At 40.9% G+C, this 576,716-nt stretch overlaps 3 protein-coding genes and 1 non-coding gene across 9 annotated transcripts; 1 reads left to right on the top strand and 3 right to left on the bottom strand.

Annotated features, from left to right (window-relative positions):
* Positions 1-56,865: 56,865 nt before the first annotated feature.
* LOC133071516 (U6 spliceosomal RNA) lies at positions 56,866-56,972 on the bottom strand. The gene has a single exon (XR_009696459.1). It is a non-coding gene; the product is annotated as a U6 spliceosomal RNA (small nuclear RNA).
* Positions 56,973-84,418: 27,446 nt separating this feature from the next.
* On the bottom strand, positions 84,419-85,794 carry LOC133071239 (zinc finger protein 330). The gene has a single exon (XM_061163770.1). It carries the CDS (start codon positions 85,756-85,758, stop codon positions 84,796-84,798), a length of 963 nt encoding a protein of 320 aa, XP_061019753.1. The 5' UTR covers positions 85,759-85,794; the 3' UTR covers positions 84,419-84,795.
* Positions 85,795-129,490: 43,696 nt separating this feature from the next.
* Positions 129,491-485,837, bottom strand: FRMD3 (FERM domain containing 3). 3 transcript variants are annotated; one of them, XM_061163768.1, is made up of 15 exons: positions 485,218-485,508; positions 314,581-314,685; positions 280,492-280,534; positions 258,518-258,596; positions 252,779-252,876; positions 246,754-246,877; positions 228,842-228,929; positions 226,992-227,080; positions 223,805-223,868; positions 220,389-220,477; positions 210,883-210,957; positions 210,495-210,563; positions 198,181-198,305; positions 134,457-134,915; positions 129,491-129,693 (listed from the first exon to the last, which is right to left on the bottom strand). In XM_061163768.1, exons 1-15 carry the CDS (start codon positions 485,362-485,364, stop codon positions 129,680-129,682), a joined length of 1,668 nt encoding a protein of 555 aa, XP_061019751.1. In that variant the 5' UTR covers positions 485,365-485,508; the 3' UTR covers positions 129,491-129,679. The 3 variants fall into 3 exon arrangements, with proteins under 3 accessions (XP_061019751.1, XP_061019752.1, XP_061019750.1); XM_061163769.1 differs by lacking the exons at positions 129,491-129,693; positions 485,218-485,508 and adding an exon at positions 485,700-485,837 and having other exon boundaries at positions 131,168-134,915; XM_061163767.1 differs by lacking the exon at positions 129,491-129,693 and having other exon boundaries at positions 131,168-134,915.
* Positions 485,838-546,039: 60,202 nt separating this feature from the next.
* Positions 546,040-563,985, top strand: IDNK (IDNK gluconokinase). Of its 4 annotated transcripts, none has more exons than XM_061163762.1 (5): positions 546,040-546,174; positions 549,257-549,287; positions 549,672-549,758; positions 560,400-560,443; positions 563,290-563,985. In XM_061163762.1, exons 1-5 carry the CDS (start codon positions 546,125-546,127, stop codon positions 563,633-563,635), a joined length of 558 nt encoding a protein of 185 aa, XP_061019745.1. In that variant the 5' UTR covers positions 546,040-546,124; the 3' UTR covers positions 563,636-563,985. The 4 variants fall into 4 exon arrangements, with proteins under 4 accessions (XP_061019745.1, XP_061019747.1, XP_061019746.1 ...); XM_061163763.1 differs by having other exon boundaries at positions 546,070-546,174; positions 549,676-549,758; XM_061163764.1 differs by lacking the exon at positions 549,257-549,287 and having other exon boundaries at positions 546,050-546,174.
* Positions 563,986-576,716: the final 12,731 nt, after the last annotated feature.

The following is a 576,716-nucleotide window of genomic DNA, read 5'->3' as shown; positions in this document are numbered from 1 at the left end:
AAGAAAAACAGCATATTATAAGTATTATAATAAAATATGACAAACCATTATAAGAATATTTTTTTCTAAGGACATGATTAATTTCCCAGTTATTTAAATACATATTTGTTCTATTGATTTGATAGTGTTACAGCCAAGTTACTCATAGTCCACCAGAACTTGTTATTGAAAAGAAGTCAGATTTTACTAAAAGTTAACACAGTGGCTTCCCTGGGGGTTCAGTAGGTAAAGAGTTTGCCTGCAGTGCAGAAGACCCAGGTTCAGTCCCTAGGTTCAGAAGATCCCCTGGAGAAAGAAATGGCAACCTACTCCAGTATTCTTGCCTGAGAAATCCCAAGGACAGAGGAAACTGGCAGACAGTCCATGGTGTGGCAAGAGTCAGACACAACTTAATGACTAAACCTATCAACACCATGAAGGAATGTGTACTTTAGTGTTAAAAAGCCTACACCTTTTTAGGTGCTCTTAGGACCAGTCCTTTACCTCCCTGAAGCTCATTTCCTCATATGTAAAATGAGGATGTTGGATTTATTAGGGTCCATGGTGTCTGATCTCACATTCTACCTAAGGTGGAAACTGAGCTGGAAATGCAAGAGTTAGCTTGAGAACTAGAGTCTCAGAGAAGAGGAAACACTTGAGGTAGAGTCAGGTACTGAAAATCTCAGACATAACCCTTTACTGTTGACTACTGCAAAATTGGATGAGGTATGCTGGACCAGCAGGGATGGTGGCCTAAGAGAAGAAATACTGGGGAAGGTTCAACATCAGGATGTGAGAGAACACTGCCTTCCTACAGTCTTAGGGGAATGTATTTGAGGTGATATTCATATCTAAGAAAAACATAATTCCTCTGAATTCAGCCCACCTTGGGAAGCTATCAAGATAACTGAATGATTGCCAATTTTTATTCAGTTATGATGTCTTTCACATGCTGTTGACCTCATTGTTTGTCCCCTTCTGCTATTCTTTTAGCGTTTGACCTCCAACCCAATTACCGGACCTAGGACTATCACCTGCTTCCAACTAGCTTGTTAGAGCTTCCAGCAGCAAGCCTTGATATGAAGTCTCAGAGAGTTGCAAATGGAACCTTTTCACCAGAATTTGACCAAGTCTCATCATTGAAAAACCAAAAAGCTCCTTTGACTTCATGTTCCTATCCAGTCATCACTTTTCCTTTTTCCCTACATTTCTAGACAAAATTTCTATTTTCCATTCATTCATCATTTCATGCCAATGTTTTTTTTCACTCTGTCATGCTCCCAAAACAATTCTCATGAAGATCACTAATGATTACTAGTAGTTAAATCCAATAAACATGCTAAAATCCCCAATTTATATACATTTTAAATAGCATTGGACCCTGTTAACCACTGCCTATTTCTTAAAATTTTTCTGTATGTCTAAAAGTAACACATTTTTCTGGTTTTCCTCATATCTCTTTGGCTTTTCCTTCTCATTCCTTTTGCAGACTCAGCTTCCTTTACATAATCATTGACAAATGGAGCTTCTCAAGGCTAAGGGCAAGACCTCTTCTCCCCTCACACTATAATCTCTTTCTGGATGTCAGCCATGGCCACAGCTTCTACAATGTCCATCTCTAGGCAGATCCTGCTCTGAGCTCCAGAGTCCTCTATCCTTCAGTTCAGCTCAATTCAGTCACTCAGTCGTGTCCGACTCTTTGTGACCTCATGGACTGCAGCACACCAGGCCTCCCTGTCCTTCACCAATTCCAGGAGTTTACTCAAACTCATGTCCATTGAGTCAGTGATGTCACCCAACCATCTCATCCTCTGTCATCCCCTTCTCCTCTGGCCTTAAATCTTTCCCAGCATCAGGGTCTTTTCCAATGAGTCAGCTCTTCGCATCAGGTGGCCAAAGTATTGGAGTTTCAGCTTCAGCATCAGTCCTTCCAATGAATATTCAGGACTGATTTCCTTTAGGATGGACTGGTTGGATCTCCTTGCAGTCCAAGGGACTCTCAAGAGTCTTCTCCAACACCACAGTTCAAAAGCATCAGTTCTTCGGTGCTCAGCTTTCTTTATAGTCCAACTCTTATATCCATACACGACTACTGGAAAAACCATAGCTTTGACTAGACAGACCTTTGTTGGCAAAGTAATGCCTCAGCGTAGACAGCCTCTACGCTGTCTAGGTTGGTCATAACTTTTCTTCCAAGGAGCAAGCATCTTTTAATTTTATGGCTGCAGTCACTATCTGCAGTGATTTTGGAGCCCCCCAAAATAAAGTCTGTCACTGTTTCCATTGTCTCTCCATCTATTTGCCTTGGAGTGATGGGACTGGATGCCATAATCTTCGTTTTCTGAATGTTGAGTTTTAAGCCAGCTTTTTCACTCTCCTCTTTCACTTTCATCAAGAGGCTCTTTAGTTCCTCTTCACTTTCTGCCATAAGAGTGGTGTCATCTGCATGTCTGAGATTATTGATATTTCTCCTGGCAATCTTGATTCCAGCTTGTGTTTCATCCAGCCCAGTGTTTCTCATGACGTACTCTAAATATAAGTTAAATAAGCAGGGTGACAATATACAGCCTTGATGTACTCCTTTCCCAATTTGGAACCAGTCTGTTGTTCCATGTCAGTTCTAACTCTTGCTTCCTGACCTGCATACAGATTTCTCAGAAGGCAGGTCAGGTGGTCTGGTATTCCCATCTCTTGAAGAATTTTCTATAGTTTGTTGTGATCCACACAGTCAAAGGCTTTGGTGTAGTCAATAAAGCAGAAATAGATGTTTTTCTGGAACTCTCTTGCTTTTTCTATGGTCAAACAGATGTTGGCAATTTGATCTCTGGTTCCTCTGCCTTTTCTAAATCCAGCTTGAACATCTGGAATTTCACAGTTCACGTACTTCTGAAGCCTGGATTGGGGAATTTGAGTATCACTTCGCTAGCATGTGAGAAGAATGCAATTGTGCAGTAGTTTGAGCATTCTTTGGCATTGCCTATCTTTTGGATTTGAATGAAAACTGACATTTTCCAGTCCTGTGGCCACTGCTGACTTTTCCAAATTTGCTGACATATCGAGTGCAGCACTTTCACAGCATCATCTTTTAGGATTTGAAATAGCTCAACTGGAATTCTATCACTTCCACTAGCTTTGTTCATAGTGATGCTTCCTAAGGCCCACTTGACTTTGTGTTCCAGGATGTCTGGCTCTAGGTGAGTGATCACACCATCATGGTTATCTGGGTCATGAAGATCTTTTTTGTATAGTTCTTTTGTGTGTTTTTGCCACCTCTTCTTAATATCTTTTGCTTCTGTTAGGTCCATACCATTTCTGTTCTTTAATTGTGCCCATCTTTGCATTAAATGTTCCCTTGGTATCTCTAATTTTCTTGAAGAGAGCTCTAGTCTTTCCCATTCTATTGCTTTCCTTTATTTCGTTGCATTGATCACTGTGGAAGGCTTTCTTTTCTCTCTTTGCTATTCTTTGGAACTCTGCATTCAAATGGGTATATCTTTCCTTTTCTCCTTTGCCTTTCATTTCTCTTCTTTTCTCAACTATTTGTGAGGCCTTCTCAGACAACCATTTTGCCTTTTTGCATTTCTTTTTCTTGGGGTTGGTCTTAATCACCACATCCTGTACAATGTCATGAACCTCCATCCATAGTTCTTCAGGTATTCTGTCTATCAGATCAAATCCCTTGAATCTATCTGTCACTTCCACTTATAGTCATAAGGGATTTGACTCAGGTCATACCTGAATGGTCTAGTCATATCTGAATGGTTTACCTCTATCTTTATACCTGCTTAATATCTCCATTTATATATCCTCAAGCACTTAAAACTCAATACAGCCAAGAACACACTCACATTTTTCCACCCCAAAATAACATTCACTTCCAAATTTTCTCTGTCTTTTCACAGTATAGTTTGCAATAAACCAAAAATTGGACAACCTAAGTAAAATAAAAAGTGTGACATATTAATTCAATGGGATACCATATATTAATTAAAATGAATGTACCATAACCATATGTTTTAACATTAGTTCATCTCACCAAAAATATTAAACAAAAGAAAGAAGTCACAAAATAATATGTACAGAATGACTCCAGTTACAAAATTTTTTAATTGGCAAAATTAAACTATTTTTTAAGGATGCATACATATGTGGTAAAACTATAAATAAAAATAAGATTAATGGTTCTCACAAAGGTCAAGGCCATTGATGGTCTCTATTATAGAGGCAGGGTAATGTACATAGGTTTATATGCAATGGATGATACTCTGTTTCTTCAGATGGTAAATATATGAGTGATTTCTTATTAGTTTTCTTTATACTTTGTAATTACCTTTTAAATTGTGTGTTAAAATATTTAATATGCAAGGAATTTTTCAAATACACCTAATTTTTTAAGACAGAAGACTGTACTGGTAATGTTATTTATGTAAAGATTTGAAAACAAGGCTTTGGAATTATAGGGAAGGGTAGAAAGGTTCTCATAGCCAAAAGTGCTGTATAACCCACTACTACTAATTTAGGCTGGGCTTGTTATAAATTATGGGATGAGTAATCATAATCATTGTGTAAATGAAGTACTTAAATAAATAATAATATGTGTGTATGTTTGAACTCACTGAAGAGGTAATCCATGCATGAACATGAGCTGTTGTGAACAATAGTTCCTGGAGATGATTGTGGGCAAGCTGAAGAAAGAGATGAACATCAATAAAATCACATGTTTTTGTAAAAACCTCTAACTATTGTAAGAGGGTCATGTTGCAGTGGAGTAATATATAAAGTCAGCCACTGTTTCCACTGTTGTGGAAACAGTGGCTGACTATTTTTCTGGGCTCCAAAATCACTGCAGATGGTGATTGCAGTCATGAAATTAAAAGACGTTTACTTCTTGGAAGGAAAGTTATGACCAACCTAGATAGCATATTGAAAAGCAGAGACTTTACTTTGTCAACAAAGGTCCATCTAGTCAAGGCTATGGTTTTTTCAGTGGTCATGTATGGATGTGAGAGTTGGATTATAAAGAAAGCTGAGTGCTGAAGAATTGATGCTTTTGAACTGTGGTGTTGGGGAAGACTCTTGAGAGTCCCTTGGACTACAAGGAGATCCAACCAGTCCATCCTAAAGGAGATCAGTCCTGGGTGTTCATTGGTGGGACTGATGTTGAAGCTGAAACTACAATACTTTGGCCACCTGATGCAAAGAGCTGACTCATTTGAAAAGACCCTGATGCTGGGAAAGATTGAAGGCAGGAGGAGAAGGGGACAACAGAGGGTGAGATGGTTGGATGGCATCACCGACTCAATGGACATGGGTTTGGGTGGACTCTGGGAGTTGGTGATGGACAGGGAGGCCTGGTGTGCTGTGGTTCATGGCGGTGGGGGGGGGGTCACAAAGAGTTGGACATGACTGAGTGACTGAATGGAACTGAATGTATACTTAACAGAGTGGCATTGGAGGATATAATGGATATGGGTCCATCTGTAGATCATAAGCCCTAAAATGTGTTAATGATCTAAAAGCAAATGTTATGCCAATATTATTACATAAAAGTAGAGGTGGTTACAATGGAATACTACTCAGCCATAAAATGAATGGCAGCAACATGAAATTATCATAATTAGAAAGTATCATACTAAGTAAGTCAGAAAGAGAAAGATAGATACCATATGATATTACTTATATGTGAAATCTAAAATAAGACACAAATAAACTTATTTATGAAACAGACTCACAGACAAAGAAAACAAACTTAAGGTTACCAAAGGGGTTAGGGGAGGGATAAATTAGGAGTTTGACATTAGCAGATATATAAACAACTACATACAAAATAGATGAACAACCTATTTTACAACACAGGAAACTATATTTAATACCCTGTGATAAACCACAGTGGAAAAGACTACAAAAATGAGTCTGTATGTACATGTATAACTGAGTCACTGTGCTATACAGCAGGAACTAACACAACATTGTAAATCAGCTATGCATGCTAAGTCGCTTCAGGCATGTCCAACTCTTTGAGACTCCATAGACTGTAGCCTTCTAGGCTCCTCTGTCCATGGGTTTCTTCAAAGCAAGAATACTGGAGTGGGATGTCATCCCCTCTTCCAGGGGATCTTCCCAACCCAGGGATCAAACGCAAGTCTCTTACGTCTCCTGCATTAGCAGGCAGGTGTTTTTGTTTGTTTGTTTACCACTAGTACTACCTGGGAAGCCCAAATCATCTATACTTCAATTTTTAAAAAAGCAGAAATGGTTAGGTAATCATGAGAACTAACTCATAATGACACAAAGAGTACAGGCCTTTCTTGAGAAAAAAATCTGTAATGAACCCAATAGAGGAAGGTGAAGAGTATTCAGATCTTGAAAATTTGGACACAAGGATGGTGGAAAATCTATGTGGCTCCAGTAGGAACCAAAATTCTTAAGTTTCTTAAGTGGCTGCAAAAGATTCAAGGCCATAAGCAATCCAGAGCTGGATAATAATCTGGATAGATATCTAGAGTTGCCATCATTTATCTAATTTTAGAAGACCACACTCTGGCAGCTATTCTTGGTATCTTCTGTTCCTCATGTACTATTCCAGTTTCTCAGCAACTTCTATCCATTTCATCCATAAATATCTCATTTCTCTCTGAGTTTGCACCACCATCAGCCTTAGATGCCTTCGTCTCTAAACCACATCAATAATGATTACTACATGAGATCCCTGCTACTCAAAGCATGTCTTACAGCATCAGCGCTTGGTGGGAACTGGCCAGGTATGCAGCTTCTCAGGTCACATCCTAGACCACCTGAGTCAAATCTGCATTGTAACAAACTCCCCAGGGGATTTGTATGCACATAAAAGTCTGAGAAGCACTGGATTAAAGGGCGTTAGAAACTTCTTTACGATTCTCTGAGCCAATGATAGTATAAAACCAATTGGTTTTTAGTTTATACTACTGATCTGAGGGTAAAGGAAAGAAAGAAATTCTGGATCAAAGAAAGATTAGGATGACTTAATTCCTACCCCACCCATACAACCCAGAATTCAAGCTGTCAGTAAAATGCTGAGAATTCTCATCAATCCTTCAAATATGAAGAAAAACAAAATAAATTATGTATAATGGGCATATAAATCATAAGTTGAAGACTTTTTCCTTGAAAAGATAAGGAAAAAGAAGACTGAAAAAATTTTAAAATATTGATAGCAGATAATTTGGGGTGTTAAAAATACATAGTTATATTTATTATGTTTTTCGTTTCCAAAGAATGGGGGTAATTAGCCTAACTAATAAAAATAAATTAAAAAAAAGAATAATATCCAAGAATAAAATATTTCAAAAAATAATAAATATTTAACTGTGAAAAGAGTACAAACATGTACTCCAAAGAAGAAGAGACAAATAATAAACATGATGTTCAATTTTGCTATCAAAGAGCAGTAAAGCAAATTGGTAATATATAATTCCAGATTATCAAAGAAGCAAATATTTTTATTTAAAATTATAATAGTGGTCAATGCTAGCAAAGTGAGGTTAGATTACATTGTTAAATTCTATTGAAATGCATATTGAGACACCTTTCTAGAAAGCTGTTTTGCAGTATTTGTATTCTTACCCTCTGATTCAATAATTCCACCTCTAAGATTCTATCTTAGAATTTTCATCATATTATATATATGCTTAGTTACTCAGTCATGTCCAACTCTTTGTGACTCATGGACTGTAGCCTGCCAGGCTCCTTGGTCCATGGGGATTCTCCAGGCAAGAATATTGAAGTGGGTTGCCATACCCTCCCCCAGGGGATCTTCCCAACCCAGGCATCGAACCCCGGTCTCTTGCGCTGCAGGCAGATTCTTTACCATTTGAGCCAGGGAAAGCCCAAGAATACTGGAGTGGATAGCTTCTTCCTTCTCCAGGGGATCTTCCTGACCCAGGAATTGAACTGTTGTCTCCTGCATTGCAGGAGTATTCTTTTACCAGCTGAACTACCAAGGAAGCCCCATACTACATAAAACAGCAAACATTTAGTAATTATTCAAAGATCTGTAGTGAAGTTGTGCATTTGTTTTATACAATCATTAAAAATTATACTTTCAAAGGGTATTTAATGAATTCAGAATATTCTTTCCAGGTACTTAATGAAAAGAAATACTACAAAAACTATCCATATGATTATAGTTGTGTTTAAAACATTTCCCCACATTTAGAATACAGACTGAAAGGAAATAATAAGATGTAAACAGTGCTCATCACTGAGTATTAAAATTAAGGGCAATTTCAAAAAAGGAACGAATTCGGATCAGTTGAACTGAGACGGATGGACCTAGAGTGAAGTATGTCAGAAAGAGAAAAGCAAATATCATATGTTAACTCATATGCATGGGATCTAGAGAAGGGGTACCGATGAACCTATTTGCAGGGTAGGAACAGAGACACAGATATAGAGAACAGACTTTTGGACTCAGCGAGGGAAGGAAAGGGTGGGACAAATTAAGAGAATAGCAATGAAACATACACATTACCATGTGTAAAACAGATGGCTAGTAAGAAGTTGCTGTATAACGTAGGGAGCTCAGCCTGGTGCTCTGTGATGACCTAGAGGGGTGGGATGGGGGATGGATTGGAGGGAGGTTCAAGGAGGGATATATGTATACTTACGGGTGATTCACACTGTTGTATGGCAGAAACCAACACAACGTTGTAAAGCAATTATCCTCCAATTAAAGATAAATTTTAAAAATTAATGGCAGTTTTTATTTGTTCCTTTAACTTTGTATGTTTTAAATTAAAAAAAAAAACATTGTTTCAGCAAATATATAAGCAGTAAAATAAAACATAGATAGAAGATTTTGACATCTAGATAGAAAAGTACTGTGCTGTCTTAAAATTAATGAAATTTCTTTATTACAAAACCCACTATGCCTTCAATAGGACTTGAACAGAAAATTTATAATTGACAAAATACAAATAGCAAACAGATAAATAAAGATAAAACCAAGTAATCAAAGACAAGAATAATAAAGTAATCTTACAAGAAATAAACTTTTTTCTTTATCAAATCAGTGAAGTTCACTTTGTTCCTACCCCTCAACTTTCCACCCCCACTGCCAAAGGACAGTGACTGGCAAGTGTATGATGAATAGGCATTCTTTCCCACTGTTGATAGAGTATATGTTAATCCAGTCCTTGAGAACATTTGGAAATGTAAATTAAGAAAAGTTAAATCCAGAAATTCCACTTTGAAGAATCTAGCCTTAATAGTCATTAAAGGGGAGATGGGAATCTCCATGCAAAGAGATATATCACTGGTGTAGCTTTGTACTTCAAAACATTAGGAACATCCTAACTGCTCAAAACTTAACAGATGGCTAATACATTTTGAAAATGTTAAAATGACGCTAATGGCAAGCTTTCAATAATGTAGGAAAATATTTGCTAAAATGCTAAAGACAAAGGTTCTGTACAACTATTTTTTAAAAACCGATGCATTAGCAATAGTTCAAAGCAAATATATTCAAAATAGTTTTAACAAAGAAACAAGAAAAAGTACACTGGAACTTTCTGAACCAAAGTGTTGTATTAATATTCCAAAGTGAGTGACCATGAGATATGAAACTGTGGCAAAAGGGACCATTTTGGATTTCAATGCCAACACTTCATTTCTAGTTTTATCTTTCCATTCAATGTTGACTATGGCAAAATTGTTCAAGGACTAGGATTCAAAAGACTTGAGATAATTCAGAGAAACCACAAGCTGCTGCCAACTTACATAAGAAATGTTGGCCTTCTTAATTTACTTAAATACTTTGCCAGTCAGATTTCAATTTGATGAGGTTTTATTGTCTAGTTCCACGCTATTTTTTTTACATCATAGGGGCCACACTCCTTGGTTTGTTTTTCTACCAAGTAAGCTATTACACAGTTCACAAGCTGTTGATCTTGGGAGGATTTGAGGTGTTTTCCCAAATTATTTCCTGCACTGTGCCAGACCCTGCAGGTATTAAAAGTATTCTTGTGTTAAAAGAGACAAGGTTAAGGAGACAAGGTTATAATTATAGAAACTGTTGGGAATGTGTGCTGTAGGCATTCAGAGTGGGGGATAATCAATGGAGGCTGGAATAAAATAAAGTGGCATTTACTGAGCATGTACTAAGCACTAGTCACTAAAGGTTTTATGTATACTATCTTTTAATTTTCACAATAGCTCTCCTTGATGATTATTATGACCCACATTTTATAAATAAGGTAACCAGGGTTCAGAATGGGCTTCCCTCGTGGCTCAGACAGTAAGTAATCTGCCCGCAATGCAGGAGAGCTGGATTCAATCCCTGGGTTGGGAAGATCCCCTGGAGAAAGAAATGGCAACCTACTCTAGTATTCTTGCTTGGGAAATCCCATGGACAGAGAAGCCTGGTGGGCTACGGTCCCTCGGGTCACAAAGAGTCAAACACAACTGAGTGACTGACACTGATGAGGGTTCAGAAAATATATAACTTTCCCAAATTCACTAACTAATGAAGAAGTCTATACAATTTCCACTTTTTTTTCACTTAGTACTCAAAGAAGGCTTCAAAGAGTAGTAAGAATTTGAGAGAAAAATGAGTACAATATCAATTGATAGAAGGATAGTTAATCTGTAAACAAATTATGATGAAAACAACATTTCTTCCTCATAGCAAGTTGACCAATTCCTCAGATCAGTTTAGTAGAATATTTGTTCTGCTTATAAAGTCAAAAGTCTAAGGCATCAAAATAACCACTGCTGCTGCTGCTAAGTCGCTTCAGTCGTGTCCGACTCTGTGCGACCCCATAGACGGCAGCCCACCAGGCTCCCCTGTCCCTGGGATTCGCCAGGCAAGAACACTGGAGTGGGTTGCCATTTCCTTCTCCAATGCATGAAAGTGAAAAATGAAAGTGAAGTCGCTCAGTCATGTCCTACTCTTAGCGACCCCATGGACTGTAGCCTACCAGGCTCCTCCGTCCATGGGATTTTCCAGGCGAGAGTACTGGAGTGGGTTGCCATTGCCTTCTCTGCAAAATAACCACAGGCTTAAGCAAATATTTAGTCTCTCAGTTACTCCTTCCAAAAGCACAATATAAACTTATTTTTATGTCTCATGATTTAAAAAACAGCAAGGAAGAGAGCTGATCGAAGTGAGGATGCTTCACAAAGAGTCTTGAGAATATGTCAGACTCCCAATTTACACTGGAGTAATCATGTGATGTTTTTACACATCATCACATCTAATGTACTAACCAATTAGACTTTCCCAGGCTGATGGCATTGGGAATTTTTTTTTTTTTTTTTTTTTTTTAGTTGGAGGCTAATTACTTCACAACATTTCAGTGGGTTTTGTCATACACTGATATGAATCAGCCATGGATTTACAAGTATTCCCCATCCCGATCCCCCCTCCCACCTCCCTCTCCACCCGATTCCTCTGGGTCTTCCCAGTGCACCAGGCCCGAGCACTTGTCTCATGCATCCCACCTGGGCTGGTGATCTGTTTCACCATAGATAGCATACATGCTGTTCTTTTGAAATATCCCACCCTCACATTCTCCCACAAAGTTCAAAAGTCTGTTCTGTATTTCTGTGTCTCTTTTTCTGTTTTGCATATAGGGTTATCGTTACCACCTTTCTAAATTCCATATACTTGTGTTAGTATGCTGTAATGTTCTTTATCTTTCTGGCTTACTTCACTCTGTATAAGGGGCTCCAGCTTCATCCATCTCATTAGGACTGGTTCAAATGAATTCTTTTTAATGGCTGAGTAATATTCCATGGTGTATATGTACCACAGCTTCTTTATCCATTCATCTGCTGATGGGCATCTAGGTTGCTTCCATGACCTGGCTATTATAAACAGGGCTGCGATGAACATTGGGGTACATGTGTCTCTTTCAGATCTGGTTTCCTCAGTGTGTGTGCCCAGAAGTGGGATTGCTGGGTCATATGGCAGTTCTATTTCCAGTTTTTTAAGAAATCTCCACACTGTTTTCCATAGCGGCTGTACTAGTTTGCATTCCCACCAACAGTGTAAGAGGGTTCCCTTTTCTCCACACCCTCTCCAGCATTTATTGCTTGTAGACTTTTGGATAGCAGCCATCCTGACTGGCGTGTAATGGTACCTCATTGTGGTTTTGATTTGCATTTCTCTAATAATGAGTGATGTTGAGCATCTTTTCATGTGTTTGTTAGCCATCTGTATGTCTTCTTTGGAGAAATGTCTGTTTAGTTCTTTGGCCCATTTTTTTGATTGGGTCTTTTATTTTTCTGGAATTGAGCTGCAGGAGTTGCTTGTATATTTTTGAGATTAATCCTTTGTCTGTTTCTTCATTTGCGATTATTTTCTCCCAATCTGAGGGCTGTCTTTTCACCTTACTTATAGTTTCCTTTGTAGTGCAAAAGCTTTTAAGTTTCATTAGGTCCCATTTGTTTAGTTTTGCTTTTATTTCCAATATTCTGGGAGGTGGGTCATAGAGGATCTTGCTGTGATTTATGTCGGAGAGTGTTTTGCCTATGTTCTCCTCTAGGAGTTTTATAGTTTCTGGTCTTACATTTAGATCTTTAATCCATTTTGAGTTTATTTTTGTGTATGGTGTTAGAAAGTGTTCTAGTTTCATTCTTTTACAAGTGGTTGACCAGTTTTCCCAGCACCACTTGTTAAAGAGGTTGTCTTTTTTCCATTGTATATCCTTGCCTCCTTTGTCAAAGATAAGGTGTCCATAGGTTTGTGGATTTATCTCTGGGCTTTCTATTCTGTTCCATTGATCTATATTTCTGTCTTTGTGCCAGTACCATACTGTCTTGATGACTGTGGCTTTGTAGTAGAGTCTGAAGTCAGGCAGGTTGATTCCTCCAGTTCCATTCTTCTTTCTCAAGATTACTTTGGCTATTCGAGGTTTTTTGTATTTCCATACAAATTGTGAAATTATTTGGTCTAATTCTGTGAAAAATACCGTTGGTAGCTTGATAGGGATTGCATTGAATCTATAGATTGCTTTGGGTAGAATAGCCATTTTGACAATATTGATTCTTCCAATCCATGAACACGGTATGTTTCTCCATCTGTTTGTGTCCTCTTTGATTTCGTTCATCAGTGTTTTATAGTTTTCTATGTATAGGTCTTTTGTTTCTTTAGGTAGATATACTCCTAAGTATTTTATTCTTTTTGTTGCAATGGTGAATGGTATTGTTTCCTTAATTTCTCTTTCTGTTTTTTCATTGTTAGTATATAGGAATGCAAGGGATTTCTGTGTGTTAATTTTATATCCTGCAACTTTACTATATTCATTGATTAGCTCTAGTAATTTTCTGGTAGAGTCTTTAGGGTTTTCTATGTAGAGGATCATGTCATCTGCAAACAGTGAGAGTTTCACTTCTTCTTTTCCTATCTGGATTCCTTTTACTTCTTTTTCTGCTCTGATTGCTGTGGCCAAAACTTCTAACACTATGTTGAATAGTAGTGGTGAGAGTGGGCACCCTTGTCTTGTTCCTGATTTCAGGGGAAATGCTTTCAATTTTTCACCATTGAGGGTGATGCTTGCTGTGGGTTTGTCATATATAGCTTTTATTATGTTGAGGTATGTTCCTTCTATTCCTGCTTTTTGGAGAGTTTTAATCATAAATGAGTGTTGAATTTTGTGAAAGGCTTTCTCTGCATCTATTGAGATAATCATATGGTTTTTATCTTTCAGTTTGTTAATGTGGTGTATTACATTGATTGATTTGTGGATATTAAAGAATCCTTGCATTCCTGGGATAAAGCCCACTTGGTCATGGTGTATGATTTTTTTAATATGTTGTTGGATTCTGTTTGCTAGAATTTTGTTAAGGAATTTTGCATCTATGTTCATCAGTGATATTGGCCTGTAGTTTTCTTTTTTTTGTGGCATCTTTGTCTGGTTTTGGAATTAGGGTGATGGTGGCCTCATAGAATGAGTTTGGAAGCTTACTTTTATCTGCAATTTTCTGGAAGAGTTTGAGTAAGGTAGGTGTTAGCTCTTCTCTAAATTTTTGGTAGAATTCAGCTGTGAAGCCATCTGGTCCTGGGCTTTTGTTTGCTGGAAGATTTTTGATTACAGTTTCGATTTCCTTGCTTGTGATGGGTCTGTTAAGATCTTCTATTTCTTCCTGGTTCAGTTTTGGAAAGTTATACTTTTCTAAGAATTTGTCCATTTCATCCAAGTTGTCCATTTTATTGGCATAGAGCTGCTGGTAGTAGTCTCTTATGATGCTTTGTATTTCAGTGTTGTCTGTTGTGATCTCTCCATTTTCATTTCTAATTTTGTTAATTTGGTTCTTCTCTCTTTGCTTCTTAATGAGTCTTGCTAATGGTTTGTCAATTTTGTTTATTTTTTCAAAAAACCAGCTTTTAGCTTTGTTGATTTTTGCTATGGTCTCTTTAGTTTCTTTTGCATTTATTTCTGCCCTGACTTTTAAGATTTCTTTCCTTCTGCTAACCCTGGGGTTCTTCATTTCTTCCTTCTCTAATTGCTTTAGGTGTAGAGTTAGGTTATTTATTTGGCTTTTTTCTTGTTTCTTGATGTAAGCCTGTAATGCTATGAACCTTCCCCTTAGCACTGCTTTTACAGTGTCCCTTAGGTTTTGGGTTGTTGTGTTTTCATTTTCATTCATTTCTATACATATTTTGATTTCTTTTTTGATTTCTTCTATGATTTTTTGGTTATTCAGAAGCGTGTTATTTAGCCTCCATATGTTTGAATTTTTAACAATTTTTTTCCTGTAATTGAGATCTAATCTTACTGCACTGTGGTCAGAAAAGATGACTGGAATGATTTCAATTTTTTTGAATTTTCCAAGACCAGACTTATGGCCCAGGATGTGATCTATTCTGGAGAAGGTTCAGTGTGCACTTGAGAAAAAGGTGAAGTTGATTGTTTTGGGGTGAAATGTCCTATAGATATCAATTAGGTCTAGCTGGTCCATCGTGTCATTTAAGGTTAGTGTTTCCTTGTTAATTTTCTGTTTAGTTGATTTATCCATAGTTGTGAGTGGGGTATTAAAGTCTCCCACTATTATTGTGTTACTATTAATTTCCTCTCTCATACTCGTTAGTGTTTGCCATACATATTGCAGTGCTCCTATGTTGGGTGCATATATATTTATAATTGTTATATCTTCTTCTTCGATTGATCCTTTGATCATTATGTAGTGTCCTTCTTTGTCTCTTTTCACATCCTTTATTTGAAAGTCTATTTTATCTGATATGAGTATTGCGACTCCTGCTTTCTTTTGGTCTCTGTTTGCATGAAATATTTTTTTCCAGCCCTTCACTTTTAGTCTGTATGTGTCTCTTGCTTTGAGGTGGGTCTCTTGTAGACAGCATATATAGGGGTCTTGTTTTTGTATCCATTCAGCCAATCTTTGTCTTTTGGTTGGGGCATTCAACCCATTTACATTTAGGGTAATTATTGATAGGTGTGGTCCCGTTGCCATTTACTTTGTTGTTTTGGGTTCACGTTTATACAACCTTTCTGCATTTCCTGTCTAGAGAAGATCCTTTAGCATTTGTTGAAGAGCTGGTTTGGTGGTGCTGAATTCTCTCAGCTTTTGCTTATCTGTAAAGCTTTTGAATTCTCCTTCATATCTGAATGAGATCCTTGCTGGATACAGTAATCTAGGTTGTAGGTTATTCTCTTTCATTACTTTCAGTACGTCCTGCCATTCCCTTCTGGCCTGGAGGGTTTCTATTGATAGATCAGCTGTTATCCTTATGGGAATCCCTTTGTGTGTTATTTGTTGTTTCTCCCTTGCTGCTTTTAATATTTGTTCTTTGTGTTTGATCTCTGTTAATTTGATTAATATGTGTCTTGGGGTGTTTCGCCTTGGGTTTATCCTGTTTGGGACTCTCTGGGTTTCTTGGACTTGGGTGGCTATTTCCTTCCCCATTTTAGGGAAGTTTTCAGCTATTATCTCCTCGAGTATTTTCTCATGGCCTTTCTTTTTGTCTTCTTCTTCTGGAACTCCTATGATTTGAATGTTGGGGCGTTTCACAGTGTCCCAGAGGTCCCTGAGGTTGTCCTCATTTCTTTTGATCCTTTTTTCTTTTTTCCTCTCTGCTTCATTTATTTCCACCATTTTATCTTCTACCTCACTTATCCTATCTTCTGCCTCCGTTATTCTACTCTTGGTTCCCTCCAGAGTGTTTTTGATCTCATTCATTGCATTATTCACTTTTAATTGACTCTTTTTTATTTCTTCTAGGTCTTTATTAAACATTTCTTGTATCTTTTCAATCTTTGTTTCCAGGCTATTTATCTGTAACTCCATTTTGTTTTCAAGATTTTGGATCATTTTTATTATCATTATTCTAAATTCTTTTTCAGGTAGATTCCCTATCTTCTCCTCTTTTGTTTGACTTGGTGGGCATTTTTCATGTTCCTTTACCTGTTGGGTATTTCTTTGCCTTTTCATCTTGTTTAGATTGCTGTATCTGGAGTGGGCTTTCTGTATTCTGGAGGTCTGTGGTTCCTTTTTATTGTGGAGGTTTTACCCAGTGGGTGGGGTTAGACGATTGGCTTGTCAAGTTTTCCTGGTTAGGGAAGCTTGCGTCAGTGTTCTGGTGCGTGGAACTTGATTTCTTCTCTTTGGAGAGCAATGGAGTGCCCAGTAATGAGTTTTGAGATGGGTCTATGTGTTAGGTGTGACCTTGGGCAGCCTGTATGTTGATGTTCAGGGCTATGTTCCTGCGTTGCTGGAGAATTTGCGTGGTATGTCTTGCTCTAAAACTTATTGGCTCTTGGGTGGTGGTTGGTTTCAGTGTAGGTATGAAGGCTTTTGGACAGTCACTTATTACTTAAAGTTCCATGTAGTCAGGAGTTTTCTGGTGTTCTCAGGTTTTGGGCTTAAGTCTCCTGCCTCTGGATTTCAGTTTTATTCTTCCTGTAGTCTCAGGACTTCTCCAACTATACAGCCCTGATAAGAAAACTTCTAGGTTAATGGCTAAAAGATTCTCCCCCGTTAGGGACACCCAGAGAGGTTCACAGAGTTACATGAAGAAGAGGAGAGGGAGGAGGGAGATAGAGATGAGCAGGAGGAGAAAAGGGGGACTCAAGAGGAGAGAGACAGATCTACGCAGCTGTCTGTTCCCAGAGTGTTCTCCGTAGCCCAGTCACCTACAAAGATTCACAGAATTGGCTTGGGAAGAGAAGGAGAAAGGAGGAAATAGAGGTGTTCTGAGGTAGAAAACAGAGAGTCAAGACTGGGAGAGAATAATCTTCAGTTTAAAAATAGGGCTTCTCTTCTTTTTTTTTTTTTTTTTTTGTAAGGTTATAGTATATTGAAAATGAAAATTAAGGCGTAGTAGAGGAGTACTAGAGGACTTTAAAAGAAATAAGAGAAAAAGAAAAATAGAAAATAGAAGAGAAAAAGGAAAGAAAAATAAAGAAGAAAAAAGAAAAAAAAAAACGAAAGAAAAAAAAATTTTTTTTCCCTAATTAAAAGAATTGTAAAAATCTATGGAAATGAAAGTTAAGGAGTAATGGGGGAGTAATAGGGGATTTTAAAGGAAAATAAAAGAGAAAAAATAAAAAAAGAAAAAAAAAGAGAGAAAAAAGTAAAATTATATCTAGGAGTTTCTCTGGAGCTGTTGCGGTCAGTGTGGGTTCGGCTCAGTTTCAGATAGCTCCTCGTTCCAGCTTATGCTTCTCGATATCTACAGGCCCCTTCCGGTGTAGTCGGTGTTTTCTAGAGGGATTTTAATCTGTTGCACCAGTCCCTTCTGAAGCAGTTCCCTTTGTTTATTTGGCTTCTGTTTGCCGTCTCTTCAGAGCCTCATTTCCGCCCTGACACAGGCGGGCGGAGGTGGACTCTTATTCAGGTAGCTAGTTCCGTCGCTCTGCGGGGAGGGGCTGGCGCTGCCGTGAGGGGCTGGCTCTGCAGGGCGGGGCTGGTGCTGTGGGGATGGGCTGGGGCTGCCGGGAGGGGCTGACGCTGCTTTCTCCGTCTGTGCTGCTCAGGCTCCCGGCTGTTCTATATGGAGCGCGACCCGCGCTGCGCGAGGTTCCAGCCCTTGGGTGTTCCACAAAAGCGCGGAAGGAAAAGCTGCGCCTGCTCTCTGTGCCTTCCCCGTCAGAGCGGTCCAGGCAGCCAGGGGCTTGGTGGGCGCACTCTCCCCAGGTGTGGCGCGCCCACTCCCTTCCGCGGACCCAGTTTCAGTTTCCGCTGGCGCCAGTCGGGTGCATGCGCCTTCCGCCCTCCGCGTCCCCAGCCCCAGTCCCCGCCCGCGCCGGTCGGGTGCCTGCGCCCTGTGTCTCGCCGCGACCTTCCCCTTCCCCCTGCCTCCTGCCTCCGGCGGGGCTGGGCCGGTCTGCAGCCTGCGAGCTCTTCTCTGGACTTTCTCGGTCTCTTTGTTCTGTGAACGGCTGGCAGTGTGTTCGGGCCAGTTAATTTACTCTCTCTCTTTTGGTCTCCCACAGTTCAAGTTGGCAACTCACAGAAGCTCCCTCCGATTGTCCTCAGGGCACTCAGGCCTGGACCCTACCCCAAGCAATGCCGCCTAAGACTTCCCGGGACGGATCTCCGTCCTTAGCTCTTTTGTCTCACTTTTTATCTTTTATATTTTGTCCTACCTCCTTTCGAAGACAATGGGCTGCTTTTCTGGGCACCTGATGACCTCAGCTAGTGATCAGAAGTTGTTTTGCGAAGTTTGCTCTGCGTTCAGTTATTCTTTTGATGAATTTGTAGGAGAGAAAGTGGTCTCCCCGTCCTACTCCTCCGCCATCTTGGCTCCTCCCCGGGAATTTTTTTTTTTTAAAGCAAACAAAAAGTAGTAGAAAAGAGTGACCAAAAGAAAACTTCTGTTTGTATGGGGTTGTATATGCAGAAACTACGCTGTGGTTTTCACGCGGCAAACTCACCAGATTCCTTTGGGAAAAGGAGAAGCAGTCTCAAATTAGAGGAATAAATATCTGTCACTCTCCAAATCACTTCACCTGAGAAATATGGATGACACCCACACAGCAGTCCATGAAGCTTCTTTCTAAATGGTTTTGGTAGCTATGGGAGCAGTGCCAGCTACCCTGAGAAAGACACCGAGAGCTAATGCCACCATATCTGAGAACTCCTCATGCTCTTGCTTGGTGAGCATTCAGATCACAGAAGTCAAACTTATCAGAACCTTAGAAATCCTGTAAGGCTGGGCCCTTCCTGCAGGTGCCATCAGCTGCTGGGCCATTTTACTGCACTGTGTGGACAACTCCTTCCTCAAAGTGTGAGGGAAAGACAGCTATTGAAAATATAGTTACTAGACAATCTTTCCAGAATGGTGGGGTACATGCACAGTGTCAAGTCTTTTAATCTGAGACTGGAAATAAAATCATGATGGGAAAGTCTGGTTATTTTGTGATTAGCCTTGAAGTTCTGAATAAGAAGAGAGAGGGAAAATCTTTTCAAGATGTTTCCTTGAGTTGTGCTATAACACAAAGAACAGTAAGCTTGAGATTGGAAGGTCTAACTTCTGTAACTTATTGTGTGCCGATTAGCAGGTCACTAACTGTCTCTGGGTCTCAGATTACTTGACAGACCACTGTAGGTAATGCTTACCTAAATCAGTGCTTGATAAGAACATCAGATATAGAAATACAAACATACATAAATGGAAGGTACATGTAAATGAGATATTTATCATTATTTACCTGTTTCCATGCTTTTTAACTAAAGCTTCAATGGCTTTGTCTATGATCTGGCATCCATTAATAGAGAGTCCTTGCAGGCTGAAAAAGAAATTACATGCCAATAATATCTCTATTTAAAAAGAAGGATTTCATACCAAAAGCTTGCAGTTTACCAGTTATTCAAATAGCTGCAAAAAAATATCTAAAGAAGATTTTGTTTTGGTAAACCATGCCCTCTAATTTTGGTTTGACAGCTTTGGAAGGCTCAATAAGTCAGACACAGATATATATCTTTATTTCTTGAACTTCTTTTCTGTTGCCTTGATTTCATCTTTGGGGGAAACATATTTTCATTTCAAATTATTTTCTTTATTGTGACCAAAGAACATGGTTGTATAAGGGATATGGAATGCTCCTGGGTGTGGCCACTTAAAGTATAGTTTCCATCGTCACCATCATGTTATTCAGCCAAGACTAGTTTCCTATGGAGATAAATTAAGGAAAACATACAATGACATCATGATCATTACACTTATATTTTTTGCTCAACACTAAGCTTCAGTTAGAAATTGACAAAGAAATGAAATACAGTGAGTCTTACATAGCATTTATTTTAAGATTTACCACTAAATATAGTGGGACATGGGTTTCCCTGGTAGCTCAGCTGGTAAAGAATCCACCTGCAATGCAGGAGACACCCCAGTTCGGTCCTGGGTCAGAAAGGTCCCCTGGAGAAGGAATAGGCTACCCTTTCCAGCATTCTTGGGCTTCCCTGGTGGCTCAGATGGTAAACAATCCACCTGCAATGCAGGAGACCTGGGTTCTATCCCTGGGTTGGGAAGATTCTCTGGGTTGGGAAGATCCCCTGGAGGAAGGCATGGCCATCCACTGCTCTTGCCTGGAGAGTCTCCACGGACAGAAGAGTCTAGTGGGCTGCAGTTCACGGGGTTGCAAAGAGTCAGAAATGATTGTGCGACTAAGCACAGCAAAGACAATGATGTGTTTAACAAGACATTAATGTGTTTCCCAAACAGTTCTTATACGGTGCAGAAAGTATACTTGTGATGCTTGACAACACATCTGATTTTGTGACTCTGGACGGAAAGCCATAATGACTCATTGCCTTCGGCATCTGATATATATTGATATACTGCACAGATTCTATTAAAATATCTGAAGGAGGCCTTGCCCACTGCCAGAGAGCTACCATTAACTTCATCAGAGCTGGGCATTAGGTGCTTAGAGAGGCAGGTGGAAAACTAAAACTACTTTGGCCATAATTCTACTCTAAAAGATTAGTGAAGATCAATTTTGGTATCGGGATGACTGTTTACAAATGCCTGGTTTTCTATTTCCTTCTCTTTAATCTTTGCTTTATGCTTTGAATATACAACATACAAGTTGGAATTACTTCAGTTTGTTGGGGATATAATTAATTTTCTCATGAAGTACTTCCCTGGTGGCTCAGACTGTAAAGCATCTGCCTACAATGCGGGAGACCTGGGTTCAATCCCTGGGTTGGGAAGATCTCCTAGAGGAGGAAATGGCAACCCACTCCAGTATTCTTGCCCGGAAAATCCCATGGATGGAGGAGTCTGGTAAGCTATAGTCCATGGGGTTGCAGAGTCGGACATGACTGAGTGAATTCAGTTCAAAGTACTTCAAAGATTATTTTGTATTCTGATTTTTCTGCAAATCAGAAAAAGAAAAAATTTTCAAGGCAACATATCAGTATAGGTAAAAACATCGTACCATTTAAATATATACATATGTATATTAAACAGTTGGACACGACTGAGTGACTTTCACACACATACTTGTAAATATTGACCTACATATCAATATATGCAAAAGCTTTTATGCATGTGCTTATGTGGCTCATTTATGGGTAAGGAATCCATTACTTTCATTTGAGTCTCAAAGAAGTTGTTACCCATAGTATTTTAAACACTTCTCAAGACTAGGAGTTAGCAAATTATGGCCCATCAGCCAAATGCAGTCGCCATCTGATCGTGTAAACAAAGTGTTACTGGAACAGGACAATGTTAGTTTATTTACATACCATCTAGGGAAGCTACAAAGGCAGAGTTAAGTAGTTATGACAGATTGTATGGCCTGCAAAGCCTGAAATATAAACTACTTGGCACTTGAGAGACAAAGCGTTTGATCCCTGCTCTGGACTCTGGTCCATCTGGAAACCGGGCGCTCCTGGTTGTGAACTGAGCCTACCCAGGCCAAGTCTACAAAAATCATGGATGGCATGCTTAGAGCCAAACATTAAATCCTGAAGGAAACATCCTCATGTTTTATTTCTGTAAGAAATAGATATGAGGCAGAGGGTAGTCAGAATCTGAATCCCCTTGTTTAGGTTCCAGTTCAAACTACTACTTACTACATGTGTGAAGTTAGGCAAGTTACTTAACCTCACTGAGTCTAGGCTTTCCTCCTCAGTAAAATGAGGAAAATAATAATACCTATCACTTTATGGCAAATAGATGGGGAAACAATGGAAACAGTGAGAGACTTTATTTTCTGGGGCTCCAAAAGCACTGCAGATTATGACTGCAGCTATGAAATTAAAAGACGCTTGCTCCTTGGAAGAAAAGTTATGACCAACCTAGACAGAATATTAAAAAGCAGAGACATTACTTTTCCAGTCAAAGCTATGGTTTTTCCAGTAGTCATGTGTGGACATGAGAGTTGGACTATAAAGAAAGCTGAGGGCCAAAAAATCGATGCTTTTGAACTGTGGTGTTGGAGAAAACTCTTGAGAGTCCCTTGGACTGCAAGGAGATCCAACGAGTACATCCTAAAGGAAATCAACCCTGAATATTCATTGAAAGGACTGACGCTAAAGCTGAAACTCCAATACTTTGGCCACCTGATGAGAAGAACCAACTCACTGAAAAAGACCCTGATGCTGGGGAAGATTGAAGATGGGAGGAAAAGGGGATGACAGAGGACGAGATGGTTGGTTGGCATCACTGACGCGATGGACATGAGTTTGAGTAGGCTCCAGGAGTTGGTGATGGACAGGGAGGCCTGGCGTGCTGCAGTCCACGGGGTCACAAGAGTCGGACTATGACCGAGCAACTGAACTGAACTGAACCTCATAGAGATATTCTAGGGATTAATATAATGCAGATATAACATTTAGAATAGTGGCTTGCATATAACAGGAACAAGAAAAGTTTTATTTAAAAAATATATTGTCAATTAATTAATGGGGAAATGGCAGGGCAACTTTTGCTGCATTACCCTGAAACTCCTTGTATGAGTGCCATCATGCCCGCATCTGTGGCCCCAGACCAACTTCGATCCACTGTTGTCAACCTGCTGTAAAGGCCCCTTCATGGAGCAGGACCTTGTCTCCCCTAAGCCCACGGCCACTGCTGCTTGTCTCAGTCTGCTCCTGCGTGGATTAAAACCAAGTGAGCCTTCATTAGAAATGCTTCTGAATCCCTTCAGAATAGGGCATGATCAGGAGATTTTACTAAGAGTACTAGGGAGTAAGAGAAATCAACACAGAGGCCAACAGCTGAGATATAAACAGCTCAGCAAAGGAGGAAGAAAAACATGAGGTGAACAGTTAAAACTACTCAGTATGTCTCTGTTCAATCAACTCACCTTCCTTCAGGCCTGCTTATTGAACCTGCCACACTTTCTTCCTGACAACAGGGGAGATAACTGCATTACCGTGACAGGATTATCATGGAGCTCATTCAAACAGCCAGTGATAATGTAGCCATTAAAAAGTACTTTCCTGAAGAGTTTTTAATTAATTGAGAAAATGCTTAAATGAAAATGATGACTACAAAATGTTTTATACTTTTTATAATCTCCAGTATTTCTATAAATGTGTTAAAATGCCTTTAAATAAATATGTATTGATTTGTAGCTTAAAAAATGTTATTTATCAACAAGGTGAGGCCAATTTACAGTGGAAAAATCCAGATGAGTGATTAGCTCTGGGGGATGGTGGTGGGGACTCAGTGGGAAGGTGGCATGGGGCAACTTTCTGGGATGGTGGGAATGTTTGCATCTGGATGGGATGGGTAACACAGGTGTATGCATTTGTCAAAACTCCATAAATGGTACACTTACAATATGTGTGTTTCATTATATATACATTTTATCTCAAAAAGAAAAAAGGAATTTTAATGATACACATGTTGAAGTATTTAGTATACCAGATGTCCATAACTTTGAAAATGAACTCAAAGAAAATGCAGATAGATTGATGGGCAGGTAAAGGAATGGATTGATAGAACTGTAGTAAAGTAAATACACTATCACCCAACAATAAAGTCAAGGTGGTGAATATAGGTGTTAACTATACAATTTCTTTAATTTTTAAACATATTTTAAACTTTTCGTTACAAAATGATGGGAAAATGCAACCAAAACCTAAGTCTGGTCTGTCCTTCAATCCACACCAGAGCTTTGTACTAGAATGATGGAGGTAAGAGTTACTGGTTTGCCCACCTTTGATAAAGCCAGTTGGTGAAAACTAAGAATTCTAAATTATCATTCTAAATTATCTAAATTTAGTAATTCTAAATTACTTTAGAATTGTAAGTTCTAAAGTATTCTAAATTGATACTTGGATGTAAGTGTTCTTAATATTCTCCAGTTATTTATTCGTTTGAAATAAATAACTGGAGAATATTGTCAGTTGGATATGTCACTCTATTACTTTTATCTGAGCCGAACTGGATTCATCAAACCCCTAGAGTCTGGATCATCTTAAACACATTCTCCATAATGGTGGCCTTACTGACTTACCAGTTCACACTTGCTTTCATTGTTTCCACACATAACAGGAGTGACTGTCATTTGATGTAAAAAAGGAACAGAGAAATCAATCTTTCTAGGCTAGAAGCTTGTCATCCCAGGCAATAGAAATTTTCTACCAGCAGAACCTAAAAGTTTTGAGAGGCTGAGTTAAAACTGAATTATATGAAATAATATTGACCAAGAGATTCAACTTGATTTCTACTCCTATCCCAGCTTCAATAGTGCTAAAGACTGGAAGCTGGAACATTATACTTACAGCTCCACAGTTTCCCTGGGAGGACTCCCAATGGCTGCCTACTCACCTGGATGGCAGTTCTTAGCTTTTCAGAATTCAAATAACCAACACTACCAGATATTACCTGTTCACCATCAACATCAAAAGAGTTATGCACAATGGTGTTCCAATTAAAGACCACCAAATTAATTTTGTTTTGATATATTATATTCTTATTTTATATGATAACTGGGGCTTTCCTCAGACACAAAAGAATCATGCATGGATTCTCACCCTGTCTATTTGTTCACAGAAGGGTTTAGCCCTTTTTTTTGCCATGCACACCTCTGACAGCGCATATGAGCTTGTGCCTGAATAATATTTGCAAATGAATAAATTATGTAGGATTGCAAAGGAAACCAATTATATTGAAATACAGTAATAAAAATTTGAAAAAGTTTGTGATCTAACATATTTGCCTGTTTATTAATAGTATATGTAATATGATTTAGCCATCTGGTACAGTAACTAACATAGTTTTGATGTAGTGACAGACATAAACTATATTTTGAGCTTCTTCAATGATTTTAACATGAAATGAAAATAAATATGCTTTCTGTTGGTGATCAAATCACACATTTTGCTAATACATGATCAGTTGCCTAGAGTCATAGTAGAAGGAGATGCTAAACAAACTGTAGGGTAGAAATGAAAACAAATGATTTTTTTTCCTATCGAAGTTCAAAACCCCTTCAATTCTATTCAGAGACCCCAGGTTAAGAGTCCCCTAGTCGAGACTTTATTTATCTTTCTGTTAGAGCAAGCTGGGAAAAGAAAAGCAGGAATAGGGTGAGAAAAAGTCTCAGAGAATAATGAGATTGGGAAAGTGAGTGCCAGAGTAGAACAATGCTAGCCATGTGAATAAAAGTGTTGTAAATGTGCTGGCAGGAAGAGTGGAGAAAGAAAAGGCAGGGACAAAAGTGAAATGATAGACTGGAACAAAAAGAAACTTCATTTCCAAGGCACTGCTGGTGAGAGTTAGTTACAGCGTGTCCTGATCTGGGGGTGTGACCATTTTTTACAGGTGACCCTTTGTCTGGGAGTATGAAACAGAATACTATTAATAACAACAAGGATGTGGGAAACCTGGCAAGTCTATTGAGATGCATATCCCAAAGTCTGCAGGAGCCACTGACTCATGGAAACAAATTTAGAGATGATTTCCCTAATTTTTTTGTACCTTTCAGCCAGAACCAAACCTGCTTGTGGTGGATAGTATATCCCAATATTTCTTAGATGAGTTGCTATTTGCTCTTATTCACTGTCCCAAAACTCAAAGAACAGGGCCAAAAAATAGAGTGCCTGAGAGGACCATAAAGAAAGCTGAGCACCGAAGAATTGATGCTTTTGAACTGTGGTGTTGGAGAAAACTCTTGAGAGTCCCTTGGACTGCAAGGAGATCCAACCAGTCCATCCTAAAGGAAATCAGTCCTGAATGTTCATTGGAAGGATTGATGCTGAAGCTGAAACTCCAATACTTTGGCCACCTGATGCGAAGAACTGACTCATTTGAAAAGGCCCTGATGCTGGGGAAGATTGAAGACTGGAGGAGAAGGGGATGACAGAGGATGAGATGGTTGGATGGCATCACTGACTCAATGGACATGAGTTAGAGCAAGCTGCAGGAGTTGGTGATGGACAGGGAAGCCTGGCATGCAGAAGTCCATGTGGTCACAAAGAGCTAGACACGTAAGGGATTTGATTTAGGTCAAACCTGAACAGTCTAGTGGTTTTCCCTACTTTCTTGAATATGAGTCTGAATTTGTCAGTAAGGAGTTCATGATCTGAGCCACAGTCAGCCTCCAGTCTTATTTTTGCTGACTATAGAGAGTTTCTCCATCTTTGGCTGCAAAGAATATAATCAATCTGATTTCAGTATTGACCATCTGGTGATGTCCATGTGTAGAGTCTTCCCTTGAGTTGTTGGAAGAGGGTGTTTGCTATAGCCAGTGCAGTCTCTTGGCAAAACTCTGTTAGCCTTAGACCTGCTTCATTCTGTACTCCAAGGCCAAATTTGCTGTTACTCCATGTATCTCTTGACTTCCTACTTTTCCATCCCAGTCCCCTATAATGAAAAGGATATCTTTTTTGGGTGTTACTTCTAGAAGGTCTTGTAGGTCTTCATAGAATCGTTCAACTTCAGCTTTTTCAGTATTACTGGTTGGGGCATAGACTTGAATTACTGTGATATTGAATGGTTTGCCTTGGAAATGAACAGAGATCATTCTGTTTTTGAGATTGCATCGAAGTACTGCATTTTGAACTCTTTTGTTTACTATGAGGGCTACTCCATTTCTAAGTAGTAGATATAATGGTCATCTGAATTAAATTCACTCATTCCAGTCCATTTTAGTTTACTGATTCCTAAAATGTTGATGTTCACTGTTTCCATTTACTGTTTGACCACTTCCAATTTGTCTTGATTCATGGACCTAACATACCAGGTTCCTATGCAATATTGCTCTCCACAGCATCGGACTTTACTTTCATCACCAGTCCAATCCACAACTGGGTGTTGTTTTTGCTTTGGCTCCGTCTCTTCATTCTTTTTGGAGTTATTTCTCCACTGATCTCCAGTAGCATATTGGGCACCTACCAACCTGGGGAGTTCATCTTTCAGTGTCCTATTTTTTTGCCTTTTCATACTGTTCATGAGGTTCTCAAGGCAAGAATACTGAAGTGGTTATTTATATAAAGACAAAATATTTTCATTATGGAACATCTTAGCAATTTTGAGACTCTTTAAAAATAATGACAGCTTCAATATAATAGTTTTTATTCCATATCATTTTCTTCTCAAACTCATACCTACTAATTTATTAATCACAATTTCAGCAAAATCAATGGGTTTTATCCCTACACAGATCAGTTACCTTTAAATAAAAACAAAGAAAAAAATGAAGTTATTGTGTATGTCAGGGACTATATACTCTTAACTCTTGTCAGATGACTTTCAAATAGTGCCTTTGGGGCCAAGAGGACTCTGGATAAAATAAATAAAAATTCATCACTAAGTGTGGGAATGAATTTTAAGTACTTTGACTTAAAGTCAGTTAAGATTAAACAGATCTTGCTTTATGGTCAAACATTGTTATCATTCTGGAGTATTTATTCCTAAAAGAGGTGCCTTTTTCTCATTTAAGCCTACAATTCACATAAGTGAGATATTAAGTGGAAGCTTGTTCATTATTTTTAGAATGTGTGACTCTTCCTTAGATTAGGCTTAGCCTGAAAACAAGCTTGTATGAAGAACATCAGAGATGGGAAAAAATCTTTATGAGGCAGGGTAGCCAAGTTTTGAGAGACATATCACCAAGCCCTCCATTTCTGAGGAGATGGTTTTAGTGTGATGACTAAGATTTTATCTAGGCCCCCAACTTTCAAATGTTGAAAATCTAGTACCTGATGTTTTGAGAGTCACCTCCAGCTGGGGGATACTGTTCTCAAGCTAGCTCTCTTGAGTAAATTATTGTTTTTCAATCCAACAAGGAACTTCCATATCTCTAACAATACATTTCATAATCTTTCTGTTTGCAAAATTCAACTGGTTTTCTCTGTGCTATTGGTATTGATGCAATTCCATACACAATATTTCAAATATTTAAGTATCAATACTTTTCCACTCCTAACAATGGTATGTCATAGTTTGGGTTGCCCCATAAGTAGACCTTGGGACAAGAATTTGAGGGTTAGGAGGTTCAGAAAACACCAGTAGCTTATTGGTATGTCTCTCTAAAACACCAGTGGCTTATTAGTATTTTTCTCAAAGACATTCACTTTGTTAAAGACCCACTTTACTTGCAGAATATTTTCCAGGGCCATTATGGATTATAGTAGATCACTTGTGAGCCTACTACAGTCTAGAATCTAAGCGCCAAGAGATTCCATACAACCTGATTCAGTCACTGGCCCCAATGAAGAAGGTTAGAGTATTAACCTTTTCTGAGTCATGAAATCTAAATACCTAAGTGGGTATATCCACATAGGATTTTAAATAATGGTACATTTTAGTACAGTCATGTCAAGTAATTCTTTTGTGACTTGCATTATCTGGGTATCTCCAGAACTTGTGAAGACAGATGTTTTTGACCAGTCAGTCTGTCTTTCTACTTCTGCTTCCACCAGAAGCAGTTCTGGTGATAACTGCTTAAAGCAAATTCACAAATTATGTTTCATGGAACCAACATTGGATAGATACCATAGGAAAAACAGGGTTCTGTATTTTCCAAATATAGTAGCAATAGTATCTCCTGTCTACAGGCTCTTATGGAACTTTGCCACTTTCTCAGAAAGATGTGGAATTGAATTCCCCTGTTCTTGCAGTCTTGTGACTCACCTGTAATTAACAGAAAGCAGTGAAAGTAATGCTTCATGATTTCTAAGGTTATATTCAAGGTTATATCACTATTGCTTTCACCTTCTGAGCTGAAATACTTTTTTGGAATTCTGAGCTTCCATGGAACAATCCTATTGCCCTGAGGGAGCCATGCTGTTGGGAAGCCCAATGGAGGCTAAATTGAGAGACCGCAAGGAGAAGCCCTAATGAGATATGAAGAGAGAGTCCCATCTGCTCCTGCCTGCTATTCTAGCACCAGTCACCACCTGTCTGGACTACATGAAAGATTCCAAGCCACAACCACCCACGTGAGTCCTTCTAAAATTCTTGACTCATAGAAACTATGAAAAATAAGGAAATGATTATTGTTTTCGGACTGTTAGTTTGGGAGCATTTGTTTCACAAAAAAGTTTCTATAACAAAAATTGGGCAAAATTGGGTTAAACAAAATGTTATAGATTTTTGTTTTCCCTTGAAGGATTTCTCAGAGCCTTCCTACGCTAATGAGGATGTACACTTCCAAGACTGGCATTTAGTATGCAGTATTTTCCAATTCTTTTCTCCAAGAAACCATTTTTATAACTACCCTCAAGGGATAACCTTGGAAAATTCTGGGCTAAAATGATGGTCTCTCATGGTTCTGTTTCTTTCTTCCCCAGTAATCTGAACTACAAAAAGTAAAGATTTTATTTCATTGTGATAATAAACTGAAGAACAAATAGTTATTGGTCAGCCCAGAAAGAGTCACTACTTGGTAACTCCCAAGCATGACGTAAACTTGTTCCAGCAGTATCAGAGAGCAAACAGCATAAACTTTGAATGTCACTCATTATTTGCTCTGCCAATAATAGCTCCAGGATGTGCTGTTTGTTCTTCCAATGGGTTTGACAAACATTTCGATGCACTAAATTTCCATAACCCTCTGGCCCTTCTGTCTTACTTTTAAACTGAAAAGCTCTTAGAAGTAGGCTAAAAAGAAAGATTCAGAGATTTTGGTCCCTAATCTCACTGAGAGGAATGAAGGAATTATGCAGAAAAAAATCCAAATTCCATTCCAATGTACTATTAATTTCTTTCTTGGTTTTAAAATAGAGTGTTTCTCCTGTACAGAAAATTCTGAAAGGTCAGGAATGAGGATTAAATGGTTAGTGGTTGGGAAATTTGTACTGATTTTGTGAGTATTAAAAAATTGGAGAGGCAACATTGAAAAAGTTAGAAATATTTCATTTTTCTAATTGAATATGTGAAATTGGAATTGAGGTGAAGAGATCAGACTTCAGTAAATATATAACAAGGGAGTATCACCTATGATTTGATACAAGACTAGGAGTGAGGAGAAATTCTTCTGATCCCCAGTTAGGTCACTGTATGACTAGAGCAAATAATCTAATCTATGTCTTGTTTTCTCCATGAATAAATAGTCACTCAGTTTTCTAGTTCCTTTTCCTAAGGAACTCTAAATAGAGTCAGTGTCAGAGCTGAGACTAAGGTGAAGCCAATGAGGCACTCCCCTTGGGCACACAAGTTAAGAGAATACCAAAAATCTCAATTATCAAGATACACAATATTTAGTGCAATATTTTTATTATTATTTTTTGCAATATTTTTAAAAATCAAAGTTAATGCAAACAAAATCCATGATGAAGAAAACATCAAAACTTTCAACAAAGTCAGGATGAGTATTACTGATTTTTCTTTTTACCTCCAGGCTCCAGTATAGCTCTGCACAGAACTGTTCCTGAGCCCTAAAAGTCACATAAATTGAGCTCCACCAGTTTATCACACATGATGATTGTGACAGACAAGAAACTGATGCTTACATTGGTTTAGGTTCTCCCATGCTACTCAGAAACATACTTTTACATATAGGTTATAGTATTTATTTAAGCAAATCACTTCCGGACTTTGAATGAGTCAAATTCTGATAGCCAACTTCAACAGATATAGTTACAGACATAAACACGGGCATACAGACAGGCGTATATAGGTAGATAGTTGTATAGACAAAGCAACCTATCCCAAATGTACTGAAATGGATTTTTTCCACTCACAGGTATTCCCATCCCTCTTCTCCCCTTCCCTATCCTTAGTTTCCTCATCAGCAGAGGTGGTTTTAGTGTACTTTCACAGGTAGGTGTAACAGAGAACACTCAGGATAGGACCTTAATAACTCACACAGAGAAATCCTGTGAAGAACATTTAGCTCACACTTCTTTGCAACAGGTCTGTAACTTTGGATAAGTTGATTGGGTGCAGATTCTTTCCTCCAACAAAGAATCTGTTTCCTTTTGATCACAATAGCTTCTACATACAGCATAAGTGGGTCTTTGCTCAGTTTAAAGACAAAACTGGTACCCAAATGGATTAAAAGCCCATTGCAACAGGCCTGGGACCTACAGATTGGAGTTTACAAATTTTAAAAAATCCCTCTTGTTTCCTAATTATTAAAGTAATATATGCCCACTATAGAAGAATAACTAGATGAAAGAAGAAAGGAAAGCCCAACTGTGATGAGACAGTAAAATGATATAGCTTCTTTGGAAAAGAGTCTAGCAGTTTCCCAGAAATATTAAATACAGAGTTCTCATATGATTCAGCAATTAGATGACCAGGTACCTAGCCAAGAGAACTGAAAACAAACATATAACCACACACAAATTCATAAGTAAATGCGCATAGCAACATTGTCCATAGTGGACAAAAAGTGGGAACAATACAAATGTCCATCAACAGATGAATGGATAAACAAAATGTGGTATCATCAATTAACCAAACTGTTACTTATCCATAAAAAAGAATAATGAAATACTGATCCATGCTACAATGTGGATGAACCTTAAAAACATGATGGTAAGTGAAAGAAGCCAAACCCACTTTTTAGGCATTTCCATACAACTGCCTTGTAATTCTCAGCCACAACATAACCCATAAACTAGGCTTTGGGATTGAAATGCACACCCTGCTATATTTAAAACAGATAACCAAAAAGGACCTACTGGTAAAAAAAAATATATATATATATAACCCATACACTGAAACTGTCAATCATGAAGAAGATTCTCTAAAGAAAATACTAGAATAAGGAAGTAATTGTGCTGGAGGAGAGGTCTAGGAAATAGTGGATGACAAGTAGGCAGGGGGATCAAAGCAGTCTTACCCTGAAAATTAACTCTGACCTAAGTCCAACACCATGAAAAAGTCCAAACTGGCAAACAGACACTACAGTGGAATCTATTTTGAGGGGACTTCTATAACATATCATCCAAATTGACAAGGGCATTTATTTTTATTGACTGTTAAATCTTCCATATCAAAAGGGTATTTACTTTTTTTTATTTTTTGTTTTTTTCCCATTTATTTTTATTAGTTGGAGGCTAATTACTTTATAATATTGTAGTGGTTTTTGCCATACATTGACATGAATCAGCCATGGATTTACATGTGTTCCCCATCCCGATCCCTGCATCCCACCTCCCTCTCTACCCCATCCCTCTGGGTCTTCCCAATGCACCTGCCCTGAACACTTCTCTTATGCATCCAACCTGGCCTGGCGATCTATTTCACCCTTGATAGTATACTTGTTTCAATGCTGTTCTCTCAGAACATGCCACCCTCACCTTCTCCCACAGAGTCTAAAAGTCTGTTCTGTACATCTGTGTCTCTTTTTCTGTTTTACATATAGGGTTATTGTTACCATCCTTTTAAATTCCATATATATGCGTTAGTACTGTATTGGTTTTTATCTTTCTGGCTTACTTCACTCTGTATAATGGGCTCCAGTTTCATCCATCTCATTAGAACTGATTCAAATGAATTCTTTTTAATGGCTGAGTAATATTCCATAGTGTATGTGTACCACAGCTTCCTTATCCATTCATCTGCTGATGGGCATCTAGGTTGCTTCCATGTCCTGGCTATTATAAACAGTGCTGTGATGAATATTGGGGTGCACGTGTCTCTTTCAGATCTGGTTTCCTCAGTGTGTATGCCCAGAAGTGGGATTGCTGGGTCATATGGCAGTTCTATTTCCAGTTTTTTAAGGAATCTCCACACTGTTCTCCATAGTGGCTGTACTAGTTTGCATTCCCACCAACAGTGTAAGAGGGTTCCCTTTTCTCCACACCCTCTCCAGCATTTATTGCTTGTAGACTTTTGGATAGCAGCCATCCTGACTGGCATGTAATGGTACCTCATTGTGGTTTTGATTTGCATTTCTCTGATAATGAGTGATGTTGAGCATCTTTTCATGCATTTATTAGCCATCTGTATGTATTCTTTGGAGAAGGAAGATCTTCTTTAGATATTTGGCCCACTTTTTGATTGGGTCATTTATTTTCCTGGAATTGAGCTGCAGGAATTGCTTGTATATTTTTGAGATTAATCCTTTGTCTGTTGCTTCGTTTGCTATTATTTTCTCCCATTCTGAAGACTGTCTTTTCACCTTGCTTATAGTTTCCTTCATTGTGCAAAAGCTTTTAAGTTTAATTAGGTCCCATTTGTTTAGTTTTGCTTTTATTTCCAATATTCTGGGAGGTGGGTCATAGAGGATCTTGCTGTGATTTATGTCGGAGAGTGTTTCGCCTATGTTCTCCTCTAGGAGTTTTATAGTTTCTGGTCTTACATTTAGATCTTTAATCCATTTTGAGTTTATCTTTGTGTATGGTGTTAGAAAGTGTTCTAGTTTCATTCTTTTACAAGTGGTTGACCAGTTTTCCCAGCACCACTTGTTAAAGAGGTTGTCTTTTTTCCATTGTATATTCTTGCCTCCTTTGTTGAAGATAAGGTGTCCATAGGTACGTGAATTTATCTCTGGGCTTTCTATTCTGTTCCATTGATCTATATTTCTGTCTTTGTGCCAGTACCATACTGTCTTGATGACTGTAGCTTTGTAGTAGAGTCTGAAGTCAGGAAGTTTGATTCCTCCAGTTCCCGTCTTCTTTCTCAAGATTGCTTTGGCTATTCAAGGTTTTTTTTTTGTATTTCCATACAAATTGTGAAATTATTTGTTCTAGTTCTGTGAAAAATACTGTTGGTAGCTTGATAGGGATTGCATTGAATATACAGATTGCTTTGGGTAGCATATTCATTTTCACTATATTGATTCTTCTGATTCATGAACATGGGATATTTCTCCATCTATTTGCATCCTCTTTGATTTATTTCATCAGTGTTTTATAGTTTTCCATATATAGGTCTTTTGTTTCTTTAGGTAGATTTATTCCTAAGTTTTTTATTCTTTTCATTGCAATGGTGAATGGAATTGTTTCCTTAATTCCTCTTTCTGTTTTCTCATTGTTAGTATATAGGAATGCAAGGGATTTCTGTGTGTTAATTTTATATCCTGCAACTTTACTATATTCATTGATTAGCTCTAGTAATTTTCTGGTAGAGTCTTTAGGGTTTTCTATGTAGAGGATCATGTCATCTGCAAACAAGGGTATTTACTTTTATGGAATGTTGAAACAGCCAGAATTCAGTTCTTCTAGAGCAAAGCCAACTTTCTAAACCATATCTCCAAACACAACCTTGGCTATTTTCCTAGGAAGATTACATTCTTTTCAGAAATCCTTTTGTGAAGCTATGTAATCTCTTGCTCCTCAAAGGACAGTCTGAATTTTTACAACATCACTTGCTACACAACAAACTCAAACTCTTAGACATTTTAAATAAATAAATAAATAAATAACATATGATTGGTGTCATGGAAATGATGTCTAATCTGTGGCTGTCACCTCCTTCCTCTAACAATCTCCTCCCAGATTAAAAAAAGAAAAGCCATGAGTATTTGAATGTGAAATGGCACACATTATTGACAGAGTAATCACTTGGTGACAGTCTCTGCTTTGGGGGGAGAGGTCATAGAACACTAGGTTATAGAACACTGGGCCCTCGGTGAGTCTGGAAATGGAGATATTTCAGGATTTTCCCTGTTTGTATCTTCCTGAATGGTAACCCAAATGCAAGCTGGCTCCAAATCAGGCCAGCCCTTCCAGCACCTTATTGCTCTTAATAGCTGTATCTACATCACCAGGGAGCTTGCGATAATTGCAGAGTCTGCATTTTAACAGCATCCCTAGGGGATCTGTGCACACAAAGTTTCAGATGCCCTGTATATTAAAACTTGAGATTTGCTGCTCTAGTACACACTTCTCCAAGATACTTCTTTGTATACAAAGTAGAGCAGAAAATGCAAATTTTTGAGGAACTTAAACTAAAAATATTAAGGGTCATAGAAAAAAATTTCCTCTGAACAAGAAAACATTTCATTAGTTTAGCCAGTATTTGGAAACTTTTATTACATGGTAGCAGGTTGCTAATTTTCCACTTCAACTTTAAAATAGCAATTTGGTAAGAAAATAAAATAGCAGTAGAAACTAAATCAATGATATCAAGGATGTTTTTAAATCACCAAGAGGAATTAGTTCTAACCATAATGTAGATGAGTCATACCGAGAAATGATGGCCAGTGAGCTCATACATAAAGGTCTCTGAAAGATAGCAACACAGAAGTAAAAAATAACCATTGTATTAGAGACCTAGTTCCTGAGGAGAATCTTCCTCCCTAAAAGAATTCTCCCTGGAGGATTCTTCAGTGTTTCATTCCTAGGGAAACTTACAACAACCAGTATTTGAACTTGGCCATGAGCTCAAGGGCCCATCAAAATTATACTCTGTTGGGTTAAGGTCTGAGTAGATGGGGGCAGAAAGAGGAAGGAATCCACTTGGGACTGGATGTTCTACTTCCAACAAAGCATGAGCTATATGCTGATTCAAAGTTTTCAGTAATACATACACAATAGTTAGAAATACATACACAATAGTTAGAAAACCAGGTAATAGGAACAAAAATAGTCACACCTCAATAAAGTAATATTGAACAGGCTAAAAGTCTTCTAGACATTAAAAACTTAAATGCTAGGGATGTGTGCATATGGTTGGCCTCTAGCATATTTCCCAAAAAGGAATTCTGATGGTGCATTGGTAGATGACGAGAGAGTCCAAATAGAATATGGGTCCTCTTAGCAGGCAAATATCAGACTGGAACCTCCTCTTCTTTGTTCAAATTGAGTACTTTGGAAAGTTAAATAACATGGGGCATTTGCAAACCAAAGAATATTCTTGCTGTAAAAATACAGAGAAAAATTATTAATATTACAAAATCAAGTAAAAATTTTAAAAGCATATCTATTTTCAGAAACACAGAAGAAAGTAACTTCACAAAATTAAGAAAAAAACCCAATAAAAACAGAACTGAGATACCAGGCTGGTATAAAAAGGTAGAGAGCAAGGAAATGACATAAATATAAATAAATCTAGTGTTGCAATAGCTGACAACAACCCATCTTGAAGGTGGTACACAGCAAAGGAAACAGATGAAGATGGTAACATAAAAAGAGACAGCAATAGATTACAAAGTTCCAATCAGCTGGCTATTGATATCATCCAGAAAAACAATATAAAAGGGAGCCTTCTGGCTAAAGGCTGAGTAAGGAGGTCAACAAACCCTTTCCCCCCAACAGCATTAAACAATAATCTGTGAAACATTTGTGCTTAAAAAAAGAGCTGACCTTCAAGTAGGAACAGTGGGAGTCTGAAATATTCTTGCCTGGAGCCCCTCCAGCTTAGTAGGCAGGGGGCAGGCTGTGCTCTGCAGGAAGGGAGTTTGCTCCACTTGGAATGATGGCAACACCCTTGTCTAGTAGCATTGGTGGTGGAAGTGATGAGGTCAGGACTGGCGTGAGTATGTTCCTAGCTCAGGCTTTGCTAGGACTTGGTAGGTGGGAGGGAGAAGGGATTAACTGCAAGTGAGGACAAAGGGACTTTTAGGGATGATGAAAATGTTCTGAAGCCAAAAATCACTGAACTCTTTACCACTAAGCATGTGTAAATTTTATATGAAATTGATATACTAATAAAAGTTTTAAAAAATCATATATAAAAAGGAAAACTTCCTATGGTGAAAAAAAAGCTTGAATTTATAACTCTAATGAGCTCACCATGCCCCTGGCAGAAATTATTGTTGCTCAGACTCCAACTTGTCTTGCCAACCATTTTATTCTCATGCCAAAAACTGTATAAGAACTATGACCTTATCCATGCAGGAAAAGAAAGCCACACAAACAGATTACTGCACAGGAAGAACAATCACACTAAACCCAAGCTTCCCCTGTGCAAAAGTAAATAATAAAGGGAAAAAATTTTTATAGAATTTTAATAGGACAAATTGAGCTCTCAGAATTGTCTGCCAAACACAGCTGTAGCTCTTGTCAAGGTAACAAGAAATTCTCATTTGAGGGTTCAATTCCTGGGTCAGGATGATCCCCTGGAGAAGGAAATGGTAACCCACTCCAGTGTTCTTGCCTGGAGAATCCCATGGATAGAAGAGCCTGGCAGGCTACAGTCCATGAGGTCACAAAGATTTAGACACAAATGAAGTGATTTAGCAGCAGCAGCAGTGCTCATCTGATGAAGAGTTAGTTTACAGTTATAATTGATTCCTCTAAATAGCAGAGTATATGCATTTCAGAAGGAGTTTAATTTGTAAACAATATTCCCCTCCCCCAATACTTCATAGAAACCCATCTACCACAAATCTCTGGAGCCTCAAGTTCAATAGCCAAACACATCTACTGCAAATCTCTGGAGCCTCAAGGTCAATAGCCTTCAGTGATAGTCAAATAACATGAAGGAAGAAGCCAGGTGTATGTCTATGGTGCCAGAGTCAGCGTTTGGGGGGTTTAGTACTGCTCTTGATAGTTCACTTCTGCATCAGGGAGTCATGAAGATTGTGGCAGGGGTTCCAAGAAGATTGACACTTTTCAAGAATGAGAAACTGAATCCATGTTGCTGGGACTTTTAATTTTTCAAAAGAAATCAGACTACCTAGATTTCATATTAAAAAATCTTGTTTATGGCTTTCATGTTGTTCCATGTTTTCAGAAGCCTTCCTTCAAATTAAATTCTCCATCAAACACAAAATATGAGCTAAAACTAGACTATCTTTCTAATACTTATGATTTTGCTTGTGCTCTCTAAGTTGTGTCCAACTCCATGAACCCCATGGACTGTAGCCCACCAGGCTCCACTATCCATGGGCTTTCCCAGGCAAGAATACTGGAGCAGGTTGCCATTTCCTTCTCCAGGGTATCCTCCTGACCCAGGGACTGAACTCATATCTCCTGCAGGCAATTCTTTACCACTGAGCCACCAGGAAAGCCCCCCGTGATTCTATGAGATCCTAAATAAGAGTTGGCTGAGTAATAAATGGTTTGTTATCTAGCTGGTCAGCATATTTAACTTATGCCAATCTAACTCACTAGGTTAGCTCAATTTAATATGTATTAAGTGATTATTATAGACCAGATATTGTGCCTTTATGTACGCATGAGCACACCATTGACAGTCAAACATACTTATTTCAGGGCAGGGAAACCAGAACACACAGAGGATGTAGAAAATCCTTCTTGTAGAGGAGGAGGTGGAAGATGTCAGTCAAGGAGATTTTCCACTGTGCCTTCAAGGATGGGTTAAGTTTTTCCAAGCAGAAACGGGACAGGGAGTGTCCAACAGCCTGAAGAAACACAATAGGTATGAAAGTGCACAGTACCTCCAGGGAAAATAAGACAGCTGCTACACAAGAGGAAACAGCACCTAGAAATTAAGCATTAACCTGTACACAGGTGAGTAACTGAGTTACACTAATCATTTTCTTACAGTGATTTGCAAGGAGGCAGAGAAAAAAGAGGCCTCAGAGTCTTGAGGATATAAATCCTAGCTTACATTAATAAAACGTGCATTCAGTTGTACATTTTCAGTTAGAATCATAAGATCATCTGTTAAAATTTTAATAAGTCAAATCCTCTTGAAACTTTAACTACTTACATATAGCACAAATACCTACCGATTTTTTTACACAAAATATAGGCTTGATTCTCGTCAGCATTTTATTTTATTTTTTTTTTGGTTATTGATATATTTTTTTTTCCAGTGGGTTTTGTCATACATTGACATGAATCAGCAATAGATTTACACGTATTCCCCATCCCGATCCCCTCTCCCACCTCCCTCTCCACCCGATTCCTCTGAGTCTTCCCAGTGCACCAGGCCCGAGCACTTGTCTCATGCATCCCACCTAGGCTGGTGATCTGTTTCACCATAGATAATATACATGCTGTTCTTTCACAACATCCCACCCTCACCTTCTCCCACAGAGTTCAAAAGTCTGTTCTGTACTTCTGTGTCTCTTTTTCTGTTTTGCATAAAGGGTTATCATTACCATCTTTCTAAATTCCATATATATGTGTTAGAATGCTGTAATGTTCTTTATCTTTCTGGCTTACTTCACTCTGTACAAGGGGCTCCAGTTTCATCCATCTCATTAGGACTGGTTCAAATGAATTCTTTTTAACGGCTGAGTAATATTCCATGGTGTATATGTACCACAGCTTCCTTATCCATTCATCTGCTGATGGGCATCTAGGTTGCTTCCATGTCCTGGCTATTATAAACAGTGCTGCGATGAACATTGGGGTGCACGTGTCTCTTTCAGATCTCGTTTCCTCAGTGTGTATGCCCAGAAGTGGGATTGCTGGGTCATATGGCAGTTCTATTTCCAGTTTTTTAAGAAATCTCCACACTGTTCTCCATAGTGGCTGTACTAGTTTGCATTCCCACCAACAGTGTAAGAGGGTTCCCTTTTCTCCACACCCTCTCCAGCATTTATTGCTTGTAGACTTTTGGATAGCAGCCATCCTGACTGGCGTGTAATGGTACCTCATTGTGGTTTTGATTTGCATTTCTCTGATAATGAGTGATGTTGAGCATCTTTTCATGTGTTTGTTAGCCATCTGTATGTCTTCTTTGGAGAAATGTCTGTTTAGCTCTTTGGCCCATTTTTTGATTGGGTCTTTTATTTTTCTGGAATTGAGCTTCAAGAGTTGCTTGTATATTTTTGAGATTAATCCTTTGTCTGTTGCTTCATTTGCGATTATTTTCTTCCAATCTGAGGGCTGTCTTTTCACCTTGCTTATAGTTTCCTTTGTTGTGCAAAAGCTTTTAAGTTTCATTATGTCCCATTTGTTTAGTTTTGCTTTTATTTCCAATATTCTGGGAGGTGGGTCATAGAGAATCTTGCTGTGGTTTATGTTGGAGAGTGTTTTGCCTATGTTCTCCTCTAGGAGTTTTATAGTTTCTGGTCTTACATTTAGATTTTTAATCCATTTTGAGTTTATCTTTGTGTATGGTGTTAGAAAGTGTTCTAGTTTCATTCTTTTACAAGTGGTTGACCAGCTTTCCCAGCACCACTTGTTAAAGAGGTTGTCTTTTTTTCCATTGTATATCCTTGCCTCCTTTGTCAAAGATAAGGTGTCCATAAGTTCGTGGATTTATCTCTGGGCTTTCTATTCTGTTCCATTGATCTATATTTCTGTCTTTGTGCCAGTACCATACTGTCTTGATGACTGTGGCTTTGTAGTAGAGTCTGAAGTCAGGACGGTTGATTCCTCCACTTCCATTCTTCTTTCTCAAGATTACTTTGGCTATTCAAGGTTTTTTGTATTTCCATACAAATTGTGAAATTATTTGTTCTAGTTCTGTGAAAAATACTGTTGGTAGCTTGATAGGGATTGCATTGAATCTATAGATTGCTTTGGGTAGAATAGCCATTTTGACAATATTGATTCTTCCAATCCATGAACACGGTATGTTTCTCCATCTGTTTGTGTCCTCTTTGATTTCTTTCATCAGTGTTTTATAGTTTTCTATGTATAGGTCCTTTGTTTCTTTAGGTAGATATACTCCTAAGTATTTTATTCTTTTTGTTGCAATGGTGAATGGTATTGTTTCCTTAATTTCTCTTTCTGTTTTTTCATTGTTAGTATATAGGAATGCAAGGGATTTCTGTGTGTTAATTTTATATCCTGCAACTTTACTATATTCATTGATTAGCTCTAGTAATTTTCTGGAAGAGTCTTTACGGTTTTCTATGTAGAGGATCATGTCATCTGCAAACAGCGAGAGTTTCACTTCTTCTTTTCCTATCTGGATTCCTTTTACTTCTTTTTCTGCTCTGATTGCTGTGGCCAAAACTTCCAACACTATGTTGAATAGTAGTGGTGAGAGTGGGCATCCTTGTCTTGTTCCTGATTTCAGGGGAAATGCTTTCAATTTTTCACCATTGAGGGTGATACTTGCTGTGGGTTTGTCATATATAGCTTTTATTATGTTGAGGTATGTTCCTTCTATTCCTGCTTTCTGGAGAGTTTTAATCATGAATGGGTGTTGAATTTTGTCAAAGGCTTTCTCTGCATCTATTGAGATAATCATATGGTTTTTATCTTTCAATTTGTTAATGTTGTGTATTACATTGATTGATTTGCAGATATTAAAGAGTCCTTGCATTCCTGGGATAAAGCCCACTTGGTCATGGTGTATGATTTTTTTAATATGTTGTTGGATTCTGTTTGCTAGAATTTTGTTAAGGATTTTTGCATCTATGTTCATCAGTGATATTGGCCTGTAGTTTTCTTTTTTTGTGGCATCTTTGTCTGGTTTTGGAATTAGGGTGATGGTGGCCTCATAGAATGAGTTTGGAAGTTTACCTTCCTCTGCAATTTTCTGGAAGAGTTTGAGTAAGATAGGTGTTAGCTCTCATATCAGATAAAATAGACTTTCAAATAAACGATGTGAAAAGAGACAAAGAAGGACACTACATAATGATCAAAGGATTAATGCAAGAAGAAGATATAACAATTATAAATATATATGCACCCAACATAGGAGCACCGCAATATGTACGGCAAACGCTAATGAGTATGAAAGAGGAAATTAATAGTAACACAATAATAGTGGGAGACTTTAATACCCCACTCACAACTATGGATAGATCAACTAAACAGAAAATTAACAAGGAAACACAAACCTTGAATGAAACAATGGACCAGCTAGACCTAATTGATATCTATAGGATATTTCACCCCAAAACAATCAACTTCACCTTTTTCTCAAGTGCACACGGAACCTTCTCCAGAATAGATCACATCCTGGGCCATAAATCTGGTCTTGGAAAATTCAAAAAAATTGAAATCATTCCAGTCATCTTTTCTGACCACAGTGCAGTAAGATTAGATCTCAATTACAGGAAAAAAATTGTTAAAAATTCAAACATATGGAGGCTAAATAACACGCTTCTGAATAACCAAAAAATCATAGAAGAAATCAAAAAAGAAATCAAAATATACATAGAAATGAATGAAAATGAAAACACAACAACCCAAAACCTATGGGATACTGTAAAAGCAGTGCTAAGGGGAAGGTTCATAGCATTACAGGCTTACATCAAGAAACAAGAAAAAAGCCAAATAAATAACCTAACTCTACACCTAAAGCAATTAGAGAAGGAAGAAATGAAGAACCCCAGGTTTAGCAGAAGGAAAGAAATCTTAAAAATTAGGGCAGAAATAAATGCAAAAGAAACTAAAAAGACCATAGCAAAAATCAACAAAGCTAAAAGCTGGTTTTTTGAAAAAATAAACAAAATTGACAAACCATTAGCAAGACTCATTAAGAAGCAAAGAGAGAAGAACCAAATTAACAAAATTAGAAATGAAAATGGAGAGATCACAACAGACAACACTGAAATACAAAGCATCATAAGAGACTACTACCAGCAGCTCTATGCCAACAAAATGGACAACTTGGATGAAATGGACAAATTCTTAGAAACGTATAACCTTCCAAAACTGAACCAGGAAGAAATAGAAGATCTTACAGACCCATCACAAGCAAGGAAATCGAAACTGTAATCAAAAATCTTCCAGCAAACAAAAGCCCAGGACCAGATGGCTTCACAGCTGAATTCTCGTCAGCATTTTAGTCTTAACTTCTAAGATGAAAATATATTAACTCATAAAGAAAACAATTTAAACCATCTCAAACTACTTTTCCAATCAATTTTTGAGGCTGCTTCCTCAGTTTTGTAAAAATCCCTAACAACTGGAATGATTAGCTGAAATGCAAATTGAAATCTTGTTCAAAAAACAGGTGAGACAGAGCCCTATTTATATCTTTAACCAGGACTATAAAACTTACAGTAGAGATACTGAAACATTCCACATTTCTGGGGTTGAGTCATCCCCCAATATAATTTTCAGGTCAGACTTAAGCCTATAACTGCCATTCAGGGCTACTAAACCACTTGAGGGAATCCTGGGTTACGTTCACTCTTAACAGATTACAGGTGACCTTTGAAGCAGGTTTCAACTGTATGGGCCCACTTACATGAGGATTTTTTTGCCCAGTAAATATTGCACCTGTATTTTCATTTTATAGATCTTTAATTAACTGGTGGTGGGGGGGGATTCTGTGTTTGATTAGAGATCACAATATGTGGAATCAAAAGAACTAGGGTTTGAGTCCTGATTCTACAAACTATCCAGCTTCCTGCTCTCATCCCCACACTTTCACACTGTTCAGCAGTCAACTGTATATTTGTAAAGTATGCCATATTTTTAAAATGTGTTTAATACAGTATTTATTTTCCCATTTAGTGCCCCTTTAAAGTTGAAAGAACCCTCTATTCTGTTTATATTCTTTCTGCCTATTGTTGTTGTTGTTCAGTTACCTGGTTGTATCCAGTTCTTTGCGACCCCACAAATTAGGGCTCCCAATTTTTTTTCCCAATACTAAAAAGACAGTGTAACTGGATTCTCCATCTTTCAAATTTGTCTCACCACAAATTCTACAGTTGGTCTATTGACAGTGTCTCACATACTTTGATGTGCAATAAATAGTAGAAGATGCTTGTTAAGCATAATATTGAAAAGGATCACATACAGCTTGAAAATATCCATAGTTTGATAAGATAAAAACAAGAAGGGAGAAAATAAGAATAAACAGGAAAAAAAGGCAGAAAAAACTGAGGACAAAGTTTTAGGTTAGTTTACAAAACATAAGGTCATAACATGCTATGTCTTATTAAAATGTTTAATTTCACTTACAGGGTCTAAGAACTACCATACACACAAAACAAATACTTAATACATTAAAAAACATGTCTAATTTCACAAATCTGAGTCTGGATTTCCTTACAGCAAAGTTGAAGAAGAAAGCATAATCATACTTTCCATAAAGTAAACACAAACAAGTTAGTCAGAAGAATGACAAATATTCCTCAGTCTGAGTTTCTTGAGAAATTTATTTCATGGACCCTTATAAAGAGGACAATTTGTAATGTAGTTATAAAGAATATTTTGCCTTAAAAGTTTAATAATCCATGAAACTTGAAGAGGGCCAATAAAGTGCTAAACAAGCAAAAAGCAAAGCATTCTTGAGAGTGATACTCCTTGGGGAGCCACACAGTGACTCACAAGTTGAATCCTCAAAGACATCGGTACAAAAATGCAAGACGACTGCTTTTTATAAGATCCCTCAAAACAGGTCAAGTATTTGAGCAATCACCAGCAATTCAGTCAGTCTCTTAGGGCCTCAGGTTCATCATTTAAAAAAAGGGGGGGGAGCTGATAAGGAGATGGAATAACCTAGATAATCTCTAAGAGATGTCTTTCTAGCTCTGAAAAAAAATGTTTGTAATTCTTGATTAAATTCTTACTGAGCTCCTACTATGTGTTCTATGTGCTGTTTCCTGGATAAAAAGAATTCTAAACACACACACACACACACACACACAAAGACACACATGCCCTCTGAGTTGAGTATTTTATCATTTTGCTATTCTGAAGAGTAGACTTGCTGTTGTTTGCCTGTTACTATAGCCAGAAAGAGTCCAGTATTTGCACACCCAATGATCCATGAAAGTCAACAGAGAGCAGACACCCTTTGTCCTTCTAAATTGTTTATCTCTGAACTTAGATAAAGCCTGGAAACTCTTCTTGAATATTCAAAACTCTTTGTTGACAGCTTCTGTCAGACAATTTTTCAAACCAATTTGTGTACAGGTGCACATGCTAAGCAATCACTTAAGAACCCATTGTTTTAAATGGACATTGTGTTCAAACTCCCAGGCATATTTTCCACTATTAAAAACCCTTAACTGAAGACATAACTAAAATGTGTTGGGCTTTTGAAAACTTGGGGCAATATTGTGCAGAAAAGGCACAGCCCCCAGTAACTGGATGAGAATAAATGAAGGGAGAATAGCAAAAAATTAATAATCTAAAAAGGAATTTTAAATGGTAATAGTAGAATCTTCAAGACATTTTATAATGTCATTATGCTCAGCACCTCCCAGATAACACAAATATGGATCTTTATATACATATCATATATATACCATATGTATATTTATATATATGTATGTATGGGTGTGTATATTATAGGGCAACAAAATTTGCCACCTAAAATTTCTCTTTGGCTTGCAGATGATTTTGAGTTGAAAACGATCAAGGCCTAAAAAACTCAGGAAGGAACTTTGACCTTCCACCTAACTGCCTGAAGAATTTAGAAAGAGGCTGTGATCTCTTACAGAACAGAGCTGTCACCAGAGACATCTGCAGTGAGTATGGGCTGGGTGTGGTGGGGGGACTCTTAGAGATCTGAGTCCACTCTGTGTCCCATTGTGTCTCATGGCCCAGCAAACATCTGTTTATAAACATCTGCTTTTCCATCTTTATGGAATTTACCTTCCTCCCCTTTGAAGTCCCAAACCCCTACCCTTAACATCCTGTTTTATCTTTAGTTGAAGATGGTATTTAAGGTGAGGGTTTTAGTCATTTTGGTGAGTTACTCAGTCTTTCTGGGCCTCTTCCATGTATACATGTTATTATAATTTTATGTGATTGTCTTCCTATTACTCTATCTAATGCCAATTTAATTCTTAGAGCATCCAGAAGAACTTAGAAAGGTAGAGGAAAATTTCTTCATCCCCAACAATATATATAAACACGTGTGTCTTTCCCATAATGTTTTGGGAGGGAATACCTATAAGGCTTCCCTGATAACTCAGTTGGTAAAGAATCTTCCTGCAATGCAGGAGACCCCGGTTCGATTCCTGGGTCGGGAAGACGTGCACATAGGGAGAATGCCATGTGAAGATGAAGACAGAGATCGGGGTGATGCTTTACAAGCCAAGGAACACCAAAGATTATCAACCAACCATCAGAACCAAGAAAAGAGGCCTGGAACTTATTCTGCCTGACAGCCTCAGAAGGAACCATCCCTGCTGACGTCTTGATCTCAGACTTTCAGCCTCCAGAACCATAAGACAATAAATTTCTGTGGCTGAAGCCACTCAAATTACAGACCTTTGCTAAGACAGCTCTAAGCAAATTAATGGTCTTCTGGGGTGGCACTAGTGGTAAAGAACCCCTGGGTTGGGAAGATCCCCTGGAGGAGGGCATGGCAACCCACTCCAGTCTTCTTGCCTGGAGAATCCCATGGACAGAGGAGCCTGGCGGGCTACAGTATCACAGAGAGTCAGACACGACTGAATCTACCCAGCACAGCACACACAGCACAAGCAAGTTAATACAATGTGGATGAGAGTGAAATGTCTCAAAGGATGCCTTTTTGTGCCGTGTTCATTTTTTAAACCGAGTTAATGTAGTGGCATGTTCACTATATTACATTTTTATATAATTCCACACAAAAGAAATACTATTTTATGGGGAGGAAGGGGGAAAGTGGGTAGAAAATCATTAGAATCCAATCCATGCCCCTGCAGGGCAAAAACTACTCTACAAGGGGGCCTGTGGTGATACCTTAAGAACACCCCCGAAGTGCTGGAAAAGTCACTTCAGGCCCTGGTCCATCATAGCCCCGGCAACATGGGGGCAGCGGTGCAGGGTTGAGAGAGCTGGGCTGGCGGCGAACCAGAGCCACCAGCCAGTGATCCTTCAGGACACAGCAGTCTGCAATCCAGACCTGCTTTCCTGGGGAGGTGAGGGGGGTTGAAAAACAATAATAAATAAACCTTAAAGCCCTCCCTTCAACAATACCGCAGAAAAGGGCTACTCGTGCCACAAAGGTTCCTAAGCACCAGCATGTGTCAGGAATTCAGGCAACGGAGAACATGCAACCACACAGAAATGGTGCCAGCCCTCAGGCCACTCAGAGGCTAGCCAGGAGGCTGGCCTTCATCAGGTGGTCACATGCAAAACTGAATTAGCAACCCTGATAAATGCTAAAGTATAAGGTGCTGGGCGATTATATTAGGAGAGTCAGGGTTCTGAACCCAATTACTGTGTGTTTGGGAGAGTTCCCAAACCACCAAGCAATCCCCCAACACCAACTGAGTGACCTAAAATTCAACTCATTCCTGACACTATCTGGAGCAGTGTCATATCCCACAGGCTAAGGGCTCAGTCCCATAAGACTGTCCCTAACATCAGATGATAACTGCAAGGCCAGGGGCTACCTTTGCTTCTGATCAGCTGGCTATAAATCAGAGGTTCCCATGAACCCCTCGTTGGGCTCAGAACTCAGGAAACCATTTGACTCACTAGATTACCAGTTTATTACAAAGGACATCAAAGGATACAAATCAACAACCAGATGAAGCGATACACAGGACAAAGTCTTGAACAAAGGAGCTCTGTCCTCAGGCAGTTTGAGGCCCAACAGGTGGTATTTGGAAGAGATCCAGTTCCCCAACCTGGAAACTCTCTGAAAAAACCTTTGGGATTTTTATGGAGGCTTCATTACAAGGGCATGATTGGTTAAATCACTGGCCATTGGTGTCTGGCTCAGAGTCCCGCCCTTCTTTCCTTTCCAGAGGTCACGGGTTGGAAGTTCCAAGTTCTACGGTTAGTTTCTCTGCACCCAGCCCCTATCTGTACATGTCTCCAAAAGTCATTCATTAACATAAACCAGTTGTGATGGAAAAGTTATGACTAATAGGATACCTGTTCCACCTTTATGGCTCTGAAGCATTTTCAGGAACTGAAGACAAGAGACCAAATATGATAACAAAATATACTCCCATTGCTCTTATTGCTCAGGACATTCCAAGGATTTGGGGAGCTGTGAGCCAGGAACATGGACAAAGACAAAAATATATAATAAACATATTTTTGCCCATCTGAATGACCAAACATACATTTCTTACAACTCACAATATCACAAGGTGACACTGAAAAGTTAGAGAAGCCTTCTAAGAAGAGATACTTACACTGAGAGGAAGGGTGGAGAGAGATTTATACTGAGTGGAGGAGGATGGGAATTCACATGTCAAAAGGGGAGGGCGGCCGCTGAGAGAGGCTCTGAGGCCAGAGGGCTTGGCACAGAGAAAATAATAAAGGCTGGTGTGACTAGCATTTAAACAGTGATGAAGAGTGACCCAGGACAAGGCTGTAAGATAGGTCAGGTCACACTGTGTGTGCTTTGCAGGGCACGATGAAGGCTGAACTCAATGGGATTAAGCAAGGATCAGATTTGAATTTTAAAAAAAGTCACTCTGCCTCCCTCACGGCGGTTATAGAAATCATTTTTAACAACTGCTCCTCCTCTATAGGGCAAAATTATTTTCTATAGTAATTATTATTTTCTGGACTTGTTGAGCTTTAGGGCTGTGCTGTGTGCTGTGCTTAGTCACTCAGTTGTTCCAACTCTCTGCTGCCTCAGGGACTATATCCTGCCAGGCTCCTCTGTCCATGGGATCCTCCAGGCAAGGATACTGGAGTGGGTTGCCGTTTGCCCCTCCATGGGCTCTCCCTGACCCAGGGATCGAACCTGCATCTCTGAAGTCTCCTGTATAACCTGCGTCTCTTATGTCTCCTGCACTGGCAGGCAGGTTCTTTACCACTAGCGCCACCTGGGAAGCCCCAATAGCTTTAAAAATGTATTTTCCATTTTAAAGACATTATTGAAATGTAGTAAATCACTTTGTGTATGAACAAAAAAAGCACATGCATCAATGTTTTGCTGTTTTAAATGTTAAAATTATGAAGTCTCCATGAGGTCACATAGAATAACAGAACTGAAGTAACTCAAGTTCTGTTTCCTTATCTTTATAATCCCTATGTTATTGTTTAGTTTGGATCTACTGGTTAAATGCTTGCATGTGTAGTCACATAAGGACTAGAGACATGAACTAGAAATAATCCACAGTTTCTGATCCTGATCCATCATGAACTCAACTTTCAAATCAATGCAGATTGGTCTGAAGTGTCCACTATGTTCAGGAGACTACTATGTAACTAGGACATCTCTTGAATAATTTCCATGTATCAATAGAATGGAATGTTTATTAGAGGATAAGTATTAAAATGGCTAACTAAAGCTTATATAATAATTATTAAAATTATTAAAATTCAGCAGCTACCACAGCAATTGAACTTACATCTTAAAAAGATTTTTTTCAGGGATTAGTATTTCACTGCCAAAATTATTTAGAATTTCCTGTGCATGGTGATAATAAACAACAGACTGACTTTTAATACATAATTATTGCTTTTCAATCCTTTACAGTCAGATCATCCAGCAACTGACTGCACCTGGGTAGATCTTCCCTTCCCCCGGTGCTCAGGACACTACTGGTGTGAAAGATGCATTGAAGGAGAGCCAGGGATGTGGAGGAGGCCACTAGGAAAGAAGCCCATGGAGAGAAAATAGAGACTTAACTGGGATGGTGAATTTGAGAGATGTAGGTGTTAGGTGTTAGGGCTTGGTGACAATGCGGATATGCAGGTGGGGCAGGAAGAAGGGCATTCTAGCCCCTAGCATTTCAGAAGGGATACCCAGTGGGATGGCTATCTCACTGGTATGTAGAGGGGGACTGAAGCCATAAGAATGGATGCAATTGCCCGGGGAGAGGCATTTGTTCTCAATCAAGTAATTGTTCTCAATCATGATGACTTTAATATTTAGAAGAGGATCCATTGCCAAATATTATTTCCAGTTTGCAACTGGAAAACCAAAGTGGTTCCATCACTTTTCCAAAACAAGTTAGAAGACCTAGGGTTAATTTTTGGCTCATTGTGTGCACCCAGTAACTCAGCCAAATTGCATTTTAGGACCATCCTTTGGAGATGCTGAAAAGAAACATAAGGCTTGTCACTCTGCCACACCAGGGAACAGCTGCTTACAGATGTCACAGTCTCTGGGACAGCTGGAATTTAGACTTAAAGAGCAGGTGGTATGAAGGCAGCAAGGCAGACTTCTTTTCTCTAGAAACAGATTTTTTTAAAAATTAAGCATGGTTTCAAGAAGTCCAGGAAGGCTGCCAGGAGATATAGAAGAAAACCAGGAAAGCATGGTATTACTATAACCAAGACAAGACAGAGGCCACCTGTAGTGTGTCAATGGCTCCCTCCTGAGGCAGGTGTATTTTCTCTCCAGTTAGACCAGGATCTCCTTGAGAACAGGACTGGATTTTCTAACATCCCCAGTGCCTAAACACAGGGTCTCACACGTGGTAGGTGCCCAATAATTGCAAAATGATGGGAAATCAGATGGACTAGAAGGAACACTAGGCTAGGAATCAATTACCTGGACTTAAATCCAGCTCTAGGAAAAACCAAACGTGTAGCCTCAATTAAATAATTTAACTCATCTGAGATTGTCCCAAAAGGTGTCTTTTAGCTCTAAAATTCTACAGAAAGGATAAACAGTTCCAGGATAAGTAGCATTTTGCTCTCCGTTCATCCAAATGAATCACAGATTCAAAATTCAGAACTTGAAGGGGCCTTACACACCATCTCTCTGCTTTACTCCCCTCGTTCTATGGAAGCCCAGGCTGAAAATGAGCCTTTATTTCAGAAAAGATGTCAGGATTTGAATCTACATCTTCTCCCTCCCAGGCCACTATTCATCTTATAAGTTCACCATCGTTCTTCATGTATAGAACTAAAATGAAACTGTTTTTTATAGGGCTTCCCCCCCCCCCCCCCGCCAATAGTTTCCCTTTAAAGTGTCATATTCTGTGCAGGGAGCTCAAACTGGTGCTCTGTGACAACCTAGAGGGGTGGCAGGGATATTCAAGAGGGAGGGGACATATATACCCCTATGGCTGATTCATTTTGATGTATGGCAGAAATCATCACAATACTGTAAAGCAATTATCTTCCAATTAAAAATAAAATTTTTAAAGTGTCGTTATGGTTCATTCCCAGGAATTTCACATTCATGTTATAACAAACTAAAAATGATCAGTGAAGGCCACTTGATTCTCTGAATATGTATGTACATACATACACAATGGAAACTGTAACTGAAGCATCACTCAGAAACTCTGCTTTTTTACTTCCTGTCAATCTTTCCGATCCCTTGTGCAGTATTAAAAGTGTAGGCTGTGACAAAGAGATAAGAAAACTTCAGCACTGTTAACAAGACTAAACCTTGCTAGCTACATACACTCCTTCCACTGAAGTTAGTGATGATGTACTCAGAACAAAGTAAAACAGACCATTGGAGAATGGAATGGACCAATGTTTTCTACTCTGGCCTAATCAAAAGACTCTGTGCTGCTTAATCTTGCCACACAACACACACACAACCAGCTTCAGAAAACTTGTTTTGCAATATAAAATACAGTGGAAATGAAAAGCAAGTTTGATCAATTATAACTCAACTGCTGTAAATTCAGTCAATTTTCTATCCTACAGTGAGATATTGGGCTTCCCTGGTGGCTCAGATGGTAAAGAATCCGCCTGCAAAGTGGGAGACCTGGGCTTGATCCCTGGGTTAGGAAGATGCCCCTGGAGAAGGGAAAGGCGACCCACCCCAGTATTCCTGCCCGGAGAATTCCATGGACAGAGGAGTCTGGCGGGCTACAGTCCATGGAGTTGCAAAGAGTTGGACATGACCGAGTGACTTTCACTCACTCACTCACTCACAGTGAGATATTATTATGAGCATCATCCCTTCCCCTGACATATCCTAGACAACCCCTTACCACCTCCCATCCCGCCTTTCTCTACGTCAGACCTACTGCTCTCCCCATGACATTTATTAAATGCTCTTGACCCCAATAAAGACATTTCCTGTTTGACTAAGTTATTGCTTATAAGAAACTTATTGTTCCCTGTGCATTCAAGGGAACCCACTATTTACTTTTACTTTTTATTTACTTTTTACTTTTTTAGTCTTCCCTGGTGGCTCAGAGGTTAAAGCATCTGCCTGCAATGCAGGAGACCCAGGTTCGATCCCTGAGTCGGGAAGATCCCTGGAGAAGGAAATGGCAACCCACTCCAGTATTCTTGCCTGGAGAATCCCATGGAGGGAGGAGCCTGGTAGGCTATAGTCCGTGGGGTCACAAAGAGTCAGACACGACTGAGCACTTTCACTATTTACTTTAAAATTTCCAAGGCACTATGAAATTGTCCCCATCTCTATGTTGTCAAAATCTCAGAGGAGGTCTGTACCCACTGCAAGTTACCGGGGTCCCTTTTGCTTCATTTCTTCATCATGGGGATCCTGAGCTGCCTTCCATACTTCCCCTGGCATGACAGAGGCCTTTCTCCCCCAACCCAGCAAAATCAGTCTGGATTTTCCACAAATAAACTAAAAGGTTAAGAATGTAAAAAGAGAATGAGAGAGAGACAGATGCAGAGAGAGAGAGAGAAACCCACAGGTTCAAAAGGATTAATAGACATATCAACCAGCTGCAAGGTGTGTCTCTTATTTGGATATTGATTAAAAAAAAAACTTCAAAGTGTGACATGGGATAATTAGAAGTATGAATATTGGTAGGGTGTGTGATGATATTAATGGCTTACTATTAATTTTAATTTATTAAAATTAACAATTTTTATTAATTATTAATAACTATTAATACTTGATTTGTGGGGTATGATTATGAGATTGCAAGTATGTTTTTTATATGTCTGCTCAATAATCTCCAATTTCTTCTTATCTCCTTCCACATTAAAAACTACAACTCTTATAATGGTGTCATAAAACCTTTACACACTGGCACAATTTACCTGTCACTTTATCTCTTATCACTCTTCCTCTTAGCTAAGAGCTAAATGAAAGTAAGAGAACAGTTCAGAGTGTGGTGGAAGCTGCAGTCAATAGAAACAATGATAAACTAGAAGTAGTATAAAATGAAATGGTCCTTTCATTCTACCAACATTTCTAAGCTACTCTTCAACTTTCAGTACAGAAGCACTTATAAAAGTTTTTTTCTTAAAATAAAATCACAGCTCAAATTTAAGTTGTTTTCAAAATTAAATAAAGAGTGAAGAGGACATCAAGAAGATGATATGCTCAGGTATATTAAAGGGAAAGGGCTTCTCAGGTAGCTCAGCTGGTAAAGAATCTGCGTGCAATGCAGGAGACTCCAGTTCGATTCCTGGGTCGGGAAGTTCCCCTGGAGAAGGAATAGGCTATCCACTCCAGTATTTTTGGGCTTCTATGGTAGCTCAGACAGTAAAGAATCTGCCTGCAATGTGGGAGACCTAGGTTTGATCCCTGGGTTGGGAAGATCCCCTGGAGGAGGGCATGGCAACCCATTCCAGTGTTCTTGTCTGGAGAATCCCCATGGACAGAGGAGCCTGCAGTCCATGAGGTCACAAAGAGTCAGACACGACTGAGCGACTAAGCACACAAACTGTAGAAACAGCAGATTATACAGAAACAAAGTCTTGTGTCTAAAAGGATGCTCTTAAAGGCACATTACTAATCCTCATGGAGGCTACACGCTGTCCCCTGAATACTGAAGAGCACGGTCCTGGATTTAATCACCACCTGAACAGCAAGTATGACAGCTTCTAGCGCAGGTGAGTGAAGCTCTGCTCTCCCAAGTCGGTGCCAGGAGACTGCCCGTTCCTCCATGCCAAGCCTGGAGCTGCATGTTTAACTGTTTGTGAGCCCCATCATATCATGAAAGACACAAACTGGCCCTTGTCCACAAGGCAAACACAAGAGTGGCTAGGCCTCCCCACTGACGGTCAGGTGCAGCCTGTGTGACCTGGTAAGAATTCATAATTACATTTGACGGGCAGAGTTGCTAATAGAGATGAAGGTCACAGGAAAAGCACTATTATACCCGTAAGCCTTTTCTAAACAACCAACCAGAAAGACAAGTCCAGGAACTAGCTGTGGGCTGCCCATTGACGCAGGATCCTGGGAGCCAGAGTGTAAAATGATATGCAAGTCTGTGGCTGTGTCAGCAGTTAGACGCCGTGAGGACTGTATTACTGCCATCACAAGAAGTGCGTGTGTGTGTGTATTTACACACGCAGGCACACACATACGTGCAGTGAGGGAGATTTGAGTCTCATAGCTGTTGTCCAGGCTTCTTCTTCAGTGATGGTATGTTTCTAGGTGGGATTTTCTTAAGATTGAGTACACACTTATCAACTCTGCCGGCTCCTCCTCTCCCCTACCCATCCCACCCCTACTGCAGCTGGATCACCTGACAGATGAAGGATTTGCTTAGTTGCAAAGTAAACACTGCTCCAGGCTTTGGGCCTGCAAGTTATTAATTCTGTGATCCCACCTGCCTTTGACTCTAGTGTTGGTGAAGCCGGTGCCACCAGCACCCTCAAGTAGGGTTACCAGGGTCAGAGCTCAGTACACCTGCATAGACAGAGTGGCTCTCTTCATCTCTTTCTACAACTGAGGTTGAGACCCAAGATACAACCATCAAGGAAGAGCAGGTCTCTGCAGAGTGTAGAGGTTTGAGAGCAAGACAGCCTGGAGCCAAACTCCCTGGGTTCAGATCCTAGTTTCGCCACTGACCAGCTGTGTGGCCTGGAATAGTTTATCTCTGTGCATCCTTTTCCTAATCTGCAAGTGGGGTCCAGGTAGCACCTTCTTCAGAGGATTGTTAGAAGAATTTAATTATACTTGGCTCTCTGTATCCATGGGTTCTGCATCCACAGAGTCAACCAACCATGGACCAAGAATATTCAGGAAAAAAAATTCTAGAATTTTCCAAAAAGCAAAACTTGAATTTGCCATGCACTGTCAACTATTTGGGCTTCCCAAGTAGTTGGCTCAGTGGTAAAGTATCCGCCTGCCAATGCAGGAGACACAGGAGACATGGGTTCAATCCCTGGGAAGCAAAGATCCCCTGAAGTAGGCCTGGGAGGTTACATGTAGTCCATGGGGTCACAAAGAGTCTGACAGACTGACTGAGTGCCCTCTCATGCCAACTATTTACATAGCATTTACACTGTATTTACAACTATTTACATTGTATTTACAGCTATCTATATATCATTAACATTGTATTAGAGTATTATAAGCAATTTAGAGATACAGGAGGATGTGTGAAGTTTATATGCAAATATTACACCATTTTATACAAGGGGCATGAGAGTCCATGGATTTTGGTATACTTGGGGTTCTGGAACCATTCTCCCATGGATACCTGAAGACAACTGTGGTTAACATACCTGAAGGACTTAGAAAGTACCTGGTACAAAGTCAGACTAATTTATGACTTAGGTAATTAAGTTAGGTAATTAAATAAGGTAACTAAGATCATGGCATCCGGTCCCATCACTTCATAGCAAATAGATGTGGAGACAGTGGCTGATTTTATTTTTCTGGGCTCCAAAATCACTGCAGATGGTGATTGCAGCCATGAAATTAAAAGATGCTTACTCCTTAGAAGGAAAGTTATGACCAACCCAGACAGCATATTGAAAAGCAGAGACATTACTTTATCAGCAAAGGTCCGTCTAGTTAAGGTTATGATTTTTCCAGTAGTCATGTATGGATGTGAGAGTTGGACCATAAAGAAAACTGCACCGAAGAATTGATGCTTTTCATCTGTGGTGTTGGAGAAGACTCTTGAGAGTCCCTTGGACTGCAAGGAGATCCAACCAGTCCATCCCAAAGGAGATCAGTCCTGGGTGTTCATTGGTGGGACTGATGTTGAAGCTGAAACTCCAGTACTTTGGCCACCTGATGTGAAGAGCTGACTCATTTGAGAAGACCCTGATTCTGGGAAAGATTGAGGGCAGGAGGAGAAGGGGACAACAGAGGATGAGATGGGTGGATGGCATCACTGACTCAATGGACATGGGTTTGAGTGAACTCCAGGAGTTGGTGATGGACAGGGAGGCCTGGCATGCTGTGGTTCATGGGGTCGCAAAGAGTTGGACATGACTGAACGACTGAACTGAACTGAAATAAGGTAATTGAGGCAAAGTAAATGTGTGAGCAGATAACCTTGGGGAGAAAATAGCACAGTGGAAATAACACTGGACTTGGCTTTAGGGGTGAGGGCTGGTGTTTCCTGGCTTCCCCATAAACCAGCCAATATCTTAGATAAATCACTGAAAGTCTTTAGGCCTTATTTTTTGCAACTTGGTTAGTTTGGCAATAACCAATCTCTTTCTAAGATGGCGATAAAAGATCATGAGATGCTAGACACAGCAACATTTTGTAAAAAAAGTGTTCTATAAGTGTTGGGGGTACATCACCTATATTTCTTTTCCCTATTGATATAATTCTCATACAACTCACTCATGTAACATGTACAATTCAGAAGTTGTTATTAACTTCGTAGAGTTGTACACATTCATCACCAAAACCAATTTTAGAATACTCTTAACATCCCCAAATAGAAAACCAATATTCTTTAGCAGTCACTCCCCATTCTCACATCTCCCTCAGAGCTAGCAGCCACTAATCTACTTTCTGTCTTTAAATTTTTTTTTCTTTTTTTTTTTTTTAACATTTTTAAATTTTTTTTCTTTTTTTATTTTTTATTAGTTGGAGGCTAATTACTTTACAACATTTCAGTGGGTTTTGTCATACATTGATATGAATCAGCCATAGAGTTACACGTATTCCCCATCCCGATCCCCTCTCCCACCTTCCTCTCCACCCGATTCCTCTGGGTCTTCCCAGTGCACCAGGCCCGAGCATTTGTCTCATGCATCCCACCTGGGCTGCTGATCTGTTTCACCATAGATAATATACATGCTGTTCTTTCAAAATAAAATATGGAACGCTTCACGAATTTGCATGTTATCCTTGCGCAGGGGCCATGCTAATCTTCTCTGTACCGTTCCAATTTTAGTATATGTGCTGCCGAAGTGAGCACTCTGTCTTTAAATTTAACTATTCTGGAAATGTCATGCAAATGGGATCATACAATGCATGGTCTTTTGTGAGAGGGTTCTTTTGTTTTTTATTTTTTGGCTGCACTGTGGCTTGCCAGATCTTAGTTACCTAACCAGGGATTGAACCCAAGCCTTGGCAGTTAAAGTGCAGAGTCCTAACCTTGGGACCACCAGGGAATTCTCTGTGATGGGGTTCTTCGATGGAGGATAATGTTTGCAAGGTTCATTCATGTTGGATCAATACTTTATATTGGAATCCTTTATATTACTGAATATTTTACTCAGTGGTATAGGTACACTACATTTTATTACTCACTCATCAGTTGATGAGCACTTGGGTTGTTTCTACTTTTGGCTGTTATGAATAATGCTGCTACGAACATTCATGTACGAGTTTTTGTGTGGGTGTATGTTTTCAGTTCTCTTGAATATATATATGTAGAAGTGGGCTCACTGAATCATAAGATTAATACCATTTTTAACCTTTTGAGGAACTGTCAAAGTATTTTCCAAAGAGCCTGTACCAACATTGCCATCAGCAGTGAAGTGTGTTAGTAGCTCAGTCGTGTCTGATTCTTTGCAACCCCATGGAATGTAGCCTGCCAGCCTCCTCTGTCCATGGGATTCTCCAGGCAGGAATACTGGAGTGGGTTTCCATTCCCTTCTCCAGGGGATTTTCCTGACTGAGGGATTGAACCCAGGTCTCTCACATTGCAGGCAGATTCTTTACCATCTGAGCCACCAGGGAAACCAGCAGTGAAAAGAGTTTCAATTTCTCACATCTTTGACAACACTTGTTATTTATTTATTTATTTTTATTATAGCCATTCTAATGGGTGTGAAATGTTATCTCACTGTGGTTTTGATCTGTAGTACCCCAATGGCTAATTGAGCATCTTTTCATGTGTTTATTGGCTATTTACATAGCCAGGTCCCTTGGCCATTTTTAATTGAGTAATTTGTCTTTATATCTTTGTGATTGGAGTTCTTTAGGTATTCTAGACACAAATCCTGTATTAGATACATGACTTGAAAAGATTTTTTCTTAGTTGATAGGCTGTCTTTGCACTTTCTTGATGGTACTCTTTGAAGCATAACAATTTTTAATTTTTATGAAATCAAGTTAATCTGTTTTTTCTTTCTTGTTTGTGCTTTTCGTGACATAGCTAAGAAACCACTGCCTAGCGTAAGGTCATGAAGATTTGCTCCTATGTTTTCTTCTAAGTTACAGTTCTTATGTGACATCTTTGATCTAGTCTGAGTTAATTTTTGTGTATGGTGTGAAGGAGTCCAACTACATTCTTTCACATATGGATATTCAGCTGTCCAGTACCATTGACTGAAAAAGCAATTCTTTCTCCTTGAATTGTTTTGACACCCTTGTCAAATATAAATTGATATAAATGTAACAGCTTATTTCTAGTCTCCATTGATCGGTGAGTCGATCCTCATGTCATTATCACACCATCTTGTTTTTTAATCAGACACCTGTTTTTAAATCAGGAGGTGTGAGTCCTCCAACTTTGTTCCTTTTCAAGAGTGTTTGAGCTATTGTGTTCCTTGATTTCCCACATAAAATTTTAAAATCAGTTTCTTAATTTCTGCAAAAGGAAGCTGGCTGGGATTTTAACAAGGATTACATTGAATCTCTAGATCAATTTGGAGATCACAGCTGTTTTAACAATGTTAAGTCTTCTGGTACATGAATATAGGATGTCTTTCCACTGACTTAGATCCTCTTCAACTTCTTTCAACAATGTCTTATAATTGTAATATTCTAAGTTTTGCACTTCTTTTGTTCAACTTATCTCCAAATGTTTTATTATTTTGATGTTTTTGCAAATGGAATTGTTTTCTTAATTTCACTTTCAGATTACTCAATGTAGGATTATAGAAGTAAAACAAAATTTTGTATATTAATCTTGTATCCTATCATATTAGTAAACTCATTTAGTAGTTCTACTAATAGAATTAACTAATTCTATTTTTTAACTAATAGAAATTAACTATTAGTTAATTAATTCTATTAGTTAATAGAATTAACTAATTCTATTTTTCTATTTTAAGTGAATTCTTTGAGATTTTCCAGGTTCAAAAGCATGCCACCTGTGAATAAGAGTTTTTATTTTTCCTTTCCAATCTGGATGCCTTTTTTTTTTTTTTTAATTTCCTCATTGCTCTGGTTGTTAGAATAGAAGTGGTGAGAACAGACATCTTTGGCTTGTTCCTTATCATAGAGAAAACCATTCAGTTTTCCATCACTAAGTATTATGCTAACTGTGGATTTTTCATAGACATGCTTTTTCCAAATTGAGCAAGTTCTACTCCTAGTTTTAGTTTTGTTTTCTCTTATGATGAGGTGTATTGGATTTTGCCAGTCACTTTTCTGCATCTATTGAAATGAACATGTGGCTATTGTCTTTATTCTATTGATACAGTATATAGTATTAACTGATTTTTCTTTCTTGTGTTAACCAACTTTGCGTTTCTGGTAAATCCTACTTGGTCATGGTATAAAATCCTGTTAGATGTTACTGGACTTGGTTTTCTAGTACTTTGTTGCAAACTTTGTGTCTATATTCACTTAGTTTCAGTGTGGTTAAAGAATATACTTTGTACTATTTCAGTTCTTTTAAATATACTCAGGCTTGGTTATTGGCCTAATATCTGATATATTCTGGAGAATTTTATATGTGCACTTGAGAAGAATGTGTATTCAGCTTTTGTTGAGTAGACTGCTTTATAGAAACCTAGTTTGTGTAAGTGTTGTTCAGTTCTTATTTTTCTGTGTTGATATTTTCCCTAGTAATTCTACTATTGAAAGTGGAATTTGTAAGTCTCCAACTTTTACTGCTAAATTGTCTATTTCTCACGTTGATTGTGCTGGGTTTTGGTTTATTTATTTGGGGCTCTGTTGTGTGTTTGTGTTTATAACTGTTATATCTTCTTTGATGGGTTAATCTTTTTACTGTTATAAAACATCCCTTTCATCTCTAGTAATTTTTTAGCTTCAATATCTTTTTGTATGATATGAGTAAGGCCACTTCTGCTTTCTTCTGACAGTGGTTTGCATGATACATCTTTTCCATCCCTTTAAGTCAAGTCTTTGAATTTATAGTATGTTGAATAGATAACATACAGTTGGATCTATTTATTTTAGCCACTCTGACACACCTTTCTGCCTTTGTATTAGATTGTTTAATCCATTCACATTTTTTTAACTATATATCTTATACTCAATATCTCATTTATGTATTTTGTTTTCTGTATATATCATGCCTCAGTTGCTCCCACTGAACTCCAGCACCATGAATCCAACTGCCTAGTGGACATTACTGTTATGACTCACAGACACCTCAATGATAATAATAAACACATCTAAGACTGAACTTCTCTTTTTCTCCAAAGTCTGTTGGTCTCTATTTATCTACTCCATATTCTGGTTAGCTATATCCAAGGGTCTATTCACCCAAGCCAGGAATCTGGGAACTTTCCTCAGATCCTCCTCCCTTCTCTATTCACATTAAATTGTTCTGAGAGTTGGCCTTTTTTCAAATAATGTCTTTGCATTAATTCAAGATTTTATTGTTGGCCAAACTTCCATCTTTCTTCACTGCCAATCTATTCTCTACATGACAACCAAAGTGATGTTTCTAAACCACAAACTGATTATTTAATCCCTTACCAAAACCTTTTCATTAGTACCACTATCACCTTCAGCCACGTTCTCCAACTTCAGTCATTTGAGAACTACCTTTGTAGTTTCACCGTAATAACCACCACCATCATCATCACCATGAGTGTCATTATTTGTCTATCCAGATTTATTTCAAAAGGCAATGTGATAACTGGAGGTCTTTATCTTTGTATCTCTTAGTATGAAGCAATAGTGTGCACAAAGAGGCACTTATTAAATAATTGATTAATATATATGTGTTAGAAACAGTGTCTGTGAAATTGACTGATGGATGTATTCATCATAAATAAGATAAAACTTGTTTATAAAACACAGAACCTAAACAGCATCAGAAAAAGGAATATAGACAGTAACATCACTGCCCTAAAAACAAACAAACGAACACTGCAGAAGTGTCTCCCAAACAAACAGTATACTCCTATGAAGAGCTGTTTCTCTAAGTAACTGGTTTGTTTTTCTTTTCTGAGCAATGAGAATTTAATGATATGGCACGTTCACCTCTTTTCCCTCGGCCCAGTAAAATTCAGAGTCCATTGTGCAGTGACGTTAAAATTATGAAAAAAGAGTGTACATTTCTCTGTATTTATTCCCCCTTGACTTTTTCTATCTGACTCTTATTTTTCTTTTGCTTTGATATTACTATCTTATAAAATGAAACTTATATTTCTTACATTTTTATAAATATCTCAAATCATTTTAGGAAAAAAGCAGGGAATAAATAAATAATGTATCAAAATGCTTCTAAGTACTTATAAAACTATCTTCTTATATAATCTAGTAAACAAAAATGAAAATTCATGATAATATTGTACAAACTCCTTTCTGTATATATATCCACTCCTGCAAATAGGGAAACATAACCGGTTCAGGATATCCCAAAATGAATAATACTCTTATTCATGGCAGGTTGAATTCTATTTCAGATGAAGGAGATTCTAATATAGCTCAAAGATGACCACACAGTCCCCTTGGGTGCTCTGAGCATGCAACTGTTCAAAGTATTTAGGCTCATTTTCAGGACCCTAGCCCAGGAGTCCTGCTCACTATTAACAACAATGTTCCTGATGCTTAGAACATGAATGCTCTGTGTCTGAGCCACAAGAATAGGCTGCTTCCAGTCATTCAGTCTTGTTAACACAGCCAGTTAATTATTAGCTTTGAATTTCACCGTGAGAATGTCACAGAAACCAGAATCTTTGCCTAGTAGCAGGTGGAATTCCAACTCATCACCGGACACTGGCACCACCTCAACATGTTTTGTTTACAGCTTAAAGCTTCCTTTGGTTGCATCATGAAAACTGGGAGTTTCCCACACATATACTATCACCAACTGTCACTGGACAATCAAAACTACACTGTAAATCAAAGGGAATCTGTGATTTACTTTTAAAGTATAATTTCATAGAAACACTTTCAATAAGGCTATTTAATTAAAAACAACTGTCTAACAAAGAATGATATCACTGGATTAGTGTTAACACTTAGACAAATGCATCCATATTTTGGTTTCAATTAATCCATTACATTATCATTAGAAGAATGGTCAGACAGATCGATGGAATAGAATACAAAAACTCAGAAAAAAAATGCATACAAGTATTTGGGTGGTTTACCATTTGGAAAAAAAGTTATTATATAGTCCATAACTTGTCAAATGCCAGGTGGATTAAATATTTAAATGTAGAAAAGGAATTCCTAAGAGTAGCAGAAGAAAATATAGGTAAACATTTAAACAATGTCAGAAGTACAAAAGGTGTGTGTGTTTCAAAAAAAGAACAGAGTCAGAAACCATAAAAAGATTTCATTACATTAAGATTTAACATTGCTACACCAAAACACCACCATAGAAAAATCAAAAGGCTACTGATGAACTGGGAAAACATTTGTAAAATACATAATAGGATGTTGAAATATTTCACCTTCAGCAACCAAGGCACTATGTGCCAATCACCCACACTCTAAATGTTTATTAAGGGGAGTTTCTGAAAACCAGTTTTGCAGCCTTTAGCCACTCATCTATCTACTTTGAGAGGATCAAAGGGCTGGAGCTGAAGAGGCTGGAAGTTGGAGTTGAGAGAATTTCTTTAGAAAGAGTTGTTGATGTACTGTGGGTAACAATCATGTACTTAGTTCTCTCAAGCCTAGAGAGGAATAATTTAAGATTTCTCAAGGAGTTTGGATGCTCATCCTGGAGTGTGTAGAACAGGATGGATTTGTATTGACTCAACTCAACCCTAAATAAAAAGATGCCCTCAAGGGAGAGACAGGCTGAAGAAAACTGGAGAATTATGTTTGGGAAATGACTCCTTTCCTCCGAAGAGCAGGTCAAAGCACATGACCTGGGGAACAGACACAGAATCCACAGTGTGACCGTCACCTAGGGGGTATTTTCAAAGGGGTCACGGAGGAAACACCAGGACATCTGTTTTGGGTAATTTAAACCACATCTCCCACTGATAAAATGCAATATTAATTTATCATAAAACCCTTAAGCTGATAAATGTCATCTACTAAAAACCAACAATCAACATCAGTGGTAAAATATTAAGCTATTTCCCCCTAAGACTGGGAAAAAGGCAAGAATGAATGTTCTCACCATTTCTAGTTTTTGTCCTGAAGATCCTACCTACTGAACTAAAGATAAAAGGCAAAAATATTGGAAGGAAGATGTAAAATTGTCTATATATTCAGATAACATCATTATTTATATTCTCAGAAATTTAAAAACAAGTATTATATACATATATAAAAGTGCACTTAAAAAGGTAACAAGACACAATGTCACATTTGAAAATCAATTGTATGCTTTTTTTACTAACGGCAAATGTTAGAAAAATAAAATTTACAAAACCAAGTTCATTTACAGTAGCATCAAAAATGATAACAAATTTTGTAATAAATTTAACAAAAGATATGCAAATTTCTGGAGACACAGGATTGATCCCTGCTGCGTTGGGAAGATCCCCCAGGGGAGGAAATCTCAACCTTCTCCAGTCTTCTTGCCTGGGAAATCCCGTGGACAGAGGAGGCTGGTGGGCTACAGTCCATGGGGGTAGCAAAAGAGTTGGACACAACTTAGCGACTAAATAACAACAAATGCAAACCTCTACAATAAAATGTCGAGAACATAGCTGAGAAATACTATTTTAAAAGTGAAATAAATGGAGAAATAAACCATGTTCATGAGTTGGAAGATAGTACAGAATCAACATAAGGATAAACATATAGATTAATGAAACAGAATAGAGTGTACAGAAATAGATGCACACTTCTGTGGTCAGTCAACTTTTGGTCAAGATAATGGGGCTATTGGGGAGGGGCAGGGGAGAAGGACTGTCCTTTCAACAAATGGATATCATTATGGAAATAAAATGAACGTCACTCAAAAATTAACTAAAAATGAATAGACAACATGAATGTAAAAGCTAAAACTATATCTAGGCAATGATTTTTTAGATAGGATATAAAAAACATATATTACAGAAAAAAATTAAGATGAACTTTATCAAAATGAAAAAGTTTTGCTATTTGAAAGGCATGATTAAGAAAACAAAAAGACGAGCCACTAAGTGGGAGAAAGTACTTGTAATATATGTATCTCATTAGAGGACTTATATCCAGAATATAAAGAACTCTTACAATTTAATGAAAAAAAAAAACTCAAAGAAAAAAAGGGGGTAAACTATTTGAATAATTTACAGAAGAAGATGTACAAAAGGCCAATAAGCATGTAAAAAGTTGCTCAATACTACTAGTTGTCAGGGAAATGCACATCAAATACACAAGGAGATACCACTACACACATCAGAGTGACCAAAATTAAGAAAGATTGATGACACTAAGTGCAAAACAACTGAAGTCTTACACGTGATGGTAGAAACTTAAAATCATATAACTCTTTTGAAAACTGGCAGTTTCTAGAAAAAATGTTAACATTCTTACATGTAGCATATGACCTACCATTCACCAGGCATTTACACAAAGGCTTGTACATGAATGTTCGTTGAGGCATTATTTTCCATAGTCAAAAAAGTAAAAATGTCCACCAATAAGTAAATGGATCAACAAAACATGGTACCTCTATCCTGTGGAATATGACTCAGCAATGAAAAAGAATGAGTAACTACTACATACAACAATATGGATGAGTGGCCAAATTATCGTGCCGAGTTCAAGAAGCCGGACATAAAAGAGAACAAACTGTATGGGTCTATTTTTATAGAATGTTAATTTATCCATAGAAACAACACGTTCCCTGAGACCAGGGGTACAGGGCGGGGCAGAATGCAAGAGTACGCAAAGAAATTTTGGAAGGTAACAGAGTGTTCTACATCTTGATTGTGATGGTGGTTTCAGGAGTATAACCATTAAAGCTCGTTGAATTACGTATTGGGTTGACCAAAAAGTTCATTTGAGTTTTTCCATAAGATGTTACAGAAAAACCTGAACAAACTTTTTGGCTAACCCAACATATATGCACAAATTTATATAGAAAAAGCATTCTTACATATTCTATCTGCATGGTCAAGCAGTTACCATTTCACTGGACAATAAGCAATATACTGCAAATCATTGAACAATGCAGTGTTCTAGACTGAATGTCTCATTATTTTTTTAACTCTTCCCATGAGAAAGTACACAAATACTAGACAAAAATTAAGGCATTAGAGGATTTTAGATATGGAAATAATTTACTTTAAATGAACATGGTTTTTAAAAAATGAATTTAATTAGCAGGATTTTTCTTTCTACTGTTAGCTAGCTTGACTTCTATCAAGCCATTGTTATTATCTAATTTGTTATAGCACTCCAAAGCATTCATTATCTATGGTTGAATTATAATCATTTAAAAAAGTGGTAATTTGTACTACATGATAAAGTCAATGAAATGTTAAACTTACAAAGAAAACAGCTTCATTTTGTTTTTAAAGCAAACTGTTGAGGAAATCAAAACTGTTCATCTTTTTTTAAAATTTATTTTTTATTTTTTAAAACTTAATTAATTAATTAATTTTACTTTACAACATTGTATTGGTTTTGCCATACATTGACTTGAATCCACCACGGGTGTACATGTGTTCCCCATCCTGAACTCCCCTCCCACCTCCCTCCCCATTCCATCCCTCTGGGTCATCCCAGTGCACCAGCCCCCAGCATCCCGTATCATGCATCAATTCTGGACTGGCGATTCGTTTCACATACGATAATTTACATGTTTCAATGCCATTCTCCCATATCATCCCGCCCTCGCCCTCTCCCACAGAGTCCAAAAGACTGTTTAGTACATCTGTGTCTCTCTTGCTGTCTCACATACAGGGTTATCGTTACCACTTTTCTAAATTCCATATATATGCATCAGTGTACTGTATTGATGTTCTTCTTTCTGGCTTACTTCACTCTGTATAATAGGCTCCAGTTTCATCCACCTCATTAGAACTGATTCAAATGTATTCTTTTTAATGGCTGAGTAATATTCCATTGTGTATATGTATCACAACTTCTTATCCATTCATTTGCTGATGGACATCTAGGTTGCTTCCATGTCCTGGCTATTATAAATAGTGCTGCGATGAACATTGGGGTACACGTGTCTCTTTCAATTCTGGTTTCCTCAGTGTGTATGCCCAGCAGTGGGATTGCTGGGTCATATGGCAGTTCTATTTCCAGTTTTTTAAGGAATCTCCACACTGTTTTCCATAGCGGCTGTACTAGTTTGCATTCCCACCAACAGCGTAAGAGGGTTCCCTTTTCTCCACATCCTCTCCAGCATTTATTGCTTGTACACTTTTGGATAGCAGCCATCCTGACTGGCGTGTAACGGTACCTCATTGTGGTTTGGATTTGCATTTCTCTAATAATGAGTGATGTTGAGCATCTTTTCATGCGTTTGTTAGCCATCTGTATGTCTTCTTTGGAGAAATGTCTGTTTAGTTCTTTGGCCCACTTTTTGATTGGGTCTTCTATTTTTCTGGAATTGAGCTGCAGGAGTTGCTTGTATATTTTTGAGATTAATTCTTTGTCCGTTGCTTCATTTGCTATTATTTTCTCCCATTCTGATGACTGTCTTTTCACCTTGCTTGTAGTTTCCTTTGTTGTGCAGAGGTTTTTAATTTTAATTAGGTCCCATTTATTTATCTTTGCCTTTATTTCCAATATTCTGGGAGGTGGGTCATAGAGGATCCTGCTGTGATTTATGTCAGATAGTGTTTTGCCTATGTTCTCCTCTAGGAGTTTTATAGTTTCTGGTCTTACATTTAGATCTTTAATCCATTTTGAGTTTATTTTTGTGTATGGTGTTAGACAGTGTTCTAGTTTCATTCTTTCACAAGTGGTTGACCAGTTTTCCCAGCATCACTTGTTAAAGAGATTGTCTTTTCTCCACTGTATATTTCTTGCCTCCTTTGTCAAAGATAAGGTGTCCATAGGTATGTGGATTTATCTCTGGGCTTTCTGTTTTGTTCCATTGATCTACACTTCTGTCTTTGTGCCAGTACCACACTGTCTTGATGACTGTGGCTTTGTAGTAGAGACTGAAGTCAGGCAGGTTGATTCCTCCAATTCCATTCTTCTTTCTCAAGATTGCTTTGGCTATTCGAGGTTTTTTGTATTTCCATAAATTTAGAGAAGAACTAACACCTATTCTACTCAAACTCTTCCAGATAATTGCAGAGGAAGGTAAACTTCCAAACTCTTTCTATGAGGCCACCATCACCTTAATACCAAAACCTGACAAAGATGCCACAAAAAAAGAAAACTATAGGCCAATATCACTGTTCATCTTCTAATAAATGCAAAATCTCAATTCTTAAAATAGACTGTTAATAATGAGAGAATAGGGATTTCACCAAGGGGGAGGCAGCCCTCTGGGGCGGATTCAGGGGCCACTTGCCAATAATCAGCTTTCCTCCATTTGTCAGAATCGCCCAAAGGCCTATGAGGCCTCAGATTGCTGGGCCCCAACCCAGAGTTTCCCATTCATGTCTAGGTGGGGTATGCAGAGTATGTGCATTTCCAGCAAGTCCTCAGATATGGCCGATTGATACTGCTGGTTTCTGGACCGCACTTTGAGAACTGGAGTTGTCACAGGTGAAGAGCTGAGAAAACTGCAATTTACAGATGATGAGTACAACTTGGATGGGCTTCCCAGGTGGTGTTAGTGGTAAAGAACCTGACTGCCAATGCAGGAGACAAAAGAGACATGGATTTGATCCCTGGGTGGGGAGGATCCCCTGGAGGAGGGCATGGGAACCTGTTCCAGCATTCTTGTCTGGAGAATCCCATGGACAGAGAAGCCTGGCGGGTTATAGCCCACAGGGTTGCAAAGAGTTGGGCACAACTGAAGCGACTTAGCATGCATGCAGAACAACTTGGACACAGGTAAGTGGGGGAAGGAATGATACCCTCGTCAATGTAAGCTATTCACTAATTACTCATGGAGCGTTTAGGGAGGAACCAGAGTGTTTTCATAAAGTCCCTGGGAGCATCTGAGCTGTGCCATGTATGGGATGGTAGAAAAAGGAAAAAAATTGCAGGTCAGGTGAAGGAGCCCAGGAAAGGGACAAAGGATGAGAAAAGGCCTTGCAAAGTAGAGAAAGTTGTCAGGGAACAGTGAGGAATCTGACCAAATGGAAAGCAGCAGGCGGATGACATTGGAGGGTAGTTCCAACTTGGGGGAATGCTCTTCCCTGTGGCTAAGAAGCGCATCATGCTCTCCAGAGTCAGAGATTCTAACTCTGTTCAGTGCAACGCAGCAGGTCATGGCTTTATGGTTTGTTTTTTCCTCCAGTACTAGCCCTTTGCCCAGGTGAATCCTCTAACCACAAGGCCCCTCCTCACCAACCTTTATTTCACCATTCAAACCTCATCCTTACTCGAAAGAGTAGCTCAAGCCCTATGTCATCCTGTGTTTCTTCTTAAAGACTCATATTCACATTGAATTGCTCGTGCCCTGATCAACAATTGGCTAGACATTGTCCTTCTTTCTCATTTATATGTATTTCTCATCTGTGCAGCCAATGAGAAAATTTCCTCAAGACAAGCGCCATTACCCCACAATACCTAGTTCAATACTTGGTACATGTTCAGTCACTAAGTCATGTCCAACTCTTTGAGACGCCATGGACTGCAGCACTCCAGGCTCCTCTGTCCTCTACTATCTCCCAGGGTTTGATCAAATTCATGTTCATTGAGTCAATGATGCTATCTAGCCATCTCATCCTCTGTCACCCCCCCTTCTCCTTTTGCTTTTTCTCAGGATCAGAGTCTTTTCCAATGAGTCAACTCTTGAACTCATGCTGAAGCTCCAATACTTTGGCCACCTGATGTGAAGAGTTGATCAGATACATAATAAGATTAAAAACATCTTACTACTTGATTAGCAGATTGCTAATATAATAATCAAAAACTGTTTTTGATAGTGGTACTCAGGGCTTCCCAAGTAGCTCAGGTGTAAAGAATCCATCTGCTAATGCAGGAGATGTGAGTTCAATTCCTGGGTCAGGAAGATCCCTTGAAGAAGGAAATGGCAACCCACTCCAGTATTCTTGCCTGGGAAATCCCATGGACAGAGGAGCCTGGTGGGCTATAGAATGGGTCGCAAAGAATCAGATGTGACTTAGTGACTGCAAAGCAACAACAACAACTCAAAAGTGTAGTTCCTGGACCAACAGCATCAACATTTGGAAATGTGCTAGAAATGTCCAGTCTCAGGCCCTACCCAGACCTACGAAATCACAAACTATGGGGGAGGGCAGGCATCTGTGTTTTGACAAGGTTTCCAGGTTAGCCACATTGAATGAATCACAAACTGGAGTCAAGATTGCCCAGAGAAGGACTTCCCTGGTGGGTCCAGTGGTTAAGACTCCACGCTTCTGCCACAGGGGTTGTTGGCTTGATCCCTGGTCAGGGAACTAAGATCCAGCATGCCATATGGCCCAAAAAAAAAAAAAAAAAAGATTGCCAGGAGAAATATTAACAACCTCAAATATGCAGGTGATATCACTCTAATAGCAGAAAGCAAAGAATAACTAAACAGCCTCTTGATGAGGGTGAAAGAGTGAAAAAGCTGACTTAAAACTCAAGATTCCAAAAACAAAGATCATGGCATCCAGCCCCATCACTTCAAGGCAAATAGATGGGGAAAAAGTGGAAACTGACAGATTTTATTTTGTTGGGCTCCAAAGTCACTGTGGACAGTGACTGCAGCCATGAAATTAAAAGACTCTTGCTCCTTTGAAGAAAAGCTATGACCAACCTAGACAGCATATTAAAAAGTAGAGACATCACTTTACCAACAAAGGTCCATATAGTCAAAGCTATGGTTTTTCCAGTAGTCATATGTGGATGTGAGAGCTGGACCATAAAGAAAGCTGAGTGCTGAAGAATCGATGCTTTCGAATTGTGCTGGAGAAGACTCTTGAGAGTCCCTTGGGCTGCAACGAGATCAAACCAGTCAATTCTAAAGGAAATCAACCCTGAATATTTACTGGAAGGACTGAAGCTGAAGCTCCAATACTTTGTCCACCTGATATGAAGTACTGACTCATTGGAAAAGACCCTGATGCTAGGAAAGACTGAGGGCAAGAGAAGGGGGCAACAGAGGATGAGATGGTTGGATGTCATCACCAACTCAATGGACAAGAATTTGAGCAAACTCTGGGAGATAGTGAAGAACAGGGAAGCCAAGTGTGCTGCAGTCTGTGGGACTGCAAAGAGTCGGACACAACTTAGTGACTGAACAATAACCAGGTAAGTCAAATTCATGATCAAGTTTAAAGATCACTGCTTTTTACAAAGCCTGAGTCCCAAACAAATTCAGGCAGCTTATGAGGGCTTGTAGACATTATAGGGTATAAATATTTTAAAGTGTATAAAGTATTTTATATACAAACAAAAAATGATGTAAAGAGAAAACAAGGATAGGAAAACTTACCAGAGCCAGCAATATACTTGGTCAACAGAAAAATGTGAAAAATTAACAAACAGAAGCCTCAGTTAAATAGGATAAAGAGACCAGAAGGGGGAGCTCTCACACCCTGCCAGAAGAGCAGAGCCCATCCAGAAGAAAAAAAGATTCCTTTTCTGGCAAGGACTCAGCCAATGAAAAGCCACAGACTCTTGGTTTACTATAGCTCTCCTAGCCTCTTTCCCCCTCTATAAAAGCAGTCTCCTCCCCTTGCTGTGTGGGGACTTGCACACGGCTTACTGCGGTTGCAGAACTTGGACTGCAGTTCTCTGCTAATTCCGAATAAACTCATCTTTGCTGAGAAATACCTGGTAGTCTGTGTATTTGTTTGGTGGTGGTGGTGGCGTCGCTAAGTCATGTCCAGCTCTTGCGACCTCATGGACTGTGGCTCACCAGGCTCCTCTGTCTATGGGATTTCTCAGGCAAGAATACTGGAGTGGGTTGCCATTTCCTTCTCCAGGGGATCTTCCCTACCCAGGGGTCGAATCCGTGTCTCCTGCGTTTCAGGTGGTCTGCTGCATCGCAGGTGGATTCTTTACTGCTAAGCCACGTCTGGGGTCAACAACAAATACCACCAAATCCTTTGCACATGTTAGAGAGCTAAAGTGGCACAATTACACAATTCAGTGTCATGAGACAAAATAAAAGAGTCAGGAGAAGCACAACTATCTCAGGTAGTAAGGCCTGCCCATGGGAGACACAGAAAGCGGCTGTGTAATGTCAAGTGTGATGTTCTCAACAACAAGCTTCCAGAAAGCATTAGTCTCCTAGGGCTGTTTCTCAATTGAAACCAATAATGTCCAGAGGCCAGATGAGATTCCATTGAGCTGACAATGCAAAGTGGGGAGACTCAGCTCTCGAATGCCTGAATGTAAATCAGGGAGAGTGTGAGGGTGCCTAGAAGGACAGGCGAACTGGAGGTCTCGGCCACTTTCTCTCAATGGGACTCCTGGCAGACTCTGGTCTGTGGCAGCCACACAGGGCTGCTCAGAAACAGCCACGTGGCTCCAAAGCTCAGGGGATCCTCATTTATTCTGGACTTTCCCCCTTCTCAGTTTAGTGAATATGAAGCTACCGTGGAAATTAGAGGCTCTGCCTTAGCAGCTGTTTGCAGAGTAAAGATCTCTTGAAAGAGTTCTCTAACTCCACAAAAGAGTTACTCTGTTTTCATCCTTCTCCAAACATTTGTCCCAGTGTTGGAAAGTCTGACACCTAAAGTCATAACCTTATAATGACCTTTAATTAAAGTGAGCCACAAATAATTAAGAGGTTATTTGCTTCACCAGAGGAAAATTTGAATTTGCAGACTCAGTATATACACTTGAAATGGTAATAACAATATGTATTAAATGTGAAACATAAAAAAGCCGTTATGAGCTTGCCATTAATTTCTAACATGTTTCTACAGCCACATAATTTACATAAACACCTGGAAGAATAGGCAAATAGAACCACAAATTTATTTTTGTTTTATTTGATACTATTTAGTTTTTCATTTTGTTTTTCAAGAAAGTTTAAGCATTATTTTTAAAAAGTTCTAATTAAGCCCCTAATCTCACCCTTAGGAGCAAAAGGATCCATAGTGTTCTCCCTCCATAGAAATTACCCTGGAAGTGGAGGAATCAGGTAGTCTAATGTTTCAGAAAGAAGCCAACAAACTTCCTGTGAAAGTTTTAAAGAAACTTTAAACAGTAAATGCAGTAGGCTTTGCGGTCTTTGTCCAATGTCTCAACTTTGCCACTGTAACAAGAAAGCCGACACAGGCATGTCAACAAATGGGCATGGCTATATTCCAAATTTTTTTGTTTGTAAAAACTGCTGGTTTCCAAATTTGGCCCCTTGGGCCAAAGTTTACAGCCCCTGGTTTTGGAATCCTTTGATCTTTCTGCTGCCTAGGGGAAAAGCTTACCACAAACACCAAGGAGTAAGTTATCTAAAAAAGCCAAGTGACGCAAATTAGCAACCTCCTACATTAATCCCCTGGTCCCTTATTAAAAACTCAGCTCTGCCAACGAATACCAAGGAGAGATAAGAAAGCCTTCCTCAGTGATCAGTGCAAAGAAATAGAGGAAAACAATAGAATGGGAAAGACTAGAGATCTCTTCAAGAAAATTAGAGGTACCAAGGGATCATTTCATGCGAAGATGGGCTCAATAAAGGACAGAAATGGTATGGACCTAACAGAGGCAGAAGATATTAAGAAGAGGTGGCAAGAATACACAGAAGAACTGTACAAAAAATACCCAGATAATCATGATGCTGTGATCACTCACATTCACCTAGAGTCAGACACCCTGGAATGTGAAGTCAAGTGGGCCTTAGGAAGCATCACTACAAACAAAGCTAGTGGAGGTGATGGAATTCCAATTGAGCTATTTCAAATCCTACAAGATGATGCTGTGAAAGTGCTGCACTCAATATGTCAGCAAATTTAGAAAACTCAGCAGTGGCCACGGGACTGGAAAAGGTCAGTTTTCATTCCAATCCCTAAGAAAGGCAATCCCAAAGAATGCTCAAACTACCACACAGTTGCACTCATCTCACACACTAGTCAAGTAATGCTCAAAATTCTCCAAGCCAGGCCTCAGCAATACGTGAACCATGAACTTCCAGGTGTTCAAGCTGGTTTTAGAAAAGGCAGAGGAACCAGAGATCAAATTCCAAACATCTGCTGGATCATCAAAAAAGCAAGAGAATTCCAGAATTCTATTTCTGCTTTATTGACTATGCCAAAGCCTTTGACTGTGTGGATCACAATAAACTGTGGAAAATTCTGAAAGAGATAGGAATACCAGACTACCTGACCTGCCTCTTGAGAAATCTGTATGCAGGTCAGGAAGCAACAGTTAGAACTGGACATGGAACAACAAACTAGTTCCAAATAGGAAAAGGAGTACTCCAAGGCTGTATATTGTCACCCTGCTTATTTAACTTATATGCAGAGTACATCATGAGAAATGCTGGGCTGGAAGAAGCACAAGCTGGAATCAAGATTACTGGGAGAAATATCAATAACCTCAGATATGCAGATGACACCACCCTTATGCCAGATAGTGAAGAAGAACTAAAGAGCCTCTTGATGAAAGAGAAGAGTGAAAAAGTTGGCTTAAAGCTCAACATTCAGAAAACTAAGATCATGGCATCTGGTTCCATCACTTCATGGCAAATAGACGGGGAAACAGTGGAAACAGTGGCTGACTTTATTTTGGGGGGCTCCAAAATCACTGCAGATGGTGATTGCAGCCATGAAATTAAAAGACACTTACTCCTTGGAAAGAAAGTTATGACCAACCTAGACAGCATATTAAAAAGCAGAGACATTACTTTGTCAACAAAGGTCCATCTAGTCAAGGCTATGGTTTTTCCAGTAGTCATGGATGGATGTGAGGGTTGGACTATAAAGAAAGCTGAGTGCTGAAGAATTGATGCTTTTGAACTGTGGTGTTGGAGAAGACTCTTGAGAGTCCCTTGGACTGCAAGGGGATCCAACCAGTCCATCCTAAAGGAGATCAGTCCTGGGCGTTCATTGATTGGAAGGACTGATGTTGAAGCTGAAACTCCAATACTTTGGCCACCTGATGAGAAGAGGACTCATTTGAAAAGACCTTGATGCTGGGAAAGATTGAAGGCAGGGGGAGAAGGGGATGACAGAGGATGAGAAGGTTGGATGGCATCACTGACTCAATGGACATGGGTTTGGGTGAACTCTGGGAGTTGGTGATGGACAGGGAGACCTGGCGTGCTGCGGTTCATGGGGTTGCAAAGAGTCAGACACAACTGAGCGACTGAACTGAACTGCCTTTTAAATAATGGAGCTAGTCTGCTGGGAGTTGTTCTCAATTTATTATTGACCACTGTTTCTCTAATGATGGAATGAAGCCACAATAAGACAATGAGGGAAGCCGCTGCATTCTTCTGGTCTGTCAAGCCAGAAACCTCAGTTGCTGTGGATACCAGTCCCCACCAATCACCAGCTACCTGCTCCTGTTGATTCTAGTAGAGAGGATCTTGGGCAGGCACCCTCTCCTCTCTGTGCCCACTATTGGCATCCTGACACCTTCTTCTACCCGAGATACATTCCAGACTTCAATATATTGGGTTTTCTTCCTAACTATAGGGTTTTCTCTGCCTAATGCAGTTTCATATTGATTCCAGATTGTTCTTTCTGAAACTGTCACTCTCTGCTCAAAGCCTTCAAATGTTCCCTGTTATCTAGAGGATAAAATACAAACTCAGCATATAGCATTTAAGGGACTCCTTCCATAGCTTGACCCCAGTTTCCTTCTCCACAATATTCTCAACTCTACTTTCCACAAGCTGAGTGCTCACTCTTCTTGTCTTTACCAAGTATAGCTAATTACCTCTCCATTATCCATGTTCCTCACCTTCCTAACAGAAACCCTGTAACACTGGGGAAGATGATTAACCATGTAAAAAATCTGAATTTCCTTCTCTCCCTAATAAAAAGAGGTGACTAATGAGATATAAAATATCACTGAAGAAGTTTTAGGAAAATAAATCTTTAAATGAGGTTTATGTAGATGATAGTTGCCTTTCTACTCTTTCCTATTATTTTTTTCTTTCTGGAACTCTGATCCAATGGTTGGAGCTCCAGCAGCCATGTTGTGGACATCAAGTGAACTTGAAGATAGAAACCATGACCTCTGGACAGTAGAACAAAAACAGAGAAGGAATCTGGCTCAGTGATATCACTGAGCTATTAAATCAGTCCTGGGCAACTTACCTATAGATTTCATGTTATGTGAGAAAAAAACAAAACCCCTTCTAGGTTAAGCTGCTGTTACTTCATGTCTCTGAAACCAGTAGCCTAAAGTAACCCCTAACTGATGTAACCTGTGTTTGCTTTAATCTTATTATTCACTCTCTTCAGAATGACCTTCTGTCCTCTATGTTCCATTTTTCCACCTTTTAAAATACTAGTCATTCTTCGATATTTGGAACAAATGCTATTACCTCCTGGATTATTCCTTAATTCCACAGCTACCCAATACTTTTCTTTTCATCTGCAGTACTAGAGTTCAACAATTGGCTCTGCCATCTACTAGCCAAGAGAATGTAGGCACATTATTAAACCTCTTCAAGACTGACTTTCTTCATCTGCAAGATGGGGATGGAGAAAGTTCTGAGTCATATTATTATTGGAGGAAATCAATGAGATCAAGTGCATGAAACAGCATAATGCCTGACACATAGAAAGTACTCAATAAATGATTATAATTATCATTATTATTGCCATTATTGTTGTGTCTCAGTTAATTGGCACCTTTAGCACAAAAGGACTCTTAGGGTGGAGCTAATGTCTCAATCTCCTCTTCCTCACCACAGCACCAATTTTATAGGTTGGATGAATGGATAAATAAATTAATAACTAACAGTATTGTACAGACCAGCCAACATGACAATGGCCAGGAAAGTGGACTTTCCAAAAGACTTCTCTCACACAATAGAAAAATTAGAAAGCAAACCTGATGAAGCCAAATGGACATTGTCCTCCCCATTATGGTGCATTGATTTGAAATATGTCTGTTTACAGAGGCTTTCATCACTTGCACGTTGGTGGAAGTGGTGACACACTTGTGCAACCGGAGCAAGCTCCTGGTGTGACAGAAGGGAAAATAGACAAATCCATATTTCCTCAGGCAGTAGTAGCCACTGTGAAGAATCAGCATCTCTTTTGTGCTCCTGGAATGGAACAGGAGACAATGGGTAACTAAAAGGTTAGTACAGAGAGGAAGGGTCACACATCTTCAAAATAAAAGAAATTAAATGCATGGTATTTGCATACAGCATATATACTGCATGGAGACAAGTGTCTCTCCTCTTTTCTTTCCTTCTACCCACTTCAGCCTAGGTCATCAAAGTACAACACAGAGCCCAGACCTCAAAGTCTGGAAAGCATCAGTAGAGAAACCCAACAGAAGACCAAAAAAAAATTTTTTTTGCGTCACATGAAGGATCTTAGTTTTCGCATGAGGGATTGAGCCCACGGCCCCCTGAAGTGGAAGCACAGAGTCTTTATCACTGGACCACCAGGGCAGTTCCAAGACTTTTTAACTCCTCTAGGTTCTCTACCATGCAGGGTCTCATCAGCACTGGTTAACCACAGGGCAGTGTCTTCTAGCTGATCTCTGGCATGGAGTTGTTCACAAATACCACTGGTGGTGGGCAGAGAGGAGCCCCAGCCACAGTTTTGTGGTTCCCTGTTTGACTGCAATCCCATGGCCACGTGTGGCTTCAGCTGTAGGTGTGGGGAAGGGGCCTTGAACTGATCAGTGTCTCTGTCACCAGCCTTCCATCCTCTTCCATGGATGACTCCAGTTTCTTGAGAAAGTGGGTTACTACTGAGACTGGATAAAAATCTAACTTTCAGATTATATTTTATTAGGAAATGTTTCAGATTTCCTCATCTTGGAGATCTCTCATAACATCCCACAAAACTGGGTCTCCAGCTGGAACATCTCTATTCCCAAACCATGCGGTCTCTGGAAAGTTGTAATCTCAATTTCAACTCCATACCCTTCTGGCTTTCAGCCTAACTCTAAGAATGATGATATTTCATGTCTTCTTATTGCTACTCTATAATCTAATATATTCCATAGATAAGACAGACATGATAAATTTGTACTCTTAATTTTTGAATAAATCTGAGACACTTACCTCAAATTTAGAATCCTATATGTCAATGTGGTAAAAATGTAACTCGTCTCATCTAGAGCCTCTCTGTATGTCTCATTCAAATAAACATCAATTTAGCTATCAAAAATTTTGGGGTTTTTTTGCAATTCAAATATTTACTGGAATCTTTCTAAAAATATCAAAGGAGACTCAATTCCCATCAAATGTCTTAACCTCATGCTCCCCTGTTTTTCTTTCAAACTTCCTCACAACATGGAGTTCCCCACCCAAGACTATACTTCTTTCTCCAAACTCCCCCAAAACTGTCCTCATCCAGTGGACTCCCATCCTCCTCCCTTCATGAATTCATTTTCTCCTCCTTTCCCTGGTTTTATTCCTTTCTAGTATAAAATCTCAATGGCTTATTTGGCTTCCTCCAATTCTGCATCACTTTTCCCACAATGTTCTAATCATCAACACTAACTTCTATGAAGAAGTTGGCTTTCCAAGAAGCCAAAGAAGTTGTAAATAGTTCTATACTTATAATCTATTGTCCCTGCTACATGAAGTATTTGCATGTGAACTATATGAACAATACAAGCCCTATGGGAAACACGACCTTTAAAAGAGTGTGAAAAATACACTGTATTATCACCCTCTCAGCCTTTCATCTTACTTATGATTGTGGATTTCACAACACAATAGTTTTATTCTGCGAAGCTACACTTTTTATCTTGGTGTTTAATGACAACAACTGCATGTTAGAAAAAAATGTGCCAAAATAAGAATAGAACACCTGGAGAAGGTGTGGCTGTTTGCTCCCACCTGCATTAAATCATTTGCTAATATACACAATTACCCATGTGCTAAGTGCTAAGTCACTTTAGTCGCCTCTGACACTGTGATCGCAGGAGCCTGCCAGGCTCCTGTCCATGGGGATTCTCCAGGCAAGAATACTGGAGTGGGTTGCCATTTCCTCTTCCAGATAATTACACATCATTCCCTTTAAAGGCATTTTCACTCCAATTGCCATAACTCTGCTAAAGCAATGATTATTGGGAAAAACTCTTGAGAGTCTCACTTGGCTTTAGGAAAAAAACCATAATTCAGCAACTCACCAAATTCCAGACCCATCTAATCACCAAAAGACAGTCTTACACAAGCAAGGTTTTTCCCGTTTGGAATTCTTCAAAATTTAAGAAGTACTGAGATTAGTATGTTGATTATTCATACAGTGCATGGCCTGGGTACCTCCTTTTCTCTCTCCACATCTTGAGGCACATTCTTACAAAAGGCTTTTTCAACGGATTCTAGAAGAAAAAAATACAGCACATGAGATCCATCAGAGGAAACCAAACAGCAATATATTCCTCTAGTGTAGTGAACAAATACCCCCACAGCCTCAAGGAGTTTGCAAGTAACCACATTTAATTCAGAGAAAGGAAGGCCTCGTCTGTAAGCTGTGGCAGATCTGTGGGTTTTCAACTTTCAATCACCAGGTAAACCAAATCGCAAACAAAGGCTCCAGAAAAGATAACGGCCCTTCTGCACACAGAGGGCATCTTAGTTTGATTATATTGTCCTATTACCAAGTGATGAGCCGGCAGGCACCAATTACAATCCCCTGCAGAAACAGCCCCTTCCACCTCACAGCTTCCCTTTATTATTTCTTGACAGACTAAAAATAAAAGAATCTCAGGTGATGCAAACAGCAAAGCTTCCGGTGCATACACTCATTTCATGTGAACAACTGTAAGGCACAGCTTGGTCACAATTTTTAGCCATCAGTTTTCCTTTTTCTTTTTAATTTTTATTGGAGCATAGTTGCTTTACACTGTTGCATTTGTTTCTAATGTACAGCAAAGTACACAGAGATCACTGTGCTATCTTTGAAACTTTTAGTAAATCTAAAATTACTCCAAATTTTAAAAAGTTAAAAAACCAGCTAGTTAATGAAAATAATGAGAAAGACGGCATCAGGAGCAAGTAAAGCAAATTGCTCTTGGTTAACTGAAGCAATGAAGAGTGCAGTTTGGCCACAGAGAAAGAAACGGAAGCATCATGGTGAAATGCAAACTGTTTTATTCCTCTTTCTTATAAAGATGACTTTTACCATGGAAAAACATAAGAATGTGCATTGGACAATGTGCCCAGGAATCCTGTGAGGAACAAATAATAAGCTCCAAAAGTTAAATAAATGCATCTAATCGTATGCTAGACCTTTCTGAGGCTCCAGGTACAGAGTAAGGAACGTGTTTGCTGGGCAGAGCTGCTGGTATTCTCTGCTTCTGGTCCAAGTGCAGTGGGAGTAACAGCCAACACCAGAAAGTGGGACAGAAAAGAACCAAAAAAACCATGGGCTTGTCCATCGCACTGTGCTCCCCCACTCCTGCTGGACAGCTCTGGTCCCAGACCCCTGCCCAGACTGCCTGCCTCTCTGAGTCAACCAGCCTCACACTCCACAGCCAGACCTGCCGAGGGCAATACAGAAACCATCCCTGTTTTGAAAAGACGACAGACAACAAGGAGGGGTTTACTCTCCTGTCTAAGGTATAACTTACCTATAGTTATATAAGACCAGAGATAAGGAAACTTAAAAACTGAGGACACTCCCCTAGAGAATATCTTTTCTCCACCCTCACGGGATGAACGGGATTTCAAACACAAGATTAGTATGCCAGTAATTCTAAGCATTTCAATGTGCTCTAGAGAGAGAATCCATTCCCAAGGTGGGTGCAATTCAAACTCACTGCATTATTTGCATCGAATGAAGCTAAACCAAACACAGTACTTGGCACACAGAAGGTACCCTCAATAAATGATCGCTTCCTCCATCTAAATGGCCTCATGCCATTTAGTTACGTGTTTAAAATTACGTGTTAAAAATCTAAATAACTGTTTCTTTATGGTAGTGAATGTGACAACTGAGACAAGCAGAATCATATGTCTAAAAAAATAAAGATAGAGTAAATTAGGCAGTAAATGGCTGAAGACCAACCAGCAAGGTTGAAGGGCTACAGTTTTTGCATAAACAGATAAGACAAGTATGTGTGCTTAGTCGTTAAGTCGTTTCTGACTTTTTGTGACCCCATGCACTGTAGCCTGCCAGGCTCCTCTGTCAATGGGGATTCTCCAGGTGAGAATACTGCAGTGGGTTGCCATGTCCTCCTCCAAGGGATCTTCCCAACCCAGGGATCAAACTCAGGTCTCCCGCATTGCAGGTGGATTCTTTACCATCTGAGCCACCAGGGAAGCCCAAAGTATCCTGAAGCCTGATGCCCTGAAAGACATTTTATATTTAAGGTCTGTTTAGTCACATCCCCAAGAAAGATCCTCCACGAATCAAGGAGGGTCAGTTACTGGAGCTCCTGGCTGCATGGGCTCAGTGGGGCTGTAAGTGGAAGTATTCACTAAGTAGGCATCACTTTTGAAAATAAATCTTTTATTTTAGAATAGTTTTAGATGCTCAGAAAAGCTGTAGAGGTAACACAGACAGTTCCTGTGTACGCCTCGCTCCATGTTGCCTGTTACATCTTAGATTACCATGATGTATCTGTCACTTCTTTCTTTTGGTTGTGCTGGGTCTTCCTTGCGGCACACGGGCTTCTCTCGTTATGGACTGTGGGGTCTAGAGAACGCAGGCTCACTAGTTATAGTGCACAGCCTCTCTAGTTGGGCCTCGCGGGCTCAGTTGCCCTTTGGCATGCGGTATCTCAGTTCCCCAATCAGGGATCAAACCCACATCCTCTGCCTTGGAAGGCAGATTCTTAACCACCAGACCACCATGGAAGCCCCAATATGCTATATTTATCATTTCTAAAATAGCAACATGGGCAAAACCAACACAATATTGTAAAGCAATTGTCCCTCAATTAAAAATAAGTTAAAAAAAAACAAAAATCAACATGGGCAAATTACTATTAAACAAAGTCCACAGTTTATTCAGATTTTAATAACATTTTTTTCCCACTAACATCTCTCTTCCAGGATCCCATCTAGGTTACCTCATTACATTTAGTCATCGTGTTTTCTTAGACTCCCCTTGTTTCTTATGACCTGGATGGTTTTGAGGAGTACTGGTCAGGTATTTTGTAGAATGTCCTGGGATTTGGGATCATCTCATGTTTTTCTCATTGTGAGACTAGGTTTATGGGTTTGGGGGAAGAAGACTACAGAGGAATAGTGCCCTTATGGGTTAACAAACTATCAACTTGATTTACCACTGATGACATTGACCTTGACCAAGATAGGGCTGCCAATTTTCTCCACTGTAAGGTTACTTTTTTCCCAATCCATACTCTAATAAGTCACTAAGTATAGCACCTACTCTAATTGTGGGGGGAGGGGGGAAGCTTAAGCTCCACCTTCTTATTATATAAATTAATAATAAATAAATTATTTGAAATTCTTCTATAAGGAAGCGTGATCTCTTCTCCTCTACTTATTCATTCATTCACTTATACATTAGCAAAGACTTGTGGATATTTTACGCTTTCAGTTAAAATCCAATACCACCTTTCTTATTTCATTGCTTAAATTATTCCAGCTTTGATCAGCTCTTCCAGGATGGCTCCTGCATCCCTTCAGCATGGCCCATTCCTTTTTCTTTCTGAGCAATTCCTTAATTTCTGGTATGTACTACAAGATAGTCCCAGTTCATCTTCTATACCCACTGTCCCAGCCCTGGAATCAGCCATTTCTCCAAGAAGACTGGCTTCCTTTTATGAGCAGATGGTCCTAGAAAGCAAGATCTGTGCACTGGGGGTTTGCCGTAGGTTTTTGCACTTTGAGATCACATTGCAACTGACAGGCTTGGCCCTCCAGCATCTTCTGACTGAATTACGGTTGCCAGGTGTCTGGGGCTTTGTGCTTTTCTGTGGTGGGGCTTCACTTTGAGTAATTTCTCTGCCCTCTCTCCCACCCACTCCTTGCCCTAGGCAAGGTACGGTGAATTGTCTGCTTGGGGGTTCTGAAGTGAGAATTAAGTCACCTCAACCCCCTAGGGAGCTCTCTCTCTCTCTCTCCACTGTGCCCAACAGGAGATTAGGGGCAGCAGTTGCCATCGGCCCCTGTCAGGAGGGCCTGGGGTTGTCTAGGAAGCAGGCGATGGGGTGGAGTTATCCTCACTTGGGGTGCAGGATGAGGCCCCCTGTGGCCATGCTGCTGAGTTGTGTCAGTCAACCATTCATGTATTTTTTTGGCTCCTTAATTAACTAACACTCATTTACCTCCTACATGTGCCAGGCTCTGTTCTAGGTACTGGTGATACAGTAGTGGAAACACAGACAAACCAAAAACCAGAGTTCCTGCCCTCATGGAGCAAAGACACTTGTAGGAGAATAAAGACAACAAGCAAAAATTAGTATGTGAAGGTCAGGAGGCTGTCGGCGCCCTGAAGAAGCAGGGCTGGTGGCTAGAGAGCCAGTGAAGACGGGAGGGAAGAAGGGCAGGAGTGGAGGACAGTGACCGGGTGAGAGGTCAGCGGACGGCTCTGAGCAGAGGGACAAAGTTTTTCTTTTCCTCTCTTTTTCGAGAGCTCACTCTGACTGCCATGTTTAAAATCATCCATTGATCATGGGCTGTGGGAAGGCAAAGGGCCAAGGCAGGAGGAGCAGCTGGGAGGCTCTCTCCATCACCCAGGCTGGCGATGACAGTGGCCAGGGCCAGGTGGTAGCAGAAGGTGTGACACTTGGAAGAGAAAAGGTGCTTGCTCTGCACAACTGGCATTGGACTTGACCAAGATGAAAAGGCTGTCAGAAGGACAGGTAGGGTAGAGAGGATCCGGCGCTGACTGGAGACATGTTAAATTCATGACGGTAAGCAAAGTGTTGACCTCAGGCCCACAGATGGCTCCCTGAGAACCACCTTAGAAAAGTGCAGAGTGAAGATAAATGGGGAGTGCCTTTCCCATTCCATCGCATGTACCAGGCTAGGGGGAGCTGTGGATTGGCACATAGGCACTGGGCCTGCATGTCTAGAATCATAAAAGATGTTAATGGGGAAGATGAGTTATGGCTTCTATGCATCCAAGTAAGCTGCATGCCTTGGCTCTCATGCCCACGGCAGCCTCGCACACCTCAGACAGGAGACAGTGCAGGAGGAGCTGTCCCTTGGCTTGCTGCCCAGACCCTGGATAACATGGAGATGCTGTGCCATCTCAGGCTTTGTATCTTTCTATAAAACCCCCTATGTGTAATATGAGAGTCAAACCTATCGTGTCTTGTGAGTCTGAGGCCAACTTGAACCCATAACCATAGTTGTGCTGCTGCACAAGACAGCTGATACTTTAATCTGTCTGCTTTGACTCCTGTCACTCCATAATTGGAAAGGGAAGAAGAAAGTGTTAATTATTGTCTCCCTGAATCTCCGATATCCTGGTGGGAGTTTCCTTCCTGTAGTTAAATGTGCAAATAAGTCTTTATAGTAACTCAGAGGGCAAGACGCTAACAGCTGATCTGGATATCCAGCCCTGTAAGATCTACACATGTACACCCATGGCTGATTCATGTCAATATATGGCAAAAACCACAACAACATTGCAAAGTAATTAGCCTCCAATTAAAATAAATAAATTAAAAATAAAATAAAAAACAAACAAGAAAAGATTTACTAAGTCTTACACAGCTCTACAGTACAGTTCGGTCAGCTCTTAGACTGAAAATTCTCTAGCGCTGCTTCTTCAATGGGGCTTCCCAGGTGGCGCTGTTGTAGCCAAGCACCCCGGGGAAACAAACTCACTCAGAGGGACAGCGCAGATAATGGAGTGCAGTTTATTACACTGGTGGGGCCAAGGAAGAGTTTCTTCTTTTTTTTTTTTTTTAAGTGAGATACTAGATTTATTCAAAGAGAAATCAAATTTCCTGGGTAAAACAGCTGTGTGATAATACTGGTTCTGTGTCTCTGAAAAATGGCTATATGGTCACCTTTGTCCATACATTTACATAAATAACAGGTATTGTTCAGGACACACACTCAATGAATCAATGGCTGAAACATCCATATAATGACTTAAGATAACATGACTGGTTAATGAAAATTTAGCATATAACATCTGACTTTTATCCTATGGACAAACAAGAAAAAATACAATAATTCATTTTACCCATTTCATTTTACAAAATCAGACAAAATGATTTTACAAGCAGCTTTTTTAATAAAAACAGCAATTTCATTTCAAACAAATATATTATCATCCTATTCCTTTACCCTATATATGTATTTAATTGGCAAACCTACTAGATTACAGAAATCAGTAAAAATCCAATCCATGATCCTTCAATTGCTTAGATCAATCATATTACATTTGAAATTCATTTTTCTTAGGTTAGAAGCCTGATTATCAGTTCCTATTAAAATGCTATGCCCTACTCCTTGTCCCAGTAAATGTGACAAGTCTGCACAAGGCTAAGTAACAGTATGTATAATACTTTTGAACATCCACACATGATTCATCAAGCACACACATCCCAGCTCCTAAGACAAGGTCATCAAAGGGCAAGCAGCTCTCCTAGTTCTCTTGTTCCTCATAGTGAGCATAGCCACTGGCATAGGTCCTTCCTAAATTCAAATTAGTAAACAAATCTGATGACTCAGCATCTGAATCTTTTCCACCTTCATCTTCTTCCTCTTCGTCATCTTCTGCTTCGTACTCATCTTCTTCCTCATCATGGTAGCTAGCACCAGCATACTTATTAGATGCAAGGTTCTTCCAATAGGCATCATACCCAGAAGCTCCATCTCCCTCTTCACCTCCAGTTTGCCTGCCAAATTTCAGGGAGCGTGTTGACATGCTAAGATCCTTAGTTTCCTGAGTTTCGTGTCCACATTTAGGGCAGGGAGGCTGTTTTCCTTTTTCTTGCTTAAACACCTTGCTCCTTGTATGATCATCACAGAAACAAGCCTTACAACGGAGACAGGAATGTTGACCAAGCCGATTGCATGAAACGCATTTAAATGTTTCCGCTTCTAAAACCTGGCAGCTGGCTTGATGTTCAAACTGATCATCTTCACAGAGAAAGTTATGGCAAAAAGAACAACTGAAAATTCTGCCTCCGTGGTCCCACACACCCCGTTCACATTCCACACACTCAGCATCGGTAAGCGGGCAGGCACAGGCATGCGTGCTGAGACATTTCCTCCCATGACAGACCCAAGCTTCACAGAAGTCACATATTGCACCCACCATGGCAAGGCCAGTACTGTAGACACCAGCATGCTTTATGACACAGTCTGAAGACTTCATCATGCACTTTGTTTTCCCACACTGTGCACAAATCGGTACCTTCTGTACAGAATTACAAAAGTAGCAGAACGCTCTATTCTTCTGCCGCCTCTGACATTTGTCACATTCCATTGACGCATTGCATGGATGTTTAGCTAAATCTATGGTGCTTCTTGATGCTCTTAGCTGTTTTTCACGTTCCCGGCGGTTCTCTGCCTTCTTCCTTGCACCAGTCTTTTTTTTAGGCATTTTCCCTTCTTTAGACACTAGGAGCCGGACCGGACGTCCTCTCCAGAGTTTCTTCTTTAGCCAGGCACCCTGACTGTTTTTTGCGTCTGCCTTTTATACCTCGTGTGTATGTGACCAAGTCCCCATTCCCAACTTTCTCAAGTCTGCTCTGGAAAATGTTAGGAGGAGATACAATTAAGTTAGTCATGTTTCACATTCTGAAGGTCAGCTAGCCATGCAGTGCAGCCCACATTACTAGGCACCACTAAGATTATAGAAGGTATTCGATAACACAGTGAGTTATCGTATTCTTCTTCTCCAGGGAGTCTAGCTATGAGGTCAGGCTGGTCTGGTGTTTATCCTTCTGGTGGGCCTGCTCCATCATTGGTATGTTATCTCCATGGTTACCAGATATGTAGTCCAGAGTTCATTAAAAGTGCAAGATGGAGTTATTTCAGTCTGGGCGATCTGCTTCTTTCCTTCTTCAGCGCTAGTGGTAAAGAACCCTCCTGCCAATGCAGGAGATGTAAAAGACCCAGGTTTGATCTCTGGATTGGGAAGATTCCCTGACGGAGAGCATGGTAACCCACTCCAGTATTCTTGCCTGGAGAATCCCATGGACAGAGGAACCTGGTGGGCTACAGTCCATAGGGTCGCAAAGAGTTGGACAAGACTGAAGCAACTTAGCACGCATGCTCACTTTTTTAATGAAGAACAGATGGTTCCCTACACAGAGACAGTGAGATGGTCATCTGTGATGTCTGGCCCTGAAAAGTCTGAACAAAATGGATCCAGTCCATCTCTGAAAGTATCTAGTAAATTTTTCAAAAGATTGCCAATGTTTACACTTAGCTATTGAAAATGTTACCATATGACAAAACAAGAATAGTCAAACCTTGTCTTCACTTCTCCATGTTTATGAGATGACCATGCAGTACTAGACATTTCCCAGTATCCTCCACAGCTGGTCATTCTGAAAGTCATTTATTCTACATATCAACAGGATTTCAGAGGTGCCTAGATTTTTACTTAGCCTCCAGCCATCTTGAATTGCCAAAAGCCCCAAGGAAGCACCATGACTCAGCGGTCCTCATGGATGACCAAAAAGAAAAGCTTACCGGACCTGGGGTGTTGGACCATGCTCCTTATAGCACCCTTTGAAAGTATACCCAGGTCCTTCCAGAAGATGTGGCCCTCTCCTAAAGGAAGCTAGTTAGAGTAAGCCGGGCTCCTTGATTAGAATAACGAGGAACTTCTGAGGGCCTAGCTCAGCCCAGATGCTTCTGAGAACACAGTCTCTGCATTCCCTCCTGGGGCCCTTAAGAACCTGACCTCCTCCATCGGGTTCAGCAGAGGCAGCAGTCCTTGGCAAGAAGGGCAGGACTGGAGAGTAAAGAAGGAACTGGAAGCCCATGGTCTGGGAATCACCTCGGCGTTTCCCGAGGTTGCTAGACAAAAACCACACACCTGAGTGTTCTGGTGCATGTACACGGGAGGGCTGTGCAAAGAAAGGTAAGTCTCTAAGGCAAGTCGAAATTATGAATTCCTTCAGCTGGGACGGGGGAGGAGGGTCAGTCTATCCCAAGCGTTTGAATCTGAATGTGAGATGTTACATAAAGGTACTAGGGAGACAAGTCGCACGAATTCTGCGACCCCCCACCCCCCACCCCGGCAAAAACAAAACTCTTACATCTTATTTTAAATAAAAAATGGGCACAAGAAATACTCAATAATAGTAATAAAGTTACTTCTTAGCTTGACTGTCCTGGACTAGAATTTCGCTTCTCGGTCGGGGCGGTGGGCGCTGGGTCAGAGAGATGCCACCTTACACCGCGCGAGCAAAGCGGCACGCGCCGCAGCCCGGGTCACCATGGAAACCACGTTGGCTGGGCTGACCCGGGGCAGACCCGGGCTGGTGGGTGGGGTTCCGCAGTGGCTGCTGGGGAGACGCTAGAGCGGCGGCTGGGGGCTGCGAGAAAGGCCACGAGAAAGACTGCGGATTCGGGGTTCCCAGGACCCACAGCCCGGGACCCGGGAAGGGTAACAGAAAGTCGCTTCCCAGCCCACAATCTCCAAATCTGCCAGATGATCCGAACCACGTGGTTAGACATCCGAACTCCAGGTGCTCACTCCTACTGGCTCGCTAAATCAAAGTGTCCGCGGTGAGGACCCAGAATCTGCATTTAACCAGGTGCTTTATAGGGTCGGAGGGGTTGGGAGACGATGGGTTCGCCTGTTCTGTTTTCTCGGCGGGCGGCGGTGATAGTAAAAGGATCCGCACCTCAGTTTCCTCCCTAGCGGTTCTCAAGGAGGGGCATTTCTGCGAGCTGGACCTGGAAACCAGGTTCAGTTTCTTGAACTAAAGTGTAACTGATTGGAAGCGCCGCTGCAATTTTCGGGTTTCCCACTTGGGGGCAGCCTCGTCCTTCGTTCCTATTCATTTGGCAAAGGGTGGCCCTCGGTGTCTAGTCCAGTTAGTTCCTGCTGCAGTCTCCGTAATATAAGGTCTTTTAAGAAAGCGAATCTTGGGTGCAGAGAGACATGTCTCCTTAGGAGGAGTGGGACAGTAGCTGAACCTAGAGCACTAAATGTAAGACTCTCTCAGCTCCAATTCCTGGTTCACACTTAGGGTTCAGAACAATGAATCTGTGTTTGTGAAGAAATAATGTTTTTGTTGAGAATAACGTATGTGCACCAGAAAACAGATTTCTCAGCCCTCTGGACCTTATCCTTTATCGGACGATGGGATGGGACAGTCCCAGCCGTGACTGGGCTTCGGAGTTAGGTCTGGACCTTGGGGAACCATGAGCCTCATTTGCCCACTTTTAGGAGGCAGCAAGGTGGTGAAATGGGAGAGGGACACAGCGGCTCACTTGTGGGGAATTCCCATAGTGTAGTCCTCCCTGACCGTAAAAATGGAACCTACCAAATTTGCACAGTCTTCCTTAGAAATCTAGATTCTGTTGAGCTGAGCTCAATAGAATGGGTTAACCTATGGGTCTCTACTGCCTTATGCATTTATATACCATACTTTCTTACGATAACCTATGGTTATAGGTCTGATTTCTGTGTTATTGCATATATACCATGTGCTCCTCTTATACCATGCTCAGTCACTTCAGTCGTGTCCCACTCTTTGCAACCCCATGGACTGTAGACTGTAGAGGACCCTGCCAGGCTTCTCTGTCCATGAGATTTCCCAGGCAAGAATACTGGAGTGGGTTGCTATTTCCTCCTCCAGGGGATCTTCCGCACCCAGGGATTGAACCTGAGACTGCTGTGTCTCCTGCATTGGCAGTGGATTGTTTACCACTGAGCCACCTGGGAATGTTGTGTGATTGCATGCATGGCATATAACATCACATTCAAGCTCACATAGGCTGGAAGTGATACGGCTGAAACTAAGCAGGATCCTTCAGGGCCTTCCCAGGAAGAGATGCCCTGTGTCCCTGCATCTTTTTTGTAGAAGAGCTTTAGGCATTTAGACCTTCCCTGAATTCCAAAGAGCAATTTAATCAGAGTAGTGAGAAAGTACAAAAACAAACAGTCAAGCAAGACAGAATAATAATAGTTCAGCCATAAAACAAAGGACCTTTAGCTCCTCATCAAGCGCTATAGTTAATATCCTGGGCCATATCATTAAGTTTATTTTACAGATACTTAAAACCCCCACCAGGTGGAAGAAGTCAACCGCATGCTGATCACTAGCACGGAAACCCCAGACTGATTGGAACCAGCAGGTTGATGATTATGATTCCTGAAATCACCCTGTTAACTTCCCCATCCACCAGTCAGAGAATTGTGCATGAGCTGATGAAAGATCCTGTGATCCTCTCCCTCACACCGTTTTTGAAAAACCTACCCTGAAAGGCATCAGGGGGTTTGGGTCTTTTGAGCATGAGCTGCCTGTTCTTGATTGGCCCCATCTTGGGTACCTTGCAGTAAACACTATACTTTCCTTCCCCACAACCCAGTTGTTGCATGTCGTATGTTGTATACATGTTGTATGTTGGCATTGTATGTTGGGTGAATGGACCCAAGCTTGGTTTGGTAATGGAGCCAGATCTTCCTTAGCACAAGATAGAACCGAGGCGCAGCGCCAGGGCAGATGGCAGGGATTGGGGAGAACAACTGGTTTCATTTTCATGGTCACCTGAGTAATAATATAGTGTTTTCAAAGTGGGAGTAGGGGGCAGTCAGCTTTCAAACCATGAGCAGAAGAAAGTCCCCACTGTTGGCTATTAAGTGAGAGCAGGAGGTAATCCTTCTTCAGAAGATATATGGCCAGGAAAAATTTGGAAGTTCATTAAAACAGGGTCAAAGCAAGTGACTCATTGACTGACAGAATTTGCATAGAGCCAGAGCAGAGAGCCAAGTTTGATTTTGAATTTCCTGGTTTCCTTGAGTGGGAGAAAGTAATGCTATTAGTAAGGCCTGGCAACACCAGGGTTTCTTATTTCTTATTAATTTTTTAAAATTAAAAATTTTAAAAAATTTTGTTTTGGTGGAGAGATAATAGGAGTCTTGGATAGAAAGAACCTGAAGGACCTGTGGGATACTTAAGTGAACCAAAAACAGGTGTGTTGGGGCTGTATTCTGGATTATACGAATTTGTATTATAGGTGCTACTTAACACATTATCGGGGACTTCCCTGGTGGCTCAGACCGTCAAGAATCCACCTGCAATGCCTGGGTTTGATCCCCGGGTGAGGAAGATTCCCTGGAGAACGGAATGGCTACCCACTCCAGTATTCTTGCCAAGGAAGTCCCAAGAACAGAGGAACCTGGAGGGCTACAGTCCATGGGGTCGCAAAGGGTCAGACACAACTGAGCAACTAACACATAACATGTTACTGACTGGAGGACTTTTGCAGAAACTAATATCTGTGGCTGGCGATTTGTTATGTAAGTGAATGTTGAAACACCCTGGTCAATAATGTTAGGGTAACAAGAGACATATTCATTCATCTCTGGTCAGTAAGTTGTTAAAATCATTAACATAGATAGGGTCAGCTACTGCAGAGAAAACAGCTTTGTGACTAAAGAGGACAGACATTTCAGGATACCCGAGGACAAAAAGATTTTGAAGGTGACAGAGATGGTTCTTTGAAATCTTTCTGAGTTTCCTATCTTTTTGCTGTGCTCCACACAGACATAAAGCAATAGCTATTTTTTCTGAAAAATAGAGAACGGAGATAGCAGAGCAAAGAGGGATTTCTTTATGCTAAGACTCAATTTCCCAAAAGCATTATGAATTTTTGGATGCCCAAGAAACTTCTCTCTTACATTTTAGGCTTCCATCAAAGAAAGGCTGAATCTCTAGAGTGGATGAATCAAAAGTTAAAAACAATAATAGAAAAGTCTGTGGGTTAAGCCTGCTCTTAAATGTTAGTATGTTTAATTATGTGTGCTCCTGCCGGGAGCACATGGAAGGCTCATTTAAGCACAACAAAGATGCTGTCTGGAGCTTAGAAGGCTGTGAAGTCAGGTGGTGTGGAGTTCCTGCTGGAGCGCTTCTCCTCCTGTTGACAGGCTCACCCAGAGTGTCTTCAGTCTGCAGAGCTGGCCCAGAGTTAGACTCAAAGCACAGATGTCCTGAGAGAGGCAGAGTGAGTTTCCCGGCAGTTCGTGTCACTGTGTGAAACCAAGGAAGAAGTACAAGTGAAATGTGAACATCAAAGATGCGAAGCTGAGCAAGGCTCACATACTCAGCTGCTGAAAGAAAAGGGCCTGGGGCCCGTTGCTTTCACCCATGGTCACAGTAATTAAATAGCAGGTGTCAGAAAATATCTGACGGCTCTCAGCCTTGAAAAAGTGTTTGCTAGCAAGCAGTAGACAGTCTTCAAAAAAGTTCATTCCCAAAGTTGTTTGTATGTCCGTGAAGATGTTTTCACTCTCAGAACAGGTCCTCCAAACCTGTTTACCCCTGCAGACATTCATTTATTCTGTGGTCACCAACAGATATTTAGTAAGCACCTCCTGTATGCCCACAGAGTGTGAAACAGAGTAGTGAAGAAGCAGACAGAAATTCTAGCTACCATGGCTTAGATTCTAGTGGGAGGAAACAGACCATAAATACAAAGTTAGAAATAAGAGAGGCATGTTATATTTTAGACAGGGATAAATGCAAAAGAGAAGTAACACGGTTGGGGAAAAGGAGTATAGGCATGTAGTTAGGGTAGACCTCACTGAAAAGGGGACATTCAAGCAAAGACTTCAAGAGGTGCAGAAGTTAACTGTGCCAGTGTTGGAGGCTTGAATCCAGGGCTGTGGGAAAACGAGTGCAAAGGCCCTGAGGTGGAAGCATAATGGTGTGTTTGAAGAGCAGAAAGGAGGCAGTGTGACTGGTGGGGGCTGCTGGGTGGGAGAGTGCTGGGGGATGAGGTCAGAAAAGCAGTCAGAGCAGTGGCTCTGGGGAGTCTTGTGTTCCTTTGACATTTTCTCTGAGACATGAACTTGTTGGAGCATTTTGGGAAGAATGGTGTGGTCTGACTTTTTAAAATATTGAGATACAATTCATTTACTATTCAGTTCAGTTCAGTCAGTCAGTCGTGTCTGACTCTTTGCGACCCCATGAACCACAGCACGCCAGGCCTCCCTGTCCATCACCAACTCCCAGTGTCCACCCAAACCCATGTACATCGAGTTGGTGATGCCATCCAACCATCTCATCTTCTGTTGTCCCCTTCTCCTCCTGCCCTCAGTCTTTACCAGCATCAGAGTCTTTTCAAAATAGTCAGCTCTTTGCATCAGGTGGCCAAAGTATTGGAGTTTCAGCTTCAGCATCAGTCCTTCCAATGAACACCCAGGACTGATCTCCTTTAGGATGGACTGGTTGTATCTTGAAGTCCAAGGGACTCTCGAGAGTTTTCTCCAACAACACAGTTCAAAATCATCAATTCTTCGGTGCTCAACTTTCTTAAATTCACCCATTTGCAGTATGCAATTCAGTGCTTTTTAATCTATTCAGAGTTGTGCAGCCATCGGCATCATATAATTCCAGAACATTCTCATTATCCCCAGTCAAACTCTGTACCCATTACCAGTCACTCCCCACCATTCTCCCATCCCCCAAGTCTCCGGACATGACTAACCTACTTTCTGTCTCTTTGAAAGTTTGGAGGCATCTCATGAAGTGGAGTCACACAACATGATAGCCTTTGTATGTGGTTTTTCTTTCATGTTGTAGTACACATCGGTGTAACAGAGCTGGTTCTTAGACTCTTTAAATCAATGGAAATTGATAAGAGGCCAGAGGAGAAATTTAGGCAAGGCTTTACTGGGACTCGTGCTGCAGCAGGAGGGAACAAAATAAGTAATAGGGGTCTTTGCTCACTGCCTGAGTGGAGGCGAGTTGTTGCCTTACGTGGGGTGAGGGTAGGGGCAGGATGGGGTGACTTAGGCCCCTTCTCTGGTGGTACTGTGTGCAGCGGACATAGAAGTTGGGTTTTTGGTCTTTTTGTATCTTGTTCATAATTTTCCCCAACTGTGCATGCATGTAGTTATTTTTAGTCCTTATTTGGATCTTTGATCCATTTTGACTTAATTTTTAAAATTTGGCATGAGGAATAGGTTCAACATCGTTATTTTCTGTGTGGCCATGCAGTTATCCTTTTGTTGAAATGGCTTTTCTTTCTGCATTGAATTGTCTTGCTACCCTTATCAAAAATCAGTTGTCCTAAATGTATGGGTTTATCTCTGGAGTCTGAGTTATATTTTTCGATCAACCTATCTATCTTTGTATTCTGTTTCTCCAGGAGACCTTTGTTGTCCAGGTACAAGCACTTGTAGCAAAGGGTCCCAGGTCCCATATGTCTCATCAGTACCTCATTTTTTCCCATAGCTGAATGATACAGCATTCTGTGGATATACCACATTTTATTTATCCATTAATTCATTGATGAACATTTGGGGGGGGGTTTCACTTTTTGTGCTATTATGGCTAATGTCACAAACATTCATGTTCAATTTTTTTTTCATATAAACATATGTTTTCAATTTTCTTGGTTATATACCTAGGAGTGGAATTGTTGGGTTGTATGGTAATTCAGTGTTTAACTTTCTAAGGAACTCCAAAACTGTTTTTCACAGCAGCTGTACTTCAGCAATTCATGAGCTTCAATTTCTCCATATCCTTACCATCTTTTTTATTTTTTTAGCTATCCTAGCAGGTATGAAATGGTATTTCATTGAGCTTTTTGATTTGCATTTTCCTAAAGACTAATGATGTGAAGCATCTTTTTATGTGCTTAGTAGACATTTGTATGTCTTCTTTGGAGAAATATCTATTCATATCTGTTACTCATTTAAAATTTTTTTGTTTGTTTTTACTGAGTTGTAAATTTCTTTATATATTTTAGATACTAGACTCTTGACAGATGCATGATTTAAAAATATTTTCTCTCATTCTCTGGGTTGTTTTTACACTTTCTTTATAGAGTCCTTTGAAGCACAAAAGTGTTTAATTTTGACGAGTTCCAATTTATCCATTTTAGGAATTCTATTGATAGTGCTTTGTGTCATATTTTAAAACCATTACCTAATTTAAGATCACCAAATTTTATGCTATGTTTTCTTTTAAGAATTTTATAGTTTTGGTTCTTACATTTAGGTCTTTGATCCATTTTGAATTAAATTTTTAATTTGGTGTGAGGAATAGGTACAATGTCATTATTTTCTGCATGGATGTCCTGTCGTCCTTTTGTTGAAAAAGCTTTTTCTGCTTTGAATTGTCTTGTACCCTTGTCAAACATAAGTTGTCCATAAACATATGGGTTTATTTCTGGAATCTCAGTTTTATTTCATGGATTAACCTGTCTTCCCTTATGCCAGTACTATAGTGCCTTGATTACTGTAGCTCTGTATTAATTTTTGAAGTCTAGAGGTGTGAGTCCTTTAAATTTGTTCTTCTTTTTTGAGATTGCTTTGGCTATTCTGGGTGCCTTGTATTTTCATATGAAATTTTAGGACCTACTTTACAAGTTCTGCAAAACAAGCAGCTAGGATTTTGATGAAGACTGCCTTGAATCTGGGTATCAGTTTGGGGAGTATTGCTATCTTAATAATACTGAATCTTCTCATCGGTGAACATGGGATGTATTTCCGTTTATTTAGGTCTTCTTTAATTTCTTTCAATGATATTTTGTTGTTATAGTGTACAGATCTTGCACTTATTTTTTTTTAATTAATTTATTTTAATTGGAGGCTAATTACTTTACAGTATTGTAGTGGTTTTTGCCATACATTGACATGAATCAACCATGGGTATACATGTGTTCCCCATCCTGAACCCCCTCCCACCTTCCTCCCCATCGCATCCCTCAGGATCATCCCAGTACACCAGCCCTGAGCACCCTGTCTCATGCATCGAATCTGGACTGGTGATCTGTTTCACATATGATAATATACATGTTTCAATGCTATTCTCTCAAATCATTCCACCCTCACCTTCTCCCACAGAGTCCAAAAATCTGTTCTTTACATCTGTGTCTCTCTTGCTGTCTCACATATAGGGTCATCATTACCATCTTTCTAAATTCCGTATATATGCGTTAATATACTCTATTGGTGTTTTTCTTTCTGGCTTACTTCACTCTGTATAATGGGCTCCAGTTTCTTCCATCTCATTAGAACTGATTCAAATGTGTTCTTTTTAAAGGCTGAGTAATATTCCAAGGTGTATATGTACCACAGCTTTCTTATCCATTCATCTGCTGATGGACATCTAGATTGCTTCCATGTCCTGACTATTGTTAACAGTGTTGTGATGAACATTGGGATACATATGTCTCTTTCAATTCTGGTTTCCTCGGTGTGTATGCCCAGAAGTGGGATTGCTGGGTCATATGGCAGTTCTAGTTCCAGTTTTTTAAGGAATCTCCACACTTTTCTCCATAGTGGCTGTACTAGTTTGCATTCCCACCAACAGTGTAAGAGGGTTCCCTTTTCTCCACACCCTCTCCAGCATTTATTGCTTGTAGACTTTTGGATAGCAGCCCTTCTGACTGGCGTGTAATGGTACTTCATTGTGGTTTTGATTTGCATTTCTCTGATAATGAGTGATGTTGAGCATCTTTTCATGTGTTTGTTAGCCATCTGTATGTCTTCTTTGGAGAAATGTCTGTTTAGTCCTTTGGCCCATTTTTTGATTGGGTTGTTTATTTTTCTGGAATTGAGCTGCCTGAGCTGCTTGTATATTTTTGAGATTAATTCTTTGTCAGTTGCTTTGTTTGCTATTATTTTCTTCCATTCTGAAAGCTGTCTTTTCACCTTGCTTATAGTTTCCTTCGTTGTGTAAAAGTTTTTTTAAGTTTATTTAGGTCCCATTTGTTTATATTTGCTTTTATTTCCATTACTCTGGGAGGTGGGTCATAGAGGATCTTGCTGTGATTTATGTCAGAGAGTGTTCTGCCTGTTTTCCTCCAGGAGTTTTATAGTTTCTGGTCTTACATTTAGATCTTTAATCCATTTTGAGTTTATTTTTGTGTATGGTGTTAGAAACTGTTCTAGTTTCATTCTTTTGCAAATGGTTGACCGGTTTTCCCAGCACCACTTGTTAAAGAGATTGTCTTTTATCCATTGTATATTCTTGCCTCCTTTGTCAAAGTTAAGGTGTCCATAAGTTTGTGGATTTATCTCTGGGCTTTCTATTTTGTTCCATTGATCTATATCTTTGTCTTTGTGCCAGTACCATACTGTCTTGATGACTGTAGTTTTGTAGTATAGTCTGAAGTCAGGCAGGTTGATTCCTCCAGTTCCATTCTTCTTTCTCAAGATTACTTTGGCTATTCGAGGTCTTTTGTATTTCCATACAAATTGTGAGATTATTTGTTCTAATTCTGTGAAAAATACCGTTGGTAGCTTGATAGGGATTGCATTGAACATACAGAGTGCTTTGGGTAGTATATTCATTTTCACTATATTGATTCTTCCAATCCATGAACATGGGATATTTCTCCATCTGTTTGTGTCCTCTTTGATTTCTTTCATCAGTGTTTTATAGTTTTCCATATATAGGTCTTTTGTTTCTTTAGGTAGATTTATTCCTAAGTATTTTATTCTTTTCATTGCAATGGTGAATGGAATTGTTTCCTTAATTTCTCTTTCTGTTTTCTCATTGTTAGTGTATAGGAATGCAAGGGATTTCTGTGTGTTAATTTTATATCCTGCAATTTTACTATATCCATTGACCAGCTTTAGTAATTTTCTGGTGGTATCTTTAGGATTTTCTATGTAGATGATCATGTCATCTGCAAACAGTGAGACTTTTACTTTTGTTCTTTCCAATCTGGATTCCTTTTATTTCTTTTTCTTCTCTGACTGCTGTGTCTAAAACTTCCAAAACTATGTTGAATAGTAGTATTAAGAGTGGGCACCCTTGTCTTGTTCCTGACTTTAGGGGAAGTGCTTTCAATTTTTCACCGTTGAGGATAATGTTTGCTGTGGGTTTATCTTATATGGCTTTTATTATGTTGAGGTATGTTCCTTCTCTGCCTGCTTTCTGGAGGGTTTTTATTATAAATGGGTATTGAATTTTGTCAAAGGCTTTCTCTGCATCTATTGAGATAATCATATGGCTTTTATCTTTCAATTTGTTAATGTGGTGTATCACATTGATTGATTTGGGGATAATGAAGAATCCTTGCATCCCTGGGATAAAGCCTACTTGGTCATGATGTATGAAGTTTTTAATATGTTGTTGGATTCTGTTTGATAGAATTTTGTTAAGGATTTTTGCATCTATGTTCATCAGTGATATTGGCCTGTAGTTTTCATTTTTTGTGGCATCTTTGTCTGGTTTTGGTATTAGGGTGATGGTGGCCTCATAGAATGAGTTTGGGAGTTTACCTTCCTCTGCAATTTTCTGGAAGAGTTTGAGTAAGATAGGTGTTAGCTCTTCTCTAAATTTTTGGTAGAATTCAGCTGTGAAGCCATCTGGTCCTGGGCCTTTGTTTGTTGGAAGATTTCTGATTACAGTTTCAATTTCTGTGTTTGTGATGGGTCTGTTAAGATTTTCTATTTCTTATCGGGATGGGGAATACATGTAAATCCATGGCTGATTCATGTCAATGTATGACAAAAACCACTACAATATTGTAAAGTAATTAGCCTCCAACTAATAAAAATAAATGAAAAAAAAAAAGATTTCCTATTTCTTCCTGGTTCAGTTTTGGAAAGTTATACTTTTCTAAGAATTCATCCATTTCTTCCAAGTTGTATGGTCGTTTGTATTTCTGTGTTGTCTTTTATGATTTCTCCATTTTCATTTCTAATTTTGTTGACTTGATTCTTCTCCCTTTTTTTCTTGATGATGAGTCTGGCTAATGGTTTGTCTATTTTATTTATCTTCTCAAAGAACCAACTTTTAGCTTTGTTGATTTTTGCTATAGCCTCCTTTGTTTCTTTTTCATTAATTTCTGTCCTAATTTTTATGATTTCTTTCCTTCTCCTAACCCTGGGGTTCTTCATTTCTTCTTTTTCTAGTTGCTTTAGGTGTAGAATTAGGTTATTTATTTGATTTTTCTCTTATTTCTTGAGGTAAGCTTGTATTGCTATGAATCTTCCCCTTAGCACTGCTTTTCTGAATCCCATAGGTTTTGGGTTGTCATGTTTTAATTGTCATTCGTTTCTATGCATATTTTAATTTCTTTTTTGATTTCTTCTGTGATTTGTTGGTTATTCAGAAGTGTGCTGTTTAGCCTCCATATGTTTGTATTTTTAATAGTTTTCCCCCCCCTGTAGTTGACATCTAATCTTACAACATTGTGATCAGAAAAGATGCTTGAAGTGATTTAGATTTTTTTTTTAATTTACCAAGGCTAGATTTATGGCCCAGAATGTGATTTATCCTGGAGAAGGTTCCATGTGCACTTGAGAAAAAGGTGAAATTCATTGTTTTGGGGTGAAATGTCCTATAGGTATCAATTAGGTCTAACTGGTCCATTGTACCATTTAAAGTTTGTGTTTCCTTGCTAATTTTCTCTTTAGTTGATCTATCCATAGGTGTGAGTAAGATATTACAGTCTCCCACTCTTATTGTGTTACTGTTAATTTCCCCTTTCAACTTGTTAGCATTTGCCTTACATATTGCAGTGCTCGTATGTTGGGTGCATATATATATAATTTTTATATCTTCTTCTTGGATTGATCCTTTGATCATTATGTAGTGTCCTTCTTTGTCTCTCTTCACAGCCTTTATTTGAAAGTCTATTTTATCTGATATGAGTATTGTTACTCCTGCTGTCTTTTGGTCTCCATTTGCATGAAATATCTTTTTCCAGGCCTTCACTTTCAGTCTGTCTGTGTCCCTTGTTTTGAGGTGGGTCTCTTGTAGACAGCATATATAGGGGTCTCGTTTTTGTATCCATTCACCAGACTTTGTCTTTTGGTTGGGGCATTCAACCCATCTACATTTAAGGTAATTATTGATAAGTATGATCCTGTTGCCATTTACTTTGTTGTTTTGGGTTCGAGTTTATAAACCTTTTTTGTGTTTCCTGTCTAGAGATGATCCTTTAGCATTTGTTGAAGAACTGGTTTGGTGGTGCTGAATTCTCTCAGCTTTTGCTTGTCTGTAAAGCTTTTGATTTCTCCTTCATATCTGAATGAGATCCTTGCTGAATATAGGAATTTGGGTTGTAGGTTTTTCTCTTTCATCACTTTAAGTATGTCCTGCCATTCCCTTCTGGCCTGAAGAGTTTCATTGATAGATCAGCTGTTATCCTTATGGGAATCCCCTTGTGTGTTATTTGTTGTTTTTCCCTTGCTGCTTTTAATATTTGTTCTTTGTGTTTGATCTTTGTTAATTTGATTAATATGTGTCTTGGGGTGTTTTGCCTTGTGTTTATCCTGTTTGGGACTCTCTGGGTTTCTTGGACTTGGGTGGCTATTTCCTTCCCCATTTTTGGGAAGTTTTCAACTATTATCTCCTCAAGTATTTTCTCATGGCCTTTCGTTTTGCCTTCTTCTTCCGGGACTCCTGTGATTCGGATGTGAGGCATTTAACATTGCCCCAGAGGTCTCTGAGGTTGTCCTCATTTCTTTTAATTCTTTTTTCCTCTCTGCTTCATTTATTTCCACCATTCTATCTTCCACCTCACTTATCCTATCTTCTGCCTCAGTTATGGGTTCCCTCCAGAGTGTGCTTTTGATCTCAGTTGTGGCATTTTTCATTATTGATTGACTCTTTTTTATTTCTTCTAGGTCCTTGTTAAACATTTCTTGCATCTTCTCAATCCTTGTATCCAGACTATTTATCTGTAACTCCATTTTCAAGATTTTGGGTCATTTTTACTATCACTATTCTGAATTATTTTCAGGTAGACTCCCAATCTCCTCCTCTTTTGTTTGGTTTGGTGGGCATTTATCATGTTCCTTTACCGGCTGAGTATTTCTCTGCCTTTTCATCTTGTTTAGATTGCTGTGTTTGGGGTGGCCTTTCTGTATGCTGGAAGTTTGTGATTCCTCTTTATTGTGGAAGTTCCTCCCTGTGGGTGGGGTTAGATAAGTAACTTGTTAAGGTTTCCTGCTTAGGGAAGCTTGCATTGGTGTTCTGGTGGGTGGAGCTAGATCTCTTCTCTCTGGAGTGCAATGAAATGTCCAGTAGTGAGTTTTGAGGCATCTATGGGTTTGGTGTGACTTTTGGCCACCTGTATTTTAATACTCAGGATTATATGTTCCTGCATTTTTGGAGAATTAGCTTGGTATGTCTTGCTCTGAAACTTATTGGCTCTTGGGTGAAGCTTGGTTTCAGTGTAGGTATAGAGACTTTTGGTTGAGCTCTTGTCTATTAATGTTCCCTAGAGTCAGGAGTTTTCTGGTGTATCAAGTTTTGGATTTAAGCCTCCTGCCTCTGGCTTTCAGTCTTATTCTTACAGTAGCCTCAAGACTTCTCCATCCATACAGAACTGATGATAAAACATCTAGGTTAATGGTGAAAAGATTCTCCACAGTGAGGGACAACCAGAGAGGTTAACAGAGTTGCATAGAGAAGAGAAGAGGGAGGAGGGAGATAGACATGACCAGGAGAAGAGGGGGAATCAAAAGGGGAGAGCGAGATCTAGCCAGTAGTCAATTCCCTATGTCTCTCCACAGTTTGGAACACTCAGAGAAGTTCATGGAGTTCGGTAGAGAAGACAACGGGGAGGGAGGGGATAGAGGTGACCTTGGGGAGAAAAAGGAGAGTCAAAAGGGGAGAGAGCAATCAAGCCAGTAATCACACTTTTAAGTAAAAATCAGTTCTGAAGATTGGATTCTTAAAGGTACAAAATTGATAAATACCAAAAAGCAAAGATTAAAAATCTAGAGTAGAGATTAGACTCTAAAAAATACAATATTAAAAAAAACCAAATCACAAAAATTATAAAATATATATATATGAAATTTGCTTTAAAAATAGGGTCTTCTTTTTCTTGCAAGGTAATAGGTTATAAAAGTGAAAATTAAAGGAGTAATAAAGAACTTAAAAATAAAATTTTTTTAATTAAAAAGTGATAATAGTAAAACATATCTAGGAATTTCTCTGGAGCTGTTGAGGGCAGTGTGGGGTCAGTTCAGTTTCAGATAGTCCTTGTTCTGGCTTATACTTTTTCTCAAGGTCTATAGGCCCCTTCCAGTGTAGTCAGTGCTAACTACAGGGTTTTAATCTATTGCACCTGTCACTTCCAAGGTGGTTCCCTCTTGTTTATTTTGGCTTCCTCTGTTTGCAAGTCTCTTCAGTATCTAACTTCCACCCTGACACAAGGGGGCGAAGGTGGTCGCTTATTTAGGCTCACTTGTTCAGTGGTGCTGTGGGGAGGGAGGAACACTGCAAGCAAATATCACTGGCGTGTGTGGGGAGTGCTCGCAGTGTCTGGGCCACACTGGGTTTGCCCTGCTCACGGCGTGTGTGCTTTCCCAGTCTACACTGCTCAGGCTCCAGGTTGCTCTGCAGGGGAACTAGCTAAAGCGGGCCCTGAGTTGCGTGCACTTCCCAGGCCTAAGCCACTCAGGTTCAAGTTCTCGGGTACTCCACCAAGGCACAGACTCGGTTGGGCATGCATTCTGTGCCCTTCCCAGGGCCGAGCAGCGTAGGTGACCAGGTGCACTCTCCCAGGTGGGCGGTGCGTCTTACCACCTCCCCGTCCCCAGCCCCTCGGTTTCCTGGGTGCTCAGGGAGAGCGCCATCTCAGGTGCGCCGTGTGTCTCCTCTCGTGAGCTGATCTCTGACTGTGAGCCTCCTGGCAGATATCAACAGTCCAGGATCCCAGGAAGACTTGGTTAGCAACTGGAAGCCTGCTCACATTTTGGTGGAGGATGCTGTCTCTGGGGCCCTGATTGTCCCTTGCCTTCCTGCTCTGGCTGCCGCCCGCCTGCCTCTCTGCCTCCGGCGGGGGGATGGGCCAGTCTGAAGCTGGCTACCTCTCCTCTGGTATTTGCTCAATCCTTTGTTCTGTGAGCGGACCAGGCCCTGCCTTAGAGCTTTTCGCAGGAAAGTTCTCTCTCTCTCTCTCTTTTTTTCCTCTCTCTGGCTGTCCCACAGTTTGGGTTGCTATCTCATGTTAGCTCCCACAGGTTGTCCTCAGGGTATTCAGGTCCGGTCCTTACCCTAAGCATGCAACCCACACCTTCCTGTTCAGCCTCTGCTCGCTGCTGACAGACGTGAGTGTCTGGGCTACTTCTCCACCGGGAGCTGTGGTTCGGCGTGTAATCTGTGGGGTTTTTGTTGTTGTTTTTCTCCCGGTTATGTTGCCCTCTTGAGATTCCAAAACTCCCCCACAGACCCGCTTGTGAGAGGGTTTCCTGGTGTGTGGAAACTTCTCCTCCTTCATGACTCTCTCCCTGGGATACGTCTCCGTCCCTAACTCTTTTGTCTCTCTTTTTATCTTTTATATTTTGTCCTACCTCTTTTCGAAGAGAATGGGTTGCCTTTCTGGGTGCCTGGTGTCCTCTGCCAGCGTTCAGAAGTTGTTTTGTGGAATTTGCTCAGCGTTCAAATGATCTTGTGATGAATTTGTGGGGGAGAAAGTGGTCTCCCCATCCTATTCCTCCACCATCTTCTTATTTTGTTAAATCACTGAGTATTTTATTCTTTTTGATGCTCTTGTAAATAGAATTTTCTCAATTTCATTTTTTAGAATTGATTTTTAAAAAATTATTTGTTTTCGGTTCTGCTCGGTCTTGGTTGCTGCATGGGCTTTTCTCTAGTTGCAGCGAGTTGGGGCTACTCTTCCTTGAAGTGTGCGGACTTCTTATTGCAGTGGCTTCTCTTGTTATGGAGCATGGGCTCTAGGGCATGGGCTTTAGTAGTTGTAGCTCGTGGACTCAGTAGTTGTGGTTCCTGGGCTCTAGAGCACAGGCTCAATAGTTGTGGCAAATGGGCTTAGTTGCTCTGCAGCATGTGGGATCCGTCCAGATCATGGATTGAACCTGTGTCTCCTGCATTGGCAGACAGATTCTTTGCCACTGAGCCACTAGGGAAGCCCTTGTTTTCCTTTTTGATCACTCATTGCTAGATTATAGAAATAAATACAGTTGATTTTGCATCCTACAACCTGGTTGGGCTAATTTGTTAGCTCTAATAGTTTGTATGTTCTGTAGATTTTACAGATGAGAATAGAGATGGTTTTAATTCTTTCCTTACAATTTATGTATGCTTATTATTTTATTTCCCTGCTTAATTACTCAGGGTAGAACCTCCAATTCAGTGTTAAATAGAAATGGTAAGATAAGATGTTTTCCTGATCTTTGGGGCAGTTTTCATTTGTTGCTCATTAGGCATGATGATAACTGTAGGTTTTTCTTGTTAATATGCTCTTGAGAAGGCTGAAGAAGTTTATTTTCCTAGTTTGCTGAGTGTTTCTGTCAAGAAAAGATGTTGGATTTTGTCAAAAAGAGGCATACTTCAGAGATATTTCAGGTTCAGTTCCAGACCACTGCAATAAAGTGAATATTGCAATAGTGAGTCGTGAATTATTTTGGTTTCACAGAGCATAGAGAAGTTAAGTTTACACTATACTGTAGTTTATTAAGTGTGATAGCATTTTGTCTGAAAAATGTACATACCTTAATTTAAAAATGCTTTATTGCTAAAAGTGCTAACCATTGTCTGAGCTCTCAGCTAGTTGTAATCTTTTTGCTGGTGGAGGGTCTTGCCTCGATGTCGATGGCTTCTGACTGATCAGGGTGGTGATTGCTGAAGCCTGGGGTGTGGCAATTTCTTAAAACAACAACAGTGAAGTTTGCCACATCAATTGACTCTTTTTTTTCACAATTTCTCTGTAACATGTAATGCTATTTGATAGCATTTTACCCACTTCTTTCAAAATTGGAGTGAATCTTCTCAAACTCTCCTGCTACTTTATCAACTAAGTTTATGTAATATTCTAAATGCTATGTTGTCATTTCAACAATCCTCATAGCATCTTCACCAGGAGTAGATTTCATCTCAAGAAGTTACTTTCTTTGCTTGTCCATAAGAAGCACTAACCTCATGATAAAATCTTATCATGACATTGCAGCAATTCAGGCACATCTTCAGTCTCCCCTTCTAATTCTAATCTCTTGATATTTCTACCACATCTGAAATCTTGAACCCCTCGAAGTCATCCATGAGGGTTGAAGTCAATTTTTTCCAAACTTCTGTCGATATTTTGACCTCTTCCTGAATCATGAACATTCTTGATGGCATCTATAATGGTGAATCATTTTCAAAGGGTTTTCAATTTACTTTGGCCAGATCCATCAGAGGAATCACTACCAATGGCAGCTATAGCTTTATGAAGTGTATTTCTTAAGACTTGAAAATGCTTGAACCATAGGCTGCAGAATGGATGTGTGTGTTAGCAGGCATGAAAACATTAATCTCATTGTACATCTCTGTCAGAGTTCTCGGGTGACCAGGTGCAGTGTCAGTGAGCAGTAAAATTTTGAAAGGAATCTTTTTTGTGATCTCAATAGTGGGCTGAAAATATTCAGCAAACCTTGTTGCAAGCAAATGTGCTGTCATAGAAGCTTTATTGTTTAATTGATAGGGTACAAGCAGCGGAGATTGAACATAATTTTTCAGGGCACTAAAATTTTTGGAATGGTAAATAAACACTGACTTCAACTTAAAGTTACTAGTTGCATTAGCCCCTAATAAGAGAGTCAGCCTGTCCTTTGAAGCTTCATAACCAGACACTGACTTCTCTCTAGCTATGAAAATCCTTGATGGCATCTTCTTCCAATAGAAGGCTGTTTTGTCTACACTGAAAATTTATTTTTTAGGCACCTTCATACATTATCTTAGCTAGATCTTCTGGACAACTTACTGCAGCTTCTACTTTAGCACTTGCTGCTGGACCTTGCACTATCTGTTATGGAGATGGCTTCTCCCCTTAAATCTCATGAACAAACCTCTGCTAGCTTCAGACATTTCTTCTGCAACTTCCTTACCTCTCTCAGCCTTCATAGAATTGAAGAGAGTTAGGGCCTTGTTCTGGATTAGGCTTTGGCTCAAGAGAATGTTGTGGCTGGTTGGTTCTTCTGTGCAGATCACTGAAACTTTCACCACATCAGCAATAAGGCTGTTAAACTTTCATACAATTTGTGTATTCACTCTAGAAGCCCTTTTAATTTCCTTTGATAACATTTCCTTTGCATTCATAACTTGGCTCACTGGGGCAAGAGGCCTAGCTTGCGGCCTCTCTCAGCTCTAGACATACCTTCTCACTGAACTGAATCATTTCTAGTTGTGAGAGATATGTAGAGGCCGATTATAGGGTTGTTAATCTGTCTAGTTTCGATATTGTTGTGTCTCAAGAAATAGGGAAGCCCAAAGAGAGGGAGAGAGATGGGAAACATCTGGTCAGTGGAGCAGTCAGAACACACATCTGCTAAGTTCTCCATCTCGTATGGGTGTGGTTTGTGGTACCCCAAAACAATTACAATAGTAACATCACTGATAATGGATCACCATAACTAATATTATAATGTTGAAAAAGTTTGAAATATTGCAAGAATTGCCAGAATGTGCCACAGATATGAAATGAGCAAATGCTGTTGAAAAAGTGGTGCTGATAGACTTGCTCAACATGGTGTTGTCACAAACCCTCAGCTTGTTAAAAAACAACAGTATCTTGAAGTGTGGTAAAGTGAAGCATGATAAAATGAGGTATGCCTGTACTTTCTCAATATCTATTGAAATGATTATAATTTTTGTTCTTTATTAATATGGTATATTGATTTCTTTTCTTATATTGAATTAACATTGCATTCCTAGAATAAATCCCACTTGGTCATAGTATATTATCCTTTTTATATGTTGCTGGAGTCTGTTTGCCTATATTTTGTTGAGGAGCTTTGCATCTATCCATAAGTGATATTTGTCTGTAGTTTTCTCATGATTTCTTTGTTTTGGTACCAGGGTAATGATTTGGGGGTGTTCTTTACTCATATATATTTTTACAAAGTTTTCTTAAATATTAGTATGAACTCTTCTTAAGATGTTTGGTAGAATGAACCAGTGAAGCCTGGTCTTTCTTTGTGGGAAGTCTTTGATTGAATTGATAATCTCTTTATTTGCTATAGGCCTATTCATATATTCTGTTCCTTTTTGATTCAGTTTTGGTAGTTTCTTTCTTTCTAGAAATTTACCCATTGTGACCACATTATCTAATCTGTTGGCATACAATTGTTCATAGTATTCCCCTTCAATTGTTTCTATGTTTATAAGGTCAGAAATAGTATCTTTCATTCCTGATTTTAGTAATTTGAGTATCTCTTTTCTTGTCAGTCTAGCTAAGAAAATTGTCAGTCTTACTTACCTTTTCAAAGGACTAACTTTTGCTTTTATTAATTTTCTCTATCATTTGTCTGTTCTCTATTCCTGCTCTAATATTTATTATCTCCTCAATTCTGCTGCTTGGATTTACTTTGCTCTATTCTCATTATGAAGGTGGAAAGTTAGGTTATTTATTTGAAACCTCTTCTTTTTTTTTAACACAGGCATTTACAACTATAAATTTCTCTCTGATCACTGTTTTTATTGCACTCCATGAGTTTTGATGTGTTTTTGTTTTTATTCATCCCAATGTATTTTCTAATTTCCCTTGTGATTTCTTCTTTGCTCTGCTGGTTGTTTAAAAGTATGTTTAATTTTCACATATTGGTGAATATCATATTTCCTTTAGTTACTGATTATCTTGTTTACAGCATATAGTTGGGTGATTGTGTCAATATCTATCTCTTAATTGGAGTATTTGGTCCATGAACATTTAATATAATTACTGAAAATACTTGCATCTGACATTTTTCTGTTTGCATTCTGTATGTCTTTTTCCTTTTGTTTCTTCTTCCATTACTGCCATCTCTTTGTACTAAATATTTATTTTCTAGTGTACTATTTTAATTTCCCTATCATTTATTTTCCATATGACTTCGAGTCATTTTCTTGATGGTTGCCCATGGGGATTACAGGTAATATCTGCCTGTTTTTCTCTCTCCTTTCCTTCTGGGAATTTCATTGTTTTTATGTTACTGTACTTGATGGTGTCTCACAGACGTCTTGGGTTTTGTTCGTATTAATATTTATTGTTTTTATTTCTCTTCCTCAGACTGGATGATCTCAATCAACGTATTTTCAAATTTACTCATTCTTTCTGCTAGTTCAGATCTGCTCTTGAGCCCCTCTAGTGATTTTTTCATTTCAGTTATTGTATTTTTCAAATCCAAAATTTCTGTTTGGTTCATTTTATAATTTATATCTCTACTGATAATATTTACTTGGAAAGACATTAATCTCATACTTTTATTTAGTTCTTTAGGCACGATTCAGACATGTTTGAGATAGCTGATTTAAAATCTTTGTTAAGTCAAACATCTGACCTCCTTCAGGGTCAGTTTTTATTTGTTCCTTTTATCCCCTTGTTTATGGGCCATGTTTTCGTCACTCTTTGTGTTTCTCCTAATTTTTTGTTGAAAAATGTACATTTTAAATAATAAATTGTGGAAGTTTTGGAATTCAGAGATCCCTCTCCTCATAGTCCGTTGTTATTGCTGTTTGTTGTTTATTTAATGACTCTACTGAACTAATTATGTTAAATCTGTTTTCTTTGTCAGCTACTAAAATCTCTGCTTGCTCAGGTTAGTTCCAGCTAAAAATTGGACAGAGATTTCTCTAAATGTTGGGAACCAATCTCCCAGGTTTTTTTTTTTTTTCTTTTGCTGAGGGGCAGTGTGTGTGTGTGTGTGTGTGTGTATATGAATGAATGATTGTATGAATGTGTGTCTTTAACACTCAGCCAGACAGTTGACAGCTCTGCCTTAACTTTCACTTCTTGCTTGCCAAAAGCCTTAGGTGAGAATTTAGAACTTTCTCAGATCTCTCTAGGACATGTTCACAGCCCTGTGTATGCTGTAAGCTCATGGCTTTCTAGATTCCTAGTAATATATCAGAGCTTTTCAAAGGCTCAATGGGCATCTCATTCTCCAGAGTTTCATTTTTTTTTCTTTTCAGATTTTTAATAAGCCTGTTGTTTACCACAACTGTTATTCACTGCCTCAGGCAGCCTTTAGACAATTGACTCTAAATGTATTGTACAAGTGTCCTTGGGGGAGTAAGCTTTTCTTACTCAGGGCAAGCTCTGAGCCAGGTCACATCAAGACAGCATTGCAAGGGGAGTCTTTCAGAGAAGCACTAGGTAGGTCAAATAATGACAGTTCTCTGATAATGAGACTTGGAAGGAGCTCCACCTTATTTTGCCACCTTGTGGCTTCCACACTGCTAGTTTTCATCATCAGTATTATATGAAAAGAATCCAAACCCATGGAAGAAAGCTTAAAAAAGAAAGTTACAAAGGACAAAATAAAAATTACTCACACAATCCTACTATACAAGAATAACCAATGTTAATTCTGGATTTTTTAAAAAATTGAAAAAATGCTAAATTCTTCAATGTGGGGCAAAGGTACTGGGCAGGCGGTTTCTCAGAGTGTTCTGCTTTATGGTTTCTCACAATAAAAATATCCCCATTGACCATCATCTGAAGCTTTCTGCCTTCATGATCTGACCACCCCTAACCTTCTTCCTGGCAGCACTGAGCGCTCATTTTGGGGACATCCTACATTCCCTGGCTGCATGACTTCTCTCCCTTTTACTATTTCATGCCTCTGTGTTGCCTCCAAGCATCCAGTTATTCTGATACACAGCCTCGCAGTTCTGTCCCTGACCAGCTGTTGCTCATTCCAGGGGCCACTTGGCATGGTCCATTGCCCCAGCCTGACAACATTCAAAGTCAGTCCTCTTTTCAACTGCATTGGTTTTTGGCTCCTCTAAATAGCATGGCTATCAGATCTCTGGCCTCCAGACCACAGATCCTGCCAGAGGATTAAGTTTCCAAAAGTTTGGCTTGTAATATCCAGATCAAATTTAAATTGGGTGCAAACTGCTCCATTCACTGGAATCCTCATGGTCTGCTCCTGCTCCTCCCCCTCAAAGGAGATCTCTAACCTTGGATAAATCCTTTTGCAAACATGCCAGTTCTTGCTTGAAGGAAAGAGTCTGTGTTCTTCAGGGGAGAATTCCATAAATAGTGCCATCATCTGCTCCAAGGACAAGAGGAAAGCATGTCCTCTATTCTCTCAGACATTTCTTTCTACATGAGCAGGACTGAGCTTCCTTTGATCTCTGCCTCTTTGCTTGACTAAGGTTTTCCTTTATTTGCAACTGAGCTTCTAGCAAAATGAATTTCTCAGTTTTACCTGACCATATATCTTTTGAAGAAAAATTACCTCCTGTCCACCATCAAAAGACAACACTGGAGGCCTTCTCACTATTTGAGAGCTGACTGCCTTCTACTCATACTTCTCATTATTAATTGCTCAGGTGACCTTGAAAATGAAACCAGTTATTCTCCCCAAACCCTGCTGCTAAGTTCTGCTATGTACTAAGGAAGATCTGGCTCCAAATATTAGCCCTATCACTTCCTGCCTATGTGAGCTTGGATGGGGCATTTGAGAAATTTGTGAGTGTCAATTTCTTTGTTTGTAACACAAAACAAAAACAAAGAGCATGGCAAAAATAAATAAATCAGATCTGCGGAGTCTAAAGGATGCATCAGAGTAATGGTCAACACATGTGCATGAGCAAGTTTATTTCATAACTGGAGAAGAACCACCAAAGAGATGAAGAAATAGTATCTGGCACTCACACGGGGCAGACAACAGTGCCTGTTCCCATAAGTAAGACCAAAAAACTCATCACTCACGGGGCTTTTAGAAAATATACAGAGTGGGATAAAATATTTCTAAGTGTATATGCAATATAGTAATGTCCGCAATATATAAATAACTCTCAAAACTCAATAATTAGGAAACAAGAAACCTTGTAAAAAATAGGTGAAAGATTTGAATTCATGCTAAACAAAGTAAAATATATGAATGGCAATATTCTTAACAAAATTAGTCATTAGGAAAATGAAAAATGAAACTATAGTGAGATACTGCTATACACTATTAGAATGACTAAAAAAGACTGACTGTAACCAGGTGTTGTCAGGGATGTGGAGGGATTGGAGCTCTTATACACTGCTAATGGAAATATAAAATGACTCTACCTTTTTTGAAAAAAATTCAACATTTTCTTAAAAAGTTAAACATATGTGTAGTGTGTGACCTAGACATACCATTTTTTTCTAGAGTAAAGCTTTCTTTGTTGTATCACATTGTTTTATTTATTTTGTTTATTTTATATTGGAGTGTAGTTGATTTACAAAGTTGGGTTAGTTTCTGGTGTACAGCCAATTGATTCAGTTATACATATATCTATTTTTTAAGATTCTTTCCCCACATACATTATTAGAGAATATTGAGTAGGGTTCTCTGTGCTATACAGTTGATAGCTATTTTATGTGCAGTAGTATGTAATCTGTTAATCCCAACTTCCTAATTTATACCCCCCCCCCTTTCCCTTTGGTAACCATAAGTTTTCTTATTCCATAGCAGTGTTTTTATTGATTTTATTTTTTTAAAGAATAGTGTATAGTCTGTTAATATCTTTGACCCATGTTTTAAACAGGGTGTTTATTTTCTTATTGCTGAGATTAAGAATTCTTTATATGTTTTGGATAATAGTTCCTTATCAGATGTGTATAAAAATCTTTTCTCTCAGTTTGTGGCCTTTTATTCTCTTTGCAGTGTTTTTCTCAGCAGAAGTTTTAAATTTTAATGAAATAGCTTATCATTTTTTTTCCTGGATTGTGCCTTTGGTGTTGTATCCAAAGTCATCACCATGTTACCCAATTTCATTTAGGTTTGCTCCTGTGTTGTCTTCTAGTGTTTTATATTGGTCTGTGGTCCATTTTGAGTTAATTTTTTAAAATTTATTTTGTTGAAATATATCTGATTTATATTTTGAGTTAATTTCTGTAAAGAGTGTATATTCTCTGCCTAGGTTCTTTTTTGCAAGTGGATGTCCTGTTGTTCTCGCACTGTTTGTTGAAAAGATTGTCTTTGCTCGACTGTATTGCCTTAGCTTTGTCAAAGAGAGGTTTAACTAAATTTATTTGGTTCTATTTTGGGTCTCTCTGTTCAATTCCATTAATCTCCTTATCTATTCTTTCACCAGTACCAAATAGTCTTAATTACCATAGCCTTATAGTAAGAGTTGAACTCAGGTAGTATCAGCCAGCCAAGTTTGTTCTTCTGCTTCAATAGTGTAGTGTCTATTCTGGGTCTTTTCCCCCTCTCCATATAATCTTCATAATAGGTTTGTCAACATCATGAAATAACTTGCTGGGATTTTGACTGAATCTATAAATCGAGTTGGGGAGAATTGATACATTGACAAAATTGAGTGTCCCTATCCATAAACATGGAATATCTCTCTATTTATTTAATTTTTTCTTTGATTCCATTCTTTAGAGTTTGTTAGTTTTCCTCACATATCATCTATGTGGTAAAGATGACTACCTACCAATTCAGGAGATGCAAGAGATGCAGGTTTGATCTCTGGGTTGGGAAGATCCTCTGGAATAGAAAACCTCTGAAATGGCAACCCACTCCAGTATTCTTGCCTTGAAAATTACATAGATAGAGGAGCCTGGTGGTCTACAGTCCATGGGCTCTCAAAGAGTCAGACGTGACTGAACCACTGAGCACAGCACAATGTAAATGGTATTGTATTTTAAATTTCAAATTCAATTTGTCCACTGCTGGTATATAAGAAAGCAATCAACTTGTATATTAATCTGTATCCTGCTTTCTTGCTATAATTGTCTGTTACTTCCAGGAGGGATTTTGGCTATTCTTTAGGATTTTTTTTTACATAGACTATCATGTCACCTGAGAACAAAGACAGTTTTATGTCTTCCTTGCAAATCTGTATACTTTTTATTTCTTTTCCATGTCTTACTGCATTGGCTAGAACTGTCAGTGTGATGTTGAAAAGGAGTACCGAGAGGGGATAATTTTGCCTAGCACTTGATCTCAGTGGGAAAGCTTCAAGTTTTTCACCATTAAGTATGATGTTAGTTATAGATTCTTTATATCTATTCTTTGTCAAATTGAGGTTCCCCTCTAGTTTTCTGAGAGTTTTTATCATTAATGAGTGTTGAATTTTGTTACAAAATTTTCTCTGCATCTATTAATATGCCTGTGATTTTTTTTTTTGCCTATTGATGTGATAGATTATATTAATTGATTTTGAATGTTGAGCCAGCTTTCCATAATGAGGATAAATCTCCCTTGTATAAAGTTCTTTTTATACATTGTTACATTAAGTTTGCTAATATTTTGTTGATGGTTTTTCTATCTGTGCTTATGAGAGAGATTTGTGAGTAATTTTTTTACAAGCCTTTGGTTTTAGTATCAGAGTGATTCTGACCACGTAAAATGATTTAGGATGTATTCCTTTTGCTTCTAAACTCTGAGAGAGATTGTAGAGAATCGATATAATTTCTTCATTAAACTTTTGGTAGAATTCACCAATGAACATATCTGGACCAGGTGCTTGTGCTTTTGGAAAGTTATTAGTTATTTATTTGATTTCTTTAATAAATATAGTCCTACTCAGATTGTTTCTTCTTTTGTGATTTTTAGCAGGTTGTGTCTTTCAAGAAATTTGTCTATTTCATCTACTTTAATTTGTAGGCATGGTGTTGTTCATAGTATTTTGTTATCTTTTCGGTGTCCGTGAGATCTGTGATGATGTCCTCTTTCCATTTCTGATATTAGTAATTTGCATATTCTCTCTTCCTCTCTTTTTTAGTTAGCATGTCTAGAAGCATACAGATTTTATTGATTCTTTTCAGAGAATCAGTTTTTGCTTTCATCAATTCAGCTAGCTATTATTTAAATTTTACTTAAAGCAAAGAATTAGTAATGATCTGACCTGCAGAAGGATTTGTCACAGTGTAATTAGGATCATTTACTTTCTCAATTATACAGAAAAGGCTTTATTAAATCCTAGATACTGATTTTTAACACATTCTCCTTCACTTAGAGACCACTGTATTTAACCCAATTTAATCACCAAAATTTGAGAAAATAAAAATATTAGCAAAAAGATACCCCCCTCCCTTCTTTATAAAGAAAGAGAAAATCTTATCTGTAAGACAGACTCTTTATCATTAGATGGTTTTAAATTCTTCAAAGAAAAGGAAAAATTAGCCCATGTGCATTTGATTTTCACACTTAAAATCTAGACTTCAGTTCTAATCATTAAAGGATTCTCTTCCAATGTTTCCTCCCTCCGTTGTCTTAACACAGTCAAGTTCAATGATATATTTGTCAATATGTTAATTCAGTGAGCCCACATTTGCTGGGCTCAGTGTAAAATTATAATGTGGAGCCCCCTGTTCAAAATACAGGGGGAAAGTGTAGTTAGAGTCACAAAATATAAAACTTTTTCTTTTAAAAATACTTTATTATAAAACAAGTGATAGATGAGTAACAACACTTATGTATTTCAACAGCTAATATTACAAATTGTGGAATATTACAAGTAATATTACAAATTAAAAGTATTATTACAAGTAATATTACAAATAGTTTGATGCCATGATTTTGTATAATAAAATAACAGTGCCCTTTATACATCAATATAAATATCTTGATTGCAACATGATTTTTTAAGGTTCACTTTTCTGCAAATTCATATATTAAACCATTAAAACTTATTTTAGCAACTTCATTTTCAATTGATATAGTTGAAAGTAACATCAGAGCTTTTAACAAATGCAAGATCATGAAGTATGATTTTTTTAATATGTTGTTGGATTCTATTTGCTAGAATCTTGTTAAGGATTTTTGCATCTATGTTCATCAGTGATATTGGCCTATAGTTTTCTTTTTTTTTGTGGCAGCTTTGTCTGGTTTTGGAATTAGGGTGATGGTGGCCTCATAGAATGAGTTTGGAAGTTTACCTTCTTCTGCAATTTTCTGGAAGAGTTTGAGTAAGATAGATGTTAGTTCTTCTCTAAATATTGTAAAGTAATTAGCCTCCAACTAATAAAAATAAATGGAAAAAATAAAGTAACAATACAAAAAAAAAACAAATGCAAGATCACAAGTAATTTTTTATAATTTTTAATTTTGAAAAGGATCTCTGTTGATGCAACTGTTATTGGTACTTTTAAGAGTATTTCATAGGCTTTAACAACTTTACAATAGTTCTGATCAGTTATTTTGAAATAGAAATTCAAATATATTTTAGAGCTGGTGGTTCTTCTAGAAAAATTTTCCTGAAATGTTTTAACTCTTCCCGCAAATCAGTTTTTTGTAAGTTTGATTTTAGGTTTAAATGTTAATATATATAATGGCATTTTCCTGTTTTTTTCTGACCTTTCCTATAACTTGCATAGATTGTACTAGAAGCTAAAAGTGGTTTCATGATTTGTATGGAATTTAAAATGCCTGGGTTTATGCGTTCTAATATTATATCTTCAGTCACAAGAAAAAAATGTTACAGTTGTCCGTTAGTAGCCTGTCCATGCAAGTTTTTTTTTTTTTTTTTTTTTATGAAAATAGTGTCCTTTTCCGTGAAATGTCAGAATCTTTAAATTTAATTTCTATTTCCAAGCTTTTGGATATTTATTTTGCAATGTTCAGTGATTTTCAAGACCAGTGATTGTAAACTCTTTGAAAACTCCTAATTAGTCTCTGATCTAGTTTATTCAATATTCATGTATACACTTTTATGTTATAATTAGTTAATGACAAAGTATATGACCTAAGTGGTAGCAGGTCTTTTGTCCCATCACTCAGACCAGAGAGTTAATATATGGGCCAATCCAAGAAAAAAAATTATGTATGGTGACAGAATCAACTAGAATTATTGTGGTGATCATTTTGTACTATGTACACATATCAAATCATTATTTTGTAACCCTGAAACTAACATAATGTTGTATGTGAACTATACTTCAGTTTTAATTATTTATTTTTATTTTTTCCCATTTATTTTTATTAGTTAGAGGCTAATTACTTTACAGTATTGTAGTGGTTTTTGCCATACATTGACATGAATCAGCCATGGATTTACATGTGTTCCCCATCCCGATCCCCCCTCCCGCCTCCCTCCCCATCCCATCCCTCTAGGTCTTCCCAGTGTACCAGCCCTGAGCATTTGTCTCATGCATCCAACCTGGGCTGGTGATCTGTTTTACCCTTGATAGTATACTTGTTTCAATGCTGTTCTCTCAAAACATGCCACCCTCGCCTTCTCCCACAGACTCCCAAAGTCTGTTCTGTACATCTGTGTCTCTTTCTGTTTTGCATATAGGGTTATCTTTACCATCTTTTTAAATTCCATATATATGTGTTAGTATACTGTATTGGTCTTTATCTTTCTGGCTTACTTCACTCTGTATAATAGGCTCCAGTTTCATCCATCTCATTAGAACTGATTCAAATAAATTTTTTTGATGGCTGAGTAGTATTCCATGGTGTATATGTACCACAGCTTCCTCATCATTCGTCTGCTGATGGACATCTAGGTTGCTTCCATGTCCTGGCTCTTATAAACAGTGCTGTGATGAACATTGGGGTACATGTGTCTCTTTCAGATCTGGTTTCCTTGTGTATGCCCAGGAGTGGGATTGCTGGGTCATATGGCAGTTCTATTTCCAGTTTTTTAAGGAATCTCCACACTGTTCTCCATAGTGGCTGTACTAGTTTGCATTCCCACCAACAGTGTAAGAGGCTTCCCTTTTCCCCACACCCTCTCCAGCATTATTGCTTGTAGGCTTTTGGATAGCAGCCATTCTGACTGGCGTGTAATGGTACCTCATTGAGGTTTTGATTTGCATTTCTCTGATAATGAGTGATGTTGAGCATCTTTTCATGTGTTTGTTAGCCATCTGTATGTCTTCTTTGGAGAAATGTCTGTTTAGATCTTTGGGCCATTTTTTTGATTGGGTCATTTATTTTTCTGGAATTGAGCTGCAGGAGTTGCTTGTATATTTTTGAGATTAATCCTTTGTCTGTTTCTTCATTTGCTATTTTTTTCTTCCATTCTGAGGGCTGTCTTTTCACCTTGCTTATAGTTTCCTTTGTTGTGCAAAAGATTTTTTTTCATTTATGTGTATTAGTTGGAGGCTAATTACTTTACAATATTGTAGTGGTTTTTGTCATACATTGACATGAATCAGCCATGGATTTACATGTATTCCCCATCCCAATCCCCCCTCCCACCTCCCTCTCTACCCGATCCCTCTGGGTCTTCCCAGTGCACCAGGCCCGAGCACTTGTCTCATGCATCCAACCTGGGCTGGTGATCTGTTTCACCCTAGATGATATACATGTTTCAATGCTATTCTCTCGAAACATCCCACTCTCGCCTTCGCCCACAGAGTCCAAAAGTCTGTTCTGTACATCTGTGTCTCTTTTTCTGTTTTGCATATAGGGTTATCGTTACCATCTTTCTAAATTCCATATATATGTGTTAGTATGCTGTAATGTTCTTTATCTTTCTGGTTTACTTCAGTCTGTATAATGGACTCCAGTTTCATCCGTCTCATTAGAACTGATTCAAATGAATTCTTTTTAATGGCTGAGTAGTATTCCATGGTGTATAAGTACCACAGCTTCCTTATCCATTTGTCTGCTGATGGACATCTAGGTTGCTTCCATGTCCTGGCTCTTATAAACAGTGCTGTGATGAACATTGGGGTGCACGTGTCTCTTTCAGATCTGGTTTCCTCGGTGTGTATGCCCAGAAGTGTGCAAAAGCTTTTAAGTTTAATTAGGTCCCATTTGTTTATTTTTGCTTTTATTTCCAATATTCTGGGAGGTGGGTCATAGAGGATCTGGCTGTGATTTATGTTGAAGAGTGTTTTGCCTATGTTCTCCTCTAGGAGTTTTATAGTTTCTGGTCTTACATTTAGATCTTTAATCCATTTTGAGTTTATTTTTGTGTATGGTGTTAGAAAGTGTTCTGGTTTCATTCTTTTATAAGTGGTTGACCAGTTTTCCCAGCACCATTTATTAAAGAGGTTGTCTTTTTTCCATTGTATATCCTTGCCTCCTTTGTTGAACATAAGGTGTCCATAGGTTTGTGGATTTATCTCTGGGCTTTCTATTTTGTTCCATTGATTTATATTTCTGTCTTTGTGCCAGTACCACACTGTCTTGATGACTGTGGCTTTGTAGTAGAGCCTGAAGTCAGGCAGGTTGATTCCTCTGGTTCCATTCTTCTTTCTCAAGATTACTTTGGCTATTCGAGGTTTTTTGTATTTCCATACAAATTGTGAAATTATTTGTTCTAGTTCTGTGAATAATACCATTGGTAGCTTCATAGGGATTGCATTGAATCTATAGATTGCTTTGGGTAGTATACTCATTTTCACTATATTGATTCTTCCAATCCATGAACACGGTATATTTCTCCATCTATTTGTGTCCTATTTGATTTCTTTCATCAGTGTTTTATAGTTTTCTATGTATAGGTCTTTTGTTTCTTTAGGTAGATATACTCCTAAGTATTTTATTCTTTTTGTTGCAATGGTGAATGGTATTGTTTCCTTAATTTCTCTGTTTTCTCATTGTTAGTGTATAGGAATGCAAGGGATTTCTGTGTGTTAATTTTATATCCTGCAACTTTACTATATTCATTGATTAGCTCTAGTAATATTTTGGTAGAGTCTTTAGGGTTTTCTATGTGGAGGATCATGTCGTCTGCAAACAGTGAGAGTTTCACTTCTTCTTTTCCTATCTGGATTCCTTTTATTTATTTTTCTGCTCTGATTGCTGTGGCCAAAACTTCCAAAACTATGTTGAATAGTAGTGGTGAGAGAGGGCACCCTTGTCTTGTTCCTGATTTTAGGGGAAATGCTTTCAGTTTTTCACCATTGAGGGTGATGCTTGCTGTGGGTTTGTCATATATAGCTTTTATTATGTTGAGGTATGTTCCTTCTATTCCTGCTTTCTGGAGAGTTTTTATCATAAATGGATGTTGAATTCTGTCAAAGGCTTTTTCTGCATCTATTGAGATAGTCATATGGTTTTTATCTTTCAATTTGTTAATGTGGTGTATTTCATTGATTGATTTGTGGATATTAAAGAATCCTTGCATTCCTGGGATAAAGCCCACTTGGTCATGATGTATGATCTTTTTAATATGTTGTTGGATTCTGTTTGCTAGAATTTTGTTAAGGATTTTTGCATCTATGTTCATCAGTGATATTGGCCTGTAGTTTTCTTTTTTTGTGGCATCTTTGTCTGGTTTTGGAATTAGGGTGATGGTGGCCTCATAGAATGAGTTTGGAAGTTTACCTTCTGCAATTTTCAGGAAGAGTTTGAGTACGATAGGTGTGTTAGCTCTTCTCTAAATTTTTGGTAGAATTCAGCTGTGAAGCTGTCTGGTCCTGGGCTTTTGTTTGTTGGAAGATTTCTGATTACAGTTTTGATTTCCATGCTTGTGATGGGTCTGTTAAGATCTTCTATTTCTTCCTGGTTCAGTTTTGGAAAGATATACTTTTCTAAGAATTTGTCCATTTCTTCCAAGTTGTCCATTTTATTGGCATAGAGCTGCTGGTAGTAGTCTCTTATGATCCTTTGTATTTCAGTGTTGTCTGTTGTGATCTCTCCATTTTCATTTCTAATTTTGTTGATTTGGTTCTTCTCCCTTTGTTTCTTAATGAGTCTTGCTAACGGTTTGTCAATTTTGTTTATCTTTTCAAAAACCAGCTTTTAGCTTTGTTGGTTTTTGCTATGGTCTCTTTAGTTTCTTTTGCATTTATTTCTGCCCTAATTTTTAAGATTTCTTTCCTTCTACTAACCCTGGGTTTCTTCATTTGTTTCTTCTCTAGTTGCTTTAGGTGTAGAGTTAGGTTATTTATTTGGCTTTTTACTTGTTTCTTGATGTAAGCCTGTAATGCTATGAACCTTCCCCTTAGCACTGCTTTTACAGTGTCCCATAGGTTTTGGGTTGTTGTGTTTTCATTTTCATTCGTTTCTATGCATATTTTGATTTCTTTTTTTGATTTCTTCTATGATTTGTTGGTTATTCAGAAGCATGTTATTTAGCCTCCATATATTGAATTTTTAATAGGTTTTTTTTCCCCCTGTAATTGAGATCTAATCTTACTGCATTGTGGTCAGAAAAGATGACTGGAATGATTCCAATTTTTTTGAATTTACCAAGGCTAGATTTATGGCCCAGTATGTGAACTATTCTGGAGAAGGTTCCGTGTGCACTTGAGAAAAAGGTGAAATTGATTGTTTTCGGGTGAAATGTCCCATAGATATCAATTAGGTCTAGCTGGTCCATTGTGTCCTTTAAAGTTTGTGTTTCCTTGTTAATTTTCTGTTTAGTTGGTCTACCCATAGTTGTGAGTGGGGTATTAAAGTCTCCCACTATTATTGTGGTATTGTTAATTTCCCCTTTCATTCTCGTTAGCATTTGCCTTACATATTGCAGTGCTCCTATGTTGGGTGCATACATATTTATAATGGTTATATCTTCTTCTTGGATTGATCCTTTGATCATTATGTAGTGTCCTTCTTTGTCTCTTTTCACAGCCTTTATTTTAAAGTCTATTTTATCTGATATGAGTATTGCAACTCCTGCTTTCTTTTGGTCTCTGTTTGCTTGAAATATTTTTTTCAAGCCCTTCACTTTCAGTCTGTATGTGTCCCTTGTTTTCAGGTGGGTCTCTTGTAGACAGCATATATAGGGGTCTCGTTTCTGTATCCATTCAGCCAGTCTTTGTCTTTTCGTTGGGGCATTCAACCGATTTACATTTAAGGTAATTATTGATAGGTATGGTTCCGTTGCCATTTACTTTGTTGTTTTGGGTTTGTGTTTATACAGCCTTTCTGTGTTTCCTGTCTAGAGAAGATCCTTTAGCATTTGTTGAAGAGCTGGTTTGGTGGTGCTGAATTCTCTCAGCTTTTGCTTGTCTGTAAAGCTTTTGAATTCTCCTTCATATCTGAATGAGATCCTTTCTGGGTACAGTAATCTGGGTTGTAGGTTATTCTCTTTCATCACTTTAAGTATGTCCTGCCATTCCCTTCTGGCCTGAAGAGTTTCTATTGAAAGATCAGCTGTTATCCTTATGGGAATCCCCTTATGTGTTATTTGTTGTTTTTCCCTTCTGCTTTTAATATTTGTTCTTTGTGTTTGATCTTTGGTAATTTGATTAATATGTGTCTTGGGGTGTTTTGCCTTGTGTTTATCCTGTTTGGGACTCTCTGGGTTTCTTGAACTTGTACAACTATTTCCTTCCCCATTTTAGGGAAGTTTTCAGCTATTATCTCCTCGAGTATTTTCTCATGGCCTTTCTTTTTGTCTTCTTCTGGGACGCCTATGATTCGAATGTTGGGGCGTTTCACATTGTCCCAGAGGTCCCTGAGGTTGTCCTCATTTCTTTTGATTCTTTTTTCTTTTTTCCTCTCTGCTTCATTTATTTCCACCATTTTATCTTCTACCTCACTTATCCTATCTTCTGCCTCCGTTATTCTACTGTTGGTTCCCTCCAGAGTGTTTTTGATCTCATTTATTGCATTATTCATTTTTAATTGACTCTTTTTTTTTTTTTTTTAAATTATTTCTTCCAGGTCCTTGTTAAACCTTTCTTGCATCTTCTCGATCCTTATCTCCAGGCTATTTATCTGTAACTCCATTTTGTTTTCAAGGTTTTGGATCATTTTATTATCACTATTCTGAATTATTTTCAGGTAGACTCCCGATCTCCTCCTCATTTGTTTGGTTTGGTGGGCATTTATCATGTTCCTTTACCTGCTGAATATTTCTCTGCCTTTTCATCTTGTTTAGATTGCTGTGTCTGGAGTGGCCTTTCTGTATTCTAGTGGTCTGTAGTTCCTTTTTATTGTGGAGGTTTCTCCCAGCGGGTGGGGTTGGACGATTGGCTTGTCAAGGTTTCCTGGTTAGGGAAGCTTGCGTCGGTGTTCTGGTGCGTGGAATTGGATTTCTTCTCTCTGGAGTGCAATGAAGTGTCCAGTAGTGAGTTTTGAGATGGGTCTATGTGTTTGGTGTGACTTTGGGCAGCCTGTATGTTGATGCTCAGGGCTATGTTCCTGTGTTGCTGGAGAATTAGCTTGGTATGTCTTGCTCTGGAACTTATTGGCTCTTGGGTGGTGGTTGGTTTCAGTGTAGGTATGGAGGCTTTTGGATGATCTCTTATTACTTAATGTTCCCTGTAGTCAGGAGTTTTCTGGTGTTCTCAGGTTTTGGGCTTAAGTCTCCTGCCTCTGGATTTCAGTCTTATTCTTCCAGTAGCCTCAAGACTTCTCCAACTATACAGCACTGATAATAAAACTTCTAGGTTAATGGTGAAAAGATTCTCCACAGTGAGGGACACCCAGAGAGGTTCACAGAGTTACATGAAGAAGAGGAGAGGGAGGAGGGAGATAGAGATAGCAGGAGGAAAAAAAGGGAGACTCAAGAGGAGAGAGACAGATCTACACAGTACTCTGTTCCCTAAGTGTTCTCTGTAGCCCAGACACCCACAGAGATTCACAGAATTGGATTGAGAAGAGAAGGGGGAGGGAGGAAATAGAGGTGATCTGGGGGAGAAAAAGGAGAGTCAAAAGGGGGAGAGATTAATCATCACACTCCTGAGTAAAAATGGGTACTGAATATTGGATTTTTAAATGTCCAAAATTGATATCAAATACTGAAAAACAAAGATTAAAAATCTAGAGTAGAGGTTAGACTCTTAAAAATACAATATTAAAAACAAAAACACAAAAAATTTAAGAAATATATATGAAGTTCACTTTAAAAATAGGGTCTTTTTTTTTTTTTTTTTTGCAAGGTTATAGTGAAATGAAAATGAAAATTAAGGAGTAATAGAGGAGTGATAGAGGACTTTAAAAGAAAATAAAAAAATTTTTTAAATTAAGAAAATAGTAAAAATATATGAAAATGAAAAGTAAGTAGTAATAGAGGAGTAATAGAGAACTTTTGCAGCCATGAAATTAAAAGGCACTTACTCTTTGGAAGGAAAGTTATGACCAACCTAGATAGCATATTAAAAAGCAGAGACATTACTTTGCCAACAAAGGTCTGTCTGGTCAAGGCTATGGTTTTTCCCGTGGTCATGTATGGATGTGAGAGTTGGACTGTGAAGAAAGCTGAGCACCGAAAAATTGATGCTTTTGAACTGTGGTGTTGGAGAAGACTCTTGAGAGTCCTTTGGACTGCAAGGAGATCCAACCAGTCCATCCTGAAGGAGAGAAGTCCTGGGTGTTCATTGGAAGTACTGATGCTAAAGCTGAAACTCCAGTACTTTGGCCACCTCATGCGAAGAGTTGACTCGTTGGAAAAGACCCTGATTCTTGGAGGGATTGGGGGCAGGAGGAGAAGGGGATGACAGAGGATGAGATGGCTGGATGGCATCACCGACTCGATGGGCATGAGTTTGAGTAAACTCCCGGAGTTGGTGATGGACAGGGAGGCCTGGCGTGCTGCGATTCATGGGGTTGCAAAGAGTCAGACACTACTGAGCGACTGAACTGAAATGAATAGAGGACTTTAAAAGAAAGTAAAAGAAAATGAAAATTAAGGAGTAATAGAGGAGTAATAGGGAATTTTAAAAGAAAATAAAAGAGAAAAATAAAAAAGAAAAAAATTTTTTTTAAAAAAGTAAAAATATATCTAGGAATTTCTCTGGAGCTGTTGCGGGCAGTGTGGGTTCAGTTTAGTTTCAGATAGCTCATTGTTCTAGCTTACACTTCTTGGTATCTATAGGCCCCTTCCAGTGTAGTCAGTGTTAACTACAGGTATTTTAATCTGTTGCACCGGTCACTTCTGAAGCGGTTCCCTTTGTTTATTTGGCTTCTGTTTGCAGGTCTTTTCAGTGTCTAATTTCCACCCTGACACCAGCCGGCAGAGGTGGTCTCTGGTTTAGGTTCGCTTGTTCAGTCAGCCGTGGGGAGGGAGGGGCACTGCAGACAATTGTCACCGGCCTGTGTGGGGAGCACTCACAGTCTTCCAGCCACACTGGGTTTGCCCCCGCTCACTGGTGTGTGCTTTCCCCGTCTACACTGCTCAGGCTCCAGGTTGCTCTACAGGGAGCGGGCCCTGAGTTGCGTGCGGCTCCAATTTTCGGGTCCTCCACAAAAGCGCAGACTCGGTTGGGCCTGCGTTTTGTGCCTTCCCCTGCCCGAGCAGCTGAGGCAGCCAGGAGCTTGACGAGCGCACTCTCCCCCAGTGCGGTGCGCCTTCTCCCCTCCGCGTCCCAGCCTCAGTTCCGGGTGCGCCAGTCAGGTGAGCCTTGTGTCTGTTCTGGGGAGCTGGCCTCTAGGCGCAACCCTCCTGGTGGATGTCAACCATCCAGAATCTCTGGAAGTCTTTGGTTAGAAACTGGAAGCCTGTGTGCAGTTTGGTAGGGGATGCCGTCTCTGGGGCCAAGTTTGCCCCTTTCCCCTTCCCCCTGCCTCCTGCCTCCGGTGGGGAATGAGCAGGTCCGCCACCGGCTAGCTCTTCTATGGAATTGCTCAGTCCCTTTGTTCTGCGAATGAGCTGGCAGTGTCTTCCGTTAGGGCTTTTCGCTGGTTAATTTTCTCTCTCTCTCTTGCTATCCCACCGTTTAAGTTGCAATCTCACGTTAGCTCCCTCCGATTGCCCTCAGGGCACTCAGGCCCAGTCCTTACCCTGAACAATGCCGCCCACTCCTCTCCATTCCACCCCCACTTGCTGGTGGCGGATGTGAGTGTCTGGGGTACTTTTCTGCTGGGAGTTGCTTTTAGGCATGTAATCTGTGGGTTTTATTTATTTTTCCTCCCAGTTAGGTTGCCCTCCGAGATTTGAAAACTTACCCCAGACCCACCAGTGAGAGGGTTTCGTGGTGTTTGGAAACTTCCTCTATTACGACTCCCTCCCCGGGACGGGTCTCTGTCCCTAGCTCTTTTGTCTTTCTTTTTATCTTTTATATTTTGTCCTACCTCCTTTTGAAGACGATGGGCTGCTTTTCTGGGCACCTGATGTCTTCTGCTAGCGGTCAGAAGTTGTTTTGTGAAGTTTGCTCAGCGTTCAAATGTCCTTTTGATGAATTTGTAGGGGAGAAAGTGGTCTCCCCGTCCTATTCCTCCACCATCTTAGCTCCTTCCTATACTTCAGTTTTAAAATTTTAATTAAAAAGAGTAATAATAGTTCCTACTTAATAGGATTATTGTGAGGGTTAATTAACTGTAAAGTACTTTTAAAAAATGTCTGTGCTGGTGCTTCAGAGCTGGGCTCCAGGGACCAACTGGCAAGCTGGCCTCCCACCACAGGCTGTGGTGCTGTCCCCATGCAATACCTCCTTTCCCCCGGGGCCAGCTTCCACTGCAGCTGCCTGCACTGCCATGATCTGGGCTTAGGTTCTGATGCACAGAGTCCCCTCAGGAGACCCCTCAGGGACACCTGGGGTTTTAGTTGTCCGTGTATGTGCACGTGCATGCGTGTGCCCGTGTGCCTGGCACTCAGACCAAAGGCTCAGGATGCATGGTGCCCACTGTTGCCTGACTGATCTCCCGCACATTTTGTTATCTTATTGGAGGACACTGACATAACACAAGTTTCAGGATATTAAGAATGTCATGATGTGCGAACAAAGCATTAAACCAAACCTTTGAGAGCAGGGCCCTGTTCAGGTTCACAGATCACACGTGTGCCCATGAAACCACTCCTGAATCCAGTAGTTCTCAGTCAGGTATCATCTTGCTCCTCAGGGTGGGCTACCTTGGATTCTAATTATGTGGGATTCCAACTGAGCCCCTGAAAGCAAGAGTGACAAGATGCATTAGCATCAAAAGTAGGCCCCAGTCCTGTTTGTGCTCTCGGGCACAAGGAATTATCCAGTGGAATCTTCTGGGTCATTCCTGTCCTGGGCAGTTCCTATGCCTGCTGTCAGCTATACTTCCTGTCCTCAGGTGAGCTGAACACCTTAAGTGATGGGAGAAGGAGTGGTAACAGCGATGGACTTGGAAATTGCCAGGTAAGACTTTGTTGCCCAAGTAACAGGTCTGGTTTAGGGTGAGGTACAGGGTGCTCTGGGCTTCCCAGGTGGCACTAGTGGTAAAGAACCTGCCTGGCAATGCAGGAGACGTGAGACTAGGGTTCGATCTCTGGGTCAGGAAGAGCCCCTGGAGGAGGGCGTGGCAACCCACTCCAGTATTCTTGCCTGGAGAATTCCATGGACAGAGGAGCCTTGCGGGCTACAGTCCATAGGGTTGCACAGAGTCAGACATGACTGAAGTGATTTAGCATGCACACATGCATGCACGTAGGGTGATCTGCTCCACGGTCATTCAAGGATCTAGGTTGCTGGCATCCAGTGGCTCATAAAGGCTCATATTTAGTCCAGTGCTTAGAAGTGATACAGATCACTTCCCATTCAAATTCCAACAGCCAGAACTTGGGAATACAGCCATACCCATGTACACAAGGGCTGGGAAATGTAGTCTAATCCTGTGCACAGCATAAAGAAGAAATGGTTTTGGAGATCCCTTGCCAGCCTCCAACTCTAACTCTCACATCCATATATGACCACTGGAAAAACCATAGCCTTGACTAGGTAGACCTCTGTTGGCAAAGTAATGTCTCTGCTTTTTAATATGCTGTCTAGGTCGGTCATAACTTTCCTTCCAAGGAGTAAGCATCTTTTAATTTCATGGCTGCAAACACCATCTGCAGTGATTTTGGAGCCCCCCAAAATAAAGTCAGCCGCTGTTTCCACTGTTTCCCTATCTATTTGCCATGAGGTGATGGGACCGGATGCCATGATCTTAGTTTTCTGAATGTTGAGCTTTAAGCTAACTTTTTCACTCTCCTCTTTCACTTTCATCAAGAGGCTCTCTAGTTCTTCTTCACTTTCTGCCATAAGGGTGGTGTCATCTGCATATCTGAGGTTATTGAAATTTTTCCCAGCAATCTTGATTCCAGCTTGTGCTTCCTCCAGCCCAGCATTCTCATGATGTACTCTGCATATAAGTTAAATAAGCAGGATGACAATATACAGCCTTGACGTACTCCTTTTCCTATTTGGAACCCATCAGTTGTTCCATGTCCAGTTCTAACTGTTGCTTCCTGACCTGCATACAGGTTTCTCAAGAGGCAGGTCAGGTGGTCTGGTATTCCCATCTCTTTCAGAATTTTCTATAGTTTATTATGATCCACACAGTCAAAGGCTTTGGCATAGTCAATAAAGCAGAAATATATGTTTTTCTGTAACTCTCTTGCTTTTTCGATGCTCCATTGGATGTTGGCAATTTGATCTCTGGTTCCTCTGTCTTTTCTAAAACCAGCTTGAACATCTGGAAGTTCACAGTTCACATATTGCTGAAGCCTGGCTTGGAGAATTTTAAGCATTACTTTACTAGCATGTGAGATGAGTGCAACTGTGCGGTAGTTTGAGCATTCCTTGGCATTGCCTTTCTTTGGGATTGGAATGAAAACGGACCTTTTCCAGTTCTGTGGCCACTGCTGAGAGTTGGACTATAAAGAAAGCTGAGTGCCAAAGAATTGATGCTTTTGAACTGTGGTGTTGGAGAAGACTCTTGAGAGTCGCTTGGACTGCAAGGAGATCCAACCAGTCCATCCTAAAGGAGATCAGTCCTGGGTGTTCATTGGAAGGACTGATGGTGAAGCTGAAACTCCAATACTTTGGCCACCTGATGTGAAGAACTGACTCATTTGAAAAGACCCTGATGCTGGGAAAGATTGAGGGCAGGAGGAGAAGGGGACGACAGAGGATGAGATGGTTGGATGGTATCTCTGACTTGATGGATATGAGTTTGAGTAAACTCCAGGAGTTGGTGATGGACAGGGAGGCCTGGCGCGCTGCGGTTCATGGGGTCACAAAGAGTCGGACACGACTGAGCGACTGAACTGAACTGCCAGCTTCCACCACAAGAAATTTGTAAAAATGGGAGATTTTGAGTAAGATGTGTATAAGCCCCAGCCCTCCTGAGACAGGCAAGAGGCAGCTTTCTAGCTGTTATTCCTTGGACTTAATAGTGTTTGGTTCACATTACAGCCTATGTTTTAGGAAGGTCATGCATGGAGTATCTAGCATCAAACAAGTGTTAGGATGACTGACACCTCTTGTTGTAAGTGAGCAAGTTGGTTTTGGCATAACTGTCTTGAGTGTACTTCGTGTTACTCAGTTGCTCACACTTAAGCTGATCATCATCACTTGTATATGCTGATTGAAGTGGCAAATTCATGACTACACAGGTAAAAGCAACCTTGAGATTGTTTTAACTCTACCTGTTTCACATTGAATAAGAAATTCATCATTACAAATGGTAAACAAATTGAATGTGTAGCACTAAATATCCAATGTCAGAAACCTCATTTAAAATAATCTTCTGTGTCATTTATAGTCCCATACCAAAACCCATGATTTTTAATCTGATTCTTGATACAAGTAGGAGATCTATGACTACTGGGCAATAATCCTTCCCTGTTTCACCTTATCCATATTTAAGAGGAAACAAGCTGGAGGAATTGTTGAAAGAGGGCATTCTAGCTTATGAGGCAAAACCCTAAGATAGAGCATCTGAAAAGGCCCTCGTTAATACCCATTGCTGTGACATATTCTTTAAAAACACCCCCTTTCACTCTCAAAAAGAGTCCTGGTTTGGACAATAAACGGAAACCCTTAGAACCAGGGAGCAGTACCTCTCTGTGGCCACCACTCTTCAGGGTCTGGTTTGCAACTCTGCAGAGCCAGCAGCCCAGGGTTTTAAGGACACTGAGGCTGGCTGAGCATGGAAGGGAGCTGATTCACACCACGGAAGTGACGGCAGACTGACCCCTAAACCAGGATGCTGTGTTTTTAACTTACTATGAAGACTATGACTGCCAAGCAAAGTGGAAACCAATGTTGGTTTGTTAGTATGTTGTCTCCCTTAAATTGTAGTCTTCTTGGAAAGCTCAAAGCCCTTGGGATGATCAAAATCACAGTTCTTGTGGGTGAGGAGCTCAAGATGAGCCATGTTAGCTGGAGGAGCTGCTGTAATTTGCAAGACAGGTTTTAATACTTGGTATCCATACAAAGCATATGCTGTATCCTATTTAAAATATAAGAGTTTTCCTTTGCAATAAGGAAAAATGGATTTGGTTCTCGTTCCAGAGATTTTTGAGGTCAGCATCAGCTGCAAATAAAGAAGAGGGATGTGTGGCTCCAAGAAACCTCCTGTTCTTTACTAATACAGGAAGTCCCCACATATAGTAAGTCCCCTTCAAGTTGTGAACTTTCAAAAATGCGAATGCACATTTGCATATCCAGTCATGTAAGTTAGTTCACATGTCTGGCGTACATTGTCATATGCATGCATCCTCTAAGGTGGTTGTACTTTTGTGTGCTTTACTGAGTACAGTATCTTTATATAAAGTCCAGGATGTTTGGAAGCAAGCATAAAAGCAGTGGTGATGTAGCTGGTACTGGCAAGAAACATCAGGAATTGGAGGCCCTGAGAAAGGACGAAGAGAGACAAGAGGAAGAAATAACTGAAGAACTGAAGAGGTTCATGATGCAGGAAATGGCAAGGGGATTTTCTTTATTTGAGGAGGCATTGTTAGTTTTTAAGGTACAGGACCTGAACTTAGTACATGAAGGCTGCAGCAGCTGTTCAGAATGCAATCCAGCACTACTGTGTCATCTATGATGAGTAAAACAGAGCTACGAGCCAGATATCACTGGCTTGTTTTTTCAAGAGGACAGGCAGAATTGAATCCAGCAAGGAACCAGAATCTGTTCCATCAACGTCAGGCATGAGTGAAATTGCAGCTTGCCCTCCTATTGCTAACGGTCCTTCAGCTCTGCCATCTCTCACCTCCTCCTGCCAGTAACCCTTCTTGCCTGTCCACTTGAGGCCAGCCCCTGTGTGCCCGCTCTTGTGCTATACTCCTGTACTCTTCAAGGTACTGGACTGTTAAAAATGTCTGCTTAAGTTTTTGTTTTTTTAATGTATTATTTGTGTGAAAAGTATTATAAACCTCTTACAATTCAGTACTATATAGCTGATTGTATTAGTTGGGTACCTAGGCTAACTTTGTGAACTTATGAACAAATTGGACTTACAAATGGGCTTTTGGAATGGAGCCTGTCGGGGACATACTGTCCTATGTCCCAAGTTTCCTCACCCAACTCTAAGGGCTGTCAGGGCCCATATCCGTGGCAGACATCCTCTGATGTGTGAGGTTCAGCCAGGAGCAGCCTCCTCGGCTCCTGCCTTGCTTGCAACACTGGAGGTGACAGGGAGCCTGAACCACTCCCCAGCGCCCACCCCACTTCTCCATAGACAATATACACAATGGCCAGAAGAGGATTAAAATCAGCTTTATTGATGAATTGAAGAACACAGCTGGGATCTGAGGCCCAAGTGAGGTTTTTTCCATCTTCTCTGAAGTGATGACAGCTGAGCCCATTGGGTGGGGCTCACCAAACTTACCCACCCCGCTGCAGACCGAGGCTGGAACGTGGAGAGCTGAGTCCTGGGTGGGCTCACCACGGGCAGGTCCCGCTGGGTTTGTTTACTGCAGGTAGACTGGAAGCCCCAAAGCAGGTCCAAGAGAAAGAGAGAGAGAGAGAGAAGAAGCAGGAGGACAAGTAAGCAGGGTCCTTTAGCACATTATCTCCACCCAGTAGAGAAAGGTGGTCCCAAGAGTCTCAAGTTCATCAACCACAACCATCCCAACTGAGGTCACCCCGGTGGGAGCTTCTCCCCAGTACTTTCCTTTCATGCTGTACTGTAATTAGGAGATCTTTGCCTTGATTGGCTGAGCAAGGGATGTACGAATAAGGAAAAAGGTTTCTCCCAAGAGGTAAGGCTGGCTTAGGAACCTGGACTGCTCAGGGAACAATTGGCCAGAGGCTATTTTGTATGAGCCTCCCAGTCGGCAGCCACAGTGCAAACACAGGTGCTGGCTAGAGCTGGTGGATTCGGGACTGACTCCTAACATCTCACACCTGAACACTGACCACCAAATTCCTTTTCTTTCCTGTGCTCTGGTGCTTGGACCCCTGAGGACTGCTGAGGAATGAACTGGGCAGACTTCACTTACCCCTAACCCCTGGATGGGTGAAATGGATGAAGGGGGTCAAAAGGTACAAATTTCTAGTTATAAATAAGTCCTGGGGATATAATGTACAGCTTGGTGATTCTAGTTATGGTTCTGTATTGTATATCTGCAAGTTACTAAGAGAGTCTGCAATCTTAAACATTCCTATCACAAGGGAAAACAAATTAACTCTGTGAGGTGATGGACAGTGACTAAACTTATGGTGGTAATCAGTTTGCAACATATACACATATCAAATCATTACCTACCTAAAATTATATACTGGTATGTGTCAATTATATCTTGATAAAACTGAAAAAAAAAAAAAAAAAAACAACCCACTAGGCTACATAGCTAGGGTGTAATTCAGCTGGACACCCATGGTGTTCCTGGAGTAAAGAGAGTCCCTTTGACTGCATTCAGAGTAACTGACACCTTCTGATCTAACTGTCAGGTGTGAAATCATTAGCTTTGTGCCAAGCCAAAGCAAGAGGGTCTTTTAGGCCATGCATGCAGGGAAGACAGGGGTAGAATAGGAAAATTCTTCCAGGGCCTGTGAACCGCTATATGTTTAATGGCACGTCTTGCAGAGTCGAGTCTGACATAGCTCTCTCTGGCACAGGAAGTAAGGACATACTGCTACCCCTCTGAAGTCCTCCCTCCTACCTGTCACATAGAAAACCCCTTTTCTGTTTTTCCCCGTGCTTTTCTATTTCTATCTTGATGCCACTGACTATAGCTGTCTTCTATATTTGGATGCATTTCCAGTGCATTCAATATTTTGCCTTTTAGCATGGGTGACTTCTGCAAAGTGTTAATCCCATCCATTAGCCATTCTTTTCATAGTATCACCATTCAAGGGTGACCTCATTTCATGGCACCAGATGGTACCTTTCTGTAGTTTCCAACAGGCTATTTGTACAACTTTACTTTGAATAAGACTGAATGATTGCAGAAACATTTTTTCCCCAGAGTATTTTTATTAGGGATTCCTGCCACCATATTAACATATAAAACAATCTGGATGTTGACACAGAAATGCAAATTTCACTGTACAAAGATAAGGCTCCAACCATAGGTAACGTGGCCCCCAAATCTCTAGTTTTTCAGTGAAATCGATCATTTTGACTTCTTCCCAGAGTTGTCTTTATATTAGACAAACCACAAAATATGTTCCAGATACATAACATTTTACAGTATGTTCCAAGCACAGACAGAAATACACAATACTTCACCTACATTTTTTTCATATCCAACTTGCATTAGCACTAAAGATTGTGTGTGTATATGTATTTGCCATATGTGTGTATATAAAACCACAAATGTACACACAGTAGTTTTCATGGAAAATTGAAACCTTTGAGACTGTGGGTTTTATCCACTATGTTATCAGAGAGGGAAAATGAATAATACCATGTCACAAATTCCTCAGTTGGGGATAAATAAAAACATCTGTGTATGAAGGGCATATCAGTTGTGTGTATACAAACACACATATATACATATATTCATATATAAACATGTATATACCAATAATATGGAATATACATATACTCACACACTTGCTTTCAGTTCTGTAACTTACTATATTATATATCCTTTATCTTTGGAAGCAGTCTTCTCCTCTTTGATTCAGGCAACTGGTGACTGTTTTCTAAGAAAAGCGAGTATTTCTAAAAGACTGATCTGTCCTGACAAAATGGCATTTCAGGATCTGAGTTTTACTTTTGGTAGCTGTTGTTTAAATTCAGCAGACCTTATCCTGTCAGATCCTTCACTTAAAAATATTTCTATTCAACAGTGAAGTTTTTGCCTAAGAGATGTTAGCTGGAAATGTTAAAATTATATAGTCATTACTCCTTAGTATAAATCCACTTGGCTAGACTATGTGTGATATTTATCCTGTCAGCATTTTTCAGTGTTTATGACACATAATATATTCTATAATTTTAAAATGTTATTTAATATTAATGTAAAAGGGCAAGGGCTGGATGATTTGTTATGGTTAGAACTTCAAAGAAAATGAGATTAAGCATGATTAGAAGAGGGAACTAATTTTCTGCAGACTATACTGGCACATCCTCATGTCAGAAGATATGACTTTTAAGTCATAAACAAGGGGGGAAACCACTTCAATTTCAAAGGTGATCATTTGCAAACTTTCCAAATAACCTACAGAAAATATATTTCTATATTGGTATCAAATTTCAGGTATCAAATATTCTTTATTTGAAAGAAAAATCAGTCACTCAATGCACATGAGAAATACCACCCTGTAAACTGAATAGCAAATTATAGTATAGTTTGCTCAACTGAAGTCTTCATGAGCTGACTTTTAAAAATTTATTTACAAAATTAAATGTCTAATAAAGCACTCAGGGCTCCATGAATGAGTAGGACTGGAATGGCCATTTTGGAAATTATACTAATCATAGAGCTGAAGTTAGGAGAGATTATAGATAGCCCATCCCATGAACACATTTCATGTTTTCATTTACATTTTATGGAAAAATCGCTATGCTCTGTGCCCTAATGTACTGTACTCTCTTTCACAGTATTGGTATGTACTCTGCATGGAAGGCTTCAGAGCCTTTCTTCTGTCATGGAGTCAGTGGTGTGAAGGAAGGTACAAGAGCATTTGTCCCACTTACTATCTAGTTAGGGGGTCATTTCACTACTTCATCCAAGCTGAAATGGTATATTATCTAATGAATCCCCTCCAGTTTCTTAATGAGAGCCCCAATTATGAATGAGTTAAGATCCTAAGGAAACCAGGAAAGGGAAAGAGTATAATGACCACCACAGAGGAAGATCATAGGCATTTATCAAAAAGCCAAGCTCATTCTCCTCACATTCTTTCTGACTCTTTTTCTCTCTCTTTCACACACATATAGAATTCTTTTAAAGCTTCTTCCACAGAATCTCAATGAATGGCATGAGGGATCAAAAAATGTGCCTTCAAGTTTCTCCACTTTTATTTAGATCCACTTTTAGACATATTCATGTCCACTTGGACAGCGAGTATGCTGTTCTTTACATCATCCAGTACCTTGCATCACCATCACTTTCATAAAGTAGATCATTTGTCTACCACCACTTGCCTATCAGTCTCATCAGAACTCGTTTTGCTACTTGCCATTTGTCCAGTTCCCATCTGCTTCCACTCTTGGGTTAATGTACAATAATACACAATTAACTAGCATCTCCTCTAACTATTTTCCTTTAAAAGTTTCACTTTCTTTTAAAAACATTCCATTGCCTCAGCCAACATATATGGACAGAATGCAAATGAAAGTAACAAGTCATCTTGTCCAAATATTTTGAAAAATGGACCACCCTGTGTCCTCTTGATGCTTTCAATTTCTACTTCCTCCTGTTCCATCATCCGTTTCAGGAGCTTATTTTCTACAGTGTTTTTCTACCTATTTTTCTATCTCATATGCAGATAATAACAATTATGTGATTGTTCAGTCAAAAATATTTTAAAAAACAAACCAGTGCCAAGACATTAAAAATTCCTGACATACCCTTTGTGCATTAGTCTTACAATCTGTACACTTAAATAACTCCAGGAAGCTCCTTTTTTTTTTTTTTTTTTTGCTAAAAATTTACCAAAATATTTTGAACACATAAAAATATTTTAAAAAAACAAAAACAAAAGCCCAGCATAAATTTAGTTGTATAGGCATTGGTTAGAGGACATTGTTCTCACTAAGGATTATATTCAAAAAACTTTCCCTTGGGTTTTTACTAAAACTCTGATTCTGAACCTTATAGCTTGTAATGGTGCTATTAAAAAAAAAAAGAATCTAATTCAGCTCAATGTATTATAATAGATAAAGAGTATGTCTGTACTATAATAAAAAATAAACATATTTTTGGTTATTTAGAGGTCATCTTCCTGACCTATAACTAAAATAACTGTGTTTGATTTAAACTTACTTGCAGTGAATTATGGAAAGCTAACTTAAAGCTCTGAATAATCAGTTATGAGTAAGAACACCTATTGATGGTCCCATGACCATTCAGAACCAGGCATTTGCTGGAAAAAAAAAAAACAAAACCAAATCACTAGTATTGAATATAGCCCTTAGTCATATGAGAAATGAGCTTTATGAGCAACCCAACATGTAAAGTACGAGGTTGACTTTGCCAGCCACCCACTCCTTGAGAGGACAGTAGTATTCATAGTGAAACTGCTCAAACTCAGGCGTCTGGCGGATTTCACATAAGAAGGAGAGATCAATACCTGACTCCAAAAGGAGGAGGAGCAGGGGAAATACAAAGAGCAGCAGGCCCAGGCCCACCACAAGGAGCCGGGAAAAACTCTTGACCAGTGGGTTCACCCGAATAGTGCCACTCAGAATGTCATAGCTCCATGACAAAGCTTGTCGAGCCTCCTTCATCTCCTCTTCTTCTGCCATTAAAAAGGCATTTTCATCTGCTTCCAGTTCCTCAAATGAATCTGTGTCTTCTCTTTCCAACTCCAGCCTAGATGGACAGTCAAAGAGCATGTCAATCTCATCATCATCAACCGGGGTAGGGAGCAGGCTGGCACTTGGGTTGTATGCCAGTTCAGAGATTGTCAAGGGTTCTTCTTTCATTTTATCTTCCTCTTCACTTGATGCCTCTTCATACTCGTGGGGTTCCTTCACTGGTGAGCTGGAGATCAAGGGGGCAGAAACATCTTCTTTGGGCAATGGAACACCTGTAAAGAGACATAGTTTTCTTAATTTTAAATTTCAGGTTTTCTTTCTCCACAAAGATCTGTAATGGAAACAAACCCAAACTAATTACTGAATGAGAGGGAATCCAGAAATTGTCCTGTAGAATCCTGATTTTTAACAAAGTCATTTTGGGAATAGATCCTACACTAGAAATTCTTAAGGTAAACATGTTAAACTCAAAATAACCAAAATGCCTCAAATGGTTGGCAATATTTACAACATTTACATGTGCAATTATCATCTGAAAAGCCTCCAATTTTGGTCACGTTTGCAAGGACAAAAATCACTATTATAATTTTGAGTATTGTCTTTTGGAAGTCAATACTGTCATCCAGTACAGTATTGTAGTAAAATTAGAGTCCACTACCCAATAGCATCTTTCATTATGTTATGTATTTTTTTGTCTTCATTTTAGGCACAATTTTGTGGTTTCTCTTTTCATGTAATTGCAATCATATTTGTATGAACAAATTTACATCGAGCTCCTTTAGACATTTTCTATGTTGACATAAACTCCTACTGGTATTTATAATGGTTGCCAAATATTCTGTTTAGTTAATACAATAATAGTTGCCTAATATGATTAATAAGTTAATATTAATAGTTAACTATTAATAGTTAATATGAACTGTTAATAGTTGCCCAATAATAATAGTTACAATCAAGATTGCCAGGAGAAATATCAATAACCTCAGATATGCAGATGATACCACCCTTATGGCAGAAAGTGAAGAGAAACTAAAGAGCCTCTTGATGAAGGTGAAAGAGGAGAGTGAAAAAGCTGGCTTAAAACTCAACATTCAGAAAACGAAGATCATGGCATCCGGTCCCATCACTTCATGGCAAATAGATGTGGAAACAGTGGCTAACTTTACTGTTTGGGCTCCAAAATCACTGTAGATGATGACTGCAGCCATGAAATTAAAAGATGCTTGCTTCTTGGAAGAAAAGCTATGACAAACCTAGACAGCATATTAAAAAGCAGAGACATTACTTTGCCAACAAATGTCCATCAAGCCAAAGCTATGCTTTTTCCAGTAGTCATGTATGGGTGTGAGGGCTGGGCCATAAAGAAAGCTGAGTGCCGAAGAATTGATGCTTTTGAACTGTGGTGTTGGAGAAGACTCTTGAGAGTCCCTTGGTCGGCAAGGAGCTCAAACCAGTCCATCCTAAAGGAAATCAATCCTGAATATTCATTGGAAGGACTGATGCTGAAGCTGAAGCTCCAATACTCTGGCTACCTGATGCAAAGAGCTGGCTCATTGGAAAAGACCCTGATGCTGGGAAAAACTGAAGGCAGGAGAAGAAGGGGACGATAGAGGATGAGATGGTTGGATGGCATTACCAACTGAATGGACATGAGTTTGAGCAAGCTCCAGGAGATGGTGAAGGATAGGGAAGCCTGGCGTGCTGCAGTCCATGAGGTCGCAGAGCTGGACACGACTGAGCAACTGAACAACAAAACATTTAGACTGCTTTGCAGTCGTGAAAAAAAAATTCTGTGAGCTATCATTACATATACAGCCTCTTGTTTACATTTCTCCCCTTTTGTGTCAATTCATTTGATAGATGTCTGAAAGGAAAATTACTTGGTCAAAAGGTATGAATATTATTTCTTAAAATTTACTGGGGGAGAGGTATTTCTCAACGCTTCGTTTTATAGATGGGAAATCCAGTTACCTACTATCAGGCCTAAGGCCAGCTCTCCTGGTTTTGAGTACTGGGTTCTTAGTGGGGAAGGAAGAATCAAAGAAATGTTCCCAAGATGGATCTACAGTATAATACCAAGTTGGGAGCCAAATACATTAGGTAACTGTAAGCCTGCTTTTGAGCTTCCCAGGTGGTGCAGTGGTAAAGAATCTGCTTGCCAATGCAGGAGATAACATGAGGTGTGGGTTTAGTCCTGGGTTGGGAAGATCCCCTGGAGGAGGAAATGGCAACCCACTCCAGTATTTTTGCCTGGAATATTCCACGGACAGAGGAGCCTGGCAGGCAGGTTCCATGGGATTAACAACTGAGCTATTGAGCATGGACATATGCTTTTAATGGGTACATTTCAGGATTTCCCTTTCTTTAAGATATGCAGGAAATGATGTCACTAAGATGCCAACATTGGTTGTTCCTAACTTTACTCCACCTCACAAGAACAACTACTAACAACCACTCATGAATGAGACACCAATGGAGAAAATCCTAAAACATGGAAGTGAGGTTGAAGTACCCTCCTTCACCAGAGACCAAGATACCCTGCATTCAAAGGGTAAGAGGAACAGCTATGTTGACCACATTGCCTCTCCTTGAAGCTGGCACAACATCAGACTGAGAGATCACCCCAGTAGGAAAAGAGAGCTTGGGGTTACATCCAGCTACTTCCTTGCATTGTGGGTCCCTTTATAGGAGCCCTTATTGTGGATTTCGTCCCATAGTATCACTGGGGACTCAGTAGGGCTCAACCACTAGGAATCTATGAGGGAGAAGGGGGTACGGAGGGACTTCCAACAGTCAGCACTCAGATCTTGGCTGACCAAATTCATACCTGCAGAGCCAAGTACTAGTCCCAACCAGTGGCTTTGCTCATCTGCAGAACCAAGTTGGTGGTGCACCTGACCAGGGAACTCAGTAGGGTGCAGGACTGCCTGATTTCAGTCCTCAGAGGAGAGCTAGGAGAGCCCTGGAGTCTGGTCTATTCACATCCAGGGAGAAGAACTGAGTCATAGCTCCACCCACTGTGGATTCTAGATCCCAGCCTCTTCCAAAGAGAAAGTCTGTTTGGGGAAATTTGGAAGTTACCTAAAATGGGCCCTCCCAGTCCAGCCCAGGGAGGAGCTGAGTTATCAGCTCCATCTGACAGGAAGGACTGGTAAGAATACCTGGAAGCTGCATTACCCAGCAGCAATGGAGCTGAGAAATAGGCAGGCAAAGCTGATTACTTTTAGAGCAAAGCAAGTGGCCCAGTTTGGCTGTAGGACTTAGGGTCTGGGTCAACTTGATTGATGATGACAGACAGCCTTAGTGGCCTTGGAGCTACTTTTACCACTATGCCTAAATTAGCTTAGTCAGGGAAACCAATTCATAGCCCCATTCATGGCTGAACATAGCCTATAGTCCACCTGACGAGGGAGACTTACCAGAGCACAAAAACCTGTGTAGGCCATCCAGCAGCCCTGCTTACAACATTCCCCAAACAGTGAGTCCTGTAGGCACTGGGTCCCATTCTGCTGCCCTACCAGGGTAGGGGAGTGAATCCATAGCCCGTTTACTACTGAATTTAGTCCCTAGTCCTGACCAGAGAATCCAGACAGCAACAGAACCAATAGTACAGCCTCAGTTGGACATGCAACCAAGCCAGCAATTCTATCCAGCTGTTATCAGCCAGTGGCAGCACTCCCCCCGCCCCGCCATAGACAGCCTCAGAGCTTTAACAGTTGCCTAGCCCCATAATAGACTCTAATAGCAGGTCTCATTTGCCCAAGGATGTTACCAGAAACCCAAACTGAGCTGATTAATGAATCCAAAGTGAATCTGCAAAGTCTAGAAGAGGTCACTTACTCAGATGCACATATACCAATGTAAGGAATCAAAGATCCTGAAAAAATCAGGTAAATATGACAATGCTAAAGGAAACTAAAAAGGCACTAATAGCCCTAAAGAAATGGAGATCTGTGAACAAATAATTCAGAATAATGCTCTTAAAGAAGTTTTGTGAATTACAAGAATACACAACAATTAAACAAAATTGGGAAAGCAATGAATGAACAAAATGAGAAGTTCAACAAAGAAATAGAAAACATTAAAAAAAAAAAAAAAAAAAAAAACCAGAAATCCTACAGCTGAAAAATAACTGAATTGAAATCAGTAGAGATTTTCAAAAGAAGAATCAGTGACCCAGAAGAATAGGCCATTTGAAATTATCCTATCAGAGAAGCAACTAGAAAAAAGAATGAAAGTGAAGCCAGTCTATAGGACTTATGGGACACAATGAAAAGAAACAGTATTCATATTACAGGGATTCCAGAAAGGGAAGAGGAAAAGGACAGAAAATATATTTAAAGCACTAATGGTTGAAGACTTCCCAAAGATGGGAAGAGAAGGCGACCTCAAGATACAAGAGACCAAAGGGATCCTAAAAAGGTTGAACTGAAAAGTACTACACTGACACGTATTATGATTAAATCATCAAGAGTCAAAGAAAAAGAACTTTAAAACCAATAAGAGAAAAATGATAATACAGGGGAGCTCCAAAACGATGGCAGATTTTTCAACAGAAACTTTTCAGGCCAGAAGAGAATGGGTTGACATATTCAAAATACTGAAAGAAAGAAACTGTGAACCAAAAATGCTACTCCTGGTGAAGCTGTTCTTCAGAAGCTTTCTCAAACAAAAACTGAGGGAATTCATCACCATTAGATATGCTTTACAAGAAATGCTAAAGGGAGTCTGTTGAGTGGAAGTAACAGGACGCTAATTACCATCATAAAAAATAAGATGGCAGTGTAAAACTCACTGGTAATGGTAGAAATATAGTCCAAGTTAGATTGTGTAATATCGTAATGCTGGTGCATAATTCACTTACAAATATAGTTTACAAGTTAAAAAACAAATGTAGTAAAAACAACCATAACTACAATAATCTTATGTTAGTTATACAATATAAAAATAAGCAAACTGTAATGTCAGTGAGCTAAAATGTGAGGAAGAGGAGAAGTAAAAGTGTGAAGCTTGGGAACTATATTGAAGTTAAGTTGTTTTTAGCTTAAACTAGAGTGTTACAATTTTAAGATATTTTTATGTGAGCTTCACAGTAACCACACGGGGGAAAACCTGCAGTAATTACAAAGGGAACATGATAAAGAAGTCAAAGCATACTGACACCACATCAAAATAAGAAAAAGATAGCAGGGTAAGAAATAAGGAACAATGAATTTACAAAACAGCCAGGCAATAAGTTAACAAAATGGCAATAGTAAGTCTCCCTTTTGCACAATAACTACTTTAAACATAAGTGGATTGCAGTATCCAACCAAAAAGCATACAATGGCAAATTAAAAAACAAGACCCAATGCTATACTGCTTACAGGAGACTCACTTTAGCCATAAAGACACACAGTCTGAGAGAAAAAGGATGGAAAAAGATATTTCAAGGAAATGGCAACCAAAAAAAAGTGGGAGTAGCAATACTTATGTCATACAAAGTAGACCGTAACCTAAAAATGGTAGGGATAGACCAAGAAGGTAATGATAAAGTAGTCAATACATTAAGAAGATACAATAGTTGTAAATATTTATGTGCCCACCATTGGTGCACCCAGTTACATAAAACCTAACAGGAAATTGACCAACAAGATGGAAGAATAGAAGGACGAGCTCACCTCTTCTTAACAAAAAACACCCAAATCACAGCTAACTTCTGAACAACCATGGACAAAACACAAAAAATGTTGGAACATACCAAAGAATATAACCTACATCCAAAGACAAAGAGGCAATGAGATACTAGGAGTGCAGTCACAGTATAATCAAATTCCATACCTGCCACATGGGTGGCCCACAAACTGGAAAATAATTTGACCACAGAAATACTCCCACAGGAGTGAAAGTCCTGAGCCTCATGTCAAGTTTCCCAGCCTGGGGTTCTGGCAGCAGCAGGAGAATTCCTTTAGAGAGTCTGGATTTGAAGGCCAATGGGGATGCTAAAGGACTGGGGCAAACAAAAACTTCATTCTTGGCGGGCTTATAAAAGTCCCGCATACACCAGTACCCAGGGAAAAGAGCAGAGACCTCATAAGAGACTGGGCCAGACTCAACTACTAGTATCAGAAGGTCTCCTGCAGAGGTGGGGAGTGCCTGTGGCTCACTGTGGGGACAAAGATAGTGGCATGTCTGGGGAGTACTCATTGGTTGTGAGCCTTCCTAGAGGCCACCATTTCCACCCCAAGACCCAGCCCCATTCAGCAGCTTGGAGGATCCAGTGCTAGGACGCCTCAGGCCAAGCAAACAGGGTGGGAACACAGCCCCATGAATCAGCAGACAGGCTGCTAAAAGTCTTCCTGAGTATGGCCCCACCCACCAGAGAGACAAGACACAGCTCCACCCAGTAGTGGAAAGGAGCCCACATATCAGGAAGCCTGCAAAAACCTCTTAGCCTTATCCACCAGAGTGCAGAAAGCAGAAGCAAGAGCTACAGTTCTGCAGCCTGCATAATGGAAATTTCAATCACATAAAGTTAGACAAAATGAGACTGCAGAAGAATACGTCCCAGTTGAAGGAACAAGACAGAACCCTAGAACAACAACTAAGTGAAGTGGAGATAGGCAATCCACCTGAAAAAGAATTCAGAGTAATGATAGTGAAGATGATGATCTAAGATCACAGAAAAGAATGGAGGTACAGATCAGGAAGATGAAAGAAATGTTTAACAAAGACCTAGAAGAACTAAAAAACAAAGAGATGAACAATACAATAACTGAAATGAAAAATACACTAGAAGGAATCAATAGCAGAACAACTGAGGCAGAAGAACAGGTAAGTGAGCTGGAAGACAGAGTGATGGAAATCACTGTGGCAGGACAAAGGATAAAGAAAAAGAAATAAATGAAGACAGTCTGAGAGACTTCTGGGACAACACTAAATATCAGAATAGATAAGAGCTGAAAACTTCCCTAACAAGGGAAAGAAAATAGTCACCCAAGTCCAGGAAGCCAGAGAGTCCCAGGTAGGATAAATGCAAGGAAGGATATGCTATGATACACAGTAATCGAACTGACAGAAATTAAAGACAAAGAAAAATATATTGAAACAACAAGGGAAAAGTAACAGATAACATACAGGGGAATTCCCATAAGGTTATCAGATGATATCTGCAGAAGCTCTGCAGGTTGCTAGAGTGGCATGATATATTTACAGTGAAGAAAGGGAAGAACCTACAACCAAGAATACTCTACCCAGCAAGACTCTCATTCAGATTCAGCAGAGAAATCCAAAGCTAGCAAAAGCAAAAAGAATTCAACACCACTAGACCAGTTGTGCAGCAAATGCTAAAGGAACTTCTCTAAGTGAAAAGGAAAGGCCACTATGAGAAATAAGAAAATGACTAATGGAAAAGCTCACCAGTGAAACTCATGTTTATGAGTGCAGGCAAGAAATCATCTGCACAAAAATGTGATACCAAAACTAGCAATTATGAGAAGAGAGTACAAATGCAGGATATAGAAATTCATAAAATAATTAAGACCAACAACTTAAAAATAATATTGTTTACATAGAGAATGCTATATCAAAACCTCATGGTAACCACAAACCAAAATCCATATAGTTACAAACACAAAAGAAAAAGGAACCCAAACACAACACTAAAGTTAGCAATCAAATCACAAGAGAACAAGAGTAGAAGGCAAGAAAAAAGACCTAAACAAAACAAATCCAAAACAATTAAGAAAATGGCAATAAGACTATATATATTGCTAATTACCTTAAATGTAAATAGATTAAATGCCCCAACCAAAAGACACAGACTGCCTGAAGGGACACAAAAATAAGACCCATATTTTTGTTGTCTATGAGAGATGCACTTGAGATCTCGGGACACACAAAGACTGAGGGGATAGAAAAAGGTATCCCATGCAAACGGAAATCAAAAGAAAGCTGGAGTAGCAATACTCATATCAGAAAAAATAGACTTTAAAGATTGTTACAAGAGACAAAGAAGGACACTACATAGTGATCAAGGGATGAATCTAAGAACCATATACACCAATTGTAAACATATATGCACCCAGCATAGGAGCACCTGAATATATAAGGCAGATACTGACAACTATAAAAGGAGAAATTGACAGTAACACAGTAAGAGTGAGGGACTTTTTAAAAAAAAATTATTTTAATTGGAGGCTAATTACAATATTGTAGTGGTTTTCGCCATACACTGACATGAATCAGCCATGGGTGTACATGTGTCCCTCATCCTGAACCCCCCTCCCACCTCCCTCCCCATCCATCCCTCAGGGTTGTCCCAGTGCACCAGCTTTGAGTGCCCTGTTTCATGCACTGAACTTGGACTGGTGATCTGTTTCACATATGGTAATATGCATGTTTCAATGCTATTCTCTCAAATCATCCCACCCTTGCCTTCTCCCACAGAGTTCAAAAGTCTGTTGTTTATATCTGTGTCTCTTTTGCTGTCTTGCATATAGTGTCATCATTACCATTTTTCTAAATTCCATATATATGCATCAGTGTACTGTATTGATGTTTTTCTTTCTGGCTTACTTCACTCTGTATAATAGGCTCCAGTTTCATCCACCTCATTAGAACTGATTCAAATGCATTTTTTTAAGAGCTGAGTAATATTCCATTGTGTATATCTACCACAGCTCTCTTATCCATTCGTCTGCTGACGGATATCTAGGTTGCTTCCATGTCCTAGTGATTGTAAACAGTGCTGCGATGAACACTGGGGTACATGTGTCTCTTTCAGATCTAGTTTCCTCGGTGTGTATGCCCAGAAGTGGGATTGCTGGGTCATATGGCAGTTCCATTTCCAGTTTTTTCAGGAATCTCCACACTGTTCTTCACAGTGGCTGTACTAGTTTGCATTCCCACCAACAGTGTAAGAGGGTTCCCTTTTCTCCACACCCTCTCCAGCATTTATTGCTTGTAGACTTTTGGATAGCAGCCATTCTGATCGGTATGAGATGGTACCTCATTGTGGTTTTGATTTGCATTTCTCTGATAATGAGTGATGTTGAGCATCTTTTCATGTGTTTGTTAGCCATCTGTATGTCTTCTTTGGAGAAATGTCTGTTTAGTTCTTTGGCCCATTTTTTGATTGGGTCATTTATTTTTCTGGAATTGAGCTGCCTGAGCTGCTTGTATATTTTTGAGATTAATTCTTTGTCAATTGCTTCATTTGCTATTATTTTCTCCCATTCTGAAGGCTGTCTTTTCACCTTGCTTGTAGTTTCCTTCATTGTGTAAAAGTTTTTAAGTTTAATTAGGTCCCATTTGTTTATTTTTGCTTTTATTTCCATTACTCTGGGAGGTGGGTCATAGAGGATCTTGCTGTAATTTATGTCAAAGAGTGTTCTGCCTATGTTCTCCTCTAGGAGTTTTATAGTTTCTGGTCTTACATTTAGATTTTTAATCCATTTTGAGTTTATTTTTGTGTATGGTGTTAGAAAGTGTTCTAGTTTCATTCTTTTACAGGTGGTTGACTTTTTACACCCCACTTTCATCAATGGACAAATCATCCAGAAAATCAATAAGGAAACACAGGCCTTAAATGACACATTAGAGCAGATTATCTTAATTGATGTTTATAGAGCACTCCATTGAAAAGTAGCAGAAATCACATTCTTCTCAAGTGCACGTGGAACATCCAGGATTGGTCACATGCTGGGCCACAAGGTGAACTTTGGTAGATTAAAAAAAAACTCATATCAAGCATCTTTTCTGAGCAAAATGCAATGAAACTAGAAATCACCTACAAGTAAAAAACTGTGAAACATAAACATGTGGAGGCTAAACAATATGCTCTTAAACAAGCAGTGAATCACTGAAGAAATCAAAGAGAAATAAATAAATACCTAGAGACAAATGAAAACAAAGCACAATGATCCAAAACCTTTGGGGAGCAACAAAATTAGTTATAAGAGGGAAGTTTATAATAACAATCTTACTTCAGGAAACAATAAACATGTCAAATAAGCAACCTAATCTTATACCCAAAGCAACTAGGGCAAGAACAAATAAAACTACAAATTAGCAGAAGGGAAGAACTCATATCACAGCAAAAATAGAGATAAAGAAAATAATAGAAAAGATCAATGAAACTAAAAGCTGTTTTTTTTAAATTGATAAATCTTTAGCCTGATTCATCAAGAGAAAGGGAGAGGGCTCAAATCAATAAAATTAGAAATGAAAAAGAACACTACAGAAATACAAAGGATCATGAGACTCCTACAAGCAAGACTACTACAAGCAACTATACGCCAGTAAAATGGACAACTTGGAAGAATGGATAAGGTCTTAGAAAGTTACAATCTCCCAAGACTGACTCAAGAAGAAATAGCAAATATAAATAGACCAATTATAAGTACTAAAATTGAAACTGTGATTTTAAAATTCCCAACAAAAGTCCAGAACCAGATGGTTTCACAGGTGAATTCTGTTGAACACTTAAAGAAGAGTTAACACCTGTCTTTCTGAAACATTCCAAAAACATTTCAGAGGAAGGCCACTATCTCTAAGACCACTATACCCTGACACCAAAATCAAAGATAACATGCAAAGAAAATTGCAAAGGTCAATATCATTGATGAACATGGACACAAAAGTCTTTGACAAAATGCCAGCAATCTGAATCTACCAATACATTAAAAGGATCATACACATGGTCAAGTGAGATTTATCCAAGGGATGCAAAGATTTTTCAGTATCTACAAGTCAATTAGTGTGATATAAATATGTTAACAAACTGAAGAATAAAAACCATATGATCTTCTCAATAGATGTAGAAAAAACTTTTAATAAAATTCAACACCCATTTATGATAAAAACAAACAAACAAAAACTCTCCAGAAAGTACACATAGAGGGAACATCAGGTCACTCACTCAGTTGTGTCCAACTCTTTCCGACCCCATGGACTGCAGCACACCAGGCTTCCCTGTCCTCACCAACTACCAGAGCCTGCTTAAACTCATGTCCATAGAGTCAGTGATGCCATCCAACCATCTCATCCTCTGTCGTCCCCTTCTCCTCTCACCTTCAGTCTTTCCCAGCATCAGGGTCTTTTCCAGTGAGTCAGTTCTTTGCATCATGTGGCCAAAGTATTGGAGTTTCAGCTTCAGCATCAGTCCTCCCAATGAATATTCAGGACTGATTTCCTCTAGGATGGACTGGTTGGATCTCGTTGCAGTCCAAGGGATTCTTAAGAATCTTCTCCAATACCACAGTTCAAAAACATCAATTCTTCAATGCTCAGTTTTCTTTATAGTTCAACCCTCACATCCATACATGACTACTGGAAAAACCATAGCTTTGACTAGACAGACCTTTGTTGGTAAATAATGTCTCTGTCTTTTAATATGATGTTTAGGTTGGTCATAACTTTTCTTTCGAGGAGCAAGCAGTCTTTTAATTGCATGGCTGCAGTCACCATCTGCAGTGATTTTGGAGCCCAAAAAATAAAGTCTCTCACTGTTTCCATTGTTTCCTCATCTATTTGCCATGAAGTGATGGGACGAGATGCCATGATCTTAGTTTTCTGAATATTGAGCTTTAAGCAAACTTTTTCACTCTTCTCTTTCACTTTCATCAAGAGGCTTTTTAGTTCCTCTTCACTTTCTGCCATAAGGGTGGTGTCATCTGCATATCTGAGGTTATTGATAATTCTCCAGGCAACCTTGATTCCAGCTTGTGCTTCCTCCAGCCCAGCATTTCGCATGATGTACTCTGCATAGGTTAAATAAGCAGGATGACAATATACAGCCTTGACATACTACATTCCTGATTTGGAACCAGTCTGTTGTTCCATGTCCAGTTCTAGCTGTTGCTTCTTGACCTGCATACAGATTTCTCAGGAGGCAGGTCAGATGGTCTGGTATTCCCATCTCTTTCAGAATTTTCCACAGTTTGTTGTGATTCACACAGTCAAAGGCTTTGGTGTAGTCAATAAAGCAGAAGTACATGCTTTTCTGGAACTCTCTTGCATTTTCAATGATCCAAAAGATATTGGCAACTTGATCTCTGGTTCCTCTGCCTTTTCTAAAACCAGCTTGAACATCTGGAAGTTCACGGTTCACATACTGTTGAAGCCTGGCTTGGAGAATTTTGAGGATTACTTTGCTAGCGTGTGAGATCAGTGCAATTGTGCAGTAGTTTGAGCATTCTTTGGCATTGCCTATCTTTGGGATTGGAATGAAAACTGACCTTTCCAGTCCTGTGGCTACTGCTGAGTTTTCCAAAAATGCTGGCATATTGAGTGCAGCACTTTCACAGCATCATCTTGTAGGATTTGAAATAGCTCAACTGGAATTCCATCATCTCCACTAGTTTTGTTTGTTTGTAGTGATGCTTTCTAAGGCCCACTTGACTTCACATTCCAGGATGTCTGGCTCTAGGTGAGTGATCACACCATCGTGGTTATCTGGGTCATAAAGATCTCTTTTGTAGAGTTCTTCTGTGTATTGTTGCCACCTCTTCTTAATATCTTCTGCTTCTGTTAGGTCCATACCATTTCTGTCCTTTATTGTGCCCATCTTTGCATGAAATGTTCCCTTGGTATCTCTAACTTTCTTGAAGTGATCTCTAGTCTTTCCCATTTTATTGTTTTCCTCTATTTCTTTGCACTATCACTGAGGAAAGCTTTCGTATCTCTCCTTGCTATTCTTTGGAACTCTGCATTGAAATGGGTCTGTCTTTCCTTTTCTCCTTTGCCTTTCACTTCTCTTCTTTTCTCAGCTATCTGTAAGGCCTCCTCAGACAGCCATTTTGCCTTTTTGCACTTCTTTTTCTTGGGCATGGTCTTGATCCCTGCCTCCTGTACAATATCACGAACCTCTGTCCATAGTTCTTCAGGCACTCTATCAGATCTAACCAACTCCTTGAATCTGTTTGTCACTTCCACTGTATAATAATTATAAGGGATTTGATTTAAGTCATACCTGAAAGGTCTAGTGGTTTTCCCTACTTTCTTCAATTTAAGTCTGAATTTGGCAATAAGGAGTTCATGATCTGAGCCACAGTCAGCTCCTGGTCTTGTTTCTGCTGACTGTATAGAGTTTCTTCACCTTTGGCTGCAAAGAATATAATCAATCTGATTTCGGTATTGATCATCTGGTGACGTCCATGTGTAGAGTCTTCTCTTGTGTTGTTGGAAGAGGGTGTTTACTATGACCAGTGGGGAAAAAGATGTCCTTTTCATTAAAGGGGACTGGAAGGCAAACGTAGGAAGTCCAGAGATACCTGGAGTAACAGGCAAATTTGGCCTTGGAGTACAAAATGAAGCAGGGCAAAGGCTAACAGAGGGAACATACCTCAACATAATAAAGGTCATATATGACAAACCTATAGTCAACATCACACTCAACAATGAAAAGTAATCATTTCCCCTAAGATCAAGAACAAGATAAGGATTATATGCCAGCCTGGATGGGGGCAGGGCTTGGGGAAGAATGGATACATGTTTATGTATGGCTGAGTTCCTTCCCTGTTCTCCTGAAATTGTCACAACATTGTTAATCAGTTATACTCCAATACAAATGCTTTGGTATTAAAAAATAAAACTAAAATTAAGAAAAATATCCTTTAAAAAAGGACAAGGATGTCTACTCTAGCCACTTTTATTCAACATAGTTTTGGAATTCCTAGCCATGGCAATCAGAAGAGGGGAAAAAAAAGAAAGAAATCCAAATTAGAAAAGAAGAAGTAATACTGATTTTAAAAAACCTAACTCTGTGGGTTAAGGAACTAGAAAAAGGCGGTCAAATTGAGCACAATATTAACAACAGAAAGTAAAAACTAATGATTAGAGCAGAAATAGAGCACAGGAAAATAGGAAAGATTAACCAAATTAAGTTAGTTCTTTGAGAAGATAAAGAGAATTGACAAAACCTTAGCTGGATAACCAAGGAAAAAAGATAAAGGACCCAAATTAACAAAATTATAAATGAAAAAAAGAAACACTGCAACTGATACCACATAAATAAAAAGAATCATCAAAGGCTACCATGAAGAAATATTGGTATATGCCAACAAACTGGACAATGTAGAAAAATGGAAAAAGTCTCAGAAACATGCAAACCACCAAGACTGAAACAAGAAATAGAAAGTCTGAATAGACTGATTACTAGTAAGGAGATTGAACTGGTGATCAAAAATCTCCCAATAAAGAAAAAGCCAAGGACCAGACCTGCAAATCTTAAAGAAGAATTAACACTAACCCTTTTTAACGCTTTTAAAAAAATCGAAGAGAAGGGAACACTCCAAGTCTTATTTTATGAGGCCTTCATTACCCTGACACCCAAGCCAAAAAGGACACTGTCAGAAAACTATAGACCAATATCCCTCATGAATATTGATGCAAAAATTCTTTATACTAGGAAACTGAATCCAGTAACACATTAAAGGAATCATGCACTGTGATCAAATGGAATTTATACTTGGCATAGCAAGGATGGTTCAACATATGAAAATCAATGTGACACATCAAATTAACAAAAGAAAAGAAAAAATCATATGATCATCTCAATAGATGGAGAAAAAGCATTTGAAAAAATTCAACATCTCTTTATACTATATAAACTCAACAGATTAGGTATAGAAAGAATGTACCTCAACATAATGAAGGCCATATATGATAAGCCCATGGCTAACATACTTAATGGTGAAAGACTGAAAGCTTTTCCTCCAAGATCATGAAGAATGGGCAAGGGTGCCCATTCTTACCATTCCTATTCAGAACAATACTAGAAGTCCTTGGTAGAGCTATCAAGCAAGAAAAATAAATAAAGGCATCACAATTGGAAAGGAAGAAGTAAAATTATCTCTATTTGCAGGTGACATGTTTTTATACACAGAAAATCCTAAAGACTCCACCAAAGGCTATTAGAACTAATCAATGAATTCAGTGAAGTTGCACCATACAAATTTAGCATACAAAAATTAGTAGTGTTTCTACATACTAACAACAAATTATCTGGAAAAAATGATCCTGTTTACAACAGCATAAAAAACAGTAAGATATTTAGGAATAAACCTAGCCAGAAGGTGAAAAATCTCTATTCTGAAAACTGTAAGACACTGATTAAGGAAACTGAAGAAGACAAAGTAAATGAAAAGGTATCCCTTGTTCATGGATTGGAACAATTAATATTGTTAAAATGTCAATACTATCAGAGCCATTTTTTGATTCAGTGCAGTCCCTATCATAATTCCATTGAACTTTTTTTTACAGAAGTAGAAAAAACCACTCTTCCAGGCTCCTCTGTTCATGTGATTCTCCAGGTAAGAATACTGGAGTGGATTGCCATTCTCTTCTCCAGGGGATCTTCCTGACCCAGGGATTTAACCTGGGTTTCCTCCATTGCAGGCAGATTCTTAACCATCTGAGCCACCAAGGAAGCCCCTGTATGGAACCACAGAAGACCCTAAATATGTACCAAAGCAATCCTGAGAAAGGAGGACAAAGCAGGAGGCAACACACTTTATGATTTCAAGCTGTACTATATATAAAACTATAATAATCAAAACGATATAGTACTGGTATGCTAAGTCGCTTCAGTTGTGTCCGACTCTGTGCAACCCCATAGACGGCAGCCCACCAGGCTCCCCCATCCCTTGGATTCTCCAGGCAAGAACACTGGAGTGGGTTGCCATTTCCTTCTCCAATGCATGAAAGTGAAAAGTGAAAGTGAAGTCACTCAGTCGTGTCCAACCCTTAGCGACCCCATGGACTGCAGCCCACCAGGCTCCTCCATCCATGGGATTTTCCAGGCAAGAGTACTGGAGTGGGTTGCCATCGCCTTCTCCGATAGTACTGGTATAAAGACAGACAAATCAGTGGGACAGAATCTTGAGCTCAGAAATACACCCAAGCATATTACTCAAATAATATTTGACATGGGAGGCAAGAATACTCAGTGAAGAAAAGACTTCTCAATAATGGTGCTGAGAAAATTGGCTATTCACATGTGAAAGAATGGAACTACACCCAGGACTTCCACTACTCACAAAAATTAACTTGCATTGGATTAACAACTTAAATGTAAAACCTGAAGCCATGAAACTCCCAGAAGAAAACGTGGTGGTGATGGGGGGAGGGTAAAGCTCCTTGACATAAGTCTTGGCAATGATTTTCTATATATGACACCTAAAGCACAAGCAACTGAATCAAAAACGAGTGGGACCACACCAAACTAAAAAGCTCCTGGAAACAAGAAGCAAACAACAATGGAAAAACAACCTATGGAATGGGAAGAAAAATATTTCCAACCTATATCTGATTTAGGAGTTAATATCCAAAATATATGAAGAGCTCATACAACTCAATAGTAAATGAACAAATAATTCAATTTGAAAATGGGCAAAAGGGCTCAAAAGACATTTTTTTTCTAAAGGGGATACATGAAAGACCAACAGTTACATGAAACTAGGTTCAGCATCACTAATAATTAGGGAAATGCAAATCAAAACCACAACGATATATTATGTCATGCCTTTTAGAATGGTCATGATCAAAATGACAAGTGTAGCAAATGCTGGTGAGGATGCAGAGAAAAGGAAACCTTGGTGCACTGTTGGTGGGATTGTAAACTGGTTCAGGCACTATAGAAAATAATATGGAGATTCCTCAAAAAGTTAAAAACTGAACTACCATGCAATCTAACAATTCCACTTCTGAGACTGTATCAAAAAGAAACAAAAACACTAACTTGAAAAGACATCTGCACCCCTGTGTTTGAAGCAGGATAATTTATAATAGTCAAGACATGGAAGCAACCTAAGTGTCCATTTATCTGTGAATACATATACACAAGCAGTTACACACACATACTCAAACACTAGAATATTATTCAGCCACCCAAAAAAATGAGACAGTCTTCCCATTTGTGACAACATGGATGAATCTGGAATGCATTATGCTAAATGATGTAAGTTCAGGTAGAAAAAAACAAGCACTATATGACCTCATGTATATACAGAATCTAATTTTTTTAAAAAACTCATTGAAAAAGGAGTCAGATTTGTGACTATCAGAGACAGGGAGTGGTGAGTAGGAGAAGCAGAGGGAAGAGTTAAAAGATACAAATTTCTGGTTATAAGTAAGTACCAGGAATATAATGTACAACATGGTAACCATAGTTAATACTGCTATATGATATATATGAAAGTTGTTAGAGTAGGTCCTAAGATTCTTATCACAAGGAAAAGAATTTTTCTTTTTGTTGTATCTATACGAGATGATGGATGCTCACTAAAGACAGTGCAGTAATCATTTCACATTTGTAAGTCAAGCCATTATACTGTATCAATCAGTTCAGTCGCTCAGTCGTGTCCAACTCTTTGCGACCCCATGGTCTGCAGCATGCCAGGCCTCGCTGTCCATTACCAACTCGTGGAGTTTACTCAAATTCATATGCTGTATACCCGAAGCTTATATAATGATGTATGTCAATGACATCTCAATAAAACTGGGGGAAAATGATGTGCAGGACTGATTACTGGTTTTATCTTTGAAATATCAGTAGCTATTTCCTGATAGCTCTGGTATGACAGTACTGAGCATCTTAGATGAAAGATACCATAAAACATGCAAGCAAAATAAAAAGGGCCAACAAGCACATGAAAATATGTTCAATGTCATTAATCGTTACCACAATAAGATAGCACTTCACACCCACTAAAATGGCCATTATTTTTTAAAATCTGAAGATAACTGGTCTTGGTTAAGGGTAAGGAGGAACTGGAGCCCTTGAACATTGCTGATGGGATTTTAAAATGGTTTAGCTGCCATAGAAAACAGTTTGACAGGTCCTCAAGTCAGACGATGACTATACAATCCAGGTTCTATTCTCAGGTATATATAACTTCAAAGAATTGAAAACAAGTATCCAAATACTTGTACAGAAATGTTCAAAGCAGCACTGATTCAATAGTTAAAAGTCAGAAGCAACCCAAATGTCCATAAATGGATGAATAGATAAAATGTGGCTTATTCATATGATGGACTATTATTCAATTGTTATAGATGTATGACAACATAGATGAATGTCAAAAACATGCTGAGTGAAAGTGGATAGTCACAGAACCTCACACAACATATGATTTTATTTATCTCCATATGAAATATCCAGAACAGGTAAATCCATAGAGACAGGGATCGTACTGATGGTTGCCAGGGGCTGAGGGAAGGGTTGAATGAGGAGTGTCTGCTCAATAGTTATCAGGTTTCCTTTTGGTGTGATGAAAGTGTTTTGGAACTAGATAGAGATGTAAGTTGCAAAGCTCTGTGAATGTACTAAATGGTACTGAATTTTTCATGTTAAAATGGTTGTTATTATGTTGTGACCTTCACTTCAATAAAAATAAAAAAAATAAATGCAAGCTGTAGTTTTCCTACCACCAGATAATATTCTATGAAACCTGAAGGGAGAAAATGTTCATAGTGTAGACAGGAGTTAGGACTTTCTGGAATACTGCTTCTTTACATATCTGGTATTCCATATCCCCAGAAGCAGGGTCATTTTACTCTCCTACTTGGGAAAGCAGTGAAACATATTGTATATGAGTGGTATTACTGCTCTAGGAAGAGCTCCCTTTGGCTATTTTCACCATCCTATGGTCACACAGATCTTCCATGTCTTACCTAAGGCATTTTCTCATATAAATGGTTTTTCCTCCTTAAGTCTCCTTTTCCTAATATGTAACCTGTTCTCCCTATGCCTTCTGCTTTCCATATCTTTCTCCTAAAACAAGAGGAAAAGGGAAACCTCAAGTTTCCAGACTTCATTATTTTGTTGATGGCAACTCTGGTCTACCAGTTGCTCAGACCAAAAAACTTTGACTTCTTCTGTTCATTCTCACAATGGACCTGTTAGCAACTTCTATGTCTCTACCTTCAAAACATACCCAGAACTGGACCACTTCATACAATGTCCTCTGCCACCAACCTGGTCCAAGCCACCATCTTTCTCACTTAGCTTATGGCAGCCACATCTCATCTGATCCCCCTGCTTCAAACCCTGCCTGTGTAAGGGTCACTGTCAACTTGGCAGCGGGAGTCATCCTTTGAAAGCAGCGTGGATTCGATCATGTCACGCAACTGCTCAGGGTCCTCTCGTGGTTTCTTATCTTCCTCAGATTATAAGCCGAGTCCTTGCAGGGGTGTCTAGGGCCCCACGCAGTGAGCCCTCCTCTCCTCTCCTAACCGCTGAGGTGACCTTGTTATCCTAGGACCCTTCCCCTTGTTCACCCAGTCCAGCCCAGAGGACTGGCTGTCCCTCACAGGTGCTCTTTCTTGCTGTTCCTTCCGCTTGGAGTACACTTCCTCCAGCCAGGTTCACACACACTCCCTTTTTTTTTTTATAGGTGTCACCATCTCAGTGACACTATGTAAAATTTCAGTCTGTCTCCCCATCACTCTCTATTCCCCTTTCCTTATTTATTTTTCTTCTGAGAAACCTAGGATCAAAGGATGAAAAATAGACCACTGGCAAAATGAAGTATTGGTTTCTCGGGGAGACATAATCATGGTCACTAATCCAGGGCCACAAAAGTCAAACCTATAACAGAGCAGGCAGGTGCTTAACATGGATGAGTAAGGGCCAGGTGTGGGATGGTAGGGAGTGGTGGTGACTGGGAAAAAATGGACCATATTGAGCTCTGTCTGAAAGCTTTTTTTTTTTTTTTTTCCAGTGGGTTTTGTCATACATTGATATGAATCAGCCATGGATTTACACGTATTCCCCAGCTTTATTATCCACATTTTTAAAAACGTCTGTGCAGTCCACACAAAATGTACCTGTGAGTATTTTTCGGCCTATAAAAATCAAAGTCAACAAAAGAGTCTGAAATGCAGTAGTACTTAAGTACAATCTCAAAGACGACAGAATGATCTTGTTCATTTCCAGAGCAAACCATTCAACAACACAGCAATCCAAGTCTATGCCCCAACCACTAAAGCCGAAGAAGCTGCAATTGAGTATTTCTATGAAGGCCTACAAGACCTTCTAGGATTAACACCAAAAAAAGATGTCCTTTTCATCATAGAGGACTGGAATGCAAAAGTAAAAAGTCAAGAGATACCTGGAGTAACAGGCCAGTTTGGCCTTGGAGTACAAAATGAAGCACAGCAAAGGCTAACAGAGTTTTCCAAGAGAAAGCACTGGTCATAGCAAACATCCTCTTCCAACAAACAACACAAGAGATGAGTCTACACGTGGTCATTACCAAATGGTCAATACTGAAATCAGATTGATTATATTCTTTGTAGGCAAAGATGGAGAAGCTCTATACAGTCAGCAAAAACAAGACCTGGGGCTGACTGTGGCTCAAATCATGAGCCTCTTATTGCAAAATTCAGGCACAAATTGAAGAAAGTAGGGAAAACCACTAGACCATTCAGGTATGATTTAAATCAAATCCCTTACAATTATACAGTAGAGGTGACCAATAGATTCAAGGGATTAGATCTGGTAGACAGAGTGCCTGAAGAACTATGGATGGAAGTTTGTAACATTGTACAGGAGATAGTGACCAAAACCATCTCCAAGAAAAAGAAATGCAAGAAGGCAAAGTGGTTGTCTGAGGAGGCCTTACAAATAGCTGAGAAAAGAAGAGAAGTGAGAGGCAAAGATATACCCAACTGAATGCAGAGTTCCAGAAAATAGCAAGAAGAGATAAGAAAACCTTCTTAAGTGAACTATGCAAAGAAATAGAGGAAAACAACAGAATGGGAAAGACTAGAGATCTCAAGAAAATTGGAGATAACAAGGTACTTATATTTCATGCAAAGATGGGCACAATAAAGGACAGAAATGGCAAGGACCTAACAAAAACAGAAGAGATTAAGAAGAGGTAGCAAGAATACACTATGCCAAAAAAAAAAAAAAAAAAAGGTTTAATGATCTGGATAACTGTGATGGTGTGGTCACTCACCTAGAGCCAGACAGCCTGGAGTGCAAAGTCAAGTGGGCCTTAGGAAGCATTACTATGAACAAAGCTAGTAAAGGTGATAGAATTCCAGCTGAGCTATTTCAAATCCTAAAAGATACTGCTGTTAAAATTCAGCACTCAATATGCCAGAAAATTTGGAAAACTCAGCAGTGGCCACAGGACTGGAAAAGGTCAGTTTTCATTCCAATCCCAAAGAAAGGCAATGTCAAAGAATGTTCAGACTACCATACAATTGCACACATTTCACAAGCTAGCAAGGTAATGCTCAAAATCCTTCAAGCTAGGCTTCATCGGCATGTGAAACAAGAACTTGCAGATGTTCAAGCTGGATTTAGAAAAGCTAGAGGAGCCAGAGATCAAATTGCCAACATCTGCTGGATCATAGAAAAAGCAAAGGAATTCTAAAAAAATCTGCTTCATTGACTACACTAAAACCTTTGATTTTGTGGATCACAACAAACTGTAAAATTCTGAAAGAGATGAGAATACCAGACCACCCTGCCTGTCTCCTGAGAAGCCTGTATGCAGGACAAGAAGCAACAGTTAGACATGGAACAATAGATTGATTCAATCTATTAAACCAATAGAGAAAGAAGTATGTCAAGGCTGTATATTGTCACCTTGCTTATTTATCTTATTTGCAGAGTACATCATGGGAAATGCTGGGCTGGATGAATCATAAGCTGGAATCAAGATTGTTGGGAGAAATATCAACAAACTCAGATATGCAGATGATACCACTTTAATGGCAGAAAGTGAAGAGGAACTAAAGGGCTTCTTGATGAGGGTGAAAGAGGAGAGTGAAAAAACTGGCTTAAAACTCAACATTCAAAAAATGAAGATCATGGCATCCAGTCCCATTACTTCATGGCAAACAGTTGAGGGGAAAAGTGGGAACAGTGACAGGTTTTATTTTCTTGGGCTCCAAAATCACTGTAGACAGTGACTGCAGCCATGAAATTAAAAGACACTTGCTCCTTGGAAAAATAGCTATGACAAACCTAGACAGCATATTAAAAAGGAGAGACATCACTTTGCCAACAGAGGTCCATATACTCAAAGCTGTGGTTTTTTTCAAGTAGTCATGTATGGATGTGAGAGTTGGACATAAAGAAGGCTGAGTGCTGAAGAATTGATGCTTTTGAACTGTGGAGCTGGACAATAGTCTTGACAGTTCCTTGGACAGCAAGGAGAGCAAACCAGTCAATCTGAAAGGAAATCAACCCTGAATATTCATTGGAAGGATCGATGCTGAAACTCCAATACTGATGCAATGAGCTGACTCACTGGAAAAGACTCTGATGCTGGGAAAGATTGAAGGCAGGAAGAGAAGGGGGTGACAGAGGATGATACAGTTGAATGGCATCACCGACTCCATGGACATGAGTTTGAACAAACTCTGCAAGATAGTGAAGGATAGGGAGGCCTGGTATGCTACAGTTCATGGGGTTGCAAAGAGTCGGACACGACTTCGCGACTGAAGGACAAGGCTTCTGGTCTATAAGTGCTGCTAGATAAATGCAGTGATAGAATCAGCTAGATTCCTGATGTTTCAGTCACCTAAGTGCTCCGGTACTTTGATCTCAACAACAAAAGTATTCACTTATTTTTGTAGAAAGGAGGAGGTAGGCATGGAAATAAATGCTTTCTTCCCTGTCATAGTTTTTCTGACCACTTGCATTAGATGTGCTGGAGTTTCATAATACTTTCCCCCTCATCTCTGTGCTCACATTTTAAGGTAGTGGGGTGGAGTGGAAAGTAGACCAAAGGTTGGACAGCCAAGCTTTGCCACTTATGAGACTTTAGTTCTTCAGTAACATCCATTGACAGATGAATGGATAAAGAAGATGTAGTACATATATACAAGGGAATTTTACTCATAAAATGAAATAATGTCATTTGGATGGACATGGATGGACCTGGAGATTATCATACCAGATGGAGTAAGTCATAAAGAGAAAGACAAATATCATATGATATCACTTATATGTGGAATAAAAAATGATACGAATGAACTTTATTTACAAAACAGAAACAGACTCACAGACAAAACAAACTTGTGATTATCAGAGGGGAAAGGTCAACGCAGGGGGACAAATTAGGAAATTGGGATTAGCAGATACAAACTACTATATATATAATAGACAAATAGCAAGGATCTACTCTATAGCAAAAGGAACTCTACTCAATATTCTATAATAACCTATATGGGAAAAGACTGAAAAAAGAATAGATACAAGTATATGTGTGTGTAACTGAATCACTTTGTTGTGTAACTGAATCACTTTATTGTATACCTGAAATTAACACAATACTGTAAATCAACTATACTCCAATATACAATAAAAATTTTAAAAAGTTGACGGAACTCAGTTTGCTTAGCCACAAAACAAGATTAACTCCTACCTCATAAGGCTGGGTGAGGGCTAGACAAAATTATGGATGCATAAGTGCTATCTGTATCAAAAAAGTTTTAGGAATTAGATGTTACTGTCTTACCAAAGAACATAAGCTTACATTGATCTATACCAAGCAATATGTTCATTTGGTCTGTTATGAAGCAGTATCATTTTATAAACATGTAGATTAGTTTTCTTACAAATCCACTAATATGGAGTACAAGGAAAATTGCATTATAGTTAGTTATCCATATTTTCTTAATTTTCTTTATATGATAGATGCTTAAAGTTTCTTTCCTACATGCCCCTTTTGATAAATTCTAACAACATCCAAAGAAGCAGAAGTGTTAAATTAGTAAGACGACCTACATTGTTTCATTAAATTTCTTTTACTTCATATATATATGAGAAGCCTCCTGGATGTATCCACAAAGCTTAATGGCTGAAAACTTTTTTTTAGAAGTGATAATGATTAAGGAAAAGGAAATAGCTTTCACATTTATATACTTATGCAGCCCAATTAGAAGTTCTGACACATAGGAAACAATAAATGTTGACTATTGTAATTATATTTTCATATAGTAATATAACTGTTTTTGTATCATTACCATCATTATTCAACTTGCAGAAATGCTTTATGAAGTGAAATAACAAGAATCCAAAGATGCTGAAGGAGAAGACTGGCCATGGATGATGGACAGGCAGTGTGCCCATTGTGTTTGGTCAAGCAGGTTGTACACCGCTCATGCCAGTCAACACCTTTGACATGATCCCAGTGTGGTGGCACTTCCTAAAGACACCCCATGTACCACAACACAGCCAACTCAGCTGGCTGCTGACAGATGCTGTTGCTGAAAATACTGTTCTTTATTTTATCGCAAAGGCAAAACATAGAGACCCTTTTTAGTACAGCAGGTAAAAGTGGAATAAGCATTGCTGACATTTACATTCAGAAATCAGCTCTCTATTAACACTGAGCATATCTGTGACAGAGTCTAAAGACCACAGCTGCAATTACCAGCAACTTGTATGGTACAAAACAGCTCATGGCTGTACAGTGGCTAATGGTCCTTATCTCGTTTGCCTGTGTGTGATGATCTTTATGAATGAAACAGCGCAGTATCGGGTGTCACCAGAGCAGATGTCTTAAAATGAAGATAACAGGAACCGCTATCTATCTCATGAGTTTGTGGAAAGGCTCAAAAGTATGTAGAAATGTGAGGAAGCCCTTGGCAGTATCAATATCAGAATATTGTTATTTGCGTTTATCCACACTAACTTCCTTAGCCAAGACTTTGGATTACTGGGATAACTTTACACCCCTTTGGCAATGCCTTTCCTATCTGGAACCTATGATTGTTGCTGCTGACATCTGGCTGAAACCAAACTGACTCACTTTGCGGGAGACACTCTTTCAGCCTTGTTGCTTGCTCCCCCCTGCCATGACCACATAGTCCTCATCCTGGGAACATTGGGCCTTTCTCTATGATGAAGGCTTTGGCAAACGGCATCTTTGGGACCCACCACTCTGGTTCCCTCTGTGGCACCCCAAGTCACCCTATAATGATACCCAACTATGGAATGCCCCCTAAACCTACAGAACAGGGACACATGGAAAGCGGTACCACCACCTGGCAGGGAGGGTGGGTATTTTGGAAAATTGTAGAGGATTTTTTGGAGGTCACAAAGATTGGCAGGGTCAGCATCATTTAGTGGGTGGGTGTCAAGGACACCAGACATACAAAAATGCATAGGATGGCCCCACAGGGAATGATTTTGCATCCTACGTGACTTTTAGGTGTCCTATTAAATATTATATATGTAGGTGAGAAACCTATTTAGAATGATCTGAATCTAGAACCCACCTGTGTCTTACATTTAAACCTAAAACATCTGGATAAGATTTTAACATGCTTTGAATTTTTCACGCATACAACCACACTGGGCAAATTGAAGGAAGTATCTTGCCAAGAGTTGTTTATCTGTTCAGAACATCACACCATGCTGTCCGGAAGGACTAAGGTGTCCAAGAGGCCTACATAGTAGCTCACATTTCTGTATCTGTTGAGTGGTGGAATTACATTCACAGAAGAGCTCGTGTCCCACTCCTTAATTCTGCCTCTTGGTGACTCATGCTTAAGAAAAGCCTTTGTGACTTCCCTGGTGATCCAGTGGTTATGAATTCGCTTGCCAATATAGGAGACACAGGTTCAATCCTTGGTCCATGAAGATTCCACATGCTATAGCGCAACCAAGCCCATGTACCACAACCACTGAGCCTGAGCTCTAGGGTCTGTGAGCCACAACTGCTGAAACCCACATGTCCTAGAGCCCATGCTTCACAGCAGGAGAAGGCACTGCAATGAAATCTGCACACCACAACTAGAGCCCACGCATGGTGACAAAGACCCCTACAGCCAAAAATAAATAAATAGAAAAACATTTGGAAAGACTTGATTTTTTTTATTGTAAATTACTTATAATTTCCCATGACATTATAGTTAGAGCATTATTTTGACTTTTAAAGTTACGTGTAAGTAGACTGAATTTTCTCTTGAGTTTCATTTCAGGATGGTAGAGAGGATATTAAGATCTTTGTTATTACGTGGAGACACTGAATCTGAAAGGACCGACAATCACTGCTTAAGAACTCACAAAACTCTCAGGTCTCTGCAAAGGTCACATGTTTGTTGCCTGTTAACTGGAACCATCCTTGCTGTGGTGAGCTAACTTCTGATTGACCTCCTTATGTTGATCAGTATGCCTATCTTGGCTCTGGAGGTGTGCTGCACTCTTGAATTGAGGGTAGGGAGAGAGGAGTGAAGGAAGAATGTGAGAGAAGGAAAGAGGTCATCACTCCACTTCTAGGAAATAGGATGAACGGGAAGGAGCTATAGCCTGGAATTCTGGGGACCTAGATTCCATTTCACCCAACTTTCTTTGTGTCCTTGGATATGTCTATGAGTCTTGGACTTTTTAACCTAAAAACTGACCACACCGTTCCCAGTTCCAGCATTCTGTGGCTTGATCTTAGTCTAGGTCTCAATAAAATGTCCCACTTAAAACTATACATGCGCTTTCCCTGAAAGCACCAATCACCTGCATATAACAAGCAGATATTTCTGCTGTATCTATAGAAGAACATTGCAGAAGAGGGAAAAAGACAAGGGCACTAAAAAAAAATAAAAATTTCTCGTCCCACACTGGATGGTGTGGAACCATCTTAATTTTTACAGGGCTAGACATTTTAGGCCTGTGATCATGTGATATTCATAAAAGGAGATGAGGAAACTGAGGTTCAGAGAGGTTAAGTAACTTGCATAACGTCATGACTCCAGGAAACAACACAGCAGGAGTTTGTACCCAAGCCTGTCTGACTCCAAAGCTTTGGAGTAACCACCATGGTCTTAGTTACATTCCTGAAGAGAAGGCAATCTGGGAGGCCCAGAGGGACCCTCACTCCTCAATAAAAGAGGAAAAATCGTCCATGTTTTTGGCCAATTTCATTTGCTGAAACCACAGTATCATTATATGTAAGGTGAGCCCTTGTCCCTATTTGCCTGGTATAGTTCCTATTGCCTGCTGTCCTAGCAGCATTAAAATGCCTATTTTACCCCCAAGAGATTTGCCTGGTAGATTTTATAGTCACCTAATTATGTTTCTATGTCACAGCTCCTGTGATTGTATCATGGCCAGGAGAGAAGCAAAATAAATAAAACCACTTACTGTTATGGAGATTAATGGTTTAGATTAGAAATAAACCTTCAAGTTTATTTTATTCTGCACATGCTATCAGTCCGTAAAATGTTTTCTATCCACATTAAGTAGCATGCAGACTTCCAACTGTAGTAACACAGTATGTCGTAAACCTATGTGACTCTTTTATCTTCCCCTTTTGGGGATAAAGTCTAATCCTTCAAGTGAAGCTTGTGTCACATAGGTTTAAAAGAAAATATCCTGAGGATGACTTGTACATTCTCAGAGGAGAGTTTTCACTTTCAGGCATGGGCACTGCAAAATATCTCACACTAGAAATGTACCTGATGCCTCTGAATAAACTTGGGAGGCTGCCTGTTCATTCTATTTAAAACCCGTTAGAGTCATCCCAGTGACTCAGGAAAGTATAGACGAATGGAAACTTAGACACACACACACACTTCACAGGAAATCCTAATGTTCCTCCCAGCCATGAGCACCAATCTCACTTCCCTTTGTTATCACCCACCAATGTCTTGCTCATGCCTCTAATAAGAGTAGCTGAACATTTTGAAACCTTTGTCTTATGATGATTTTGATTTCAATATCTAGAATTCCAGAGAATCAGTCCTTGTCCTTATATTGCAACAGTCAACTGCCCCTTCCAGACCACCAAAGTGTCTCTCACCAAGGTATCCAATGATTAGCATGTTGCTGAAGACAGTGTGCATTCTTTCCTGCCCTTCTACTGGCCACTGTACCTCTGTGACTCCACACTCTCTTGGTTTCCATCTCATGATTCTAAGCTACTTCTGTCTTTCCCACAGTCTTTTCATGTCTACTTATAATAGCTCAGCTCTCTGCTCTTGTCACACTGAACCCCGCCATTTGGAATCTCAACCGTATGCCTGGCTCCACCAATCTCCTGCAGCATTCCTCAGCACAGCTCTGCAAGTCACTAGTGTCCTTGCCCATTTTTCCTTGAAATTAGTTTAGGAAAATGTGCACACTATCACTTTTGGATATTACTATTAAGGTTAAGAGTACAAGATCTCATCAAAAAGTTATGGTTGTGGAAAACCATATGGAGATTTCTCAAAAAAAAAAAAAAAAACTAAAAATAGAACTACCTTATGACCCAGAAATTCCACTCCTGTGTACATCCAAAAAACTTCAGTCTATCCAAAAAAAAAAAAAACAACCTAAAAACATGAATTCAAAAAGACAGATGAACCCCAGTGTGCATAGCAACATTATTTACAATTGCCAAGATAAGGAAGCAACCTGTCTACCAACAGGTATTGGAACAATGAAGATGTTGTGTATACATACAGTGGAATACTACTAAGCCATAAAGAATAAAACCTTGCCATTTGCAGCAACATGGACGGACTTGAAAGGCATTACGTTAAGTGAGATAAGTCAGACAAAGGCAAATACTGTATAGTATCACTTATATGGGGAATCTAAAAAACACTACAAACCAGCAAATATAACAAATAGAAGGAAAATCACAGATAAAGAGAAAAAACTAGCAGTTTCCGTGGAGGGAAGGGAGGAGGGAGGGGCAACATAGAGGTGGGGGATTAAAAGGTACAAACTATTAGGTATAAAATAAACAACTAGGATATATTGTACAACACCAGGAATATAGCCAATATTTTATTTTATTTTTTAAGTTTTATTGAAATATAGTTGACTTATGGGCTTACCTGGGGCTTCACATGGTAAAGAATCTTCCTGCAGCGCAGGAGACCCAGGTTTGATCCCTGGGTTGGGAAGATTCCCTGGAGAAGGAATTGGCTACCCACTCCAGTATCCTTGCCTGGAGAATCCCATGGGCAGAGAAGCCTCACGGGCTACAGTCCATGGGGTTGCAAAGAGTTGGGCACAACTGAGTGAGTTAATTTATAATGTGTTGGTTTCAGATGTACAGCAGAATGATTTAAAATCCTCTTCTATTATAGGTTATTACAAGATACTGAGTATAGTTTTCTTGTGCTATACAGTAGGTTTTTGTGGCTTATCTAGTTTATATATTATTGTTGTTTGTTGCTAAGTTGTGTCTGACTCTTTGTGACCCCGTGAACTGCAGCACGCCAGGCTTGTCTGTCATCCGCTATCTCCCAGAGTGTGCTCAAACTCATGTCCATTCATTCGATGATGCCATCCAACCAACTCATCCTCTGTTGCCCCCTTCTCCTCTTGCCCTCAGTCTTTCCCAGCATCAGGGTCTTTTCCAGTGAATCAGTTCTTCACATCAGGTGGGCAAAGTATTGGAGTTTCAGCATCAATCCTTCCAGTGAATATTCAGGGTCGATTTCCTTTAGGATTGACTGGTTTGATCTCCTTGCTGTCCAAGGGACTCGCAAGAGTATTTCCAGCATCACAATTCAAAAGCATCAGCCTTCTTTATGGTCAACTCTCATATCCATACAAGACTACTAGAAAAACCATAGATTTGACTATATGGACCTTTGTCTGCAAAGTGATGTCTCTGCCTTTTAATATGCTGTCTCGTTTTGTCATAGCTTTTCTTCCAAGGAGCAAATGTCTTTTAATTTCATGGCTATAGTCACTGTCTGCAGTGCTTTTGGAGCCCAAGAAAATAAAATCTGACACTGTTTCCACTTTTTCCCCATCTATTTGCCATGAAGTGATGGGGCTTGGTGCCATAATCTTAGTTTTTTTGAATGCTGAGTTTTAAGCCAGCATTATCATCCTCCTCAAGAGGCTCTTCAGTTCCTCTTTGCTTTCCGCCATTAGAGTAGTATCATGTGCCTATCTGAGGTTGTTGATATTTCTCCCAGCAGTCTTCATTCCAGCTTGCGATTCATTCAGCCAGGCATTTCCCATGATGTACTTACATATAAATTAAATAAACAATGTGACAATATACAGCCTTGATGTACTCCTTTCCCAATTTTGAACCAGTCTGTTATTCCATGTCCAGTTCTAACTTCTGCTTCTTGTCATGCATACAGGTTTCTCAGGAGACAGGTAAGGTGGTCTAGTATTCCCATCTGTTTAAGAATTTTCCACAGTTTGTCAAAAGCTTTAGCATAGTCAATGAAGCAGATTTTTTTTTTTTTGTAATTCCCTTGCTTTTTCTCTGATCCAGTGGATGTTGGCAATTTGATCTCTACCTGTGCCTTTTCTAAATACAGCTTGTAAGTTTAGAAGTTCTTGGTTCATGTATATTTGAAGTCTAGCTTGAAGGATTTTGAGCATTACCTTGCTAGCATATGAAATGAGTATTGTTGTAGGACAGTTTGGACATTGTTTGGCATTGCCTTTCTTTGGGATTGGAATGAAAACTGACCTTTTCCTGTCCTGTGGCCACTGATGAGTTTTCCAAATTTGCTGGCATATTGAGTGCAGCACTTTAACAACATCATCTTTTGTGATTTGAAATAGCTCAGCTGGAATCCTATCACCTCCACTAGCTTTGTTCATAGTAATGCTTCCTAAGGCCCACTTGACTGCATACTCCAGGTTGTCTGGCTCTAGGTGAGTGACCACACCATCATGATTATCTGGGTCATGAAGACATTTTTGTGTAGTTCTCATGTGTATTCTTGCCATCTCTTCTTAATCTCTTCTGTTTTTGTTAGGTCCTTGCCATTTCTGTCCTTTATTGTGCCCATCTTTGCATGAAATCTAAGTACCTTGTTATCTCCAATTTTCCTGAAGAGATCCCTAGTCTTTCCCATTTTGTTGTTTTCCTCTATTTCTTTGCATTTTTCATTTAAGAGACTTTCTAATCTCTTCTTGCTATTTTTTGGAACTCTACATTAACTTGGGTATATCTTTGCCTTTTGCTTCTCTTCTTTTCTCAGCTATCTGTAAGGCCTCCTCAGACAACCACTTTGCCTTCTTGCATTTCTTTTTCTTGGGGATGGTTTTGGTCACCACCAATCACCAATGTTTGGTCACCACCAATGTTTGTACAATGTTACAAACCTTCATCCATAGTTCTTCGGGCACTCTGTCAACCAGATCTAATCCCTTGAATCTATTGGTCACCTCCTCTGTATAATCATAAGGGATCTGATCTAGGTCATACTTGAATGGTTTAGTGGTTTCTCCTATTTTCTTCAATTTAAGCCTGAATTTTGCAAGAAGGAGCTCATGATCTGAGCCACAGTCAGCTCCAGGTATTGTTTTTGCTAATTACAAGTGTTGGTGAGGATGTAGGAAAAGGGGAACTCCTGTGCATTGTTGGTTTACCCACTATAGAAAAAAGTATCGAGGTTCCCCCAAATTAAACAGAACTACCATATGATCTAGCAGTCCCCACTTCTGAGTATATATCCAAAGGAAATGAAAACAGGATTTCAAAGAGAAATCTGCAGTCCTATGTTCACTGCAGCATTACTCACTATGGCGAAGATATGGAAACAACCTAAATGGCCATCAGTAGATGAATGGATGGGCTTCCCTGGTAGCTCAGCTGATAAGGAATCTGCCTGCAATGCAGGAGATCCCAGTTCAATTCCTGTGTTGGGAAGATCCCCTAGAGGAGGGATATGTTACCCACTCCAGTCTTCTTGGGCTTCCCTGGTGGCGCAGATGGTACAGAATCCAACTGTAATGCGGGAGACATGGGTTGATCCCTGGATTGGGAAGATCCCCTGGAGGAGGGCATGGCAACCCACTCCAGTATTTTTGCCTGGAGAATCGCCATGGACAGAGGAGCCTGGTGGGCTACTGTCCATGGGGTTGCAAAGAGTCAGACACAACTGAGCGACTAAGCAAGCGCAGCACAGATGAATGGATAAAGAAGATGTAGTATATGCACACGATGGAATATTATTCAACCGTAAGAAAAGAAAATCCTGCTGTCTGTGACAGCATGGATGGGTGAAATAAGTCAGAGAAAGACAAAAACCCCATGGTATCACTTATATGTAGAATCTGAAGGAAAAGGAAAAGTCAAACTCATAGAAACAGAAAGTAGTAAAATGGTTGCCATGGACTAGGGGGTGAGAGAAATGGGGAAAGGGTACAAAGTTTCAGCTGAAAGATGAATAAGGTTTGGTGTTCAAATGTAAAACATGATCTTTATGGTTGATAATACTGTTTTACATAATTGACATATGCAAGAGAGTAGAACTTAAGTGTTCTCATTTTTAAAAAAGATAAATATGTGAGGAAATGCATATACCAATTAGGGGGAACTTTTCACAACGTGTATCAAATTGCCACAATGTATACTTTAAATATCATTCAGTTTTGTCAATTATGCCTCAATAAACTGAAATTAAAGAGAGCACAAGCTCTGTCTTAAATATTCTATATCTGAATCCGGGCCTTGTATTGTCATGTAACCTTGGACAAGCTACTAAGTCACTCTTTTCTGTAAAATCTATAAAATGGGAAAAATTCAGGCCATATCGTATGGGGATATTGTGCACAGAGGAGTCATAAATAAACATGTGGGAAGTGGTTGGCACTTAGTAAACACTCAATAACATTACTATTTATATATTCAAATGTCTGAGAGATCCTAAGGAGAAGAAACCAGTTTTGTTTTATTTAACGCAATAACTGGTTTAGGGCTTCCTTGGTGGCTCAGTGGTAAAGAATCCACCTGCCAATACAGAAGACATGGGTTCAATGCCTGGTCGGGGAAGATGCCATTTGCCATGGAGCAACTAAGTCTTTCAATCCTGTGAGCCACAACTACGGAGTCCATGTACCACAGGTACTGAAGCCTGCATGTCCTAGAGCCCATGCTCCATAACAAGAGATGCCACCGCAATGAGAAACCCATACACTGCAATGAAGAGTAGCCCCCGCTCACCGCAACTAGAGAAGAGCATGCACAGCAAAGAAGACTCAGCACAGTCAAAATAAACAAATATATAAAATTATTTTTTTAAAAACTGGTTTAACTTGACCAGAGATGTTTGAACATGACTTAGTTTGAGAAATACATATTCTGCATCTCTGATCGATCTCAACTCAGAACCATCCAGTGAGCTGCAGACTCACCAGACACCTGAGTGTAGGATCATCAACCTCAGTATATCCAAATCCAAGCAATGTATGTCCCACCCCAGCCTTTTCCTCCTCTACTAGTTACTACATAGTATTAACAAAGAGCACCACCTTCTTCCCACACCAGCAATCTAAGGGTTGGCCATTACTTTTCACTCACTGCTCGCTCCTAACCTGTCACCAGCTTCTACAAACTCTGCCACTATATTCACTTTCAAAGTGGTCCCTGCCTCTCCATCACCCCATGCTTGAGAGTGAAAAAAAGTGAAAGTGTTAGTCACTCAATCATGTCTGACTCTTTGCAACATTATGGACTGTAGCCCACCAGGCTCCTCTGTTCATGAGATTTCCCAGGCAAGAATACTGGAATGGGTAATCATTCCCTTCTCCAGAGGATCTTCCTGATCCAGGGACTAAACCCAGGTCTCCTGCATTGCAGGCAGATTCTTTACCATCTGAGCTACCACGGAATTCCAAAGAATACTGGAGTGGGTAGCCATTCCCACCTCTCCATCATCCCATGACTACCACTTCTCAACTGCCTAAGAGCAGTGGCCTCCTCACTGGTTTCCCTGATCTCAGTCTCACTCCTGAATTGTTGACAGAAAAATAATTTTAAATGCCTAATTAGTTGTATGAATTCTCTTCTTAAAAGGTTTTTCATGCCTTTCAGGATAAACTTTAAACTCCATTTTAGTATATAAAGCCACCTCTACCCCACACATTACCATCATTCCTATTTATTTCGTTGTTGTTGTTCAGTCACCCAGTCATGTCCAACTCTGTGACCCCATGGACTGCAGCACGCCAGGCTTCCCTGTCCCTCACCATCTCCTGGAGTTTGCCCAAGTTCATGTTCATTGCGTCGGTGATGCCGTCCAGCCATCTCATCCTCTGACGCCCTTTTCTCCTTCTGCCCTCAATCGTTGCCAGCATCAGGGACTTTTCCAATGAGTCGTCTGTTCGCATCAGATGCCCAAATATGTCACACTATATCATGCCTCCTTGACTTTGCACAAACTGCTTTTCCCTGGAAAGTCCTGCACCCAGATGGCTCCTACTCATTCTTGAAGATTTAATGTTCCACCTTCTCTCAGAAGGCTCTCCTACATAGATGCTTATCTCATAGTTTCCATGGTTGACTCATCCATTTCTCTCCCAGATAATTAGTCTAAGCCAATTACAGTAATTTCATTCTCTCTGGTTTGGAAGTGGGCATGTGAGCCAACCCTGAAAATAAAAAATGAAGGGAAGAGTTGCCTGGGGAGGGGGGAAGTTCTGAGAAAGGTTTCTTGCTTCTAAGAAGAACATACTGGACAGATAACGGACTTTCTCTTGACATTGTATGTGAAGGAGACACCAGGAATTCTGGCAGCCATCCTATGATGCTGACAGCAAATGGTCTGAGGGGGAGTTCTGGCTAACTGACAAGAGCAGTGCAGAGAGATGAAGTGAACCTGGCTCCTCAGTCCTGGAATCCTCCCTGACTCTGGACTTGGTGCAGTCTTGGATAATAAATCACCGTATTATCTAAACCAGAGTTTGTTAGAGTTACTTGCTGCTAATGGTGTCCTAACTGATGCAGCTGTCAGCATCTCATGGGTCTCTCTGTCATCACAGTCAATCATCACACCAAAAGCAGGAACAGGACAGAAAACCCTCACTGCACTTCGGCATCATTGTGGTGAACTTCAATAATGCAATATGATAAAGACAGAAAATAAGAAGTGTAAATATTGGAAGGTGAAGGTGAAGTCGCGCAGTCGTGTCCGACTCTTTTCAACACCATGGACTGTAGCCCACCAGGCTCCTCTGTCCACGGGATTTTCCAGGCAAGAATACTGGAGTCGGTTGCCATTTCCTTCTCCAAAGGAGGGCACAAAACTATGACTATCTCTAGGTTATTGTATCAGCTACAGGAAAAGGCAAAGATTCTAATAAGAAGCTAGGGGGATTAATTAGAAGTCAGTCAGGTGTTCAGCTTGAAAGCAACGAAGACCATATAAAAATATGATGATGGAAAATCCCATTCAAAATAGCTAAATGCACAAATTAGAACAGGCACGTTATATCTAGGATATCCATAAGAAATATTCAAAACTTGCATGAAGACAATACTAAAACATAGCTGAATAACATAAAAGAATACCTTGGAAAAATGAAGGAATATAACAATGTTCCTGAATAGGAGAACTTAATTATTTTGAAGATCCATATCTCTTCTAATTAAAATTCACTGCAATTTTAATACAAATCTCAACACATTTTCAAAAATGACAAATGAGAAAGTGCACATGATTATCAAGAAACTCTGGATAAAAAAAGATCCATAAGGGGGAATTTGACCTATCTGATGTCAAAACTATACTATTGTTCATAATGGAGCAGGAATACTAAAATATGCAATTCAGAAATACACCTTTGAAAATAATGAGAGGTTATGATAAATAACTCTGAGAAAAATCACCAATTGGGAAGGAGAAAAATTATATCCCTACTTCATGTCAAACACACATTAAAAGTTCCAAAGAAGTCAGCAAGTCAATTAAAAGCAAATGTTAGATCAAATCACATGAAATCACTATTTTTGTAGGTCAAAGGCAGTTGACTATCAGAAATTTCACATAGTTAAAGCTAACACATTAATTTTGAGGATGAAAACACAGGAAACATGTTTATAGTCTTGGAATGAGGGATACTGACAAAACATAAAACTCAGAAAAGAAGTCTGCACATGTAGAAATTGTCTGTGCATATGAAAAGTACCTGTGCTACAAAGTTAACATTAAAATAAGTTAAAAGCTCAAAATCCTTCAAGCTAGGTTTCAACAGTATGTGAACCGGAAACTTCCAGATGTACAAGATGGATTTAGAAAAGGCAGAAGAACCAGAGAGCAAGTTGCCAACATCCACTGGATCATAGAAAAAGCAAGGGAATTCCAGAAAAACATCTACTCCTTTATTAACTACTCTAAATAAAACCCTTGACTGAGTGGACCACGACAAATTGTGGAAATTCTTAAAGAGATGGGAATACCAGACCACCTTACCTGCCTAAGAAACCTGTATACAGGTCAAGAAACACCAGTTAGAACTGGACATGGAACAATGGACTGGTTCAAAATTGGGAAAGGAGTATGTCAAGGCTGTATATTGTCACGCTGCTTATTTAACTTATATGCAGAGTACATCATGTGAAATGCCAGGCTACATCTAGCTGGACTCAAGCTCAAGCTGGAATCAAGACTGCCGGGAGAAATATCAATAACCTTAGCTATCCAGATGACACCGCTCTAATGGCAGAAAGCAAAGAACTAAAGAGCCTCTTGATGAAGGTGAAAGCTGTGCTTAGTCACTCAGTCACATCTGACAGTTTGCAACTGTAGCCTGCCAGGGTCCTCTGTTTATGGGGATTCTCCAGGCAAGAATACTGCAGTGTGTTGCCATGCGGCCCTCCAGGGGATCTTCCCAACCCAGGGATTGAACCCAGGTCTCCTGCACTGCAGGCGGATTCTTTACCGTCTGAGCTACCAGGGAAGCCCAATAAAACTGGAGTGGGTATCCTATCCCAGCTCCAGGGAAACTTCCTGGCCCAGGAGTCAAACTGGGGCCTCCTGCATTACAGGTGGTTTCTTTACCAGCTGAGCTACCTGAAAGCCAAAGGTGAAAGAGGAGAGTGAAAAAGCTGGCTTAAAACTCAATACTCAAAAAACTAAGGTCATGGTATCTGTCCAATCATTTCATGGCAAATTGATGGGGGAACAATGGAAACAGTGACAGACTTTACTTTTTGGGGCTCCAAAATCACTGCAGACGGTGACTGCAGCCATGAAATTATAAGATGTTTGCTTCTTGGAAGAAAAGCTACGATCAATCTAGACAGCATATTAAAAAGCAGAGGCATCATTTTTCTGACAAAGATCCATTTAGTTAAAACTATGGTTTTTCCAGGAGTCATGTAAGGATGGGAGAGTTAGACCATAAAGAAGGCTGAACGACGAAGAATTGATGCTTTTGAATTGTGATGCTGCAGAATACTCTTGAGAGTCCCTTGGACAGCAAAGAGATCAAACCAGTCAATCCTAAAGGCAGTAAGTCCTGAATATTCATTGGAAGGACAGATGCTGAAGCACCAATATTTTGGCCACATGATGTGAAGAGCCAACTCACTGGAAAAGACCCTGATGCTGGGAAAGATTGAAGGCAGGAGGAGAAGGGGGCGACAGAGGATGAGAGAGTTGGGTGGCATCACTGACTCAATGGAAATTAAAGAACAGGCAAGCCTGCAGTGCTGCAGCCCATGGGGTCACAAAGAGTTGGATATACTGAGCAACTGAACAACAACAAAATTAAAAGCCAAGAACAAATTAGGAGGAAAAAAGATAATATAAGAATTCCCACAATCTATAAGGGAAGGACAAAAATGAAACAGAAATGCACAAACAAGTAATTCCAAGCAGACATGCACATGGATAATTATCCTCTGAAAAGATGCTCACCTTTACAAGTAAAAAGGAACAGGTATATTAAAATAATAAAATCTCATTTTTTTTTCCCAATCTTAGAAATTGGTCACATCAGGGTTAGTGCTTATGTGGGGAAGAAGTCATTCTTGTACTCACCTTTTTAGTGAGTATTAGTTTTTCAGAGGATAATTTGTTTGCCCATCTCCATCAAAATTTAAAATGTGTGTATCCGTCAAATCAGCAGTTATGCTTTTAAGAATCTGTCATAGAGAAATACTTGTATACACACATTCCTTGGCATATGTCTGTTACAACCACTAAATAGGAAATATCAATTTCCAGTAATAATTTGGTGATTAAATAAATTATGATATGTTTTTACTATAAGATATTATTCAGCCAGTTTTAAAAGGATACAGGTTAATATGTATTGATATGGAAAGTCCTTCATGCCATATGATAAATTGAAAAAAAAAGAACTATAATATATATTGAACAATCCCACTTATGATTAAAAAAATCCTATATCCATTCTACATGTCAATGTACACAGATTGGCTATCAGGAACATTAGGGTCAAGGAAAACATTCTATAAAATTATACTTTAAAATATCTCTTATAAGAACACATCATCTATTATCTATGTCATTATACAAATACAACTAAGTTCACTTAGGAGTGATTTCCACAAATGTGCATGAGGCATGGCCAATTCCAGACATTTCCTAGGATTTTAAAAATTTTAATCATTTGGTGAAAACCATATATTTGTATATATGTATGTATTCCCATTTTCTCCAAGGACCACAAAATATATTTTCAATGAAAAGGAAACTGGCAGAACCTCAGTTTGATCCCAATTCTTTAACTGATACTATATTTCAGGACCATACTTTAGGACAGCTCTACTTTGACGATATAGGAGGGTCTTGCCTCATCCAGGAAAGCGCACTTGAAGATCTTATCCTTTAAACAATGAAAGGAGGGAGGAGCATATTTTGATCATCCAACCTGCCGTCTCTGTAATCATCCCTCATTCCTGAGCCAATGGATTGGACACAACACCACTGCCTCCTTCCTAACCGAGCTACTGACTAGCATGTAATTCATTAGCCTTTAGGATGACTTCCTACCATGTCACTTAAGGAGAGTGTCAGGACCTCCATTTGAAGCCCTCCCATCTTCCCTCAGGGCCTGCCCATTCTCCTTCCTGCCTCCCTGCCTTTCTCCCTCCTTCTCCTTATCCTTATCTCAGACTTCTGACATTCTCGGGTGAGTGCAGACCAGAGCCGGCTGCAGGGCACGTACCCGTGTTTCTGGCTGTGATCTTGGCACTGTGTCTCAGCAGACGGACAAACACATTGCTGCTGCAGTGGTTCGCCAACTGCAGGCGGAGACCCCTCCGAGTCTGGATCTTGACCAAGCATTTTGCCATTACTGTTTCTTCAATTCTCCGTGTCTCCTCTGCCTGTCATGGCCCAGGGAAGCCACCACCAGCCATAGTGGCTTTGACCTTTCACTAACTGTCCATTCTGTTTTAAAGGACCGAGGCAAGGCCCACTGAATGAATCAAATGTCAGGCTCCTAATGCAGCCAACAGAAATAACTTAGGAGGGATCAGCATGGGGCCAGAGGAGGGAGGGGGATGCTATTTTTAAACTCTCCACTCACTCCCCTGACAAACAATGAAATAATATACAACATCCTTACCCTAGCCAATTCAAAGCCATCCAGGCCAGAGGACCCCAGCCCAATGTCCTACAGCATCCTAGGAACTGAATGCCTCCCCAACCCCACAAAAATAAAACAATACCAAGGCAACTCTGTGATGGAGAAACAATCCACCTTGATTTCTTTAAAAAAATATTTGAATCTTTATTATGTTCTAGAGCAGTGCTTTCCAATAAAAATAAAATTGCAAGCCACATTAAAGAACAAAAAGGAAGCATTTGAAAAGTGAAAGAAATAAAATTAAATTTAATGATGTGTTTTATTTGAAGCCAAGATATCTAAACTGGTATCATGCACCATGTAACAATATCAAAATAATAAAATAGTTTAGATACTTTTTGGTACTAAGCCTTTGAAATTGGTGTGCATTTTCACACTTACAGCATGTCTCAGTTCAGTAAACAGCAGGACACGACTTACCGACCGAACAACAGCAGCACTGCCAATGCTCAGCAGCCACGTGAGATTGCCATATTGGACAACACGGCTCTGGACAAAGTGCTGAGGACCTCACGGCATTATCTCTGTCCTCACAAGGATGCTAAAATGTCCCTTTTTGGATAGAAAAGGAAACAGCATCCTGGAAAGAGTAACTGACTTGACCAAATTCACAAAGTAAGTGGCAAAGCCATGATTTGAACCTAAGCATCCAGTATCAGTTGACTAAGAAGACAGTCTCCCAGAAGGACAGCTGCTGGTACCCCTACTTCTAACCTCATGTTTCAAATGTAGGATCTGAATATAATTTAATTCTCTCTCTCAAGACTTTGAAAGTCCTGTACTTGTACCTCTGAGCATGAAATGTACTTGCATCCCATAGTCAGTGTTCTGGGAGCAAAATGTTTTCAATATTTTAGGAATATTGAAAAATTCCTATATTTGAAAATATTTCAGCTGATTAATAACTGTGCCCCATATACTATCATTCAGTTCTATTTCTTGGCTGGTACATTTTCTCACTTTCATTTTTAGAGGAAAAAAATTTTTCCTCCCACTATTATGCATGTATGCATTTTTCTTCTTTAAATAGCTACTGAGGGCAAAAGATAATTTTCTAATAAAAATATTCTTTTTTTTTCTCCTCTCTTGACAAAACAAAACATTATGTGCAGAGCAGTCAGTTGAAATTATGCATTGTTATATCTCACTGTGGGAATATAAATTGATCTAGAATTTCTGGAAAAAAGTTTAACAAAATACATTGAGTTTTATAGCATGATATCTGTCGACTCAAAGATTCCACTTTTAGGAATTTAGCCTGAGGAAATAATGAGAAATGTTGACAAAGATTTATGGACAAAGATTTTTATCAGAGTGTCATTTATTGTAGCGAAAAGGAAAAAAAAAAAGTCAATCTAAGTTTCCAGTGGGAAAATGATTAAATACATGTGATGGAATATTGTACATCCATTAAAATGTATGTTTAGGAGTTTAATGATGTGGGGGAAAGCTTGCAATATATTGATTACTGGAAGAAGCAGTTTATGTAAGCAGTATGACCTCAATTATATAGAAATGTACACTACAGACCAGACTATAAATTTTGATAGGGGAGAATGGGGAAGCCAGCTATGCACTGTGGGTGGAGGTCACTGCTAGATATCTCCCAGGGGCCTCCCTCTCCCCACCCACAGGTTATCAGTTCCAGTTTCAACAGGGCAGTTCCTCCTCTCACCAGGGTTAGTCAATTTCCAAACCTGACACTTGAAAGGAAAATACTCCTAAAAATTCACAATATTTTCACCCCTTTGCAATTCCCTTTTTGATATAATTCTGAGCAGAATCCCCGTTTATAAAAAGATAGGCTGCACAGAGGTGGGGCCCTGGGACAGTACCTGCTAGGCCTTCCCTCACTAGCCACCAACAGCAGTTACTGAAAAACTACTTAAAATCTTTAGGATACTGAAAAACACATCAGAAAGTCCCCATGCCAGATGAATCAATACTGTGCCGGAACACAGATCAAGGATTTTAAAGATTAATGTGGGCTCACTGGCATGGCAGTAGACCAGGCCTTAGATATTGAGAACACCTCCCTTTGCCTATTTGGATGGAATATAGATGAATCTGTGTGCTTATCATTATAAATAAAGACAACATGATGTGACTTGATAGCACACTCTAAACAAACAGCCCACCCCCCCAAAAAAAAAACCCAAAGCAACAACAAAAAAACAAAATGAAAACTCCTAAAAGCAAATAAAAAACCTGAAACAAAACCACCACCATCCCTTCTATCTGTTCTTTTCCACAGAGAGTTATTCTCTTAATTCTCAAGTTTCACTATAGTTTTGAAGTGTCTCCTTTCCTTTTAGTAACTATAACTAATGATAAAAAAATATTTTGCATCTCGTGCATGTAAAATTTTTTTCTTACTTTAAGTTGTTCCCACTCTTTAAGTTACTTTTCAGAGATCTTAAGTATGATTCTTTTATCCTCTTTCTTCGGGGACCTTCAGCTTTTATTTAGAGGGAAGGAACCTAGCAGGACCAGCGTCCCATGTTATCCCAGCCACTTCTGTCTACCTTGCCCTGTTCTACCCAGAGGTGTGGCTACATTTCAAGAGGATGAAACAAAGAGAAGCAGAGCCAAGCCAAGGATTCTGGGAGAAACTGCCCAAGAAGCTTGTGCTTGTTCTAGGCACTGTGCTCATAGACCCGACAGCAATAGCACAACACTTGGATGCCCTTGAACACCCTTCCTGTTTAGATTTGTCTTGTTTGTTTGAAGAATCAGGAATGCATGTCTGGGCAGTGACAAGAAGCTAAAGAAAGCAGCAGATATGTGTGAAGAGAGGAATTGATTTTCCACAATGAGATGCCAGAAACACTGATAAATCAGGCAGAAGCCACAGCAGAGGAAGAGAGTTCAATGATAAGAGCTGTTCATAAGCCTGGATTTCACGTCTGCTTTGGGGACAAACTTGCTGGCACAGGTTTGAGGCAAGGGAACAAGTCTGTCTTTGCTTTGTGGGTGACTGGGAGCTACTACACAACTTGGAACCCTAGGGCATCCAAAAATGGAGGCAATAAATTTCCTACGGGTGTTAGGACAAAGAAATGAGATTGTATATATCAAATGCCTTGCATAGTGCTGGCTGCTGGTTGATGAAGGAGAACTTAAAGGAGTTACAGAAAGTAAAAGTAAAGGCACAACCTCTGGGTCCTAATCCTGGTTGTACCATTTATCTGATTTCAGTTTCCATGCCTGTAAAATGAGCAGAGCAAAGGCAGGACCTATCTCCCAGGGCTGCTAGGAGGATTAATGAAGGTGATCCATGAGGCATGTTCAGATCAGGGGCTATCACAGGAATTACTCAGGAAAAATTACAGATTTTTTCCCCAGCACATGCTCATTCCTTTCTCTCCTTTACTCAAGGGAAAGACAGTGAGGATTTTAAATAGTCTGTATTTTCTCCCTTCTGTCAGCCATCTAACATTTCTGGTTACTTTTCCCTAAATAGGAAACAGCATTGCAGGCTGTTAAGTTTACCTGCCCTGCCCTGTGACCTCGGGAAAGCTATATAAGCTTGTTGAAGTGTAGTTTTCTGCCTGTAAAATAGGACTGATGTTGACATTCATGTAACCGAGTGCCTGATAAGTAGCAGACACAGTAAATGCTAGCGACTCTATCATCATCAATATCATTTACCTTATTAGTTATTTTGAAAACTAACAGGTTTCACAGGTGTAGTGGATTTGGCTTTTAGTTAAAATAGTTATGGAGATTCACTGAAATTTTAGCTGACTGCTAGCTCCCATTGGGAAGATAATAAAAAGTTATTACACACATTAAATGTTCTTCATAATAAATTTAGACATCAAGTATCAGTTACTTGATACTTTATTGTATCTCAGTTTATTTGATGCCTAAATTTATTTGATGTCTAAATTATGTGAAAATCCTTGGCACTGTAACATATTTATCATATAATGAAACATGGTAATGTTATAAAATATTTTGTGATACAATGGGTATATTCTTGGGTATATAATAACAAGAAATGGAAGCAGTTCCCAGCACCACTAAGTGATAGGGCTATTCGACCAGGTAGTCAATCATTTGTATAATTCAATTTCCTCCTTTGTAAAATGAGACAACATTATCTGTCCTATCCATTTCAAAGAAATGGTCATGAGTCTCAAATTATAGTAACTCATGGAAAAAACCCTGAAAATGTGTAAGACACTTTGGCATATTGGATACTCTTCCTCTTATTATCTCCCTTATCAGATGAAGCACTCATTGAGTGCCTCCTCCCTGTAACACAAGAGTCCTGCTGGGTGGGGCCAGTCATCACATGCAGTGGTGGGAGATGGGCCAATAAACCTCCTGGAGAATTACAGCTGCAGACAAAACAGAATTCAAACAGCGCAGCTGGGCTCTCCTCAACACCACTGTGGGGAAAGAGAGCACTCTTCACATGAACTTCGTGGCTATAGAGCAGTGGTCCCCAATCTTTCTGGTAGCAGGGACCCGTTTCATGGAAGACAGTTTTTCCACAGATGGGAAGGGATGGTTTCGGGATGACTCAAGCTCATTACATTTATTGTGCACTTTATTTCTATTATTACATGCGCTCCACCCCAGATCATCAGGCATTAGATCCCGGAGGTTGGGGATCCCTGCTGTAGAGGATTCTAACATAGGACTCATCTGTTTCCCTGACCATCCGATAGACTGACAACTATGGCATCTCTAAATAGGGAGCTTATGCGAGCTGTGTCAGAGAGGGACAGACAAGAGAGGGAGAGACAGTAAGAGAGACGTAAGGGGGGACGGAGTGTCACAGTGCTCTTGCTGTCTGCTCAGACCACTGGTGATGATTTCTAGACAGGCAGGAAAAACAGACTGGACACTCCATCAGACACTGCTCTGCTTTCACTTCTTGCCTCCTGGTGTTCTGATCCTGACTTTTTTACCCCAGACTTACAGAATTAATATTCTTGAAAATAAATCTTAGGTGGTAGTTATTATTATTATCAAAAAAGCACTACCTGCACAGTACAGGGAAGTAGAGAACTATCAGAAGGTAGGAAATGGGTGAAGGAGATCCCAGTAGTCCCTCAAAGCTGACAGCCCAGAGAAAATTGCTGCTGACATTTGCTGTTTCCTACCAGACCTGCAGGAGTTTTAAGTTCAAAGGGTTGCAAGCATAGTTAAAATATTTACAAGTTGGTGAGGCCTAGAGAAGTCATAATTGAGTATGAAATTTTAACCTCAAAGCCAAAAATACCAATGTGTTGTGCTATATATCATTCCGTGTGATGTTTTGAAACTTTTAAAACTGTATTTTTTCTGTACTGTATTAAAAATCAGAGCTATCACTCCCCTGACAAAGGTCCATCTAGTCAAAGCTGTGGTTTTTCCAGTTGTCATGTATGGATGTGAGAGTTGGACTCTAAAGAAGACTGAGCACTGAAGAATTAATTGATGTTTTTGAACTGTGGTGTTGGAGAAGACTCTTGAGAATCCCTTGGACTGCAAGGAGATCCAGCCTATCAATCCTAAAGGAGATCAGTCCTGAATATTCATTGGAAGGACTGATGATGAAGCTGAAGCTCCAATACTTTGGCCACCTGATGTGAAGAGCTGACTCACTGGAAAAGACCCTGATGCTAAAAAAGATTGAGGGCAGGAGAAGGGGATGACAGAGGATGAGATGACTGGATAGCATTACTGACTCAATAAATATGAGTTTGAGCAAACTCTAGGAGACAGTGAAGGACAGGGAAGCCTGGTGTGCTGCAGTCCATGGGGTTGCAAAGAGTCAGACACAACTGAGCAAATAAACAACAACTGACTTTCTGAGTGCGATTTACCAAGATCTGAGCAAGCTGTTTGTCCATGCTCTCCCTCCCTTCTCTTCTGAGAGAGTACCCGCGAAGGGCTGCTTTAGAAGATTCTCCTTGAACACAGACAAGCCTGCATCCATGTGAGCCAGTTCACAAACTGGATGGCTCATCTTTCCTTCATCCAACAGACACTCCCGGAGCGCTTCAGTGTGCCAGGCACTGGCCCAGACACTTGGAATACAGTTGAGTCTGAGCCTGATTGTGGTCTTGGCCCCATCCTGGAGGGTGATACAGATGTGCAACAAGTAAACCAGCACACAGACGAGATAACATGAGTGCTAACAGGATTCATCACTGATAACTTGGCAGGAGTGGGGTTTTGGGGGTAAAGCTTCAGATGGGGCTGTTGTGGAAAGATCGTCTTAGGGTGATAGTTTACCCTACATCTGAAGAGGAGATAGAAGGATCCAGTGTTGCAAAGGTACCTTATCATATACTGAATGCTTCTGTATAGAAGTTTATTTAGGGGTTCCTTTCTGGCCCCCAAGTCAGAGTTTTCATTACTTTTGCTTTACAGTGATGATAGGTTTGCAGCAGGCTTTGGTCTAAGCCCTTAATATACATTCTCTTGGGGATGCTGATCTTATTTTTCAGAGTATCTTTGTCTTTTTCATAGTAAAAAAATGTATTTTCTATTGCTATGTGTCAATTAATACTCATGACAACCCTGTTAACTAGGGTTATTATGTATAAATTTTACAGATAAGGAAACAGAGGCTTAAAGATTAGAAGCTACTTCCTACGAAAATAAACATCATACCCTCCCCCAAACACAGCATCACCCTTTTTCTAGACATTCACCCACCCTGTCAATTCCACCTCCTAATTCTTCTTCCTCACCACCTCGCCACCCTCTTTGGAGTCTGATGCAGCTACCCTCTCACCCTCTGACACATCCATCTCAGGGCATCTAGATACAAAGCAAGTTTTTTAAAACACTAATCTGTTCACTTCACTCACTTAAAACTGTCAGATAGCTTCTTTCAGACATACCCAGCAGGCATTTTCTTGGAACCTTTAGCTCATAAATTTAGAACAAAAGCTTAGTGATAATTTCTCATGAACACAGAATCTTAACAACTAAAGACTGATTTCATATACTTAATGGAAAATCTAAAGATGAAGAATGATACACAGCATTTGCTTAAATTACCTTCCCAGTTAAGTTCCAACGTATGATGCTGGAAACTTCTCTAGAGCTTCAGGAGAAAAGGTATTAACTTTTGTTTTTTTTCATTTATTTTTATTAGTTGGAGGCTAATTACTTCACAACATTGCAGTGGGTTTTGTCATACATTGACATGAATCAGCCATGGAGTTACATGTATTCCCCATCCCGATCCCCTCTCCCACCTCCGTCTCCACCCGATTCCTCTGGGTCTTCCCAGTGCACCAGGCCCGAGCACTTGTCTCATGCATCCCACCTGGGCTGGTGATCTGTTTCAATAGCCAGGACATGGAAGCAACCTAGATGCCCATCAGTAGACGAATGGATAAGGAAGCTGTGGTACATATACACCATGGAATATTACTCAGCTGTTAAAAAGAATTCATTTGAAGCAGTTCTAATGAGATGGATGAAACTGGAGCCCATTATACAGAGTGAAGTAAGCCAGAAAGATAAAGATCATTACAGCATACTAACACATATATATGGAATTTAGAAAGATCGTAATGATAACCCTATATGCAAAACAGAAAAAGAGACACAGATGTACAGAACAGACTTTTGGACTCTGTGGGAGAAGGCGAGGGTGGGATGTTTCGAGGTATTAACTTTTGAAATGAATGAGCTTAATGTTTTGTCTTCTAGGATTCTTTTTCTTTTCATTTTCTGGTAATCCAGATTCTATCAGTTAATCTATCAGTTAATTCTATCAGTTAACCCAGATTCCCTCAGTGATGGGAGGGAAGTGTTAGCTAACTCTATGGTGATCATCATTTTGTACCATATAAATGTATCAAATCAATACACTGGGCATCTTAAATGTATACACGGTTGTATATAATTATATCTCAATAAAGATAAAAAGAATAAATGCAAGAGTGAAAGAAAAGAAAGCTATCAGTACTTTCTTCAGAGCCAGGAGCATGTCATAGGGGAGGAGCCACTTGACAAAACAGTATGGACTGGGCCGGTGGAGCAGAGGAAACAGCAGAGAGGATCCTGTGTGGGTCTGCAGTACTGGGTGGGGGGTGGGTGGAGAGCTGCAGCCACAGAATGAGGAGAGGGCCAGGCAGGACCAATGGAGGGAAATATGGTGAGTGTGGACCAGATTGTGAGGAGCCATGAACACCTTTCAGGGCTGGACTCTACTCCACAGTCAATGGGGAAGGGTCTAGAAACTACTTCTAATAAGGGTGATGGCTCCAGCAGGAGTTTAGAGGATGGGTTAGATGAAGATCAATAAGGAAGATGCTGCAGTGTCCCCAGAGAGAGAAGAGGGGACCTGGAATGAAGCTGTAACAGCAGGCTGAAGAGTTGGGTCAATGCCGGCTACTCCTGGGTAGACTTGACAGTGGTGACCAAGTCGATGCGGGCATGGGAGGGGTATCAAGGCAAGGATGGCTTCCAGGTCTCTGGCTGGGGCAACTTCATGGACGTTCTGTCGTTAACCAAATCAGAGCAGGGGCAATTTGGAGACTGGGATTTGAGGAAGGAAGAGAACATGAGGGTAGTTGTAAGCCCATTAAGTTTGATGGGTTATCTGTCAGCTATTACATGGCATCCAAGTGGAGGTGGCCAACAAGCAGAGGAGAGTGCAGGGTGGCAGCATGGGGCTGAGCACTAATACAAGGAGGCTAATTCAGGAGAAACAGAGAAGGTCATGGTCGCTCTCATCATGCACCTTGAATCCTGTCTCCTTATTCCAAGTTCAGTGGTCTCCATTTCCAACACCAGTGAAAAGCAAGTTTTACTGTCTTCCAGTGGTGGTTAAGACAGTGTTTTAAAATACTAATTGATTAATTAACCTGTGCTCACAAAAGTCTTGGAAGCCTTTTCTTGATCCTCAGCCCAGATAGCAAACTTAACCCACCCAACAATAAAACCACCATCACAAAGACTTAACTGTAAAGCTCACAAACCAGTCTCCAAGACAGAAAGACCTCCCCCAGCTGCAGACTGCACAAAAGGATCCACACTCTAAGTAAAAGGAAAACTGAAGGGGTCACAAGTAGAGGAGAGTGTGAGATAAGAGACCTAATCTGCAAGGGTCAGGTAGCATTCGCTGACAGCAACAAGTTACCCCATGGGTGTCATCACCCAACAAGCCACCCATCGATCGTGCAGATGCAGAGTTGTCCATTCCTCTCTTATTCACTGGCCCATAGCACACTTAAAACCCTGTGAATAAAGAGATGGCCCGAATACCTATAGATACCCTCTATAGGATGGTGGTAACATGAAGGAAACCTTCCAGCACTGTCCATACATGAAACCAGATGAAATCTCCCACAGACATTGGACAGCGACTAGGAATTTCACAACTATAATGCATTCTTCGAAAAAATGTATGAGGAATTTCCCTGGAGAAGAATTTAAGCCATCTCTCTGACTAAGAAGACCTATAATTCAGACTTTTCCTTCCATATAGACAAAGAGCTTTTCCCCTATCCTGGTCAAACCCAGGACTTAAAATTTTGAGATGTTCCATAACTTAGATGTATCAAGGCAATTTATTCACAGTGCAGTTTTGTCACATGCCAACATAGGTGCCCAGAGAAATTCCTGGGAGAAATAGGTGACAATGCTGTCCTTACTGGCCCATTAGCACAGCTGCCTTTGGTCTGTTTAGGACTCTTAACCAAGAGCCTATTTCCCTTGCCTCTGTACAGGGTGAATTTGTTTTCTCATCACTTCTGCTGTATTATTTCACTCCCTCCAGGCACAAGTCACCATTACAGATAAACCATTATTGTCTGAGTAGAGGAAATTGAATTGGGCTGCATTAATAAATGGAGCTCTATTTTTTTCCATATTTCCCAACAGCTTTACAAATGGTATTAAGAATCAGGCATCTGTGCCTCTCTGTTGGGAAAAAACCAGGCTCTTCTGGAACTATGGACTCCTCCTGTTGCTGCTGTGTAACCGAGGAGCTAGAGGCATCAGGTCTCAGTCCTTCACCCAACACAGCAGCCAGAAGCCTCTCTCTCTTGCATTTTAATTATATGCTCAAGATGAGAAATGCAAGAAAATATCTAGCCACTCTAAACCACTTTACAGTTTTGTAAAGCTACAATAAGAGACATTCATATATATATAATTTGGTGGGAGGTAGGAGAATGAAAGGCACTTTTGTATATTTATGTGATTAATAAGGTATGTATGTTAAAATGGTGACTTACATCACTCTGCATGGTAGTCTCTAGGTCCATCCATGTCTCTGCAAATGGCACAGTTTTGTTCCTTTTTATGGCTGAGTAATATCCCATTGTATATATGTACCACATCTTCTTCATCCATTCCTATGTTTATGGACATTTAGATTGCTTCTGTGTCCTGGCTATTGTGAATAGTGCTGCAGTGAACATTGGGGTGCATGTATCTTTTGAATGGTGATTTTCTTCAGATGTATGCCCAGGGTTGGGATTGCTGAATCATATGGTAGTTCTATTTTTAGTTTTTTAGGGAACCTCCAAACTGTTTTCCGTAGTGGCTGTGCCAGTTTACATTCCCATCAGCAGTGTAGGAGGGTTCCCTTTTCTCCACACCCTTTCCAGCATTTATTGTTTGTATGTTTTTTTTTATGATGGCCATTCTGACCATTGTGAGGTGATGCTTCATTGTAGTTTTGATTTGCATTTCTCTAATAATTAGTGATGTTGAGCATCTTTTCATGCGTTTGTTGACCATCTGTATGTCTTCTTGGCAGAAATGTCTATTTAGATCTCTTGCCCGTTTTTTGATTGGATTGTTTATTTTTTTGATATTGAGCTGGATGAGTTGTTTGTATAGTTTGGAGATTAATCCTTTGCATTTGCTTTATTTGAAAATATTTTCTCCCATTCTAAGGGCTGTCTTTTTGTCTTGTTTATGGTTTCCTTTGCTGTGTAAAAGCTTTTTTAAGTTTAATTCGGTCCCATTTGTTTGTTTTTGTTTTCATTACTCTAGGAGGTGGGTTGAAAAAAGATTTTGCTATGATTTATGTCATAGAGTGTTCTGCCTATGTTTTCCTCTAGGAGTTTTATAGTGTCTGGCCTTACATTTGGGTCTTTAATCCATTCTGAGTTTATTTTTGTATAAGTCAGAAAGAGAAAAACAAGTATTGTATAATATCGCTTATATATGGAATCTAGAAAAATGACATAGATGAATTTATTTGCAAAGCAGCAATAGAGACACAGACATAGAGGACAGAAGGATGGAAACCAAGGGGGAAGGAGGAGTGGGATGAATTTGGATTGAGATTGTCACACATACACTACTATCATAAGATAGATGACCAATAACAACAGAGAGCTCTACTCAATGTTCTGTGGTGACCTAAATGGGAAGAAAATTCAAAAAAAGAGGGGATGTGTGTGTATGTACAGCTGATTCACTTTTCTGTGCAGTAGACACGAACACAACATTGTAAAGCAATGATAGTTTAATAAAGATTAATAAATAAAAAATTAAAATTGTAGGGGACTATTTAATGTCACAGAGATATGTTATGTTATATTTTAATAAGTGAAAAAGCAGATTACAAAACAGTATATCTAGTGTATTCTGATATTTATTAAAAATATATAGATGGATTATATACATTCATACCACAATTATTTTTTGACTTTTCCTACTGTTTGTGGGGTTCTCAAGGCAAGAATACTGGAGTGGTTTGCCATTCCCTTCTCCAGGGGACTGTGTATAGTCAGAACTCTTGACCATGACCTGTCTGTCATGGGTGGCCCTGCAAGGCATGGCTCATAGCTTCATTGAGTTACACAAGGCTGAGGCTGTGATCCATGTGATCATTTTGATTAGCTCTCTGTGACTGTGGTTTTCATTCTGAAGGCTGTAGGATTTTAGTTCTTGCTTCTTGGTTTTTCTAGTGGTCATGTACAGATGTGAGAATTGGACCATAAAGAAGGCTGAGCACCAAAGAACTGATGCTTTCGAACTGTGGTACTGGAGAAAACTATTAAGAGTCCTTTGGACAGCAAGGAGATCAAACCAGTCTATTCTAAAGGAAATCAACCCCGAATATTCATTGGAAGGACTGATGCTGAAGCTGAAGTGCCAATACTTTGGCCACCTGATGCGAAGAGCCAACTGATGGGAAAAGACCCTGATACTGGGAAAGATTGAGGGTAGGAGGAAAAGGTGGTGACAGAGGATGAGATGGTTGGATGGCGTCACCAACTCGATGTTCATGAGTTTAAGCAAACTCCAGGATTTAGTGAAGGACAGGGAAGCCTGGTGTTCTGCAGTCCATGGGGTCACAAAGAGCTGGACATGACTTAGTGACTGAACAAAAACAAAGAATACCATAGTTTGAACATAGGGGATTTCAGATTCCTTTTAAATTTTGGATTGGTGGCTTCTGTATTTTCCAAATTTTTTACAATGACTATATATACTATGACTTTTGATTTCAGATTAAAAACAAAAACAAAACAAAACATGTTTGACTTCTGGCCAACCCTAATCCTAGGAAATCATTCTCCTTATAGACTTTCTTTTACATAAACAAAGGCTGTCCTAGTTGCATTTAGAATTCATTCATTCATTTGTTCACTAATTTGGCAAGCATTAATTTAGCTCCTACTGTGTACCAGAACATCTCTAAGTGGTGGGTATAGTGTGGGAATAAGGCAGGCAAAGTTTTTGCTATCATGGAGCTAATGTTTTAGTTAAGGAAGACAGTCAACAAACAGGACAAATAAGTAAATTAGAAAGTGCTTGAAAGTGCTGAACACTGATGAAAATCAAACAGAAGGTGGCATAAGAGAGATCAAATGGTTCTCTCTTAGGTTTAGAGAACCACTCAGAATTGGGTACTTAGGGTTTCCAGGGAGCTGAACCTTGAGCTAAGACTTAAAGAAACAGCCGATTATGCAAAGATCAAAGGAGAGGCCCTTCTAGGTAGATATATCAGCTGTGCAAAGACCCTGTGGTGGCCACAAACTTAGAGGACCAGCATGGTAGGAACACAGAGATTCAAGAGGAAAGCAGTAGAAAATGGTCTAAGGGTGGGTAGAAGGCCAAGCACGAACCTCAGAGGCCAAGTGAAGAGCTCAGATCTGAACCTAACTAGATACAAGTTCCACTTGTAAAAGATCACCCTGGTTGCTGTGTGAGAAACATGGGTGGGGGCAGGGGGGCAGTGCAGAAGCAGAACTATTGTTATCTCCTGAGGGAAACAAGAGTGCCTGCAGCCAGCATGGGGCGGTGGCCATGATTCCGGGGTGTATTTAAAAGTGAATAGGATTGGGAGAAAATAATAGCAAATGAAGAAACAGACAAAGGATTAATCTCAAAAATATACAAGCAACTCCTGCAGCTCAATTCCAGAAAAATAAATGACCCAATCAAAAAATGGGCCAAAGAACTAAACAGACATTTCTCCAAAGAAGACATACAGATGGCTAACAAACACATGAAAAGATGCTCAACATCACTCATTATTAGAGAAATGCAAATCAAAACCACAATGAGGTACCATTACACGCCAGTCAGGATGGCTGCTATCCAAAAGTCTACAAGCAATAAATGCTGGAGAGGGTGTGGAGAAAAGGGAACCCTCTTACACTGTTGGTGGGAATGCAAACTAGTACAGCCACTATGGAGAACAGTGTGGAGATTCCTTAAAAAACTGGAAATAGAACTGCCATATGACCCAGCAATCCCACTGCTGGGCATACACACTGAGGAAACCAGATCTGAAAGAGACACGTGCACCCCAATGTTCATCGCAGCACTGTTTATAATAGCCAGGACATGGAAGCAACCTAGATGCCCATCAGCAGATGAATGGATAAGGAAGCTGTGGCACATATACACCATGGAATATTACTCAGCTGTTAAAAAGAATTCATTTGAAGCAGTTCTAATGAGATGGATGAAACTGGAGCCCATTATACAGAGTGAAGTAAGCCAGAAAGATAAAGAACATTACAGCATACTAACACATATATATGGAATTTAGAAAGATGGTAACGATAACCCTATATGCAAAACAGAAAGAGACACAGAAGTACAGAACAGACTTTTGAACTCTGTGGGAGAAGGTGAGGGTGGGATGTTTCAAAAGAACAGCATGTATACTATCTACGGTGAAACAGATCACCAGCCCAGGTGGGATGCATGAGACAAGTGCTCGGGCCTGGTGCACTGGGAAGACCCAGAGGAATCGGGTGGAGACGGAGGTGGGAGAGGGGATCGGGATGGGGAATACGTGTAAATCTATGGCTGATTCATGTCAATGTATGACAAAACCCACTGAAATGTTGTGAAGTAATTAGCCTCCAACTAATAAAAAAATTAAAAAAAAAAAGTGAATAGGATTTTGCTGATGGATCTGACAATTTTGTATTTCATAACACCACTAGCCAGTGGGAGAAGATTAACCAGAGAAGATGGGCATTTAAAATCAGACCCATCTACTCAAGATGGGGCCAGTGCTGGGAAAAAGTGTTTTGGGGAAGAACAGAACTTTGCCCTGAGAGACATGAGACAGGAAGGGAGCTCCATGCAGCTGTCTACCAGCAAAGTATGGTCCAGCCCCAGGGAGATGGGCCTTCAAAGTCCTGGAGGCATAGGTTACCAGGACCACCACCAAGGCAGGGACTAAGGAAGGGAGCAAGGCTGGCATATGGACCAGGAGAAGGCCAGGCGGGGTAATAGAGAAAGCAAGACTCACAGCCTGAGCCACAGAGCTGGGCTTCATCTTATTCATCCCCTCCCAGAGTAGGGTGGGATTGGCTCTGGAGTCAGGGGTGGAGCTAAGCCTGCACTTAGGGACCAAGTCAGCTGCAGCAGAGGGCCTCAGGCAGGAACTGATGAACCCAGAGATCACAAGAGTCGTTTTCTTTTTTCTAACATGGATATTCCTTCCTTTAATGGCAAAATCCAGTCTGTGTTCAGGTTATCACGTGGGTCATCCTCATAACCCTATTTATTTCTCTTTCAGCCAGAGCATTGGCCCATTAAAAAATTTTTGTGTGTGCTAAAATGGAGACTGGGGAGTTAAAAAGTTTCAAATTGGACTTCTTTTCTAGGAGGAGACATTAAAGGATGTCAGGGCTCTTTTAAGTGAGGAAGTGTTCATTTTATATTCCCTTTAAGGCTAGTTGCTATTAATTTTCAATTTCATGCTGGAAGTTTACAATTTACAAAAAAAGAAAAAAAATGTAACCCTGCTTTTATAGATCTTTGTGTCACATGCTTACTGTTTCATTAACCACATTTAAAAAGATGTTTATACTTTTTGTTTTCTGAGGTAATGATGAATGATCCAAAAACATTTCATTAAGAAGAGCAGGAATGTGGGGAAGCACCAGTGAAGGACAGAGTGTGGAGAAAACTTAGAAGCCATCTCATCTTGTTTTTAAAAGAGGAAATAAGATTCAGATACTGCCAGTGTCCAGCATGCTCCAGAGAAGAAGTAAATACTTATCAAGTGAATGAATGAACTCCAGCCCTCTAAAATCTCTATCCAGTGCTCTTCCTACTACCAGAGGATCCCCATTAATGTTGTGTCCTGCATACACTCAGAAAGTAGAGTCCATCTCACTCCTAGGTATATATCTGAACAAAAATATTCTTTGGAAAGATGCATGCACCCATATACTTCTAGGAGCATTTTTCATAACAGTGAAGACATGGAAACAGCCTAACTGTCCATCAACAGATGAATGGATAAAGAAGATGTGGTACATGTGTAAAGGTAATGGAATACTACTTGGCCATAGAAAAGAATGAAAGAATTCCATTTGCAGCAACATGGATGAGCCTAGAGATGAGCATACTAAGTGAAGTAAGTCAGAGAAAGAAAGACAAATCCCATATGATATCACTTATATGTGGAATCTGAAATATGGCACAAATGAACCTATCTACAAAACAGGCTCACAGACACAGTGAACGAACTTGTGGTGGAGGGCAGGATGGATTGGGAATTCGGGATTAGCAGATGCAAACTATTATATATATGATGGATAGACAACAAGGTTCTACTGTATAGCACAGGGAGCTATATTCAGTGTCCTGTACTAAACCAGAATGGAAAAAACATGAAAAATAATATAGATGTATAATGAATAACCTTGCTGTACAGAAGAAATTAACAACACTGTAAATCAACTATACTTCAGTAAAATAAATTTTAAAAAAAGAATGTGAAGGACATTGAAACAATAACAACAACAGCGACAAAAAGAAAGTAGAGTCCAGTACTCGTGTAAATCGGGGACTCTGGGCAACCGCAGAACAATTCAGCAAGAGTGACACAGCATCTGCCGAAGAGCTTGGCTAAAGTCTAAGTGCTTGGGTGACTCACCCTGGTTTACTAGCGTGGAAGACTGAAAGTATGTAAAATGGCATGTCACCACTGTAACTAGAGCAGATAGATCGCGCATCTATTTTAGGAATCTGGAGTTTTGGCATGAACAGGGATTTCAGAGTTTCAAAAACAAGCCCTTCCTTTTATTCTTGGTGGACTCATCAGGAAGATCTAGAGCGGCTATAGCCAAACCTATTTTTTGGGGAATATGTTTGCTCATGCTTAAGAAAAAAAATGAGTATTTATAAATCAGATACATGTACAGCTATCAATTCTTTTTAAAATTATTTATTTCTGGCTATGCTGGGTCTTCGTTGCTGCATGGAGTTTTCTCTAGTTGTGGAAGGGAGGCTACTCTCTAGTTGCGGTGCACTTGTGTGGCTTCTCTTATGGAGCATGGGCTCTAGGCGTGTGGGCTTCAGTAACCGTGGCTCACAGGCTTAGCTGCCCCATGGCATGTGGGATCTTCCCAGACCACAGATCAAACCCATGTCCTTTGCATTGCAAGGTGGATTCTTAACCACTGGACCACCAGGGAAGCCCTTGATGTATTGTAACCTTTATAAAATCTACACAATAGAAATTGTTTGAGGAGGTGATAAAAGTAAATCCCCAACAGAAGTCTGAACAGTCGTTTCCCCCACCCCAGTGGGCCACTGGGTAAACCCATGGTCTGGATGCCATGGCTCCAGGGCCTCTAGTTCTCCATCAGCCAAACCAAGAGGAAGGCTGCCCTACTTTGCAGATGGCATTGGGCATGCACCCCAGTGGACATGCCCATCATCCAGTCTTGTGCCAAACGACCAGAGCCTCTTTGCTGAACCCCCTTTGCCCATACTGTCCCAGACCTACCTAAAAGAGTGAAACTAGCCTGTACTGCCCAACACTTTCTTTCACATAATTGGCACCAGGTCTTAACAGAAGAGGAAGGGAGGAAGGGAGATGCTGTGAGCTGCTGCCTTCATGTCAGTCTGGATATCATAAAGGGTATTTACTTAACACTCACTACCAATCCACTAAGAAAAACATGAGAAAATAGAATCTCATGCTGACTATGGAATCCAGAAAATTATAGCCTCTGTTTTCTAATGACAATGGCTTAGCAATATCTTCACTTTTCTTCTCCTGCGGTTTCTTAGAGATGGTGGTGGGAGTGTTTTCTTGTCCAAATGCCAAAGCAGAATATCTTGCCTGTCACAGACCACACTGGCTGTCACAGCTGCACACGCTGACACTCTCGCCTGGCTCACATCCCAACCCTCAAGGACCGCGACCGAGGGACACTTGACTGATTTTTTTTTTTTACCCCCGCTGAAGCCTTTAAAGCAATTAATTATTAATCCTTAAGTGTGGCAGTCAAGAGCCAACCTGAGCGGGAGCAGTGATGTGGGAAGCTCCGAACCGAATTGCTTTCACTAATAAGACAAAGATTCTCAGCACAAGACAATGAGTAATTAGAACTAGGCCTGGAGTGAGCTATTCTTTATTTAACAGATTCGGCTTTAAAAATCAGAACATGATTCCCAGAGGGAGACAGCCTTCCTGCACGAAGGCTGTTTGCCCTGCAGCCCGGCTCCATCAGAAATTCTGTTTGGTCGGCACCTCTGTCCACAGCCTTCCCACCATGGGGGCCCCGGGGAGGCGATGCTCCCAGTGGGCTGGACATTTCTGAGGAGACACTGGGTTCTGGCAGGCTGTGACTGAACCAAACACTCAAACCCTGCCTTGAGTATGCAGCAGCTCTTGTTACCACTCACACAAGTTCCCTACACTTACACAGGGTAAGATGTCTCTTTTGATAATTCATTTGATATGATTGAAAACGAAATGCAGTTCCCTAGTTAATGGTTCTGTTTTCACAAGAAGAAGTCCAACTATTTTAGATGTGTTTGATGTCATGCAAGACACCGGAGCCAGGAATCTGGTCATCAGAACCTGATCCCAACCCCAGACGTACCTAGCTCTGCGACTTTGAGCAAACTGCGTCCTCTCTCTGGGTTTTCTCATCTGTAGATTCCCAAGAAAAGAGACCATGGGCTACCAGTCCGTTTGCAAACACTTGGGCTAGAACATCCTTAACATTCCTCTTCTAACCTCCAAAAGCTGTGAAAAATACTCCTGTCTCCAAGTTCCCATTCTCATTGTGAAAGACCTCAAACCATAGTCCGGGAATTTGACCTTGACATTAGGCAAAAGAATTGAAGAATTTAGAGGTAGGAATCATTTGAGTGGTGCTCAAGTCCTATCTTCTTGTCTTAGAGATGAAAAATATGAGGCTCCCAAAGGTGGATGAGCCGAGACCAGAGCTTGTGTTTCTCACTGCTGCAAGGCATTGGTGCAGAAACAGGACAGCTATCCACAGCCCTGCTGTGTTTACGCCGAGGAGTAGGATATGTCTTAAAATGAATGATTTACGGGACTTAGCTAACTACAGAACTGAGATGATGCACACACTGTTGGCATCATATGATGTAAAAATACAAAACCCTGGCAAGATAAAAAACACTTAAATTGCACCAGGAACCAGACATTTAGCTTCCTTCCAGCAATGTAAACACTTCAAATTTCAAAGATCTCTTTCAAGGGAAATGAATTTACGAGTACGTAATTCATCAGCTGATACCAGAAACTGAAGTTCCAAAGATGACACAAACTCCAAAGAAAAGCACAAAGGGGGAAGATGGAAGCTTTGAGGAGCTTGCAAAAGTGCTTTGCAGCTCGCTCAGACTTTTATTTCTTCCCCTGAGTTGCTCTTGGCATTTCCTACCCTAGAGGAGTTGCCGACCCAAACTTTTCAAATTCAATAAATGTGATAAGGAATTCTGAAATTTGGCTCTGCAGTTATAAATAAAACCGGAAGCTGACCTCTGCTCTCCTGAGGCTCCTAGCTCCTGTGGAAGCAGGCTTGGCTGCTCTCTGCTTATTAGCAGTGGGAGACTGGGGCCATAACATGGAAAAGTTTGGGAGAGTCCTAACCTGTGCAATGCCAAAAAGATGCTTAAACCAGTATTTTGTGTGAGTTCTAATTCAGGATGTTAACCCATTTGTCCATGTTTGAATTAAATATGCTCCCAATTCATTGTTTGACCTATAGTTCAATTTATGATACATTTTCATGCACTCACGTTTTCAACATTAAGCAAACAAAGCAGAAATTTTAAAAACTACACACACAGGATGACTGAAATGGCATTAAAATGGATACGGAAGAAAACTGTTAACACGTTGATTGCCTCTAGGAGGTGGGACAATCTGGGAGGTAATTTTTTTCTGCTTATTTATGCCTTTTTGTACTGTCCAGATTTTCTAGAAGACAATGAATTAGTTTTATAATAAGAAAATACAAACAAACAGTAAACCCCAAACCCAATGGCAGGGACAAGAGCCGGGTGCTAACTTGTCTGCTATCACCAGGTAGCACTAACTATAAGGGAAAAGGTGAGCCCATGGGATTTATAAACAGTTCCTGGTGTTCGATGAAACGTAAAAGAAATTTCTGATAGACAATTGCATCACTCACAGGGTACATCCTGATATACCCTAAGCCAAAAGGAAGAAATTACTTAGCACACGGTGGGAAATGGCATGGAAAAGAGACACTAACACACTGAGGAAAGTGAAAATCTGTTTCAGCCCTGGCCGTGGAACTCTATAAAGGAACAAAAGAGGGAGAGGAAGTTTCACATCAGATAAGCAGGGAGGAGACCAGACTCAGTGGAGGCAGTGTAACCATGGCAGCCATGGGCTGTTACACATTCTGGCAGTGATGGGATTGGAACAGCTGTGTAGGGTACGTGAGGCTCTGCCTGGTATGGTACAGAAAGACCTGCACATAGAGAATACATTGGCCCCGTGGGTCACCTTTTAAGTGCTAGGGTGGAGCGGGGTGTTCACGAGTATGGCATGCTTGATGGATGAGAACTGTACTTTTTTATATGCTCAAAATGCCTTCACAGGTTCACATATAGATTTTTTAGAATTTCAATGGTGCCAAATTAAATCACTTATGGTTAGCGCTAAACACTGTAAATAACCCTTAAAACACCCCCACTTCCCCCTCTGCCCACACACAGTCACATCCATGACATATATGTGCATTTACACACACAAACACACACAGGAACAGAGCTAAAGTGTGGCTTGGGAGAATTAGTTTTACCGTCTACTTAATTCCCATCTGTTCCGTGATATAGATATTTTTCTCAATCATATGCAAATGCAGGTTTAAGCCACCATCAAACCAATCACATTGCTACCCGCAAGGCACTCCTTTATGGAAACTTTGTTGTCTCCACTGTGTTTCTGTTTTGCCAGCAAGAGAGTGTCAAACATTTTCTACTCTTATTAATTGTATTTATCGAGAAGATGAAAGCATGGTTTCCTGCCTGTTGAACTATGCCAACTTGTACCATCGCTTTGGTGGACAGCAATGCATTCCCCTTCTCTACCATAATCTTTTCTCCTTAATGAAAAATACACTCTACTAATAAAACATGCAAGCATTTTGCTACCTGCACTGTGGGGACCTTATTCCTGTGAAAATGTCATTTTCACCTAGAAAAATTCCCACTCTGAATTTTTTTCTTCTTTGGAAATTTTCATAAACTCTAAGGGGCACTTTTCAAATGGTTGGCTCTATTCATCTCAAGCTTCCCTCAGCACTAATCTACTGGGATACTGTAACCAAGCAACTTTGGGGTGACACTGAAAACGTTTCTGTTGCTTAGTGATGCCTGGGAACTGATTTTGTTTTTTCTCTACTCAGACACAGCCAGCCTCAGAGCTGATCCTCCAGCTGTCGTTTGAGTGGCTGGGGTAACATGTTCTCACCCAGAACACCGCTGAACTCATCTGGGCAACAGTGCTCTCCCCAGCTATCTTTGGGAATCTTGAAGTTCCAGGAAAAACAGACTGTCGGGACTTCCTTGGTGGTCCAGTGGTTAAGAATCTGCCTTGCAAAGCAGGGGATACCAGTTTGATCCCTGGTCCAGGAAAATCCCACATGCCACAGAGCAACTAAGCCTGTGGGCCGCAACTACTGAAGCCCTCGTGGCTGTGCTCTGAGGAGCATGTCTTTGCTGCTTGATTTGGCTCTTGCTGAGACATAAAAAGTGCTAAAATATCACAATACAAGGATAAAACTAAATTCATCACATTGTATCTGCCCAAAAAGAGAGTCCATTCACAAAGGTGGAGGCACCTTTGTTGAAAGCTATATTCTCTGCCTCTCTTCTCTTTATATATCGGAGATACTTGAAACTATTAAATTATCTACTTATCCCTATGGAATATCTAAATTCCACTACCTGATACTCAAAGACAAGACATAGGAAGCAGGATATGACTCTAAAGTAGTAACTAAGATGTAAGGTACCAAGAACACAGCTATGTTCCCTGGGGGAATTATAACTTTGAATTTCACAGTACCTAAGACAATTTTGCTCTCTTCTCTAGATTGGGGAGTTCTTTCTATCTGCTGGACATTGAACAATACTGTTGTTTCTACTTCTTTCCCTTTTGAGTTGATTCTATATCTTGGAAGTTACTATGATTTGCTTGGTTTCATAATCCACAAAGATGCTCCATAAGGCAAAAGTTCTTCTAGAAAAGAGAATTTTATTAGATACTTACAGAGCTATTTTGGACTTTTCATGAGAGAGACCTATCAGTGTGACTTTACAGCTGGTAAAAGAATTTCTGTAAAGTCACACTGATAGGTCTCTCTCACGAAAAGTCCAAAATAGCTCTATAAATATCTAATAAATGAAAACCCACTCCAGTACCCTTGCCTGGAAAATCCCACGGACAGAGGAGCAAAGTAGGCTACAGTTCATGGGATGGCAAAGAGTCGGACACGACTTCACTTTCACTTTCACTTTTCATAATGCGTATGTCTCTTGTCCACACAGTAGTACTGTTAATGACAAGGTTAGTATTTAGCAATGGTACTTCACTATAGAAAATGAAGGAAAATGGAAGTTTCTAATTAAATGTAATTAAGGGTCCAGGGGAAAGCTTACCCAGGCTCCCCCTTACATCTGGAGCATTCTGATGGCATCAATAGTCTGGCTTCAATACTCCCCATGGTAACTGCTCTTCCAACCTTTATTCCCATCTAGACTTCCATGTCTACAGACAATGCAAAATCACAATCCCAAGCTTGGGTTATCTTTTCTACCCTCCTCTTCTCCATTAGCCACATCCTCCTTCAATCTTAAGCTAATCCTGATGTCCAGGAAAAGTGATTTCCACTCCAAACAATCTTCCAGGCATATAGGAGGAAGCCCAGAGAAATCACTGGTGATCAGAAACAAAAGCTGCTTTTACTGTGCTTTTTGAAACATACAAAGACAGAGAAGGCACAGAAAAATGTAGACCAGCAACATAGATCCAGGGACCCTTGGGCTAAGAACATTAATTTAGCATAGAGCTTACAGAGTTAATTGTTGAGACAGAGCATAAAGGCCATTATAACAAATGGTTCTTGTTATTATCATGTTATGTCCAAGAGGGGGATAAAGATGTCTCCGGAGGCCACCATCCTTTGTATTTTGTACATTTTCCTTGTACTCATGTAATTTGTGGCATCCAGTTTCCCAGTCCTGCTTCCAACCCTGAAAATTCCTTTCAGGGAAAGAGTTACTAAAATCCCTTACACTTCAGTATGAATCAGTTGCCATGACCTCCCCTAAGGATGTTTGCATGCCAAGCCATGTTCTTATTATGGGCTGAAGAATTTCCCCCTAAGGAAGGGATTCTTGAATTAAAACTGCAGGTGAAGTTCATCTCTTGGGGACAGAATGACCCACCCTCTTGAAACTGCTCAGTATCCAGATTTTAAATGTCATCATAAAGTTAAGGAAAAGCCTGTTATGTTTGGGTTCATGGTTCTAATAATGTTATCTTGTATGAATTTTTAAAAATTTACTTTGAAATTAATGAGAGTGAAATTTGCCTCACCAGGTGTGTGCAGCAAGCAGTGTGGTAAGATTCTTCCCTGAAGTAAGTAAAGCCCTTAAAAATAAAAAAAAAGAAACCTAGAAGCACATATATTATATCATTTACAAATATAACAACTTTGGGGCTGAAATGGGCCCTTTATATCTTAGCTTGTATTAAAACTGTCAGACAAGGCCCCGTGGAAAAGGGAATAATGGGATGTAAAAGCACTGAGGCAGAAAGGGGATGACTAGTGTAGAGATATTTATGAAGAATTTTTTATAACCACTAATATAATTGTGATTATAGCCAAGAACATGCTAATAGAACTTTCTGGAAGGATGGAGATGGTAGCCATTAGCCATATGTGGCTACTGAGGATTGGAAACCTAGCTAATATGGCTGAGGAGCTGAATTTTTTATTTTAATTAATCTTAAGTTAGTTTTATTTTTTATTTATTTATTTTTTTATTTTATTTTTTTTTTTAAGTTAGTTTTAAATAGCTACATGTGCTCGGTCACATCTGACTTTGTGGTCCCATGGACTGTAACTCGCCAGGCTCCTCTGTCCATGGAACTTTCCAGGCAAGAATGCTGGAATGAGTTGCCATGTCCTACTCCAGAGGATCTTCCTGACCCAGGGATCGAACCTGTGTCTCTTGCATCTCCTGCACTGGCAGGCGGATTCTTTTACCCACCTGGGAAGTCCACACGTGGGTAAGGGCTACCATATTGGATATTGGTCTAACACCATTACTTCTTTAACATGTAATTTTAGGAATGCTTTGTACCAGTGAACTCTCTCTGGGAGAAACTGATAGAACTCTCAGGATAACACAGCCTTCCAGATGTGAACAGTTTACTTACTAAAAACACAGTTTATGACTCATTTTGACCTCCACCTCAACACATTACCCAAGGTGCCCAGGATTGATGCCTCCCTCATTCCTCCCAGGTAAGCCTGCAATTGCCGGCCTTTGGAAAGAAGCGTACTTACCCTCACCTGGCGGAAGTTCCTCTTCCTGCTCGCTGGGGGACGGCAGCAGGGGTTGCAGAGGCTCCATGTTAATGATGAGCTGCTTGTTCAAGGAGTGGGAGCTGCGGCTCTGAGAAATATTTGTTCTGAAAACAGATACAAGCCAGAAGGAACTGGTTTCCATCAGGAACACTGGCCCCTCCATCTCAGCTGACTACCCAAGCTGGTCCCTGCCTGTAGACTCACACAGTGCGTCAGGCCAGTGGGAAAGATGACACGCAGCCCTTTTCATCCTTAAGGTCCTGACATGTCTTCTAATGTCCATGTGTGCTAATGCAACACATGAAAGAAAATATCTTTCCCCATATGTCCTCAGACTTGGACATGCTGTGTGACAAGACAAGGCATTGAAAAAAGACATGGGCAACAGAAATACACAAGAGAAGATATCACCGAACTAGATATGCAGACAAGTGAATGGAGGGCATGGCTCAATGTAATTTAACAACCACCAAAACCCACAAAAACAAAAACTCTGCCCAGAAGATGGCACAGGCCATCTACAGCTGAGAGCTATTTTGGTGTTGCTGGATGTCCAGCATCTACTATCAATATTTAATATTCCCACTCAAATTCACACCCTCCTCACCAAGCAGCCACAGAATACAGCTCCACTTTCTCCTCTTGAAAGAAGAACATGTGTGTTAGTAGCTGCAACAGGGAGCAGATGGCAAGGAAACTGTGCAGGTTGTCTTATCAAAACTATTGGAGGATGGCCAGGCAGCCCATTTACACTATCTGCCCTCCAATAGGTGGGTGCCTCTGGTGGGTGTTTCAGCACCCTTCCCATCCCCATATTTCCTATCCAAACTAAAACCAATCCATTCTTCAAAGATGTCAAATGTCTCCTTCTTGAAGCCCTCCTGGATTGCCTTCACCACTAACTCCCTCTCCCCCTTTCTTCTCACTCTACTGTCCCTTCTTTCACAACTCACCACATTTGTTATATTTGTTGCCCTGTAATTATTGGTGTATTAATCAGCCCCACCTTGATAAGCACCTTAAGGCAGAGACTGACCTATCCATTCTCATGTGCCTTTTAGCACCTCTCTTGCCATCTTGTTAAGGGGTGTTCAGTTTGAAACTGAAGTAAACTTGGCATTAAGTTGGCCTTTCAGACTGGCATGGGTGTTTTCCAGGCAAGTTGATGGGATTGCCTTAATAGCCCGGGCATTTCTGTTAAGCATCAGGGCCAGACAGGGAAGAAGCTGGTAGCATCTAGAGTTAAAAGCTGCCACTGGTTGAAATGGAAATTTATAAGGACTTGCTTAACCATGGAGTTCTTGTCTTCATTATTTCACTCTACAATCCTTTATTTTGCAGCTGATATGTATGTATCATTCTGGGGAACCATGGTCCTCATCCTAAACTACTCACTCCCCAGAACCATGATTTTCAAACTTTTTGGACCAAGACTCACAGAAATTACAGAAATACATTTGATATCATCTCTCTGTACACAGACCAGGCCAGGTGGCACTAGTGGTGAAGAACCTGCCTGCCAATGCAGAAGACAAAACAGATGCAGGTTTGATCCCTGGGTTGGGAAGATTCCCTGGAGATGGGCATGGCAACCCACTCCAGTATTCTTGCCTGGAGAATCCCATGGACAGAGGAGCCTGGTGGGCTACAGTCCATAGGGTCGCAAAGAGTCAGACGCTACTGAAGCTACTTAGCACACATGCACGCTCTACACACACACATGCACACAGATACAGGAAGACATAGCTAAAGTGTTTCTTGTAACAGCAGTAATCTTGCTATGTGTGAGACTCTGTTTTACTTTCCATCCTACTTCATTTTGCTTAAAGCCCTGGTCTTGACCACTGTTTTCACTTCATGACTCTGTAGTGTGTTACAGCCACGACTCCTTCTGTGTGCTACACAAAAAAAGCACACATCTCATGGGAGATGGCCAAGGGTCCAGGGGGACAGCAGAAAGGGGCACCCGACCCTGCTGTGAGTGAGGGGAGAGCCAGGAAAGAACCTCCCAGGGAAGGGAATGTCTGAGAAGTCCTGGCAGGTGCAGTGGTCTATAGGAAAAGGCGGGGAAGCAGGGATTCTTCACAGGGGAAGAAAGGAAGGGAGGAGTAAGAGGGAGACTAAAATCACCAGGAGCAAAGGCTTCTTTTATTGTAGAAGGGTTCTTTTTGTTCTTTTTTTGAGATTTTCATGGGATTTTTATTGGCCCTGTGGCTTTCATGACTGCAATCTTAGTTCTGCAAAGCACGTGTCATATGTGTGGACTATGTAGTTTTCTGACCTCTGAAAAGCCCGTTTTCCTTTCTTGCACAAACTAATTCTGAATCATCCATCTCTGAACATGCATGCCAGCTGAACTGACAAAGGTTCCCCTCCTCCAGAAATCACACTGTAGATCACAACCAGGAGGGACCCGCAGCAGAGGCTCTTCTGTTCCCCCTCAGGTGAGCGTCTGTGCTGTGGCCACCCCCCTCAGAGGCCACCCGTCAGCAGCCTCTGCCAAAGTGCCAGACCAGCTAAAAAAAAAAAAAAAAAAAAGTGCCAGACCTGCTCTGCAGCCTACTCATGAGCACTCTCCATAGAACAGTTTCTGAGTGAAGCTGCTGTAAGGACTCTATTGAGAAGAAAAGTTTCCTTCAGGAACTGCAAGTGTGTTCTAAGAGTGGCTTCAAAAAATGATGGCATAATATCGAGCAACAAATACAAGGTTTGTGGAGTTAAGGCCACCACTCCTTGGAACAAAAGGAAGTGCTGGCCTGTGAGCAAAAGCTCCATCTGAAGAAACTTCAATGTGAACGTGTCTGTCAGATTCTAGCATCCCATTTTTGGATAAGCAGTGATAACAATAATATCACCACCTCATTTTTATTGCACTTCAAAATTTTAATGCCCATAAGAAAGTCTAGAAGTCAGGGAGGGATACATGAATCTCATTGTATAGATGAACAAGCTGATGATCTGAGACACTGACTTATGCAGGATATATACCACAGCAACAAAGCCAAGGTTAGACCCATTCATGACTCCTCGCTGGTTGCTCATTTCAGGTACAAGTGCTGTTTTGGGGAATCCCTTGGTGGAGGCTCTATGCCCAGGTGGTTTAAGGAGCCGAATCTGAACTCTGAGCTACAGCCCTCTACTTCACTGGGCCCTGGAATGGGCAGGTAAATTCTCACCAAGTAGCCAGCTGATAGAGTTTCAGTTGAGGATCTTGTCATCAGCAAAGATCAGTGAGCTAACATGAGAGTGAACATCTTCTCTTTTTGAAATAACAAAAATCCCAAGACAGTGTTTTCAGCCTGCATCTGTTTCTCTATGTCACACACATATCAACAGAAGTAGACGTCCAAGAACTGGCTATACTTTGAAAAGGAGAATCTCAAGGGAGAGGAAAGAAAACTAAGGGAAGTCTTATCATCACTGTTCTAGATGAGCTGAGATAGAGCTCACTACTATACTCTCACTTTTGACAGCCACTGCAAAGATGTCAAAACAATTCGAAACTACGATAATTGTTCCAGAGAAACAACTTTCTGCCCTGCAGCCAGCTACTGGGAAGGAACAAGAAGTGGCTGCTAGAAGTGGCACATGCCACCCTGGCTCTGACCACAGTGCTGCTTCTTGGGAGGGCAAGGTCCCCAAGGCAGCACCACGGACAGATCTCAGGTCTCAGAAAATTAGAGGTGAAGCTGTCATCCCAAACTCACAGCGCATACATTCTTTCAACAAATGCCTACTGACCTCCTACTTTGACGAAGCACTGTGTAAAGTGGTGGGTAAGATGGAGGTAACCAAGATAGGCACAGCCTTGTCCTCCCAGAGCGTACTTTGTATCACTACTTTAAACAAGTTCTTCCTTGTGATGTCAGAGGTTTGAGAGATACTGCCAAAGAACTGAGGGCCAGAGAGGCCCCCTTTCACAAACATGTAAGAGGGGGTAGTGGAGGAGTGAGGAAGAGCATGAGAATCCATGCTGAAAGGGCCTATAGAGCCTTGGTTGCAGTGATATTCTGGGAGATTTTAGGAGATTCCAGGAAAAAAAAAAAAACAAAACTATACATTGAATTGATGGATGCCTCATTTCTCATCTGCTCTGGTGGCTCAGTCCACTCCAGGAAAAGCTTTTCACTAGGGTGAATCTGCTCCCTCCACCACCTCTACCACCAGTAATCTAGAGTCTGGCTATTCAAAAGTGCAAACCATGAACTAGCCACATGGCCATCGTCTGGAAGCACATTAGAAATGCCAGATTCACGAATTAGAATCTGATTTTAACAGGAATGCTAGATGATCCCTGTGCAAGTTACGGTTTAAGAAGCCTTGATCTAGGAAGGCTTCATTCTCACAAATGATCCAAATGTAAATTTTTTTTTTTTATTAGTTGGAGGCTAATTACTTCACAACATTTCAGTGGGTTTTGTCATACATTGATATGAATCAGCCATAGAGTTACATGTATTCCCCATCCCAATCCCCCCTCCCACCTCCCTCTCCACCTGATTCCTCTGGGTCTTCCCAGTGCACCAGGCCCGAGCACTTGTCTCATGCATCCCACCTGGGCTGGTGATGTGTTTCACCATAGATAGTATACATGCTGTTCTTTCAAAACATCCCACCCTCACCTTCTCCCACAGAGTTCAAAAGTCTGTTCTGTACTTCTGTGTCTCTTTCTGTTTTGCATATAGGGTTATCGTTACCATCTTTCTAAATTCCATATATATGTGTTAGTATGCTGTAATGTTCTTTATCTTTCTGGCTTGCTTCACTCTGTATAATGGGCTCCAGTTTCATCCATCTCATTAGGACTGATTCAAATGAATTCTTTTTAACGGCTGAGTAATATTCCATGGTGTATATGTACCACAGCTTCCTTATCCATTCATCTGCTGATGGGCATCTAGGTTGCTTCCATGTCCTGGCTATTATAAACAGTGCTGCGATGAACATTGGGGTGCACGTGTCTCTTTCAGATCTGGTTTCCTCGGTGTGTATGCCCAGCAGTGGGATTGCTGGGTCATATGGCAGTACTATTTCCAGTTTTTTAAGGAATCTCCACACTTTTCTCCATAGTGGCTGTACTAGTTTGCATTCCCACCAACAGTGTAAGAGGGTTCCGTTTTTCTCCACACTCTCTCCAGCATTTATTGCTTGTAGACTTTTGGATAGCAGCCATCCTGACTGGCGTGTAATGGTACCTCATTGTGGTTTTGATTTGCATTTCTCTAATAATGAGTGATGTTGAGCATCTTCTCATGTGTTTGTTAGCCATCTGTATGTCTTCTTTGGAGAAATGTCTGTTTAGTTCTTTGGCCCATTTTTTGATTGGGTCATTTATTTTTCTGGAATTGAGCTGCATGAGTTGCTTGTATATTTTTGAGATTAATCCTTTGTCTGTTTCTTCATTTGCTATTATTTTCTCCCAATCTGAGGGCTGTCTTTTCACCTTACTTATAGTTTCCTTTGTTGTGCAAAAGCTTTTAAGTTTCATTAGGTCCCATTTGTTTAGTTTTGCTTTTATTTCCAATATTCTGGGAGGTGGGTCATAGAGGATCCTGCTGTGATTTATGTCAGAGAGTGTTTTGCCTATGTTCTCCTCTAGGAGTTTTATGGTTTCTGGTCTTACATTTAGATCTTTAATCCATTTTGAGTTTATTTTTGTGTATGGTGTTAGAAAGTGTTCTAGTTTCATTCTTTTACAAGTGGTTGACCAGCTTTCCCAGCACCACTTGTTAAAGAGGTTGTCTTTTTTCCATTGTATATCCTTGCCTCCTTTGTCAACGATAAGGTGTCCATAGGTTCGTGGATTTAGCTCTGGGCTTTCTATTCTGTTCCATTGATCTATATTTCTGTCTTTGTGCCAGTACCATACTGTCTTGATGACTGTGGCTTTGTAGTAGAGTTTGAAATCAGGCAGGTTGATTCCTCCAGTTCCATTCTTCTTTCTCAAGATTACTTTGGCTATTCTAGGTTTTTTGTATTTCCATACTAATTGTGAAATTATTTGTTCTAGTTCTGTGAAAAATACTGTTGGTAGCTTGATAGGGGTTGCATTGAATCTATAGATTGCTTTGGGTAGAATAGCCATTTTGACAATATTGATTCTTCCAATCCATGAACACGGTATGTTTCTCCATCTGTTTGTGTCCTCTTTGATTTCTTTCATCAGTGTTTTATAGTTTTCTATGTATAGGTCTTTTGTTTCTTTAGGTAGATATACTCCTAAGTATTTTATTCTTTTTGTTGCAATGGTGAATGGTATTGTTTCCTTAATTTCTCTTTCTGTTTTTTCATTGTTAGTATATAGGAATGCAAGGGATTTCTGTGTGTTAATTTTATGTCCTGCAACTTTACTATATTCATTGATTAGCTCTAGTAATTTTCTGGAAGAGTCTTTAGGGTTTTCTATGTAGAGGATCATGTCATCTGCAAACAGCGAGAGTTTCACTTCTTTTCCTATCTGGATTCCTTTTACTTCTTTTTCTGCTCTGATTGCTGTGGCCAAAACTTCCAACACTATGTTGAATAGTAGTGGTGAGAGTGGGCACCCTTGTCTTGTTTCTGATTTCAGGGGAAATGCTTTCAATTTTTCACCATTGAGGGTGATGCTTGCTGTGGGTTTGTCATATATAGCTTTTATTATGTTGAGGTATGTTCCTTCTATTCCTGCTTTCTGGAGAGTTTTTATCATAAATGGATGTTGAATTTTGTCAAAGGCTTTTTCTGCATCTATTGAGATAATCATATGGTTTTTATCTTTCAATTTGTTAATGTGGTGTATTACATTGATTGATTTGTGGATATTAAAGAATCCTTGCATTCCTGGGATAAAGCCCACTTGGTCATGATGTATGATCTTTTTAATATGTTGTTGGATTCTGTTTGCTAGAATTTTGTTAAGGATTTTTGCTTCTATGTTCATCAGTGATATTGGCCTGTAGTTTTCTTTTTTTGTGGCATCTTTGTCTGGTTTTGGAATTAGGGTGATGGTGGCCTCATAGAATGAGTTTGGAAGCTTACCTTCATCTACAATTTTCTGGAAGAGTTTGAGTAAGATAGGTGTTAGCTCTTCTCTAAATTTTTGGTAGAATGCAGCTGTAAAGCCATCTGGTCCTGGGCTTTTGTTTGCTGGAAGATTTTTGATTACAGTTTGGATTTCCTTGCTTGTGATGGGTCTGTTAAGATCTTCTATTTCTTCCTGGTTCAGTTTTGGAAAGTTATACTTTTCTAAGAATTTGTCCATTTCATCCAAGTTGTCCATTTTATTGGCATAGAGCTGCTGGTAGTAGTCTCTTATGATCCTTTGTATTTCAGTGTTGTCTGTTGTGATCTCTCCATTTTCATTTCTAATTTTGTTAATTTGGTTCTTCTCTCTGTTTCTTAATGAGTCTTGCTAATGGTTTGTCAATTTTGTTTATTTTTTCAAAAGACCAGCTTTTAGCTTTGTTGATTTTTGCTATGGTCTCTTTAGTTTCTTTTGCATTTGTTTCTGCTCTAATTTTTAAGATTTCTTTCCTTCTACTAACCCTGGGGTTCTTCATTTCTTCCTTCTCTAATTGCTTTAGGTGTAGAGTTAGGTTATTTATTTGGCTTTTTTCTTGTTTCTTGATGTAAGCCTGTAATGCTATGAACCTTCCCCTTAGCACTGCTTTTACAGTGTCCCTTAGGTTTTGGGTTGTTGTGTTTTCATTTTCATTCATTTCTATACATATTTTGAATTCTTTTTTCATTTCTTCTATGATTTGTTGGTTATTCAGAAGTGTGTTATTTAGCCTCCATATGTTTGAATTTTTAACAATTTTTTTTCCTGTAATTGAGGTCTAATCTTACTGCACTGTGGTCAGAAAAGATGACTGGGATGATTTCAATTTTTTTGAATTTTCCAAGACCAGATTTATGGCCCAGGATGTGATCTATTCTGGAGAAGGTTCCGTGTGCACTTGAGAAAAAGGTGAAGTTGATCGTTTTGGGGTGAAATGTCCTATAGATATCAATTAGGTCTAGCTGGTCCATTGTGTCATTTAAGGTTTGTGTTTCCTTGTTAATTTTCTGTTTAGTTGATCTATCCATAGTTGTGAGCGGGGTATTAAAGTCTCCCACTATTGTTGTGTTACTATTAATTTCCTCTTTCATACTCGTTAGCGTTTGCCGTACATATTGCGGTGCTCCTATGTTGGGTGCATATATATTTATAATTGTTATATCTTCTTCTTGGATTGATCCTTTGATCATTATGTACTGTCCTTCTTTGTCTCTTTTCACATCCTTTATTTGAAAGTCTATTTTATCTGATATGAGTATTGAGACTCCTGCTTTCTTTTGGTCTCCGTTTGTGTGAAATATTTTTTTCCAGCCCTTCACTTTTAGTCTGTATGTGTCTCTTGTTTTGAGGTGGGTCTCTTGTAGACAGCATATATAGGGGTCTCGGTTCTGTATCCATTCAGCCAATCTTTGTCTTTTGGTTGGGGCATTCAACCCATTTACATTTAAGGTAATTAGTGATAGGTGTGGTCCCATTGCCATTTACTTTGTTGTTTTGGGTTCACGTTTATACAGCCTTTCTGTGTTTCCTGTCTAGAAAAGATCCTTTAGCATTTGTTGAAGAGCTGGTTTGGTGGTGCTGAATTCTCTCAGCTTTTGCTTGTCTGTAAAGCTTTTGAATTCTCTTTCATATCTGAATGAGATCCATGCTGGGTATAGTAATCTAGGTTGTAGGTTATTCTCTTTCATTACTTTCAGTATGTCCTGCCATTCCCTTCTGGCCTGAAGGGTTTCTATTGATAGATCCGCTGTTATCCTTATGGGAATCCCTTTGTGTGTTATTTGTTGTCTCACCCTTGCTGCTTTTAGTATTTGTTCTTTGTGTTTGATCTTTGTTAATTTGATTAATATGTGTCTTGGGGTGTTTCACCTTGGGTTTACCCTGTTTGGGACTCTCTGGGTTTCTTGGACTTGGGTGGCTATTTCCTTCCCCATTTTAGGGAAGTTTTCAGCTATTATCTCCTTGAGTATTTTCTCATGGCCTTTCTTTTTGTCTTCTTCTTCTGGAACTCCTATGATTCGAATGTTGGGGCGTTTCACATTGTCCCAGAGGTCCCTGAGGTTGTCCTCATTTCTTTTGATCCTTTTTTCTTTTTTCCTCTCTGCTTCATTTATTTCCACCATTTTATCTTCTACCTCACTTATCCTATATTCTGTCTCCGTTATTCTACTCTTGGTTCCCTCCAGAGTGTTTTTGATCTCATTCATCACTTTATTCATTTTTAATTGATTCTTTTTTATTTCTTCTAGGTCTTTATTAAACATTTCTTGCATCTTTTCAATCTTTGTCTCCAGGCTATTTATCTGTAACTCCATTTTGTTTTCAAGATTTTGGATCATTTTTATTATCATTATTCTAAATTCTTTTTCAGGTAGATTCCCTATCTCTTCCTCTTTTGTTTGACTTGGTGGGCATTTTTCATGTTCCTTTACCTGTAGGGTATTTCTTTGCCTTTTCATCTTGTTTAGATTGCTGTGTCTGGAGTGGGCTTTCTGTATTCTGGAGGTCTGTGGTTCCTTTTTATTGTGGAGGTTTTACCCAGTGGGTGGGGTTAGACGATTGGCTTGTCAAGGTTTCCTGGTTAGGGAAGCTTGCGTCGGTGTTCTGGTGTGTGGAACTTGATTTCTTCTCTTTGGGGAGCAATGGAGTGCCCAGTAATGAGTTTAGAGATGGTTCTATGTGTTAGGTGTGACCTCGGGCAGCCTGTATGTTGACGTTCAGGGCTATGTTCCTGCGTTGCTGGAGAATTTGCGTGGTATGTCTTGCTCTAAAACTTATTGGCTCTTGGGTGGTGGTTGGTTTCAGTGTAGGTATTGAGGCTTTTGGATGGTCACTTATTACTTAAAGTTCCATGTAGTCAGGAGTTTTCTGGTGTTCTCAGGCTTTGGGCTAAAGTCTCCTGCCTCTGGATTTCAGTTTTATTCTTCCTGTAGTCTCAGGACTTCTCCAACTATACAGCACTGATAATAAAACTTCTAGGTTAATGGCGAAAAGATTCTCCCCCGTTAGGGATACCCAGAGAGGTTCACAGAGTTACATGAAGAAGAGGAGACGGAGGAGGGAGATAGAGATGACAGGAGGAGAAAAAGGGGGACTCAAGAGGAGAGCAAATGTAAATTTAAAAGGGAAATGTTTTAAAATATTCTTTCCTTTTTTTTTCCATTTATTTTTATTCATTGTAGGCTAATTACTTTACAATATTGTAGTGGTTTTTGCCATACATTGACATGAATCAGCCATGGATTTACATGTATTCCCCATCCCAATCCCCCCTCCCACCTCCCTCTCCACCCGATCCCTCTGGGTCTTCCCAGTGCACCAGCCCCGAGCACTTGTCTCATGCATCTAACCTCTTTCCTGATCTCATTAATCATCTGTAGACAGTAACTATGGGCTTTTGGTAAACCTTGCATGTTTGGAATAGGTCTTTGTGAAAGTATACTGTTAAAAAACATTTTCCTACTTTGTGTTTGTGCGTTCAAGGGGGTTCCCCAGAATGGAGTATTTCTTTTAAGATCAAACACTCATGCTTCCAAGCTGGAAGAATAAAACCCCAGCTGAGCCCCTGGGGTAGGTTTGCGCCCCCAGCTTCTAGGACAAAGCAGGGGCTTTCCAGGCAGCAAATGCTATAGAGAAAAGAACACAGGACTCAGGCACAACACTGGAGTTCTAGGCTTCCTCGTGCCACCAAAGTATTTATGATCTCAGACGAATCATTTAACTTCTCCAAGGCTCAAGTTCCCTTATCTGTAAAACAGAAACACTGAACCAGGTGATCCCTGAGGTCTTTCTAGACCAAAGAATCTGGAAACATTCCAATGATATGTGTTAGTATTTCTTCTTTTTTTGTTTCTGCTTCACTGAGTAACCACAATTGGAGGCAGAGGAGGAGCTATAAAAAGGCTATTTTTCCACACACACACAAAAAAAGGTTATTTTTAAAAAATGACCATTGTCATTGACAGATAAACTCTAAGACTTTCACAGGCATTGCTCCAAGGGGTCCCAGCCAGGGCACCCCTGATTCCCTCGCTCTATAGTTTTCTCCTGCTTCTTAAAGCAGGAGAGGCTGCTTTGCAGACTTGCATGTGACAGCTTCCCATTTGTTGTTCATTCACTAAGTTGTGTCTGACTCTTTGCAACCCCATGGACTGCAGCACTCCAGGCTTCTGTATCTCACAAAATGTGGTCCCCTGCAGTGGCAAACCACTTCGATATTCTTGCCTTGAGAACTCCATGAATAGTATGAAAAGCTTCCCACTGGATCACCCCAAACCAGGAATGAACTATTCTCTCTACACATCTGCACAAGATTTCATGCTGACTGCAGTTCTGTTCCCTTGTGTGGGTGCCCATGCTGGCTGGCTCAGCTACACTTCTGAGAGACCGTGGCCTCCTCCTGCCTCACTGCCCCAAGGACCAGGTGGAGTACCCAGCTCACTGGGTCACCCTGGAGAGAGAGGAGGCTGGGCAAAAAATCTGAGCATAAGGGAGAATCCAAGTTCAAAGGTGGGGAAGGAAGGACTGGTGCCCACCAGTGTGTGAGAACTTCCTAAAGAATATATCTTATGATGATCTTGCCTTCAAAAGGAGGAAAATCAGGATGAGAATGTCCAGCTTTAGATACGGAGCATGCTTGAAGTTTAGGATGCACAATGATCTGTGTAAACTGTGGTGATAAGAGGTCCAGCATGGTTAAGAGAATATTTATTATTCCTCAGAATTACATATATTGCCATGTTAACAGAGAAGCACACCGTTGTCCCGATAATGACTAAGCTCCTCATTCCTCTGAGTGGCTTTGGGGAATTAAAGGTCTGATGAGTGATGGGCACCCTACCCCCTCATGTGAGATAGTCTAGGAGGAGTTGGGCCAGTGGGAACTGGCCACAGTGATGAACAGAGGCAAGGGCAGAGAGCATCTCTAAGAGGACAGGATGATAGACTCAAGTCAGGAGACAGCCCAGCTCAGCCACAACTCACATGCTTCCTGCTTGTTCACATGACACTCCAGGCCAAATCAGGGCAATGACTCCCTGCAGAGCCGGTAACTCAGAATGCAGCCCGGCCAGACCTGTCTGCGTGAGACCCGGGGGATAATGGGAGTGCCTGGAATGGGGGCTGAAAATGACACAGGGCCGGGCAGCTAGAGCCCTCGCTCCCTTCATTGTCCTAGTGGATTTGGCGAAGTCTGCCTTGAAACCCTCCTGTCCACCCAGAAACCTCCCAGAGTCGTGGGGACCACCCCACTCACCTGTGCACCTCTGGGGGTTCTCTCTGGATTTTGGAGCTGGCTTCCACCACCTCTTTGGCAACTTTACCACTGCAAAAAAGACAGAAACACAGTATTTGTGCACAGATGTTCAGAGTGGAAGGGGAGAGGTGTGTGCACTTTTTTCTTTTTTTTTAAACTTCACAGCAGTCTGACCCAACTCTAAGAATCCATGCCTTCTACTCCTCCATGAGGGGATATTACTACAGAGTTTGAGAGATCCTGTAGGCATAAGAGATGAGTGGAAAGGGAGCCCCCTAACTGGGGTATGGGCCAAAGTGCACTGATTTAAAGTATCAATACCATATTCCAACATCAAAGGCTGTGCCCAACCCAACCCCATCATCGAAGTGGAACCATGGGTACCCACCTATATCGAAATCTACTTCCTTTAAAAAATATCTTGCTGCTTGACACCGTCTTGATCTGACTGGATTTTGCATACCTGTAAGAAAAAGCAGAGCAGAGGTGGTATGCTGCTGAAAAGTCCAAGCAGAACATGCTGTAATGTGTGGTAATCAGATATTTCTGACTGCCAAGAAAGAGATACATTGTACTGTTATCTCTCTCACACACTCACACACACACACACACACACACCTGAAAGAAATGTTTCTTTCACCATGTATGTTGCAATCTGGCCTTTTCTATGTGATCTCTTTTCATTATTGTATATGCTGTTGGTGACCCACACATTTGGTATCATAATCTATTACAGGGTCATGATCTGCAAAAAGGACCAGGCAATATTGATGATCAGCAGGGATTCTTTCCCAGTTCCTGTTGCAGTGACAGGAAGAGGGTGGGCTCAGGCAGAGGGCATCATTACAGTTTTTTGCTGGGCAGACTTTCTTGCCTGGAACTATGCCAGCACTGCAGCAGAAAACAGTTCCCTGGTGACACAGGTCCCTCCCCATGTCACAGAGAACTCACCTACTGTGTATTTTCTGGGACATGGCACAAGGGGCCTGTGTCACCATGGAAGTGATCCCTGGTTTCTGAGTATTAAGATGGCTTAAGTCACCATGACCCAGTGCCCTTTAAAAGAAACCTCACTGGTCGATGACTAAGATACACGAGGATACACAGAAGCCCAGCCAAGCCCTGATTCAGCACCTCTGAGCCCTTCCCGTAAATACGAACAAAACACCACCATTTTGAAAGAATAATTCAGAACATGGGCTGTCCAGAGGCCACACACGGGGCATTTGATTCCTATGATACCTCAGGACACCTCAACGTCAGTCACCTTGAGCCTGATGCAGTTAAACCCAACAAATTAGAAAGAATGGGTCTACCAGAGTTCAGGATCATTTTTAACTATTGATCAGTTCAAAATCTTAATAAAAAACAAACAGAACACTATGCTGTATGGAATTCTGAGTAGAGACAATCACACAACGAGGGCTGCGTCTGGAAGCTTCGGTGTGGGCAGTGAGCCCCGCCCGAGTCCATGAAGCCTGGGTTCCATCACTTAGCAGTATTAACTGCAGCACAGAGCTCAAAGAAGACACCGACTCTGCATTCATGGAATGTAAGGCCCAGAGGGAAATGGGTATTCATCTGGGAACCCCACAAAGAAGAGAACAGAGGTAAATTACAAGCAGTGGTGCTATGAAGGAAAAGATGCAATGAGAGTATGGGGGTGGTGTTGATCTGATCTGGGAGCCGCAGAAGGTGGCCTGAGGAAGAGACCTCTGAGCTGAGCTGCAGGGGAGGGAAGGTGTTAACAGGGCCAGTGGTGGCTATGTTCCAGGCAGAAGGCCCAGCAGGTAAAAGCCCAGACCCTGAGCACTGGGGGGACTGATGATCTGATGTGCATTTCCCTGTGCTGTTATTACGACTGTTTTACACAGTCTCACTCACACATTCTCTCCACTAATTTACTAGGACCTGTCCTTGAGCTGTCCTTGTTAAAGATTCGGTCTTTGTCCTCAGGACCAAGGAAAGTCACAGAAAATACTGTCTTGCAAACCATCTGAACCCACAGAGAGGAGTACTGGCTACAGAGGATGAATCCGGGGAGCAAGATGGACAGGAGAGGGGGTCAAGCCCAGGGAGAGGGATTCCTGTCAAGGCAGGGCCCAGAGAAGACAGCACAGGAGCCCCAAGGATAAGCAGAGCACATGAAATCCACACCACAGAGGGGTCTAGATGCCTAGGACAGGCTGCTGGCTAAAGCCAGACTACAGACCACATGCACTCAAGAGGAGAACTGGCTCAGCAAACCTCGGGGAGGCAACATCATTGTGCCTCCTCCCCTGAGGATGTGCCTGGCCTGGGTCTCTTTGCTACCCCATCTCCAATCTTAGCCCCAGAGATTCACAGGCCTGGACACATTTCCCATCACCGGCTGCCTCTCCCCATCTCAGCAGAGTTGTTGCTCCCAAGTATTCAGAGGTGGGAGGTGGAGAAACTTTTTTAAAGCAGTTTCTGCTTTTTTACTGTTTTGTTGTTATTGTTCTAGGTTCCTAAGGATGCTCAGGGCAAGGTCGTCTGCTAAAAAAAGCTTATTAGGAGTCCTAATTGCAGTTTTTGAAATTCAGACTCAACTCTGTACCCATTTTATGGAGGTGTGGCTAGCACAGCAATTCCATAGACCGGAGCTCATCTAGGGAGCAGTGGGCGGCTCTCTCGCCGGTTCAGCCTCAGCTCCTGCCCTTCCAAGTCCCATGCAGAGGCCATTGCCTCAGAACAGCCTCTTGGTGGGAGGCCTCACAGCACTCCACTGCATCTGCACAAACCTGCCAAGTATGTCAAGGAAAACTGGATAGAAGGCACGTTTCACAGAGAAAGACAGAGAATAGCTGTCTGGTCAGGATGAGAGGAGTGAAAAAAGCGTTGGCTTCTTTCTTACAGCAAAGTGCCCTCGATGATTATTTGTGTGGTTTCACTGGCTCAGACACACTCTATCAAGAGCATTTCCACCAATCCCCTGCCCTCCCAAATATCCAGGGAGATGCCTGATAATGTCTGGGCTGAGATCTTTTGTGGAGTTTTAACAAGGGAATTTATTCTGAGAGCGTGAACCCCACAAAACCCCAGGGAATTGGGAAATAGACAGTGGGATGGAAGGAAATGAATGAAGGCAAGAGAAAGGTGGCTGGGTCACAGGACACGCATGCAGTTGTGCCCACCCTTGGCTGTATATCAGTAGATGCTGGGGCAGGGTTAGGAGTACCAGCTCCTAGGACCCATCACTGGAGAGGCTCATTCAGTCCCTCTAGATAGGGGCCCGGGAGTCTGTATTTTTATCAAACACCCCAACGTCATTCCAAGGCCACCTACTTGCATCGGAGAACCTCAGAGTCCCCACATTCTCCTTGAATGACTACCACGTGGCATTTTACCCCAAAACACAGGGGCTCAGGATTCTTTCCTGCTTTTGGTCCTGTGACCTTTGTCAAGTCATGGAGCCACTCTGAGCCTTAGTTTCTTTACAAATTTTTTAAAGAATGATGATATTAGAATACTTATTTCATAGTGTTCTGAGGAGGGTTAAATAAGATGTACTAAGTCACTTCAGTCATGTCAGACTCTTTGCAACCCCATGGACTGTAGCCCTGCAGGCTCCTCTCTGCCCATGGGATTTTCCCAGGCAAGAATACTGGAGTGGGTTGCCATATCCTACTCCAGGGGATCTTCCCGATCCAGGGACTGACCCTACATCTCTTTTGTCTACTGCACTGGCAGGCGGGCTCTTTACCACTAGTGCTACCTGGGAAGCCTTAAATGAGACAAAATGACCTGAAAACACCTATAGTACTCCTTGCTCATTATATGATACCCTCCCTCCCTCTCTTCCTTCCCCTTCCCCTGATATCACTCTCCAAATTGCCTTCTCACTGTTGAGCTACCAAAGCCAATTCTCTAAGCCGTGGCCATACCCAGGAACCACGTCAAACACTCTGAAGGCAAATAAAAGAGCTTCAGGCTCCAGCTCTAGCTGACCCGTTCCAGCTCTCTGTTCCCAGGCTCTCCCATCCATGAGCCCAGAGCAAGCCTTCCTCCCAGTGTAGGCAACACAGGCACAGCCTAGTAGCAAAGCAGTTCTCTCTCCTCTAGCCTCCTTTCTGGTCTTCCCTCTCCCCACTTCCATCTCCAGCTACTCATCAAAACCTCAGCACAGAAGCACTGGCTATTCTCAAATCTCTGATCTCACAGGGAAATCCAGTCCCCAGCACCTGACTGGGCGACGCCTGTGTATTCACATGGTAGCCTCGTCATTCCTCTCTTTTCTATTGTCACAACTCTCCCCCTACCACCCCCAGAACTTTCAGGGCAGAGTCACTCTACATAGAGACCCCTTCCCGTGGCGTTATGGAGTTCTGTCCAGTCCTGACACTGAAAGTCTCTTTTAAATGGGATACTATTTGTGAGATGTGCATACATACTCAGAGTGCCTGGAACAGACAGAGCATCCTCTGAGTATCAGTGTCATCTGATGTACACGCAGCACAGCTCTGCAGGAATATGCCCCCACTCACCCCTGCTTCCAGCTTCTCCTCTGGTACCTGTTACTACAGGAGCTGAGGATGGAGGTCAGGTTAGGTGCTGGAGAGACACTGGCTGGTGCTTTAAAGGCCACCTCTAGAACTAACAATACAATTTCCCTTTTCCCTATGGTTCATAGCTTCTGGAGTAATCAGTGTAATAACAATATATGTTATTACTGAGCCCTACTAGGCGCCACTCACCATCCAAAGCACACTGCATTCTCAGTTGCTCAGTCACGTCCAACTCTTTGCAACCCTATGGACTGAAGCCTGTCAGGCTCCTCTGTCCATGGGATTATCTGGCAATAATACTGGAGTGGGTTGCTATTGCCTTCTCCAGGGGATCTTCCCAACCCAGGGATAAATCCCCCATCTCCTGCATTGAAGATGGATTCACTGAGCCACCAGGAATGTGCTTAAATGCACTAAATTATTATTTAAAAAGCACTTTAAATACACTAATTTATTTCATCCTCACAGCTCTCTCATAGGAAGAAGCAATCCACATTTTTACATGAGGAAACTGAGGCACAGAAAGGTAAATTCACTTAACAATGGCCACATATAGAAGCTGGAGGAACCAGGCTGCAAACCCAGGGTTTTCTGTATTTTTAAAATAATGTCTTGGCCACGCAGGTCCTCATACTTCAGAATGCATCAGGATCACTGGGTGGGCTTTTGAAAATACAAGGTTCTGATTCAGTAAGTCCGAGTTGAAGCCAGGCCTTTATAAGAAGTTCTCCGGAAATGCTGATTCTGGTCCAGGGACCCAAACTTTGAGAATCACAGGATCAGAGCATGCAACCCTGGGCTACAGGCTTACCCTGCCTGGAAAAGGTATATTACTACTAACATCAAGATCCTTCATCCCAGATTCTGAATTTTTAAAATAAAAGCTTTATTGAAATATAACTCACATAATGGTCATCCTTTTAGACTGTACACCTCAGTAGTTTTTAGTATAATTTACAAAGTTAGAGATTCATAAGAAAGTATTTTCATTACCCTCAAAAGAACCTCCCAATACCTATTAGAAGTCCCTTCCTTCTTTCACTCCTTAGCATCATATTTTCAAGTTTCATCCCTGATGTAGCAGGAATCAGTAGGTACTTCCTCCATTTTATGGCTCAATAATATTCCATTGTATGGATATACCACTTTCCTTTATCCTTTCATCAGTTTATGGGCATCTGTTTTAACTATGATGAAGAATGCTGCTATGAGCAAAAGTAATTAGCCTCCAACTAATAAAAATAAATGAGAGAAAAAAAACACTCATGTACACATTTTGGTGAGGACTCAGATTTCAAATTAATTGGGTCTCAGGTAGGGTCCATGCTGTTATTGTTTAAAAGCTCCCCCAGGTGACTCTAACGTGCAGTCCGGCTGAGGATCTCTGGTTTCGAACCTCATGACTCAAGTGTGGGCCATATGCCTGCAGCTCAGCATCACCAGGGAGCTTATTAGAAATCTGGACTCCTGGGCCCCACCCAGACCTACTGAACCAGAATCCACATTCTAACAGGATCTCTGGGTAACTCTCCTGCTCACTGAAGTGTGAAAGGTGTCAGTTTAGGGAGATACTCTGGGTCCTTGACGACCAAGTGTCATACTGTTCCTTTGACAAAATGCACACTAACCCAGACAAGAAATTTATTAGGGACTACCTTTATGTCCTGCACACAGTTCCATACAAAGCTGGGGACAGAGAGTGTCATTTGAGCTTCCACTGTGTCCCCAGTGCCCAGCACTGTCTCAGCCTAAAGCAGGTGTGAGACAGATTCATCAGAACCACCACCAGGGAGCCACTGAACTCTTCAGGGAATCTAGTGCGCTTTCAGGGAATCAGTGTCCAGAAATGGCACATTCCAGCGCTCTGGGGGAGGCAACACCCAAAACACACGGCAGGGAGGAAGCTCTCAGATGGTGACGGTCTAAGTCTGTGTTGGGGATCCCCAGGGAGGGGGGAGCAGGAGGGAGAGTCAGAGTTTCTGTTTCTGGGCTCTGTTCCCAGGCAGCAGATCTCAGAGCCAGGGCTCTCAAACCTGATCGGTGGCCCCGGGCCAGCTGACAACTAGCAGTACATTCATGTGTTAAAAGCATACTGGGGAATTCTTGGCCATGGGGCCTCCCTATTCTCATGACAGGTGAAGGGCAAAGGGGGAAACAAACCACTCCCAACCCAGGAAACAAGATCAGGGCTTTGTGACATGGATAAATCCAGAGTCTGCCACACAGAGTGAAGACAGAAGGAGAAAAACAAACATCATATATTAACGCATATGTATGAAATCCAGAAAAGTAGAACTGATGAACCTATTTGAAGGGCAGGAATAGAGATGCAGGCATAGAGAAAAGACTTGTGGCCACAGCAGGGGAAGGAGAGGGTGGGACAAACTGAGAGAATAGCATTAACATAATACACGACCATGTGTAAAATAGATAGCGAGTGGGAAGCTGCTGCATGCATAGCGAAGGAAGCTCAGCTTGGTGCTCTGTAATGATCTAGAGGGGTGGGACGGGGGGTGCCTCAAGAGGGGGTGACTCAAGAGGTGTGTGTGTGTGTGTGTGTGTGTGTGTGTGTGTGTATATACACACATATAGCTGATTCATGTTGTACAGCAGAAACTAACTACATTGCAAAGAAATTATACTCCAATTAAAAAAAAAAAAATCAGCGCCTTGCTCTGCTGGCCCAGACCATGAAGGCCAAAACCATGATCAGCTGGAAGCAGGGCCAGGAAAGGAAGCAGGCAGTGGAGGAAGTTCAGAGCTTCAGAGAGCCAGAGCCCTTCAGAAGCAAAGGGAGTGGGCTCTGCAACCAACTGGCACTCAGAAGACATTCCCATTCACGGAGCAGGGAGTCATCCCAGTCACAGCAGCAGTTACCACTTATTGATGGTCAGTGTGCCTGGCAGGACTAGACGCTGCAGGGCAGGGATTACCAACTGAATTTTACAGATGAAAAATAAAGATAAGGCTCAAAGTGTTCATTGTTTTGTTTCAGGTCACACAACTAGTAAGCAACAGAATCGAGATTCAAACCCAAGTCTGTTGACCTCCAAAGCCCACTATGCTTAACACAAGGCCACAGTGATACAAGCAAATCATACCTGAGTCCCAGCTCCCTCCCTTCAACAGATGAGCCAGATGTGGCCAGCCACTGGTTCAAGGTCACACTGCTGGGTCAGGATAAGCTATATCTTTCCTCTTTCTTAAGGAACAGGGATAATTGTGGGATAATGGTGGAACACAATGTTTGGGCAAATCTCAGGTCAGGATAAATATTAGGGATTAGAAGTCCCAATGGGAAAGATGGGGTAGCCTGGCCCAACCAGAGCAGAGGTGTTGACGCAAGGACTCAGTCAACTCTGTATGGTGCCACCTGTTCTCACAGTTACACTCCTCGGGTCTTCTGAAGCTTCTACGGATGACTGGAAGTGATTTCTTTGATATGCCTACTTGGCCATTCAGTGACAGAATTGTCAGACTACTTTGTTAGCTGCCAGATAATGAGCATACTCCAAATGCCCCAAATGGATGCCTTTGATTATGGGTTTTTCCCCCTTCTCTCCCCTCTTTTCAATTGTTTTTACATTTATTTTACTCCATATACCAACTGACTCTCTCACTCATGATAAAACAATACATGTGCAAAAACTATTCAATGTCCTGAATAATTGGATTGTGGTGGTGGTTGCATAAATTGGTGAATTATACTAAAACCAGTGAACTTATACATTAAAGCAGTTGATTTTATAGTATGTGAGTATTACCTCAACTTTTTTAAATGATTAAAAACAAAAACAAACATGTGAAGGCTCCAACTAAGACTAAGATCACCCCAGACTGTCTGCCTCTCCTTCTCTCTGCTGTCATGTGAATGGAGTGGTCTAGACATGCTGAGTTTTCAGAGGTCACCAGCTATTCTTTATTTACCAGTCTTCAAACACTGCAGGAGACTCACAGATGCCTTGATGTCTTATTGATATGCATCATCATTCCTAGAAGCACAGCATTTTGTGAATCATCGCATCCAAGAGATTTCAAATTATGCTCCTGACAGCATCTGCCCAGGACTTGGGAATTCTCATTCGAAACCTGGGAAAGTCATGGGCAAACTCAGACAACTGGTCACCCAAACTCCTGCGGAGTAGTGAGCAATGAGTCAAGGGTCTCTAGTCCCCAGCAACAGCACAGCTTCTCTATTTTTATCTTTTTTTACATAGGCTTTGTCTACACTTTCTGTGTAAGGAAGAGAGTTCTGTGGCTTAAAAGGGGTTTGAAAAACACTGTTTCAGCCTTCATTCTCCTGAAGGCCCTTGTAAGCCAAAACCCAGGATGATCAGAGAGTCAGCAGTTTCAGGTGAGTCTAATAGGTAAGACTATTTCAGTGTAGGGGGGCAGGGTGGCAGAGTGAGACAAAATCCACCTGGATGAATTCCAGGGGTGAGTGGTGCTGAAACCCCAGGCAGCACTTACTAGGCTCCTGACTGCATCCATCACCACTGCTCTTCCAGTCAGTAATGATCTCAAAGAGGAGAAGCTAGAACTTATGGAAAAATCCTAAATTTGAACCTTTTTGAAACCTGAGAGTTTTGTGGATGGTTTCTGAAGTTCTGTGCAGCACTGACTTTCTATGATCCTAGAAGACCCTGATGGCATTCTACCTACAAACGTTTGGCTCTCCTCTCTAAACACTGAAGCCTTCTTACCAGGAATATATGTGTGACTCTCTGTCTAAGGTTTCTTTTTCTGTTGTTGAGAGCACGTACAACCCAAGCTCAGAGTAAGTCAGAAGTGCTAGAGTATTAATTCTGCCCTCGTAAGTGTCCCTAAACTAAAATGAATGGGGAATTGGTAGATAAACAGACCAACCTCTTTGCCAGTCAGTGGGAGAACTTTGAGGCACATTCTGCAGTCTGCTGGGCATCCCCAGCAGACACAGCTGAGTCCAGTGGCTCACAGTAGTGACTACTCAATATCATGCCCTATATTTCTTGCTTCCCCTCTCCCTCCTCTACTCCCCTATTGGTACATTCAGTAACCACACCTGATTTGCAGTAAGCTCTTCCCAAGGTCTGCTTCTAAGGGGGGAACCAACCAAAAACAGATCCTGTGACATGTTGAATGGAAACAACAATGCCCCTCCCCCCAAAAAGCCCACAGCAATTAGGAAACACCCAGTATAAAGTTCAAGACATGGTCAGGCCAACAGTGGTTGGGAGTCACTCTGAATAATGCAGCAAATTTATAACTCACTTAAATATAATAAAAAAGGACTATATGAAAAGAAATGAATATGTAGCTGTTTGTGAAACATAAAGGACTCCAGAAGTGCTTTTTCAAACCTATGATTAAATGAATAAAAGTGACTTACTTATAAAAGGCCTGGTTCTCCACCCCACACTTCCAAAGATGCTTGCAGGCAGCTGGTGTTGAAGTATGAAATGCCAACACAGCTTTTTTCTAATAAAATATAACAAAACAATTAAGGGCACGTTAAACACAGTTTTTCATATTTTTCTTTTAAGAATTTACCTATTTGTATCCCACCACCTACCAAACAGAATTGAAGTAACTTATGCATTACTATGCACTTCAGTTCAGTTCAGTTCAGTCGCTCAGTCGTGTCTGACTCTTTGCGACCCCATGAATTGCAGCACGCCAGGCCTCCCTGTCCATCACCAACTCCTGGACTTTACTCAAACTCATGCCCATCAAGTTGGTGATGCCATCCAACCATCTCATCCTCTGTCGTCCCCTCCTCCTCCTACCCCCAATCCCTCCCAGCATCAGGGTCTTTTCCAATGAGTCAACTCTTCACATGAAGTGGCCAAAGTATTGGAGTTTCAGCTTCAACATCAGTCCTTCCAATGAACACCCAGGACTGATCTCCTTTAGGATGGACTGGTTGGATCTCCTTGCAGTCCAAGGGACTCTCAAGAGTCTCCTCCAACACCACAGTTCAAAAGCATCAATTTTTCCGAGTTCAGCTTTCTTCACAGTCCAACTCTCACATCCATACATGACCACTGGAAAAACCATAGCCTTGACCAGATGGACCTTTGTTGGCAAAGTAATGTCTCTGCTTTTTAATATGCTATCTAGGTTGGTCATAACTTTCCTTCCAAGGAGTAAGCGTCTTTTAATTTCATGGCTGCAATCACCATCTGCAGTGATTTGGGAGCCCAAAAAAATAAAGTCTGACACTGTTTCCACTGTCTCCCCATCTATTTCCCATGAGGTGATGGGACCAGATGCCATGATCTTAGTTTTCTGAATGTTAAGCTTTAAGCCAACGTTTTCACTCTCCTCTTTCACTTTCACCAAGAGGCTTTTTAGTTCCTCTTCACTCTCTGCCATAAGGGTGGTGTCATCTGCATATCTGAGGTTATTGATATTTCTCCCAGCAATCTTGATTCCAGCTTGTGCTTCTTCCAGACCAGCATTTCTCATGATGTACTCTGCATATAAGTTAAATAAGCAGGGTGACAATATACAGCCTTGACGTACTCCTTTTCCTATTTGGAACCAGTCTGTTGTTCCATGTCCAGTTCTAACTGTTGCTTCCTGACCTGCATACAGGTTTCTCAAGAGACAGGACAGGTGGTCTGGTATTTGCATCTCTTTAAGAATTTTCCACAGTTTATTGGGGTTTTTTTGTTTGTTTGTATGTTTTCCATTTATTTTTATTAGTTGGAGGCTAATTACTTTACAATATTGTAGTGGTTTTTGTCATACATTGACATGAATCAGCCATGGAGTTACATGTATTCCCCATCCCGATCCCCCCTCCCACCTCCTTCTCCACCCGATTCCTCTGGGTCTTCCCAGTGCACCAGGCCTGAGCACTTGTCTCATGCATCCAACCTGGGCTGGTGATCTGTTTCACCCTAGATAATATACATGTTTCGATGTTGTTCTCTCGAAACATCCCACCCTCGCCTTCTCCCACAGAGTCCAAAATTCTGTTCTGTACATCTGTGTCTCTTTTTCTGTTTTGCATATAGGGTTATCATTACCATCTTTTTAAATTCCATATATATGTGTTAGTATACTGTATTAGTCTTTATCTTTCTGGCTTACTTCACTCTGTATAATGGGCTCCAGTTTCTTCCATCTCATTAGAACTGATTCAAATGAATTCTTTTTAATGGCTGAGTAATATTCCATGGTGTATATGTACCACAGCTTCCTTATCCATTCGTCTGCTGATGGGCATCTAGGTTGCTTCCATGTCCTGGCTATTATAAACAGTGCTGCGATGAACATTGGGGTGCACGTGTCTCTTTCAGATCTGGTTTCCTCGGTGTGTATGCCCAGTGATCCACACAGTCGAAGGCTTTGGCATAGTCAATAAAGCAGAAATAGATGTTTTTCTGGAACTCTCTTGCTTTTTCGATGATCCAGCGGATATTGGCAATTTGATCTCTGGTTCCTCTGCCTTTTCTAAAACCAGTTTGAACATCTGGAAGTTCTCGGTTCACATATTGCTAAAGCCTGGCTTGGAGAATTTTGAGCATTACTTTACTAGCGTGTGAGATGAGTGCAATTGTGTGGTAGTTTGAGCATTCTTTGGGATTGCCTTTCTTAGGGATTGGAATGAAAATGACCTTTTCCAGTCCTGTGGCCACTGCTGAGTTTTCCAAATTTGCTGGCATATTGAGTGCAGCAGTTTCACAGCATCATCTTTCAGGATTTGAAGTAGCTCAACTGGAATTCCATCACCTCCACTAGCTTTGTTCGTAGTGATGCTTTCTAAGGCCCACTTGACTTCACATTCCAGGATGTCTGGCTCTAGGTGAGTGATCACACCATTGTGATTATCTGGGTCGTGAAGATCTTTTTTGTACAGTTCTTCTATGTACTTAGAAGATGCTAAAATCATATTCCCCCTTCCCTCACCCTTTGCAGATATCACTAACATCTCCAGGTCCTGTTTTGGATAAAGAACAGTTTCATAATCTTTCTCAACACTCCAGGCATCACCTACCTCTCAATCAGACTTGGATGAATTTAAAAATTTACTCACTATTTTTGAATATCTAGTGCTTAAACACTTGGCTCATGAAAATGGAGAAACTTTCTGACTGAGCTCTGAGGCTCTTCAGTAATAGTCTCCTCCCAAATGATAAACCCAACCTACATGTGGTAACTCCTTGATTTTAAGATTCCCAAGACTTATACTTTTTATAAAACCCTAATAAACACTGGTTGATGTCTATTTTTAAGTATCATTAATTTGTTTCCTAATTTGTATTCTGGCAATTGATAGAAGTAGGGAGAAGAGCCATTAGCTATTTCTCAAGTCAGTGAAAGTTAAAGCATTAGTAGCTCAGTCATGTCTGACTCTTTGTATCCCCATCGACTCTAGCCCACCAGGCTCCTCTGTCCATAGAATTCTCCAGGCAAGAATACTGAAGTGGGTTGTCATTCCCTTCTCCAGGGGATCTTTCCGACTCAGGGATCAAACCCTGGGTCTCCTGCATTGCAGGTGTATTCTTTACCATCTGAGGCACTGGAAAGCCCAAGTCTATCACAACCTAGTTTTCACACAGGGGTATATGGTCAGCATTGTTCACTGGATTAATTCTTAAATGTGTAAACCTGGTGTTATTTACCTCTTAATTTCTGGTACCATCACAAACTTTAACATCATGGTCTTTGGGAGCTACATTACTACAGGCACATGCCATACCTGGAACTTTCTCATGCACAGGCACACCCACACACACATGTACAAACACATGCATGCACACTCAACAACAGACAGGTAGAAAGGCAGTTTCTGACCTCCTTCTGGGTGCCAATCACATAAAATGTCTTCCCTTCAAACTTCAATTTGCAGACATCTGGCCTAAGAAAAGAAAATCTCTTTGGGTGAGAAGAAAAAAAAAAGTGGCAGCTAATTAAGGTACCTGCTTTCCCATAGGAATCCATCTGACTCACAAATGCCAAGCAGACAGCAATGAAACAAGATATTATCTTATCATTGCTGGAGGCCAAATGAGCAGGGAAGAGTCCCCAAGTGAATTCTACAACAATTTTCTTCCCAAGAGAGGATCTGTAGGCAGCTCAGAATTATTTATCCTATTTTTTACAGTTAAGCTGTACCTTTCTTCCAAGGAGCTCTAGAGGTTTCATGAATATTAATGACCAAAACAATATTAATTGGCCAATGCACTTTGTGAGGTAAGAAGTATGTAATAGTTATTTCAGATTTGGTTAATGAAACCATATGGATTCACAATATCTACATCCTTTCACATCCATCTCCAAGACATGCACATTGCAAAATTCTCATTTCTGCCCTCCCGGTTTATAAATGAACCATTTTGTTAGATAATGAGATGCTCAAAACTATAAGGATACCTTGAGGAACTATAGATAAAAGACTTGAGGCTTCATCTTAAGGAGATGCTCAGTTAAAATCTACCTGAAATGTAGACCTAAGGTCACCTCTTTGGTAAGAAGATAAGTGTAAAGAGAGGAGGGAATTCTATTTTTATTCCTTTGATCTAATTCCTAGGACAGTGATATGTGCCCCTGTGCTTTTCCTGGGGAAAAAGAACAGTGAGGTCATATTAAGCTGTGGTGAGGATTTGCAAGAGGGATAAAGTTCAGTGGATGTTCAAAACAAAACAACACTAGGTTTAACGTGGGAAGAAAATTTATTTTAGTAACATGTACATGGCTGTTACAAATATGTTCCTAAGCCATGGCTGGAAGAGATTGGGATGACAACATCCCACCAGAAACACCAAGATTTAGAACCTAGAAACAAAAGATCTGGGGACTGTCCATCTCAACTCTTCAGTGGACCTGAGAAGAAACTAAAGCCCCAAGGAGAGAGACTTGCAATCAATATGCGTGCATCTAACCCAAGGACTCCAGAGTTGAGTAGTACCTGAGGATCAAATACCCTGCAGGACCCTCAAGCCTTTTGTAATTGTAGGAGAGAATGGGGGAAGCCCCGCCCATATTACATGCTCCCCAAAGTCAGAAAATCCCTAGGGAAATTATTCTGGAATGGAGTGAAGGGTGGTTAACATCAGAGCTTCTTTACAAATACTGAGAACACAGAGAAGAAAGTAGGTAACCCACCATGCTATGTATTTATAAAACATCCTAGTTCACAAATCAAATCACTTGCACACACACTATTTCATTTCCTTTCCCCCACCATCTTTCTTTCCTGTAAAGTAGTTGGATATAATGAATGCCCATAAAATATGAATTCATAAAATTCATAAAATATGAATGAGTACGTTGAGACTCAGACAGTTAAGTGATTTATTAAAGACACACAAACATTTGAGAATGCTCATTATGGAGGAAGAGAGTATGTGGGCACAGATGCAAACTGACAGTATAACATGAATAAAGGCAATGACAGAGTAGGTAGGGAAGATATTTAGGCAAATTCAGGTTCTTAGGAAGAGAAGGCTGATCATAAAAACAGAGCAGAAGGTGTAGGAAGCAAAGTGGACATGAGCTGATTGATTCTATTCTTGTAGAGAAGGTTTGAAGGGAAGGCAGGTGCTCAGAGGAGAGTGCCAAGAAGCGATGGGGTAGATGAGGACTTGATAAAAAGGTGCTGGAAGAAATCCTGATGCTAAAAGAACCATGAAATGGAGGTTCAGATAACCATGAGAGAGCATTTTCAATCCAGGACTGAGGGTGGATGCCCAAGGCCCATCAAAAACTTCCAACCCCTAGGACTCAAGCCAAGAGAGTGAGTCCACCACCCAGAGAGACCAGGTGACAAATCTGTCAAGGACCATCAGAGGCGGAACCAAATCAAGCTGAAGCTATGAACAAGACTAAGCCCTTACAGTATTCCAATATACACAAAATGTTCAGCCTTCTTCACTCTTTGTGTTTTAAAGTACAGTCAAGATAAGTCCTTTTTTTTAATTTGTCTTTCTCTTTATTTTAAAAAATTTTTTATTGGAGTATAGTTGTTTAACAATGTTGTGTTAGTTTCTGCAGACTTCTTTACTCTTTACCAAAACTATTTTGTTCCTTGATTGGACACAGCGGGCCCGCTGGTCCATTCTCCCACGTCCTTACTGACAGAACCTATACTTTATTCTTCCTCTAGATCAAGTGTTCATACAGATGATGTTCTCCCCATGAGGATGGATCCTGATTTGACCAATCTCATCACAGAATTCTACTTCTTGGAAGGACTGGTTTAAGGAGGCACATATGACCCAACCCTGCCCAATTACATACACAGGAAGTCTCTTACAGAGCTTCTGAAAAAGTTAATCCTTGTCTTCACAGGAGACACATGCAAAGGGCCCTTCTCCTTGAGGGTGTGGCCATGGGAAGATGTGACAACTGAAGTTGCATGCATGGCCACTTTATAAGCACGAATCTGAGGACAAAAGCTACCACACTGTGACTGCAGAGAAGAAAATGCAAAGGCGCAAGTCCTTCATGATGCTCCCTGGCAGTTAAGTTAAAGGACCATGGGGCTGCCAGACCCCTGGAAATTTTGCTGTCCTCTCATCTGTAAGCCACTGTGAGCAGACTTTCCTGTTCCTTTGGGTCAAAAGCATCTTCACTGATACACTGGATTACAGAGGGGTGGGTCTGCAGCAAGAATTCAACAGAAGAGAATAAAAAGAAGTGGCAGAAATAGAGGGGGTCCTTGTTGTCTGAGGGAACTTGCACCCTAACCCTGCCCTGAGGCACCCTGTGGCCACCCCTGGTATTTCTTCACCAGGAATCCTGGACACCTTCCCTTTGGAGGCAGAGCCTCTGAGCCTGGGACACACTCCAGGTCTCCTGAGGTCTAGGGAAACCAAGATTGAACTTCATTTATAGATGAATAATCTCTTTGTAAGAAGCTCCAAGGCAGGGCAATGGACCTTAGGCATTCTACCTGGCAGTTCCAAACAGAAAGTCAAAGACTGGGAAAGAAAAACAAGATTAAGAAAAAGCAAGAATTGTTTTCCAAAGAAGTACTCACCACTTTAACAAATGGATTCTCTTATTTCCCTGGAATACCACAAAGCCTGCAGCGGTGAATCCTAAAAATGTTGTTGTGCCTGTTGAATCCTGAAAGAAAAAAAAAAAAACAGAAATAAGAACATATTCAATTAAGGAATATCAAATAAAGGATACATGATATGCTTATTCATCCTCAATCTGGGTGAATTTTAGGTTAAGTACAATGATCATAGCCATAAACTAAGTTTCTCAGATGGGACTTCCAAGGATAGTACCTCTAAAATGTGGGCGAGGGCCAGGAATGTGTAGCTTTTCCATTTGAGGAGTGGACCTCTGCCTCCCCAGAAACCTCCTGGGAAATACAGGTTACTCCCAAACCACTAGTCTACTTCCAAGTGTCTTGTGGGACTGTCTGAGTTCTCAGATCCACCATGTAAGTAGAAAAACTGTTCTTGGTTGTCATTAGCCCTGAGCATCTAAACTAACTAGTCAACCCCATATGGGATATCTGGTAATTTAAAAATAAAGATATGCCTGGAAATGCCTACTTTGATTCCAGTCTCCAGCAGGAAAACTAAGCATGGATAAATTAAGACAAAGGAACAACAACGATAAGAACAAAATTCAAGTCAGTCTCCAGGTAATAAATAAAACAGACAGAGAGGCTCAAATTTGTGGATAAAATCTAATTCATGAAGTGGAATAATCTAATTTATACCATTAGCAGGAAGAGACATCTGGCAAATACTCTAAAATAATCATGTGGGCAGAGGAAGACGATGCACGTGCCACTGTCAACCAGCCTGCCAGCTCTCTGCCGGGGCTGCACCCTCACATCCCCATGGGACTGGACAACAGGGGGTGATGGGGCTCCCCAGGCCCTTCTAAGGTCCAGTCTGAGCTACGAGCTCTAGTACCGGGGACTTCTCCAAAAACCATTAGCTGGTCCCACCTGGGTAAAGAAATGTTCTAGTACGACTCAAAAACACACCTTTAAGAGCCTGGCTGATATAAATGCTTAGCTGAGGATTCAGGTTAATGTCTGATTGATGTGCAGTGGCTTTAGAATATGAAAAGAACACTGTTTTCATAAAACGCTTCTGAAACACATGTGCTTAAGTACCAAGTTGGGAGCTTGTTTAAAAGGCAGGTTCCAGGTTCCCCAGAGATGCTGATCAGTGGCTCTGGGGTGGGGCCTGAGTGTTTCTGATACACGTGGTCTTGATCACCCACTTGAGAGAAAAGCTGTCAAGTAATTCAAGTAAAGGAAGAAAGAAAAGTATATACTCTAAAGACCAATTGAAAGATTTTTCCTTCCACTTGTGTGTGTGCTATGTTGCTTCAGTCATGTCCAACTCTGTGTGACCCCATGGACTGTAGCCTGCCAGGCTTCTCTGTCAATGAGATTCTCTAGGCATGAATACTGGAGTGGGTTGCTATGTCCTCCTCCAGAGGATCTTCCCAACCCAGGGATCAAACGCACGTCTGTTACATCTCCCTGCACTGGCAGGTGGGTTCTTTCCCACTAGCGCCACCTGGGAAGCCCTTCCTTCTGCTTACCCATTGTTAAAGACTGCATTCTTGCTGGCAATGGCCTTTGCAAACAAACCCATTAGGATCCCACAACTTCTCGGGAGATAAAACCATCCAATTGATGGATGAATGAATGAGCAAGCAATTAGAAGACTCCAATGGAGAAAATCAACTACATAAACGTGTGACTGCAGTACACTGTTGTCTCTTCCCATTAGGGGTGATGGATCAGGCTGTGGGAATATCCCAGAAGGGCTCCTTCAGGCCTGTATACCAATTAATTGCCTTTTGGGTGAAACAATCATTATCTGTCAATCTGCAGTGAGAGGTAGTTACCTTGCATGGGTGAGGATCCACCCCATAGGTTTCCAAAGTGTGAGCTTTCAGGAGTAAGTTAAATTCAGCAACTGGTGGGCTCTGCCCTCTAAAATCACACAAGAAAAGTTCAGGGAGTTAACATGAAAAATAACAGAACCACAGAATCCCTTCAATCAATAAAATATGATATTCTTAACTAAACCAAGAGAGAAATCCCTATAGAAATACTGATCAATAAACTGGTCATTATTCCTCATTATTCCACAAGGAGCCTTTGCTAAGAAATCTTAGCCCGTGTTCTTTGGTTAATTGTTCTATAATAAACACACATGTACTATGAGGACTCCAGTGACCTGGACAGTTAAATCAAGGTTATCAAGTTACCAATAAGTAGGCCCTTGCAAATCCAATCTTAATATGAACTAAAACTCAGCATCTGTTCTTTCCTATTTATTTCAAAAGATTCTCCAGGATACAGGGCATTCTTTTCTTGTTGAGGTAGAAAATGTTACACCATCAGCAGCCTAAACAGAGCCATCCAAGAAAGAAGAGCTGTTAACCATTCTATCGGAAAGCCCTGGATTTTGAAAGGAAATTTCAGCCATTTCTAGTCTGAGCTGTGTCCTCCAGGGTGGTAAACAAGGTCTTGGCCCCAGGAAGAGAAAGGGGGCTGCAAATATAGATGTCTGTGAAGTCCTTTCAGGGCTAGCTTCCAAACCAGGATTGTGCAGCATTTCAAAGACTCCGCTTTTGACTAACATTAATATCTCACATGTATCATAGAGAATCCAAACCATTCTCCAAGGATAGTAAGTAACCTGAGCAACCAAGAAGAGTTTGCTAACAACAGGAATTCAGTTTTATATTCACAGTGTAAAACTATACTGCAATATTAACTCTATTTCCATGCATGCCTCTCCCCAAAGATGGATTCCCTTTCCACCCACTCAAGACAGCTAAGAGTCCTTATGCTTCTAATCAAAACAGTATCCCATTTTTCTTCTCTGTGAAGCTTTTCAAGATCTCTTTACTCTGAATGTTCACCCTGATACGTCTTTATTCATTTGTCAAGATGAGCACTGTGGTTGTTTAGTCGCCAAGTCATGTCCAACCCCATGAACTATATAGCCCACCAGGCGCCTCTGTTCTTGGGATTTCCCAGGCAAGAATGCTGGAGTGGGTTGCCATTCCTTCTCCAGAGGATCTTCCTGACCCACAGACAGAACCCGTGTCCCCTGCATCTCCTGCATTGGCAGGCAGATTTTTTACCACTGAGCCACCTAGGAAGCCCAAGCACTGTAGGGACACTTGTAATCAGACAACTCATCTTTTTATAATTTTCCTTCTTTCTTTCTTTTTGGCTGTGCTGGGTCTTTGTTGCCGCATGGGCTTTTTTTCTAGTTGCGGCGAGTCAGGGGTTGCATTCTTGTGGTAATGCACGGGCTTCTCATTGCAGTGGTTTCTCTTGTTGTGGAACACGGGCTTTAGGACTCAACAGGCTTCAGTAGTTGCAGCCTCAGGCTCTAGAGCACCATGGGCTCAATAGTTGCAGAGCATGGGCTTAGCTGCTTCAAGGCATGTGGGATCTTCCCAGATCAGGGACTGAACCAGTGTCTCCTGCATTGGCAGGCAGATTCTTTACCAGTGAGCTACCAGGGAGGCCCCCAGACAACTCATCTTTGGCCATTTCTCTGATTTTTTCTTCTCTTCCCAGTCTCGTTCCTCACCTCAACCACTCTCTCTTGCCCCTCTCTTTTGAGAGACCCTAGTAAATGGATCTTGAAACTCCTAGTATTATCCTCCGTGTCTTTTTAAGCTTTGTTTCATTCTTTAAATCTGCTTTTTATAATATATTCCAAATTATTTCTTTATTCAAGCCTCCAGTTTAATTTCTTATTCAGCTGTGTGCATCCTGTGTGCATCCATTTATGGATGATTTTTAAAATATCAATTAAATGTTTCATTTCCAATGTAATATTTACTTGGCTCTTGAAATAGATGCCTGTTCTTGTTTTATGAAATAAATTCTTCTTTCTCCTCTGAGGATATCTACTTGCTTTCTTTTAAAGTCCAATCCCTTTGATTCCATTAATACTACTTTCTTGGTGATAGCCCTTTGGTTTGCTGCATCAGAGTGTCTTATTCAATGAACTGACGTTTCCTTCATTAAGTGTTTGGTGATTCTTGGTTTGATGCTCATGCTTGTATTTTATGTTATTTGTTTAGTACAATGGACTCCAGAGGTTGTAGGGAAGGGCAGGACATGCCCTTACTAATCAAGTTAGTAACTTGATTTCAGGCTGAAGACTAGTTCCTTCAGGGTATTATCCATACAAGGTACCTCCAGCTCAAGCCTGCTATTGCCTATGACTTAGCACAGGGAAACCAATGTTCCAAACGCACCCACCATGATGGCTGCCCTGTTATCCGTTGCCAGAAGTACACAGAACCACTCCTATTTTCTGTATGTGTTTGACCTGGATTCCTTCCATTTGTTTCCTATCTTCCAGAGATACCACAGGACTGTTGATGCAAAGATGTTAGTCTTTCTTGCATCTGTTTTCTAATACATTTTCTATCATCCCCAGGGACTTGGAGAAGGAAGGGAAGGGAGCCACATATGCTACTTTTTTCTCTTAATAGAGGGGATAATCTTTAAATTCATCCTTTACAGAATATATTCTTGAGGGATTAACTCAAACACCTGCTTTAGGAGAGTCAAGTCTTTCTAAAGCCTTTCCCGATTTTCTCTTTAGTTTTGGTGTTCTGAAATTTCACTGGGATGTATATAAAAGGTGCCTCTTTATTTATTCACCCTGCTCAGTACTATATGATCCTTTCAATCCATCAAATGCATGGACCATTTCTTTCTTTTTTTTTTCAAGTCATAGTCATTAAAATTATTTCTCTTCTTGATAAAGTAACAAGAGATTCAAGAAAATCACGAAGTATTTTTTTTCGGGAAGGGAAAAGGGAGTTTCTGAAAGTTTTTTCAAAACATACAGGTATTTCTCTCTTCATAGCTCTCTCATAAGTCCCTGAAGTAATAGCCTACGTTTCACCAGAAAATAAAGAAAATGATTGAATCCAAGTATTGGGGGCTTCCTGCCTCCCCACCATGCCCACCCCACCCTCACATACACACTGTCTCTATTCTGTCTCTCACTCTTTCATACACTCACTCTACCCCCTGGCGGGGAACAAAGGACAAAGCTGAGCTGACCGGCACGTTCCTAAGTAGCACCCCACTCTGGTGGCCCCCAAAGCAAAACTTTAGCCCAGGGACCCAGATGGAGGCCAAAGAGAAGCAGGACTAGAGCTAAAGCAGCCCAGTGCCTCCCACAGCCTCGGGCCATCTGCTCTGCTCCAGGAAATCTTGCTGCTTCACATGAAAGGCGCTCACTCTGCCCCATTCTAGGAAGAGCTCCTCTGCTCCAGAGAGCTGGTCATTCCCCTTCATGGGAAACTGGCAGCCTTTTTTTGTCTAAGCCGCATATTGGCTTTTTTTTTTTTTTTAATTGGAGGATAATTGCTTTACAATGTTTTGTTGGTCTCTGATGTACAGTGATGGGAATCAGCCACAAGTATACATCCATGCCCTCCCTCTTGAATCTCCCTTCCAACCCCTCCCCATCCTACTCCTCGAGGTTGTCACAGAGCACCAGGCTGAGCTCTTGGTGTTATACAGCAACTTTGCACTAGCTACCTATTATAAACATGGTATTACATATGTTCCACTGCTACGCTCTCAAAAACCATCCCACCCTCTCCCAACCCCACTGTGTCCACAGGTCTTTCCCTACCCCACTATGTCTGCATCTCCATTCCTGCTCTGCAGACAGGTTCATCAGAAACATTTGTCTACACTTCATATATATGCATTAATATATGATATTTGCTTTTCTCTTTCTGACTTACTTCAGTCTCTCTAACAGGCTCTAGCTTCATCTATCCCAAATGACTCAAATTAATTCCTTTTTATGACCAAGTAATATTCCATTGTATGTGTGTATGTATGTATACGTACACACCATAGCTTATCTATTCATCTGCCGATGAACGTCTAGGTTGCTTCCATGTCCTAGCTATTGTAAATAGTGCTGCAATGAACATTGGGGTACATGTGTTTTTTTGAATTAAGGTTTTCCCAGGGTGTATGCCCAGTAGTGGGACTGCTGGTAGTTTTATTCCTAGATTTTTAAGGAACCTCCCTATTGCTCTCCATAGTGGCTATGTCTATTTACATTCCCACCAACAGTGCAGGAGGGTTCCCTTTTCTCCACACCTCTCCAGCATTTATTGTTTGTAGACTTTTTGATGATGGCCATCCTGACCAGTGTGAGGTGATACCTCACTGTATTTTTGATTTGCATGTTTGTAATAATGAATGATGTTGAGCATCTTTTCACGTGTTCATTACTCATCTGTATGTCTTCTTTGGAGAAATGTCTGTTTCTCCAAAAACTGAAGAAACACTTTTTTCCCATTTTTTGATTGAGTTGTTTGTTTTTCCTGATATTGAGATGCATGAGCTGCTTGTATATTTTGGAGATTAATCCCTTGTCAGTTGCTTCATTTGCAATTATTTTCTCACATTCTGAGGGCTGTCTTTTCATCTTGTTTATAGTTTCCTTTGCTGTGCAAAGACTTTTAAGTTTAATTAGGTCTCATTTGTTTATTTTTGTTTTTATCTCCATTACTCTGGGAGGCGAGTCAAAGAGGATCTTGCTGCCATTTACGTCTAAGAGTGTTTTAGCTATGTTTTCCTCTAAGAGTTTTATAGTTTCTGAACATTGTTTATTCTTGAAATTCAAGTTCAGTTTTAAAGCACACCTTTTTCTATTCAGTCTGGGAACAAGTTAATTCTGAAAGGTTATAATTTGGAAATTCATATTGAAAAGTGAGGAATTTTTGCTTACCTAGGTGGTCTCTTTCTGACCACTTCCCTGCACTTTTATCTGATGAGCATCTAATTGCAAACACTTCCCTGGATGGTAGCAGGGGTGCAGTGCTATACAGCCCTGGAGAACACACCACTGAACTCAAAGACCTCTTTTCATCCAGAATGTCAACCAGGAGTGAAAAGTCAAGCCCCAGTATGGGAAAAGATTTTGGCAACATGTACAATAAAAAAAGGACTCCTATGTAGAATTTTTTTAAAAAGCCTCCAATAATAACAAATAATAAAATAATTCTAAAAGATAACTCAGAAGGTAAAATGGCAAAAGACTTGAATACATACTTCACAGAATAAGATATTCAAATAGCTAATAGTCACATGAAAATGTCCTCAACTTCTTTAAGGTCAGGAAAATGAAAAACTTTAAGAAGTTATTTACACATTCATTTGACAGCCAAAATTTAGAAGAATACCAAGCACTCATGAGAATGTGCAGCAAAAGCAACTTTCATATACTGCTGGTGAAAGAGTAATTTGGTAGAACTATCTGGAAAACTGACATTATCTACTGAAGTTAAACATGCTTACCCTATAACGCGGTAATTCCATTCAAAATTATACATACAACAGGCTCTAGGTCTGTTGCATCAAGAAACACATAGAATTTTTACAGTAGTGCCATTTGTAATAACAAAAAGTAGGAAATGAATGTCTACCAACAGTAGATTGGATATACAATGGAACATTATACAGCTGTGAAAATAAATGACTTCAAGCCACACACAAAATGAGTGCCCATTACAAAAATAAAACTGAATGAAACAGGCCAGATATAAATGTATACCCACTGAATGAATTCCATTTATATGACTTTTTCAAATTAGCAAAACAAAACTAAAATATTTAGTCAGAGATGTGATTACCTTTCAGGGGGAAGGGAGAAGATAAATATTGGGAAGGGGCAAAATAGGGACTTCTGAGTATTACCAATTCTCTCTCCGACCTGGGTGGTGGTTACACACACACTTGCTTTGTAATTTATGTTTTGTTGACTTTTCTGAGCTGGTATTGTGCTTCCATTTCTAAGAGTTAAAGGAAAAAAGGAAAGGAAAGGGAAAAGACTGTGAAGCACTGGGAACTCATACATTATGGATGTGAAGGGAGCAGCCCTTTCAGCAAACAAGCTACCATTTCCTAGAAAAGCTGAAATTGTGCAAACTCCATGACCCAGGTCTGTACCTGCTTTCTACACCTAGGTTTGTATCTATGCTAGGGACTCTTTTACTTATATCCCTATGAGAAGTATTCAAGATGCCATAGTAATTTTGTTTATAACAGCAGAAACCTAGAGACAATGTCCATCAACAGGAGAATGAATACATAAAATGTGACATGTTCATATGATAGAAAATTAATTACACAGAAGCAGAAATGAACACCTATGACTGTATGCATCAATGTAAAGAACCTCAAAACCATAATATTGATGGGGGGAAAGTGAGATACATGGATAGAGCTTGATTTCATTTGTATGAATGTCAAAAACAGGAAAAAACAAAGTATACATTACTTACTGATGTATGGAGTATATTTATAAAAGCAAAATAAGAGAATGAATAACCTAAAATTCAGAATAGCATAGAGAAGGAAGGGAGGTAATTTGGGAGGGTCAGGTTAGGAGACCTGAGAGCATCTGGTGCTGTTGTAATTCATAAGCAAAGTTATGGGGTCATGGGTGTTTTTCAACTATTCTTTAAATTTCACATATATTGCATATACTCTTTTATATTTTATTCATATACAATGATTAAAAGGGAAATAGTTTCTGCCTTTTTTAATAGAAGAATTACTGGGTGAGGTATTATACAATCTAAAAGCACTGCTGAACTAAACAGAATAGGTCAGGAATATACTAGATATCAATTCAGAGCTACCTTTTACTAAACTCTCCTGATCTGAGCAATATGTAATTGTTTACATTGCCAAGTAGTAGATATTTTTTTTTCACTTAATATTCATCAAGCAGGAATTCTTATGCTTATTTTATAGATGAGGATTCTGACACTCAAAGAGGAAAAGTAACCTGTTCAAGGTTACTCAAGTATTAAGTGGAGGAGTGAATATAAATCCCAGGCAGCCTGGTTCCAATGTGCTTCTCAGGACCTGCGCTACCAACACGATATGGTCCAGGGCCATCTGCCTGCTCTCGTGGATACCAGGCTGAGCATTTCCAACTGACATGGTTTCTACTGGTTCTTCTCGAAAGCATTTTTCAAATTCTAAGCATTTTTCATCTTATCAGTGATGAGGCATTCCATCCCAGATGACAGATATTTAGATCCGATTAGACAGCAGTGATGTTTCCATTTTAATCTAGGTCAGAGATCCCCAGACTAGACTCTCTGTGGGCTAAATCCAGATCACTGTCTGGTTTTGCACAGCCCTGGAGCTAGGAATGCTTTTTGTTTTGATTTTTTTTCCCATCTGTAAATGGCCCAAAATGATCAAAGAATAATTTCATGCCCTATGAAAATTATGTGATGTTCAAATTTCAGTCTCCATCAATTAAGTTTTTTTGGAACAAAGACACACCCAATTGCTCGGGTACCATCTGTGGACACGGTCTTGTTACGATGGCAAAATGCGTGATTCCAACAGAAACCATGTGTCCTGCAAAGCCTAAGACATTTATTAAATGGCCTAGGATAGAAAAGTTTGCTCAACCCTGATCTAGGATCTGATCACAGGAATAGAAAACAACTGAAGCTGTGTCTGTCTGTTTCCACACAATGAAGATTAAAAATAGTACCTGTCTCTAAGATTTGGTATAAAGAATAAACAATTAACGGATATAAAGCCATCAGATTAGTGCCTGGCACAGAGCATGCCCCCTCCTTGTCCTCAGAATAGCATTTGTTCCCTTGCTAGCTCTGCACATAACTGAAATCAGCAAATCTTTCTTTGGTGGAAGTGTCAGGAAGCATGTCAAGATATTTACAATAAAGCAATGACCCCTCTTCAAGATAAAAGTACTCAAATTGGTATCATTTGCATTGGGTTTGACTTAGATCTCCAATGGCTACATACTTAAAAGAGTTAATCTAAAAAAATCACATACAAAGAAAGGCTACAAATGTTCAGAGAAGGAAAAGGGTTCAAAACCAAAAGGGAAAAGGTAGAGATCTCAACAGCACTAAAAAAATCCTGAGTTCCCCTGACTCACTGAGGAAGCAACCATTTAGTAGGTTTTCAGGAAGACACTAAGATCAATTAAATAGAAATTTGTTTTTCTTTCAAATCTCCCACTGGCCATTTGTTTCTGACAAAAACTCTGTTTGGTAATAGAAAATAATGATTTTCTATCCTTTAAATCTTGCACCAGGAACTGTTCTACTAAGATTAATAGTGTCTCTAATGAGATGTTTAGAGATAAAGACCAGTGTTAAGCTGAATTCTTTTTTGAGAACTAACAATTCTCAAGATATGCTTTTCTTAAAAAATAGGCAAGGTCAAGTGATTATGTATTTAGCTATATATCTGCTTTCCGCCTGTCCTGAATACCTTTTTTTTTGGCCAAGAGAAACACTCTCTTATTGCTTCTCCTTTAGCATACCACTGCACAGAGTACAAAAATGCACAGCATCCCAAGAAGAAATGCAAATTATTAGTGGACCCTAATTGTGGAGTGAGGTGTGGATCTTGCCAGCAATGACTTGGGCCAGTTGGAGCACAGTTGGACAGCAAAGGAGGTGGGTTTGGCGCCACCTGATCCTTTTGGGTCTGCAAGCTTCAGAATTAGGCTCATGGGTAGAAGATCAATAGAATGATCTGCTACTGCAAAGTAGAACTCTCAATGTGCCTTAGCTTAGGTTTTGCTGCAACTGGGTTGCAACTTTAGAGTTTGTTTACCACTGGCTCAAAAGCTTAAGAGTGCTCTCAGAGCTTGCCCTTCAGCAGGGCTTGGATTCTGAGCATCCATGAGACTCTGGAGAGCTTGCTACGCTTTATGGCTTTGCTGCCAACTCTCTGAGCTTCAGGAAATCTCCTTTGTTCTTCAGTCCCATGCACGGCTCTCTTCACCTCAGGTGATTATTTTTCTTCCTGTGGTCGTGTCCGCCACCATGGTCAAGGGATGTTCTGCTCTGGCTCAAGGTCAGCAATGCCTCCGAGGGGTTTCACTCAGCCTTCCTGCCCTGTCCAGCTTTGGCATACTGCCCCTCTTCACTCAGGGAAGGCCTGGGGCCCAGTGGTGGTAGGAAAGCACAACTCACTCTAAAGACTCTGGGTCCCAGACTCCAACTCACGCTGGAGACTCTGGGGTCCCAACCAGTCAGGTCAGCCCACTCATAGTCACTAAAGGCTTGTTAAAGGCTTAGCTTCCTCCCTGCCCCCCTCCTCTGGCATATTCCTTCTCCTCTCCCTACCACCAGAGGTGAAAGCAGCTGCAGGTCTCTGCTGCCCCAGGAAGGACATTCTGGATCTTAGTACATTGAGGTTTCTTTGCATCCTCATGTTCAGATGAGTTTTTAAAATATGACTTTGTAATTTATCTAGCTTATTGATGCTATTTTGGTGTTAGAGGGAGATCAATGTCTCATGCTTTCCACATCCTGACTGGAAGAGTGCCCAGTCTGTCATTTCTCTTTACTTAGGGAAATTATATTCTGTAAAATCTTTGAGGACCATTAGGGACCACATCTATGCAGAGCATTAGATAGAATGCTACAAATGTGGGTGACTGCCATGCTTTGGAGGAGACAGTGGTGATGCTCTGGGGCCAGGCAGGGACAAGACATATAGAAGAACAGCCTCTTAGAGAAACTTCAGGGTACTTCACAGGAACACTCAGGTTTCAGGTCAAGTTCTGTTGTTTCATAATTGTATAGCCTTGAATAAGTGAGTTTCTCGGGCCTCTGTTTCCTTATCGGTGAAACAAGGTGGTCACAAACAATCAAATGGAGGAAGAATGTGAATGGGCTGAGCAGGATGGCGGTGACTCAGGGAACAAATGACTCTTTCAAAGGGCACTGCTGCTTAACTTCGCTGTGTTGGAATCAGGGCTTTGTGTTAACAAATCCCCCAGGTGAAAGTAAAGCTTGAATTTTATTCCAACTAATTTCCATTTTTCAAAACTATTATTTGGCCTAAAAACATATATCTGTGTCAGATGGTAGTCCAAGGATTATCATTATAACCTCTGCTTTGGACTCCAAGAGTCTCTCCAGTGTCATAATTAGGTGTCAAGTTTCTTTGCTTTGGACTAGTGACCTCTTGATATTCAAAGGCTTTGAATGATAATTATAGCTATGGATGACCAATAAAAAATTCAGAAGCAAATTAGTTGTTGTTTCATGAATATTGTTTTCAGATAGAATCTTTCAAAAACATCAGGTCATGGAGCACATAGATGGTGAAGAGGCTCCCAGCTTGTTGGAGAAGCAGCTGAAGATCACTGGGCTAGGTAGGTCATCCAACACTTCTACAGTTTCTGACACACAGTTACTCTTCAACGAATATTTGCTGCATGAAGGGATGGACAGATATGTGGATGGATGGATGGATGGATCATCGATGGGTGTGTGGATAGATGAATGGATAAATACACTGTTATAATTTCATCAAAAGTTCAAAATGTCTTTGATTCTATGCATAATTTAGAACCATATGTCAAGGGTAATCAAAGAGTGTAATAAGTAATGACTGAGTCCTTCTTCAAAGCCGTGTTGCATTTCCATGACATTGCTTTCTCCCTCCAAGTCACCTTAGCCAGATTTCATCTGTGTAAGAAATGTTGATGGATTGGGTGCACACATCATTTCTCCCTGACCGAGGAGCCTGGCAGGCTACAGTCCATAGGATCGCAAGAGTTGGGCACGACTTAGCACTCTCTTTCTTTCTTTCAAGGCTCTCTAGAAATGTCCCTGACTCTAAGCCACATAATACAAAGATTTAGTTTCTACAGGAGGGTCATTTGATGCCAAATCATTCCATCTTCCCATTCCTAAGAAGAGTATTACATCAGAGCATGAAAATGGATGTGATAACCTACCAGAGAAAGGGAGAGGAGTGGCAGGGAGAGAGAGAAAGGTAAGGAGAAAGAGATTCAGGGGCAGGGCTGGGGAGGAGGAAGGTAGCGGGAGGGAGAGAGGAAGGAAAGGCGATTCTAGGCTTTTGCAATGAGAAACTTGAGAACGGAAAGGATACAGGGCAAGGGGAAAGAGGGATGACTGAGCAAAAGCACATTTTAAGAAAGATTGGAGTTGTAAAATAATCTGACATTTCCCCTCTTCCTTTTACACAGTAAACATTCTTCTCAAAACTGTACAAAATAGTTTCCTAAGGGGGCTCTGGTAAACTACTAATTGGAAGCACAGGTAGAGGGTACTTCCATAGCAGGGCACTTATTTCTGGAAAGCTAGACATTTTTTAAATTATAAATCCTTGCCGGGAAGCCATGGCACATGATTTACATAGAATGTGAGTTCTGAGAAATAAAAAGAGATAACGAGTCTGTTTAAAATACACCCAGTGTCATCATTACTTCCAGCACAAAACACCCTGTATTAGATCATCACAGGGATGGCTAATTCAATCATTTTTATGCTCTTTAAGGCAAGGAATACACCATCAAACCACCTCACTGCCAACTGAGATTTCTGAATATTTAAAAGCTGATGACTTGTGACTGGAACTGATTCAAAAATCTTGGCATCTGATGAGAAACCTGATGAACTGGTATTGAGAGGACTAGCTGAGTAGAAACTCCATGAAAAACTTCAGGGAAGCCTATCAGGGTTCCTGATAGTAAAGTCATTCTTATTCCTTGATCTTCAACCCCCTCCAAGTACTCTCAGGGCTAATGGCATAGGTCATCCCTCTTAACCCAGATGGTTGGGATTAGAGCAGTGGAAAACAGAAACCAAGAGAGTAAAACATAACTGTCACATCCCCAGGGACTCTGGGGGCTTCCAATGTAGTGCGAGTGATAAAGAACCAGCCTGCCAATTCAGGAGACACAAGAGACACAGGTTCTAACGCTGGGTTGGGAAGATCCCCTGGAAAAGGAAATGGCAACCCATTCCAGTATTCTTGCCTGGGAAATCCCATGGACAGAGGAGCCTGGCGGGCTACAGTCCATGGGGTTGCAAACAGCGGGACACAATGGCACATACACCCAGCAGGGATTATGGCAATGGCTTCCTCCAGCCACCAGAGGGCTCTAGGAGGAATATCCTATTTCTAAGCAGTCCTATTGCTAGAATCTCATCTCTGCATACCAAACTCAAAATCTATAAATCATGAGCTTGTTTCTTATACCAAATTTTAAAAACAAATATGGATCTTTTTGCCTTAAAATATCTGCAGAGTCAGGATTTGTTGTTCAGTCGCTCAGTCGTGTCTGACTCATTGCGACCCCATGGACTGCAGCACACCAGGCTTCCCTGGCCTTCACCATCTCCTGGAGCTTGCTCCAACTCATGTCCATTGAGTCGGTGATGCCATCCAACCAGAGTCAGGATAGTGAAGAAAAAATTGATTCAAGATCTGTTCTGAAAACTCAAAGTGTTAGTCACTCAGCCGTGTCTGACACTTTGCAACCCCAGGGACTGTAGTCTGTCAGGCTCCTCTGTCCATGGAATTCTCCAGGCAAGAATACTGGAGGTGGGTAGCCATTCCCTTCTCCAGGGGATCTTCCTGACCCAGGGATTGAACCCATGTCTCTTGCATTGCAGGCAGATTCTTTACTATCTGAGCCACCAGGGAAGTCAGATATTTAAAATAGGTCAGCGAACTAGAACCCATGAATCAAATCTGGTCCACAATCTGTTTTGTCAATGAAGTTTTAGTGAATCACCACGTACTCATTTATGTATTATCTATGTCATTCTACAGAAGCAGAGCTGAGTGGCTGCAATTGAGACCATTCAGCCCAAAGAGCCACACAAATTCATTAACTACACCTGATCTAAAAGAAGCATTTGGCTTCAGCAAGTTTTAGCACTGACATATATTCAAAAATGTGAATGATACATATCTACATTCTCTAGTTCAGAGGACATTAAGAGGCCCAAAGATGCCTTTACAAAAAATCTTTCTAAATAAACCTCTGTCAGCTATATACCTACTAGAATGGCCAAAACCCAGAACACTGAAAACACCAAATGCTGGTAAAGATTGTGGAACAACAAGAACTCATTGCTGGTAGGAATGCAAAATGGTACAGCCAACTTGGAAGACAGTTTGGCAGTTCTTACAAAATTGAATATACTCTTACCATACAATCCAGCAATCATGCTTCCTGATATTTACCCAAAGGAGATGAAAATTTATGCCCACACAAAAGCCTACCCATGGATGATTATAATAACTTTATTCATAATTTCCAAAACTTGAAAGCAACCATATGTTCTTCAGTAGGTAAAAGGATAAATAAACTGTGGTACATACAACAGAATATTATTCAGCAGTAGAAAGAAATGAGCTATCAATAGAAAGACAAGCAGGAATCTTAAGTACATACTGCTTAGTGAAAGAAGCTAATTTGAAAAGGCTGCATACTATAAGGTTTCAACTACATGACATGCTAGAAAAGGCAAAACTATGGAGACAGGTAACAGATCAGTGGTTGCCAGAGGTTAGGGAGGGATGAATAAGGCAGAGCACAGAACATGTTCAGGGCAGTGAAAATTTTCTGTATGATATTATAATAGTGGATATATGTTATTATACTGTTGTCCAAATCCACAGAATGTACAACCTCAAGGGTGAACCCTAAAGTATATGGGCTGTGCATAATACCTACAAATCAATGTAGTTTCATCTGTTATAACAAATGTACCACTCTGGTGGGGGACGGACATAGACATGGGGGAAGCTGTGCAAGTAGAGGGGCGGGGAATATAGAGGAAATCTGTATACTCTCCTCTTCTTAATTCTGATGTGAAACTAAAACTCTTCAAAAATATAAAGTCTGTTAAAACAAAAACTCTATTAGTCAATGAGATTGTGAAGGCCATTAAGAGATGTTTGCTAGCTGTTTCCACTTCACACCTTCTGGATCTGATAGAATTGCACTTCCTGGCGGTTGTGTTGGGGCTTTCCTGGTGGTTCGGATGGTAAAGAATCCACCTGCAATGCAGGAGATTCAGGGTCAGTCCCTGGGTTGGGAAGATGCTCAGGAGAAGGGAATGGCTACCCACTCCAGTATTCTTGCCTGGAGAACTCCATGGACAGATGAGCCTGGCAGGCCATTGAGTGGGGCCATGTGACTAGCTCTGGCACAGTGGATAAGCAGAAGTGACATGTATCACTTCCAAGCTAAAGCAGGACTTTCCACAGCTCTCTTATTCCTGGCAAATCCAAGCTCGTGACTCCCTAAGTGCCAATGATGAACCAAGTCCCCCAGCTGACCTCTTGTGGCTATACATCAGAGCAAGAAACAAACCTTTCTTGTTCTAACCCACTGAGCTTTTAGGAGTTGTTTCCTCAGGAAAATCTAGCTTACCTTGACTGATACTGAGATGATCAATAATTGCAGTATTACCCTTGCAAAACTATGTCTTCTCCCCTCCGTCAGTCAGTGATGGGGCACATTTGAAGAGGCAAAGCTGACCCATGAACTTCATTCACAAATCTCTTCAACATCTAAAAGAGTCTAATCACTTAGTCCAAGCAGACTCTGGCTAAAATCTTGGCCTTATATTTTCAAGCACCTCAAAATTCCAGTCTTTCTCTCCCTCTCCTTCTTCCCCCTAAAGAACTCTCTTATTAATGCCTGTCTATCAAGCCACCTTGGGTCTACCTTCAAGTGTTGTGTAGCCGCCTAAGAAGGAAAGTTTTCCCTCTCTGATTAATTTTCTCCCAAGAATCACAACTTCAGTCCTTCCACAGAGAACATAGGAGGAGAATGATTCTAATCAAGTAAAAAGGCTGGAGAAGGCTGTGACTCCCCAGAGCTAATACTGTTTATCTGGCAAATCATGGTCCTTTTGCTAGTGTCTGAGAGTCTCTTTTGCCATCTCTTGTTCTCTTTCTTGATTTTTTCAGAAAACGGGTAGGAGCGGAACATTATTTGGAGGACCCTTCAAACCCCAACAAAGGCCAACTGGAAACCTTTCAGGAAGTTTCCATAACAACATATCATTGATCATGCTTTATCCCCTTGTTGTGTGGAAGGGTCACAGGTGTTGTGATAACCATGGAGAGTAGGAGAGTAACACCTTGGTGCAGCCCCCCCAAGTCACAGATGGGTCTCTGCCATCATGACTCTTCCCTGGCACTCTCAGGCTCGCAGAGCAGTCCAGCCAAAGGTCCAGTTCCCACGCAAGAAGATCAATACTTTCATGACCTGTGCACAAAGGGCTTGCTGATCCCCAGCGTCACCTCCAGTCTCTGCAGCAAGTTTCCAGCCAATTCTAGAAAGCCCCTTCTCTTCTACCTTATCAGCTTGGCTGCTCTTCTTATCTTCTCATCAAACCTGAAATCTCTCTCCACTGCACTGATGCAGAAGCAAACATATGATTACTTAAGGAGAAAAAGGAGCCAAATCACACAGGAAAATATCGTCTGAATCTCTCTTTGCAGTATCACATGATTTCTGGCTGTTTTGTCCTCCACACATACAACATTGACTTCTTCACAAGGGCCTTCTGGGCATTACAAACTTGTTGCAACACAGCAAAGCAGTGTTGGCCAAGCCATGGCATTCATTTCTGGGATCTACAAACCATGGCTGACTGCTGGAGCTCTATATTCTCTAGATGCATGGTGACTACTTTCAGGGTTATAAACAAATTCAGGAGCTGGCACAAGGTTCAATGTACAGCTTTCTGATTACAAAAGGCAATCTGGAATCTTCTTTGATCCACTCATTTACTCATGAAACCCAGTAGGTCACCAAGTCTTGCTATAATGTCTCTCAAGAACCTCTTTAGGTTTCTCTACTCCTATTCTTGTGAGGTCCCCAGCATGTTTCCTGGATGATAGAACTAACTGGTTCTCCTACCACAGTCTCCACCCTCACCATGGTGATCACCGCGGAACATCAACATGACTACCAGGTTGCCTTATGGCTGCTCAGCCCAGGGGATAAGAGCATAGGTGTTAGTGTCAGGTAAGAAAAAGTTTCAAGTCCAGATTCTGCTACTAACAAGTCCTTCACTCCAGGCTGTGCTTTCTTCACCTCAGATGGGAAACAACAATGGACCCTACCTCGTAGAGTCTGGGAAGACTGAGTGGGGTGGTGTATGTCAGGCTCTTAGCACAGTATTTTGGCGTCCATTAAGAGCTCAACAAACATTTATTATCATATGTTCCAAGCATCTGAGGCCCTGCAAATTCTGTTCAGAGCAGGCTGTTCCACCTCCTTTCACCATTAAGCCGCACAGTGGCAGTGACTCCTTCGTCCCAAGGGTCTCACCCTGGGCTGCCCACATGCTGCTGGTCCACGGCCCTCACAGCAACACTGTACTCAGCTGTTTCAGCTGCGTTGGACTCCTTGTGACCCCATGGACGGCAGCCTGCCAGGCTCCTCTGTCCATGGGACTCTTCAGGTAAGAATACTGGAGTGAGGTGCCATGCCCTGACAGGATCTTCCTGACCTAAGGATCGAACTCGTGGAATCTCGTGCATCTTCTGCATCACAGGCAGATTCCTTACCGCTGAGCCCCCCGGGAAGCCCCATGGCAACATCAGGAATTTACTTTTACCTCCAGCTTGCTAGTCCCCGAAATGAAGAAAGAGTAGGCAGACTGTCATATTTTCAACAAAGCTTTCATTAGGAGACGATACCCTAAAATCACCCCTGGAAAAGGTACATTAGTTTCTGAAATCGGTACAATTTCTTGATGTCTAATCATCTTTATCTCTTAAGAACAAAGGTCTTACTAAAGCAGAACCACGCTGCCCCCTTTAAGGCCCACATGTACAGTCTTCTCAAACTCACCAGAAGGGGGAGTGCTAGCATAAAGCAGGGTCTGGGCTCTCCCTCTCAAGGGGACAGATATTTGTTCCAGGACTCATAATCCAACGACATTAGTTGTGTGTATACATATATAATTACCAGAATCCCAGAAGGTGGAAACATCTCAGCACTTATAATTCTTCATCCATACTTGTCATAGCACAGCCCATGCTTGCTATTATTATCAAAATGAATTTCCTGTGGTTTGCAAGAATCTAAGTTCTAGTTACAGACTAGAATACCCGAGTTACCTGGATTCCAAACTGGTGATGATTCCTATCCATGCTTCATTCCTACCTGTTAGCCTATGCGTAGTAGAAGTATCAGAATACTCAAAAGCCTGGAGCTAGGCCGCCTGGATTCAAATCCTGCCTCTATCACTTGCTAGCTGTGTGATCTTCGGTAAAATGTTTAATCTCTCTGCGCTTCAGTTCCCTCAACTGTAAAACGGAAGAACCATGGCACCTATCTCCTGGACTACTGCAGAGATTAAATGAACCAATATGCACAAGTACTTAAAATAGTGTCCGATACACAGTGAATAAATACTGTATGTGACTTTGCTCCTTCTAATGGTACTGCTCTGCGGTTAACAGTCATCCTGGAGCCTCACAGACAAGGCAAAGAGAAGCAGACACTGAATCTGTTATCTTGAAAGCAGCTCAGTAAAGGAAACCTTGCCAATGGATTCCATTTTATTAATACTTGCGGTCAAAATTTAAGCAAAGACCACAGGACAGGGGAGAGGCAATGCAAAGTTCAAAACAGAAAGGATTACTTAATTATCCTAGATTTCACTTTCAGAAACTCAGGGTAGTCAAAACCCATAAGAAAATATATGGCTCTAATAATTGCTGATGGTTCATAAACAGCCACCCAGGGGACCCCACTTCATTGAGACTGTCATTGATGGGGGACCTTTCCAGTGCCCAGAAATATTGCCCCGCCAGCTGAAACAGTCTACCCCCACATTACAAATATTTTTAGCTCACGACATGATTTCCACAATCCCTGTAGTATGAATACTTTCTCACCTCTATCATTCCTACAAACGTCTACCACTATTACCTGAGTTCATTTTTATGGATTTCCACTATTTTTCTTTCCAGCTTCTGTGACTGCTTGGGGAAAATCTCAAATTCACTGATGTAATTCTCAGGATGCTCATCAGGATCGTAATCACCAAGCTCAGCTGTAACCAGTAAAAAATAAACAGAAAGATTAAAAACAACAAAAACAGGATATACATGGAATGGCTCCTGCCACCCAAAAGAAGAGAGTGGAACAAGCTCATGCAACAAAATGTGTTCGTCTCTATGGAAAGGCTATACAGCCTGAGTGTCTAGAAGGTCATATTCTAGTTTAGATTTAGCTGTGTGATCTTGGACACTTGTTGAATGAACTCTCTGAGTCTCATTTTCTTCAACTATACAATAAAGGAATTTAAATCATTGTTTCTCAGTGGGGCACTATTGGCATTTGGAGAAATAAACAATTCTTTATTGTTTCAGACCTTCCAAGGTATGGTAAGACATTGAGCACTCCCACCCTTCAGGTTCTAGGTGGTGGTGGCACACCCACTATTGTGAACACCCAAAAAGCCTCCCAATATTTCCAAGTGTTCCCCATGATAGGAGTGTCACCACCTCTATTTGGAACCCACTGAGTGTTCCTCAAGCCTCCTTTCATAGTTAATTTTCTCTGAGTCGAAGAATTCCCAGACTGGAGCTGTTTAGTCTGAAATTTGTGCAGGTGTGGCCCATTCAATGAAAAAAAAATCAAAACATAAAGACCCAAGAGGATTTATTTATATAAAAATAAATGGATTGCTCTTCAAAGTAAAGAATGCATGTCTAAGTATGGCTGAGCATCCCAGATTAAGGTTGCTGGGTTCTAATACAGGGTTCCTCCAGAGGGTCTCTAGGGGTAAAAAGAAATGCCTGCACATTTCTGAGCGCCCAGATGGTCTATGAGAAGATGGACTAAGGATGAGCATTGACCACAGCCTGAAGCAGCAAAGGGGCTGTTCTTGCAATGGGAATACATTCTACTGATTCCACAAGCTTTCTAAGTAAAATGAGCCAGAAGGGGCAAGTATCTCAGGCAGAAATAGCCCAGGACAGTACATTAAAGGTGGTGGGAAAACTGTGTTGGAGGAACTTGATCATCAACATGACTTTGAAGTAGATAGAAATCAATATGCCTTGAGCACATCTGCAAAATCACATCCAACTCTGTAATTTGTATCTACTGTCCCAGTACTGTTGAATCATCTAATGATGGTAAAAGGACAAAACTGAGAGGAAAGCAAAGCTCTTTAAAGCTTCTCAATAGAGTTCAAATTACAGTACAACCTAAATGTACACTACATGAGGAAGGACTTTCAAAATAAGATCTCAAACGTCATCAGCCGCAGAGGGGAAATTGATTAATCTGATCATATCAATATTAAAATATTTCACTAAAGTAGTCAAAATAATAAGTTGAAATAACATATTTGCAAAATAGAAATCTGACAAAGGCTAATATCCAGAAAAAAAAAATTCCTACAAATCTATAAGTAAATGGGGAGGAATTCCAATAGGAAAAGGTGAAGGAATGTCAACAGCCAATTCACAGAAGGGAAATCCATAGAGCTCCTGTATGGAGAGTTGCTCAAACTCATCAGTACTGAGGGCTATCCCAACCAAAACTAGAAGATGTCACTTTATACCTAAAAGATTAACAAAACGTTTAGTAAGTCAGATGATTCTATGTGTTGGCAGGAACATGAGGAAATAGAAGGTATGCTTATGACACATTTGAAGATTCTTGATGCATGTAGCTCTTCTAGAGAGTAAGCTGGGAGTATTTAGTCTAATCTTACAACCCAGCAAGCCCATTTCTGGGCATATATTCTAGAAAAACTCTAGGTGCAACAAAAGATACGGGGCAACTGGGGTGTTCATTACTGCTGGGAGCAGTAAATACCACAAGGGCAATGCACCCCACTGGACTCTCTGCAGCAATTAAAAGCAACAAAATACAACTATACCCAGAAATGTGAGTAGATTCCCCAAACAGTGTTCTGGGCATAAAAAGGAAGGATTAAATATAGCCCCATTTAATTTATGAAACTTAAGAATATATACACACAAAACAATACTAATCATTTTATAAGGATGTATGTCAAGTCAATGATATGCAAGAATCCAGTTGTTGCCTTTAGGAATGAAAACAAAGAATAATGAAAAAAAGGAAACTCAACCAATAGGTGGGCCAATGGGACCAGGATGAAAGTGAGCCACGAACTGGTGATTAACTCAATCTAATCTTAAAAAAAAAAAACACCCATAACACACCGACACATACACACACACACACATGACCCCTGTAAGCTGGCTATGGACCCAAAATTTAGGAAATGGTATAACTCAGAGCCTACTTTTCCATAGGGAATGGATCACTGATAGTAAACGATGCCACGTCCAATGCAAATGTCAGCTTGCACAGTGGTTAGTAGCATTGTTTGTGCTTATGTTGTTTTCTGTTGCATTTGTGTTGTTCATGGTGGGTACTTCTCCTTCCAGGAAAACTTGTGAGATACAATGGCCTTGTACTGCCAAACACAGCAAATAAGTAGCCTGGCAAATGCCAGCAAACTCAGAGAAGGAACACCATGGAACCTGCACAGGGTTGCTGACAAGGTAAATGTCAACATCTGCCCCATCACTTGCCCTGCTTTCTTGTTCTTTGAAGCTTATCTTTAACTTTGACTTCACCTGAAGCAAAAGCTTATGAATGATTAAGCTCATTTAAAATTCTGTTTTCCATCCCAAGAGGAGTTGGGTAAGCAGCATGTGGTTCTTTTTTGCACATGGTGTTGAGGGCAAAGTTACAACAAATAACATACAGCACATGGGCTGGCTTGTGAGAATGTAAAATTAAATTAAAATAAAAGAGAATTTAATTGTCAGCAAAATCCAAAGAGCTGAAGCCAAATGATGAGTGTGATCGGATGATGGCAAAAGAAGTATTGACTTTCAAGGGCACACATGGCAGTGGCATTTCCATTAGTTTGGGGAGAGCTTGTTCCAAAAGAACTTGAGATACAAGACATTACAGCTCCAGGGTTGACTTCTTCAGAAGATGTCCCTCACCACCCTTGCTTGATGAGGGGCCTCATGGGATCAGAGTGGCGACCCCTGTGTCCCTCTATGTAGACACTGAGACACCATCAAAACTTCCTGTTTACCTGTCTTCCCCTACCCCCCAAAGGGACTTCACATAGCAATGCCTGCCACCTAGGAGTGTCCAATAAATGTTTGGAGAACACAGGGATGAGGTAGTAAACCAATCAGTCTTTCCCAGGTATAGAGATAGAGCATACTTCAGTGTAATTTATGCAAGTGCCCTGGTTCACTTAACATAGTGCAGAATTGAGTGTGCCAGACAGAGGGGGACTGCAGTAAAAAACGACTCCCAGAGTCCCACTTCCATGAAATTTAGATTCTACATAAGAGGCAATGCATAATAAGACCCCAACCAACTTAACAAGATAATTTCGGATATAAGTGCTTATTAAAAGACAACAAAACAGAGACACTAGAAAGAATAATGTGCAGAGAGAGGCTCCTTTAATAGTCCAGGAAGACTTCTCAGAGGAAGCAACATCTGAACAGAGTTCTGAATAGCTGGAAGGTGCCACAGACCCACAGGGACTGGACATACCAGGAGTAGGAGATAAGATCAGTAATCCTGACATGTTGCTGTTTTGCTGAAGGAACAGGAAAATATGTGTACCAAGAAAGGCCAAAAATAGATCCCCAGGGCTTTGTGTGTTTGTTTTGCAATTTTCATTATGAAAGACAATGCAAAGCATGCATTGAAAATACTCATATTTAGTGTATACAGGTAGCAAAACTCTGGATGGCTGCCTGTATTATATACTCAGAACATTCTGAAAGCTTAAAACATCCTCCTTCAAAGAATGTTAGCAAACAAGAGGCCAATAAAAAGTCACATGTCCTCCGCTTTCTAATCCTTTACTCCACATTTCCTATCACTCTGAAAGCATAAGCAGTTCTGACAAAGCAGATCTTTATCTGCATTTGTAACGATCTCCAAGGCTGCTATAATAACTCCCCCAGCCACAGAGAGTTTTATGAATCCAGCTTTTACTGGATTTGCTACAAATGGCCCGTGGACACCACTGCGTTTTAGAGCTAAAAGGCTTCTTTGAGGTCTGTCAGTCCATTTCCAACTCTACTCTCCCGAGAGCATCTGTGAGTGTGGCCAGTGATAATAGCAACAAGGGATGAGACGGGCCCTGATCATCTGGCTGGGGGCTTTGTGGCTTTATCTCAAACATAAAACAGGATGGAGAGTTTCCCATTACAGATCCATATTGAGCTTGCCCTTGGAGAATTGATCATGATTCACTAATGCCTAAATGCGTCCTGAAACGCTCATAGGCTAGTCTGCTGCTCGGATTAGTATTGAATTGCTTTTCCTTTATGGAAGACTGTGCACCCTAACCAGGAACTTGCAGTCTTCACAGGAAAGGTTTGAACATTCTTTAGCTCTGTGTAAGAGAGGCAGCTTTCAGAAGCACATACTCCACCTTGGAGTAGATGGAAGGATTAAATCTCATCAGGGTATCACCGTCACCCTGATTTTAAACTTTAATATCTCCAAGGGTTTTAACAGCTCTGCCAAAACCTGCTAAGCAGTACTAGGTTGCTCCCAGAGGAAGGGGAAAAGCAACACAGATAGACTTCAGATTTCTCAAAGAGTGCACATACCCAGAAACAGGGTCCTAGGAACCATTTCACAGCACAGAGCATCTCCTGGGGACAGTGGTGAGTGACAGTGAAACCCCAGAATGACAGGGGTTTCTCTTAAGCTGTGAATGAAGTCTGGAACTGTGACCAGACAGGTGACTGTCATCAACCACTTATGACCCCATCATAAGCTCCTTCGATATTTCAGATCCTTTATAAGAGTGACAAGCTCACTTGGTAATCTCTCTCTCACCCCGTACCCTCCCCTCCTCTCTCTCTCTCTCCCTCTCTCTCCATCCCTCCTCTCTTCTCCTAGTTCCCTTCCCCACCCTCCTCTTCTCTTATAAACATGTCATCAACATCCAAGCTACAAATGGCTGGAACACCTGAGTCCCTCCAAACAGGCCCAGCTGCCTCCTGGCAGGCCCAGAGAAACAGAACATCTGAGTCATTCTCCACTTGTGTCCTGAGCCCTTCCCCATGGCAATGCATTGCCTCTGGTCCTGGAGACTGCCTTCCCTCAAACAACTTTTTCTTACAGGTAGAAACATATGAAAACCAACCCTGGGTCTTAAGTGTCCACCACTTCCCACGGGTGCCTGTTCAACCCTGAGACTAAGTCTCATGAAATCATCATGCAGCAGTGAAGGAGGTATGACCACCTCTTTCAATATATGAAGACACTGAAGCTTAAAGAGTTTAAATCACTTGTCTGTGGTGAAATAACCAGGAAATGGGAATTCAGGGTCAAACTGAGAAATGAGAGATTGTGAGCCTGGGTTTCTCACCATGCTGTGTGACTGTTGTAAAGGTGAAGAATTAGATATGGTACACATATATATACACATACTACACATGTTGATATACCTGTATAAATCCTTTGACATTTCATCAAGGCGTTCATCAAAGGTTTGAAATGACACCTGTTTGACACCTGCCTTCCTGGACACAGACCCCCTGCTCAATATACCCAGCACGCCCCACACTTGGTATTTGGAGCTCAGGGCATTGAAGATCCCATAATCCTTCAGAGCTTCTTATAAAGTCATGCATTCCATCCCCTTCGAAACAGAGACTCTGAGCTCTCCCTCGGGGCCTTGAGGACACTGTTCATGCAGAGGCCCCTGGGACCACAATAGCCCATCTTCTAGCAGGACCTCAGGGGCTTGGGAGGGAAGGAGGGGGGCTCCACTGCTGATCACCCAGCCCTGACAGGCCTCCTACCCTAACACAGACAGGATGAGCACAGGCTGGGAGGAGAGAGGCTCTGAACAGCCGAAGCTCTGCTGTCCCGTACAACAGTGGGGATGGGCAGCTGGGCCCACACTTACCTTGAACGATACAGGCACCCAGGTAGGCAGCATCCGAAAAGGAGCAGAGCAGTCGACCATGGAAAATATCTCTTTTAATTTGCAGGTACAAAAGGTACCTGCAATGCAAAAGGAGAAAGAGTCGCCCTAAGTTTTGACTGAGGCCTGGAAGAAGCAGAAGGATTGTTTACGTTTCATCCACCTGGGTCACCAGAACCCTACCTGCGCTGCTTGGAGGGCAAGCAGAGGAAAACTGGGAGGGGCCCCAGGGTTCAGAAAACTTGAAGTGTCTGCAGCCACTTCCAAGAGAGACGGGGAGGATAGAGGAGAGCCACGGGGCCTAGCAGCCACCGTCCCTGGGGGAAAAGTCCCACACTGTGACAACCACAGCCGCCCTCACCCCCGCCAGCACCTCAGGGACAGGCTGCCCGCGCTCTCGGTAGAATGAGGAGTCCGGAAACACACTCAGTCTTACGGAGACTAGTCCCAGTCAATCAACCTCAAAAAGACTTGGTTACAAGGCCAGAAAGCCAGCTCATTGTCAGTGAGAGCTGTCACCTGTTCAGTATCCTCTCCTGCCATCTTCTCCAGCTCAGACCAACCTGATTCTGAGTGACAGGGGCTGGGGTCAGGGGTCGAGGAGCAGGACAGAGGGTGCTGGCTCCGGTGGAAGGGTCAGCACCGTGCAGCTCCAGCATCGCAGAGACTCATTGAGAGGTAAAATCCTTTGAATTTTAATGTTGCAGCAAACTCTATTTTTGAAAACACTGTAGCACCAAACAAAAAAATATGCCTGGCCTGATTCAGCTGGGGATAGGTGGGGGTGGGGTGTCAGCTTGCCACTCCTAGCTCAGGGCATCTCACCACTGTCCCCTCTGTTCCTCCACGCCAATCATGCCCTCTTCAGATCTCCTCCTATTTCTTAGCTGGATTGATTCTTTCATTGAAGGGTCAGGCCGAGGGTCCTTGTCTCTGACTGAAGTAACTTTATAGACGTGTGCAGATTCTTTCTGCTTATTTTACAGTTTAAGTCGCAGAGACCGATCTTTTTCTTTTTTTCTTTCCAGGTTCCTGAGGCCAGGTGGAGGCAACACCCCATCGGTCCCAGTCACTACCTCCAGAACTCAAATAATCTCATCTTTTACTCAGCCTGAAACTGAAGCTCCAGTATTTTGGCCACCTGATGCGAACAGCCAACTCACTGGAAAAGTCCCTGATGCTAGGAAAGATTGAGGGCCGAAGGAGAGGAGGGCATCAGAGGATGAGATGGCTGGATGGCATCACTGATACAACGGGCACGAACTTGGGCAAACTCCAGGAGATGGTGAGGGACAGGGAGGTTTGGTGTGCTGCAGTCCATAGGGTCACAAAGGGTCAGACATGACTGGGCAACTAAACAACAGCAAAGAAGCTTCATGCACAACCCCACTTAGAGGGTCTGACTGAAGTGCTCAGATCATTCAGGTGCTGCCAGCCCACCCCAGTCCCATCCCAGAGCACTGGAGCTCACCATCTCCTGACACAGGGCTGCACTGAGGGGTTCAGTGGCTCCCTGGTTGTTCCATCGGAAGAATCTTTATCTCACACTTGCTTTAGGCCATGACAGTGCTGGGCACTGGGGACACAGTGGAGGCTCAAATGACACTGTCTGTCCCCACATGTGTATGGAATTGTGTGCAGAACATAAAGGTAGTCCCTAATAAATTTCCTGTCTGGGTTAGTGTGAATTTTGTCAAAGGACCCATTTTGTCAAGGACCCAGAGTATATCCCTAAACTGACACCTTTCACACTTTAGTGAGCTTGTGAATTACCCAGAGATCCTGTTAGAATGTGGATTCTGGTTCAGTAGGTCTGGGTGAGGCCCAAGTGTCCAGATTTCTAATAAGCTCCCCAGTGATGCTGAGCTGCAGGCGTATGGACCACACTTGAGTAAAAAGGTTCTAAACCAGAGGTTCTCAGCCTGACTGTGCATCAGAACTACACGGGGGAGCTTTTAGACAATACCAACATGGATCCTACCCAGACCTAATTAAATCAGAATCTTGTTTCTCACCAAAATGTGTACATGAGTTTTCATAGCCGCATTCTTCATCACAGCGAAGCCGAATGCCCATCAACTGATGAAAGGATAAAGAAAAGTTGTATATCCATACAATGGAATATTATTGAGCCATAAAAGGAAGGAAGTACCTACTGATTCCTGCTACAACAGGGGTGAAACTTGAAAACATTAAGCTAAGTGAAAAGTCAGACATAAAAGGTGTATGGACCACGTATTGTATGATTCCATTTGCATAAAATTTTCACAATAGACCAATCTACAAAGACAGAAATATAGCTTCATAACTGCCAGGGGCTGAAGGGAGGGGAGAATGGGAAGGACCGCTTGAGTACTCGGTTTCCTGATGGGGTGATAAAAATGTTCTGGAAAGGGATCACAGTGATGGTGACACAACTCTGGGAACATACCAAGCCCACTGAACTGTAGGCTCTAATGTCTACCTAAGGGAACTAATACTTTTGAAAATCCCAATTGCCTTGGAGTAGTGGTTCTTGGAGGAGGGCATAGCAACCCACCCCAGTATTCTTGCCTAGAAAATCCTGGTGGACAGAGGAGCCTGGTGGGCTGTAGTCCATGGGGTTGCAAAGAGTTGGATATGACTGAGTCACTAAGCGCAGTGGTTCTTAAATTTTAACATGCTTTCCAATTACCTGCAAAGTCACTTCAGTTGTGTCTGACTCTTTGCGACCCTGTGGACCATAGCTTGCCAAGCTCCTCTGTCCATGGGATTCTCCATGCAAGAACACTGGACTCCATGCAAGAAACAAATGGTTTCCATTTCCTTCTCCAACAATTACATGGAGCACTTATGAAAATACAGATTGCAGGACCCTATCCCAGGCCTGGTGCAGAGACCAAGTTCCCAGGTGACACTGTTGCTGTTAATCCAGTGACCTGACTTTGAGGACCAAGGCCCTTGACTATTCAGAATACCAGGGTCATACAAATACTTGAGATGATGAAATCTTTCTTAAAGATTTTAAACTACCAGGCTGAATGCCATCAAGTTTCTTTGCTACATGCTGAATGTATACATTAAACAAAAAGCATTCCTTTCTACGTTTTGGTGAGTTTAGCAGTGAAAAACAGTTTCAAATAAATATTCACTCATAAATGAGAGGTTTGGGTTCTGATCCCATAACTCAGATATTGAGTCTGATGAAAGCTTCCTGAGAAAGAAAATCAGCTTTCACAACAGCTGAGATTGGGTCCTTGCTCAAATTAGCAAACTCTAGAGATAATCATGGATTATTATGGGTTCCACATAATCCACTGAGCCTTGCAAATAGCTTCAGGTTCAGATACTCATTTTTTAATGTAACAGTCACCAAAAAACAACAATAATAATGCATTTACATGTCATCACTCCCTGCATGAAAGAATTAAGCAATGAAAATGCAAGAGGATTGGGGTCACACATTATTATGTCACCATTAATGATACACTTCTCCATCTAACATGAATTTAAAGATGGTTTTTACCAAAAAATTTTAAAGCAATATGCTTTGATTACATTCAATTGTATATAGCATTTACCGAAGCCCTAGAAATCTAAAAGATTGTAAGGTGACTGTGTAAATGGAGAGATAAAAAGGTTAAAAAATGATTTCAAATGTCCTTCTTGGTGACTATTCTTGTTGCTTTGCTCTTTTAAAACTGCTTTTCTTTCTCAGTGTTTATTTACACCTAAGCCTGGTCATAAATGTGATCTTAGCTTCTCATTTATTAAATTCTTCTTAAATTTTAGATTAACTTAACGATAAAATAACATATCAAACAAGAAAAACTAAACTCTTTCAAAATAGGGTTTAAACATAAGTATCTGAGTCATTCCACAGTTTGCAGATTCCCTTCAAATTCTAAGTACAGTGTTAACTCGGAAAAGTCCATTTCTACCTGTGCAAGGACACACTATTATCTGAATTTCCATCAGAGACATAAAAATGTTCCACTATTAATACCTTAGCTATTCAGACAAAAGTAGGAAAATGCTAGCAAATTTAACTGAGTGGGATTTAACTGGAGTTAGTAACTAAAACTTTGTACCCTTTTACTTTCAAAACGGGCTTTTCTCAACATCGACAACAAAAAATACATCCTTAATTTATATTGTGATACATATTCAATGTTCATCCTCCAGAAAAGATTTTAAAGAAAACAAGTGACAAAAATGAGCCATTTTGGCCCCTGATGAAATAATGCCTGGCATGAGTATTTGATTTGATCTTCCTAATTACACTGTTAGCACCCAGAGGGCAGGACAAATATCTCCAAATATGTCTCTCTCTCTCTGTTTATTTATTTAAGTAGCTCATACAACCCTTTCAGAGAGCAGAACTGAGGAAGAACTTAACAAATAAATTATTTAATTTTTCAAGCCAAAAGCAGGCTGAAGCCATGTACCATTTGAATCTATTTGCATGAAATGTCCAAAACAGGCAAATCCATAGAGACAGAAAGCAGATGAGTGGTTTCCAGGGCCAGGGGGATGAGAGAGTGAGTAATAACTGTTCATGGGTACAAGCTTTCTGGGGGTCAGGGGGATGATGACATACTCTGGAACTAGATAATGGTGATGGTTGCCCAACATGGTGAATGTGCTTAATGGCACTGAATTCTGCACTTTGAAACAATGAAAAATAATTTGTTATGTGAATTTTATCTTAATTTTTAAAAAAGGCAGGCCAGTTTGCAAAATGCCAACCTCCACTTACAATGTCCATCATCTCCTTTCCCCTGCCATACCCTACCCCACCCCCAAGCACAAACCTCCACCAATGGCTATGCACAAATTACTAACACAGAAAGGCTCCCTTCCACTGTCACCCTTTGCCACTATGGTGGAGCCTGACTGGCCCCTCATGGATAATAAAGATAGCACAACCCCCAAGAACCCTACACGTGCGTCTGCACACAATGATCAGGGCCAACTGCCTTTGCTTCTCTTCTGCGCTTGGACCCACACAGATTATTCTGAGAGAAGACTAGATGCAACGACTTTTTGCGGTCATCAAATCAAAGCCTCATTAAGAGCTAAGCATCATATCAAAGCTTCATTAAGAGCTAAGCACTAAGAACATGGGCTCTTCTTTATCCACCGAGCTGGCCCTCCTGGGACCCTGCTCAGTGGCACTGCCAAGGCCGCTTGTGGAACCTCCAGAAAGTAGACTATTTGCACGTGGCCGCAGCAGAAGGAGACAGGAAGCGGGGAGGCCCAAGAACTAGAAAATGCAAATAGCTGGGCTGAGGACACTCTACAAAGAGAGGGTAGCTGGCTCCACCGTTGGTCGTATAGCAAGTGGAATGTGGGATGACAAACATTCCATTCTGTCAAGGGATCTTTTCCCTTCCAGAAAATCTTAGATCCCAAAGATAAGTCCTAGGGGCTGCACTGGCTATGAATTTGCCCATATCCTAAAGACAGTCATCTTCTGTTTATTTTTAGCAACCCACTGTCAGATGTTTTCAGGGAGCAGCTCCTCCTTATACCCACTGCTTTTTTGCACAGTTAATTACACTCCTAATGACAACGGTTTGAAAACTCCCAAGATAATTAAGTGCAAGAGAAACAATTCCAAGCCAAATACTGAGCTGAGGCGCCTGCTTGGTGGAGATGCTCAGCTCTAGGAGGAAGACTCAGAGGCCCTGGCTTTGGTTCAAGGGGTGCGTTAAACATACAAACAAACAAACAAAATACCTGGTGAGCTCTTCTTTAATCTTCAAGGGTTCATGTGGGTAGAATTTCACTCTAAAGCACATGGTGTATGGTGGATGAGCTGAAACATCATAAAGAAAAAGCATGAGAAAAGCAGCAGAAGACCATGAACTCAAACACACACAGGCGAGTCAGCCATGCAGCCTTCCACTCTAGCCTGGGGGGTGGGCAGGAGGAGGATTTTCTGAAAGAACAAAAAACAGCAACAGCGACCACAAAACTCAATGGAAATGCTTGACAAGACGCCTAAAGCAAACCAGGTACAGGCAACCTAGTCAGTCAGAACAGCTTTCCAGGTCACGGCTCCTTCCTTCTCTCCAGGCCACAGCTTCAAAGAACATTTTCTCTTCCAACTCTTTCCACTCTATTCTGACAGATATATTGTTCATAAGGACCACTCAGGACTTTGGCCTAGTGAAATATTTTTTTAGCCTGTGAGATGGAAAAATGTCACCACACATGACTAGTTTTCCCAAAGTGACAGTGCCTTTGAACTAAAATCAAGATTCTTAAAATGCAGTCTGCCATGCACAGATTCTACTCTGTATAATTTTACTATTATTTTAGTGTTATCTACCAATGACGCAGTCGCTTGCATGAAAAGAAACACTTTTATAACTTCTAGCTTTGTCTGAATCAAAATGGCTATATGTAGACTGAAATTCTGGTTGAGGTTTGTTGATTCTGGAATGCACTACTTCCATTAAAATATCCAGAACTCAGTAAGCTCCCAAGGGGATTCTATAGGATTTCTGATACCTTTAACTATAAGACCACTGTTGACCAGCAATGTTAACCTAATGAATGCACACAAGTATAGTAAGATACATTTAGATTTCAGTTAATATACAAAATTAGAATCTTAAAATCAAAGAAATACGATGGTTAGTATTATTATTTCTATGGACCTGACATTATTATTTGTCTCTGAATCACTGTAGTGCTTGAGATCATCTCTGAGTCTACATCCAAATGTGACTATGAAACAGCATTCTCTTCTGTCTCAAATCCTCTTTCATAATAAGCAGGGGTTAAATCACCAGTCCTATAACATCTGGGACTATTCTGTATGTAGACAAATTCTTTATGTAGAAAGGACTATCAGCATCAAAAATGAATGTATAATGAGGATAATTTAATCTGGAAAATAATTATTTAAAACAGTTTGAAAGAAAGCATCCAAATCCCAGGAAAACATAGCCGCATCTTGCTGGATATCTCAGCAAAGAAAAACTGATTAAAAATACACACACACACACACACACAGGTGTCAGAATCCTTTACTAAATGCTCCACTTCTCCAGCAGAAACTAGCAAATTTCTTAACTGAATTGTTTGACTTAACTGTTTCTTAACTGACCATGTGTTCCCTACATTTAAGAAAGGGAGCATTTTTCTGGAGCACTAGGGGAAAATATACACCTCTTATACAGCAAAGAATGAAGAAAAACACAAATGGATTCTTTCACAATATCTAGAAACTCAGTTTTGATTAAAAATATTTTATCTTTACACATTCCCCAGATTTCTTTTAATTTGTTTAAATCATCATCTCTAAAGAATGAAAACTAATAGTGTTTTTAATGATTAAATGTGTCCTTAATAGAAAGACTGAGACAGTTGTTATATAAGCAACAGAGCAAAAAAGAAAACAGCATTTAAGAAAGGCTTTTTCTCTTTTCTTTCTTCCTCCTTTTATTAAAGTCCTCAAAATTAATACATGTTTAAGTACAACCAAAGAAGCTAGACAGACAGATGACAGTGAGATGAAAGAGATAGATAGATGGATGCCGACAGACAGACAGATAAGCCTTCCCCTTTCACATTCCTTCACTTTTGTCTCCATTCCTGCTCTTTCTGTCCCCCAGCTCCCCACCCCACCCCAGACTCTCCAACCACTGTTAACAACCACTTCATCTCTAGGCTTCTCCACTTTTGCCATCCTCACACATGATGACACAATAAGTAGTTTTTTCATATAATTTATTCTCACAAAATGAGATCATACTATGTATGTTTCTCTTATCTCATTCAACTATCTTGCCCATCCATCTAGGACATTAGGTACAGATCTAACTCACTGTCTATAACAATTGCATAACAGTTCATATGATACACTAGAATTTACTCATCTATTCTTTTTTAATTATTCAGGTTGTTCCAACATTACAATACACACATTCTATAATATATACCATATGTATTATTGATATACACAATAATGAGGTATATCACTGGGGGCTTCCCTCATAGCTTAGTTGGTAAATCATCTGCCTGCAATGCAGGAGACCTGGGTTTGATTCCTGGGTTGGGGAGATCCCCTGGAGAAGGAAATGGCAACCCACTCCAGTATTCTTGCCTGGAGAATCCCATGGACAGAGGAGCCTGATAGGCTACAGTCCATGGGATCACAAGAATTGGACACGACTTAGCAACTAAACCACCACCATCATCATTAAATGCAAGTGTTTTTATTCCATATATCATTAACTATTTCATATATTATTAAATATATATATTTTAATATAGACTCCCAATATTTGAATTTGGGGGAATAAAATCAGCTGACTGAAGGCAAATAGAGAAAAGGAGGCTCACAGAAGGTAGACCCAAATGAGAGCTGTCATTTTGTCTTCTACCTGGTCAGTGTATTTCCTTGTCATGCCCTAGGCTTGCTTCAATAGGTATCTGAGCTCATTGGATACAAACTGGGATTTGCATTCCTCCTAAGGGACCACACAGTGAGGCTCAGAGGTGGCCATCTTTGAATTCCATGACTGTAGGCAATCCTTTCAGCCATCTTTGTTCCAAGACCTGAGGCTTCAGAATGATATAATGCTTCTCCCACATGGAGAGCCCTTCCATCATTTGAAGACACAGCTCAAGGTCCTTCTGAACCTTTTCTAAAATAAACATCCTGAGGGACTTGCCTGGCAGTCCAGGGGTTAAGAATTTGCCTTCCAACACAAGGGATGTGAGTTCTATCCCTGGTCAGGGAACCAAGATTCCCACATGCTGTGGGGCAAGTAAGCCTGCACACCACAACTAGAGAGGCCACAAACCACAGCTCCTGTGCCCATGTGCCACAGCTAGAGGAGCTGGCACGCCATGATAAAAAGCTCACACTGCCAAAAGATTAATACAAATAAAATAAAATAAATATCCCCAGTTCTTGTAGCTGCTCCTCATATGGGAGCTTCAAGTGCCCTCACCCTGGATATGTTCCTGCCTCCTCTGTGTTTCCTCAAGCCTGGAGCCCCAGCAGTTGCCAGAGCTGCTCAGGTGAGGGGACCATCACAGGCTTCATTTTGAACATAACTGTTGCTCCCTATCAACAGCCTCCTCTCCATGCTGATTCACTCTGAGTTTACAGCAGACCAACAGCTGTAATTCTTTTCATATATGTTGCTGCTAAGTCAGACAGAAAAAGTCACTAAGCTCCTGCCATCTCCCCCTCCATTTTCTGGGATGTGATCATGGAAGAAATTAATACAAGGTTCCAGTGGTATGCTCACCACTAGACCCCTTATCAGAGAAGGGATGCCAAGCAGGTAGCAGAAAAATCAGGAGGTGGCATTTTTCTTGTTTTTAAATAATTTTACTTATTTAATTTTTGACCGGGTTGGGTCTTCACTGCTGTACACGCTTTTCTCTAGTTATGGAGAGCAGGGGCTACTCTCTAGTTGTGGTGCTAGCTTCTCATTGCAGAGGCTTCTCTTGTTGTGGAGCACAAGCTCTGGGGTGCTTAGGCTTTAGTAGTTGTCACTCCTGGGCTCTAGGGCACAGGCTCAATAGTTGTGGTCCACAGGCTTAGTTGCTTTACAGCATACGGGATCTTCCCAGATCAGGGACAGAACCTGTGTCTCCTGCATTGGCAGGCAGACTCTTTACCATTAAACCACCAGAGAAGCCTAGAGGTGGCACTTTTCAAGTCTGAAATTTTCTACCCATTTTCTTCTACCATCATATATACCCCTACTGTGGTCATGTTGATCCAGCATCATTGGCCCTGTGTTGCCAACAAAAGAAAAAAGTTTTCCTACAGGTTAAAAGAAGTGCATGATCTTGACATAATGAACCACAGGTAGTAGCAGGCTCCTCCTTAAAGAACACAATGAAGGCTGTGGATGCAAAATTATATCATAGAGCAAGAAGTAAAGCTAAGGAATGCTCCTTCACAGGGCTGGAAGAAGCTGAAAAGATAAATAATTTCCCCCTAAAATGTTGATCTGGTTATAGATGACAAGATTTATGAGGGTTTGGACCTATATGTCTTATTCAGCTTTCCAGCCTCAGAGTTGCTTATTGATAAAGGATTAGTTCTCTCCCTGTCTAGATGAATTGATGAATGATGATGCCCAACCTCTGAGGCAGATGTTAAGGCAAACAGCCAAGTGCTGCTATCACATTCATCCCATTAGAACACTGGTCTAGAAGGTCCACACTCTGAGTCACTACAGCAATTTCCAGGATTTCTATTTTGAAAAATCTCAGGTCCTACAAATCAACCTCTGCCCTTCAACAGCTGGAATGGATTCAGGGACTCTGGAGTTGGTTACAATAGCTACTTCTAGTGGGAGGATTAATTAATCAACAAAAATTTTGAGTACATGCTAGGTATCAGGCACAGGTTTAGATATAAACAAAAAATTCTGTCTTCAAGGAGGACACATTCTAGTGGGATAAACAGATATAAAATGAAAATAAATAAATGAAGTATGTAGAACATTTGAAGCTCATAACTGCTATGGAGAAGAATAAAGAATTTAAGGGAAGACCATCCCCATCCGTGTTACCTTTTCTCATCTCCACACAAGCAAATCCACCAACCTAAGTGCAATTCTCTTTATTACCTTCTAGAAAATTAAACAAGGGGAGAAATACAATTATGTAAAATTTTAAATCATTAAACCCCAATGTGTTGGCAGTGGTTTAGGGTCAAAAGCTCAGATTTGGAGCACTGGCAGACACCCCACCAGCTGCATAAATGCTGGAAAAGGAGCTTTTCCAGGCTCCAGCTGACAGCTGGTATGTGCTCCCTGGGACTAATCTAAGGTCAAAATCCTCTTGTGGAGATGAGCCCACTCCCTTCGTCTAGCAGCTCAGTCTCTCTGCTATTCCAGCTTCCGTGTCTTATTCTTAAGCTATAGGGAAAGAGGAACAGGACAAAGGATGACACTTATCTGCCCAAACATTTGGTTCAGAAGTGGAGTTGGAAACGTCTGATGAAGGAGCTATCTATAGAGCAAGAAATACCCAACACAGAGGTAACACGTAGGCAGTAACGCCTACGCTCTGCTCGGGGCCCTTCCCCGACTGTGTCATCATGAAGAGCCACTATGTGGCTTTACCAGATGGGGCAACCCACAGGGGACAACACCCTCGTTCACGTCGACTGTGGTACTAAGGCTCTGGCATCAGTGATAGACGCACACAGGATGATGGGAAACCCAAGCCCACCAGAAGTGCTCAGACCTCAAAAGAGACTTCAGACCGTGATCTTAAGCAAGACACTGAACTTCTCTGTTTCCTGCTTTGGAGGAGGGAACGGCACCGGGGGACACGTCAACCTCCCCAGAGGTGTTTGGACAGATCCGACGGGCTCTTGGTACACGCACATTGCACAGCATCCCAACAAACAAAAGTTCACATTTGGGAAAGCTCTCCTAACAGAAGAACAGAAGGAAAAGGAAGGCTGGATATGGGAGGGAAGAGAAGGAGAAGACTGAATTGCACTTAAGTCAACAGCTGAAAAGCGGTTACTCAGCCATGTAAGTGCTACAAATGAGAACATCACTGAGGAGCAGAGTAGGGAAAAATGTAAAAATCCACTTTAAAATGCCAGGAGCAGGTAATTGCCCCAAGAACAGCAGGGCTCCTCTGGCACAGCCCTTTGTTACCTGCCAGACAAAGGCTGGGGAGGCCAAGTGTCACCGCAGGGAAGCTCAGGGGCCCCTTTTTTGCATCAGCAGATCCCAGGGTATTGTCATTTGGGTGGTTTGTTAACAGTGAGAACACGGGGAGAAGAACAGCCGTTTATAAAGCAGAGACAGACTTCCTCATCTCCACTTTGAGATCTTGCCCAGAAATGAGGATAGGGATAAAAAACGATTAGGTGAGCAGCCTCCCTGGTGAAAATGGAAATTTAAAAAAGACTTTCTATTTTTAATCAGCATGCATACATGTTAAGTCGCTTCAGTCACGTACGACTCTGTGTGACCCTATGTAGTGTAGCCTGCCGGACTCCTCTGTCCATGGGATTCTCCAGGCAAGAATACTGGAGTGGGTTGCCATTCCCATCTCCAGGGATTTTTAACCAGTAACTATCCTCAAATCTTATAAAAACAAGTAGGTGAAACTTTTTTTTTGGCTGGTGAAACATCCCTCAGCAATTTTTCTTAAAATACAGTGGTCTTCCTCCAATCATTATAAAGAACAATAGAAAAACATAACTTTGGGAACATACCTATAAACTTATAATCCTTCTCATGCACATTTTGGCTGACAGCTATGAACCACCACACCCCCCTGCCCAACTCCTTTCAAAAGCAGTTAAAACATAGTGCCCGTGGCTTCAGCAGGCATTTGTCAGGACAGTACTTATACCTAGAATGTATCTCTCATGCCTCCCTCTGGGACTCTTGAAAAAAGAAGTGTGATCAATTTGTCAGACTTGCAGACTCTGGGAAAACCACTGCAAAGGGTTTGGTGTTGCAGAAAGGAACCCTAGCACTACAAGTAAGAGGCTTACTTTCCAAAGGACCTCAAGCAGGCATCAGGGGTCCTCGGCCTGTTCAGCACAACTGGCACCTTTTTATTCCTAACCAAAACTGCAGAGGCTGTAGCTTGAGAGCTGAGGGCCACACCCCACCTCTCCATTGGGCAGCAGTGCAAAGGGACACTGATGAGCCACGTTCGGCGATGAAACAGCTCGGGAGCACACGCTCTTTCTGCGCATGTGCAAAACGAAGCTGCGCGCCAAAAGGGCAAAGCATTACTCATAACGAACTGTAACTCTTGGGGTATGATCAAATGAACCAGCCACAGAGAACTGCTCTCTTAACAACTGCTCTCTTCTAGTTGGAAATGATTATTACCATTAAGCGGCAACTGTTACTATCACCATCAATGGCACAGATAATTCCTCCGTCCCTCTTTGACTGAAATGACAAGCAGCGGCCTCCAAGATGTTACTGGTACTGTATCTCCTCTACTTCCAAAGCAGGGATTAAAAACAACGTTTCTTTAATTCATCTTCCTCCTGTTATAGCTCTCTCTTATGTTTTAATCACACACACACAGGCACAGGCACATCCACACCCACACACACACCCACAGGCGCATGGGGAGAATGAAGTTACCCTCTAAGCACTCCTTTAGGGGACACCAGCGTGCTGAGCAGCTGCCTCACAAATACTTGTCCTTGGAATTCTCTGAATTCCTGTGCTGCACAGGAGAAGCTCCATCAGGGACTTTGATATTCAACATGCCTAATCTCAAGTTCACCATTTGAACAAATTGCTACAAACTTAAAACTCTCAACTTTCATTTCCTCATCTGCAAAATGGGGATAAGAATTCAATCAACCGCCTAAAGTAAGGATCTGTGAAATTTCTCTATAAAGGGTAAAAGAGGAAATATTTTTCACTTTGTGGGCATCAGGGCAGCTATCTCAACCACTTTCATCAGTGGTTGCAGGGTGGAAGCAACCACAGACATGATGTAAACAAATGGCATGATGTGTTCTAATAAAACACTGAAATCGGAATTTAATATATTCCTCGTGTCACAAAATATCATTCTTTCCTTCTGACCATTTAAAAATATGAAACCTACTCCCAGCCTATGGCCTTACAAAACCAGATGGCAGGTTGGGTCTGGCCCAGGGGTCCTGTTAACAGAGACCATGATGAGGATGACAAAAGTTCATGAGGTAGAGCGCCCAGCAGACTGCCTGAGACCTTCACACTCAACCCAGAGGAGTTACTATCACCCTAGAGGTTGAAGAAGAAACCCATGTGGATGTGGCAGAGTCCTTTAACTTTACCTAAGTCATATATCTTGGTTCAAAGGGTGAGAGGGGGACTGTCATTTCTCAGGAAGGAGTGGGGATGGAATACCCATGAAATAGGTGCCCATATGAAGAGATATTTGGCAGTTCTGCTTCTAAAGAGGAACTTTGCTGCCTGGAACTAGGGTGCAGTGACCTGAGAATTTCAGCCAAAAAAAGTTAGTAAAAGTATATGAAACTGAAGGCAGGAGATCCAGGTGCCTGCTTGCTGCAGATGTTGTGTAACTCACTGGCCCCTCAGGAGTAATGTTGGTTGGTATAAATCAACTAGTAATAATAATAATTATTATTATAACAGCAAAATGCAAAATTACTTATGTAACTTGGTACTGAGGTGTTTTCCTTACCACAAAAATGCATCTAAAAATGAGGCATTATAAAGTATTTCCAGTCAAAGGGAAACAGAAATGAATAGAGCTTTCCTAACCCAGTTGACCCACATTTGAACCACCTCTAGGATTCATATACCAAGCATGGAATCTCTTGACCCATCACAGTTATCATTTCGACTTTTGTGCTGCCAACACATGTAGTTTTGAATCACATCACCCATTATGAAACAACATGGGCACTCCAGAAAGAGAGAGGACACCCTGAAAGTATCTCCCTGGTGACATAAAGGCTTCTGCTGAAGGATGCTCCTTTTCCTCCACTTTCTCCACCACTCCTGCCACATTCCCTCTCTCCCATAAGAAGTGCTGGGTCCTCCCCAAAGCCTAACATTGTATTCAATCAAAGTGACATCCATGTCACCACCAACCACGCTATAAGGATAAGGTTAAAAATTAGAAACCCATGGCTTACCAAATGTACACATCAATTAGAATTGTACCTTATAAATTTTAGGTATTTTGTCATTACTTTTGTTATCATTATTTCTATCTATGTTGTGAAATAAAGAAAGAACACAATGTGGAAATTATTTATAGGCCCAAACTACCTATAAATGGACTTTTTCAGAGAAGGACCAAAAAAAGAAATTTTAGATGAAATAGTCAAACCTGGGAGAAAGAAAGACAGTTGGCCAAACCTACTAAGCTATGACAAGAATAAAAAAACCTGCCCCTAAAGCTAGAAAGAAGCATTGAAGAGAAGAAAACTGAAGAGGGCAAAGCCAGCCAAAACTAAACCACAGCAGTTGGGGACTTAGTGTTACGCACTTGATTGATGCAATGGGTTTTGTTCAGACGTGTGAGCTTTACTTTGTCTTTAAAGAATATGGCAGTTTAAATTCTTCTGCCTACTCTCTAAAAGGAGCAGTTTGGTTCTAGACAACAAGCATTTATTATGAACTTACTACTTGCAGAGACTCGTAGTAAGCCATGGACCAAGTAAAGAAATCTTCCAAACTAAATACTAGGGATTAGATGAGTATCTCTATATGCCTGAGGACAACAGGACAGGTTGCCCCAAAAGGTCTAGAGATGGGGCTACAGTCCAAGGGGTGTTGGAAGAAGTAAAATGTTTGAAGTTTCACTGTCAGAGCATATGATCAATTCAGCAAATAACACATACACAAAGGAGAAGAAATGAGCCACAAAACAAAATCATGAAGGTTACCCAAACAGTAAATAGGAATGATAAAGGGTGTGGGAGATCTAAATTGGGGTGCTCAGTGCAGTGAGCTGGGTAGTGTATCCCGCAAATTTCATATCAACCTGAAATCCCTGAATGTGACCTCATTTGGAAACAGGGTCTTTGAAGTTGTAATCAATTAAGATGAGGTCATTCTGGGTTAGCCTGTGTGCATGCGTGCTAAGCCGCTTCAGGTGGGTCCAACTCTGTGCGATACTATAGACTATAGCCCACCAGCCTCCTCTGTCCATGGGATTCTCCAAGCAAGAATACTGGAGCGGGTTGCCGTGCCCTTCCCCAGGGGATCTTCTTCAGTCCCCAGGGACTGAATCCAAGTCTCACGTCTTACCACTAGTGCCACCTGGGAAGCCCCATACTGAGTTAGAGTGAGCCCTAAATCCAATGACTGATATCCTTTATAAGAGATGGAGGGGAAAATTAAGATACAGACAGAGAGAAATATAAGGAGAAGGCAATGTGAAAATGGAGGCAGACACTGGAGTGAGGCAGCCTCAAGCTGAGGAAGGAATGCCAAGGCTAGCCAGCAATCTTCAAGAGTGAGAGGAGCCTTCAGAGGGAGCATGGCCCTGTTGACACCTTGACTTCAGACTTCTAGCCTTCAGAACTGTGGCAGAATAAATTTCTATTGTTTTAAACCAGCCGTTGTATGGTACTTTGTTTTCGCAGCCTTAGGAACTAATATACTCAGCAAAGGGAACAACTGGAAGAATAGAATTATCATCCAAATGAGTCCCATGAGTGGGTATGGACCTGTGGCTCTTCTCCTGTTCCTGACACCAGAGCAAAATCTATGCTTCTGGTGTATGCGTGCATGCAGAGTTTCTCAGTCGTGTCCAACTCTTTGCAATCCCATGGACTGTAGCCCCCCCCAGGCTCCTCTGTCCATGGAACTTCCAAGGCAAGAATGCTGGAGTGGGTTGCCATGCCTTCCTCCAGGGGATCTTCCCAACCCAGAGATCGAACCCACATCTCCTGCATTGGCAGGTGGGTTCTTTACCCCTGAGCCACCATGAAATGCTCCTGGTACCCTGTGTCTACGCTACAGCAGAATACATGCTCCCTAATAACAAAATTATATTAGCCCCCAGGACTACTGGGAAACTAAGGAATGATACACAAGCATAAAGTGTCATAAATATTACCAGAAACACAAATTACAAACCATCTCAGGCTTCCTTGAAAAACAATCATAACTTTGGGGAGGAAGCACCAAAGATATCAGCCAGCAACTTGACTCAATAGTGTTCTCATGGCTGAGCCCAAATCCATGTTGTTATACAGAGGATGGTGTTCTCTGCACCCTGATTTGCATGCAGAAGCCACTTCCAAGAACCCTCATCCCTTCACAGTGCTTGGTGGCAGCATAGTGCCTGATACATAGAGCAAGAATAAGATTTTAACTCTTCTCCTGGGCTAATCAGGTACCAGCCAGGATTAAGCAGAGAGCCTGTTTAGAAGACTAAGTGGGCTTTCTTTCATCTAGGTCTCTATTTCTGCTGCTGCTGCTGCCGCTGCTAAGTCGCTTCAGTCATGTCCGACTCTGTGCGACCCCATAGACGGCAGCCCACCAGGCTCCGCCATCCCTGGGATTCTCTAGGCAAGAATACTGGAGTGGGTTGCCATTTCCTTCTCCAATGCATGAAAGTGAAGTTGCTCAGTCATGTCCGACTCTTCGCGACCCCATGGACTGCAGTCTACCAGGTTCCTCCATCCATGGGATTTTCCAGGCAAGAGTACTGGAGTGGGGTGCCATTGCCTTCTCCCTCTATTTCTGCAGTACATGCTTAATGCATAAGGCACTTTGATTCCTTTCTTCCTATCTTTACTCCTTTCTTGACTTTTGCATAAAGCTTCCTCTCCTTTTGTTTATGTTCTCTTTTTATTATCAAGTGATATATGAATATATTCTCCCTGAAAAGATCAGGGTAAAATGTAGCTATATGTAGTAAGACATGAGGGCCTCACCTCTCTCTACTTCATTCTCTTTCCCAGAGGTAACTGCAGTCAGTGTACATCTGTTTAGTCTGTCTTCTGTGCATTTACATAGTCATACAGATAATATGTATTTATTTCCATATAAATGATCTTTGTATTTTCATTTATGATCATTCTATACTTGGTATTTTACTTGCTTTTTAAACTCTACAATATATCTAATAAATATTTTGATGTCAATAAAATAAGTCTTTTTTTCTTTAAATGACTATATGCACTCCATATAATTTATTTAGCCTGGCCAAAACTTCTAGGCTTTTTATTGTTTCCAGTGCCCAGTGTTATAAGCAATACTGCAATGGACACAATGGACATCCCTGCATAATATATACACATGCTGGAATAAATTTTGCTTTCAACAGACTCACAGAAATTACTTTGTTGCACCAAAGACATAGGGATTTTTAATCTTAAAAGATACAGCCAAATATCCTTCCCAGATGGCTTTACCAGTTTATATACTCCCACCAGAAGTGTTACCCTCATCCTCATCAACTGGCTATTATCAATATTTACAATTTTCCTGGTAAAATAAGGGCTTCCCTGGTGACTCAGTGGTAAGGAATCTGGCTTCCACTGCAGGAGACATAGGAGATGCATGTTCAATCCCCAGGTCAGGAAGATCCCCTGGAGGAGGGCATGGCAACCCACACCAGTATTCTTGCCTGGAGAAGCCCATGGACAGAGGAGTCCAGTGAGTTATAGTCCATAGAGTGGCAAAGAGTCAGCCATAACTGAAGTGACTGAATAGCAGTATAAAAAATAATGTGTTTTAATTTGTATTTTCCTTATTACTAACAATGTTGAACACCTGTTTATTAGTTTATTGCCCATTTAATTTTATTCCTTCTATGTGTTTTTTCACATTTTTCTACTGAGTTTTTTCTTTGGGCTTGTAGCATCACACTTTTTATAGTCTGCATATTATTACTTTTTATATACTTGACAAATGTTCTTCCCATTATTTTGCTTGTATTTTAATTCATTTATAATTCATTTTATAGTCATTCATTCAACAAATACTTACTGGGAATCTACTCTGTAGAGAAAACAAACCAAATATTCTAGTACAAACACTTAAATTTTATATAAATTTGTTAGCATTTTGCTTTGTTACTTCTGGGTTTGATGTTTTCCTTAGGAAACCCTATTTGACTCCATAATTACAAAAAATACTTCTGATGTGATACACCACATGAACAAAATAAACAATAAAAATCATATTACCATCTGAATAGATGTAGAAAACTTAAATCCATTTATGATCTTAAAAAAAAAAACTCTCAACAAAGTATGTATAAAGGGAACATACTTCAACACAATATACTTCAACACAAACATACTTCAACAAAATAAATGACAAGCTACAGATAATAAAAGATGCTTGCTCTTTGGAAGAAAAGCTATGAAAAACCTAGGCAGTATATTAAAAAGCAGAGACAACACTTTGCTGACAAAGGTCCATATAGTCAAAGCTATAGTTTTTCCAGTAGTCATGTATGGATGAGCAAGTTGGACCATAAAGAAGACTGAGTGCCAAAGAATTGATGCTTCCGAAATGCGGTGCTGGAGAAGACTCTTGAGAGTCCCTTGGACAGCAAGGAGATCAAGACAGTTAATCCTAAAGGAAATCAACCCTGAATATTCATTGAAAGGACTGATGCTAAAGCTCCAACACTTCGGCCACCTGATGCAAAAAGCCGATTCATTGGAAAAGACTGATGCTGGGAAAGATTGAGGGCAGGAGGAGACGGGGGTGAAAAAGGATGAGATGGCTAGATGGCTTTACTGACTCAGTGGACATGAGTTTGAGCAAACTCTGGGAGACAGTCAGGGACAAGGAAGCTTGGTGTGCTACAGTCCATGGGTTCACAAAGAACTGGACACAACTTAGCAACTGAACAACAATAACAGCTACTATATTCAACAGTGAAATGCTGAAAGCTCTTCCTTCTAGATCAGGAATGAGACAGGGATGCTCCCTCTTATAACTTTTATTTGACATAGTATTAGAAGTCCCACAACACTAATTAGGCAAGCAAAATAATAAAAGGCATCCAAGTTGGAAAGGAAGAAGTACAACTGTCATTACTTTCAGGTGACATATTAGATATTATATATTATAGAGAAATATATATTATATATTATTATATATTAGATATTATTATATATATTATATATTATAGAGAAAACCCTGAAGACTCCAAAAAACTATTAGAAATAATGAATGGATTCATTTATGTTGCAGGATACAAAATCAACACAGAAAAATCTGTTGTGATTCTATAAACTAACAACAAACTACTAGAAATGGATATTAAGAAAACAATCCCATTTATAGTTGTATCAAAAGAATAAAACACCTAGGAGTAGATTTAACCAAGCAAGTGAAAGACTTGTATACTGAAAACTACATAGCATTAAGGAAAAAAGTTGAAGGTGATACAAATAAATAGAAAGATATTCTGTGCTCATGGATTAGAAAAATTAATATTGTTAAAATATCCATACTACCCAAAACAATCTAGAGATCCAATGTGATTCCTATCAAAATTCCAATGGCATTTTTTAACAGAAAATGTTTAATCTTAAAATTTGTATAGGGACACAAAAGACCCCAAATACCTCCAAAAAAATCTTGAGACAGGAGAACAAAGTTGAAGGCATTATGCTCCCTGATTTTAAACTCTATTGCAAAGTTATAATAATAAAAAACCATATGATATTTGCATGAAAACAGACACATGGATCAATGGAACAGAAGAGAGAGCCATAAAATAAACCCACCCATATACAGTCAATTAATTTATGACAAAGGACCAGAAAATACACAATGGGAAAAGGACAATCTTTTCAATAGGGTTAGTTTTATCATAATCTTTGAAGCTTAGCAATTGAAATATCACAATTTTTTCAATTATCCTTCTCTATTTTAATAGATTAATAGCAAATCACTTGCTTATTGTATAACCCTCTGCTGTTGTTTCGTCACTAAGTCATGTCTGACATCCTCTAACAAGGCCAAAATATTAAGTATTACTGAAAAATAAAATACTTATAATTTTACCTAAACTTCTTATAAATTATTAAATATATTTAGCTTTTGAATTCATTTGTTATTAATCCCATGCATGATGTGAAGAATGGCTTTAGTTTTTTGTTCCCCAAGTGAATACGCAACCCTAAAATTATACCTTGAATCTTTATATCTCTGATGTGAAATATAATCTTTCTTACAACCTATATTTCCAAACATAATGGGACTGTTTTTCTCTGCTCTACTGATTCTTTTCCTATTCCTAACTCTATCTTAATTGCTATATGAGTCGATCATGAGGCCTCTTTTAATTACTATAGCTCATAGGCCTTGATTTACTATCTAATGGAACAAGCATTCCATCATTGTTCATTGTTCTTTTTTGCATATTTATTGGATACTTTTGAGCATTTTATTTTGCAAATGAGCCTTAGAATCAATTTGTTAAATGCCATAGAGAACCTGATTGAAATTATGATGTGAAAAATTATTGAATGTATATATTAATATGTGACAAATTGATTTCATTAATATTAACCTGAAACATGAGAAGTCTCCATTTATTGAGCTCTCTTATCTACAGTAACTCCACAATAAAATTTCATAGTTTTACTTATATAGATCTTACACATTTATTTATAAGAAATTTATGTTTTTACTTGTTATTGCTATTATAAATAATAGCACTTCTTTTTTTATTACATTTGAGAAACTGTTACTGCTTGTATATAAAAAAGCTATTGTATTAGAACATTAATCTTATATCGAAGGTTAAAAGTTAAATTAGTTGTTGGAAAGGGGTCGGGAAGAAAGGCAGGTGGAGAACCTGGAGAGATCCAGAGAGGACATAACCAAGGTTAAGATGCTTTATGGAGCTCTAAGAAGGAATTCAGATCCCTCAGCACCCTAGGCTTGGGTAACAGAGTGAAGGTGGGCGCAAGACAAAGAAATCCTAGAGTTTAGGGGAAGTGATCCTTTGGAACTTTGGAGCACACCAAGGAAATGGCAGCATGATGTGTTTAAGCAGAGAGTGAGCCTTAGATGATATGCCAAGTTTCAACCCTGAGGCAGAAGCATGGCATGGAAGAGGCTAAGCAACTTCGGCTTGTCCCAGTGGTGAATACAGATGTGCTGAGATGCAACCAGTGAAAGAGACATGCAGTGGGGACCACAGGAGGGCAGAGTCTACAGCCGTGCAAGTCAAGACCATGGCAGGAGCCAGAGGTCTCAGCAGCACATGCCAGCACACACTAAAAGGTCTAGTGGCACCACTGCATCCAGAGAGGATGCAGTGGGAGGGGTGCCAGCAACCAGAGGCCAAATCACGTAAGACACAAGAGTCTGCAGGACTGACAGGATTCTGGGCTTGAGAGACGTCACCCTTGCAGCCACGATGGATGCTAAGTTTGCTTCTCGTGCCACATGATACTGTTATGTGGAGAAGGAAAACATAGGGTATGCATTTTCATATTTAAATTATGAATTCACTAAGTAATTTGCTGAAAGAGATCAAATACTAAACTGGCAGATCCTGAGTTACCCTGAAGTAACAAGGTTAAACTTTTCAGAGGAGATAGGGGCACACAGCAAGTGGAATTCAGTCATGGGGAAATAAGGTTCCATTTCCATACTTCTGCCTGGAGAAGGGAAAGGCTACCCACTCTGGCCTGGAGAATTCCATGGACTGTATTAGTCCATAGGTTTGCAAAGAGCTGGACATGACTGAGCAATTTTCACTTCACTTCCATACTTCTGAGTCATAATAGCTTTTTAAAACCTTTACATGCTTGTATAATTTGTGTGATTATATAGATCCTATAGGACATACAAGTTTTGTCTTCTTGATGTGTGTCTCTACATATATATACATTGGGCTACATTCCATAGTCATGGGGACAAGGCTAAAAGCTAGTAGGCTTGAAGTGAGAAGAGTCAGTGTGTATTACATAGCAACATTCCTGAATGGAAAGCAAGGACTCTGAAAACCAAACATTCAAAATATGCACTTCATTTAACACTTTGCTTACAGGCAGTCTATTATCTGAGTAGTTTAGAAAGAAAAAAATAATCACCAGCTCACTCCACATTTGTACTTATGGATACAATGACAGAAAAGGGAAATGAGAAAGATATTCCCTCAATGCTTCCCAAATAAATTATAAAGCCTATCTAAATTCTTACCTAATATACAAGGAATGATTAAAAGTTGACTTTAAAATTTCAGTTCTGGGCAGTATGGACTAATTACACCCCATCCTGTTTCTTGTATTGAATGCAGCTGTAAAACCTGGACAGAATACAGTGCAGCAGCTATTTGAGGTCTCTGGAAAGTAAACAATATCAGGAATATTGGAAACAAAGACAAGAATTAAAAGGATCAGGGAACCAGTGTTGAGATCATCACATATTCTCTTCTGTGTCCCCTGGAAAGAACTCAGAGATACCTGGATATCAGCACAGACTTAGAAGCTCCTAGTTAAGGCCTGAAGAGCAAGAAAAGGGGTTCCAGCAGCAACAAAAATAGCAGCAAGTGGGAAGGAGATTTTCTTTCAGGAAGGTTTTAAATCTAGTATCTTTAATTGTAAAACTACTCACATTTTGTATTTCATATTGGGTGAGCTTTGGTAATTTGTGGGTTTTGAGGAACTGGTCAAACTTACACACCTAGAGTTGTTCTGTGGGGTCTGTAGTGACATCTCCTGTTTTGTTCCTGATATTGGTAGTTTGTGTCTTCTTTTTTTCTACATGAGTCTTACTAGAGGTTCATCAATTTTTCTTGATCTTTTCAAAGACCAACTATTCTCATTATTTTTCTGTATCAGTTCAATTCAGTTCAGTCTCTCAGTTGTGTCCGACTCTTTGCAACCCCATGAACCGCAGCACACCAGGCCTCCCTGTCCATCACCAGCTCCTGGAGTCCACCCAAATCCATGTCCATCGAGTCGGCGATGCCATCCAGCCATCTCATCCTCTGTCATCCCCTTCTCATCCTGCCCTCAATCTTTCCCAGCATCAGGGTCTTTTCCAATGAGTCAGCTCTTCGAATCAGGTGGCCAAAGTATTGGAGTTTCAGCTCCAACATCAGTCCTTCCAGTGAACACCCAGGACTGATCTCCTTTAGGATGGATGGGTTGGATCTCCTTGCAGAGATCTGTATCATGTATTGGTAAATACAGGAACTTGGATGAATTTGAGTTATTAATGCTGAGTTAAAATAGCCAGTTTCAAAAGATTACAAACTGTATGACTCAATTTATGTGACATTCTCAAAAGGTACAAACTATATTGACAGAGAATAGATCAGTGGTTGTTAGTTGTTCGGGGAGTGGAGAGTAACTACAAAGGGACCACACAAGTAATGTTTTTGGAGAGATGTGTTCTGTATCCTGACTGTGGAGATGGTTGCACAAATCTGTGTGTTAAAAATTCACAGCACTATAGAACAAAACGAAGCCCATTTTACCATGTATTCATTTAAAAAAACAAATTTAAAGTAACTCCTAAGTTCAGAGGAAAAATAAGACTAGTTTAAGAAGTTTCTCAATTTTAAAATTTATAATTAATAACTTTCTAGTTTTTTAAATTAAATATTTCACTTTCCTAATAGATTTGAGGTCACCATTAAAGTAAGTTTGATGATACTTATTTTTAACAAGATTTGGGGGAAATAAGAACTTGCATGTAACCTTAGAGAAGTAATTTACTATAAGCTCTTTGGATGGGTATTTATCTCTAAGGAAAGATTAAATGTATATTCTTTTTGATCCAACAATTCTATTTTTAGGAAATTCTAGTACAGATGGACAATATGCAAGAATATACATATAAGCATGTTTACTACAGCATAATTTATAATAGGAAAAGAATATAAACAATGTTGATGTTCATTAATAAGTAAATCACATAGATGTATACAATTAAATATCAGAAAACCATTTTTAAATTTTTGTTTATTTATTTTTTACCTCCTCCACACAGCATGCAGGATCTTAGCTCCCTGACCAGGGATGGAACCCAGCTTCCCTGCATTGGAAGCTCAGAGTCCTAACTACTGGACCACTAAGGAATTCCCAAAAACCATTTTTAAAATGAAGCTAATCATCAATCACTCACTTTGATTTAAAAACTACAAAATTATTAAGAAAATGACAAGGTAAAGAGTCACATATAGAGACTGATCTCATTTTTGTTTACAAAAGGCCTTATATAAGTTGGGAGAACTTATATGTAAAGAAAAATTCCCAGAAGGATGTATAAATATTGTTAGTAATAGTTATCTCTTTGGAGTAAGCATGGAGATATAAGGGAGAAGAGAAAGGAAATAGGTTAAACCTTTCTGAACTGCTAGAAAAACCACAAGCATGATACTATCAAAAAAACTATTTTTAAAAATACTAGTAAGATATAATAACAATTTTGTAGAAAGTTTATTCATCAGGAGAGCTGGTCCTCTTGCCTACCCTGGTAATCCACATAGTCTAAGGGATCTTAATGAGGTCAGGGCAAAGGACTGGAAAGCAGGTTATCACCGATGAGTGAGATGGGATGGAGTAAATTCTTCGTCCAAGGAATTACTCTCTTACTGCCTCCTCAAAGGCAGTCAGAATATAAACTGCATATCCACAACCAAAGTAAGACCAAATCAGTCAATCCTAAAAGAAATCAAGCCTGAGTAGTCTTTGAAAGGACTGATGATGAAGCTGAAGCTCCAATACTTTGGCCATCTGATGCAAAGAGCTGACTCACTGGAATAGACCCTGGTACTGGGAAAGATTGACGGCAAAAGGAAAAGAGGGAGGCAGAGGATGAGATGGTTAGATAGCATCACTGACTCAATGGACATGAATCTGAGCACACTCTAGGAATAGTGAAGGACAGGGAAGCCTGGTGTGCTGCAGTCCATGAGGTTGCAAAAGTTGAACACAACTCAACGACTGAACAACAACCAAAGGGAAGCTGCCTGGGTTCTGCAACCAGATCTGTTGATAAATTCATGGATGAGTTCCATGCATTGGTTGGACCCAATTTTTCTGGGTTAACAGTCTATATGCTTTAGTTTAAATTTTTTCCTAATTTACATTATAGTGAATGTTTCTAGGACATATGTATAAGAAAACAAGAAATTCTTGATACCTAAAGACATCGTTAACAACCACAAAACTAGCCTTGTGATATTGAGAAAAATTACATAATTTTTTGTTCGCTAATGTCCTTAACAATACAACAGAGGACCAGGTAACAGGTAAGACCCTTACCCTTCAGGTAAAAGCCTTGCTAGTTCCTAGAATCAGTGAGTCACCATGTCTGGTTAGAAACTGAATTTTACACAGTTATTTTTCCAGATTCAGATTCTATTTGTCATTAGATTAAAACTAGCCACTAGTAATATGTCAATCTGGAAACTATTTTTACAAAACATTATATATTCTGAGTTGGTTGTTCAGATTTACTAATTGTAGATACAAAGCTCTTAAACAGAAAAATCTTCACAAATTTTAAATTTTCTCTTAAGTATTGAAATACATCTTACTTTACAGATGTTGTATTTTAAAAATGTGTGTGGCTTAAGGAAACTATTTCATGACGTTTAAGTCCAGGTTGGATGCATGACTGAGACAAGTGCTCGGGGCTGGTGCACTGGGATGACCCAGAGGGATGGGATGGGGAGGGAGGTAGGAGGGGGGATCGGGATGGGGAACACATGTAAATCCATGGCTGATTCATGTCAATGTATGGCAAAAACCACTACAATATTGTAAAGTAGTTAGCCTCCAACTAATAAAAATAAATGAAAAAATAAATAAATAAAAACTTCAAATTATAAAAAAAAAAAAGAACCATTTACTAAAAATAACTTTACTGGAAATTTGCCTAAATATTTTAAAATATTATAAAAATCAATATTAAAACTTTAAGGGATAAAGTAGCTAAGGGATAAAAGCTAAGGACCAGCTCGTTTTTTCTCAGATAAATTAGTTTATTCTCATTAGCCTGCATGTCATTCCTTACAGAGCTCCCTGGTACCTGTGTCCTGCTTGGATGCTTGTCCCAACTCTATTCCAGCCTCACCTCAAGGGGCTGACTTTTCTGAACTTCCCACGCGTGCTGCCCCCTGCCTGCACCTCACACATCTTTCTTGCCCTCTCTCGGCGGCATCATTCGCCCACAGCAGCTCTGGGTGCTAGCCTGAACAACCCGGCTGGCTGAGAGTCCTGCACTGGCCGGACAGAGTCTATTCTTGAGAGACAGGAGAAGAAAGGGAAGGGACAGACAGACAGAGGTCTGAGTGAGGACAGAAAAGGGAGAGGGCAGGAGGGTAAAAGGAAAGAGTTAAGGAATAGATATGTTGGTTACTAATTTGCCATCACAATTCAGTTCTTCCTTCTCTTAAAAACCTTGCCTCAAATAATTTCTTCATATTTACAAAAGACTCCCTTGAATGATGACTAGTGACCTAAAACGTGCTAACCTGATCTCTGATGAGAAATTGATTTATCACCCACATTTTAGAGCCCTGGGAAAGCTGACATGAAGGGATAAATGGACTCCAGGGCAGGCAATGAATTTCTGAGGTGCAGTTCAGAAATTCTCTAAACCATAAATAAAAGCAGGTTGACTACAGCCTGGCACAGGTGACCAGGACAAAACATCATGCCACCCAGGACCATCAGTCAATACCCTATTCACAATGCCCCCAAGTGGATGACCGGACATTCTGTGTACTACAGAGATGTTTCCCAAGCCAACTTTTCCAAGAGCTCATCGGGGGAGGGGGGGAGGCAGTTCACAACACCAGAGCCTGAAAACATTACTCAGGAAAGTATACTGGGGAGCTTGAGGGGTGGACAAGAATACTACAATCTTCAGTAAAGTTATCAGCAAGATTTTAATTTCAAAATACACCTGCCTCTTTTACCATCCCCACACAACACTGATTTTCCACCCCGAACCATTTACTAACAAACCCCACAATCAAAGGGGAACTAGGCACCTGTGCCCCTGTTCAAACATGAACCATGAGGGTAAGATGGTGGGGAGGGGGAGAGACACAGGCCTCTAGGAATAGTGACCATGGGGAGCACCAAGGCCAGCAAACAAGAGAGGAGAAGTTACACCGTGCTCATGGGGAGGGAGAAGCCCCCCACCCCCAGATCTTCAACTCATCCATTTCTTTCCTGGCAGGAGAAACTTTGTAAAGAAACAGAATCTATCACTGGACATTTCATAGCAAAAGTGAACCCACAGATTGACACTTACATTTCATTTGCTTGGAGATGGACTTGTTAGGTTCAAGCCAGTGCTGGGGAGAAAAAAAGCAGAGATTGTGGGTCAAATGGCTGGACCATGTGATGCATACTTAATAAAAGGAACTTAATAAAGATATTCTTTTTCCAAACAGCCTCGGTTCCCCATAGATATTCCTTGGGGTTCCACCCTCTGAAGATCAACATGAGCAATTGGGCAGTAATAATATCACAGGCAAGGGTATAAATTACAGAGAATTAATACTTTCTGAGTAGTATTTGAGTCATACATTTGCTAGGAGAGAAGGACAAGGGAGAAAATATGCACTTAAATGGGATGTTCCAGGGGCTCTAGTTGGCTCCTAGGTGATTCTTTGAGCTCCATCGCTCTGGGCAAGCCACAGCTGGCTAAAGACTTTGACATCGTGACCTCTAAGAGTCATAGTCCGGCACCATCCTTTCAAGTTAACAGTGGGGCAAGCCACCATTAGCCCTGTCACACACAGAGGCAATTCTTCCTTCACAGTAGGGAGGAACAAATTATTTTAAACATCTTATTTCAGAGGCCTGAGGTCATCAAGAAGAAAAATCAGCTGCAACACAAAACAAAGAAGCCCCAAATCCTGAATAGCTCAGAATCATGTTACCGATAAGTATTTAAAGCAGACGCAATGCTGGCCCCAGCAACCAGCTCTCTCCACACCATGAGTGAAGGTCACTTTGACATGCCAAGACCAGGGTAGCCTCTGATGTTACAAAACATGATGCCCTTGAAGCTGCTTAAGGAATTTATCAGGAAGCATCACTTTATACACCAGAAGTTTAGATAGATAGATGGTAAGAGGGGTGCCACTGAGTATCCATCAAGATGCTGGGGAGTCCTCACTAACGGGGTACCCTCGCTCTGCTAGATACTGGAGACAAGAGAAGAGGAGGAAACTTACCATCAGTCAAGCACTTACACCTCAGTTTATCTCATTGCAGGATCTAGTAAGCCTCAGGATTCTGTATTATCCCTATTGTTTGATGTAAATACATAGCCATGAAGTTGAATTAGGAGCTAGTATTGTTGAGGGTTCACTAAGTACACAATTTCCATGAGCCACCACTACCACCCCATTTACAGACAAGAAATCTGGGGCCTGGGATGGTTAAAGAACTTGCCAAAGAAACGGCAAAGTGAAGAAATCGTGACACCAGCTTTCAGTGCAATTCTAGTGCAGAGGCCCTTAACCTTGGGCTTGTGGCTTCCCCGCCGGCCAGTTCACTCTAAAATGTTATTATTCTCCTCGCTGAACACTCCCTACCTTCCTAGGAACTAGAGAATTGAGTGTCTAGTCAGCAGATTCCAGTATAGGGTTTCAGATCTTTACACTCTTTAAAGAAAAACGGGGTCTCCTGGCTATTTAAATCTAATTCTTCTAAATGAAGAATCTGCCAGAAAACTGTGCATTTATCCCTGACCTGTTGCACAATCAAACTAATATAGCAAATTTCTTTGTTTCTGGCCAGAATTCCACCAACGCATGTTGGGAACCCTGATTATCTCCTTTTTCCCTGATTTTTTTGTGGTAAAATATACATAACATCTGGTCCCATCACTTCATGGCAAATAGATGAGGAAACAATGGAAACAGTGAGAGACTGATGTTGAAGCTGAAACTCCAATACTTTGGCCACCTCATGTGAAAAGTTGACTCATTGGAAAAAACCCTAATGCTGGGAAAGATTGAAGGCAAGAGGAGAAGGGGATGACAGAGGATGAGATGGTTGGATAGCATCATTGACTCGATGGACATGAGTTTGAGTAAACTCCAGGACCTGGGTGATGGACAGGGTGATGGACAGGGAGGCCTGGTGTGCTGCAGCCATGGGGTCATAAAGAGTCAGACATGACTGAGCGACTGAACTGAACTGATACATAACATGGGCCTTCCCAGGTGGTACTAGTGGTAAAGAATATGCCTGCCAGTGCAGGAGACATAAGAGATGTGGGTTCGATCCCTGGATCGGGACGGTCCCCCTGGAGGAGGGTGTAGCAATCCACTCCAGTATTCTTTCCTGGAGAATCCCAACAAAGGGACCTGGTGGGCTACAGTCCATAGGGTATCAAAGAGTCAGTCAAGACTGAACCAAATCGGCATGCATGCATACATAAAATTCACTATCCTAACATAAAATTCACCATCCTAGCCACCCTTATGGCAGAAAGTGAAGAGGAACTAAAAAGCCTCTTGATGAAAGTGAAAGAGGAGAGTGAAAAGTTGGCTTAAAGCTCAACATTCAGAAAACTAAGATCGTGGCATCTGGTCCCATCATTTCATGGGAGATAGATGGGGAAACAGTGGAAACAGTGGCAGACTTTATTTTGGGGGGGCTCCAAAATCACTGCAGATGGTGATTGCAGCCATGAAATTAAAAGCCACATACTCCTTGGAAGGAAAGTTATGACCAACCTAGATAGCATATTAAAAAGCAGAGACATTACTTTGCCAACAAAGGTCCACCTGGTCAAGGTTATGGTTTTTCCAGTGGTCATGTATGGATGTGAGAGTTGGACTGTGAGGAAAGCTGAGTGCTGAAAAATTGATGCTTTTGAACTATGGTGTTGGAGAAGACTCTTGAGAGTCCCTTGGACTGCAAGGAGATCCAACCAGTCCATTCTGAAGGAGATCAGTCCTGGTTGTTCATTGGAAGGACTGATGCTGAAGCTGAAACTCCAATACTTTGGCCACCTCATGCAAAGAGCTGACTCATTGGAAAAGACCCTGATGCTGGGAGGGATTGGGCACAGGAGGAGAAGGGGACGACAGAGGATGAGATGGCTGGATGGCATCACTGACTCGATGGACATGAGTTTGAGTAAACTCCGGGAGCTGGTGATGGACAGGGAGGCCTGGCGTGCTGCAATTCATGGGGTCGCAAAGAGTCGGACACTACTGAGCGACTGAACTGAACTGAACAATTTTTAAGTGTACGGTTTGCCGTATTAAACACATTTATAATGGTGTGTTACCATCACCACCATCCATCTCTAGAACTCTTTTCATCTTGTAAAATTTAAACTCTATACCTATTGAACAGAAACTTTGATTTCCCCCTTTTTCCCAGCCCTTGGAAACCACCACTGTACTCTTGGTTATCTCCTTCTAATCAGAAATTATGCTTGGACTTTACACAGTTAAAATTGAACAATGAGAAAGGCATTGATTATACCACTTACTAGCTACAACATGTTTACTTTCTGTCTCTATTTTACAACTATAAAATGAGAACAGTAATTGTACCTACCTTGTAAGGTTGTGAAGATTTTAAAAATTAATAAATGTAAGTTGCTTAAGCAGTGCCTGTCGTGTGAAAAATATTCAGTGAATGCTTGTTTGCTGGTAATGTCATTGTTATTTAATAAGTACAGTTTAATTGGGAGACCACATTTTTCAATATATGGGACACATGAAAAAAATAATAAAAGGGGCCTCTGGTGATTTAATTATTTTTCTAGAATAAATACATAGCATAATTTAGAACTAAGGCACAAAAACAAATAATAGCTGCCTAAGATCAATACCTACTGCTATTGTTTCACAGAGGAGGATAGCTAGTCATTTTGCCAACAGAGTCTGAGATGTAAATAAGTTATCCAAATTCTCCTTGCTTGGCATTTTTTAAACTCCTTAGCCCTTCTCTGCCTAATTTCAACCTATCTTCCCACCTTCTTGCTGCCTCCAGGGATGACAGGCATATTTCATTTTGTGTGCTCACATTAATTAGTTGGTGGTAATCTCCCAGGGTTGTGAGGAGAACTCAAGATTGGGTGAAGGTTTGGGGAGAATGAGTGTCATGATGGATTGGTTATGTCTGCCATTCATGATCGGAGAAGCCAATGGCACCCCATTCCAATATTCTTGCCTGGAAAATCCCATGGACGGAGCAGCCTGGTAGGCTGCAGCCCATGGGGTCACTAAGAGTCAGACACGATTGAGTGTCTTCACTTTCACTTTTCCCTTTCATGCATTGGAGAAGAAAATGGCAACCCACGCCAGTGTTCTTGCCTGGAGAATCCCAGGGACAGGGGAGCCTCGTGGGCTGCCGTCTATGGGATCACACAGAGTCAGACACGACTGAAGCGACTTAGCAGCAGCAGCAGCAGCCATTCATGATGGATTGGCTATGTCTCCCGTGGAAGGGGAGGGAACATTTAAGGCATGCCTGTGAGGTATTTTCCATCTGTGCTCCACATAAATTATTTACTATAAATGATCTGGCCTTCTCATTGTCCTACAAAATATACCCGGCAGTTTCTGATCAGCTCCTATCTTCCTCTTCCTCTCAGCCTACTCATATCCTACCCTTGTTTCTCAATTACCTTTGTCTAAAATGTAACTACTACATACATTTCCAAAACAACTATTCTTCCCCAATGGGATAGTCATAAGGTATAGGGTTCTAAGAAAAATGAGCCAGAAGTAATCATGCTTTAAGGAATTTTAGGGAATCATTTCTTCAAAGAGGGTGATGCTCAGTTTATTGGTATGCACTGAAGTTTAAAGGTTTCCCTGATGATTCATGATGAAGAATCTGCCTGGGTTCCACCCCTAGATCAGGAGACCTGGGTTTGATTCCTGGATCGGGAAGATCCCCTGGAGAAGGGAATGGCCCCCCACTCTAGTATTCTTGCCTGGAGAATTCCAGGGACAGAGGATCCTGCCGGGCTACAGTCCATGGGATCACAGAGTCAGATACAACTGAGTGACTAACACTTTCACTAAAATTTAGAAACCTAACTGGCCTATGGCCTAGCGATTCCTTTACTCTAATTTGGCCATGTGAATGAAGAGGAACGAAACAAGGATTTTCATTGCAATATTATATAAAATTACAAAATATTAGAAATAACATTAATGGCCATAATCGGGAAAACGGGTAAATAAAACCTGGGAGATTCTGCGGCAGTCTTTACTAGGAAGTAGATCTTTATGTGCAACATGGTTGAATCCCCAAGGCAAAGCATAGGATGAAAAAAGCGAACTGCAAAATTTATAACCATGACCACAGTTAGTTCCCAAATTGTGCACAGGGAAGCACAGCCACAGTAGACATCTGCTGGATTCTGTGCAAACCCTGAGCTCAAGGAGGTCCACAGTCCCAATATTGGCGGTTTAGTCACTAAGTTGTATCCTCTCTTGCGACCCCATGGATTGTAACCACCAGGCTCCACTGTCCATGGAGTTTTCCAGGCAAGAATACTGGAGTGGCTTGCCATTTCCTTCTCCAGGGGATCTTCCCAAGCCAGGAATCGAACCCAGGTCTCCCGCATCACAGGCAGATTCTTTCCCGACTGAGCTATGAGGGAATACCTAGTCCCAATATTAGCACACACTAAATTGGTTTTAATGTCATACTTTTTCCAAAGTTGGGTTTCCCGTGGTTGCTGTGATTTAAAAAAGAAAAAAAAAAAAAACAAGTCCTGTGCAAATTAGGAATTTGGTAAGGAACAGGCAATGAGTGTGGCAGTGTCTGATCTGATCCCAGGGTTTGAGAGCCATGAAGTGTCCAACAGGCACACACTGCTGGTTAGTAGGTAATTATGGTTAAGAATGAACTGGATACTATTTTCACGTGTGTAATGTTTTGAATTGCTACTAAGGCCATAATGGCTGTGTTCAGTTCAGTTCAGTTCAGTTCAATCGCTCAGTCGTGTCCGACTCTGCGACCCCATGATTCGCAGCACGCCAGGCCTCCCTGTCCATCACAAACTCCCAGAGTTTACTCAGACTCATGTCCATCGAGTCAGTGATGCCATCCAGCCATCTCATCCTCTGTCGTCCCCTTCTCCTCCTGCCCCCAATCCCTCCCAGCATCAGGGTCTTTTCCAATGAGTCAACTCTTCACATGAGGTGGCCAAAGTATTAGAGTTTCAGCTTCAACATCAGTACTTCCAATGAACATAAAGGACTGATTTCCTTTAGGATGGACTGGTTGGATCTCCTTGCAGTCCAAGGGACTCTCAAGAGTCTTCTCCAACACCATAGTTCAAAAGCATCAATTTTTTGGTGCTCAGCTTTCCTCACAGTCCAACTCTCACATCCATACATGACCACTGGAAAAACCATAGCCTTGACCAGACAGACCTTCATTGGCAAAGTAATGTCTCTGCTTTTTAATATGCTATCTAGGTTGGTCATAACTTTCCTTCCAAGGGGTAAGAGTCTTTTAATTTCATGGCTGCAGTCACCATCTGCAGTGATTTTGGAGCCCCCCAAAATAAAGTCTGCCACTGTTTCCACTGTTTCCCCATCTATTTCCCATGAAGTGATGGGACCAGATGCCATGATCTTAGTTTTCTGAATGTTGAGCTTTAAGCCAACTTTTCACTCTCCTCTTTCACTTTCATCAAGAGGCTCTTTAATTCTTCTTCACTTTCTGCCATAACGGTGGTGTCACCTGCATATCTGAGGTTATTGATATTTCTCCCAGTAATCTTGATTCCAGCTTGTGCTTCTTCCAGCCCAGTGTTTCTCATGATGTACTCTGCATATAAGTTAAATAAGCAGGGTGACAATATACAGCCTTGATGTACTCCTTTTCCTATTTGGAACCAGTCTGTTTTTCCATGTCCAGTTCTAACTGTTGCTTCCTGACCTGCATACAGGTTTCTCAAGAGGCAGGTCAGATGGTCTAGTATTCCCATCTCTTTAAGAATTTTCCACAGTTTATTGTGATCCACACAATTAAAGGCTTTGTCATAGTCAATAAAGCAGAAATAGATGTTTTTCTGGAACTCTCTTGCTTTTTTGATGATCCAGCGGATGTTGGCAATTTGATCTCTGGTTCCTCTGCCTTTTCTAAAACCAGCTTGAACATCTGGAAGTTCAGGGTTCACGTATTGCTGAAACCTGGCTTGGAGAATTTTGAGCATTACTTTACTAACATGTGAGATGAGTGCAATTGTGCGGTAGTTTGAGCATTCTTTGGGATTGCCTTTCCTAGGTATTGGAAAACTGACCTTTCCCAATCCTGGGGTCACTGCTGAATTTTCCAAATTTGCTGGCATATTGAGTGCAGCAGTTTCACAGCATCATCTTTCAGGATGTGAAATAGCTCAACTGGAATTCCATCACCGCCACTAGCTTTGTTTGTAGTGATGCTTTCTACGGCCCACTTGACTTCACATTCCAGGATGTCTGGCTCTAGGTGAGTGATCACACCATTGTGATTATCTGGGTCATGAAGATCTGTTTTATACAGTTCTTCTGTGTATTCTTGCCACCTCTTCTTAATATCTTCTGCTTCTCTTAGGTCCATACCATTTCTGTCCTTTATCGAACCCATCTTTGCGTGAAATGTTCCCTTGGTATCTCTAATTTTCTTGAAGAAATCTCTAGTCTTTCCCATTCTGTTGTTTTCCTCTATTTCTTTGCACTGATCACTGAGGAAGGCTTTCTTATCTCTCCTTGCTACTCTTTGGAACTCTGCATTCAAATGGGAATATCTTTCCTTTTCTCCTTTGCTTTTCACTTCTCTTCTTTTCACAGCTATTTGTAAGGCCTCCTCAGACAACCATTTTGCTTTTTTGCAGTCCTTTTCCATTGGGATGGTCTTGGTCCTTGTCTCCTGTACAATATCATGAACCTCCATCCATAGTTCATCAGGCTCTCTGTCTATCAGATCTAATCCCTTAAATCTATTTCTCACTTCCACTGTATAGTCATAAGGGATTTGATTTATGGCTATGTTAGGACATAAATACTTATTAACTTATTTGGATCTAATTCTCAGTAGATGGCACTGTTAAATACTCTTTTGACCTAGAGCACCATGAAATAATTACTGAGATAATGAAAGAGCCATAAACCAAGATGATTCGAGAACCTCTGAACTATGGTCGGAGAAGCCAATGGCACCCCACTCCAGTACTCTTGCCTGGAAAATCCCATGGATGGAGGAGCCTGGTAGGCTGCAGTCCATGGGGTTGTTAAGAGTCGGACACGGCTGAGAGACTTCACTTTCACTTTTCACTTTCTTGCATTGGAGAAGGAAATGGCAACCCACTCCAGTGTTCTTGCCTGGAGAATCCCAGGGACGGGGGAGCCTGGTGGGCTGCTGTCTATGGGGTCGCACAGAGTTGGACACGACTGAAGCGACTTAGCAGCAGCAGCAGATGAACTATGATATCATACGATTAATGTGTTTTCTTTTTAAAATAAAAAGTACAAAACAGTACCGTATATTTTCAAAGAAGACTTAACAAGCATCTAAATGCATTTTTAAACATCTGAAATGATACTAAACTGATCCAGTGAGGTGGGTTACAGGGAGAGAACAGGAATTTAGGGTTGTTAGTCAAAGAAAACCATTAAACCATGACTTCCGTTTTATCTGTGATGCTTTAACTTAAATTTTCACATGCATTTGTGCAGTACATGACTATTTAAAAATCAGTTGAAAAGAAGTAGCTAAACTCTATCCAGAAAATGGCTCACAGTAAAGAATCCGCCTACAATGCAGGAGACTTGCTGGAGACATGGGTTTGATTCCTGGGTTGGGAAGATCCCCTGGAGAAGGGAATGGCAACCCTCCCCAGTATTCTCACCTGGAGAATCCCATGCACAAAGGAACCTGGTGGGCTACAGTCCATAGGGTTGCAAAGAGTCAGACAAGACTGAACAACCGAACAACATCATCCAGAGAATAAAAGTGGATTTCATGTAGTTTAGACTCAAGAGGAAGAATCTCATACATAACAGGCCAATGCCAAATCTAGCCAGGCACCCAGGGTTGACTCAGGAGCCAACAGGCCTGGATTCAGGAGCCAGCTCTGCCACTTACTAGTGAGCGGTGTGACCTCCATCAAGTTCCTCTGTTTCCTCAGTTATAGCATCATATGAGGTTTAAGTGGGTTAATTCACTTAGAAGTTCTAAGAACAGAGCTTGGATCATAGTGAAGGCTGAATAAACACCAGCTGTTCCCTCCGATCTTCCTCCCGTTCACTGAGAGAGATTCTTAAGTTGGTGACATGGGCCCTCTCGGTGAGACCATATTTGTCACTCTCTTCTCTCCCTCCCCACCCCACCTGCCTTCTGCGCTACATGAACAGATAATTCGTCTTCATTTTTTCATTCTTCCTTTTAGAGGTAGGAGTTGGACAATGAAATAGTCTGTACCATACCAACACCTCCTGCTGAGACTGCATGTACAGATGGATTGCACGCCCATGAGAAAATAACAACCATGTTGTGGTGTGCTTGGCAATTAGATGTAAGGCTTAGAACATTTATCACATTGCTATTTTCCCTTCAATTGCTACTTGGAATATATGTGATCTTTTAAAGTCTGTTTCCTTGCTGAAAACTGATATTCCTAGAGAGAGGAAGCAATAGAAATCTGCCAACCAAATATCTGAATTTGTGGCTGAAACCTTCATTTCCTCGAATCTTATTTAGAATAAAAATTTCAAAGACTAAGGAAGGTAATACCCACTCATTGATTCTACTTATTGAGCTTTGACAGAAAGATGAACCAGAGGAGGCATCCTTAGCATAATTTGAAGGTATTAGGAAGATGTCTGCAGGAAGAGTGTCTGAAGGCTCAGCCCAGGTTCCCTTTCCCTTTAGTTATACAACAGTTAACTTTTTTTTTTAAAGAAGGCTGTGCTCAGGTTACTGGAATCCATTGCAGGGTGAAGAATGAATATCCCACACACCCCCACCTCCACCATCCTACAGCAAGTCAGCTCATAAATAATAATGGATGCTTTTGAACTGTGGTTCTGGAGAAGACTCTTGAGAGTCCCTTGGACTGCAAGGAGATCAAACCAGTCCATCCTAAAGGAAATCAACCCTGAATATTCATTGGAAGGACTGATGCTGAAGCTCCAATGCTTTGGCCATGTGATGCAAAGAGCTGACTCATTGGAAAAGACCCTGATGCTGGGAAAGATTGAAGGCAAGAGGAGAAGGGGACAACAGAGGACAAGATGGTTGGATGGCATCACTGACTCAATGGACATGAGTCTGAGCAAACTCCAGGAGATAGGGAAGGACAGGGAAGCCTGGCATGCTGCTGTTCATGGGGTCACAAAGAGTCAGACACAACTGAGTGACTGAACAACAACAACTAATGGACAGATGTGGGAGGATAAATACTCCCTCTTCCCTTGGCCAGGACAACTCAAAGGCATGACCTACACTCTTCCTGAACTCCTCTGTGGAACTGAGCCCAACTTACTCTCTCTCTGACTGCCTAACATCATACCCTGGCACACCCTCCTTCTCTTAATGTCCCAATCCCCTACTCCCCTACAAGTCTCCTTCTGGGAACATTTCCTAATAAAACTGGAATTTTTATCTCAGGATTTGCTTTCTAGGAACTGAACCTAAGACAGCCTCCCTAAGTCTCCACCCAAAACTGCCCTCCATGATATTTGAAATTCTTCTATTCAAGAAGAATTCTCAAATTCTTTTATTCCTTTCGCCTTAGGCTTGAGCCCTAGTAACCTGCAAGTTCCCTGTGAAGGGTCCCAATCTAGCACTGTTTTCAGTATTGAAAATCTGACCACATTTCAAGCCATTTCTTATCTTCTGGGTTGGGAGTAGCAGATTTCAGAACCTCTAAGATTCCTTTAGCTCTCACATTCCATATACTATGAATTGAAGCAGATGAGAAAGTTGTCAACAAATATTTCTTTCTTTTTAATTTTGCTGCTGCATTTAGCTTTAAGAGATCATTTTTCTCTTTCTCGTCATAGAAATGGTACATTTCTTTCATACTTTCTAATTCTGCCAAATATGGAGAAAAAGATGGCAGGAATGAGTTGGTGATTTATGACTGAGTAGACTGATTTTCAAATTGGTAGATTTTTTTAAAAAGCTACCAAAAGTAAACAATATAAAAGTTAGCTATCAAAAAAAAAAAAAGTTAGCTATCTTCAAAGCTGGGCTTCTGTTGAAACTGACCCAGCCTATGATTACAGAATAAACTACACACCTCTCTGTTATATTTCTCAAAACCCTTGGTTCTCTGCACCAAAGTAATCTGTAGACTAGAGAAACGTGTTAAATAACCAATGGGGCTTTAAACAATAATGAATAGACCTTCCCAAACAGGAGATTGTTTTTCTCCTCAATAGTAACAAAATTCCAAATCTGCTCTGAAAAGATGGCCTGATTCTCACATCCCACCTGGACAAAGCCCCAGAGTAACTCAGTCCCTGCATTAGCTAGCCAATTTATGCCAGTTCTAAGCCCTTCTCTGGGGAAAAAAAGAATGCCATCAAAATGAAGGCAGCCTTAACAGTGTCCTGGATAAGAAAGTTAGCCTAGGCCTTAGTCATTTCACTCCTGGTAACAATGACTTCCACTCCAGTTTCAATAAAATCTACAGCAACAAAAATATCTGTAGATCAGGTATACTCAAAAGGTATTGTCCTTTTGTAAGTCAATCCATGGCTTTGGAATAGTGTTTTTTCACTCCTTCAGCCATCACTGCTTTTGCTTTCTAGGTTCCTAGGGATGAGCAAAACAGAAGTAACTGCCAGGAGAAGAAACACTGTAGAAAACAGGAGAGCAGCACCTTTTTTACATAAAGAACCAGACTGTCATTATTTTAAGCTTTCTGATCCATATGGTCTCTGTCAGGACTCCAACTCTGCCATTGGAACATAAAAGCAGCCACAGACAATACAGAAATGAACAGAAGTAGCTGCATTCCAAAGAAACTTCATTTACAAAAACAGATGAGTGTCATCCTGACCCTTGTGTACCAACCCCTTTTCTACATCCAAGAGATTCATAGTGTGCAAGAAAAAACTAATAGTGGTCTGAAAATACAATAGAGTTTGTAAAAAAAAAAAAAAGTTTATTGATGTGCATTTTAAAGTACATTAAAATACCAAAATGCAATCATAAAGGAAATTATGGGCGTCTTTCATGTTTGTTACAATGGATTTTACCATTATCAGTACCCAGTTACATACGGTGGAACATTTGCTGTCATGTCATATAAATTTAACAATGCTATCACCAAACTTTTCTAAAGTTCAAAGTTCTCCTAGTTGCCAGACTCATGGATCTTTTCAAACTCTTTATTGGGTTTTTTTTTTTTTTTTGGATCTTTTCAAACTCTTTAAAGCATGGAATAGTAAAAAGATAAGCTATATATGTTGATAACATGGAAAAATGCACTTAAACAACAACCCTATGGCACAGTTGCTTTTAATAGCCTCATTTCACAGATAAAAAAACTGAGGCACAGGCTAAGGTCAAAGTCATACAAACAGCAGATGGCAGGGACAGGATTTGAGCCAGTCTTCCTGGTGTTAAATCTCTTAGCACTTGAGCAATAACGTCCTCTAATCTTCCTTCTTCTTGATATCAGAGATTGCAGTTCATTCCTTTTTATGAATTCTGTTAACTACCCATGCTTCTAAAATGTCTCTCTCTCTCTCTCCCCTCATTCTATTCTTTCTTCTCTGTATGTTCCTGGTCAGTCTTCACTGCAGGTTTCTCCTTCTGGGCCATCCTTTAAAATATGGACATTTATTTAGCTTTCAGATTCTCCTCTCAACTTATACTCTCTCCCTCAGCACTGCAATCTATTCTTCAGGGCTTTAAAGTAGTGAGGAGCTCATTGACTCCCAAAATCTCCATCTGTGACCTAAATTTTTTTTTTATTTTAGATCCATTTCATTTTAGAGCCTAAGATTCAGATCCATATTTTCAATTATACTGCAAACCTCTCTGTCTCAACAGCTCATAGTCATCCCAATTCAACATGTCCAAAACTTATCAATCCAATGTTTTTGTACAGTTTATCTGATAAATGGTTCCACTTGTACTTGGAACCTATGTAAGAAGTCCAAACATTCTGCTGGGAAAGCCATGTGGAAAGGCCCTGAAAGCACATGCAGAGGAAGGGGGTCCCCAAGCCCCACCTTCTAGTCACCCCCACTGAAGCACCAGGCACATGAATGAAGATGTCTTGGACACACTCAGACCATACCAGCCACTGGCTGAATGAGCCCAGACAACCCCATGCAGAGCAGAATTATCCATCTGAACCCTAATCAAATTCCTGACCCATAAAATCCTGAAATTTAATAAAACTGTGTTGTTTTAAACCGGCAAGTTTTGAGGAGAGTTGTTACACAGCAATAGATCACTAGAACTCTTCCTCCTTATGGACTGAATGTGCCCCCACCCATTATATTCACATGCTGCAACCCTAACCCCAATGTGATGATTCTGGAGGTAAGGCCTTTGGGAAGTAATAAGGTTCAAGAGAAGTCATGAGAGTACAACCCACGTGATTGGATTAGTGTCCTTATAAGACAACAAAGAAAGACCAGAACTCTCCCGAGTTCTTCCTACTCCACTCCACCATGTGAGGATATAGGAGAAGGCAGCTGTCTGCAAACCAGAAAGACAGTTCTCACCAGGAACCAAGCCCATCAGTACCATGATCTTGGGACTATCCAGCCTGTTAGAACTATGAGAAATAAATGTCCTGCTTAAGCACCTGGTCTATGGTGTTTTCTTGTAGCAGTCCAAGCCGCCTAAGACACTCTCATTATTACCTCCATCCATATAATACATAATTACAATTGAACTTTGAAAGATATCTATCTGCTGCAGCATGAATAAAAAAGAAATATGTCTGCTTCAAATTGTCATTTCCTAATCTACACTGTGTTTGTTTATCTAAGTTATACACTATAATCGCACTTACATTCCAGTCTCTTCTCTGCTGAACTTAAAAACTGCCTTTAAAATTACTTCCAAACCTGCTTGTGTACATTCAGCTCTGAATTTCTTGCCACTGGAAGTCTCCAGTGAGTGATTTTCTTTATAATGATGGCATTTAAATCTTATTCTCCAAATTAACTTCGATCTTCATCTGAACCAAACCCAGGAGGTTCCCACCACAAAGGAGAAAAACTGTCCTATGTTGGATATCTTCCCATTTTTTCTAACTCAAACAGAGATAAAATAGTATTTCCCAGCCCTACTTATTTTTCTGTCTGCCTTTTTAAAAAATTTCAAGTGTACAACATAGTGATTCAATAATTTTATATACTACAAAAATATCACCATGGTAAGTCTGGTTACCATCTGTCACCATACAGACTTATGCCAATATTATTAACTATATTCCCATACTGTACATTATATTCCCATAGTTTATTTATTTTATAACCAGAAGTTTGTACCTCTTAATCTCCCTCATTAATTTCACTCATCCTCCCACTCTCTCCTCTCTAGCAAACACTAGTTCATTCTCTGTATCTATGGGATTGTTTTGGATTTGTTTTTTAGATTCTACAATAAGTGAGATCAAGTTCTATTTGTCTTCCTCTGACTAATTTCCTTTAACATAATACCTTTTATATCCATCCATACTGTTGCAAATGACAAGATTTCATTTTTTAATATTGAAGAAGCTGAAGTTGAACGGTTCTATGAAGACCTACAAGACCTCTTTGAACTAACACCCAAAACAGATATCCTTTTCATTATAGGGGACTGAAATGCAAAAGTAGGAAGTCAAGAAACACCTGGAGTAACAGGCAAATTTGGCCTTGGAGTACAGAATGAAGCAGGGCAAAGGCTAATAGAGTTTTGTCAAGAGAACCCACTGGTCATAGCAAAGACCCTCTTTCAACAACACAACAGAAGACTCTACACATGGACATCACCAGATGGTCAACACTAAAATCAGAGTGATTATATTCTTTGCAGCAAAAGATGGAGAAGCTCTATATAGTCAGCAAAAACAAGACTGGGAGCTAACTGTGGCTCAGATCATGAACTCCTTATTGCCAAATTCAGACTTAAACTGAAGAAAGTAGGGAAAACCACTAGGCCATTCAGGTATGACCTAAATCAAATCCCTTAGGATCATACAATGGAAGTGAGAAATGGATTTAAGGGATGAGATCTGATAGACAGAGTGCCTGATGAACTATGGATGGAGGTTCGTGACATTGTACAGGAGACAGGGATTAAGACCACCCCCATGGAAAAGAAATGCAAAAAAGCAAAATGGCTGTCTGAGGAGGCCTTACAAATAGCTATGAGAAGAAGAGAAGTGAAAAGCAAAGGAGAAAAGGAAAGATATTCCCATTTGAATGCAGAGTTCCAAAGAATAGCCAGGAGAGATAAGAAAGCCTTCCTCAGTGATCAATGCAAAGAAATAGAGGAAAACAACAAAATGGGAAAGACTAGAGATCTCTCCAAGAAAATTAGAGAAATCAAGGGAACATTTCATGCAAAGATAGGCTCGATAAAGGATAGAAATGTATGGACCTAAGAGAAGCAGAAGATATTAAGAAGAGGTGGCAAGAATACACAGAAGAACTGTGAAAAAAAGATCTTCACAACTCAGATAATCACGATGGTGTGATCACTTACCTAGAGCCAGACATCCTGGAATGTGAAGTCAGGTGGGCCTTAGAAAGCATCACTATGAACAAAGCTAGTGGAGGTGATGGAATTCCAGTTGAGCTATTTCACATCCTGAAAGATGATGCTGTGAAACTGCTGCACTCAATAAGCCAGCAAATTTGGAAAACTCAGCAGTGGCCCCAGGACTGGAAAAGGTCAGTTTTCATTCCAGTCCCCAAGAAAGGCAATGTCAAAGAATGCTCGAACTACCACACAATTGCATTCATCTCATACGTTAGTAAACCAATGCTCAAAATTCTCCAAGCAAGGCTTCAGCAATACGTGAACCCTGAACTTCCAGATGTTTAAGCTGGTTTTAGAAAAGGCAGAGGAACCAGAGATCAAATTGCCAACATCCACTGGATCATTGAAAAGACAACAGAGTTCCAGAAAAACATCTATTTCTGCTTTATTGACTATGCCAAAGCCTTTGACTGTGTGGATCACAATAAACTGTGGAAAATTCTTAAAGAGATGGGGGTACCAGACCACCTGACCTGTCTCTTGAGAAACCTGTATGCAGGTCAGGAAGCAACAGTTAGAACTGGACATAGAACAACTGACTGGTTCCAAATAGGAAAAGGAGTACGTCAAGGCTGTATATTGTCACCCTGCTTATTTAACTTATACACAGAGTACATCATGAGAAACGCTGGGCTGGAAGAAGTACAGGCTGGAATCAAGGAGAAATATCAATAACCTCAGATATGCAGATGACACCACCCTTATGGCAGAGAGTGAAGAGGAGCTGAAAAGCTTCCTGATGAAAGTGAAGGAGGAGAGTGAAAAGTTGGCTTAAAGCTCAACATTCAGAAAACTAAGATCATGGCATCTGGTCCCATCACTTCGTGGAAAATAGATGGGGAAACAGTGGAAACAGTGGCAGACTTTATTTTGGGGGGCTCCAAAATCACTGCAGATGGTGATTGCAGCCATGAAATTAAAAGACGCTTACTCCTTGGAAGCAAAGTTATGACCAACCTGGATAGCATATTAAAAAGCAGAGACATTACTTTGCCAACGAAGGTCTGTCTGGTCAAGGCTATGGTTTTTCCAGTGGCCACGCATGGATGTGAGAGCTGGACGGTGAAGAAAGCTGAGCGCCAAAGAATTGATGCTTTTGAACTGTGGTGTTGGAGAAGACTTGAGAGTCCCTTGGACTGCAAGGAGATCCAACCAGTCCCTCCTAAAGGAGACCAGTCCTGGGTGTTCATTGGAAGGACTGATGTTGAAGCTGAAACGCCAATACTTTGGCCACCTCATGTGAAGAGTTGACTCATTGGGAAAAAACCCTAATGCTGAGAAGGGTTGGGGGCAGGAGGAAAAGGGGATGACAGAGGATGAGATGGCTGGATGGCATCACTGACTCAATGGACATTGGTTTGGGTAAACTCCGGGAGTTAGTGGTGGACAGGGAGGCCTGGTGTGCTGCGATTCATGGGGTCGCAAAGAGTCAGACATGACTGAGCGACTGAACTGAACTGAATATATATATATATATATATATATATATATATATATAATTAATATCCATTCATCTGTTGGTGGACACTTAGGTTGCTTTCATATTGGCTTCTGTAAATAGTGCTTCAATGAACACTGGAGTATGTATATCTTTTTAAATTAGTGTTTTTGTTTTCTTTAAGTAAATACCCACAAGGGAAACTGCTGAATCATATGGCAGTCACTTTTAACTTTTTGAGGAATCTATAGTGTTTTCAATAGTGGCTGCACCGATATACATCTCCACCAACAGTGCATGAGATTCCTTTTCTCCATATCCCCGTCAACACTTTGTGTTTATCATCTTTTTGGTTACAGTCATTTAAACAGACGTGAGGTGATGTCTCACTGTGGTTTCAATTTGCATTTCTCTGATAATTCATGATTTTGAGTAGCTTTTCATGTGCATGTTGGCCATCTGTATGTATTTCTTGGAAAAATGTCTATTCAGGTCCTCTGCTCACTTTTTAATCTGGTTTGTTTTTCTGATGTTGATCTGTATGAGTCCTTTGTATATCTTGGATGTTATCTCCTTATTGGATATCTTTGCAAACATGTGCTCCAATTCAGTAGGCTGCATTTCACTGCACAGTTTACTTCACTGTGCAAAAATTTTTTAGTTTAATACAATCCCATTTGTTTATTTTTGCTTTTGTTTCCCTTGACTGAGGAGACAGATCCAAAAAATATTGCTAAGATTGATGCCAAAGAGCATCCTGCCTATGTTTTCTTCTAGGAGTTTTATGGTTTCAGGTCTTACATTTGAGTCTCTAATCCATTTTGAATTTATTTTTGTGTATGGTGTGAAAAACTGGGACAGTTTGATTTCTTTGCATGTAGCTGTCCAATCTTCCCATCACCATTTATTGAAGAGTCTATTTTTTTTACCCATTTTATATGGTTGCCTCATTTGTTATAGATTAAGTTACCATATAAATGTGGGTTTATTTCTGGGATCTCCAATCTGTTCCATTGATCGATGTGTCTGTTTTCATGTCAGTACCATACTGCTTTTATTATCATAGCTTTATAATATAATTTGAAATGAGAGCATGGTATCCCCAGCTTTGTTCTTTCTTGAGATTGTTTTAGCTATTCAGGGTCTTTTGAGTCTATACAAATTTTAAAATTATTTGTTCTAGTTCTGTATAAAATGTAATTGGTTTTTTGATAGGGATTGTGCTGAATCTGTAGATTACCTTGGGAAGAATGGTCATTTTAACAATGTCAGTTCTTCTAATCCATGATAACACTGTAACTTTCCATTTGTTTGTGTTGTCTTCAATTTCTTTTATCAGTGTCTTATAGTTTTCAGAGTGTAGGCCTTTTAGCTCTTTAGTTAATTTTTTCTCTGTATTTAATACTTTTCAATGCAATGGTAAATGGGATTGTTTTCTTAATTTCTCTTTCTGATAGTTTATTCTTAGTATAAAATAACACACCAGATTTCTGTATGTTAATTTTGTATCCTACAATTTTAAGGAATTCATTTATTAGTTCTAATAGTTTTATGGTGGTGACTTTGGGGTTTTCTATATATAGTATCATGTCATCTGCATTCAGCAACATTTTTCTTCTTCCTTACCATTTTTCTTTGCTTTTATTTCTTTTTCTTTTCCAATTGATGTGATTAGGACTTCAATAAAAGTGGTGAGAGTGAGTATCCGTGTGTTGTTCCTACCCTTAAGATGTTCAGCTTTTCACTGCGGAGTACAATGTTAGCTTTGGGCTTGTCATATATGGCCTTTACCATGTAAAGTATGTTCTCAAATACCCACTTTGTTAAGAGTTTTTATCATAAATAGAATTGAACTTTTATCAAAGCTTTTTCTGCATCTATTAGGATGATCATATAATTTGTATTATTCAATTTATTTGTGTGATGTATCACAATGATTTACAGATATTGAACAATCCCTGCATCTCTGGCCTAAATCCTACTTGATCGTGGTACATGATCCTTTTAATGTATTGCTGAATTTGGTTTGCTAGTATTTTGTTGAGGATTTTTTAATCTGTGTTTATCAGTGATACTGGCCTGTAATTTTCTTTTTTGTGGTGACTTGGTCTGGTTTTGGTATCAGGATGATGATGGCCTTATAGAATAAGTTTAGAAGCATTCCTTTCTCCTCAATTTCTTGGAATAGTTTGAGAAGAATGTGTTATGTTTTGCAGAATTCTCCTGAGAAGCCATCTGGTCCTGGACTTTTATGTGTTGGGAGGTTTTTCTTAATTACTGATTCAATTTCATTATTAATAATTGGTCTGTTCATATTTTCTATTTCATACTGATTCAGAGTTGGAAAATTGTACATTTCTAGGAATTTATCCATTTATTCTAGGTTTCCATTTCATTGGCATATAATTGTTCTTAGTTCAGTTCAGTCGCTCAGTCATGTCCGACTCTTTGGGACCCCATGAACTGCAGCACGCCAGGCCTCCTTCCATCACCAACTCCCGGAGTCTACCCAAACCAATGTCCATTGAGCTGGTGATGCCATCCAAACATCTCATCCTCTGTCGTCCCCTTCTCCTCCTGCCCTCAATCTTTCCCAGAATCAGGGTCTTTTCAAATGAGTCAGCTCTTTGCAACAGGTGGCCAAATATTGGACTTTCAGCTTCAACATCAGTCCTTTCAATGAACACCCAGGACTGATCTCCTTTAGGATGGACTGGTTGGATTTCCTTGCAGTCCAAGAGACTCTCAAGAGTCTTCTCCAACACCACAGTTCAAAAGCATCTGTTTCCACTGTCTCCCCATCTATTTGCCATGAAGTGATGGGACCAGATGCCATGATCTTAGTTTTCTGAATGTTGAACTTTAAGCCAACTTTTTCACTCTCCTCTTTTACTTTCATCAAGAGGCTTTTTAGTTCCTCTTCAATTTCTGTCATAAGGGTGGTGTCATCTGCATATCTGAGGTTATTGATATTTCTCCCAGCAATCTTGATTCCAGCTTGTACTTCTTCCAGCCCAGCGTTTCTCATGATGTACTCTGTGTATAAGTTAAATAAGCAGGGTGACAATATAGAGCCTTGATGCTGGCATATTGAGTGCAGCACTTTCACAGCATCATCTTGTAGGATTTGAAAGAGCTCAACTGGAATTCTATCACCTCCACTAGCTTTGTTCATAGTGATGCTTTCTAAGGCCCACCTGACTTCACATTCCAGGATGTCTGGCTCACACCATCGTGATTATCTGGGTCGTGAAGATATTTTTTTCACAGTTCTTGTGTATTCTTGCCACCTCTTCTTAATATCTTCTGCTTCTCTTAGGTCCATACCATTTCTGTCCTTTATCGAACCCATCTTTGCGTGAAATGTTCCCTTGGTATCTCTAATTTTCTTGAAGAGATCTCTAGTCTTTCCCATTCTGTTGTTTTCCTCTATTTCTTTGCATTGATCACTGAGGAAGGCTTTCCTATCTCTCCTTGCTACTCTTTGGAACTCTGCATTCAAATGGGAATATCTTTCCTTTTCTCCTTTACTTTTCACTTCTCTTCTTCTCATAGCTATTTGTAAGGCCTCCTCAGACAGCCATTTTGCTTTTTTGCATTTCTTTTCCATGAGGGTGGTCTTAATCCCTGTCTCCTGTACAATGTCACGAATCTCCATCCATAGTTCATCAGGTACTCTATCAGATCTAGTCCCTTAAATCTATTTCTCACTTCCATTGTATGATCCTAAGGGATTTGATTTAGGTCACACCTGAAAGGTCTAGTGGTTTTCCCTACTTTCTTCAAGTCTTAATTTGACAATAAGGAGTTCATAATCCGAGCCACAGTCAGCTCCTGGTCTTGTTTTTTCTGACTGCATAGAGCTTCTCCATCTTTTGCTGCGAAGAATATAATCACTCTGATTTTGGTGTTGACCATCTGGTGATGTCCATGTGTAGCGTCTTCTCTTGTGTTGTTGGAAGAGGGTGTTTGCTATGACCAGTACATTCTCTTGGCAGAACTCTGTTAGCCTTTGCCCTGCTCATTCTGTACTCCAAGGCCAAGTTTGCCTGTTACTCCAGGTGTTTCTTGACTTCCTACTTTTACATTCCAGTCCCCTATAATGAAAAGGACATCTTTTTTGGGTGTTAGTTCTAAAAGGTCTTGTAGGTCTTCATAAAACCATTCAACTTCAGCTTCTTCAGTGTTACTGGTCAGGGCACAGACTTGGATTACTGGGATATTGAATGTTTTGCCTTGGAAATGAAGAGAGATCATTCTGTCGTTTTTGAGATTGCATCCAAGTACTGCATTTTGGACTCTTTTGTTGACCATGATGGCTACTCCATTTCTTCTAAGGGGTTCCTGCCCACAGTAGTAGATATAATGATCATCTGAGTTAAATTCACCCATTCTAGTCCATCTTAGTTCGCTGATTCCTAGAACGTCGATGTTCACTCTTTCCATCTACTGTTTGACCACTTCCAATTTGCCTTGATTCATGGACCCTAACATTCCAGGTTCCTATGCAATATTTCTCTTTAGAGCACCGGACCTTGCTTCTACCACCAGTCCCATCCACAACTGGGTGTTGTTTTTGCTTTAACTCCATCCCTTCATTCTTTCTGGAGTTATTTCTCCACTGATCTCCAGTAGCATACTGGGCACCTACTGACCTGGAGAGTTCATCTTTCAGCGTCCTATCTTTTTGCCTTTTCATACTGTTCATGGGGTTCTCAAGGCAAGAATACTGAAGTGGTTTGCCATTCCCTTCTCCAGTGGACCACATTCTGTCAGACCTCTCCACCACGACCCATCCGTCTTGGATGGCCCCACATGGCATGGCTTAGTTTCATTGAGTTAGACAAGGCTGTGGTCCATGTGATCAGATTGGCTAGTTGTCTGTGATTGTGGTTTCAGTCTGTCTGCCCTCTGACGCCCTCTCTCAGCGCCTACCGTCTTACATGGGTTTCTCTTACCTTGGACATGGGGTCTCTCTTCACGGCTGCTCCAGGAAAGCGCAGCCGTGCCCCTGACCTTGGACGTGGGGTAGTTCCTCGAGACCAGCTCTTATGATCCCTTGTATTTCTATGGTGTTCACTGTAATCTCTCTTGTTTCATTTCTGATTTTACTTACTTCGGCTCTTTCTCTTTTTTCTTCTTGATGAGTCTGGTTTATCATCTTTACAAAGAACCAGCTCTTAGTTTAATTTTTTTCACTGTTTTTCTAGTCTTTATTTCATTTAATTCTGCTCTGATGTTATTTCTTTCCTTCTTACAACTTTGAGTTTTGCTTGCCCTTTTGCTAATTCCTTTAGATATTTTAGATTGTTTGAGAATTTTCCTGTTTCCTGAGGCAGGCTTATATCACTATACAATTCCCTCTTGAAGCTGTTTTCACTGTGTCCCATAGATTTCGGATCATTCTTTTTCCATTTTTTTAAATTTCCTCTTTGATTTTTTTTATTGACCCATTGGTTGTTTAGTAGCATATTGTTTAGCCTCTACACATTCATGTGCTTTTTTTTTTTTTTTTCAGTTTCTTCCTGCAGTTGATTTCTAGTCTTACAGCACTGTGGTCACAAATGGTGCTTGATACGATTTCAATCTTCTTAAACTTACTGAGACTTGTTTGGTGGCATAGCTTGTGATCTATTCTGGAGAATGTTCCACGTACACTTGAAAAAATGTGTATGCAGTTGCCACATATGTGTGTGTGTGTGTGTGTGTGTGTGTGTGTATACATACATATACTTATATACAGTCCACTAGTCTTGAGTATTTTTTACGGCCAGTGTTTCCTTATTGATTTTCTGGCTGGATGATCTGTCCATTGATATAAAAGGGGTGTTTAAAGTCCTCTACTGTTATTGTGTTACTGTTAATTTCTCTATATATCTGTTAATATTTATGTATTTAGGTGTTCCTTTATGTATTTAGGTGTGTGTGTATGTGTGTGGACTCAGTCACTCAGTTGTCACTAGACCATTCCATCTGTGGAATTTTCCAGGCAAGGATACTGGAGCAGGCTGTCATTTCCTATTCCAGGGGATCTTCCCAACCCAGGGGTCAAACCAATGTCTCTTGTGTCTCCTGCATTAGCAGGTGGATTCTTTACCACCAGTGCCACCTGGGAAGTCCTATATATTTACAATTCTGTCTTCTTCTTGGATTGATCACTTGATCATTATGTAATATCTCTGTCTCTTCTTATAGTTTTGTTTTAAAACTGATTTTGTCTGATAGAAGTCTTGCTACTCCAGCTTTTTTTTTTTTTTCATTTAATTTGCATGAATACTTGTTTCCATCCCCTCACTTTCAGTCTGTGTGAGTGTGTTTAGATCTGAAGTGAAACTCTTGTAGACAGGATATATATTGGTCTTATTTTTTTAATCCATTCAGCCACACTGTGTCCTTTGATTGGAGCATCTAGTCCATTTACATTTAATTACTTTTAAAAAATTAATTTTTTTTAATTGAAGGATAATTGTTTTACAGAATTCTGTTGTTTTCTGTAAAACATCAACCTGAATCAGCCATGGGTATACATATGCCCCCTCCCTCTGGAACCTCCCTCCCATCTCCCTCCCCATCCCACCCTTCTAGATTGTTACAGAGCCCCTGTTTGAGATTCCTGAGTCATACAACAAGTTTCTATTGGCTGTCTATTTTACATATGGTGATGTAAGCTTCCATGTTACTCTCTTCATACATCTCCCTCTTCCCCTCCCCCTGTGTCCATAAGTCTGTTCTCTATGTCTGTTTCTCCATTGCTGTGCTGCAACTAAATTCATCAGTACGATCTTTCCAGATTCCATATATATGCATTAGTATATGATATTTATCTTTCTCTTTCTGATGTATTCACTCTGTACAATGGGCTCTAAGTCGGTCCACCTCACTAAAACGGATTCAAATGCATTCCTTTCTTTGGCTGAGTAATATTCCATTGTATATATATACCACAACTTCTTTATCCACTCACCTGTCAATGGACATCTAGGTTACTTCCATGGTCTAGCTATTGTAAATAGTGCTGCAGTGAAAGACACGTGTCTTTCAATTTTGGTTTCCTCAGGGTATATGCCTAGGAGTGGGATTTCTGGGTCATGTGGTGGTTTTATTCCTAGTTTTTAAAGGAATCTCCATACTGTCTTCCATAGTGGCTGCATCAATTTACATTCCCACCAGCAATGCAAGGGGGTTCCCTTTTCTCCACACCCTCTCCAGCATTTATTGTTTGTAGACTTTTTGATGATGGCCATTCTGACTGGTGTAAGGTGATATCTCATTGTGGTTTTGATTTGCATTTCTCTAATAATGAGCGATGTTGAGCATCTTTTCATGTGTTTGTTAGCCATCTGTATGTCTTCTTTGGAGAAAGGTCAGTTTAGGTCTTTTTCCCACTTTTTGTCATTGCAGAGTTGACTGTTGTGGGCATGCTCATAGGAAAGGCTGGTACCTGGCACAGTTGGCTGTCAAGCCCTGCTTCATTGGCTGCTGGCCCACTGGTAGGAAAGGCCAGGTCTTAGCATAGCTGACTATGCAGAGTCCTAAAGGGTCCTGTAGCTGGTGTGAGCCTGTAGGTGGGCAGGACTGGGTATCAAGAAATCTGGCTGCAGGGTCTGGGGTGGTGGGAGAGGCTGGGTTCTGAGGCACTAGCTGCAGGGCCCAGAGGGTCCCCAGGTTGGTGCCAGCCCACAGGTGGACAGGTAAGCCCCCAATGCTGATAGGTAAGAGAAGGGCTCCAAAATGGTGCTTGGCAATATATTAATATTGTGACAGAATATATATATTGTCCTTGTGATAGAATGAGCTTTCCAAAATGGCTGCTACCAGTGTCTATGTCCCTAGCAGGAGTCCAAGTTGCCTCTGCCTCTCCAGGAGGCTCTCTAAGATCAGCAACTGAATCTGACCCAGGATCCTTTCAAATTATTGCCTCTGTACTGGGATTTGGAGTATATAAGATTTTATACTTATATACAATGCAACATTTAAGAGCAGGATCTGTTTCTTACATTCCTCTGGCTCTCCCATACACAAGCCCTGCTTATTTTCAAAATCAGAGATTCTAAGGGGACCATCTTCCTGGTTCAGGACTCCAGGCTGCGAAACCTGGTATGGGGCTCAGGGTCTTCACTTCTTGAAGAAAACCTCTACAATTGTGACTATCCTCCTGTTTTTGGATTGCTTCCCCGGGTGTGACCATTCTGTGTAACCACCCCTTCTACCTGTCACGTTGTGGTTCTTTCTTCGTATCTTTAATTGTGGAAGATCTTTTCTCCATCAGCTTGTTTTCATAGATAGCCGCCCTTTAACAGTTGTAATTATGATGTGCCCATGAAAGAAGGTGAGCTCAGGGTCTTCCTACTCTGCATATTCCAAGAAGTTCTTCCTTATTTCTGCATTTTGACCTGAACAAGATGACCAGCTCGAGTTTGCTCCTCCCTGTCACTAAAATTATGATATCTCAGTTGGCTAAGTGACTTTCAGATTGCAACCTCTTAATCAGGCATCCCATTCCTTCTGAGGAGAAGACATCAGGTGTATGTAGATAGAGTCACTGGCAAGCAATCATCTTAGTTAAACATCAAATTCTGCTTTCTTCTGAAAGAACATGACAATTTCTCAAAATCTGTCAGCATTAATACCTTGGACCACAATTAAATTACTGACAACACATCTGGTTCTCAAGCTGTTATGATAGTGATGTATTCTTTGTAACTTGAATACCCAAAGTCTTTTCCTGCAAAGCCAGGTTACTTGTCCATACCTCTCCTGAAACAGACATCCAAGTAATCTTGATTTTTGATACCCCTGAAATTTAAATATAAAAGAGGAATCATTTGCTCTGTGACAACCTAGAGGGGTGGGATTGGAAGGGAGATAGGAGGAGGGTTCAAGAGGGAGGGTACACATGTATACCTAATGTCTATTCATGTTGATGTAAAGCAAAAGCCATCACAATATTGTAAAGTAATTATCCTCTAATTAAAAAAAGTTTTTTTTTTTTTTTTAAAAAGAGGACTCATTAAGCAGACAAATTCATGACCAGTGACTTGAGGCAGAAGTAAAATCCTCCTCTTCAGTTTAGGGTTGTCCTAGATCTCAGGTACCCCTCTCATTCCTAGTTTCAAGCATCTGTGAAGCAATTTCCTCAGGAGCAGAAAGCAGTCTTTCAATGGAAGGAGCAGCTGGTGGGACATAATGCTATCTAGCTTCCTGGCACCATCCCCAGAGTGAAACTTCAAATCACTGGGCCTGTTTCTTTTTCCATTCCATGTCCTCCCCCAAAGGTACCTCCAACAAAAGCAAATTGCTCTAACACAGGCAAGGTCTTTTCCCATTGTTAACAAAACTCACCGATAGGCTCACTAGTTCTTTCTGGCTGCCAACACAAAAACCTCAAGGCTGTAATTATATTTGGAGGAAGTTCAGCATGTCCCTGCTTCCATGATTTCCTAGGTCATCCTATCAGAAAGGATGTCCAGTGGCCACATGACAAATGCCCTAAAACAAGGGTGCTTGCAGAGACTGCCCCAGAGGTGTGGTTTTACAAGGTGAATTTGCTGTCCTTGGGTATGTGTCAGAATATCCCTTAAGTCAGAAAAATCAATGGCACTCATGTAAGTGGGTTAAACAGATGCTTAAAGATAGGGAAGTTAAAAATCAAAAGCATTGGGTTCAGTCTCCCTGAAATCTATAAACCAACTACCTATATCAAAGTCCTGGTATAATTCCTCCTCTGGCTGGCTAGGGCTGGGTTACGTCCTTAGCTCTAAAGCAGTGGGGGTGACTTCCCTAGCTGGGTTTGGGGAAAAGGGAAATGAAGAAGAGTAAGAAAGAAAATCCAGAGGATAGACATAACAAATCAAAGCCACAGAACTAGAATTATGAAACCCAACTAATTATTTCAAAACTTCATTTTTCCAAAGAGAAGTTACCTCAGCACCAGAGCAGAAGTGGTAGAAAGATTGCACTACATTTAAGAAAAAAATACTTGGATAAGCCAAATAAGATCTTTTTCTTCTGGAATTATTTCTCCCAAGACTTCCACACTTGTAGTCTCAGCTTTCTCTTTCAGTAAATGAGGAGAATACTACTCAATTTCTTCCTAATCTTAGGCAACTAAGATTATATGAGTTCTTTAGAAGATAAATGTGGTAGGCATTAGAGAGGGTTTTATTGACCAGTATTCAGTTTGTCCCTTCTTACATCAATATTTTAAAATAATGGAAATTCTGGGCCTTTGCTATTAAATAGTAAAGGTAGTCATCATTTACTGATTCAGACCTCATCACTCTCACAGCATATGGGACACAAGACATCTTGTCAAACATATGGTATTCCAAATGTAATAGTGCTAAATATTTAATATTCCACAATAGTGTACTGTAAATCAAATTGTGAAGAGTGGTAGGCAAACCACCAACTCCCACAACAGAATAAGTTCCACATCAGCCTTCCTAACTAACTTAATTTTTTCTTGATTAGCTTTCTATCTAAATAATTTAATATTTTCCATGGAGAAAAAGCACACAAGCTGGTTAAAAGCAAACAAACAAAAAACAAACTAATGTTCGTCAACTAATCTCTGCTTAAGATTCTCATATCAGCATATCACTGTGTCTTTGAGCCCTTTTCTAATTATTCAAGGTTCTCTTCCTCCCTCTTCTCTCCCCAAAGATCATAATAATGGGCATCTGCCTTTGAAAAAAGTTATCATTAACATTTCTAGGTTTTAGGCTTGCCAATCATGGCTGTATTTCCTCATGTAATTGCCTCACCTAGACCTAGCTAATGCATGTATACAAGGATGCTAAGTCGCTTCAGTCATGTCTGACTCTTTGCGACCCTATGGACTGTAGCCTGCCGGGATCCTCCGTCCATGGGATTCTCCAGGCGAGAATACTGGAGTGGGTTGCCATGCCATCTTCAGGGGATCTTCCTGACTCAGGGATTGAACCCATGTCTCTTATGTCTCCTGCATTGGTAGGCGATTTCTTTAACACTAGCTCCATCTGGGAAGCCGTTAATGCATAGTAATAGTAATCATAACAATCAATAATAAAAATAACACATGCTATGTACTCTATATATATCATTTATTAAGAATTTATATATCATATCTAATTCCCATGTCAATTTCATATGTAGGTGTTGTTATCTATATGAATAATCAGGACAAAGACTCAGAAAAGCTCATAACTTGGTCAAGATCATACTTATTAACTAACAGAGATGGGATTTAATTTGCATCTATGTGATTACAAAGTCCAAGCATCTAAGTAAAAAGTCCAAGCCTCTTTCTGAGTACAAAGTTCATATAATAGTAACTACTCTGCAATCCATGTGGAAGTTACACTCACATTGCATCCTCAAAAATCAAAAGGCAGTAACAGCTAAATTACAGGAAAAACAGAATTATTCAGGCAGCCCTCTAAGCAATTTAGTGAATACATCAGAGAAGATGGTTTTGTTTTGGAGTGGCCCTTATTTTTTCCACTAATCTACTACCTGAATCTGGACACTAAAAATTAAGCTAAGCCACATCAAAATATAAACAACAATAAGCGCATCAACCCAGAAACTTCAAGTTAAAAAAATAATTTTAGACATACAGAAGAGGTACCTCATCTTTCTCTAGTGTTAGCATCTTATATAGCCATAGAGCAATTATCAAAATTAAGAAACTAATATTAACCCAATACTATTAACTAAGCTACAGACTTAACCTGGAGTTCACCAGTTTTCCCACTCCTACACTTTTCTCTGTTCCAGTATCCAGTCCAGGATTCCACATTGTCTTAGTTGATGCAGCTCTCTAATCTGTGAGAGTTTCCCAATCTTTCCTTGTCCTTCATGACCCGAACATTCTTGAAGGGTGTGGGTGAATTGTTTTGGAGACTGTCTCTCCCTTTAGTTTGTCTGATGTTCCCTCAAGATTTGAATGAAATTGTGCATTATTGCAAAGAATACCACAGAGAAAGAGCGCCCTTCTCAGTGCTTGGTATCTGGGAGTCCATGAGGTTGGTAAGGCTTTTTATTGCTGATGTTAATCCTGATTGCTTGGTTAAAGTGATGTCTGCCAAGTTTCTCCACTATAAAGTTATTCTTTTTCCTCTTGTAATTAAAAAAATACCAGGCTGAGGGTGGGTTGGGGGAAAGGATACCTTGAGACTGCACAAATATCTTGATTCTCCTCAAACTTTTGTCCACTAATTTTAGCTTTTGTCAATGGATCTTGCCCATAGCAATTATTATTTTAGCACTCTAATACTAACTTTTTATTTCTCTCATCCTCTCTATATTTATTAATTGGATCTGCTCTGTAAGGAAGAGCTACCACTTCTCCTCCCTTTATTTACCTATTCAGTTATTTATTTATATCAGTATGGGCTCATGAATATTTATTTTATTCTAAGGATTATAATTCAATACTATTACTGTTTTGGTCACTTCAGTTGTTTCAGTTCTGGTCACTGGCAGTTCTTTCTCGTTGACTCAGTGCGTTTTCTAGTGCTCTACATTTTGGGTTTTTGAGTATTTTTTTTTTAATTTCCTGGTACCACATGATGCTCCAGGCTCACCTTGTTATTTCCCTATACTGGCTCTAGAATCGGTCATTTCCGCAAGAAGCTCTTCTTCCTTTTATTAACATGGTATTTGAAACCAAGATCTGAGAGCTAGGTGTGCTCATTACTACTGTAGTACATTGCCTCTAAGCCACCTCCATTGATGGAACATGGAAATATACATATACATACTAGCCCTCCACCTTAATACACAGACATATTTATTTCTGTATTTATCTATGTATATTTAAGAACATGAATTCATATGTATATCTGAGTCCAATTCAAAAGACTTTGCTTATTAATGTTTTATCCAGAATCTCCCCAGTGAGAGGGTTAAGAGGGACAAAAAAGGCTTATGCATTTAAGTGATATTCAGTTATTGTCTAGGCCAAGGGTCAGCAAACTATGGCCAATTGTCTTTTTTGTGAAATACTTTCATTGGAGAAAAAGTTTTACTGGAACACACACACATCCACTAATTTAGGTACTGTCTACAGCCACGTTCCATTAGAATTTAATTACTTAGGAACTGCAACAGAAGTTTTATCAGTCACCAAACAAAGCTGGAAATATTTTCTGTATAGCCCCTTACCAAAAGATTCATAGGTTCCTAATCTAGGCTGTGTTTCAAATTTTCACTTGAAGGATAAAATGGAAATAGTGTGGTTTTAAATCCCATTCTTCCTTCTACAATTACTAGCTGTAACTGTATCTCTGTGCCTCAGTTTCCCCCTTCCTTGAAGTGTTCTGGGAAAGACTAAAGACCATATGAGTAAAATTCCTGACATGATAAATGCTCAACTAATGGTAGCTAGAATTACTTCTGCAGGTAGGCTGTTAATTTTGCATAAAAATAGCAGTGGTTAGATGACTGATGTTGTTCATAGAGTCTGTGTGGCCAGGGGAACTCTGAACCATAATTCTAAATTCAAGTACTTACTTCATCACTCGCTACCTATACCCTTACTTCATCACTTCGCTACTCGCTACTTGGGCAAGTAACAATGTTTTTGAGCCGGTTTCTCTCTCCATGGGGCTTCCCAGGTGGCGCTAGTGGTGAAGAATCCACCTGCCAATGCAGGAGACGCAAAAGACATAGGTTTGAACTGTCTCCATACAAGAGTAATATCTTCATAGGCCATGAGAAATTATGTTTATGAATGTCTTTATGCCATACTCTCCAACACTGGTCAGAAGTCAAAGCTAGGACGGCTGCATCAAAATTAGAATCAAGATGAATTAAAATAACTATTCCTGGCCCTAGCCGCAGAAATTCTGATTCAGGAGGTCTAGAATAAGGTCCATACTAACCGATTTTAGCAAACACCTAAACTGACTTAGTTGCAGGGCTAGCCTGGGAGTCACTGTTACTCAACAGTAAACACCATGTTCCCCTCCATGATCTCATAGCAGCCCCACATCCTCACAGCGTTCTGCTACCTTCCTCTTACTCAGGTAAATACTTGGTTCATTCAAGGGTTCCTGCAAGTGCTACAGGAAACCAAAATCTCCTTCTTCTGAGCCACTGTCTTATATCCCTTTATAGAAGATAAGGTCCTACTGAAATGCAAATAAGATTCTCCATGTTTCAGAAAACTAATCTATCTCTTCAGTATCCTCCTCCTTTACAAAAATACACTCTGTGAACCTCTCCCTCACTGTATAAGGTCCAAGAACTAGGAGTGGAAAAAGAAATAGGAAGATGACCAGGGCCACCGGTAAGGAGGAGAGCAAATTAAAAAGGGAAGTCACCCCCAGCTGATCCCTTCACACACTGCCATGCTTATCAGTAGAGCAGGGTAAGAGCAGAGACTGGAGCGGATACAGGGCCTTTTTAGGCATAGCTGGGACCCATGCAAGAATGAGAAGCCCTAGGTGGCAGGAGCTGGGATGGAGAATTCTGGGGTCTTTTCAGTGTGAGGGACATATATCACTGTGAGTTTGGCAGATGTCATACCTGAACACTTTTAGACTGGTACCCCCACTCAAAAAGCGAGACTACTCATGCACCAACAGAGGCCAGGAAGGATACATGCGTCCACGAACAGGAATACAATATACTCAGTCACTCAGTCACGTCCGACTCTTTGTGACCCCATGCACTGTAGCCCGACAGGCTCCTCTGTCCATGGGATTCTCCAGGCAAAAATACTGGAGTGGGTTGCCATTTCCTACTCCAGGAAACACAATGGGGGCTGTCAAATTTGGTGGTTGCCAAGGAGAAAGCTTTCAAAGTAACTTTTGGGCTTCTCTGCTGGCCCAGATGGTAAAGAATCTGCTTGTAATGCAGGAGACCCAGGTTTGATCTCTGTCTCAGGAAGACCCCCTGAAGGAGGAAGTGGCAGCCCACTCCAGTCTTCCTGCCTGGAGAATCCGGATTCATGGACAGAGGAGCCTGGTGGGGGGGGCTACAGTCCATGGGGTCACAAAGAGTCAGACACAACTGAGAAACTAACACTTTACCCATAATCTGCCAAAGTTTTTTTTTAATTGAGGCAATACTCACTAACATAACATTTTAAAGGATACATTTCAGGTGGCGTTTAAAACATTCACAATAGTGTATATCTATCACCTCTATCAACTGTCAAACATTTTCATCACCCTAAAAGAAAACCTCGTGCCCATCAGGCAATCACCTCCTTGTTACTTGCTCAAACAATGGCTTTTTATAGTGAAAGGTGGATGCCCAGAAGTGGGATTGCTGGGTCATATGGCAGTTCTATTTCCAGTTTTTTAAGAAATCTCCACACTGTTTTCCATAGCGGCTGTACTAGTTTGCATTCCCACCAACAGTGTAAGAGGGTTCCCTTTTCTCCACACCCTCTCCAGCATTTATTGCTTGTAGACTTTTGGATAGCAGCCATCCTGACTGGCGTGTAATGGTACCTCATTGTGGTTTTGATTTGCATTTCTCTCATAATGAGTGATGCTGAGCATCTTTTCATGTGTTTGTTAGCCATCTGTATGTCTTCTTTGGAGAAATGTCTGTTTAGTTCTTTGGCCCATTTTTTGATTGGGTCATTTATTTTTCTGGAATTGAGCTTCAGGAGTTGCTTGTATATTTTTGAGATTAATCCTTTGTCTGTTTCTTCATTTGCTATTATTTTCTCCCAATCTGAGGGCTGTCTTTTCACCTTACTTATAGTTTCCTTTGTAGTGCAAAAGCTTTTAAGTTTCATTAGGTCCCATTTGTTTAGTTTTGCTTTTATTTCCAATATTCTGGGAGGTGGGTCATAGAGGATCTTGCTGTGATTTATGTCGGAGAGTGTTTTGCCTATGTTCTCCTCTAGGAGTTTTATAGTTTCTGGTCTTACATTTAGATCTTTGATCCATTTTGAGTTTATTTTTGTGTATGGTGTTAGAAAGTGTTCTAGTTTCATTCTTTTACAAGTGGTTGACCAGTTTTCCCAGCACCACTTGTTAAAGAGGTTGTCTTTTTTCCATTGTATATCCTTGCCTCCTTTGTCAAAAATAAGGTGTCCATAGGTTCGTGGATTTATCTCTGGGCTTTCTATTCTGTTCCATTGATCTATATTTCTGTCTTTGTGCCAGTACCATACTGTCTTGATGACTGTGGCTTTGTAATAGAGTCTGAAGTCAGGCAGGTTGATTCCTCCAGTTCCATTCTTCTTTCTCAAGATTACTTTGGCTATTCGAGGGCATACACACTGAGGAAACCAGATCTGAAAGAGACACGTGCACCCCAATGTTCATCGCAGCACTGTTTATAATAGCCAGGACATGGAAGCAACCTAGATGCCCATCAGCAGATGAATGGATAAGGAAGCTGTGGTACATATACACCATGGAATATTACTCAGCCATGAAAAAGAATTCATTTGAACCAGTCCTAATGAGATGGATGAAGCTGGAGCCCATTATACAGAGTGAAGTAAGCCAGAAAGATAAAGAACATTACAGCATACTGACACATGTATATGGAATTTAGAAAGGTGATAACGATAACCCTATATGCAGAACAGAAAAAGAGACACAGAAACACAGAACAGACTTTTGAACTTTGTGGGAGAATGTGAGGGTGGGATATTTGAAAAGAACAGCATGTATACTATCTATGGTGAAACAGATCACCAGCCCAGGTGGGATGCACGAGACAAGTGCTCGGGCCTGGTGCACTGGGAAGACCCAGAGGAATCGGGTGGAGAGGGAGGTGGGAGGGGGGATCGGGATTGGGAATACATGTAAATCCATGGCTGATTCATATCAATGTATGACAAAACCCACTGGGAAAAAAAAAAAAAAAATAGATATATAGTGAAAGGTGGCTTTTTCTCTATAATGAGATTTTATGTAACGACTGTCTGAAAAGCTTCGGCAAACTCTGGGTTCAAAGAGCACAACATTCTCTCTTCAGTCAGGTGGGAGCTGCTTTCTGGAAAGGCCTAAGGTTAAATTTCCCTTCCCCCTGCCTCAATAAGCCCAGTGAGAACGGTGCCAAGCTCTTATATACTCTTATACACACACAGACATATATACACATGCCCTGGGCTGGTCAATAACCATGTGATCAATAATTATGAGGTCAAATGCATCACAACTGGTCTAAGAAGAACCTATTCAGCACCCTCAAAGGCTGAGTGCCTCCCCAAAATGGATCTAGATGGTGGTCAACTCTTACCCGCTGCTTCTCTGGGTCCACATAACGAATGCCAAAGTAGTCCTTCTCCAGCAAACTGTAGTAGTTACAGATGTGGTCAATAAGAAACTGCCCTTTGGTCTCCCTCTGCAAAAGAAGCACGTTTATGTTTCAGTCAGAGCTTGCCTTGTACATTCATGTCTAACATGTGCCTCATTCACCCCGATAGGTCCACATGTACAGAAATCAATTCACTCATTCCAATCTCTGGAGCAGGGCTTCCAAACTCTTGAGTGCAATCCACAGTGAGAAATTCATTTTCACACTGTGAGTCATTTTACAAACACACACACACACACACATGAAACCAAAGGGAAATCAAAAAAGGAACCAAAAGAACACCACACAATGCCCTGCATAGATATAGCACTCTTGACTATTTAATTCTAGTATTGCCATTTACTTTCTAGAATGCTATTAATGATTTAGAACACTGATTTCACAGCTCAATGCCTAGTAGAGATCCATAGTTTGCAAAACCACACACAATTCCACATACTACACATCTGGCTGGTTGCTCCAGCTGTTCTGTAGTATTCACTCATTCAGTCTTCACAATTGCCCTACAAGGAAGGTCCCCATTTTATATCTAAAGAGAGGTTAAGTGGCTTGCCCAAAGTCACAAAATATGTACGGAGCAAAGCAGGATCTGACCTAGACCACCAGGCTGCAGAATCTGGGCTCTGTGTCATTTTGCCTCTCTAGAGCATTGGTGAACCTACTGAGACCCTGCTAGGACACAGGGTCTAGATGGTACGGAAATGCAATGAATGTATCAGTGGAACCACCCCAATTCCCATTAGGGAAGGCAGAAAACACAGACATGTCACATCCATAATCAACATACAAAAGCATGTGGTAGATCAGGGGTTGGGGGGAAGCCCAGGACTGGGATTCAGAGACAGGTCTGGGTGACCTTGAGCAAACTTCCCAGCTGTCTCCACGTCAGTAAAGTGAGTTGGTTGGACTAGATTCTAAGTTGGCTAGCTGATTTTTCCCTCTAAAGTTCTATGAGTAAGAGACGTATCAGCCAAATCTGATTAAGATAAATACCATTACAACAAAATTCCTTAATAGCAAGGACCCTTCCAAGCCCTCACCAGGATATTTGATAACTTTCTGCTTCAATCAAAGTTGCTGACAGACCCATGGAATGTTGCAGGGGTGGAATGTGACCTACAAAAGTAAATGAAGAAATCAGAGACCTTAAGTGAGCCACTCTTTCAATCCACTTTAAAACAATTTTGGAAGACTGGTTTCGTCTATGCTACATGATTATTTTTTCATTAGAAACCACTACCGCCAGATGAAGAAGTCATTCACTGGCCTGGGATGCAGTGCACTGAACAAAGGATTAGTGCTTATAAGCACATACTGTGATATGAAGCCTCAATTTTCCTGAAATCACCTTTGAGTATAAATTTGGATGAGCTTTTAACCTTTTCTTTCTTTCTAAGAGAACCCATTTGGTGTAGCTCAAAAGGGACAAAACATCAAAATGGATCAATTTCTGTAATAGTTTTTAAACCAGGATGCTCAAATGACAAGCTATATCTGATGACAACCAAATTTGATGTCCAGAATATAAGCAATGGATATAGTACCTTTCAAAGATTTATTCTGCAACCTGTCCATCTTAGATACAGCTGCAGGATCAAATCACTGAACATAACACAAGTTTAACATTCTATGATTAGATTGCCAAGCTCTCCACAGCAGAATTTACTATGGTGGACTACCCTTAACATATGCGAGACACACAAGACCTATGGGTTAAGGCAATGCCTTGTAATGATGGGGGATCGAACAGGCCTTGATTGTGCAAGACAGCAATTGCTAGCACTGTGCCTTAAAGAAGATGTAGTACTCCAAAGCACAACAAAGATTTTTTTAATGATTAAGCACAGCAACCAATATATACTCTAAAGCAATATCTCTGACTACTTAAGAACCCTGAGAGAGGGAAACACCACTACAGACAATGTAGTGACTGCATAATACAACCGCATCGGAAACAGGGATCAATGCCTCCCACCAAAGAGATGAGGCCAGTTTCCATGGATCTAGGCTTCCATGCAGATTCCAGGTCTTGGCTCCTCAGAGCACCACTCTCAGTCCAGCAATATTGTAGCAAACTCAGCATCACTTAGGAGGCAGCTTGTTGGAAACACAGAATTCCAGGCACTGTCCTAGACCAAGTGAACCTAACCTACACTTCAGCAAGATCTCTCAGTTATTCATACGCTCATTCAATTTTGAGAAGCACTGGTCTAGAGAAATTTTCCCAATATGGGAAAAGTGCAAAAATTGTATCTGTATCCAGAAGGTGCATTTTTTTCTCAAGAAAAAAAAATGCCCCTTTTCTCCTGTGAATTGTCTATTCCTCAGTCAGAAAAATCAAAGATTTTTCCAGCCTGTATTGTCTATTCCTCAAAGAGAAAGGTCAAAGATTTTTCCAGCCTAGAGAACAGAAACTGCCCAAAATCTGAAACAGAAACAGAATCTGCAGGCTGTCAGCCAATCTCATCATCTCTAGATGCTCTGTGTTGCTTCCTCATGCCAAGGAAGCCAGTTTACATCTTCATGTTCTGCTCTGTTCCACTCCTGCCTGGAGAGCATGACAATGCTCTTAAGTCATGGAAATTCCTATCAGTCTCATTTCTATGCATGAAGCCCAGCACTTGCCTAAACAAAAAGACCACCTGGGCCCAGTATCAAGAGTTGGAAAAGTTTGTCCAGGGATCAGTAATGCAAGGGTGTAGAAGTCCAGCGGCCAGTTCCACACACCTCACTTCAGCGAATGAGCTTAGGGGTGATCGCTGGTACTACCCCACACCTCTCACCCCTAGAGCTCTGGTGAATGACTCAGACCTTCCATTGGTTTCTTCCTGAGGTTTCTGATGGTAAAGGCCATTGTTGACACTCTTAGTGTCTACTTAAGCCAGTGTCTAGCACACTGAGTGTTACTGAATCAAAAAAACGAGGCACTGCTTTCTCTCATGGAAAACCTAGGTTCTGGAAACTAACAGTGAGTCTCAGGCAAGACACCTAGTCCTATTTTTAGAGATTCTTCAAACATAGTAGAATTAGTTGACTTTCACCCCAATCCTTCAAGGTCTACACAGAGAACTGGTTACCAAGGATTTCAAGTATTAATATAAAGACTTCTTTTTCATGTCAAAATTTCATTGATTCTCCCACAAGACAGCAGTTATATTTTTAGTACCAACTGAAGAGTAAAGAGAAATCAACTAGCTTCCTTAGAGCTGTTACACAAGTTGTGATTTATTAATCACAACAGCATTTCACACACGTGGAGAACAGTAGGGCACAAATGTGTGAGCAGGGCCTTCTACAAAGGTCAGCAGGATGTATGGTCCACACCTCAAGAAAGCATCTGAAATACAGACTTATGATGGCATCTCTAAAGGAAGTTATATAGTCTCAGGGTTGAAAGAAGAATCAGTTTACCATACACAAACTCGCATCCCAAAACTGGCCCACACAACCTACAGCGCACTGTGAATTGACAAAGACTATCCTAAAATACTGTAAATATTGCTGTTTAACATTTTTGTGTGTGCTGTGCTCAGCTCCTCGGTCATGTCTGACTCTTCGTGACCTCATGGACCACAGCCCGCCAGGCTCCTCTGTCCATGGGATCCTCCAGGCAAGAATCCTCGAGTGGGTTGCCATGCTTGTCTTCAGTGAAAAAGTATGGCGGATTTCAATCCCTAACTCCTAAAACTTCAGGTCAAGATGTTTGTTTTGCTGAAGAATTTCTTTTTATATAAATTTTTAAAATATTATTGAAATATAGTTGATTTACAATGTTATGTTAGTTTCACATGTAAAACAAAGTGATTCAGTTATACATACACATATTCAAGACATTTTGCTACCTTTTAGATATTGGTTAAATGAGGAAAAGAGTACCAATCCCCAAAATACTAAATGTGTTGCTATAAACCAATATTTAGGGTTTGAATAGGTAACTTCAGGAATGAAGGTATGAATATAATAATGATAATTACTATATACTGAACACTTACTGTAACCCCAAGAACTGTGTTACATACATTTAATCTCCTAATGGTAGATTATAGGGTAACTCATGTTCTCCCCATGTTACAGATTTCTTAAATGGACTAAGAAAAGTTAAGTTTGCGTGTCAAACCCAGGTCCTACATCTATGCCCAAGCAGTTGTAGGAACCCAATTTGCAATATTCCCCCTTTTCTCTATGTAGAGACAGAAGAAAACAATGGTATGGGGATTAAGTAACAGTATCAAATGCCCCAGTTACTAGGATTTGAACCCTGGCAGGAAGAAGCACTGGGTTATCGACCATTATACCAGATCTAGAGAGACGTAGTTTTATAAAATACAAACCATATTAGCATAGATGTCACCGGTTAATTGCCCAGCATTCATACACCCCTTTGTCTTTCTTAAAAGAACCCAGATTTTGTTCAGTCCAGATATGCACAAGCATGTGCATAAACGTTATGTGCAAACACAGGCGGACACAAAGAACATGAGCCTCAGGAAACTATAAGCCACTATTACCTTCCAGACTCAAGCTCAGTTAGTGAAAGGGTTTTCTCACTTCCCTTATCTGATTGGTTCAGGAAAAGACACATGACCTAGTTTAGGCCAATGAAACCTGAGGAGCAATTGACTGACATTTCTGAGATGGTTCTCACTTGCTCTTCTGAAAGAGCTTATGAAAGAGACTTTCTGTTCACTCTGGATGTTGTTACATAAAAGCCTGAGGCCTGGAACTGCTGCAGCCATTTTGAAACCAAACTATTTACAAGGAAAGTGGAGCTTGTGTTCGCAGATCATCAATCAGGAAGCTCACCCTAAGTGTGAACTTCCAAGGATGCCAACAAAATTCCTTGTTGTTTCTGACAGTACAAGTTGATCTTTCTGCTTATCATGCTCAACATGTTGCCTCTGGTGAGGAGGTAAACCAGTGCCTCAAGCCAAGCAGAAGAGACGGGGAGAATAACTGTGCTGATGTGAAACACAGTCAGAGGTTACTGACTAAAGAATCAGAGAGTTAAGTCCATCTACCAAGAGGTTTTATTTGGCCAGCATGGTGTTTTTGTGTCTTTAAACTGGGAGACTGCACATGATATCTGGATGCTGGCTGCTCTTGAAAAGGTAGAGGGTCTGGAAGGTAGACCATGAAGGTTTGCTCAGCTCAGGATCACTGCCTCTTCTATGGTGGGGGAACCTTGCAATCTACCACATTTCCACGTATCATCACCCAGTCTTCCACTTCCCTCACTTCTCTAGCCCCTAGAGAAATGTGTTTACAACCCTAATCTGAGGCAAACTAGAGGCTTTTGAAAGGGTTCCTTGAAAGAATTTTCCTTTAACTGCTCAGAAGCATCCTCATAGCCAGGAAAAGTCCTCAGTGGACACAGGTTTGAGCTGCCCTCTGAAGCTGTCCAGCCACTGCAAGTTCTAGGACCTTTGGAGGGAAGAAGGGCCCAACACAGGCCAGACTGCAGGGAGGATCACTGAGATGAGGGGAGCAGGCAGTGGTCTGAAGAATCTGAAGTACAGACCAGGACGCTGGAAAAAGTTCATTTTGGGGCGGGCACCCCAGGAACCCTCTCTGATAAACAGAAGTGGGGCTGCCAGACCTAGTTTTCTAGTAATAAAGGTTGTGAGTTTCTTGTTCAAAGGGCCCTTTTGTTTGGAACTCTTCACTTGCAGGAGCTGCTCTTGAGAAGGGGCGGCCCCCACATCTGCACATTTAGGGAAAAGCAGCCTTGTCAGTCTCTGCTGGGTCTTCCACCTGGGAAGGAAGAATCCAATTCCCATTAGAGACTCCAAACGGGTCTTCTAGACAATGATGAGGCCCAAAACAGCAACTGCACACTCAGTTTGCTGCCAGGAGCATGTCTTCTGGGCTTCCCAGGTGGTGCTGGTGGTAAAGAACTTGCCTGTCAACGCAGGAGACTAACAGATGTGGGTTCAATCCCCTGGTCAGGAAGATTTCCCTAGAGGAGGGCATGGCAACCTACCCCAGTATTCTTGCCTGGAGAATCCCATGGACAGAGGAGCCTTGTGGGCTACAATCCATGGGGTCGCAAAGAGTCAGACAGAACTTAAGTGACTTAGCATGCATGCATGCATGAGTGTCTTTCTAGGAATAGGTAGTTACATTTCTTGCATGAATTAAGAGCCTCAATCCATTCACTTTCATTGGCAGATAAATGAAAGACAGAACTAGAAACTGGCAAACTGAACAGTTTTGCTTCTATTGTGAAGAATAAGCATTTGTTGATTTAAGAAAGATATGGTTTGATTGAATAACCTAAAAAATGCTGTTTATATCTATGCTTAAAAAGTTCAAGTGTATGTGTGTAAATTCATACATTTTGTTTGGGAGACACCACAGCTTTAACCAAAACAGAGTATCATATTAGAAAGGAATTAGCTTTTATAATTGGAATTTAAATAACAAGTGATATATCACTTTGTTAATTGTTCCTTCCTATTGCAGCCAGTAACTGGTATTTAATATCTGGCTGTGACATATATTTAGAAAATTGCATCATCCTCAAACAGTGAGGAAAGAAGTAATATTAAGGCTGTTTAAATGAAGGGAAATTTAAAGGAAAACAAGTATAGGGGAATCTCTCACGGTTCAATCTGTGGTTCTTACACAGAAATTAAAAGTTTTTCATTTGTGTCATTATTTTCAGAAATATAAAAGGTAAAACCAAGGTTTCAAGAAGCTGAAGACCTAATTCTGAATATTTATCTCATTTATAGTAATAATCAGCATATTATGGCTAATATAATTAGGAAAATATAGGCTAGATTGATTAAAGACACTTTGTAAACAATACATATTTATAATGTCAGGGAAAAGATAGCATAATTATGACTGTAGCAGTGACCTAAAGGCTAGAAAATAACAAAACAAATACTAAAGCCAGATATTTACTGGGGGAAAAAACAACTGCCTGAAAATGAGTATCTGGCTAAAAGTAAAGGCCAGACAAAAGTGGCCACCTAGACCCACCAGGGTCTTTGGTAGAGAGTCAAAACCCATTACCTCAGTTCTGTGGTAGCCTCTACACACTCTGAGGAGACAGAAATATACCACCATCCTCACAGCTAGTAGCTTACTTGTATCAAGGCTGGGGAAGATAAAGGGGCCGTATGGAAGAAATAAAAGAAAGCTGCATCCACAAGAAGATAAGCAGCCAGGACAGGTTGGCCACTCACTCCTCTGCCCGAGTACTGAATGGCGTCTTCTGAAGGGTGGCCAAGGTGACTGAGCAGGAGAGTGGTTTAGTCAGTAATGGGTCCATCTCTTTGCTTTTCTTCTGAGTGTTTTCCACCTCAGTTATCTCCCCAGGGTTTCACAGCTTTCATCCTAAAGGACGGGCTGTGTGTCTGCACTCAGTCAGAGGGCTGTCTCTCTTCTGACTGGCACACAGATCCATCCCAATGTTTGGGGAATCATATTTGATGTGTCCACTGTTCTTAGCGATTTCTACCACTGCCCAGTACTCAAAAGGTTCTTTCTTCCCCATCTTTTACTCTTCTTCCTGTTTCCGGGTTTAGCGCCACTGTCAGCCCCAATTTTTAAAGGCACTCGCCTCTGAATGAGTGTTCCGGGAGTTGGTGACGGACAGGGAAGCCTGGCATGCTGCAGTCCAAGGGGTTGTGAAGAGTCGGACACAACTGAGCCACTGAACTGAACCTCGGAATAAATTTAGAGCTTTCCAATTCCAATCCTTTCCACAATTTCAAAAGTGTTTTGTTGTGTGTGTGTGTGTGTTTTAATCTCAAGCTAAGGAATCCAAGGTTGAGAAAGTGTAATTAACTTATTCAGGGTCAACACAGCTAGAAAGTAGCAAAGTCAATATTTAAAACCAAGTCTGCTTGATTTGGTTATTATAGCCAATGATTAAAAATGAAATGATTCTTCACTGCATAAAGAACATCTGCAAAACAGCTAACATCATACTTAACAGAGAAAAACTAGATGCTTTAAGTCAAAGCTAACATCATACTTAACTGAGAAAAACTAGATGCTTCCTCACTAAAATCAGATACAGGCAAGGACAGCCTCCTCACTACTTCTAAAACATCATGTTGAAAGTTCTAGTTAATGCAGTAAGAAGGAAATAAAAGACAACTAAACTCTGGTGCAGCCAAATAAATAAATAAAAGAAGTAAATAAAAGGCAGACGGATTGGGAAGGAGGCAATAAAACTGTCTATTTGAAGATTACGTGGTTGTCTATGTAGAAAACCCAAAAGGACAGACAAAAGAAAATTTCCTTGAACTAAAAAGTAATTATAGCAAGGTTGCAGGATACAAAGCAAAATATACAAAAGTGAATTGCGGGCTTCCCTGGTGGTCCAGAGGTGAAGAATCCACCTTACAATGCAGGGGCACTGGTTTGATCCCTAGTCTGGGAAGATCCCACGTGCTGCAGGGCAACGTAGCCTGTGTGTTGCAAATACTGAGCCCACAGGCAGCAACTACTGAAGCCCGCACACTCTAAACCTGGGCTCTACCAGAGAAGCCGCAGCCATGAGAAGCTCACACACCACAACTAGAGACAGCCCGCGTGTAGCAGTGAAAACCCAGCGCAGCCCCCCAAAGTGAATTGCTTTCCTATATATTAACAACGAACAACTGTCAGTTGAAATTGAGAACACAGCACCATTTACATTACCACCAAAAACATTAAACACACTGGTACAAATGTGTACAAAATCTGTGTGAGGAAAACTACAAAATTCTGATGCAAGGAACAAAAGAGTATCTGACTAAATGGAGAACTATTCCATGTTCATGAAGATAAGACTCTATATTGTCAAGATGTCAGTTCTTCCCAATTTGAGCTATAGATTCAACACAAGCCCAATTAAAATCTCAGCAATTCCTTTCTGATGTCAACAATCTGATTCTAATGTTATTACAGAAAGGGGAAAAGATCCAGAACGGCCAATACGATATTGATGAAGAGCAAAGTCAGAGACTGACACTACTCAACTCCAAGACTTAGTATAAAGTATTAGTGATCAAGACAGTGTGGTATTGGTAGGGTAATTGGCAAATAAGGCAGAAACCAGAAGAGCCCATAACAGCAGAGCCCAGAAATAAATCCACACAAATATAGTAAACTAGACTTTGACAAAGGAGCAAAGACAGTTCAACTGAGAAATGAAAGTCTTTGCAACAAATGGTGCTAGAACAACTAGAAATATACATGCAAAAAAAAAAAAAAAAAGAATCTGGATGCAGACCTTATACCCTTAAAAAAAAATAACTCAAAATGGATGATAGACCTACATGTAAACCACAAAACTACAAAACCTCCAGAAGGAAATAGAGCACAAAATCTAGGTGACCAGGGTTTTCAGTGGCTTTTCATATACAATCCAAAAAGCATAACTGATGATGGAAAAAAATTGATGAGTTGGACTTCATTAACATTAAAAACATTCATTGTGCAAAAGAAAACTGTTCAGAGAATGAAAAAACAAGCCAAGATTTGAAGTGTTTGTGAAACACAAATCTGACAAGGGATTTGTATCCAAAAATACACAAAGCACTCATAATTCAACAATAAATTACAGACAATTTAAAAAGTGGGCAAAAGACCTTAACAGACAGTTCATCAAAGAACGCATGAAAAGATGCTCCGCAATGCATGTCATTAGAGAATTGCAAACTGAAACAAGAAGACACCACCACATACCTATTAGATAGCTAAAATACAAAACACCAACAATACCGAATACCAACAAGGACGTGGAGCAACAGGAACGCTCATTCACTCCTGACAGAAACATAAAACGGTGCAGTCACTTTGAAAGACAGTTTGGCTGTTTCTTACAAAGTTAAATGTAGGCTCAATCCAGTAATTTTACTCCTAGATATTTACCCTGATGAGTAAAAATCTTCTGGCCATACAAAAATGTGAACACAAGTGTTTATAGCAGCATTATTCACAATTTCCCCAAATTGGAAGCAACCAAGATGTCCTTCAATAGATAAATGGATAAAAAACTAGTACATCTATATAATGAGATAATATTCAGTGGTAAAAAGAAATCTGCTTTTAAGCCCTGACATGAAAGAATAAAGTGAAAGTCACTCAGTCGTGTCCAACTCTTTGTGATATCATGGACTATAGCCTGCCAGGCTCCTCTCTCCATGGAATTCTCCAGACAAGAATACTGGAGTGGGTTGCCATTTCATTCTCCAGGGAATCATCCCAACCCAGGGATCAAACCCAGGTCCCCTGCATTGGCAGGAGGATTCTTTACCATCTCAGCCACCAGGGAAAGGAAACTTAAATGCACATCATTAAGTGAAAGACGCTAGTCTGAAAAGGCTACCTATTATATTGTGTACAAATGACATCCTAGAAAAGGCAAAACTATAGAGACAGTAAAAAGATCAGTGGCTACTGACTGTGTGGATTACAATAAACTGTGGACAATTCTGAAAGAGATAGGAATACCAGACCACCTGACCTGCCTCTTGAAAAACCTGTATGCATGTCAGGAAGCAACAGTTAGAACTGGACATGGAAAAAACAGACTGGTTCCATATAGGAAAAGGAGTACATCAAGGCTGTATATTGTCACCCTGCTTATTTAACTTATATGCAGAGTACATCATGAGAAACGCTGGGCTGGAGGAAGCACAAGCTGGAATCAAGATTGCTGGGAGAAATTTCAATAACCTCAGATATGCAGATGACACCACCCTTATGGCAGAGAGTGAAGAAGAACTAAAGAGCCTGTTGATGAAAGTGAAAGAGGAGAGTGAAAAAGTTGGCTTAAAGCTCAACATTCAGAAAACTAAGATCATGGCATCCGGTCCCATCACTTCGTGGCAAATAGATGGGGAAACAGTGGCTGACTTTATTTTTCTGGGCTCCAAAATCACTGCAGATGGTGATTGCAGCCATGAAATTAAAAGACACTTACTCCTTGGAAGGAAAGTTATGACCAACCTAGACAGCATGTTGAAAAGCAGAGACATTACTTTGTCAACAAAGGTCCATCTAGTCAAGGCTATGGTTTTTCCAGTGGTTATGTATGGATGTGAGAGTTGGACTGTGAAGAAAGCTGAGCGCTGAAGAATTGATGCTTTTGAACTGCGGTGTTGGAGAAGACTCTTGAGAGTCCCTTGGACTGCAAGGAGATCCAACCAGTCCATCCTAAAGGAGACCAGTCCTGGGTGTTCATTGGAAGGACTGATGCTGAAGCTGAAACTCCAATACTTTGGCCACCTGATGCGAAGAACTGACTCACTGGAAAAGACTCTGATGCTGGGAAAGATTGAGGGCAGGAGGAGAAGGGAACGACAGAGGATGAGGTGGTTGGATGGCATCACCAACTCAATGGACATGGGTTTGGGTGGACTCCGGCAGTTGGTGATGGACAGGGAGGCCTGGCGTGCTGTGATTCATGGGGTTGCAAAGAGTCGGACACGACTGAGCGATTGAACAGAACTGAACTGAGGTGGGAGGGAGGCGTGAACAGGTGAAACATAATCTTAGAGCACTGAAACTATTCTGTATGACACTTAGTGGTGGATATGTGACATATCTGTCAAAATCTATAGACTATATAACAAAGTGGAACCCTAATATAAACTAGGGAATTTAGTTAATAATAATGTATCGCTATTGGTTCATCAAGTTAACAAATGTACCACACTAATTAATGCCAGATGGTAGTAAAAGGACAAACTAGGAGGGGAGGGGATGATTGTATAGTAACTCTACTTTCTCCTCAATTTTTCTGTAAATGTAAAGCTACTCTAAACAGAGTCTATTAACCTAAAAAGGAAGGAAGGGAAAGTGGGGGGAGGGTGAAGGGAGGCGAGGAGGAAACCATCAGAGCACCTCAGGGGAATATGAACATAAAACTTGCAACTCAGGAGACTGACCCAGGAAATAAATTTAACAAAATAATCTAGTAATTATCCAGAATAAAATTGAACATAAAGATCTCTTTTTCATTATTTAAAGTTCCAAAGGGGAAAAGTACAGCTTTAAGTAATCTCCACTCTGGTAGCTGAGACAAGATTTTAAGCAAAGTGCTTTCAAGCTGTCTTCATTAATCAATACTTCCAGAATTTAAGTACATCTTCACTTAATACCTGCTTTTTCCCTTAGTCTAGCCGATGATCTGCAACATTTGTTTCTCTAACAGGTGTTGTAAAACAGGCCAAGCCCTCTGGATTTCATGTTGCCCTGAGCCCCCAGCATCAGGAGAGCAGACATGAGCATTACCTCTTCTTCTGAGATTGGAATGGGCAGGAATTTGCTTAGAGACCCCTGATTGGCTGGCATTGTGGACCACACTATTTAAATTACTTCAACTAGGCATTTAATTTAATCTACACGAGCCCACGAGCTAGCTGCTTTTCCATTTTTTAGGAGGGGAAAATAGAGCTTAGAGTGATTGAGTAACTTGCCCTAAGTCACACAGCAAGCAAATGGCAAAATTCAGGTTTGAACTCCAGCCTGGAGTTAGTCTGGAAAGGAAAGACCAGAATTATTAAAAGGAGCAATGCGTGCCTGCTAAGTTGCTTCAGTTGTGTCCGACTCTTTGTGACACTATGGACCATAGCTCGCCAGGTTCCTCTGTCCGTGGGATTCTCCAGGCAAGAATACTGGAGTGGATTGTCATTTCCTCCTCCAGGGGATCTTCCTGACCCAGGGATGGAACCCAAGTCTCATGTCTCCTGCATTGGCAGGAGGGTTCTTACTTTAATTTAAAAGGGGAAGAATTATAGGATGTTAGAGTTGAAAGGTACTATAGAGAGAATCTGATGCAAACCATTTCAGAAATGGGGAAACTGAGGCTCAGAGAGGTTAAAATGAAGTAACTTAAGTGTTGGAGCTGAGACTTGAAATCAAGAGTTGGAGCCAAGATGTAGAATCAAGAATTGGAGCCAAGATATACCAGTCAGGGTAGGCTAGGTTAAGCTGGAATAACAAAAATTTCCAGGAACTTCCCTGGCAGTCCAGGTCAGGACTCCACACTTCCACTGCACGGGGTGCAGGTTCAGTCCATGGCTGGGAACTAGAATCCCACATACTACCTAACACGACCCAAAAATATATAAAATAAAAAAATCACTTCATTAAAAAAGTCCAAAATGTCATTGGGCTAATATCACAAAGGTTTATTTCTTGCCTACAATACATAGCTGATGCTGATTTGATAGGGGAGGGCTTTTCTCATCATAGCTCAGGGACTCCAAATGATGAATTCTTCTTGGAAGCAGCTTCAACAATAACCACAGCAGTGGGAAGGGAATATGGTGAATCCCATGCCTGCTTTGAAACATGTTATTTCAATGTGGTGTACACACACACACACACACACACACACACACACAGAGGAATATTACTCAGTCATAAAAAAGGATAAAATAATGCCATTTGTAGCAACATGGATGAACCTAAAGCAAAGCAAGTCAGACAGAGAAGGACAAACATCACATGATATCACTTATATGTAGAATTTTTTAAAATGATACAAATGAACTTATTTACAAAACAGAAGGAATTGCAGAGCTAGAAAACAAGTTTATGGTTACAAAAGGGGAAGGGGTAGGGAGAGATAAATTAGGAGTTTGAGATTAGGAGACACAAGGTACTACATATAAAATAGATGAATTCCTACTGTGTAGCACAGGGAGCTATATTCAATATCATAAACAATAATGGAGAAGAATTTGAAATATATATATATACATATATATAGAACTGTTCCACATACATATACATAACTGAATCATTTTGATGTACACCAGAAACCAACACAACAGTAGAAATCAACTCTACTTCAGTAAAAAGTATGTCACCTCAACTCATTAGCCAAAGCGAGTTAAAAATCTTGCCTAACTTTAGAGGAGTTATTGCTGTTCAGTCACTAAGTTGTGTTCTACTATTTGTGACCCCATGGACTGCAACATGCCAGGCTGGGAAATGAAATTCCATGTGCCCATAAGGACAAGAAATGAAATACTTATGAAGAATCCTAGTATGTATCACACAAGGGTTGGTCTGACAGTTAACTTAATCAGCATACTGTGCTAGATTTGCCCTCTGAAAGAGAATTTTTTAAATATTCACCTAGAACTACAGTATTGCCACCATTTTTGCAATCTTCACAAATTTACCTTGGGCATCTCTGACTATTTAAGGAATTCAGTGACTTTGGAGTCTGAGATCTACCTGGAAGCACCAGCTGATCACATTATTTTAAAAATTATGTGAGAATATAGGGCTTTAAGAAAAACATGGCAATAGTCAATTAGGAGCTGCCATTCATACACAGGGAGAGCAAAGAGATCACTTCTGTTTATGGAATTCTCAAGGCACCCAGGAGCTTAATAAGGAAGATAGACTTCCTCCTGAAATTGCATACTGATATCTACACTGAGCTCAATAGTTTAAAAAAAAAAAAAAACCCATTCAGGTTCATTATGCATAGACCCCCTTCATAGTCCCTCCCATCTATCCATCAAGAGCCTTGGTCAGAGGAATTCTCTGGCTTCTGAGACTAATCTGACAAGTCAGATCTTGGTCCATTCAAAGTGATGAGGTAAAGCAGCTGGAACAAGTCATTGAATTGTTTATGGAGAAATTCAAAGAAAGACTTTCCCCCATCCAGGCAATTAAAAAAGAAAGAAAACTAAACAAGACCAAAGAGACGAATTTGCAGGCAGATCATACACATGTAGCCCTATTACATCCATGGGAGTTGACATGGCTCAGTCTTTACACCCTACCTGAACACATTTAAGTACTGAAGAGAAAGTCAACTCTCCAGAATGTGTTTCCAAGTAACATTTAGGAGAATCCAAGGTCTAACCCACAACACTTCCCAAACCCTCTTTTGCCTCTCCAAATTGTCTTGTGCCCTCCAGGTGCTGTGAAAGCTCTTACTCCCAAGTTCCCGCCCCACTACTGAACTAAAGTCTTCATCTTTTATATCCCCATCCCCTCTCTCTCCCCTATTAAGATGCATGTTGGTAGCCTTATTCACAACAAGAAGTAATTTTTCCTCCCCAGGAGAAAGGAGGAGGGAAAAACTGTGCAGAAGGGCGGCTTGAAAGTTCATGCATGCTTAGAACTACAGAAGTCATGAGGCTTTTTTTAATTTCCTTTTTTAATTGAAGGATAATTGCTTCAGGATGTTGTGTTGGTTTCTGCTATAAACAGCCTGAATCAGCTATAAGCATACAGGTACCCCACCCCGCCACCCCACCCGTCTAGGTCATCACAGAGCCCTGAGGTGAGCGCCCTGCACTGGGCTGCAGCTTCCACCAGCTGTCTGGTTTACAGACGGCAGCACATACACATCAATGCCACTCTCTCAACCTGTCCCTCCCTCTCCTTCCCGACGACATCCACAAGTCTGTTCTCTACATCTGAATCTCTATTCCTGCCCTGCAGATCAGTACCATTTTCCCTGGATTCCAAATACATGGTAACACATTAATATACGATATATGTTTTTTTCTCTTTGTGGCTTGCTTCACTCTATATAACAGCCTCTAGGTTCAACCACCTCACTCTTTAAAGGGCACTCTGCAATGGCGCAGGACACATCACTGCCCCGGAAGCATCCTGACAAAGTTGCTAAGACTGGGGATGGGATGGACTGGGAAGGAAAGAGGAGATTCACTGAACTAGGGAATTAGTCCCAGGATATTTCCTACTACACCAGCATAAACATATCTAGGCATGGCTGCCCCTCTGGGAACTTAATTCAGTGTGATAAATAATATGAAAAAGGTCATAATCACAGTGAGAATTAAAGCTACAAATTACTGCGTGCTAACTATAAAGAGGGCCATGCTAAGAGCGGCACAGAGATTACGTCATTTGCTCTTTCCAACAACCCTAGCTAGCATCGGCCCTATTTGGGTGGATGACCTTCTAGAAATGTATGATTTCCACCCACTTCCATTCCTAACTCTTCTAAGCTACAATTTTTTCCCTCTCAGACGCTACTCTTTATTCTGGCAAAAGACCAACCCAGCATGGTCCTTAACTTACACTCTCTGAAGTCCTGATGCCTCCGCTTCAATTCTAGAAGATTCTTGCATCACTAGTCAGGCGATTAGCTAGTCTGTAGTCCACACTGCCTCTGAAACTCCTGAAACACCCCTCTGTGTGCTGGGGGGAATTCTCGGGCACACACACACACATGCACACACACACAAATGATTTATCACAAATATTTAAAGACTAAAAGACGCAGGCTGGGTTCCCCGACTATCACACTCCCCCTCTCTGCAAGGGATTAGTCACAAAGGAGGAACAACATCTTGGTTATATTTACATCTCTTCTGACTACACAGCAACCCTAACCAAGGTTTGTTGTTTTTTTTTTTTCTAATGAAATTTAAAGTATAAAGAATGATTGATGTGAATTTTATTAATAACAGCCATTATAAACTATTACAAATCAGTCTTCTTTAACTCTCCTCTGCCTGTTTTTTTGTTTTTTGTTTTTTTTTCACTCCTTGCAGCAGCCAGGAGCTTCCTGGAAGAAGGAAAATATAAGATGCAATCTCCCAGCTCCTTATACCAAGGAATTTGGGCCCACTGTTTAGCAGTACACAACACAGAGCCTCATGGTGCTGCATAAATACATAATAATGCGTAGACACTCTTGCTTAAATACAAGTATGAAAGTGAGAACCCCATCAGGAATGCACTTTTAAGAATGTATGAGAAGATATTAAAGACAAAAACATGAAATGGGAAAAGTAAGATTAGAAGATGGGATGAACATTTTTAATAAAATTCTCACTTTTACATACATGTGTGTATTTATACACATGCATTATATGTGCATGTAGACATGAAGAATAAAGATTGAAAAGCTAAAATGATAACTATTCATGATGATATCTGCAGGAGATGAGAGCTTGTTATTTTTAGTTTTTCCTTATGCCTATTTGCATTTTCCAGTTTTTCTACAAATAACAAGCAATAGATTGGTTATCAGTATAATATATTTCTTTCCAATCACTTTTTAATTGCTAAGGTTTAATCACTGGCTTCCTCTCTGAAGGGAACATAAGGACTATCCTCCCTGTGCCACTGGCCTGAAGTATCCTTAAGACTCACAAACCAGAATTCCAGTTATTATCATATTATCTAAAAGTCCCACCTCCTTTTCATCAGGGAAGTAAAAGAAGCAAGAGATAAGAGGTTGCAGGTAGGGAAGATGTTTCTGATCTTGAATTCCCAGTACTGACTTAGAGTTCCCTGCCTCTGCCAACTGACGACCTCGGGCAAGTCACCAACCAGCCTTGCTGGGCCTCCAGGTGCCCACGTGTGCAGCAGTGAACTGGTCCTGATGATGCTGAGCCTCCATCCCAGACCTGAGCTCCAGCAGTTCTGGGTTTCCACAATGCCTCCCGTGCAGAGGGATGCCCCACTGTGTCTAGCACTCATGTGGATTCATTCACACCCAAACCCAACTAGCAGGGGTGCCCCTGCAACTGATATTATGGGTCAAGGAGGGAGAAGCTCTCGAATAATGAAAGATGATGTGGAACATGTCCATCACCCCTCTTCCAAGTCAAATGTCTGCGATGAGGGTGGAACCAGAGCTGACAGAGGCTTTTAGCTTGAAAATGTTGTTGGGAACAGGGCAGGACTGCATAACTGGCTCTTGCTTTCTGTCCTGATGGAAATTCTGACAGTTTTACTCAGTCACAGATTAAATAATAACTTATGGGATGAGGGGAATGTGTGAAAATGGTACACGCTTCCAGTTATTAGATAAATAAGTTCTAGGGATATAATAACATGCAGTTACCACATATTAACTGCAGTTAATACTGTATTGTGTATTCAAAAGTTGGTAAGAGATTTTTTTAACATTCTCACCACACCCCAAAAAATTACAGCTATACAGGATGATAGATATGGTAATCATTTTGCATCTTATACACATAAACCAAATCATTATGTTGTACACTTTAACATTACACAACATTATATGTTAATTATACCCTAATAAAAATGGGAAGAAGGTAAGAAATAGAAAAATACCATGGCTAACCTCATATCCCTAGAGAAGGAACTGGCAACCCACTCCAGTATTTTTGCCTAGAGAATTCCATGGGCAGAGGAGCCTGGCGGGATACAGTCCATGGGGTCACAAGAGTCAGACACCACCAACCTCTAATACAGATAGGTAAACTATAAGCCAAAAAAAGTAACTTGTGTTTTATTTTACGTAAACAATTTTGTATCTTTTGCAGCAATTCTATCAAATTCCATTCCCTATCTCCATGCCTGCCCCCCCTCCCCCACCCACACACACACTCTGAAAAGTTGGTTGTGATATTTATGCAAAGCAGCCAGGGTTAGGAAATCAGAAAAACAGACAAAGAGTACTGCCTAGAAACTTTATGTATCTTTTGACCTCTTAGAACATAGTCCCTTTCTGCTTCTTTCACCTCCAGCCATGGGGACACTGGGTTTTCCTGCTTCCTCTACTATCCCCCACCCTACACTTGCTGGCTCCTGTCTCTTTCTGCAAAGGGCCCCCCAATCTTTCCTCATCATCTACACAGCCAAAATTTGGAAAATGAGGACACAAGTCAAAGGCCACCAGAGCCAAAGAATTCTTTACCACGACCTGAAGTGCCCTGTAGAACAGTCTGGAAGCCTTATTCTGAGTCCAGTGTGCCACTGCAGAGTCTTCAGACACATACTTTGTGCAAACAAGGAGAACCAGCCCCTTAAGATGCCACCTAGGCCTCCTGGGAGGAAGGAAAGTCCCTATAGCTAACAATCAATGGTTAATTATTAATACAAAGTTCTCAAGAAAGGAAGATGAGGTGGCTTTTCTCTTGCAAATCACAGAAAGATCCTGGTGACAATCCTTCCAGAGCAGAACGCACACTTAACAACCCAGGAGGGCTACTCCCTCAAGTTATAAGCTACATCTCAGAAAGCTACTTCCCTGGGCACTGAACAATGAACAGGATGCCAAAGGGTCCTTGTTTGGTGGTCAGCAGACGTTGGCCAATGTCAGCATGGACGCATACTGATAAAGAGAACAGACAGATTGAAAAATGCAAACTCTATGTGTCTGTGGTTCAGGTAGCTTTTGTTATTGTTGTTTTTTATTTTCCTCCAGTTCATTTTATCACTCAAACACTTTTCAAAATGGTTTCACTCATGCCATCCCCTTGCATGAACAAAGCCCTCCTGCCTTTACTTACCAAAATTCTGTCCCTGATGTATTTGCTAGCTCAAGCTAGAGAATTCACAGTAGGAGCTGTCCCTACACTAGAGCCCTCACAGAGTACCACACCCTCAATGACACCTCTGTCCTCTGATCTCATTTAAAAATTGATGAAGCACTACCTTGGTCCTCTCACTGCTGTATACGATGGTATAACTCAGGGTTTATCAGTCCTCTCAGCTTTCTTTTCTCAAGGAAATGTCTTCTTTGAACTTTTCAAAGGAAATTCACAGAATAATTTGTACATAGTAAATGATTTAAAATTGTACCTATCAATTTCACAAAGCCAAAAGAATACAAAAATAGCCAACCCCATGGAGAGTGCAACAGTGGAATTACATCCTAATGGAAGTCAAAATTAAACTGGGCAAGGGTGAAATTTTTAGATGTTAATTTAAGGAATTTTTTAATCCTTATTTTCTCTCCCTTTGCTCTGACTTCTTCCCCCACTGGGGACTGACATAGTCATAACATGGGGTATCGGACCTTAAATTTTACTGCTTCCAATTTTAATATTCAGAAAGAGAGAGTCTATCTCTCAAAGCTGAGCCCTCTGGTTGTCTCCTTTTGTTACAATTACCAGAGCAAAGTTAAGCTACCACAGGCACACAGCAGCACATGGACTGAAAATTCAGCCATTCAAGTGCAGAGAAGACGATAGGGAGACTAATCTAGAGCTCAACTTGGAGATGGATTTTTCCATCCCATGCTGGGGAAAAGAAGAGAAGGAAGAGGACAGCTACTCAGCTAAAACCAATCTAATACCCAATCTATTGTCCCCAAATTCTCCCTAGGCAGTTCCAAGAATGTTACAATAAATTACATACTCTACTCCATTTTCCCAAAAATTATCAGTTCTGCACAGATCAGCAGCACACTTGGGAGTGTAAAAGTTGTGGGTCTGCAGACATGAAGGCTAACTTTTTCTGTGCCAGGATCCCAGACAGTAGCCCTGATGGAGGAGGGATGAGGAGCAGAAAGGCCATGAAGATGGCAGCACAGGGTGTTTTAAAAGTAGACAATATCCCTGGTGGTCCAGTGGTTAAAAATCCACCTGCCAATGCAGGGGGGCACAGGTTCAATTTCTGGCCCGGGAAGATCCCACACGTGGTAGAACACCACAACTACTGAAACCGCACTCTAGAGCCCATGAGCCACAAGTACTGAGTTCATATGCCTGGAACCAGGGCTGCACAATAAGAGGAACCAACATAATGAGAAGCCCGTGCACCACAACAAGGAGTAACCTCCGCTCGCTGCAACCAGAGAAAGCCCACACACTGCAACTAGAGAAAGCCCACACGCAGCAATGAAGACCCAGAGAAGTCATAAATAAATAAATGAAATGTTTTTAAAGCATACAATATCCAACGCAGGATAAGATGCCAGACCACTGGAACTGAATGCCCACTCCTGCTTTTGCAAGTTATTGGCTTGCAAATAGAATCAGTTGATCTACTCTTGCTGCCCTGAGCTTACATCTCCCTTCCTCACATTTCCCTCCAACCGACCTAACACTCATTTATGAAGCTCCTAATTGTTCTCTGACCAGCCTCTGCCCCCTCACTAGGGAAAAAAACAAACAACTCTGCGTCAGCACAGGGAAAAGCTCTACCAGCTTCTTCTCATGTTGGTTCAGAAAAAGATGGACAAGAGCTTTTGTAAGAAAATGTGAGACTCTTCAGAGTGGCCACAGCACACTCCTGTATACAATTACAACCTCTCAAATTTGTCAATATAGGCAAACATTTTGTAATATATGCTATGCTAAGTCATGGATGTGTATTAGCTCATTGAATCCTCACAATCACTTTGGTGGATACATTACAGATGAGGAAGTGGAGGCTCAAACAACAAATATGATCTGGACCCAAGACCTGAACTCTCTTCTATGCCTCTCTGCTCTTTCCTACCAATTTCACAGGTTCTCAAACGTTGGTGTGCACACTTTGAGAACGCTTCTTTATCAGTAAGCTTCTGTTACCCAACCAGTCTTTCCCAGTTTTCCCAGTTATTCACTGACCTAAGTGTAAAAGTGGACAAATACCTGCCCCTCAATTTTCTACTGACAGCTTTCCCCCAGGTCAAGACCCCTCCTAATCTTATTCTCACCACATAAGTGATAAAATCATCCCTAGGTCTTACTCATTTTTCACCAGGACATTTGAGGAAGTAAGAGTGAAGGAGAAATATCATATGACATCCCTTATATGTGGAATCTAAAAAGAAATAATACAAATTAACTTACAAAACAGAAAGAGACTCACAGACTTAGAGAACAAACTTACAGTTGCCAAGGGGAAGGACTGGGGGGAAGGGATAGTTATGGAGTTTGGGATGGACATGGACACACTGCTATATTTAAAAGAGCAGGGACCTACTCTACAGCACATGGAACTCTGCTCAATGTTATATGGCAGCCTGGATGGGAGGGGAGCTTGGGGGAGAATGGATACAGGTATGTGTACAGCTAAGTCACTTCACCGTTCACCTGAAACTATCACAACATTAATTTGCTAATCGATTCTACTCCAATCCAAAATAAAAAGTTTAAGAATAAAACAAATGGAAGGACCAGGAAGCCTCAGTTTCTCTTTCCAAAAACAACAGATTTGCATCCCACGTCCCAGGGATGTCCCAGGCAGAATAGTGAGGCCCAGCCAGCTCAGAAGGCCAAGTTGCTTAGTAACCAGAACACACATTCCTGTGCCCCAGAGGCAAATGGTACCTTTTGTTGACCCTCAGGGTGTTTCAGAACCTGACTGTTCACAACAAAGCTCCTCCCTGGAATACCTCAAAGTGTCAGGGGCAAGAGTGAAGATCCTTTTTGTCTCACCTTCCTCTAGCACTGTAACATCCCCTGCCCATCAGAGACTTGGCTTATTAAATAGTCAATTCCCATCTGTGTCTAAGGCTTTAGGCCATTTCCCCTCCCAGGCTTCTAACAAAGTCATTTTTGAATAGGTAAGATAAAGTTCACCATAATAATTTCAGTTAATATATGAGTGGTTCAACTTTTCAATGCTAGTTTGTTTACCCTATGAAAATATGTTAATCCTATTTGGAACTGATTTCCTAGAATATTTTACTGTGTAAATCAGTCCCTACTGAGGCAGGGAGAAATTGCTAGAAAGAAACAGATGAAAGATTTTATTTATTGAGAACTGCCATGTGCAAGCCCTTGGCTAGGTGCTTCACCTACAATATCCTGCCTGGCAATGATCCTATGAAGTGGCCTCATTTTACATCTGAGGACACTAGACCCAGAGAAATAGGAAGCAAGTCGCAAATTCCAAATTTCAAACTCCAGTTTGATTTAATTCCAAAGCCCATGTTTCCATCCCATCATATTGTCTCCTACATGTGTCCAGAAATTTCTCAGCAGTCCGGTGAGGCGCTGGAGGAGGCTGACTGCAATTTTAAATAGGACGGTCAGAATAGGCCTCACCGGGTGGATGACATTTGATCAAAGACCTGAAGAACTTGAAGGCATTAGGGATAGAGATGAAGGATGGCATGTGTCCCAGGGATGGCGAGCAGGTTGGGCAAAGGTACAAAGGCTGCAGTGTCAGGATGAGTCTGAGGAGTGTCAGGAGGATGGAGCAGGGCTGGAGCAGAATGAACCAAGGGGGCAGGTGTAGATGAGAGGAGAGAAGGGAAGGTGACCAGATCCTATGGGATCAAGGAAAAGGTAGGCCCCAAAGCACACTGAACAATTCAACTCCAAATTTACCCTAACAAGGCCATGAAGCATAATATTTTGTACCAGTTTCTCAAGGAGGGATGGAGGGAGGGATAGAGGAGAGAAGTCCTCAAAATACAGACCATTACTCTGGCAGATATCCCTTCGTAAAGCTGGGTTGACATTCTGTTTAGGTGGGTGGAGAGCACAAACCTGAGTTTCTCAGTTTAATATCTTAGGTGAGAAGTCAGCCATTTGAGACACAGCTATTTCACTGAAGCTCACTATTATAGATTATTTCATCTCAAAGAGAGGTGAACGTAGAAAAATGTGCAATTTCTCACTTCCTCCATTAATTTCTTGTCAAACTTTGAGTCTAAATAGAGAAACTCAGTCTGAGTCAAGTTATCCATTCATATTTTATATCAGGTTATTCATGACTCTTCAAAATCTGCACCATTTCTAGAATCAGCGAATGTACAGAAATGGACTTTTATCAGATAATCCTCAACACATAAGGCAGGACTGTTCTAGCTGCCCTTTTTAAGTAAATATTTTTATGGATATAACATACATGCAGTAAAGTACTCAAACCATAAGTATACCGCACAGAAAATTTTTACAAGGTGAACAAATCTATATAACCACCACTCAGATCAAACATTAAAACATGCTTCAAAATCCCCTTCATACCCTCAGTCATCATCTCCCTAAAGACACCCATTACTGATTTCTATCATCAGTTTTGCCTATTCCTGAATCTTAAGTGAATATAATCTTATAGTAACATTTTTTGTGTCTTCTTTAGTTCAACATAATTTCTGATAGCCCTATATGTTGTTGTGTGGTCATTCACTTTATTACCGCACAGTTTTTCTACTGTATGATTACCCAATTCATTAATATATTCAACAGTTGTACAATGATGGATATTTGGGTAGTTTCCAGTTTTGTTTATGTATTACAAGTAAAGCTGCTATGAACATACTTGGACATATATTTGGTGAACATATATAACCATTTCTATTGGGTATATACTTGGAAGTGGAATTACTAAGACATGCAGGATGTATATGTTTGCCTATCGTAGATTCTGCCAGAGAGCTTTCTAGAGTGGTCGTACCAATTTATAGTCTCCCTGGTAGTGCAAGAGTGTCCTTTTTAAACATGTATAGTTCATGAAGCTATTGGGTACAGTGGTTACATACCCTACTAGAACAGACAGAGAAGCAAACTTCTCCAGGCCAGTAATATGGCTTTTGTCATGACTGACTAGAAGAGTAGCCTTTGTGAGTAGCTGAACGTGTCAGCTAAATGATGACTTGAAAACATTTCAACATCAAATTATGGTCCAAATAAATCATTGCAGGTGGCAGATATTCAATATTTGATGGCCTATAAGTAACTCTGTCCAACTAGTCAATTCAAACAGCTATGTAAGGCTATATTATAAAATTAAGTGATCATATTGGGTACATCAAAAGTTTAAGTACATCTTTTGAGGTGACCAAGTGGTAAGAACTCTTTTTTTTTTCTTTTTCTTTTTTTTTATTATTTTTTTTTTTCCAGTGGGTTTTGTCATACATTGATACGAATCAGCCATGGATTTACATGTACTCCCAATCCCGATCCCCCCTCCCACCTCCCTCTCCACCCGATTCCTCTGGGTCTTCCCAGTGCACCAGGCCGGAGCACTTGTCTCGTGCATCCCACCTGGGCTGGTGATCTGTTTCACCAGAGATAGCATACATGCTGTTCTTTTGAAATATCCCACCCTCACATTCTCCCACAGAGTTCAAAAGTCTGTTCTGTATTTCTGTGTCTCTTTTTCTGTTCTGCATATAGGGTTATCGTTATCACCTTTCTAAATTCCATATACATGTGTCAGTATGCTGTAATGTTCTTTATCTTTCTGGCTTACTTCACTCTGTATAATGGGCTCCAGCTTCATCCATCTCATTAGGACTGGTTCAAATGAATTCTTTTTAATGGCTGAGTAATATTCCATGGTGTATATGTACCACAGCTTCCTTATCCATTCATCTGCTGATGGGCATCTAGGTTGCTTCCATGTCCTGGCTATTATAAACAGTGCTGCGATGAACATTGGGGTGCACGTGTCTCTTTCAGATCTGGTTTCCTCAGTGTGTATGCCCAGAAGTGGGATTGCTGGGTCATATGGCAGTTCTATTTCCAGTTTTTTAAGGAATCTCCACACTGTTTTCCATAGCGGCTGTACTAGTTTGCATTCCCACCAACAGTGTAAGAGGGTTCCCTTTTCTCCACACCCTCTCCAGCATTTATTGCTTGTAGACTTTTGGATAGCAGCCATCCTGACTGGCGTGTAATGGAACCTCATTGTGGTTTTGATTTGCATTTCTCTAATAATGAGTGATGTTGAGCATCTTCTCATGTGTTTGTTAGCCATCTGTATGTCTTCTTTGGAGAAATGTCTGTTTAGTTCTTTGGCCCATTTTTTGATTGGGTCATTTATTTTTCTGGAATTGAGCTTCAGGAGTTGCTTGTATATTTTTGAGATTAATCCTTTGTCTGTTTCTTCATTTGCTATTATTTTCTCCCAATCTGAGGGCTGTCTTTTCACCTTACTTATAGTTTCCTTTGTAGTGCAAAAGCTTTTAAGTTTCATTAGGTCCCATTTGTTTAGTTTTGCTTTTATTTCCAATATTCTGGGAGGTGGGTCATAGAGGATCTTGCTGTGATTTATGTCAGAGAGTGTTTTGCCTATGTTCTCCTCTAGGAGTTTTATAGTTTCTGGTCTTACATTTAGATCTTTAATCCATTTTGAGTTTATTTTTGTGTATGGTGTTAGAAAGTGTTCTAGTTTCATTCTTTTACAAGTGGTTGACCAGTTTTCCCAGCACCACTTGTTAAAGAGGTTGTCTTTTTTCCATTGTATATCCTTGCCTCCTTTGTCAAAGATAAGGTGTCCATAGGTTCGTGGATTTATCTCTGGGCTTTCTATTCTGTTCCATTGATCTATATTTCTGTCTTTGTGCCAGTACCATACTGTCTTGATGACTGGCTTTGTAGTAGAGTCTGAAGTCAGGCAGGTTGATTCCTCCAGTTCCATTCTTCTTTCTCAAGATTACTTTGGCTATTCGAGGTTTTTTGTATTTCCATACAAATTGTGAAATTCTTTGGTCTAGTTCTGTGAAAAATACCGTTGGTAGCTTGATAGGGATTGCATTGAATCTATAGACTGCTTTGGGTAGAATAGCCATTTTGACAATATTAATTCTTCCAATCCATGAACACGGTATGTTTCTCCATCTGTTTGTGTCCTCTTTGATTTCTTTCATCAGTGTTTTATAGTTTTCTATGTATAGGTCTTTTGTTTCTTTAGGTAGATATACTCCTAAGTATTTTATTCTTTTTGTTGCAATGGTGAATGGTATTGTTTCCTTAATTTCTCTTTCTGTTTTTTCATTGTTAGTATATAGGAATGCAAGGGATTTCTGTGTGTTAATTTTATGTCCTGCAACTTTACTATATTCATTGATTAGCTCTAGTAATTTTCTGGAAGAGTCTTTAGGGTTTTCTATGTAGAGGATCATGTCATCTGCAAACAGTGAGAGTTTTACTTCTTCTTTTCCTATCTGGATTCCTTTTACTTCTTTTTCTGCTCTGATTGCTGTGGCCAGAACTTCCAACACTATGTTGAATAGTAGTGGTGAGAGTGGGCACCCTTGTCTTGTTCCTGATTTCAGGGGAAATGCCTTCAATTTTTCACCATTGAGGGTGATGCTTGCTGTGGGTTTGTCATATATAGCTTTTATTATGTTGAGGTATGTTCCTTCTATTCCTGCTTTTTGGAGAGTTTTAATCATAAATGAGTGTTGGATTTTGTCAAAGGCTTTCTCTGCATCTATTGAGATAATCATATGGTTTTTATCTTTCAATTTGTTAATGTGGTGTATTACATTGATTGATTTGCGGATATTAAAGAATCCTTGCATTCCTGGGATAAAGCCCACTTGGTCATGGTGTATGATTTTTTTAATATGTTGTTGGATTCTGTTTGCTAGAATTTTGTTAAGGATTTTTGCATCTATGTTCATCAGTGATATTGGCCTGTAGTTTTCTTTTTTTGTGGCATCTTTGTCTGGTTTTGGAATTAGGGTGATGGTGGCCTCATAGAATGAGTTTGGAAGCTTACCTTCTTCTGCAATTTTCTGGAAGAGTTTGAGTAAGATAGGTGTTAGCTCTTCTCTAAATTTTTGGTAGAATTCAGCTGTGAAGCCATCTGGTCCTGGGCTTTTGTTTGCTGGAAGATTTTTGATGACAGTTTCGATTTCCTTGCTTGTGATGGGTCTGTTAAGATCTTCTATTTCTTCCTGGTTCAGTTTTGGAAAGTTATACTTTTCTAAGAATTTGTCCATTTCATCCAAGTTGTCCATTTTATTGGCATAGAGCTGCTGGTAGTAGTCTCTTATGATCCTTTGTATTTCAGTGTTGTCTGTTGTGATCTCTCCATTTTCATTTCTAATTTTGTTAATTTGGTTTTTCTCTCTTTGTTTCTTAATGAGTCTTGCTAATGGTTTGTCAATTTTGTTTATTTTTTCAAAAAACCAGCTTTTAGCTTTGTTGATTTTTGCTATGGTCTCTTTAGTTTCTTTTGCATTTATTTCTGCCCTGATTTTTAAGATTTCTTTCCTTCTGCTAACTCTGGGGTTCTTCATTTCTTCCTTCTCTAATTGCTTTAGGTGTAGAGTTAGGTTATTTAATTGGTTTTTTTCCTGTTTCTTGATGTAAGCCTGTAATGCTATGAACCTTCCCCTTAGCACTGCTTTTACAGTGTCCCATAGGTTTTGGGTTGTTGTGTTTTCATTTTCATTCATTTCTATACATATTTTGATTTCTTTTTTGATTTCTTCTATGATTTGTTGGTTATTCAGAAGCGTGTTATTTAGCCTCCATATGTTTGAAGTTTTAACAATTTTTTTCCTGTAATTGAGATCTAATCTTACTGCACTGTGGTCAGAAAAGATGACTGGAATGATTTCAATTTTTTTGAATTTTCCAAGACCAGATTTATGGCCCAGGATGTGATCTATTCTGGAGAATGTTCCGTGTGCACTTGAGAAAAAGGTGAAGTTGATTGTTTTGGGGTGAAATGTCCTATAGATATCAATTAGGTCTAGCTGGTCCATTGTGTCATTTAAGGTTTGTGTTTCCTTGTTAATTTTATGTTTAGTTGATCTATCCATAGTTGTGAGTGGGGTATTAAAGTCTCCCACTATTATTGTGTTACTATTAATTTCCTCTTTCATACTCGTTAGCGTTTGCCGTACATATTGCGGTGCTCCTATGTTGGGTGCATATATATTTATAATTGTTATATCTTCTTTTTTGATTGATCCTTTGATAATTATGTAGTGTCCTTCTTTGTCTCTTTTCACTTCCTTAATTTGAAAGTCTATTTTATCTGATATGAGTATTGCGACTCCTGCTTTCTTTTGGTCTCCGTTTGCATGAAATATTTTTTTCCAGCCCTTCACTTTTAGTCTGTATGTGTCTCTTGTTTTGAGGTGGGTCTCTTGTAGACAGCATATATAGGGGTCTTGTTTTTGTATGCATTCAGCCAATCTTTGTCTTTTGGTTGGGGCATTCAACCCATTTACATTTAGGGTAATTATTGATAGGTGTGGTCCCGTTGCCATTTACTTTGTTGTTTTGGGTTCACGTTTATACAACCTTTCTGCATTTCCTGTCTAGAGAAGATCCTTTAGCATTTGTTGAAGAGCTGGTTTGGTGGTGCTGAATTCTCTCAGCTTTTGCTTATCTGTAAAGCTTTTGAATTCTCCTTCATATCTGAATGAGATCCTTGCTGGATACAGTAATCTAGGTTGTAGGTTATTCTCTTTCATTACTTTCAGTACGTCCTGCCATTCCCTTCTGGCCTGGAGGGTTTCTATTGATAGATCAGCTGTTATCCTTATGGGAATCCCTTTGTGTGTTATTTGTTGTTTTTCCCTTGCTGCTTTTAATATTTGTTCTTTGTGTTTGATCTTTGTTAATTTGATTAATATGTGTCTTGGGGTGTTTCGCCTTGGGTTTATCCTGTTTGGGACTCTCTGGGTTTCTTGGACTTGGGTGGCTATTTCCTTCCCCATTTTAGGGAAGTTTTCAGCTATTATCTCCTCGAGTATTTTCTCATGGCCTTTCTTTTTGTCTTCTTCTTCTGGAACTCCTATGATTCGAATGTTGGGGCGTTTCACAGTGTCCCAAAGGTCCCTGAGGTTGTCCTCATTTCTTTTGATTCTTTTTTCTTTTTTCCTCTCTGCTTCATTTATTTCCACCATTTTATCTTCTACCTCACTTATCCTATCTTCTGCCTCCGTTATTCTACTCTTGGTTCCCTCCAAAGTGTTTTTGATCTCATTCATTGCATTATTCATTTGTAATTGACTCTTTTTTATTTCTTCTAGGTCTTTATTAAACAGTTCTTGAATCTTTTCAATCTTTGTTTCCAGGCTATTTATCTGTAACTCCATTTTGTTTTCAAGATTTTGGATCATTTTTATTATCATTATTCTAAATTCTTTTTCAGGTAGATTCCCTATCTCCTCCTCTTTTGTTTGACTTGGTGGGCATTTTTCATGTTCCTTTACCTGTTGGGTATTTCTTTGCCTTTTCATCTTGTTTAGATTGCTGTGTTTGGAGTGGGCTTTCTGTATTCTGGAGGTCTGTGGTTCCTTTTTGTTGTGGAGGATTAACCCAGTGGGTGGGGTTTGACGATTGGCTTGTCGAGATTTCCTGGTTAGGGAAGCTTGCGTCAGTGTTCTGGTGCGTGGAACTTGATTTCTTCTCTTTGGAGAGCAATGGAGTGCCCAGTAATGAGTTTTGAGATGGGTCTATGTGTTAGGTGTGACCTTGGGCAGCCTGTATATTGATGTTCAGGGCTATGTTCCTGCGTTGCTGGAGAATTTGCGTGGTATGTCTTGCTCTAAAACTTATTGGCTCTTGTGTGGTGGTTGGTTTCAGTGTAGGTATGGAGGCTTTTGGACAGTCACTTATTACTTAAAGTTCCTTGTAGTCAGGAGTTTTCTGGTGTTCTCAGGTTTTGGGCTTAAGTCTCCTGCCTCTGGATTTCAGTTTTATTCTTCCTGTAGTCTCAGGACTTCTCCAACTATACAGCCCTGATAAGAAAACTTCTAGGTTAATGGCTAAAAGATTCTCCCCCGTTAGGGACACCCAGAGAGGTTCACAGAGTCACATGAAGAAGAGGAGAGGGAGGAGGGAGATAGAGAGGAACAGGAGGAGAAAAAAAGGGGGACTCAAGAGGAGAGAGACAGATCTACGCAGCTGTCTGTTCCCAGAATGTTCTCCGTAGCCCAGTCACCTACAAAGATTCACAGAATTGGATTGGGAAGAGAAGGGGAAAGGAGGAAATAGAGGTGTTCTGAGGTGGAAAACAGAGAGTCAAGATTGGGAGAGAATAATCTTCGGTTTAAAAATAGGGTTTCTCTTCTTTTTTTTTTTGTAAGGTTATAGTGTATTGAAAATGAAAATTAAGGAGTAGTAGAGGAGTACTAGAGAACTTTAAAAGAAATAAGAGAAAAAGAAAAATAGAAAATAGAAGAGAAAAAGGAAAGAAAAAAAAAAGAAAGAAAAAGAAAAAAAAGAAAAAAGAAAAAAAAATTTTTTTTTCCCCCTAATTAAAAAATCATAAAAGTCTATGGAAATGAAAGTTAAGGAGTAATGGGGGAGTAATAGGGGATTTTAAAGGAAAATAAAAGAGAAAAACTAAAAAAGAAAAAAGAAAAAAAAAGAAAAAAATTTAAAAAAATAAAAAAAAAATAAAAAAAGAGAAAAAAGTAAAATTATATCTAGGAGTTTCTCTGGAGCTGTTGCGGTCAGTGTGGGTTCGGCTCAGTTTCAGATAGCTCCTCGTTCCAGCTTACGCTTCTCGATATCTACAGGCTCCTCCGGTGTAGTCAATGTTTCCTAGAGGGATTTTAATCTGTTGCACCAGTCCCTTCTGAAGCGGTTCCCTTTGTTTATTTGGCTTCTGTTTGCCGGTCTCTTCAGAGCCTCATTTCTGCCCTGACACAGGCGGGCGGAGGTGGACTCTTATTCAGGTAGCTAGTTCCGTCGCTCTGCGGGGAGGGGCTGGCGCCGCGGGGCTTGCGCCGCGGGGATGGGCTGGCGCTGCCGGGAGGGGCTGACGCTGCTTTCTCAGTCTGCGCTGCTCAGGCTCCCGGCTGTTCTATATGGAGTGCGCCCCGCGCTGCGCGAGGTTCCAGCCCTCGGGTGTTCCACAAAAGCGCAGAAGGAAAAGCTGCGCCTGCTCTCTGTGCCTTCCCCGTCAGAGCAGTCCAGGCAGCCAGGGGCTCGGTGGGCTCACTCTCTCCAGGTGTGGCGCTCCCCCTCCCTTCCGCGGACCCAGTCTCAGTTTCCGCCGGCGCCAGTCGGGTGCGCGCGCCTTCTGCCCTCCGCGTCCCCGGCCCCAGTCCCCGCCCGCGCCGGTCGGGTGCCTGCGCCCTGTGTCTCGCCGCGACCTTCCCCTCCCCCCTGCCTCCTGCCTCCGGCGGGGCAGGGCCGGTCCGCAGCCTGCGAGCTCCTCTCTGGACCCTCTCGGTCTCTTTGTTCTGCGAACGGCCGGCAGTGTGTTCGGGCCGGCTAATTTACTCTCTCTCTTTTGGTCTCCCACAGTTCAAGTTGGCAACTCACAGAAGCTCCCTCCGATTGTCCTCAGGGCACTCAGGCCCGGACCCTACCCCAAGCAATGCCGCCTAAGAGCTCCCGGGACGGATCTCCGTCCTTAGCTCTTTTGTCTCACTTTTTATCTTTTATATTTTGTCCTACCTCCTTTCGAAGACAATGGGCTGCTTTTCTGGGCGCCTGATGACCTCAGCTAGCGATCAGAAGTTGTTTTGCGAAGTTTGCTCTGCGTTCAGTTATTCTTTTGATGAATTTGTAGGAGAGAAAGTGGTCTCCCCGTCCTACTCCTCCGCCATCTTGGCTCCTCCTCGGTAAGAACTCTTAAAACTATGTAGGCCCCAAACCATTTGTTCTCATACTTCATGGTACAAATATCTAGTGAACCAGTCATCTATTTTTCCAGGCATGGGAGCAGAATGAAAGGTTATTTCTGTAAGGAGTGTTGGCTCTACTCATGGCCCCCTGGCATCCATGCACAGGGGATAAAGCTGTGAGCTACTGATGAGCAGAAATATAAGGACACACCAGACCCTTAAATGTTCACAATATGTCAATTCTGCCACCTGCATGTCTTGTAGTCATATATAGCACAGGGATCCTACTTTAATAAATAATGTAGCTAAAAACTGAACTCAGAGAAACAAGGAATAGAATGGTGTCACTGTGGGCTGGGAGAGGATGGGGAGGGGGCAGGGGAGAGAAGATATAGGTTAAAGGGTACAAACTTGCAATTATAAGATAAATAAGCCCTGGAATGGCAAATAGAAGAGGGGAAAGTGGAAACAGTGACAAATTTTATTTTCTTGGGCTCCAAAATCACTGCAGATTGTGACTGTGGCCATGAAATTAAAGGATACTTTCTCCTTGGAAGGAAAGCCATGACAAACCTAGACAGCATATTAAAAAGCAGAGACATCATTTTGCCCACAAAGGTCCATGTAGTCAAAGCCATGGTTTTTCCAGTAGTCACGTATGAATGTGAGAGTTGGATATAAAGAAAGTTGAGCACTGAAGAATTAATACTTGCGAATTGTGGCGCTGGAGGAGAGTCCTGAGAGTCCCTTGGACTGCAAGGAGATCAAACCAGTCAATCCTAAAAGAAATCAACACTGAATATTCCCTGGAAGAACTGATGCTGAAGCTCCAATACTTTGGCTACCTGATGCGAGGAGCCAACCCATTGAAAAAGACCCTGATGCTGGGAAAGATTGAAGGCAGGAGGAGAAGCGGGTGACAGAGGATGAGATGGTTGGATGTCATCACCAACTCAATGGACAAGAGTTTGAGCAAACTCTGGGGGAGAGTGAAGGACAGGGAGGCTTGGCAGGCTGCAGTCCATGGGGTCACAAAGAGTCAGACACGATTTAGCAACTGAACAACGAAAGCTCTGGAAACCTAGTGTGCAGCATGGTGACTGCAGTTAATGCTGTATGTACACTTGAAATTTGCTACGAGAATAGAGAATTAGACCTTAAGTGTTCTCATCACACACATACACATACACATACAGTAGTAACTATGTGAAATGAGGTTTGTGTTAATTCGCTTGATTATGGTAATAATCATTTCATGTTGTATATGTATATCAAAACATCACATGGTAGGTTTTAAACATATTAAATATTATATTTTTGTCAACCATACTTCAATAAAGCTGGGGGAAAATTTTAGAAGAAAAATAAATAATATGGCTTCTTTGGCACTTCAGGCACTTACCCATCAGAGAATCCAACTATGAAAAAGACTGATCCATCCTTACCCAAACCCTGCTTCAGACTCATGTGTTTAGCAGAACCACACTGCCTGCTTGTGCCTTAGCTGCCTGAAGTTCCCCCAGTGTGTCCAGAAATCCATGTGCACAATCCTTATTATCAGAGCTTCTCACAGAAGTGCTTTCCCTAATCTCAACTCGGGGATAGATAATCCCTTAACTCTTAGAGGGTGCCAACAGAAGAAATAACTATTTGAGCTCTTTCTATCTCATGCCAGGATGTAGTCAAAGACATTGCCTGTTATACTACCCAATGCCTGTTATAAGACTTGACACAAATATTTGATTCTTCCTGAAATGATGGAATTGAAGTCCTAGCCAGGAAGACTATGAAAAAAATGGGACTGTCGTTTTGCTCTGACTTCGAGAAAGCTTGGTGTTAAGGTCTGTGCTTATTAACTACCCATCACACACACACACACACACACACACACACACACACACACACACACACAAACGAATCTGAAAGGCAAAATCTACCTACAGAGAAAGTAGATTCGTAGTTGCCCGGTGCTCAGGGTGGGATCACCAACTCAATGGACATGAGTTTGAGTAAACTCCGGGAGTTGGTGTTGGACAGGGAGCCCTGGCGTGCTGCAGTCCATGGGGTTACAAAGAGTTGGATACGACTGAGTGACTGAACTGAACAGGGTGGGAAAGGGGAATGACTACAAATGCAGACAAGGGTTTTTTCCTTAGTGATGAAAATATTCTAAAATTAGATCATGGAGACAGTTGCACAACTCTGTAAATTCACTTTTAAAAAATCATTGAATGGTACTCTTAAAATGAGTAAGCTTAATGATGTGTAAATTATACCTCAATAAAGCTGTTTTTTAAAAAATCAATCTGAGATGAATCATAGACATTAATGTGAAAGGTAAAACAATAAAGTTTCTGAAAGAAAATATAATCATCATGATCTTGGAGGAAGCAGAGATTTCTTAAATAGAACACTAAAAGTATTAACCATATAATAAAAACAATGATAAACTGGACTTCAGTAGAATTAAGAATATCTGTTAGACAAAGGACATCATTAGGACTGAAGATGCAAGCCACATGCTGGGGAGAGATATTTGCAATATTTCTGACAAAAGACTGATATCTAGATTTTATTTTTAAGACACTCCTACAAATAAGCAAAAAGACTAACAACCCAATTTTAGGATGGGCAATAGACTTGAACAGGTTATTCACAAAAGACAGGTAGATATCTAATTGTTCAACACACACAAAAAGATACACAGAAGTGATGGCTACCTCAGTTCCTAGCTCTGATTCCTATGCCTTTCATTTTCTTTAATGGTGCTTATTTCCTTGTTATATATTTTGATATTCACATCTCTCAAAATCCCAACAGAAAGTCAATGGCACATTCAATTTAGAGTACCCACACCTCACTCTGTCATCCATGTGGCCTCTTGGCTGGGACCCCTATTGGTCAAACCCAACAAGAAGCCAAAGAATAAGGCAACTCATACCTATGTCATCGATCAGATCAGTCTCCTGGGTCAGAAAAGGTAGAATGGTTCTGGAGGGGCAAATGGAAGGGACCTGGCACGCCATTGCAAGCTGCCTGGAATCCCTTTCTAAATATGCAGGGAATAAATCATGAACAGAGACCACAACCAATAAACCTACACTCCTGGGAGACAAAAAAGGGATTCGTTATAGACATTACATAAGCTTCTCATATGCAATTTATGAAGGAGAAGAAGAGGGGAAAGGAATAGCAGTTCATTATTATATACTCAGCCAAGATAATGCCCTGCATAATTTATTTTCTATCGATCAGACATAGAGCTGACTCCTGTCCAAAAGTGAAATAGACATCCTCAGGAATAAACGATACACCTTCTTGGAGAGGGCTGTTCTTTAAACTCACTTCAGAGCTAGTATCTGGGTACTCAGGGAAGGTTATTATCCCAGAGATATAAAGTGAATCTCCTCTTTAATACGGACTTTTTTCTCTGAACAGCCTGAAAGGGACCTTGCCACCTCTCCTCCATACACTTTCTCAGCTGCCACACCCTGCTCCCACGAACCCACTCTCTTCATCCCTTCTACTAATTTAGTTCTCAACCATAGTTTCCATTAGTGTAGGATCCAAGATGTTGTCTACATTGATTTTCTTAAAAGACTTTCAAAGTGTCCATCAAGAAGCATGCAGATGCATACTTCTCTTCACCAGCCTCAGTCTATAAGGTGATCTTGGACATAGTTCAGTTACTTCCCATTCTAAACTTCCTTGTATTGTGCATGCATGCTAAGTCACTTCAGTTATGTCCAGTTCCTTGTGACCCCCAGGCTACAGTCTGTCCATGGGATTTTCTGTCTTCTGTACAGTCTGTCCTCTGTTCATGGGATTTTCCAGGCAAGAATACCGGGGTGGGTTGTCATGCCCTCCCCCAGAGGGTCTTCCTGACCCAGGGATTGAACCCTTGTCTCTTACTTCTCTTGCATTGGCAGGCAGGTTCTTTATCAGTAACACCACTTGGGAAACCCCCTGTATTACAGCACAAAGCAAAAACCAAGTGAATCTGTGCAGGAGATTTAATGAACATGAAAAAAAATCCCCTTATTTATCAAAGTATGTGTCTGCTGTCAACTCCACTAGAACAAAGATCCTTGTGAGCAGGGATTTTGTCTGTCTTGTTCAGCCTTCCTCAGGGCCTCACACAGCAGTTGGCATCTTGGAGGCTAAATGTTCAAGCTGGTTTTAGAAAAGGCAGAGGAACCAGAGGTCAAGTTGTCAACATCTGCTGAATCATCGAAAAAACAAGAGCGTTCCAGAAAAACATCTATTTCTGCTTTATTGACTATGCCAAAGCCTTTGACTGTGTGGATCACAATAAACTGTAGAAAATTCTGAAAGAGATGGGAATACCAGACCACCTGACCTGCCTCTTGAGAAACCTGTATGCAGGACAGGAAGCACCAGTTAGAACTGGACATGGAACAACTGACTGGTTCCAAATAGGAAAAGGAGTACGTCAAGGCTGTATATTGTCACCCTGCTTATTTAACTTATATGCAGAGTACATCATGTGAAATGCTGGGCTGGAAGAAGCACAAGCTGGAATCAAGATTGCCGGGAGGAATATCAATAATGTCAGATATGCAGACGACACCACCCTTATGGCAGAAAGTGAAGAAGAACTAAAGAGCCTCTTGATGAAAGTGAAATAGGAGAGTGAAAAAGTTGGCTTAAAGCTCAATATTCAGAAAACTAAGATCATGGCATCCGGTCCCATCACTTCATGGGAAATAGATGGGGAAACAGTGGAAACAGTGGCAGACTTTATTTTTCTGGGCTGCAAAATCACTGCAGATAGTGATTGCAGCCATGAAATTAAAAGACACTTACTCCTTGGAAGGAAAGTTATGACCAGCCTAGACAGCATATTAAAAAGCAGAGACATTGTCAAAAAAAGGTCCATCTAGTCAAGGCTATGGTTTTTCCAGTAGTCATGTATGGATGTGAGAGTTGGACTATAAAGAAAGCTGAGCAAAGAAAAATTGATGTTTTTGAACTATGGTGTTGGATAAGACTCTTGAGAGTCCCTTGGACTGCAAGGAGATCCAACCAATTCATCCTAAAGAAGATCAGTCCTGGGTGTTCATTGGAAGGACTGATGTTGAAGCTGAAACTCCAATACTTTGGCCACCTGATGCGAAGAGTTGACTCATTTGAAAAGACCCTGATGCTGGGAAAGATTGAGGGCAGGAGGAGAAGGGGACAACAGAAGATGAGATGGTTGAATGGCATCACTGACTCAATGGACATGGGTTTGGGTGGACTCCGGCAGTTGGTGATGGACAGGGAGGCCTGGCGTGCTGCAGTTCATGGGGTCACAAAGGGTTGGACACGACTGAGTGACTGAACTGAACTGAAGGCTAAATGTATGCTAAGTAAATGAGTAATTGGACATGACATTCTTTTTAAAAAAACTTTTTGGCCACACCATGGGATCTTAGTTCCCTGACCAGGGATCAAACCCATGTCCCCTACATTGGAAGAAAGAGTCTTAACCACTGAACCACCAAGGAAGTCCCTGGATGTGACATTCTCTAACTTCTCCACTGGCAGCACCTGGCTTTAATTCTACCACCCACCCTAACTTGGCTACGTCTGTAATAAATGAGTCCACTTGTGATAAGTTAAAGAGACTAAAGGAAGCCCCTAAAACATCTCTTTGAAAAGCTGGCTGACAAGCTTCAGGAGCAGAGTTTGCCCTGCTGTTTCACGTCACAAACTACACATTGTTCCTTGTTAGGGACAACAACATCATGCAAAGCCAGCCATCTCAGTGGTGAACCCACATGCAGCCACCTGACCGTGCCATTTCATCTAACCCACAGCATCTTCCTGACCATATTCTCCAAATACAACTCCTTTCCCTTCCACTCAGACCTCGTCAGGGAAAATGCATGCCCTAGAGATTCTCAAACTTTACACGCATCAGATTCCCCTTGAGGGCTGTTAAAATGCAGATTCCTGAACGCTACCCCTAGAGCTTCTGATATAATAGGTCTGGAGTGGAGGCATCCTACAATTTTTGTTTCTAAAAAATTCCCAGGGTATTAGTTTCCAATTGCTGCTATAAGAAATTCCACAAAATTGGTGACTTAAAACTACAAGTTAAAATGATTACCTTGTGTCTGAAATTCAAAACTTTAAGTCTGAAATGGGTCTCACTGGGCTAAAATTAAGCTGTCTGCAGGGCTGTCTTCATTTCTGGAGGCTCTAGGGATAATCCATTTTCTGGCTTCTTCTAGTTCCTAGATGTGACCTGCATCTCTTGGCTCATGGTCACAATCCCTCATCTTCAAAGCCAGCAATGACTGGGCAAGTCTTTCCTGCATCACTCTGACACTGCCTCCCTCCTCCACATTTAGACTCTGTGATTACATTGGACTCACTGGATAATCCAGGGTTCTCTCCCTATTTTGAGGTCAGTGGTAAGACATCTTAATGGTACATGCTACTTTAATTTCCTATTGCCTTGTAATTTAACATATCTACAGGTTCTATGGGCTTCCCAGGTGGCACAGTGGTAAAGAATCTGCCTGCCAATGAAGGAGATGCAAAAGATGCAGATTCAATCCCTAGGTCAGGAAGAGCCCCTGGAGGAAGGCATGGTAACCCACTCCAGTGTTCTTGCCTGGAGAATCCCAAGGCCAGAGGAGCCTGGCGGGCTATAGTTCATGGGATTGCCAAGTCAGACATGACTGTGCACAGGTTCTAGAAATTAGGATGCAGACCTCATTAGAAGGTCATCATCCTGCCTACCACACAGGATGATGCTGAGACTTCTAGTTTGGGGCCACAATTTGAGGACACTGGTGTAGGATGATGCTGGCTAACGATGGAAATTCAAGGTCACGGGTTCCAGGAAGGGTAGGGAAGGAAGATTGAATGAAGCAAAGAAATGGGGAGGAGTGAGCTGCAGGGGCAACCCAAGGGAAGAGAGAGAGAGGGTGGTGAACAGGAGAAAAGCTACCTTCAGTCATTAGAGTGAGCCTCTCAGCTCTCACACAGAAAAGGAAGAAAGCACCACCACAGGGGTGGTGCTTAAGAAAGAAATTCTTCCCAGCTGAGAACGAAACAGCACCTATCAGAATCATTCCTCTCACCTGTGCTGCTCTCTCGAGAGTGCACTAAATATTAACTAAAAACACCTAAACCTAAAAACACAAACACGTTCTATGGGATGCATTAGTTATATATTTGGAGGGAAAATAAGATTTCTGTTGGTGGCAAGACATATAAGCCAGGACTAATTTTTATCCTGAATTGGAATTTTCCACTCCTAGAGAACTTGACTAGTGAAGTATGTTACTTTTAAATAGTCTACAGCTGAGTTTGTTTTTGCTGTAACTTTTTTTTTTTAATTTGGGAAGAGAGAAACCTTAAAAGAAAATGTGTGTTCACAGTCATTTGAACAGGCATTACGATAGATCCCCCAGCCTCACAAGCCTGCAAGAGAAGTCATCACAGGATTCGGGATCATGAAGGGCTGGTGTGATAGTAGGGATTGTGGAAAGCAAAGTGGGGTGGGTGGGTGTGGGGGTGTGTGTGTGTTACAGATGGTGGGGATTGTGGGAAGCAAGATAGGAAAGACCTGGGAGGCATGATTCATGTTCTGTGTTCACCTTATTCTAAGAAGCACTTATATCAGCCAACTGAGAGAGTTAAGTAAAGCTCATCTGGATTTGTTTTATTATTTTCAACAATTTTTATTGAAATATAGTTGATTTATAATGTGTTAATTTCTACTGTACGGCAAAGTGATAGTTATTCACATATAGTCTCTTTCATAGGCTTTTCTGTTATGATTTATCACAGGATACTGAATACAGCTCCCTGTATTATACAGTAGCACCTTGTGGTTTATCCATCCTATACACAATAGTTTGCATATGCTAATCCCAAATGCTCAATTATTATTATAAAACAAATGTTTGTCCCTTGTACCAGCTCTTAAAGGCATTTCTTTTCCACAGAGGAGGGACACTGAGTTGACCCAAGCCACAGAACAACCTAAGGTAGACCACAGACAGAAACTCTGCCTGCTCCCTACACATGAAGGTTCATCTGTGGCTTAAAAGAGAAAGCCATATCCTTCTCCTATGTCTCCCTATAAAACAGATCACATTTGCCAGAAACACAGTGTCTAAATGGCTCTGTTCCCCAAAGGATGTGTCCAGCCAGCACTGAACTTTCTGTAAGATCATGTGCTCTGTTAGCCTGTAAACTCTACTGCAGGAAACGTAATTCCAGCAGATAGACGGGAACAGATCATGGATGGTGACAGAAAGTGGAAGCGCTAGCCGAGAAAAGAGTAATCCACCATAGCATCCTAACTCCCTCAAAAGGCTGAACAGCAGAGAATGGACCAGCTGACTTCAGAGATGTGGGCATTAAGCATTTACATTTTAAGGAATCAGGCACTATGAGCAAACAGTTATACCTCCTGCAGTCTCCAAATTAACAAATATTCCATGATCATTCCCAGAGCAGCTCAAAGGCAGGCTATCCCAGGAACTGGGTTTTCTCAGTAGCCCACTCCTCTGCTTATGGTAACAGTGAATCTAAAAGATGCCTTTTGATCTAGAAAGACATAAGTCCTCAGTAGCTCTGAAATGGTCAGCAGAAATAATGGAAACATGACCATTTGCAGAGGGCCTGCTGTGTCCTCAGGACCCTGTATACATTCTTGCAGTGACTCTTCTTTACAGCCCTGCAAAGCAGGTATTACTATCCCTAAATTTTTAATATAAGAAAATTGAGGTTCAAAGAAAAGCAACAAACCACTTGCTTAGGATCACATAGCCAGAGAGTAGCAGAGCAGAGCGCCAAGATCAAGTCTTTTGGCTCCAAAGTCTGTACAAACCATGCAAAGAGCTACATTTCACATAAGAGGATGACCCTGCTCTCCCCTCATCAATGAGATAGTGGCTGGGTTTTATTTTTTCTTACCACAGTGATGACTTTCCTCTTGAGTGCATGCTCAGCCCTGTCTAAATCATTGCGACCCCATGGACTATAGCGCACCAGGCTCCTCTGTCCATGCGATTTCTCAAGCAAGAATACTGGAGCGGGTTGCCATTTCCTCCTCCAAGGGATCTTCCAAACTCAGGGATTGAACCCCCATCTCCTGCACTAGCAGACAGATTCTTTACCACTGCATCATCTGGGAAGCTGACTTTCCTCTGAATAGGCTAAATATTCTTACCCTCTCTTCCTTGAAGCCAGCAGTCACCAATGGCAGAATGGTTTGTAACAAAGCTCCCGACCAGTAATGCTAACTTCTCTGCATATTATAATTTTCTATCAAATGTTCTATATGCCTCATCCTAAATCTGAGAAGTTGGTCAAACTGATCACCATATCAGGAGAATTCAAAAGGATAAGAATAGCATGATGCAACGCAGAGCCTCTAATAAATGTTTTGAGTTCCCTGTCCCAGCTTTGCACAAACACACACAAAACCTTGCTACAATTTTAGGGGTTCGTGGACTCCCTGAAGCCCACTTATAGACCGGTATGTCAAGAGACCCAAACTTATAAATGTTACAAGCTGACTCTTAGGCCACGCCCAGGGAAGCTCTATGAAAGGCCCTTTAATTCTCCATACAATGAGATGATCACTCCAGCCCCTTCTCATGCTTAGGGTCTAAATGGGGGTATCTCCTAATCAGGCACTATTTAAGGACAAACGTTAATATAAAGAAATGACAACCCTATATCTGATTATAAAACATCTACGAGGTGTAATCAAATGTACATTTAACAATAAATGTTTCCATTTTAGAATAAAAGTTTGCTATCACACTAAACTTTATTTTCATCTGTCAAATGACTCTTTACTCCCCCTGACCTCCACAGAACTCTGGGGTCACATGGGAGGAGGGGGAGACAGATTGTCCCAGAACTCCATTTGGTGAATTATGAGGGCTGTTCCAACCAGAACAGATGTTTGCATCATCACTTGGCCATGTGTCCCCAGTGAACAGCCAGGAAATATTTTGTGTTGCCAAATTTGATAAAAAAGAAGTTACATTTGAAATGATGATTAGAGATGATCAGCACGGAGAAGGTAGGAAAAACAAGAGACATCTTAAAGTTACAGAACCTGCGTCTCACAATAGCACAGGTGATGTTTATGGAGTAGATGCCCCACAGGGGCATGGCTTAGGAGGACCGAGAAGGAATGCTTGAGCAAAGATGTGGAAAGCAAAGTTTCTCAAGACACCTTCAGGGACCACAATGAAAATAATTTGAACTAGAGTCCCCCATGGAGAAAGTGAAAATATTAAAGGAGAAAGAAGGTCAATCAAAAGCATCAATTTCTACTTTGTAAGTGTTAGATACATTGCAGATGAAGCAAAGGAGAAAAATAAAATCTTCTGATACTCAGGGATTTGTGAAATAACAGAAATAACACAATTAGAAAAGGACAGTTATCAGTGTCTTGTGTTGGCTTAGTGCAGTTGAAGTTCCTTTTTTCCTATCCAGCTAACCACTCTGAGCCTCCAGGAGAAAGTAAGGGTATCATGAATGCCGAAGCTCCTGGATTTATTCCAGGGACTGTCCATGGACCATGGTCACAGCAAGGACCAGGAATGTGCAGTTTTACTTCCTGGCCACATAAGAAAACCTGACTATGCCCTGGTGGTGATGGGAGACAGCATTATCCTCCCCAGAAATCCTGTAAGCAAAACCTGGTAAAGTTTCATGCTGTGCTACCCAATTTAGTAGCCACACACCGCATATGACTAATTACACTCCAGTTATAATTGTTAAATATGATTTAACTGTAGTACTTGGTTCTACTAGTCCTATTTCAAATTCTCAGCCACATATGGCCAAGTGTCTACCGTACTAGATGGCACACATACAGAACATCACCATCATCACAGAAAGTTCTATTAGACAGCACTGGCCAAGAGCAAAGCTTCTTTAAACTTTAATCTGCATTCGAGTCTCTTTGAAGATCTTGTTAAAATGCAGCTTCTGATTGAGTAGGACTGGGATGGGGCCTGTGACTGAATCACCAACAAGCTCCCGGTGATGTTCACAGTCCTGGCCAGTGGACCCCTGAGAGGCTGGAGTGGATTCACAGCAACTCTGTTACAGGCTGACCTCAGACTGAATGGTAAATATCTGCCCTGTTCTAACACAAGGAGTGCCTTTTATGTTCACGTCACTGTTCCTCAAAACAGCGAGCATTCAACCACATAGAAATTGTTAAATCCTTCTCTTTTGCCTACCTTTCCATTTCGCACTCTCTGGTTTTAAAAAATTCCCACATTTACAGAAAAAATGTGCAGAGCACTGAATCTCTATCTTTGCGACGTTTCCACTATCTGCAATGGAGATTTCCTTGACAGAAAGCCTGGCATGATATAATTGAAGCAGCTGTGTTTTCAGAAGATAAGCGCAACCCTTTTATATCCCAGACACAGTGGTAATTCGGAGAGGAACAGTCAGGCATGTGCTGGGATTCGGCGTGGCTGCATTAGTGAAATACACAGAGTAACAAAGGGAAAGAAAGAAGCTCTCCCAGCTTAAAAACAGAACAAGCCTAGTGCCACAACTCAGGACCAAATAATACGTTTGAAGCACTGTCCCTGTTTCCTAACTGAAATAACTCAGTTGGTTTAGTCTTTGAAAACAAGGAGAAAGTCTTACTTACATCATATATAACTCCACATTTCCACATCATCTCAATTAACCAACGTAACTATCCATGCAAAGTAAGTCTTACTATTTTCATTTTGACAGGTGTGAATACTAACTCTCAGAAGAAATGAGAACTGCCTGGACCTCACCCAGGTTGCTCTGGCTTTCCAACTAGCACTGAAAAACAAGTTCATGAAGAGACGAGAGGAGGGAGATTACACACTCTAAGCCAAATAACTACTACAGACCAGCAACTTCTTCTCCCATCTAGCTACTATTTCCTCACCCATAAGTAGAATGCCTCACCCATTTGTCCATTAAAGGATTAATGCCATCATTAAGAGATTTCTGCTAAAAGTGCTAAGGTAGAACATTAACCACTGTGTTCATTATTTGATCTTGCTGGGTTTTAGAGTTCAGTTCAGTCACTCAGTCGTGTCCTACTCTTTGCGACCCATGAACCGCAGCATGCCAGGCCTCCCTGTCCATCACCAACTCCTGAAGTCCCCCCAAACCCATGTCCATCAAGTCAATGATGCCATCCAACCATCTCATCCTCTGTCATCCCCTTCTCCTCCTGCCCTCAATCTTTCCCAGCATCAGGATCTTTTCAAATGAGTCAGTTCTTCACATCAGGTAGCCAAAGTATTGGAGTTTCAGTTTCAACATCAGTCCTTCCAATGAATATTCAGGACTGATCTGCTTTAGGATGGACTGGTTGGATCTCCATGCTGTCCAAGGAACTTTCAAGAGTCTTCTCCAACACCACAGTTCAAAACCATCAAATCTTCAGTACATACAGTTAATTACAGGTTACAATCAACACATATCCCAGTTCATAGAATAGCTGTCCAGAGCAAAGGCAACAGTGAGCTGGTAGCAGGGTCCCCATCGTGAGAATCTGCAGATGGAGTTGGAAGCCTGGGACTGGATCAGCAATGCAAATGTTCTTACAACCCAGTGATGTCACTGAAAATGTAAAGCATGAGTTGTGTGAGGGGAAGGGGGGTGTCGGTGCTTAGGAGTAGGGCAGTCACATTATTCATCACCCTAATTGGGATGACTTGGATAGTGAAGGAGGCACCTGGGGACAACAGGAGTAAGCATGCATTATCCCAGGCATTCTGTGCATGAGCCAGGAAGAGAGATTTGGACTTTTCCCTAAAGGAAAAGGGAGCCACCTAGAGTGGCATAACCCAAACTTCTATTTGGGAAAACTCGTTCCAGCATCTATGTGGAGAACAGGATCAGAAAAGGAAGAGGCTACTCAACCTCAGAGATGTGTGTGCGTGTGTGTTCACAAGCATGAGAAAACCCTACCGAGAAAATACAAAATTCAGGGCTAATTTTAAACCCACTAATCTTGACCTAAATTAGGCACAGAAAAGTGGGATTCTTTCAGCGCCAAAGCTAACCACCCACTCCGCTGATCCTCCCCTGGCAAGGTCTGCTGCTTTGTAGAAAGTGGAGCCAACCCTTCAGGCCACAGGGCGCCATCTGGAAAAGCAACGAGTCATTGGGCTCAACAGGAAAACAGCCACAAACAGCAAAACGCAGCCAGACAAATATCTGTCTGGATTGTTGGAATCATTTATTCATTCAGCAAATATTTGTTGAGTGTTTCCTACATGCCAGGCACAGCAAATGTAAATAAAGGTAAACAAGGCACAATTGTTGCCCTCAATGAACTTATTGACGGATAAGGCAGTTGTCATAATACAGTGTGAGAAGCATGGCAAACGCTGGCCCAGGTGTTAAAAACACAAAGGAGGGGCATTTACAACTCAGGGAGAAGCAGGTGATGCCAAGCTATGTCTTCACATTCTGTGATTCCAAGTGTTGTCCCCAGACTTAGCAGCCTCCTGTGGCACCCAGGAGCTTGCCAGGAAAGCTGAATCTCAGGCCCCACCATAGACCAGTGGAATCAGACTCTATTTTAACAAGATCCCTGGTTTATCTGCATGCATGTTAAAGTCTGAGAAATACCATCTTCAAGAATAAGGATGAGTGGCCAGAGGGAGAGAAGTGGGTTGTTTTGTTGTTGTTTAGGCGCCCAATCATGTCTGACTCTTCTGCAACCTCATGGAATGTAGCCAGCCAGGCTCCTCTGTCCTGGGATTCTATAGGCAAGAATACCAGAATGGGTTGCCCTTTCCTACTCCAGGGGATCTTCCTAACCTAGGGATCAAACCCACGTCTCCTGCATTGGCAGGTGGATTCTTTACCACTTGAGTTAACATGGAAGCAGAGAAGTGGGAGAGGAGATCTAAGATAGAAGAAAGAGCAGAAGAAAAATGACTGGTGTAAGACAGATGGTCCCACATTCCCAAAGTACAGAGATCAACATGTCCAAAGCACAGAGTAGGTGAGAAGCAAGAAGTGGTCCAAGAAAATGCTTCTGAAAAGGGACAGAAGCTAGCTAGGTCACTCATGAAAAAAGTGAAAATGTTAGTTGCTCAGTCATGTCTGACTCTTTACAACCCTGTAAAGACTATAGCCCACCAGGCTCCTCTATCCTTGGAATTCTCCAGGCAAGAATACTGGAATGGGTTGCCATTCCCTTCTCCAAGGTCTCTCTCATAAGAGCTCTAGAATTCCTTGAAAGGTCTTAGGCAGGAGACATTTAGGAAGAACATCCTGGCAATGGTGGGGTAAGACCAGGTTTGGAGGACTATGGACAAAATCACAACATACGTCATTGTACCCGTCTGTGGGACACCAAGGAGGTCAGGTGGCCCAGGGCCAGCAGTGGGTCAGCAGGAGCCAAGAATCATTGGCACAGGCTTGATCGCTTGGAGAGGGGAGCGTAGCTGGTTATATGAAACCAAGAACACTTCTTTCTGAAGCCATTTGTTTTCCCTAATTATACTGCTTCTCAGCTAGATTTGTGCCAAAGAAATAAGAAGAAAAGTACCCAAAGGACCTTCCCTCACTGAACGTCAGTCTCGGGAATGGAGCTTGAGCCAGATTTCCTGACGACATCAAGAAATAGGAATTACCTGTGGCATTTGTTCAAAATTCAGATTCCTAGGCCCTACGGTCACACCCTATAGAAAGGTATCACACTTGATGTGTCACTGTACATCATTAATGGCAGGCTTATTTTTCTCCCATATCTGATTCATCCAATGCTCATCATTCAGCATCGTATGTACAAGCAATTGATTCTTCTGCCAGATAAAGTATCAGTTAATGATAGTATAAATTGACTCTTGAACTCTGACAGATGACAGATAGACAGACAGACAGACAGATAGATAGACAGATAGATAGATACCTGATTCAGAGCCCTTATACCTTTTATACCTTTTAAAAAACGAGTCTAGAACAAAAAGGGCAAAAAGCATAAATAGCATTTCAAAGAAGAGAAAACTCATAAGGCTAGCAAGCCTGAAAAGATGCTCAACTGATCTATAATCAGGGAAATACTAATTAAAGAACAAGATTCCATTTCACACCCATGAGACTGGCAAGTTAAATTTTTTAAGTTTGGCCTGTAGGTACGCAAATGAGTACAACCAATTTCAAAAATGATTTGGCAACACCTAGCAGAGTTGAAGGTGAGCACAAAAGTCCTTCCATTCTCTGGAAGAAAGCCTAGAACAAGTCTAGCAGGTGTGTACCAAGAGATATGTAAGAGAATGTTTGTAGCAGCATGCTTTGTAATAGAATAAAACTGGAAACAATTCAAATATCCAATAAGAGAATGGCAAAATAAAGTTCATCTATACATAAACACACACACTACACATACACAAATTACAGACACACATATTATGCTTTTATGTTTGATATCTTCTATAAATTTAGTCCTCAGTTAGTTTAGTGATTTATTATTATTTTCGCCATTTATTAAGGCAGGTTCTAGGCATTTTCATAGATTTCTAATTATCATTGGAACATTGTAAGGTATAATTACCACCTTAGAGTTAGAGGATATAAAGCAATTCCTTTGGCCCAAGATCACACCACTGGGAAATACTATGTCATATGTGTACCAATAACTCCAAAATCCAAATTCCTGCTTACCATGTAACTGGGGGCTTTTTTCCAGAAAAATCTTAATCACCACATTATGTGTTAAACCCATTGTCTTAATAATGACGTAAACACAATAACTAACTCCTCTTATATTGCTCTTGATGTGTAGCCCTGTTCTTCACTGAAGCAAAAAACAAAACAAAACAAAATATTGTGACAGCACCTAGAAACAGCATAGTCTCCTTGGGAAAAAAATGAAAGGTAAGGTCATCTTTACTTAATCTAGGCTGGATTAATGTATTAATCCTGAATAGGATTAATACTAAAGTATCTATAATTCATGAGAATTAATGTGAACAATTCATAGAAAATCTTTAGATAAAAAGAAAACAAATGACTAATAACATTACTCCAGGTAATGTGAAATTGGCCATCAGCTTCCCAAACTGGTCACTCCTGTCAAATCTGTGGCCCTGGTGCTGCGATGTTTCACCACTGCTTGGGGCTCAGGTACTGTGTCCGTAGACAGCTTCCTTTCCGGTTCCTGTCACTCTGAAGATCTCTCTCAATCCCATCTCTCACCCCTGCTTTTCCTCTCAGCTCCATCCATTATGTAACCCATCTCCAGCTTTCATCTTCTGTATCTCCCTCTTCCTTTGATCCTTCCCCTTGGGTGACAAACATGCTCCTCAGGACATCCTTCTTTCTCAGCTGTGCTCCCCCACCAGGCTCCCTCTCACTCTCTTCATCACCCACCTTCTTGAAGGAACCCCATCTGTCCCACGGTCCCACTTCCTTGCCAGCCTCTCCTGGCTTAACTGCCTCCTCATTTATAACAATCGGGCAACCATGTCTCTTAAGCCCTCGAGAGGCTTCAGTGAGAACGTGTATATGATGCCAGGTACCAAGTGGGAGCTCACTAGTCCTCCACTTCTTGAAGTGTTTTTCTCTCCTGGATTTCATTCAGCTCCCTATTCTTTTCCCTGGGTCAGGGGCTTTGTCTTTACTTCTGTCTGTCACTTGCTGAGGGATTTCATTGGTCCCCTGGATCCAGTTGTGACTTCTATGCAGAGAAGCAGATGGCACTTAAGCTCTAGATTCAGACTTGAAGTCTCACCTGTGAATCAACAGGTCCCAAGCCAAACTCACCACCAGTGACCACTTTGATCCCCAGTTCTCACCAATGGCTTCTGCTTGCCACCACTTGCCAGTTTCTTATATTTGAGCCTTGGCAACCATCAGAAACTCCTTTATCTCCCCATCGCTAACCACTTATGAAGTTCAGTCTTATTTTACACAACCCATAATGCTCTTATCAAGCCCTTCCTTATCACAATGAAGCTACTTTATCCCTGACTCCTGGTCTTGACAACTCTAGTGGCGACAACTTCAAGAGACTCGTGCCTAACTAATCTCCCCCTCCTCCTCTTTATCCTCCAAACCACTTCAGAGGGATTTCCCTAAAGTACAGCCCTGTACTGCCACTACCCACTTTCTGCAGCCCACCACATCTGCCAAATAGAAGCCAAGATCAGCTCAGTTTGGTAGAAAGGGAGTAATCAGTACCAAGAGCCAAGCAGAAGAATTTTTATCTATAGACATGTGTATAAGTATATAAATATATGTGTGTCTAGGTACCCATGGATCACAAAGGTCTAACTGACTAAGGCTCAGAGTAGAAAGGAGCTGACACACCATCCTTTTCTTCACATATCCATCCTTCAAGTTGTTAAAATTATACAATTATGACCTTGATAAAAGAAGAACTTTTTTTTACACTCACAAACTTGCTTCAGTTTTTTTTTTTTTTTAATTCTTTCATTTCATGCCAAGAAGCCAGAAAACATTCACCTGTTATCTCATTACTCTAACATTTAAAGCCAGAATTAACACACCGGTGGCCAGACAGCCATTATCTTTGATGTCCAAAAGCCAATGTTGAAAAATTAGAAGACTTCCCCTAAAATCTGAAACAGCTAGTCTGCCTTGAAAACCAACCTGATCAGGTAACACTGGCTCAGCATGCCCATGGCAGAGAGCATAACAACGGCCACCCACTGGCCAGGCCATCCACTTTCTTCCCATTAGTTCATTAAGATCATGTTACCTGACCCACTAGGAGTGAGATGCTTTAATCCCTAGTTTAAACAATGAAGTTTTATTGCAATTTATATAAGATGACATCAGAGCCCTCTGACACACAAAATATGTCCTGTATATACATATATATATATATACTAGTTTTAAAACAACAATAATTAGCCTTCCTTCTAGGTGGGGTCGACTGAATCCATTTAAGGAACATGTATGTTTCAGATTGTGTATTTCTAGCTTGTGCAGATTGTCCAATAGTGTGGGCATTTCAGAACATCAGCCACTTTACATGTACTACTTTCTGCATCCAACAAGACTTCCAGTCATAGATGAGCATGACACCAGGGTAACATATTTCTTGTTTTGCAAAATGTTACTAGCACCAAGTGTACACCAAATGTTCACTATTCCCTTGTGAATACTTTATTCTGATACAGTTCCAGGAATATGAGTTAGGATGATTTGTTCTGCTGGCCAAGATTGTTTTTCTTAAAAATTCTAAGACAAACAATTAAATTCCAAAGCTTGAATGTATCTTAGTTTGTTTTCAATCCTTTTTTCCTTATTCTGTTTCTTTTTTTCTGTTCTATTTTAACTTTTTACTTTGCAGTCCACAAGCTATAACCTTTAAAAGCTTTATGGTTCCATTTTTGTTTGTTTTTAACACTGAGGTTAAACATTTGACATCTCTGCTATTTTAGTTCCCAGGAGTATCAGCTTGTGCTGAACATATAATGGTGAAGAGCGTGCTCCTTGCCTTGACCTTCCCTTTCCTCTGGATTCTAATGCCTCTTTACATTTCTGCAATCTTGTAGCTCCCTGATTATTTTGGCCTCCCCAGTTTGTGCCTGCATTTGGTGATATTTTTCCATACTCTCACCCTGTGACCTGACATGAATTCTAATTGGAAGTTTCCATTTGCCTTTCAGGAATGAGCAGTTATCAAAAGATCACCAAGTCATAAATATGGTTGCTTGCCAGCTGCTAGCCCGCCACTGTACAGACAAGGCCATTTGGTTCAGTGTGAAGCTATGCCTTATTCAGAGAAACCCTGTGCCTCTTCAGAAGGAACCTGTGGTAACTCTAAGCACAGACAATCCTCTTGAGGCACCAAACGTCCCATTTATTACTTGAACCCTTGACCCAGTCCTCCTCCCCTAATGCACTCCCAAATCTGGAGGCTGGAGGGGACCATGCCCTATTCCTGGCAGGGCCCAAAGCAAAACCCTGCAATTCAGGAGTCCTCCCCACGCTCCTACCCTCTGTGTGCCTCGCCTCCTCCCACGATGATGGTCCTTTATAAACCCTGCAAGCTCCTCCAAAAACTGCTTCTTCAGCTCTGGCCTTGCCATGGAGCCAGGAACAGTGTTCTGCCTCGGGCACTGTGCTTCCCTGCACCAAGGAATCCAGGAAACCTCCCAGGCAAATGCCAGAGACCACTGCCAAGTGGCAGACAGCCACCACGCCTGCCCAGAGGCCCCAGAGGAATGTGACTGTGCGCCCTTTGTGTGGCTGCCTTCCCACAGCCTGGCCAGGCCCACGCCCCCGAGTGGCCCACTCACATTCCTAAGTCTAATGTGTGAATCACAGTTAACCCCATAACCCCATCACCACACCACAACGCCACCCACAGCCCCAAGCCCTCTGGAACTTGCAAAGCTATGCAGCCCACAGGTTAAACTTTTTAAACAAGGATTGTAGACCACTCACACAAAACCTGCAGAAATATCTGCTTGCAAGTATAATATCAAAGGTATATAAATTCATGCATAATGTAAATTCAAGTGCAATATAAAAGTGTTTGAATCATTTTCATTCTTAACATGAAAAAAAAAATCTAGGGACAGTAAGGAAGCCTATTAGAGCTTGCTTCCTGCCTTGTATTAACAAAGGACATGGGTGGAAGTGACGTTTACCCACTTGGTAAAATTCTGCATGCTCAGCAATAATGGCAAAAATAAGAGGTTTAGATAGAAGCTAAGATAAGGGGCTTCACTGGTGAATCAGAGGGTAAAGAATCCTACTGACAAGCATGACACACAGACCCTATCCCTGGGCCAGGAAGATCCTCTGGAGAAGGAAATGGCAACCCACTCCACTATTCTTGCCTGAGAAGTCCCAGGGACAGAGGAGCCTGGTGGGCTATAGTCCATGGGGTCGAAAAGAATCGGACACAACTTAGTGATTAAACAACAACAAAACAATATAAGGGGAAGAAGGACTAGACCTTCCCCCAGAACCACACCCTGTCCCTCCCCTGTCTTCACAGGCTACACTCCTTTAGAGAGGATGTATCAAGAGCCACCATCTTGCTCAGCTCGAAAAATTCCCCCTTTGCTAACTCTTCTTTAAGGCAGCAGGGGGCGCTCCTGAAGGGAGGCAGAGGCATCTTCACTGACTTCTTTCCTCAAGGTCACTGACTTAGTCCTTTGTTTTCACAAATATCACATTCTCTGCAAACGAGAAAATGAATGCTACTCCTGGCTTATTCTATGCATTGATTACTGGACTCTTGGTCACCTGAGTCCCAGGTGGAGTGCTAAGTCCCTTTCAGGATGTTGTGGCATTGGTCTCCAAGGTCAGGAAAAAAAGAATTTGACTATTGCTCACTCAGTGGCAATAGACAGAAAGGGACTTCAGTTCACAACCCGGCCTTGGTCATTCCTGGCTGTGTCACCTAGGACACATCACTTGGCTCTCTGAGCCTCAGTTTTCTCAACTCTGAATTGGCATGTGTCCCTCATTAAATGAAATAGTTACGATGGAGCACTCGGCACCCTACCTGACAGGTGGCAGGAACCAAATAAACCTCAGTTCAACTATCCCTCAACCACAACATAACCATAGCAGGCCAGCAGGGTTTCTGAACTATTAAGTCATTTTAACAAGCTTTTAAAAGCAAACTAGTTCATACCAATGCAGACTCCAGCCATGCGTATGAACACTTCTCTCCCAGTGTCTTAGACTTAAAGCTGGCTTGGTGATTCTTGCAGTTTGCAAAGTAAAGCAAAGGGGAACATGTCTCATCATGACCTTTCCTATAAAAAGGAAACTAATTAACATATGATGCTAACACCTGAATCCCTTATGTAATGCTCCTTGTGCAATGTTTTCTCCAGCTCTGCAGATGCTCACATGGAGCATCAGTTCTACACACATAGACTTCCATTTCCTTCCCACTTAGTCAACATGCAATTGCCCTCAATTCATTTCCCCCAAATTTTGAAGTGTCATTTATTTATGGCTGTGCTGGGTCTTTGTTGCTCCTCCCGGGCTTTCTCTAGTTGCAGCCGGTGGGGGATACTCTTGAGTTGTGTTGCTTGGGCTTCTCATCATAGTGGTTTCTCTTGTTGCCAAGCATGCACTCTAGGACAAGAGGGCTTCAGTAGTTGTGTGCCTCAGGCTTAGTTGCTCCACAGTACGTGGGATCTTCCTGGACCAGGGATCGCACCACTGTCTCCTGCACTGGCATGCAGACTCCCAAACGACTGGACCACCCGGGAAGTTCCTTTTCAAATTTGTGAGACTCACCTGGAGGGCTTGTTGAAAATGGATATCCCCCCATGCACCCCTAGATTCTGATTTGGCAAATCTGAGGTGGAAACATGAGTATATATATTTTAACACTTCCCCTGTCCCTGTGACCCTGATACGGACTTCAAACCACAATATGGAAAAACTGGCTGGGCTGTACCATTTGAAAATCCCTAGACCTGGCTTGCTACAGAAGTTAAATCCCCCAAAACTAATTAGTAGGAAAAGAGAACCCTGAATATGCACACATCTGAGAATTCTTGGAGTGCCAAGGCCTCCCTCGCAGCCCTGAACCACACCAACTTTGTTCACCCATAGTTCCATTTGAGAGAGAGGTATTGATGTCTCCAACTATTGGAGGAGGAAATGGCAACCCACTCCAGTATTCTTGCCTGGAAAATCCCATGGACAGAGGAGCCTGGTGGGCTACAGTCCATGGGGTTGCGAAGAGTCAGACACGACTGAGTGTACAGTGTTACACACCATGATACTATGACAGTGGATCATCTATTTCTCCTTGCAGTTCTGTCAGTTCTGCCTCACCTGGTTTGATGCTGTATTGTTAGGTGAATACATGTTAAGGATTATTATATCTTCTTGGAGAACTGATCCCTTTATCATTATGTAATGCCCCTCTCTACCCCTCATCATTTTCCTTGCTCTGAAATCTGCTGTCTGAAATTAATAGAGCTATTCCCACTTTCTTCTGATTTGTGTTATCATGGTATATCTTCCTCCATCCATTTAATTTTAACCTGTGTGTGTCTTTATATTTGAAGAGGGTATCTTGTCGATGACAAAGAGTTGGGTTGGGTCTTGTTTTTGATTCATGGCTCCTAGCTTCACTCTGGCTTCAGCTTACCCTGCTCCTATTCCCTTCGGCCCCCTTCAGGAAGTTCTGATCGTGGACTCTGACTCTACAGCATCTTTCTTGAGATTAAGTTGTCCCAGAAGAAATAAATGTGGAAATCTAGTAAAACCGTTTGTTTTTCTGTCACTTTCAGGGTCAAATCATAGCTCTGGGAACATAATTAAATAAAGTAATTGACACATAAAACCATCTGCACAGAAGGCATTACAAAGGACAATATTTCGCTTTTTCCTAAATAAGAATCTAGCGTGTCTGAATTAATCAAACATTTTTCTTTGGTGAAGTCTAAATTAATAAGATTTGTTGTATGTATATCTGTGTGCTGTGTTCCTGTACATGCACAAGGGATCAACCCATTAGCAAAGAAAACCTTGCTTCAGGCAACAGAGATGATTTTAAAGTTTTCAGTTAAAAGTAAGAAAACTTGTGGCCTATAAACTTAAAGATAAAATAACCATTTTATCTGGACTGAAGCCAGTTATTTCACAAGGAATAACTCTGCTTTGGACCTCAACAGAAACACACTTTTATTTCTAAATCATGCCTTCCCCCAAAAGAATCATGCCATTTAAAGATACACATTTTTACCCCATGACTGAAGTTTTCCAACCTGTACCAAGTTTTCCAACCTGAAAAAAACAAAACAAAACAAGAGAACTGGACAAGGAAAGAATATAGATCCAGGTGTTTTCCCCAAAGATTGACATCCTTAAAAATAGTCACAACATATCACACTGGAAATACAGACGGATGGAGCAAACTGAGACAGTGTCCAATCATGGGCACCCCTGAAATAGCTCACCATTTAGAATTAATGTCAAACAAGAAACCAGAAGACTGTTCAATAGCTCCATAGGTACTATCTAGAAATATTATCTGAAACTTGGAGATAAGGCAAAAATATGAGCAGGCATCCTTTCTCTGAGGTCACATAGAGCAATAGAGCACTGTCTCACAAAGCTACACAACAGCAACTGATGCCTTATGGAAGATAGTTGGCTTAACTTAATAGTCACTGTTCTGCAGAGTCTAGACACTGTAAAGTTAGATGTTAACCTGTGGAAGACTGATAAGCTACAAATGATTTCTGCCCCATAGAAGAACTAAACCAAAGATTGTAGTTTTATCACTTTATGTAACATAAAATGTCTCAGTTGTGTCTCAGAAAACCTTACTCATCTTAACTTATTGAAAACTATATATTGAGACTTTCTTTATCATTTGGCCTACCCATCTTCCTATCCTGGACACAAATGCCTGCTCTGTTCTTTCTCACTGAAGTCTGAGCTTGAAAGTTATTTTCAAAATGACATGAAGCCTAAGGAGTTTCCGTCTAGCTCACAATTTTCACTGGCCCATCCCCTCTGACCTAGTTCACAGCGACTCCTTCTCCAGTCAGCACCAAGCAGTCCTTCCTCCCAATCCCACCATCCTTGGACCAGGCTCAGACTCAGCATTTAAGCAAGGTGCACAGAACTGAGTCTTCCATGGAAGCAGAACAAAATGCAAAGAAAACAGAGCCAAGACACCCTCACATCTTTTGAAGTCCAGTACTCTATCTCCTTTATGCTCTAGGGCATGAAGTTTGTATCAGACTTTGCATTTTAGAAGAACATGGAAGTCACGGGAAGTGGTAGAGTCAAGTTAAATGAATGAAGCATTGAACCACATTTGCCTCAAGAGCCCAAAAGGGAGTGGAATAAACGGAAGCCAGGGATGAGAGAGAATGAGGGCATGTGAGGGCACACGTGGGAACACACTTACTTTTGCAGAATTAGTCTCTACTCTCAGCCTCACCTCCCACACACTGGCTGCTCTGGTGCTATAAGCAGACTCCCAGTGAGGCTGGAAGTGCCGGTGTGAGTCTAAAAATTTCTGCTAAATTACTATTAAGCATACCAAGAAAAGATCTGACTCAAGGAAACACCTTACTGGATTTTTTTTTTTTTTTAAGGAAAGAAAATGTATTTTCCAAAGTAAGCCACAAGTATAGGGTGACTAAGCACATAGAGGACTACCCCAAAGGGATAAAAACCTATGAACTCCATTTGTCACAATCCTGAAATAAACACTCACTGTCTATTTGGGGGAAATCATGATTGTTACTTACAGAAGATGTCCTAAATGGGTCTTGAACATGGGCACTGAAAAGGAGACACAGGTGGTTTCCCTCTGCCTAATCTATGTGTCTCTGAAGGGAGTGAATGCTTCCTCCATGCAAATGTGGACTGGTATAGTCAGGCCTGACCCAGAGCGCAGCACCTAAATTTGGCCGAACAACCTCATTAGGGACGAGACTTAGAAACAGTCTTCCTGGGACTTCCATGGTAGCCCAGTGGTAAAGAATCTGCCTGCCAACACAGGGGACATGGGTTTGATCCATGGTCCAGGAAGATCCAACATGCCACGGGGCAGCTAAGCACATGTGCCACCACTACTGAGCCCATGTGTTGCAATTTTTTTGTTTTTGTTTTTTTTTCTTTTTTATTAGTTGGAGGCTAATTACTTCACAACATTTCAGTGGGTTTTGTCATACATTGATATGAATCAGCCATAGAGTTACATGTATTCCCCATCCGGATCCCCCCTCCCACCTCCCTCTCCACCCGATTCCTCTGGGTCTTCCCAGTGCACCAGGCCCGAGCACTTGTCTCATGCATCCAGCCTGGGCTGGTGATCTGTTTCACCATAGATAATATACATGCTGTTCTTTCAAAACATCCCACCCTCACCTTCTCCCACAGAGTTCAAAAGTCTGTTCTGTACTTCTGTGTCTCTTTTTCTGTTTTGCATATAGGGTTATCGTTACCATCTTTCTAAATTCCATATATATGTGTTAGTATGCTGTAATGTTCTTTATCTTTCTGGCTTACTTCACTCTGTATAATGGGCTCCAGTTTCATCCACCTCGTTAGAACTGATTCAAATGAATTCTTTTTGACGGCTGAGTAATATTCCATGGTGTATGTGTACCACAGCTTCCTTATCCATTCATCTGCTGATGGGCATCTAGGTTGCTTCCATGTCCTGGCTATTATAAACAGTGCTGCGATGAACATTGGGGTGCACATGTCTCTTTCAATTCTGGTTTCCTTGGGGTACATACCCAGTGGGAAAAGGAGAGGATGGGATGATTTGAGAGAGTAGCATTGAAACATATACATGACCATATGTAAAATAGATGACTGGTACAAGTTTGACGCATGAAGCAGATGCTCTGGGACAGCCTAGAGGGACAGAGTGGGGAGGGAGGTTGGAGTGGGGTTCAGGATTTGGGGGCATATATATACCTATGGCTGATTCATGTTGCCATATGGCAAAAACCATCACAATATTATAAAGCAACTATCCTCCAATTAAAATTAATTAATTAAAAAAAAGAAACCATCTGAAGCAAAAAAAGAAAAGAACCTGAATGATTTACAGCTAATGTGACTCTGCTTTTGTTATTTCAAAATGCTGCATTCAAAAGGAAGGTGGGCAGCCCAGGGGGGATGCATGAGACAAGTGCTCGGGCCTGGTGCACTGGGAAGACCCAGAGGAATCGGGCGGAGAGGGAGGTGGGAGGGGGGATCGGGATGGGGAATACGTGTAACTCTGTGGCTGATTCATATCAATGTATGACAAAACCCACTGAAATGTTGTGAAGTAATTAGCCTCCAACTAATAAAATAAATAAATAAATAAACAAAACAAAAGGAAGGTGGGAATGCCAGAGAAGTCAAAGATTCCAACTGAACTGGGTAAAGACGGATCCCTAGGCAGTTCACCAGGCAAGGACCTGCATACATTAGTTATTCAGAACTTAAAAGAAGCAAAAATAAATAATCTCAGTTCCTAATTCTGAACTATGCGTCCATGAATTACAGATTTAAAAGGTCACACTGAACAGGGTAGGATAAATACACAACAGAGTTTCTGCAGATTGAAAGCTCTAGAGTGCTGGGCCCCAGCCAGAATGATCATCATAATCCAAGAATCGAGGTCAACAGCCCTGAAAAATAAGTCTTAAGTATTTCCAGCCTTTAAAATTCCTCAATGGACCAGAAAACATCTGTTTCCTAATCCAGTAGGGGAGAAAAAGCTTTATTGCTAAATAGTAGTCAGCATCCCAAGCATGAAATTCATTCCCATTTTCCTGGGGAAAAACAAACACACATTAACTTCCTCCTTTGTTATCTGCAGATGCCATCAGCTATAGTTGCCACTACAGGAGAGGAGCTTTACATCCAAACAGAGAGCAGAGAGCTTCACTTTCCTTGGAGTTACCAGAAAAGGCCAATATGAACAACCAAGCACCGGCAATCACTCCTTACAGACATCTGATGAAGAAGGAGGGCAAGTTTGATCCCTGGATCAGGAAGATCCCCTGGAGAAGGAATGGCAAACCAGTCCAGTATTCTTGCCTGGGAAACCCCACGGACAGAGGAGCCTGGCTGGCCACAGTCCACGGGGTCAGAAGAGAGTCAGACATGACTTAGCAACTAAACAGCAACAAAAGTCGGGCTGACTTGAGTTCCAATCCCATCTTTATCACTTAATAGCTGCGTGACCTGAGGCACATGACCCTCTCTTAGACTCAGTTTACTCATATTTAGAATAATGCTAATTTAAGAGCTACCATTTGTGAGTGCCTGCTATATGCCAGGCATAAGTAATTCCTGTGCATTTTACTTTTAAATCCTTACAATAACCGACTGAAGGAAGGAGTTACATGGATCTTACAAATATTTAAAAAAAAAAAAAAATGAGGCTCTAAACTAGCAGAAAGTAGAGTCAAGATGCAAATTCAAACCCATTTGGCTCCTAAACCTGAACTCTTATTCTGGAGGACACTGACTCCATAAACCTGCTCTCAGGGTAATAGAAGTCACAGCGTTGCCCCTACCCAGAGTGGACACTTGGTCAGTGTTAGTTTCCTTTCCCTCATTTTCCCTTCTTCTATGCAACTCATTCTACCCACCAGCTCCTTTTTACCTTTCCACCATTTTTCCCAACGGTTTATCTGGAATATTACTTCTGAAACTGCAATCTTCAGTAGTCTCAAAAAGACTTCTGAAACACGATAATGTTTATACTAATCTTCCCATTGAGCTAAGAAGATATAGATATCAACATAAAAATATAAATGGCTTAGGACATGTATATATAAAGATAGAAAAATAGAAGGAAATGTTAACAATGATTATCTCTAGGTGGTGGAATCAAGAGATTTGAGATTAATCAAAACTTAATATCTTTTAAGTTTTTTTATATCTAATGAGTGCATTTTTTGATAGAAGCAGGAAAAAATCAAGTTGTTTTCAAAGCCATAGAAGAAAATTACTGGGCTCTTTTCAATTTTTTTTAACATTTGCACTTACTGTTCCAAAATAAACAAGGGTATTTCAGTCACTAAAAATATATTTCTTTGTTTTTATTTACTTAAAAGAATGTTTACATGCTACAATGAATGCACAGGGAAAAATCTAGTCTGCAAAAAGCTGATTAGCCTCATGTCCCTTTAACACTGTGAACAGGCTGTGTTAACCAGTGGATCTGAGAGAACAAGCGTTTACTCCAGAGAGATGTGGGGAGACCTACGAGCAAGGCCATCGGACCTGTTCTCGTGACAGAGGGGGCTGGACCTCCGTCAGTGAGTCAGGTTCTTCAACGCTCCTCCTGACAAATCAACGACCTTCCCCCTACCCTTCCCAAAGTGACCATTTTCACACATAGAGGCAAGCTTAGGTCTAGATTAGCCTCCATGTCACTCATTCAATGATGATTCTCCTAGTCAAGGCTCCTGGCTGCCTGGGAAAATTCAAGCTGAGAACAAGATACAGCCTGTCCTCCTCACATCTTCCCAGGCACAATAGGAAGCACTGTGGACTATCTTTGGTGTTTCCTTCAAAACACATGTGTCTTTTGGCTCATGAGTGAAGTCTGTTCTCATCATCCCAAACCAAAGTCAAGACAGCCATAAAAAGCTGTGTCTTTGGACCACGTTTACCCAAGGTGGCAGGCTCCCATTAACACCAGATTCTGGAAGTCATAGGCCAAGAAATGGGAGATTAGAAGGCCACTTCTGAGTTTGCTGTGATGTTGTAGAGGCCACTGCTGACTATAATTCCTGTTATCTGTGCAGCCCCAGAGTGGAGTTAAGCACTGAGAAATGTTTGCCTCCCATAGGAACTGATGATTTTTTTTCTCTCATGGCTAGATTGCTATTTCCTTTTCAACCTGCCTTCCAGGAAGCTCACAACCAAATACATGGCCTGCCCACAGCAACTGCACAATCACACCCCCACAAACTTGCATTCAGCTTCTCTGCATGGTCTTGACATTCCATTTATCCTGACTATTCGTTTGTATTTTTTTACTGTGGTAAAAGCCACATAATATAAAACATACTATTTTTACCATATTTAGCTGCACAGTTCAGCAGCACGAAGTACATTCACATGGTCGTGCAAATCTCACCATCATCCGTCTCCTGAATTTTTCACCTTCCGAAACTGAAACTCTGTTCCCATTAAACCATTACTTAATATTTTTATTCTAGTATCACTTGTTAGCTAACTCCAATCCTACATAAAATATATTTGAAATAAATTAACATGACACCACACCAATAGTGTAAAAGAGGGCAGGCCCCCAGGGGCATCAGAAGGGGAGCCTCCCCTTTTTCCACTGCAACCTTGTCTCAGACTTATGTTGCTTCACCATTTGAAATCCATTCATTTAGCAAAACTACTTTTTCTATTCTTGGGTAAGAAAGTAAATATACCTGGGAAGGATTTCTCCCTATTTATCCTTGCAAAAAAACTTTATTCTGATCCTGTCTAATCATACATAACTCAGCACAGGTGTGGATTTAGTAAAAGAGAAAAATGGAAGAAGGATGATTGAATTTGATGAAAGATATGAGGAATGTCTGGGGATCAGGAACACTTGCATGGTTGGGGAATTACTTTTCTGGGACAGGCAGGCTCACAGATTACAGGACTTCTTGATAAGTGAGAGAGGGAGTAGACGGAGCTAAGAGTCACTCACCTATCTCATGACTTGGTACACACATCCAAACACAACCCTGAAAGTCTGAAGACCTTGATGTTTACAGTAACTTGTGCTTAAGAGCATGACAGGATTGACAAGGAATGCTTTATAGGTTTAATCTCATCTAATCTTCAAAACGGGCTTCCCTGGTAGCTCAGCGGGTGAAGAATCTGCCCGCAATGGCAGAGACCACCTGCAATACAGGAGACACGGGTTTGATCCCTGGGTCGGGAAGATTCCCTGGAAAAGGAAATGACACTCACTCCAGTTTTCTTGTCTGGGAAATCCCATGGACAGAGAGACCTGGTGGGCCACAGTTCACGGGGTCACAAAACAGTCAGACACAACTTGGCGCCTAAACAACAACAACAATCTTCAAAACAACCCCGTAAGTTTTCATTCTTCTCCTTATGATGTAAATACGAGAACTGTGGCTCAGAGAGGTTAGTAACTTGTCCAGGGGCACACAACTCATTTGTAACAGAGGGGAGATAAGAGTACAGGTCGCTTCCAGCAGAAAATGTAACACTGAGGTGCCCATGGAACAGACAGTGGGAACCCTGGAACAGGAGGCCCCAGGGTGTGAAATCTGCGCTCCTGTGATCCATCCCCCCACCCCTGCCAGAAGTCCAATGGCTCCACTCCATGCAGTCCACTCTTAGGTAACCTGAAATACAGATTTCTGAGTGAAACAAAAACCCATGCTTGAAAATAAAAATCTCCGTCTGCTGCAGCTGACATCCACACCCCAGAAAACACATGCCAAGTAGAAAAGTCCTTTTCTTTTCTTTTTTTTTTTTTCATTTATTTTTATTAGTTGGAGGCTAATTACTTTACAAGAGAAGTCCTTTTCTTGTACTTTCCACCAATTATTCTGTATCTACCCCTTGTACAGGAAAGCATTTCTGGGGCACTTGAGGAGGACATGTTAAATTTACTGGATTCCAAATGTTCTCATTTATTTATAATCAAGAATATGCAAAAGAGAAGGAAAATACAACCCTGAACAGTGAACTGCCCCTTCTCCACACACACAGCCCTCCCCAGAGCTGGCAGATCACTGTTCTAATGAAATGAGAGAGAGACAGCTGCCCTCTCCTCCAGGGTGGGCCTGGTGGGCCTGAAGTCATGGTCTATGGGCTGAGGTCCACACCCAGGCTGAGCTAACACCCACATCAAGCAGAGAGGGATCCAAACCCAAGGAGCCCCGACCAGCAATGAGACTGTAGGACCAGGCCAGGCTGGATGAATACCAGCTACAGGCCCAGGGCATCATGATGGCTGAGGTGAGACCCACCACGGGAGCAGACGGGATCTGCCATCAGCATCAGCAGGCAGTGTGGATGACAGCCTGGATCAGGAAGTCAGACAGTCTGTCCAGAGGAGGCAGACAGACCCCAGGGAGGGCAAAGGACAATCACCAGTGACAGAGGAAACCAGAGAGCCACAGAGGCCACCAACCCAGCAACACTGGGGCAGGGCAAGAGCCTCTGGACCAGAAGATGGAGGTCAGGGTGTCAAGTCCTAACGCTACTCTGTCCTGCCCGAGTAACCCCAAACCAATGGCTTCTCATCACTGTGCCCACGTTTCTTCAGTTAAAAACTGGATATAAGAGACCTCTTTCACAGGGTTTCTATGACCATTAAATACCTGCAGATGTGAGTGGGTTTTTTTTTTTAAGTTTGAATACTGAAAAATTGGTTATTGAATAAGTTTCAATGTTACTTCCCCTACAGCCTTCATACCTCTCTAGTCTTCCTACAGGTATGCCCCCACTACACTTCTCCAGGAGATATTATATCACATACCTAAAAATAAACATCGTCATCTGATGAGAGACATGCCCATCTCTGCCACAGTCTCCTCCTACTCCCTACTGTCTTGCCCCAACCCAATTTGCAATTTATGCTACCTGCCTGGTCCTGTAGGCATCTGAGTTTGTGACCCCTGTCCAGGAATCAGAGCAAGCAGCAGGCAGAGGCCCAGGCCTGTCATAGAAGGGCAACAGTTCATCCCACCCATCCCAGACCCTGCCACATACAGCATGTCCACAAACATTACCGTACATTCCCCAGCAGCAGAGCAAATCCCAGAAGAGCAGCCCTAAGTCCTCAGGTGGCGCCAGGCACATGGCAGCCTTGAGAAGGGAGGGAAGAAAAGGAGGTGGCTCCTTAGCCTTTGAGGGTGGCCAGTGCAAACAGCAAGTCAGCATCAGCTCAGACTCCAAAGCTCCACTGAACCTCACAATAGAAACAGTTACCCAGGTAAATTAAAGCACATGAGCCACTTTCCAATCCTTTCCTTAGGGGAAAAAAATCCTTTCCTTGGAGGTTTAAAAAAAAAAAAAAAAAGTGCTTGAAATGGGATCTGATTTTCAAACTTCTCCTTTGCTTTGGCTCAGTTGACTTAGGCTATCCAAACCTTGAAAGCACCAGGTCTCCACAAATCCCCAACGGTCTTGGCTGCAGTGACCAGCAGTTTGTTCTTGGGATTTCTGGTAGCTCCACCGGTACAGCTGGGAGAAGCAAAGGCAGAAAACATCCAGAAAGCAGACCCAGCCTTCCTTAGAGACTCCTGGGTCTCCTGCAACCTGCTCAGCTCGCAGCAATGATGTAGCCAAACAAGCTTTGGGGGTCTTACTCGTCTGAAACATGATTGTGTTCACAAGCGGAAGGCTTTCTGAACCGCTGCTGACAGTAGGGAAATCGGGGGGGGGGGGGGCGGGGGGGGGGTACTGCATCTCCTGAGGGGATATGCTCGGGGTCTCATCAGATGTTCTCAGGGGCTACTGGCCATATTCAAGATATTTAACGACAGGGAACAGCAAGGCAGCACACCCAACCAGGATGAGTCTCCAACCAGCCACAGGCCCTTGGAAAAAGGAATATTATTAGCCACATTTTGAGCTTTTGAAAACCTAGCCAAATATTTTAAAAATTAAAAAATGAAAAGACAAACACACAACCAGTGCATGGCTTTACAAACTTCCATTCAGCCTGTTGAGAGGCCTGGCCACTGCCTCCAGGAAGACAGAATGAGGCCAGTGAACAGCTGTAAAGTGTCTTTTAGAAGAGGGACATCTGGTCCCATCCCCGGATCATGGAAGTTTCCTGGCTGAATTCTAGGGTTATGGGGCTTATCCTTTTTACATGAAAGGCCATATTTCCACTGGAATCATACTGCCATCACATTGGAGAATAGGACTTCAGACATCAAGCCCAAACACAGTGAGAATCCTTGCCAGCACAACAGAGCTGACTCCAGAATGCAGAACGCTGGCTCCCACTCCAGAAAACTTCAGGCAACAAGATCCCCCCATTTGTGCCCCCCTGATCTCCAAAACACTGTGCACTGTTTACCAGCCTCAGCTTCATCTGAAGTGAAAACAGGTGCAGACATATCTCAGCACTAGAATCACTCTGGTTGGTTGGAAATCACAACCAAGTGAAAGGCTTCATCCAACAGCTTTATAGGAAGATTCGGGAATTGGGAACTGGACTGGCAGGGAAGGACAGCAGTGGTTCACTGCGACTAGAAATAATTTATTCTTAAAATGACCAAGTCAGGACCTGTACCCTCCAGAGTTCAGAATACCCTCTGAACTTGATCTAGGGTTCAACTAAAATACCACACCTTGATCTAGTCTATTGGCTTAAGATACTGTATTTGAGGCATCTGCTGTAAGTATTTCAAGCCACAAGTTAAAAACAAAAGCAAAGCCGTAGTAGGCTTATTCTTCACAGCCTAAGCTGAAATTTAAAGATATTCACAGATGCACCCATAAAGAAAAAATAACCAAGCCTGATGCAATGCAACTGACAATTTTTTTTAAAAAGCTGAAGCAAGTAATTACATAGCAAAGCCTGAGCCACCCCCAGGCACACAGATGCATGCACGCACACACACACAAAACCACATACACATGCATACACATGCACACATGCGAATACACACACATGCTATTTCGGCTCCTAAGACACAGTCAGCCGCATGCCCACTGCCTCTTTGCTGGATATATTGTGACAGCCACTACGCTAATGAGATCCCAACTGTCACTCTCAGTTTCTGCATTTGTTTTTCGTGTTTTCTTCTAAAACCATTGCCCAAAAGGCAGTTATGGGCAAAATGCATCTCATCAGCCTTCTCTCTCCTCCTCTTCAGAACAGCAGAGTTTCCATGTGGCAGCCCAGAAGAAAGACCCTCAGCTCCCTCGGAAGAGGGAGGGGAGGGCTGAGACCCTGGGGACATGGTAGACCCAGGGTCTCAGTGGCCACTGGGCTGGATGTTGATCGGCCATGGCTGCTGCTGCAGAGACTTGCCTGCCCACCTTCCTGGGCAGAAGAAACAAAGTTATTAGGAAACTGCATCTCTAGAAAAATACCACACTGGAACTCAAGCACCAGAGCCAGTAACCGGGACATGTGAATGCTTTTGCACTGGCAAGATAATTCAAAGTGGAAGTGGTATAAAAAAGACACTATTTTGACTTGGAGGAGCAGGGAGCAAGATCTCCCTACAGGAATAAAGTATAAGAAATGAGACTTTAATGAATGCCCATTTAATAAGTACCCACACATGAAGTATGGCTTTCCTGGTGGCTCAGATGGTAAAGAATCTGCCTGCAATGCAGCAGACCTGGGTCTGATCCCTGGGTCAGGAGGATTCCCTGGAAAAGGGAATGCTACCCACTCCAGTATTGTTGCCTGGAGAATTCTTTGGACAGAGAAGCCTGGCGCGCTACAGTCCATGGGGTTGCAAAGAGTCAGAATACAACTGAGCGACTAACATTTTACACACAAAATATGGTTTGTACAGAAGCCCAGAGGCATAAGTAGTCTTCTGCAAAATTATCCTCAACTCTAGAGCACACATGCTATATGCCGTAAGCCATTTGTTTGCTAGTTTTTATGATGGAAAAAAATGCACCCTATCCTTTTAAACAAAGTCATTGGAAATCTTTGTAAAGGACTGTTTTAAAACACTGCTAAGACAGGCTACCTCAGTGATTATCTTGAGGGAGGATTAAGAGAGGTTATATTGTTCTTAGTAGGTTTCCATATTCCCAGAATATGCACATGTTTTTCAGAAAAGATAGCTTTTGAACTTCTTTTACGAGCATTAGAAGGAAATGTTCCACTGCCCCAGTGCACCCATACACACTCACACATGTGAATACTGAGGATCCCTGCTGTGTCTCTATTTGAACAGGGAACAATAACTACTTCCCCGGTGATTGTCTCTGAAACCCTGCAGGGAGACAGAACCACCGTGGCATGAAGGCAGCTGCCAGCTAGAGAGAGCGGGTGACTGACAGGCACGCTGACTTTTCTTGGAGGCACCCATGCTAGCTTCTTACAGAATGGGCTGTGCAATCAGGTTGAAGGTTTAACCAGGTGTGAGAGTGAAGTAGCAGAGATGAGGTGAGACAAGACAGCCATTTCTTTCCTGAAAATGACTCGTCCACAGGATCCATCCCACAAAATAGCACTCAAATCAGATCTGGTCCCTGCTCTGCCCCTCATTTTAACAGATAAAAGTGCCGGTCAGGGTGCCTGTACATTATTAACGACTATTTCAAGGATCCCTGGTGAATTCTTGGTGGTTTGTGAGTGTAAGGGGAAGAATTAATTCTATTTTCTATGAAAAGCTCAAGCCCCAGGACTTGGTTCAAGATAACAAGAAATCAGCAGGGAGACAGGAGGCCCTAAGACCCTTTCCTCTGGGTTCTTAGAACTTTCCAGCAGCCGTGGAAACAGTGGGAAACAGTAACTGTGACCTTCCTCCAACAGCCTCTTCTGATAACTCTCAACTCTGGTGCAGCAGACAATATCAATAGTCTCCTACATGATGTGGGAAGTGTCGAAAGTCTGTAATAAAATCTATACTCAAAATAGGTGTGCTCCATTTCAAATTCTGTTACTAAACAAAACTTGGGTCCACTCACCTGACACACAGCAAAGCCAATTGACTGACACTGGGTTGTTTCAAAGGAAAGTACGATGATTATTGCAAGGTGCCCAGTGGTGGAGCCAGGCAAGGAGAACAGGCAGCTGATGTTCAAAAGACCTGAACTTCCCATGGCTTTCAGGGAAAGGTTTTCAAAAACAGCATGAGGGAGAGGGTCACAGGATCTGTCATCAGCTCTTGCATGATCCTCCAATTGGTTGATGGGGAGGTTAACAGGGTGATGTTTCTAGAATCTCAGTCATCAACCTGGTTACAACTGGTCTGAGGTCTACATGCCAGTGGTTAGCATGCAGTTAACTTCTTCCAGCTGGTGGGATTTTAGTATCTGCAGAACAACTCAAGGCTATGGCTCAGGATATTCTCTACAGTCCTTGAGGAGGAACTAAAGGTCCTTGACTAAGTTTTATGGCTAAGCTATTATTATTTTGTCTTGCTTGACTGTTTTTCTTTATCTCTGCATTTTCTCACTCCTCTTGCTCTTCAGAACTCAGGAAAGGCCCAGGAAGCCAAAGCTTTATTTTTTTTTTTTTTCAAACAAGAGGCAAGGGGAGCACAGATTTGAGAAGTGGGTCTGTCCCTGGAGAAGGCCCCATAGGGTCCTGCTTGGTTCAATTCTACTAGTTTACTATACTAGTAGTTAAATTAGCCATCCCCTTGTTAGCTAATTCTTAAGATTCATTTAAACCATGAATTTATATCTTCCGTGTTTTTTGAAGTTCAGTTTGATTGTCTGTGAAAAGATCTTTCTTTTGTCTCCAGATGTATCATCTTCTTCTCTAAAAACTAGAAAGCTAGATATCACTTTTTAGGCTAAGAGCTACTTGGATCTCTTGACCTGAGCTTGAGTATATATAGAAAAATATATCAAAATTTACAAAACAGAAACAGACTCAGAGACTTAAAGAATGAACTTATTCTCCCCCTAGAGGGGGAAGAGTTGGGGGAAGGGATAGTTAGGGAGTTTGGGACTGACATGTACACGCTGCTATGTTTTAAATGAATAATCAACAAGAACCCACTATATAGCACAGGGAACTCTGTTCAATATTCTGTAATAAACTAAATGGGGAAAAAAATTAAAAAGAATAGATATATGTATATGTGTAACTGAATCACTCTGCTGTATGCCTGAAATTAAGATAACATTGTTAATCAACTGTACTCCAATATAGAATTTTAAAAAAAATTTTTTTAATATCACCCAGAGTTTATTTACCTTAAATTTCAGATCTTAAATCTGACTTCTTGGAATGAGATTTGTCAAAACAGCTATAAGACTCACTCAGAAAACTAATTTAACCCAAAACAATATATTATATCTGCTTTATTAGTTTCTAATCTACTCAAGAGTAAGAATATGTCTAATCTTTATTATACTCTCAAAATCACACTGACAGATTTTTGGAATCAAGGAGAAAAAAAAATCTATTGTAAAAATTTATGAATAAATTCTAGCTCTGCGCTGTATTGAGCACTTGAAATGTGACTAGTGAGACTGAGAAACTAAATATTTCATTTTATTTAATTTTAATTTTAAAATGGGTGTCTGATTCGGTTACTAGAAAAAAATTTTAAGTATTTATGGAACAACCTGAGTATGTGAATCTATCTTTTCAACTGTAAATTCTATAAACACTAAATACAGATCGGGTATTTCTGATGAAACTTTGGCACCCTACTGGAGATGTAAAATACACATAGGATTTCCAAGAGTTGCTACAAAGAAAGAGAATATAAAACCTAATTAATATTTAATATTGATTATGTACTGAAATGAAAATATTTCATATGTGCATACTCAGTCACTTCAGTTGTGTCCGACTCTTTGCAACCCATGGACTGTAGCCCACCAGGGTCCTCTGTCCATGGGATTCTCCAAGCAAGAATACTGGAGAGGGTTGCCATGCCTTCCTCCAGGGGATCTTCCCATCCCAGGGATCGAACCCACATCTCCTACATTGCAGGAGGATTCTTTACCACTTGAGCCTCTGAGGTAACTATTTCACATTAGGTTAAATAAAATATATGGTTAAAATTAATTTCATCTCTTTTTATTTTTTAATGTGGCTACCAGAAAGTTTTAAATTAAATATGTGGTTCATGTTAGACTTTGATTGGACATCACTGCTCTAGTGGGCTACATATGGTGGGGTAACTAGCAAAAATAGCATATTATTCATTTATTGTCTCCATATATTAACATTTTTGTAGATATTGTATTATTGCAATAGTAATGTATTATTGTAATGTTTATTATTTTCCCATACTTTTTTCATCCTGTCTCTAAATATTAAACAAATATGTGAACCAAATGACTGATGGCTACCCAAAGAAGCAAAGGTTATCCTACCACTGACAGTGGGCAACAGTAAATGCCAGTCACTCCCATACGACCTGGCTCCTGGGCTGGGCAGAATTACATGATAGACAGTCACAATATTGTTAAGAGGAACTCAAGAGTTACACCCACACTAGCTATCTTAACCAAATATTTAAAAGAGGGTCATTGAGTGTGACACAATGAGAGAAAATAAAGTCTTACTAAGAACCATAAAGAGATCTTTTTCAAGCAATGTACCCTGGAGAAGGATCAGTTCAGTTCAGTTCAGTCACTCAGTCATGTCCGACTCTTTGTGACCACATGGACTGCAGTACGCCAGGCTTCCCTGCCCATCACGAACTCCAGAGCCTACTCAAACTCATGTCCATTGAGTCAGTGATGCCATCCAACCATCTCATCCTCTGTCATCCCCTTCTCCTCCCACCGTCAATCTTTCCCAGAATCAGGGTCTTTTCCAATGAGTCAGCTCTTCGCATCAGGTGGCCAAAATATTGGAGTTTCAGCTTCAGTATCAGTAATTCCAATGAATATTCAGGACTGATTGCCTTCAGGATGGACTGGTTGGATCTCCTTGCAATCCAAGGGACTCTCAAGAGTCTTCTCCAACACCACAGTTCAAAAGCATCAATTCTTCAGCACTCAGATTTCTTTATATTCCAACTCTCACACCCATACATGACTACTGGAAAAATCATAGCTTTGACTAGATGGACATTTGTTGGCAAAGTAATGTCTCTGCTTCTTAATATGCTGTCTAGCTTCCAAGGAGCAAGCGTCTTTAAATTTCATGGCTGCAGTCATCATCTGCAGTGATTTTGGAGCCCCAAAAAATAAAGTCTGTCACTGTTTCCATTGTTTCTCTATCTATTTGCCATGAAGTGATAGGACCAGATGCCATGATCTTAGTTTTCTGAATGTTGAGCTTTAAGCCAACTTTTTCACTCTCCTCTGTCATTTTCATCAAGAGGCTCTTTAGTTCCTCTTCACTTTCTGCCATAAGGGTGGTGTCACCTGCATATCTGAGGTTATTGATATCCCTCCTGGCAATCTTGATTCCAGCTTGTGCTTCATCCAGCCCAGCATTTCTCATGATGTACTCTGCATATAAGTTAAATAAGCAGGGTGACAATATACTGGCTTGATGTACTCCATTCCCTATTTGGAACCAGTCTGTTGTTCCAGTTCTAACTGTTCCTTCTTGAGTTGCATACAGATTTCTCAGGAGGCAGATCAGGTGGTTTGGTATTCCCATCTCTTTAAGAATTTTAAAGTTTGTTGTGATCCACACAGTCACAGGCTTTGGCATAGTCAATAAAGCAGAAATAGATGTTTTTCTGAAACTCTCTCGCTTTTTTGATGGTCCAATGTATGTTGGCAATTTGATCTCTCTGCCTTTTCTAAATCCAGCTGGAACATCTGGAAATTCATTGTTCACGTACTGTTGAAGCCTGACTTGGAGAATTTTGAGCATTACTTTGTTAGTGTGTGAGATGAGTGCAATTGTGTGGTACTTAGAACATTCTTTGGCATTGCCTTTCTTTGGGACTGGAATGAAAACTGACCTTTTCCAGTCCTGTGGCCACTGCTGTGCCTTCCAAATTTGCTGGCATATTGAGTGCAGCACTTTCACAACATCATCTTTCAGGATTTGAAATAGCTCAACTGGAATTCCATCACCTCTGCTAACTTTGTTCATAGAGATGCTTCCTGAGGCCATTTGACTTTGCATCCAGGATGTCTGGTTCTAGGTGAGTGACCATACCTTCGTGATTATCTGGGTTGTGAAGATTTTTTTTGTATAGTTGTTCTGTGTACTGTTTCCACCTCTTCTTATTATCTTCTGCTTCTGTTAGGTCCTTGCCATTTCTGTCCTTTATTGTGCCCATCTTTGCATGAAATGTTCCGTTGGTAGCTCTAATTTTCTTGAAGAGGTCTCTAGTCTTTCCCAGTCTATTGTTTTCCTCTATTGCTTTGTATTGATCACTGAGGAAGGCTTTCTTATCTCTCCTTGCTATTCTTTGGAACTCTGCATTCAAATGGATGTATCTTTCCTTTTCTCCTTTGCTTTTCACTTCTTTTCTTTTCTCTGCTATTTGTAAGCCCTCCTCAGATAGCCATTTTGTCTTTTTGCATTTCTTTTTCTTGAGGGTGGTCTTGATCACTGCCTCCTGTACAATGTCATGAACCTCTGTCCATGGTTCTTCAGGCACTCTGTCTATCAGATCTAATTCCTTGAATCCACTTGTCACTTTTACTGTATAATCGTAAGGTATTTGATTTAGGTCACACCTGAATGGTCTAGTGATTTTCCCTACTTTCTTCAATTTAAGTTTGAATTTTGGAAATAAGGAGTTCATGATCTGAGCCACAGTCAGCTCCCGGTCTTGTTTTTGCTGACTGTATAGAGCTTCTCCATCTTTGGCTGCAAAGAATATAATCACTCTGATTTTGGTATTGACCATCTGGTGATGTCCATATGTAGAGTCTTCTCTTGTGTTGTTGGAAGAGGGTGTTTGCTATGACCAGTGCGTTCTCTTGGCAAAACTCTATTAGCCTTTGCCCTGCTTCATTTTGTACTCCAAAGCCAAATTTGCCTGTTATTCCAGGTATTTCTTGACTTCCTACTTTTGCATCCCAGTCCCCTATAATGAAAAGGACATCTTTTCTGGGTGTTAGTTCTAGAAGGTCTTGTAGGTCTTCATAGAACCAATCAACGTTGACTTCTTCAGCGTTATTGGTTGGGGCATACACTTGGATTACTGTGATATTGAATGGTTTGCCTTGGAAACGAACAGAGATCATTTTGTCGTTTTTGAGACTGCATTTCAGACTCTTCTGTTGACTATGATGGATATTCCATTTCTTCTAAGGGATTCTTGCCCACAGTAGCAGATATAATGGTCATCTGAGTTAAGTTCACCCATTTTAGTCCATTTTAGTTCACTGATTCCTAAAATGTCGATGTGGCGAATGGATTTTATTATATACCCAATCACCTCTCTCTCTGTCATCTTTAGTTGCCATTACCGAGAAATTCCCAAGGTTCTTTTCTTCCTACCTATCCAAATGGTGACTGACATTGTCAGTTCCATCCACGTTTTTTCCCAGGTTCCCATGACACAAGATGATACACTGGAAGATCATATAACCCATCACCCACCACTTTACCTCAGAGGGCTTTAACGACTGTTTATTCATTTTTACAAATATTTTTAGGGCCTACCTTCTGCCAGGCTCTGCTCTGTTCTCTGTTACATCTGTATACTGATGTAATACAACAGAAAGCAAGGAAAATAAAGGTCATCTATGCCCACACTGTTTCTGCATCTTATGATTTCACAGAAGCCTGACTATAATTTCTCAGCAGTTAGAAACACATATTAATTTTTAAAATTATTATGTAATGTTTGAAATATACAAGAAGATATTCTTTAAATGTAATGAAATGCACCTATCCCTCCTGAATTCTACCCCATATTTTCCCTCACCACTGATCTCACAGAATTAGTGTTTAGGATGTGTGTACATTTCATCATACTTTTACTATACATTCATGTCTCCCTAAGCAGTTATGTGGTTTGACATATTTTAGAACTGCATATGTATAAGTGTGTTTTAAAAAGTTGTTTTTAACTTGAGATAACTATCTGACAGTAGAAATTTCTTTCTAAGCTTTCAGATAGAAAAATAATTTTTTTTTTAGTCACCACCCAAGTCACAAGAGTGAAGTAAGCCAGAAAGATAAAGAACATTACAGCATACTGACACATGTATATGGAATTTAGAAAGGTGATAACGATAACCCTATATGCAGAACAGAAAAAGAGACACAGAAACACAGAACAGACTTTTGAACTTTGTGGGAGAATGTGAGGGTGGGATATTTCAAAAGAACAGCATGTATACTATCTATGGTGAAACAGATCACCAGCCCAGGTGGGATGCATGAGACAAGTGCTCGGGCCTGGTGCACTGGGAAGACCCAGAGGAATCGGGTGGAGAGGGAGGTGGGAGGGGGGATCGGGATTGGGAATACATGTAAATCCATGGCTGATTCATATCAATGTATGACAAAACCCACTGGAAAAAAATAATAATAATAATAAAAATTTAAAAAAAAAAAAAAAAGAAAAGCATCTGAAAAATAAATAAATAAATAAATAAATATTACACATGACTACATATGTTCATAGCCTTTGCATAGAGTTCACAGTAAGAATAGTAGGAAGAGTTTGGTGTATTCCATAATCATTAAAAGCTTTGCATGGGAAGATTGGAAATTACTTACATATATCTTTTTTCCTTCCCAAAATAAACTTTAAATTGGGATTTTTGAATGGTACAAAATATACAAAAGGGTTTATAGTGAAAAGTAAACCTCTTCCTGCCCTTGACCCCAGCCACCCTGTGGCCATACCCACATGTGAAAATGAAAGTCGCTCAGTCGTGTCCACCTCTTTGCGACCCCATGGACTATAGTCCATGGAATTCTCTGGGCCAGAATACTGAAGTGGATAGCCTTTCACTTCTCCAGGGGATCTTCCCAACCCAGGGATTGAACCCAGGTCTCCCGCACTGCAGGCAGATTTTTTATCAGCTGAGCCACAAGGGAAGCCCAAGAATACTGGAGTGGGTAGCCCATCCCTTCTCCAGGGGATCTTTCCGACCCAGGAATCGAACCAGGGTCTCATGCGTTGCAGGCGGACTCTTAACCAACTGAGCTATCACCAGTATTATTCCTTATGCATATGCCCAGAGATTCCACACATAAGTAAGCAATCATGTATATGTTATCTGCCTCATTTAGTACAAATGGTGACACCTTGCTGTTTTCCTTTAATAGTTTATCTTAGAGCTCTTTTCATATTAGTGTATATGGAGCTGCTGCATTCTTTTTTTTAATTAAGGTAAAACTGACACAGAACATTGTATTAGTCTCAGGTGTACCATAATGATTTAATATCTGTATATACTACCTCATAATTTTTGACTATTGCATCCACTGTATAGATAGATGTGCCATGTTTGATTTAGATTCTCTCCCACAGATGGAGAGGTAGTTTCAAATCCTCTGAAGCAAGCAGTACTGCTCTGAATACTCCCAAATACATGCAATTTCAGAATGCTCAAGAATGTCCATAACACATTCCTAAAATGAATGCTGAGTCAAAGAGTGGGAATTATATACATATATTATATACACACATATATACTTAATATTTTGATTAGGGTAACAAAAGAGTCCTCCAAAGGATTATACAATTTAATTCCCACCAGATGGGTGTAAGAGCATCTTTCTTCACTGCCTCTTTGCCAATACAATGTATTGTGTGCATTCATTGAGCTAAGTGATAAATAGTATCTCACTGAAATAGTAATTTCTGAATGTTTTAAATAATTTTAAAATTTTGTTTCAATAGGAAAAAGTACAACTTAATACAAGCTAAGGGATACAAGAAGGCTAATGAACGAACACTCTGAATTTGTTAACAGAAAATACAAGCTATAAAACTCAAGGCATGACACTACTCCATAAAGGGATATATTAGGTTCATGTGAGCAATAAAGACAAATACCTAATTACAATCTCTTATAATAAACTAATTCATAATGTTGACACAGGTAAAAGCCTTATATAAACTTGTAGAGAGAACACCACCCAACACCTGGCTAAGTTCAACTACTCAGAAATATCAATACTATACATGGGAGTCTGCTTTATGCTACATGACTTTCCTGCACTTAACCAGTAAAAAACAGATGGAGGCCAAACTGAGGGTAAAACAAAGTGGTTCTTCACATGTCACACACACTTTCACTGACCCCGTGGATTCCCATCCTTCAGATCAGCAACAGAGCTAGGTCACCTGGGTTCTGAATGAGACAGGTCTTGGCTACTGGTTCACTGAGTGAACTTAGCCCAATCACTTGACCCCTGTGACCTCCAGCTCCTCATCTATTAGACTACTGAAAATAAATCCACTGAAGTGGATTTTTCCTTGAGGTCCCGCCCAGCTGAAAAAATATTCCTGATATTATGATTAATGGATGATGAGTGGCTTTTCTAAGAGTGGTTGGGTAAAGAGGCCTTCACTCCCCTTCATTTTAACACGCATTTGCTGGATGTATGGCTACAGCTTGGGGGTGAGGAACCACTAAAAGCAAAGAACAGAGACGTCTATGTGCAACAAGTAAGGGTATTACAACCCTGGGACCTGTCCAAGGAGTCAACTGACAGGATTGTCTGTTCTATCACCTACCCCCTTCTATGTGAGGGGGATGAGAAATGCATTCTGAAATCTGGAATTGATAAATTCTATGAGGACATAGAACTCACTCAGCTCAAGACCCTTACAATGGTACTGGTTATCTCATCTGTACACACAGCTGCCATGAAGCCAAACAGACAGATTCTACCAAATGGATTCCCAAGTCATCAATTGCAAAGCCTGTGATGGAATAATGAGAGGACTTCCAGGAGGGGTGCAATTCACAGAAATAAAAGGCAAGGGGATTAAGGAAACAAAAAGACTACATTGAATTAACTTAAAATCCAGAAAAATGGAAAAGTTAGCAGAAAATATTCAAAATCAAGATGCAGTCATGGCCTTGAGGGCATTATGCTAAGTGAAATAAGCAGACAAAGACAAATATCATATAACCTCACTTTTATGTGGAATCTAAAAACATCAAACTCAGAAACATAAAGTAGAATGGGGGCTGCCAAGGGCCACAGGAGGAGGAGAAAATAGGGAGATGTGGGTAAAGGGTATAAACCTCCAGTGATGAGTAAGTTCTGGGCATCTGATGTACAGCATAGTGACTATAGCTAACAATACTATATTGTACCCTTGAAAGTTACTATGAGAATAGAGCTTTCATATTCTCTCCATAATAAAAACAACAAAAGGGTAATTATGTGAAGTGATAGAGGCATTAACTAACCTTATTGTGGTAAACATTTCACAATATATATGTGTATCAAAGCATTACATTGTACACCTTAAACTCACAGTATTATATGTTAATTATATCTCAATAAATCTGGGGGGAAAAAAAATAAATCTGGGGGAAAAAATACAGTCATAAGGGCAAGCTTTATCAAATACAGAAATTCCATAGGCAAAGAAAATGCTAGATGAAACAAGGAACTTGGTAGCAGAAAAAAATCTAAGGAAACAAACTAAAGACCTACAATAGGAAAAAATATGGTCAGTTTACATTTATGAAGTAATTATTCTTTCATTTAATAAATGTTTATCATTATAGACATTTGGTTATACTCAGCTAGCTTTCTGCCATCAGGTAATTTACCTCCCATCAGGTAATTTCACTGTTCATTAGCTGGCCCCCACCCAACAGAGTGAACAGAAGGAAAAGTTAAAACTCCTGGCAGCTGACCTTACTCAAGTAAACATCAATAGTAAAAGGTCGTGTGGTATAATCCAGGAGGCTGGGAGAGGAAAATTGAAGTTGAGTCTTAAGGGAATCGACAGACTCCATTTATTCGTCATTTAAGAGTGTTCATGGCCATTAACCCACACACTCCTCAAAGTTCTGGCCACTTGGCCCTGGACTTTGACATTCCATCAGTGAGTTCAGCCTGTCTGCTTGTTTGCCCCCTGTCTCCTACTCCTGGGCCCCCTGAACCCTGATCCCCAGCTGGAACATTTCCAACTTTTTATGAGCAGACACATCTGGTGCCCTGACTCACATGTTCTCAGCCTCACCCCTCATTTCAACCTAGCTTGACCCAGGCTCCAGCTCATTGTTATGCTGACAGCATCTCATCCTCACCTCTGCCCCAGGGCTTCCCCAAGACACGGAGGCCACCAAGATATCCCCTTGTGCCGCATACTCGGTTCTGCCAAGTTTCATGCTTTTCACAAAAAAGGACTCACAGTTTTCATGAAAAGTCTAATTTTTAAATGTTGGTAAGCAATTTAAATCTATTCATAACACTGTACAGATCACACCATCATCTCAAAGCTTCCAGTTTGAAATGTCTGTAGAAATTGCTGGAAAGGCAGCAAGAAACAAAAAAACTCTGAGCTCTAGGAGTCTACAGGAGAACCAAAGTGAGAGGCAATTACCATATGAGTGACAAGAGCGCTGATGGGGTATGGTAGGCAGAGTGACTGCTCCCCAAAGATGTCCATGTCATTTTCCCCAGAAATCATGGATATGTGAGGTTATAGGACAAAGGCGAATTAATGTTGCAGGTAGAAGTAAGGTTGTTAATCAGCCGACCTTGAGAGGAGCCTGGATTATCCAGGTGAAGCCAACAGGGTCCACAGACGTGGAAATAGGCAAAGATATTCAGAGCCAGAGAAATACTTAAAGATGTTGGCTTTGAAGACAGTATAAGGAACCAGAAGCCAAGGAGTGCAGGAGACTTCCAGAAGCTGGAAAGGGCAAGGAAACATTATCCCCTAAAGCCTCCAGAAGAAACATAGCCCTGCTGACACCTTGATATTTAGCCTAGTGAGATCCATTTCAGACTTCTGAGCTCCAGAACTATAGAATAATACATGTGACACTTGCCAGGAGTAGCCAGCACCCTCTGAACTTCAGACTGAGCCATTCCCATTGTTATTGCTGAAGGTCGTCAACCCTCGTGAATTATTCAGGAACTTCTTCATCAAGGCTGGCAAAGAATGACCGTTCTGATTAGAGACCATAATATTATCCAGCCATCATTTTCTGGGTTCTCAAAGGACCAGGCAATTGCCTCCAGTGTGTGTGTGTATGCTGTGTGCTCAGTCACTCAGTTGTGTCCGACTCTTTGTGACCCCATGGGCTGTATAGCTCGCCAGACTCCTCTGTCCACAGAATTTTTCAGGCACGATACTGGAGTGGGTTGCCATTTCCTACTCCAGGGGACCTTCCTGACCCAAGGATCAAACCTGCGTCTCTTGCATCTCCTACTTACCACTACGCCACCTGGTAACCCCCAGCTGCCTCCAGATCTAAGTCCAAAGCCTCAGTCCTACCTGCTGGTTCAGGAACCAGCATCTCTCCCAAGTGGGGCACTTGCTCTCTCACATCAGATGATGAAGGGTGGGAGATCTCACAGGTCACACCTCCCCACCCTGAGATTAAATGCACTCACTCCCCCAAGAGGTCTGGGATCTTCGTGGTCAGCATTTCCTGGAGAAAAGGCTCTCAGAAAGTGGGTTCAAGCTTCCCAGACACACCAAGGCCTGACCAAAGGCCTCCCAGAACTCATCTGTGTCAGAGGCAGTTTAACCACGAATAGCTCTTTCTGATTGACACCTTGTTCCCATGTCATGGGTTTTGAGCCCCTCTGAGAAGCTCTCTCCCATTAGGACAATAAAATTGATCAAAGATTAACGAGGTTCTCTAGGATCACTGACTCCTGGAGACTCTTATTAAACTCAACTGGCACTCCATTCTTTATGTTCACACTCTTTCCTTTCAAGCTCACCAACAGCCTTGTGAACTGAGGGCATGATGAAGATGGGACAGATGGGGAACAGGTAATGAACATGCCTGGGAGCTCACAGTGTGTTCACAACCACAGCATCCTGACTCCGTTCCAGGTTCTTCCCCAAACTCCAGTCTCCCCTTCCTTCCTTCCTTCTTTCTTCCCTCCCTAATGCACATACCCACAAATCATCCTCCAGATTATAGGAAAATTCCAGGCCTTTCTGCTTGACTTTTTCTTTTGTTTTTCATTTTTCCAGTGTTCTGTAAAAACAGTCCTCTGTGTGCTGAAATAAAACTCTCTGGAAAGGGGAAATCTGCACGTAAGCCACAGAAACAAACGTTTACATTCATATCAAAAAAGGCCTAACAATGGAACCTGTCTACATGCTTCCCCTGGCAGCCAGCTACCTTGATTAAACTGAAATTCTCTCTCACCTTTAAAATCCAGCATATGGTGGGGAATAAAGTACTAGAAAGTAAGGCCTATTTTCTAGCAAATCAATTATACTGGTGTTCAATTCATTTGTAAATTTTTGTTTAATTAGAAAAAGTCTTAATCATGCACTTTAAACTGACCAACAACATAATTCTCAAAGACACCCTGAAGATAAGTCATGAAACGCCTTGAAAGGGCTTATCTGTTTAGACCATTTTGGGACTTTCTATTAGAAGTGGTTTCCACTTGGAAGTGCCTCATCTCATTTGCAAAAACCAACTGCTGCACCTCAGGCAGCAATCCAGGTCCTCAACATTCTGTAATAGGAGGACTGTGAGCACCCAGTCCTGGGGGCAAACAAAAGGGAACAAATCACAAGTGGACAAGCAGAACTGTGGAGACCCTGTTAGTCAGTCTGGACACTGGTGGGCTTTTCTGTGATTCCTGAGGGCCCCCTGAGGAGAGCAGAGGTCCTGTCTATGAAGCTATCACTACCAGGAGAGGTGGGTTTGGTTTTTTCAGCAATTTATTTCTTTAAGAATTTGTATTCTAGTTTGAGGCAAATATCTCCAAAAGATACTTTGCTTTCCTTCTGGCAACAAAGACTGCCTAGCAGGGTGTATATTGAGTGGCCAGGGGCACCATGACAAAACACCACAGCCTAGGCGGCCTACATAGCATACATTTATTGTCTCACAGCTCTGGAGACTGGAAGTCTGAGGTAAAGATGTCGGCAGGGTTGGTTTCTTCTGAGGCCTCTCTCCTTGGCTTGTAGATGGCCAATTTCTCCCTGTGTCCTCACATGGTCTTCCCTTTGTATGTATCTGTGTCTTAACTCCCATTTGCTTTTTTATTATTATTTTTTATTGGAGCATAATTGCAATACAATGTTGCCTTGGTTTCTGTGGTACAACAAAGTGAATCAACCATAAGTATACGCATATCCACTCCCTCTTGAACCTCTCTCCCACCCACCTCTATCCCACCCCCCTGGGTCATCACAGAGCAGCGAGCTGAGCTCCTGTGCCGTAGAACATCTCCCCACTAGCTGTTTTACACATGTGCTCATCGGCTTCAGTTGTGTCCAACTCTTTGCAACTCTATGGACTGTAGCCTGTCAGGCTCCTCTGTCCATGGGACTCTCCAGGCAAGAATACTGGAACAGGTTGCCTGCCCTCCTCCAAGGGATCTTTCCAACCCAGGGATCAAACCCGCATCTCCTGTGGTTCCTGCATTGCAGGCATATTCTTTATCGCTGAGCAACCAGGGAAATCCATCTTTATACCATTTTACACATGGTAGCCTATAAATATCAATGCTACTCTTTCAATTTGTCCCACCCTCTCCTTCCCTGTGTCGACACATCCATCCTCTCTGTCTGGGTCTCTACTCTTGCCCTGAAAACAGGTTCATTTTCTGTTTTCCAGATTCCATATATATGCATTAATATATGACATTTGTATTCCTCTTTCTGATTTACTTCACTCTGCATGACAGACTGTAGGTCCATCGACACTGCTACATATGACGTAACCTCCATTCCTTATAAGGACACCAAGCTACTGGACTAGGGCTCACCACATGGCCTTATTTTACCTTATGTCCATCTCTTTTAAGGTTCTATCTCCAAACACAGTCACATTCTGAGGTACTGGGGACTAGGGCTTCAACACATGAATTTTAGGACTCAATTCAGCCCCTAACAAATTGGCAAAATCCTTGTTGTAAATTCTCACCTGACATAGAAAGGCTATGAGGCTGAGTTCTGTGATCCTCCCAGGTCCAAAGTCCTGGGCCTGTGCTGCATATTTGTCTGCTGCATGTTTCTGAGAAAGGGATCTGCTTGTTCATCAGAGAAAAGAGCAGATTTATACCCTGTGTGCTAAGCATTTACCTAATCAGATGCCACACCCCACCAGGCCACTGAGAGTCAAACCTTTCTAGGTAACCCAGTTCATAGAAAGATGGCAAAGGAAATGGGTGCCAACTGGTATGAGTAAATATGCAAAAGCTTGAAAGAGGTGTGTCATGTCAAAACACATCTCTGGTGTGTTGAACTTCAACTCAAATTCCCTGTGAGCAACCCAGAATAATTCTAACACTTGCTACACACTCACAAGCATAGAGGGGAGATTAACTACAAAATGCCCAGCTGGTCAGTAAACCCGACGGAGGTGGTGAGTTTTCGTGAGAAGGTTTGAAATGGAAGAATCCAATCTGGACCACCCCCAACAGATGCTGGTACTACTGAAGGAAACAAGGGGGACTAGAAAAATCACATTCCCATTGCTGACAGGCAAGTTTCCACCTAACCATCCCCCTCCCAGCTAATCAGTAACTGTGCTTAGGTTTAATAGAGACATCATAAGACTTCCATCTTTCTTAAACTTTTTATTTTATATTGGAGTATAGCTGATTAACAATGTGGTGATAGTTTCTGATAGACAGCAAAAGGACTCAGCCATAATATACATGTATCCATTCTCCCCCACCCTCCCCTCCCATCCAGGCTGCCAGATAACATTGAACAGAGCTCCCTATGCTATACAGTAAGTTATCCTACTGTTGGTTTTCCATTTTAAATATAGCAGTGTGTATATGTCAATCCCAAACTCCCTAACTAGCCCTTCCAACCATCCTTCCCCACTGGTAACCATAAGTTTGTTCTCTAAAGACTTGCATCTTAATATCCAGCAGGTTCTTAAACAAGCAAAAGAATGTCGATGTGTCAATCCTTTGGAAAAACACTAAACTATCTCCCATAAAGATATCCTTAAATAAAGCATTAGTGCTAGAAAGATGTCTTTCATAAATGGTGAAGAAATGGGCAGGTGTCACCCAAACCAAAAGATGCTGCCTGGCTAGTTTGAAAGAATTACAGCACAATCTTGACCTCAACAGGAAACCCAGTGGTTGAGTACCTGTTATCTGTGTTTGGTCAGGAAACAAACCATCTTTAAAACTATTATCACCACAGGGATTTGGAGAAATTTTGCTCTGAATGAAAAGTAATAATAAAACAGAGAGCTCTGTCTTGATTTCTCAGAAGACCGTTAAGCAAGCAGAACTAAAAGATTCTTCTAAGGTACCTGTGATAAGCTCGCCAAAAGAGACCCTTTTGAAATTCACACCTCCTTCTAATTTGTCCCAGTAAAATAATGTCAACAGTGCATAGCAGTCCACAGCATGCACCATGTTGAACAAAAGTTTACCTGAGTTGATTCCATCTTAATTGCCCCATACATACTTAGATCTCTGACCAGGGATTGAACCTGTGCCCCCTCAGTGGAAGCACAGAGTGTTAACCACTGGACCTCTAGGGAAATCCCAGCTGACATGTACTTTTGTTTTTTTTTTTAATTTTTTTGACATGTACTTTTGAAAGCTGTGCAGGCAAACCCCCGTTAGCCTCACCAACACAGGATGAAGTGGTTACACTGTGATTGGCTAGCACTCTACAGAATTCTGCCTTCTTGACTCTTGTCTCCAGAGAGTTCATGGGCTCCACCAGAGACTTTCTCAGTTTGAATACTGCATTGTTTACTCACAGAAACTTCCCTGCCACCAAAATCCTATCCACTGATTTCTATCATAGTGAACAGTTTGATTTTTCTGAAGTATTAACAAACATGACATGCTTTTAATCATCCAAGGTCTTGCTAGATGTTAAGATTCAAGTTTTATTGTTTCTCTATCATACAACATCAGATGGGTGTGGATCATGCCAGGATCTCAATGCCAGCTACCACTAGAAAGAAAAAAATTGTTTTAATTTGAGAATAAAGACATCAGCCAAAAAAATCTATTTCTGAGCTCACTGTCAGCAATACATCTTGTTAGACACCATGTTAAAATGACATTGCCTAGAGCTAAGGCCCTTTGATTAAATGTAGTGTTGTGATCATTTCCATAAGAAAGTGAACTATAAATTTTGTAGTCATTTGAAATTATTTCAAATGAAGAAGCTAAAAGAGAGATGCAAGATAGCCCCTTGATAAACTTTATTCCCATGAGAAAATAGAACTTAAGTCATTTCTATTTATGTGTCTTTTCCAGGAACATCACCAAAACCATAACAACCACCTGAAGCTAAATTCTCAAATTACATTCAGTGAATCCTTGCTTTACAGAGAGAAGTAACCCAACCAGGAATTTCAGGTAGCAGAGTTCTGAGCTAAATGATTCTGCAAGCACATGCCACACACAGAAGTGCAGCGAGGTGAACAGAGTTGGCCCAGGCATCGGGAGTAAGTTTGTTTGTTCTTTATCCTAACCATGAGAAACCATTTAGATTCAGAGCCCAGACAAGTCAAGTCCTGCTAGATCTAGTTCCCAGTGCATGGGAACTCCACAAATCCCTACTGTCCTTGATTCCTCAGAAAATCTGAGGCTTTCTAAACTGCTGATGGTTCCTTGGACAGCAAGGAGATCAAACCAGTCATTCCTAAAGGAAACTAATCCTGCATCTTACTGGAAAAACTTATGTTGAAGCTAAAGCTCCAATATTATGGCCACCTGATGAGAAGAGCCAACTCACCAGAAAAGACCTTGATGCTGGAAAAGATTGAGGGCAGGAGAAGGGACAACAGAGGATGAGATGGTTGGATGGAATCCGACTCAATGAACCTGAGTTTCAGCAGACTCTGGGAGACACTGAAGGACAGGGAAGCCTGGCATGCTGCTGCCCATGGGATCGCAAAGAGTCAGACACAACTTAGCAACTGAATAACAACAAACTGCTCCCACCCTCGTCCTGCAGCAAGATTAGTAAACTTGCTTGTAGAAACTTTGGGGTAATTAACAGAAAGGATAAACACAATTTCTCACTCAGTCTCCTGACCTTTGCCCCCGCTTTGGGGCCTGGGGAGGAACAGGCACCCAGGCAACACAGGGCCTGGGGGTAAGTGGAGAGGGACAGGAAGGTCCTCTGAGCCCATGCCAGCAGCCAAGCACCTGTGGCTTTGACTTGGAGCCCTGCCCTGAGCCCTGAGGACACTCATGAACATACCCACACCCTCCAACCTGATAAAGACACCAGCCCTGGAAATGCCAGGAGCTAAGACGCAGCCCTTGCAATAGCTAATTCAGGCAGGCTACCCCAAAGTGTCCTACCAACATCCAACTGTGTAGACGGCACTCAAAGGAGGGTCAACTAAAATCTGACAGGGTACAGCTGTCAACAGGGATGAGGAATTACACTGGTTGGAGACAACCCATTACCAAGCGAATGAATGAATGCCACCCAAGGCAGAGAAAGACACAGACAAAAACTAAAACTCTGGTTTACCCAAAGCAAGCCAAGGATGGAATCTCATCTCCACAGCTGGTACATAGCAATTCACAACCAAGGGTTAACTGTTATTCAGGTCGCTTTGAAAGAGCTCAACTGTGGCAAAATCAACCCAGGAGAGATTCAAGCAAAACTATACCCTGATAACACCAGTTCTAAGAAAGCCAGCATGTTCCTTGGACCATCACTAGATGGTAGAGCTACAGGTCAAAGGGCTTGAGGATATCCCCCATGCCATGAAGAATATTAATTTCTACAGCCAAAAATCACAAAGGCAAGTTAGTGCAGGGCAGTACAGAAATGCCTGGTGAGCAAAAGGAGTCATAGCTTATTCATGAGGCTATCACTTGTGGAGGAGAAACTTAAAACCTAATCATTTCACCATCTCCAAGTCACTGATAAAGATAAAATGCCCAGCAAAGGAGACATAGACCTAAAGAACAGACTTGTGGACACAGTGTGGGAGGGAGAAGATGGGACAAATTGGGAGAGTGGCATTGGAGCATATACATTACAATATGTAAAACAGATAGCCAGTGAGAATTTGCTGTATGATGCAGGTACTCTGTGATAACCTAGAAGGGGGGGATGGGATGGGAGGTGGGAAGGAGGTTCAAGAGGGAGGGGACATATGTATTATCCATGGTTGATTGATGTTGGTGTATGGCAGAAACCAACACTATACTCAAAGTAATTATCCTCCAATTAAATAAATTTTTTAAACTAAAAGTCAAAAAAAAACATAAAATGCCCAAACATCTTACTAAATGCACAGAATTAAATAAGAGCATGAGCATCCTTTGAAAAATAAGCGTTAAACTGGGGGTCAGAGAGATGACTGAATTCAAAGCTGAGGTGGAAATTAGAAACCAGCGGTTGTCAGATAAAGGCTCCATAGTCATACATAATTAAAACTCATGTGCCCAATGCCTCCTCACCCATGTGATGTCTCAGAAAACTAAGATAGGGGTGGGGAGGAAGCCTGGATGAGCAGTAATGAGTTAAAGGGCCAGAATGAGTCACCACAGGTCCACTGGTTCTCAAACTTTTGTGTATGCCGAAATCCCGTGGAGCTTTGCAAAAGCAGACATTCCCAAGACAGGGACCTCTGGGGACAGCACGGGGCATCTGTACTTGATAAAATGCAGCTGGTCCAGAGTGCTGAAGCCAATAAAGCTGGCTAAAAGGATCTATGAGCTCTTAACCACCTCCAATTTTCCAGGAAAAACTGATGCAGCAAATGTAAAAGATATTTTTAATGAAGGAAAGGCTCTTACTACACACAGCCCCTGATTCCAACTGCCCTGAAGCTCCAACAGAAGGCTTTCTTCCCCCAGAGCACATCCAGAAGAGCTCCAAGGAAGAAGGTTCTGGATCCAATCCAGCCACATAAGAAAAGGGACAATGGGATCCCACAGTGGACTCAGGGTTGATCTGGGCTCCAGTTCGGACCCTGCCATGTCCCATATAACTTTAGATGAGCTCCCTAACTCTTCTGAACCTGAGTTTGCTCAGATCAGTCACATGGGGATGTTTTGAGATTTAAGTATGAGAACACATAACTCACCTTGCTTGGTGAACAGCATACCTGCCCCAAGGAAGGAGCTCCTTTTGACACCCCAGGAGGGTCCACGTTCACACACAGAGCACGCAAACTGATTTGGAAGATCTGATGAGATGATTTTTTGATGTCCAAGATCTCACACAGTGCTCTGCATGTTGCCAACGAGCAATAAGTGAATATTTGCAGGCTGGATGACTTAGAGGTTGGAGATAACCCGTGGATTTCATTTTGGGGTTATTCTACTTTTCCCTCACTTTGAACAAAACTGACTGAAAGATCAAGTCTTAAACAAGATGGAACATTTCCTCTCATCTGTTTAGTTGCTAAGTCTTTAAAATTAATTAACTGTTACTAACAGAACATGCTTCCCTGGTGGCTCAGACGGTAAAGAATCTGTCTGCAGGGTAGGAGACTCGGGTTTGATACCTAGGTTGGGAAGATCCCTTGGACAAGGGAAAGGCAACCCAGTCTAGTATTCTTGTTTCTGGAAAATCCCATGGACAGAAGAGCCTGGTGGGCTACAGTCCATGGGGTCGCAAAGAGTCAGACACAACTGAGCGACTAACAGCAAAAACAACAACAGAATTAGACGCAAACGACTTAAATGGCCCTGCTTAACTGCTAGAAGAAAACTGCTCACGCCTAACTCTATCCTAAGATACTTAGGAGGGCTAGGTGACAACCTTCCACTTCTTGACTAGTAAGAGGAAACTGAGGGGAAAAAGATGAATGAACAAGCACTTGCTCCACAAGTACACACAGAACAGACTCGACAACGCAGGAAGCTAATCTGGCTGCCTACCCTCCTGGCCAAGTGGGGACCAGCACTGGTAAGAAGCAGCAAGAACAAGAAAAACTGAAACTTTCTGAGCAAGTCAGAAATTCCAGGGCCCATCTGAACATCCTGCAACCTTTCAAGCAACTGGAAAAACAGATAATAATCTGCATGTCCCTGTTGGTTGTCTTATATGAAAACATTCAGGATGCCTGGGAGCTGACTGTGTTCCTCTCACTGTTTCAAACTATCATTCACAGAGAAGGGCCTGAGGACACAGTGGCGGATCCATGAGGATGGGCAGGACACCAGTTTCCACAGAATGAGAGCAGGATGTTGAGGGCTGAACGGACAGGTCTTAGAGAATCCACACGGCTCAGTCCAAAGGCAGAGAGGAGTCAGTGGGCGGGCACTGGTACTCAGGTCCTCTCCCATAAGAAAAGGCTGAAAAGAAGCCATGACACATTCACCTGGTTCAAAACTTCTGACCACAATGAAATAGGTCACCTCTGAAAATACATGAGATGTCTATTTACCAACAGAGATATTTGTATTTAAGTGGTGAAAACCTCTGAATGAAGCAGCTGCTGTTTTATCGAGAGGACCCAAAACTCTCCAGAGAGCTAGCAAAGGTGTCCCACCCTGGATTTGGGTTGATCTAGACTCCAGTTCTGGCCCTGTCACTCCTAACTGTGTCGCTTTAGACAGGTGTCCCAACTCATCTGAGCTTCAGTTTCCTCAGATCTGGGAGGGCTGTTCTGAGTTTAGAACGCAAGAATAGGTGTAAATCCCCTGCCCTGTGACAGTGCAGAGCAGGACCTTACATTCACTTGCTGATCCACTGAAGGGACTCTGCTGCTCTCAGAGAGGCCACCTGGAAGAACTGGATTCCGGTGTGACTAAGTGTAATGTACAAGCAGTGTTCCATGGGCAAATAAGTATAGGGAACACTGCATTCAACAATGTTCAGCCAATTTCTTGGTTTGCCCAACTTCTCAGAGCCATGAAGGTACTAATGGGCACCATGATCTTCAGAGAAGACTCAAGGCGGGGCATAAAGTATGCAGCATTTCTCAAACTGAACTCTGCAAGAACTCCTTTCCTGACAAAAGAAGAGAGTGCCATGGCCCACAGTTCAGGAAATGCTCATCCAGAACAAACTACAGCAGTAATGCATGTGAGAGAGTGGCTCACTCAGACACCCTGTGGGACATGACGTTTCCTGATTGGCATCTACCCAGGCACCATCACAATGGAACAGACATTCTAGAGTCAGGAATGAGGACAATGCTCCCAAGAAAGGAGAATGCCAGCCCGAGGAACACCGCACCTGCTCATGTGAAGCCATGAGCATCCACCCCAGGGAGGTCAGACCCATCCCATCCCAGCTCCTCCTCTTAGAGGCACAAGGGAATTCCATTAGGGGTTTCTTTCTTTTTTTTTTTTTTCATGAGAATAACTCTCTAAATTTATATTACAAGTTAACAGAAGAGTCAGATTCTTCTTACTGAAAAACTGCTTTTCACATGAATAGATCCATTTGGTAAAGTATAGAAGCTAGATCAAGAGAGGTGACTGTCACAAGTGAGAAAAAAGGGTTTGGGGTCATTTCAAAAACGTTCCTATAAAATAATTTTTGTTAATATTTTTACATTATATTACTTCAAATGCACATAATTTTCATTTGCGTAAAGTGCCAATAGCCTCTATTGGCCAATCCTTCACCAGTGTTCTTTCAAAAAAGCACACTCCAATCTGCCTCTTCAAGTCACCAACCCTCACCACACTCACTGGGGTCACAGACATGCCTACAGGATCACCCTTCCCAACTCATTCTAAACCTGTTGACTCAAACTTCCTAAAATAAGCATCATTGTACACCCCCTTGCAGACCTTGGAGGGTCCCCTCTTTGTTTGTAGAATGTCCAAACACAACCAGCAAATGGACTTTGAGGCTCTCCATAGTAGGACTTCATCTCCCCCATGTCTTCCCTATGGTCTTATACGACACTCTGGGGTCCTAAGTTCACCTTGCTTCTTCCCAAATCCAAGCCTTTCTGTAATCTAGTCTCCCCAACAGAGATGGCCACCCCGTGCCTTGCCAACTCTAAATCCTAATCCTCAATTCCTAATTCTCAAGTCCACAGACTCTTGCATGTGACTCCGGTTGAGTGCCCCCCTCTCATCAGATTTCTACAGCAGAACCTGTATTCTCCATGTCGTACTTCCTCTTATAACTAACTTCTGTTGCTGCTTAATTTTTTCTAGTGATCTTTCATTTTTCACATGTCTTTGACTTGCCATACAATGAAACTCCGGTTTCCTAGAAACACCATCATCCACTTGATTTGTAATCCCACTAACAATAATAAAAACAAGATAAGGGGGAGAGGAAAGGAAGAGGCTAGTCAGTAAGCTCAAATGGGAAAAACCACCCTCTGAAGGAAAGCATTCATGCCAACTTCTGCTCTCCAAAAAGTTGGGGCTCCTCCCTCAAAATTATCACAAGGAATTTGTCTTGGCCTCCTTCAGGATTCAGGTTCAGTGCTGGCAGAGAGGGAAGCAGAAAATCAAATAGATGGGGACAGATCCATCTGTTCCAGGTAGGACAGCAAGGTGATGAAATCTTACAGCCATAAACTCCTAACAACCTCTGGTTTACATTTTCTTCGCTTTCCTAGAAGTTGAGATGGAGGAGAACTCATGTCTTTGCATTCAACGCCTATGAGAGATCAGAGGGTACACAGACAAGGCTGTGTACTGTGTGTGTGGTGCACACACGTTATCAATACACAGACACACACACAGAGAAACAGCACTGAAAACACTTCAAAGTGTGATACCACGCCCCTCAAAATTGCAAACCTTTAAAAAGACAAAGTACACTAAAAATACCAGCATGGTGAGCCCACTAGAAATCATCATAGTTTTCCCTTTCCCTGTGGAAGAATTACTGCCCTTCGTTACTGTCTGGGAGACCAAACTAGAAATCAGAGCCTGAGTGACTCTTGTCTCTATCATTTATTTAAGCCCATTTCCTGCTAAATAAACCTACCATTCTACATCTGATAAAGTATATAATATTCAATTCACCCATTTTGGGGTTACCTTCTCAGAATGCAAAGCAAAAGTTATGATGAGAGAAAAGTCAAAGATTCCTGTGGGCCGAACATGTAGCATACGAGCAGGTGTGTGAAGTCACTCCAGTCATGTCTGACACTTTGCCACCCTGTGGACTGTACCAGGCTCCTCTGTCCATGGGACTTCCCAGGCAAGAATACTAGAGTGGGTTGCCATGCCCTCCTCCAGGGGATCTTCCCGACCTAGGGATCAAACGAGGATCTCCAGGGTCTGGTAGGTGGGTTCTTTACCACTAGCACCACCTGGGGAGCCCATAGCACACTAGACTACAACCCAAACAGATCTCTCACCTGTGCATCTGAATGGCACCTGTTTCTGGTGCAATCTGATGAATTAAAATCCAGCTTTAATTATATTTTAAGACTTTTAAAAAAATAGGTAACACCTTCTAGCAATGATAGACAAGCAAATAGAAAACCTTGACAAAACTTTAAAACAAACAAAAAATTCTCTTTGAAGGTATCAAAGAGTTACTAAGACAACCAAAACCTGAAAGGCCAAGTTCCCAGAGTAAGGAAACCTGAAGCTGCCTGACAGAGTCTCCCCATCACCACCATTTAGGCATTTGCTGATTTGTAAACTTCACAGAAAAGAGAGGAGCAGAGCAAAAAAAAAACATCTGCTAGAGGGATGGTAAACCAAGCAGAGCTCTCACCACTAATAAGGAAATATCATTGGAATGAAGAACCCATCAAAGCAAAGAAGCCTTTGCATATGCTCCAACTGTTCAGTTGAAGAGCTACACCTTCTATGATTGAATTAAAATGATCTGCTCCTACTCTAAAACTTCACCTGCCTGCCAGAAGCTTAAGAAAAAAAAAAGCCTCTGTGAAAGAACATATCATCAAGAGCCTCCCCAGTTTTTCATTTATAATAACCAAGATCCAATTAAAAACTACCAAGACCAAGAAGAAAATAAAATCAGACAACAGTAATCATCTCACCAGTGATCCAGATGGTGGGGTTATTAAACGTTATTAGACTTAGGCTAAAAATCACTGAAGAGCATGTTTAAGAAAATAGATGGCAAGATGAAAATCTTAGCAAACACTGAAATCCATGTATTTTAAAAATTAGATCAAAATTTTAGAACTATAACATACAGTGTAATTGAAGAAAGTAAGAATGAGATAGATGGATTTACAGCAGAATAAACCCAGTTGTAGAGAGACTTAGTGTTCTGAAAGATGTTTCAGTAGAAAAAAATTTAATATGAAATTAAAAGATGCTTACTCCTTAGAAGAAAAGCTATGACAAACCTAGACAGCATATTAAAAAGCAGAGACATTACTTTGCCAACAAAGGTCCATAAAGTCAAAGCTATGGTTTTTCCAGTAGTCATGTATGGATGTGAGAGTTGGACCATAAAGAAGGCTGAGCACCAAAGAATTGATGCTTTCAACTGTGGTGTTAGAGAAGACTTTTGTGAGTCCTTTGGACAGCAAGGAGATCAGTCCTAAAGGAAATCAACCCTGAATATTCTTTGGAAGGACTGATGCTGAGGCTGAAGTTCCAATACTTTGGCCACTTGATGTGAAGAGCTGATTCATTGGAAAAGACTCTGATGCTGGGAAAGATTGAAGGCAGGAGGAGAAGGGGGCGACAGAGGATGAGATGGCTGGATGGCATCACCGACTCAATGAACATGAGTTTGAGCAAACTCCGGGAGATGGTGAAGGACAGGGAAGCCTGGCGTGCTGCAGTCCATGGGGTCACAAAGAGTCAGACATGACTGAGTGACTGAACCACAACAAGGAGAAGAAAATATCCAGAGTGAAGCATGGAAAGGAAAAGGAAAAATTCAAAGAAAACCAAAATAGAGAATATCTGAATCCATGAAAGAGGACAAATATTTATTGAGTACATGCCGCAGGTTAGACACAGTTATCGTCAAGTAATTAAATCTGATTTCATTAGTCACTGATTTTCATTTGACAAATTTTAGGAAAAAGCATTCGTAATATTTGAAAGAGCTTTTGTTTCCAAAATATATTTATAATAATAAGTTTAGAGAACACTTTACAGTGTATGAAGTGTGATGCCTAGTAAAAGGACACTATGGTCTTTGAAGTTGGAATAAACTCAGTTCACACACTATTGTCATCCACTACCTGGACACACTAGCCTCAATTTCCTTGTCTATGAAAAGAAACAATATCTGCCTAGAAAGGTCCTGGGAGAAGCAAATGAGTTAAGGCACATAAAATACACAACAAAAATACCCAGACTAAATGAACAGCCTCTGATTTTTCTCTTCCCCAGGTCTCACTTATTAAACAGTATTCACTGAGTGGGTATTGGCTGAGTATACTCAACCTCAGTAACTACATGAATCAAATAAAGGTAACGTGTACCTATTTCAGATCCTATGTGAAAAATGTAGACAAGTGGCTCAGCAGTAAACAATTCTGCAATGCAGGAGACGTGGGTTCAGTCCATGGGTTGGGAAGATCCCCCAGGGAGTAGCAAATGGCAACCCACTCCAGTATTCTTGCCTAGAAAGTCCCATGGACAGAGGAGCCTGGTGGGTTACAGTCCCTGGGGTCGCAAAAGAGTTGGACACGACTGAGTGACTAAACAACAACGATGAGAAAAATATGTGCTGCTTCCTTGAATCAACAATAATGAAGTCCACATTGATTAAAACAAAATGCTGGGTGTTTGCTTGAATGGTTAAAAGCATAGTGGTGACATTGTCAGAGCTGGTGTGGTAAAGAGGGTAAGGAGTTTGCCCCCTGAATATGTGGGTTCTAAGGGTTAAGGTGTCTCCAAATTGGAGATGTTCATCCATAGTTAGAAACCTGGAGCTCAGAAGAGAGATGGAAGTGGAGATAGGGTGGATAAGGAAAGTCAAGAGGTTGGCTGAGGCCACCATGGGAAAATGTCAGCAGGAAAAGAGGGTTAGTATGCTAAATATAGCCAATACTTTTGGAAACTGCAGGAAAAAGTCATCGATTTCCCACAACCAGAGTGAGCATCAGTACACAACATGGGTCTCCTGGGGCTTACTTTACTCCATGAGTCACAATCTTGTCCCACTAACTAGATCAAGACTCCCTATCACACGGTTTCATAGAAGTTTACCCTTTTTCCTTTGTGCCTCTAATCATAATTGTATTTAAGTAATGTTTGATGAAGCAATGAACATATTGCCTTTCCTCTTAGATTTTATGATCCTGGAGGGCAAGGGCTGTCTCTTGTTCACCATCACATTCTCAGTACCCAGCAAAGTATCTTGCAGGTAGTAAGCACCACTCCACAAATATGATGAATAAAAGAACAAGGAAAACCAGCTCCATGGTTATGAGCCCAGAATCCTGCTATTCAAAGTGTGATACAGCAACATCACCATTCCCTGAGTGCTTGTTAGAAATGCAAACTCTCAGGCTCTACCCCTACTGCATCAGAACCCTTAGCTGATTTGTATGCACACGAAATTTGAAAAGCTCACTGTAGACGCTTTCGATAATTAGACCAAGAAAATCTCCCCCTGAATGAGTACAGGAAGATGAGGGAAATGGTTTTGAACTCAGCAACCTGGTTTTAACCAAAATTACTTGAGAGCTAATTTTTTCAAAGACAGCTAGGTTGTGTAATTACTATCTGACTGCTTGCCCTTAAATCAGAGGTTCTTGCTTTAGGGTCACTTCAGCATCACTGATGGTTTTAGAAAATACTGATACCTGGATCTCACCTTATCTTCCTAGAAATTCTAATTTAATGAGTCTGGAGCATACTGGACCACAAGGATTTGCAAAGTTCCCCAGGTGACTCTAATGCCCAGCCAAGGTTGAAAAACACTGCCTTGGATAATTCCAACTACTACAGCTGAAGCCTTTTAATCAGGTGTACCCCAGACTGTGTCCAAGCCTCTCTCCAGTCATGGGTTATGCCCAGCCCTAAGGGCAGCAGATGACCAGCTTGACCTTGGGCCAGCTGGCTGCTGGTCTCACACAGAACCTTGATCACATTCTGCTCCCCTTCCTGGAACACAAAGGCTTTGTTGCCAACATCCTCAATGAATCCTTGATTGTACTTCTCTTAGCTGGTTACCAAGATCCTCCCCTGTCAAGGTCTTTCTTCTGATGAAGAAAAGGTTTTTGTCTCAACCATCAGCATCATTTGATTGAAACTATGGAGCAAAAGTATTCTCCCTGTCCTAGTATTTCTAGACATCATCCACAACTCATGTATTAGCTTCTCGACCTGAATCTTCAGTCCCCTGACCATTCATACTTCTGTTTTCAGGCTTCCCTGGTGCTACCTACCGGGAATTCCAGTTGTCCACCCATCCTCCACACACCTTTGACATTCCAAGGTTCGGGCCTTGTCTGGATCTTTTCCTTAAAATAATCTACATACTGGTTGTCTTTTTCCATTGAGACTTGAACCCCTAGTGTGAGAAGAGCCATCAGACTCTCACCTCGCCCCATGAGTACATCCTAAAATACTATTCATGCTGCTCTAAGGCTTAGCCGAATTTTCTTTGCCTGAATCACAGCCCTACTCATCTTTCCAGGACTGGCTTCCCTTCTTACTTCTATTTCTTATCCCAAAACTATATTCTGGCAAATGAAAACTCCTGTATCCAAGGACTTATATTTCAATTTAGAACTATGAATTTCTCACACTTAACAAAAGGTAGGACTATACAGTTCATTCTCTCTACAGCAATGGCTTAGAGAGCACCACCTAACTGTAATATCAATCCCTTAAGGAGGGTTCTAAATGTAGGCCTGTGACTCCCCATATGGGTTTCAGGGGCTCTGTGATGCTCTGCAAATGTGTGTGAGGAAAATATATTTGCTTTTCTATAGAGAAAGTTCATAATTTTCATAAGATCTCCAAAAGAGTCCTGAGAACATGAAATGAGCCTCAAAATCATTAATCGTTTAGAAAACGCAAATCAAAACCACAATGAGATACCTGTTCATACCCACTGGAGTGGTTATTGATTGAAAAAAAAAAAAAAAAACAGAAACAGCAGGTGCTGATGAGAATATAAAGAAATTGGAAATCTAGTGGGATGTAAACTGGGGCGGCTGCTATAGAAAACAGTCCCTCAAAATTTTTTGGTCCCTCAAAAAATTAAAATAGAAGTACTATTTGTTGTTGTTGTTGTTCAGTCACTAAGTTGTGTCTGACTCTTGCCTAATGTATCAAATGATTATTTTTAAGCACGTAATTTTTAACAAACTTTTCCTGTTTCTTATCCTTTCTTCCTTCTAATTCTATCCCAGGTAGAATGAAGCAGAAAGATGGGGTTGGAGAGTGTACATATGTTAGATGTTATTTGCTGCTGAGGTCCCAGGTTTACAGATACTAATTACATTATTATAAACAAAAAAGAGGGATATCTTCCATGTTCCAAAGATGTGAGTGTATCATAAACTAGGGATTATGATTGATCAAATTCTGTGTACCAGAGGCATTTTAAAGAAAAACAAAAATCAAAGGGGGAAAATAGTTTTTGTAGGTATATTGATAAAAAAGGACAATTCTCTAAGAGAAATTCTATTTTCAACTGTTTAAAATGATTGTTATTTAGAAGACTATCCATACATTGCCAAACCAAATACCACAATGACACCATTAAAAGAAAATCAGTATATACAAATTCACATTAGCAAGAAGTCCAATACTTTTTTACAAGGTAAACACCATCATTTATTTAAACTCAAATTCCATGTATAAAACGTTGGTTTGTCCCAAATTTCCAGAGTATTCAATTCAAGAATTATTCTATGAGATGTTCCAAAGTAATCTTGAAAAGAGGAGTCTTCAGTCTAATAAGGAAGGGAAACTCTGAAAGCTCAATAAAATCAAACCTGTTTCTTTTTCCCACAGCACTTTACATGCTAATGAGCCCTGTGATCACCAAGAGGGGTATTGTAACCTTTCCCAGTGGTATTTGATCACAGAACCCTTTGCGCAGACAGCCAATATCCCGACTTGGGAAACGCTGTTGGTGTGTTTTAGGTTTTTTTAGTGTATTACATACAAAGTAAACTCCTAACAAATCAGACACAAGGCAAAGCAAACAGAAGTGAAGACAGCAAACCACTTGCTCTTTTCCAGCCTTTCTTCTTTCGAGGCTTTTCACTGTCTCCAGGACAACTTAACCATTGGTGACAAGGCTTGTGCGTATGTGTATGTGCTCAGTTACTAAGTTATGTCCAACTTTTTGTGACCCCATGGACTGTAGCCCACCAGGCTTCTCTGTGGATTCTCCAGGCAAGAATACTGAAGTGGGTTGCCATTTCCTTCTCCAGGTGATGTTCATGGCCCAGAAAGCAACCCCATGTCTCCTGCATTTCCTGCATTGGCAGGCAGATTCTTTACCACTGAACCATTTGGGAAGCCACAAGGAAGGTTCATTTACAGGGAGTTCCTACCAAGTACATTTTTGGAAGCAACATCCACCTGTTTGAAAATTTCAAAGGATATTTATTTGCTGGATTTCCTACCAGATGATTTCAACGACTGTAAATTTTTTTGTGAGTTACTGTATGTAATGGGCAAAGAGTTTTCTTTTTTAAAGACATAGATGGATACTACAATCTGTCTACAGAGTGGCCAACAGCATCCATTAAGCATTTACTATGTAGAAAGCCTGAAAGAGGGTTGATGGAATATTCCAAGAAAAATCAGACTACATGCTGAGAAACCTGTATGCAGGTCAAGAAGCAACAATTAGAACTGGACATGGAACAACAGACTGGTTCAAAATAGGAAAAGGAGTACGTCAAGGCTGTATATTGTCACCCTGCTTATTTAACTTATATGCAGAGTACATCATGAGAAACACTGGGCTGGATAAAGCACAAGCTGGAATCAAGATTGCTGGGAGAAATCCCAATATCCTCAGATATGCAGATGACACCACCCTTATGGCAGAAAGAGAAGAACTAAAGAGCCTCTTGATGAAAGTGAAAGATGAGACTGAAAAAGTTGACTTAAAACTCAACATTCAGAAAACTAAGATCATGGCATCCAGTTCCATCACTTCATGGCAAATAGATGGGGAAACAGTGACAGACTTTATATTTTGGGGTTCTAAAACCACTGCAGATGGTGACTGCAGCCATGAAATTAAAAGACACTTGCTCCTTGGAAGAAAAGCTATGACCAACCTAGACAGCATATTAAAAAGCAGAGACATTACTTTGCCAACAAAGGTCCATCTAGTCAAAGCTATGGTTTTTCCAGTAGTCAAGTAGGGATGTGAGAGTTGGACTAAAAAGAAAGTTGAGTGCCTAAGAATTGATGCTTTTGAACTGTGGTGTTGGAGAAGATTGCTGAGAGTCCCTTGGACTGCAAGGAGATCAAACCAGTCAATCCTAAAGGAAAGCAGCCCTGAATATTCATTGGAAGGACTGATGCTGAAGCTGAAGCTCCAATACTTTGGCCACCTGATGTGAAGAACTGACTCATTTGAAAAGACCCTGATGCTGGGAAAGATTGAAGGCAAAAGGAGAAGGGGACAACAGAGGATGAGATGGTTGGATGGCATCACCGACTCAATGGATAAGTTTGAGTAAACTCTGGGATTTGGTGATGGATAGGGAGGCCTAGCATGCTGCAGTCCATGGGGTTGCAAAGAGTCGGACACAACTGAGTGACTGAACTGAACTGATGTTGTCGGCGATTATAGTTATCACCAACAACAAATACATATAGGTCTACTATAGTATATCCTACTAGGTTTAGGGGATGAAAACAGGTATAAAGTGTGGAGTTACTACTCAGAAAAATAGGACATGTAAACTTCTTAATATTACAACATAAATAATTGGTACATAAATATGATGGGTTTCCCTGGTGGCTCAGGTGGTAAAGAATCTGCCTGCAATGCAGGAACACGGAGTTCGATCCCTGGGTCAGGAAGATCCCCTGGAGAAGGGAATGGCAACTTCAGTATTCTTGCCTGGAGAATTTCATGGACAGATGAGCCTGGTGGTTTATAGTCCACAGGGTCGCAAAGAGTCATACACAATTGAGCAACTAACACTTTCACTTTTCATAAATATAATAAATACTCTGTAGCATGAGTATTAGCAAAAAGACAAAGACATCAAGTATTGGCAAGGATATGGAGAAAAACAACCCTGGGGAACTGTTGCTAGAAATGTAAACTGGTGCAGCCACTGTGAAAAACAGTATGAAGATTCTTCAAAAAACTAAAATAGAACTACCATTTGATCCAGAAATCCCACTTCGGCATATATATCTAGAAGAAATGAAATGAAATCAGTATCTTGGAGAGATATCTTCATTCCCACGTTCCATGCAGCATTATTCACAGCAGCAAAGATACAGAAACAGCCTACGTGTCTATCGACAGATGAACAAAGAATTTCTGGTACATATATGTATACACAGGGAATACTATTCAGCCTTAAAAAAGAAGGAAATCCTGTCCTCATAGATGAACCTGAGAGATATTATATTAAGTGAAATAAACCAGATACAGAGAGGAAAAAATCTGTCTGATCTCATTTATATATGGAACCTTGAAAAAGTCAAAATCACAGACACAGAGAGTACATTGACGGTTACCAGGGCAGAGAGGTAGGGGAAATGGCAGATGCCGGTCAGTAGGAAGAAAGTTTCAATTATGTAAGATGAATAAGTTCTAGAGATTTAATGTACAACAGGGTATCTACAGTTGATAATATAGCATTTTATACTAAAATTTGCTAAGAGACTAGATCTTGTGTTCTCACAACAAAAATGATAAGTATGTGATGTGATAGATATGTAGTAGTCATTTTACAATGCATATATCAACACATCATTTTTACATTCTTAAATATATACAATTTTTATTTTTTAAAAAGTATTGTAGAACATAATGAAATAGGAAAGTTTCTGAAGCCAGCAGCTATTAGGGATGGACTCTTGGAAATAAGATATCTTGGACTACAAACCAAAAAGGAAGGAGGATGGAAATTCAATCAGAAGGGAAGAAATAGAGGTACCCCAAATAGGCGGAAGAGCTAGTGCAAACCCACAGGCAGGAAGGAGCATAGATGCCACCAGCAAACCAATTTAAGTCAAAGAATCCAACCATGAATGTGGGCCCACTCCCACCCCTGAGAGCCACATGAGCTGTTTGTAAGTGTAGGAGGCGGCAGAGGAGGCGCGGTTCCGGACCAGGACCTGTTGCAGGGGCACCCGGGCATGGCAGGCAGCCCCCTGGCTGTGGCATCGGCGGCAGCAGCTTTGACAGTCTGCTTCAACAGTGTGGTTTTGGAACTGTCCCTGGGAGCTCCGCCCTGAATCTGTTTGAATCCATTTACCACCCTCCATTGAGTCTACACCACTTAATAAACCCTTTTGTGTTTAAGTGAGCTATTGTGGATTCTAACGTCTGCAACTAAAACCTTGTCTGATGCAAATGTAAACTGTAGCACAGTGTAAAATGACAGGGTGTGAATTTAAAACTATGTTGGGTGTAAAGAATCCAAGTGCATGTACTGAGCTTGCACACACCCCTATGGGCCATGGGAAATGTGTTTCAGAAAAAACCTCTGATTCTAAAAGTACACAGTGGGCCTTCAGACTCACTACAGAGAATTTATTTTCATCACTGGAAGAGAATATTTCTGGTGAAATTTTGGAGCTTAAGGATAAGTGCTGAAAAGATATTAAGCATCACTGATTATTACAGAAATGCAAATCAAAACTATAATGAGGTATGATCTCATAGTGGACTGAATGGATATCAGCAAAAAAAAAAATCTACAAACAATAAACGCCGGAGAGGATTTGGAGAAAAGGGAACCTTTGGCACTGTTGATACAGCCACTATGGAGAACAATATAGAGGTTCCTTTAAAAAGTAGGAATAAAACTATCATATGATCCAGCAATCCCACTACTAGGCATACACCCTGAGAAAACCATCATTTGAAAAGATATATGTACCCCAATGCTCATTGCAGCATTATTTACAATAGCCAGGAAATGGAAGCAATCTAAACGTCCATTGACAGATGAATGTATACTCCGGTGGCTCAGAGGGTAAGCTGTCTGCCTGCAATGCGGGAGACCCTGGTTCGATCCCTGGGTCAGGAAGATCCCCTAGAGAAGGGAATGGCAACCCACTCCAGTACTCTTGCCTAAAAACTCCATGGATGGAGGAGCCTGGTGGGCTACAGTCCATGGGGTCGCAAAGAGTCGGACATGACTGAGCAACTTCACTTCACCCCTTCACATGTACACAAGGGAATATCACTCAACCAAAAAGGGAATGAAATTGGGTCATTTGCAGTGACATGGATGAACCTAGAGTCTGTCATACAGAGTGAAGTCAGGAAAAGGAAAACAAATACTTTATATTAACGCATACGTATGGACTCTATAAAAATGGTACTGATGAACCTATCTGTAGGGCAGGAATAGAGACACAGACATAGAGAATGGGCTTGTGGACACAGGGAAAGGGAGGCAGGGAGGGACAAATTGAGAGACATGTATTATGAGTGTATATTGTGAGGCTGCGCCATGACAGGCAGCCTAGATTAGGAGTAGGCCTGGTTTTCCAGGGTAACATGATTATCAGGCCACCTGGAGCCAGCCAATCAATATGTGCCCAGTAAGGAAAAGGGAACCTATCAGGGGAAAGCTGAAAAGCCTGCGAACGCCCAAGTTTGAAAAAAGCCCGAGAAGGTTTGAGCCAATAAGATTACTTTGCAAACATGTAACCAATCCACTTAAGCCGGCTACCAACTGCTTATGCACACCTTATAAATTGGGTAGCAGCTCGGGCTCAGCGCTTTCTGACCCTGCACCACTGCGTTGGTTGCGGCAGTAAGCCCTGACTCGAGTCAGCAATAAACTTCCCTTTTTTTGCGAGTTGCATTGCCTTGGAAGCCTTCTCTCTTCCCGCTCGGGGATTCGGACATCGGGCATAACATATATTAGCACTGACATACATACATACCACCATGTGTGAAATAGATAGCGAGTGAGAACATGCTGCGTGGCCACAGGGAGCTCAGCTCAGCTCTGCGATGACCTAGAAGGTGGAGCAGTGATGGAGTGGGAGGGAGGCAATGTATGTTTATGTATAACTGATTCACTTTAATGTACAGCAGAAACCAATACAACACTGTAAACAAACTGTGCTCCAATAAAAAAAAAAACTTGTAAAAAGAAAAAAAAAAAAGGGTAAGTGCTTATTCTTTAGGAGAATATGTTTAGTCTTTCTTAATAATTAGTATAAAACTTCCCTCCACAATCCTTTATATTAATAAATTTCTTTAAAGAGTTTACCTAGATGAAGTGCTCCTTCTCTGTTTCCACACCAGCTATAGAAAGGGACCTTAAGCAAGTAAGCATGTTTTTAAATAATATTTCTTGCCAGTACAGAGTATAACATAGGCACTGGAATTTTTCCCAGTCATAGAATCCCCTCAATCAATCATGGGGGAATGTGGCAAAGGAAAAAGGACTCAGTCAAGTGTAGACATCTGTATTTTACAAACGTGTTGCCAATTTTCAAAGAAGTAAAAATATCAATGGTTAGCCAAGAAAAAGTCTCAAATCTATTGGAAGGGAAATGACTTGGGCTTGGGAAATATTTGCACCCTAGTAAAACCAAAGCAGTTGTAAAAAAAAAAAAGATACAATATAGAGAAAGGCTCTATCCTCTGACATATATCTAGAGATATAGATAGTCTATTAATTCCCCCCCCCAAAAAAAAACATATAATAAAGTCCACTGCTGTGGAGACTAAATAAACATTTGTCAACGCCTTAGCTTCATTGTGTTCTGGAGAACTGGTGTAATTCTGTCCCTAGGCTTCAGGCAGAGAAACAAACATCAATGACTAGCTATGTCCAGGCATTCACTAATAAATCCTCATCAAGATGACATCAGACACATGAACCCAGATCAGAATTCTGCACAGGGGGCTGGAGAAGATTGTTCATAGACAGCCAACCAGAGTTATGCCATTTTCTCACTGGTGTGTAAAATTACATACACTTACAGTTTATATTTCTGATACTAAAATGTCCTTCTGTAATCTGATGCAGAAAATCAGCTAGTTTGCCCTTACACTAACAATCATCTCATTAAACCACAGGGTAATTCATAAATAATTTAACAGGAACATGACTAATTTTTCAATTCCATTTTGATCTTTAGGAGATAGGAAATCCGTAAATAGTGCATTGTGCTTTACTGCCACATAGCACTTAATTACACTAAGCAATTTCATTAAAACCGAGAAAAATAATTTAGCAGTAGCTGAGTTCTTCAGATCATTAAATTCTGAATGAGAGATGTATCACGCCTCACAGCTAAAGACGGCTTTCCTGTCAAACACTTGGGGTGCGATGCAGCCTCACTGATCCTCCGTTTCAGGGACAGATGGGAAATACTCCTTAGTGGCAGTGAAAGTCACTTAGTCATGTCTGACTCTTTGCGACCACATGGACTGTAGCCCACCAGGCTCCTCTGTTCATGGGATTCTCCAGGCAAGAATACTGGAGTGGGTTGCCATGCCCTTCTCCAGGGGATCTTCCCAACCCAGGGATCAAACCCAGGTCTCCCGCATTGCAGGCGAATTCTTTACTGTCTGAGCCACCGGGGAAGCCCAGTGGGAAATACTACTTTGCATCATTAAGAGTTCGCTTTTGGGATTCCCGCTACCCAGACATGACCCAGGGAGGAGCAAACAAAGGACAAGCCAGGTGGGGTGATACAAAGAGGGGGCCTTCTCCAGTGGCTCAGAGGAAAAGGATCCGCTTGCAATGCAGGAGATGCAGGAGACTCGAGTTCGATCCCTGGGTTGGGAAGATACCCTGGAGGAGGGCATGATAACCCACTCCAGCATTCTTGCCTGGAGAATGTCACGGACAGAGGAGCCTGGCGGGCTACTGTCCATGCAGTCGCAAAGAGCTGGACGCAACTGGAGCACCTGAGCATAGAATAGTACAAAGGGTGCTGTGCCACAGGCGATACCTGAATTCCTGCTCTGTCCTCAGGCACGAGTGTATCACGTCTGTCTCACACACACACAAAAGATCTGTAAAAGTTAGGTGGATTTAACCAAGAGCATACAAGTTCCCTACACGCCAATGATTCTTAAACGCCTTCGAAAAATTTGAGGAAGAAAGCTCTTTTGCATGCATGCATCCTAAGTCACTTCAGTCGTGTCCGACTCTGTGCGACCCCATGGACAGCAGTCCTCCAGGTTCCTCTGTCCATGGGATTCTCCAGGCAAGAACACTGGAGTGGGTTAAAGCTCTTTTACCAGATTCTAATATATTAATGGACATATGGTACAAAGTTCAACATGTATCATATATATTATATATAATGCAAAAAATGTGTGTATGTTTTAGTTGCTTGGTCGTGTGCAACTCTCTGCAGCCCCCCTGTCTATGGATTTCCCAGGCAAGAACACTGGAGTGTGTAGCCACTCCCTTTTCCAGGGGAAGATTCTCAAGAAGAGTCCTGACCCAGGGATTGAACCTGGGTCTCCTCCATTGCAGGCAGATTCTTTACCATCTGAGCCACCAGGGAAGCTCAATGTAAAATATACTATAATGTATATGTGAGTATACTAATGGATAATCCTACAGCAAAGAATTACTCACATTACCCCCTTGTACAAGCACACATCTCTGTTGATCAACAGTGAATAACATACATTCACTAAATTCCATGAAGTGAAGTGAAGTCGCTCAGTCGTGTCCAACTTTTTGCGACCCCATGGACTGTAGCCTAACAGGCTTCTCCATCCATGGGATTTTCCAGGCAAGAGTACTGGAGTGGGTTGCCATTTCCTTCTCCAGGGGATCTTCCTGACCCAGGGATCGAACCCTGGTATCCCACATAGCAGGCAGATGCTTTACCCTCTGAGCCACCAGGGCAGCCCTATAGAGAAGGCAGCGGTGGGATACAGAGGAACAATTTTGAAGCTGAGACCAAAGGGGCTATAAAAACAAATCCTGCCTACTTATAATGCTGACAGCTCACCAAGGCTGACCAGCACTGTGCATCTCTTCTAGGCTGTACACTTTACGATAGCCTAAGGTTTTGCCCATCATCAGGACCTCCAGAGTCCCTGGGAAGCTACATTTGGCAGCCAGCAGGGAAAAGAATGCACTTTCTCAAACACGGCATTTCAAGGATGCTTGCCAGTCAAGTGACCAAACCCTTCCCTAGCTCATCTCAGCTTATGTATTCTACCAGGTGAGCCCACCTGTTTCCACTGGCCCATGAATTATGTCTAAGTCATTAAAACCTATAACATAATGGGACTTATTCTATGCCTTTGTTTAAAGGAACATTAGTTAATGTTTCCATTCACACACACACACACACACACCACTAAGTCCTTTGATAGCAATCACTGAATATTCAACACTATGCCTAAATTTGAAGTAAACTCTTGCATTAACAAAGACATCTTGAATCAACATGATGCCATAGACTGATTATGAATATCCTCCCAAGTACCAGTGTAAGCATGTTTTGTCTAAGCATTTGGTTAGCAGGGATCCTTTCAACATTGCTTGCACTGCAAACAGCATTACTTTCCATCTAACCCCTGCCATTCATCTCGTTTGACATGCTGTTGTTTTCAGCAGAGCAAGAAGAGAATATTAATGGTGTCACCCAAGTTATCATCAGCAGAAAGTAAAATTTATGCCAGTGGGGGAAATGCCATTAGTAGTGGATTATGAAAGGTCACCAAAAAGACACCTTACCAAATGAATCAAACAGGTTTTGTCAAAAGCACTTCTAATTTTTCTCTCATTCCTAAGCACCAAGACTTCACCACCTTCCTCTCCTCCCCACTCCAAAAAGCCTATCTCAGTGGAATAAGAGATAAAGACCATCTATATATTTTTCTCTACTTGTAAGAAACTGAATTTTAGGACAAAACACCTCATCTCAGAAATCTGCTGAAAGGCTTCTGAAGACATAGATGGGATGTAATAACAGATCTCCAGGACACTGCTGGAGTTGGTGGACTTCCAACACCACAATAGAGGCTCTCAACAAATGAATTGAATGCAGCAAATATTTTCTAAGCCCTCCCTACATGACAGTCCTGGTCTGCAGCCTGGGGAATGCAGATGTACCAGGAGAGTCCTTGATGAGAGAGAGATTTAACCATAAATCATTCTGTATAAGGAAGTAGCACAGAAAACAGAATGATTAAATGTACCAGGAGAGTGTGAAGAGACTTTCCAGGGCTGACTACACACTGGGGGCTTTTGGACATGAATAGAATTGAAGTTTGGGGTAGAAAGGGTAAACTCAAGGATCTAGCACCCCAAAAATTATTTTTAAAATTTCACCAAAGTGTCTTCACCACCAGAAACTTACCATGGTTTAACCACCCATCACAGCAAGGAAAGGCTGGTCAAAATGAATTTTCTCTCAAGTTCCCATCAAGAACAACAGAGGTTGAATTTTCACCAATATTTGGTTTTAGCCAGAACAGAAACAAGAGCCTAAGCTATTAACTCTCACAGGTTTTCCTATAGCATCAGTAGTCCTACCTCTGACTCTATTAAAATATATACTGCTTTTATCTCTTTTGTAAAGAAGCACACTGAACCACTGAGGTTTTTTCCCTAGAATTCTATTATAGTTACATAACCTACATACAAGGAAATAATTGGCATCAAGGATGCACAAACATCTCGGTAATACACTCTCCTTCAACTCAGCTGCAGAAGGAGCATACCAATGCACAAAAAGGAAAGACAGAAATAAAAATGCTGTTGTTTGGAGCCCCTCTGAAACATTTTATTCTGCATTTAGTCCTAAGCTAACATTAATGTCACACAGCCCCACTGACACTTAGCCATCTTTCAGTGCAAATTTAGTCCTAGATGCAACTGCAACCCACAGAGGAATTGATCAACAGTGAAAAGAAATATTCCACTGCTTAATCTTATGGATTAGAACACAAGGGATTACACAAGAAGATAAATGGCCAATGAAGCCATAAGTAAAATATCTACAATTTAGAAAAGGGAAATCATATTTGAAAAAAAAAAAATTGGTCACAATACTTCCACTCTCCTGATATTTGAATAATTCTCCTCACTTCATTTCACACTCACAACTCACTTTCTCCATGAAGGCCTCTCCAGCTACCCACACAAGTTCCACCCACTCAATAGTGAGGTTTTTAAGGGCAGACACCATGTCTCCTTTGAAAAATCTCTTTTCCACTCACAAAACCCAAGGCTGGACCATCAGCATGGTCCCCCCATTTAATGGTCCCCCATTTATGGTTTGACAAAGTAAAAAATAGGAACAGGAAATAATTTAGACATTGTCCATGCTGCATAATGAAGAAGATCCTACAAGGAAAATGGGGGAAAGAAATTAAGAGTGAATAAATTGTGAAACTGTCAGAAGTCTCCCATTTCCCCCTTCAGCAGAAGCTCACTCCCACAGACGTGTGTGTGTGTGTGTGTGTGTGTGTGTGTGTGTGTGTGTGTGTGTTTCATAAATGCCAGGAGGAAAGGAGGATATTCTTTATTCTGCTCAGGTCTCCAGCCATCTCAACAGCCCTGTCAAGTGGCCCTGGTGTGACCTGTGGCAGAAGCCTGCAAGATCTCATACTAGGTAAGCAGAGGCGGAAAGAAAGAAAAGTTCCAACCTCTGTGCTATGGGGCCTGGGCACCATGTTTTAGGACGAGTTGAGAGCTGGGCACTTAGAATAACAAACTAATGTAAGTTCATCACGAAACTCAGCAGAGCCACCTGGACTGTCTGGTGCCCACAACAATCAAAGGTGCCGTTTCCCTTTGTCTCAGACATTAGCTGCACACAGTGCCATTGACTTCACCATCTTCAAATGCAAATTTGGTCATTCAACATGAGATTTTTTAAAACTGGTCTTATATACAACTGTACTGAACTCACCACTTTTAAAAATTATTATTTTCGATTCAACCTCAAGTAGCTGAGAAAAAATGTACACAGTACTGCTAAAAATAATAGAATGTTAAAATAATAATACTCTTAAAAATTAATGCCTTCAGGTAAAAAATTCACTAATGAAACTCTCAATAAATGTAACAACCAAGTCCAGTCAACAAAAGAGAAACAAAGTGGCTGATGACTTACATTCAGCCTTCCCAGGTCAGACACCCCCAGGGCCAGATCACTGGAATCTCAAAGACAAGAGGACAGCTGAACACTGTTCCAATCGCAATAAATATGATTTGTGTTTCCTGCCCTTCTTGCCTTCAATCCCCCCACTCTCAGTTCAATTCATTCAGTCATGTCCAACCCTAAAACACACTTAACACCCAATCTCTTTTATTTTCTATCACCTGGCTTTTTATCTGCTAATTGTGCCTTTCCCCACAGTCATTACAGGAACTTCCCCAGCAGTCTGCTCATCCCAGAAGCAGAAACAACTGCAAATCTGTCAAAAATGCTAGACCATTAGCAGCAGAGTAGGTTCCAAAGATGGACACTCCTGGGAAATGTTGCAATGGAAAAACAAAAGGGCATTTTTTGAACTTCCTTTTGCAGTTCTGCACTCCATAATGGAATTAACTTTTCATCTATTTGGCACAACTGGGATTTGGAGAATGAGGAGATGCAGATGCTAGAAAACCAAAATCCTTCAAAACATGCCTTTAGTGAGCTTTCTATAATTTGCAGACTGACAGACTAATTTACCAGTTTGTGAAAGATCCAGCTTGTTAACACACCTCTCTCTCCCTCTCCCCTTACTCTCTCTCTCTCTCTCTCTCTCTCTCTCTCACACACACACACACACACACACACACACAGAGTTCCTGTTGTTGCCCAAGGCAATCATTAAGAAAGCAAGCATAATAAAGTGGGAAAAAATGCATGGAAAGTGAATACTACACTCCAGTAGAGCCCAAAGTCTGTCCCAAGCTCATCATTTCATGAGATGCTTCAGTTTTAAAAATTTCATGTCAGATGACTTTGATAATCATCCATGTATATTTATTTCACTCTTGGAGAATCCCAGGAAGCACTAGGACACTGAAGATTCTGTGAAGTTCTGCCATTTTCAAGATGTTTATTTAAACTAGCATATCCCATGAAACCCCTTTTTTAGTGGAATACCTAGACTATTTCAGGAAATACCACTGCCCTTAATTTGTATCCTATTAGCTACATCAATTAAGACATCTGACTACAGGAACTTGAGATAAAAGGAAACTTAGGGATTAGTTTGCTGTTCCACCAGGGGTAAGAGGGGAGGGTTTTGATAACAAATTGAACTCTGATCAAGAAAAGATCATAAACGTCATTAGAGACAATAAAGGTGGTGCTTGCTGGATTTCCGACTCCCTGGACTCAATGTTCTCTGCCAGAGCCCTGGGAAGGACAGGCATACTGAGGAGTTTTGTCCAGTGACCCACCCCCCAAACACACACACACTCCCACCCATCTTGGAGAAGGATACCACATGCTGAAGGGCGCCAACCAGGACTCCAGATCTGTGATGACTCATCAAGGGTCACCTGTCTGGAAGATTCTGCCATATCAGTAACACCAAAAGCTTCAGTCGATGCATGTCCTTCCGCACAAACCCTTGTGGGACCGGCACAATGGAAAATTGGAAGGTCAGCCAGAAAACCACTTTGGAGGCTCACCCCGACCACTGGAGGAGAGCGATTACATTACAGTCTGTCAGGAAGTGGTATTTTGAGCTCTCGTCTACTTAACTGGGTATGGTTGCCAGGAAAAGTTATCCTCCCCAAAGCAAACTGACATGTGCATGTGACACCACATTCAGGATGGCAGTCATGCCAGAGAGGGAAGAAAAGGGACAGACCAGCGTCCATGGGGTCGGGCTCACATATTTGTTAACCCTTTTAAAATATATTTGTTAACATGCTGCTTCTGAAACCGGATGATGGTGTCAGTTGCTATCTACTCTTGTATGCATTTGTGAAATACATAATTTTAATTATGAAATGTATATGTATCACAGCCTGGGCCCAAGGGGAAAAGTCCCATATGTATTAAGAATAAATCAAGACTTCTGTCATTCTCCTAGGTCATTGCAGGGCAATCTTGCCCTCATTAGTTAATGTCCTAAATGGAAGGTGATTTGATTGAAACATCTTTCTTCTGAAACTGAAACACCCTGAGAGAGTTCAACAAAGACAGCAACCACACCATAAGTCCCAGTTAATTCGGGAGCACTTCACGGGGACATGATAATAAAGCACCTACTACCTACCCGTGAAGGGGCTTGCCTGGTGGTCCAGTGGTTAGCAATCTGCCTGCCCACGCAGGGAACACAGGTTGAATCCCTGATGGGGAAACTAAGATCCCACAGGCCGCGGAGCAACTAAACCCATGTGCTGCAACCACTGAGTCCACACAGCACAACCAGAGAGCAACCTGTGCACCACAACGAAAGACCCCGCATGCCACAACTAAGATCAGACACAGCCAAATAAAGTAACTAAATAATCTATTTTTCAAAAAATCTCGTCTCATTGGGCTATAAACATGGTATGGGATTTGGCTTGGTTTCTCCCTGCAAAGTGGCCCCAAATGTGCCTCATCAAACTCCACTTTCCTACTGAAAGATGTCTACATTCCATAACTTTCCAGTCACTCAAAGATGTTAGAACAGGTGTGGATGGGTATTTACGACTCGGTCCTACACCTTAAGCTCAAAGCTGGTGACTCCAGCAATACAGCATAGAAGGCTTCTTTCCATGGCTTCCTTTCATCTCCCTTTGTCCTGACTCCTCCAGGAGTAAAATATTTTTAGGTCATGGATATTCAGAAAAATCACATCAAGTTTTTCCATGGGTATTTTTCTTCTAAGATTAGAATACGAATGTGCATTATACCCTGGACATAACGCCAGTTTAAAATAAAAAGGCAACATCGAAAGAAATGGTTCAGGAAAATCTGGGGATGTTTCTCCACTGGCCCCTTTGCCATACTGGAAACCTACCCAGGGAAGCAGCTCTTTCTGCAATCTGGACAGGTTTTTGTTTTCTTTCACAAAAACTATTTTCTTTACGGGTTTCCCTGATAGCTCAGCTGGTAAAAAGAATCTGCCTGCACTGCAGGAGCCCCCGGTTTGATTCCTGGGTCAGGAAGATCCTCTGGAGAAGGGAACAGCTACCCACTCCATATTCTCACCTGGAGAATTTCATGGACTATATTAATGCATAATCTTTTTGGAATTTTTCAAATAGTTAACATCTGTCAAAATTATGATATATTTATACCTGCCTTTTGTCTATGCATATGCATATGATATATTTGAGTGTGCATGCATGTGTATGTTCTCCAAGCCAGGCATCAGCAATATGTGAACTGTGAACTTCCAGATGTTCAAGTTGGCCATAGAAAACTAGAGGAACCAGAGATCAAATTGCCAATATCCACTGGATCATTGAAAAAGCAAGAGAGTTCCAGAAAAATATCTATTTCTGCTTTATTGACTATGCCAAGCCTTTGACTGTGTGGATCACAATAAACTGTGGAAAATTCTGAAAGAAATGGGAATACCAGACTACCTGACCTGCCTCTTGAGAAATCTGTATGCAGGTCAGGAAGCAACAGTTAGAACTGGACATGGAACAACAAACTGGTTCCAAATAGGAAAAAGAGTACATCAAGGCTGTATATTGTCACCCTGCTTATTTAACTTATATGCAGAGCACATCACGAGAAATGCTGGGCTGGAAGAAGCACAAGCTGGAATCAAGATTGCTGGGAGAAATATCAATAACCTCAGATATGCAGATGACACCACCCTTATGGCAGAAAGAGAAGAAGAACTAAAGAGCCTCTTGATGAAAGTGAAAGAGGAGAGTGAAAAAGTTGTCTTAAAGCTTAACATTCAGAAAACTAAGATCATGGCATCTGGTCCCACTACTTGATGGCAAATAGATGGGGAGACAGTGGAAACAGTGTCAGACTTTATTTTTTTGGGCTCCAAAATCACTGCAGATGGTGACTGCAGCCATGAAATTAAAAGATGCTTACTCCTTAAAAGGAAAGTTATGACCAACCTAGACAGCATATTAAAAAGCAGAGACATTACTTTACCAACAAAGGTCCGTCTAGTCAAGGCTATGGTTTTTCCAGTAGTCATGCATGAGTGTGAGAGTTGGACTATAAAGAAAGCTGAGCACCAAAGAATTGATGCTTTTGAACTGTGGTGTTGGAGAAGACCCTTGAGAGTCCCTTGGACTGCAAGGAGATCCAACCAGTCCATCCTAAAGGAGATCAGTCCTGGTTGTTCATTGGAAGGACAGATATTGAAGCTGAAACTCCAATACTTTGGCCACCTGATACAAAGAGCTAACTCATTTGAAAAGACCCTGGTGCTAGGAAAGATTGAGGGCAGGAGAAGAAGGGGATGACAGAGGATGAGATGGCTGGATGGCATCACCAACTCAATGGACATGGGTTTGGGTAAACTCCAAGAGTTGATGATGGACAGGGGGGCCTGGCGTGCTGCAGTTCATGGGGTCACAAAGAGTTGGACATGACTGAGCAACTGAACTGAACTGTATATGTATGTGATTTTTTTCATAAAACTGCATAATTCTATAAGCACAGTTGAATATCCTACTTTAATTTAAAAAGATCCCTGATATTCCCAGTATCATTCATTACTCTTTGAAAAAACACTTTACCAGATGTACAATATTCCATCGCATGGACATGTCATAATTTATTTAACCTTCCTCCTATTGTTTCCAATTGTTTACTTAAATTGTGCTGTGAAACATCTCTCTACATGCATCTTCATCCTTATTTCACTGTCTTTATATGAGTCCAGTGTAAAGGGACTCAGATGAGATGAGGAAAGATGAGAAGGACTCAGCCAAGGGGATGGAGAAGTAGAGACCCAGAGACACAAGGAAATCAGGGTGGAAGGAAAGAGTCCTGGGAGTCAAGTGACAACAAGTCTCTAGGAAGAGATAGCCCTCTGTGTCAATGTCAGCCCATAGGTCAAGTAAGATGAGATCCAAGAACCAGCTGCTGAATTAAATAAAGCAAAAGCCATTGATCCCCTTGATAAGGGAAAAACCTACCTGGAGTGGGAAAGGAAGCATGGGGGGAGAGAAATTTCCTTTCAAGGTGGTAACTGAGGAGGACACAGGGTCAAGAGAGGGTGCTAGACTGATGGTAAATACAAGAATATAGAAAGAATGTAGCACTCAGTTAAGACAGAATTATTAGATATTATTTCAAATTGCCAAAAACACCCATGGTGCACACGGTTAAATTTACCTTATAGAGCCTTCTGCAGAACATAGAAAATGTTCCATGTCTGAACATATATGTATAGGTATCTAGTGGTTTGTAGAGTGAGCAACTTTTCTGAAACAAAATTCCTGGTGAATGGACTTAGTATTTACTTTTTTTAAAAGGCTATTTGAAAATAGTAATTTTTTTGTGGTCACCATAAGCAAAGAGAGAGATGAGCACGGCCAACTAAAGGTGGGGTCAGACAAATGATTACATTAAAAATGTCAGCACTGATGATCATTTATTATGATTAACCATTTATTTGTGTAACCAAACAGAGAAGTCAATGGCACCCCACTCCAGTACTCTTGCCTGGAGAATCCCATGGATGGAGGAGCCTGGTAGGCTGCAGACCATGGGGTCACTAAGAGTTGGACACAACTGAGTGACTTCATTTTCACTTTTCACTGTCATGCATTGGAGAAGGAAATGGCAACCCACTCCAGTGTTCTTGCCTGGAGAATCCCAGGGGCAGCGGAGCCTGGTGGGCTGCCGTCTATGGGGTCACACAGAGTCGGACACGACTGAAGTGATTTAGTAGCAGCAGCAGCAGTGTAACCAAAAATGCTCTGCTTTGATAAAGGCTACAAATGAAATGTAAATGCTTGAATTCTGACAAGCATGTTTGCATATCCCAAGCTTATAGGGCATAATTCAGCCAATAAATCCATAAATTGGTACTTTAAAAGCAGTGAACATCTTACATTGGAACAATGAATTAATTTACACTATGTCCCCCAAATATGATGCAGGTTCCACCCTGAGTACCTGAAATAATTAAAAGTGGTATACAAAACTTTTTAATGATAAAATCACAATTTCACAGCATGAAATTTCCCATTTCAACAAGTTGTTTTATGTAACGGAAAGAAAAACATTAAACAAATAACTGTACAAATTATGAGACCATGCAAAAATTCTGAAAGTTGCAGAGCAATGGCTTAAGTTTGAGAAATTGATTAAATACAACCCAATTTATCAACTGTACTTTGTCAAGGACACTAACTAGTGTCTTGCCATTAACCTTATTTATGTAACAATAATCCTATATTCAACCTGACAAGAATTCAACCTCCCATTCCTAGACAAACTTGGCTACCTCAAAATAAAATTAAGCAGAGTTCTCAGACTATCCCAATTTTAGAATCATCAAGGAGTGCTTATTAAATATCATATATTAATGCATATATATGGAATCCCAGAAAATGGCACTGATTAACCTAGTTGTAGGGCAGCAGTAGATGTAGACATAGAGAACAGACGAGTCTCTATGTAGACATAGAGAACAGAGGGGAAGGAGAGGGTGGGACAAATTGAGAAAGTAGCATTGAAACATGTACATTACCATATATAAAACAGATATCCAGAGGAAATTTGCTCTGTGACGCAGGGAGCTCAACTTGGTGCTCGGCAACAACCTAGAAGAGTGGGATGAGGTGGGAAGTGGGAGAGAGGGTCAAGAGGGAGGGGACACATGTATACCTATGGCTGATTCACACTGTAATACAGCAGAAACCAATGCAATGCTGAAAGCAATTATCCTCTAATTTTAAATAAATAAAATTTTAAGAGGAAAAAAAAGAAGTGCTTGTTAATTGCTAATTATTAGAGAAAAGCAAATCAAAATTACAGTGAGGTATCAACTCACACCAGTCAGAATACCCATCATGAAAATGTGTACAAATTACAAACACTAATGAAGACACAGAGAAAATGGACCCTCCTACACTGTTGGTAGGATTGTGAATTGGTGCAGCTACTATGGAGAACAGTATGGAGGTTCCTTAAAAAACTAAAAATAGGGCTACCATATGATCCAGCAATTCCACTCCTGGGTATATATCTGGAAAATAAATGAAAACTCCAGTTCAAAATGACACATGCACCTCAATGTTCACAGCAGCAATATTTACAATAGCCCAGGCATGGAAGTAACTCAAGTGCCCATCAACAGATGATTGGCTTAAGATGTGATATGGGAGAAAGAGGAGATTTAGGAAAAACAGTGATTTCTCCATGTTTGCCACTTTAAAGCTGGCTGTTATGAAAAAAATAAAAATAAAATAAAAAAATAAAGCTGGCTGTTATGAATGAAGAATGCATTTCACCAGGATCTGTAGTACACTTGGTTTTGCAAAGCTAAAAATAAACAAAACAAATCAAAGCATGCTTCTAAAATGTTATAGTAATGTCCAACTTCAGTACAAGCTTGAGGAAATTATGTACGATACTCTTTCCATTTGTATTTTAAAGTGTAAATCACTCAGTCACGTCCAACTCTTTGTGACCTCATGGACTGTAGCCTGCCAGGCTCCTCTGTCCATGGAATTCTCCAGGCAAGAATATTGGAGTGGGTTGCCATTCCCTTCTCCAATTGACATCCCAAAAGACGTGAACTAAAACTGCTCAACTGGATAATAAACTTATCATAATTTGCTTTTAAATCTATGAATGCCTGTGCCCAAAGGATCTTAAGGTGAATTAGCATTGTAACACCAAATGTTAAAAAGAAACAGAAGTCAAATTTACATAAACAGAGTATCCCAGTAAATTCCAAACTGGAACAAAAGCCTAAAGATAAAATATTTTGTACAACCTCTCAAATTATATCTAAGGGAATTAATGGAAATAGTTGAAAATTCCAAAATCATTCTAAACTGTTGGAATTTTTTAAATGCAGAGGATTTGCTAATTGCTTAACAAATTCGCAACTTACCAAATATCTCTGGGCTCCTCCACATTCCACAGCCCTCTTGCATAGTCAAGGCCAAGGTCAAGCACTGGCCCCTGGAGTGTGAGCAAAAGGGATTGTGTCCTTTTTGGGTCTAAACACTTAAGAGCTGGTGTGTGCCACCATTCACACTCTTTTTCTCTCCTGCATGAAACCTGGTGGCTTCAATGATGAAAGAGCAAGATGGCAACAGCCAGGATCACAGAGTTACTGCATGAGGGACAAAGGCTCTAAATAGCTGCCCAATGACATTAGATTTGGAAAGAGCAAGAACTGAGCCTTTGTGCTATTAAGTCCCTGAGATTTCAGGCTGAACCTGTTGTTATCACAGCATATCCTAGCCAGTCCTGACTAATACATTGCCCAGTCACCTGACTTCTCTGGTTTCCGAATCAGAAATTTCCAGAGCAGAGGAAATTCATTCCACAGCTCTGCTCAGTCCCATCCATCACTAACACTAGAACTCTTAACAGTATATTATTCTCTGTGGTTCTTGTTATACATGGGACTCTGAAGCTCAGCATTGTTTGGCTCTTTATCCCAACCCACAGAGGACATCAAGGGAAAGACTGAAGCTTCTTCATGTTCCTCAAACCTCCTGTGCATCATTTACAAACTTCTTAAGAACTATCTGGGGCTAGACTTGACACAGAAAATCACATCAAGAAACAAATTTTTAAGTAAACATCTCAAATTTCATAGTTAAAGTTAATAGGCCAAAAGGTTTCCAAATTTATTTTATTTCTACCTCCTATAAAATAGTTAATAGGCCAAAAGGTTTCCAAATGCAGTTTATTTCTACCTCCTATAAAATATCTGTGAATTTGCCAAAGGAAAGAGTTAGCATTGAACAAGCAATCTATGTCCTCCCCTATATTTCTCAGCCATTAAGCACATGGGACCATATAATTTACATTAAATTAATTAAAAATGAAAAATACAGTTCTTCAGTTGCATTAGCTGCATTTCAGATGTTTAATAGACATATGTGGCAAGTGGCTATCATAGTAGACAGTGCAGAAAATTTTCATCATCAGGGAAGTTTTATTGGACAGTGCTGGCCTAGAATACTCTAGACAATTCTATATGTATGTGTGTGTGTGTGTGTGTGTGTGTGTGTGTGTGTGTGTGTGTGTGTGTATATACGGATATAGTTGTTGTTTAGTCTCTAAGTCATGTCTGACTCCTTTGTGACCCCATGGACTATAGTTTGCCAGACTCCTCTGTCCATGGGATTTCCCAAGCAAGAATACTCAAACTGGTTGCCGTTTCCTTCTCCAGGGGATCTTCCTGACCCAGGGAGCATACCCAAGTTTCCTGCATTGGCAAGTGAATTCTTTACCACTGAGCCACCAGGAAGCATATATACATATGTTTATTATAAATAATATACATATGCAGACATATATTTTATATTAGCAATACACACATATGTTTATAAGAGCAAAAGAAGTATATTTTCCATGCAAAAACAGCTCTGAGACAAGACTCCCAGCACCCTCTCCCAATTAATATTATAATTACTATTAATGAGATAAAACTGAGAAAAGCAAATCTTAGGAGAAATAGCTCTGAGATTTTTTTAGAAGGGCTTTTAAAAAGATTTTTGAGATGGGACGTGATGTACAAAGCGTATGTTACCTCTAACATGGGAATATCCTATTGATTTTCTGGATCTTTGGTTTTACCACCAAGATGCAAAAATCCTGAAACAGGCAGAGTTGGTGAGCTGACAATCATGACTGTTACTGACACTGACCTCCATCAGGCACCAGAGCAAACTCAAGCTAGAAAATTCCAAGGGACCATCTACATAAACACACACTCTATGAGGTACTGTCCAAAATGACACCAGAAGACACCTCCAGCAAGATGTTTTTCCCCTGCAGGCAAATCAGCTGCAAACTCACTGCACTGACAATAAGATGAAAAGCCCAACAGGACCAGCTCTCTAAAACTGAGGATCAGTGAAGGATGTGCTGCAAGGGGAAAAAAATTCAGTATGAATGGTGGAGCGGGTGAGAGGGCCTCTGAGAGTGCTCATCAATTCTGACACTTGACTGAAACTAGCTACATTAATGAATACAAATGATGATGAAGAAAATTATTTTTGAATCGTGCAGGACTTGGAATGCATTAATATGTCACAGCTTTCCACTCCTGCCTATCTCTGCAGTGCATTTGTGAGGCTCAGGTGCCTAGGCTGCTCTGTTAAAAAATAATTTATCCTAAATGCAGATAACCAACAGGCACACGAAAAGATGCTGAACATAGCTAATCATCAGGGAAATGCAAATGAAAACTACAATGAGCTATCACCTCACTTCTGTCAGAATGGCTAGCATCAAAAAGAGCACAAATAACAAATGTTGGTGAGGATGTGGAGAAAAAGGGATCCTCATACATGGTTGGTGGGAATGTAAATTGGTGCGGCCACAGTGGAAAGTTGTATGGAGGTTTCTTAAGAAATTAAAAATAGAACTACATAGGATCCAGTAATTCTACTCCTGGGTATATATCCAAAAAAAACCCTAAAACACTCACTTGAAAAGATACATGACCCCAGTATTCACTGAAGCACTATTTATAATCCCCAGGATATGGAAGCGACCTAAGTGTTCATCAACAGATGAATGGATAAAGATGTGGTATCCATATCTATATCCAGATATATAGATATACATATATGCAATGGAATAGTGCTGAGCAATAAAAAGAATGAAATTTTGCCATTTGCAACAACATGGTTTGAATTGGAGGGTATTATGCTAATGAAATGTCAGACAGAGAACAATAAATACTATATGATATCTCTTTATATGTAGGCTCTAAAAAATACAACAAACTAGTGAATAGCACAAAAAAGAAGTAGATTCATATAGAGAACAAACTAGTGGTTATCACTGGAGAGAGGGAAGGGAAAAAGGCAATTGAGGGGTGAGGAATTAAAAGGTATAAGCTATTATGTCTAAAAATAAGTTACAAGGATATATTATACAATAAGAGAATATAGTCAATATTTTATAATAACTATAAATGGAGTATAAACTTTAAAAAGAAAAAACTTTAAAAAGTATGAATCACTATATTATACACCTGTAACTTACATAGCTTTATAATCAAATTTACTTCAATTAACATAAACAAATATCCTACAGTGTGATCTGACTACACACCTATTAGGTAGCTAAAATCCGAAATGCTCACAACACCAAACTGGTGTTTGTGATGTGATGTTTGTGATGTGGTGTTTGTGATGTAATGCTGGTGGGGATGTGGAGCAACAGGAGCTCTCATTTACTGTTGGTGGAAATATAAAATATTATGGTCACTTTGGCAGAATCTACAGCCTAAACATAATCTCACAATATGATCCAGCACTGTGTTCCTTAGTAGTTAGTCACATAAGTTTAAAACTTATATTCACATAACAACCTGCACATGGATGTTTATAGAACCTCTATTCACAATTGCCAAAACTTAGGAACAGCCAAGATGTCCTCCAATAGATAAACAAATCATAGCACATCTAGGCAATGGAATATTTACTATTCAATGGGTCAACAAGTCATAAAAAGGCATGGAGGAACCTTAAATGCACATTGCTAAGTGAAAGAAACCAGTCTAAAAAGGCTATGAATATCTTATTTCAACTACACTACCATCTAGAAAAGGAAAAACTATAGAAACAATCGTAAAATTTTCAATGGTTGCTTAAGTTTGGAGGAAGGAAGGCAGGGATGAAAAGGTAGAAATCAGAGGATTTTTAGAGCAGTGAAACTATTCTATATGACTCTGTTACTGTGGACATTATGCATTTTGCATTTGACAAAACCCAACAAAGTATATACAACACAAAGAATGACCCTGATGTTAACTGTGGGTTAAATTAATAATAATGTATCAATATTTGTTCATCAATTGCAACAAATGTACTAGACTAAGGCAAAATGTTAATAATAGAGGAGAGTGAGAGGACAGAGAAGGGGTAGTAGAAATTATGTATATACCACACAGTTTTTCTCTATACCAAACACTGCTCTGAAAAACAAAGTGCATTAATTTTATTTAAATCGTCATGAATGTCCATTTCCTACTCTCGCATATACCAGGGCTATCAGTATGTGTACAGCATGTACAAGCATGTGGGTACACACAGACACACACACATACATACACAACACCAACATTGGGGTATGACCACACTTGGAGACCTACTGCTCTACAGAGCCATTACAGGTAAGCCTCCTCTAAAGGAGACCAGTATCTCAAAGAGATATCGGCACACCTACGTTCATAGAACACTATCTACAGTAGCCAAACATTCATAGCAGCACTGTCTACAATAGCCAAGACATGGAAACCTAAGAGTCCATTCACAAATGAATGGATAAAGATGTGTGATAGTTTTATACATAATGGAATATTATTCATCTATTAAAAAGAAGGAAATCCTGTCACTTGCAACAATGTAGATGAATCAAGGGCATTATGCTACATAAAATATGCAGACAGAGAAAGACAAATAATTTAGGATCTCACTTATATGTGGAATCCAGAAAAAGCTAAACTCATGGAAACAAAGAGTAGAGTGGTGGTCGCAGGGGCTGAGGTAGGGAAAATGGGGTGATGTGGGTCAAAGGGTATATACTCCCAGTTATTAGATGAATAAGTTCTTGGGATCTGATGAACAGCATGGTGACTATAGTTAACCATACTGTATTACATACTTGAAAGTTGCTAAGAGGTAGATCTTGAATTTCTTACCACAAAAAAATGAATAAATAATTATGTGAGGTGATGGATGTGTTAACATTAAAAAAAAAAATTTAAGGCAAGTCTCCTCTATCTCATAGTTTCTTTTCTCTCTAACCCTAGCACTGTGATCTAAACACAAGGCAGGCCTGACACATGTTTGCTGAATAACTGAGTTAATTAGTCAATGAAATTTGGCTAAAAAGGTTGCAGAATTAATGTATTCTTTGGACTCTAAACACATGCAAAAATCTAAAGACAGCGAAATATGAGTTTGGAGAAGATACAAATGGAAAATAGGAGTTAGCATCTATCACTTTAACTTACAATTCAAAGTTGTATAATCATGTCAGTTAATTATTAGGCACACTATTGGGAGAAAAAACAAATAAAGAACTAAACAACAGAAATTTCCTACCTAGAATAGTGAGCTCTATTTTTAATTGATTTGCATAATATGTGTGAAATACATTATTTCCAGATCAAAGTTGTCAATAACAAACTAATTTAGTCTGATGATCAAACAGTATTAAAACACAATAAATGACTTTTCTATAATTGCTTTTCTGTCACTCTTAAAGGATATAACTAGAGATTTTCTTTTAAAAATTCTACTTAAAATCTGTACTTCTCTACATATTACAGGAGTCAGTAAATATCTGTTGGAAGAATGAAAGAGAAATGTTACAAAGACAAGATAAGACCCCTATTTTACATAGAAGGTACCACATTCACTTTTCAAAGAGCAGAGCTACATCCTGAAATTTTTATGTGTGGATCGTTCTTTCACAGGAGCATTCAGGTTACAGAGCTGAGCTACCAAGCTAGGGGCTCTAACTTGCAATTTCTTACAGATACAATTACCTACACTTTTTCCTGGAGAAAAATGATGCAAATGTGTCAATAGTTACATTACACAAAACTAAGCCTTTTAAATAAAGCAGTAATATTAGAATATTCTATTGAGTACCCACCACGAATACCCACATTTGCTACCTTTAGGTACCAAGGCAACTGCTATGTAAACAAGCAGCAAGGCAACCACATCTACTTCCTCTGGAAAAGAATTTCTTACTGTCAGTGGGACTTCATTCCCATCCCTGCAGCAAGTGCCTGCATTGAGCGATGCATCGGATTAAATGACTCCATGCCCTTGAGTAGAGAGGAGAAGGCAAACCAATTCCGAGTTTAATATGATCTTTTCTCTATAATGAAGTTACCTCCTCCTTCCTGCTGCAGTTCCAAATGAGATACAATTTAAATCAAGAACCAAAATGTGTTACTTATGGAAGCAACTTCTCTCAAGCACCTGAATCATTAACTTGTTTTATTTGTTTGTGTGCCTAGTTCTGGCAAAGATTTAGGACAGAAAATAGTAACTGTTTCTAGGTAGAGACCAGGGATGGCTCGCAAGACTGGGCAATGTCAATCAGGAAGAACATGCAAACACCCAAGTTCCAAAGGAGACTGTGGTCCATCAGTAAAAATCGACTGGTATCTATTGTGTTCAGGCACTGTGCTAGGAGCCAGGGATACAGTGGTGAGGACAATAGAGAACGTCCCCGCACTCAACCCAGCCTGCATTCCGAAGGAGTACCCCGTACCAGAAGAGAAGGCCACGCACCACGTTGCCTGGCAAAGTTGGAGTTTAGCTGAAGAAGAGATGCTCCAACTCTTGATGCCTGCCTCTAAACCTCTGAACCACATTTCATAAGAGAAAAGAGGCATCTGATGTGGCAAAAGACCATAAATGGCTACACTGGGTGAGTCAGAAGGAAGCCAATATTGGCCAATAGAAGGAAGATTTTTTTTTTTTTAATAAATAGACCTGTCCAAGAATGGCATAGACTGCATTGTAAGGTAATGAGTTCCCAGTCATGGGAGCTTCCAGCAGAGGTGGCAAGACACATCAATATGTTCCCTGGAAGTTGGCTGTGACAGGAAAAAGCAGATGCACTAGGACATTAGAGATTACTTCCCATTTCATGATCCAGGAGACTTCAAACACACAGTGCCTTGAACATCTCAGCCCTTATCATTTTAGCTTGAATGAGAAGCTTTAATGATTATAAAATGATATAACAGGCAATCGTTTCCTTGCTTCTCTGCCATTCAGAGTCAGACAGAAACATTAAATGCTGATTTTTGGTCACTATGCTGGGCTTCAGGGCACCACATGGCTTCAAAATACCAACTGTTTCTCTAAAAAAGAAGAAACTCAGGTCCTAGGGGTAAAAGCACACTGCAGTAATCGCCAAGGTGTATCAGTCATGAGGGCAAAGGCAGGTCCACACATACTACAGACATTGGAAGCAAAAGAATCTGTTGGGGTAGGGAGAATTTCTCAATGGCCCTAACGATGTCCTGTCCTAGTCCCGGGCCAATCACAATGATGAGAGAGTGTTCCTGAGCTTACGCCATGCTGTATGCTACATGGCATGCATGCATACATAAGCATGCTTATGCTATGCTTACGCTACGCTGTGCTACATGCAACAGCCCACCTTCAGGCAGGGAGATGACCTTGAATTATCCAGATGGGCCAGATATAATCACATGATCCCTAAAAGCAGGGAGCTCTCTCCAACTGGTAGCAGAAGGGAAGTTAGAGAGGGTCAATGCATGAGAAGGATTCAATGCACCACGGCAGCTTGAAGACAGACGGGGCCACCTAACAAGGGATGTGGGTGACCTCTAGAAGTTGAGAGTAGCTCTTGGCCGACAGCCAAGAAAATGGGGTCTTAAGTTCTGCAACCAGAAAGAACATGGTTCCACTACCAACATGAATGACCTTGGAAACAGATTTTTCCCTTGAGCCTCCAAATAAAAGGCCAATCCAGCTGAAACTTGACTGTGGATTTGTGATCCCCTGGGCACAGAACCCAGCCGAGTTTACCACACTGCTGGCCTTCAGAACTAGTAAGTGGATGTTGTCTTAAGACTCTCAGTGTGTGGTCATCTGTCACATAGCAGTAGGTAACCAAGACAGAATCCAAATGGTGAAGATAAGATGGTGTAAACCGACATAAGGGTTGGTATGGCCAACATTCAAGGGCCACATCGCCACCATCTAAGTGAACTGGGTAAGCTGAGATCCAGAGATGTGGAAGAAAAGCAACACTCCAGATGACACGGTTGAAACCACGGACAGAAAAGGCCCCACTATTCTTCACACCCGGGAGACTGGCAATCATCAAGGTAAGACACAGATGCTCCAAGCACACGGCAGAAAGGGAACCCTGGTAACTGCGGGTGGGAATGAAAATTGGTGCAGCCACTATGGAAAGCAGTAGGCAGCTTCCTCCAAAAAAATAAAAATAGAACTACCATAATGATCTAGCAATCACAATTCGAAGTCTATATTCAAAAGAAAAAAAACAGGGTATTGAAAAGATACCTGCACTCATGTTCATTGCAGCATTATTCACAACAGGAAAGATATAGAAACAACATAAGTGTCAGTAAATGAAGGGATAAGGGGATGGGATAAATACCTTTATGCCATATGGAATAGTACTCAGCCATTAAAAAGAATGAGATCTTGTCATTTGCAACAACACAGATGGACCTCGAGGGCACGATGCTAAGCCAGATAGAGGAAGATAAATACTTCATGATAGCTCTTGTATGTGAAATATAAAAAAGATGAAATTTTAGGAACAGAGAGTAAAATGGTAGTGACCAGGGACTGGGATATGGGGAACTTGGGGAGATGTTTAGGGTACAAACCTGCAACTAGAAGATGAATAAATTCTAGAGATCTAATGCACAGCACAGTGATTATAGCCAACAATACTGTATTATAAACTTCAAAATTGCTAAGAGACTACATATTAAATATTCTCATCACAAAAAAGAAATGATAACTATGTGACATGCTGGAGGTGTTCACTAAAGCCACAGTGGCAGTCAGATCACAATGTATAAATGTGTCAAATTAATACATTGTACACTTCATTCAATGCCATGTGTAAATTATATCTCAGTTAAAACAGAAAAAGAAGGGGAAGGGAGGGAGATAAGAGGGAAGGGAGAGAGGGAGGAAAGAAAAGGCCCAGTTCACTCCAGGAAGATGGGGAGGGGAAGTGTGGCTTTTGGGGGCTCTGTGTGATGAATGCTAGGTGCAACTCCTCCTTGCAGGAGGAGGAAGGGGCTGCCCTGAAGCTGGTGACAACGTGGTCAGGGTCCTGCTGTCATTTCGGGTGTGTACCAAGTGCTCCTGACTTCACTGCGGTCTGTGCCCCAGAGCACTCCGAGGTAAGGGCCCTTGGAGAGGAAGAGGAGCGGGGGCCCAGGGAAGCCCTTGCCAGCTCCCTCTCCAACTCCAGGCTGATGTTTATATCCTGAGCTTAAAACTCACATAAAAGTAGAGCATCATGTTCTGGACCATCGGACAGCTTGGCAGACTTGGACATTCTAAAAATTCTCACCACATACGAGTACATCTCTCACTGGCAAGGGTGCATCAGTCTCCTGCTTTTGCTCCTGTCCCCCCTGGATCAATTCTCAACACAGCAACTGAGTGATCTTAAAACACACAAGTCTGACCATGCCACCCTCTAGCAAAACCTTCTAGTGGCTTCCAAGTGCTTCCAGTAACCTGGAAGACCCTCCAGGGGGCCCACCTTCACCTCTCTGGGCTTCTCTCCTGGCTCTCCTCTTGCTCCTCCACCCGCTCCCGTTCATCAAACACACCATGCTCCCTTCCACTTCGAGACCGTTGAACCTCTTCTCTTTCCTGTGATGTTCTTTTCCCAAATACCCACTTGGTTCTCCCTCACTTCCTTCACACCTCTGCTCAAAGACTATCTCATCAGAGAAACCCTCCCAGCCACCCTAGAAAGAACACTGCCTCAACCCTGCTCCACCTCCCTCTCCCATCCCTCTGACCCAACTGATCTTTTCTACATAGAATTCGTCACCACTTGTTATAAGGTTTATTTGTATGAGCGTTTGTTTACTGCCAGCTTCTCCCCACTAGAATAGAAGCTCTATGAACTTGTCTTGCTCACTGTTATAATACATCCCCAGATCCTCTTTCAGGACCCTGCACAAATTAGCATATTTGATGAATGGGAATGAATGACTAACAGGAAGTCATCAAGGACAAGGGTGTCCAATCCCTGGGCCATGGACCATGGCCTGTTAGGAATTAGGCCACACAGCAGGAGGTGAGCAGCGGGCAAGCAAGCAAAGCTTCCTCTGTATTTACAGCTGCTCCCCATTGCTAGCATTACTACCTGAGCTCTACTTCCTATCAGAACATCAGCAGCATTAGATTATCATAGGAGCATGAACCCTAATGTGCCCTGCCCACGTGAAGGATCTAAGTTGTGTACTCCTTAAGAGAATCATCCCCAAAACACCCCCACCCCGCCCAACCCTGTCCATGGAAAAATTCTGTTCCACAAAACCAGCCCCTAGTGCCAAAAAGGCTTGGAACCGCTGTTCTAGGTAATGTTGGGCCATCAGATTGGGTCAGCTAGAGTCAGACAACAAGAGTTCAGGAGACCACAGTACAGTGTGATATCAGAATTGCTGCAGAAAGTTCAAAGTCATACTCCCCTTATTCATTCTTTCAGCAAACAATTTCCACACATCTACTCTATGCCTAGTGTCTATTCCTGTCATGAGAATTTCTTCCATACAAAAGAAGAAGCACAGTCCCCATATAATAAAGCATAACAAAAGGGGTGTTTACATTCTCCTAGAAGTGATGGAATGGTCTAGAAAAATTCATGCTATTGGGAAATCCTGTAAAACATAGCCTACATCTCTCAACAGGTGAGAACATTCAGCATTGCTAACATGGAGAGCTGCCTTCTCTCTAGCTTTTTCCAGCCTACCTATCTCCTCAGGTGTGTGTCTGCTGTGTCTTTACCTACTGGTGTGTCTTCTTGGACTCCTCAATTTAGAATGAGTCCACAAGGAGGAAGTTTTCGCCCTCCAGTTGAATCAGAAAGTGCTCAAGAAGGACACGGAGGCTGTGTAAGCCCCAGTGATGACCCAGGAGTGTTCTAAGATTAGTCAAGCGCTGAGGCCAGCACTTGGGCAGCTGGAGCCACGATGGGTCATAAGGTGGTGACGGAGATGGGAGGGGTTGTGCCAGTTGAGCAGAGGGGCAACAGGACAGGTGGCCCAAGAGAACTGGGAGGAACGTGAGGGCCACCAAGGTCCTCCTCATCGTGATCAGATTTCTACCTCATGACTCTGCAGCTGCAAAGTGCACCTGGCCTGTGTGCTCAGCGTAAGACCTGCGTGCTTGGAAAGGTCAGCTTTCGAATCATCAGAAAGTGATCTGCTCACAGGGCTGTCTGAGCACTTCATGAAGAATATTCACAAAACAGTCTTCCCTTCTCCAGGCAGATTCAATCTTGAGTTACCTAAACTTTTACATGCTCTCCAAAGATGTGGGAAGAAAAGTGTCATGACCTAAAAAGTTCCATGTTTCTGCATCACAGGTTTGCAGATTTAGGGAATACATGTTCTCTGTGATCCCAGAGACCATGGTTGCAGAAGTGTTCGTGGGAGCCCCAGAGACCCCACCACAAGAGCCTCTTTCTTGAACACTCAGCCAGACGTCGGCTAGAGGAGCGCCACAGGGGAGGGCGGCTTGGCCACTTGAACCAACTGTACCAAGTCCACGATCGGGGGCCCCACAGATAAGCCTGTGGCAGCTGCAATGCCGGCTGCCTCAGACCTCCTGAGCTGCATCAGGAAAGCAGCAACCTCATCCCTGGATAGTCTGAATGAGCCAGGCGTGTCCTGTTCTCAAACATTTTAAACTGTTCCCCAAAACTCCAGAAGCCCCTAAATATTTGGCTGACTCTGTGCTTGAGATTTTCTTTCGTTTTTTATGGTAAAGCTAACAAAGCAGTCGTAATGGCCAAAACCAGAAACAACGTAAACGTCCACCAACAGTGGAAAAAAAACTAAGTAATATCATCTTCATAGAACTGACTCCCATACGTTAGTGAGAATTGAAGAATTATAACCCCAAGGAGCAACAAGGATGAATCTCAGAAATATACCATGAAGCCCAAGGAGATAGATGCAGGCAGGCAACAGACAGAGTAGGGCAGGTACCTCTCATGAAAAGTCATATGAAGTTCAGCAGTGGGCACAACTCACCTCCAGTGTTCGAAGCCAGGCTGGTGGTCACCTGACTGGACAATGCCCGAGAGGAGGCCCAGGAGGGCTTCTGAGGTGCCAGTCCAGTTGTGTTTCTGGATCTGGGTACCGTCACCCGACGTGTTCACTTTGTACAAGTATGTCATGATGTATGCTTGCATACCTTTCTGTACGCATCTCATACTTCAACTGTTAAAAAAGTAGCTCATTGTTTATCCTTTTGAATATTCTTAGTAAACATGCTTCCCAGGTGGCACAGTGGTAAAGAATTTTCCTGCCAATGCAGGAGACACAAAAAACACAGGTTTGATCCCTGGGTTGAGAAGATCCCTTGGAGTAGGAAATGGCGACCCACTCCAGTGTTCTTGCCTGGGTAATCCCATGGACAGAGAAACCTGGTGGACTATAGTCCATGGGGGTCCTAAAAGTCGGACATGACTGAGCACACACACACACACACACACACACACACAGAGTTAACATGTACTGAGTGTACCCTGGCCTACAAACTCCCATAGGATTGGCCCCAGACATAAACCCACCTCAGGGCCTTTTCACCGGCTGTTGCTTCTGCTTGCAATGCTCTCCCTGCAGATATCCATCCACAGGGCCTGATTTCTCACCTCCTCCACATTTTTATTCAAGTGCAGGGATTGACGAACTGCAGTCCATGGCCAAACTTGTTTTTCTGCCTATTCATACAAATGAAGTTTTGTAAGACACAGCCATGTTCATTCCTTTATGTAATGCATAGAGTTGCTTTTGCACTAAAAAGTTGTTAAGCACTTGGCCAGCCAAGTCTGGCCCTTTACAGAAAAGCTTTGCCAGCCCCAGTTCTGATGCCACCTTCCCAGTGAGGTCTTCCCTGACTTCATTTAAAACTGGAATCTGCTGGATGTGGAGGAAAGGAAACCCTGGCGCACTGCTGGTGAGAATGTAAATTTTTGCAGCCACAATGAAAAATATTATGGAAGATTCTCAAAAATTTAAAAATAGAACTACCATATAATCCAGAAATTCCACTTCTGGATGTTTATCCAAAAGAAACAAAATCAATACCTTGAAAAGATATCCACAATCCCAAGTTCACTGCAGCATTATTTACAATAACTAAGACATAGAAGCCACCAAGGTGTCCACCAACAGATGAAGGGATAAAGAAAGTATTGTTTACTACACAAGGAGGCAAAAACCTATACTATGAAAACTATAAGACTCTGAAGAAAGAAATTGAAGATGACACAAACAGATGGAAAGATATACTGTGTTCTCGGGTTAGAAGAATCAATATTGTTAAAATGACCATTCTACCCAGAGCAATCTACAGATTCAATGCAATCTCTACCAAATTACCAATGGCATTTTCCACAGAATTAGAACAAAAATTTTTCTAATTTGTGTGGAAACAAAAAGACCCCAAATAACCAAAATAATCCTAAGGAAGAAGAACAGAGCTGGAGGAACCACATTTCCTGACTTCAGACTATACAATAAAGATACAGTCATCAAAGCAGTATGGTCCTAGCATGAAAACAAACATACAGATAAATGGAACCACAATAGAAAGCCCCAAAATAAACCCACTCACTTATGGTCAGTTAATCTAAGACAAAGGAGACAAGAATATACAATGGAGAAAATACCCTTTCCAATAAGTCATTCTGGGAAAACTGGACAGCTACATGGAAAAGAATGAAATCAGAACATTCTCTAATACCACATACAAAAAAAATCTCAAAATGGATTAAAGACCTAAATGAAAGACCAGATACTATAAAAAATTTCTGCAGAAAAACTGAGGTGGAACACTCTTTGGCATAAATCAGCAATATTTTTTGGATCCATCTCCTGAAGAAAACAAAAGCAAAGATAAACAAATGGGACTTAATTAGACTTGAAAGTTTTGCATGATAAAGGAAACCATTGACAAAAGGAAAAGACAATCTACTGAGTGGGAGAAAATGTTTGCAAATGATATGACTGATAAGGGGTTAATACCCAACAAATATAAATAGCTCAACATAAAATTTAAAAAAAAATTGGCAGATTAAAAAATTGGCAGAAGAACTGGATATTTTTCCAAAGAAAAAATGCAGATGGCCAACAGGCACATGAAAAGATGCTCAGCAATACTAATCATCAGGGAAATGCAAATCAAAACCGCAGTGTTACGTCACACCTGTCAGAATGGCTATCATCAAAAGAACACAAATAACAAATGTCAGCAAAGATGTGGCAAAAAGGAAACTCTCATACACTGCTGATGAGAATGCAAATTGGTGCAGCAACAGTGGAAAACAGTACGGAAGCTTCTCAAAAAACTAAAAATAGAACTACCATAAGACCCAGCTATCCCATACCTGGGTATATATCCAAAACAAACATCAACTAACTTGAAAAGATACATGCATGCTGGTTTTCACTGCACCATTATTTACAACTGCCAAGATATGGAAGCAACCTAAGTGTCCACAAACAGAAGAATGGATAAAGAAGATAGCATACACATACACACAACCACACACACACACACACACACACACACACACACACACACACAATGGAATACTACTCAGCCATAAAAAAGAATGAAATTTTGCCATATGCAACATGGATGGACTTGGAGGGTATTGTGCTAAGTGAAATAAGTCAAACAGAAAAAGACAAATAATGTATGACTTCACTTACATGAGAAATCTAAAAAGCAAAAAGCCAAACTTCCAGATAGAACAGATAAGTGGTTCCTAGAGGTAAGAGGTGGGAGGGGCAGGGGTGTGAAATGGGTGAAAGGGGGTAAAAATGTACAAACTTCCAGTTATAGGATAAATAAGTCCTGGGGATGTGATACAATTGTTGTTCGGTCACTAAGTTGTGTCCAACTCTTTGCAACCCCATGGACTGTAGCACACCAGGCTCCTCTGTCCTCCTCTATCTCACAGAGTTTGCTCAAATTCAGATCTGTTGAGTTGGTGATGCTATCTAACCATCTCATCCTCTGCTACTCCCTTCTCCTTTTGCCTTCAATCTTTCTATGTGGTGTACAGCATAATATTAAAAGTTTGTTTTTTTTTTTAAGGAATCCATCTCCACTCCCTCTCCCTCACCACTTTGCCCTCACCCCCAAATTTTGATACAGCATTTTACTTTTGGCTGTTTTCTGTTATAATTTTGTGGTCTCCCTTCAGAAGAATATAAGCTAGATGAGGGCAGAAATTTCTATGTGTTTTTTTTCTTTTCTAATTGTACTCCTAGCATCTCAAACAGTATCTAACACAGAGTTATAATTCTATAAATATGTGTCAAGTCAGTGAAAGAAACTCAAAAGATAATGCCAGGTACTACACTGACCAATTTTATAATCATTAGCTTATTTACATTCCTTGCCTCATTTAGAGGATTTTTTCCCAGTGTGAGTAGGTCTAAGTTAAAATAAGATCTTTGGCAGGCTTAAGGTTTAAAGGTTCTTTAAAGGTTCTTTTAAAGGTTCAACAGATTAGGGGCGGCAGCAGCAGTCATGACATGAAAGATTCAGTATTAGCAACTGACCCTTAAGAACAAGGAAAAGGAAGAGAGGGGTGGGTACTGTTACTAGATTTGCCTACTTTAAGAAAAGAAATTGAAACCCTGAGGAGTTGTCAATAAGTAACCACTCCTTGGGAGCAGCTTATTTGATTGTTGGGTCATAGGGGCCTCATCCCAGGAAAAGCAAGGAGCTGATGGCAACAGAAATAGTTGAAATTCTTGGCATGCTTCCAGAGTCATTTTCCAGTCTCAGTAAATCTTCATTTTCTCCCACAGCTAAACAGCCTAAGTATGGTATCTCAGTATTACTTCCTACAACTGCATATGACTCTACAAATGTCTCAAGATAAAGAATTTTAAAAAAACACATATTTCCAAGGATTATAGCTCTCTTTATCTACTCATTTCTGAGGACACAGGAAAACTGGAAAACACACACTTCCTTCTGTGCTGAGGGCTTAACATACAGTATCCTCATAAAAACACGTCTGACCTTAGAAACTTTCATGACTTAGGTTATAGTTATGAAAGGATAACATCTATAATTGAATTTTAAAAACAAATTGGTTTAAATCTTCATGTTTCTTACGAGTCAAGGGATAATTAAGAATGACCAATAAAGCAGAAGGCCAACTCTGAAGGTGGCTAACAGAGTGAAGGCCTGAAGCAGCGGTTCAGTCATGATCCACTCCCTCCCCCAGACCTACAGACAGAAAAAGCTCCAGGGTGAGTGATGCCCCATGGGTGTGAGGCTGCCTGAGGAAAGGAGAGTTCCAGTGACAGACACTCTCCTCGCCTGTTCCAATAGTAACTCCCAACAGAACAGCCGACTGCCTAAGTTAAAACTTTATTATCAAGACATGGAAACAACCCAAATTCCCACCAATAGATGGTTGGTTTAAGATGGAATATTACTCAACCATTAAAAAGAATGAAATATTGTCATTTGCAGCAACATGGATGGACCTAGAGATTATCAAACTAAGTGATGTCAGTCAGATAGAGAGAGACAAATATTGTACTATATGTTAGCACTTATGCAGACTTAAAAACTAATGTGAATGAATTTATATACAAAACAGACACAGACTCACAGGAATAGAAAAAAATTTATGGTGACCAAAAGGGAAAGGAAGGAAAGGGTGGCAAATTTGGAATGTGGACTAACAGATACACACTGCTATATATAAAATAAATAAGCAACAAAAATTTACTGTATAGCACAGGGGTCTTCCCTGGTAGCTCAGTTGGTAAAGAATCTCCTGCAGTGCAGGAGACCCAGGTTCAATCCCTGGGTCAGGAAGATTCCCTGGAGAAGGAAATAGCAACCCACTCCGGTATTCTTGCCTGGAAAATCCTACGGACAGAGAAGTCTGGCGGGCTAAAATCCATGGAGTTGCAAAAGTCAGACTTAGCAACTAAACCACAGGGAACTATATTCAATATCTCATAATAACATATAATGGAAAATAATCTGAAAAATAAATATATGTATGTAACTGAATCACTCTGCTATATACCTAAAACTAACACAATGTTGTAAGTCAACTACACTTCAATAAAAACAACTTTTTAAATACAACTGCCACTTGTTATTCAGTCTCTCAGTCATGTCCGACTCTTTGCAACCCCATGGACTGCAGCACACCAGGCTTCCCTGTCATTCACTATTTCCCAGCGTTTGCTCAAACTCATGTCCATTGATTCGATGATGCCATCCAACCATTTCATCCTCTGTCACCCACTTCTCCTCCTGCCCTCAGTCTTTCCCAGCATCTGGATCTTTTCCAATGAGTCAGCTCTTCGGATCATGTGGCCAAAGTATTGGAACTTAAGCTTCCTCATCAATCCTTCCAGTGAATATTCAGGGTTGATTTCCTTTAGAATAGACTGGTTTGATCCTTGCTGTCCAAGGAACTATCAAGAGTCTTCTCCAGCACCATAACTGCCATATGACCCAGCAATCCCACTTCTGCATATATATCCAAGAGGGCTTGAAAGCAGGATGTTGAAGAGATAACTGCACCCCCATGTTCACTAAAGTATTATTCACAACAGCCAAGATATCAGTTCAGTTCAGTTGCTGAGTCGTGTCCAACTCTTTGTGACCCCATGAACCACAGCACACCAGGCCTCCCTGTCCATCACCAACTCCTGTCCATTGAGTCAGTGATGCCATCCAACCATCTCATCCTCTGTCATCTTCTCCTCCTGCCCTCAATCTTTCCCAGCATCAGAGTCTTTTCCAATGAGTCAACTCTTCACATGAAGTGGCCAAAGTACTGGAGTTTCATCTTCAACATTAGTCCTTCCAGTGAATGCCCAGGACTGATCTCCTTTAGGATGGACTGGTTGGATCTCCTTGCAGTCCAAGGGACTCTCAAGAGTCTTCTCCAACACCACAGTTCAAAAGCATCAATTCTTCGGCGCTCTGCTTTCTTTATAGTCCAACTGTCATATCCATACATGACCACTGGAAAAACCATAGCCATAGCCAAGATATAGGAACAACCTAAGAGTTCATCAAAGAATACATATATATATACATAACAATGGAATATTATTCAGCAATGAGAAAGAAAGAAATCCTGCCATTTGCAACAAGATGAATAAAATTTGAGAACACTTTTCTAAGTGAAATAAATCAGACAGAGAACAACAACTGCATATTATCACTTATATGGGAAGTCAGGTGGGGGGGAATGTTACACTCAAAGAAACAGTTAAAAAGTAGTTGCCAGGGGCTAAGGAAAATATGGAGAGGTAGGTAAAGGGTACATACTTTCATCTATAAGATGAATAAGGTCTGAGAATCTAATGTTAAACATAGTGATTATAGTCGTAACACTGCATTACATATTTGAAATTTGCTAAGAGAATAGAACTTAAAGTTTTCTCACCAAAAAATAAATATATATAAAAAGTTATTGTCAAGATACAGTAGAAGCCACCACTTGTGCAAACCCAAGCCACAGTGTAAATCCACTTTACCACTTCACACCCACTAGGATAGTGCAGTCAGAAAGTCAGATAATAACAATGTTATGGTGAGAATGTGGAGGAAATGGAACCCTCATACACTGCTGGCAAGAATGTAAAATAGTCCAGTCACTGTGAATAACAGTCTGCTAGTTCCTTAAAACTTGAACATAGAGTTACCACATGAACCAGTAATTCTACTCTGAGGTAAATGAAAACACATGTACACACAAAAACTTATACACAAATGCTCAAAGCAGCATTATTCATAACAGCCAAGAAATGGACACAATTCAAAGGTCCATCAAAAAATGAACGGACAAACTGGTATGTCCATAAGTAGAATATTATCTGGCAATGAAAATAAATTTACTGAAACATCCTGATAATAGTATGAAGTACTGATACAACATGAATGAACTTGGAAAACATTATGTTACCTGAAAGATGTCCATCACAAAGACCATATATCTTATGATTCTATGTAGATGAAATGTCCAGAATAGGCAAATCTATACAGACAGAAAGTAGATTAGCTGTGTTGGGGGAAACGCAGGGGTACGTGGGGAGTGATGGCTAAATGGTCTGGTGTTTCTTTGGGGGGTGATGAAATGCTCTAAAACTGACTGTAGTGATGGCTACACAACCTCATGAATATATTAAAAATCACTGAATTATACACCTCAAATGGGTGAATTGTATGGTATGTATATTGTATCTCAGTAAAACTGCTTTTTAAAAAAAGAATGGGTGGAACACCCTGGCTCGAGTGGTTAGGACTCAGTACTTTCACTGCTGTGGCCCTGGGTTCAATGCCTGGTCTAGGAACTAAGATCCCACAAGCCATGTGACACAGCCAAAAAAAAAAAAAAAAAAGACATGAAAATATGGGGTATCCCTCTCAGAGATTCTGACCAGCACCAACCCTCATTATGAAGATGCACTTGGTCCCTCTTACAAGGTCTCCCCTCACCAGGTTAACCCACTAACATAAGCCAGCAGGTTGGATCTGCATTCTTATGAGCTCTCCTTCCCTTGTTGGCAACTTACTTGAGAAAAGACTGATAAATTGAATATGAGGCATTTTACAACATATAATGTGTGTATAAATTCACAATAATAGCTCAATTGATCCCCAAATAGCACAAGAGCCCAGGTGGAGCAAAAGCAGCGAGGCTCGCAGAGGGCCCAGAGGAGGAGAAGGAAGTTTGCCATGATGAGGGGCTCATCAGACCTCATTTCTCTCTCCTGGTGGGAAAGTGGATCAAGCTGAGCACTCTCAGGGCACCCAGGATGGTGAAAACAGCTCTCAGGTATTTTGCAAAATACAGTATAATAAAAGTAAGAAGAGTCGCAAAATGCCAAGAGGCCACTTGGAAAGCCAGGAAAGAGAAGCAAGAGATGAAACATAAGGCTGATTGCAGAAGGACTGTCTTGTTTCCCCATTTGTTAACAGGAAAAATAAATAAATAACTGTCGAACCTCTTGACTTTAATTTCATGCACAATTCTCAGGATTCAATGCCAGGAAGTGTATCTGCATCAGCACCCAAATAATTCACAACTGCTCAAAATATCTACCAGGAGCTTGCATCAGGGATAAACCCACCCCGCAGTGCCGTGTTGAAGGCTGTCTGGGTGTCTGTATTTAAATTCCTAAAGAGCAGATGCCTGGTCAGCCATGGTGGAAACCTGCTCCTCTCGCAAGGCCCCTTTCTGCTGAGTGGTTGCTTGGGGTAGGAAAACAAGAGATGTATAGTCAGAAATCACAGAATGAAGCTCTTCTATATGATACTATAATGATGGATACATGTTACTATAAACTTGTCCAAACCCACAGGATGTATAAAATCACCAGTGAACCCTAATGTAAACTCTGGATTTTGGATTTTAATGATGTATCAATGTAGGTTTATCAGTTTTAGTTACAACACATGTAACACTCTGGTGGGAGATGCTGATACAGGGGAGGCTCTACATATACAAGGATGAAGGATACAAGGGGAAATCTCTGTACCTTATTCTGAATGTTTCCGTGAACCTAAAACTGCTCTACAAAGAAAAAAATAGGACATTTTGGAGGAGAAATATGTGCCTTTATTCTCAGAGAGGGCTTAGAAAGTTGGAAAAGATTTTAGATTTTTAGTCCAATGCCTGCAACTTTCTCAGGGAGCATCTGGGGTCCAGAGAAGAGAAGGGACTCACGTAACCTGGTGAATGACAAAGGACCAGGACCCAGGCATGTAGATTTCCATTTTCACAGCTCTTTCAGCTTCATTCTGGGGCATTGTTTATGTGAGCTTGGCTAATGTAGCTGTTTTTTCTGTGTATCTAAGTGACATACTTTTCTAAGTGTATTTAAGTGATATACTATGATTTAAGTTCAAATTAAACTGCTCATTGCTGGTATATAAGAAAGAAACTGATTTTTTTTTTTTTGTATATTAACCTTGTATTCTATAATCTTGCTTTAATCACTTATTAGTGCAGAGAAGACTCAGTGTATGTGATGAGGCATTAAAATTTTGTCAGTTTAGTAAATGCTTACTGGCTGATCAACTGTGACTGTAAAATGTTTCTTATCCCTCCTGCAAAAAACATTCATAGGGACCACCAAGGTCACAGAGGCACCCAATACCTTCGCTGCCAGGAACAATCACACACCCCCTGAGCAAATGCCTTCACCTTCCCTTTCTGCTCACCTTTGTCCTGAGGCCAAGTTTCCTTTCTTCTTGCCCCTCACTGACTGGGGTCCTCTGGGATCTAAATAAGTCACTATTTCCTAGAATGAATCTCACATGTCAAATGTCTTTCAGCACTTCCGACTATTCTTCACACATCACTGAGGGAGTGGAATCTTAAACAGGATCTTTGGGAGAAAAGGTCCTCTCAGAAGACATCCTGAGGAGGGGCGACCAAGATGGCGGAGGAGTAGGACAGGGAGACCACTTTCTCTCCTACAAATTCATCAAAAGAATAACTGAATGCAGAGCAAACTTCACAAAACAACTTCTGATCGCTAGCTGAGGTCATCAGGCGCCCAGAAAAGCAGCCCATTGTCTTCGAAATGAGGTAGGACAAAATATAAAAGATAAAAAGTGAGACAAAAGAGCTAAGGACGGAAACCCGCCCCGGGAAGTCTTAGGCGGCATTGCTTGGGGTAGGGTCCGGGCCTGAGTGCCCAGAGGACAATCGGAGGGAGCTTCTGTGAGTTGCCAACTTGAACTGTGGGAGACCAAAAGAGAGAGAGAAAATTAACCGGCCGGAACACACTGCCGGCCGTTCCCAGAACAAAGAGACCGAGAAAGTCCAGAGAAGAGCTCGCAGGCTGCAGACCGGCCCAGCCCCGCCGGAGGCAGGAGGCAGGGAGGAGGGGAAGGTCGCGGCGAGACACAGGGCGCAGGCACCCGACCGGCGCGGGCGGGGACTGGGGCTGGGGACGCGGAGGGCAGAAGGCGCGCACACCCGACTGGCGCCAGCGGAAACTGAGACTGGGTCCGCGGAAGGGAGGGGGCGCGCCACACCTGGGGAGAGAGCGCCCACCAAGCCCCTGGCTGCCTGGACCGCTCTGACGGGGAAGGCACAGAGAGCAGGCGCAGCTTTTCGTTCCGCGCTTTTGTGGAACACCCGAGGGCTGGAACCTCGCGCAGCGCGGGGCGCGCTCCACATAGAACAGCCGGGAGCCTGAGCAGCGCAGACGGAGAAAGCAGCGTCAGCCCCTCCCGGCAGCGCCAGCCGATCCCCACAGCGCCAGCCCCTCCCCGCAACGACAGCCCCTCCCCACAGCGCCAGCCCCTCCCCGCAGCCAGCCCCTCCCCGCAGCCAGCCCCTTCCCGCAGAGCGACGGAACTAGCTACCTGAATAAGAGTCCATCTCCGCCCGGCTATGTCAGGGCGGAAATGAGGCTCTGAAGAGACCGGCAAACAGAAGCCAAATAAACAAAGGGAACCGCTTCAGAAGGGACTGGTGCAACAGATTAAAATCCATGTAGAAAACACCGACTACACCGGAAGGGGCCTGTAGATATCGAGAAGTGTAAGCTGGAACGAGGAGCTCTCTGAAACTGAGCCGAACCTACACTGACCGCAACAGCTCCAGAGAAACTCCTAGATATATTTTTACTTTAGTTTTTTAATTTTTTCTTTTTTATTTTTTCTCTTTTATTTTCCTTTAAAATTCCCTACTACTCCCCCATTACTCCTTAACTTACATTTCCATAGATTTTTACGATTTTTTTAATTAGGGAAAAAAAATTTTTTTTTTCTTTCCTTTTTTTTTTCTTTTTTTTTATTTTCTCTTTTTTTTTCTTTCCTTTTTCTCTTCTATTTTGTATTTTTCTTTTTCTCTTATTTCTTTTAAAGTCCTCTAGTACTCCTCTACTACTCCTTAATTTTCATTTTCAATACACTATAACCTTACCAAAAAAAAAAGAAGAGAAGCCCTATTTTTAAACCGAAGATTATTCTCTCCCAATCTTGACTCTCTGTTTTCTACCTCAGAACACCTCTATTTCCTCCTTTCCCCTTCTCTTCCCAATCCAATTCTGTGAATCTTTGTAGGTGACTGGGCTACGGAGAACACTCTGGGAACAGACAACTGCATAGATCTGTCTCTCTCCTCTTGAGTCCCCCTTTTTCTCCTCCTGTCATCTCTATCTCCCTCCTCCCTCTCCTCTTCTTCATGTAACTCTGTGAACCTCTCTGGGTGTCCCTAACGGGGGAGAATCTTTTCGCCATTAACCTAGAAGTTTTCTTATCTGTGCTGTATAGTTGGAGAAGTCTTGAGACTAGAGGAAGAATAAAACTGAAATCCAGAGGCAGGAGACTTAAGCCCAAAACCTGAGAACACCAGAAAACTCCTGACTACATGGAACTTTAAGTGATAAGTGACCGTCCAAAAGCCTCCATACCTACACTGAAACCAACCACCACCCAAGATCCAGTAAGTTTTAGAGCAAGACATACCACGCAAATTCTCCAGCAACGCAGGAACATAGCCCTGAACGTCAACATACAGGCTGCCCAAGGTCACACCTAACACATAGACCCATCTCAAAACTCATTACTGGGCACCCCATTGCTCTCCAAAGAGAAGAAATCAAGTTCCACGCACCAGAACACTGATGCAAGCTTCCCTAACCAGGAAACCTTGACAAGCCAATCGTCTAACCCCACCCACTGGGTAAATCCTCCACAATAAAAAGGAACCACAGACCTCCAGAATACAGAAAGCCCACTCCAGACACAGCAATCTAAACAAGATGAAAAGGCAAAGAAATACCCAACAGGTAAAGGAACATGAAAAATGCCCACCAAGTCAAACAATAGAGGAGGAGATAGGGAATCTACCTGAAAAAGAATTTAGAATAATGATAATAAAAATGATCCAAAATCTTGAAAACAAAATGGAGTTACAGATAAATAGCCTGGAAACAAAGATTGAAAAGATTCAAGAACTGTTTAATAAAGACCTAGAAGAAATAAAAAAGAGTCAATTACAAATGAATAATGCAATGAATGAGATCAAAAACACTTTGGAGGGAACCAAGAGTAGAATAACGGAGGCAGAAGGTAGGATAACTGAGGTAGAAGATAAAATGGTGGAAATAAATGAAGCAGAGAGGAAAAAAGAAAAAAGGATCAAAAGAAATGAGGACAACCTCAGGGACCTCTGGGACAATGTGAAACGCCCCAACATTCGAATCATAGGAGTTCCAGAAGAAGAAGACAAAAAGAAAGGCCATGAGAAAATACTCGAGGAGATAATAGCTGAAAACTTCCCTAAAATGGGGAAGGAAATAGCCACCCAAGTCCAAGAAACCCAGAGAGTCCCAAACAGGATAAACCCAAGGTGAAACACCCCAAGACACATATTAATCAAATTAACAAAGATCAAACACAAAGAACAAATATTAAAAGCAGCAAGGGAGAAACAACAAATAACACAAAGGGATTCCCATAAGGAAAACAGCTGATCTATCAATAGAAACCCTCCAGGCCAGAAGGGAATGGCAGGACGTACTGAAAGTAATGAAAGAGAATAACCTACAACCTAGATTACTGTATCCAGCAAGGATCTCATTCAGATATGAAGGAGAATTCAAAAGCTTTACAGATAAGCAAAAGCTGAGAGAATTCAGCACCACCAAACCAGCTCTTCAACAAATGCTAAAGGATCTTCTCTAGACAGGAAATGCAGAAAGGTTGTATAAATGTGAACCCAAAACAACAAAGTAAATGGCAACGGGACCACACCTATCAATAATTACCCTAAATGTAAATGGGTTGAATGCCCCAACCAAAAGACAAAGATTGGCTGAATGGATACAAAAACAAGACCCCTATATATGCTGTCTACAAGAGACCCACCTCAAAACAAGAGACACATACAGACTAAAAGTGAAGGGCTGGAAAAAAATATTTCATGCAAACGGAGACCAAAAGAAAGCAGGAGTCGCAATACTCATATCAGATAAAATAGACTTTCAAATAAAGGATGTGAAAAGAGACAAAGAAGAACACTACATAATGATCAAAGGATCAATCCAAGAAGATGATATAACAATTATAAATATATATGCACCCAACATAGGAGCACCGCAATATGTACGGCAAACACTAACGAGTATGAAAGACGAAATTAATAGTAACACAATAATAGTGGGAGACTTTAATACCCCACTCACAACTATGGATAGATCAACTAAACAGAAAATTAACAAGGAAACACAAACCTTAAATGACACAATGGACCAGCTAGACCTAATTGATATCTATAGGACATTTCACCCCAAAACAATCAACTTCACCTTTTTCTCAAGTGCACACGGAACCTTCTCCAGAATAGATCACATCCTGGGCCATAAATCTGGTCTTGGAAAATTCAAAAAAATTGAAATCATTCCAGTCATCTTTTCTGACCACAGTGCAGTAAGATTAGATCTCAATTACAGAAAAAAAATTGTTAAAAATTCAAACATATGGAGGCTAAATAACATGCTTCTGAATAACCAACAAATCATAGAAGAAATGAAAAAAGAAATCAAAATATGTATAGAAATGAATGAAAATGAAAACACAACAACCCAAAACTTATGGCACACTGTAAAAGCAGTGCTAAGGGGAAGGTTCATAGCATTACAGGCTTACATCAAGAAACAAGAAAAACACCAAATAAATAACCTAACTCTACACCTAAAGCAATTAGAGAAGGAAGAAATGAAGAACCCCAGGGTTAGCGGAAGGAAAGAAATCTTAAAAATCAGGGCAGAAATAAATGCAAAAGAAACTAAAGAGACCATAGCAAAAATCAACAAAGCTAAAAGCTGGTTTTTTGAAAAAAATAAACAAAATTGACAAACCATTAGCAAGACTCATTAAGAAACAAAGAGAGAAAAACCAAATTGACAAAATTAGAAATGAAAATGGAGAGATCACAACAGACAACACTGAAATACAAAGGATCATAAGAGACTACTACCAGCAGCTCTATGCCAATAAAATGGACAACTTGGATGAAATGGACAAATTCTTAGAAAAGTATAACTTTATAAAACTGAACCAGGAAGAAATAGAAGATCTTAACAGACCCATCACAGGCAAGGAAATCAAAACTGTAATCAAAAATCTTCCAGCAAACAAAAGCCCAGGACCAGATGGCTTCACAGCTGAATTCTACCAAAAATTTAGAGAAGAGCTAACACCTATCTTACTCAAACTCTTCCAGGAAATTGCAGATGAAGGTAAGTTTCCAAACTCATTCTATGAGGCCACCATCACCCTAATTCCAAAACCAGACAAAGATGCCACAAAAAAAGAAAACTACAGGCCAATATCACTGATGACCATAGATGCAAAAATCCTTAACAAAATTCTAGCAAACAGAATCCAACAACATATTAAAAAATCATACACCATGACCAAGTGGGCTTTATCCCAGGAATGCAAGGATTCTTTAATATCCACAAATCAATCAATGTAATACACCACATTAACAAAGTGAAAGATAAAAACCATATGATTTTCTCAATAGATGCAGAGAAAGCCTTTGACAAAATTCAACACTCATTTATGATTAAAACTCTCCAAAAAGCAGGAATAGAAGGAACATACCTCAACATAATAAAAGCTATATATGACAAACCCACAGCAAGCATCACCCTCAATGGTGAAAAATTGAAAGCATTTCCCCTGAAATCAGGAACAAGACAAGGGTGCCCACTCTCACCACTATTATTCAACATAGTGTTGGAAGATTTGGCCACAGCAATCAGAGCAGAAAAAGAAGTAAAAGGAATCCAGATAGGAAAAGAAGAAGTGAAACTCTCACTGTTTGCAGATGACATGATCCTCTACATAGAAAACCCTAAAGACTCTACCAGAAAATTACTAGAGCTAATCAATGAATATAGTAAAGTTGCAGGATATAAAATTAACACACAGAAATCCCTTGCATTCCTATATACTAACAATGAAAAAACAGACAGAGAAATTAAGGAAACAATACCATTCACCATTGCAACAAAAAGAATAAAATACTTAGGAGTATATCTACCTAAAGAAACAAAAGACCTATACATAGAAAACTATAAAATACTGATGAAAGAAATCAAAGAGGACACAAACAGATGGAGAAACATACCGTGTTCATGGATTGGAAGAATCAATATTGTCAAAATGGCTATTCTACCCAAAGCAATCTATAGATTCAATGCAATCCCTATCAAGCTACCAACGGTATTTTTCACAGAACTAGACCAAAGAATTTCACAATTTGTATGGAAATACAAAAAACCTCGAATAGCCAAAGTAATCTTGAGAAAGAAGAATGGAACTGGAGGAATCAACCTGCCTGACTTCAGGCTCTACTACAAAGCCACAGTCATCAAGACAGTATGGTACTGGCACAAAGACAGAAATATAGATCAATGGAACAGAATAGAAAGCCCAGAGATAAATCCACAAACCTATGGACACCTTATCTTTGACAAAGGAGGCAAGGATATACAATGGAAAAAAGACAACCTCTTTAACAAGTGGTGCTGGGAAAGCTGGTCAACCACTTGTAAAAGAATGAAACTAGAACACTTTCTCACACCATACACAAAAATAAACTCAAAATGGATTAAAGATCTAAATGTAAGACCAGAAACTATAAAACTCCTAGAGGAGGAGGGAGGAGCCAAGATGGCGGAGGAGTAGGACGGGGAGACCACTTTCTCTCCTACAAATTCATCAAAAGAATAACTGAACGCAGATCAAACTTCGCAAAACAACTTCTGATCGCTAGCTGAGGTCATCAGGCGCCCAGAAAAGCAGCCCATTGTCTTCGAAAGGAGGTAGGACAAAATATAAAAGATAAAAAGTGAGACAAAAGAGCTAAGGACGGAGATCCGTCCCGGGAGCTCTTAGGCGGCATTGCTTGGGGTAGGGTCCGGGCCTGAGTGCCCTGAGGACAATCGGAGGGAGCTTCTGTGAGTTGCCAACATGAACTGTGGGAGACCAGAGGAGAGAGTAAATTAACCAGCCCGAACACACTGCCGGCCGTTCGCAGAACAAAGAGACCGAGAAAGTCCAGAGAGGAGCTCGCAAGCTGCGGACCGGCCCAGCCCCGCCGGAAGCAGGAGGCAGGGGGGAGGGGAAGGTCGCGGCGAGACACAGGGCGCAGGCACCCGACCGGCGCGGGCGGGACTGGGGCTGGGGACGCGGAGGGCAGAAGGCGCGCGCACCCGACTGGCGCCAGCGGAAACTGAGACTGGGTCCGCGGAAGGGAGGGGGCGCGCCACACCTGGGGAGAGTGCGCCCACCAAGCCCCTGGCTGCCTGGACCGCTCTGACGGGGAAGGCACTGAGAGCGGGCGCAGCTTTTCCTTCCGTGCTTATGTGGAACACCCGAGGGCTGGAACCTCGTGCAGCGCGGGGCGCGCTCCATATAGAACAGCCGGGAGCCTGAGCAGCGCAGAAGGAGAGAGCAGTGTCAGCCCCTCCTGGCAGCCCCAGCCCATCCCCGCGGCGCAAGCCCCTCCCCGCGGAGCGACGGAACTAGCTACCTGAATAAGAGTCCACCTCCGCCCGCCTGTGTCAGGGCGGAAATGAGGCTCTGAAGAGACCGGCAAACAGAAACCAAATAAACAAAGGGAACCGCTTCAGAAGGGACTGGTGCAACAGATTAAAATCCCTCTAGGAAACATTGTCTACACCGGAGGAGCCTGTAGATATCGAGAAGCGTAAGCTGGAACGAGGAGCTATCTGAAACTGAGCCGAACCCACACTGACCGCAACAGCTCCAGAGAAACTCCTAGATATAATTTTACTTTTTTCTCTTTTTTTATTTTTTTAATTTTTTTTTCCTTTTTTTCTTTTTTCTTTTTTCTCTTTTATTTTCCTTTAAAATCCCCTATTACTCCCCCATTACTCCTTAACTTTCATTTCCATAGACTTTTACGATTTTTTAATTAGGGGGAAAAAAAAATTTTTTTTTTTCTTTTCTTTTTTTTTTTCCTTTTTTTTTCTTTTTCTTTCTTTTTTTTCTTTCCTTTTTCTCTTCTATTTTCTATTTTTCTTTTTCTCTTATTTCTTTTAAAGTCCTCTAGTACTCCTCTACTACTCCTTAATTTTCATTTTCAATACACTATAACCTTACAAAAAAAAAAAAAAAAGAAGAGAAGTCCTATTTTTAAACCGAAGATTATTCTCTCCCAATCTTGACTCTCTGTTTTCTACCTCAGAACACCTCTATTTCCTCCTTTCCCCTTCTCTTCCTAATCCAATTCTGTGAATCTTTGTAGGTGACTGGGCTACGGAGAACACTCTGGGAACAGACAGCTGTGTAGATCTGTCTCTCTCCTCTTGAGTCCCCCTTTTTCTCCTCCTGTTCATCTCTATCTCCCTCCTCCCTCTCCTCTTCTTCATGTGACTCTGTGAACCTCTCTGGGTGTCCCTAACAGGGGAGAATCTTTTAGCCATTAACCTAGAAGTTTTCTTATCAGGGCTGCATAGTTGGAGAAGTCCTGAGACTACAGGAAGAATAAAACTGAAATCCAGAGGCAGGAGACTTAAGCCCAAAACCTGAGAACACCAGAAAACTCCTGACTACAAGGAACTTTAAGTAATAAGTGACTGTCCAAAAGCCTCCATACCTACACTGAAACCAACCACCACACAAGAGCCAATAAGTTTTAGAGCAAGACATACCACGCAAATTCTCCAGCAACGCAGGAACATAGCCCTGAACATCAACATACAGGCTGCCCAAGGTCACACCTAACACATAGACCCATCTCAAAACTCATTACTGGGCACTCCATTGCTCTCCAAAGAGTAGAAATCAAGTTCCACGCACCAGAACACTGACGCAAGCTTCCCTAACCAGGAAACCTTGACAAGCCAATCGTCTAACCCCACCCACTGGGTTAATCCTCCACAACAAAAAGGAACCACAGACCTCCAGAATACAGAAAGCCCACTCCAGATACAGCAATCTAAACAAGATGAAAAGGCAAAGAAATACCCAACAGGTAAAGGAACATGAAAAATGCCCACCAAGTCAAAAAAAAGAGGAGGAGATAGGGAATCTACCTGAAAAAGAATTTAGAATAATGATAATAAAAATGATCCAAAATCTTGAGAACAAAATGCAGTTACAGATAAATAGCCTGGAAACAAAGATTGAAAAGATTCAAGAACTGTTTAATAAAGACCTAGAAGAAATAAAAAAGAGTCAATTACAAATGAATAATGCAATGAATGAGATCAAAAACACTTTGGAGGGAACCAAGAGTAGAATAACGGAGGCAGAAGATAGGATAAGTGAGGTAGAAGATAAAATGGTGGAAATAAATGAAGCAGAGAGGAAAAAAGAAAAAAGGATCAAAAGAAATGAGGACAACCTCAGGGACCTCTGGGACAATGTGAAACGCCCCAACATTCGAATCATAGGAGTTCCAGAAGAAGAAGACAAAAAGAAAGGCCATGAGAAAATACTCGAGGAGATAATAGCTGAAAACTTCCCTAAAATGGGGAAGGAAATAGCCACCCAAGTCCAAGAAACCCAGAGAGTCCCAAACAGGATAAACCCAAGGCGAAACACCCAAAGACACATATTAATCAAATTAACAAAGATCAAACACAAAGAACAAATATTAAAAGCAGCAAGGGAAAAACAACAAATAACACACAAAGGGATTCCCATAAGGATAACAGCTGATCTATCAATAGAAACCCTCCAGGCCAGAAGGGAATGGCAGGACGTACTGAAAGTAATGAAAGAGAATAACCTACAACCTAGATTACTGTATCCAGCAAGGATCTCATTCAGATATGAAGGAGAATTTAAAAGCTTTACAGATAAGCAAAAGCTGAGAGAATTCAGCACCACCAAACCAGCTCTTCAACAAATGCTAAAGGATCTTCTCTAGACAGGAAATGCAGAAAGGTTGTATAAATGTGAACCCAAAACAACAAAGTAAATGGCAACGGGACCACACCTATCAATAATTACCCTAAATGTAAATGGGTTGAATGCCCCAACCAAAAGACAAAGATTGGCTGAATGGATACAAAAACAAGACCCCTATATATGCTGTCTACAAGAGACCCACCTCAAAACAAGAGACACATACAGACTAAAAGTGAAGGGCTGGAAAAAAATATTTCATGCAAACGGAGACCAAAAGAAAGCAGGAGTCGCAATACTCATATCAGATAAAATAGACTTTCAAATAAAGGATGTGAAAAGAGACAAAGAAGAACACTACATAATGATCAAAGGATCAATCCAAGAAGATGATATAACAATTATAAATATATATGCACCCAACATAGGAGCACCGCAATATGTACGGCAAACGCTAACAAGTATGAAAGAGGAAATTAATAGTAACACAATAATAGTGGGAGACTTTAATACCCCACTCACAACTATGGATAGATCAACTAAACAGAAAATTAACAAGGAAACACAAACCTTAAATGACACAATGGACCAGCTAGACCTAATTGATATCTATAGGACATTTCACCCCAAAACAATCAACTTCACCTTTTTCTCAAGTGCACACGGAACATTCTCCAGAATAGATCACATCCTGGGCTATAAATCTGGTCTTGGAAAATTCAAAAAAATTGAAATCATTCCAGTCATCTTTTCTGACCACAGTGCAGTAAGATTAGATCTCAATTACAGGGAAAAAATTGTTAAAACTTCAAACATATGGAGGCTAAATAACACGCTTCTGAATAACCAACAAATCATAGAAGAAATCAAAAAAGAAATCAAAATATGTATAGAAATGAATGAAAATGAAAACACAACAACCCAAAACCTATGGGACACTGTAAAAGCAGTGCTAAGGGGAAGGTTCATAGCATTACAGGCTTACATCAAGAAACAGGAAAAAAACCAATTAAATAACCTAACTCTACACCTAAAGCAATTAGAGAAGGAAGAAATGAAGAACCCCAGAGTTAGCAGAAGGAAAGAAATCTTAAAAATCAGGGCAGAAATAAATGCAAAAGAAACTAAAGAGACCATAGCAAAAATCAACAAAGCTAAAAGCTGGTTTTTTGAAAAAATAAACAAAATTGACAAACCATTAGCAAGACTCATTAAGAAACAAAGAGAGAAAAACCAAATTAACAAAATTAGAAATGAAAATGGAGAGATCACAACAGACAACACTGAAATACAAAGGATCATAAGAGACTACTACCAGCAGCTCTATGCCAATAAAATGGACAACTTGGATGAAATGGACAAATTCTTAGAAAAGTATAACTTTCCAAAACTGAACCAGGAAGAAATAGAAGATCTTAACAGACCCATCACAAGCAAGGAAATCGAAACTGTCATCAAAAATCTTCCAGCAAACAAAAGCCCAGGACCAGATGGCTTCACAGCTGAATTCTACCAAAAATTTAGAGAAGAGCTAACACCTATCTTACTCAAACTCTTCCAGAAAATTGCAGAAGAAGGTAAGCTTCCAAACTCATTCTATGAGGCCACCATCACCCTAATTCCAAAACCAGACAAAGATGCCACAAAAAAAGAAAACTACAGGCCAATATCACTGATGAACATAGATGCAAAAATCCTTAACAAAATTCTAGCAAACAGAATCCAACAACATATTAAAAAAATCATACACCATGACCAAGTGGGCTTTATCCCAGGAATGCAAGGATTCTTTAATATCCGCAAATCAATCAATGTAATACACCACATTAACAAATTGAAAGATAAAAACCATATGATTATCTCAATAGATGCAGAGAAAGCCTTTGACAAAATTCAACACTCATTTATGATTAAAACTCTCCAAAAAGCAGGAATAGAAGGAACATACCTCAACATAATAAAAGCTATATATGACAAACCCACAGCAAGCATCACCCTCAATGGTGAAAAATTGAAGGCATTTCCCCTGAAATCAGGAACAAGACAAGGGTGCCCACTCTCACCACTACTATTCAACATAGTGTTGGAAGTGCTGGCCACAGCAATCAGAGCAGAAAAAGAAGTAAAAGGAATCCAGATAGGAAAAGAAGAAGTAAAACTCTCACTGTTTGCAGATGACATGATCCTCTACATAGAAAACCCTAAAGACTCTACCAGAAAATTACTAGAGCTAATCAATGAATATAGTAAAGTTGCAGGATATAAAATTAACACACAGAAATCCCTTGCATTCCTATATACTAACAATGAAAAAACAGACAGAGAAATTAAGGAAACAATACCATTCACCATTGCAACAAAAAGAATAAAATACTTAGGAGTATATCTACCTAAAGAAACAAAAGACCTATACATAGAAAACTATAAAACACTGATGAAAGAAATCAAAGAGGACACAAACAGATGGAGAAACATACCGTGTTCATGGATTGGAAGAATTAATATTGTCAAAATGGCTATTCTACCCAAAGCAGTCTATAGATTCAATGCAATCCCTATCAAGCTACCAACGGTATTTTTCACAGAACTAGAACAAATAATTTCACAATTTGTATGGAAATACAAAAAACCTCGAATAGCCAAAGTAATCTTGAGAAAGAAGAATGGAACTGGAGGAATCAACCTGCCTGACTTCAGACTCTACTACAAAGCCACAGTCATCAAGACAGTATGGTACTGGCACAAAGACAGAAATATAGATCAATGGAACAGAATAGAAAGCCCAGAGATAAATCCACGAACCTATGGACACCTTATTTTTGACAAAGGAGGCAAGGATATACAATGGAAAAAAGACAACCTCTTTAACAAGTGGTGCTGGGAAAAATGGTCAACCACTTGTAAAAGAATGAAACTAGAACACTTTCTAACACCATACACAAAAATAAACTCAAAATGGATTAAAGATCTAAATGTAAGACCAGAAACTATAAAACTCCTAGAGGAGAACATCGGCAAAACACTCTCTGACATAAATCAAAGCAAGATCCTCTATGACCCACCTCCCAGAATATTGGAAATAAAAGCAAAACTAAACAAATGGGACCTAATGAAACTTAAAAGCTTTTGCACTACAAAGGAAACTATAAGTAAGGTGAAAAGACAGCCCTCAGACTGGGAGAAAATAATAGCAAATGAAGCAACAGACAAAGGATTAATCTCAAAAATATACAAGCAACTCCTGCAGCTCAATTCCAGAAAAATAAATGACCCAATCAAAAAATGGGCCAAAGAACTAAACAGACATTTCTCCAAAGAAGACATACAGATGGCTAACAAACACATGAAAAGATGCTCAACATCACTCATTATTAGAGAAATGCAAATCAAAACCACAATGAGGTACCATTACACGCCAGTCAGGATGGCTGCTATCCAAAAGTCTACAAGCAATAAATGCTGGAGAGGGTGTGGAGAAAAGGGAACCCTCTTACACTGTTGGTGGGAATGCAAACTAGTACAGCCGCTATGGAAAACAGTGTGGAGATTTCTTAAAAAACTGGAAATAGAACTGCCATATGACCCAGCAATCCCACTTCTGGGCATACACACTGAGGAAACCAGATCTGAAAGAGACACGTGCACCCCAATGTTCATCGCAGCACTGTTTATAATAGCCAGGACATGGAAGCAACCTAGATGCCCATCAGCAGATGAATGGATAAGGAAGCTGTGGTACATATACACCATGGAATATTACTCAGCCATTAAAAAGAATTCATTTGAACCAGTCCTAATGAGATGGATGAAGCTGGAGCCCCTTATACAGAGTGAAGTAAGCCAGAAAGATAAAGAACATTACAGCATACTGACACATGTATATGGAATTTAGAAAGGTGATAACGATAACCCTATATGCAGAACAGAAAAAGAGACACAGAAACACAGAACAGACTTTTGAACTTTGTGGGAGAATGTGAGGGTGGGATATTTGAAAAGAACAGCATGTATACTATCTATGGTGAAACAGATCACCAGCCCAGGTGGGATGCACGAGACAAGTGCTCGGGCCTGGTGCACTGGGAAGACCCAGAGGAATCGGGTGGAGAGGGAGGTGGGAGGGGGGATCGGGATTGGGAATACATGTAAATAAAAAAAAATAAAAATAAAAAACTCCTAGAGGAGAGCATAGGCAAAACACTCTCCGACATAAATCACAGCAAGATCCTCTATGACCCACCTCCCAGAATATTGGAAATAAAAGCAAAACTAAACAAATGGGACCTAATGAAACTTAAAAGCTTTTGCACTACAAAGGAAACTATAAGTAAGGTGAAAAGACAGCCCTCAGATTGGGAGAAAATAATAGCAAATGAAGCAACAGACAAAGGATTAATCTCAAAAATATACAAGCAACTCCTGCAGCTCAATTCCAGAAAAATAAATGACCCAATCAAAAAATGGGCCAAAGAACTAAACAGACATTTCTCCAAAGAAGACATACAGATGGCTAACAAACACATGAAAAGATGCTCAACATCACTCATTATTAGAGAAATGCAAATCAAAACCACAATGAGGTACCATTACACACCAGTCAGGATGGCTGCTATCCAAAAGTCTACAAGCAATAAATGCTGGGGAGGGTGTGGAGAAAAGGGAACCCTCTTACACCGTTGGTGGGAATGCAAACTAGTACAGCCACTATGGAAAACAGTGTGGAGATTCCTTAAAAAACTGGAAATAGAACTGCCGTATGACCCAGCAATCTCACTTCTGGGCATACACACTGAGGAAGCCAGATCTGAAAGAGACACGTGCACCCCAATGTTCATCGCAGCACTGTTTATAATAGCCAGGACATGGAAGCAACCTAGATGCCCATCAGCAGATGAATGGATAAGGAAGCTGTGGTACATATACACCATGGAATATTACTCAGCCGTTAAAAAGAATTCATTTGAACCAGTTCTAATGAGATGGATGAAACTGGAGCCCCTTATACAGAGTGAAGTAAGCCAGAAAGATAAAGATCATTACAGCATACTAACACATATATATGGAATTTAGAAAGATGGTAACGATAACCCTATATGCAAAACAGAAAAAGAGACACAGAAATACAGAACAGACTTTTGAACTCTGTGGGAGAAGGTGAGGGTGGGATGTTTTATAAGAACAGCATGTATACTATCTACGGTGAAACAGATCACCAGCCCAGGTGGGATGCATGAGACAAGTGCTCGGGCCTGGTGCACTGGGAACACCCAGAGGAATCGGGTGGAGAGGGAGGTGGGAGGGGGGATCGGGATGGGGAATACGTGTAAATCTATGGCTGATTCATATCAATGTATGACAAAACCCACTGAAATGTTGTGAAGTAATTAGCCTCCAACTAATAAAAAAAAAAAAAGACATCCTAAGTCTGCAGGACATAGAAGTGGGCAGAGAAGGTGAAGAACATAGATAGGTTCTTTGTTTATTCCAGTCAAGCTACAAGGAGAAAAATAAAATGACACAGTGGAAGCAGTGAGGAGACTCCCCAAAATCCGGGATATAACTATCAGTCATCCAGCACAAATACAAGCCCACCAAAGAGAATAAAGGAGTTGAGAGAAATATTAAGCAGACCCCAACATTCCTGAGGGCATGTAGAGCCTGAGACAAAAACCCAGTACATCTTACCTCTAGTTCTAGAAGAGTCAGCCAAGCTAGCCATATAAAAAAAATTCTCTAGGTCACTTGGCCCTACAAACTACACCTCAATTGGGTTGTTATTAGTCCCTAATAAAAGGAAGTCATTACTGTTTTCTGAAAATTCTGGAAGGATGTACCCAAAAAAAAAAAAAATCCTTGGAGAGTGGTGACTTCTGAGGAGTGTGTCTGGGGTGTGGTGTTAGAGGAACATTTATTTTTCATTTAAGAATCTTTTGTATGATTTAGGTACTGAAGAATTTATTTACAGGGCAGCAATGGAGAAACAAACATAGAGAATAGACATATGGACATGGGGAGAGGGGAGGAGAGGGTAAGATGTATGGAAAGAGTAACATGGAAAGTTCCATTACCATGTGTAAAATAGATAGCCAGTGGGAATCTGCTGTATGGCTCGGGAAACTCAAACAGGGCCTCTGTATCAAGCTAGAGGGGTGGGATGAGGAGGGAGATGGGAGGGAGTTTCAAAAGGGAGGGGATATATGTACATCTATGGCTGATTCATGTTGAGGTTTGACAGAAAACAACAAAATTCTGTAAAGCAATTATCCTTCAATTAAAACAATAAAGAAAAAAAGCATCTTTTGTATTATTTGAACTGATAATATGTGCTCTGTAGTAATTATTCAAGAGGAAAGATATCACCTCCAAAATAAACAATGGGGGGGGGGGTAATAATTGATCTGAGATGTGTTGTTTATTTATCTGTAATGACAAGCATTAGGAGCTAGTTTCTTTTGTCTAAATCATTAGATGACCCAATCCAAGTGGTATTCATCCCAGGTATGCAAGGCAAGATCAAATTCCAAAATCAGTGAATGCAATCCATCACAAGAACAAACTAAAAATGGAAAAAAAAAATCACTTGACTATTTCAATAAATGCAGAAAAACCTTGACAAAATCCAGCACCAAATCATGATAAAAACTCTTAATAAACTCAGAATAGAAGGGAACTTTCCCAACTTAATTTTTAAAAAATCTACAAAAAGCCTACAGTTCATACCATCCTCAATGATGAGAAACTCAAAGTTTTCCCTCTAAAATCAGTAAGTCCCCTCTCACCACTCCTTCTCTATGATAGAAGTCCTTCCCAATGCAATAAGGCAAGAGAAAGATTGGGAAGGAAGTAATAAAATGGTCTTTGTTCACAGACAACAAGATTGTCTATGTAGAAAATTTGAAAGAATTGACAAAAAACTGGAAAAGGCGAAACTATCATGACAGTAAAAAGCATCTTTCATTTCATTTAATCCTCAGAAACAGCCCTATGAAATGGGGATTTAATATCCCCATTTTATGGGTTGGAAAAATGGGCCAAGAAATGCATCCCACCCCAGGACACATAGCCACTAAGCAGTGGGCTGAGATGTGAACTTTGGTCTGTCCAAGACCACGAAGTTCAAGCAATGAAGGTATAATCCCTAGGGATGTTAACCATGAGCAGACACTATCACAATAGTTTTGCCTTTTCCAAAATGTCAAATAGTTTTTAAAAATACAAAAATAACACACGCTTCACTTGGAGAAGGAAATGGCAACCCACTCCAGTATTCTTGCCTGAAGAATCCCATGGTCAGAGAAGCCTGGCAGGCTACAGTCTATGGGGTCGCAAGAGTCGGACATGATTTAGCGACTACACCACCACCAACACATACTTACACATGTTCAAATGGTATCAAAGTACAGAGGGAAAAGCAGGAAGGTTTTCCCATACTATTCCCACCCTGACTTTCAATGCCTCTCTCATTCAAGAGTTAACCACCATTAAGAGGCTAACACTGTACTGTTCAGTATGATAGCCTCTAGCACATGTAACTATTTAGATTTAGATTTAATAACTAAATTAATTAACATTGACAATTCAGTTCCTCAGTGACACTAGTCACACATGAAGTGTTCAAAAGCCATGCAAGACTAGTGGTTACCAAACGAACAGCACATATCTAGAACAGTTTCATCATCACAAAAGTTCTACTGGAGAGTGCTAATCTAAATAAAGTACAGAAAGAGGCTTTTTCAATTCCTCTCACCTCTGTTCAATATTTATTTCCAGAAGCCCCCACAGCTACATCCATCAGGTCCTCTCTGGCTGGACTTAGGATTATCCTAACAGGTTAAATTGCCAACATCTGCTGGATCATCGAAAAATCAAGAGAGTTCCAGAAAAACATCTATTTTTGCTTTATTGACTATGCCAAAGCCTTTGACTGTGTGGATCACAGCAAACTGTGGAAAATTCTGAAAGAGATGGGAATACCAGACCACCTGACGTGCCTCTTGAGAAATCTGTATGCAGGTCAGGAAGCAACAGTTAGAACTGGACATGGAACAACAGACTGGTTCCAAATAGGAAAAGGAGTACATCAAGGCTGTATATTGTCACCCTGCTTATTTAACTTAGATGCAGAGTACATCATGAGAAATGCTGGGCTGGAGGAAGCACAAGCTGGAATCAAGATTGCTGGGAGACATATCAATAACCTCAGAAATGCAGATGACAGCACCCTTATTGCAGAAAGTGAAGAACTAAAGAGCCTGTTGATGAAAGTGAAAGAGGAGAGTGAAAAAGTTGGCTTAAAACTCAACAGTCAGAAAACTAAGATCATGGCATCTGGTCCCATCACTTCATGGCAAATAGATGGGGAAACAGTGGCAGACTTTATTTTTCTGGGCTCAAAAATCACTGCAGATGGTGATTGCAGCCATGAAATTAAAAGACGCTTACTCCTTGGAAGGAAAGTTATGACCAACCTAGACAGCATATTGAAAAGCAGAGACATTACTTTGCCAACAAAGGTCCGTCGAGTCAAGGCTATGGTTTTTCCAGTAGTCACGTATGGATATGAGAGTTGGACTGTGAAAAAAGCTGAGTGCTGAAGAATTAATGCTTTTGAACTGTGGTGTTGGAGAAGACTCTTGAGAGTCCCTTGGACTGCAAAGAGATCCAACCAGTCCATCCTAAAGGAAATCAGTCCTGAGTATTCATTGGAAGAACTGATGCTGAAGCTGAAACTCCAATACTTTGGCCACCTGATGTGAACTGACTCATATAAAAAGACATTGATGCTGGGAAAGATTGAGGGCAGGAGGAGAAGGGGATGACAAAGGATGAGATGGTTGAATGGCATCACCGACTCAATGGATAAACTGGGTAAACTCCAGGAGTTGGTGATGGACAGGGAGGCCTGGCATGCTGCAATTCATGGGGTCACAAAGAGTCAGACATAACTGAGCAATTGAGTTGAACTGAACAGGTTAGAGGACTTCCCAGGGGGCATTAGTAGTAGAGAACCCGCCTGCCAAATCAGGAGACAAAAGAGATGCACTTTCGACCCCTAAGTCACAAAGATCCACTAGAGGAGGGTGTGACAACCCATTCCAGTATTCTTGCCTGGAAAATCCCATGGACAGAGGAGCCTGGCAGGCTACAGTCCATTGGGTCTCAGAGAGTCGATCACAATTGAAGCAACTTAGCACACAACACATTAAAGGCATGCTTTGGAAAAGTGTGTAAACTTCCTGACCTGTAATTAAGAAAGATTTGCTTCATCACTGAAGATCACAGATCATGGAACCACTGCCACTCTCAACAGCACATGAAAACTTAAAACCTCAGCTAAGAACTTGAAACCTCCAGTGTTCCTTGGGGTAGTGCCTGAGACAAAACACTCCATGCGTCTTATCTTTTGCCCTGGAACAGTAGTCAAGCTGACCCTGCAAAACAATGACAATGGTCATTGAACCATACATACCATGCCTCAGTAGGGTTGTCCTAATTATTCTGCAGTCAACAGTAGCCAGTACTGTTTTCTAGACTCCAGCTGTCCACTCCATTGTCTGCACAGTTTGAGCTCATAATTGCCAGCTCCCCACTGCATATTATGGACCTCTCTAGTGACCTATAAAATCAATGCATTTCTCCGAGTTCCTTACAAATATCATGCCTTTTCCTATGCACAGCCTTCTGCCAGAGGCCCTTCTTTCCCTTACTATACCACCTTCTCAACACATTCCCCCAGTCTGTCAGCCAGACAATGTTTACTTTTTCTTTAAAACTCATCTAAGCCATGATATCCTCCAGAAAATCCTCCCTGGTCTGCCCAGGCTACATTGGGAGCCCCAGCGGCTGCTCCAGAAGTTCTATACAGGAGACACTGTGAGGATGAAGACCCAGTAGAAAGCAGGGAAGGGGATGTGTGACTTCTCTTGAAATTACCTTTTATAGCAACGTACAACTTTTGCTGAGATTATCTGCAAGGAGAAGCACAAAGTTCTTCAAGATGCTCTTATTTGCATTTAAATGGGAGTAAGAAAATATCTGTGATCCATTTCAAAGAAAATATCTGTGATCCACCCTTTTGAGGAGTAGTGAATTTAGGAGAGGGCGACTAGAGATTAAAGGAGGGTTATACCTTCCCCTAAGTAATACCTTGGTTTCTCTCTCTGCTCCAGTAATATCCTAGTGTTCTTCAATCATAACACTACCATCTTGAAACTGTGTGTCTGTCTTCTCTACCGGACTGGAAAGGACCATATTCTTACTTATCTTTTTATCTCTGGTACTCAGACCAGTTCTTAAGAGAGGTGCTATCGGATAAATGAGTGGAGAAGTAGGTGGATGGGTTGACAGATGGATGGATGGATGAATGGATGGACAGAAAGGATGGAATGGGACAATTTTGCCCTCAGACTAAAGTCTCCGAAAGGGTAGCGTTCTTGAATCTCAAACTCTGTCACTCTTTCTCCCTCATTCTATTTCCAATAACGTCAAGAAAATGTTTTATATTTAAGAACTGCTGAGTTCACTGATGGGAAGAAAGCTGGCATTTCCCACCCAGTGAGTGTGCTAAAGAAACACTGGAAGAAAGAAACAAAGAAATCTTTAACAATAAACATTGGATTATAGCATTAAAAACCTCCTTTACTCTAATGAAGGTACAATTTGGAGATAAACCTAAACCACCTTCCTCTCTGTGGCATATGATTAAAATCTGCTTTGTTCTTCTAATTTGCTATTCTCAAATTACCACACTGCTGCTGGCGCTGCAAACTCAGACTTTGTGGCTGCCCTTGAATTACTGTACAACTTTTCCTCCTTTTTTCCTTTTAATCAGCACTGAACCAAGAAGATGCCATCTACACCTGGTGAAAAACCTATGTCTCCAAACATGGAGACAAAAGATGCCCGTCAAGGTGACCAACCCCCATCCCCCACTGCCATGATCCCCGCAGAAAGAATCTCCCTTGAGGTTTGGAAACACACGAGGTGAAGTTATCCTTGACTCGGCTCCAGGGGGCATACAGTGTTTTTTCCTCCTCTGACTCCAGAGATTTTATTACGCTTCTTCCTAAGCCTTCAAAACAAACAGCCTGACAAGGACATAGCTAGTGCCTAAACAAAAAAACTTTATTTTCATATTTTTCTAGAAGTTTTCTAAATACCATGGCCTAGGATTACTAAGAACTGACTTCCAGAGTCAATCCAAAGACTACAAGGTAAATTTACTATAGGATAGATAGATAATTCTATGACATCATTCGTCCTCTTTTTTTTTCACTTTGTAATTTTTTGAAAGTTCAAAATGCAAGCAATGTCTGTCCCATGCCAAACTTATAAAGGGAAAAGGAAGATATCTTTTAATTGTGTAGGAATGTTAGATGCCAAAATATTCAAAAATACCTGAACAACTGATGGACATTTTCATTTTGAGGTACACTGAGCTACATTGAGCCACATTTTGACTACAGAAAAGTGGAGAAGAACTAGAACTGTGGTCCTTCGATGATACTTCTAAGAAATCAATTTATTTTCTTTACCCAGAAATGTGGTCATTGTGAGGTTTTCTCCCTGTGTTATTAACAGTTGTCAGTGGAAGAGAATTATATCACTTAGACTACCAAAAAAGATTAAAAAACACAATAACAGTAGTATTTAATGTGTAATCCAAGACACCATATCTCATCCTAATTTTGCTAAATAGGCAAATTCAGGCAAATCACACCTCTGGATCTCAATTTAATCAACTAACTAATTCATATTATGAGCATACAACTCAAGAAAATCAAGAGGCATATGAGGAGAGAGAAAGATGTTGCTAAATAAAGAACCAATAATTCCCAACATCATAAAACTATAGATGATACCTACATATGATAAAGATCACAAAGACTAGCATTATTTTCAGAACAATGGGCAGGCATACACGTAAAACCCAGCTCTCAAAAATAACATCAGTTAATAACATCAAGGAAGAATTACTAGCCAATTTATTGATTAGGCTTTTGTCCTCTCTTCTATTAAAAAAGTTAATTAGTTTCTGATTTTTTTAAGGTTGCTTAATTTTATTATCAATCCATTTGTAACTGATATTGTATTCAAATTTTCACAGTTTGCATGTGAAAATTCTGATTCAGTCAATCCTTTCCACACTAACATTCACCATTAAGGCCTAGTGCCTCAAAGATGCAAATTACACTTCTGAAATGAGAGGTAATAGACCAAATCGTAATCTGTTAATATGTTAATTGCTTCCCCTGCAACAGAATAATCATATTTAAAACCTTAGCATAATAACAGATCTATTGAGACAAAGCTGTATTGCACATCTAAGATCCAAATCATGTTACCAATATTAAATTATTTCTTTGAGGGATCTTACAGACCTTGAATTTATTTTAATCAACATTCACAATAATCTCCTGGAAACTAAACAGGAAACAAAATTTGCCATTGGATATATCTGAGACACATAAATAGTAAAGAAAAGATAAATTATTGCAGCATAACTTACAAAGTTGTTCCATGACATGTTTACTTCCAGTTTGTATCCTTTTGATAGGATTTAAAAATGTATTATCTAATGTTCATGACACTGTCTCAAAGGGTAACTTCCCTAGAGTGAAAGTCCTATGTTTTGTAAGTCAGAGTCTTATAGCCTGGAGAGGACTTTTTGTCATTTGTTAGTCCAAGCTAGAAAACAAAAATTAAGAGAAGGAAAGTGCTTTTCCACTGAGAACTCTGAGGCAGCTGCCCTATTTGCAAAATAAAATGGAGAAGCTCTCATTCAGGTGGGAACTGCCAAACAAAGGGAAAATGATCAAGCACTCTTGGAAACAATTCCAAAGCTCAAACTCCATTGGTTTGATCTACAAGGATGCCCCAAACAGAAAGACAGACAAAAAAGTAAGACCCATGTAATAGTTCCTTTCATACCACATGATTTCTACAACCACTTGCATGAATACTAAGGATTCTCTTATCTGTGTCTCCAGGTCAGACATCTCTGCTGACTTTCATTCCTTATTTCCAACTGTGTGTGTGTGTTAGTTGCTCAGTCATGTCCGACTCTTTGCAACTCCACAGACTGGGGCTCACCAGGCTCCTCTACCCACAGGATTCTCCAGGCAAGAATACCGGAAGAGGTTGCCATTCCCTTTGGGACCGCAACCCACTCTGGTATTCTTGCCTGGCTACCAAGAATTCTCTACTCAGATACCCTGCAGGCACGATGACGTCCGCATGCCCAAACTCCTCCCCTAATCTGCTTCTCCTTTATCCTGTCTTCTCAGAATCAGCTTCGTGGGTGTGAGATCCATGCTAAGAAGGACCCATGCTTTGTTTAACGGTCTCCTGCTGTGATCTTGAAATAATTTTTAACAAGAGGCCCCAGATTTTTATTTTCCAGTGGGTCCCCAAAACTTGTGACCTGTACTGTGTTGGTGACACCATGACCCCTGTCCCTGAAATCAACCACCGGGACTAATCCAAGACTCCCCCTCCCCTCATTTCTATATCCAGTTATGCTGATCATGCCCAAGGTTTTACATCAATCACAAGTTCAGCGTGTTTTGCATGCCTTCTTCCCTTCTTCAAAGAATTGATTTTCATTTGCCTTTAATTATTAATCAATATTCATCTATACCAGCGATACCGATTGATGCCCCAGTCTGATACAGATGCCTCCTCTTGGTCATCTACCCGTATACCTGTCCCTATGCCTGTCATGTTGTCCTTGAATCACTATCTTGTCTCTCTTCTTCCAAATGACTGTGAGCCTCTTGATGTCTGATTTTATTTTCTTTTTATCTCCAGTTCCTAGCTCTGTGCTTGGCATATAGAAGATATTTTTAAATGCTTATTGACTAAGATTGAAGTTATTTCAAAAAACCTTTACTAATCCACTTTTGAAAAGCATGATGGCTTGATCTATACAAATGCTCTTTCCCTTTAGAATGAGCTTCATTTTTTTTCAGAGTGATCCTCTCACTTCCCTCCTGCACCTTCAGGCACAGTCACCAAACAAACAGCTCAAGAGCTTATATTACACCTCGAAGGCATTTTTTCACTGTCCTCTGGGGTCACGGTCCCCCGAGGTCACTTCTGCCAGTGAGAACAGCTGGGCCTCCTATGCCTCAGGGATCTTCCGGGCATGGCTGGCTTTATACACAATGATTTGTTTATGCCAAGGAGTTGCCAGAGCTCCTCCACAATGCCACCAAGAGTCCAGGATACAGGAAGGCAAGAGTGGGAAACGTGGTCCAGAGGGACAAGAATTCTCTCATTAACCCTGAGCGCCCGTAAACACTCTCACAGACATTCAACACTTCATCAGACTGGCCATCATTAGGAAAGCCTGTTTGAAAAACAAACTCTTCATCTGGCTGGGGATGGGAGTCAAAAGGTGTCATTTCATCTCCAGCATCAATGTCTAATCGGTACTTCAGTTTATTGTGATAGACACACCTGGATGGATTTCTTTATTCACTCATTCACTCACTCACTCACTCAAACATTCACTGAACCTCTACCAAGGGAAATGTGCCAGGTGAGGTATTATCCAGAGAGCTAAGGGTCAAAAAGCTCCACACTCAAGGAAGTTAAGAATATTACTATGAAATAGATAATTTCCATTAAAGCCTTACTATTCCAAATGTGGTTCACAGAGCATGGCATCTAGAAGCCTGCGGGAAATGCATAATTTCAGGGCCCTCCTCAGGACTGCCTGAATCAGAAATATGCATTTTAACAATGGCACAGAAGATCCACGTGAATATCCAAAACTGCGAAGCATTTACACATCCCTCCCAGGAGCTGAACGCCAACTCCTTTTAGCCTGAATTAAGTTCAGATCTCAGCTGCAAAACCTGCCCTAAGGGCTCCTGATCATAATCCTATTTTCCCCCATCTACGGACTCCACATCTGGCTCTCTGCTATTTCATAGGAGGAGCAACTTGCAGCCTTTCCCACACAAAGTGGAAACAGAGAGAGGACCATGCTAGCTACTGAAGGCCTATCACTCATGCATGTGAATCTCAGATTCTCTATGCAACAAATTCTGTTATTTCCATTCCTGCCATGTTTTCAAGAGCTCCCAAAATGCCTAGTGATTAAAAGAAGTAACAACTTAAGAATTCAGTGACTGAGGGACTTGATTCAAGCAGTTTATATGTTAAACACAATGCATTGTCGCTGTACATTTTCCACAATGAAAAGAGGGGTCTCAAAGTAAGACTCCAAATTATTAGAGTTGAAAAAAATGAGATTCAGCTGGAGAGCAAGTGCAATTGGGAAATGCTTATGACAGAAGAGCCTGCCCTTGATCGTCTACTCTTAACACTGCAATGTACACACACACACACACACAAGTATATGGTTAATATTAAGAATTTCAAATATACATATACACATTTTTTATGCACATGCTGGGATTTTTTACTTATCTGACATCATTTCAAGTACTTATAATTTGCAATCCCGGAGACCCAAGATGCATGGGAATAGTTCTTTGTTTTACTTAGGACTATTAAAATTTTTTTCAGGAAGTTCAGTAAATTGGCAATCACCAAAACCAGCAATTCTTGAGCTTATTGGCCTCAAAATTCCTTTACACTATTGAGGATCTATAGAACTTTTGTTTATTTGGGTGGTATATCTCAATATTCACTGATGATTTTTTTTTTTGCATTTTAAAAAAGTACTTTAATTAGTGAAGAATTGAGAGACTGACAAGTTTTTGAAATTATTTAATCAGATAATCCATTTCCCAAGCATTCTGCTCAGCTATGGTCTTAACTGTGTTTGCCTTAACTAGCACCTCTTTTAAAATAATCAATAATTGATTCATTTAAAAAATAACAAACCCATTGCACATGAACATAAATAGCATTCTTTTATGAAAAATAACTTTGTTTTACAAAATAAAGCCAATTAATTGAGAACAGTAGTGCTTTTTACATTTTTAGCATCTTTAGTGTCTGGCTCAATAGAAGACAGCTGGATCCTCCCATCTGCTTCTGTAGTTAATGTGTTGTTATGTCACATGTTTTCCAGCCTCTGGAAAACTCCATTGTACACTTACGAGAGCATGAGAGTGGAAAGGCAATCAACATCGCAACAAGAGTGACAAACAGGAAAATAGTTTTTTCAACAAACGGTGCTGAGACAACTGGATATCCACATGCACGAGAATCAAGTTGGACCTCTGCCTCACATCACACATAAAACTAATTCAAAATGGGTCAGATGGGGAGTGACTATTAACAGGAACAGTTTTATTTGGGGGGATGATGAAAATGTTCTGGAATTAGCAGTAATGGCTGTATATACAGTATATAATGTGAATATACTAAAGCTACTGAATTTGACACTTTAAAATGGTGACATTTATGATATCCAAATCACATATCAGTAAAATAATGAATCAAAGACCCACATATAATAGCTAAAACTATAAAACTGTTTAAAGAAGACACAGGTATAAATCCATGACCTTAGGCAACAGTTAGTTAGCTATGACACAAAAAATCACAAGGAAAAAAAGAAAAAACAGATAAATTGGATTTCATCAAAATTTTTAAAATTTTGACACCATCAGACTAAAAAAACCCACAGAATGAGAAAAATGTCTGTAAATCATTTATCAAATAAAGAGTCTGTATCCAGAATATGTGAAGAATTATTAGAACTCAATAATAAAGCAACAATCCAATTTTAAAATAGGCAAAGGATCCAAATAGACAGTTCTCCAAAGAAGATAGACAAACAGCCAATAAGCACATGAAATGATGGTCAACATCATTAGCATCAAGGAAATGCAAATCAAAACCATAATAAGGTATCACTTCACACCCACTACGACAGTTTATAATCAAACAGATAATAACAAGTGTTGGCAAGGATGTGGAGAAACTAAAACCCTTATACATTGCTGGTGGAAATGTAAAATGGTGCAGCTGCTTGGGATAATAGTCTGGCAAACTATTCAATTCAAAAGATTAAACACAGTTACTCTATGGCCCAGTAATTTCACTCCCAGGTATATACCCAAGGGAAATGGCAAATTTTACTGGAATATTCACTGCAACATTCTTCAAAATAGCCAAAAAGTGGAAACAACCCAAATTTTCATCAACTGAGGGTAAACTGTGATCTATCCATTCAATAGAATATTATTCGCCAATTAAAAGGAAAGAAATACTGATACATGCTACAACATGGATGAACCTAGCAATTATGCAAGTGAAAGAAGTCAGACACAAAAGATCATTATGTGACTTCATTTTCATCAAATGGCCACAACCAACAAATCTATAGAGACAAAAAGTAGATCAGCGGTTACCTAGGGCTGGGAAGTTTAGGGGGAAAAGGGAGTATGACTACTAAAGGGCATAGAGTTTCTTTGGGGGATTGTCTGATTGTGGTGATGGCTGCACAATTCTGTGAGTATCTTAAAGTTATACACTTGAAATGGATGAATTTTATAGTATGTAAATTATATCTCAGTAAAACTCCTTAACCTAAAAGAGGCAAACAACATCTTAATATTATTTTGAAAATAGTTTGAACACTCAGGGACCCCCTGAAAGGATCTCAGGGACTCCTGGGGGTCCCCAGAATGTACTTTGAGAATCACTGACCCAGACAAAACATCTAGTATGGTAAACTTCCTAGCAGCCATCTTCCCCTCCCCCTCTTTCTCCTTTGGAAGAGAACCCTGATTTCCAGGCATTGACCTCTCTCTCCCCCATGCAGACCACCACCAGAAAGAAAACTGATTCCACTCTGAGTCCGAAGGCACCTTAAGCTAATCACACACCTTAAGCTAATCAGCATCAGAACAGTGATTTCACTCACTGTTCAGGGTGGCATGTGACCCAGGAGGTCTGATCAAAATGACTGCAGGACTTTTGCTTGGAATGCTGAGTTGGAAGTAGTTTTTCAATTCCTCTGGAGGGTGTCCCATGAAAATGTGAGAACTGGAACTGCTATAACCATTTCACTACAGTCTGAGGATAAAGCCTCACAAAAAGGCAGGATAGTTCTTGAATTAGATCCCTACTTAACTCAAAATTTCTGGATATGTGATCCTCTGTGTGTGTGTGTATGTGTGTGTGTTAGTCACTCAGTTGTGTCTGACTCCTTGCAACCCCATGGACTGCAGCCTGCCAAGCTCCTCTGTTCATGGGATTCTCCAGGCAAGAATATTGGAGTGGGTTGCCATTCCTTTATCCAGGGGATGTTCCCAATCCAGAGATCAAACCCAGGTCTGCATTGCAGGCATTTTCTTTACCATCTGAGCCACCAGGGAAGTGCTGATCCAGTAAATATCTTTAATGTTAAAGCCAGTTTGAATTGGAATTTGTCAGTTAAGAGCACCCAGCTGATATATTGTCCAGTGATGTGGAGCTAACAGTACTGCATCCTCCCCATGGTCAACACTGGAGAAGGAAACGGCAACCCACCCCAGTACTCTTGCCTGGAAAATCCCAGGGACAGGGGAGCCTGGTGGGCTGCCATCTACAGGGTCGCATAGAGTTGGACACAACTGAAGTGACTTAGCAGCAGCAGAAGCAGCAGCAGCATGGTCAATACACTTTGCCTTCACTCCGAGGACATCAAGAGATAAGATCTTAGCAGAGTATTGAAATAACATTACTTTTCTGTCAGAATATACTTAACACAAAGAGCTGGCCCATGTAATCTAGGCCTAAACAAATCAGAGCTAGACCACGGTATTTAACAAATTGCCTCTCTCTTCTATTCCTTTAGTGTCTGATAGTCACTGTACTCTGAATGGCACTCCAGATGAGTCTGATAGAGAAAAGAGTTGGGTCGTCCTTACTAACAGAACATGAGTGGCTGTTACCCGAACCTAGTGCGGATTTCACCTGCAGGCTCATCGTGGGGCCTGATTTTGAGCACATATGTATGTTTGCATGTGACCCCCAATTCCTGTTCAAACAGATAAGGAACTTAGGATGCAGTAAACAATTTTCTCCTTTTTAACTAAATTAATTAGAATAGTATTCTGCATTTGGGTGATTTTTTAGCATTTACAACATGCTTTTATAGATTTCATCTCAACAACCCAATAGAGATTGGCAATTGAGGAATTATTATGCCCATTTCAGATTAAAAACAGGAGGCCCAGTGATTCACTTGAGGTCTTACACAGTCAGAAAGTGATGGAGTTTGGGCTTAAAGACATTAGATTCCAAGCCAGAGCCTTCACACTATTTAGGAGTAAATCCAATATACCTTCACATAATAGTAAGACAACAGTCAGTATATTTTCAGTTCTTACTGTGGGCCAGGTATTAAGTACTTGGTATATATTGCATGGGCTTCCTAAGTGGCACTAGCGGTAAAGAAACTGCCTGCCAATGCAGGAGACATAAGAGACGCAGGTTCGATCTCTGGTTGGGAAGATCCCCTGGAGACGGAAATGGCAACCCACTCCAGTATTCTTGCCTGGAGAATCCCATGAACAGAGGAGCCTGGTGGGCTTCAGTCCCTGGGGTCACAAAGAGTCGGACGCAACTGAAAGCGACTTAGCACTAGCACTATATATGGTATGTTTGATTGTTACAACAAGAGCATGGAGTTGTACCATTACTACCCCCACTTTACAGATGAGGAAACTGAAGCCAAACTGGTAAAGTGACTTATCCAAAGTCACCTGACTAGTCAATGGTTAGAGCCAGGGTTCAAACCCAGGCAAGTAGTACTCTGGACCACAAGCTCTCAACCACTTGGCCATGCTGCCACTTCAGCAAGAGCAGAGATGCTTGCTCTACACAAGACAGGGTGTAGCTGCACAGAACCCATGGGCTCAGCAAGGACTGAACTGATATTTAACAACACAAGCTACAAAGGATTATCCAATAATTATTCTTGCTGCGGAATTTGATCATACAAAGAGTGCCTAAAATAAGCCAGGGCTCAGCTAACATCTTATTAAACGTTACTAACAGTTTTGTTGTAACAATAATTATTACTCAATTTGATCTATTCTGAAAGACACTACTGCTTACTTAGCCACCAGCAGTTCCCCACCCCCTAACACACACACACACTCCCCTCCATTACTTCCATGAAGTCAAAGTCCATCTCCCATTATAGAGAGTGAGGAGTACAGATACCAAATATTCACATTTCTAGACTCTTTTACAGCTAAGTTATGGGTATAGGATTCAATCCTGGGCAATGGGATCTAACGGGAGGACTGATGGGAGCCTCCAGGAATGGTGTTCCTCTATGATAAAAAGAAATGCAACAGGCAATCCCACCTCTTACATGGTGGATGTGTTAGTACCTGAAGGACATTCACAACCACCTTATAATGAGAACTCTAAGTGACAAAGGAGACGAGCTAAGGGGGCAGAGTAGAAAGATGGAAAGCGCCTGGTCCATGCAGAGGCTGCTGAACAACTCTGAAGCTACCCTGCCTCGGGACTTCTCATTAGGTAAGATGATAAGTGTCCTTATTACTCTAGCCACTTTAACTCAGCTGCTCTTTTACTTGCAGCCTAAACATCCTCTCAAGTCTCAGGAGGCAGCTGCAGAGAAGCAGGGCTCTGGATTCTAAGTCAAATGACACGGCTTCAATCTACTTATTTACCAGGTGACTCAAGTTGCCTAATCTCTCTGCACCTCATTTTCTATACCCATAAAATTGAGGAAATATTCAATAACACAACAAAATGGAGATAACACAGGACAGGATTGAACATCACATGAGATAATATGTATAATAATCTGTCAATAGCAATGTTTTACTCAAAGGTAATTGGTCTAGGTAACAGATAAACTATAGACTTTATAAACTGGAGACATCCATTCTAACCCAAATCCCTTATTTTACAAAAGAAGAAACACTGATTCCAAATGTCAAATGACTCACTACATGTCAAACTGGTTGGTAACATAACTAAACTATGTATCTCCTTATTCTCAACCCAATGAGGTCATGCTATCCTCATGATGACAGGTAATGAGCCACATTAAATACTGGATCAGTAGCATTTGTTCATTCAGCAAGTGTTTATTGACCACAACTATATGTCAAGTTTGGCTCTAGGTACTGAGACTCCTTGAAGAACAACAACCATAACAAGAGTTCCTACCCTCATGAATTTAACAGCCCAAACAGAAATTATGCAATCTACATCTACAAATAATTATTAAGCACCCACTAGGAGATCCGGAGAAAGCAATGGCAACCCACTCCAGTACTCTTGCCTGGAAAATCCCATAGATGGAGGAGCCTGGTAGGCTGCAGTCCGTGGGGTCGCCAAGAGTCGGACACGACTGAAGTGACTTAGCAGCAGCAGGAGATCAGTCCTGGGTATTCACTGGAAGGACTGATGCTGAAGCTGAAACTCCAGTACTTTGGCCACCTCATGTGAAGAGTTGACTCACTGGAAAAGACCCTGATGCTGGGAGGGATTGGGGGCAGGAGGAGAAGGGGACAACAGAGGATGAGATGGCTGGATGGCATCACTGACTCGATGCACATGAGTCTGAGTAAACTCCAGGAGTTGGTGATGGACAGGGAGGCCTGGCATGCTGTGATTCATGGGGTCACAAAGAGTCAGACATGACTGAGTGACTGAACTGAATGGACTGACTGAGGTGCTACACACAGTGCCAGAGTTTCTATTCAAATACAAATTTTTATAATTTTCCAGCCAATTCCAATAATAACAATCATGTTTACCAGGACTCAATAAAGAATAAATAATATGAAAAGTCTACAACTTACACAATAAAAATCAGTATTAAAAATGGCAAGCTCATTAGAAGGACTGATGAACACTCTGCCAGCATCTGAAAATGTGGATGGAATCGGGAAGACAACTAGAACTCTACTCTGCTTGAAACAGCATGACTGAATGAAAGAAGTGAGAACTAAGCCATGTCCTTCCACAGTCTCCAGACTTGCAGGGTTGGCTCTGTTGGAAAAGACCAATAGAACCAACTCATTCGAAAAGACCCTGATGCTGGGAAAGATTGAGGGCAGGAGGAGAAGGGGGTGACAGGGGATGAGATGGTTGGATGGCATCACCGAGTCAAAGGACATGAGTTTGAGCAAACTCCGGGAGATAGCAAAGGACAGGGAAGTCTTGCCTGCTGCAGCCCATGGGGTTGCAAAGGGTTGGACATGACTTTGCTACTGAACAACAACAATGGGGAACATTCAGCAACTCCCTTCCTTCCCCAGGCCCCTGCCTAGTGCCCTAGACTCTCCTTTTGCTCCCTATCCAGTTGGAATCCTCTTTCACTTCTACTAAACAGTCACATGCAATTGACACAATGGAACAGCATCCTAGATCCTATGAAGAGACAGAGCAAGTGGCTGTCAGGCTGCTGACGCTGAGCCATTACACTGAAAGTTTTCTTTGTCAAGTTTTCTTTGTCAGCAACACAAATCATATACTTTGGAAAAGAATATTTAAAACCTATTGTTTTGCCAAAAAAAAAAAAAACATACTTCACACCTTGCATGGGTTATAGATGGAAAATTTGTGTAACACTCTATACACTCTCTTAACTTTGTGATTCTCTAGACCGGAGGGAAAAGGCAAGCAAGAAACAAAAGACAGATGGATTCCCCAGGGCATATACTAGTGACTTCAAAGGTTTGTTTTTTTTTTTTAAATCACTTTGTCTTTGTCCTAAACAAATGGAAAGGTTTTTGTGACCTTATGCTCAGAAATGTAATATCAATTCCCAGGTTTGAAATACTCTAGGCAGGTATAATGTCCAAAATCACCAAAATCATCTTTTGATTCATTTTAATTGATTAAATGATAATCACCATTTGGGGGCAGATGTGCTTCCAAGTAAAACATTTGATTTTCTCAAGCAATGCCAAAATCAACATTTGGAACATAGCATTTTAACCTCTTTGGCATCAGTTGGGCCATACAAACTCTAATGTTCCAAACTGTTATTAGACTGACTACAATCTACTGTTTGCCAGATCACCAGACAGCACATACATGTCCTCTGGGGACTATTTATCCATTCTAAGGAAGATTCCCTCCCATAAACAGAAAAAAAAAAACAAAACAGTGGTGTCAACTCCAAGTGAGACAGGACAGGGCAGATAGAGGGTGGAGACAGCTCTGGAAAAGTCAACAGCCCCACTCTCTGTGACTGACCCCTTTATTACCTACATATTCAATACGGGTTAAAGTTCCCGTACACCCACTTGAGGACTCAAGGTAAAATGGGCAAACTCCTCTCTCTGAAACACAAGACAACACATGCCAAATGTTTCCATGCAACACTGTGGCAGCAGAAAAACTGCCTATCCTGCTAATCCTTTTATTATTAAGTTTAGCAGCAGTGCTTAGTTCAAAATGAAATCCAAGGTTCTAGAGAAAAGTCAGTGGGAGCCCACTTTAATGGGAGGTCATGGAGCACTACATTCCTGCCGGGAAACTTAGCCAGTTGTCAACTTACAAGTTAGGAGTCACTGTCCCCGTGTCACTAGCTCCCACAAAAAGAAAAAAAAAGGCGGGGGGTGGGGGGCGGGGGGAGACCATTCATTAATTCATTCTTAGTTAACACAGCCCAGAAGCAGATTCCTGCCACTGGGAGACGCTGCTTCCATTCATATCTCAACAGAATGGGTGCCCAGTGTTTTAAAAACAGCTCAGTCAGTCTCAGACCTTCAAGACTTGAGTAGGTGAGAAGAGGAAATTCCAGAGATAAATAAGTAAAGAGACTTAAAAGTCAAAAGCTAATAGTGCTGAACCCTAACATGACCTTTCCAGGTTGTGTGCCCTGAGTCTTCGGAGAGGGCACACACGTGCCTACATATACAAACACTGAGAGTGCGCTCACACACACACACACCATTGCATCTCACAGATCTCCTGCAAGCCCAGAGGCACTTAAGTACTGGAGGATGGAGTTGCCATCAAAGCTGCCTTCGCCTACACAACTCTGGCCTTCTCCAACTTGGTCCAGAGCACATGTCACCAATATCCCAAAGGGCGATTTCTCCCGGGACCCAGGTCCTGCAGCATTCCCTCCCTGCTGGCCTCAGAGCCCTTTTCCCTGAAACACTCAGATTTCAAAGGATTCCTTTGGAGGTAGCTCCAGTCCGCGCAGCGTGCACCATCCCTTAAGGCTTGGAGCCCGGGGCTGCCTGGCCTCTCTCACTCCCGGGAAACTTCGCCGCTGCCCCACGCTAAGAAGTAAAGGCCACCGGTAGAGGGGAGGCAGGGAGCTGGAGCAGATCCCTGGGATTGAAGGCACCTTCGGAACCCAGGCGCCAGAGAAAGAATGAGTGGATCCATGCTGATGCATGCCTTCTCCACGTGGAAGAAGGAAGACTGGGCGACATGCAGGTACCTCTCTGGGTTCTCAGAACTCATATTTCCCGACAGGTTAGGAAACAGAGGGGTTAGAGTCCCCCAGGAGGCAGCTGCCCTGTGTCCACTATCCTAGGTGCAGCGAGACGTGAGCGCAGTGAGTAAGCCAGAGGAAGGGGCCCCGGGAATTGATAACGCACGCCCGGTGCCTGCGGGGGACAGTCCCCCACCCCACCCCCCATCCCTTAGTAGGGCTCCCAGACTCAGAGCGGAGGAAGAGAAATCTGGCTTTCTAGTAGGCCCCCGGGTGGGTTCCTTGCCTTCGCGCGCACGCCCACCCGTAGAGGCCCCCCAGTCCCACGCCCGACGCCTAGTCCGCTCCCTCGCCCCGGCACCTGGATGTGGCAGGAGATCTCCGAGTCGTCCAGCAGCCGGATGGTGCATTTCATCTCCTGGCTGAGCGATTTGATGCTGGAGCTCCGAAAGTGGATCATTTTCATGGTCCTCCTGCCTCTCGGCACACAGTGGCAGGAGGCGAACATGCACCGCGGCCCGGGGAAGCGAGCGGGAGGCTCGGGGCCGGCGCGGCGCTCGCCCGCGCGGACACACACACACTGCCCTGGACACCCGGGCGCGGCTCAGCCCCCGGACAGCAGCGACAACCGGCGCCTGCAGCCACACATGCCGAGCGGCCAGGGCGCGGCAGGCGGGTCCCTCCCTCTCCACGGTCCCCTCCCTCCGCTCCCTCGCCTCCGCCTCGCCCGCTCCTTTCCCCGCCTCCGCCCCTTGCGAGCGCTCCTGCACCTCCCTCCGCTCGGGCTCGCTGGCCGAAGATGCCCGGGGCCCGTGCCCCCCGGCGGGCGCGCGAAGCACTCACTCCCACGCGCGAGGAGCAGCGACAGGAGAAGGCGGAGAGCGGGCTGGCGCCGGTGGCCGGGACGCCCCGGCAGTGGCCTGCTCCGCTGCTGCCGCCGCCTCTGCGTCAGGCTGGGCCCGGCAGCCTCCTCCCTCTCCGGCCGCGATCACTCTGGCTCCTGAGCGAGCTCGTCCCTGCCCCGGCTCCCCCACGCGCCCGACAGCGCCCTGCTCTGCTTGGCCCCAGCGACTTGGCGGCAGGCAAGGGGGCGTGGAGGGCGATCCAGACCTACACCCGCAGGGAGGATTCCACCGTGGGAGAGGATTATTGGACCTCACGAACCCCGAGAATAGCATGAGGCCCTTGCCTCGGTACAACAACAATAAGGCTAGTAGTCACAGTCGCTGGTACTCGTGAGGAATTTTGTAAGCCTTTGTTTAATATTAACTGAGAGTCAGTCTCCTCTGAGAAACTCAGAACCTTCCTTAATCAGTTTCTCATTTGTCTCCCAACACCTCACTAAGATCTTTGGTAGCAGCACTTTGGGCTTCCCCGGTGGCACAGCTGATAAAGAAATCCGCCTGCAATGCAGGAGACCCTGGTTCGATTCCTGGGCTGAGACGATCCCCTGGAGAAGGGATAGGCTACCCGCCCCCGTATTCTTGGACTTCCCTGGTGGCTCAGATAGTAATCCACCTGCACTGTGGAGACCTGGGTTCGATCCCTAGGTTGGGAAGATCACCTGGAGGAGGGCATGGTAACCCACTCCAGTATTCCTGCCTGAAGAATTCCACAATCAGAGGCTCCTGGCAGCTACAGTCCATGGGGTGGCAAAGAGTTGGATCCCACTGAGCACAGCATGGCACACAGACCTGGGGGAGAAGGTCTTTATTCTGCCCATTCCCCCTTAGAGAGTTCCTTCTGCTCCCTAGGAATGGATTCTATTGCCTGAGAATGGAGGTGTGACCTGTCCAGTTTTAGGCCAGTCTCTGCACTTGGGACCCTGAGATTCCACCTCCAGGATGTTGGGGATGGGAGTCTTCTGCCCCTCTGTCTTTCCTAGGGTGGCTCAAGCCCCTGTGTGATGTGCTGATAGGCCCAAGGGGCAGCTGTGGAGGCAGGTGGACTGAGACTGGAGTGGAGTCCAAGCCGTCCAGAAATGGGAAAAGAGGGAGATTCTCTCCCTGCTGCCCTTTTCTGAGCTCAACAGGTCATTATTAAGGGGTATTTGTTACAGGAAGGACTCATTGCCCAACTGTCAGCTCTTGCTTCAGAGGCCCCCATCCAAAGATATGCCCTGTCTTTGAGTAGGGAGGGATGGTCTAGTTATTTCACCTAAACTTGATACACTCTGATGGACCATATATACTCTCAGACACCCCCTTGGGGTTGGCTGAGGCTTGCCTGAGGTCTGCACTGCAGTCAGATTCCTCCTTCTACCCCCTCCTGCTTCCTCCCTGTGTTGATGGCTAGTATAAATACCCTGATGTGAAGAGCCGACTCATTGGAAAAGACCCTGATGCTGGGAAAGATTGAGGGCAGAAGGAGAAGGGGACGACAGAGGATGAGATGGTTGGATGGCATCATCGAATCAATGGACATGAGTCTGAGTAAACTCTGGGAGATAGTATTAATAAGTCTGGCATGCTGCTGTCCATGGGGTCACAAAAAGTCGGACACGATTGAACAACTGAACAACAAATAAATAACCAACAGGCCAAATTCAGTCTCAGCATTTGCTTCTGGAAACTCCAAACTGTTAAGATAGGAGAGTAGAGTATATTTTATTTAACAGTTGATAGCTTGATTATTGCTTGTTACCATTTAGATAGTAATATGTGGACCTCCATGTGTAGTCTTTCCTGGGCGGAGGAATGTTAGAGCAGGATCTGAAGGGAAGGTCAGTGTGGAGAGTCTGGGATTGCAGTCTTGGCCCAGCTACTGGCCAACACTGGGAATCCTGGGAAAGACTCTTTATTTCTTTTCTCAACTTCAAAGGTGAGCACATCTCACAGGTGGCTGAGAAACTGGGATGAAGCAAGGTGAGACACGTCTATACTCTGTAAAGCTCCACGTGCATATGAGATGGAAGTGTTGAGGGTGTTCCAATCCCATATGAAAAGTACACTTGGGGTTGAATCATCTCTCCCAACCCAAAGAGCAGTTCTAAGACAGCCTAGAGATCAAGGAAAAGTCATCATGCCAGACAACCTAAACTTTTCTTTCAAACCTATATACTTGTCCCTCATTATTGTAGCAACCTTTTATCTCTGAAAGAGTCATGCTCAATACCCTAAAATTTGAAATTCCTCAAATTTAAAGGAAGCAGAAGAGAAAGACAGGAGGGAAAAGGACAGAACGAGGGTCACCCAAAGCAGAATTGCAAGCAACAGTCTTTGAAGAAATGAGGAGAATCTGAGATTGGCTATCTGGCCTGGTATGGAAGGCTGAGATTCAACAACTTTAATGTACAATTTGGAAGCCCTTGGAATACATGGAAAACAGCTGGGGAAATTACTGCATATGGTCACCTGGAGTGACCTTCTCTTCTCTGAAGAGAAGGCTTTTAGAAACTGAGTGGCCATGAAGAGCAAGATGTATTCAAAGAATGGACTCAAGGATAAGCTTAAAACTGGACCACTTAAGAAAAACAATGACACACTCAGAGTCCTAAATTCTCAGTTCACAACCTTTTAACAACCTGTATGCTTTCAATGACAGTGCTAAAAGTATTATCAGTTGAATCACTAAAAAGCCAACTCAAAATCTTTTCTACATGTTGCCAAATGATAAAGTCAACTGAGTTACCAGCCTCACCAGATTTCATGTGGGAGAGATAGTTACCATCAAGAAAGAGTGGAAATCTGGGTGTAGAAATGAAACCATAAAGGAGGATTTGGATAATTCCTAGGAAATCAAGTCCCCAAGCCCCTCTTGATAGCAGATCCAAAGCCTCTTCTTCCCTTATATTAATTAGGCTGTTCCTGCCTTGTTTGAAGACCCTATTCCAATCTCACCTGAGGCAGTTACCTTGGAAAGGGCAGTCAATCTCCTTGCCACACTTCATCCACCAACTCTGGATACTGTTAATACTTAATATTAACTCTTAATATTGGAGTCAGATCCAGACACCCACAGAAAGCCAATTACAAAGTCAAACCCAAGGAGAGAAAGAATTGCAAGGTCTTGCTAATTTAAACAGAAAAGTATGTATATAAATAAACCTAAATCTGTTGATTTGAGTGCACTTTCCAGTGACTCTGGTTTCAATGTACCTTCTATGTAAATTGATTGACTTCTGGTCTCAGCTAAATGAAAATGAGAAGAAAATTCCCTGATATTTGTAAAGGAAAAAGTCCAACGAATCACGGAGAAGGAAACACTGAAGTAAATGTTCATATATAGACAGCTCATCTCTCGTAATGATGAACCTGAGGGGGCCTCCACCACGGCTTCTGGAGAGTTGTTGGTGAAGGAAGCACCACCATCTTTGAAAAGTACCACAGTGGCTGTTCTCTGTGATCAGAGGTGCTATGAAAAACCCTGCAGCTGAAAGGAGCTCCCTGATTTAAATGGAGATAATGGGAACCTGAATTAGCAGAGGACAAATAGTGATACTTAACTTTCAGTGCCCAGGAGGGCAAGGGGACATTCATGAGTAGCGGGACCCAAATCACTTCAGAGTAATATGACCCGCAGGAATTTGCTGATCACTAGACAGCCAACTAAAGTCCTTGATCTGTAGAACAGACAAAATTTCTAGGTCTGACCAATAAAAAACAGACTAAACTCCCCTACAAAAATTTCCAAGTCTGAACCCATCCCTACAGACAACCAGAAACATTTGAGTGACGGAAAGATGAATCAGCCTGAGGAGTGAGAAAACTGGCCAACAGCACAGAAGAACCAGCAAGGCCCAATTCTTAATAAAGAAGTGGCAGTGGGAGAGATTGTAAAACCTCATGCTCAGTGGTAGTAGCTGCAGTTCCTTATCAAAAACTTCCCAGGATTTCCTCACAGTTCAGTGGTTAAGAATCTGCCTGCCAATGCAGGGGACACAGGTTTGATCCCTGATCTGGGGAGATCCCACATGCTGCAGAGCAACTAAGACCCATGTGCCACAACTACTGAGCCTGTAATCTAGAGCCCACCAGCCAAAACTGCTGAGCCCACGTGCTGCAACTACTGAAACCTGAGTGCCCTAGAACCCATGCTCAGCAACAAGAGAAGCCACTGCAATGGGAAGCCCATGCACCATAACGAAGAGTGGCCCCTGCTGGCCGCAACTAGAGAAAGCCCTCAGGCAGCAATGAAGACCCATCGCAGCCAATAATAAATAGATAAATATTTTTTAATGCAAACCTTAAACTCTTAAGGGGCTTCCAAACACTAAAAAAAAATATTCCCAACCCATACATCATAGCCCTTTGATGAGCCACTGGAAAACAGGCAGCCTGGCCACAAAAGAGTGATTTGATAGTTGTGGAGAAAAGAGAGTCCTCTCACACTATTGGTGGGAATGTAAATGGATACAGCCACTACAGAGAATATGGAGATTCCTTTAAAAACTAGGAATAAAACTATTAAGTGAGCCAACAGTCCCACTCCTGGCCATAAACCCTGAGGAAACCATAACTGAAAAAGACACTTGTACCCCAATGTTCATCGCAGCACTATTTACAATAGCTAGGACATGGATGCAACCTATATGTCCATCAACAGATGAATGGATAAGGAAATTGTGGTATATATATACAGTGGAATATTATTCAGCTATAAAAAGGAATGCGTTTGAGTCAGTCTTAATGAGGTAGATGAACCTAGAGCCTATTATACAGAGTGATGTAAGTCAGAAAGAGAAAAACAAATATTGTATATTAACACACATATACAATCTAGAAAGATGGTACTAATGAACCTATTTGCAGAGCAGCAATGGAGACACAGACATAGAGAACAGACTTGTGGACACAGTAGGGGAATGAGAGGACAGAACAAATTGAGATAGCCAGTGGGAATTTGCTATATGACCCAGGGAGCTCAAATCTGGTGCTGCGTGACAACCTAAAGGGGTAGGATGGGGTGGGAGGTGGGAGGGAGGGTTAAGAGGGAGGGGACACATGTATACCTGTGGCTGATTCATGTTGATGTATGGCAGAAACCAACACAATACCATAAAGCAACTGTCCTCTAATTTTAAAAAGTATTTAAAAAGTGATGGTTGTAAATATTGTGCATTGAGTTTTAAAAATTATTTTAAAGTATTTTCATGACCATTAAAATTGATGATTGAAAAAGAAATACTTATGTATAAATCTAATGAAATATATATACATTCTATATAAAAACACTAAAGAAAAATCAAAGAACTAAATAATTGGAGAGATACTCCATGTCTGCGAGTGAGAAGACTCAACACTGTTAAGAAAGCGAGTGGGAAGACTCAACACTGTTAAGAAGTCAAGTCTTCTCATCATCTATAGATTCAATGCAATTCAAATCAAATTCCAACAGTTATTTTGTAGATATTGACAAACTTTTGCTAAATTTTATATGGCAAAGCAAAAGACCCAAAATAGCCAACACAATACTGAAGAAAAACAAAGTTGGAAAACTAACACTACCTAAATTTAAAACAGTGTAAAAAAAATAAATAAATAAAACAGTGTAAATTATGATCAGGACAACATGGTACTGTTGAAAGAATAGACAAATAAATTAATGGAATGGAATACAGAGCCCAGAAACAGACCCACACAAATAGAGTAAACTGATCTCTTATGAAAAACCAAAGTAAATCCAGTGGAAAAATAATAGTCGTTGGATTTTTTTTTTTTTTCACTACCCTTTCTGTGTGCTGGAACAATCTGATATCCATATGTGAAAAAAAAATAATAATCTAGATACTATTCATAAAAATTAACTCAAATGGGTCGTAAGGCCAAATGTAAAATACAAAACTATAAAACTTCTAGAAGATAATATAGGGGAAAAATGAAGGTAATTTTGAGTTCAGTGATGACTTTTAGATACAACACCAAAAGCATAAGTTGGACTTGATTAAAATTTAAAACTTTTGCTCTGCAAAAGACACTGTTAAGAGAATGAGAAGACAAAATACAAACTGAAAGAAAATATTTGTGCAACACATATCAGACAAAGGATACGTATCTAAAATATACAACTCCTACAATTCAAAATAATAAATAATCCAATTTTAAAATAGGCAGAAGATCTTTACAGACACTTCACCAAAGAAGGCAAATAAACACAGGAAAAGATTCTCAATATCAAACTTCATATGACAATTGCAAAATTAACTATATTAAGATATCTGGTGGCTCAGACGGTAAAGCATCTGCCTGTAATGCAGGAGACCCGAGCTCGATCCCTGGGTTGGGAAGATCCCCTGGAGAAGGAAATGGCAATTCATTCCAGTACTCTTGCCTGGAAAATTCCATGGACTGAGGAGCCTAGTAGGCTACAGTCCATGGAATCGCAAAGAGTCGGACACAACTGAGTGACTTCATTTCACTTCACTTCACACATCTATTAGAGAGCAAAATCTAAAACACTGACAATACCAAATGCTGACAAGAATGTGGAGCAGGAAGAACTCCCATTCATTGCTGGTGGGAATGTAAAATGGTACAACCACTTTGGAATACAGTTTGGTAGTTTACAAAGCTAAACACAGGCTTACCCTACAATCCAGCAATTGTGCTCCTAGGTACTAACCCAAATGAGAAGAAAACTATGTCCACAAAAATACCTACACACAAATGTTGGTAACAGCTTTTTTATTGATAATTGCCAAAAATTGGAAACATCCAAGATGTCCTTCGATAGGTGAATAGATAAGTTGTAGTACATTCATACAATGGAATACTATTCAGCAATAAAAATAAATTTTCAAAACTGAGCGATCAAGCCACAAAAAGACATGAAGGAACCTCAAATTTTTGATTGGCCAAAAAGTTCCTTTGGGTTTTCCATAAGATGTTATGGAGAAACCTGAGCAAACTTATTGGCCAACATTGGACATATTGCTAAGTGAAAGAAGCCAGTCTGAAAAGGCTACAGACTGTATGATTCCAACTGTGTGACATTCTGGGAAAGGCCAAGATGACAATAATAGGGGAAAGCAGGAGTGGGAGGGAGGAGGTAGGATATGTAGGAACCCTTTGTACTTACTGCACAGTTTTTCTATAAACATAAAAGTGCTCTTAAAAAAATTAAGAGTACTTAAAAATAGATCAATTTTCACCATGTGAGGACATAGGGAAAAGGCAGCCATCTGCAAGAGGAAGAGAGCTTCCACCAGGAACTGACTGGCTACCAACTAATCTTGGATTTCCCAGCCTCCAGAATGGTGAGAAAACTAATTTCCATTGTTTAAGCCCACAACAACAAAAACTGGCCACTGAAAATATTTTGAACACCATTTATATGGCTCCTTCAATTAAATTCTTGCATTTAGTAAATTGTAATTGAGGACATAGAATTCCATGCATTATTGACTTGTCACAGGAGGGCACCCAGCAGTGGCATCACCACATAGCACCTGCCTGTGCCTTTGATTGCCTGTCAGATCATCACACTCATCTGATGGTTAATTTAATTAATTTGGTTTTGATTGGTAAGATGCTTTGCCTTTCAGATGAATATAAAATATTTAGTGTTATTCTTAAATTAATTTTTGTAATTTTTCAATTAACATACTTTTGGTTTTTCATTGTTGATAATATTTGCTATTAAATTATTGATTTTCATTAATTCTTTCTACTGTTGCTTCTTGCTTTTCATTTTTGTTTGCTTTGGAAATTTGCATTAGCCAAATTCAGGTATTGCTGGAATTTCTTTGTATTTCTAAAAACAGAAGAAGAGTACACCCATGGCTGATTCATGCTGATGTATGGCAAAAAAAACACCACAATCTTGTAAAGCAATTAGCCTCCAATTAAAATAAATAATTTTTTTTAAAAAACAGAAAAAGAAACATAATTTAATGAATTCTACTCATTAAATGTATCTTTTCAACTTCAGGAGATTGATTTTTCCATATATTTTATGCTATAGGAAGGCAGTAATATTTATATTTTGTGCACTTGTCAGAATTTTTGCTATTTAATTAAGTGAAAATTAAGTTTGAATTTTTCATTTTATTTTTTGCAAACTTCATTTCTTTGAATTTTTGATGTTATTAAATTTCCTATTGTGGTAAAATACAGATAACATAAAATCCACCATCATAACTATTTAAAGGGTACAGTTCAGTAGTATTTCATAGTGGTGAGCAAATATCACCACTATCCATCTCCAGAACACTTTTCATCTGGGAGTTTTATGCAGTTAAACAATACTTCCTATTCATCTCACCCTTCCCCCAGCTCCAAGCACTCACCACTCATTTGACAACTCAATGTACTTCATAAGTGGAATAATACAGTATTTATCTTTTGTGACTGGCTCATTTCACTCAGCATATTGTCCTTAAGGTTCATCCATGTTGTAGCATATCACAGAATTTAATTTGTGTTTAAGGCTGAATATCATTATACTATATGTATACCACATTTTGCTTATCCGTTCACCCACTGATAGACACTTGAATTGCTTCCATGTTTTAGCTACTATGAATAGTACTGCTATAAACATAGGTATATAAATATCTCTTTGAGACCCTACTTTCAATTCTTCTGGGTATATATCCAGAATTACTTAATCACATGGTAGTTTTAATTTTAATTTTTTGAGGAGCCACTATATCCTTTTCCACAATGGCTGTACCATTTTCTGTTCCCACCCACAACGCACAAGTGTTCCAATTTCACCACATTCTCTCCCATACTTGCTGTTTTCTATTTTTTTTGATAGTAGTCATCCTAATGGGTGTAAGCATTGTTGTTTTGATTTATATTTACCTAAATGAACATCTTTTCATGTGCTTATTGGTCACTTATATATCTTTGGATAAATGTCTATCAAGTCTTATGGCCATTTTTTAATTGGGTTGTTTTGTATTCTGTAGTATTTCTCTCTCTATATATATATATATGGGGGGGGGGCTCCAAAATCACTGCAGATGGTGACTGCAGCAATTAAATTAAAAGACACTTGCTCCTTGGAAGAAAAGTTATGACCAACCTAGACAGCACATTAAAAAGCAGAGACATTATTTTGTCAACAAAAGTCCAACTAGTCAAATCTATGGTTTTTCCAGCAGTCATGTATGGATGTGAGAGTTGGACTATAAAGAAAGCTGAGCACTGAAGAATTGATGCTTTTGAACTGTGCTGTTGGAGAAGACTCTTGAGAGTCCCTTGGACTGCAAAGAGATCCAACCGGTCCATCCTAAAGGAAATCAGTCCTGAATATTCATTGGAAGGACTGATGCTGACGCTGAAACTCCAATACTTTGGCCACCTGATGAGAACTGACTCATTTGAAAAGACCCTGATGCTAGGAACGATTGAAGGTGGGAGGAGAAGGGGACAACAGAGGATGAGATGGTTGGATGGCATCACTGACTCAATGGACATGAGTTTGAGTAAACTCTGGGAGTTGGTGATGGACAGGGAGGCCTGGCATGCTGCAGTCCATGAGGTCGCAGAGTTGGGCATGACGGAGAGACTGAACTTACTGAACTGATATGTTCTGGATATTCATCCCCTATCAGATATATGATTTGCAAATATCTTCTTCCATTCTGTGGGTTGCCTTTTTATCCTGTTGCACAGTTTTTTTTAATCTTTATGAGGTTCAATTTTTTTATTTTTTCCTGTTACCTGTAATTTTTATATCATATCTAAGAAATAATTGCCAAATCCAATGCCATAAAGCTTTCATCCGATGTTTTCTTCTACTAGTTTTATTGTTTTATATCATACATTGAGGTCCTTGATTCATTTTGAGTTAATTTTTGTATACGGTGTTAGCTAAGGGTCCAACTTAATTCTGGTCCATATGCATACCCACTTTTCCCAGCATCACGTGTTGAAAACACTGTAATTTTCCCCACTATGGTCTTGGCATCCTTGTCCGAAATCATTTGACCACATATGCGAGAGCTTATTTCTAGGCTCCCTATGCTATTCTGTTGGTCTTTATGTCTATTATGCCTGTAATATGCTGTGTTGACTACTGTAGCTTTATAGTAAGCTTTGAAGTCAGCAAGTGTTGATTCTCCAGTTTTGTTCTTTTTCAAGTTTGCTTTGGTTATTCAGGGTCCCTTGAGCGTCTACATGGATTTTAGGATGGGTTTTTCTATTTCTACCAAAATCATCACTAGGATTCAGACAGGAATTGCACTGAATCTGTAGGTCACTTTGGGTGACCGTATACTATCTTAAGAATAGTAAATATTCTAGTATATAAACACAGGTTGTGTTTCCATTTATGTCTTCTTTATTTTAACATGTTTTGTAGTTTTCACTGTACAAATATTTTGCCTTCTTATGTGCTAAGCTGCTTCAGTCGTGTCCAACTCTTTGCAGCCCTATAGTTAGTTGCCCACCAGGTTCCTCTGTCCATAGGATTCTCCAGGCAAGAATATTAGAGTGAGTTGCCATTCTCTTCTCCAGCAGATCTTCCCAACCCAGGGATTGAACCCAGGTCTCTTACGCCCCCTGCATTTGCAGGCAGGTTCTTTACCATTAGCGCCACCTGGTTAATTCCTAAGTATTTTCTTTTTGGTGCTATTGTAAATTGAATTTTTATAATTTCCATTTCATATTGTTGTGTATAGAAATGTAACTAAGTTTTGCATGTTAACCTTGTATCCTACTACTTTACTGAATTCACTTATTACTTATAACAGGATTTTATAAAAAAATCTTTAGGGTTTTCTACTCACAAGACCATATTATCTACAAAGGTAAATTTGCTTCTTCCTAATTTAGGTGCATTTACTTCTTTTTCTTGCCTAACTGCCCTGACTAGGACTTCCAGTACAATGTTGAATAGAAGTGGCAAGACTGGGCATCCTATCCTTTCTTGTGATCTTAGAGGAAAAGCTATTTAGTCTTTCACCATTGAGTATGATGTTTAGTAGGGGTTTTCATATGTGGCTTTTATTATGTTGAGGTAATGTCCTTCTATTCCTAGTTTGTTGAGTGTTTTTATCATGAACTTTGAAAAAGCTGAATTTTGTCAAATTCTCTGTGTCCATTGAGATATGGGTTGAGATATGAGATATGGGTTTTTCTTTTATTTTGTGAACTTGGTGTACCACATTTATCACTTTTCATGTTGAATCAACCTTGCATTCCAGGAATAAATACCACTTGGTCATGGTATATAATCCTTTTAATATGCTTCTGAGTTCCATTTATTAATGTTTTGTTGAGGACTTTTGCCAATACTCATAAGGTATATTGGTTTGTAGTTTTCAGGTAGTGACTCTGGTTTGAGTATGAAGATAATGCTGGCCTCACAGAATGACTTAGGAAATGTTCCCTCCTCTTCAACTTTTGGAAAAGTTTGAGAAAGACCAGCTGCAGCTATTAAATATTTGGTAGAATTAACCAGAGAAGCTATCAGACTCAGGCTTTCTGTCCAGAGATTTTGATAACTGATTCAATCTCCTTACTATTCAGACAGTCTATTCAGATTTTCTAATTTTTTTGTGATCTAGCCTTGGTAGATTTTGAATTTCTAGAAACTTTTCCATTTTATCTAGATTATCCAATTTTTGGCATACAGTTGCCCCTAGTATTTTCTTATAATCCTTATTTTTAGAATCAGTAATTACTTTCATTTCTGATTTTCATAGTTTTAGTCTTCTCTTTTTTCTTACTCCAAAAGTTTTGTCAATTTTGTTGAACTTTGCAAAGAATCAACTTTGAGTTTCATTGATTTTCTCTTTGTTTTTCTTTTATTTCAATTATCTCTGCACTAACCTTTAATATTTTTCTCCTTGTTCTAACTTTGGGCTTAGCTTCCTCTTCTTTTTCTTGTCCTGTAAGCTATAAAATTAGTTTGCTGATTCGGGTTCTTTGTCATTTTTTACTATAAGCATTTATAGCTGTAAATATCCCCCTTACCAATGCTCTCACTGTATCACATAAATTTTGATATGTTGTGTTTTCATTTTCATTCATTTCTAAGTATTTTCTAATTTCCCTTGTTATTTTTTCTTTGCTCCTCTAGTTAAGACTGTGTTGTTTAATTTTCACAATTTTGTGAATTTTTAAAATTCTTTATCATTTCCTTTTATGTATATTCTATAGCTATTTCCTTGTTGTTGCCATGGGGATTACATTTAACACTCTAGAGCTACAAAACTCCCAATTTGAATTTATACCAGTTTAACTTCAACAGTACACAAACACTCGGCTCCTTCACAGCTCTGTCCCCACCCCTTTTACTTATTGATGTCACAGTATATCTTTGTGCATTGTGTACCCCAAACCATAAACAAATAATTCTTTTCAATGCATTAGTCTCTTAAATTATGTAGAAACTTAAATTTGTAGTTACAACCTAAAGTCACAATGATACTAGATATTAGACTACTTTGTTTTAATGTATGGATTTCTTTGAGTTCATCTTACTTAAACTTCTTGGATGTTTGTATTCGTGTCTTTCATCAAATTTGGGGATTTTTCACCATTATTTCTTCAAATATTTTCTCTGCCCCTTTCTCTCTCCTCCTTCTCGGGACTCCGGTAACGCTTATGTTGGTCTGCTTGCTGGTATTGCATAGGTCCCTTAGGCTCTGTTCACTTTTCTTCAATCTTTTTCTTTCTCTTTCTCAGTCTAGAAAATTTCTCTTGTTCTGTCTTCAAGTTTACTGATTGTTTCTTCTGCCTGCTCAAGTTCTGCCTTTGAATCTCTCTAGTGACTTTTTCATTTCATTTATTGTACTTTTCAGGTTCAGAATTACTTTTTGGTGTTTTTTAGTTTCCTATCTCTTTATTGATATTTCTGTTTTGTTCATACATGGTTTTCTTTACTTTCTCCATATCTCACATTAGTTTTGGGGCATCTTTAAGAGAGTTGTTTTAAAGCCCATGCCTAGTAGATCTGCCATCATTTTTTTTTCAGGGATAATTTCTGCTCAGGTCTTCTGCCATGGGGCTAGAGGATGGGGAAAGGTAGCTGTTACTAGGCTAAGAGCTATAATTGATTAAAATTAACCACAATTTATAATGTAATGTCCAAGCTTCCTCTGAAAGTTGCAAGCCTCCAATAGATTTCTAAGTTCCAAAATAGACATTAGACAGAACATAAGTTCCAAAATACATTAGACAGATTCTGCCAATTTAATTATTGCCTAGGTGTATAGACAGATTCCTGGTACTTCCTACTCTACTTCTACCATCTTCTACCATCTTCTAAGAATCCCCCCACCATAATTTGTCTTAAAGTATTCTAAAGAATAAAAAAAAAGTATTCTAAAGAATGGAGATGACCTAGAAATAAGTTGATCTCAAGATTTTCTGAAGCCACAGAGACCTCTCATTTCATTGAGTGTTTTATAATTAAATATTTGTATTTTATATATATTATTTACGAAATTTTTTCAACTAAAATTTAAAAGCTATTTGATTCATAAAATACAGCATTAAAAAAAAGATGATTTTGAGTCAATAGCTATGAATTTATAAGGAATGCCTCAACTTTGGATTTGTCTGCCCTGATAAATCTTCTCATTCTCAGCTTAGATTAAACAAAAATCTCATGTTTGTGATTAACAAAGAAAGCAATGGCCCCATGAAAACTACATCACCACCTCAGGTCAATTCCTACATATTAAACTGAAAAGATGTAACCCTTTCCAAGAATCTGAACACTCAAAATAAGAAATAAAATTATTTTATGAGATTGATAACAATATCAGAATGCTGAAACCAAAGTCATGTAATTAGTAATTAAACCTAAAATGCCTCACATAAAAGCAAAATTGTTATCTGCCTGCATGGGAATTGTCCAAAACCTAACTGGGACCACCAAAAAGTAAAGGGAACAGAAAAGAGTCCACCATCAGATGATACTATTAGCAGACACACAGGTGACATTTCATATAATGGAGAAATCGTGCTAATTCAGAAGTTTATCAATTGATTGATGTAACTACAGATATCAGTAACTGTGTCAGCTAATAGTGCTAATTATAAGGCCCAGAAAGAAATGCTTGGAGGATCTCTATTTGTTCCACAAGCAAAGTGCCAAATCAACTACTGCAGATGAATTATTTGAGGTAATAAATGAAGACTTCTTTGACATGAAATATGATGGAAACATTGCAAGTGTTGTGCACTCATGATTTTACTGCTGTGTCAGAAAGATGTAAAGGCCTGATAAAGCATGAATTTTGTCTGAAATCTTGAGTTTCAAGTAACACATGTTGTTTTATTCAAGAGAGAAGCTCGCATATGTAAATGTTTGTCTATAGCTCTGAATTGCACATTGAATGATGAAACCAAAATGGAGAAATCTAACAAAACACAAGCTTTTAAGAGTCCATCTGGTTTCAGCTTTCAGTGAAGCACAGGATCAGAGTACCCCTCTGTTTTTCATACCAAAGTGTGTTGGCATTCAAAGCAAGAGTTGTCAAGAATGTGTGAGTTGAAATGACAATTTTTCATAAATGAATCTCACCTTGCAGATTTGTTGAAAGATATTCTTAAGTAACTAACATTTTTATTTTCCTAAAATGAAATTAAAGCTGCAAAATTATTAAATTGAAAAATGTGTAAAATATGTGTGTATTGTGTGTGTTAACAAGTGTTATGGATTCAAAGCAGAATGCCAACTTTGATGAAGTTAAAATGGCTCACATATGACACTTGGCTAGTGTTATGAATGAATTATTAAGTTAATTATATTAACTGACATCAATACATGCTGAGACAAAAAGCTTTAACTTCATTCTTAAATCTCTGTTAGACAAAGTTTGGCTATATTAGGTTTAATCACATGAAATTGGCATTTTTTGAAGGCCATGAATAACATAATACTGACCATTTCAAATGGCCCAATCTATTATTTAAAATCTATCACCATTATCACAAGAAATTTCCACAAGATTTGAAACTAGCCTTTTCAAGTATAAAATTTTATATCTATAAGTGGTTATATATACTTTAAATAGATGTATTTTCATATATAAATATACCTCAATAAATTAATTAGGTTCACATAAGGACACCCAAGTTTCTCATTAAAAATTGAAAATATTTTATTTAGAAGTTTAATACTTATTCAATATTTACTATCTTCCCTAATATTTTTCTATTTTATCTTATTATAAGTATATACTGAATTTTTCCACCAAGTCCCACATAGAAGGCCTCAAATTCCTTCCAGTTCATCCCAGTGTACTATACAAATTCTATGACTACCAAGAAATGAAAAAGGTATGGCAGAGATTTCTATATTTCAACCAAAATATACTACTCTCCCCTTAACTCATTGGGTATAGGTTGAATTATTGTTCTCAATTATTCATATACTCCCTGTATTAGAATTACACATCTACACCTTTGTTATTTGAGCTGGCAGCATCTCCCAACAGAGTAGGCAGAATATTTTCCCTACACTACTGATGTTGAGCGTGGGCATGTGACTTGCTTCAACAAATGGAATGTGAGTAAAAGTGACCATGTGGCATTTTGCACTGAGTCTCCAGAGGCATCAGCATTCCTAGGCACTCTTGTGCCCTTCTCTTATGAGAAGAATATGCCCCAAAGAGACACTGCACTTTCTGCCTGGGTGCCAGAACAAACATATATGGAACAGGCCTGAACCCAGCCCACAGCCTGAAACCATGCCCAGCCAACCTGTAACCTTAATCAGAGCCTTCCCACCCAGCTCAGCTTAGGTCAACTGAACAGTAACCAATGAGCAAATTTGTGAGAATGAGAATAAATGCTTGTGGTTTAAAGCCACCAGGTTTAGGAAGGGTTTGTTACACAGCATTATTGCTATGATTGTTATCTAACACACATACTAATAGTTCTGTTACTGGACATGTGGCTGCCTCATTATGTTATAGGTACCTTGCAGTTAAGTACAGGCATGTGACAAACTTCTTACCAAAAAAATTGTAAGCAGAAGTGTTAGATATCACTTTCAGATCTGGGCAGGACCATGAATGTGCTTCCTCTTCTCTTTTCCCAATGGCAAGGACTCAGATATGGAAGCCACTCAGCTTTGATAATCCATATGATGAAAATTCCCTAAGCAATAATGGGACAATGACCTGGAAATATTCTAGGTCCCTAGATGACCACCAACCTAGACCGCTCCCCCTGGAACTATTAGATGGAAGAAGAGTAAGTTCCACAGTCTTTAAACCACAGTTTATTGAGCATTTTTGTTACAGCCACTTATGTTTTACCCTTATTAATGAAGTCAGGAGACACTGGCTTCTCTGGGAAGTTCTGAGGTGTTACTCCTAAAAGATTTAGCCCCAATTCTGCTTCTCTACCCCACATCTGCCTCCCCAATGATCTTATGAGCTACCCTAATAAAAGAATATAATAATAATAAGCAAATGCTTCTGTGCTGTGTGCTCAGTTGCTCAATCATGTCCAACTCTCTGCAGCCCCATGGACTGTAACCCACCAGGATTTTCTGCCCATGGAATTTTCCAGGCCAGAATACTGGAGTGGGGTGCCATCTCCCACTACAGGAGATCTTCCCAACCCAGGGATCAAACCTGTATCTCTTGTGTGGACTAGCAAGTGGGTTCTTTACCACTAGCACCACCTGAGAAGCCTGTATACTATATAAATAATATTATATTAAAGGATAATAGTTTCCTTTTATTATCACTTATGGGGCTTTCCTGGTGGCTCAGATGGTAAACAATCTGCCTGCAATGTGGGAGAGCTGGGTTTGATCCCTGGGTCAGGAAGATACCTTGGAGGAGGGAATGGCTATGCACTCTAGCATTCTGGCCTGGAGAATTCCATGGACAGAGGAGCCTGGCAGACTACACTCCCTGGGATCACAAAGAGTCAAACATGACTGTGTAACTAAGCACACACATTATGACTTATTTTCTGAATAATCAGTGAGCTTCCAAATCTTGCTTGTGACATAACAAACAGAAGACTTTAAGAGACAATAGTGTTGTGAGCCTTTCCTGCCCAGTTCATCAAGAAGTTTATGACACTCATCATGGCCTAGCCCCACTGGAATTTCTTTACATAAGGCCTTCTGGATCACACTGAACCTCCCTTCCTTACTCTCTCCTTCAAGCCTATCTGATCCTTTCAACTCTTCATTCATTCAAAAAGCTTTTATGGAGTAGTTAGTATGGACCAGACACCAGGGTACAAGGACAAATAAAAATTTATCAGTGAGAATTTACTAGGTTATGCTGCGGTAACAAATGACCCTAAAATCTCAATGACTTTAGCCAATTTATTTCTTGCTTACTCTGTAACCATCACATGTCAGCTCCACTCCAGGACCCAGGCTGATAGAACAATCTGGAATATTAGCTAGTCATCATGGCAAAGAGTAAAAGGAAAGTATATGACAGCTCACATGCTGGATGTTAAAACTTATGACTCAAAATGATACATATATCATTCAATCAGCCAAATAAGTTCCATGGCCAAGCCTGACAGTAACAGAGAGAAGTAGAATAACAATAGTATGTTAAGTATTGGGTTGACCAAAAAGTTCATTTGAAATTTTCCATAACACCTTATGGAAAAACCCAAACTTTCAGGCCAACCCAATATAACCCTTGCCAAAGAGAACAGAGTGTATTTATGCAAAGAAGAATACAATCTACCACAAAGAAAAACCAGGCTGCCCTCTTTTCCTCTGTGCTTCCACTGTTGCTTATATACTCCTCTATCTGTACTTACTATGTGGCATCACAAGTAATTATATTACATGTCCATTCCATCTCCAGTATCATAAGCTTCAAGAGACAGGATCAGGTTCTATGCATCATCCCAGGCTATCACACGACTTGTTCAGTTCAGTTCAGTTCAGTCACTCAGTCGTGTCCGACTCTTTGTGACCCCATGAATTGCAGCACGCCAGGCCCCCCTGTCCATCATCAACTCTTGGAGTTTACTTAAACTCATGTCCATCGAGTCGGTGATGCTATTCAGCCATCTCATCCTCTGTAATCCCCTTCTCCTCCTGCCCCCAATCCCTCCCAGGAGCAGGGTCTTTTCCAATGAGTCAACTCTTCACATCAGGTGGCCAAAGTATTGGAGTTTCAGCTTCAACATCAGCTCTTCCAATGAACAACCAGGACTGATCTCCTTTAGGATGGACTGGTTGGATATCCTTGCAGTCCAAGGGACTCTCAAGAGTCTTCTCCAACACCACAGTTCAAAAGCATCCATTCTTCAGAGCTCAGCTTTCTTCATAGTCCAGCTCTCACATTCACACATGACCACTGGAAAAATCATAGCCTTGACTAGACGGACCTTTGTTGGCAAAGTAATGCCTCTGCTTTTTAATATGCTGTCTAGGTTGGTCATAACTTTCCAAGGAGTAAGCGCCTTTTAATTTCATGGCTGCAATCACCATCTGCAGTGATTTTGGAGCCCAAAAAAATAAAGTCTGTTACTGTTTCCACTGTTTTCCCATCTATTTCCCATGAAGTGATGGGACCAGATGCCATAATCTTAGTTTTCTGAATGTTAAGCTTTAAGACAACTTTTTCACTCTCCTCTTTCACTTTCATCAACAGGCTTTTTAGTTCCTCTTCACTTTCTGCCATAAGGGTGGTGTCATCTGCATATCTGAGGTTATTGATATTTCTCCCAGCAATCTTGATTATAGCTTGTGCTTCTTCCAGCCCAGCGTTTCTCATGATGTACTCTGCATAGAAGTTAAATAAGCAGGGTGACAATATACAGTCTTGACATACTCTTTTTCCTATTTGGAACCAGTCTGTTGTTCCATGTCCAGTTCTAACTGTTGCTTCCTGACCTGCATACAGGTTTCTCAAGAGGCAGGTCAGGTGGTCTGGTATTCCCATCTCTTTCAGAATTTTCCACAGTTTATTGTGATCTACACAGTCAAAGGCTTTGGCATAGTCAATAAAACAGAAATAGATGTTTTTCTGGAACTCTCTTGCTTTTTTGATGATCCAGTGGATGTTTGCAATTTGATCTCTGGTTCCTCTGCCTTTTCTAAAACCAGCTTGAACATCTGGAAGTTCACGGTTCACATATTGCTGAAGTCTGGCTTGGAGAATTTTGAGTATTACTTTACTAGCGTGTAAGATGAGTGCAATTGTGTGGCAGTTTGAGCATTCTTTGGCATTGCCTTTCTTTGGGATTGGAATGAAAACTGACCTTTTCCAGTCCTGTGGCCACTGCTGAGTTTTCCAAAAATGCTGGCATATTGAGTGCATCACTTTCACAGCATCATCTTTCAGGATTTGAAATAGCTCAACTGGAATTCCATAACCTCCACTAGCTTTGTTCGTAGTGATACCTTCTAAGGCCCACTTGACTTCACATTCCACGATGTCTGGCTCTAGGTGAGTGATCACACCATCATACTTATCTGGTAACACTGCTTGTTACCAGGTAACTATTATTTGTTTGGAGAATAAAGGAATAAAGGTGTGGATGGAATCAAGTGCTCCCAGTCTAGAGAAGGTGTGAGATACGCAAGTGAATACTCACAGGACAATCTGACTAGATATTTGTGAAATACCAAAGTAATCACAGTGACTTCTTCAATTCAATAGGCTCCTTTGCCCAGAAGTTAGAAGAGTATTTATAAACTGAGATGAGAGTGGGCACGTAATTAGCAATTATGATGAGCAGGCTCTGAGATGCGTCATCCTTTACTACTTGAATTGGTTGTCAATCTCTGAAGGAAGCTGGGGGAGAGAGGAGATGAAATCGTACTATCTGTGGCAAAGGCAGAGAGACAGAAGCGGATGACAAAGCAGGTCACTGCAGTGACCTCATGGACAGAGGCTGCCCACAAGCAGCTGGGAGGTGCTCAGTCCGGCATCAGCAAGTGTGCTCTGGGGAAACAATTTGAAAGCTTAACAAAACCACATCCCTGGACAGACCACCACCGGGCATTCCAAGTGGTGCTCAAGGTGACTCCGACCAGAAATAAATACAAGATCCTAAGACTCCACTGCCAGGACACCTGGAACTTGGTTCTTTCCTAGGCTTAGCTGCCTTTTCCACTGCACCTGGCTCCACATGACCTTTAGCCATTTCCAACTATTGAAACCAATCTCTTAGGGCAAGAATCTGCTGCCGCTGAACCACAGGCTCTGTGAAAGAAGGACTTTAACCCTTTGGGGGAGGGGGAGGCAAGACATCAATGTAAAACTTGCAATAATAATAGAATTATAGAATGTCAGGTTGGCAGAAGCTTAGAGACCAAAAACTTATGCCTCCTCATCTTATAGCTCTGGGATAGAAGCTCCCTGAGGACAGAGTCATGTCTGCTTGTATATCCAGTGCCCAGCAGAGGGTTTCATCTACGAATGGTGCTCAATACATGTTTGCTGAACAAGTGAGATGTGAACAGTAAATAAATATTAACTTTTTTAAAATTTCAAATGAGAGACTGAAGAGATGGACACATACAACATGGAAACTGAGATTCAAAAAATGCAGCATGGTGCCCAAGATTACATGGTGACTCAGAAGCAGAGCTGTGATTAAAATCTAGGCCCTAGAAATGTGCACACAGAGGGGAAGGGGAGGGCGGGATGCTTTGAGGGGGTAGCATTTGCATACATGCACTACCACGTGGAAAGTAGACAGCTAGTGGGAGCTGCTGTCAGCACAGGGAGCCCAGCCCGGTGCTCTGTGATGACCTAGAGGGGTGGGATGGGGGAAAGGTGTTGGAAGGGAGGCTCGAGAAGGAGGGATATGTGTCTACATATAGCTGATTCACATTGTTACACAGCAAAGCTGACACAATATTGTAGAGCAATTATACTCCAATAGCAAAATAAAATAATAATAATTGTTAACAATTTTAATTGTTAAAAAGAGCCAGGCCCTCTACCGCCCAACCAGGACCTTCTTCTGGTGTAACAAGGTTGGGTTCACCTTGGTTCACTGTCCCACCTGAAGGCCTCCCAAGTTGTCCCCCTGCCCAACCTCTCCACTTTCCAGGAGAGTTTGAGGAGCTGTCCCTTCATCTCACCCCCACCTGCTGGGTGTCTAAGACTCCATGCCACTTCTCTTGGGTCCAACAGGCGCCCTGAGAGAGGGACAGGGGGGTACCTCACAGCATGACAGGCCTGCTGCACAGCCTCTGAGTTAATGCTGGTGATCATGAAAGTAACCGTTCCACAGACCCCAGTGAAAGCTGAGTTAGCCAAGCCCCCAGCTCAGGTGGTGAAGGATGTTCCCTCAAGGGTGAGCACTGCCTGGGATCCCGGCTGGTTCCTCGGTGCTCAAACCAAGGCCACAGTGCAGCTCCTGTTGGCCCCTGAGGGGAAATACCTCCTTCCGGTTCCATTGGCCACCTCCCCTCTTAGCGGCTCAACCACCCACCCCAGCAAGTCTAGGTAAGGGCCTCTCCATGGCTTCCCAGCATGTTAGCTATGCCCCAGTCCTCTCCAGGTCACAGAGGTCATGGGTTTTCTAAAGGCAAAGCCAGGAAGAAGGCTTCTTTTCTCTGATTTCTGCTAAAGAGGGAAAAAAAAACAACAAATGAAGAGGCATGGGGCTCGGGAGACTAGTGCACCTCTCAAACATCACCCTGCTCCAAAGTGTGCGAGGGTCTTCCAAGCACTTTCACTGGCAGCATTTTATTGGACTAAGGATATCCAAACAAGAACATATTTGCTGTATACATTCTGACACGTGTATTTAAAATCAGTCACCTGATGGTATTCCTACTTTGCTGTGCCAACTCAGTGAGTCCACCTCTGATGAAACTTCATCACCAGAAACAGTTCCTTAGTCTTTAACAGCTTTAGAGTCATTGTCATAATATTTAAATATTTAAAGGCTGTTGCCAGTTAGAAAGGCATGTTCAGGCCTCTGTCCCATCTACCCCTTCGGGAGTCTTGAGGCTGAGTCAGTCCACGAGTATCTAGAAGTACAGTAGTCACATCAACAGTGGAGACCATAAGCAAAGAGTCGTTGACTGACCTACTGAGAACACTGGCAATTCATCTAATGTGTTCTGTTCTTTTAACTCATTTTAGTTTTGGCTAACCTGGGTCTTTGCTGATGTGCAGTCTTTTCTCTAGTTGCAGTGAGCAGGGGCTACTCTCTAGTCACACTGCATGAGCTTCTCATTGTGGTGACTTCTCTTGTAATAGAGCACAGACTTCTGTAGTTTCGGCTTGTGGACTCTAGCACGTGGGCTTAGTACTTGTGCATGGGTTTAGTTGTTCCGCAGCATGTGAGATCTTAGTTTCCGGACCAGGGATCATAGCCCATGTCCCCTACATTGGCAGACAGATTCTTAACCACTGGACCATCAGGGAAGTCCTTAATTTTTTTCTTAATAATCTCCACTGCTGTATAAAACTATGTCTACTTTCTGCCTAAATATTCCTCTCCTGTTCTACTCCAAATAAGTAGGAAGAAAGGGAAAGAAGGAGAGAGGAATTTTCTAAATCCCTATTAGGTGCCGGGCTCTGGATGGTCTGGGGAAAGCCACCATTGTCAGGGCCAGGTCTCTATCTCTTCTATCTGCACATCTGCGTGACTTCAAAGTCTCCCATCACAAGCAGATTGTCCAAAACCTGGCAGCTTGATGCGAAAGCCCAACTGAGAGCAGTAGGTGAAAACAAGGCCTGATTTCTGAGACTAAGTACCAGAAATCTGATATTCCAAGGAAAGCACATCCCTGATCTGCCTCAGTTATCCAAAGCTTCCTGTGAGTTGGTCTATGCTGAACTGGCAGGTATGGGACCATTTGTAGAGGAAGAAATACACCCATTCTTTGTTCTCAAGAACCAACACTTCAGGGACTTTGCTGGTGGTCCAGTGGCTCTTAGCCCAGGTTCGATCCCTGGTTAGGGAACTAGATCCTTCATGACACAACTAAGAGCTGGTACGGCCAAATAAATATTTTTAAAAAGAGCCATCATTTCTCAGATGGTTAAGGAATCTGCCTGCAATGTGGGAGACCCAGTTTTGATCCTTGGGTCAGGAAGATCCCCTGGAGGAGGGAATGGCAACCCACTCCAGTACTCTTGCCTGGAAAACTCCTTGGACAGAGGAACCTGATGGGCTACAGTCCATGAGGTTTCACAGAATTTGACACAACTAAATGACTCATACACACAGACACATCACTTCAGTCACCAGATATCTCTGACTTCTGGCAAAAAAAAAAAAAAACATATATTTCTTAAAGAAACTCCACTTAACTCATCAAAGGGAAAACTCAGGATAACAGAAAAGTTGACTATCAGCCTTTTAACATCAAGTTTCAGTTCAGTTGCTAAGTCATGTCCAACTCTGTGACCCCATGAACCACAGCACGCCAGGTCTCCCTGCCCATCACCAACTCCCGGAGTTTACTCAAACCTATGTCCATCGAGTCGGTAATGCCATCCAACCATCTCATCCTCTGTCATCGTCCCCTCCTCCTCCTGCCCTCAATCTTTCCTAGCATCAGGGTCTCTTCAAATGAGTCAGCTCTTAGCATCAGGTGACCAAAGTATTGGAGTTTCAGCTTCAGCATCAGTCTTTCCAATGAACACCCAGGACCAATCTCCATTAGGATGGACTGGTTGGATCTCCTTGCAGTCCAAGGGACTTTCAAGAGTCTTCTCCAACACCACAGTTCAAAAACATCAATTCTTCAGCACTCAGCTTTCTTTTATAGTCCAACTCTCACATCTATACATGACTACTAGAAAAACCATAGTCTTGACTAGACAGACATTTGTTGACCAAGTAATGTCTCTGGCTTTTAATATGCTGTCTTGGTTGGTCATAATTTTCCTTCAAAGGAGTAAGTGTCTTTTAATTTCATGGCTGCAATCACCATCTGCAGTAATTTTGGAACCCAAAAAAATAGTCAGCCACTGTTTCCCCATCTATTTGCCATGAAGTGATGGGACCAGATGCCATAATCTTAGTTTTCTGAATGTTGAGTTTTAAGCCAATTTTTTCACTCTCCTCTTTCACTTTCATCGACAGGCTCTTTAGTTCTTCTTCACTTTCTGCCATAAGGGTGGTGTCATCTGCATATCTGAGGTTATCAATATTTCTCCCAACAATCTTGATTCCAGCTTGTGCTTCATCTAGCCCAGTGTTTCTCATGATGTACTCTCAATATAAGTTAAATTAGCAGGGTGACAATATACAGTCTTGACGTACTCCTTTTCCTATTTGGAACCAGTCTGTCATTCCCTGTCTAGTTCTAACTGTTGCTTCCTGACCTGCATACAGGTTTCTCAAGAGGCAGGTCAGGTGGTCTGGTATTCCCATCTCTTTCAGAATTTTCCAGTTTATTGTGATCTACACAGTCAAAGGCTTTGGCATAGTCAATAAAAAAGAAATAGATGTTTTTCTGGAACTATCTTGCTTTTTCAATGATCCAGCGGATGTTTGCAATTTGATCTCTGGTTCCTCTGCCTTTTCTAAAACTAGCTTGAACATCTGGAAGTTCACGGTTCACATATTGCTGAAGCCTGGCTTGGAGAATTTAAGAGGCACAGCTTTAACATCAAGGTGGAGCAGGCTGGCCAACTTGGGGGCACTGAGCAAAGCTGATAAATAATCCCCTCAAAAACAGAGGCAGAAGATGTTGGAAACATGTTCTACGTTAGGCTGAAGGCCTTTGCCCAGTTGCAGCTGGCTGGTCATCAGGTTGCTGATGCCAGAGATATTTAACTGAATTTTCCCCATGTAACCACAGTGTGAATTTGTTCATACAGAGACCCCCCATCTCCCGAGAAGAAGAAGATGGAGATTTTATCATGTACACAACCGTTCCAGGGGCCTTCCTTTCTCCCTTATTCTGCTGAAATATTCTGGAGATGGCTGATGCTATTTCTGAAATGGAAGTGAAGGGCAGAGACCACTGCCCATCACAGTGGCAGCATGCCCAATCTTTCAGGGTTCACTGGGCCTCACTGTGCCCAGTCATCACGAGTAGATATGAAAGTGCCTAGGGGTAAAGTCTATTGATGTCAACATCACTTTGGACTATTGGAAGTACATGCTATGGTTTCACATGAGGAAGAACAAGAGCTGGAGGAACATGTGACCCAGAGGTAAAGTGTAAAAAAGCTGATTTCAGCATGGGGACGTCCACCCCCAGAGCAGGACTCTTCTTCCTCCCAGGGCCTCCTCCCCAGCCACAGGGTTCCCGGGTCTAAGACACTTGGTCCCTGCACAGATACAGTCCAGGCTCTAGACCAAACTCCAGTTGCCCCCAGTCCATTCCTTTCACATCTGGCTGGTGAACGTCAGGTCAATCTAACACATTAGTGAGTGATATGGACGTGACGGGTGATAGGGACATGTTTGTCATCCTGCCAAGTAAAATCAACATGCACTTAAACTGAAGTATAAGCCTTGACCTGACTTTCACTAATGATGGAGATTTTAGGCAATATAGCAGGCTAATAGAGAAATCTGAGGTCTGGTCTCATTTCACACCAAAGAAACCACCAGTTAGTCAGCTGATGCATAGAGCCAGTTCTGCATAAACCATTTGTGAAAGGAATAGAGGCTCCTAAGTAGGAGTGCTAAAGCATTGTTTATGAAAAATAGTCCAACTATTCAAAAATATGGAAATGGCCATGTACTAATTCTGGAGAATCTAGTACAGCTACTGACATAAAAATTATAAAGGTTATGCAGAAATATACCTGAGTATATTTTAAATTATGCTATATGAAAAAATCAAAATAGCATACTTGACACAGTATTAGAAAATATAAACAGTCAAGACAATGTGCAGTAGGATTAAACAAGCAGTTTTGTTTTCTTGAAGTTGTCCAGATAGACTTTTTTGTGTACAAAGATAATAGTCTAAGAAAAGGGAGGACTTGGTCACAAACATTCTAGCCTGAATGTTCCAGAAACTCTCTAAAAGTAGACTGAGGAGCTGCCAAGTGTTCAGATGTGGAACTGTACCAAAAAAACAAGTAGGTAATTAATGCCAATTTTAAAAAAGATTCATGCCATCTTTTTATCAAGCATGTTTATCTTGGATGGGCTGGGAGAATTCAGTAACACTCGGGGAGCTCTCTCTCCTCTGGCAGGTGATTTTTTGGATAAATAGACTTTCTTCCAAACCACTCTGAAGAGCTTGGACCCCTCGGCAGACATCCACCTGTCCTGGGGGCTGAGGTGAGAGTGTGCTGCCTCATGTCCAGCCTATCTGCAGAAGTCTACAGCAGTTCCTTCCTCTGTCCGGCCATGAGACTCAAATCAAAGAAGGAAACCTGCCATTTGATGCTGCCGTTTCCATTCCCAGTTTTCTCAGTTTAGCTCTCAGGTTTTCTGACCTGGTCAGCTGAGAGTGAAATCACTTGAGAATTTTCCATACTAGTTTTTTATTTCAGTTATTTTGTGTTGAGTTGAAAACATTTCAACACAGAAGCTAAAATTCTCTGTAATGCTAGTTTCTGAAAGCTGCACAGTTTAAGGGTAAGTACCCACTCCAGTATTCTTACCTGGAGAATTCCATGGACAGAGGAGCTTGGCAGGCTACAGTCCATGGGGTCTCAAAGAGTTGGACAAGATTGAGTGACTACACCTTCACTTTCACAGAGTTTCTGGGGTGTTATTCAAGTTCTCACCAGATTTTTCAGCATGAGTTTCTGTCCAGCAAGTCGGTTCAGGCTAACTCCCCTCTCCTCCACCAACCTCCACTCACTCATGCAGCATGGGACAAACATTTACTAAATAGCTACTGTTGGTCACTCACTCCTCTAGACACTGAGCATACGAGTAAACAAAACTAGTGTCTGCTTACCTTATAGTGAAGGGTGGGAAGGATGGTAGGGAATTGCTGAAGCAAAATTCTTGAGTTGGTAAGAGAGGGTAGAATAAGTGCCAAGAAAGAGCTGGCCTTAAAGAGGAACTTGTTCAGTTCATTCATAACAACAGGAGAAGTAAAGCATGTTGGCACACGTGGAGACAGCGAAAAGAGAGGGTAGTTGTGTCTTGAAAGTTCTCTTCTGATCGCCTCTTGTATCTCTATGAAAGAGAAAGGTCATCAGCTCACACAGTGGTTGGGGGAGATCATGTTAGAGGTTGAAAATAAAAGAATGAAATAATCTAGAGGAATAGGACTGTGAATAGATTAAAAAATATGGAATTATTGGTGTGCAGCATCAAGGGGTCAAGCGATCAGGAACTGACAGTGAGACTGTCAAGAGTGGTTCTGGTTTTTCCCTCCAGTCCCGTTCAGAAGTGCAGGAGCAGGCATGGTGTAGGAGAAGAGTTGGATTTGAGTGGTATGTGATTTTGCAAGGAAAGACAATACAGCAGGGGAAGAGCAGATTTGCCTTGCTGGCTGTGATCAAAACAATTTCTGTTTTGCCTTATGAAATATTCAGTATAAATACTTTCTAAATTTGTCTTTCCCATTATTGAAGCAATGATAATAGCAGCCTGGAAGACTGTGAACATCATGAAAACATGTTTATGACATACTGTTATTGGGGGGAGAGTAGTATACAAAAAATTAAGTCTGTTCTGGGATTACGCTTAAATAAAAATGATGTGGACAAAATCTGAGTCCTGGGAAAAGTAAAATGGTTTGATTCACTTAGTGGCAGGATTTGGAAGAAATTTCTTACTTTCCTTTTATCTGATGTTCTATTCAGGTCATTAAACATTTATTGAGTGTCTACTGATGTTGGGCACTGTGCTAGGCTCCAAAAACACACACACACACAAAAAGAAGGATGTGAAAAAGAAGGAAGAAGGGAAGGAGGAATTATAATAGTCTTTTACTTAGGAAGCATAGAGGCTAAGAATGGTATCGATATGTTTTGATTTGCATAATAAAGTCACTATACTAAAACTATGTGGCAAATAGGATGTCGGTCTCTTTAACAAACGACATTAGTTAATAATCTCTTAGTTGTAGAATATAACAAACAACTACAATACAGTAGAAGTTGCTATCTACTAAAATTGACTAAACCAAAAAGGATGATCTGATTTAAGGACTGGATCACAGAACCTAAGGGCAAGAAGAAGTGAAACTCTCACTGTTTGCAGATGACATGATCCTCTACATAGAAAACCCTAAAGACTCTACCAGAAAATTACTAGAGCTAATCAATAAATATAGTAAAGTTGCAGGATATAAAATTAACACACAGAAATCCCTTGCATTCCTATATACTAACAATGAAAAAACAGAAAGAGAAATTAAGGAAACAATACCATTCACCATTGCAACAAAAAGAATAAAATACTTAGGAGTATATCTACCTAAAGAAACAAAAGACCTATACATAGAAAACTATAAAACACTGATGAAAGAAATCAAAGAGGACACAAACAGATGGAGAAACATACCGTGTTCATGGATTGGAAGAATCAATATTGTCAAAATGGCTATTCTACCCAAAGCAATCTATAGATTCAATGCAATCCCTATCAAGCTACCAATGGTATTTTTCACAGAACTAGAACAAATAATTTCACAATTTGTATGGAAATACAAAAAACCTCGAATAGCCAAAGTAATCTTGAGAAAGAAGAATGGAAGTGGAGGAATCAACCTGCCTGACTTCAGGCTCTACTACAAAGCCACAGTCATCAAGACAGTATGGTACTGGCACAAAGACAGAAATATAGATCAATGGAACAGAATAGAAAGCCCAGAGATAAATCCACAAACCTATGGACACCTTATCTTTGACAAAGGAGGCAAGGATATACAATGGAAAAAAGACAACCTCTTTAACAAGTGGTGCTGGGAAAACTGGTCAACCACTTGTAAAAGAGTGAAACTAGAACACTTTCTAACACCATACACAAAAATAAACTCAAAATGGATTAAAGATCTAAATGTAAGACCAGAAACTATAAAACTCCTAGAGGAGAGCATAGGCAAAACACTCTCCGACATAAATCACAGCAAGATCCTCTATGACCCATCTCCCAGAATATTGGAAATAAAAGCAAAACTAAACAAATGGGACCTAATGAAACTTAAAAGCTTTTGCACTACAAAGGAAACTATAAGTAAGGTGAAAAGACAGCCCTCGGATTGGGAGAAAATAATAGCAAATGAAGAAACAGACAAAGGATTAATCTCAAAAATATACAAGCAACTCCTGCAGCTCAATTCCAGAAAAATAAATGACGCAATCAAAAAATGGGCCAAAGAACTAAACAGACATTTCTCCAAAGAAGACATACAGATGGCTAACAAACACATGAAAAGATGCTCAACATCACTCATTATTAGAGAAATGCAAATCAAAACCACAATGAGGTACCATTACACGCCAGTCAGGATGGCTGCTATCCAAAAGTCTACAAGCAATAAATGCTGGAGAGGGTGTGGAGAAAAGGGAACCCTCTTACACTGTTGGTGGGAATGCAAACTAGTACAGCCACTATGGAGAACAGTGTGGAGATTCCTTAAAAAACTGGAAATAGAACTGCCATATGACCCAGCAATCCCACTTCTGGGCATACACACTGAGGAAACCAGATCTGAAAGAGACACGTGCACCCCAATCTTCATCGCAGCACTGTTTATAATAGCCAGGACATGGAAGCAACCTAGATGCCCATCAGCAGATGAATGGATAAGGAAGCTGTGGTACATATACACCATGGAATATTACTCAGCCGTTAAAAAGAATTCATTTGAATCAGTCCTAATGAGATGGATGAAACTGGAGCCCCTTATACAGAGTGAAGTAAGCCAGAAAGATAAAGAACATTACAGCATACTAACACATATATGTGGAGTTTAGAAAGATGGTAATGATAACCCTATATGCAAAACAGAAAAAGAGACACAGAAATACAGAACAGACTTTTGAACTCTGTGGGAGAAGGTGAGGGTGGGATGTTTTATAAGAACAGCATGTATACTATCTACGGTGAAACAGATCACCAGCCCAGGTGGGATGCATGAGACAAGTGCTCGGGCCTGGTGCACTGGGAAGACCCAGAGGAATCGGGTGGAGAGGGAGGTGGGAGGGGGGATCGGGATGGGGAATACGTGTAACTCTATGGCTGATTCATATCAATGTATGACAAAATCCACTGAAATGTTGTGAAGTAATTAGCCTCCAACTAATTTAAAAAAATAAAATAAAATAAAATAAAAAATTAAAAAAAAAAAAAAAAGAACCTAAGGTCAATAGACAGCAGGACCCTGGGAGCAAGCTGGAGGAAGAGGCCTGAACACAGCACAACTAGTCTGTCTGTCTGTCATCTCTATTCTGCTTTGCCTTCATTCCTCAAGAAATTTTGGCCACGTTGGGACCAGATGGACACCTCTGAATCAATTAAAAGTGACCAAAGTTGTGTTATATTTTCAATACATGGCTGTTGGGAGTCCCACCACTGTAAGCATGTGGATGAAAGGAAGAAACCATTCTCAAAATTAGCAGGGCTGTCATCTCAGTAGATATCAGCCCTTACCTTTTCTACCTAACACATACACTCTTCCAGTGCACATAAAATTCCAAAAATGACCTTACCTAACATACAACTACCATCGCCCCAGTGGCAAAGTCACACTCAGCTACAGCACTGTGAGGAGATTTCAGAGAGTCACTGTTCTTCATTCAAGATCTTTCATTTCAGTTCAGTTCAGTCACTCAGTCGTGTCCAACTCTTTGCGACCCCCTGAATTGCAGCACGCCATCACATGAGGTAGCCAAAGTACTGGAGTTTCAGCTTCAGCATCAGTCCTTCCAATGAACACCCAGGACTGATCTCCTTTAGGATGCACTGGTTGGATCTCCTTGCAGTCCAAGGGACCCTCAAGAGTCTTCTCCAACACCACAGTTCAAAGCATCAATTCTTCAGTGCTCAGCTTTCTTCACAGTCCAACTCTCACATCCATACATGACCACTGGAAAAACCATAGCCTTGACTAGACGGACATTTGTTGGCAAAGTAATGTCTCTGCTTTTTAATATGCTGACTAGGTTGGTCATAACTTTCCTTCAAAGGAGTAAGCATCTTTTAATTTCACAGCTGCAATCACCATCTGCAGTGATTCTGGAACCCAAAAAAATAAAGTCTGTCACTCTTTCCACTGTTTCTCCATTTATTTCCCATGAAGTGATGGGACCAGATGCCATGATCTTAGTTTTCTGAATGTTGAGTTTTGAGCCAACTTTTTCACTCTCCTCTTTCACTTTCATCAAGAGGCTCTTTAGTTCCTCTTCACTTTCTGCCATAAGGGTGGTGTCACCTGCATATCTGAGGTTATTGATATTTAGGTAGTATCTATTATTTCTTTAGTAAATTCCCAACCTGGCCCAGATATGTTTCTTCCTGATTTTGCAACTAGTAGAAAAATGATCAATGTAACCAACCCCTATCTAATATACAATGTTGCAGGAAAAATAAGGTAACTACACAGATCTTCAAGGGTATACAACTGACCGATTAGCACATGAAAAAATGCGCAACATCACTTATCATTAGGTAAATGTAAATCAAAATCACAACTGTATATCATTTCACAGTCACTAGGATGCTTATACTTAGATAGACAGATAACACGAAGTATTGACAAGGATATAAAGTAAATGAAACTCTCATACACTGTTAATGGGAATGTAAAATGATACAGCCACTTTGGGAAAGTTTGGCAGATTAAACACAGAGTTACCAAATGATTAAAGAAATTAATCAGAAGATTAAAAATATAAAACAGAGAGTTACCAAATGATTCGGCAATTCCATTTTTAGATGTATACCCAGCAGGGACTTCCCTGGTGGTCCAATGCTTAAGACTCAGTGCTTCCAATGCAGGGGGCAAGGGTCTGATCCCTCGTTTGGGAACTAAGATCCCACACGCTACATAGCATGGCCAAAAACTTTTTTAAAAATTTTTTAAAGGAAAATAAAGACATATATCCACACAAAAACCTGCACACAGATGTTCATAGAAACATTATTCAAAATGCTTCCCAAAAGTGGGAACAACCCTAAAGTGCATCAACTAATTACTGGGTAAATAAAATATGGTATATTCATACAATGAATGTATTCATACAATGAATACAAATAATTTGCATTTGTATTTGAAAATAAAAACTAACAAAGTCCTATATGTTATAACATGTAATATAAATCTTGAAAATATTATACTAAATGAAAAAAATGACAAAAGACCACATACTTAATGAATATTTTATATGTAATGCCCAGGATGGGTTAGAGAAAGCAGGGACATTCTCTCCCAAAGAGAAATGGGGAGAACTGCTAATGGGTCCAGGATTTTAATTGGGGGTGAAAAAAAAGTTCCAATGATGATGCCCATACAACTATGCAAATATACCAAAAACCACTGAACTGTACACTTTTAACTGTATGCTATGTGAATTATATCTCTGAGAGGGACTGGGGGCAGGAGGAGAAGGGGATGACAGAGGATGAGATGGCTGGATGGCATCACCGACTCGATGGACATGAGTTTGAGTAAACTCCAGGAGTTGGTGATGGACAGGGAGGCCTGGCGTGCTGCGATTCATGGGGTCGCAAAGAGTCAGACACAACTGAGCGACTGAACTGAACTGACTGACTGACTGAAGGCCATTATAAAAAGAATTATCTAAATCAAGTCTTTTTATTGAAATGTAGAGATTTGACATTCTGCATACTTTATGAAATGATCACCACAGTAAATCCAGTACTCAAGTCTTGAGACAAAACCATATCAGAAGATGTTGAAACTGGAAGCATTCCAGGTTCAGTGAAAAGACAGCCAGTGGATCTTTAAGAAAACTTCTAAAATGATACAAATGAACTTACTTACAGAACAGAAATAGACTCAGACATAGAAAATGAATTTATGGTTACCAAAGGGGAAAGCAGGGGAGACGGATAAATTAGGAGTTTGGGATTAACATATATACACTACTACATAAAAACAGACAGACAAGGACCTACTCTATAAGCACAGGGAACCATACTCAATATCTTAACCTATAATGGAAAAGAATCTGAAAAAGAATATATATAACTGAATATATAACTGAATCACTTTGCTTTACTCCTGAAACTAACACAACATTGTAAATCAACTATAAGTCAATAAAAAAATTTTTTAAAGAGAAAACTTCCAATCTTAAATTTAGCTAAAGTGATATCACAGAGTTTATTTTCTCTTAAAATCACCTAATTAGGGAACTTAGCATTTGGATATTGTTATAAAGAGTAGTATTTTCATTTAAAAATTTTAAGATAGAAAAATGTTACCTACTTTTACATGGGAGTATTCCCAATATCACCAACTTCCACATATAACAGATTGCTCTGATTACAATCTCGGATGAGGGACAAAGCTCTCTCCACAGTGGACTGCCTTAACCTAAACAAAGGAAAGCATAACGAAAGTTACTCACATGTCCTTGATTATAAGCTTAATGTGAATTAAGTAGTAGAATGAAATATTGGTGAGATGCTATATTTTCATTTCAGTTCCCCAGAATTGGTAGTATTTGGAAAGGTTCCAAACATTCACTTCAGTAACAGTGAGTCAGTTCTCAAACTTAAGATCCTTCTGTGACTTAGAGTTAAGATCAGGTGCAATTAGTGAAGGAGCTGAGGAAACTTCTCAAACAGACCCAGAAATCAATCTCTAGTAACAGGAGAAACTGCAATTGAGGTAGATAAGCCCGTAGTCATTTTGTCCACAGAAGTTTTGAATGTGGAATATATCTCACTCATAAGAAAGCAATGTTTTTAAAATTGAAATTACTCCAGTAAATATTAAGTTCTTTCCAGGTAATGTTAGAATTCTTCCTGACCCTTGAATTATTTCCAGAACCAACAGTAATTAACAGCAATTATTTTCATCTGAAATAATCCTGTGACGTTCAAATTTCCTCTATTTTTGAGAATTCATTTCAATGAAATTATTCTTTTCTATTTTTACTGCCTTTTCTGCACACAAACTTTTCCCTGTAAAAATTTACTTTGCTCAGATTATTCTTCTCAAAAAAAAAAAAAAATGCTGGCTAAATTCCACTTTGGAAAACTTCAGCCCTAAGAACTTAATCACCCTGCTCACACCTGATTCTCCTAAACACAAAACCAGCTAGGTTCCATCCCTGTCACCAGAGGGCGTAGTAGAGCAATATAGCAGCAATCTTAAAATGCAGAAGTTTGTTTTCCCCAATTTTCCCACAGTACTGGACATATTTCTGTTCTATTTTGGCCAGAAGGAAAGCATGTTTTTATAATTTTTCTCAAGGAATAACTTAAATTGTGTCACCGAATCCACTGGACATGCGGTGGCCACCCTACCAGATTTCCTTCGACCAGAGTTCACGAAGAACTCCAATTTCATTGTTGCTGGGAATGTTAAAATTTGTGCAGCCACTATGGACTGCAAGAAGATCCAACAAGTCCATCCTAAAGGACATCAATCCTGACTATTCATTAGAAGGACTGATGCTGAAGCTGAAACTCCAATACTTTGGCCACCTGATGTGAAGAACTGACTCATTTGAAAAGACCCTGATGCTGGGAAAGATTGAAGACGGAAGGAGAAGGGGATGACAGAGGATGAGATGGCTGGATGGCATCACTGACTCAATGGTCATGAGCTTGAGTAAATTCTGGGAGTTGGCGATGGACAGGGGGGCCTGGCGTGCTGCAGTCCATGGGGTCACAAAGAGTCAGACACAACTGAGCAACTGAACTGAACTACAGAAAACAACAGGAAGGCCACTCAAAAAAATTAAAAACAGGACTACCATACAATCCAACAATTCCACTTCTGGGTATTTATCCAAAGAAATGAAAACATTAATTCAAAAAGACTTATGCACCTCCATGCTTACTGAAGCATTTTTTACAATAGCCAAGATATGGAAGCAACCTGAATGTCCCTCAGTAGATAAATACATAAAGATGTGGTGTATACATATAATGGAATATTATTCAGCCTTTTATGACCACATGGGTGACTTGGAGGGCTCCTTGCTAAGTGAAATAAGACAGAGAAAAACTAGTATCATATGATTTAACTTTTATGTGAAATCTGAAAAGCAAAACAAATAAACAAATGTAATAAAACAGAAACAAACTCCTAGAGACAGAGAATAAGCTGGTGGTTGCCAGAGGGAAGAAAGGCGGGTGAAATAAGCGGAAAGGACCAAGAGGTACAAACTTCCAGTTATAAAAACAAGTCGCAGGGATGTAATATTTCAGCCCAGAATATAGTCAATAATATTGCAATTACTCTGCATGGGGACAGATGTTAACTGATTATGGTGACCACTTCGCAATGTATAAAAATACTGAATTACTATGGTGTACATCTGAGACTAATATGTCAGTTATACTTCAATAAAACAAAAAAACAACTCCAATTTAAACTGTGCCCTGCAGTGTGAAACCTGGAAGGCAGGGAACTCAGAGGGGCTCAGACAGAGGCAGTTTACCAGTGCTCACAGAAGCATTTCAGTATCTTAGCAGTAATATTAGTAGAGCCCTACAGTCGGAAACCAGCCAGGTGTGTGTCCTGAATATGTGCTCAAAGACAGGTCCAAAAGGAAACACCTTATCATCAGATGACTCGGGAAAGAAAAGAGAGACTTCTAGACACTTTCATTTTATGCTCTACACAAGTCCATACCACTTAAAATTTTTTACAGCGAACATATTTCACTTTGGGAAATTTTTTCTAATCAAGCAAAAACAGCAAAGATTTGCTGCTCTCCCTGAGCTTCTAGAAGAACATTAGGATCCCAGTAAATTACTAACTTGACATTGTTGTATAAAACAGATCCAACACAGCAATTTTCCCCTACAATGGTACTGTTAACATATAAACAAAAGGAAGGAAAGTTTGGGGCCAGCTGTTGGCTCAGTAAAGAATCTGCCTGCAACGTGGGAGTCCAAGCTCAATCGCTGGGTTGGGAAGATCCCCTAGAGAAGGGAATGGCTACCCACTCCAGTATTCTTGCCTGGAGGATTCTATGGACAGAGGAACCTGGCAGGCTACAGTCCATGGGGTTGCAAACAGCTGGACATGACCGAGAGACTAACACACAAACACACACACGTAAGCACCCAACTCCAGTAACTTCAAGTAGCAAAGTGTTTAAAAAGACACTTGAAAATCCTCATCCTGGCACCTCTTCCTCCCTTCCCCTCTGACAGAGGGAAGAAGAAAGCTGATGGAGAGAGCCCCCAAAGTTGGGTGACGCTTGGAGTATTCCTTGCTCTCCCTGGAATGCCTGAATGCCTGGAGACGACAGGGCAGCTGATCCCTGGATCAGCAGCATCACCTGAAAGCTTGCTATGAATGGAAATTCTCAGACCCCACACCAGCCAGATCAGTAAATCTGGGATGGGGGCCCAACAATCTGCATTTTGACATGCCCTCCAGGGGAATCTGATGCAGAAAAGTCAGAATCTCTGCCTTAGGGTATCTGTTTTCCCCTAAGGGGGGGCCATTCCCGGAGACCAGTTGAACAGAGGAACAACCTGTGGGAGGCATGGGACTCTATAAAGGAGGAAATGAGCTTACTCCTTGAAACCTTGGGGGAAAGAGTATATTCAGACTGCTGTTTGCATGTGTATTTCATAATTTGTATAATAGAAGGGACTTTGAAGTTTCTCACGTTATTAATTACTATTAGTTCAGTTCAGTCACTCAGTCGTGTCTGACACTTTGCGACCTCATGGCCTGCAGCACGCCAGGCCTCCCTGTCCATCACCAACTCCCAGAGTTTACTCAACCTCATGTCCATTGAGTCGGTGATGCCATCCAACCGTCTCATCTTCTGTCCTCCCTTTCTCCTCTCACCTTCAATCTTTCCCAGCATCAGGGTCTTTTCAAATGAGTCAGTTCTTCACATCAGGTGTCCAAAGTATTAGAGTTTCAGCTTCAACATCAGGCCTACCAATGAATATTCAGGACTGATTTCCTTTAGGAAATCACTGTAATAGAAAATACAGATTTGTTTTCTAACCAGAGAAAAACATGGACAGAGAAGGGCAAGTTGAGAGGGAAAGTTAGATCTGAGATGACTTAAGACACAACTTTCCTTTCTAAAGAAACACATCCTTCCTACACAAGGTTCATCCAGGTCTGTAATTCTCCCACAGATCCCTGACTCAGGCGTGACAGCCTCCGTGGTTGTCTGCTGACACTTCAGTGGCCATAAGATCAGCCCGCTGAGAGTAAGAGGGAGGGGGTTGAGCTCTTCCAAGGGAAGGTGAGAGATGAGATAATAACAGAAATAACCTAGTGCTGTTCTTCCTAACCCAGATGGAGGAAAGAGGCTAGAAAGTTACCATTTCTTGAAACCAGTGTCTTGGTAGATTTCAAGCAAGTTTCACTTTGCTTTCAGAATTATGCCATAACTCTTCCAATTTCTCTCAAAAGGCAACAGAAGGGATGGCCAGTGGTTCTCCCAGGACACAAGCTTAGGACTCTGCCGCTTATTGGCTGTGCAACTTCAGGAAATTACTTAACCTTTCTGTATGTCAGTTTTCCGGTCTGTGAAATAATGCGCTACTAGTAGAAGGAAGATCCCTGGCAGGTAGTGTTAGCTGTTACCATTGTTATCAGAATTTCTATTATTGAGTTAAATAAATGAAGACATCATAGTCAGACACTGAAAGCCAAGGCTTCCTGGGAACAAGAATAAAGCATTTGGATTCTTGTGTTTGTCCAAGGTTTCTTAACTAGAGCCACAATAAAATCCCTGGCAAGGTTTGCTTTTTCATTTGGAAGACGGGCAGCACTCTTCCCCACAGATAAAGAAGGGATGCGAGTGAGTCAGCAATCCACAAGGCAGCCAGTGGTCAGACTCACTCTATACAAAATGGAGACATCACCCGGCCGGTAGAAGCGCGGTGGTTCCTTGAATACAACAGCACAAGCAGCCCAGGAGGATGGGCCCAGAGAACCCAACGAGAGACAGGTCTCACCCAACCAGGTGTTCCCCCAGCTTGCAGCAAGGCAGATGCTGACACGCCAAGGCCTGCAGCAGAGAAAGGGTGTATTATTCCAAGGCAGCCAAACAACAGACAGGAGACCAAATCTCACATCCACTTCCCAGAAGGCCAGGGGCTCAGGATACTTAATAGGATAAAGCTGAGTCCTAGCGAGCATGGGGAACGGTGATTGGAAATAAGAAAAAGGTGAGATAATCGTGGCAAGAGCAACTAAGCTGCAAGCTTCCTCACCTGACACATGTTCAGAAAACGGTGTGTTAGCACGTTCTGAGGGTTGAGTTTTGGGCCCTGTGACGTCAAAAGCACACTCAAACACATGCCCAGTTGGTGCATGGTGGATCCCAACCAGTCTTAACCAACTCCAGCTCAAATTGAACACAGCTGACTCCAAGTTCCTAAATAACAACTTGGGCAAACACCTTATTGTTTAGGACAGGAGACAGTTGGAGGACATACAAGTTTTTGCAAAACAATTAAAGCGAGTTTAGTCAGAGAAGGCAGGTTACAGTCCTTATTTACTAAGCAAGATACAGTTTAATAAATCTAACTGATGACTACCCTTGCTTTCAGACATGGTCTTTAAAAAAAATACTAAATAAAACACAGTGAAAGTCGCTCTGTCATATCCAACTCTTCATGACCCCATGGACTATTCAGTCCATGGAATTCTCCAGGCCAGAATACTGAAGTGCGTAGCCAGTCCCTTCTCTAGGTGATCTTCCCAACCCAGGGATCGAACACAGGTCTCCTGTATTGCCGGCAGATTCTTTACCGTCTGAGCCACCAGGGCTCAGTACAACACATACACATAACACAGTAACAACTATATATATAACTGGGGTCCTTTAAGGTGGGATCCTTTGAAGTGGGGTGTGGCTATGTGTCTAAGTTTTGACGTTTTGATGTAAGCAGAAGTGAGTGTACACTCTTCTCTCTTCTTCCTCTCTGTGGCCTGGAATGTAGGCATAATGGTTGGAGCTCTGAGCAGCCATCTTCAACCATGAGGTGACCATGAGTCTGGAAGCCTGTGCTAACAGACAAGAGCCTGAGTTCTCTACAACTTTGTGAAACTTCCATCTAGACTTGAACTGCCTACTTCTAGATTTCTTTCATATGAGAGAAAAATAAATTTTCAATTTAGTTAATCCTCTTTTATTTTTTTGCTTTTCTGATGCATGCAGACAAATATAATCCCAAATGGTACAGAAATTTGACATATAAGTTATCCCATAAGATGTTTTAGGCTTGTGAATGTACAACATAATTAGGGAAATTAGATATTTGATGCTGGTTCCTAAAGAAAGGAATACTGAGTATCCCAAATGGCAAATGAGAGATAAAGAAGGAACTTTCATAAGAATAAAAGAATAATTTCATTTTTTGAAAAATACAAATGCCCAGGTATTGCTTTTTTTCTCCAGAGTTTCAGATATATTTCCAATGAGCAGTGATGTTTAGAAACAACTGGACTTCATGATGATCTTTTACTTTTATCTAGTTTGTATCACTTTTTCTATTTTATATTCAGTGTTCCCATTTCATTTAGTTTATGTTTTCCAATTTCTCCATCTCTCCTTTTTTTATGATGTTTTTCAAGCCTTTGTCAAGTGTAGTAGAAAAGTTTTTGTATACATATATATAAATAATATGTATAATATATGTATTTTAGAACACTTATGAATTTTTGCCTAAGTAAAAAATTTATGACATTTTGATTCTAGTTTGACTTACTATGAATAGCATGCTAGATTTCTAATTAAAAAATACATATGCAACAAGCAATAAAGGTTTACTATATAGCACAGGGGACTATAGATATTATATCTTATAATAACCTATAATGGAAAATAATTTCAAAAATAATATATGTGTATATGTATACACAACTGAATCATCTGCTGTGTACCTGAAACACTGTAAGCCAACTATACTTAAATAAAATATATGTATTAAAAAACTAAATAAAAATAAAAGAACAATTTCAATAAGATTTTTTTAAATCTTAAATTTGTATGCAGTTAATACCATAGTTCCAAATTACATAAGCAAAAACTAACAGAATACTGGGAAAGGCAAACAAATTCACAATCAAACTGGGAGACTTTGTAACAATCTTTCTTAGCTGATAGATTGAACAAGCAAACAAATGAAAAAGTGGTAATAATGCTGAAGGTTTAAACAATGCAACTCCCTCTGGGTATGTACTGAAAGAATGAGTTCTTATGTCCACCAAATGCACAAGAATATTCACAGAAGCTTTATTTATAATAGCCAAAAACTGATAGCAACCTACATGGTTATCAATAGCAGAATGGATAAATAAATTGTGTTATGTTAATCAATGGAATATGGCCCAGAAACAAAAAGAAATGGATGGCCAATACAGTTTGTTCACCAATGACATAGATGTGATTTTGAATGAAAGAAATCATTTACAGAGTCTATACTCGAGTACTGTTCAGATACTGTTCTAGCACACATCCATATACATGGAGCTCAAAGATAGATGAAAGTGATCTACAATGATACGGGGTAAGAAGGGCATTTAACCCTCGAAGGTCATGAGCTGGAAGCAGAGCAAAGGGAGCTTCCTGGGATGCTGGAATATTCCATATCTCCATCGGGGATGTGAGTACATGGATATATGTGTGTGTAAAATTTTATCACATTTATCTGTATTTACTGTATATAAATTACATTTCAATAAATGAATTGAAGAGGCATTATTTTGGAGTTTAATGCCAATTACTTATTTCATATCTTCCCAAGTATCTGGCGGGCTTTCCTGGTGGCTCAGCGGTAAAGAATCTGCCTACAATGCAGACGTTTAACTTTCTCTATGCCTTGACATGAAAAGGCTTGGCTATTCTGCTCTAGGTAGCAAGAAGCCAGTTAGGCTGTTTGGGTGGAGGGTGGGTGTGATGGGATCAGTGGTGGAGAGCTCTGGCACTGGAACGGGAAGGATCTCCTGAGGGAGGTGTGGTGTCAACTTAACTGGGTCACAAGATGCCCACAGAGCTGCATAAACACTATTTCTGGGTGTGTCTGTGAGGGAAAACATGTGACTCAGCGGACTCAGTAAAGCAGATGGTCTTCCTCAACGTGGGTAGTCATCATCCAACCCATTGAAGATCCAAATAGAACCGAAGGGCAAAATTCTTGAGTTTTGAGAATTGAATTGAGAATTGAATTCTCTCCCTCTCTCTCTCTTACTGAATGGGCTGAGATAACCGTCTTCTCCTGCTACTACTTGATGTGAAGGGATGTGTTAAGAAAGAGACTTATTAAAACTACTATTAGATTGTTTTTAGTGGGGGCTTTGGGCTTCCCTGGTAGCTCAGTGGTGAAGAATCTGTCTGCCAACCCAGGAGACTTAGGTTCGATTCCCTGGGTCGGGAAGATCTGCTGGAGAAGAAAATGGCAACTCACTCTAGTATTCTTGCCTGGGAAATTCCAGGGACAGAGGAGCCTAGTGGGTCATAGTCCATGGGGTCGTGACTTAGTGAATAGACAATACAAAAATAGGGGCTTCCCTGGTGGCTCAGACACTAAAGATTTCCCCTGCAATGGGGGAGACCTGGGTTTGACCACTGGGTTGGGAAGATCCCCTGGAGGAGAGCAGGGCAACCCACTCCAGTATTCTTGCCTGAATAATTCCCATGGACACAGGATCCTGGTGGGCTACAGTCCATGAGGTCCCAGAGTCAGGCACGACTGAGCAACGGAGTATGGCACACACTGGTGGTTCAGTGGTAAAGAAACCACCTGCCAATGCAGGAGACATGGGTTTGATCCCTGGGCCAGGAAGATTCTACACGCTGTGGAACAATTACGTCTATGCACAATAACTATTGAGCCTGTGATCTAAAGCCCGGAAGCCAAAACTGCTGAAGCCCACAAGCCCTAGAGCCTGTGCTCTGCAACAAGAGAAACCATGGCAATGAGAAGCCCGCGCCCCGCAACTAGAGAGGAGCCCCTGCTTGCCACAACTACAGAAAAATAAAGGCCCTCGCAGCAACAAAGACCCAGCACAGGCAAAAGTAAAAATAAATAATTCTTAAATATATATATATAAAGAAGTGTTTGTAATGCAGGAATAGAGGGTGCCATCTATTTCTATTTCAGCGTTTCTCAGTGTCCCCTGTGTAAGGAAAACCTCTCTCGGGCTGCAGCGGCAGGAAGGGCTGTGATCTTTTGAGAACTGGTTTGGTTTTCCCATATGATGACTGCTCATTTTCCACACCTCGTCCTGGCTGCGAAGGAGCTTGCAGCTACAACCAATGTACACCTTCTCTTCGTTCTGCTTCCCTTTACTCCACTTTCTCAACTATTTCATTTTGTGTTCTTATACATGTCCTTGGAAGCTGCCACAACTCCTATTTCAGGATATAGGTGGGGCATAAATAAATAAGAGAGGATATGGACAAATCCACTAAGACGGAGAAAGAGTGCAAGAAAGGCTTGAATAGACATTACCCCAAAGATGATATACAATACCCAGCAGGCATATAAAAAGATGACTAACTTCACTAACTATACAGAAAATGCAAATCAAAATCGCAATGATATTTTACCTCATGCTGATTAGGATGGCAGACAGGCAGGCAGGAAGAAGAAAAAAGGAGGGAGAAAAAAAGAAACAAAGAAATGTCGGCAAAGATGAGGAGAAAAATGACCATATTACACTACTGGTGAGATTGCAAGATGGCGCAATTGCTATGGAAAACATTATGGGGGTTCCTCAAAAAGTTAGATATAGAACTCCACGTGACGCAGCAGTTTTACTTCTGGGTATATATCCAAAAGAACTGAAAGCTGGGTTCTGAAGAGATGTTTACAGACCCACGTTCACAGCAACAGTATTCACCACTGCCAAGAGGTAGAAGCAACCCAAATGTCCATCAACAAATGAATAAACAAAATGCGGTATGTACATATAGTAGAAAAAGGGAGTTTTGATGCATGCTACAACATGGAAGAACCTTGAGGACATTATGCCACGTAAAATAAACATGTCACAAAAGTCAAATACAGTATGGCTTCACTTAAATGAGGCATCTGAAGTAGTTGAATTCATAGAGACAGAAAGTTGAATGATGGCTCCTGGGGGAGTGGTGAGAGTGAGGTGCAAGTGTTAGTCACTCAGTGGTGTCCGACTCTGTGACCTCCGACTCTGTAGCCAGGCAGGCTCCCCTGTCCATGCAATGAGTGGTGAGCTGCTGTTTAATGGGTATAGAATTTCAGTTTTACAAGATGAAAAGTTCTTGAGATTGGTTGCACAACAGTAAAGGGTTATGATGGTAAATTTTATTTTATGTGTATTTTACCACATTTTTTAAATGTAAAGGCAAGAAAGAGAAGCTTTTTCTCCTTTCACAGTTTTGTTGAGTATGCTTCCCAATCTCAAACAGAAAGAAGCTGGTAGTTTCATCTGGACTCTGTCACATTCCATCCCTGCCATTTAGGAGAGAGAGGAGGTATTTCCACCCAACCAGTTAGGGTAAGAAGAAATTCAACGACCTGGCTTGGATGTCAGTAAATATTTTGGACCTGAACAAAGAAGCGTTTCACTTGCATGATCATTTTTCTAAGGTTTCCTTTTTCCTGGGTAAGACTGCCAAAAATTTAACTGTTTTCCTTGAATACATAATCAGAACCATGTTTACGATATGAGACGTGATTCTTCTCCTTCTCTCTCAACATCTACCCCCTTGTTCTTACATGCTTATGACAATGTACCTCCCACACACAACTAAAGAAGCAAAAAATTTTAAGTCAACTGCTGCACATTGAGGATCCAAGTTATTTAACATACTGTATAATTAAAGCAGGCTAATGGTGTAAGCAGAGCAGAATATAGGTTAGTGAGTCAACACTTTTCTAGTTCATTCGAGGCCGAGCAGGCTCTTCAGATGATTCATGGTTCATTTGCTCTGATTCAGTCTTGGTTGCTTTGCTATTCCTTTCACTCCATCCTGAAGGCCACATTCATGGGAGGTTCCCATTCCATGGTGTGTTAAAGTTTTAGTGAGGTTGAAACATGGTAAGCTTGGTTCAGGTGTCTGGTTTTAACGCCATATGATAAAAGTCAAAGATAACTCAAGAAACAAAACCAAGTGACAATATATAAAATAAAGTGAGTTTCTGTGAATTTAAAGTGAAAAACCGTTTACTCCACCTGATACTTCACCCACACTCAAATAGAAGAGCTGAGTTAAATTTAGATGGTAGTCACTCACACTTGCTCTGTGACCTTGAGAAAATCTTCAATTTTCATCTAATTTCTTTCCACCCATAAATGATCATTAACAATATGTACTTCTGACTCAAGACACCCAACACTGTTTAAGTGAATGATGATGAACTAGGGGTTACGAGAAGCACTGAAACTGCTGTGCTTTGGACCAATGAGCTGGGAAAAGCCTTATTACCCAGGTTTAAGATGATGGCAGTCTTAAGAGGTCTTCCAGTTTATGCCCATGGAGGGGACAGATTCCATTCCATTAACAGGGGGCTGTGCTCCTTCAAATATTGTCCACATACATAGGTGGTCCCCAAAGGTCTATCAAGTGTTTTTTGACAGTCTGGCCTTTTAAGAGGAATATGTGATCAAATCATTTTGTTTACACAAAGTTAAAAAGTTTGAAATGTAATATTAAATCACAATTTTTACAGACATCCTATTATATTTTTAATAGCCATTATTTTTTTAAAGTTGTATACATACTTCAAAGATTTTGTTTTTTATTAATAATTAATCTCGGTGTATTTTCACCTCATTAGCATGTTATTCTTTTTTAAGATTTATTTTATTTTATTTTTGGCTCTGCTGGGTCTTCTTTGCTGCACATGGGCTTTCTATGGTTGCAGCAAGTTGGGGCTACTTTTCGCTGCAGCGCACAGGCTTCTCATTGCAGTAGCTTCCCTTGTTGCAGAGCACCGGCTCCAGGTGCATGGGCTTCAGTAGTTGTAGCTCACAGGTTCTAGGGTGCACACTTGGTAGTTGTGGCCCACAGGTTTAGTTGCCCCATGGCATGTGGGATCTTCCTGGACTGGGGATCTAACCAGTGTCCTCTGCATTGCAAGGCAGATTCTTAGCCACTGAGCCACCAGAGAAGCCCAAGCATATTATTTTTGATACAGTATATTAATATCTAATATAGTAGCTAAGTTCAGCCGTTCAGTCATGTCCGACTCTTTGCGACCCCATGGTCTGCAGCACACCAGGCTTCCCTGTCCATCACCAACTCCTGGAGTTTACTCAAACTCATGTCCACTGAGTCAGTGATGCCATCCAACCATCTCATCTTCTGTCGTCACCTTCTCCTCCCACCTTCAATCTTTCCCAGCATCAGGGTCTTTTCAAATGAGTCAGTTCTTCGCATCAGGTGGGCAAAGTACTGCAGTTTCAGCTTCAACATCAGTCCTTCCAATGAATATTCAGGACTGATGTCCTTTAGGATGGACTGGCTGGATCTGCTTTTCCAGTCCTGTGGCCACTGCTGAGTTTTCCAAATTTGCTGTCATATTGAGTGCAGCACTTTCACAGCATCATCTTTTAGGATTTGAAATAGCTCAACTGGAATTCCATCACCTACACTAACTAGCTTTGTTCGTAGTGATGCTTCCTAAGGCCCACTTGACTTCGCATTCCAGAATGTCTGACTCTAGGTTGGTGATCACACTGTCATGATTATCTGGATTGTGAAGATCTTTTTTGTATAGTTCTTCTATAGTGGCTAAGATAGGAGTAAAATTGAACAATTTTATTCTAAATTGCTATCAACTAATAAAGCCACCAATATTTTAATCGAATTTTACAATTTACAAATGCTTTCAGCTTCATTTAAATAACACTGTAAGATGGAACAAGTACAATTCCATTATTTGTAAACCTACTAATTTAAGTGGTGTGCCCAAAGCTGATCCATTAATGGTAGTTCCATTAATTCTGAAATATAATGCAAGAGAAACTACCATTCTTTTTCCAAAGATGAATTATTTAGAGAATTTGGTTTTGTTTTTCTTTCAAATCACTTTGTACTGAGGACAAGGGACTAATTTCATTTGAAATGCCTTCAAATATTTTTTTCATTATACTGTTTATGAACTACGTCAGGCACAACACTTCAAAAACAAGGATTATTTTATGATACAAACAACTCAATGTAAGGATAAGTTTTTATTATTTCAACTGGCCTGCTTAATAGTCCTCAAGTAAATTGTCTTATCTATTCCTTTAGGGCCAACATTTCTCAAGTTATAATGAAAAAACAAGGATATCAGGATATCTTAAGAATAATGACATTTGTGCAAACAACTGATGTGGAGTCCAGCTCTTTCCCAGTAGTTCATGATTCTTCATTTGCTCAAGAATAAAGACAGAGCATGTGGCTGGACATATTTTTACACCATATGCATATTCTTGTAACAGAACATGAAGATGACTTTCTAAGGCTGAATGAAGCCAGACTGGGGTAGGAATACTTCTCTATGGCAACATATGTGTGACATGCTGGTTGGTTTAGCATCTGAATGCACTCACCAAGGAGCTCTCTCATCATTTCCGCACAACCCAACACCCGTGCTGACAGAGCTCCCAGCACTTGCTGTCATCCTGATGACTTATCATTGTGAATTTGCTTCTCTAAATTCATAGAAGTCAGGTCTAAGGAAATAAACCAATGAAGTGTCTAACTTAACCTGTAACTTAAGCTTATCAAGTCATAGAGAGAAGCCTCAGTGAAGGATATCAAACAATGTCATTCTTCCTATCAACAGAAAAACATTATAATTTTTATCATTAATTTTTAAAGATTTGGCTTTATTTTAATAAAGATGTGTGACAAGTATATTTTTTAGTTAACTGAAATTTTTTGGTCCATCTGTGTCTTGAATACCCATTAGAGTTCCTACAGACAGAGAAAAAATCAAAATGATGACACAGGGGTTGGCAGACTATGTTCACAAGGAACACTCACTTTTCTACGAGATGGACCAATTAAAATCATACAGTGACAATTCACATCATACCAATACACATAATCAAAGGAAATGTATGGACAGAATTCTCTCAAGGTTGTTTTTCTCTCATATGTTTTCTTACATTTTTGGTACATGCCAACTTTCTCTATAAATGAGCATCATCAGTAAATGATTAAAACAATAACTGAGGAGACTTCCCTGCTGGGCCAGTGCTTAAGACTCCATGCCTCCAATGCAGGGGTTGACCCCTGGCTGGGGAACTAAGATCCCACCTTCCACAGGGCGACTAGGCCCAAGCACTGCAACTAGAGAAACCCCCACACTCCAGAGCCCACAGAGCCGAACAACAACAACAAAAACCCAATAAACTGATAACAATAAATCCTGCTGAATCTTTTAACCGTATATTTTTCCTGAAAGACATGAAACATTTTTTCTGCTGGTAAAATGATTTCTAGTAAACATGACAGAAATAACCATCTACATGTTTCAGGGGATTATATGAAAAGGGCCATGACTTTGAGTTTCACTTTTTAAAAATTCATAAATTATATTAAATAAACCCTTAAACTACTCCAAGTAATTATTGTAAATAAGACAATAAAGGACAAATAGGGAAAAAAATTACAAACAAATACAAAAGAGGCTTTACCAACACATGAAAGATGAACAACCAACAGAAAATGGAGAAGGGTCATGAATAGGCATTGCTCATAAAAGGAGCTACAAATACACAGGTCTCTTCAAGTCTCCAGGGATTCCTGGGACAGGAAACAGTGGCCAGCACAGAGTAATGACTATAGCTCACTGGAATCTTCACAGCTTGGGGTAAGTTTGCTGAACCCATTCAATAATTTTTCACTCTGAATCCATGCCCACCAAGTAATCTTCTGATTAATAATTTGTTTTCTCAGGTTTTTTGGAACCTGAATGGGATGAGATGAATTGTACATCACCAATGCATAAATTAGCTCATACATCAGCCTCATATTTTGAAAAAAAAAAACCTGCAGGAGGAATGGAGAGATGTTGTTTAAGGGTACAAACTTGCAACTGGTAGATATAAATACAGGATATCCAGTGCACCAGTCCATCCTAAAGGAAATCAGTCCTGAATATTCACTGGAAGGACTGATGCTGAAGCTGAAACTCCAATTCTTCGGCCACCTGATGTGAAGAACTGGCTAGTTTGAAAAGACCCTGATGCTGGGAAAGTTTGAGGGTGGGAGGATGATAGAGGATGAGATGGTTGGCTGGCATCACTGGCTCAACGGACATGCATTTGAGTAAACTCTGGGAGTTAGTGATGGACAGGGAGGCCTGGCATGCTGCAGTTCATGGGCTTGCAAAGAATTGGACACGACTGAGCAACTGAACTGATCCAGTGCAAAATATAGTGATTACAGACCAAGATACTGGATTATAAACTTCAAAGTTGCTAAGAGACTAGATTTTAATTTTTCCTACAACCACAAAAAAGAAGTAATAAGTATGTGATGTGATAGAGGTGTCAGCTAACATCGTGGTCATAATCATATTGTAATATATAATCATACACCTTAAGCTTAAAAAATGTTATATGTCCATTATATTTCAATTTAAAAAGAAACTAACATTTTGAAAGAGAAATTTATAGATAACAAAATAAATCTGTTACTTATTGTAAGTCTGCTTCAGAATCACTTCTCCAAGAATGTAGACATCAATTTTAGGGAATTCCAAGTGTTAGTTGCTCGGGCATGTCTGACTCTTCGCGATCCCATAGACTATAGCCCACCAGGCTCATCTGTCCATGGGATTCTCTGGGCAAGAATACTGGAGTGGGTTGCCATTTCCTTCTCTACTGGGGAATTGCAAAACAGGAATCAAACACTTTATTAGGAATATGTTGATTCCAGTGAGGAACAGAAAGGCTATGGGATGTGCTCAGAATTTCATACAAGGGCAGAGAAAAATAGGATAAAAGAATGCACTTGAGGGAGGTCAAAAGGAGAAATAATAGCATCGCTTTCGGCCTGAAACGTTCTCAGTCCAGCTTACCCAACAAACTAGCTCCACTAGATGTCAGGCTTTACCCTGCCAATGAGGTATCAGAGGTAAGTTTCCTCTTCCCTCTCTCCCATCCCCCTCTTCCTTTCTTCATTCTTCCCTCCTCTCCCAGCTCCTCACTCACCAGGTGTATTTTGAGTGCTTGCTATTCACCAGGCATAGCAACAGATGCTGAGGATACAGACGTGGCTCCCACAGTCCTCTCTCAGAGAGGGAAGTAGCCTGAAGGCAGACCTTTAACAAAGCACATACAGAAACAAAATTACAAACCTTGTATTCTTCAACTTGACCTTGGTTAGAAAAGGTAATCATAATAGAAGCTAATTGCCTCAGTCACCTCAGTCAGCAGTTAACTAACAATTCCTAAATCAGCAGTTCTTCAAGTGAGGTCCCCAGAAGCCTGGGATCCCTTGGGAGTTTGACAGCGTCCCAAGACTTGGAGTCTTTTCTGATGAGATCGATACTAATATTACAAAAGTGATTTTTAAATATATTGTGTAATGAAGTGTGTCAACATCTGGGTGATTTGCACCTGTGAATCAATATTTTCCAAGTGACCCATACATGATGTTACAAAATCATTGCATGGGTAAAAGATCCATTCAAAGTGCAAGAACATGAATAGATTTTAATGTAATAGAGAATAAAAAGTTCATTTGCATGGTTTCAGGTTCCACATTGCAACTAGACTTTAAGAAGCTACCACTTATCAAGTTTTGATATAATATCTAAGAAGAATATGGATAACTCTCTTAAAAGACTTTTAAAATGCCCCACCTGGTATTTCCAACACATGTCCACGTGTGCGTTAGTTGCTCAGTCGTGTCTGACTCTCTGCAACCCCATGGAATGCGGCCCGCCAGGCTCCTCCGTCCATGGGATTCTCCAGGCAAGAATACTGGAGTGGGTTGCCATTCCCTTCTCCAGGGGATCTTCCTGACCCGGGGATTGAACCCAGGTCTCCTGCATTACAGGCAGATTATTTATCATCTGAGCCACTAGGGAAGCCATGTCTACGTGAGGCCAGAATTTCATGTTCTTCAAACAAAAACATATTAATTGGATGTAGAAGTAGGTATAAGAATCCTCCAGTCTTTTATTGAGCCAGACATGAGGTTTGCAAAAAATGTAAGGCAATGCCACTCTTCTCTTTAATAATTTCTGTTTTAGGAAATATACTTTTCACAAAATTGGCTATGTTAGCATCTAATAGGTTTATTATTTTTATTTTTAAACAATAAATATTTTCAAGTGTCCCAATGGTAATTTCTAATACAGTAAATAGCAATATACATAATCTCTACATACAAAATCACTTTGGAGCCCTCAAAAATTTGTAAGAGTGAAAAAGAGTCCTAAGACCAAAGCCTTTCAGAACCACCATCTTAAAAGAATGGTGGGAGGAAGCTGAGGTTTCTTTTGTCTCTGCCAATGAGAAATTAAAGGACGCCATCTACAGAGTGCAGGAGGCTGTGGGTGGAGGATAATCTGAGCTCTGAGAAGAAGTGAGAAGGTTTGAGATGGTCACTATGGAAAACCAGAAGGGTGCTAACAATACACAGGATGCTGCCCTCAGGCTCCTCTGAGGTTTTTCCCACTGGACATCCTTTCTGATAACAGCATCGGTGTGAGCAGTTGACTACAAAGCTGTTTCCGGATGACCCAGAGTGACGCCCTCATGAGGTCCTCCTTGTCCAAGAGCCACGCTGAGAGTCAAGCATCAGTGTGGAGTGTCCTACTCCACGCCCAGGCTGGAGACCCAGCATGGTTGGATGCCATGCTGCCCACCACCGTCTTCATCATGCAGATCATCCCTCATTACAGAGCCTCTTCCTTCACACTCACATCAACTCAGACAAACGGTGGCCTTGAGAGGGGACTCACCATCCAGCAGCACTTCAACAGACACAGCCAGACTTCATATTTCATTTTAGCTTCACCTGGACCCCAGGCCAAGTCAAGGAATGTTCTCCCTGACAACACTGTGACTTCTTCTCCTCGACGTGCCCTCTCAGACCTCTCTCTGCTCCCAGAATCCTCTCTCTGTAGTTCCTTCTTTTTTTTTTAACTTTTATTTACATTTATTTTTTGTGGAATTTATTTCCAGGCCATAAGTTTTTGTCTCTTCACTTTCATCTGGGATGTATTTTTCTTCTGTGCAACCTCCTCTTCCAGTTTAGAAACAATCTGCTCTTTTTCAATAAGGATCATCTCAATGCGGCAGGGAGAACTCACGGAAAGGTTGATTTGGCCATGAGCTCTGTTTAAGTCCTGCATGCATCATAGGGGCTCTGTTCACTTGCATGTGCTCAACAACCATGGGATGTGAGCTAGAATCTGAGGAGTGCATGGGAGTTAAGAGGAGTTGTGGGGAGGAGTGCAATGGGAATTTTCAGAGGAAGCAGTAAGTGCAGGGTCCCAGGAGGAGAAGCACTTGACCGGACACAGAGGTATAACTAAGGCCAGGACATGGTGACAAAGAAGGAGAATAGCCCCAGATGAGGCCAGAGAGTTGGGAAGAACCAAGTGATAAAGGATGTTGTAGGTAATGTAAAGGAGCTTGGATTTCATTCTTAGTGTGATGATTCCCCCATTGAAGGGTCATGAGCACAAGAGGGATGGTCTAATTCAAAAAGACCCTCTGGCTACCAGGTACGCAATGGATTTGGGGGTAGGGAGATGCAGGGTACCTCCAGAGTGGATGTTGGCTGAGCAATAGGAGCCAATTGCAGCAATTCAGGAAGAAACCAGGCAGCTAGGACTAGAGGGCTGGCATGGAAATGGGCAAAGTCAGGACACGGGGGATCTGTGTCTGTGTGCAGACAACAGCATGGCACTGGAGGCCTGGTGGAAAGAGAAAAGAACATGACCCAGAAGAGTGCTGGGGAACCTCAACATTTACGAACAACAGTCACACTGTCACAGGTGGAGTTGGTATAACGATCATGATTTCCAACAATTATTGAGCACTTGCCATGTGCCAAACTCTTCTGCTCATTTTTTAATCAGATTATTATATTTTGTTTTGTTTTTGAGTTATATGAGTTCTTCATACATTTTGGGTATTAACCCCTTATCCAATATATGGTTTGCAAAGATTTTCTCCCATTCCACAGGCTGCCATTTCACTTTGTTGATCATTTCTTTTGCTGTGCAGAAGCAGTTTAGTTTATTTAGTTCCACTTATTGATTTTTGCCCTTGTTGCCTGTTGGAGTCCTGATTTCGTAACCAAATCCCATATCCTGGCTAACAGCCAGTTATTCTCAAGATCCCCTTGAGAAATCACCCACATGAGCAAGAATTTGGACTGAGACCATTCTGTATGCATGACATATAAAAATGCAATGTTACATAAGTAATGAGTGGCACGCTGCAGAAACACACTTCTCCTGAAGGGCTAAGAACATTCATTTCCTCTGTAACTCGGGCGGTCTGTGTTCAATGTAAAACATTATAATCTTGCACTTGTATAAATATTCCTTCCTCTAAATACATTTAATCATATTTTTGAAAAATAATAAGGTACATACTGTAAAAACAACTTGGTTTAGAACTTTCCATCTCAAATGTGTAATAGGACACTATCAAAACCAAGGTCCTGATATAAATAGTGGTGGATCACGTGATGCCATGGTTAAAACTGAACTTTTGGACTCAGGCAAACATTTTTTCAAGTTCTCCCTTCACCATTTATTAACTAGTTCTTTAACCTCACCTTGTCATTTCTCATCCGATAAATCCCTATCTCACAAGATCATTTTGAAAAGCAAAGGAGAATCGCTTCTCGGCCTTTTGGCTAAGATCAAGTGAAAAGTAAAGGAGACAGTGTATGAAAGTGCTGTGCCCTGCATCTGACTACTGTGAGCACCCCCTCTTCTCCCACTCCTCATGTGGCAGGATTTCAGGGGTTGGGCCAATAGCTAGCTCCCCAGTACTGTGTCATACAAGTATAATACTGGCTGAGGCTGGAGAGGGACCTTAGGAATCATCTACTTTCTCATCCCACCCTCCTTGACTTAATAGATGAGAAAATTGAAGCCAAGAGAAGTGATTCCATTTGTATTCTATCTAGTCAATATATTTATTTATTCAAATATTTATTGAGCACTTCCTATGAAAGGCAGTAAGTTCATTGACATCTAAGCATCCATTGTGAACTCAACAGTGTGCTAGGTGCTATGAACATGAGGCACATCAAAGGTGAAATATACTTACAGATACACCTTCTCAAGACACCAATGTTTGAGAAGGAGTGGGGAAAGGGTGCAGAAGGACAGACAAAGGCTACAGAAATGGTTATGAAAAATCCTTTTAAGTGAAAGAAATAAGTGAATAATCAACACATAAAGCAAATATTATCACTATCCATTACAAACCCATCCATATTGAATCCACCACAATTGATCACAAACCATCTACAGTTAATCAGCACACCCCATCTTGCAGAGAACACCACCATGGCAAAGACTCTGCCCCAGAGTACTCCCCAGGGGTGCCTGCAGAGTGTGATTCTACTCCCCAACAGGAAAGCAAACATTCATGGCAGAATCGGCTGCTTTCCAGAAACCCTGTGCAGGGCAGAAACCCTCTTGAGGTGCTTTTCTCATCTGTAATTATGAGGAACTGTTATTCTTTTCCTTCCTATTCTCAGTGAACATACCACTTTCAGACCCTCTGCTATTCTTAGTTGCTCAGTCATATCCAACTCTTCGTGATCCTTTGGACTATAGCCCGCCAGGCTCCTCTGTCCATGGGATTTCCCAGGCAAGAATACTGGAGTGGGTTGCCATTTCTTCCTCCAGGGGATCTTTTCGGCCCAGGGATTGGAACTACATCTCCTGTGTCTCCTGCACTGCAGGCAGATTCTTTACTCGCAGATCCATCACGGAAGCCCCTGCTAAAGCCAATTCAAACAGCAGACGTGACAGTGCAGAAGTGAAAACAATGTGATATATGTGAAAGTGTGTGTGTGTGTAGTGTATTTGGGAACTCACTGGCAGAGAGGTCAGAGTGGAAAAGGGCAGAATATTCATTATCCAGTGTTATAATAACATTTATATTTGCTTGTGGTAACAAACAACCACAAAATATCAGCAGCATAAAACATTCAGTGTTCATGACTGGGGGTAGCCCTGGCAATTTCAGCTAAGCCCTTCCACATGTCTGTAGGTTGAGTGGCACTTGGCTGGTCCAGACAAAGCTCAGCTGAGTGACTTGGCTTTAAACTGCAGGTCCAGACAGGACCTCTCTTCACAGTGAGTTAGGTTCAGATCAGTTCTATGTGTGTCAAGTCTGTAGCTCTAACTCAGAGGACAACAGCTACTGAACACAAACTCTTCTGAAGGTGATGCAAGAAGCATGAGAGGACAAAAAGAAAAACACAGTGCTTCTTAAAGCCTCGGCTCAAAATACGCACACTGTCCCTTCTCCCCATATTCCATCAGTCAGTCAATCAGATGGCCAAGCTCAGATTCAAGGAGCAGAAAGTTATACTCAGCTCTGGGGAAGCAGCTGCCAAGTTACATGGCAAACGCAATGGGTGTAGGTAGAGCACAGGAAGAACAGGACTAATAAGTCAATATACCTCAGTTCAGTTCAGTTCAGTTGCTCAGTCGTGTCCGACTCTTTGTGACCCCATGGACTGCAGCACACCAGGCCTCCTTGTCCATCACCAACCCACAGAGTTTACTCAAACTCATGTCCATCGAGTCAGTGATGCCATCCAGCCATCTCGTCCTCTGTCATCCCCTTCTCCTCCTGCCTTCAATCTTTCCCAGAATCAGGGTCTTTTTCAATGAGTCAGTTCTTCCCATCAGGTGGCCAAAGTATTGGAGTTTCAGCTTCAGCATCAGTCCTTCCAATGAATATTCAGGACTGATTTCCTTTACGATGGACTGGTTGGATCTCCTTGCAGTCCAAGGGACTACCAAGAGTCTTCTCCACCACCACAGTTCAAAAGCATCAATTCTTCGGTGCTCAGCTTTCTTTATAGTCCAACTCTCATACCCATACATGACTACTGGAAAAACCATAGCCTTGACTAGACAGACCTTTGTTGGCAAAGTAACGTCTCTGCTTTTTAATATGCTGTCTAGGTTGGTCATAACTTTTCTTCCAAGGAGCAAGCGTCTTTTAATTTCATGGCTGCAATCACCATCTGCAGGGATTTTGGAGCCCAAGAAAATAAAGTCTGTTACTGTTTCCACTGTTTCCCCATCTATTTGCCATGAAGTGATGGGACCAGATGCCATGATCTTAGTTTTCTGCATGTTGAGTTTTAAGCCAACTTTTTCACTCTCCTCTTTCACTTTCATCAAGAAGCTCTTTAGTTCCTCTTCACTTTCTGCCATAAGGATGGTGTCATCTGCATATCTAAGGTTATTGATATTCCTCCCAGCATTCTTGATTCCAGTTTGTGCATCATCCAGCCTGGTATTTCACAAGATGTACTCTGCATATAAGTTAAATAAACAGATTGACAATATATAGCCTTGACGTACTCCTTTCCCTATTTGGAACCAGTCTGTTGTTCCATGTCCAGTTCTAACTGTTGCTTCCTGACCTGCATACAGATTTCTCAAAAGGCAGATTAGGTGGTCTGGTATTCCCATCTCTTTAAGAATTTTCCAGAGTTTGTTGCTGTCCACATAGTCAAAGGCTTTGGCTCAGACATGCAGAAATAATCAGTTGCTAAAACAGAGCACCACATCACGGTGATGCTATTTGCTAACATTTAAGACATAGAGCTCTAAAAAAATCACTCTATTTTGCAAGATGGAAAAGTTCTGGAGACCTGTGAATATACTCAGCACTGCTGAACTGCACACTTCAAAATAGTTAATATGATAAATTTCACATTATATATTTTACTAGGATTGATTTTTTTTTTGTAAGAGCAAATTAGGAAATTCTCTGGCAGTCCAATGGTTAAGACTTGGCGCTTGGACTCCCATGGGACTGGGTTTTGATCTCAGCAAACTGAGATTCCACAAGCCCTTCTTCCTTGTTTTTGTTCTATTTGGGCCCTCAGTGGACTGAATGATACCCACTCACACTGGCAAGGACGAACTGCTTTACTCAGTCTATCAAGTAAAATGTTAATATCTTCTGCAAACACTCCCACAACATACACAAAATAATATTTTACAAGATATCTGGGCAACTCTCAGTCCAGTCAAGTTGACACATAAAGTTAACCGTCACACCATCCAATGTCTATGTTAGGAAACAGAATACTGCCAGTTAACCAGAAGACGTTTTGTGCCCCTTCTGACTCCCATCATCTTGAATTTTAGGTTAATCATTCTCTTGCTTTTCTGCAAAGCTTTTTTATATGTATATATATATATATATATATATATATATATATCTTTAGAATGTAAACATACTGCTTAATTTTGTTTTCAAAAAAGAAATGGTAATTACATACGTCTAATTCTTCTAATCAGCATTAGGCACTCCCCCGGTGGTTCAGACAGTAAAGAATCTGCTTGCAATGCGGGAGACCTGGGTTGGGTCCCTGATTCAGGAAGATCCCCTGAAGAAGGGAATGGCTACCATTCAAGTATTCTTGCCTGGAGAATTCCCTGGACAGAGGAGACTGATGGACTATAGTTCATGGGGTCACAAAGAATCAAACACAACTGAGCGACTAACCCTTTATGGTTTTGATATGTTTTTTTATATTATTGACTATACAATATTTCATTACTTGAATATGCAATGATTATTAAACCATCTCATTGCTGATGGATATTGTTTGTTTCCAGTTTGGGGCTATTATGAACACAGCTTCTTGTACATTTGTGTACTTATATCTTCAAGTGTTAACCCAGAAATAAAATTGCAGAATTACAGAGTATATACCTATTCAGCTTTATTCTATCATGCCAAACTGTCAAGAGAGGTGATATCAGTTTACATTTCTAATGGAAGTTAGGATGAGTGTTCTTAATTTCTCATATCTCACATATACATAATCAGAGTACAAATTTTGTACTTCTTTTATTAAACTTTTTCCTAATTATTTTGTTCTTTTTGATGCTGTTATAAATAGGATTTTTCTTTTTAATTTCTTTTTCAGATTGTTCATTGCTGGTGTATAGAATATAATTGCTTTTTTATGTTGACCTTATAGTCCACAACCTGGCTGAACTAATTTATTAGCTCTAATAGGGTCCTTGTAGATGTCTCAGAATTTTGTGTATACAACATCATACCATCTGGAAGTATAATTCTACTTATTTATTTCTTTAAAAAAAAATTTACTTGGCTGCACTGTGTCTTAGTTGCGGCACAAGGGATCTTTAACTGTGGCATGAGAACTCTTAGTTATGGCATAGTGGGATTCAGCTCCCTGACCAAGGACCAAGCCTGGGCTCCCTGCATTGAGAGTGTGGAGTCTTAGCCACTGGACCACCAGGGAAGTCCCTACCTATTCCTTCCTAATCTGGGTGCTTTTTTTTTTTTTTTTCACTTTGTCTTGTCTAATTGCCTTGGCTAGAACCTCCAATAGAATGTTGAATGGAGGTGGTGAGAACAGACACCCTTCCTTGTTCCTAATCATAGTTGAAAACATTCAGTCTTTTATCATTGAGTAAAACATCTGCTGTGGGGCCCATAGATGCTCTTTGTCAGGCTGAGTATTTTGTAGTCCTAGTGTGTTAAGTACTTGTATCATGAAGAGATGTTGAATTTTTCAAATGCCTTTTCTGCATCTACTGAGGTAGCAAAAATCATCTTGCCTTTGTACAAACTTTGTTCTGGGCCCTTTGAGTGACCCTTTTTAATTATGAACATGTGAAGCAAGTTTACAACCATTACTTCCAGAAGAAAGTACAGCAGGCTACTTTGGGGCTTGGTTAAGACCTGTGATTTGGTATGTAGAGCGCTTCCATGCAATTATTTGAATTCTCAAAATCCAACCAAGATCAAAGACCGTCTGGAAGGGAAGAGGTGCAGATGAAACCTCTTGTTAATGAGACCTGTCAGATGTGAGGCCACTTTAATGGGAAAGCTGCCCTTCCCAGCCATCCTGACAGCTGCTTTGCTTCCCAGGAATTGCTTGTGCGCATGGTGAGAAGATGCCCCCCTACTCCTACCCGCCTCCCCACACACACCCCAGCTAACCCCCATGGACTGCGCGGTGCCTACAGGAGCCTTTCCACTGCCGCCATTTCTGGACAAGACTCACAGTGCGGGCTGTCCTCCTCAGTCTGCGGGTGATCTGGACCTGGGTCACTGTAGTAACACATGGCTCATCAAGAGTCTCTTTAGGCTTCCAGGCATCATGTGCCTCAGCTAGTATAGCAATTCCTGCAGTAGACAGACAGGATCTAACATCAGACCAAGGTTGGGCCTCTGGTTGCTCAACAGCTGGAAGCCCTGAGACAACTAGGACCAGTAGGTGGTCCTCTCAGAGGTAAAAAATGTGAAGTTCAGCCCTTAGCATCACCTGGGAGTTCTGATGTCCTGGAGGCAAGTGCAGGAGGATTAATTCACTGACTCTTGAGAAAAACAGTGCTGGATATCTTTTCTTTGCCCCATCACTCAGATACACTTTCCAACCCTCTCTTCCCGGCTCTGTGCCTGGGAGACTGGCATGCATGGGCCCACTCAACAGACTCCCTGGCTCTCTGCCTTCCAGCTGGGATTGGCCCGTGGGGTTTGGTCACTAGCAGATCAGAGGGCAAGAGAAGGGAAGGGGAGGTCATTTATTCTCCTGATTCCTCCCCTGTTGGGTCAAGAGGGGTATCCTTCTCTCTTTCTGAGGCCACATTTCACTTCAGACTTGTCTATCCACATAGTATGTGCTCTTTCTCTCTCCTCTCCCCTCTGTCTCTCCCTAGCCCAATAAAGCCTCCTTTCTATTGCCCCCTCACATCTCCCCTCACTTACTGAGATCCCGTTGCTTTCATTGATCCCACCTGCATCTCTGAAGAGTACCTTTGTTGAACCCTTTTCAAATACCCCAACTTGAATGTGCTGTTTCCTGCCACCACCCTGACTAGTACAGAAACTATGAGGTCCTTGGACATGTCTTGGGTTGGATATCTGGGCAGAAGAACCAGACTTTCTGCTGATCGTTCTGATTTGAACTCTGAGAGAAATGTGAACACTTTTTTTCACCTGAGCTGGTAAAGCAGAGCACAAGTCACACTTGTGCTTACACATCTACTCCCCCCTACCTGCCAGGGAGCACCTGGAGAATTACGACATTCACCTTTGGAATTCTGTGGATGGTAGATGTTCAAAAAATGTTCCTCAAGCACAACTGAACTATAAGCCCTTACACAAGTCACCTGTCTCTCCAGGTCTCAGGTACTTCATCTGTACAAACTCTATCCAGGAACACTGAAATGTCACCCACTTGGGCTAAGTAAGAAAAAAAGTCAGTGCAGAGGTAACCGACATATTGATTAAATGCTTTTATGTCAGCTTCATTGTTTTCAAAGACACAGAGTAGTATGAACTTGGGAAACAAAGGAAGTTGGGCAGAATGTCGTTGCACGTCCTTTTAATCAAACATTTTAAATGGCACAAAATTAACACATTGCTTTAAAGCAAAAGGGTCCTTTAAAGGGGGTACTCCTTCCGCTTAAGTAATTTTCCCGAGAACAGGAGGCAGATTAAATAGCAGAGCCATAATAACATGTGCCGCTATGGCCCATCCTATATGTGACATCAAAAGAAATCTGCCTTGTATTATTGTGGCAAAATGCCAGGTTACAGAACACTGACCGCACTATCCTAATTTCAAGCAATATTCCTACTTGTTTATACAGGACGGGGAAACTGATGCTTGCTGCCGCGTGGTGTGGTAAAGTGTTATTTTCTGCTTATTACTTTTACATTAAAAAATAAATAAATAAACTAAAGCTCTTTCTAAAGCTCATTGGTGGAGGAGGAGCAGGAGGGACCGCCTGCAAGGGCGATGGAGAGAGGCTGGGCGAAGAGGACCGCAGATGGAGGGACTCCGGGCCCGCTCCCCTGCCTGCGGTGGGGCTCCGCTTCGGCACAGAGGAGACGGGCGCGGGGGGCGCGGCGGGGAAGGAACGGCGGTGGGAGAACGGGAAGCGGTGCGGCGCCGTGTGCGCGGGTCTGCGCCGCGCAGCGGCGGGCGGAGCGCCTGGGGGCGCGGTCCGGGCCAGGGGCGTGTCTCGCCGGGGAAGGGGCGCGGGGTGGGGCAGGTCTCGACGCCGGTGGGGCGGCGCGGAAGTGGGGCCACGCGCATTGGAGCGCGGGCCCGACCGGGGCCCCCCGGGGTCCGGTCCGCGGGCGGGGCGGGGTCGCGGGCGGCTCCGCCCTGCGCGGCAGGGAAGGCGGGGCGGACGGGCTCCGGAAGGCGACGGGAAGGAACCGGATTTGGGGCGATGGCGGCGCCAGACGCGCTGCTGGTGATGGGCGTGAGCGGCTCGGGGAAGTAGGTGCTGGGGGCCGGGCTCGGGGGGCGCAATGGGGAGGCGGCGCGCGGCGGAGGCCGGACCTGCCGCCGTTCTGGGCCCGTGGCGACTGGCGTTCCGTGGGCAGCCCCCTTCGTTTCCCTTTGCCGATGAGGAAACGGGTCCAGAGCACCTTGCTCCCTCTCCCCATTTGCCAGCCTGCTCGCTCCAGGAGCGCCTGGCCCGGGCCACATCCCAGACTCGGGCTCTGCATCTCTGAATTTAGACCGAGGCGCCTGCTGGGGTAACGGGTTCTGCTCGGCCCCTGGAGCGGCCCGGGCAGGTTGTTGGGGGCCTCAAGCCAGAACAGCGTGCAGGAGAGCAAGGGACCGCAGAGCACCGGCAGACCTCCTCCCAGGCGCCCGGAGACATTTGTCAGGCCGGACAGAGCACTAGCTCCCTCCTTCCTGGCCTTGGACTTTTGTGATTATTAACTTTCTAACCTACTGTGTTCCCCACTTCAACTAGAAGGATGGAGTATTAAATATGAAGAGTGCTCCAGGTTTGTGAGGAAGGAAGAGCATTCCACACCACAGAGCCCCTGGCCAGCCCAGTCTGGCCAACTTGGGGGGCCGAGGAAGCCTTTGGCTTCCCGCTTGGTCCAAAGTCCAGCAGTGCCCTTTATCAGAAAAGACAGGTAGCGTTCCACCAGAGGCAGCAAAAGACACCTGAAGTTTCACAACCCCCAAAGGCTTCTAGAATGTTCTGAATCGGGAACTGCCCATGCGGCCCAGTGTATTTCCAAGATTCCTTCTTGCTCCAGGGAGGTAGGTTTAGCTTTACAGAAACTACTGTGGCATTTGGGTGCCAAACTGGTTTGTAATGCTCAGCTCTGACCAGTCTCCTGTGAGGCGAGCATGTGCTTTATTTCTACTGAGGGTCCTTGGTCCATCTTCAAACATGGACCAGGGACCTTCACCATGTCCCCTGGTTAAGAAGTTTGGTTACAGTGGTTCAGTTCAGTTCAGTCGCTCAGTTATGTCCGACTCTTTGCAACCCCATGAATCGCAGCATGCCAGGCCTCCCTGCCCATCACCAACTCCCGGAGTTTACTCAGACTCATGCCCATCGAGTCAGTGATGCCATCCAACCATCTCATCCTCTGTCGTCCCCTTCTCCTCCTGCCCTCAATCCCTCCCAGGAGCAGGGTCTTTTCCAGTGAGTCAGCTCTTCGCATGAGGTGGCCAAAGTACTGGAGTTTCAGCTTCAGCATCAGTCCTTCCAATGAACACCCAGGACTGATCTCCTTTAGGATGGACTGGCTGGATCTCCTTGCAGTCCAAGGGACTCTCAAGAGTCTTCTCCAACACCACAGTTCAAAAGCATCAATTTTTCGGCGCTCAGCTTTCTTCACAGTCCAACTCTCACATCCATACATGACCACTGGAAAAACTGTAGGTTAGAGTGGTAGAGAATGGTTTTTCAGTTTCCTTCTATCTCCTTTCTGCCCATCTACACCCTAGTCTAGTTGGCTCTTCTTTTAAATTATGACTGGTGGCTGACATGTTCATTCCTGGCTAATCTAACTTGGTCTTCAGTGTGATTTCTGTTGTTCACAGCACTGGCTTCTCCAGCCCTGGAGTTTGGCTGGGACAGTTTAATCACTAGCAGGCTGCAACATGTCAGCCTATGCAGCCCCCCTTGGAGTGAACATAATGGGAGAGGTTCTAGTTCTCAATCCTTTGGTCATTTTAGGGAGGAGGTCTCAGTGTGTCTTTTTAACACCTTCCTGATACTTTCTTAACAAAAGAGAGAGAACCCTTGGTAATTAACAGTATAGAATTTCATCATAATGTTTTGTTTTCATTGTGTGCATTTTTCAGTTACCTCCTACTTAAGGCAAGTGAGGATGGCTTCCTGTATGAGGGTCGGAAAGAACCTTCTTTAACACATTTGTTTAATGTTAAAGGGTGAAGCAATTAAATAAAAATAACATAATTGTAATAGTACAATTATGTACTATTAGGTGTACAACTTAGGTGTATACATGTACAACTTAGGTGAGAAGGCATGCTGAAGTAGGAGGTACAATAAAAAGATCCTGAAGGTTCTATGTCAGTGATTGGCAGTTGGGTAATACTTCAGAAGTTGAGAGCAAGAGGGGGCTTCATTTCTAACTCATCGCCTGCCAGCCTCCATCCCTGCCCCCATTGCACTAGCCATAAACCTCAAGATGGCTGAAACCAGTCTCAGTCGGCTGAGCATTATGTCTTGGGAGCTGTTAGGTGCTTGTTAAATATTGGCTGAGTGAAATGAGAAAGTGAATGGATAGATGTAGCTCAGTCCCCTTGTTTTACAGGTGAGAAAACTGAGGTTTAGAGGACAAGGTGGGCATAGTCATTTAGTGGCAGAATGGAGACTGTGGCCAAATCTCAAGCTCTGGGACCCAAGCCCTCTTCACTGACCTGTAGTTGTTAGGGTCTGAACAGAGAGCATTCAACTCCTATACTTAATAATGAATGCTGGTAATTCTCTGAGTCCCTTATTTGAAGGGTGTGTCCCTTTTAAGTCCCAATGTTTTAATGCTTTTATGAGCTCCATGAACCTTGTGTGGGTGCTTAGAGGTTAAATTCCCTGTCAGACCCCTGCCTCCAGTATCCTCAGTAGAATTTATCACTTTATTCAGTTGTCCATGTAGTGACTGGACATGACAGTCACTAAGTCACGTCCGACTCCTTGTGACCTTCACTACCTCCTAATTTGTTCAGATTCATGTCCAATGAGTCCATGATGCTATCCAACCATCTCATCCTGTTCTTTTTCAAAAAATAATTATCTACAAAACAGGGACCAAAAACTTAGGGAGGGAAAAAAAAAACAACTTCAGGGGTTTAATGAGATCTTATGTATTGCTTTTGGGGGAAAATTTAGTGATAACTGGGAAATTATTTAAATTCCTGGAGAAAACTAAAGCCATGCTCTCGACTCCAGGGTGAGGAGCATGTGTCTGAGTTTCAATATTGTAAGTTGTTGGTGTTTAAGCCGTGTGCTTCCCACGGCTCCTTGGATGGAAGAGGCAGATGGGGGAAGGACAGTCACGTAGCATCTGTGTCCTCTCCACAGATCCACCGTGGGCGCCCTGCTGGCATCTGAGGTAACCTGTGCTAACACCTCCCAGTTGCGAGTCTCATCTTCTTGTCTCGTTGCTTCTGGCCTGCGTGGTTTGTAAACTCACCGCAGACACCTCCATAAAGCTTGTGAAACCCCCTGGAGCAATTTTGTTTCTCTCCTTGGTCATGGAAAATAATGATGAATGAAAAAAACAGCTGCAGCAACCCAGTGGGCGGGATTAGTGAAGCATCCTTACAGACCTCCCTGCTCCTGCGCCTGGGTGGAGGAGGGATGGTCTGTGTGGCTGCCGGTGGGAAAGAGGGTGGCCGGGTTGTTTCTGCACCTGCTGTTAGTATTAGGAACCCACAGTGCCCATCACATGAGCCGCATGAGCTGCTACATACCCTCTTTCACTTTGTTCTTAAAGCTAGGATGGAAATTCTACGATGCAGATGACTACCACCCAGAGGAAAATCGAATGAAGATGCAAAAAGGGATACCGCTGAATGACGAGGTAAGGTGCGCTGTCTGTTTTTATTTCCAACACGGATGCCCCAGCCGAGCGATGCAGGTGAAGATGCCTGCAGCGCTTGGTGCAGTAGAGTTCCTGAGTCACGCACTCAGGACAGTGCTCCAAAAGCCAGGTGCATAGCACGCCTGCCATGTATGTGAGCTGTGGCCCGAACTCCTGTCTAAACTCTCAACTGGCATCAGGATTGATGCCACCATCAGCCCCAGCTCAGCAGGATCTGCCAGAACACTTTGTTGAGGGATTTGAATCTGCAGGGTGCAATTCCTGAGAGGGCACAGGCTCCTCTGTGCCTCATACATGTGGAAATTCACCTTTTCTTCCAAGGACCTACCAGCCTACCGTCTCCAGGCCCTGGTGCCCACCCCAAAGCTAGAGTGATCTTTGCAAACTCAAATGGCCCTCTGGCAATTTCTCATTATCTCAGGGTCAAGACCAGACACATAAACTCCTACACGTACATGGGCAGGCCAAACTGGCTGTGCCCCACACTAGTCTCTCTGGGTGCACCCCACCCTCCCACATGCCACCCCCGTTTCCTACCCCCACCTCCACTGGAGCCAGCCTTGCCCTTTTCAGTAGCTCTCCCGCCACGCTCCTCCCCCAGGGCCTTTGTGTCTGCTGTTCCCACTGTGAGGAAGGCACCGCCCCGCTCTTCTCAGCTCCCTGCTCATGCATCACGTCTCAGCACCTATGCCCCTTCTTCAGGGAAGCTCGCCCTGACTTCTAGATAAAACCTCCTCTAATGAACCCTCACGGCAGCATATCCCTTATCATCCATGTCCCAGTTGTAACATGGCATTTGATGGTGTGAGAATTTGATTAATATTTGTCCCTGTAACTAGATTTTACCTCCAAAAGGACAGGCACTGTGGCCATTTCTATTAACCACTATATATCCCCAGAGCCTGACACACAGTGTATGTCAGAAAAGATTTGTGGCAAATTTGTGAATGAAAGAATAAGTGAAAAAATGAATGGCTGACATCTCATTCCTTTATGTACTGTCGTGAGGGTCGTGAGGGCCTTTTCTAGAGGGTCTTTCTCAAACCAGAGTCACAAACTGTGGATTCACAGAACTAGCTGTGACCCAGGAGAGACTGAGGGCAGTGCCCAGGGTGGGTCCACAGGGCAGCGGGCAGCAGGGGCCCCAGCCAGCTCCACATGCCCAGGGTGTCCAGAGGACCGGTACTGGGACGGGGCTGGCCAAAGAGCAACACTGCGTTTGTGCTTTCATGAACTCGGCTCCCCGCAGTTTCTGCTCCACGTTTTTCTCTTTGCCCTGCCTTGAAGGACTGGAGTCACTAACCCATATTCTAGAGCACTCTGAGGGTTTCTGTTTGTTTCAGGAAGTGCTCCCCAAGTTTAAACATTAAACCATCAAAATTAAGTTTACAGCATTTGACTTTAGAAGGTGGGAGGAGAGCAGCCGAAAGGAGATACAGAGTAACAACTTAAACATAACAGTGATACTGTGCTAGAGATAATAAACATATTGTAAATAACCTGGCCGCACCACTGAGCTTGTGTGACTTTTGGCAAATAGCTTGGTTTCTCTGTGCCTCATTTTCCTCCTGTGACGTAGGAATGGTGACAGGATCTATTTTATTGGGTCCTTGAGAGGATTAGATAAATTGAAAAGTGTGCACAGAGACATACCTGAAGCATTCAGTGAATATCACTTCTTACTGTTGTTGTTAGTACCGTATCTATGTATACATACATGTAAATCATTTCTGCGGAGTGTGTAAAGTGTGACCGTGCTGGGGTTATTTTCTTTTTCCCCTTGCTGAGTACAAAATTAAAGAACAAAGTAAAGCAACCCCAACTGGACAGTTTTATAATGGCATTTAAGCACCTTTCCTCTTACTCACAAGTAAGCCTTGTTAAGTGAGCAGTATTGATGGGGCTGAGGCTGAGGAGGAGAATTGAGAAGAAGAATTTATTGTACAGAAGAAAAGGTTATCAATTACTGGAAGAAACATAACGAGTTACTAAATATATTCAGAGGAAGCTATACACGTTTGCCTGACATTAGAGTGAAGCAGAGAGGAATGCAGTAAAACAGCAGATGGCTAACATTTTTAATGAGAGCCCAGTGAGTCCATGAGTGAAGGTGTGGGTCACAGCTGAGCTGGCACCACGACCACCTCATTGCCCTGGCAACCAGCTAGCGGGCCCCCCTCCCCCAGAGGATACTGTGCTGAGCATCAGGTAGACTGTTAGAGGCAGAGGTAATGGTAGGCCTTGGGGGAGATTCTCAGGATGGTTTGGGGAGGTCCATGAGGTCACAGAGAGTCAGACACAACTGACTCTGTCAACACACACACACACACACACACACACACACACACACCTTGGGGGAGATTCTCAGGATGGTTTGGGGAGGTCCATGAGGTCACAGAGAGTCAGACACAACTGACTCTGTCAACACACACACACACACACACACACACACACCTTGGGGGAGATTCTCAGGATGGTTTGGGGAGGTCCATGAGGTCACAGAGAGTGAGACACAACTGACTCTGTCAACACACACACACACACACCTTGGGGGAGATTCTCAGGATGGTTTGGGGAGGTCCATGAGGTCACAGAGAGTCAGACACAACTGACTCTGTCAACACACACACACACACACACACACCTTGGGGGAGATTCTCAGGATGGTTTGGGGAGGTCCATGAGGTCACAGAGAGTCAGACACAACTGACTCTGTCAACACACACACACACACACACACACACACACACACATATTGTACTGAGAAGGCTAAGGTTTGAAGATAAAGAACCTGAGCTGAATACACCAAGGGCAACTTAAGGCTATTTCAATGAAATGTAAACTCCAGTTCCGGGCTTGCACTGCCATACTTCAAGTTTCAAAAGCCAGTGTGGCTGGTGGCTGTTAATCCAGACGGCACAGGTAGAGAACATTTCCTTCAGGGCAGGAAGCTCTGTTGGACAGCACTGGTGGAGAAAGATATGCCACCCAGGCAGGGATGCACGGTTAACATGATGAGATGATGATTCCCAAGCTGTCTGTCAGTGAGTCTCCCTGGTGCCAGCTCCATGCTGTTCTGGCAGCCCATGGGATGATGCTTGAGCAGACTTCAATCTCAGAGTCTTTAAAAGAGAGGTTTTGGACAGTTTTGTTCCTGATTACAAATATAATACTTATCCTGTATAAAACATTTGACCAATGCCTACAAATTTTCACAGAATATATCACCCTTGGTTTCATCTTCCAAAAATACCCGCTGATTGAATTTGATACATATACCCATCTTTCAGGGGTATGTACTTTGTTTGTATGCATTTTTTCCCTCTATGGGCTTAGGTTCACTTTTGCACCAGATAAAACTGGTCCCTCACCGCCACTGCCCCCCTCCCACTTCCCTTGCCCTCTCTCCACCTCCCCCAACAATGCTGGACACACTCCTCTTCCATCTGTTCCTCTGAGCGCCTGCCCTTTCATTGTCATCCCCTTCCAGAAGACACTTTCTGTTTCTAGATAGGCCAAGGAAACGGTCTCTATCCTCATGATGCTCTCATTTAGCCCTTGGAGCTTAAGCCCTGGGCTGGGGGCTCAGGGTACACTGCACCCCTATCTCTGGATGTAAGGACTGTCGGGGATGAAGGGACCCAGAATAGCAATCCAGTGAGCTTGGATGCCCATCTGGGTTATGTTGTTTCCTCCTCTCTTTCCTCTAAGACTTTCTGTGTTTGACTTCACTAATTATGATATTGTCTGTAGTGTTTATACACAGAATTCAGTGAATTTGCTCTAGTATCTCCCTGTTTGGTCTCAGTTTCTGCCTCTGTGAAGAGGAGATCTCAGTCATCCCCTTTCTTCACAAACATTATGAATACAGAATTTGGATCTCATGTGTCCAGGTCCTCCCTAAGACCCGACAGGAAAGGCCAAACTCCTTAGCAGCTCACTCAGAGTCTCGACTATCTGGTCCTGACAGTTTCTCCTCACCCTCCTCACAGCAACTCCCATGCCTGGTCGTCAGTGCTAAGCTCCTGCCTCATCCGTTTACTGTAGAGTCTTGGCAAACCATCTTTAATATTTCATACTCCCAGTCTTACCCTGCCCTCTGCTTGGCAGGCCCTGCTTCCATTAAAATCATCCTTATCCTTGAAGATTTAGTCTTCCTAGGGCCTGATCAAAATTGATCTCTCCCTCTACTCTCCAGTCAGAGCCCTTCTTAGAGCCCTCATCCCTGCCTTACGTGTAGTTTAACTGATACCCGTCATCAGGCTGTGACCCCCTTGAGGACAGGAACCACACCATTCATATTACATTCCCAATGCTCTGTATGGCACTTTGCACATATTAAATATTATTTGTGGAATTAGAATCTACTGCGTGCCAAATTCATTTATTAAAGGTCTTTTCCAGATTCAAAGTTAGAAATTGATGCCGTTTATTGCAGCTATAAAATCAGCCCAAAAAAATAGTGTTTAAAATGAAGTCTACTCCTTTTCCTGTTCAAATCCCAAAGCAGATCAGTGAATTACATGATTCCCCATTTTGCAGATGAACAAGGGGAGGCACAGAGAAGTTAAGTAACTGGAGCAAAGGCACAGAGTAAAGGGGATCTCTAACCCCTAAGACCCTACTTTTTCTACTGTGTTAAAGGCCCTGATACTCCATGCACACCCAATCTATGAGGAATGAATCAGGGTTAGTTAAACGGAGAGGGAAAGGGTGAGAGAGAGAGCAGGAGAGAGGCGCAGTCCTCAGCGAGCGCATCCCTTGGAGGGACCTAGGCCTGGATGGGAACCTGAGGCAGGTGACGCCTGGCTTTACGCAGACCAGGGATGAGAATGCTGGTGTCCACCCAGGAATTCACGTAGCACCTGGAGCGACTCTGGAAGAACTCTCTCCTTGTGGCCCCCTGTGACCCTCTAGACAAGGATCCCAACTGCGTAATAACTGTGACTCAATACTTGGAAACTTCTATAAAATAAAGTTGAAAGTACTTCATTGCTATCTCCAGCCTTCTCTCATTGATTTTGTGGCTGGTGGACCCAGACCTTACTGGTGCTGTGAATAAACTGGTCCAACATGCATTCTGATTGGGGGCAGATGTCTGAAAGCATCTGTTTCTGTTTTATCATTCTATTTATTAATATTAGTTTTCATTGTTGAGCTTCTGAGGAATTTTATTGTGACTAAATGAAGCAACATGCTTAATTCTCAGCTAAGGCACGTATTTAGACACTGGTAAAATAATAAAAAAGCATGGATTCAAAGTAAAGTTCTGTTTACCTGTACAAAGGGTAGGAAGTTTATTACCCAATTATGTTTTCCGTTTTTTTTTTTAATTCGTTTGTTTCATCCTTATTGTGAAATATTTCAGGCATCCAGAAAATATAATGACTAATAAAGTCAATATCCAGCTTAATGCAATAACATATGTTTCCTAAGCCATAGAATAATACAGAGATTGATCTCTGTACAAAGAGATTTGATGCTGATGGGCTGGAGGAATTGTGCAATCTAATTAAAATAACAAAACACAAGGTTGCTCCTCTGCTAGTGGGAAGAAAGGTTAAGATATCTAAAGTACTAGGAATTAAACAAATTATCCCCCTTCCTTGCTGCATCCAGACCCACTATGAACATTTTACTCATGCAGAAGTACAGTTCATTTTTTGTGTGTTTTCATCTGTGAATCAGTCCTAGTGCATCATTATAATTGCTTCTTGAACTCTTAAGTAGGTATGTGAATACTGAATATGTGAATTAGCATTTGACCGTCTGAACCTTCCAACTTGGAGAAGGGCATGGCAACCCACTCCAGTATTCCTGCCTGGAGAATTCCATGGACAGAGGAGCCTGGCAAGCTATACAGTCCATGGGCTCGCAAACAGTCGGAGACGACTGAGTGACCTTCCTACTACCTCTTCCAAGCCAAGCATTCTTGCTGAATGGAGATCAGCACTCATCTCAGGATTTTGTTTCACCTAGAGACATGCACAGTGACAGGGATGCATTGTGGAAAAGGCTGCCTGACTGCCCAGATGGGACCAGGGCAGTCAGGCTCTCTTGCTGGCTCAACCCTTGACACTGTCAACACATTAAACACAGGTTCATGTCTCATATGAGAACCCCACTAGTCAGGTTCACAAGATTTCTACATAAAACCAGAATGCCAGTTGATTAATTTACAAGGAGAAATTTAACTGCCACGTGGCCCATAACACATCAATCTGATTTCAGAAGCCAAAATGTAGTCAGGTAGCTCAGTGAACGTGCAATCAAAAGAGTAGGAAAGTTAAAGCTTAAGTTTCTAATGGTGTGAGACCACCCACCCCATTAGACGAAGACGTCTGCTAATGAGAACATGATATTTGAAGTCATAAGGCCAGAACTCCATGTCCTCTGGACAGTACTCTGCTGTCTAATCCTATAGTGTTCCTGCCCTAGACTTTTACACCCAAGCCTCATGTGCTTCCTTTATGTGTGTTAAAATACGTAGTTGGATCATAGTGATGCACTGCTACCCTGAGGGTCATTTTTTACTTCTTCAGATGAGTTTAGACATCTCTGTCCCTTTCTGTTAAGTGTTGATCTTTAAAGCCTTAAAGAACAAGCTTCTTTCCTTCTTGTCCAAGTGCTTAGGAAGGTACCTCACTGCGGCCCCCATATGCTGTAAGAAGACTCCTTAACTTTATAGAAAGTGAAAGTGAAGTCGCTCAGTCGTGTCCGACTCTTTGCGACCCCATGGACTGTATGTAGCCTACCAGGCTTCTCCATCCATGGGATTTTCCAGGCAAGGGTACTGGAGTGGGTTGCTATTTCCTTCTCCAGGGGATCTTCCCAACCCAGAAATTGAACCCGGGTTTCCTGCATTGCAGGCAGACGCTTTTACCCTCTGAGCCACCAGGGAAGCCCCAACTTTATAGAAGTTGACGTCATTTCTTAAACTTGAAGCCGGACACCTCTATTTACATGTAAAACACATACTGAGGTTAGACCCATTAATGATTAGCACACCACTTTAACAAGTAAGCTGCCTGTGCAGCCCTTTCTAAGGTTTGAAAGGCACCATATCTTTGTCGGTCTGGGTCCTAGGTAGGAAACTGCTCATGCTGCTGACATGTGATTCTTTAAGGCCCAGTCACCCTGCTCTGCTGCAGCCTTCTGCTGGAGAAGCTGTTTTGGAAGATATAGCCAAGAGGTTTAAAAAAAATTTTTTTTAAGTCTATGTATAAATAATAGTGTTTTCTTTTTTTATCCCTGTTAGTTCATGAATGTAGTAGAAAAGCTTAGCTATTCACAATGAAAATACAGAAGAGAAAGGAATTTAGAAAGTTGGGTGCAAATGGAATCTTAGAAGTTAAACTCAGGGTGATCGTGTGTAGAGGATTGAAAGAAAGGACCCAGAATAGTGTCTGGGTCTCCCTAAGCACACAACAGATACTTGGCAAATGGATGAAGGAAAGGGAAATCCAAATCTGGGCTTGAGTTGGCAGCTTTCCCGTGGGCAATTTTACATCATAAAATACTGCACGGCTCAGTAAGTCCAGCTAGTTTTCCCCACTACCTACAACCCTTGACACTCTTCTTCCCTGACCCCCATCTTAAGTCTAGAAAATACTGTGTTACAGTGGCAATTTCAAGTTCCATAAGTGTAGCTGCTACAACTTTTTTTCTTCTCACAGACTTCTCTAGAACATTTAGTTTTTGAGTATGATGTCAGAAAATCTTGCCAAAAATAAGCCTTAAACATATACACTCTTTTCCAGGAGCATGTAAGTCTCCCCATAGAGCACAAAGTTCTTTATGGTCTGCAGGTTTAGAACTGGTAAGCCTCATCATCTTGTTACTTTGTTTAGAAATAACCACACTGGGTTCACTGAGTACTCAGACAAGTGCTAACATTAACAAGTGTTTCATTAAATACATTTGAGCTATCATGTGTACATTGTAGTAGCTGTTATAATTTGAGTAATAATATCTGTGAATCATGTAGTTATTGTTATTTAAGATACCATTTGTGTAAGTTAGGTAATAGTTGTCATTTGATCTCTGTCTTCTGCAGATTTTATAGCTGTTGCATTTGAACTTCTAAGTGGTCTCTGATTGGGTAATATGTACACAGAAGTAAAGTCTTCAAAAAATTCTGTGACTAATAAAACTTCCAGGACTCTTAACCCAATATTAGCTCACAGTGCTTTTTTAAAATATTATTTAATATGAAAAGATACATATAATGAAAAAATTACAACTGTGTATGTCTGTGTAGCATGTGTGTGTGTAGTGTGTGTGCATGTAGTATCTGTGTGTACAGAATCCTTCTCTGCTTCCTGACAAGGGTGGATCCTAGTAACTGGAAGGTCTTTAGTTTGCTGAGCACAGAGTGATGGCCTTGGTGGAATGAACGTTTCACTTACTGTGGAGCTAGTTACTCTGAATAAGAAATAGGGAAAGCCCAAGCCCTGGGGAAATAATCAGGAGCTGAAAGACCTCACCTAGAGCTGGAGAACTTGAAAGGCTCCTGGTGGAAAAGATTAGGGGAGTGGGATGGGGGATATAACCACGGGCTTAACCAAGGTCAAAAGCAAAACGAGAAATTCTCAGCTGCCAGAATCAAAGTAGCAAGATTTAATTAAACCTAAATAACCTCTTCCCCCAGGTTTTGGGAATGCATATAAGCCAGGAGGGTGGGAAGTACGATTTTTTATGTTCCTGTAGAGATGGGAGATGATACCTGTATGAGGCATGGAGCTGGACCTGAACCTAAGTGTGAGGACTTGTATCAAGTATATAAGGGAAGACTTTCTTCAAGTGAGGATTACAATGCTCAGGGACAGTCTGCTCAGCCCTCCCCTGTCACCAAGTGAAAACATGACCTTGTTGATTCTAAAGTATTCAGTCACCAAAACTGAATTAAAAATAGAAAAATCTGAATATAATACAATGTTCATTAAAGAAATTCAATCTGTAACCAGAGATCTTTCCTCAAAATAAATAAATAAATAAAAGGCCCAGATAGTATTTTCAGATGAGTTTCACTCAGCTCAGATTGCTGTAACAAAATAACATAGACTGGGTGACTTAAACAATAGACGTGTATTTATCACAGTTTTGGAGGGTGAAAGTCCAAGATCAAGATGCCAGCATGGTCAGTTTCTTGTTTATTCTGAGCTTGGAGGTTCTCTGTATCTCCACTGGGTGGTTGAAAGGGAGGGCAGCAGCAGGAGAGAAAGAGTATATACTAGCTCACTGGTCTCTTCTTATAAGGGCACTAATCCCATCATGAGGACCTCATCCTCATGACCTCATCTAAACCTAATTACCTCCAAATATTCTCACATGGGGGGTATGAATTTTGGGGAAACAAAAACATTCAGTCCATAAAAATAATATATTGTATACAAGTTGTTTCAAAGAAGAGAAAGAAGAAGGAAAGCTGCCCTACTTATGTTTAGGAGGCTAGGATAAGCTTGATAACAAAATTTAATGTGAACTACACAAGAAAACAAATGCAAGTCAATCTCAATTATACAAATACAAAAATAAAATGGTAGTAATCAAATGTTAAGAGCAAGGACTTTTAAAGATGCATCATGGGGACTTGCCTGGTGGTCCAGTGGATAAGACTCGATATTCCCAATGCAGGGGTGGGTTCAATCCTTATTTGGAGAACCAAGATCCCACATACCACAACTAAGCCTGCACACCACAACTTGAGAGCCTACACACCACAATGAAGACCCAAAGCAGCCAAAAAAAAAAAAGTCTTAAATAATAAAGACATCATCTTTCTTGAATATGCATCAAAATGATAAAGGGTGGGGGTTGGGATATATAGAAGACCAGATTGTGAGCTGAAAATCATTAAAGCTAGGTTATGGGTACAGAGAAGTTTGTTTTGTACCATTTTGTCTTTGTATATGTTTTAAATTTGCATAATAAAAAGTTTTTTTTCAATGCATTATGGCCAATCAGTATTTACCCCAGGGGAACTTCTTTGTGTAACACTCTAGGGTGTCCTATGCAAACTTCTGCCTTCTCTGGAAAAATACAAAATTCTCATAATACTTTTATCCGAGAGGAGCTTTGTTTTTGGAGGGTTTGAAGAATAGGACCAGGGGGCAGCTGACTTAAGAGTTTCTATGAATAACTCTCTGCATTTGAGATCAGAAGCACCTGAAGAATCATGCAGGACAATAAAAGATCTGTATGTAAGTGTATCAGGAAATGGCAGCCCACTTCGGTTTTCTTGCCTGGAGAATCCCCATGGACAGAGGAGCCTGGCAGTTGCAAAGAGTCAAATACGACTGAAGCGACTTAGCGTGCACACACACAAACATATCAGAACCAAAGAAAGTGTATTTATAATGAGAAGATTAAAATGGGGGAGTTACATACTGGCATTTTAGGGTAATTTCTATCATTGTGGAAAGAGCCTCTGACAGCTGGACCAGGAACATGTTTCTGTGCTGACTGCCCAATGACTTAACTCCTCAGCCTGTGCATGGCCTCCTCCTCAAAACCACTGAGATTTCTCTGGACCCTAACATTGATGAACATGATATGAACATGTTTCTGTACAAATAAACAGTATCTGGAAAAGCCACTTTGTGTTTGTTTTAATTTCAGGACAGAATTCCATGGCTCTGCAAATTGCATGACATTTTACGAAGGTAAGAGAACGTCAGACCCCAGATAAGCCAGTGAATAAAGGAAACCACTCTTGAAATCATAACTGACTAATGATAAAGGATCCCAGAAATGAAATGCATCTCCATCTGGTGACTAACAATGACTTTTAATCAGCCACAGAGTGTTGGGTTCTAGAGTCAGCCTTCTAGACAACTTCATAATTACTAGCTGGGAATTTTACTCTGCAACTTGGCTTCCAAAAACCTGTTTATTCTTCTGAAAAATGGGGATATAGTTCCTATTCACAACAGTCCTTACAGACTGTTGGTGAGGAATTAGTGAATAAAGCATGGGTAGCACTTAGAATGGTACCTAATATATATAGTAGGTCCTAAAGAAAATAATGTTATTATAGCCATATCTTAGCCACCACTTATATTGCCTCCTACTTCAGCCTCTGACAACCAGGAAGATCTGGGGTCATTTGCAAGTCAACAGATAACTTGCTGCCAGGACTGAAATCTCAAACTGTCCAGCTCTGTAGCATGCCTCCGCGCAAACGAGTGGGTCTGGCCCTTGGGAATCCTGGTTGGGACACGGAAGATAAAGGAGTGGCAGTTAATGAGTTCCAAATCTTGCTTTCTAAGATGAAGTCATGTTTTATAAATCTAAAACCATTTGGGCCATATGAGATGATACTTATGATTAAAAATTGTTTACGTTTTTTTTAAACGCTGCACAGACGAGGCTGGCAGTCCTGTCTTTGTATGGGTTTAGGGTTTTAAGGTTTTTGGGTTTTAGGATTTGAGAACTCCTACCCAACTGGGTCTCTGACATAAATAGACTCATCAGATCAAAGATACTGACCTGGATGGAAGCCGAAGTGAAGAGTCTCAGGAGAGCGGAGATCAGACCTCCAGGCTCAGAACTAACAAGCTCTCACTCATGCCCTTGAGAAGAGCTGGGAGGCTCAAATACATTGGTTTGTTGCTGATGACACACTCCATCCACTGGGTCTCCAGTCTACGATGGCCATAGATCAAGGCAGGCCCCTTTGAAGAGTCTCAGGAGAGCGGAGATCAGACCTCCAGGCTCAGAACTAACAAGCTCTCACTCATGCCCTTGAGAAGAGCTGGGAGGCTCAAGTACATTGGTTTGTTGCTGATGACACACTCCATCCACTGGGTCTCCAGTCTACGATGGCCATAGATCAAGGCAGGCCCCTTTAGAATTCTTAGTTCTCAGTTCTGAACTGAAATCTCTACTAAGTACCCAAGCCAGCATTGACCCTTGACCACTTTATTTAGTTCCATCCTGGCTCCAAGAAGACAGCCTCTCCTGCTCAGGGCTGGTACACATCAGCTTAGTGCGGTGTGGGGGTGAGGGGTAGTCCTCACGTATGGTCTTGGACCACACTGGTTTTCCCTTCAGTACAGTTCAGTCGCTCAGTTGTGTCCGACTCCCTTGTGACCCCATGAACTGCAGGACACCCGGCTTCCCTGTCCATCACCAACTCCCAGAGCCTACTCAAACTCCTGTCCATCACATTGGTGATGCCATCCAACCATCTCATCCTCTGTTGTCCCCTTCTTCTCCCACTGTCAATCTTTGCCAGCATCAAGGTCTTTTCCAATGAGTCAGCTCTTCGCATCAGGTGGCCAAAGTATTGGAATTTGAGCGTCCGCATCAGTCCTTTCAATGAATATTCAGGACTGATTTCCTTTAGGATGGACTGGTTGGATCTCCTTGTAGTCCAGGGGACTCTCAAGAGTCTTCTCCAACACCACAGTTCAAAAGCATCAGTTCTTCCACGCTCAGCTTTCTTAATAGTCCAACTCTCACATCCATACATGACTACTGGAAAAATCATAGCTTTGACTAGACAGACCTTTGTTGGTAAAGTAATGTCTCTGCTTTATAATATGCTGTCTAGCTTTTCCCTTATTGGTGCCTTGTCAATCTACCTCTATTTCTGGCTTAGGTTTTTCTCTTAGCACATCTCTGGAAACTTCTCACTTTCTGCTCACCTTGAAAACAGAGGGACTGGTGCTCTCTTTTTTCCTACTTTCTCCAGCTCTGCATGGGTAGCTTCCCCAGGTTTTTCCAGCATACTGCAGAGTAGGAATGGAGAGAATCTGAGGAGAGCCTGAGCCATGCTGTGTGGGGGACACAGGTGCCTGCCAGCAGCCACCCATGGCCACAAGTGCTGGCTCAGTCACATCCTGTAGCCAAGGGGCAGAGCTGATACTCACTCAGCACTTCCTGTGTGCTGGGCACTGTGATAAACTTCCACACCACAGTTCTGTGGGCAGGTACTCTTGAGTAGCCACATTTAACAGATGATGAACTGATGCTCCTAAAGGAAATCAGTCTTGCATATTCATTGGAAGGACTGATGCTGAAGCTGAAACTCCAATACTTTGGCCATCTGATGTGAAGGACTCACTCACTGGAAAAGACCCTGATGCTGGGGAAGATTGAAGGCAGGAGGAGAAGGGGACAACAGAGGATGAGATGGTTGGATGGCATCACCGACTCAATGGACATGAGTTTGAGTAAACTCCAGGAGTTGGTGATAGACAGGAAGGCCTGGCGTGCTGCAGTCCATGGGGTTGCAGAGTCGGACACGAGTGAGTGACTGAACTGAACTGATAGAGAAGTAAACACATCACCCAAGAGGGCTCACTAGTGGAAGATCTTTACCTCAAAGTCAAGACTGCCTGATACTTGGCCACCATTTGTAACTCCTTCCACTGTCAGAGAAGTGGGACTGAAGTCCTCAGCCTAGGCTTGACACCAGTTATTTTAAATGTCTTCACTTTTTGGGATCTCCCCTTCCCCCTCTCTCCAGGTTTTTTTTTGTTTTGTTTTGTTTGTTTTTAAACAGAGATGTAGCCTCTGGACAGCATGTAGTTCTAGCCTGTTCAGCTCTGAAGAAAGTATACAGAGACATCTTAATACAAGGAAAAGATGATGCACCTCTAGAGTGTGATCACTCGAGAAATGAAGAAAAGCCAGTTGACGTGAAGCTCCTTGTGGTCCATCTGACTGGGTCATTTGACATCATCTCTGGACGCTTACTCAGAAGAAAAGATCATTTTATGCCCCCTGAGTTACTGCAGTCGCAATTCGATACTCTGGAGACCCCATCAGCTCCAGAAAACTTTATCCAAATCAATGTGGACAAAAATCTTTCAGAGATAATTGCTACAATTATGGAAACTCTAAAATGAAATGAGAATCATTTATATCAGTGGTCCAGACCCATCAGACGTAACTCTGTCTCCCATCTCAAACCATGTTCTCTCCAGATTCTTCTTAAGGTGAATAAACCACAACGTGCTGAGGTATTGTTCAGGTGGATTTTTGGGAATCTGGGAGACTTTTATCATCATGCTGTGGCACATTCAGAGAAATGGAGTGGAAACTTGGAAAGTGAAGCTTCACTGAAGTTTACATTCATGTGACCCAATCAAATGATCAGAGGAAATTATATAATCAAAGCTGTAAACCCTGACCTTATTTAGAACATTCTTGATCATGCTTGTACTTGGACAAATAAATGAAACTTGGCTACCCTGGGCACCCTCTGGAGTCTGGTCTCAGGAGTAGAGAAGCATACAGAATTGACCACTCGCCAGCAGTTTCGTTACACCACACACCTCTTCATCCTCTCTTTGGGCCATTTCAAAGTAAATAAAAAGCACATACAGTTCATGGATTAAAAAAAAATTTTTTTTTGCAAAGGTGGAATTTGAGTGAATGACATGCAGGACTGTCTGCCCCCAGGCCCCGCTCCATTTTACAGAGACTCCTGTGAGACCAGGCTAGTATTAACCTGCCCACTTTCCTGCTATAAAAGCTGTCAGTGGTGGACACTAGGCGGGTGAGGGAGGAATACTAGAGCTGCTGTGGCCGAAACCTGACATGGAAACTTTCCAGTAGGCAGCATTATGCCGTGGCCTAACAGTGGCAGCCAGGTCAGGCGAGGCTGTGGGGGGCTCAGAGGGGCTGATGTGTGGCTGGCATGCAGCTTACCAGGCACCAGTGGGGAAAGTTGCCATGTGGCCAGCGTGGGCTGGGTTTGAGCACTTCCTTGACGGGGTTCTAGGAAGAAGCATCCTTATCCCTCTATCTAATCAGGGCCACAAGACCCAGCTGCTTCACAGGCCTTGGTTGGTTCTGGGCAGAAAGTGAGTTTTGGAACCAATTCCCTGTTTTCTTTCACAAGAACATGCATCTTTTTGTCTCAGGAACCACAAACAAAATATATGCGTGGGGTGCCAGGGGAATGAAAGGGCCCTTCTTGGACAAATCTTGCCTAAGAAAATGGAGAGCCATGGATTTTCCTGACAGACTCCTTGGGGCACCTCTTGCCTGGCTTCAGTGTACATCAGCTTTCATACCCAGGGTCTAGGCCCTTAAAGTGTCCAGCCAATGTACTCAGGCTGGACGAGAGTCACCCCCAGCTGTAGAGAAAGGACTCAGTCAGTCCAGTGTACTCAGCAAGTGCTGTGAGGAGCACTCTGGAGGGCTTGAACGCCTGCAACACCAAGCCCTGGCTCTCAGGGCGCCCAAGTTGGGGTGGAAAGATAGGGCATCTCATATCCTCTAGTACCAGCTAGAGTTCTCAGTGAAGGCAGTTCTTCACAAGAAAGAATTGCTGTTCACATATCCTCCTGGATCTTCTTGTGTGCATGCTAAGTCACTTCAGTCGTGTCCAACTCTGTGGCCTGCCAGGCTCCTCTGTCCATGGGGATTCTCCAGGCAAGAATACTGGAGTGCATTGCCATGCCCTCCTCCAGGAAATCCTCTCAACCCAGGGATCGAACCCATGTCTCCTGCACTGGCAGGCAGATTCTTTACCGCTAGCACCACCTGGGGAGGTTGAACCTTCACATAGGATCAAATGAAAAAGGCTAAGGCTGTTTAAAGAAGCACTAAACCTAATTCTGTTTTATACATAAGTAAAAACAGTTTTGTTCTTTGCAGTTTTAATACACACTGAAATTTCCAAGAATGCAATAAAGGGACATTTGTATCCTATTTTATTTTTAACCTTACTGATTTATCTCTTCAGAAAATCAGAGAATTTCTGTCATACACAACAACCTACATCCAGCTGTATTTGTAATTCTTCATTCTCAGTGATCTGATGGGCAAAGCATCAAACTAACTTTATTGTGTTCATCTAGTGTAGCCATATCCAAGCATCATATTACTGAATCCCATCAGTTTATTACATATTACTTTCCTTTTTTCCCCTCCTTTTCAGAGTAGTTAATTTCACTTCAAGATGGTAAAGGGGGCATTAGAAAACAGTTTTGTTTTTCTTTTTTAAAAAAGGAGTCTGAAAAAAAAAAAAAAAGGGTCTGGTAGGGCTGAGAATCCGGGCTCCAAACTTGCCAAGAATGAGCGCAAGGAGGCTGCGGTGTGAACCAGTACTGCCCTCTGGTGGCCCTCGGGGACATAGCAAGCTCAAACAACTCGCCCACCCCTGAGCTGCTCCCCACCTGGCCCTGACCACACCCCTGCCCAGCCACTAAGACCTGGAAAGAAGGGACAGGCAAAAAACATTTGCAGCGGTGCAAAAATAGATGTCAACCAAATATTTCCTCAATCCTGCAATGCCACTTACCATCTCCTCTGGTAGGTCTCTCTCTCCACCTTGCCTCTCTCCACTCCCCACCACTGGAGTCAGTTCGGGTTAAACACTTTTCTCTTCTATAAAATGGAGTTGCTGCCTGCCTCCTAAGCTTGTGGAACTGATATATAGCACATGCAAAGTGCTGAGATCAAAACCCAACACGCTAACGGCTCAACAAACGTTAGCTCTTATAATACTTGTCATCCACAGGTATGTGAAGCCAGAGGTTGAAAACTCGCACTCCTCTGCTTTTGTGAATGTGTGGCAACTTATGAACCCCTTCTGAGTCTTAAGTCTTTGTGCTCTGATAGCCTTCCTTCTTAATTCCTGCCAGAGTTTCCTTCTACCTTCCCAGGCCTTGGTCAGGTCAAATCAGGCAACATCTGGGATGATGTCCTTGAAGTCCAGGATAACAGGGCGACCTGCAGGACAGCAAGCAGGCTCAGGAATTGGGATGCTGAAAAGGCTGGGTTCTGGTTCTGGTTTCTGCCCCAGACCACTACAGGGTGTCACCAGGTGCCTTCAGAGGTTCAGTACTCACATTCTGCGCTTCACTAAAGATTACTCTCTGATGAGCAAAATTTTCAGTGGATGGGAGTGCAAGAAGGAAGAAGTTGAAATAGCCTGACTTCAAAGACACCATCGACCAGGGATTTTAATTTTCTGAAACTAATAGGTAAGTTTATTCTCCCTTCGTGCGTGAGTGCATGCTCATTGTGACCCCATGGACTGACTGTAGCCCACCAGGCTCCTGTCCATGGGATTCTCCAGGCAAGAATACTGGAGTGGGTCGTCGTGCCCTTTCCCCGGCCCAGGGGTGGAACCCAGGTCTCTTATGTCTCCCGCAGTGGCAGGCGGGTCCTTTACCACTAATGCCACTTGGGAAGCCCTCATCCTTTCATTGAAGAGCAAATCTGTATATTTAAAATTATTGAGATTGGAATGTTGACTGTTATGGGCATTATGAATGCCTAACAATTACCAAGGAAGTATAATTTGATTAGACATCCAGCCCACAGGCTGCATTGGGCATCAACATAGGGGATTGTTTCAACTCCTACAGAATCTCATTTGAAATGTAGCCTGTTGCTGATTTCCTTCCAGATAATCAAATTCCTCCAGTGTTTTCTCCTCATGCAACATATCTTACATGCTGTAGAAATTAAAATTTCACTTTGTGGATGAAGGTTGAGAAGTCAGGAGCCATCACTTAGGAGGACCCCAGACCTAATACTGAGTAACACATACCTTAACCAAAGATCCAATCAGCTGGTGCTAGGGGAAAGGTCCCGAAATCATGACAGTCTGCACCAGGACTTGCATACTTGAATGCCGAGAGGGCCTAACAAAAACAGTAACAGTGGGATGTGGGAGACAATAGGGAGTGCAGAACCATGACAAAATGGAAAATACATGCTTTATCTAAAATGGGCAGCCACAACTCATTGCCAGGTGATGAGGAACACACCTGCATTAAACAAGCTGGGTTTTTTGCTCAATGAATAAAGAACACACACCTTCAAAACCACGAGGGCATATCTCTGTAAGCTGTTAGAAGGACTTATGATGTGGGCAAGTTAGGTGATTGGGGGCAAGGTTCAAGGAAATAGGGCTCTCTCTAAATGGATCCTGTGAGCAAGTGTGGGTTGATTGGCTATCTCAGTAAGTTGAGAGATAGCCAATCTCGAAAAGGTGAGACGCATGACATGAGGCTAAAACTATTATTATGCGACATGTGGAATTTTAGTTCCAAGACCAGGGATAGAGTCAGCACCCCTTGCGTTCAAAGTGCAGTCTTAACCACTGGACCACCGGGGAAGTCCCTAAAGCTGTTCTTAAAGAAGTACATTAGCCAGGACAGGGAGATAAGATATTTTTCCCTGACCAGGGACTGAACTCAAACCCTTGGCAGTAAAAGCACAGAGTTCTAACCACTGAATTGCCAGGGAATTCGATATTTGGTCATTTTCATGTTTTCCTCTGGGTTCAGAAACGATTACAGAATTGTCTTGTTCAGGAACAATTACAGAATTTCTTGACCATGGTCACAGAGCCATACTGTAGGTGTTCTGTGAAACTGTCTACTTTGAGGGGGACAGAGAGGCCTCCCTTTTAGTATTGACTAGGCCAGTTCCTGGATGACAGGCACGGCTTTTCCTTCATCGGAGATTCTTGCCATTAAGGTTTTTTTAGGCCTAGATTTGAAATAGTTGAGAAAACATGTCATTCACCATTACAGCAATAAGCAAAAAACTCAGAGTATAACTTCCCTTCCCTTCTCAAAAAAAAATGAGAATTTGGTACGTTTTCAACCTTAAGTAAGGGCCACAGTGTGATAGTTGATTATACCCTGAGGACAGAGGGTTGAATGACAGGAAGCTAGAGGATTAATCTCTCAGAACATATATCTTCCTCTTTTGTAACCAGGGCTCTAGCACTGAGGGTAGGCAGAAAGATCTTGAGAAGTTTTCCCATCCCACCTAGCAAGCACGTTGTCCAAGGCCTCTGTAAAAATGTTTGTCCCTTATTCAGCATGTATCAGTATTTCATTCCTTTTTATTGATAAATATTGGCAGTACTCACTGTACAGATCTACCACATTTTATTTATCCATTCGTTCACAGATAATTTAGGTTAAATGCTAACTCCATGGTTTAACCTTTTAAGAAACTGCCAAACTCTCTTCCACATAGTAGCTGCACCATTTTACATTCCCACCAGCAATCCTAGTCAACAGTTGTTATTCTGTCTTTGTGATTACAGCCATCCTAATGGAATATGAAGTGGCATCTCATTAAGGTTTTGATTTGCATTTTCCTCATCTTTTCATTGGGCTTCCCTGGTAGCTCAATGGTAAAGAATCCACCTGCCAATTAGAAGACGCAGGTTTGATCCCTAAGTTGGGAAGATCCCTGGAAAAGGAAATGGCAACCCACTCCAGTATTTTTGCCTGGAAAATCCCATCAACAGAGGAACCTGGCAGGCTACAATCGATGGGAGCGCAGAGTCAGACACGACTTAGCAACTGAACAACAATCTTCCTGTGTTTATTGCCCATTTGCTTATCTTCTTTGGAGAAATGTCTATTTTAATCCTTTGTCCATTTTTAATTGATTGTCTTTTTATTGTTGAGTTATAAGAGTTCTTTCTATAATTTGGAGACTTACCAGATATATAATTTGCAAATAATTCCACCCATTCTGTGGGTTGTCTTTTTCACTTGATCAGCTTTTAAGCACAATAATTTTTAAGTTTGATTACGTCCAACTTATTTTCCATTGGTTGCTTGTACAAGGTCACAAAGATTCACACTATGTTTTCTTTTAGGTTCTAAGAGTTTTAGTTTTAGCTTACTTTTATGTCTAAGATCCATTCAGAGTTCTTCAATCAAAATATGCAGTGTAATAATATCCCAGGTGATTTGTATGCACAATGAAGTTGAGAAGCACTGCTTTAAATTACTAGTAAATTCCTATTTCCTTTAAATCAGTGATTCTAACCCTGGCCCTACAGTCACTTCAGCTTTTAAAAATTAAGTCTGAGTGGGTTCAAGATGGCAGAGTAGAAGGACATGCACTCATCTCCTCCTGATAGAACACCAAAATTGCAACTAGGTGTTCAACAACCATCGACAGGAGGACACTGGAACCCACCCCCCAAAAAATGCCCCAAAGACAAAGACAAAGCTGTGAAGAGATGGTAGGAGAGAAGCAATCATAATAAAACCAAATCCCAGGACTTCCCTGGTGGTCCAGTGGTTAAGAATCTGCCTTCTGGATGCAGGGGGCGTGGGTTTGATACCTGGTCAGGGAACTAAGATCCCACATGCCTCGCAGTGCAGCAATAAATAAAAATAATAAATAAATCTTAAAAAAAAATAAAACCAAATCCCATACCCGCCAGGTGGGCAACCCACCAACTGGAGAACAACAATACCAAAGAAGTTCTCCCACTGTTATGAAGGTTCTGAGCCCCATATCAGGCTTCTCAGCCTGGGGATCCAACAAAGGGACTGGACTCCCCAGGAAATCTGACTTCAAAGGCCAGTAGGATCTGATTACAGGATTTCCACAGGACTGGGGGAAACAGACTCCATTCTTGGAGGTGTATACACACACAAAATCTTGTCTGCACCAAGACCCAGGGGAGAGGAGCAGTGACCCACAGGGGACTGCACCAGACCTACCTGTGACTGCTGAAGGGTCTCCAGTGGGGGCCTGGTCAGCAGCGGCTCGTGGTAGGGGTGGGCGCACTGGGAGCATCCGACCTGGGGCACTAACCCCACAGACCCCACAGATCCCAGGGTGTGGTCACCTCAGGCTAAACAAGTTAGATTAAAGCTTTACTGAGCGGGGCTCTGCCTACCAGAGCAAGACCCAATTTTTCCCACCACCAGTCCCCACCATCCAGAAGCTTACACAAGCCTCTTAGCCTCCTCCATCAGGGGGCAGACAGAAGAAGCAAGAACCACAATCCCACAGCAGCTAGAACAAAAACCACATTACAGAAAGTTAATTAGGATGAAAAAGCAGAAAGTTATGTCTCAAATGAAGGAACAAGATAAAACCCCAGAAAAACTATATGAAATGGAGATAGGCAACCTTCCAGGAAAAGAATTCAGAATAATGATAGTTGAAGATGATCCAGGATATCGGGAAAACAATGACGGAGATTCAAGAAATGTTTACCAAAGACACACAAGAACCAAAGGACAAACAGAGATGAATAATACACTGGAAGGACTCAATAGGAGGATAACTGAGATAGAAGCATGGGTAAATGACCTGGAGGACAGAATGGTGGAAATCACGGCTGCAAAACAAAGAAATGAAGACAGCCTGAGAGACCTCTGGGGCAACATTAAACACACCAACATTTGCATCACAGGGGTCCAATAAGGAGAGGAGAGAGAGGACCTAAGGAAATATTTGAAGAGAATAGCTGAAAACTTCCCTAACATGGGAAAGGAAATAGTCAATCAAGTCCAGGAAACACAGAGAGTCCCAGGCAGCATAAACCCAAAGAGGAATACACCAAGACACATACTAATCAAACTGACAAAAATTAAAGATAAAATATTAAAAACAACAGGGGAAAAACGACAAAATACAAGGCAACTCCCATAAGGTTATCAGCTGATTTCTCAATAGAAGTTCTACAAGCCAGAAGGGAATGGCATGATATATTTAAAGTGATGAAAGGGAAGAACCGACAACCAAGAATACTCTGCCCATCAACACTCTCGTTCAGATTTGACAGAGAACTCAAAAGCTTTACAGACAAGCAAAAGTTAAGAGAATTCAGTACCACCAAACCAGCTTTACAACAAATGCTAAAGGAACGTCTTTAAACAGGAAACACAAGAGAAGGAAAAAACCTACACAAAATAAACCCAAAACGGACTAAGAAAATGGTAATAGGACCATACATATTGATAAGGTAATTACCTTAAGTGTAAATGGATTAAATGCAAGAACCAAGATAGACTGGCTGGGTGGATGAGAACAGGTGCATGTATACACTTCCACTTACCACATCGCTCTACTTAACCCCTCAAACTGTATGTAATTATTTTACATTGTTAGGTTAATCATGTTTCCATTATGGCTTGCAATAGTAATGATCTTTTATTTTTAATCTAGCTATTGATTGTAAACACTGATAAAATTCTTCTACTACTGTTATTTTTGCTTAATACAATAATTATATCATGATTAGTCAACAGAAAATAGTTATCACTAAGTTCAGTCCAGTTGCTCAGTCGTGTCTGACTCTTTGCAACCCCATGGACCAGAGAACGCCGGGCCTCCCTGTCCATCACCAGCTCCCGAGTTTACTCAAACTCATCTCCATTGAGTCGGTGATGCCATACAACCATCTCATCCTCTGTCGTCCCCTTCTCCTCCTGCCTTCAATCTTTCCCAAGATCAGGGTCTTTTCAAATGAGTCAGCTCTTCGCTTCAGGTGACCAAAGTATTGGAGTTTCAGCTTCAACGTCAGTCCTTCCAATGAACACTCAGGACTGATCTCCTTTAGGATGGACTGGTTGGATCTCCTTGCAGTCCAAGGGACTCTCAATGATCACTGAAACTACCATTTAATAGAAAAACTATAATCACTTCTTAACATCCAGATACATATCAGAATTATCTTGGAATTTTTTGAAAAATACAAATGCTCAGGTATTGTTGTTCTTCTCCAAAGCTCCAGATGTATTTTTAATGAACAGCCATGTTTAAAAACAACTGGACTATGTGATGATCTTTTATCTAGTTTGTTTCATATTCAGTGTTCCCATTTCATTTAGTTTGTTTTCCAATTTCTCCATCTCTTTTGATACTTTCTCAAGCCTTTACCAAGCACAGTAGAAAAGCTTTTGTATACATGTGTTTATATGGTATGTATAATATATATATTCTAGAAAATTTATGAATTTTTGCCTCGCTAAAAAATTTGACATTTTGATTCCACTTGTTTGACTTAGTATGAATAGAATGCTAGATTCCTAACTCATATTCACTCAGAATTTTGATATATACTTTCATATATTTTGGCATCTAGTATTACTGCCAAAGTCTAGAAAGTATTATCTTAATGATTAAAAAAATTTAACTGAGGCTTGAAACTTCTAATCTAGTTATGATAATATAAAGAAATATTTTTGTTAAAAAAAAACCAGGAAATTAATGTGACAGTATTAATTAAAGTACAGATTTTCTTCAAATCTCACAAAATTTTATGCTAGTGTCCATTATTTGTTTTCATATATTATTCAAGACTCCAATTTGTATTTAATTGAGCAGCTTCAGCTGCATGCAACAAATTCTGGTAAATTCTCTTTTCATTTTAATTCTATCACAAATATTTTCTAATTTTCCTTGTAATGGCTTCCTAGATATACTCATTTAAAAGTGGACGTATATTTTTGTGTATGGTGTTAGAAAGTGTTCTAGTTTCATTCTTTTACAAGTGGTTGACCAGTTTTCCCAGCACCACTTGTTGAAGAGGTTGTCTTTTTTCCATTGTATATCCTTGCCTCCTTTGTCAAAGATAAGGTGTCCATAGGTTCGTGGATTTAGCTCTGGGCTTTCTATTCTGTCCCATTGACCTATATTTCTGTCTTTGTGCCAGTACCATACTGTCTTGATGACTGTGGCTTTGTAGTAGAGCCTGAAGTCAGGCAGGTTGATTCCTCCAGTTCCATTCTTCTTTCTCAAGATTACTTTGGCTATTCAAGGTTTTCTGTATTTCCATACAAATTGTGAAATTCTTTGGTCTAGTTCTGTGAAAAATACCGTTGGTAGCTTGATAGGGATTGCATTGAATCTATAGATTGCTTTGGGTAGAATAGCCATTTTGACAATATTGATTCTTCCAATCCATGAACACGGTATGTTTCTCCATCTGTTTGTGTCCTCTTTGATTTCTTTCATCAGTGTTTTATAGTTTTCTATGTATAGGTCTTTTGTTTCTTCAGGTAGATATACTCCTAAGTATTTTATTCTTTTTGTTGCAATGGTGAATGGTATTGTTTCCTTAATTTCTCTTTCTGTTTTTTCATTGTTAGCATATAGGAATGCAAGGGATTTCTGTGTGTTAATTTTATATCCTGCAACTTTACTATATTCATTGATTAGCTCTAGTAATTTTCTGGTAGAGTCTTCAGGGTTTTCTATGTAGAGGATCATGTCATCTGCAAACAATGAGAGTTTCACTTCTTCTTTTCCTATCTGGATTCCTTTTACTTCTTTTTCTGCTCTGATTGCTGGGGCCAAAACTTCCAACACTATGTTGAATAGTAGTGGTGAGAGTGGGCACCCTTGTCTTGTTCCTGATTTCAGGGGAAATGCTTTCAATTTTTCACCATTGAGGGTGATGCTTGCTGTGGGTTTGTCATATATAGCTTTTATTATGTTGAGGTATGTTCCTTCTATTCCTGCTTTTTGGAGACTTTTAATCATAAATGAGTGTTGAATTTTGTCAAAGGCTTTCTCTGCATCTATTGAGAAAATCATATGGTTTTTATCTTTCAATTTGTTAATGTGGTGTATTACATTGATTGATTTGCGGATATTAAAGAATCCTTGCTTCTGGGCATACACACTGAGGAAACCAGATCTGAAAGACACGTGCACCCCAATGTTCATCGCAGCACTGTTTATAATAGCCAGGACATGGAAGCAACCTAGATGCCCATCAGCAGATGAATGGATAAGGAAGCTGTGGTACATATACACCATGGAATATTACTCAGCCGTTAAAAAGAATTCATTTGAATCAGTCCTAATGAGATGGATGAAACTGGAGCCCCTTATACAGAGTGAAGTAAGCCAGAAAGATAAAGAACATTACAGCATACTAACACATATATATGGAATTTAGAAAGATGGTAACGATAATGCTATATGCAAAACAGAAAAAGAGACACAAATACAGAAGAGACTTTTGAACTCTGTGGGAGAATGTGAGGGTGGGATATTTCAAAAGAACAGCATGTATACTATCTATGGTGAAACAGATCACCAGCCCAGGTGGGATGCATGAGACAAGTGCTCGGGCCTGGTGCACTGGGAAGACCCAGAGGAATCAGGTGGAGAGGGAGGTGGGAGGGGGGATCGGGATGGGGAATACGTGTAAATCTATGGCTGATTCATATCAATGTATGACAAAACCCACTGAAATATTGTGAAGTAATTAGCCTCCAACTAATAAAAAAAATAAAAATAAATTTAAAAAAAAAGATATTAAAAAAAAAAAAAGTGGACGTTTAATTTCCAAGTACATGAGCTTTCTTAAGGTATCCTTGATTGGAAATAAAAGCAAAACTAAACAAATGGGACCTAATGAAACTTAAAAGCTTTTGCACTACAAAGGAAACTATAAGTAAGGTGAAAAGACAGCCCTCAGATTGGGAGAAAATAATAGCAAATGAAGAAACAGACAAAGGATTAATCTCAAAAATATACAAGCAACTCCTGCAGCTCAATTCCAGAAAAATAAATGACCCAATCAAAAAATGGGCCAAAGAACTAAACAGACATTTCTCCAAAGAAGACATACAGATGGCTAACAAACACATGAAAAGATGCTCAACATCACTCATTATTAGAGAAATGCAAATCAAAACCACAATGAGGTACCATTACACGCCAGTCAGGATGGCTGCTATCCAAAAGTCTACAAGCAATAAATGCTGGAGAGGGTGTGGAGAAAAGGGAACCCTCTTACACTGTTGGTGGGAATGCAAACTAGTACAGCCGCTATGGAAAACAGTGTGGAGATTTCTTAAAAAACTGGAAATAGAACTGCCATATGACCCAGCAATCCCACTTCTGGGCATACACACTGAGGAAACCAGATCTGAAAGAGACACGTGCACCCCAATGTTCATCGCAGCACTGTTTATAATAGCCAGGACATGGAAGCAACCTAGATGCCCGTCAGCAGATGAATGGATAAGGAAGCTGTGGTACATATACACCATGGAATATTACTCAGCCATTAAAAAGAATTCATTTGAACCAGTCCTAATAGGATGGATGAAACTGGAGCCCCTTATACAGAGTGAAGTAAGCCAGAAAGATAAAGAACATTACAGCATACTAACACATATATATGGAGTTTAGAAAGATGGTAACGATAACGCTATATGCAAAACAGAAAAAGAGACACAGAAATACAGAAGAGACTTTTGAACTCTGTGGGAGAATGTGAGGGTGGGATGTTTCAAAAGAACAGCATGTATACTATCTATGGTGAAACAGATCACCAGCCCAGGTGGGATGCACGAGACAAGTGCTCGGGCCTGGTGCACTGGGAAGACCCAGAGGAATCGGGTGGAGAGGGAGGTGGAAGCGGGGATCGGGATGGGGAATACGTGTAAATCCATGGCTGATTCATATCAATGTATGACAAAACCCACTGAAATGTTGTGAAGTAATTAGCCTCCAACTAATAAAAAAAAATTAAAAAAAAAAAAGGTATCCTTGCTATTTTCATTTAAATGCTTTCTTCTCTGCAACCACCCTCTGTTTTTTGTCTTCTAACTTTACTGAAACTTTCGCTGGCTAAGCCTAAGGTCTGTATTGTTAAATGTCACACTGCACTGAAAATATGGGGTTATTTTCAACTATCTTTTGGGGGAGGGAGCTGGTAATTTTAATCTTTTTTTAAATTTTGTTGAAGGATAATTGCTTTATAGAATTTTGTTGTTTTCTGTCAAACCTCAACATGAATCAGCCATAGGTTACATATATCCCCCGTCAAGTATCTTTTGATATTGATCTCTAAGATAATTTGACAGTAATAAGAGAACAGACTCTGTATGATTTCAGTACCTTTGGACCATGAGACTTCTGCACCTGGTCTTATGTCTCTGTATATGTACCAGTGCCTCTTAATAGTCTATGGGAACTTGAACAGAATTTATATCTTCTTCTTGTGTGAAAACTGTATAAATCTTAACTATGTTAAACTGGTTCATAATGCTTTTCAGGTCTACTATATTCTTCTACTTCTTTGTACATTCATTCTATTAATTTCTGAGAGTTTGATATTGAAATTTCAACTAAAAAATTTATCTCCTTAAACAACTGTAATATACAATGCAACTATCTGTAACTTAGTTCTGTATTTTCCAAGTCTCCTGTAAATGTTATCATATTTTC

Source organism: Dama dama, chromosome 16 (assembly GCF_033118175.1).
Source record: "Dama dama isolate Ldn47 chromosome 16, ASM3311817v1, whole genome shotgun sequence".
NCBI lineage: Eukaryota > Metazoa > Chordata > Mammalia > Artiodactyla > Cervidae > Dama > Dama dama.
The sequence above is the reverse complement of the archived record's forward strand: the minus strand, read 5'-3'. Positions and strand labels throughout refer to the sequence as shown.

What these genes read in the sequence shown, in the direction of transcription:
- LOC133071239 (XM_061163770.1), bottom strand. Translation starts at nt 85,758, where the DNA reads ATGCCTAAAAAAAAGACTGGTGCAAGGAAGAAGGCAGAGAACCGCCGG.
- FRMD3 (XM_061163767.1), bottom strand. Translation starts at nt 485,364, where the DNA reads ATGTTCGCCTCCTGCCACTGTGTGCCGAGAGGCAGGAGGACCATGAAA. An exon ending in ATTAAAGAAGAGCTCACCAG is followed by an intron (nt 252,877 to 258,517) that starts GTATTTTGTTTG and finishes TTTGCATTGCAG; the next exon opens with GTACCTTTTGTACCTGCAAA. An exon ending in GGAACTTCCGCCAGGTGAGG is followed by an intron (nt 134,916 to 198,180) that starts GTAAGTACGCTT and finishes GTCTCTTTACAG; the next exon opens with GTGTTCCATTGCCCAAAGAA.
- IDNK (XM_061163762.1), top strand. Translation starts at nt 546,125, where the DNA reads ATGGCGGCGCCAGACGCGCTGCTGGTGATGGGCGTGAGCGGCTCGGGG. An exon ending in GGATACCGCTGAATGACGAG is followed by an intron (nt 549,759 to 560,399) that starts GTAAGGTGCGCT and finishes TTTTAATTTCAG; the next exon opens with GACAGAATTCCATGGCTCTG. An exon ending in TTGCATGACATTTTACGAAG is followed by an intron (nt 560,444 to 563,289) that starts GTAAGAGAACGT and finishes GTTTTTAAACAG; the next exon opens with AGATGTAGCCTCTGGACAGC.